General features: G+C 42.0%; 2 protein-coding genes across 2 annotated transcripts; one reads left to right on the forward strand and one right to left on the reverse strand.

Moving 5' to 3' along the window:
* Positions 1 to 8,881: 8,881 nt before the first annotated feature.
* Positions 8,882 to 28,825, forward strand: NAPG (NSF attachment protein gamma). The gene is made up of 12 exons (XM_060244020.1): positions 8,882 to 9,028; positions 10,391 to 10,458; positions 12,904 to 12,988; positions 14,146 to 14,163; positions 15,964 to 15,994; positions 17,005 to 17,114; positions 17,350 to 17,416; positions 18,820 to 18,890; positions 20,873 to 20,951; positions 21,984 to 22,063; positions 22,424 to 22,553; positions 26,623 to 28,825. The coding sequence occupies exons 1-12, from the start codon at positions 8,973 to 8,975 to the stop codon at positions 26,767 to 26,769; spliced, it is 942 nt and encodes a 313-aa protein (XP_060100003.1). The 5' UTR covers positions 8,882 to 8,972; the 3' UTR covers positions 26,770 to 28,825.
* Positions 28,826 to 49,628: 20,803 nt separating this feature from the next.
* PIEZO2 (piezo type mechanosensitive ion channel component 2) lies at positions 49,629 to 449,248 on the reverse strand. Its single transcript, XM_060244021.1, has 55 exons — positions 448,685 to 449,248; positions 364,793 to 364,888; positions 304,824 to 304,949; positions 258,411 to 258,453; positions 229,443 to 229,605; positions 207,384 to 207,585; positions 204,468 to 204,681; positions 190,689 to 190,857; positions 188,407 to 188,526; positions 186,431 to 186,469; positions 185,888 to 186,011; positions 185,234 to 185,358; positions 183,147 to 183,383; positions 180,076 to 180,199; positions 174,131 to 174,423; positions 170,188 to 170,336; positions 168,521 to 168,694; positions 162,229 to 162,270; positions 150,842 to 151,047; positions 149,781 to 149,941; positions 146,517 to 146,693; positions 145,015 to 145,140; positions 142,290 to 142,490; positions 139,275 to 139,479; positions 139,037 to 139,138; positions 137,116 to 137,281; positions 135,601 to 135,844; positions 133,942 to 134,038; positions 129,353 to 129,512; positions 127,758 to 127,847; positions 125,183 to 125,313; positions 123,972 to 124,043; positions 119,458 to 119,561; positions 116,639 to 116,737; positions 112,027 to 112,138; positions 111,817 to 111,879; positions 110,111 to 110,277; positions 109,461 to 109,618; positions 98,646 to 98,816; positions 97,241 to 97,633; positions 95,931 to 96,189; positions 92,429 to 92,611; positions 91,302 to 91,548; positions 85,463 to 85,595; positions 79,938 to 80,085; positions 79,613 to 79,827; positions 74,955 to 75,113; positions 74,201 to 74,348; positions 72,581 to 72,769; positions 72,352 to 72,441; positions 58,171 to 58,343; positions 56,424 to 56,543; positions 52,679 to 52,758; positions 51,416 to 51,620; positions 49,629 to 51,111 (listed from the first exon to the last, which is right to left on the reverse strand). Exons 1-55 carry the CDS (start codon positions 448,746 to 448,748, stop codon positions 50,859 to 50,861), a joined length of 8,511 nt encoding a protein of 2,836 aa, XP_060100004.1. The 5' UTR covers positions 448,749 to 449,248; the 3' UTR covers positions 49,629 to 50,858.
* Between the last annotated feature and the right edge of the window lie 127,468 nt (positions 449,249 to 576,716).

The raw sequence follows: 576,716 nt of genomic DNA on the forward strand, positions 1-576,716 counted from the left end.
GTTAGTGGGCATATATTAATCGTGTGAGTTCACTGACAGTCCAAGCCTCTGCACAATGTGTCACATGTGCAAAAAATAATCCAAGGTCAGGTCCCACTCAGCTCCCTGGAAGTCAGCCAGTGGGAGCAACACCTTTCTCCTCCCTAGTTGTGGATTTCACTGAGATGCCCAAAGCTGGACATTACCGTTACATGCTTGTATTGTTTGTACAATGACTGGATGGATTGAAGCTTACCCCCCACACACTGAGAAAGCCAATGAGGTCGTAAAAGCCTTATTAAAAGACATTATGCCTAAATTTGGTTATGCCTGTAATCATTATGCCTGTAATCATCGGGAACGATAATGGATCATCGTTTATAGAGAATACTGTACAGGGTGTATCTGCATTGCTTGGTATTACCTGTAAATTGCATGCAGCCTACCGCCCACAGAGTTCAGCAAAAGTTGAAAGGGCTAATAGAACTTTGAAGAATGCCTTGTCTAAACTCTGTCAGAAAACCTATTTGCCATGGACTACAACGTTGCCAATTGCATTGTTTCGGTTGCACTGTTTGCCACACGAACGACTTCATCTGTCGCCTTTCGAGATCGTTTATGGAAGACACCCCCCCCCCCCCGTAGACCAAGGAGTTCGAGGTGACCTTTCGCAGTTAGGGAGCCTTATAACTTTTGAGGAATTGCAAGCCTTGGGCAAAGCTGTAAAAGAGGTGAATAAGTATGTATTTGAAACTTTGCCATATCAAATTTATTCTCCTGTACATGCTTACCAGCTGGGGGTAGTGTGTGGGTAAAAAGCTGGAGGGCAAAGACCTTACACCCTAGGTGGAAGGGCCCATTCACTGTCCCTTTAAGTTCCCCTACAGCCGTCAAGGTACAAGGAGTAGCAGCGTGGATCCATTGGTCACATTTAAAGCGAGCTGCAGATTACTGGAAAGCACAGCCAGTTCCAGGGAAACCATTAACTTTGAAACTTTATAAAGACCCTACCCGGCCTTATGCCACTTAGTAAAGACTGTTAAAAGTCAACAGTTTGAAGCTGGCTGGTCTACGCATGGCCAAAGCTTTGAGGCAGCAGCCTTGCCCCAGCCACACCCGGAAGCTGGCTGGTCTACACATGGCCAAAGCTTCAGGAAGTCTTCTGGAGCCATACAGAGTTAGATATTCCTTTGTATTAGTTTGCTGAACTTCTTGAATGACTTATTTTGCTGTATTGAATATATTTTTACAAGAGTGCTATTTCGCTATAAGCATTTGCTGTAGGACTTAAAAATCATGCATGCTTCAGAAGCTCTTATTGCTATGCTTTCTTGCTATATTTTTGCCAGTGTGCCAATGTGCTGTACTCAAGCAGTGAGATGTACTAGATGCTGGGAAGGAAAGGATTCTAAACGTATGTTGTGTGTTCAATCTAGGGGAGTGCATGGAGTCTGCATAAAACCTAACACTCAGATAGTTTGTGTAGAATGTGGAGTGTCTTATAATCAAGCAAAAATAGAATATCCTGGATCAAGCAGGACAATAGCTTTTAGAGGAAGTTTCCGCTGCCCGACGTCACAGTGGGTATGCTGGCCGGTTGATTTAAAGTCTAACCAGGTGAAAAAGCAGAACCCTAAGCGTAAGCTATCTGCCCAGGGGTGGGGGGAGGTTCAGTATTTTGGAGCTATGCTGCTCAACTGGACCCTGCTTTTGGTACCAGAAGTGAAAAACCTCACTTCATACCAGTAATGTGTGCGGCTCCGTTATTTTCCTGCTACAGAAGATATATTTAAAACTTTCAATTGCTTTATGAAGGAAAATTATTTGCAACGGTTAAATTGTGTAGGAATATGAACAGATGGCACACTCTCAATTGTTAGTTTAACAAAAGGTTTTATAGCTTTAGCAAAGAATGACAATTAAAATATTATAATTACTCATTGTTTTTTTACATCACAAAGCACTAGTCGCACAAACCACTGGAAATTAATTTTTTAAAGTTTTGGACAAAGTGGTTCAGATGATCAATTACATTAAAAGTAGACCTCTTCAATCAAGATTATTTGCCCATATTTGTGAAGAAATGGGGGCAAAGTTTAAAAAGCTTCTACTACACAAAGAAGTTCGTTGCCTCTCAAGAGGTCGAGTGCTCTGTCAGGTATACGAATTGAGGGGAATTATGTTTACACTTTTTGTGGAAAATCAGCAACATGAATTCTGCAGTTTACTTCAAAACAAACTTTGCTGTGCAAAATTGGCATATCTTCCTGACATATTTGAACATTTGAATAAAATAAACACAAGTATGCAAGGAAAAGGGGAAAATATCTTATCAGCAGTAGATAAAATCTGTGCTATGAGAGACAAAATAGTATTTGGAAAAGGAAAGTGAAAGAAGGAAATTTTTAAATGTTTCCCAAAACTGCTGAATTCGAACTAAAATGTGATATCAGCTCACTAACTGTTGACCATTTAACATTGCTCAGAGAGAAAGTTTAGCATTACTTCCCAAATGTTGAAATCCAAGACTGATTGGATCAAAAATCCATTTCTTACAACTGCAATAAGGAACTTTTCACTTAATAACGAATTAGCTGACATAAAAATGATCAAAATCTGTTAAAGATGCATGAAGAGGAAGACTTAGACAACTTTTCTATTCACATTTTTAAAATGCATCCAAATATAGCTTTAAAAGCATTAAAATTCTTCTGCAGTTTTGTACTACATACATTTGTGAAGTTTTCTTTCCAACAATGGCAAAATTCGAGACACTGAAATATGGAAGCTTAAAAATGCTTGATGATGAAATACGAGTGTCCTGGTCTAATATTCCACCAAATATTCAGAAGCTGTGTTCATCCCATCAACCTCATACATCCCATTAAAATGAAAAGCAGTTATTCAACAATATATGTTATTACCTTAAAATCATAAATCTGTCAGGGAAGGGCAGGATATAAATATCATAAAATAAAAACAAAAATAAAAATAAATGAAAAAGTTCCATGAGTTACGTTGTTGTGTCCTCATATATTTTGTTGTTACAATGTGTGTCCGTATCTCTTATAACAAGTTAGTTTAAACTGAGTTTGTTAAGAAAAACTGAATTATCATGTCACCAAATGATGCATGTCTAAAAAGTGTGTCACCAACATGAAAAGTTTGGAAAGTTCTGCTCTATCTATAGTAATAATTCTCTTATTGCCATAGCCTAACCGAGGAAGGCCATTCGCTAATATTTTGAGAACAAACAATTGGTCCATCACATGTCAGTTAGTGTCTCTGACATCCCATTGGCTGACTTCTCTGCCCCACCTACTCAGGCCCAGGAATGTTGAACAAACTGCCAGAAGTAGTCTTACCTCAGAGACAGCCACATCTCTTAGCTCTTCTCTGTCAACCGACTTCAGAAAGGGCTGCAGAACTCCTTTGGCCTCACAAAAGGCCCTATCAACAGCCCACACAGACAGCCTCCCAGCACACACAGCTTCAGAAGGCCACTGCAATAGCCACGGAGCCTGGCTCTGCCTCAGAGGGCATGGCTGTCCCACCTTTACTGTCTTTCATTCCCTTTCTTCCTCCTCCCCTCAGCCTTGACCCAAGATGGTTGCCTGCGAAGGAGATAGGGAAGCCTCACAGGGTGGTTGTTCAGATCAAAGGGGAGAGAGAAATGAGGAGAATGATGTCAACTGCTTTGGTCCCCCCCCCCCCCCAACACACACTGTGAAGAAAGACTGTCCTTTTCCTTAGAGGCCACAGGGCTGGCAACTGCAGGTTAGGAACTTTCAGATGGCAGAGATCATCTCCCCTTGAGGTATGTGTGTGTGTGTGGGGGGAGAATTTATGCTTTCATTTGGGTGCGTGGGAAGACAGCAAGTCGGGGGGGGAGGCACTCGCCCAAAGGCCCATAGTAGTACCTTTAAAAGTTGGTGGGAAATTCCTAAAGGATCACTACAGACCTCTGAGAGAAATGCCTTTCCTCATGAGGGACCACTGTTGCCAATCTCCGGGTGAGCGATGTAAATAAAAAAACTGCTAAGAGACACCATAAATTTTAAACAAGACAGTGTAACGCAGAGGTTAGTGGTGTACTGACAAAATTTGCACATAGAACTTCAAATAGAAAGCATGTAGCAAAAAAACATAAACAGAAGACAGTTCAAAAGCAGTCTTTCCAATCACAAAGGAGTGACAATAGTCCAATATTTAGTTCATGGAACTAAAAGAAGCCCCTTCAAAGACATCTGTTCTAGATATCAAGACGTTTCATCCGTCTTTCAGTTTGGAGGCTTATTTATCACTGGAACTAGAAATATATACATACATGTCATATTAAATTGTTATACAATAGTAAAAAAATAGTCAAACAATTGTCAAAACATAAACAGAACACTCACCCCAATCTTTACAATACATTCACAGGAGACCAACAAGGTTCAGAACATGTCTATAAGATTTCCAGGTTCTCAAAATTTTAGAGCCATGTCACAGCATTTAAAAGACCAACAGGAGAGCTTAATTAAGCCAACAGAAGCATAGTTAAGGGGCCCCTAACTATACATGTTCAAGCTTTACATACAAAACACACCAAACAGAAAATTATAAGAATAGAGTGTAATCAATTACCCTGTTCAATCCCATAGGTTCAAATGTTTTTAAATCATAGATGAACCTTGATTCTCTCTGTAAAAGATATCTCTGTATATCCAGTCCCTGAAATGGTTTATTTCTTTGTGCAAAAATCGCACAAAATTTTAAATTCTCTATACTATTGCCTGTAGATCTGAAGTGTTCTCCCACAGGGACATTCTCAACCAGTCTAGAAAGTCTAAATTTATGCTCTAGCACCCGGGCCTTAATTGGTCTTGTAGTAGATCCCACATATTTTTTCTGGCAGACACAAATTGCTAAATAAATTACATTGGAAGTTTTACAACTTGCAAAAAAATTGGCCTGTAGTCCTACAGAGCTCATTAATTCAAAATATGCTCTACCCTCAATCATATGGTTGCATGCCAGGCATCTTTTACACTGATGGAACCCTATAGGCATATTATTAGTTTCTGGTACCTTAGCAAGTACATCTACTCTCACAATGTAATTTCTGATATTTTCCCCCCATCTCCAGCCAATATTTGGTGGGGTATTACATCCTGAAAGATGCTCTACCACGTGCCAATTTCTGTTAATACTTTGTTGTATTCCTTTTGACAAGGTAAGAGTTCTGGAACGCACAAGTGATCTTCCTCTGTTCTTTCCTATTTTTATATTCCAATAGTTTTCCTATTACACAAATCAGCTCTGTTTCTAGCCTTATTAACAACCTGTTCTGGATAACCACAATCCACGAATTGCCTACTCATTATATCTGCTTCTTTTTTGTAATCATAAATATTAGTAGAGTTCCGCTTCAACCTAAGGAATTGTCCAAAGGGAAGATTGTATCTGAGATAGTAGGGATGAAAGGAAGAAAAAGCCAAAAAAGAGTTTTTATCCGTAGGTTTATGATATGGTTTGACAGCTATAGAATGGTTAGAATCAACAAAAATCATAGTGTCTAAAACCAAATCTGTTTATTATCAAAATTGATTTCAAACTTAATTGTATCATGGAGATGGTTAATCCATGTAAAAAAAAATTATATTCTGTCCAAGTGAGGACTGGAGAGCTCTCAGAATTACAACTGCTCTCCAGATAGATGGCAGTGATCCGCTCCCCTTGAGTGGGGGGGAGTGAATGCCTTCACTTGGGTGGGTGGGAAGCCAGCAAGGCTGGGGTGGGGGCACTTGCCCAGAGGCCTTTAGTGGTACCTTTCCAAGTTAGTGGGAGATTCCTAAGGAATCACTACAGGCCTCTGAGGGAAAGGCCTTTCCTCATGGGGAACTACTGTTGCCAACCTCCAGGTGAGGGCTGGAGACGTCTCAGAATTACAACTGCTATCCAGATAGATGGCAGAGATCAGCTCCTCTTGAGGTGGTGGGGAATGAATGCCTTCACTTGGGTGGGTGGAAGACAACAAGGCTGGGGGGGGCACTCACGCAGAGGCCTTTAGTGGTACAATAACAGCGCGCCTCGCGGTCTCACTGGATCGCTTCTATATGCGGCTTATGGCTACCCCAGCCCCTCTTCCACCTCAGTTCTTCCTTTAAAATTTTATCTCATGGCTATGGAACTCAAGGGGTGGGTGTAATATGGATTTCTCAATACTAGTCTCTTCGGGGGTTTTGTTTTGCTTTCAGGTGGATATAAACTCAGTTTGTAGGGGACCACAGCAGCTTTGATAGCTTTCCCAATATACTGGCACCAGAGAACTTTAAAGTAAACCACATAAATTTATTAACGTACACACACCGTCTTCAACTGGGGAATGGGAAATATATACATGAGCTATATTGTATCTCAAACAGTTAACAGTTTCTTCGTAGTTCAGGCTTTATAATATCAAATTCACTTAGGTCTCTCAGGTTTCACAGATCAAACAGCTTTCACTCTCCAACACTATTCTGGGTTGGCCTCTTGGGTATAATGTGTCAAGTCCCTTAAGTCGACTGGTGTCTCTTCTCCCAGCCCTTCAGACTTCTAGACCCACATCTTTCCCTCAACCACCTCTTTAGCTCTTAAGAGAAGTGTCTCTGTGTCTGTGACCTCTCAGGTCTTTTACTGTGACTCTTCTCTAGTCACACACAGCCCCGTGGCTGTCTAAATAGAGTGAACAGTGAGCTTTGCTTCTCTCGAAGACTCTCCTCAGCTCCTGTCTCGGCTCCTTCTCAGACCAACTGCTCTCTTCAGCAGTCTCCCTCAGACTCTGTCCGACACTAACTGCCCTCAGCTGTTAGCTGTCAATCACTTCTGAGAGTTCCGAGCACTCTGGCCCCCACCCTCAGGTCATCTGACGCAGGCTCTATGAGTCCTTAGGTTTCTTGTTAACCCATTCATTACCATCACAGGTACCTTTCCAAGTTGGCAGGAAATTCCTGGAGATTCTTGTTGGAGTTTGAGGAGGACCTATGGGTTAGGGCTTCAGAGTTGGATCTGCCAGACCCAGGTTTTTGCTGTGAAAGCTGACTGGGTGATTTTGGGCCAGTCATAGACTTCCAGCCTAATCTGCCTTGCAGAGTTGTTATTCAGATCACATAGGGGGAGAGAATGATGCAAACTGCTTTGCATCCCCCGCTCCACTGTGAAGAAAGACTATCATTTTCCTATGTAGAAGCTGAAGGGTGGGGGAAGGCAATGGAAAGCTGAAGTCAGAGGGGCAGATGAAGGAAAGGAGATAGGGTTGCCAGCTCCAGATTAGGGGTGGGGCCTGAAGAGAAGGGACAGAACCTCAGACAGATACAATGCCATTTCCTTCTGGGGAGCCAGTGGAGATCACTCAGATTTACAACTGCTCTCTAAATGGCAGAGATTAGCTCCCCTTGAGATGGGGGAGGGGGGGGGGAGTTGAGTCAATACCTTCACTTAGGTGGGTGGGAAGACAGCAAGGGTGGCAAGCACTTGCCCAAAGCCTCCTTCTAGAGCCCGTTGTATGTTTATTCACAACAGGCCTAGAGGTATTATAACTCATTTAAGTCCCTCGTTTCCCCAAAATCTCCAGGTATTTCCCAACCAAAATATGGCAGCCCCAGAGAGGCAGAGTTGCAGCATAAGTTAGAGTTATTACAATTGATAGATAATGAGTGAGGCCACATGTTCCACACCTGGGGTTAAACAAGGTTAGAAACCAGATCCCACTCACCCACCTTTGGAAAATAAATAGCAAAGCCACCACTTCTGAATAGGGTTGCCAATCCCCAGGTGGGGGCAGGGGATCCCTCAGCTTGGGGCACTCCCCCCGCTTCAGGGTCATTAGAAAGCGGTTGGGGAGGGGAATGTCTGCTAGGCACTCCATTATTTCCTATGGAGACCATTTCCCATAGGGTTTAATGATGACTTGATCTGCGGTTATCTGGGGCTGGGGAGGCTGTTTTTTGAGGTAGAGGCACCAAATTTGCAGCATAGCATCCAGTGCCTCTCTTCAAAACACCCTCCAAGTTTCAAGAAGATTGGATCAGGGGGTCCAATTCTATGAGCCTCTAAAGAAGGTGCCCCATCCTTCATTATTTCCTATAGAGGGAAGGTGTGTTGTCTCTTTAAATGTGATGGCCAGAACTCCCATTGGAGTTGAATTATGCTTGTCACAACCTTGCTTTTAGCTCTACCCCCAAAGTCCCCAGATATTTTTTTTACATGGACTTGGCAACTCTTACTTCTGAACCCTAATGTGAATTTGGCGGTAAGAAGTACAGATTAGTATCAAAGTGTTGCCTCTGCTGCTACCAACTATAGTGAGTTTAAACTGGAATGTGATGTGGCATTTAGAGTCTACCCTCCCAAGCAGCTATTTTATTCTAGGGAATTGGTTTCTGTTGTCTAGAGATCAATTGTAATGTATTTATTTAAAATATTGATTAGCCACCTTTCTTTCATAGCTAGATTTAAGTCCAGTAGCACTTTAGAGATTAACAATGTTTTTTTTTGGGGGGGGGGGGCATAAGGTTTCTAAAGTCAAGAGAATTTTGCATCTCTAAATCTCCCTACCCCTCTCTCCAGTCCCCCCCAAAACCTTGTTGGTCTCTAAGGTGCTACTGGACTCCAATCTTGCTGTTTTACTGCAGACCAACACGGCTACCCTCTGAAACTTTCTTCCATATATGCACCTCAGTCCCATATTCTCGGGTTCTACCTGGAGGCTGGTACCCCAAGGAGTGTAATGCTACAAATGACTCGTGTCCCAACTCAATGAAATCACGAACTCCGCATGGAATTCTACAGCCAGTTTCCAAAATAGACTTCAAGGCTGCTTATTGTGGGCGAGTAACCACCTCTTCGCGCAGGCGCACTTTCAAGGGCTTCCCCACTCCGCCTTTTGCATACGTTTGGGCTCAGTGGTTTTCCTTACTCCGCTGACGCAGCAGCTGGTGAGGCTGCTGCGATCCCTGTCAGGCGACATGGCTGCTCAGAAAATCAACGAAGGCTTGGAGCACATCGCTAAAGCGGAGAAATAGTGAGCGGGCGTGAACGGGCAAGGTGGTCCGGGGCGCGGGGAGACTGGGAAGGGAAAGCAGCGGCTGCGGGGCAACGGACAATGACTTGTCATCCCTTCGGGGAGGGGCGCAGTTGCTCCAGCGAGGCCAGAGTACGTGGGAAGGGAGGGGGGGGCGCAGCCGGTATGACGACTGGCTCCTCAGCTTCAGGTGGAAGGCAGCTACCTATCGAGTCTCTGTCCTGTTCCTATGGGGTAAAACCTGGTGCCTTTCACGCAAGCCGCCGAGCCTCCAGTTCCAAGAACTACAGTTCCCAGAATTCCCCTTGTGCAGGAGGAAAGAGCACTGTTTGTGACTCTTGATCTGGAGGCACTGCACCCTTGAGGAGGGCAGCGGTCTAGCCTAGATTCGTTGATCCGCTTTTCTTCCCAGGATTTCAGTGATGTGTTATGTAGCGTTTATGTAGTGTTTCCTTATAACTACTCTTTAAGGTAGGCTAGTGTTGTTATCCCCACATTGCAGAGAGTAGCTTGAAGCTGGTGAAGGAGTGTCTTTGTCTAAGGCCACTCATTGAAGTAATGAAGATACGGTCTGAATTGGGGACCTTCCAATATCATCTATAACAACTCCTGCTGATTAGTCTTTCACCCCAAAAAACCTTGCAACCTGTAGCTTTCTCAATGCAAGAAGCTAGGAATTTTTTAATACAGTTAGTAGTTTTCATTTTGTTTCATGATGTGTGATAGTATATCTTCAGAGTACTGGCAGAAGTCTTTACTACTTTTTAAAATTGGGGATGTGGGATTGAAACTGGAAGTATGAACATATGAAGCTGCCTTATACTGAATCAGACCTTTGGTCCATCAGAGTCAGTATTGTCTTCTCAGACTGGCTCTCCAGGGTCACAAGCTGAGGTTTTTCATGCCTGTTTGCCTGGACCCTTTTTTGGAGATGCCAGGGATTGAACCTGGGACCTTCTGCTTCCCAAGCAGATGCTCTACCACTGAGCCACCATCTATCATCCCCTATGCTGCATTGCTTAGGCATTTGAAGAAAATAGTTTCCATTCGTATCACAGTATATGTTTATGGCAGGCAGTTACTTTTCTTTGTAGTAGACTGTCCAAAATGTAAATCCAGTAGCAATGCCCCCCTCGGTAGGTCATCAAATTAATTAGGGGTCAATTTGTAGAATTAACACAGGCTTTAAGAACAACAAAATAAAAAAAAAAGTCTAATGGCATCTTAAAGGCTAACAGGATGTCTTTCAGTGCGAGTTTTAAAAAGAGGAATCAAGTTTATGGAGATTGTCACATGAACTCCAACCAAGGTTGATGTCATAAACTTATTATTCTTAATCATTGGATTTATTTTGCATTTCAGCCTGAAAACTGGATTTTTAAAATGGAAACCAGATTTCGATAGTGCAGCTACTGAATATTCAAAGGCTGGTATGTATTGTAAAGAATATTTTTTGTACAGTTGAATGTATTGTGTTGCTTTCTTTGGGTAGTTTATTTCACGTATCTGCTGCCAGGGGCTAGCCGGGATAGGGTGATTCATCAAATGTAATAATAATAAAGCAGTTTGTGGCTAACAGACAGGTTTTGAGTTCTGCCATTATTTGCTTCAGACAGTTATTGTGCATAACATAACTGGGTGGGGATGGATGGAATATACCAAGCAGGCATTCAGGACATCTTGCAGTTACCAGAGTAAGTAATACAGTGGATACAGACAACTGAGTAGGGCATTGTTGTTCCATGGTCCAGTATAGGATGCTACCGTCACTGTATTTTAAACCTAGCCTAAATTAACAATTTCCATTGATTGTCCCTTCTTATTGCCAGCCCCACCCCCTGGTCATTATTCAGAGGCCCCCATCCCTCAGGAGCAGCATTCTTGGATATCAAGGGGCATAGCTGGACAGGAAAGTTCTGTTCAGCTGATGGAAAATTTAGTTGGCACCTAGCTCTATATCAACACAGTCTTGCTGAATGGGTTTATTATAAAAACTTTATCTACTACAAAAGGATCAACAATAAAACAGCTATAAATGCAGTAATTGTGCATCTTTTTTTTGGGGGGGGGGGTTGTCTGTGTGCTTGTGTGTACCTGGAAGTCATGACTGACTTCTGGCGACCCCTAGTGGAGCTGGGAGGCAAGGACATTCTGAGAGGTGGCCTGCCTGTGTCCTGGCCTTGGTATTCCTTGGAAGTCTCCCATCCAAATACTTGCCAGGGTTGGCCTTGCTTAGTTTCAAGATCAGGCTTGCCTGGGCTGTCCAGCTCAGGACATAACTATGCATCTTTGTAAGAATTCATTTCTTGTAGATTCAAATAAGGCATAATTTAACAGCAGTTATATTTGCTAAGCTGGATGTTACTTTGCAAAGACTTTAGAGAGAAAGGCAGATGAAATCAAATTGCATGGTAGTGGGAAGTCTTCCTTTATATCTAGTCTTCTTCTTCAGATTTATGGAGGGTTTTGATGGCACTTTAATTTGTTGTTTTGTTTTAGCAATTTGCATATTTTCTGCAGAAAATTTTCCAAGTCTTTTATGTTTCTGTATGAACATAAGAAAAGCTCTGTTGGATCAAAACAGTGTTCCATCTAGCTCAGCATCCTGTTTCACACCATGGTCAGTTGTCCTGGAGGGCCAACGATTAGGGCATAGAGGCTCAGACTTTCCTCTGGTGTTACCCTCTAGCATGGGTATTCAGAGATTTGCTGCCTCTGAATGTGAAGGTTCCTTTTAAGCACCATGGTTAATAGCCCTTGATGAACGTATCCTCCATAAATCTGTCTTCCATGAACATTTTCAAATGTGAGTGGTTGCTGGCAGTAAATTCCACAGTTTAACAACTTACTGAGTAAAGAAGGGTTTCCTTTTGTCTATTTTGAATTTATTGGCCATCAACTTAATTGGGTGCCACTGAGTTCCAGTATTATTGGACAGAGAAGTAAAGTTCTGTCTGTCCATTTCACCCTATGCATAGTTTTATAAATCTTTATCAATCTTTATAAATCTTAGTTGTCTTTTTTCTAGACAGAAAAATCCCAGTCTGTTCTGCCTTTCCTCATAAAGTGCTTTAACCCCTTAATCTAGTTGGTTGCCATTTGTTACGTTTCTTTCAGCTCTGCAATATATTATTTGAGATATGGTGAACACAGTGTTCTAGATGAGGCTATACCATAAATCTGGGGCATTATAATATTAGATGTTTTGTTTTCAGTTCCTTTCTTAATGATCTCCAGCACCGAGTTTGCTTGTTTCACTGCTTCTTCATACTGAGTGATCGTTTTCATTGAACTTTCCACTATAATCCCAAAATCCCCCTGAGTCTCTGGCAGCTCAAGTTATGTTACCATGATACATAAAGTGTTGAATTAATTTGAAGAAGAATATGATATTGGATTCATACCTGCCCTTTCACTAGGAGTCGCAGAATGGCTTACAATCTCCTTTCTCTTCCCCTCCCCATAACAGATACCCTGTGAGGTAGGTGGAGCTGAGTGAGATCTTTCAAGAACTGCTCTTGAGAGAACAGCTCTGAGAGAACTTGTGTCTGACTCAAGATCACACCAGCAGATGTATGTGGAGAAGTGAGGAATCAAACCTGGTTCTCCTTAATTAGAGTCAACGCTCCTAACAACTGTACCAAACTGGCTCTTTCTCTGCTGTGCAAGTCAAATCAAAGTCAAAGCTTTACACTTTTACAAATATTATTCCAATAAAATAATTTCCACATGAAGGTTTGAGTTTGTTTGATCATAACATTTTAAATGCACTTGATGTCTTTCCCTAATGAAATATTTCAATTCACGTGTTTTTTATTATTGTGCATTTGGAACACATGATGCAATACAAACGTTTCATTTTTGTTTCTTTGCAGCTGTTGCTTTTAAAAATGCCAAACAATTCGATCAGGCAAAAGAAGCGTATTTGAAAGAAGCTGTCTCCCATGAAAACAATAAAGCGTATCTTTTAATTTGTTGTTCCTACTTTCGAGGAACTGAAAAATTGATTAAAGTTGGGTTGATGCCATATTTTGGGGTATTCCAGAACCAGGAATGGTTTAAGTGATATTTTAACAGTTGAGTCCCACACACTGAAGAAAGGAGACTTGAGTCCCAAACATGGAGACTTGATCTGTGTGATCACTAAGTGTCAAATAATAATAATAAATTTTATTTATACTTTATTTATACCCCGCCCTCAAAGTCCTTGCTCCTTGTGGTCTTTGTACTTAGACTCTATTCCAGTTGCATATATGCATCCAGCCAACCTGTCTGTTGCTGAGGTCTGTAACGCCAGTTATCAACATATTAAAGATAACATTCAGTGAGGGCTTGTGCATGTCATCTTAATGGAGTCCAGATGTTTCAAGAGTTTCTGATTGTATTGCTCATACCTGTGTATGTTGGACCTGACCTGCATAAGATCTATTTTACCAGCCTTATCTCCAGAGCCAGTGTGTGTGATGAGCCCCAATTTTAGTCAAGCATATGTTCTGGGTGCCACAATCCAGAATGATCTTACACCACCACTGCATGTAGGCACTACTGAGTTGGGGACTTGCGTGTATTGCTCCTTAAGAAATTTGCATGCTGGCAAGGTTCATTTATATGCATGGGGTCGTAGATTTGAGTAACTGCTATTAATGTGGCACTTGATATAGGTTTCTCCCTGTCATTTTTGTGAAGCAGATTTGACATACAACCTCTCCCTGCGTCATAGCACATGGCCAGTGAGTGACTTGAAGCTCAGACTTGTGCTTGATCAGTGGAACTTTTGACTTTTTAAATAGCATCCATCTTTATAATCCGCTTGTCATGTTGCAGAAGGAGTCACTCGCAGAGATAGTCATGACATTTTTGGCATTGTGGATAGTGGAAAGGAGAAAATCACCAGTGAAGTGTATTTTAAACTTCTAGGAACACATTGAGCTCTGTATTTTTCTTCCCGTTAGCCTTTAAAAAACTGGCTACCCCTATGAAATGTGTAGCTTCACATATGAATGTCAACCTAAATTGCTGATCTTTTAATATGAACCCCCTTCACCGGCAATTAAAGCCTTCAAGTTGGACCTGTAACATTTAATTTGTATCCTTGACTTTGAATTATTTACATCCAGTCTCTTCCATGCTGCCAAGTAAGTATGAATTCTGCCATACTTTGCCAAGTTTTCCGGTACACGTGACATATACCTGATGTTGATATCAAGTGGAATAGTGAAATAGTCTGTCGCGTATACAGGGAACCAGTCAACTGACCTCATTTAAGCATATTCAAGCATTACAGGAAATTGGACTTGAAAATCAGTTATACATTGGTTTCAAATGAAGCTTGCAAATATTGCTATATTTCATAGTTTCCAGTAGTTCTAATAATGTGTTGTGTAAAATTGTTTTTTATATGGCATGTTTGTTTTCCTTATACATGTTGCTGAGGGAAGAGAAATTTGATAGGATATTTTCTTAGAGTCATAACATTTGGAGGCCTCTAAACAGCTTACCTGCTTTAAATGTGAAGAGACCTTGGTTCAAGTCTCTGCTCAGTCACAAAGCTGGTGGGATGCACTCGGGAAAGTTAATGGCTTGGATTTTTTATTAACAGAAATTTCTTCCACTTCATATTTTCTTTTGCAAATCTTCCTTAAGTTGTTCCTGAAGGACCCCATCTTCCAGGAACAGCTTTTACAGATATCAGCAATCTGCAGTGGGAGGTGGGAGGCAGGAAAGTATAATTCGATGGAAAATTCAGTTCACATCAAACCTATTGTATCTATACCAGTCACATGGGATTGTCAGATGGCAACTATCAGATATTAGCAGGGGAAAAAAGTTTGTCTGAACCTGAATAAGCGAAGAGTCTCCTACTTTTATTTTCAAGATGTTAGCTACATAAGAGTGGGAAGAAATTGTTCTTGAAAAATGCTTTAGTTGTGAGAATAATCACTTTTTAAAAGTCCATTATCTGTTTGCTATCGTCGTTTCTATTAGCTACCACTTTATAAAATTTTTCTGGTTAGGGAATTAGGTAGTGATGTCATGATACCACATAGTAGGGATGGGCATGAACTGGCTCACAAGCCAGAATCTGGGCTGAGCTTGGGCCAGTTCAGAGCCTGTAACCAATGTTTGGGGAAGACACCTTCCCTGAACATTTATGGGAGTTTTGTCTGGGTTGGCTGTTTGGGCCATTTAAACCTAATCGCTGAGCAGCACAGTTCTGCAGCTGTCTTGTTAGGTTTAAATGGTTGCAAGCCATTTCACCAGTCACACCTGCCCCACTGTTAGATTATTATTATTATTTTATTTATATTCCGCCCATTCCCTCATCGGGGGCTCAGAGCGGAGTACAGCAATAGATGGTTTCCAGTAGAGCGAGTCCACATGTCAACTGTTAGGTTTAAATGGCTGTGAACATGTCAGTTTCAGACCCTCCCCACTTTAAAGTGGGAGGAAGTGAAGCAGCTATTTAATCCTTCCTGGGCAATCCCCCCTTAGGGGAAACCAAAATCACCAGTTCAGTTCAGGGCCTTTTGGCTTGGTTCGGGGGCCACCCTGAACTGAATTTTTTAGATTCATGCCCATCCCTGCTGTATAGTCAATTGAATTTCTTTATAAGAAGACATCTATGTTTCCATTTAGGGCTGAACCAGTGCTTTTTGATGATGCTGAAAATATTTATGGGAAATTAGTGAATACGTCTTACTTGGATATACTTGTGAAAGAGAAATTGTGGAGCAGTAAGGAACTGGAAACAGAAGTGCTCAGAATTTATGAATCTGCTTGACTGCTGCATATTCTAACATGAAAAACCACCAAGATGCATTTATCTTGGCATAAATAAGACTTAGCTAGTCCTGTTGCTGATATTTAATTGTCCCCTTTTTTGTGTAGTTATGCTGCTTCAGCTTAAATTTAGGCCATTTTTTTTTTTCTTTCAGGGCTTACGAACAAGCTGGTATGATGTTAAAGGTATTGGCCAGTTCCATTCAAACTACCTATAAGAAGACATTTGGGTAAAACTAAATATGGGGTGTTTGTTCTGTATAATATTAATCTTGCATTTTAGAACTGACATGCCATAATTGGAGATTCATTTACCAGTAACTAACACAGAATTAGATGTGCTCAATCCTGTTGATTTTAGGTTTAAACACATTTTAATCTGTATTGAACGGTGGTTTTAGTATTTAAGAAGTCCATCACATTTAGGGTTATATATCTCTTTATTCTTTAGAGTTTGTTTTAATGATTTTTTTTTGCTATTTGATTACTGTACCACATTTCCTATGTACAATTAAATGTCTCCTTATCTGATCCCTGCATTAGTGAATCCATTTTCCTTCCAGCCATCTTAATACGTGGGCATAGTTTCTGTTGAGGCTGCTTGGGATTGCTGCCAGTTACTGCTTAAAAGCATAAAGTGCATGTGTATTATATATAATTCTGTCCTTACAGAATGACATAATTTGCACTAAAGGAATTCTTCCTTGTTTCTCCTTTCACCCTAGCCACAGATTGTTTCCTAACCCACTACACATAGATTGTTCTTTTTCAGTGTTACAGGACTAATTCACAAATGCATGTTCATCTTTTGAGAGATGTAACAACCGATGAAGACTTGCATGTGTGAATGAGTCATCAAAGAATAAAACTCCACAGATAGATGTTTTGCATTTTATCATGTGTTATATTTTTCAGTGGAGTTAGTTCACACATTCAGCTGTAAATACTGAGTGAATCCAAGTGGTTTGTGAAGTTGTCCAAATTCAGTTGTATTGTGTGCATGTAAACTATGTAGTTCAACGAAGTTTGCTACAGGAATTCTTTCATCCTTTTACAGAGTTGTGCCTTGGTTTTTGAGTACAGGAACTGGCAAAAGTTGAATTGAATATCGTGATAACATTGAGAGATACATAACCAAATAATTTTGTCTAATTTATTGCTGGTCCTGACATACTTGGACTTTCTTTTTCCTACAGGAAATGCAAAAACATTATGAAGCAGTAGAACTGATAGAGAAAGCAAGTATGATGTATCTGGAGAATGGGACACCTGACACAGCAGCTATAGCGCTAGATCGGGCTGGGAAGTAAGTATGCTGGGATTGAATGCTTTCAGAGGTTCCTAACTAGAAAAGAACCTTGATTCCTCTAGTTCAGGGGTGGCCAACGTTTTTTGTCTACAACTCCCATCTGATGCTGGGGCTGATGAGAGTTGTAGACAAAAAACATCTGGAGAGCTACCGTTGGCCACCCTGCTCTAGTTGATTTGTTTTGCTTTTTAAACTCTTATACGTTAAATATAAAGTTGAAATTTTATTTCAGGGTAATAGAAAATATAAATCCAAGCAAGGCAATTCAGCTGTATCAGCAGACGGCAGCAGTGTTTGAAGTAAGTCCTCTAAAACTATAATAAGTATTTCTCCTGAAAGCAAGCTTGAAACAAAAAGTGGAAAATATATTTAAAATATGAATAGCAGCAGTTGGGCCATGTAACGCAAGTGTGAGAGCTCCAAGATGGAGCCACATCTGGATATGTGTCTCTTAAAGACATTCCCACCCCTTTACATGGCTCCCCACCTTACATCATCATGACTTTATTTGCTTTGTATAGTGCCACAGAAGTGGACTGCAAAACCTAAACTTCAGCTGAAAAGGAAATTGGTGCCAGTGGGGCCACACTTCAGCAGTCATGAGTTTAAGAAGAACCCTGCTGGATCAGAAATCCTTTCCCATTCTGTGACCAACAAGTTGCAATGAAGGGTCAATAGGCATAAAGCCCAAGGCCCTTAGCCAATGTCTTCTATCTCCCGTTTTCAGAGGTTTCCTGCCTTTGAAGATAGAGTTTCATTTCACTCAGCCTGCCTGGTAGCTACTGATGGACCAATCATAACCAAAACTGCCCAAACACCTAGCTATTCTGATGGGATCTGAACCAGCTTTCAGACCCCATCAGCATAGCTAGGTTTTTTGTTTCAGTGTGCATTACATTGCGTTTATCAACATTGAACTTCACTTGCCACTTTGTCACCTACTTGCCCAATTTGTGAAGAGCTGCAGAAGGCTCTCTCCAGTCTTCCTTGGTTTTCATTATCCTGGATAATGTGGTATTATTTGTAAACCTGGCTACTACATTTCTAACCTTGTTTGAAATAATTTATGAACAAATAAGTCCCAGTACTTATCCTCATGGGAACCCACCGCTCACTTCCCTCCATTGTGAGAACTGTTTATTTAGTCCTACTCTTTTAGCCAACTCACTTAACAGACTCAGCATCACTGAACCAATTTTCAATCCATAATCAAACCTGTCCTCTTTTCCCATGACTACTAAGCTTACTTAGCGGTCTTTTGGAGTTTAAAGTGTATGGTGTTTACTGGAATGCTGTTATCCATGCTTGTTAACCTTCTCAAAGAATTCCAAATGTGGGCAAGGCATAATTTTGCTTTACAAAAGCCATGCTAATTTTCCCTCAGCAGGCTCCTGGTCAGGCTAATGATCTTGGACGAAACGTCATAATAAAGGCAGCTAAAATATGAGGTTCTCTTGGAGAAAATGTCATAAGGCATCTGAAACATGTATCTTAATTTGAGTTACAGAACAAAGTTAGAGTCCAATGGCACCTTTAAGACTAACAGTGTTTTATTCAGAATGTGAGCTTTCGTGTGCACAAAGTCCATTCTTTGTTTGTTTTAAAGGTGCCATTGGAGTCTAACTGTGTTCTGTTGCTTCAGACCAACATGCCTACCCACCTGGATTTAACTTGACTTATGTACATGTATTTTCTTCTCTAGAATGAAGAACGCCTACGACAGTCAGTTGAAATGTATGGAAAGGCTTCAAGACTTCTGGTTAGAGGTCGGAGGTGTGCATTTTAACTTTAAAAAAAAATCAAATCTTTTTGAGAGTATTACCATCTAAAGTGGCCTTTTGTGCAAGACAGGAACACCAGTCACTAAATTTTTGCCTGTTATTTGTTGACATTCTCACAATATTTATAACTCTGATTTTGCCTGTAAATGGCATCTTCTGTGGAGCATGCAGTTACTCTGATGTCATGGGGATCTATTGGCTAGTGACTGCAACATCACTAGTGGCAGGGAATGGCAGTCCCAGTCTTATCTGTTGGGAGGTGGCATTCTGAATGCACTTCCATTCCATCACCCAGAGAAGAGATGCAGAAGTTTCCCAGGTGGGTGGAAGTTCAAAACACTGCCTCCCAGCTGAGAGAGGTGGTATTCTGAATCCCCACCCACCTTAGCTGTGTCTCTTCTAAGATATCAGCACACTGCCTTTTACATCTGAGAGGTGGCATTGTGATCCCAGTTTGGGAGGAGAACCTCTGGCGATTGCAGCTGTGATGATAGGCACTGATTTCAAAAAGAAATCTATGCCTTTCTACAAAGTCAAACAGTTGCCACAGCAACCACAAAGTCCCAGTTTTTTTGTAGTGGGAGATCTTGGATGTCTTGCAGGAGGCAACATCCATGTTCCCCACTGCAACCAGGTGAAGCATTATGGTTGCTATGATCACAGCAGTCTGGTTTCATTGCAAAGTACCAGTTTCTCCTTTAAATTGGCATGGTGCCAAGACATTGTAGTTGTTATAGCATAGAATGTCTGTTGGGGGTAGTGAGAAGGGCAGATTATGGGTGCCAGGCACCCCATGGATGCCAGGTTCGTAGGCTTACTCCATTTGGACTGCATGTGACCCAAGAAGTGGAGGTTTCCCTGCCTGTTAAAATAAAACGAACAAACATAAAAAGAGCATGCTTGTCTCTCCATATGAAAAACTGTTTTGGATGCTGGAATTTGGGGACATTGCTGCTAGTACCAGATTGGTGTTAGTATGAAAGAGTGCATAGATGTTTAAATTCATCTGGAAGGGTTTCAGAGACATGGTTCAGAGCTTATGTGATTATGTTAAAAAGCAGTATCATTTATTAAACTAGCCTTACTCTTATATTAGTGCTCTCAGCTGTTGTTAGGGATGAGACAGTGAGCTCATGACCAGGGCCGGCTCACCAACTAGGTAAACTAGGCATTTGCCTAGGGCGCTGGCAGGGCAGGGGTACCAAATTGGCCCTCCACCATTCCCATGCCCTAAACAGATTCCTACTTTGCCTCTTCCTGTGTCTGCCCACCCCTTTCCCTCCTCGGTAGCTTCCTGCCCCAGCATCCTCTTCCTCCAACTGACCCTTTCCCAGCTCAGTAGCTTGCCCACCATCCTCTTCCTCTGCCTGCCCCTTCCCCCCTTCAGTAGATTGCCCGCCATCCTCTTCCTGCCTGCCCCTTCCCTCTCTCAGTAGATTTCCTGCCATCCTCTTCCTCCACCCACCCCTTCTCCTCTGTCGCTTGCCCGCCCCGCTTCCTCCCTGTTATTTGTCCGCCGTGGGAAGGAAAAGAAGAAGGAGGCAGTGGCAGCGGCTGCCCTTTCAGTGGCTCAATTGTCCTTCCTGCTGCTGCTGGCCTGCCCCCTCAACCCCGCACTGATAGCGTGCCAGAGGGCCGGCATAGGAACCATGAGCCTCCGGCACCATTTTACCTGCTGATCAGTTAATCGTGAGGGGGCCTTTAAAGAGCCCAGGAAGCGCAGCACTCCACTGCCCCTTCCCAGGCATTGAAATGGACCTGGTGGGGAAGGGAGGGAGGAGGAGGCTCAGCAGAGGGGGGCAGCGAGTCACGGCACTGCGGAGGGTGGCAGTGGGGCTCAAGTCTACCTGGTGTGCTATGTGCCAGTCGTGCTCATAACTTTTGCTTTGTTGAATGTCTGAAAGTTTCCTTCTGGATTTTTGTTGAAATACTATTTAAACTGTTGTGGCTTGCCAACTGTTGTCTTGTTTTCAGGTTGGATGAAGCCACGGCTTCTCTACAGAAGGAAAAAAGTATTTATAAAGATATTGAAAACTATCCAACATGTTACAAGGTATAATCCCTATTGGATGTGTTTTCTGATTCTGGGAGGGAAATCATAATGCTTCATTTGATTATTGAACTTCAAAATATTTTAAGTTGAAACATCTTCAGATTCCACACAAGCTGTTGGAAACTTTGTTTTATGTTCTTTTGTTCTGTTCTTTTAGAATTATGGATTTTTTTTTCATTTCATTGAAATAAAAGTGGTTTGAAGAGAATGAGCTTGTTTGCTGTAGTGGTTAAGTGTGTGGACTCTAATCTGGTAGAACCGGGTTTGATTCCTCATTCCTCCACATGCAGCTGCTGGAGTGATCTTGGATCAGCCACTGTTCTCACACAGCTGCTCTTGAGAGAGCAGCTCTGAGAACTCTCTCAGCCTCACCTACCTCACAGAATGTCTGTTGTGGGGAGAGGAAGGGAAGGAGATTGTGAGCCACGCAGACTCCCAGTGAAGGATGGGTTGTAAATCCAATCTCTTCTTTTCTTCTCTTATATAATGTCTAGATTCAGAGATGGTTTGCCATTGCCGGCCTCTGTGTCACACCCCTACTATTCCTTGTAGTTCACCCATCCAAATGCTAGCCTGGGCTGACCCTGCTTAGCTTCTGAGATGAGGCTATCCTGTAATGTGGATTTATGTAAAAGGCCTATATTTCTCTTCTGCTCTCCCAGAAAAGATGGGATAAGTCAGTTATTTCATAGTTTTAGAGCATTCTAAATATCTTAAAGCACTTCCTTATTTTTAGTGCATTAATAGTCGCATGTTTCCCAGTTTTACAGTACATGGCTCAGCTTAGCCCAATATTGTCAAATCTTGGAAGCTAAGTGGGGTTGGCCCTGGTTAGTACTTGGATGGGAGACTACCAGGGAATTTCAGGGTCACAATGCAGAGAGAGGCAATGGCAAACCACCTCTGAACATCTTTGGGCTAGAAAGTCTTACAGCACTTTGCATGTGCAAATCCCGCCCCCCCCCCAAAACACAGTGATAAAGAATTATATTGTTATTAGAGAGTGATAAAGCCATTTCTTTTATTTTTCAGAAAACTATTGCCCAAGTCTTGGTTCATCTTCACAGAAATGACTACGTTGCTGCAGAAAAATGTGTCAGAGAAAGCTATAGGTAAGACCTTTATTTTCCTTGTAGGTTTTTAATTTAACAACATAGTTATGTTACATGTGATCTCTTTTATGTAAGCACACTCTGTGTTTCTTTTGGTTTCAATGCAGTTTTACCTGCTGATCAGCTAATCGTGAAGTGTTCTGAAAAGTCACCATTTGGGGAAATATATGCTTTTTTCCTTCCATATGCATTCTCAGAATTAAGTCTGCAGCTCTCATTAAATGCTGGTTTAAGAATTAAGCTATATGATCACTGAGTCAGCTTTGATTCCTTTTTGTTTTGCTTATTTGTACCCTACTGGAAGTCTGGTTTCTTAAGTTTGAGGAAAGACTAAATGAATGAACTTTTCATTTTTTTCAGCATACCAGGCTTCAGGGAAAGTGAAGACTGTGCAGCCCTAGAGCAGTTACTAGAAGGGTATGATCAGCAAGACCAGGATCAAGTGTCTGATGTTTGCAATTCACCACTCTTTAAGTACATGGACAATGATGTAAGTTGGTGAAAGTCAGAGTCCTATTTGCCCCACTGTACCAGCACTGACCATACTAAGTGATCAAAATAAATTAAAATAGTTTATTAAGGACAGTTGTACAACCAAGTATATAAAGTAACATTGAGACCAATCAAGAACAGATGTAAAAACACATAGAAAGTGAGGTCGTCCGTTCTGGGTATGGTCACTTTAAGTCACAGCATTTCATTTTCTGTAATCCACACAAAATCTTATTCCCTCATATTTCTTAGGAACTAGAACAGCTGGAGCACTTTTAATTGTTTTTAGATGCTTTTATAGCACTATAACATTAGTCTGAATTTCTTGGGCTAGATCTGTTGCATGTCTTCCATCATATATATGAATGAAAAATGATACGTGGGTGATCTTCAGTAATTATACTATACTTGGCCAAAGAGGTTTTGCCAGGTTTGCTGGAAAATATGGATTTGAACTAGTTCAAAATGCCCCTAGCTGTCTCTCTTGGGCTGCAGAAATGTTAGAAATTTCATCCATTGTGTGATCACACATAAACCAATTCCCAGCCAACTGGCTATCTAGGTGAACCTTGATTTATGGCTTCAGTTGAATCCCACCAGTGCCACCATGTAAAGATGTTTCAGTCCAGAGGCCCCTTGGAATGGTAACCAAAACACTCCTACACTAGGCAATTATGAATAAAGATGCCACGCAGTGGTTCAGCTCAAGGTCCGCTCAAGGCCTCATTATCAATTACTGGTCTAAGTCTGAGTTAGAGTGAAGTTTTTAGAACTACAGAGAGGAAAGTCGGATCCTTGAGCATATCTGATCGTGACTTTTATACACTTTTTCATTTATAAGGAGTTCCTCTAATTTGGATATGTGACAGATTTTCCCTGCTTCTCCAATTATGCAATCATTTTCTTTGGCGGGGGAATTCACCATCACTGATAGTTCATTGTCATTCTTCTGTACAGGCACCCATGGGACCCATGGGACTGTGCATGCTGACAGAAGCCATTTTTCCAGCCAGTCACATGTTCTGGGGAAGTTTGTTCTTTCCCATCACTCTATGAAGACTGTTCTAGCTTCACTCCTGTACTTTGATCTCCTCTGTCTTTTCTCTCCAAATTTTAAGAATGTATCAGAAGTCTATCTTTAAATAATGTTTATCATGTGCCACCAAAATGACTTGCAATCTGTATGCCTTTTATGTTTGGGAGAAAGCCATAATATGGCAGCCTGTAAGATCTACCAATAATTCACATTCAGAGCTCAGTCAAACTACGTTTCATGCCTAAAAACCACCTTGTGAGAGAAAGCTTTATCAGGTTCCGTAGACCTGGCACCTCAATCATCTGCCCTGGTGGAACATTCTTCTGCTTCGACTTTGAATCCAAATGTGGATTGTTCTTTCTGTCTGGCTTTGGTGACCTCCATTCCATCAGTTCAGAGATTGGGCCCAATGTGCGGAAGGTTGATGCCCCCTGTGGCTGTTCCGGTGAGTGAAACATAAGGGTCACCATTTGATTTTGACAGATCCAACAACATACTCAGAACTAATGCACTCAGTTTCGAGGAAACTGATGTGATATTCTGTTCCAGGGCCATCTCTTGATGTGTCTCCCATACCACACGCACCTTCACCAGGGCTCCATTCTCCAGCTCCGTTTCTCTCTGAGGGCAAAGTAGGAGGAGTCGACTTACCTGTGAATTCACCTTCAGTTCCGGGGACTTCAGCACTGCCCCTTCCATGGCCGCAGGCTTATCCTCCTCTACTACCCCTTTTTCTACCTCTCTCCATTTCCTCAGGAGTAGAGGGATCAGTCTACCTCTCTCCATTTCCTCAGGAGTAGAGGGATCAGTCTCAATCTTGGCATGACTCAGGACCTTCCATGTCCAAACCTAAGGACAGGTCATGAGTGCTGTCTCGCTGGTTACCTCACACATGCAGTTTGGATCTACCTTTCAACCCTTCTCCGGATGACACCATTGGGAACCATGAACCTGTTTCACCAATGAAGATCTCTGGCTTTATTCAGACAAAATGGTCAGGATGGCCCAGTCATTGAATATTCAGTTCTCCTCCACTGACATGAAGCCATCTGAGGCTGTCTTTGCTCAGATACATCTGGGATTGCAGCTTTCCCATTATTAGAGGGTATCTTGGACATGGGAAAGTCTATTGGGGACAAACCTTCTTCCATCCCTGCTACATTCCATAGGATAGTGAATATGTGTAGAGTCCAGGAGGAAGGATGCCCATTCCTTTTCACTCATCCTGCCCCATCTTCTCTGATAGCTGAAGAAATACAGGCAACTGAGATACAGGAGAACTGAAATACAGGAGAACTGAGGGAAAGGGAAGCTCCTTCCCTGGAGCATGTGACTGTTTGGGTGGGAAAATGGCCTTTGTCACCTCCTTAGGGGAGGGGCTCCCCCTGTTCTGTTGCTAGGGCTAGAGAAGCTAAGGAATCTTCTCATCGGCTGGCCTGCACACACGTGTGCCTGCACAGAGACAACTCAATGAACAACAGTTACAGGTAAGAGCTGTTCTATTTTTTTCAAAGAAACTACCTTTCTTGTACTTTACTTTCAACAAAGGAACCTTATCAGTTGTCCATCCCATCTCTATCCCCACAAGGGAGCATATTCCAAGTTGTAGGCTCATATGAGTAACTTGTGACATTTTACCTTCATGTACATGCCTCCTCTGTCTTTTCATTCCACAGACTATGACAGTCCCATCTTTACTTTGCCTCCAGCTCCTGAGATCATATAGTTAGACCGCTTCCACTTAGAAATCTTCTTTTTGTCCACCATAGGGAGGCCTGTAGCAGGCCAAACTCTGGTTTCTTCAAAGTGATTTGTTTGAACGTATTTAGGGTTCATGGACCACCTTTTTAGATCACATTAACAGATGGCAGGCTCAGAGAACAGTCCCATTCAGATCTATTAAAGGGGGCTTACTTCTTAGCATTATTCTGTCAGTTTCTTTATATGACAGTGGGCAGAAGAAATTTTGTATTAATTAGTTGAAAGTGTTTATTGTAAATAAGATAAAAACAATTTCTAGAGTGGACTAGGTGGGATGGGTCTTAAGAGAGCTGGGAAGAAGCTCTTCCTGGCAGTAGGTGACTCCCTGTAGGTAGGGTTCTTTTCTGGCTCATCTCTTTCCTGTAAAAGGGCAGGTTGTCTTTCTTGTGCTTTGAGTGTCCTGAAACTTTCAAGCTTTACAATCTTTTCTCCCCTCCCTCACTTCACAGTCTTAGAGAGGGCTTGGGCCTGTGCCTACCGCTTGGTGTCAGTGTCATCTCCCTTGGTGTCATCTCCCTTGGAGTCAGTCTTTCCCCCCAAACTGAAGTTCTCCCACACCGGTCTCAGCTGAAGTGCAGAAGGAATGGAGACAGCTGCAGGGACTCTCCCCTTTGGCCAAGAGCTTCCTCACTTGCCCCAGCTTTTCTTGACGGACCATGGCTTTGGCTGCTGAGATGGGAGTGCTCTTTTCCCCTGCAAGAAGTTGACAAGTACTAGAGGCTTGTTGGGTGATTTGTGTTTGGGCTCAGTTTTTCTCCAAGATGGCAGCACAAGCAGTCATAATGTGAAATACGGTAATATTGGCTGTTGATAGAACAACCTGATATGAAATGAAGGGTTGCTGCTGAAAATGGCCTTTCCTTTATTGAGTTTGCTGCCTCAGGAACATCTCTTGAAGCACTTACATCATAGCTTCATCATGCTAAGCAGTGATGTTTGGATGGGAAATGTATAGCATTATGGCTTTAGGACACTGGGCAGTTCTGGTACCTGCAGGAAGGGGATGGGATTGTATTTTTTTTTTAAGATATGAGAGAGATTTCTAAATTGTGTACTATATTTCAGGAACTGGTATAGAGAAAATAGCTCCCTGTCCCATGGGGGCTCCATGGAATGCCAGTGAAATGAACACTAGTTATTACTCAAGGTGGTAGGGAGCCATTGACTCTCCTGCTGCTTTAATGGGAAAATGTGTATTTTGAATTTAGACTGAACTGATCAGGATGATATAAGATGCAAACTACTACTACTTTTTGTTTTGCTTTGCCAGTATGCCAAGCTTGGTCTTTCCCTGAGTGTCCCTGGAGGAGGCATAAAGAAGAAATCCCCAGTTGCTTCACAGGGCAACGCAGAAGGACCAGCAGTAACGTCTCATGAAAATGAGGAAGATGATGAATATGCAGGTGGACTTTGTTAACTCCAATTCTCTACTTTTTGCAAATATCAGACTTGCTATTTCTGACTGTTGAGCAATTTCAGAGGTACCTGAATTGTCATCACTTCATTACAATCATGAAAATGGAAGGATAATAATGACTTGGCAGTTTTGGAGGTACGTATTAAAAGCATGGCTATACCTACTACTTTGGAGCATTTGGTGTTACATTCTTAAATCAACTTTACAGTGCTACATCTACTTTAATGAAGAATTTGAGTACTGTAGCCTGCTGGAGAGAGAGAGAGAGCATTTATCTTCAGTAGTTCTCCAAAGTCTGTAGTTTCAGGGGCATTGTTTGATGTTCTTAGATCAAATCAAACAGCCCCGTAGTTTTGAAGTTTGAAGAACAGGAAGTTTTAATGCAGGAGTGTTATAATTTTTTAAAAAGTAATAATTATTTGGGATTATCTTTATCTTAAAAAATCTCTGACATGTATCATATCTCTGCTGTTCTTGTGAACTGTGTCTCTCTAAAAGATATAATATTGGGTGAAACATGTCTCTCTAAAAGATATAGGAGCTCTGTGGGCCAATTCCAAGAGAGCATCCTGTTTTTCAGGAGTTTGAATGTGGTAACTTTATTGTCAGTGTAACACCTGTGGATAAACTGTAGAAGATGCCTGCTGAGTATTTGGCTAGTAAAAACTTTTTAACTTTAAAATATTCTGCTGTTTGGCAAAATAGGCCTGTGCAACCTTAATTTAAAAATATTTACCAATTATTTATTCCATTGTTTGATGTACATCACAGGGGCAAGTCTAGTTATCCAATGATGCTGCTGTTTTGAGTTTCAGTGTTTGAATGAGTTCTTTGGCATGATTTCAGATGTGCAGGCTGTTGTACAGAGGAACCTCAGCAGGTTTTAAAGGCTTCTGCAAATTGTTCTTCATATTGTTCTGAATAACTCTGTAAACTACTAATTGTACAGAGATGAGCAATATGCCACAGCAAAGGATCTTGAAGTCTTTTCTCTAACATTCCAGTAGTAGTTTTTTGTGTAAAAATGAACTGACCTTACATCAGGAACACCAATTCCCTTTAAATGTTTAAATCACTATGGAGTAAGGTAGTACAAAGCATAGTAATTTTCCCAGTCTTGAATGGAGAAGGCAACTGCCTATTTATGTACTGTCTATGTGTGTGAAGTGTAAAGCAGAGCACACCTTAGTGGCTATGGATTGGGGCAATAAGGATCCTGAGATGGAGTCATGTATTCTTTTACGGGTAATAGAGGGAGCATAGTTTTTGTATAGCACAGACCTGCAATAGGTCACATTGAGTAAGAATAGTGATTAGGCATGTGCAATTTCTCTCTCTCGATGTTTTTTTGTTTGGGTCTATTGGATTAAAAAAAATTTCAGGATCCCCCCCCCCCCAAAAAAAAAAAAAAACCTGGATTCTGATACAAGTAAAGTACTTGGATCTGGGATTTTTTTAAATTAAAAGCCTTCCTTTTTCACGGTACATGGAAAATCCAGGGACATAAAGTAGAAGATGTGAGAAGAAAGTAATACCATAAGACTGGATAGCAGTGATACTGTTAGTACTGAAATTTGCCAAGGTTGATGTAGCTTGCAGTGGGTAATGTCTCCACATGACTTTTATTTTAGCTAACAAAATGTCATGGAAATGCTATTGCCATTATTAAAAAAAGAAGTGCTTAGTTTGTGTTATAAGCAATTTGCACACTACTTTTGCCTCCAATGGAAAATTCATTAACAAGGAACTTTTGGAGATTAATGCCAACCTTTCAAGAGCCAAAACAAGTACTGGTTTGCACGAAGATGCTAAAATGTAGTCCAATGTTATCACGTTAAACGACAATAAATGATCAAATATGACTTATTTGTACACTCATATGCTGTGTAAACTGTGTTTATGCAATGTGAAACCTGTGCTTTCATTGTAACTTTCCTTATCCAACCTGTGGGATGCAATAGAATATCAAACATGTTGTAATTGCTCTTCAGATGCCATCTCTAAGAAAAGGCATTGTATGTCACAGGTAAAAATAAAAACTAAAGTGGGTAACCTGCATATGCTTTATGATTATGATCAACTTCTTCACATAAATATGTTTATATATTACTGGTGAGCATGAACTGCTTTCAGTTGATAACCTGATGCATTAGAAGCCATTAGGAGGAACGTATATGATCCATTATACTGAGATAATGAGACCAGAAATCACTTGATAATTTGTAAACAACTTGTGTGAACTGAAGATTGATGCTATTTAAGTATTGACAGGTACTAAGAAAATCAGGAGTTCTTGAATGGTTTCTCTTTGAGTGATGTTGTAAACAGTAACAGAAGAGTTGACTCTCTGTAGTAGCGTTCACAAATGGACATCATAAGCTGTGAGTGATTCCAGATGCCTGGGAATCCTTGAGACAGGCAGGATGTGTTATCTCAGGGAAAGCTCATTAACCTCCAAGTAACCATGCATAAGTTCAGAGTTGGTAAGTGAACTCACTTAACTCTGGTTAACAATGAACAGTGATGGGTTTATATGTGCTTGACCTGATTTTCAGTGTTGACCTGTTAAATTATGTTTTGATGTTCTTACTGATTGAGTAGGCCTATGCTTCTGCTAAAAAAAATTAATCATTGCATTCAACAATAAGTACCTGGATTTGGTTTTGCAGCAGGGAGTCACTATGTTCACCACAAGATGGTGCTGCTGAATAGATGGAGTGTTACCACTAGTCTTCCTCAAGTTTTCAGTCAAGGCTGCCTTGAGATGTGAAGAGTCTCCATAAATTGTTTTTTTTTAGCGTGCAAAGTTGACTCAGTTTTTCATCTTCCGAGGATGGTAAAATGAGTACCCAGCTTGCTGGGGGTAAAGTGTAGATGACTGGGGAAGACAATGGCAAACCACCCCGTAAAATGTCTGCCAAGAAAATGTCATGATGCAACATCACCCCAGAGTTGAAAATGACTGCTGCTTGCACAGGGGACTACCTTTACCTTTTTAAAAAGCAGGCCTAAGTGCAGGATCTTACTATAGGAAGTCATCTAACTTTGTACCTATCTCTTGAGTGTAAGAAGTATCACTGTCTGACAAATGTTATGAGCATGGCAAATTTTTCCCCAGTGTTATCCTCTAAAACATTTGTTGCATTAAAAGTACTGTCTATTCCCAGAATATTTGCCTCATGCCCATTCTTCATTTGAGGTCTCTGTTACTTCTTTATGCTCAAGACTTTTTCACAAGGTTTTTTTTTAATTTACAAGCTCTTCAGGTAATTCAGTTTCCCCGTAAAAGCCTTTGCTTCTGTCATAATTTGTGCACCAGATTCTTCTCCTGGTTTACTTATTATTTTTCAAAGACAACAGGGAAAACATTAAGACTACAAAATTAGGAAAGGGGACAAGAAAAATAGAACATAAACTGGTTAAGATTAATAATATTTCTATAAAGGATGAGGAGGGTGTTGAACAATGCATTTTAACAGCAAAAAGTTCTATGAAATAATAGAAGCAAGAGGTTTCTCAGAGAAACTGTATAAGTGAGAGTCTACCAGCCTTCTAGAGGCATGAGGGAAAACTGAGTGAAGAAATCCCGAGAGTCTTCCTTTCTGTTTGCTGACTTGGGATGAGGTCTGCTAGCAAAGCTTTTTCCAAGAGAAAAGAAAGCTTTGGCTCCAACTGAGAAAGACTGCTTGCTTTAGTAGAGGAGGGTCATAGGATCCAATTCTTGGTTGCAGTGCAGTTGGCGCTCATGTGCACACAACCCTGTCTGCGGCCAGAGGTTTACTCGCCATCCTTCTGGGGAACTGGAAAAGAACAACCCAAAATAAAAGTGCTGAAAAAGGAGTGTCTGCCTAGCAATAAGGAGAGAAGGGATGGGGATTAGAAAGAACTAGTGGAAATAAATGAGCAGAGGAGTGCTGTGCACACATGCATTTCTAGACATATATTCAGAAACATTTCTCTTTGGTTACCTTGATGTTTGATAAGAACAAGGTAAAATTTCTGCTTCTGAAAGAGAGTGCCTTCTTTGGTTTCTCATTCTGTGATCCTAAAACATTGTGTCTGATGTTGTACACTGCAGGCTCTTCATGCTGAGTGAAAGTGATTGCTCTGTCACCCAAATGAATCCCTTTTTTTCAAAATGAAGTGCCTCAAGCCTTACATCAGAATGTTTCTGAGTTTAAATACTACAGAGCTACACAGCTTGCAGCCATGGGGCCTTTAATATTTTACTGACTCATGTCCAACTTTTCTCTCTGGCTCTGATGCTCTCAAAGTAATTGTGCTTCCAAATGGAACAATAATGAAGAAAGAATTATGGTGTCTTTCATGCTATGCAGGAGTTCACAAAGCACTTTATGAAGGATCATGAGAGAGTAGTTAACCTGTGCATGCCCTCTGCCTTTGAATTCCTCAGGACTGTGTGCAATGACATTTCACTTGAGCAGCATGTTTGAAGGCTTTGCTATTAGCAATGTGTAAGTGTTTGTCCAGTTCAAGTGTGCAAAAAATGACATCTTCTGCCAAATTTTAGTCAAGCATTACCCTGAAAAGTTGTGCTAATCACAGTTTTGTTACCAAGCTGGGCCGATACAGTGGAGGAGGAGAACTATTTGGCCTGGGTCTTGAGTTCAGAGGGGACCTCATACTTAAGATGTGTCCATTTTTTGGCATTTCATCTTTTGCAGTTTGCTTTCATGTACATGTTGCCTTATTTCATTTTCGAGTTGTCATTTTTATTATTGCTAGGGGCCTCAAAAACAGGAGTCATCCTCTCTGGTCCTTCAAGGGAACATGAAAAATAGAATCTTATTCTACTGATTCCTGAGAGGTTTGCATATAGAGAATGACCATGCATGGAGATCATCACACAATACTAAAAGGGAAAGCAACCTGCCCATATTGGAGCATCATTTTCTAACCAGTGGTATGTGTTTCCAGGGTTACCAAGCAGGGTCTGGCAACCAAAAGGAGACTGGATATGTGTTGGTGTGACATCTCTTCCTGGGAAACTTAAAAGTGATGTCACACACTTCTCTAGAAACTGTCAGACACTCTGGTAAAACCCTAGACCAGGTGTGTCAAACTCATTTGTTAGGAGGGCCAGATCTGACATAAATGGGACTTTGTGGGGCCGAGCCATGCATGTCCTAAATTGTAATGCGAGAGAGGAGGTGAACACTTTATAAAGGACACAGGTAAACACAAAGATATTATTTTTAACTTAATACACAAACATGCTTAAAACTCTTGCAACATTTCGTTTAAAATGGAAAGGTGGGGGGGCGGGGCGTCGCTTGAACATGGCAGACGCGTTTTAAGAAAGCTCCGACCTCTTTCCCTCTATACTATTGAAGAAGACACTATGGATAGATCCATTCGTCCCAAAAAATGGGGAGAAGTGCACGGAAGACCCCCAGATCAGCTAAGAAGGCAGCTAAATCGATAGAAAGTTTTTTTTCTCCTGCTTATAATAAAAAGTCCCCGGGCGATAAAGGCTCTCCACTGCATGACAAAATGGCGACCGTTACTAACTCTCCCCGCTCTGAGCCCAATATGGAGAATGACGAGGCCCCTATTACAAAAAAAAAGACTTAGCTGCTTTTAAAGATGAGCTTTGCATGTTCTTTACGAACTCGATGACCAACTTACTTCAACCAGTAAACGTTAAACGTGACTCCCTTGTTGCAGACCTGAAAGAAACCTCTAAGGTGGCTGAAAATGCCACCGAGATGTTATATGCTGTGCAAGATGAAATTAAGGCCCTACAAAGCTTTGAGACTAGGGCAACGGAGAAAATTATGGTGTTAGAAAATCGTTGGCAGCGAAATCTGAAAATAAGGGGGGTAGAGGAGGGTGTGGAAGACAATAAATCAATAACAAAGCTTATGATTGACTGGCTTGAGAAGATATGAAAATTGATGGTTTAACACTAAATACCATCAATAAAGCCTACAGAATAGGGTCAAAAGCTCTTATTGGAAAAAATAGAACCAGAGATATCCTCATACAATTTAATTCAACAGAGCTTAAAGATGCAGTTCTGCAGGAGGCGCAAAAAATGATTTTAAATTTAAAGGGGAAAAGGTGCTTATCCTCACAGATCTATTTCCAGAGACACTAAAAAAGCGTCATCTACTCAAGGTTGTATCATCAAAACTCTTTGAGAAGAAAATTAGATTTCGTTGGAGCCCAGTGTCAGATATTCTGGTCTTCAAAAATGGTGCGCTTTTCCAAGCTTTGGATGGAGTCACAGGCAAAGCGTGAAGAAGAAGAAGAAGAAGAAGAAGAAGAAGAAGAAGTGCTGCTATCTACCATGCAAGCGGAAAATTAGTCTAGATAAACTGCTTTTATACTTCTGTGCTATGCGTTGGTCTATAGGTTAAAACAGATTTATTATTCTGCTTTCATTTTGTTCTAGAGATGTGCTTTGAACAAAGCTTCGGGATGGAAAGGAACAGTTCTTTTTCGTCGTCATTGAGACTAATGGAGTATCTCTGCTGATGAGATTTCCCTAAGATATACGTTGAAACTCTTGCTTAAAAAGAGCCTAATAATGAAAAGCAAAACTTATACTTTAAGTCAACATAATGTAAATAGTTAAGAAAAAGTTTTTTAATTATATAACCGTGATCCATGTTCATCATATCGAAATGAATGCTATAATTTATTGCTTAATATGATTTATAAATTTGTACTTAAAGTATGTAGTTTAAGCACTACTCATTGATATAGTATTGTTTATAACTATTCACAGGAATTTAGAATAACAAATTAATTTTGTTCTGCTGTAGTTTATGAATTTTCATAATTGGTGATATAGTTTTAAGAGTAAGGTTAGTTAATATAAATAATTAATCTAGTATAGGGATTGGAACATAATTAATAATGGTTCTAAAATGTATTAATTGGTATTTTTCCTATAAAGCTAATAAGGTTAAGTCAACAATACCTACCTAAGAGAGGTTCTTAAATCTACATTCTCATAGAGCTAATTAGAAAGTGCAGTAATGGTGGCTAGTCAATTAGTTTTATACAGGTGGAGCGGGGGGGGGTTTAAAAAAGGGTGGGGGTTGGGAGAGAGAGAAGGAGGGGGGGAAGAAAGAAAAAATATTATTTAAATTAAAATTACTGCAAAGTAAGACTATTGCCTTTTAGGTAGTGTTCATGGATTGCATTTTGAGCCTGTTCTTAGTTCTTTTAAGGAGAATTGTGCTGATTTTTATATTTATCATTGAGATGTTGGATAAATATAGCTTAGGATAAAGATAGTGTAGTTTAGATGAAATTGAAACATATAACTTGACATATTTTAATTTTATATAAAGTATTTCACTGCATATTGATGTTAAAAGTAATTGTATATAAGATTATAGAGGGTTTATTTATGAGTGATTAATAGGTCCATTATTTTCCAAGTTAATGCATGTTATTTATAATAGCTAGATAAGTGTAAAAATGATAGATCTTCACTGATTATACTAATGCTAAAATTTTGTATATATATTCTTAAGGGCTCATCAAATGAAGGTTTCATCATTTGTAAGTACACATCTATATAAAACCTAAGTTCTAATATCTTTTGAGTAAAAGCTATAGTTTTGACAATCAAATTAATCTCCTTATAATGCTCCATATCCATTATAGGATTTATAAAATTATAAATATAAAAAAAAGAAAAGAAAAGAGAGATTGAAATTAAATAGAGTTTGAAGATAACCCAAGACTAAGAAAATAGTCTAAAATAACAGTCATTATATTTCTAAGAGCTATTCATAGTAAAATACTATTTAAGTTGGAGGGAGGAGTTGCTTATGTAACTAAGTTTAATATATTAAAACGGCCCTCATATTAATTCTTTTCAAAAGTAACAGATTGATAGTTATAGTTTCTTAATGAGAGTATTTTAATTAATCTCTCCTAAGCCTCTTATTCTATAGAGGCGTGGAACTGTGTCCCACTAGTTGAGGATTGTTAAATAGTTAGTTGTTTTCAGAGAAGTTTAGTTTGTTTGTTAAATTTTATTTGAAAGCTGTTCAGCTAAGTAGTACATAACTAGGGAGACATAACCATAGAGATAAAAATGTCTAAGCATATTAAAATAACCTCCTGGAATTGTAGAGGACTAGAAAATCCTATTAAGGTTAGAAGAATCTCAAATCACATGTATAAGAACAAAATAAATATTCTATGCTTGCAAGAAATCCATCTCAAAAAAAATATGATCCTCTTTTAAAAACAAAATGGTTCTCTCAGAGTTTTCAAGCCCCAGGCTCTTCTCAGGCGAGGGGTGTGACCATTCTGATATCAAAATGCACTCCTTTCCAATGTCAAAAAACATTAGTTGATCCACAAGGTAATTTCTGTTTATTCAAGGTGATCTTGAAGGTTACCCAATAACAATAGCGACATTATATGTCCCAAATAATAATCAGAGTTCATAGAAAATGTTTTTATAAAACTAAATGAATTTAAAGAAGGAGAAATTGTGTTAGGGTGAGACCTCAACTTGATAGCAGATCCTAATATGGATAAAACATACAAAAATAATATTTTAATAAAAAACAAAAACCACGTTTCAAAATTACAGTCTTTATTCTCAAAATTTGGCTTACATAATATAGCCAAGTTCATCACCTAATGCATAATCCAAATATTTTATCTCAAATCAACAGACCGTTAAATGCCTTTGAAGAGGCTCTGACAGACTCAGAACCTAAACTTAAGGGAAAAACAACAATCATCTACAAAGCACTTAATCAGTACAAATTAAACAAAGAAAATTCCCAACAGAAAGCCTGGAACAAAGATAGTGGCAAGCAAATAACAGAAAATTGGTCTAATAGTTGGTCGTCAAAACTATACCATACTCTTTTATTGAATTTAAGACTACAAAACTTTAAATTATTTTCAAGATGGTATTTGACACCATTACAACTATTTTATGCAAAGAGATCGATCAATGCAAACTGTTGGAGAGGTTGTGACAACATAGGCTCATTTATCCACTGCTGGTGGGATTGTCCTATAATTTTAAATGTTTGGAAACTAATTCTACCAACAATTGAGCAAATTATAAGTCATAAGATTCCGTTTTCTCCCGAATCGATTCTGTTAAACCTTTGGAAGAATGAAGTAGTGCCGAAACATAAAACAGAAATTACATCATTGCTTTTATTGGCTGCAAAAATTTTAATTGCCCAGCAGTGGAAATCAACTTCTATGCCATCCAAAAGGCAATGGTTTTTTAAAATTTGGGATATTATGACCATGGACAAGATTGCAAGCAATCTGCAACAATCAAATGCCAAAGAAGTTAGAAACAAAAATAATTTTGTAGAAAAATGGGTTTCTTTCTTTGAATTTATTCAGAATCACCAAAGTTCTTTATGTAAATTACCAGAGAAATATGTAAATTTTGTATATTATTAAGATTCTTCTCAATATGATGTAAACATGGCAGGATAGCAAAAGTTGTAGTTACTGTTTTGGTTTGATGTTTATATTGTTTGACATATATATTTAACAATAAAAATTGGTTTAAAACGCAAAAAAAAAAAAACCCAACGTAAAGGTAGGGGAATAGTGGGATTTTGCAATGCAATTTTAAAAATAAAACATCAAGGAAAAGCACAAGGATCACACAGCAGAAAACTAAAAAAAATAAATAAAATCTTCTCAGCCTGGGAAAACATGAAATGGCAAGGCATTGCAAGCTTCCTCCCCTCCCCTGTCTACTCAGATTAGCAATGGCTCTCCTGTGTAATATCGCCCTTTGGCTGTGGGTTCCTAAGTTAGAATACTCACTAGGCACTAGTTCTCACTCCATTTGAGAAGAGACAAAGCTGACTCAAAGCATCCACGCTTGATTTGCAATGACACAACTCCAAGAAGCTTCAGCTGGCTGTTGGAATACTAGGAAATTAAACATCTCAATTGAAACAAAGTTACAAGGAAAAATGTGGAGTGGATTTCCCATTCCAGTCTGCTTTGCCTATGGGCCTGACTGGGAAATCAATTCCACATTTTCGTTGCAGCTTCGCTTCTGCTTTAGCCTCTGCAAAGAGAAGGCAGAAGGAGCTGGGATCTTCAGAAGCCTCTGAGCCTCTGAGCTTTGCAGGGTGAGGACAGGAGAGGGGAGAAGAGAGCACCGCAATGTAACCAATCCTCCTGGAACTTACAGTAGGCCCTGTACTAAGAGCCCTGTAAGGTCCAGGAGTATTGGCTACATGGTGGTGGTGGGGGGCTAATATGCAAAGGAGTTCCTGTTACAAATAGACCTGTTTTCTCTGGATTAGGGCCAAAGTTCTTGATAATGTATAGATTTGGGGAAAAAAACAGCCTGTTAATGAAAATTAAATTGCAGCAAACAGAGGCCAGAATTATGGTTAAATTAAAATTACATGCTTTGGTAAAGTTGTGCAAAATAGTATGAAAATATTGTATGCAATTTTCTAGTGCCTCTGTGTTTGTATAAAAAAACAACACTGCAAAATAAATAGAAGTGAATCTGGTTTTGATTTTGGGGCATCCTTTATTTTTTTAAGCGGTACTTAATAGAGGTAAGCCTACCGTTTATATTTTTAAGACCCACGCACCTTGGCAGCCCTCAGTTCTTAGAGGCCTGCTTTACACGAGGAGAAGAAGACTGTTGAATGCTGGACGGAACAAAAACACTCAGAAGACATTCAGGTGAGTAGTGGTTGGGTAGTCATGTTGGTCTGAAGCAACAACAAAGTTTGAGTCCAGTGGCACCTTTAAGACCAACCATGTTTTATTCTGGATATAAGCTTTTGTGTGCTTGCATACGAAAGCATATACCCAGAATTTTGGTGGTCTTAAAGTTGCCACTGGACTCAAACTTAGAAGACATTTCCCTTATCATTTAGAAACACACACAAGCACAAATATCCGCTTCTAAGTTACGTTTTGTGGTTTGATGCAATACAAATATTTAGGCCTTTTCCCCAAACAAATCCAGGCATCTTTTATGTGAACCATCAACAGCACCATGATATCCAGCTATTCAATTGACTTCAACATCTCATGCAAAGAAAAGTTTACTACTTTGAGCCCAAAACTGGATTTATTGCTAGGCAATCCAGACAAATTTGCATCAACTTCCTTCCAGTTCCAGAAGTACTCTAATCTCTGTTCAGGTTCATATGAAATGTACAAAAGGTATGTGCGTGCATGAACACACACAAATACAAACTTGGAGACAGATGTGATCCAGAACAATCAGCTAACTCTCAAACTTGATTCTCAGGCTCATCAATTTGTACTGAGAAGTTTGTAAAAGCAGCCAACTCTTAGTAAGCTTTTGGCAGTATAGCAGAAGCAGATTGTTAGGTCTGCTGGAGCAGAGGTCGAAGAGTCAAAGCTCTTGAGTACAGCTTCTTGTTTCACAAAAAAATGTAACTGCTCTGAATCTCTATTCATCCCTTTTCCAAGAGTCACCACAGTGGGTGTCTTGCAATTTGCCAGTTGGAAGTAAAATATTTTGTTGCTATGCTGTATGCCTGAACTCAAGCTTCTGGCTGTTGATTCTGCATGTGTCTCCCAAATGATGGCTGCTCAGGGATCTTAGATTCTTTTTCAGTACATTCTCTTTCCCGGCAGGAGTAATGAAGGGTCTTTTTTTTATATACTGTTCAATATGGAAAGGAATGAGGTGGTTTCCAGATTCTTGGGTTTGAATTCTCACAAGGAAAACAAGAGAGCCTTCTATTTGTCAGTTCCTCCAAGAGGTCTTACACAAACCAAAAATCTAATTTATTTATTTATTTACATTTATATCCCCCCCATTCTGTGCAGACTCAAGGTGGCTAACAGCATAAAATAGACAGTAAACAAAAACAATATTAAAACAATAAAACAACCAGATAAATGACAATGGTGCTACTTCAGGCGGATCATGTAATATTTTCTTTCTCGTGCACAGATCCTAGGCAGTGTATAATTTCCACTTAGCAAGACTCCAAATGTCCATGAGTTCACAAAACAATATCTTGTGGGAAGTATCTAATTCTGTAAATAGGGTAAGGAAACAATACTTCCCTATTGCTTCAGGGAAGTATTTGATCAGTTTAACTGGAGGGTGGCAGAAGCCATATCTGCCATATCTTAGGACACAGGACTTTCAGCTTATGCTAGGCTGATTCTGTATGACACTCACTTTGTCCATGGTGGCGGGAGGCACCTGCCCCAGCCTTGGTCAATAATCTTCCCAATTTAGCTAGCTGCTGGTGCCAGGAAGCTAACATTTCAACCTCAAAAGACTGATTTTAAAAGAAGAAATGAAAGCAAGGGGTTTCCAACATAGTAACTGGGGGGGCATTCCCCCCAGTTTATGATGCTGTCAACCCATGTTGTAAACTCATGTGCCTATTGTAGCTGACAAAAGGAGCTTTGACTCTCAAAAGCTCATACCCGGGAGATCTTGTTGGTCTTTAAGGTGTTCCTGGACTTGAATCTTGCTCTTCTACTGCAGACCAGTGTGGCCACCCACAGAAACTATTGCAATTTAATGCGAGTGTTCTGTGAGGCCTCTGCAAGCTTTCTATTACTGCTGCTGAGTACTGACTTTATCTGCCTGAGTACAGTTGCCTTTTCTTTCCCTCTCCATTATTTTCTTCATGGTCTGATATTCAGTCTAGCAATTGTATCCTGGCTTGATGCTCAGTAACATCAGCATTCTTTTCAGTTCATTAGATCAACAAATGACTCCCCAGCTCTGTTTTTGAGCAGGTAGGTGTAACTTATTCTGCTGATATTCAGACTCCTTGATTTTCACTTTTTGAAATGTTTGCAAGGTGCATCGTGCTAAACCAGGCATCTGCAAAGCTCCACATTGAAGGAAAACAAGATCATTACCTGCACCAACAAATATAGATTTAGATTTCGTTTCTACATGTGGGCATGTTGTACCCTGTAAGCACAAGGAAACAAAACAAATATGAAAGGAAGAGCTGCATTTGTTGATTGGGCAGATAAGCAGAAAAGTTATAGAATGGATTTATAGGTGGTTGAAAACAGTGAGTGTTTCTGACAGACACTGTTCAGACTGTTTGCTGTTTGTTTGATGTGTTGTTCAGATGTAAGAGACCAACAATAAACAAACATTTTTAAACGATCTGGTGTAAAATGAGTTTTCCTTTCTATGTGATAGAGAGAGCTGTAATGTTCACACAGCACAAGACTGGATGGTTGCAAAGTAGCCAAATAAAGGAGAAAGCCTGCCCATCTCTTTTATGCCTCCTGTAACAAACCGACTCACCCAGTTGCAAAAAGACAAGATTAGCTGGGCCAGTTCAAGCAAAGGTGATGCTGAAGCTGGAAGTTCTTCAAGAAGATTAACAAGTATGTGGATACAGGGGACTCCAGTAGACAGTATACATCTGGACTTCCAAAATGTGTTTGACAAGATCTCTCATCAAAGATTGCTGTATAAATTTAGCATTCAGGGGACCAGAGGATGATTTAATACTATGGGTTTTAAATTGATTAAACAAGGAGGAGACAGTTCTCACAATGGAAGGAAGCGAATGGCTGGGCCTCACAAGAATTGGTATTGGAACCAGTGCTATTTAATTTGTTAACAAATAATCTGTAATTGGGGGTGAGCAGTGTAGTGGCCAGGTTTCCATATGATACCAAATTATTTAGGATAGCCTAAATCCCTTCTTATTGCATACTGGCCATACGGTAGCTCATGAAATAATGATCTGTTTCTAGGCTTGGGATGCTGTGGTTTGGATCCAGATAAGTTATTTGGTGAACAAATGCAAAGACTGTGTGTGGGGTCATTGGAAGGGAATTCCAAAGGCTAGGTGCCACAACTAGACAACACAGGAGAAGTCATTCCTCAAGCTCCACCCAGTGTTATTCTTGAAGGCCCCTCAACCATTGGGCTCACCTTTTGAGATGGCAGGTTCTGCAGAAAACGGAGACCTGGAAACAATCCATTCCAGAAGTGGAATTCCACATGTGGTTCTTTGAATCCAGGACAATTTTTACATTCATTGTATATTCCAGTAATATTGTAGTACCATTGATGAGCTGTGCGCGAACAAAGACCTAAGCGCAAGGAAAGCATCAGATATCTCGAGAAGCCTATTCCACAACCACTATAGTAGGATAAAGAACCTTGTATATTTATATAGGAACAGATTTTTTTTAAAAAAACACATTATTTTACATTGTATATTTCAATTTATACATTTGGCAAGCAGTCTACTTCATCTGAGATCTCTTGTATACTCCCCCCCCCCCAAAAAAAACCCCCCACATAATGGCAGAACAATAAACTGCATGATTTTATATTTGTGGTAGACATGCAACTCCAGGCTGCCATAACTGCTGCTCTAGCAGAACATAAACTCAGTGGCCCACTTTTAATTACTGCAACCCTTTAAAAAAGCAAGGCAAGGGAGAACAGAGCAACCACAAAGGTTTGCATTTGGCAGCCCAATAGCTCACTATTTCTATGTACAGCAAGTAGCCACAGGCAGGCACTGAAGACTGCTATATCTATATCAGACCACACTAGAGCTGATGCTATAGGGAAAAGGAAGGACGCCGTGCAGGCTTGCTAGTCTCCAGGTCCCAGAGGTTTTGCAGGCTCCTCGCTGCCAGCCAGACCTGCCCCAACAGCCTCAATGTGCCTTTCCACCTTTGAAGGCTTAGAAGAAGCTTGGAAACTCCTTGTGTTTTGGACTGTATGTGTACCTTTAAATCTCAACAAAAGGGAAGCTGAATGGGCAGCACCAGCAGGCAGAGCCACATGGGTCTTCCCAGTGTGTGTGTGTAAGAAAGGAAGAAAAGAGAACACATGTAGAAACTGTGTAGTGTACCTGATTCCCTCTCTCCAGTATATGCACTGAACAATTTATATGTGTGTTGAGTAAATCCACGTACAGCTGAATGTGTGATTCAAGCTCTACTTTTATACTGGTCCCTGGTCTAGGGTTGCCAAGTCCAATTCAAGAAATATCTGGGGACTTTGGGAGTGGAGCCAGGAGACATTGGGGGGTGGAGCCATAAGCAAAGTTGTGACAAGCACAGTTGAACTCCAAAGGAAGTTCTGGTCATCACATTTAAGGGGACCACATACCTTTTAAATGCCTTCCCTACATTAGAAATAATGGATAAGGGCACCTTCTTTTGGGGCTCATAGAATTGGACCCTCTGGTCCAATCTTTTTGAAACTTGGAAAGCATTTTGAGGAGACTCATCAGATGCTACGCTGAAAATTCAGTACCTCTACCTAAAAAAACCGCCTCTCCAGAGCCCCAGATACCCCGGGATTAATATCTATTATACCCTATGATCCAGCAGACATTTCCCTCCCCCCCCCCCCGTTTCTGATGACCCTGAAGCTCCAGAGAGGATCCCCTGCCCCCACCTGAGGTTTGGTACCTCTACTCACGAGTTGCTGAACTTTCAAGTTTTTCACAGTAACACAGGGCAACCAAAGGTTCAAGTTTACCTTCACACTATGCAAACGACCTCTGCAAGGATTGTGCAACAAACGGAGGGTCTGGGCTCCTTTCACAGTCATGTTGTTCTGCTTTCTCCCCCCCTCCCGCTTCCCTTCAGCCTTAAAGACACAGACACACTATCCAAAGAGGAAGGCTTTCTCAAGTTGAGACTGAAGCCTCCAGAAAGGGAAAGGCACATAATGGCTTTGGGGGTGGGGCTTCCCCCTGCTGACCAGCTGACTGGGGGTGGGAAGGAGCCTGGGAAAGCAGAAGAACCCCTGCTGGGGATTGGCAAGCCTACCCTGGTCTAATGTGTAAAGTGACCATGCATTGATTCTTATAAAGACATATGCACATATACACAGGATATATGTACATTCACTGTAATGTGTGAGCAGGGATATTATTTATGAGCATCATACTCTATTTTGGTGGGCCCTGGAAGTATCTAGTTTTCTTACTATATTTCTATTCCACCTTTCTTTTTCAAAAGAAAAAGCCAACAACATATTAAAGATGAATGCCATATTTTCTCACTTTGCCATGTTTCCTTGAGTCATAATTTTTAAAAGGCAACAATGAAAGCATAAAACATGTGCCCCTGCACAGAACAGCAATAGAGAGATATTAAAAGTAACTTTAATCAAGAAATAGTCCGTTTCATATAATAATTACATTATACAAAGTGTATCAGTCTCTTAACATATTTTGTCGACCACATTATCATTGCTTTTTCATGCTGCCACCTGGGACAACAAAACTGAACACTCTTCCAAGCTTGGCTTAGGTAGTACACCTATAGCTTTTGTATGTATTTACAATTTTATCTACACAGAAATAAACTGAAATGGCATATGGATGGGTCAGCAACAACCATTAAGTGAAACACCAATTTGTTCCCTCTTGCACAAAAAAGCCACCTCTTGCAACATTTTCTTTTGGTTGTATTAAATACTGGGTTCAATAGGAGGGAGGATGCCAGGCATAGAGATCAGCTCTGTTTATTTGCAATTTCAGCTAACATTCACTGACACACACAGGCCTCAGCCTGGTTATATACACTTAAACTCCTCCCCAAACCGTTGGAAGGTCAAACTGCCTTCCTGCTCTCTATTGGCTGCCAACAACTGCATGCCCAGTCAGCAGGCAGATTCCAGAATCCTGGTGGTCTATTGTTCAGGAACTCCAAGCTTCTCTAATACTGCTGGAGACTAAGTCCAGGCATGCCTATTTAGGAGCCTGTGACTGAACAACAACAACAAAAACAGCAAAGCATTAGGTAATAAGCCCTGACATAACAGATTGATTAGCCCCCCCAAAAACCCAACAAGTAAAGACTTGGGTCCACAGGAAGGTCAAGCTGACAGTGACACCTCCTGCTCAAGGGCAGCTGGCAGCCAGAGCAGGCTTCCTCCCAATGAACTATAGAGAATTAACATTCTTACTCTACACAAAATAATACTTTCCTCCTTGGGTTGAATGTTAAGTCAGTTGGGCTCAAGCTTGTCAAGATGCCATGCCGTCTGCTCTGGCAGTCATATTGCTTAATCCTAAATTTCAGGGGACAGATTGCAATGACTCAATTGTGACAGGAATTCTGTACATCCTCTGTGGTACTTTCTACATGGCCCAAGACTTGGCATAATACAAATCAAGGTTGAATTGCATCACAATGTTTTTTTTTTCAAAAAGATACATATATTACTGCAAAAATAATATATACGTGTAAAACAGAATAACGCCCCCCCACACATAATTTTAGTACAATAATTTAAATAAGAATTAATAAATTCAACCTGTTTTGGGGGATTGCGTAAAACTCAAGCAATGCTACCTGCAGCCTGTGTAAGTTTTAGCAGAAAAAGGCAGCACTAGATGGGCAGAATTAAGAGTTGCATTACTCACTGGGCCAAAAATCTGTCCTGTAGTACACAGCACACTGAAGGCATAGGAAGTGCACAAGAGGATGCTCACTAGCAGATGATGTTTCTGGGGAGTAAGATGCTCCTGTTTTGTTGCTATCACTTCATTTAAAAGTATTTCCTAGAAAGTGATGGATTACCCACCAAGGGTTGGATCTAATGCAATGTTTTCATGGGCACAAGGATTTCCACCCACAAAGTATAACTGTCTTGGCTTCCTCCTCCTTTGGAAGCCTGAAATTCTCCTTGAAATCCTGTTCCTGGAGGAGACTCCCAGGAACAAGATTAGAAACATCTCATCCTGCTGTAGGAGAATAGAACTGAGAAAGTCATGCTCTGTGGGCAGAAGTCAATGCACTCATGGAAACACTACACTGGATCTAACTCCAAAGCTGACATGTGCATTGTAACAATGGTGGAGTAATAACTGACAGTGGTCAAAGCCTTGCAGATTGCTAGCAAGCCCTCTGTAGCACAAATACAAACTCCCCATAGTGATCAAAAACTTGGAAGTTCCCTCTTTATGTGAAAAGACTCCAGTAACTGAGGCTTTTAGGAAACTTATACTATTATGCATGCTTTAATGAAAGTGAATGGGAATACTTTCTCCCATAACACAAAAATACAGGGCAATGCATTCTAGTAGATTTGGGAAAGACAAATAATGCATTGTATTGGGTCCTACACATCAAGCAGGCTACACCCTGGATCTTATCTTTGGAGCGGGGATACATGCTGATCCAATTGCTGATGATAGGGTGCCAGGGTCAGACAACTTTGCCCTGAAAACCTGGTTGTGTGTGCCACTCCCGCTTGGAGTGGAGCAGATTTATGCTTGCCTGCCAAGACTTATAGATCCAATTGGTTTCCAGGATGCTCTGCAGGATCCACTACCTCCCAGCAACTCATTGGGTGAGGTGGTAGAGGACTGGAACTCCCAACTCTCTGAAGCCATTGATGAGATTGCCCCCTGACTCCATCTTCGTTCTTGCCTTAGCCTGGCTCCATGGTATACAATGGAGCTCAGGGAAAATTAAATGAGAACTCAGCAGGCACCAGTCTCATGACAAAGCCACAAGACCATCTTATAGGTTGTTTGTAAAAACCTATGAGATGAAAGTGAAAGTTCTGAAGAATTTCTTTGCAGCTTCCATATAGCACCTGCTAGGTCTTGCTTGGCTCAATTATTCAGGGTGATCAGGTCTCTATCTTCCCTTTCAGGGAGAGAACAAAACACAAGCAATTTGGCCCTTAAATATGAGGCATTTGTGAGCTTCTTTGTAGACAAAGTCTTGTTGCTCCACTGCGACCTGCCCACCAGTGCTGTTACAGGTAAGGGAACTTGAGGCTCCTTGACTGTCTCTGGATTCAGTGCTCAACAACTTCAGCCTACTCTCTCATCCTGATGTTGACAGCATCCTTGCTGCTGTTAGGTTGACCACGTACCTCTTAGATCCATATCCTTTGTGGCTGGTGAAAGCCAGTCATGATGGAATATGTGGCCCCCTGATGAACAGCATCAATCTATCCCTTAGGAATTGTTGTAACACCGCTTTTGAAGAAGCCTTTCTTGAATCCATTGGATTTAACCTATTACTGCCCAGTTTTGAATCTTTAGTTTCTGGGCAAGGAGATTGAGAGAGCAGTGGCCAAGCAGCTCAAGGGTTTCTTGGAGGGCACATTGGTCTTAGAGCCTTTCCAGTACAGCTTCTGCCCCGGCCATGGGAAAGAGATAGTGCTGGTTGCCCTCATGGATGATCTCTGCAGGCAGCTGGATTAAGATGGGCTAGCAGTGCTGTTGCTGTTAGATCTGACAGCAGCGTTTTACAAGGTTGACTGTGATCTGTTGGTACACTGTGATCTGTTGGTACACTGCCACACTCTTTCCTAGAGCGTCACGACCTCGCAACAGTGATCCATGCAACGGTCACCTCAAGATTGGACTACTGTAATGCCCTCTACTTGGGGCTACCTATGTGCCGGACCCGGAGGTTGCAGCTGGTGCAGAACGCAGCAGCCAGGTTGTTGTTGGGGCTCCCGAGATGGGAGCACATACGGCCGGGGCTGCGTGAACTGCACTGGCTGCCAATTACCTACCGGATCCGGTACAAAGTGTTGGTTATTACCTTTAAAGCCCTATATGGCCAAGGACCGGCCTACCTGAGGGACCGTCTCTCCCTATATGAACCCCAGAGAGCACTGAGGTCAGTTGGTAAAAATAAAATGACTATCCCCGGGCCGAAAGAGATCAGGCTTCAGAGCACCTGAGTACGGGCCTTTTCAACAGCGGCCCCCGCCCTATGGAATCAGCTTCCTGAGGAGGTGTGGGCCCTGCGGAACCTTGATCAGTTCCGCAGGGCCTGCAAGACTGCCCTCTTTAAACAAGCATATATCGACTGCTGTTGTTAATTAAGGATCCGCCAACATGGTCCTGTCCAAGGACCTATGTTAACATTGAACTAATCACACTGGCAGAAATTAGCGTCAGAATGTCACCATTGCTGCCAGATCAAATTAAATTATGAATTTTAAAATGCATTAACGGGTTTTTATGATGTTAGTTTAAGTTTTATTGTTAAATTCAAAGTTTTTATATTTATTACTGTACATGTATAAGATGTTGTTAGCTGCCCTGAGCCCGCTTAGGTGGGGAGGGCGGGATACAAATAAAATTTTACCTTACCTTACCTACACCGATGCAGGAATCTGTGGAGTAGTTTTGAAGCAGCTTACTTCATTTCTCCAGTGTTGGAGACAGAATGGCAGCTGGAGATAGAGTGTCACCCTAACACCCTTTGGTGTGTCGGATCCCTCAAGGGGCCATCCTCTCCCCTATGTTGCTTAACATCTATATGCATCCTCTTACCCTACAGGTATATAGTTTTGGGCTGAGTTGTCATCAGTATACTGATGACACCCAGCTGTATCTGATGATTGGAAGTCGGCCACCTGCCACCTCACCTAATTTGGTTGCAGGATTGGAAGCTGGATGGTTGAGGCAGAGCTGGCTGAGACTGAGTCCATCAAAGATGGAGGTCCTGTGCCTGGGGGGAGGTGATCTGAAGTTGGGGTGCCAACTTCCCAGCTCTTGTTGGCATGCCACTAACACTGACATTGACTGTCAAGAGCCTTGGTATGCTCCTGGATTCCTCCTTATTTATGGAGGCCAAGATAGTGAGTGTTACAGGCTAGCATTCTTCCAACTACACCAGGTCAGCAACTAGCTCACTTCTTCTCTAGCCCTGACCTTGCCACAGTGATCCATGCAATGGTCACTTCAAGGTTGGACTAGTGTAATTTGCTCTATGTAGGACTGCCCTTGAAGGTGACCCATAAACTACAGCTTATCCAGAACACGGTGGCGAGGGTACTTACAGGTAGCCCAATGTCAACGCACATTCAACCTGTGCTTCACCATCTGCACTGGCTGCAAGTTGAGAATACCAGAACTGCTTCAAGGTTTTCGTTATGTAAGGGACTTAATAGCCTGGGAACAGCGTACCTCTGGGACTGCCTTCCCAGTATGTCCCCTGAAGAGCCTTGTGCTTGGAAGATAAAAACCTGCTGGTGGTTTCTGTCCCAAAAGATATTTGGCTGTCCCCAACTTCAGCCTGGTGGAATTCTCTTCCTGGTGACATCCATGTCCAGCAGGACCTTGTTCAGTTCTGCAGGTCGTGTAAAACAGAGATGTTCTGCCAGGCCTATGTCTGAGGACAGCAAAAACTCACACTTTAGCTCTCACTATGGCCTCCTTCATGACCGGTCCTTGATCTCCCTGAGTGAGGAAGCAAAGTGCAATTTTTTGCCATCATTAAGGCCTGTTGTTTTTATTATAAACTGAAACTATTCTGTGTATTTTAACCTGTTGTGCACCGCCCTGAACTCTTTGGGGAAGGTGGCCTATACATTTTTACAACAACAACAACAAAGAATCTGCCATTAAAAGATATGCCTGCCACTTGCTTTAAAATGAGGAATGGTTTACCAATAGTCACTTGCCACAAAAGCTAAACTGACCCTCCAATAGCTAGGGGCAAACGACAGTGAAATCTGTTACCTATTCGTTTTGCTGGTAGGCTTCCCAAAAGCTTGTAACTAACCACTGTTTTTCCCTTGTGACTTTTCATATACCAAAACAGCTGCTTTGGCACTTGAAAAGGTGTGAGGGGAACAAGAGCACCTGCCCACCCACCCCCATTCCATTTGTAGTATTTTAAAATGATCAAATTCTTCTGTAAAGTGGTGTCAGGGGCCATGAGTAAAACTCGTGATCACCATAATGTGTAGTTCGGCCCTAAGGGGGCTACTGGTGGCCAGGAGCAAGCATAGCCAAACCTCAGAAACTTTGTCCAAGCCTTAGGGGCCTCTTGGCTGAGACCCCTCACCAGCCATGGCTGTTTGTATCAACTCACTGTCTCCCCTTGTGCTGCTTCCAGTTGCGGGGGGGGGGGGGGGTTGATGCAGTGAGTGAACTAATATCCATTGCCATCCCTCCCCAAATTGAGTGGCTCTGCAATGCTAGCTTGTAGCACAGCAGGGACTGCTCAGCTTGACTTGCTCCAGGGCTGTTTTCACTTCCCAGTCCGCTCCTGGCCAGCCCTTCTACTTGTTCTGCCTTACAAGACTTCAAACTAATCTTCCATAGCAAAAACAATAATGCTCCATGTTCTAAACACACCTTGGGGGCTCTTAAATAAACTGAAATAAACATAAAGGCTAACAACTTTATTATCAACATAAGCCGTCATGGACTGGAGCCTACTTCATCACATCCACAAAGTGTTATGCTTAGCTGGCAGATGTACATGAGGAGTGAGAGAACAAAAAGTAAACAGTGGTGTCAAAGGGCCCTAAAATGCAAGTGATTGCGGTAGATCTATCATATTTCTACATACAGCCTAATGTACACAAGAAATTTCATCTTGAATACATTTAGGTCTACATAGTATTCAATCAGTGACTATTACAAAGATGTTAGATTTTTAATAATACATTTCCTTCTTGCAGCATAACACTATCCCACTTCAATTATAAATTGTTAGAACACTTGAGTATCATTAATGAACTCTGGTTGTAACACATTTTATTGTTACAATATGTTGAAGTGGTTTATCAGTGTGCTCCTCCTTAGGGCCAGTAAGTGCTAATTTTCACAGTATGGAAAGATATTAGCAACGTTTGCATGAAGCTTATCAACTGTGTGGGTATGTCACCATTTCATTCTATTGAGTTGTTCTGTTTTAACAAAATCCGGGATTGAACTCTGCCTGTAACTGCACTTTGTCTGATCGGTTGCCGTATGTCAGTAACATTCTGTTGACTTACTATATCATCCCATATAATAAATATCTAAGAAGACTTTTTCAGTGGTAACTGACAATCTCACAACGTAAATATATTTAATTTATACAAAAATTCAATTCAATGTAAACAACCATAGGGAAAAATACTTCTAAAATGACTTTACATCATGTGCTTTATTTGAAGTCATTATGGATTCAAAACTACACAGTATAACACCTTAGCATACCTTAGCCATTCAGTGATTTGGTATCCTTAAGAAACTGCATTTTCTAATTCATGGAATGAAAACTACATTGCAACAGTAAAATTTCATGCTACAGTGTCCTCTGCTGAGCAGCCTGTGTCACCAAGAGTAATAATTTAAGAAAAGGCAAATTTCCAAGCTCATTATATATACATTTTTCTCATGACTGGGAAGTTTAAAAACCCGTCTTGGATGTAAAAATGTGAATTCAAATATGTAAACATTTTTGTATACCTGAAACCCTGGAAAGAAATATTAGATACAAGCCAGATCATTGGATTAAAATGTCAAAATGGGGGAAAGCAGGCTGTGGAGACAAAGACCACCCTATTCAGTCTTCAAATCTTTCTAAGAAATCAGAAGGCTTCTCATGAAATTCAACTGCCTTTTTAAAAAAAATTCTGTCAATTTTGGAAAAGTGGTCCTGCAGAGTATCACATAATTAATTATCCATTAGTTGAATCTTGAGTTTTGTTCCTGAGTAAGGTCATTGATGTTTCAATGTCTCCTGTAATTGTTCAAATAAAATAAGGCCGTTAAAGACAGTCACTGATTTTTTTTCCTTATGGAGGTATCTCTGTACAGTCTTCAACACAAAAAACCTCTTTTTTTAAAAAAAAAAAAGAAAAGAAAAAAAGAAATGTGCATAATATAGATTCCTTCAGCACCTGCTTTGTCCCATGGTCTTGGATGCCCTAAAAGGGCAACTCCAACACCTGGTGTCCCTTGAACATCTTTGATGAAAAGTAGGATATTTCATGATCCAAGATGTATCACTCGAAAAAAAAAAGGAGGACCAGTTAATTCACATGTCATATCCATCCTTCTTGAGAGCACAAATTAAGTCCAAGGAGTTACTGTAGCCAGACTGGGATGTCAAACATTCTGTTTACTAAACTGAAAAGCAAACTGCTCTGATGTTAGAGGAGTTGCATTTGAAAACAAAGAATAGTTTTTAAAATTCTTCTTTGATTTGAAAGGCAGCATGGATTTTGAGGGAAACAACCACATAGGCTCCATGAACTAAAAATTCATTGCCACCCAATTATAAAAGGTTTAGCTCTTAAGAGAATGTTGTGCTTTTTAAAAAAAGAAAATCAGATGAAGTCATCTTGATTTGTTAGGAGAATCACAAAGAGATCAATTTGTTTTTTCTCGAGTCCATTTGATCATAGTCTCTGGTGAGCGGTACAGGAATATTAATTTTGCATATAGATCTTCCTCCAGCTCCAGTTCACCAGTCTCTCGAACCAAGAAGATATCTGTACACAACTTCAGGATACGATCCACATTGGGAAGCTCTTCAAACATTATGGAGTGGGAAATTCCACTAAAGAACTCACGCACAAATTTTCCTATCACCAGGACAACAGAGGCATATAATCCCATGATACTGCAAAATAAGAAAGGATTTTTTAAAAAACAAACAAAAACCAAGAGCCATTTCAAGTACAATAATGAAGTGATGAAATCTGGGAACTGCAAGGAAAGTAAGAATTTAAAATTCAAGAAAGGAATATTTTTCCTATACTCCAAAGATCAATAAAATTTAGGATAGTAGTACTATGAATGTCACAGAAAATGCAACAAAGTTTTATCATTTTATCAAATGATGTCCCAAAGAAGAATTAGTAGTACTGAAGTTCAGTTAAATGTTACAAATGATATTTTGATGTTAGTAAAAGGTTATGGCTTACCCATAGCCGGCCAAGAATCCAAGGCTAGGAGGGCTAACTTTGTCACTGAATACAATAAGTTCCAGGCTGTCTTGCTTATCCCCTCTCACAATCTTTTTGTCTGTCTGGTTGACAATCCACCACTCATGAAATTCATCACTATTATTATTGTTATTATCATCTTTATTCTTGACCAATGAAACGGTGATGTTTGTAAATTCACCACCTACCAAAATGAGAAATCATGTTGTCAGTAGCTCACAATATCATGCCTCATCCATTAAAATTTTATCCTTTAAAGCAGGGCCACAGTCAGGATTTTAAAAGTTGGAGGGCTTTTTAAAAAGTCAGGGGGCACCCTTTCCATCCACTGAGGGGCTTGCCACTTCTCAGAAGCTTTCTGCAGCTGAGGCAAAATCTGAAGGCTCTGAATGTGGCCAGTTGAGGCAGTCAGCCCTAAAACTTTGGAGTCAAGAAGGGACTGCACCTTGCATGCAAGCAGGGGGGTTTCCTTCTACCTCCTTTCCCCCCACCCCAGCACTTGGTAGCCAGCAGCTCTATCCATCCCCACTCCCCAGTCCATTCCATTCAGCTTCCTCCACCTCCCTACTCCCCGCTTGCTGCTTTTGCTGCTGTAGTGTACTGTGCCCCGCTCAGTTCTCCTGGCTCTGGCTGCCATCACTGATGCTTCACCAGCTCAGCCATGGCAAAAAGAAAAAGGGAGGGAAAGCAGGCTGTACCCTGAAGAGCCCCCTGGGAGTCAGGGGGCCGTGCCTGGAAGCCATAGGGCAATGCCCCCATGGCCCCACTGTGGCTACAGGCCTGCTTTAAAGTGTCTGACAATCCAATCCAATGCAAAGTTACTCTATTATTTTCAGTTGGCTTAGACTGTAGTAACTATATGCGCATAAAAGCTGTGTGAGTAACTCAGGCCATCTGGTCTATGCTCTTGCTCACCCCATGGCAGCAACTATACCTTAGGGTGTGAGTGACCAATAGTTGTATGAAGAGGAAAGGGGAGAGAATCTCATTCTGTAAGTGGCTCAGCCCAGGCTTTTGCTCTTCCACGATGCCAGTCTGAGTGCCAGTTTGTGGGGCACAGTGGGAAGGTGTCATTCTACCACTCCACATCAGCCTTCACTAAGATAGCTGGCAACAGTTGCAGAACAGGCGAAAAGCTCTTTATTGTTTGCAAGGACCACCAGCATACTAGATGATACCAATACAACATCAGAAAGTATTTGCCATTTTAAGAGCAAGCAGCTTACTACTGAGAATCCATACCTGTCATAAGTTGCTTCAAGGGTTTTGCAAGAGAATCACTAGGTGCCTTGATGTAATGGGGATATACGTTTCTTAGAGTCCTGAAAAAGCAAAATTAAGAGAGATGCTAATTTTAGTTGGTATACAGAGGAAATATATAATTAAAAAGACATGCTGCCATAACCTTAAATTCAGTCATAACTGGTAATGCAGGCCAGCCATTTAAATCATTAATATATTGTTATTTCATGATTTCTTTGGAGGGTTAAATTAAAACTAGTTATATTAGAAAAGCCATCTCATAGCAGTTTCTAGTGGTTTTAACTGGCATAACTTTCCCATCCTGTTGTCAGGGACTGCATCCCTCACCCAATGAATCCTACTTTTCAAATTCCAGGAAGAGAAAAAGTGTTCTGTAGGTGATTACAATTCTTACTTGCAGAGTGAACACAAGGATGTGAGAAATAGTTATTACAGTGATGTTTTTCCTTTTGTGTTTCTGCCATTTGTACACCACTGACAAAACTCAGCCACACTGTATTCAGGAAACCCACACACACCGACCGCTATCTAAATAAGAATTCCAATCATCATCCTCGCCAAAAACGTACAGTTGTAAAAACCCTCATCCACCGTGCATCACGCATCTGTGAACCAAGCCAACTCCAGCAGGAACTACACCACCTCAACCAGTCACTGCAGGCCAATGGATTCTCCCAACAAGAAATTAGAAGAGCCCTCCATCCCAGGAGACCATCCACACCAAATCCCGAGCAACACACAAATGTAGGTACAGCCTTCCTGCCCTACGTAAAATCTGTCACCGACCGCATTGGCAAAATTCTCAAACGCCACAATGTGGACACAGTCTTCAAGCCCACACAACAGATCCGCCACATGCTGCGCTCGGCCAAAGATATGAGAGATCCACTTTCAGCCCCTGGAGTCTACAAAATACCCTGCTCCTGTGGTGCAGTCTACATTGGCACTACCCAACGCAGTATCAACACCCGCCTTACCGAACACAAGAGACACTATCACTTGTTTCAGCCAGAAAAATCAGCTGTAGCTGAACATGCACTTCAAGAAGGAGACCACGTCATCCACTTTGAAAGAACTGAAGTCCTTTCTACGGTCTCACATTATCATACCCGCCTGAACAGAGAAGCTATTGAGATTTACAAACACAAGCACAATTTTAACAGAAAGGAAGAAGGCATTTTCATCCACCAATCTTGGTACCCAGCTCTGCAAAACACCCTACAGACTATAAATTGCAGAAAGTCACAGAACAACCAGTACATTCCACAGAACAATCAGCACAATCAACAACCATCTTCCTTATCTTCACACACCTTCCAACCCTCCCAGCAATTAACACAGAACAATGATCACATTCAACAGCCAGTTTCCTTATCACTACCCTTCCAGGAAGCCTCACCAAACAATGGGCACATCCACAAACCAATTGCCCTTTCACCACACCCCCTCCAGCCTAGAAATAGCAGCTCTCCAGCAGCCCTGGCCTCACTCAATGCACAGCAGCCAAGAAGGTCAGAGCACCTGCTCCAGCTGCAACGCCACTGAGGATGTTCTCCGCAGCTGAGAACAAAACGTCTGGAAGAAAAACTTTCTCCAGTGGAACACGGCACTTGAGCCCGAAAGATTCTACAAACCCTAATGATGTTACCAGCCGTGAAAACCTGAAATCTTTGATACTACACAATTGCTAACTATTGACGCTAAACCAGTGGAAAAGAGACTATCATGACTGTAGAAAGCATAATATGAAATTACTTCTGTGAATCTTTCCGATAGGTAAAACAAGTCCTCTCACTGTGCTGCCAGATATAGTCATTAACTATAGATTTTGTATTTAAATGTTTACTAAGCAATAAGCTTTTATTCAACAAAAGACAAAGAAAGTATGCAGCTTATTGCAAAAGGCTGAAACTTCAAATTAGCCTGATATATACTGAAATGTGAACCTTTCTTCATCTCACCGATAATAGCCCTCATGCTGCAATCTGCTAGCCAAAAACCAAGATCAGAAAAATGGTGGCAGGCTACATATTATCCTAGGAACCTCAAAAATTATTTCCAGTCATACATATGATTTGATGAATGACACAGCCTCATGAAAAAGAAGTTGTACAGAAAATTTTGAAGAAACTAACATGTAATACTGAATGAACTACAAAATTGACTTGGTTAGACAAGTCCATTATACAACATTAATTATGTTGCATTAGTTCTGCAACTACCATTTCTCAAGATAGCTAGCATGAGAATGTGGATATGTGGTACATCATGAACGATCACAAAATCACAAACAGGAATGCATATTCTGACTTTTGTTTTAAGATGCACTCTGATGCAGGTTTTTATACATACATAAAGTGCAGCAAGTCACTATAAACCTCTCTTGCGTTCACATATTTGTGTTTTATGTTTTTCATCCACATATGGTCATCCAGTAAATGGACACAGCACTTGGGTGGTAACCAAACACTGTCATTATCTTCCCAGTAATAGTCCAGAGGATTCAGCATATCATACTCATGGTCCAGGAGTGTGAATGATAGTAAGGAATATTCTGTGGGTGAGTTCTTTGATGGAAATGGCATCCAATCAACAAGAAGATCTCCAAATTATATGCTGCCTTGTAAATTTCATAGCTGCCTTCCGGGTTTCATTGCCTTGAGCTCAGGGGTGTCCGCAGATCGTCCTCCTGCGGCACCTTTGAATCAGGCGGCTGGAGGGGCACCACAGACGTGGCACCCCCATAGGAAGACCCTGGAGGGGTTTTTCTTCGGCATGGGACTTTTGCGGGAAGTTAGGGGCACAGCGACAGCTGCTCCTGTCCTTTTTACATGTCCCGAGGTTCTGTTGCCATGATATTTGACTGCAGCAGAAAAAGGTGATTGCCCGACTGCTTTCTTTTGCTCCTTTCAATAATTTTTGATGTATCTCTTCTCTACCCCAAGCATGACAAAAATGCTTTCAATACCACTGGTGAATGGGTCGTTTCACATAACAACAAGTACAACCACATGCATTGCCCTGCCCCAACAGCTAACTGAATTGTCAAACCTCACAATGTCAACAGCAGCAATAAGCATCCTATCAGATATTACAAACCTTTTCATTACTAGCATACAGGAACTCAATTCAGCAAGTTATTAAATTCAGGGATAAGTGTGAAATTCACTACTATTGATTTTGTATAATTTACTGCTCTTCCTTCCTCCCTGAAAACTAACCCCCCCCCCCGCCAAAGTCCAATCTATCGGAATTCTCTAGATCTTTCACAGACGTGTTGTGCCCTCCTTCCCAAGTGTAGACACCGAGGAGAAAGTAAGAAGGGGGAAGCCCATTGATATATACTGCCATATTGGAAGGAAAAGTGCACCTTAGTACTTCAAAAAGTCCTCCAGTGTCTGCCAAACATGAACACTGCTTGGACACTGCTCTCACACTGATAATGGAAACTGACTGAAACACAACCTCAGAAATAACAGAGAATAGAACAAAATGGAAAAGAATGGGGAAACTGAGATCTCCTTTGTTAAATACTGCAACCATAATGAATTATATTAATGGTGTTTTAAGAATGAGTATAAATAATAAATTCTTTTCCTAACCCAACTAAAATAGATAAAAATAAAATAGATAAAAAAGATATTGGTTTGTACAAGTAACGGCCAGGAATTTTTAGCTTTGGTAAAAATAAAAAATATGTAAGTCAATATGGAAATAAACTTACACTTTTTTCTCACTAGTTGTGCCTTCCATCATTGCAGCAAGGGTGGTTCTTGTTTCATTTGGAAGGAGAAATGATTCTTTAGATGATGCTATTTCTGATTTTGCTCCAAGGGAGAGGTTTCTTTAATAAAAAAGAATTGGCAGAATTCACAGTAGGTAATCACAAAAATTAGACAAAGCACAATTCTTTTGATTTTATTACATTCAGATTACTTTTCACACTGGATGGTGGATTTGGTATCATCATAAATAATTGAAATCCTCATTCTATACAACATCGTTAAGTATAAACCTCACTGAACCTTAGTTGCGTTTATTTATTTGTTTAGAAAATGTCTCCACCGCCTTTTCAGAGAACCCCACAATTTGTTGCTAAAAGCTTTACAGAAGCTAAGATGTCTGGATAAGTGGCTGTGGTTCTGCATGTTCATGCAGGAGCTCTTGCACAACTCAGCTGCACCACAGGGTGGTGGGATGTGTGTGTAGAAAAGATGGCAGAGCACCAATAGCTTGGCCTTAGCACCAGGGACTCTCAGACATAGCACCAGGGATTCTCAGAGAGATTCGCCACCATTTTGAAATTACTTCTATGAAGCCTTTTCTTAATAGGATCATGCAACCCAATGATGGTTGTCATATATCTGATCATAAGATGGCAAGCTCCTTGATTAAAGTCAATTGCCTAGACGACTCACCATGTGAGGCTGCTGAGTCTCATGATACCACCTGAAACTTATATGTCTGTTTCTACTGAGAAAATGTGAGATACAATTTAATATGCCTCTGCATTCATTCCTTGCCATATAGAGAAACTACTCCAGAAGTTTTAAAGTGTTCACAAGTCTGAGAGCCTTCCAGAATAAAATAAAGGTTGGCTTTCATGGGCAGGGATTAGGATACTATGACATTATTTAAATTCAAGATGGTATTTAAAGTGATAGTCTGGGAATAATATTATTGCCATACCTTATAGGATTGTGGTTGAAATATTGGAAAGTATGGCACTGTGATCAATTATTGTATTATATATGAAGCTATTGAATATGATTGTCCAGAATTCTGGGGTTGTATGTCATTAATATGCAGCTGACAACCAGTCTATATTTCATTATCCACATCTGTCTTGGTTCTGAACTGGTGAACCTTTTTCGCACACAGCTTACCTCGCAGTCACAATCCTGTTCCCTCCGCAGCGTCTGTCGGATTTCCCACCATCTGCGCCGGAGTTACAGGAAGTGTCGCGGCTTTTGCGTAGCAAACGTGAACTGGGTTTAGCAGTTTACGTTTGCTATGCAAAAGCTGCGGCACTTCCTGTAACTTCGGTGCAGATGGTGAGAAATCCGACCAGACGCTGCGGAGGGAACAGGATTGTGACTGCGAGGTGAGCTGTGTGCGAAAACGGTCGTGCTTTTGGGCTGTGGACAGATGAGTAAGGTAGAACAAGCTGAATCCAGAGAAGACAGAGGGAATGCTGGCTGGGAAGGCTGATATTCTAGAGGGAATGAATCTACCTGTTCACTTCTCAACTTGTTTAAGAGTACTCATGGGTGCTTTATTTCCACAGTCATTTAACTTTCCAGTTAAATAAATAATTTAAATTCTTAAGGGCATCTGCGCCTTGCCCTGTACGTAATAATAAGCAAGAAAAGTTTGACACTTTTAATGGAAAGAAAAGAGATGAACATTGCAGACTGCTGTCACTAGACCAACAAAGATAACCCATATATGCTGCTGCTCGGAAGCCATACCTTTGAACACTCCAAGAAACAACCAGAGTAAATGGAGAATCTGTTTTGTTGAGCTCATCTATCATTTTCCTTCTGCTGGGAGGGCTGATGGTCCACAAGGAATTTGAATTGCCTTCTAGTTGTGCAACTGTTATATCTTCAATACCATAATTTTCCAAAAATTGCAAAGCAGCCTAAAGAAGATAAACAAAAAAGGAAGATAAAGAATAACCTTTAAGTTATTATTGGTTGGAGGATACATTGCCAAAACTTTATTATTCTGCAGTGTCTTCAAAAGAATCACTGGAACATGCTTTGAAGAAATATTATATACACAACTAGGACAATAGGTGAAGCAGGAAGATCTGGCAGCAGCCCATCTCTTATAGAAAGCAAAGACTAGAACAAAATTCTTACTAGTGAAGCCAGTGGTTGCAGTCCATCAGTTTGACACTTTTAATGACAGATATTTAGGTATATATTAAGCTTGTTCCAGCTTCCTGGCTTGTTTCTGAACAAGTTACAACAGATTTTTTTTTAACTGAATATGACATTTTACATATGACCATGAAATGAGGCATTTCATCAGTTGGTTTCTCTTTGCCCTGCTTCCAAGCGAGAGGAAGCAAAATGGACTAGTGAAACAGCCACCATCATCATTATCACCACCACCATCATCATCATCTCCCACCTTTCCAATTGGGCTGAGGGCAGAACATCAGAGTATATAATGTTAAAAACTAGTCAGTATCAGTATTCCCTCTAAGCTGAGTTAGCATGAGCCAGCTCACAGATTTTTAACCTCCAGCTCACACATTTTTGTCTTAGCGTAGGAAGGATAACCCCAGAGAACAATAATTTATGCAGTAGCTCACAACTTTAATACCAGTAGCTCACAAAGTAGAATTTTTGCTCACAAGGCTCTGCAGCTTAGAGGGAACATTGGTCAGTATATAGTATATAATTAAAAAAAAGATAAAACAACAATAAAAAAGACAAAATACATATCACAATTTTGAATTCAGAATCCTGCCCTGGATAGGACAGATGATAATAGGAGTCACTCCAACTTCAATTACAGCAAGACTCCATATGGATAGATGATCCAGGCAGCTTCTATGTAAGGAGGCCAGATGATTGAATGTCTACTACTTCAGCAAAAAACCTGGCAAACAGTTCTGTTTTACAGGCCCTGTGGAATTGCAATAAGTTACACAAGGCCCTGATCTCAGGTGGGAGAGGTATTTCCCTCCCCAGAGCGCCCCGACCCATGCAAAGGACTTCTGTCTTCGCTGGATTCAACTTCAACCCACTCAGCCTTAGCCAAGTTGCCACGGCCTGCAATGCCAAGTCTAAATTCCCTGGGACGCAGCCAGGCCGGCCATCCATTAGCAGATAGAGCTGGGTGTCATCTGCATATTGGTGACACCCAAGCCCATACCTCTGGGCAATCTGGGCAAGGGGGCGCATATAGATATTAAATAGCATTTGTGAGAGAACTGCTCCCTGAGGCACCCCACAATCTAGTGTGCGCCTCTGGGACAGCTCACCCCCGATTGCCACCCTTTGTCCCCAATCCTCGAGGAAGGAGGAGAGCCATTGTAAAGCCAACCCCCTAACCCCTACATCGGTGAGGCGGCGGGTCAGTAGCCGATGGTCGACCATGTCGAACGCGGCCAACAGATCTAACAGCATCAGCACCGCCACACCACCTCAATCCAGATGCCGCTGGAGGTTATCCGCCAAGGCGACCAGCACTGTCTCCGTCCCGTGACCAGGACGAAAGCCAGACTGGCAAGGGTCTAGGACGAAAGCATCATCCAGAAAACCCTGTAACTGCAACGCCACTGCCCTCTCAATAATTTTACCTAAAAAAGGTAAGTTAGAAACCGGTCGGTAGTTTGCCAATTTGGCCGGATCTGCTGTACTTTTTTTCAGGAGGGGGCGGACCATAGCCTCTTTCAAGGGTGTTGGAAAACGCCCCTCCAGGAGGGATCTATAATACAATTTAAAAAATTGCTAACAATTAACAAATGACAGAACATTTTTATTCTTCTTTTAAAACTACACCAAAACTATTTTGATTGAAACTATACAGTGTTTTGATATTTGTAATTTAATCTAATTTAGATTATTGTGTTTTTATTCTGATGTAAACCATCCTGAGCCCTGCTGGTAAGGAAGGGCAGCCTAAAAGTCCAAATAATAAATAAATTAAATAATTTTCAATTAATGCGATTTTTAAAATGACTTAACTGAAGCCACTATATGGAACTTAGTTGTGAAATGGTAATTAAAAATAAAGTTAGAAATTAAAGTTCATATTATTTTTAAAAAGATTAAATAACAATATATAGCCATCACATCTATAGTTTTCTTTTTTTGTTTTGCAGCTGCCTTAGCTTTGGCCTCCCCCCCTTCCCTCCCCCCTTTTCTTTCCTACTCCAGATGTTTTATATTATTCCTCAATTTGAGTGCACCATTTCAAATTGTAGATTGTATATTAACTGTTTTATCCTCCTTGCAGGCTCCACATCAATGTAGAACGTTTTCTTTAGCTGCATGTAATGCTATGCTATCCTATATGGCAGATTCAACAAGATAGTCTATTCAGCCAGATTCTGTCCTAGCAGACAAAAATGTGTTGAGTCAATTATGCATGTCCTTCTGTATTGCAAACAATCTGTATATGGGTTTATGCCAGGTATATTTACGTCCTCTTTTTGCTAATATTGTAGCAGAAAAATAACGAGGTCCGCACAGAATTTCTGGTTTGAAGCGAGGTTTACTTCTGGTACCAAAAGTAGGACCCAGTTGGGCTTGGCTGCCTCAAAGACTGAGTTCAAATCATTCTGCATACAGACAGTTTTATTCACACAGAAGCAAGCAGGCAGGCACACAAGCTTATCTGATTTCAAAGGTCCCGCTTCCACTGAGTTCTTTCTAGTAAATTTCCATGACCTAGTCCCTTTACTTATCTATTACAGCAAGTCACCTCTAGGAGGCCGCTTTCTTATCTAATCATCCAGCTGGAGCTGACACCTGCTAGGCGGTGGTCAGTTTCCAACGGAGGAATTGCATCAGACACCCTATTTTGAAGGCAAAGCATGCTCTTTTTCAATTATTATGGGGATGTTAATTAATTATTCAGGAGCTCCCCTTCATTCCCCCCTTTCAGTCTTCTGAAAGCTTATTTAGTCTGAAGGAAACTGACCATCTTCAAACAAATTAATAAAGTACTGTTTCCTTTCCTCTGGAGGCATATACATGACGTTAACATTTTCCCCTAAGGGAGTGAGTGACTTCATGGCATTATTAACACTATACCTCATAATAGGAATTAAACATGGCAGTAGCATCAAACCTCCTAAAGAAATACCAATTAAGAATAGAATGTTTCCCGTCCCCCATAATTTGCCTAAACCATGATACATTCCATGTCTGCACTGGTACATGAGCAATTTTACGAATTTCAGATGCTATATTTTGTACAGCTTCTCCATTATCATCAATATTTAGACAACAATTTGAAAGATTAAACTTCCCACCGACTTCACCTTCTTCAGCTAATAGGTAGTCCAGAGCCAAGCGGTTCTGATATATGGCTGCACACAACTGGGTCTGCTGTCTAGCTAACAACTCTAGGGCCATGGCTGTTTGATTAGTTATAATTTCTACCACAGCTTGCAATCTAATAATATGGTTTAGCATGTACACAGGTGTACGGTAGCCCCAGGACCCATTCTGTGCCCATGTGGCTGGACCATAGTATTCAATGATCTGTTGTGGGGGCCATTAGTTTCTCCACTGAATCCCTCTGCTGTCCAAAGAATGCTTTGATCTAACAAACTCATTGAATACTGGAGTTCCCAAGGCAGAACCAACATTTAAAGGCAAAAGAAAGAAGCTGAGACGTATTGTTCCAATAATGCAAGTCCCATGCCATCCCCTGGGCAGGAGGGTATAAGCCATTTTACCACAGATCCAATATAACCCTTCAGGAGCCACCCATTGATCAGAGGAATCTGAAGCAACATTTGCATATTTATTTACGCTGCTAACATTTTCCCATGGCTGAAAATCCTCTATAACAGTGCCATCTGCCTCTACCCATTTCGGCTTCTCCTTAGTGGAGCTGACTAACAAAGTCCAGCGGCACAGAGTGCCCAACATGCTTTCCATTCACCCACAACACAGCTCAAGAAATACACAATTCTCCATTCACAACTGCCTGCAATTCCCAGATTTTCCTCTCTTCTGACTTTGACTCCAATCTAGGTTTATTCCATTGGACCAAGTCTGAAGGCAAAACCTCCATGCCAACCCAAGGCCACCTTTTACTCATCAGCGCACCTCCACACACCTAACAGTTTGAAATATTTAGGGAGGCGGCTATCTGTTTAGCCAGGACTATAAAAAGATTACTCCAGGTTCTGGAATAACAAATTTTTCATTCTGAGCATCATTAAATAGAGCCTTATACAAAATTTTCTTAGTCTCCTGGACAGGTGGCTTAAGCTTTGGCTTTTTCATCTTGTAAGTATTTAAATTAACTGGCCAGCATGCCCACTGTAAAGTCGGGCAGCGGAAACTCCCTATATAGGGTGTTATTCCTCCTGAACCGGGATACTCAATTTTTGCCTGATAATAAGACACTCCACGTTCTACACAAACTATTTTTGTATTAAGTTCTATACAAGCTCCATACACTACCCTAGATTGGACACACAGCATGCATTGTGAACATCCTCCTTCCCAATTTTTAGTACATCTTGCAACTTGAGAACAACACACACAAGCAAAAGCACAGCAGAAGCACCTGAAGTGTGCATGATTCCTTGGACTTTCATCATAACTTATAATGCAATAGCACCTTTTTCAATTACACTCAATACTAGAAATGATGAAGGAGGCTCCAAAAAAAGTCCAGAGTAACTAATACAAAGAAAAATCTAACTCTATGTGGCTCCAGAAGGCTTCCTCAAGCTTTGGCCATGAGTAGACCAGTCAGCCTTTGGGTGTGGCTGGAGCAGGGCTGCTGCTGAAGCTTGGGTGTGCTGGACTTGCTTTCAAGCAAGTCCCACCAGCTACAAGCTGCTGGCTTTTAACAGTCTTTACTGGATGGATTAAGGCTGTGTGGAGAAACGCCATCTTGGTTAATGTTGGTGCTTGGTTGGAGGGGAACATGAAACTACTAGGCAGGCTGTGTGGCCTAGCCTTCCCTTCACTCCCCCCCTTCCTTCCGGAGTTAAACCATCAACTCTAGGGGGGGAAAGCCTCCTAGAGGGGCAGGAAGTTCTTTAGCCTTCCCCTCATTCCCTCCTCCCTTCTGGAGATAAACCAGCAACTCTAGGGGGAAAGCCTCCTAGAGGGGCAGGAAGTTCTTTTGGTTTTTTTATTTGAATTAGGCGGGAAAAGGCCAGTTTGCAGCTGGTCCTTAAAGAGAGAGGTTGTGAGTCTGTGGGCTCCTGACTGTGGGAGAGGCCTACTCAAGAGGAGGAGGACCCCAGGCAGTCAGACCGAGTAAGTAATTCACAAGGTAGACCAAGTTTACACCAGGGACGAGAGGATGCGTTTAAATCCACCTTTTATTTGCCCTTCTTGTTGCTGATCAGATGCTGTGCTAAACTGTTACATGTAACTGTTTTTGTTTTTATTTTTCTTTCTCTTCTTATTAAACATTTTTTTACTGTTTTGAATGCTGGCAGTCAACTCTGTACCACATAGATCCCCAACCACGTCAGGCCACGCTACTTTATGAAGGGGGCCCCGGGAAAGGGGGAAGGCATGCAGTTGGATAAGGTGCCAATCCTCCAGGGGTTCCTCGAAGAAGTGCTGTGGTCTCTGTGATACCCATGTACAGGGTGGCAGAGGACCTTGAGGCCTGGCCTCAGAACTGGAGAGGGGGATTGGGAGTCCTGTTCCTCTCAATCTGAACCCCTAGACTGAGCAGGTGGTGGCAGCGAGCCCAAGTGGCCGGAGGAGAAATAGCTCCCTCCAGGAGTTGGCTACTCAATAGGGAGTTGACGGGACCGGGTCTGAAGGCAGAATCGGGCCGGTTCCGTCACAGGCTGGATAGAGTCTTTGGTAAATTTCAGAATCAATGGCTTTCCTGGAACTGGCTGTGCTTTCCAGTGATCTGCAGCTCTCTTTAAACGAGACCAATGAATCCACGCTGCCACTCCTTGGACCTTGACAGCTGTAGCAGAACTTAAAAGGACAGTAAAGGGGCTCTTCCACTTGAACTGTAAGGTCTTTGCCCTCCAGCTTTTAACCCACATACTGTATCCTGGCTGGTAAGCATGTACAGGAGAATAAATTTGATATGGCAGAGTCTCAAACACATACCTATTCACATCTTTTACAGTTTTGCCCAAGGCTTGCAATTCCTCATAAGTTATAAGGCTCTCTAACTGAGAGAGGTCGCCCCATACTCCCTGAACTATAGGGGGCGGTCTTCCATAAACAATCTTGAATGACAACAGCTTAAGACGTTTGTGGGGCAGGCAATGCAACCGGAAGAATGCAATTGGCAACATTGTAGTCCATGGCAAATGGGTTTCTTGACAGAGTTTAGACAGGGCATTCTTCAAAGACCTATTAGCTCTCTCGACTTTTGCTGAATTCTGTGGGCGGTAAGCAGCATGCAATTTCCAAGTAATGCCAAGCAACTTAGATACCCCTTGTACAGTTTTCTCAATTAATGCTGGTCCATTATCACTTTCTATAGTTACAGGTAAACCAAATTTTGGTACAATGTCTTTTAATAAAGCTTTTACAACTTCATTAGCTTTCTCAGTAAGGGTCGGTGTGACAGAACGGCCCTGGTTTGCCTACCAGACCCCGTTCCCCTTTTTGGAGGGAGCTATTTCTCTTCTGGCCACTTGGGCTCGCTGCCACCACCTGCTCAGTCTAGGGATTCGGATTGAGAGGAACAGGACTCCCAATCCCCCTCTCCAGCTCTGAGGCCAGGCCTCAAGGTCCTCTGCCACCTTGTACTTGGGTATCACAGAGACCACAGCACTTCTTCGGGGAACCCCTGGAGGATTGGCACCTTATTCAACTACATGCCTTCTTCCTTCCTCGGGGCCCCCTTCATAAAGCAGCGTGGTCTAAAGTGGTTGGGGATCTATGTGGTACAAAGTTTGACTGCCAGCATTCAAAACAGTAAAAATATTTAATTAGAAGAGAAAAAGAAAAGGAAAAACAAAACAAAAGCAGTTGCATGTAAAAGTTTAGCACAGCACCTGAACAGCAACCAGAAGGACAAATAAAAGGTGGATTTAAACGCATCCTCCCGTCCCTGGTCTAAACTTGCCCTGCCTTGTGGATGACTTCCTCGGTCTGACTGCCTGGAGTCCACTCCTCCTCTCCCTCTTGAGAAAGCCTCTCCCACAGTCAGGAGCCCACAGACTGACAACCTTTCTCTCCTTGAGGGCCAGCCGAGAACTGACTTTTCCCCACCTCACTCCTACGAAAAAAAAGAACTTCCTGCCCCTCTAGGAAGTTTTCCCCCTAGAGGTGATGGTTTAACTCCAGAAGGGAGGAAGGAATGAGGGGAAGGCTAGGCCACAAAACCTGCCTTAGCAGTTTCATGTTCCCTCCCAACCAAGCACCACCATTAACCAGACATCGTGCAAACGAATACAAGCATGTAATGGTAATGTCCAGCTTTGGGCATCTCAGTGAAATCTACAACTAAGGAGGAGAAAGGTGTTGCTCCCATTGGCTGACTTCCAGGGAGTTGAGTGGGGCCCAACCTTGTATTGTTCTTTGCGCATGTAACACACTGCGCAGAGGCTTGGGCTGTCAGTGAACTCACACAGTTGATGTATGCCCATTGACTCACAGGGTGTTTTCGCACTCACGTTTTACTGGCGCCACGACCCTCCTCACGCTGGCGAATCTGCAGTGATTTCGCACTAGAAGCGCCGGCACAGCCCATTGCGCCGGCTACTTCCGTCGCTAAGCCAGCGCAAACGTTTTCCTGCATCTTTGCGATTTCCGTTTGCGCTGGCTTAGCGACGGAAGTAGCCGGCGCTTCTGGGTGCGCCGGCGCTTCTGGGTGCGCCGGCGCTTCTGGTGCGAAATCCATGCAGATTCGCCGGCGTCAGGAGGGTCGTGGCGCCAGTAAAACGTGAGTGCGAAAACACCCACAGAGTATTCAAGAGCTGCCTTCCCATAGTATATTCCCTCATGCAGGTTCTGAATTAATGCCCATGCTACAGCTTCTGGAATATAAATTCTGCCATCAGGAAGAACATACCAGCCATCTCCTCATCTTGTTACTGCCCCTTGAGTTTGATCCTACTGTGTGTGCTATTCCTGTGTCCACTACCAGGTGCCAGCTGAAAGAATTCTTAGGAACAGCAGGGTTCTGCAGAATTTGTGTCCCCAATTTTGCTATAACAGCTAAACCCTTGTACAAGGCTACAAAAGGGGGAGAAAAAGCACCCTTTTAATGGACAGAGCAATGTCAGAATGCTTTTGAAACCTTTAAGTGCCAGTTTATGCAGGCTCCAGCCCTGGGATTACCAAATACCAAAAAGCTCTTTGCTCTGTATGTGCATGAGTGAGAAGGAATAGCTTCAGGAGTTTTAACTCAATTGTTGGGATCCTGGCCCCGAGCAGTGGCATATTTGTCTAAGCAGCAAGATACTGTGGCCAAAAGGTGGCCCCCCTGTATGCGTTCAATAGCCACCATAGCAGAACTTGTGAGGGAAACGGATAAGTTTACCTTCAGGAGTCAGCTTGAAGTAAAAGTACCCCACTACGTGCAGGCGCTTCTTGAGCACAAAGGGAACTATTGGTTCACTAATGCCCACGTGGTCAGATACCAAGCTTTTATGTCTGAAAATCCCCGTGTGAAAATAGTGACTGTGTCAACTCTGAACCCAGCCTCCCTGTTGCCAACTCTGGTGTAGAATTAGAACATGACTGCCTAGAAGTTATGGAAGAAGTTTATTCCAGCCAGCCCGATCTAAAAGATGCCCCATTTTCAGATCCAGATATTGAGTATTTTACTGATGGGCTTTGTCCAGGATGGGAAGCGGAGAGCAGGATATGTGTTCATTACTCTAGAAGCAGTAATCGAGGCTGACGCTCTACCAGCCTCCACTTCAGCCCAGAAAGCAGAGTTAATTGCCCTCATCAGAGCACTTCGGTTAGCAGAAGGTCTAAAAGCCAATATATACACTGATTCCAAATATGCTTTCATGACATTGCATGCCCATGGAGCCTTATATAAAGAAAGAGGCTTAATAACTGCCAAAGGAATTAAAAATGGGAAGGAAATTCTGGAATTGTTAGAAGCTGTTTGGGCCCCCCGGCACATAGCTGTTATCCATTGCCGCAGCCATCAAAAGCACCTAAGTCTGGTAGCAAGAGGAAATTGCAAGGCAGATTTGACAGCAAAGGAAGCAGCCCTTAAACCTTATCAGGAAAGCGCAGAAATTCTGCCTGTTTTTCAAGTTTCTTTAACCGAATGGAGCCCCTGGTATTCACTAGCCCTGGTATTCACTTCTGGTCTACATTCCAATTGGCATGAACTTTCTGGGCAATCTCTAGCAACTGAGATAAATTCATGCCAGCAAAGCCATCTTGCTTCTGGAGCTTTTTGCAGATGTCAGCATAAGCTTGAGTGACAAAAGCTGTATTCACCATGCACAAGTTTTCTGCAACCTCAGGATTGAATGGAGTATACATTCAAAACGCTTGCATCAAGCGCTCAGCAAAAGCTCCAGGGTTCTCATCTACTTTCTGGAGAACTTCACTGACTTTGGACATATTAATAGGCTTCTTGCCTGCCTCTTTCATCCCCTCTAAGATTGCCTGCCTGTATTCTGGTAGACACTCTTTGGACTCACGGCCATTGGGGTCCCAATTTGGGTCTGTTGCAGGAAAACGGGCCTTTATCCACTCTTCTCTATCTGCAGTTTCTGGGGGGACTTTTCCTTCAACATGCTTTCAGGCATGATGCAGGATGCGACTTCTCTCCTCTGTTGTAAAGAGGGCCAGTAAAAGTTGTTGACAGTCTGCATAGGTGGGCTGATGTGTAGCCATAATACTGGCTAGCAGATTTGTCATTGGGGTAGGATTGGCAGAAATTGCAACCGTATGGGTTTTCCAATTTATTAAATCACTTGAAGTGAAGGGCACATACATATATCGGGGTCTCAATACTGAGGCCAGGCTATTGAGGGATGTGAACTTCCCGAAGGGGAGCTCAGTGCTGGGAGAGAGTTCAGTGTTGGAGGATAGCTCCAGGGGTGAATTAAAACGTGCAGCTAACCTCAGGCTATTAGACACAGGCGTGGAGTAATGGGGGGCTGTTGAATGAAACGATTGTTCAGAAAATAACTGCTGGATTGGATTTAAAGTCCGCAGGGTTCTTGTTCGCCCCTTCACAGCCCTGGCTCCCTCATTTGCCTCTGCTTCCTGGTTCTTCTCATCAAAGGACTCTGGAGCGCCTTTATCTGGCTGTCCTTGGCTCTCGCCATCAGCTTTGCCTTCCGCTGCCCCAGCACCTCCTACAGCTGCCAGCATTGGGAGAGGTGGGTATGCTGGGACATATGGCGGGGGGACTGGCCAAGAGGTCTTCAGGTCTGGCATCTAAGACTGGGGGCTTTCCCTTCTTTGCAGGAGAAGTTGTTTTTGTTAACATATACAGGTGCAAAGCCGTAACTTGACTTGCACCTTTATCAGCGGCCCTCTGAGCCCACTTCTTTTTCATCTTCTGCAATTTCTCTGGCCACCAGTAAGAGTTCTGCACCGTTGTTGCCCAACTATCAATGTAAGGAAACTTGCATGACTTGGGGACTGTACTACACTCTTATAAACTCTGTAAACCAAGCCTTGGTCAAAGCTGCCCTCAGGTGGCCATTCTACATGTAAAGGTTAGACATAACGCTTCCTGACATAATGCTTTCAGAGTTTCAGGAGTCAGTTTGACTCCATAATCATCACAAAAATGTTCCTTAAAATTTTTACACATGTATTCTAGCAGGGTTTTTGACTGATTTCTACCCATGGCACCAGACGTTTAGACAAGACACTTCAAAGGAAAACAGAAAACAGCAGCCACCAGTAAGGGGTTTGGACAGCCAGAGAGCCCTGGGGATTTTCACTTCCTTTCTCTCGTGACCCAGTGAGTTCGCCCTACTGGGGAATGCACAAGAGAGTCCGCTTTCGCTTAGAGGTTGCGCCTCCTCTCATTCACACATACCCACCCACCACAGAAATCCTCCCAGATCCTGCTTCAGTGCCAGAGTGGAGCCTACTGGACAGTGATAAAGGGGTGATCAGACCCTTCTTCTCTCCTAAGGAGAGGTAATTCCAGATTCCCAGACAGTTCATACTCACAATCCTGAATATCTTCCGATTCCTTGCACATGTCGGTTCAACCAGGTGTGGGATCTTGGTTGGAGGACTGGGCACCTTCCCCCACCGGGGTGGAGAGAGCAGGACTCAATCGAAAATGTGACTGTGGTGCCTAGTCCGATCTTCCCACCGTGAGGGTGGAAGGCGGACGGTTATGCATCCATCCCAAGGGGAAGGAAATATCCTACCCTGTTATTTTCCCGGGCAATGCACCAGGTAAATGTAGCAGAAAATAACGAAGTCTGCACAGAATTTCTGATTTGAAGCGAGGTTTACTTCTGGAACCAAAAATAGGACCCAGTCGGGCTTGGCTGCCCCAAAGACTGAGTTCAAATCATTCTGCATACAGACAGTTTTATTCACACAGAAGCAAGCAGGCAGGCACACAAGCTTATCTGATTTCAAAGGTCCCGCCTCCACTGAGTTCTTTCTAGTAAATTTCCATGACCTAGTCCCTTTACTTATCTATTACAGCAAGTCGCCTCTAGGAGGCCGCTCTCTTATCCAATCATCCCGCTGGAGCTGACACCCACTAGGTGATGGTCAGTTTCCAATGGAGGAATTGCATCAGACACCCTAATTTGAAGGCAAAGCATGCTCTCTTTCAATGTAACAATTATTATGGGGATGTTAATTAATTATTCAGGGGCTCCCCTTCAATATGATGGATTGTTTTGATGCACTCAAGGTTTAAAAAGGTAAAGTTAGTCCCCTGTGCAAGCACCAGTCGTTTTCGACTCTGGGGTGATGATGCTTTCACAATGTTTTCATGGCAGACTTTTTTGCAGGGTGGTTTCCCATTGCCTTCCCCAGTCATCTACACTCAAGTTTTACAGGCTTTACAGGCTCCTGAATGACTTTTTTTCTGACGTTACTGAGAAGGTGGTCAAGTTCCTTTATTCTGCCCTAAAACTGTGGCAAAGAATCTAATAGAAATAATTTAAGATCATATATGTGTACCTACAATTTGTTCTTTATTTGCTTTTTTAACCATACTTTTAACATATAATCTGTAAATTGACTATTGCCAATAAAGGTTGATTTAACTTGACTTGATTTTATTGCTATTATTAATTAATGTTCTATATTGGAAGGTTTTATTCTATAATTATGTATTGTTGTCACCCACTCTGAGCCAGTTCTGGGAGACAGGGTTAAAAATCAAACAAATAGTTTTTGATCAATTGTTTCTTCTTCATTTTGGCTTCTTTTCTCAGTCTTTTTTGAAAAGCATTTTCAGGGTATCTAATTTCTCCCTTTAGTTTCTTGTTGCTTATGGTGTCTAACCTCTAAGTACTCTGTATCACGTACAAGCATGCCTGACCGACTGTAACATACTCCTATCAATAACAATAGATGACAGAGAGGATAAGCTCAAAGAGAGACCATCACTAAAAGCTAAGGTGCAACTGAAAACACCCAATTCAATGCTCTCCAGCACAGCAGGAGTAAGGTGAGATGTAACCTAACCACGAATTTCTGCTTCCTCCTTGATACTCTTGTGGAACTTGACTTCATTCTCTGCCAGAGAAGTAGACCAGTTGGCCACTTTAATAGACTCTCAGAGCACCTAATCATTATAGATGAAGTAACATAATAAACATTCCTTGATTCTTAGCTAGTTCTAAGATGTTATAAACCAGGGGTGGCCAAACTGCGACTCAGGAGCCACAAGTGGCTCTTGCATGCCTATTGTGTGGCATTTGTCTCTTGAAAACACTTCTTCAAGCCAAGCCAGCAGCTTGGAAAATGCATTTAAAGTTACTTTCTTTCCACCTCTCCCTCCATCCTCTCTCCCCATCCCTCCCTCCAACATCCGATGGTCATGGGTTGCGGCTCTTAAACATCTGACGTCTATTCTTGGTGGCCCTAACATTAAGCAAGTTTGGCCACCCCTGTTATATACTATTTAAGAAGATGATGATGATTATATTGGATTTATATCCCGCCCTATACTCTGAATCCCAGAGCAGTCACAATCTCCTTTACCTTTCTTCCCCTCGCAACAGACACCCAGTGAGGTAGGTGGGGCTGAGAGACAGCAGCTGCCCTTTCAAGGACAACTCCCGCAAGAGCTATGGCTGACCCAAGGCCATTCCAGCAGCTGCACATGGAGGAGTAGGGAATCAAACATGGTTCTCCCAGATAAGAGTCTGCGCACTTAACCACTACACCAAATTGGCCCTCATTTTATTAGCTTAATAAACTGATTCAATTTGTAAGCCTAACATTAGTGTGTATGGTTTGTCTCTGTTCTCAACTATGGTTTCCATTTTCCCACCCCCAGTGGGGGTTCCCCTGATTTCGGGGCGTATTCTCAATTGGAATCTAAAAGAAACCTATGAATGCTGCGGTATTACAGAGAAGAAGAAGAAGACGACTGCAGATTTATACTCTGCCCTTCTCTCTGTATCAGAGACTCAAAGTGGCTTACAATCTACTATATCTTCTCCCCCCCACAACAGATACCCTGTGAGGTGGGTGGGGATGAGAGGGCTCTCTCAGAAGCTGCCCTTTCAAGGACAACTCCTGCAATAGCTATGGCTAACCCAAGGCCATTCCAGCAGCTGCAAGTGGAGAAGTGGGGAATCAAACCCGGTTCTCTCAGATAGGAGTCTGCACACTTAAGCACTATACCAAACTGGCTCTCCTTTGATTCCATGAGCTGCACACAAGTAGACTGTGCCCATGGGAATCACTATTTTTCTGGTCAAACATATGGTTGAATTATTTAAAAAACATGACATATTGTAAAAATACCCCAAACTAACACGATATAATATCTAAAAGTGCAGCAAGTTCAGAAAAAAGATAATTACTTACAGTTTCTGAAAAACTTTTCATAAATCTGTTGTATTCTCCCCTATCCAGATCTTTGAGCTGACTCTGCTGAGCACTCATTGTGAATATAGGCTGAAAAATAAGAATATATAGCTGCTGGGTTTTTTTCATTACATTTTCATTTTAAAAGCAACTTTTTAAAAACCAAAAGCTCTACAAGAATTCTCTCTCTCTTGAAAATTCATAAATTTGAAGTTGGTTTTGTTTGTACCTGATAACCTCCTAAGGTTATTGTAATGGAAACATCAAGAGGTTTATTTGTGACACCTGCAACAGATTTGATTAGAGACATGAAGAGCAGTGGGAACCAGACAATACAAATCAGCAGGACGACAATCATGCCACCCATTCCATACTTCACAACCTTTTTTTTCTTCTGGCCCCTTGGCTGGGGATATCTCTGAAACAGGAAAAAGTAAAAAATTAAGAAGAATATCTCTCTTTGGGTTATTTATATCATGTTTATTTTACTTTTGTTCTACAAAACAGTGCTCAAGGTAGTTTATAATAAGCAAATACAAGTAAACATATTATATCATACAATAAAAGCACCACTGTCATGGCATGAATCAAGTGACAGTCCTCTCCACCAAAAAAAGAAAAGCTCCCTCGGGATTCCAGGCCCAAAGCAGGGCAAGGCAGAGGAGCCAGTTTCCCTCAGCCTGGGCTGAAGCTCTCCCTCCTTCCTCTGGAAACAACAGGCTCCTGGAGGCAGCTGTTCTTGTGCCTCAGACACAGCTCAGGGTGCAGCTCTCTCCCCATTCTGGCAGCCCCCTTGTTGTTTCTCTGTTTTGGGTTGTACGATTTGAATATTTATTTATTTAATTCAATTTGTATTCCGCCCTCCCCGCTGAGGCAGGCTCAGGGCGGCTCACATGGTCATGCATATGCATGAATATAAACATACAATAAAACAGTAAAAACAATTTAAAACATAGAAACTGACATTTCACTTCAGGTGCTATGATCTAAGTGTGTTGTCTTGCTATTCCACCTAGGTGTTCTCTGTAGCAGATATTAATGGTCCAGATGTTCTATATGGAGCAGATTGCAAGAGGTGCTTCAGATATTTTTCGGAGACTGTAGTGGCCAATGATCTAACCTGGTGGAAGAATGTCGTCTTACAGGCCCTGTGGAACTCTATGAGCTCTCACAGGGCCCTGACCTCCTCTGGGAGCTCATTCCACCAGTGTGGGGCTGCTACAGAAAAGGCCCTAGCTCTAGTTGCCATGAGCCTGGCCTCTTTAGGACCAGGGATTGATAGCAGGTTTTTTGACACAGACCAAAGTGCTCTCTGGGGAACATGTGGGGAAAGGCAGTCCCTAAGGTATGCAGGTCCGTGGCCATATAGGGCTTTGAAGGTATCAGTGAATATCAGTGAATTAACCATTCTGGGTTCTGGACTGAATATTTTAATTTTTACTAATAAGAACCATTGTATTGCATTTTTTCCAATACATGTTAGAGTTATTCTCATCAAACGTTGTGGGTAAAATTTCCTTATATGAGGAGCAAAGATTATTATCATTTTTGTGCTACGTTAAGATCTTTTTCTTTTACAAACTTATCAGAATAGATCAATTTGTGTGTTAGAGGACCGTCAGGGTATTCACCTTCAGCTGCACTACTGCTGTTCTGCTTGTTTTATTTTTGATTTGCTTTTATTTAATGCTACATTTGTTTTTGCCATTTCTGTACTTGTGTACAGTTATATTTTTGTACAAAGATACTTTCTCTCCTATATAATTCTTTAATACAAAGTATGATCTATCCTGATTCTAAAGGCTGCAAAGTGTGTGGGGGGGTGGTTCACCACAAACATTTTTCTTACTTTTTCAGACTCCCGCCAGCACTTCAAGATAAATATATGGGCATAAATATCTTCAACACAGATCCAGCTAGAAAGACTTAATGTAGTATCTGTCCAAACCCAGTCCATTACTGCTCTCAACTCAGTCAAAAACGGAACCAGACGGAATCTAAACACAGAGAAATCATTGCAGGTAATCAGCTTTACTTTAAAGCATGATATTGCATCTAATGCAGAATTTCAGATTATTTGTAGATTTTTCACCAGTTTAATACATAGAGCATATGCCATCGGCTCATGAAGAAATCACCATCGCCTTCAGGCAGAAACAACCCCCCCCCCCCAAATCTTTCTCAGAGTTACTTCAAGACTTGTGTCCTAAAGGGAAAGCAAGAGGAAAATTCATATCATCAGCTCCTGAGATGACCATCAATGGCTTGAGTTAATTTCTATGATTTATTGTTTTGCCTTTTCTAATTTCAAACTTGTAACTGCACTGGATGTATTGACATAATGCATTAACTAACAATAAATGTTGGCAGCTTTAAGGAATGCTACAAGATTAGTTATATTTTCCACCATTCATAAAAGCTATGTTTATTTTATGATTAACTAATTAAATAATAGTTCAGAGATGTTCATCAATTAACCACATTAAATAATCAGAACTCCCAATGAAAAGAAAATCTTAAAATGTGAAATGTAAAAAAAAGGTGGCTGAAATGTAATAGGAAATACTAACCAAAAAAGAAATACGTGGATAGACAGACCTTACCCTTGAAATAAGAAGAGGTTCACATAATTATAACTTTTTGTGAGGAAATTTCCAAGAACACGGGTTGGGTAGCCACAGCGTATCTGATATGCTGATAATCCAAAATAAACACATTTCACAAAATACCAGAGTTGTGCAACTATATTTTGGCTAAATTTCCTGCAATGAAATTTAAAGAGAAAGAAAATGAGTTTTATACACGCATACTCTGGAACAATCCTGTAATCCAAATAATACTTGTCAATTTCCCTCATTACTGCATTGGAGGATACTTTTGAAGCCTTCCCCCCCCCCCCCCCCAAGTTTAGGTAGTCTCTTTTTGGAGGGTTGCTTTTTAGTAAAAAGGGAAGACGGAAACTCAGAACTCATTGCACAGTTCAAATCACTGTGGAGGTAGACCCCACTGTTTAACATCAAATTTTTTGGAAAGACTAATTTATTTTGGCCATTAATGCCTAATGCTAGGAAATTAATTATTATTTATTTTTAATACTACTACTAATAATAAACTTTTATTTATATCCCGCCCTCCCTGCCAAGGCAGGCTCAGGGCGGCTCACAGGACATGGTGTATACCATGATTACAATAAAATACAATTAATACAATAAAATACAGTTAACACACAGTTAGATAAATAAATTAAAACCAATATAAATTGAAGGTGCTACAGTACAATACATGTATATCAAGATGGCTAGATGTCACTTTTAAAATATATATGACACCTTTCCAAAGAACTGCTCAAGGCAGTTTACAAAGTAAAAAAAAAATCACTAATATAAATTATATAATCATCAATGGACAAGTCAATTGAGCATTAAAAAGAATTTTCTGAATTTTCTAAATTTGTAAAAGTTGAATGAAAGATTCTATAGGGATAGATCTTGCCAGGTTTTCCACTATCAAAAAGAGGAAGAAAGGGGCCCTTTAAGCGACCAAAAAGGTTGTGCTGGGGGAGATGGAATTCACATGGACCAATGTTATGCAGGCTGGAGGTTGCAGTAAGGAGAGAAATCTAGGGACTAAGCAAAAAAACTGGCAGGACCCAACACTATATAATTTATATAAAATTGGAAATGTGTGCTTTATTTATTATTTAGGTTCCCATTTTGTGTGTCGAGACATTAGAACTTCAAATTTCTTTCTGAATGCTACAGAAGCGATATTGTTTGTTCTCTGCAATTCATCAAACTTAGTTGGAACAATTTCACAGGATTTCAAATTTCAAGCAAATACTTTCATCATAAACTATATTTCAAAGAACTACACTGTATACTGGAGAAGCACCAAGTATGTAAACATTAATCTGAGAACAGGCCCTGTACCTGTATAGATAGACCTTGACTCCAGAACTATTTCCCCTTCTTTAACACCTTCCCTCAGAGACAGTCCTCTGGATAATCTTATTGGGTGAAAGAGCTCCTACATGCTGCCAACTGCTGTCACTACTGATCCTTATCTTCTCTCCATCACCACTGCCAGCTACTTCTGCTGCTTCATAGCTTCTTTTGAAGTTTGAGTCTCACATCCAGTGTAAAAGTTGCTCAGGAGAGGGAAAGTGGGCAGTCACAATGGCCTGACCATATGCCGTACTTTCAGTGAAACTTGTTTATGGTCACCTTTCCATTACATTATGCTCTCAGATAGCAGAATTCTTGTTTCATATTTTTGCAAGTTTAGTTTTCTTTCTTTCAGCAACATAGTGTAATGGCTTCTTATTGTTTGTAAGCAATATTAACTAATGACAAAACTAGTTAATCTCTATTAGCCTGTGCTGTATATGCTTTTTTCCTTGTTTCATGAGCAAATTATTGTTAATGCAATAGGATAGCTGATAATACACAACCTAAACAGACTCCATATTGAACATATGAGGAAATGATCTTGAGATCTGCATGTAAAGTAAATGCTTTGCCATTAAGCCATAGTCTGTCACCATGGATATTTATTTGCTTAGGTTTTGCCACCATTATGTAACATTATTATCAGTTAGATATAACCTAGAACTACATTTCACAAGTGCTCTTGGTAATTGCTTTCTTAAATCATGTATTAGGGATAAAGGTAAGGTAGTCACCCTGCGCAAGCACCAGTCGTTTCCGAATCTGGGGTGACATTGCTTTCACAACGTTTTCACAGCAGACTTTTTACGGGGTGGTTTGCCATTGCCTTCCCCAGTCATCTACACTTTCCCCCCAGCAAGCTGGATACTCATTTTACTGACCTCGGAAAGATGGAAGGCTGAGTCATCCTGGAGCCGGCTACTTGAACCCAGCTTCCACTGGGATCAAACGCAGGTCGTTAGCAGAGCTTAGGACTGCAGTACTGCAGCTTTTCCACTCTGCGCCACGGGGCTCTTGTATTAGGGATACCATGGATCAATTTCCAGTGGATCTTTTAGCACCATTACAATTTGTGGAAAGGAAACTGAACCATGAGTTCAATCAGATCCAGAAAATAACTTCTTTATGTTCTTAAGTTCATGTTTACTTAACACACTGGGTTGGACCCAGGCTTTCATAAATGAAGGAAATTCATGGGAGCAGTCTAAGTGCTCATCAGGAGCTATTCTTGAGGAATGGAGACTGCAGAATAATATTCCAAATAGAATGGAGGGGGAATGCAGAAAGGAAGGGTAACACAGTTGCTTAAACTGCTTCACCTCACAACTGAATGAGAAACACAACCTTAGTAAACTGAGCAAAAGACCATGCAAAAGTGAAAGGAAGTGATTTCAGCTAGTTTGTTTTGCTGCATTGCTTTTCCCTCCCCCACCTGGCACTGTGCTGCATAGTATATTCTCCTGGAGGGTCCTTGAGCCAGCAGCAATTTTTCAGGGATACAGAGGGCTTCTGAGGGGAATGGGTGATGGAGAAAACTGCTTTTTCTAACTTGCTATTTGTGGAAACCTGCTGACAACCCACTGCATGCTTAAAATTGGGAAATACAATGATGGACACAAAAGGTTCTAAGAAAAAAAGCAACACTGAAGTCAGTCAACTAATGTAAAATATGGTAAAGCAAGTTCTCTTCCAAGCAAATGCTTTTATTATACATTCATAACCCACCTACCTGATGAATCATTGAAATCTATTCCTCATCCACCAGTACGTCTTTATTTATTTGATCCATAATTTTTGTGGATCAAAAGAAATATCAGCAATATATCTAATTCTGGCCTCAGCTGTGGATTCTTAAATGAACAGATTGGGGTCCTTAACAGAAACATTGATAGACAATATGTCTGTAAACCTGGAAAAGATCCCAGGTTTTATAAAATAAAATTTGAAATCTTTTTTAAAAAGAGGGGGGGGGGAGTTAACCCCCACCCAAAATTATAAAGGAAAGCCTTTTGGTTTAAGAAATGGATGTCCTCAGTGGCCTTGTTAGGTAAGCACAATAGTACTGCAAGACTTGGTTACTGTCAGAAAAAGGTAGGAGGAGCGGAACAGAGAGAAGACTCATTGACTCCAAGCCTGGCAGCCATTACTGAGTGACTTGCTACCATGTCACTTTTATGACTCACACAGGCCTAGTGGCTTGGTACTGTTCAACAGCAGCAACTTAATGAAAACTTGTATGGTATTGTTAGAGTTTCAGAATAGGATGTGGAAGATCCAGCTCCAAAACCTTATCTACTATGGAAGCTTGCTGTATGACTTTGGGACAGTTTCAATCTATCCACAGGGTTGTTGTGAAGATAAAATGTAGGAGAGGACAATGATGTAAGCTACTTTGGGTTCCTATTGTGGAGAAAGGCAGACTATAACTCAAGTAAAATAATAAAAAAATAGCTGAGATGGGAGGGAGGCAGAAAAAGGTGGACTGGTTGATGAGTGAGAAGGAAAAAGGAAGCAGGTAAAAGGGGAAGATGAGGAAATAGGGATTACCAGGAGGATGGAAAGAAGTTGTATGTGGGGAACAGAGTATAGACGAAAGTGAGGTGTTCCCAGAAGTCCACACAACTGAATCCAGCCCAGCAGCTGGTGTTGTGCAACTGGCACATAGTTTTTTCAAGCAGAGGATGCTAGAAGGAAGGGAAGAAGAGAAAGTTAAAGATGGAGGACAGATAATGCAGGTGCGTAGGAAGGAGAGAAGGAAGCAGAAATATAGAAAAGGCTATAGGAGCATTTATTTAATTTTCATTTGTAGAGTAGTAGTTTAAATGTTGTAGTTTTAAATATATTTAAATGTGGATTATAATGTAGAAGTTTTAAATATTGTAGTTTTAAATATATTTTAATGTGGATTATGTTGTAACCCCACCCTGAGCCCATTCCCTGGAAGGGTGGGCTAGAAATCAAATAAATATATAAATAAAATTTATACCCTGCCTTTTTCCCCAGTGGGGACCCAAAGTGGCTTTCATTGTTCTCCTCGTTCTATTTTATCCCTGTGAGACAGGTTAGGCTAAGAGTGTATGACTACCCCAAGGTCACAAGGCAAGCTTCCATGGCAGAGTTTCAACCTGAGTTCCTTCACAGGAGGAAAAGAGAAAACAGTGGGTGGGTTTGGGGAATGAGATGCCCCTGTGCAAATCCTTGCAGGTCTCCTTCTTATATCCTTCCTATTTACTTAGAGTCTGTATACTTCTTTAAGAAAGGGATGTAACACTGCTAAATTAAATCATTTAAATAATATTCTTAAAATTATTTACCTATCTGTCACTCCAGGCAATATAAAGAACATCCAAAAGTGTATACCAAAAACAAGGATGACCTGGAAGATGACTTTTCCCATGACGGTCTTCCTGAGATAAAGAGCCCTATCTACTACCATGGTTCCAAACTGAATTAGCACCATCACTAAGAAGGCTTCTGGCACTTGGTCCTCTGATAATGAAGACGTAATATCTGCTGCTGCAGAGTGTTTCTGGGGAAAAAAAGGGCACAGTAAGAAACAGAATAAATACTCTTATTTACCATAGTGAGTCATAATCTGAAGAAGACTCATTCAAACACATCAGCCCTCTTGTAACATACCCCAAAGGCCCAGAATCCAAACACAATGATGATGAAATCCACAGTGTCTGCAAGGAACATCAGGACATAAACATCTGTCACAGCGCTGTAATCTGGGTGAATGAGGTTGTAGAAAAACTGTCTGATTGGCACATAAACTTGGAGTGTCCTGAAATTATAGAAAAGACCATCTCACTTAAAACAAGCAGCTATGTAAACAACTGTGTTCTTTGACTGATTAGAGATAGGACTTTATTCATCAGTTTAATTATCAATAAATAGTGTTGCACTTTCCTATAACTGTACATTGAGTTGTTTCTGCGCAGGCAAAGATGGGACTGTGCATGTGTGCAGGCTAGCTGGTAGATGACTTCTAAGCTTTTCTTAGCCCTAGCAACAGAGAAGGGAAACTCCTCCCTTATGAAGCTTTTTTCTCCCTCTGAAGCTCAACAGAGGCTGTTTTCCTGCCAAACAGTCACATGCTCCAGGTGAGGTGCTTCTTAGTGGACCTCAGAGGAGGTCCTCACAGCACCCACCTCAGAAGACCTTGACTTTCTGTCAGCCAGATCCAAACTTGGAACTGAAGGAATGGATGCAAAGGATGATCTGTAGCCTGTTTTGATGTTGGAGGAGGAGCATATTCCACCAGAGCAGATGATTTCACTGCCGTGTGTTCAGAACCTGATAAAACTGTCCCATAAGGTGGCTTTTAGAAGTTACGTGCTATCTGCCTGGGCCTGGGGGGTGAATTGTTGACAGATCTGACAGGCCGTCCCCCAAACATAAGAAGCATACAGAGTGGTCATCAGTACACATCATTTTGGTGGCACAAGACGAACATTTTTTGAAGGACTTTTGGGACATTCTTCATATTTGTGAGAGACAAGACAAAGTTAAGTCGTGAACTTAAAATGTTCTTTACAGAGCAGTGGCAAAGAACAAAATGAGGGATAGGACGAGCACCTCTGCTGGAACGTGTAACTATCCGGGTGGAAAAACAGACTTGTTGAGCTCCTGAGGGGAATGGCTCCCCCTGCTCTGTTGCTAGGGCTAAGAAGATTAGAAATCTTCAGGTGGCTGGCCTGCATGCATGCACTGTTCCAAGTGGGACTGCACAGAGCAAACAACTAACATATGAATCCATATAGAACTTGTGATTATGTAATGAAATTGATGGGCAGTAGATTCGGGACAGATGAAAGTGGAAAGTCTGTTCATTTACTGGGAAGTTCCTTTCTCAGCAATCCTAGGATGGGGAAGTCACAACCAATAGGTAGAGGCTCCTCACCTGGAGGCAGGCAGTCCTGATTCAGGGGTCTTCCCAGCCCCCTTGGGGACTCCAGAACAAGAAAGATTTTTTTTTTAAAAAAATCAGAGGCCTATTTTTCTTCCTCAACCAGTTCTGTTAAGCTGACAGCCTGAAAGCTGAGCAACAGTAGTTTTAGTTAATAGGTTATTCTGTCCAAGGCACTGACTCCCTAGTAGCCACAAGACGGAGGTCTAATCACACTCAGGAAGTCTTCTACTCCTGGTGTTGGAAGAAGCCTTTTGATCTCCTGAAGGGGCAGGTTGGGAGATCCTTTGGTGTATTCTCCAATCTGGACCAGATGAGGGCCTAAATGCCAATACCTACAGTTGTAGGTGGTGGTGGCCATTTTCATAGTGGGACTAAGGAAGGGCAAGGTTTTTCTGTCTGTCCCCTTGTCAAGAGGTTCCCATGAGGGGCTTGTCTGTTTAACTCCTAGTAGCCCACAGGTTTCTAAGCAGTACCTGAGTAGGTTCTCAAGAAACTCTTCAGACCATCTTATGAATATTTAACTGTGTCAGTAAAATACCATGTCATGTAAAAACCCCATACAATCTGGGTTTTTTTCTTAATAAGAATTTTATTAGCCAATTGGATCTCTGAACCTCAAGCTCTTGCTGTGACTTAAGACCTTGTGTCTTCCAGTGACTAGGTGTTCTGAAAACTAATCAGGCCTTAACTCCCAAAAGTAATTCCTCTTATCCCAAACTGGAACAGAATGTTCTGCCCTTTTTTTGCTCTTCTTGCAACTATTTGCAGGAAAGGGAGTGACGTTGGTATGTCAGAGGGTCTTGAGTTGTAATATGGATTACAACTGCAATAGCCCACTCACTTGTTCACCTCCTTTGGAGATTCTCTTTGGTTCCACGGTTTGGATGTCCACTCTAGGATGGGTGATTAGGGGTACTATTACTCTGGCCTATAGGGCTAGTGGGCTGGATCCCCAGTGGGGCTTACGGTTCGTTCTCTTAGGGGAACAGTCATTTTAATTGCATAAAGTGTCCTCTTTATATCTGCTGTATGGGCAACTGCTTGGTGTTCTCTGCATTCTTTCTCACAACATCCTTGCTTTGATAAGGAAGAGAGTCCTTCAGGTTGCTTTGTGTTCATTTGGCCCACCCTAGGGTATACTGCTTTTGTATGTCCCATTGATTGGGACTGTCCCACTGGAGAATGAAAGTTTGTTCACTTACCATGAAATTCCTTTCTAGGATTATTATTTGGTAATACACAGCCTGCCTATCTTGCTGAGACTGTCCCAGGATCAGGCAGTCTGTCCTTCCCTGCTGTCAGAGTTCCAGGGGGATAATCGTGGGACACAGCTTCTAGTTTGTTTCTTCCTGCTCTCGTATATTAATGAATCTGAATCTGATTTTAACACCATCACTTCTTTTTGGGCCAGAAACCGTACTCTGTAAAATGTGCCCTTTCCACCAGTGATGCACTTTATTTAGTTTTATTGTTCTGCTGTTTGGCTTTATTTTATTGTTTTAAATCTGACTTGTTGGTTTTTATTGTCTAACCTATGTTGTGATCTGCCCTGAGCCCATTATGGGAAAGGGTGGAATATAAGTTCACTAAATAAATAATAAATTAATGATTAAATCACTGGCTGTTGGAGCTCTTTATGGGTGGCTGACTGGCTCAGGCTGAGCGGGCTGAAGTTGAATCCGGCGAAGACTGAGGTCCTTTGCGTGGGCCGCGGCGGACCGGGAGGGGAGACTACTTTACCGGCCTTTGACGGTGTGCCACTGGTACCGGTGCGCAAAGTCAAGAGCCTGGGGGTGCTACTGGAGTCCTCCCTATCAATGGAGGCCCAAGTAGCTGCCACTGCTAGATCCGCCTTCTTCTATCTCAAGAGGGCGAGGCAGTTGGCCCCCTTCCTGGAACGCACCGACCTGGCAACTGTGATCCACGCAACGGTCACTTCGAGGTTAGACTACTGCAATGCCCTCTACATGGGGCTGCCCTTGTACCGAACACGGAGACTCCAGGTAGTCCAGAACGCGGCGGCCAGGCTGCTGGAGGGACTACCACGGTGGGAGCCTGCACGGCCTGGGCTGCGCAATCTGCACTGGCTGCCGGTTGTCTACCGTGTTCGCTATAAGGTGCTGGTCATTACCTTTAAAGCCCTATATGGCCGAGGACCTGCCTACCTAAAGGACCGCCTCTCCCCATATGTACCCCGGAGAGCACTGAGGTCTGGTTCTCAGAACTTATTAACAATCCCTGGGCCAAGAGAAGTTAGGTTGAAGGCCACTAGGGAGCAGGCCTTCTCGGTGATAGCCCCTCGCTGGTGGAACGATCTCCCAGAGATGGTGCGAGCCCTGCGGGACCTGAACCAATTCCGCAGGGCTTGCAAAACATTTCTTTTTCAGTTAGCATTTGAGTCACCATGTGGCAACTAAGACGGAACCTGATTAATGAATGAATAGACACTCAGCCATCTTAAATACATCATTTTAGCACCTATTTTTATATCTTATATGTTTATATGTTTTTATGTATTTTAAATAATTTATTGTAATTAATGTTTAAGTTGTTATGTTTTATGAATCACGGGACTCCCATGTCTATTATTGTTTAATGTGAATCATGAGACTCCCGTGTCTGTTAGCCGCCCTGAGCCCGCCTAGCGGGGAGGGCGGGATATAAAAATAAAATATTATTATTATTATTATTATTATTATTTTAAAGTTATTGGGAGTTGCATGGCTACTGGCTGGTCTGGGAAACTGAAGGAGAAACCCCTCTCACTAGGAATCAGCAAAAGATTAATGACCCTGCCTGCTACCATGGGACGAGGCTTTATCTACTGGTTGTGAGTTGTGACTGCTCTACCCTGAGCTGCCAGACATTGCTTCTTCACACAACTGTGTTTCTTTACACACTGCCACAGGATACAGTAACAGCTGCTAGTGCAGTTAGCTTTAAAAGGGAATTAGACAAATGCCTGAAATACATCCCACTAAATGCCCTATGCAGTACAGCAACAAGAAATCACTTTTTATCTTGTTTATGTTTAAATAGTTACACTAGAGAAGACTTCTGCACTTGTAATACATTTGCACATTGAGGTAATGTTCATGCCTTTGATTGTGATCTATGGTTACAGGTAGAAATCAATGTCTGGTGCAGAGTCTTTGATGTTTGAATAGAACAGCCATCTTGTTCTCAAAGTTATAGAGGAAACATTCAAAGTGTGGAGAAATTTTTCCATGTGTATGTAAAGAAAGAAAAAATGCAGTGGGGTCAGATTTATGGAGCTGCTACAAAGCGTGTGTGCAGGAAAGTTTTTCTCCACTAAAGAGTTCTTTTAAAATATTCTTCACATTTCAATGCATCTTTCCTAATTTGAAAATATAATTAGAGTACACTTCAAACAAGTGTGCAATAATTATTCCAATTAAATATTTGTGCTGTTTGATAATGTTATCTCTAATTACACCGCTGACTAAGGGACTTTTAATGTGGAGATTAATTTGATTTCTTGCAAGAATCAGTGAAACAGTTTCATTTCAGAAAAGATCCACTGAACTCATAGCTCACTTCTGAAGTAGGCCTACAGTTCTCAGCCTTCAAGTGGGAGCAGGGGATCCTCCGATTCTGTGGGCTCCTACCCACACCCAGCCAGCTGGCTGGTGAGGGGAAGCCCTGCCTCAACAGTCACGATCTGGCGTGACATTCCCAATGTGATGATGTCATGTAGAAGTCATCATGCCAGGGATGCTCTGGTATTTGGGGCAAAACCCTATGGTAACCATTCCTTCCCACTTCCCAGCAAGAGACTAGGACTTGGCAACCCTAAATAGACCCGATTTTGGCCTTCATTCCATGGGGGTCAGTGGGATCATTCAGTTCAGTGGGATCCAGGGGCACTGAATGGTGTCATAAACAGAGGCCTGGACTGATAGTTTTAATTGAAAATGTTCTAAATTAATATGGTAAGCCCCCTTAAACCATGAGGAAAGGTAAAATATAAGTACTGTAATAATTTAAATAATAAATGACTTAAGTATGGGACAGTGGCATCACCTTGCCACATTAGTTCATGAGGCCCATGAATATGGAGAATGAAGCCTTGTATATGAAGCTATGGTCAGGTTCTGGGCCTCTGAGCAAGGTTCTTCCACAGATGGAATATACAGTTAATTCTAGGATATTTTACTGTAAAATGTCTTTATATTTCTGCATGCAAAACTATCTTTACTCAAGTCTGGTAAAATCTTTAACTGCTCACTTTTTAATTGTAAATGCCTTAGCTTTGATCAATTGTTCTCGCAGTTTTTCCACAAGAAGTTCTTTCCTTGATTTTTGCTTTATGCTCAACACACTGCTCCCTTTTTGACTGCTGTTCCGTGTGCTGGTACTACCTGAGAATGCCAGGGGAAGCAGGGGTGGGGGTGGGGGGAGAAGGAAAACATTACAGAATGGTACATTAATCTTAACACAATATGTACATTTAATTTTCAAACAAAGCAGTGCAACCTACAACTTAAAGTAGCGCACAGTTCTGACTAGGTCATCATCTAAGATACTCAATACTTAGAGGCAAACAATAAAAAGCCTTCCACATCATGCACCCAAGCTGTCAATTAAAATAATAAAAATAAACAAGTGCAGAACTTGAGAAGACTTGGGTGGGGTGTTATTTTCCCTCCATGTCCCCTCTCCTATACTATTTTCTCTTTCTTTCTTCATAGTAGCCATTATATTTTCCCTCTTTTCCTTGCTTCCTTCTTTTCCACTCACCAACCATTCTTTTATCTGTCTCCCTGTTTTCAGCTTTATTTTTTATTTAATTTCATTTATATGCTGCCTTTCTCTCCAATGGGGACGCAAAGCTTACATCATTCTCTTTGTGTCCATTTTATCCTCACAGTAATCCTGTGTGGTAAATTCCACTGAAAGAGATTGAATGACCCAAGGTTGTCCTGCAAGCTTCCATTTTAACCAATACACCACAATGGATCTTAGTTTTGTCTCCTTTCCTCTCCCTAGCAGCCTCTCCTTGGATATGCAAAAGTTGTATGGTGGCTGGTTGCTCAGGTGAGTGGTGTGGTGGTCACTATCAGGATAAGTTGAGATGTGTGAAGACTGTCTTTATGGGTTGCTTCGCATTACATTATCTGATAGCCAGTGCTGCAACTTATTTTGCAACCCAGATTGCATCTGTGAATACTCGCCCAGCCCAATTATTTAGTACAATTCAGACACTTACAAATTTGTCACAGAGCAAACTAAATGATAGGAAATTGGAAATTGGCTGTGAGGCTTTCGGAAATTTTTTCGCAGATAAAGTCCTGTCACTCCGCCATGACCTCCCCACCAGTTTTGATACAGTAAGTGAACTCAAGGCTTCCACTGTGTCTTCGGACTTGATCTTGGATCACTTCACTCCACTCGGCTTGGGGGAAGTTGACAAGGTCTTCTGCACTGTACGTCCCACTACCTGAAACTTGGACCTGTACCCGTCCTGGCTGATACATGCTTGCTGGACGGAACTGCGAGCCCCGTTGCAGGAGATTATCAACAGGTCCTTGAGTGAAGGAAGGACACTCCCCTTTCTCACACCCCTTAAGGAGGCAGTGAACATAAGAACATAAGAGAAGCCATGTTGGATCAGGCCAGTGGCCCATCTAGTCCAACACTCTGTGTCACACAGTGGCCAAAAATGTGTGTGTGTGTCTGTGTATATATATATACACACACACACACACTTATATATGTGTATATATATGTGTGTGTGTATACACACACACATATATATACACACTGTGGCTAATAGTCACTGATGGACCTCTGCTCCATATTTTTATCTAACCCCCTCTTGAAGCTGGCTATGCTTATAGCTGCTACCACCTCCGGTGGCAGTGAATTCTACATGTTAATCACCCTTTGAGTGAAGAAGTACCTCCTTTTATCCGTTCTAACCCGACTGCTCAGCAATTTCATCGAATGCCCACGAGTTCTTGTATTGTGAGAAAGGGAGAAAAGTACTTCTTTCTCTACCTTCTCCATCCCATGCATAATCTTGTAAACCTCTATCATGTCACCCCGAGCGTTTTAACCTTTCTTCATAGGGAAAGTGTTCCAAACCTTTAATCATTCTAGTTGCCCTTTTCTGCACTTTTTCCAATGCTATAATATCCTTTTTGAGGTGCGGTGACCAGAATTGTACACAGTATTCCAAATGAGACCGCCCCATCGATTTATACAGGGGCATTATGATACTGGCTGATTTATTTTCAATTCCCTTCCTAATAATTCCCAGCATGGCGTTGGCCTTTTTTATTGCAGTCACACACTGTCTTGACATTTTCAGTGAGTTATCTAGCACGACTCCAAGATCTCTCTCTTGGTCAGTCTCTGCCAGTTCACACCCCATCAACTTGTATTTGTAGTTGGGATTCTTGGCCCCAATGTGCATTACTTTGCACTTGGCCACACTGAACCTCATCTGCCACGCTGACGCCCACTCACCCAGCCTCAAGAGATCGCTTTGGAGTTCCTCACAGTGGTTCACGCTCTCCTTAAAAAACCATCTTTGGGCCTGGTCACATTGGCAAACTATTGGCCAGTGTCAAACTTGCCCTTTTTGGGTAAAATTATTGAGAGGGCAGCGGCAGTACAGTTGCAGGGTTTCTTGGATGATGCTTCCATACTGGACCCATTTCAGTCTGGCTTTCAGCAGGGTCATGGGACAGAGACAGTACTGGTCGCCCTCATGGATGATCCCTTGAGACATCTGGATCGGGGCAGCTCAGCAGTGCTGCTGTTACAAGACCTGTAAGCTGCATTTGATACAGTCAACCACCAGCTACTGTTTTGCTGCCTTGCCGACATGGGGATTCAGGGGTCTGCTCTTCAATGGCTTACCTCCTTTCTCCAAGGCCAGGGACAAAGGGTGGCTATAGGAGAGCAGCTGTCCCAGAAACACCCACTGGTATGCTGTGTGCCTCAAGGGGCGGTTCTCTCCTCAACGTTATTTAACATCTACATGTGCCCCCTTGCCCAGATAGTCTGGAGATATGGGTTGGGTTGCCACCAATATGCAGATGACACCCAGCTCTATCTATTGATGGGAGGCCAGTATAGCTGCGCCCTAGGAGATCTGGACCTAGCTTTACAAGCCGTAGTGAAATGGCTCAGGCAGAGTAGACTGAAGCTGAATCCAGTGAAGACAGAGGTCCTGTGTCCCTCTCCCGGCCTTTGATGGGACACCACTTGCGCCAGCCTCGAAGGTCAGGAGCTTAGGAGTGCTTCTGGAGCCATCACTGGTAATGGAGGCCCAGATAGCAGCCACTGCCAAATCCGCATTTTATCAGCTTAGACGGATAAGGCCCATACCTAGAGTGCAGCGACTTGGCAACTGTGATCCATGCAATGATCACCTCAAAAATTGACTACTGTAATGCACTCTACATAGGGCTGCTCTTGACTCAAATTTGGAGGCTGCAACTGGTGCAAAATGCAACAGCCAGGTTGTTAATGGAGCTACTTGTACTGGTGCACATCCAACCTGTGCTGGAATCTGGGCCTCCATTACCAGCGATGGCTCCAGAAGCACCCCTAAGCTCCTGACCTTCGAGGCTGGCACAAGTGGTGTCCCATCAAAGGCCGGGAGAGGGATACTGGCTGCCTGTGGCATTCTGGATTTGCTTCAAGGTGCTGGTGATAACCTTTAAAGCCCTACATGGCCTGGGACCTGCCTACCTTTGGGACCACCTCTCCCCATATGTGCCCCAGACAGCACTTTGTTCGGGATTCCAAAACCTCCTTAAGATCCCCGGACCGAAACAGGCTCAACTGTCCATCACCAGAGCCAGAGCGTTTTCAGTAATAGCCCCTGCTTTGTGGAATGCCTTAACTGAAAATATCAGGGCCCTGAGGGACCTGCTGCAGTTCCGCGGGGCCTGTAAAACCGAATTATCCAAACTCAACTTTTGAGGTTGAAGGGAGGTATTACTCCACGGCACTGATAATCCCACTGAATCATCATAACTGAAATAAGAACATTCAGAATAATAGAAATGCACACCTTGGTTTTAAAATGATTGCAAATTGTACTGGTTGATTTTATTGTGTAATCTGGTTTTAATGTTTTATGTGGTTTAATATGCTGTTGTTAGCTGCCCTGAGCCGCCAGGGGAGGGTGGGATATAAATTTGATAAAATAAAATAAACTTGTGCAGATTTCACGGTAACAAATTACTCAGTGATTGCTGTTGGGCTTGCCTCCAATGTTTCCTCCCTCCTGGATAGGAGGAAGGGGAGTGGGGGTGGAAACCAAAATAGCCCTGGACAGAAACCAAGATTGGAAGGCTGGCAATACTCATGTGGTTGCCTAACAAACCCCACAATGGGCACTGAAATCTCAGAGAACATTCCTTTCTTAAAGGTACAGGCATTTCTTCTATAACTGGTGTGTGTGTGTTAGCCCTCATTTTCTTTCTTTTTTACATTTCAGATTTTTCTGCAAACCCAGGGCTTTTCTCAGGTTTCTAGTAAGATCTGTTTTGTCTGTTCATGGCTCCAATCTCTGGATTTAAATATCCACAGATGCTGCCATGATGACAATTAGATATCTTGATGGATACTGCAGGTAAATTGTATGCATATCTTTCTGGTGTGGAAATGGAGAAAGGAACAAGATACATGGAATTATTAGTTAATGTTAAAATAGAGCAACTAAGGTGCAATTGCTGTGAAATGGTCTGTTGGTTTACTACTTTCTTCTTCTACTGTCAAGTAGTAGAATATTGTGCTGTACACTGCAAACAGATTATCACAAGTCTTTCTGCTTCCGCTCTCCTTGCAGCCCCGTTTTTGCTGCTTTCCCCAAGCTCTTCCCTGCCTCCCCCACTCTCCCCGCAGCCCCTTTTTTGCTGCCGCCGCTCTCCCTAGGCTCTTCCCTGCCTCCTTCGCTCTCCCCACAGCCCTGTTTTTGCCATTGCCACTCTCCCTGGGCTCTTTCCTGCCTCCACCGCTGTCCCTGCAGCCCTGTTTTTTCTGCCACCACTCTCCTCAGGCTCTTTCCTGCCTTCCCCGCTCTCCCCACAGCCCCATTTTTGCTGCTGCTGCTCTCCCCAAGCTCTTCCCTGCCGCCCCCGCTCTCCCCTCAACCCCGTTTTTGCTGCTGCTGCTCTCCCTGGGCTCTTCCCTGCCTTCCCCAGTCTCCCTGAAGCCTTGTTTTTGCCGCTGCTGCTCTCCCCGGGCTCTTCCCTGCCTCCTAAGCTCTCCCCACAGCCCCATTTTCGCTGCTGCCGCTCTCTCGGGGCTCTTCCCTGACTCTCCCACTCTTCCTGCACTGCCCGCAGCCCCGCTTTCACCGCCGTTGCTCTCCCCGGGCTCTTCTTCCCACCCCCAAGAGCGTGTGAGAAAGAGAGCTGGGGCCCAGAGGCTGGTTGCTGGAAGAAGCAGCCAAGACTCCACGCCCCCCCCTCAAATGTTTATGTCCTGGCCCCCCAACCCAAAAATTTCTGGCTACGGGGCTGTCACTGGATAATGTGAATTTGGGCAATATTTCAGAGGAGATGCACTGTATGGCAGGGCAGTGTTTAACTCTTGTTTGGGTCCCATTTGTAAGAAGGAGAAGTGTATGTGTAGGGAAAGTAGTGGGCAAGAGATAGTCCTCTTGTTTTGGCTGCTGTTTTCTTAAATATTCATGGTTCAGAAAATCTGAAGCCATGGTTGTTGAAGCAATTACCTCATTTGGGCTTAGTTCTGCTCTTTCATTTTCACACATTTACTTGTATCAAATTAAACAGTGACCAGTTTTGCACTAGACCTTTAACCCTGGTTTATCCCCGTCCCCAAGCTGACATTCTACGCTAAAATCATAGAATCATAGAGTCACAGAGTTGGTTTCTCTGATTCTAGTGTAGAATGTCAGTTTGGGGACAGAGTTAAACCAGGATTAAAGATCTAGTGCGAAATTGGTCATTTATTCTCTAAATAAATAAATAACATTGTACAATCTTTAGTGAAAGGTAATGAAGGTTGCACCTTACACTCTGAAGCAAATACAAATATTCCATTCAATTTTAGAGTCTAATTGTTGTTAACAATTTACATACTTCGTTTTGACCGGTGTGAGGAGAAGCTGGATCTGTGTGAGAGCTGTGATCCACTGCTTGAACTTTTCCTATGGATGGCCGTTTGCTGCTCTGGGAAATGGACATGTATAGACTCAACAGATGCTGCCAAGTTAACTGATGTCAGAGAGTCAGCAGAACCTCTCCTGTCTGATTCAGCCATCTCATCATCAGAATCATCTTTACTGATGAAGTCTCCTCCATCTTCTTCATCCCACAATCCATGACACTAATGGAAACAAATTATAAACTAAGATTTCATGCACCCACATTGGTTCACAGAAAAGATCCAAAAACAACAGCCGTGTAATCCATTTAAGTTCTGGAGACCTCAAAAGCTTTCTCACTGTTGTATGATATTTTGGTGGGTCCCAGTCAAAGAAAATAAATACACTTCTCTTCATGTAAAACATTGACCTATGGGTATACTTTCTGTATTCATCATCCAAATCCTAGGTATATATTAGCAATTAAAGAACATGTTACGTGAAAGTACTAAAAACATTAACATATTCGAAAGAAAATGATTGTTACAAGTACTACTCTTACAAATGCAATTTAAAGACACCAGTTATAGAAGTTAAAGATTGACTGTCATTTTAAGAAATATTATAATACAGGTACTTTCTTGTGTAATTTTTTTTTAATACAGAGCAGAAATGCCTAGAAATCAAAGCAAAACAGTTTAAATTTCAGTAGTAAATTGGGACGTTTGATGCTCCCATTGTCACACCTGCCTATTAAGCTGTTTTATTTTCAGTGTTGTAAAGCTGGAGTGCCGTATGGCTTCAAATTGGTAAATTAATCATGTACATAGATACATAAGAAAACATATAAACAAATATCTGACTCTCACTAAGGGCTTGAAGAACAATATACATACAATATCCATTAACTAATCATATTCAGGTCTGATTTTCCCTCATGTGTTTTGCAGTTTAATATGATCAACTCTCCTTGTATGTCTTATTATATAACTTGGAAATGATAATCCAAATATGACAGATGTCCAGTAATGCGGACAGTTATACACAAATAAACAAAAATGCCACTTTGTACAAAAAGCAAAGGTGATTTAAATGTTAACACATGTATACATTTCAAAATACCTTTAAAATGGATCGGTGGAAAAACAATGCAAGTAGTTGAACAAGATCATAGTGGACATAGCCCTCTTTCTTCTCAACGCCAATTATATTGGGAGGATGGTAAGGTTCATCTTTCGTGAGTTCAAGATTTGCATTCCAAGGGAAGAAGCCAAACTGGAAGAAATACTTTATAACTATTGTCACCTGCACAAAAAAAAAGTAGAAGTGAAAGGTAGCCTTATATCAACCTGAAGAAGAAGAAAAACGTCATGAAGCTGGAATGTGCTTTGGAAACCTCAGCGTCTCCTAATGAGAGAAATTGTAAAAGAGAAAGTGGTGTAAAAGATATTTTATTTTGAAGTACTATAACCATGAGCCCCTTTCTCCATCTTTAAATGGACTGTGTTCCCTGGACCCCCTTTTATTACCACATATGAACTGAGTTTACTCTGGCCTAATGTGAGAAACACAGGACTCTTATTGTTATAAACTTTCAGTATGAACTTATATTGTGTGAACATAGGCAAACTGCTTCTATGAGCACTCAGGGATAAGTAGAAAACATTGGGTATAAGAACTAACTCAATATGGACATTAATAACAAATACCCACTTGCCTACTGTCTATAGGCAGTGGATCCTGTTTGATCTTAAGCATTTGTGCCAGCTTCCATATGGACATTTTACTGTGTGTGGGGCCAAGCAGCAAGCACTCCAGCCTAGCTAAGGGGCCTCCCTGCTTGTTCCTTCTAGTGCTGTAACTGTGCATTCCCCCTGACCTCATTACCTGAGGGCACAAATCTGGTTATATCAAGGCCAGCACATGGCAAGTTCAGTGTGTCTTGTCTTACCCTAACACAGACTTGCACCCCCAAACTCTGTTTGGGCCACTCTCCATCTTCCTGCCTTCTGCTTCAAGGATCCATGGACCAGGCAGTATCACCCTCCTCTGCAATATTCCTAAATATCCCTATTTCTCATTACTATTCTTCCTAGTTCTTGTTTGTATGTGTTTGATCGTCTGTGTGATTGTATTTTTATATATTTTCTAAGTATACATTTTTATTTTAAAAACTATTTTACTGTTGGAGTCTCCTTTCTGAAAACTACACCTCTGTAAATTGGTAAAAGATCTCTCCTATGCTCTGTCAGGTTCTCCTCTGCTAATTCCCCCATCTAAGAGGAGATCCACACAGCAATTTTGCTAACAATACAGTTTGGCAAATGTGCTGAAGTGGCTTGAACAGAAATGGGGAAGGAGAGGGTGTCTGACAATGGAAGGAAGGAAGCTATATCTATTTTATTTCAGAAATTTGAAGTTCATGAATTCAGTGAAGCAGATTGCTTAAAAGAAAAGCAATGTTATACAAACCAAGTGAAGTTTGTACAAAAAAACTGGTTTAAACAAACCCGTTTGACACATACGAATTAAATACACAACGTATAGCAGCCAATTCAGTAAATTCATTATGTATTGCATGAGTAAATTCATTCCACTAGATTACACACACTTATATGAGAATGCAATCATTTGATTGCCCAGTTCCACAAGGGTGCCATATTAGTCTGCTGCTGACAAAATAACAAAAATATCTTATAGCACCTTAATGACTAATAAATTTATTATGTCATAAACTTTCACAAGCCAGAGTCCACTCAGATACAGGAAGTATTATATTTAGTTTGCAGACAGTTTCATCAGAAAAACTACAAATACAAAGGGCTGGAGTGGGTGTGGGGGAGAGAACTATCTCAAAATCGGGCCAGAAGTCCAAATTTGCAAGAGCAAAGGGTGTATACTGTATTGGTGAGCACAGAGGAAAACAAGATCCAATTAAAAGAACAAAAACTAGCCTCTGCAACAAACCCCAGTGACAAATCTGTTTTCCTGTCCCCTCAACTGACACTACTATAGGGTCTAACAATATTATCATAAAGGGTTCCTCCACAGTTTCACATCCTCTAATGAGATATGTGCCATCATGTATCAGCTATGTACTTTTCTGATTTACCATGGCTAAACTGGACAGTGTCAAAGCAAGAGAACAAATGCATACAGATTAGACATTAATATCCAGAAGCACTGGTCTCTCCCTGTGCAATCTCCCTGGACATTTGATAATAGATGTAAAGGTTGCAGTATTTCAAGAGAAATAATTCTACTTAGAAATCATATATAAATTTTATCAGGGCCTTTTTTGAGCAGGAATGCACAGGAACGCAGTTCTGGCTGGCTTGGCGTCAGAGGGTGTGGCCTAATATGCAAATAGGTTCCTACTGGGCTTTTTCTACAAAAAAGTCCTGTGTGAAACAATGGTGATATCAGGGGTGTGTAGCCTAAGATGCAAATGAGTTCCTGCTGGGCTTTTTCTGTAGAAATTCTGTAGAATTTTTTACTAATAGCATTAGACACAATATAGACTTGAAATGGTTTGTACATTACTAAAAATAATTTCTGCTGTTTACAAGCTTGTGCACCAGATTCATCTTACTTTTCTAAATTTTCAACAGTTCTGAGTAGGGATGTCATTGCATAACTGGGGCTGGAGGATCCTCCAGTTTTTCAGGCTCCTGCCTTCCATCATCCAGCTTGCCAGCAGGGGAAAATCCCACCCCCAAACATGATGTGCTGATATCACATGGTAGTGACATCATCACGTTGGCAATACTGTTTTTTACTCTATTGTTTGAGGGCAATTTTACCATAGAGTTTTGCCCAAAAAGCACTGTTGCTGCACATTTTGTTGTCACTTCCTTTTGATGTCAGCACATTGCAGTGCTCTGCCCCCACTCCCAGTAAGTCTCTCTCTACCTTCCCTGCTGATGTGATCATTAGATCTGGTGTGATCATTAGACCTGGCAATTCTAGTTGTGACTAGAGCCAGAGCATTTTCAGTATACTTTTTGTTTATACTTTTGATAGGACCACTTTTCCCTCTGTGCTCTGAGATACAATTTAATACACTTTTCCCTGGGAAACGGGGCCTTCTGGCCTTTCTTTATTACAGCTCTCCCCCCTAATTATAGCCTTTCTGCTGTTTGCAGCCGTGGAAACTAAGGATGTACATTCAGATACTTCCAGTCCAAATAATATTTTACTTCTTTTACTTTTACTTTATTCTTTTTACTGTTAATGGCAAAATACTCTCTGTTTACCTAAAGGGAAGACTAGGGCTTTTTCTCCCATTGTGCCATCAAGAAGAAGACAGAGCTGTCTAGAATTCATGTACAAGTTACAGTCAATAACTGTTTCTAAGGGGGTCATCTTACATTCAAGATTGTTTTCCTTTCAGGTAGACACATTACCATTAAAATTTAAAATAATTTAAAATAAAGCATTTTTGTGGAAATTGCGGGAAATGGGTTCCATATACCAAGTTCTGTTCTCAGTTACATGACTTTAAGCTCATTAATCATAATGTACATTGTTTCTGTGCATTTTGCAACCCAGATTTACTCTCACTGTCAAAAAGTCTTCCTGAGCAGCCGTATACAATATCAAAAGATACAGAAAGACAACATACCTCAGTGTAGACAATAGCAGTCATCCAAAAACGCTTGCTAGGTCTTGGGACAGACAGCATAGCCCAAAGGAAGATAAGGATAGGAAGCACAAGGGTAATCATGGAGGCAGAGATCATGTGATTAAGAATAATCACGAAGTAACACACCATTTCTGAACGGGCTACGAGTGTATTATAGAGAGCATAAATAAGCAGCAAAAATCGAGGCTGACCGGTATAGAATTTCTCTGACTCTTCCAGTTCTTCATCACGAAACATTCTATGGGGACAAAGTAAGGTAAAAGTGATTAGCTGGGAGAATATTTTAAAAGAGTATTTTAATACTGCAATATTATTTTAGAACAGAGGTTCCCAACCTTTAGAGCCTGTGGGCACATTTGGAATTCTGACATGGAATGGGGAGTGCAGCAACAAATGGCTGTCTCAGGAGATGGAACCAGCCACAAAATAAGTGGCACAGCTTAACTTCAGTAAAATAGTGTAGATCCTTGCACTATGGTGGCAACATTTTTAAAAATCTGCACAACCAAATTTCCAGTAGTCAATGACAAGCCTTCCTGGGCAAGAACTCTAGCTGGCCCTGCCCCCTTCCTAAAAACACTTGGCAGGCACCAGAAAAGGTGTTGGTGGGTAACCAGGCATTCATGAGCACCATGTTGGGGACCCCTGTTTTAGAGCATAGCACTTTTTTTATTCATATTTTTTTTCTGGAAAGCTAGAATTGCATGCAACTTCCCATTATATGCAATCTATGTAGTACATATAGGGAAAATCCCATGTGTGAAATCATGGAATGTACCTTCCATGTGAACATTACTAATGTGTGTACCCCTCAATGAATAATAAAAAATCCCTACAAGATTTTGGCTGAAACTACTAAAAATCCTACATTCCCTGAAGTAAACAGTCTCTCCATTTCATTGATAAAATGATACAAGATAAAAAATGTAATAAATATACTAACAAATAATACAGTTTCATGACGTGAAGGCACAAAATGCAGCTAGGTAACTGCAGCTAATCAGGTATTGGAATAGCTCATGGTTAGATAGGAGATTGCCCTGAGTGCCCTGTCATGCATGCCATTGGTAACAACTGAAAGAATGGACTGGGTATAAGCATCACAAATGGAATTTAACAAATGTATTTGAGAAGACAAACACACTATTGACCACTAAGTATCAGTGTGTAAAGAAATAGCAACGAAAAAGCTGCGTGTTCTTATATACCAGTCAAACTAAAACATTATTACAAGATATTGTTTGCAGACATTGATGTTTCTGTGAAAAAGGCTGTTGCATAGTTCTTACTTGTTTAGAAGCAGTTCACTTGCAGTCAGCTCATGGGTCAATGGGGGCAGTATATTATCCTCTGATTTGTCAGCTTCCAGTTCATCTGGACTCACCAACATATGGTTTTTGTCAGAAGAGTCATCTTGGGAACCATCTAAGGGGAAAAGTTCCAAGCTCACAGCTTTGCTATATGAGGGAGGGGGTTCAGCAATACCATCCAGAGCAGAATAGGATGGCACATCTGTGTCAGAGGTATATGCAGCTCCTTCAGAATCCAGACAATAATCTTCCATATCATGGTCTTGTCTTGGTGCACTTTCTGCCCCTTCTTCATGTTCCTCCCCTTCAACTTCTTCAATGGTTTCTGTTGTTCCCTGACGGGAATACAGCATGGTGATTTGGGTGGCCTCACTGTCAGGAACATGAGGAAGAATATCTTTGTCAACTTCTTATTTCATATATCCACCCTCCCCCCCCAAAATTCTGTTCTGTTACTGGATTTTAATATTGAGCCAGTGTTAGTACATAGCAACAGGGGGCAATGTATTGATAAACAGAATTGCATGTTCTCCTCCATTTCTAGTGGAACTTCCCCTCCTGTCTTAACCATAATAAAGCTTATTGTGTTGGATCCAAAGATGCCCTCACATTGGCATAAGTGTCATTCTGTTAGCACTGACTTAGAAAAACATAATCATATGCAATATAGTTCTATCATTAGCACAGAATGCACACTGCAGAGTCAACGGATTTGAGTGAGGCCGCAGTTCCCTCGACAAAACAAAAATAGTTGTACGAAAGTTGAGGTCTTCGTCCAGGATCCCATCCCCCCATGTGGTTGGGTAGCTTTGGTAAGCCTGAGGAGAACAGGTATGCAGTGGGGAAATGGCTGTAGCAATTGCAATAGGCTAAATGCCAGCAGGGATTTTAACTCCTTTTGCTGATGCTGTGCCTGTCAAGCTACCTTTTGACCTGCCACCACTTCACTCATTCTGGTTGCAGCAGCTGAACTTGGGAAACACAATTTCACTTTATAGGAAGTCCCACAACTCTGTCTCCATTGGTTTCCACTAATATTACTTTGGATATAACCCCTTCTCAGCCATGTTGCTAACTGCTAACCAAAATTCCATTTTAATTAGAATTTGAAGCCAGCATTCTAAGCTGTAATTCTTTTAAACAACAATCATCTAGTTTAAGAACCTTAGACTGAAAGTGGAAGGGGGAAAAAAGAACAATTAAAATTACATACTATTTCATACAAGTCTACAAGTATGAATTTAAATATGTGGCAGAGACGTCAACTGAGTATGTAAAAAATTCCACTTATACTGAAACATAAAGCACCAAACTTGTGAGCTTTTACAAAGTTAAAAAAATGGTCATGGCAAATGATTGAACAAAGCATACATAGGTTAAGCACCTTGACACGATGCTGCCACTGTCTGCAGATGAGGAGGACATATCCATGCTGTACATTTTACGAAGCCTAGGTCGTGCACGCTCACTTGTTTTAGGAATAAGGTCTGGTCCATCTATATCATCAAGGGTTGATTGCCTTGATAATAACAGTGTGGTTGCTTCAGTGCAGCAGCTAGCAGGGTAAACAGTTACAAAGTTAAATGCCATCAGAATGTTTACATGCAACAGCAGTGAACATTAGAGATGTGCCTTCAGCATAACTGAACAGAAAAATACTTAAGCTGAATACATCAGAGATCTGTACACAGCTACCAGTATAGCTGAACCTGAAAAACGCCTTTCGCCCTCCCCCGGCTTCTATTTGGATCTTTTCAGCTATACTGAGAGCCAGCCCCAGCTATTCTCTTTAAATGCCTTTTGCAAGCTGTACGAGTAAACTCAGCTTGAGACTCCATTTAAATGCCTTTTGTGAGCAGCATCACACAAATGAAGTCCCAAGCAGCAGTTCCAGGCAAATGGAATCCCGAACAGCGAGTTCTGGACAAATGGAGTCCCAAGCAGTGAGTCCTGGGTGATAAGTTCCTTTTGTAAGAGGTACCATACAAATGGAGTCCCAAGCCATGAGAAGGTGTTTAAAATCTTATTCTAGTAGTGATTTCCTGAAAAAAGTTGGGAACCATGTATATTTCCTGATATTTGGGAATATAGGGAAATACCAATATTTTTCAGGTTCAGTTGTTTTTCCCCCACACTGGTAGTGAACATGCTTGCTGACCATGCACAATACAAAGACAGAGACAAAACATTCTGGGAGGAGATAAACAGCTTTTTGGTACTAGAATATTTCAGAGTAAGGTTAAAAACTGATAAATCACCAGGCTGGATGGCATACATCCAAGAGTTCTGAAGGAACTCAAAGGTGAACTTGTGGATCTGCTAGCAAAAATATGTAATCCTTTATTAAAATCTGCCTCCATTCCTGAGGACTGAAGGTAACTAATGTTACCCCCATTTTTAAAAAGGGTTCTAGAGGAGATCTGGGAAATTACTGTCTGTCTGATACTGAGTAAGTTGGTGGAAACTGTTATTAAAAAGAGAATTAGTAAGCACATTGATAAACAAAAGCTACTGAGGAAGACTTAGCATGGGTTCTGTAAGGGAAGATCTTGTCTCACTAACTGGCTAGTGTTCTTTGAGGGGGTGAACAAACATGTGAACAAGGGGGACCCAATAGATGTTGTTTACCTTGATTTCCAGAAAACTTTTTGATAAAGTTGCTTAACAAAGGCTCCTAAGTGAGCTCAATAGTCATGAGGTAAAAGGAATTCGGCACCGCCCAGCCGGGCGGCCAATCGGCCGCCTTAGGATGGGTGCCGTCCTTTGCCTCCCCTGAAGGAGAGGGAGACTTGGTTTGCCCTGACTGCCCGGGGTGTGTGGCAGCCTTAAGTAGGCTGGCCCGTCTCCTCCATGTGCAGTCGTTTCAGGGCTTGTCGGGAAGGACTTCAGCATTGCCACGATTAGGCGTTGCCACGATTAGGCGTGGCTGTGCTGGGCCTGGTTTTCTCTCGTCGGGAGCTGTTTGTGTGCAGCTGACTGAAGGACAGGCCGTTGGTGTGCAGCGGACTGAAGTGTTCTGCTGGGCGTCCCAGGGAGCAGCGGATGGAACGGGCTCCTACAGGGAGTATTTGTTTTATTGGCCTTGCGGGGCCTATTTCTGGGCGGTGGGGGCTGTGTAAGGAGGGGGTGCGTCCTTAGCGACGGCCCGGGAGGGTCTGTTTGCACTGCCGCGTTTGCGGCGTCTTTCGGCTCACTCGCTCTCCCCCCCACCCTTTCTAAGTAATAAGGCAGTGACGGGGAGTGCTTTTGAGGGCGATCAGTGCCCGACCGTTCAGGGCCTGCTACGGAGCTGCCGCGGCGGTTCTCTCCTCGCCCAATCTTTTTCTCTCCTCAGCGCTTCAAGATAGGGGGCCCCTTTGGGAGATGTTACTAGGGCGTTGAATCCTGCCCTTCTCTCTTCTCGGCTGGTTCTGCTAAGTTGCGATAGGGGGCCCATCGAGTCCTGTTGCTAGGGCTCGGAATCCTGCCCTGCGTTTACCTCCCAAGCAAATTGGCTGGCTTCTCTCACCTGTTTTGCGTTTGAAGTTGGCTTCAAGGGTGGGGAGTTAGTTATTTCTCCCCTCCTTCCTGATTAGGTGGTGGTGTGTGCCCTGGTGTGAGGCGTTGCTGGCTTGGGGTTGGCTGAAGCCCAAGCACCAGGGCTTTTTTAGTGTGGGGTTTAGCTTTTATTCACCCCCCCTCCCTCTCCTCTACATTCCAGTATAGGCTGTGTGCCTTGTGCTTGTGTGGCTGGCCTGCAGAGTGGGGAAGAAACAGTTTGAGTGCATCTAGGCAGGTTTGGGATTAAGCCTTCCTCTCTTGTACTGTTAATCAGGAGGGCTTATTGTGCAGTAGGGCCTTAACCAAAGGTGCTTGTTCACAGCGGACCTCTGGTCTCAGTTGGGTCACTGATCGGATTTTACGCCATGGGTCCTAAAAAGGGCCAGGGCCCTTCAAAGGGCAAGCAGCCTGCCAAAAAGCCGACTAAGCGGCCCTGTCCAGGTGTACCCCCGGCCGAGGACTGGGATGATGGTGCCACTCGCCTTGCGATCCTTGATAGTTTGGCCCGGGGTAATTGCCAGGGCTCAACCCTGGAGGGCAGCCGCACTCTTTCAATACTGCGATATTATTTATCGCGCATATAGTGACTTTGTGGGCGGAGCGTGGCTTCAATATGATGAGGCGTTCCGCATGAGGGCGGCGGTTAATCCCGGTTTGCCTTGGGATCAAATCAGCCAACAGCTATGGTTACAGCTGATGGCTCCCGCGAAGCCTAATACTGGGGACAGATCGGACAGTGGTCACATTGTCCAGAGGACCAATCAGCCTGCCGTTCCCTGCGCCTCCGCGGGTCAGCCGGTTCAACCCCAGCTGCTTTGTTGGGAGTTCACCTCCCAGGGGGCTTGTGCCAGGAAGGACTGTCGTTACAGGCACGAATGTCCTGTGTGGGGGGGACCGCATGCCTTCACAGCATGTAGTCGGTCGAAGCCAAATAGGGGCTTCAGGAGGCCGGGAGGTCCCAATCCGCCACCTGGAAAAGGGCCCAAGCCCCATCAGAATAGCGGTCCTCAGTAGGTTGTTGTTAAGTTATCCTTGTTGGGATGATAGGCATTATCTGTTGCAAGGTTTTAGGTTTGGGTTCCGGATCCCTTATCAGGGTCCACGAGCCCCCTTTTTGTGTTCCAAGTCCGTGAGGGGGCTAGAGCACGTCGTGCGCGAGAAAATTAAGAAGGAGTGCGCGGAAGGCCGCGTTATGGGCCCCTTTGCGGAACCTCCTGTGCCTAATTTGAGAGTCTCCCCGCTGGGGGTGGTACCTAAAAAGGCCAGGGGGGAGTACCGCCTAATCCATCATTTGTCATACCCTAGGGGCCGGTCAGTTAATGATGCCATTCCTGACGAGTTGTGCTCGGTTAGGTATACCTCTTTTGACCGGGCGGTGCGCATAGTTCGCCATTGCGGGGTAGGGGCGGAGCTCGCTAAATGCGACATCAAGTCAGCCTTTAGGTTGCTGCCCGTGCACCCGGAGGACTTCGAGTTGTTGGGTTTTTGTTTTGAAGGCAGTTTTTATATGGACCGGGCCCTCCCTATGGGGTGCTCTGTGTCTTGTTCGGCCTTTGAGCGGTTTAGTTCGTTTTTGGAGTGGGCATTGCAGTACAGGACAGGTATCCGCGATACGGCGCATTACCTTGATGACTTCCTATTCGCTGGCCCCGTGGGTTCGGGTCAATGCGCTTATCTACTCAGGTCTTTTGAGAGTCTGGCTGCTGAGCTGGGTGTGCCGTTGGCAACGGAAAAGACTGAGGGCCCCTCGACCTTGTTGACTTTTTTAGGTATCGAGCTTGATACCTTACAGCAGTCTTCTAGGTTGCCGGAGGATAAGTTGTGTAGCCTGCGGGAAAAGGTGGCAGCAATGAAAGCAAGGAAGAAGGTTTCGCTTCTGGAGCTTCAGCAGCTAGTTGGCCACCTGAATTTTGCATGTAAGGTGGTGGCGCCCGGCAGGGCGTTTCTAAGGCAATTTTGTGACGGTATGATGGCGTTGCGTTTGCCTCATCACGTTACTCGGGTGACCAGGAGCATGCGGGATGACCTTGAAGTTTGGGAGAATTTCCTTCAGCACTTCAATGGGACTTCCTTTTGGAGGGAAGCAATGCTTTTGGAGGCCGAATTGCAGATTGTCTCTGATGCTGCGGGCACCACTGGCTTTGGTGTTTATTTTCGGGGGCACTGGTGCGCTGAGCCTTGGCCAGCCGAGTGGCGGAACTCTGATTTGATTCGCAACTTGGCATTTTTAGAGTTCTTCCCTATTGTGGTTGCAGTTTTTATTTGGGGGAGCTCTTTGGCCAACCATACAGTGCATTTCTGGTGCGACAACATGGCGGTGGTCCATGTTGTCAATAATCTCACTTCCAGGTCCCCTCCAGTTATGTGTTTGGTTAGGCGTTTTACATTACGTTGCCTGAAATTGAATGTTTTGTTTGCTGCCAGGCACGTACCGGGCTCTAGTAACGGGGTGGCGGACGCTCTGTCTCGCCAACAGATGGAGCGCTTTCGTCAGCTCGCCCCAGAGGCCGACAGCTGTCCAGTGCCCATGCCGGCAGAGCTGTGGCGAATTGGAAGGAGGAAGTGAGCCGGGCCATCCATCTTGCAATTGCACCCAGTACGAGGAGGTCGTATGATCGGGCGGCAAAGCAGTTTGCGTTGTTTAGAGTAGGTGCCGGCCTGGAGGAAACATGGCCGGTCCTGGTTGCGCATTTGCTGCAGTTCTGCGTCTGGCAGAAGGATCGCGGTCTCTCCGTGAGGTCCATTAGGGGCCAGCTCGCGGGGTTGGCTTTTATTAGCAAGTCCCGTGGGTGTACGGATGCCACCAAGGATTTCCGGATTAACAAAATGCTGGAAGGGTGGTCTCGGGAGGTAGGTCGGCAAGTTGATGGCAGGCTTCCAATTTCGCCATCCATTTTACGGGGACTTCACTCCACCTGGGTGTCGGTATGTGCATCCAGTTACGAGAGGTTATTATTTCATGCCGCGGCGTTGACGGCTTTTTTCGGGGCGTTGCGGGTGTCGGAGCTGGTGGCAGGTTCGCGGACTGACAGCTCTGATAGGGCCCTGAGGGTGGAGGATGTTACTCTGGAAAGGGGGCAGGAGCTCATTCGTGTCCGGCGGTCTAAGACCGATCAAGCACAAAAAGGTTGTGTGATTACGCTGGGCCCGTGTCCTGAGAAGGAGTTGTGCCCTGTCCTGGCTTTGGCACGTTATTTGGAAGTACGTGGGACGGATCAGGGCCTGTTATTTCACCATGAAGACTCCTCACCGCTTTCCAAGTTTCAGTTTTGGGCCATTACCTCTCGGGCAGTGGAAAAGTTAGGACTTGGCGGCTCGAGGTTTGGCACTCACTCCTTTCGCATAGGCGCAGCATCTACTGCTGCGGCTATGGGCTATGAAGGTGATGTCATACGTCGGGTGGGTCGGTGGAAGTCCCGGGCTTTCAAGTCCTATATCAGGCCTCTGCTTCCTTGAGATTGTTTAGTGATGTTTTTCCACATTTGGTTATGTTCACGGTGTTAACTGTTCTGAATTTCTTTCTTTCTTAGGTGCTGTGGCTGGCTCGCATAGAAGGAGGATCCTTATTTGCGGCCACAGTATCATCTTTTGGGCGGCGCATCAGGCACGTCGGATGCCGGGAGGATCTCAGTTGGGCCTGAGCGAGCAGGCCACAATTGAGTGGCAGGGACGGCGTGCATGAAGTGGGCGGGACTCCTCTCGCTTCTATTTAGAGAGAGGAGGGGCCCGCCACCGCACATCTTGGTGATTCACCTGGGGGAGAATGATTTGGGCCTAATGAAGGGTAGGGCCCTATCTATTCAGGCCCGGGATGACATCACTTTGATTAAACGGAGATGGCCGGGCGTCCTCATCCTGTGGTCGGCCATGTTGCCGCGCCGGGTGTGGCGGGCAGCCTGGGACCCGGAAGGCTTGGAGCGGGCCAGAAGGAAGGCCAATAGGGCCTTATGTTTATATATGGAGGCCGGGCTCGGAGTTTACGTGCCCCACCCAACCATCAAGGCCAAACGTAGTGATTGGTACAGGCCTGATGGCGTTCATTTATCGATAAAGGGCAATGAGGCCTTTTTGGCCGACTTGAGGCATGGGCTGGAACATGTTCTCTCTGGTGGGGGGTCAGGGGCCTAAGCAGAGGCTTGGCGCTGTCCTTGGCGGTTTTACCATTGGGAACATGTTCTTTTGGGGGCATTTGGTGAGCTCACATGGCAATGCACCTTTGGGGGTGCAAGGCGCCCCTGGGGGACCTAAGCTGCACGGCACAAGGTTGGCTCCAGGGAGCCTGGTGATCCAGTCTCTAGGGAGTGGTCCACAGCCCAGGCTGCACGGCACGGGGGAGGGTGGACCTCAGTGAGCTGGATCTAGTGCCTGGCCGGCCGGGTTTGAGCTGTTGGGTCGGCTCACTCCCGGGGCCTGTGGCTCGCCCAGTTTCAGGTTGGGAAGGTGGTCTGCGTTTAAGTGACCCCTGGCTCAACCTGGCCCCATGTTTATTCCCATTGCCGTTAATTTAAATAAAGTGGCTCTTTATCCCACATTGTTGTCAGTCTCTTTATTCCGAATGGGGGGGCAAAAGTCCTCGTGGATCAAAAACTGACTAATTAATAGGAAACAGAGAGTGAGTATAAATGGACAATTTTCACAGTGGCGGGAGGTAAGCAGTAGCATACTGCAGGACTCAGTACTGGGTCCAATGCTTTTTAACTTGTTCATTAATGATTTAGAGTTGGGAGTAAGCAGTGAAATGGCTGAGTTTGTGGATGACACTAAATTGTTCAGGGTGGTGAGAAGCAGGAAGGATTGTGAGGCACTCCAAAGGGATCTATCAAGACTGGACAAGTGGGCATCAACGTGGCAAATGAGGTTCAATGTGGCCAACTGCAAAGTAATTGTGGCCAAAAATCCTAACATTGATGGGGTCTAAACTGGCGAAGACTGACCAAGAGAGAAATCTTGGAGTCATAGTAGATAATGCACTGAAAATGTCGAGACAGTGTGTGACTGCAATAAAAAAGGCCAACACTATGCTGGGAATTATTAGGAAGGCAATTGAAAACAAATCAGCCAGTCTTGTAATGCTCCTGTATAAATTGATGGTGCGGCCTCATTTAGAATACTGTGTACAATTCTGGCCAGCCAGCACACCTCAAAAAAGATATTATAGCACTGGAAAAAATGCAGAAAAGGGCAACTAGAATGATTAAAAGATTGGGACACTTTCCCTATAAAGAAAGGTTAAAGCACCTGGGGCTCTTTAGTTTGGAGAAACGCCAACTGAGGGGTGATATGATAGAGGTTTACAAGATTATGCATGGGATAGAGAAAGAAGTACTTTTCTCCCTTTCTCAAAATACAGGAACTTGTGGACACTCAATTAAGTTGCTGAGCAGTCAGGTTAGAATGAATAAAATGAAGTACTTCTTCACCCAAAGAGTGATTAACACATGGAATTCCCAGTCACAAGAGATGGTGGCAGCTACAAGAATAGACGGCTTCAAGGGGGGATTGGACATAAACATATGGAGTAGAGGTCCATTAGTGGCTATAGCCACAAGGTGTAGATGAAACTGTCTGCCTGGGGCGAGTGATGCTCTGTATTCTTGGTGCTTGGGGGGGGGCAACAATGGGAGGACTTCTAGTGTCCTGACCCCAATGGTAGACTTTCTGATGGCACCTGGGTTTTGGCCACTGTATGAAAGAGTGTTGGATTGGATGGGCCATCGGCCTGATCCAACATGGCTTCTCTTATGTTCTTGTTATAACAACATAAGAAAACAGGTGGTATGTGGCAGATCAAGCTTTTATTGACTAGTTATCAAGGCTTTAGGAAATCTTTTAAATTCTGCCTGCCTTTTTTCTGAAATCCCACATTTCAAATTATCTACTTTTGTTGTTTGGTATAAGTGTGAAAGGCAGATCCTGTAACATCTGTTTTCAGTAGAACCAGATCAGAATATAATTATGAATAATATTAATGAAAATACAAGTAACATTTTATTTACTATGAACAAAACAAAATGATCTAGAAATACGTACCTTAAAATTTAATTTAATTTTTCCAAATGCATTATTACTTTATAGTATCTTACTACAATGACAGTAAAAGCCCATATCTTATTTCATTTTTCAATATGACAGGAAAAAGAAGGCACATGTCATGATTCTGATCAGCTATGGTTATGGAGGCAAGACTTGATGAAATGGAAACAGACAATACCAGGAATAAAGAAAGTAAGGGAGAATTAAAAGTCAGCTGTTTCACTACTGGAAGGAATGTTTCTGAATAGGTCTATAATGCACATTACAATAAACTCTGATAAGGAGAGAGGGTTGAAATGAAGGAAAGTAGTATCTTAAACCCTGTTTGTTCTGGGAGAAACTTTGAGCATTACCCACCAAAGACTCAAAAACGAGCCATTTAATATTGTTTGTTATGACCAATATAAATGACACTTAAAAAGGTGGAGCCTTTTGAACCCAAAACTCTTCACTGGGCCATATGTGAAAGAAACAAAATGGGGCGGGGGTAATAAAATCATTTTTTTTTTTTTGGAGATTTGAACTGAGCAAATCCTCCAAAGGAAAAAAAATGAATTTATTCACAGTGACTAAAGAATCTAAAAATGAAACCATATGAATTACAATGGAGATCCCAGGGGAAATGGTGGTTTTGGAAGAAATGGGAATCCTAGAATTGCACCATTAGGATTGTGAGGTCGGTGCTGGAAAATACCTGGAGACTTTGGGGGTGGATATGGGAGAGGGTGGAGTTTGGGGAGAGGAGGAGTCTCAGCATGGTACAATACCATAGAGTCCACCGTTCAAAGCAGCCATTTTCTCCAGGGGAGTTGGTCTCTACCAGCTGGAAAATCTCCAGGCACCACCTGGAGGCTGGCAACCTTGAGCTACCTACCATTCCCAAAGCCTATCCCCCCCCCCCCATTTCAAGGAATTTCCCAAGCTGGGCTGGCAACCCTAAAAAAAGATGTCTGGCTCAGTATTGAGACCCTTCAGTTCTCTACCTCAGCCTATGGCACGTACTCTGTAGTGCATCTTATTCTGAACTTCTTAGGATTCTGAATAACAGATTATGATGACATACTCTTCTTAATAAGACTGCCATAGCCATGATCCTAGAATTTTTTTTATTTTATTTTTGTTGTTTTCATTCTGAAATCTCCAGAGAAGCATGCTGCTTGGAGTGCCCTTAAGTTTCCTTAAGAGACAGTGGCAGCTGCAGTCCACGGAGGCCCCTGAAATTTTGTTCTTAGGAAGTTAGAGCCGTTTGGTATTTTAATGAATACAGGCTAATAACTCTGATACAAATGACAACATGAGAAACAGCATCTTAAAGTATACCAGTAATATTGTAGATGACTTGCTCTCAGGAGACTTTAACTTCAAGCTGCTTTTTCAAGAAAAATATAGCCTCTCTCTAAAGTGACACAAATATTTTACAGAAAGTTATTCTAGGGGCCAGGACACTCGTTTAAATCCTCACTTGGCCATAGAAGCTTGCTGGGTGACCTGGGGCTAGTCATTGTGGCCCTTTTCACACTTACCAGTGGAAACCGGAAGGGAGTCGGTATTGTGCCGCTTGCAGTAATCCGAGACAGGGACGGGAGTTTTCAGACACATGTTTTTTTTTTCCCGGTAGGGTTCCGTGATTGAAGTGAGCCATTTCACACTGTTCCGCTCTTATCTCGCTTCCACCAGCGCCAGCCGTTTTTGCCTGCCGGCTCGCGATCTCCAGCTTATTATTATTTTTTTTTGGAACGTCGGGCTAAGATCGCTATAGCGCTATAGCGACGTATCACAACAGCAACACCATAGAGATGGCTAGGCTCTATTATGATAAGTTACCAGGTATCAGCGGTGGCGATATCTGGCATCTTAATGGAGCCCAGGCATCCCTATGGTGATGCTGTTGTGATATGTCGCTATAGCGCTATAGCGATCTTAGCCCGATGTTCCAAAAAAAAAAAAAAAAAAAGCCGGAGATCGCGCGCGCCGGCAGGCGAAAAAGGGCACGAAAACTGCTCCCGGGTTAGATACTGGACATTTCACACAGCACCCCATAGCGATTTCAACCCGGAAGGAGGGGTTGAAAAGTGGAAGAAGCTGCTCTTTGTTTGTAATGACTCAGGCACGCCTCACTACCGGGACAGCTGCGGGAGTGTGTGAAAAGGTGAGAGTATTCCGGTAGCAGCCAGTTACTGAATCGGGTCTGTCTGAAATGCCAGCAGAAACCCGTTACTGTTCAGTAACTGACCAGCTTCCATATCGGAATACATAGACTGTGTGAAAAAGCCCATAGTATAACCCTAATCAACCTCACAGGGTGGCTGTAAGGATAAAATGGAGGAGGGGAGAGTCACTTTGGATCTCCATTGGAAAGAAAAGCATAAATTAAGTAAATAAATAAGCCAACTAATAAATAAAGCAGAGCAAAAATAATAATAAAAATGCAGAAAGGTTTTGCTGCTATCATGCTTCTTTAACATGAGGGAAATATGGATCTTATGCAGGTGCTGTTTATGTCCTAGTAACAGATCCCCAGAAGTTTTTAGTTCCATGGATTAAATCCATTATTCATTTAGCTAGTGCTTGCCATCATATTATCTTCTACATTACCTTAATGTGCATAAATATTAATGTGAAATACCTGGATTCACTATCACGTGAAGGGGCTGATTCTAGACTTGCTGTCCTCTCAGCTGCCAGTCCAGTTTCATCAGTTCTATCCAGTCCTGATTCTCTAGAAAGTTTCATCATTTGGTTCTGGTAATACATATGTATACTCTCTCGAGTTGGCACATTACCCTAAGAAAAAAGGGTAGAATGTGGAAGACAGAATAAAGCATTTTTATTCTATGAGGTATGGTAATTAGATGTATCTTTTTAGGTATCCTAAGAAGAACAAAATGGCTAAAGGGTAGCTGATCAGAGAGTCAGGACTATCATCTCTCATTGCTTTCATAAGCAGAGTTACTCTCATCTAGGTTTACTGAAGACAGTGAGCTTTAAAAGGATAGCTTAGGATACCACTATCAGCGTTATACCACCGAACAGGAGTGTTACTCTTCCCTCCATCAAGTCTCTCCCAAAGGATTTCTCCATGCTCAATTACAGATAAATTTTGGAAACTGTAATAATCATAGATTCAGCTTCTACAGTCATTTTAAAAGAAATGTAATGTGCTTGGCAAATCTATAAAAGCTTTCAAATTCAGCAACAGCAGAGTAGCTGAGGGCCTGAGATTACAAACCTGACATTTAATGTCATCATATACACAATATGAGCATTCTATGTTACCTTTTTGATTTCCCTAGTAAGCATGCATCTCTCAATTCTTAGCACAGTGGAAATATCAATGTGCTCTCTTGAAATTGAATTCAGCCAAGCTGTAAAACTATCTATTGTTGCCAGAAAAAGAACCCAGGTGAACTTCAAAATGTTATATATTCTTTTGATAATATTATCTGAGAAAAAGAGAAAAAATAATGGTTAGAAAATGCGCAATCATCACAGAAGCAAATAGTTGTGGATGATTTGATAATATCTATCTATTTATTTTAGTAGAATTTTAGCCCTTCATCCCCTGCACAGCAAGGTTTGGGGTGGGTAACAAGTTAAAAGCCACATCATACATATGACAGAGAGCTAGTTTAGTGTAGGGGTTAAGTGCATCAACACTTATCTGGGAGAACCAGGTTTGATTGCCCACTCCTCCACATACAGCTGTTGGAATGGCCTAGGGTCAGACATAGCTCTCGTAGGAGTTGTCCTTGAAAAGACAGCAGCTGTAAGACTCTCTCAGCTCCCCTACCTCAAGGGTGTCTTTGTGGAGGGGCGAAGGTAAAGGAGATTGTGACTGAGACTCTGAGATTCAGAGTATAGGGCGGGATATAGGGTAAATCCAATATCTTCTTTTTCTTCTTAATTATTAAAAACAAATCAACACAACATCAAATCAAAATTTAAAATCATATAGCAACTTAGGCACTAATAACAATATTATCCAAAGTGAGGTTGTGCCACATGTGTGTCAGTGGGGACTGGTACAGTGACAGAGTGGCTGACGGAGACGTGATTGGGGGAGGCCAGTTTAGATGGCAATTTTGCTGTCTCAGCTGTATGCCTGGTGAAACATTTCTTTTTACAGGCCCTGAGGAAATGAATCAGTTGAATCTAGCACACAGTAACCATTCTTACTATTTTTTTAATTGATGTTTTTAATTTGAGGGCCCAGATCACTGATCCAACATTTCAACTGCAGTAACTTCACTTGATTAAAAAAAACAAAAAAACACCACCACTCTGCACATTGTAACTTTTAGGAGACCTCTGAACTTTTCCCTTTTTTTGCAGAAATAGCTATGGTCAGTCAATACTAGGTGTTTCTGCATTATATTTTCATTACACCACTGGCCAGGGCTTTTTTTGAGCAGGAATGCACAGAAATGCAGTTCTGGCTGGCTTAGTGTCAGGGGGTGTGGCCTAACATTCAAATGAGCTCCTGCTTGGCCTTTTCTACAAAAAAGCCCTGTGTGAAACAATGGTGATGTCAGGGGGCGTGGCCTAAAATTCATATGAGTTCCTGCTGGGCTTTTTCTACAAAAAAAGCCCTGCCACTGGCAATTCAAAACCAGTGTGCTATGGCTAGGGCCCCCTCACCATCCTGTCAGCTACCTTCTGTTTTTGGTATGTCAAAACTGCTGATATAAGACAGATACATTTCCTTATTTTATTCTTTATTCTTTTCAAATGTAGCTGATATGCAACATATTTAAGGACTACAAAAAGGTAGCTGAGCTATTTTCTCTTGCTACACAATTTCACAGACAAACTGATGTATACTTTTTGTCTGGAACAATCCCATTTGCGCTGGTAGAGCTGAGCTTCTTAGTACATAATTGTCAGGACATTCTAGGGCAACTGTCTGGCTTGCCTTTAATAAATAGTCATGCTGTCTTTCATTTATGGATTTAATGGACTCCCTTTCTTGCGTTGCTGCTTACCAGGTCCATCGGATTTCTTTTTGACAGATTCCTCTTTTTCTTCACATTCCATATCTATAGCAACTGACAAATCAACATTAACACAATGAGGAAAAGCTTCTGGCAATTTATACTTATTAAAAATGCAAAGATACATGCTGTTTACTGTAGGCAATTTCACATTCTACATAGTTCATACATTTAAGACACATTATTATATTGCATACATACCATCCTCAGATCCTTTCTGCCTTCGTTTCCTAACTTTTTCAAATTTTTTCTTCTCTTTGCGCCTCTGTCTGAGGGCAGTTTTAGGATCAGTAATCCAGGCCTGATAAACAAACTAGAGGGGACAAATGAATTTATTTCAAGTTCATCAGAAAAGAAGCCAGTCAAAAACAGGAATACAGATTTTAAAGTATGCATCTATGAGATCAAGCAATCATTCCAAATTCTAATGCAAATACTGCAAAAAAACCCTTAACTTTTTTGCACTATTTTTGATTGCTTAACAAACCAAAAGATGAAAACCATTGTGGTTCCTTATAAGTCTCCCTATGAAAGTTATATTCTGAATTTTGGGGATTAATGCACTGTTTAAATATGGATGACGCTGAACTGATGATCCAAAGTTTAATTAGGAATTGCCACAAATTTTCAAATTAATTTTTTAAAAGACAGCAAGGAGATCCAGAGATCTTCCCTGTATGAACAGAAAGAGCAGCAGTGGGAGAGACAACCTGGGAAAAAACCTATTGCATAACAGAACTCTGTTCATATTTTCTGGATCCAGGACAGAAAACTTTGTATTTAAGTTCAGAATTGTTGGTGATTGTGAGTGTACTCATCAATTATTTGTTTTCCTCTATCAATCACCAAGAAATGTATTAATGGATCCTAAGACTCTTAGTACATAGTCTGGATTTATTAGCAGATCTAGGACTGTTCTGAGCATCTCCCAGATACCTGTACTTTTTCCTAACTGTGGAGGTTAGTACTCTTATTATGACACAGAAAAATAATTTCATGCATCCTAACATTTGATCCACTCAAATTGGTGGCCTGGGGTTCCCTTTGTTTCTCGGATATAATCAGATTGAATAAAAGGTGATATACAGGAATGCTTTCTACAAGAAAGGCACCTCTCCCCTTCCTCACATATGGAAAGCTTATTCATCTGGAGAAGGCTAAGGCAGAACCTTCTGGATGCAGGCAGTTTGATACACTGGAATTTTTAATAAAATGATACTACTTCTGAATTATAAAGTAGTGCTGTTCCAAAACTGTCCATATGCTTCAGCGCCTTCCTCTATACTATTGTAGAGCAGAAAATTCCACAGTTACTTTGTTGATAGAGATACCCAAATCCAAATCCAAATACCTTTACTGGTATAGAAATAAAAAGTACAGCATAGCAAATTTACATAGAGTTTTAGCTATAAAAACTAGTCAAACATCAAGAAGGGGAGCTAGTCTTTTGCTCCCTGATTGTTATAGCAGCCAAAAGGTACTTTGCAACCAAGCCTGTGATTTGGGAACATTGGTCAGATGGTAGAAATAAAAACTAACTTCGCTTCAGGTAATCCATAAAAATTAGGCAGAATAGGTTTGATTATGCAGTCCAGCACTTCCCCATAAAAATCACAATAAAGTAAGACATGGGCGACCGTTTCAAGGTGCCTTCCATTACATGGGCAGACTCTATCCTGATAAGGGATGTTGGCAAACCTCCCAGACAATACCGCTGAGGGAAGAACATTGAGTCTTGCTAACATAAAAGAGCAGCGTAACTGGGGTGAAGTAATCTGGGAAAGGTAGGCAGCAGGCAGCCCATGATCTGGGAAGATACCAAATGCTAAAGGGGAACAAGTTTTATTTCCAGAAGAACAAAGGGATTGTTTCTCAATATCTAAGATCCTCTGTTTCAGGATTCTGAATGCCTGCATTTCACTTAGCATACAGAGGTTGTCCAAGGGTACACCTATGGAGTGTATTTTCTTCTGGATCTGACTATAACAAGTGGAAACGAAGGAATCCGCTATCATCATATGGATATTGTAGAGCAGAAAATTCCACAGTTACTTTGTTGATAGAGATACCCAAATCCAAATCCAGATCCAAATTAGGGTCTGCCCTAAAGTGTAGGCATAGCCAAAACTTTATAGTTAGTAGCCATGCCCTGGTCTCAATCAAATGGGTTACAGTCTCTAGGCACACTGCAGCATAGCTGACACAGTTGGGAACTCATAAAATAGGGCATAAAAATGCTGCCTGAATTTGCTCAAGTTGGAAATTGAGGGCGCAAACCCAAATGGGGATCCCATATAACAACTGATACCCATATAACAGTTTGATACACTGGAATTTTTAATAAAATGATACTACTTTTGAATTATAAAGTAGTGCTGTTCCAAAAATGTCCATATGCTTCAGCTCCTTCCTCTATACTATTGTAGAGCGGAAAATTCCACAGTTACTTTGTAGATAGAGATACATTTAGAAGTGCTGCTGGGAAAAAAGGAGGATTCAAACTTTTAACTGAAAGAAATACTCCCTCTAAGCTGTGGAGTCTTGTGAGCAAAAATTCTATTTTGTGAACTACTGGCATTAAAGTTGTGAGCTACTGCATAAATTAGTTTGCTGTGCGGCCATTTTTCCTGAGCTAAAACAAAAATGTGTAAGCTGGAGGCTAAAAAAGGAGCTGAAGAGCACTATTTAACTCAGCTTAGAGGGAACACTGACTGAGAGTCCCCAATTATGTCACCCACATAAAGGCTTACATGTTATTTCTCTAATTTGGTTGTAACTATTCACACTGGCATATCTTACCTACTGGTAGTGGTGAAAAATGCCATCAATTCACAGATGACTAATGGTGACCCCATAGGGTTTTCAAGGCAAAAGACAGCAGAGGTGGTTTGCCATTGCTTTCCTCCATGTCACAACCCTGGTATTCCTTGGAGGTCTCCCATCTAAATACTAGCCAGGGCCAGTATTGCTTAGCTTCCAAAATCTATCCAGGTCAGGGGATCTTACCTACAAGGCCATATTAATTTGCTTCAGAAGTGACAAAAAGTCATGTTTCACAACACTGCATCAACAGTGCTCTCCAGCTCCTCATCTTAAATGCTCTGCATCTTAAGTTTTTATTTGCTGGCAATGGAAATTTGAGGACTGGACCTCAAATTAAGTTTTAGTTTTCATCTAACATTTGCAATCCGCTCTTCAGCTTCTAAAGATACTGGCTGATAACATTTTTAATATGGGAACTCAATGGAAGTTCATGACACAGTAATTACCACACGTTACACATTTATATTTCAATGCACAACAACATGACTAAAAAGAACAAGAGGTAAGCATTGTCTGATAGCAAAGCTTGAGACAAAAGATGTTGCACTTTTGCCTATATGATTTTCTTTCCAAAACGAAAATCATCCTCAGCTGGCATTGCCTAAGTACACATTTAATCAAAGATAGCTTCAGCCAAAGAACAAACAAACACATGCAAAAAGGAAGGATGATAGGAAGACAAAACCAAACTGAAGAATTACCACTCCCAACACAAGCATGCACAAACTGTCTCAGTGAAGCTGGAATACTGCCATTGCTGAAAATAACACTTTCAAATGCTGCTTTATTTGTAGATCCTGATCTACAAAAACTACTCTCGAGCACCATGAAAACAATGGGCTGGATCCAGTGAATCCCTTTTCCTAAACTGGAGCTACTGAAATCTTTCTGCTTAGTGAAAGGGAGTACTGGACCCAATTTAATGGATGGCAACTACTGGATCCATCCCATTTGCCTTTAAAAGCCTCTCAGGATTTTTAACCAAGTCCCAAAAGGCAACATAACAAAACAAAACAAAACAAACCATCTGCTTTAGATCTGAGAGGAGACTTAGAAATGCTATCTCCACCCTATCTTTCCTTGGGTCAGTAACTTATTTATTTATTTATTTAGACTACAGATATAATATTTCTATGCTGTCTGTTCAGTGTCTTGCACAATGAACATGCTTTATACAAACATTTTAATAACGAAAACTTCAGTTTTTTCAAATTCTAAAAAGCATTATCTAACAAAAACTGATATGGAGAAGATATAGGTTTGTGAAGGCAATAGCTACAAGTAAAGAAATGGTTGAAGCAATGCCATTAGTATGTCAATTCCTAAGTTTAAAGTAAACATTAACTTATTCCTGGTGTAATAACATGTTCTGCTCTGTTTCAGGAATGAAAGACAAACAAAACACTTGTTAAACAGAATCTAAAATGTTTTAGAGCTTCTTCCACATATGCATAATGTTGCAAACATCCTATGTGACGTGGCAAACATGACTAAAGGATGCCTCAAGAAGGTTGATGGATTATCAACATAAAAAGGTACAAAGTGCATAACAAAAAGAAATGTGGAGGCCAAGTGTGCCTTGTTACAGTTCTTTTGACATTTGACCAGCTTTCTGAGAAAGGTTACCATGCTGGGTGAAAAAAAAAACATATTGAACATTCAACAAGTTCAATAGAGTCCATATTTTATCCACAGTTAATAAAGGCATGCAAACCTGATTTCTTTTAAAATAGGTTAGGCAGAAACAATGGAATTATACCAAGATATAGCTCTGCATTTTCACTCTGGAATTTATGATCTCAACTGAAATGAAAGTGATTATTCATCCTACGATTCAATTTATTAAATGCTAAATGCACCAAACTCTTTCCTGCCATAAATTCTCACAAAGTTCACATAAGAGGGAAAATGCAGAAAGAGCATGGGATACCCTAAACCAGACTATTATGGGATGAAACCACATTTTACACAGTAGTGAAACATCAAATACCTTTGCAGCTCTGATAAAATATTGAAGAATAGTTTTGGGCAGTTTAATAACAGACTTTGGCAAGGCTAAAATGGCAGAAGCAAATTTCGCAATAGCTCTCTATAAAGAAGGACAAAGCAAGAAAAATTAGTAAAGACATGACTGCTATTGTTATAAGGAATCTACTCCACTATACTCAATTAGATAACATAGGATTTACATTACAAATAGGATCACAAATGGTAGGTATTCAGTTTAGCACATATATATGCAAATAGGTGACAGAATGTGTTATTTAATTATATACATAAAGATGTATATTAGTAATGCTTATTAAATGACAAGGTTTCAGATGAAAATTAGTCTTTAGTATATGACAGATAACAGTAGATACAGGTTGTTATCATACAACCACTGATCTTTTCCTTACATATATACAAAAGCAAGCATCTATGACAGGAAAAAAAATCACAATATCTTACACCTCCAAATGTATTTGCTTTAAACAACAATTAAAGGGAAAATAAAACCAAAATACAGACTCAGAAACAGACAACTACAGGATTCATCAGCCTAAGCTAATGAGAAATTTAACAGAAATTTTTAGACCTAATTATTTTAATATAAAATCTGCAAGACTAAAACACGACTAAAAGACTAAAATATTGTCTATGAAGTAAAGCAGATCTAAGTATGAGTATCTTATGAGGCTGATCATGTGTACTGGCTCAAATTGATGCAGAAAAAAATGACACATCTGCCCAGAGAAAGTGAAATAATCCTTTCTCTATTATGAAAGCACATGGTTTCATATAAATAGTGTTCTGCTCATTTATGCATTTGTCCTGTACAGAATAATGCTGCAAACTAGTACTACCATCCTACATACATCAGCAGACATTCTTTTGGTCAACTAGGGTCACCAACTCCAGTTTAGGAAATTTCTGAAAACTTGAGGGTGGTGACTGGGGAATGTGAGAAATGGAAGAGAAAGCTCAGCAGAGATGTTATATCACATCCTGTGATGTCACAGACAATGATGTCATGTCCAGGTCAAAGGCCAGCTCCTTCCAACAAAATTCAAATTTTAAATTTAAATTTCCAGTCTCATATCACTCCCCCTCACCTTTCCCCCACCTTGCATCATGTATTGGCATTGACATACATATGTTCTGTATGTCATGCTAACTCTTTTATCCACTCTGAAAACACATAGACTGGGAGACAACAGCTGTCCAATCCCTCTCTCAGTCCATCTGTCCCTCAGTGTATTCACAGGTGATAATTAGTTTCCCCTAGTTTCTTTAGTGTACTACAGATGAAGCCCTAGATGTACTTTCTGTAGACAGTCAAGAGTTCCTATTTCTTCTAGACTCAGTCTAAGATATACCATACAGTCCACCTGTTGAAGATGCCATTTCCTCCAGGGGAATTGATCCATGTAGTCTACTAATCAGTTGTAATTCCAGAAGAACTCCAGGACCCAGCCTGAAGTTGGTAACCTGACCATCAATATGGCAGAGGACTATACTTTACACATTTGTGGAGCTTTAGATACAGAAACTAGCAGCAGGAACCTATGAAAACACTTGAAACTAGATCAGTGTGACTGAGATCTTGATGCACTTGTTACTGTTTTGCTCTCAGTGGACAGCTTTTAGGTCCTATTGGATATATCCTATTCTATCTAAATATCATCTGCCATTGGAACCATGGGCAATTTTTCATTTACTGGTGGATGCTGAACCAGAAATAACTGTCTTGGTAGCAAAGTATTTGGCAATCATAATCTCAATGAAATGTTAATAATCATTTCTAACTAGTTACCAAGGATTGACCACGTTATCTGTAATTTAGAATCTATAAGACTTTTGATTCTCATTCTTTAGTTCTTAATGGTAAATTTTAACTAACAAGGTTTTACTATTTATCAGTTTTGCAAAGTGTTTTAAAAATCTTTTATCCACCTAGTTTTATAAATCTTCATGTATCATTATTGGTTGACTGTATACTTGTATTTCTCATTTTAACTGTACTTAAGATCTACGGTCATAAAGCTGAATAAATTGATGATGACGACCCTAACCTGTACTGTGATTAAACTACTTCATCACCACGAATCCTTCTAATAAAACCACTATATCATTACAAATGACATGGAGTAGATCTCACTTGAGGAACTGCACCTGGATCATCATATAGACATTATGTATTCCTATGTAAATGTTTATATGGTTATTGGACAAAGTTATCTATGAGATTCAAACGTCCTACTGCTCTAAATTCTCAGTCCTATTACTTTAAATTCTCAGAACTCTGTGCACTAACAGTATCTTGGATATACAACAAAGGTTTGCACATTGCCGTTATAGATGTATATTAATGGTTCACTTCATGTCCAGCCTATGATGTATTCTTGTTTTACATATAAGTTTTGAAACTAATTAGGATCACCTTTGGAAAAGGAAAATTTATAAATGCATATTTAAAACTTGGTCTTTATTGCAAGTAACTATTTTTTTAAACGTTCAGCAATTTTTCCTCCAAACACAAAAGCACCAAAGCAAAATCTCAAGCAATGCCAATGAAAAGATGTTTTATTCACTTGTCTCCAGTGCAACATCAGAAAAATAAAGTTTGGGGTATGAAACTTTATTTAAAAACAAAAACAAAACATGATGCAGGTGCAAGTGAATGAAAATTCATCTCCAATATTATTCTTGCATTGCAGAAATACGGCAATATCAGCAAGCAATAATAAACATTAAATTAGCACATTTTCATTAACACCTCAAGTCAAGCCTTCACAGCAGGATTAATGCATTAACTAAACACAATACCTGAAATGCTGATCTTCTTGGGGGTTCTTCATCTTCCTTTTTTTCCTCCTCTTCTTCTTCTTCACTGTCCGTCTCAAATAAATAATAATCTCCACTTCTGACCACTAAGCGAAATAAAATATTTTCTTATTTCTTGTGGAGAAACAAAGTGCCTTGTATCTCTATATCATGAGACAACACAAAACTATTATGTGAGAAACAGGCTCAGGACAGAAAATAAAAACAAGAAATTAATAGTGGCAGATCATCTGGCATAATATTTTGAAGCATAACAAAGAAAAAGTAAATTTGCATAAAAACATATGATGGGAAGAAAATAGTCTGATAACATGTAAAAAAGTTGGAAGCATACTATAAAAAGTGCTTGAATATGTTTTTTTTAAATGCCAGTTTTTCACAGGTAGAGATATTCCATCTTTGTAAGTAACTTGCTGACAAGTGAAATTAATTTTTTTTTTAGCACCAAATACATAAGCCAAGTTATATCACTGGAGGAAAAAAGGTAAAATGAGCAGCGAGGAGTGTGGAGACATCCTATGCCATTTTTCTGTTGTTTTACTATATTTTTCAAATGTAAAAATGAGATAATGTAAAACAATTTCATATTTAAACTAAAATCCCAGAATAGTATGTGAGATCACAATAAAAACCAATTTTTGCCCGTGGATTTTAAAACGTTCTGTTGCCTCCATATATTGAAGATGCAATGTAAATGAACTGGACCTTATATCCTTGAACAGAAGCACATCATTTTTAAACCTCGATATGAACTAATTTGACAAAACAAGGGGAACAAACAAGAAAAGTAAAGCAATAAGCAAGAGGTAAAATTAAAGTTGGAGCATTACATTTTCCAGTAAAGACTATAAATGTAATGTCTCCAAGTGAACAGAAATATTTTGTTATATGTAATAATTGATTTACCAAGCAATGTACAGAATGACATTGAATAGTACATTTGACCCTCATTATATACTACTTTTCTGAACAATCAGAATAACTTACCCTGTTCAATCATACCTCATTCTTCTTTCAGTCATATACTTAAGATGCTTTCACATGAGTATATCTATTTCTAAATGTGGCCAGATCTGTGGATACTTAAATCCAGAGACTGGAGCCCATGAACAGACAAGACAATTTTCTATAAACATTAAAAATGTCCCAGATTGGCAGAATAAATAAATAAATCTGAAATCTAAATGCAATTTTTAAAAAATCAACTGAGGTTTGAACCCTCTTAGAGTAACAAAAGCAGAGCCTGTTGCTTTAAGAAACAAATGCCAGCAGTGACTATTATTAGGCAAATACAACAATTCTGTTGGTCATCAAACCTTGGTTTCTGTCAGTAAAAGGCAGGTGGATGATGCAGGGCAATTTCCAGGGCTGTTTTAGACTTTGAAGGAGGACTGATCAAGGCCAGATCTGAAAGCAACCACCAGGTGAACTACTACCACATGATTTGCATGGCTAACCCAGGCTGGCTGGTTTCTACTATTCTACTATCCAACAGCACTTACTCTATGAACACCAATGTGATGTGGTGATTAGAATTTCAGACTAGGATCTGGGACACCCAGGTTCAAATCACCACTTTACCATGGGGTGACCTTGGTCTATTCAGAACCTCGCCAGTTTTGAGAGTGTGTATCTAGTGAGAGTCAAGACTGGGATTCAGTTGGTATACTGCCTGCCCTGCTGCCCAACTGTCTCCCTGCCCAATGTCTCCTAGGTTTGTTATTTTGGGAAACGTCAACAGTCGCAAGTAATAACAGTCTGCACAGGCTGCACTCTTGATTTGGTGTTTTACTTGGGGCAGGAACAGAAGATGATCTGAAGGTGAAGGACTGAAGATGGTTCTCTTGTCATGGACAGATTACTACTTGCTAGGGTTTAAATTTACAGGATAACAACACTCCCGAGGGGCGGGAAACTGATCCACTACAATAGCCTAATAAATCTATTAGGCACAGCCCTGTTAATTGTCCTAGACTTTTTGGTGGCTTTAACACCAAATATAGTTCAAATATAAATAAATAAATAACATCATCAATCGTGGTATCCTTCTGGACTGCCTTTTGGGCTTGGTCTGCGAGGCATTGTTCTGAGGTGGTTTCAGAGAGTGGTTATAGGGAACTGTTGTTTTGCCCCTTGACCTGTGACCCTTGGGGTTCCCAAAAGTTCCATCTTATCCCCCATGCTTTTCAACATTTATGTAAAGCCACTGGAGATGGAGATGCAGCTTGATTTCTCTCCAATATGTAGATGACACTCAGCTTTATCTTGAGCTTTCAGTAGCTCTTATGGAGACTGTGGAAACTGTGAACAGATCCCTGGAGACAGTTTTGGGATAAATGATAGCTAACAAACTGAAATTTAATTCCAATAAAACAGATGTGTTATTGGTGAGGGAAGGTTGACCTAGGAAATGGATTATCTCCTGTTTTGGATGGGATTGCACTCCCCCCTAAAGGACCAGGTTCATAGCTTGGGGGCACTCCTGAACCTGAGCCTCCTGTTCAATGACCTGGGGCAGCTGTGATCAGAGGTATTTATGGGGAGAAGGAAACATAATACTGATCAGAATTTTGCCCTGTATTATCACAGCATCAAGGAATGTCATTATATATAAAATAATGTTCAGTTATACCAGGCACTCAATTATTAGGAACATTGCAACATATTGTGTGCAAACATAGTTCATATACGTATAAGGAAGGTATGATTAAACAGCAATAATGCACTCTTGCAGGCATACATCAATGCAGCAGAGAATCCACCATAGAAATTGTAGCCAATTTCTCAACTGGATCATATGTCTTCTAGTACAGGCCATATTCCCCCCCAGCAGAAAAGAAAGATATTTAAATAATCTCTTTAAATCGTTCCATCAGTATGGGAAAAACACTATTATTTTTTCTTCCCCCACTGATCCTTACAGTGAGAGTTATACTTTGGAGGCTACTGGGAAGCAACAGATATGTGAAAGCTTGTTTCTCATGCCATGCCTTCTCCAGCAGAAGAAAAGCCCTGAGAACTGCCAGTGCAAAAATAGGTCACAGTGCACATAGCATGCATTTTTTGTTTAGCTGTCAGTGTGTATATGACCTAATACTGTTTTACAGTATTCAAGATCATAGCAACAGGTAACTGTATTTGAGTGATTCAAATAAGTAAATTACTGTCCTGAGTTTTGAGAAGATATTTGTTCAGGAGGTCATACTGGTTGCTGGTGAATAACTACTATTCTCAGGGCTTGGCCGTATGTTGTTTTCCACAAGAAATATGCATTATTGCAATAACATGTACTGTGAACTTGCTTCCTAAAATGTATAATGAGGGTGAAATGAATCAGAAATGCTGAAATGAATGAGAATGGGTTAACAGAAGTTCCATGGCTGCAGGCCTGTCTCATGTAGTGGCCTCCAACAGAGAACAGTGGAATTTTACCAGTGTTATTTCCACAAGCTTTCTGCCAAAGCAGAACTCTGCTGCAAAAGACAACCTAATAACCTCTGAGTCATTCTCATAATCTCAATTAGAACAATTATTATGTTTCCATAAAATGAATATGAAGATTACCAGATATCATATCCAAGTCCCTTCTGAATAGTAATCAACTAAATTAATTTGCAAGGTTTATCTGAAAATCAAAATGATTAGATTCATTTTCACAAGTGCTTTAAAAAAAAGACAAGTCTCTAATTTTTATCATGCCCTTTACAAATGTATACGCACACGCACACACACACGCACACACATATATATAGGCACAGTTTACTTGTGACTTGACAGATAACAGGCATTTAAAATATCCTCGGTTCTTTAAGTATATTTTTCCTGCACTTTGAATTTGCCAGTCAGAGTGGAGTTGCACTTTTAAAAAATAAAACTAGTAAGATCAACGGATTGCATCCTGGGGGGTTTTTTTGGCCAATGACCATTATGCAGCACCCTCCCCCCCCCAGCTCCTTCCTTGTGCAATACGGTCTCACATACCAAGCATTTTGTGTGCAGTGTGTGGGGGGGATGTGAGAAAGTCATGCTTCATGGCTGGAAATCCTACCACTGTAGTAACTTTCAGCACATCCAAGTTATAAAGTTATAATAATGATTTCTGAAGAACATCTCTACACCTAGATTGATACATTATTACTTTTTAATGTACACCCCAAATATATTTTTCGCACAGTAAATATTTGGTTTAACTTGGGAGAACCGAAAACTTCCATAAAGGTAGGAGTCAAGTAGCACCTTTAAGACCAACAAAGTTTTAATCAGAATGGAAGCTTTAGTATGCATGCATACTTCTTCAGACAAGGGCACACAGCTGATGAACAGCAAACATGAAAAAATAATTTCTTGCTTTTACTTGGGCTACTTTTCATCCATATAACTGTCAAGTCACAGCTATAAAACCATGCATAAAACAAACTGGTCTTGGGAATGCCTCCATTCTGGTCAAGGATATAAGGGTTAAATTCATGTATTTGAAAGACGATTGAAAAACCTACTGGAAGCATGATCAACCCAAGGTCGCCACCACTGCTTTTTTTTGCCCTTGGTTTTCTCTTTGTCTCCTTCGCCTAAAATAAAATATGTCCAAAAATTAATTTTACAAAGTGAGAAACATATTATTTATATTTTCTTTTTTCTCTTTCTAAAATGGCCAGACCGTGCATGAACATTAAATTCTAATATGAAAGAAAAATGCACTTATTTCTTGCTATTCGTTGATTAGCTCATGTCAGAAACATGGACAATTTTGTCTAGTAAATAAAATGATAATTATACTTTAAATCTGAAGATATTATGGAAATAATAAATTCTATATAAAGTTTATTCATGACAGTTCTTTTCTTAAGTTAAAAATAAATATTTTATGGGAATTCCAATACTGACATATTATTCTTATTCTCAGAGGGCAGAGCTGTTTGTCTGCAATAGAACAGTTAGATTCCAGTCTACGAGCACTTTAAAGAACAACAAAGAGCTTCAGGGTACAAGCTTTTGAGAGTCAAAGTTCCCTTTGTCAGATATGAGGAGGAATGGATATCTCTGAGTCTTTATATCCCACTCAGAAGGGGGAGAGGTGGGATGCTTGTAAAGGATGCAAAACGACAAGCATATTGTAATCGGATTGATTACAGCAGATGGGAAATGTTTGGGAGCTGAAAATTAGCATCTGTAGTGACATAAAAATCCTATGTCCCTGTTCAGCCCTGGGGGGTCCATTTGTTACTCAGCTTCATACTAACAAACGACTCAAGCTCAAGCATGAACTGTTTGCCTCAAAGTGAATGTTTTCAACATTTCTTGCAATACAAAAACATTTTGTTAGATTTCAAGATCTATAACTGGATCTTGTCACATGTGATTTCATACACTTTCAGATTTTACTTAACTATTTCAATCTAAAACCTTGTAAGGAGCTCTCTACTACCCACATCTTTTAAAAAGGAGACAGCAACCCTGTTGTGGGCAAAGAACTGACTCTCCTCTAAAGAGAAGGAGAAGGTAGAAGAGGAACACACTGAGGCCATTATTCTATGCACATTTACTAGGAAATAAATCTCTTGGAACAAACTGGGAATTATTTCTGAGTAAACTTGCAAAATATTAGGCTCTGTAGATGCTGAGGTAAGCAGCTGGATGAGGCATAACCCCTCTCCTTATTGAAATCCAACAACAAACACCAACTATACATGTACAGAAGGTGTACTACCATCATCGTCGTCGTCATCATCTTCAGGAGCCTTTTGGACTGCTTGCCCATCAGAAGATTCTTGGTTCATGCTCATCATCCTTTCTTTGCCCTTTTTATATTTTTGTTGCCTGGCTTTGATACGATCCATTCTGTTAAAGTAGATTTTATACTGTCATAAAGTGCATGTAATTCTTTTCACAAAGTGGATCACAAAGTTCATGTGATCTTTTTGAGGCAAAATAATTTAATAGCATTAACACATTATTCAATTATTCTTTCTTTTCGCCTTGCCCTCATCTTTTTTAACATTGTCATGAAAATAAACTACAAAGAGAAGCTATACATTCTGATTTTATACACCAGAATTATCCTCCAAACTTGTCTTTCCAGTTCATTGGGCTGATATAAAAATTAACATTTCTAGTCCTGATTAAAGTGCTTGGAGCCTTGGATAGAATTTTGCCAAGGCAAAGAAACAAAAGAAGGGGTCTAGGAAAGGTTTCCAGTTATGAGAGATGGGCTGTAGCATCCTGCATAGTTCACCATTCTTCATGGCTAGTATGTTCACTTGGATATTGTTAACCCAATAAAATGGCTAGTATAGGCTTGCCAGTCCCCAGCCCCCACCCCAACAGCTATCATGTGCCTTTAAACCTTGTCAGGCTTAGAAGACGTTTGCAACAGTTTGTGTTTTGGAACATGAGCCTTTAAAATCTCAGCAGCAGAAAAACAAGAGGCGGGGCAAGCGGGCAGAGCCACCAGTGTGTGAAGCTGTGAGAGAGGCAGAGAACAGAGTCTCTCTATTTTGCATTCACTTCAGAAGTCATTTCTATAGTAAAACTGATAGGAAAGAGTTAACTACAACGTAATAATGGGATGGAGGAAAACTCCACCCCCCAGGTTGCTCTTTCCTGTTCCTGTCTGAAGAAGCTGGTTGAAATACAGCAGATTTTTACATTCAGCAACTCCCATGAGTAAATTGCCCCAGTGAGATCACAAAAGTGTGGCCTTGCAAACTCTGTTTATTTTGGTTGCTTTCTGAGTGTGTGTGAATGTCCCTTAAAAAGAGCCACGCTTAGAAATGCTTCCAAATCCTGACAAGGGGACTTGCAGGGGCATGACAAATTTCACTTTTGTTTAGTAGAAGTGTAGCTGCCAGGGTAAGCAAAAAAAGAGGATGAAGAAATGAAAAGTGTATTCAGGGGAATTGCACTGCTGCGTTTTTATTTATTTATGAAGAAGAAGATATTGGATTTATATCCCACCCTATACTCTGAATCTCAGAGTCTTAGAGTGGTCACAATCTCCTTTGCATTCCCCTCCCACAACAGACACCCTGTGAGGTAGGTGGGGCTGAGAGAGCTCTTACAGCAGCTGCCCTTTCAAGGACAACTCCTACAAGAGCTATGGCTGACCCAAGGCCATTACAGCAGGTGCAAGTGGAAGAGTGGGGAATCAAACCCGGTTCTCCCAGATAAGAGTCTGCACACTTAACCACTACACCAAACTGGCTCTCTAGGGAAGGGAAAGTCTCCTGTATCCACTCCCAAAGTTTCCTGGCTCCACACCCAAAGTCCCCAGATATTTCCTGAGTTGGAACTCACAATCTTAAATATCTCTGAGACTTGATCAACAATATCTGATAGAATGAAAGACACTACTGATATAACTCAATTCTGATATTTCATTTCCAATAAATAATGGAAAAATCTAGAATCACATCAGGCAGCCTTTTTGTACTATAGCCTGTCTGCAGAGAAGAAGGCCCAGCCCATTTGAACTTTAAGGCCAGATCTATTGTCCATTCAGACAGTGCCACTTTAAAGGACATTTAAAGGGCTGTTGCACTGCGGCCCAAAAAGGGCATGCTTCCTCTCACTCCTGTTGCTTCTGGTTTTGGGGAAAAGTGTAGGCACTTCTTTAATATGTCTTGTTTTAATCTTATTTTGTAATTTAAGAATCATAGAGGAAACAGAATTTTTCTCAACACAACTTTCTGATAAAATAACAATACCTCTGATATTTAACAAAAATATACTCATGCCCTTCCTGGCATTCCAGTATGAAATTTAACAATTGTTTTTGAAGCCCACAGCCCTAATTTCTCTTGTTGTTCACACCACTTAACCACATTTTTCATACTGTTTCTCTCTTCTATTCCCTTTATTTACTGTTCTCTGCCAGAAGTTCCTGCTGAGTACAGCTTTGGTTGCTTTACTAGACTGTGCCCCACCAATCCATTCAGCAGAATTAGGAAACCTTCCTCCAGCCTAAGGAATCCTCCTCCATATTAAATTGCTTGTCCATTAGAGGAAGGGTTAGTTAAGCTCAGTCATGACTGTGGCCATCTTCTTCCACTTTCATATTCCTACATGTCCATAAGGTGAGGCTATGCCACTTTAGTTCTTCTGGCCCACTTCTTCCCTTCTCTCTCACATTTGTCATGGAAGTGAAGTTAGAGCAATCTTGGATATGACCCAATTCTCCTGTTATTATGTGTTAGGCAATACCCCAACATCATCATACATTTCAGACAACTAATCTCTAGAGAAGATGGCCAGCTGAAGGATGGAAGAAAGGAAAGCAGGCATACTGTCTTTTCAGTTGATCCATTGATTTCTTCTCTTCCTCAATTCTTGCTTTTACAGCCTTCACAATGGTGGCCTGGAAAAGTTCAGCACCTCTGGAAAAAAAAAAAACCACTCCATAAGCTCAAGTAAAAACAATGCAGCACAAACTCATCTATAGACATAAAACTGGTTTCATGAGTTGGCAAATCCCAGCTCCCTCATTGGTTGGGAGTGCACTTCATCAACCTCTGGCCTGTCAAACTATCAATCAAGAGTATTTGCGTGCCATTAGTTGAGTCCGCTTCTCTCTCACCTGAGTGGCTGTTGCAACCCAGCAGAGCTGGTTTTGTCAGTGAAAGGCAAACAACCTTAGTTCTGGTGGTTACTGGCTCTCCCTACTCTCCTCCTATTGGCTGAGCTGCCTGTCACACTGATTCACAGAGGAGAAAAAGAAAACCTTCCTTCTATTGGTGGAGGAAGAGGGAGACAGTCAGAGAAAGGCTTCCTTTTATTAGCTGAGGGCTCCTCCCTATTCTTCTCTGGAAAGGGGGAAAAATGGCATCCTGGGTCAACAGACCAGATACACAGAGAGAGATTGAAGTCCTGTGCATAAGGCCAACAACATTGGCCCCTATGAGTTCTGCCTCAGAGGCCTGTAATGATACCTTTCAGACCAACAGTCTCTCTCTGACAGTTCTGACTACCGCTGCCAGTTCCAGGTTCTATGGTGGGGTCTGAGGTGGACATAGGAGTCAGGGCTTCAAAGCAGGGTCTGCCAGACCCAGGTTCTTGCTGTGGGAGCTGGCTGGGAGATTTTGAACCAGTCATGGACTTTCAGCCTAACCTGCCTCATAGAGTTGTGAGAGCAGAAGGATGTAAGCTGCCTTGGTCCATCCCCCCCACTGCCTTGGTCCGTCCCCTTTGCCTATGTAGAGGCTGCAGGGAGGGGGGAGATGATGGAAAGCTGAAATCAGAGGGGCAGATAAAGGGAAGGAGATAGGGTTGCCAACTCCAGGTTAGGAAATTTCTGGATATTTAAGGCGTGGGGTTTGAGGAGGGGTGGGACCTCAGAGAAGTACAATGCCATGGACTCCAAACCAACAATTTCCTCCTGGGGAACCTTTGTTGGCAATCTCCAGGTGAGGGCTGGTGATCACTCAGAATTACAACTCCTCTCCAGATGGCAGAGATCACTTCCCCTGTACAAAATGGCTGCTTTGCAGGGTGGACAGATAAGCAGGGTAATTAAGACCAGCAATGTTATCAGAGGTATCACTAAAGGCCTCTGAAGCAGAATTCACTGGGGCCAGTCCTGACTATGGCTGCTAGTTCAAGGTTGGTGGGAAATTCCTGGAGATTCTGTGGTGCAGTTTGAGGATGGCAAAGGAGTTAGGGCTTAAGAGTGGGGGCTGCTGGACCCAGATCCTTGCTGTGGAAGCAGATTGGGTGATTTTGGACCAGTCATGGACTTCCAGCCTAATCCACCTCACAGGGTTGTGAGAGGAGAATGATGCAAGCTGCTTCTCACCCCCCCACTGTGGAGAAAAACAGTTATGTAGCAGCTGAAAGGAGGGGGAACTTGTCAGAACACAGTAGCAACTTAAATACTACAATTTACCTGGATGCCAGAATCTGTGAAGCTTTAATATCTGCAACTACATGAAGGAAGTAGTAACTCATGAAAACTCTTCTTTGAAGCATCAGGAAGGCAAAGCAAATACTGTCCCAGATAATTCCTGCTTCCCCACTAGGTAATTTACAGGTTTTTGTATTGGGAGCTGACAAGAGTAAAAAAAAATCCCCCCATCATATGAGTATCATATTGTAAAGCAAATAAAATTTAGATTAAAATGTTTAAGTTCAAATTCATCATGAGACTACATAAGAAACATCACTAGCAACATTTCATTTGAAAAACAACTACATACATTAGCTATATTTTGTAGATTTATTTGGATTGACAACCTTTTGATAGAAACACAGGACAGATCTTCAGAAAAAGCTAGACAGCAATGAGTTCTCACTGGGATTTGGGAAAAGAGCAGTTCAGAATGAGGGGCTGATGAAGCCCATCCTATAGGCTTTAAGCTGAAGCTCGTTCTGAGGTTTGTAACAGAATTCTGCTGCAGGACGTATGTCGGATTATTACAAAAGTCTGTTGGAGCAAGAATCTACATAAACCCAGTCTGACAGCCACAGTATGACAGCTGGTGATCTAGCTGCCAGGCTAGGTCACAGTGACCTGATCAGCAGACCGGCTTGAGCCGGCAGAAGCCAAGTGATGCAATCTGCTGAGTCAGCATGGCCAGGATTGGCTGCTTGGACTATATATGATCTGTGTGTGCATCACACAGGTCTCTCCCTGTGAGATGGTGGTTAGGCGAAGCACTTTGTCCGTGGAGGTGATATTGTATAGACTGCACAAGAGAGCACTTGTCGTGTATATACGTTAATACACCTTTTGGCACTAGTTGCACGCGTCTGCCTGATTTTCTTTCCTGAAGCCCTGTGTCGGGCAAGTCATCTCCCTCACTCTGCTACTCCCGCTCCGACAGGGTTATGGGCCCAGCACGCTTCCGCTGCGCGGAGGAGAGAGTTGAGAGTTGAGCTGACTGTGAGTTTGGAAAGAGCCGGAGGCGAGGAACGCCGGTGAAGGACACAGAAGCACCACCGTTCTCTGTTTGAGAGCCAGAGGGACGTCGGCAGCCAGCTGTGAGGAGGAGTCGGCACGATGGCTCAGCAACAGCTTGGAGTAGCCGTTGAGAAGCTCACCTCAGCCAACTACGCGGTGTGGAGCCTGAGAATGCAACACTACCTCAAGCGTGAAGGGCAATGGCTGTTCGTGAGTAACCCCCCTGCTGACTTATCTCCTGCCGAGACTGTGTTATCGGATAAGGCACTGGCCAACATAGTGCTATCTATAGGAGATGACCAGCTGGTTTATGTGCGAGGGAAGGACACTCCCAAGGCTGCCTGGGACGCGTTGAGTGCGGTGCATGTTAGCACCACTGCTGGTTCCCTCATGGCCTTGACAAGGAGGATGTTCCGCACCGTTATGCCGGCTGGAGGGTGTGTGAAAGATCACATCAAACGGCTAACGGACTGTTTCGTTGAGCTGGAGGCAAGAGGCAAGACTGTAGCTCCAGACGACAGAGTGTACATTTTGCTGTCGTCGTTGCCACCTGAGTACACTCCCCTGATAACTTCTCTGGAGACGGTGGACGTAGCGACCCTGACCATGGAATACGTCTGTGCCCACCTGCTTGACTTCCAAGAGAGAATTGCGGCCGTGAGCTGTCCGGGGGTGTCGGCCAGGCAGCGTGCTGTTATCGGTGTGTCCGGGAAGACAGCCAAGAATGAGCCAGCTTTTGCTGCTGGCAGGCGTCCGAAGGTGGAGGAAGTGGAGCCGACTGCGTTTGCAGTCCGTCGCTGCTATGGATGCGGGTCGTCGCAGCACCTGCTCCGAGCTTGCCCTGAGAGGGAGAAGAGGCGGGGGCGTGTGCGGCGAGAGCGGAGGACCGCCAGCCCGTGTGAGGAAGCTACCCGGCTGGTCACGTCTGCAGTAGAGAGCACAGGGTCTGCTTGGATTTTAGACTCCGGGGCAACGAGCCATCTCTGCTGCGAGAAGGAGTTGTTGAAAAACATTGACAGTCCTGAGCATAAGTATGTGAGATTGGCTGATGGGACCACTGCCAATTCTGTTTGCTCAGGCAATGTGGAATTTCCTGCACTGAAATGTATGTTGCAAAATGTGTTGTATGTACCCTCACTGCAGTCTAACCTGTTGAGTGTTAGCACACTGTTTGACCAGGGATACCAGGTGAGATTTGAGAAAACCTGCTGCAAAATCCTGGGAGGTGGGGGAAAGTTGCTTGTGACAGGAAAGAGGGAAGGTAAACTGTATGTGGTCCAGAGTGATTGTGCCCAGGTGGCTCAGGTGTCGAATGAGCCTGTGCACAATAATTGTATACATTTGCTCCATAGGAGACTTGGGCACTGCGGATTTAGGGCGTTAAAGAAAACCCTGGAGCTTGTGCCTAGTTTGAAAGTAAATCCTTGCAAATGTTACTTGGATTGCCAGGTCTGCAACAAGACCAAAAGCAAGGCGTGTGCTGTTGCTAAAGAAAGCTCAAGGGAAAGCACACGAGCCCTGGAACTAGTCCATTTAGACGTTATTGGCCCATTGCCAAAGAGTCTGTCGGGGAGGAGATACTGCTTGGTGGCCACCGACGACCACACGAGGTACGCGTGGGTTTTCACCATGGTGCATAAGTCTGAGGTGTATAAGACATTCACCAAGTGGGTCAAAGCAGTGGAGAGACAATTAGGGGTTAATCTCCTAGCTGTACAAACCGACAGAGGGGGGGAATTCTTATCTAACCAGATGAAACGTTGGCTGGAGAACAAGGGCATTGCCCACCGTCTGACGAACCCGGCAACGCCCCGAGAAAATGGGCATGGGGCTGTATTGCAGAATGTGATGTATTGCATGTTAGAGGATGCACAACTGCCAATGACCTATTGGGCAGAAACCATACATGCAGCTGTTTTTTTGCAAAATAGGGTTTGGTGTAATACTGTGAAAAATGTGCCTTACAGGTTACTGTTGAACAAGACCCCAGATTTGAGTTCTTTAAAAGTCTTTGGGTCACGGGCTCGGGTTGGCATCCACTCCACGAGTAGCGGGGAGGGGGATGTCCGGGCAGAGAGCCTAATTTTTCTGGGCTACAAGCCAAGGGCCAGGTGTTATCGTTTCTGCAATAGCAAAAGCAAGATAACACTTAGTAAGAGTGCCCAGTTCAATGAAGAAAGCAGCTGGCCAAGGTTGCACTCCTTGCAGAAACAATTTGTCCTGCTGCCAAGTAGCGATAACGATGTTGGAGCGCAGCCCAGAACTCCAGCCCAGGAGGTGGCACCCAGTGGGGCTGGAGAAGGTGAGCCGAATGCTGGCACAGAGCCTGACGAGCAGAGTCAGGAGGCAGAGCCTCAAATGCAGGAACTGGAGGTAAAGTGTGAGAGTCAGGAGGTTCAACACCCAATTACAGGGGCAGAGCAACCAGCCCAGGAGGTGGGAACAGAGCAACCCGAAGAAGACAAAGCTGGTCCAAGCACAGGGCCACGGGTGTCTGCCAGGTCCACCAAAGGCCAACGTCCCGCTAGGTACAAGTGTCCCTATGTCACTCTGACTGTCAATCCAGACCCATCCGGATTAGAGGAAATGTTAAAAGAAAAGGCTAAGAAATGGAAAGCCTGGGTGGCAGAGTGCGAGGCAAGGGAGAAGGAGGCTGAAGCCAAGCGTCTGAAAGAGCTGGCTGAACAGGAACACGATGATGTGTTTTACAATCATGATGAGTTCCTGAACGAATTCCGGAAAGGGTTCCGAGCTACGTAAATATGAACTGTAATGTTGCTGGTGGACATGTATGTAAACTGTGTAAAGTGTTTTGGTGCACTGGGTTTAAATAGATTAGGAGGTGTGTTGGAGCAAGAATCTACATAAACCCAGTCTGACAGCCACAGTATGACAGCTGGTGATCTAGCTGCCAGGCTAGGTCACAGTGACCTGATCAGCAGACCGGCTTGAGCCGGCAGAAGCCAAGTGATGCAATCTGCTGAGTCAGCATGGCCAGGATTGGCTGCTTGGACTATATATGATCTGTGTGTGCATCACACAGGTCTCTCCCTGTGAGATGGTGGTTAGGCGAAGCACTTTGTCCGTGGAGGTGATATTGTATAGACTGCACAAGAGAGCACTTGTCGTGTATATACGTTAATACACCTTTTGGCACTAGTTGCACGCGTCTGCCTGATTTTCTTTCCTGAAGCCCTGTGTCGGGCAAGTCATCTCCCTCACTCTGCTACTCCCGCTCCGACAAAGTCAAGCATGTGATGCACTATGACAGTGTTTTACCAACCTCCAGGGCACCATCCAATGATGAAGCAACACACAGAATCTCAAGAATGAGATGCAAACCACTTTGCATGTGTCCTATTGTTAAGGATTATAATCCATTTCTGAGTAAAAATAATACTTTTAAATGTCATAAATGTATCAAAGTGCAAGTTTTTGTTAACTAAGGTATATGTAATGCATTTTATGTTCTTAAAGTAGTATAATGTAGATGTCATAGATCCCTGGAGAGGTGGCATGCAAATTCCCAAAATAAATAGATACATGTAAGAATAAAGGAATTAAGTAATACTTACGAATATCATAACCTTTAACTGTACAAGACAGGCTAAATGCCTGGATTGCCCAACAACTGTTATTCATTAATGACCGAACATAACCACATGCTCCTATCTAGACAAAAAAATTGAAATAAATAGATTTAAAGACTCCACATACAGAAATATATTGAAATTAAATTGCATGATTATTAGCTTTAGTCCACTACTAGGTGCTATTGCTAAATGGTTTGTATACAACTAATTTATTCATTTATTTAATTTAGTACATTTTATCCCATCTTTCCTTTGAGATGCTCAAATGGTGTATGCAGTTCTTCCCTCCCCCATTTTATCTTCACAATAACACTGTAAAGTATGTTATCCAGCAGACTGTAGGATGCTCTCTGTGTTATGTTTTAATAGTTGTTGTGCAAGTTATTTTATTATTGAAGTATAGTAGTATGGTCTCCTATTAGGGAAACGATACTCCGTTGCTTGACAGACTAGACCCCTCTATGCTGAAAGAAAAAGCAAAGAAAGAAAGAGGGAGGAACAAAAATAGAGGAGAAATTAGACCATGGGCTATAAGAGGAACCAAAAAAAAATGGTGTTAAGGATTCTGCCTTGTATTGCATCTTTGCCTGTATTTTGCTACAAAACTCTGGGGAACAGATTTTTCCTATTCTCCTTTCCTGCTGCAGCCCCTTGCACTACCTAAGAAGACGTTCTTAAGTTTTAGAAACCCTTAAGAATGGTAGAGAACATGGCACAAAAGCAGCTTAAGATAAAAAGAGTTTGAAGGGAAAAATCCTCAGCTGACTACCAGCATTAGGAACATCATCTTAGGCCTTCTTACACCTCCACCCTGGTTTTCTCCGAGTTTGACTTGCATTGCAGAAAAATCCTGGACAAAATGGCATCCATATATACCAGGACAATCATGGAGCAAAACTGGTGTAAACTCAGTGTAATGTAGAAATTTTTAAAAAATTAGATAGAAACAGAGGTGAACTCGAGTGTAGTGTGGAAATAGGGGGAGGGGGTGAACCCAGAGGTGAACTGGAGTGTAGTATAGAATGTCAGTTCAGGGACAGGGTGGAACCAGGATTAAAGTCTAATGTAGAAATAACCATAGTCAGTAAAAGGCAACAAAAAGCTCTTAATGTCTAACTTTAAAGTGTGTTGAAGAAGTTAGTTATTTTAAAAGTTACAGATCTAATATATTTGACAGTTTTCCTCCAGATTCATTCATCCATCAAAAAGCTGTAACAGTTCTTCAGTTATCAGTTACACAAATTATCTGAACATGAGGGTTCTCTTTGATGCAGGGAGAATACTGGACATTTGTTATAATACCTATATATAAAATCACTGCATTATAACATGCATATTTTCATTATTTTAATAAAAGTTTATCCTATATAAATTTAGTTTAAAAACACTTATGTATAAAAGACCTTGAACATATGAAGCTGCCTTATACTGAATCAGGCCCTTGGTCTATCAAAGTCAGTATTGTCTTCTCAGACTGGCAGCGGCTCTCCAGGGTCTCAAGCTAAGGTTTTTCACACCTGTTTGGCTGGACCCTTTTTTGGAGATGCCAGGGATTGAACCTGGGACCTTCTGCTTCCCAAGCAGATGCTCTACCACTGAGCCACCGTCCCTCCCCAAATAAAAAAATCCCCATATACTTACAGACAATATATTTTTCATTGTAATCACAAACACATTGTATGCTATCAGCCAGTCCCAGTAACGAAGAATGCTTCTGATAGGCTTGAGTAACAGATCTCCCCCAAACAGCAGGAAATAGAAGCAAGCCACCAAATAGCCCATACAAAATATACTGATCCGAGTGGTTCCCGTTATAAATATGATGGTGAGGACAAACCAGAAGAGATAACTGAATGTTATCACTTTACACATATCTAGATAAGAACTGTTATAAAACAAAAAGGGGGGGGGGGGTATAAGATGCATTTTAATTCAGTTCATAGATGTTTTAATATAACAAGTGCTGTTGACAGCTATTTTAAAGCAATAGTTGGTATCTTTCACATTGATAGTAATTACACGCGTGGATGAAATCATCATATAATGTTGACAATGTACCATCTTTCCATAGGTGATTTGATTTCTCTTGCATAATTTATTATTATTATTATTGGCCGATCATGGCAAGACTGTATAGAATCTATCATTATAAGTAATGAATTGCTCACTGTTTCTAATTTGTAGTCAAACCGTAACAGAACATAATACAGTTTCTCCAGAGGCAGTCTAAGTTTTGAAACGTGATAGTTCACAGACATTATCACAGGATCATTTGTCCTGCAGACCTCTGCCAGTGGTTTCTTTCTCCCATGATTGTTTTGTATGCTATTTTTTAACTTGTTTATTTGTAAACTTCTAAGAATTAAAATGTAAAATATGTATTGAGGATAAATTAAACATTATAGAACAATCAGTATTTTTTTTAACCTATGCTAGGCCTGTCAGCTGGTTCCTTAATTGTCCGGGTTAGACCCTGCCACATTGATCCATGCAACAGGCACTCTAGACTGGACTACTGCAATTTGCTCTATGTAGGACTGCTCTTGAAAACACTTTGGAAACTGTAGGTGGTCTAGAATGTGGCTGGCAGACTGGAACACCATGGTCAGCTCACATTACTCCAATTCTGCATCAGCTGCACTGGGTACCAATTAGCAGCTGGATCCAATTCAATGTGTTGGTGTTGACTTTTAAAGCACTTAACAGTCTGCCTCTCCCATTACAACCACTCACTCTAGTCATTATCAAGGACCTCTTGAAGGTGCCTGGTGCCATGATGGCTTGGTTAGTTTTCACCAGGGAAGGGCCTTCTCAGTTGTGGCCTCTGTTCTATGGATTCTATTGGATGAAAACTTGTGCCCCGCTTGACTTGTTTAGTTTCCACAGGTAATGCAAAGCTGAATTGTTTAGGATGGCCTTTGGGGGATAATCACGTTTGGGATATTTTAATAGTGGTATGGTAGTAGTCATGCATTTTAATATTTTTAATGTAAATATTTTATTTGTTATTAGTTGTTTTTATCTTATTTGTTTTAATGTTGCTAATTGCCACAAGACCCTTTGGTGAGCAGCAATTTAAAAAACCAAATAAATAAGATGCTTAGATATATAATGCTTAGAAAGATGTGTAGCCTTTGCAAATATACAAGCCCTTACCGGCAATGGATAAAGTCAGGGACAGGATTGTGTTGGCTAAAAGATGCTGCCTCAAGGTTCATACAAATCTCCACATTGTCTCCAGCCATGATACGTACAGCAGCCTTGTTCTCGTCTTCAAATGTTTGCCTTTGTAAGGATGCACATAGCAGCAACATAAAATCATCTGGCAGCACAAAGGTGTTAGATAAAATGTCAGCCACTAACTTAGGTTAGCTGTATAAAACACTATGTTTAGCGGAGATAATCTGCACTACACATTTATTTTATTTTTTTTAAGGTACGATCCACTTTACTTCCCATATAGAACGGTACACACTAAGCCAAAAAATGAGTAATGTTAAAATCTTAAAGTTAATAGAACACCACCACATATATAGACATCCAGTGCTATCAGAAGTATTAAAAACCTATATGCAATAACTACTTCAAATGAATAGAAAATTAAAAGAAGAATATTTCACAGCTGCAACCCTGCAAGCAAAAGGGTTGTGCCGTAAGCACTATAGAATGTAAAATTTAAATTGCTGTGAGAGGTAGATATGGAAATCTCATGGGGGAAATTATTAAACCGAAAATCTGAAGGAACAACTTTCCCATATGTTAATAATGTTGAAGGAAGCCCTGCTTCAGGTAGTATCCATTAGGGTAATAACATTTTCTAATTATTGTAATTTTATCTTTTTGGAACACAATTTATTTATGACAGAAAAACAAATGAAGCAATGTCTCAAATTTGTCAACTTATTGAACATTTAATACAAGCAGGGACCTGCAAGGAGTTCCATTATGGAAGGGACAGAACACAGTGAAGGAAAATAAAATGCTACCTGTACAGGACCACATTCAACCTGTGCTGGAAACGCTACACTGGTTGCCTGTGGCATTCCGGATTTGCTTCAAGGTGCTGGTCATAACCTTTAAAGTTCTATATGGCCTGTGACCTGTCTACCTTTGGGATCGCCTCTCCCCATAAGTACCCCAGAAAGCACTGTGCTCAGGGTCCCAAAATCGTCTTAAGATCCCCGGACTGAAAGAAGTTTGATTGTCCACCACCAGAGCCAGAGCATTCTCGGTAATAGCCGCTGCTCTGTGGAATGCCTTCCCTGAAAACATCAGGGCCCTGCGGAACCTGCCACAGTTCCGCAGGGCCTATCAAACTGTTCAAACTTGTTTTTAACGGTTAAGGGGAGGTGGTTATTATTCCACAGCACTGACAATCTCACTGAACTAACATAACTGAAAACAGAACATCAGAATAACTAGAACATCAATGTGCATATTTGACTTTTAATTACTATAAAACGGAAATGATTTTATTGTATATTTTGTTTTTAATATTTTATGTTTTTATTTGTTGTTAGCCGCCCTGAGCCTATCAGGGGAGGGCGGAATATAAATGATTAAATAAATAAATAATGACCCTTCTTGGCCAACTACTACCACATGAGATTTCCCTCCATTGCACTGGAAATGATATGCTTACTCTTTCTCCCACAGAGAGTCAAAGGCAAAGATAATTCTCTTTCCTCTCTAAGATGTGATGGCAATCACTGTGAAGTGTTCAAGGGTTACAGTCAGCTGTGCATACTCAACCAGGCATCTCCTCCAAACACACAACGTGGAGTGAAACGCTTATAATGAGTTCATGCTCCTGGCTTTGGTTCATCAAAAAGAAGCAGCAGGCTGCACCCTAAGCAAAAACTAAGCCCTTGATAACTGGCTCAGAAGTAACAGTCAGCTGAGTACAACTTAAGACTTTTGAGGGAGTCCTAGCTCTTACGTGTGTTTCCTGCAGGCAAATGACTAAATTCTGGAATAGGATATTGTTTAAAAAAATACAATTTAGAACTATAATTTTAAAAATACACTACAAAGAATAAGGGTGTAAGCTGGCCTAGGTATTTACTGAAATACTTACAGGCAAGAAAGACTGGGTTTGGTTGTTGAATAAAATCTGGAAAGTATAACCACTTGATGATATTATTATTGAAGTTGGACTTATCATTCCTCCATGGATAATCTATGAAGGTACAAGAAAAAAATCAGTGTTTCATAACATTTATTTAATCATTCTTCTGCATATTTGCCAATTTCCTAGTGTTTAATAGAAAAGCAAAAGACAATCCCAATAAGTAGAAAACAAGCAGTACTCTTACCTTTACAAGAAGCAGGTGGAATGCCAATGCAAATGAAATACTGGAATGTAATAATGCATGCCAGAAAACAACAATATTTTGGCCAGATCTCTGCAATGGCTTTTCTTCTGCGTCGATATAACACAAGAATTAGTGAAAGGCCATGAATCATGGCATAAAAATCCATTCGTTGACCAATTGCATTTATTGATAAGAGGAAACAGGTCTGTGACAACAAGAAAAATGTATAGAAGTTATATCCATCTGGATGATTTCTATGTTCTGCAGCTTTCATTCTTGGAAAATCCAAGAATTTTCCATACTAACATGTAACAAACTGGAGGTATACATTTTGAAATTCCATTCCCATCCATGCAACTCTTACGTGCAAACATTCTCTAAATTCTCAGGGCCTTGAGGTGGTTAATTTCCAGTCTTCCCAACATGCAGCTGCTCTACTCGTTTTACCTCATTTGGAGCATTTTCAGTATTCATCAGGGCAGGACTTTTTTGTAGCAGGACCTCCTTTGCATATTAGGCCATACACCCTTGATGTAGCCAATCCTCCAAGAGTTTATAGGGCTCTTAGTACAGGGCCTACTGTAAGCTCAAGGAGGACTGGCTACATCAGGGGGTATGGCCTAATATGCAAAGGCGGTCCTGCTACAACAAAAGTCCTGCATCAGGTCATTGTCAAAGAATTTTTCAACACAATTTTGGTTAATTTACAAAAATGTTTTCCTCATGGCCAGGGAGTCCACCAAATAGGTAGAAATCTCTAACACCATGCCTGTGAGTGGTTCCATTGTGTGGCTTTCATCATCCACACAGGGGCCAGCCAGTTTACTATTAGACATTGTGCAAGTTCTCTAAGATTTCTCTCATCCAGAGTCATACTTCATTTACTCTTCTATAAATAATGCCTACTTTAGTATAAGAAAAAGTTTCTCCTTGCTTCTACAACTGGAAAAGGTCATAAGGTTGCTGTCAGAGGTCCAGAAACTATAGTCTAGGCATCTTTTGTTATGATAGTTTTGATCAATCCAATTGAAAACTCAGGAAACAAAGGGAATTACTACTAACCTGAGGCTCACATGGCAGTAATGTTCTTCATGCAAATGACAGTACAATTATTTGATGGATTATGAAATTTAACCTGTCATTAACTAGACAGCCAATATGGTGTAGTGGTTACAGTGTCAAACTAGGACCTGGACCCACCCAGCTCTTTTCCTTTCTGGCCACCCAAGAGGAGGGAAAGAGGGAACCTAGCCTTCAGCCTCTGAGTGTCCTGGGCAGCTACCTGCCTGCTGCTGAGGGGATGCGCTGCAGCAGCTGGGCGGCATTAAGTCTGACGGCAAGGTGCTGCTGCTGGGGGACATGAACATGGGCAAGACATTGCTGCTGTACTGCCACTGCTGGCCATGCTGAGTCACATGGGAGGCGCCCAATTTGGTGTTCCCGAGGGCCGGTGCACTCTCAGTTGTTGCCTAAGGTCACCTAGTGGATGTGCCGTCCCTGCTTCTTCTTCACTTTCAGCTTCCCCTTCAGATTCTGAGTGTACCAGCTGCTCTTAGAAGGAGGAGGGGCTGAGTACCAAGTTGATACTGGAGCAAACCCTCTGCTCTTGGAGGAAGAGTGCCTTGATTCCAGGTGGTCAGAAAGAGCAGGGTAGTCACTCAATTCTTGCAGAAAGGGTGAAGGAATATAATATGGATAATACTGCTATGGAAAGGGAGGTGCAGGAAATTGCCATAGAACTGATTGTGCTGGTTCTGAAGTTTGGGGTGTGTGTGGAGCCAACAGGGTTTCCTGGTTCCTCTACTTCATCTTCAGATACAGATTGAACCAGTGAAGTCAAATGCATAGAAGGGGTTGACAGTGGAGCCAGGTCCTCCTGATCACCTTCCTCCATTGGCAGAGCCATCAGAACCAGCAGGGTACATTTCTTTGGAACCATCTTTGGAAATGACTGATGTTTATCTTGGAGCTGTCTTTGCCTTTTTCGAAGGTGGTTCAGAAGTGTGATTACAACTGGTCTGATGACTGGGACTGACTTTGGTTCCACATGTGAAACCAAATGGGACTGAGGTGACTGACTGTGGGCCCGAGGGCTGATCAATTATTGCCAGAGATTTTGCTGGTAAAGCTTGGGAGCACTCCACCAGGACAGATGTGTTGCTTCCAGGTTTTCAGAGTAAGATAATGCTTTCTTCCATAGACTAGTTTTCAAATGTGCAGCATGGTTAGAGTGGGCCTTCAGAATAAACTGAAGGCAAAACTTATATGATGAGGGAGTGTTCATCAGACCTCATCAGTTTTGTGCTGAGTACATTTTAAAAAAAGTGTTTTCAGTGACATAATTTCAAGAAGGGCAGACAATGAAGCAAAAAACCTCACTGAGGAAACAAGGAAAGACGCGAAGAGAACTTGGAAGCTGAACCTCTTACCATGGCGCTTAACATTGAACTGGGAGAAAAGAAGAGTCTCTTTTTGAAGCAGATGACCGTCTGAGCAGGAAAATGGTTGGTAGCCTGTTCTGAAGGGTAGGGGGTATGTTAGAATATTTCTAATGACTAGAAAAATGCTGGAAAAGCCCTCCAGCAGCTTGCCTGAGTGAGCGCAGTCCCATTGTGGGACTGCACAGAAGATCAATGAACAATGTAAGCTGCTTTGGGAGAAAAGAAGGGATATAAATAAGTAAATAAAATAAATGGTGGCAGGGACAACTCTGCATGCCAGAACTACATTCCTGGATTTAATTCCTAGTCTTAAAGGAGCTTAAAGAGAATCAGTATCTTTCATAAACAAAATTAAAAAAAAATGAATACATTGAAAATTTGATTTAAAGTTCTAGGGGGAAAATCTAGAAGAAATTTTTAAAAAGAAAAACGAAATTAGCAGGGCAGAAATGATTGTGCTCCCCTGCTCCTTTGTGTACCACTGCTATTTGTAAGTAAAGAAATAGCTGTTCATAAATCCAAGATGCAGTCATTGCAAGAATTACTCCTTTAATCATGATGGCATTTAAGTTACCTCCAAACCAAACTTGTAGAAGAAGTAGTTTACGAAGTACTTGAGACAGTTAATTATTCCATCATCCAAATGTAATCTAGTTATATCATGAAAAATGGTTTTGGTTTCAGGTGCAGTGAGATTGTTTCGACATCTATAGTATTCTTGATGTCGGTAGACAGTAACCTCAAAGGCCAAAATTGCCAGCATCAGCAGATTATTCTGTAAGAGAAATTAAATCAAGTGAACTACAAAGAATTAATTAACTGTATCAAAGTCAATCATATTATAATTTACAATGTGCTGCTAAATATGCTAATCTACTGTACTGTATGATATAAATCAATTTACAACTCTCATGACACATTGCAAATTAAGCATAAGGAAATGGTCTTCAAACAAGGGTTAAACTCCATTTATTTGATATTTTCTCATTGTTGAACAAAAGTACTAGATTGACATTAAAATATTAAAGGGAAAGCTTGCATATTGCCTACTGTCTGCATTTAAAAGTACTGTCTCTTACAACTGGATTACCTTGCTCTGTTTGCATTATGCCAATAGAAATAAAGAAGCTTATCCTGAGGGCTGTTTCCAGTTCTGCTTCTGTTCAACAACAGTAATCATAATATCATATTATTTATAGTTTATGTATTTTTATTTAATGAAATCCCTTGCATTTTAAGTTTTAAAATGAATAATCTTTAACTGTGTTTGTCTGTGTCTTTTATAAAGTTTATATCTCCTCTATCAGGAATTACATTTTATGACACACACAGCCTGGTTGGACAAAGTCCCATTTTTGTAGATCTGGACCTCATAACAAATGAGTTCATCATCCCTGAAGTAGGCAGTCCATCAGGCATGTTGGTCCAAAACCATTTAGGACTCTAAAGGTCAGCACCAGCACCTTGAATTGTGACTGGAAACAAACTGGAAGACAGTGTAGATAGGGAAAGACTGGAATATGTTTCCTATGATCCACTCCAGTCAACATCTTGGCTGCAGCATCCTGAACCAACTGAAGTTTCTGAACATTTTTCAAGAGCAACCCAACATACAGTGCATTTCAGCAATATAATCTGCATGTAACCAGGACACAAACTACAGTGGCCAGATCTTTCCTGCCCAGGAAAGGTCACAGCTGCCTAACAAGGCAAGGCTGGTGAAACGCATTCCTGGCCACAATTGTCACCTGCTTATCCAGAAGCAGGCCTGGGTCCAAGAACACCCCCAGATTATGGACCTGTTCCTTCAAGAGGAGAGCAACCCCATGCAGAATGGGTGACACCTTAAATTTCAGGTCAGACCTCATAACAAATGAGTTCATCACCCCTGTAGCACTTGAGTCTTGTTGGGATTAAGATTCAGTTTATTAGTCCACATCATTCTAAAATGGCCTCCAGATACCAGTTCAAGGTTTCCAAAAAGTCCCTGGGATTTGCTGCAAGGCCAAGCTAGAGCTGTTTCATCCAAATACGGGTGACAGCCCAGAACTCTGGATGACCTCACCTACTGGCTTCATGTAGAAGTGAGAAAGCAGGGGAACCAATATGCAGACCAAACAACAGACCTCTGACCACCTGGAAAACTCCACTGGCCTAACCTGTGCAAACACACTGGTGGCAGAAAAGTGTCGCTCCTTTCTTGCCAACACTGCCATGGAGTACACTTTAAAACAGGAGTGTCAAACATCTGGCCCGGGGGCCGGATCAGGCCCCCAGCGGAGTCCTATCAGCCCCCCGGGCAACTGGCTGTCATCTGCTTCCTTTTCCCTCTCTCTTGCTTCCTTCTGTGTAACTAGTTTTCAAATGTGCAGCATGGTTAGAATGGGCCTTCAGAATAAACTGAAGGCAAAACTTACATGATGAGGGAGTGTTCATCAGACCTCATCAGTTTTGTGCTGAGTACATTTTTAACAGCCTGCTTTGCAATGTTTGCTCAATTGCACAGGAGCTACAGAGCAAAACCTCCATTTTCTCAATTGGCTGAGGCTCCTCCTCTTCCTGGTCCCCTGGGAAAGGCAGGAAAGAGGGAAGGAGAGCTTGCTTTGCCAGGCTATCACAATCGCACAGCAGAGCTACTGAGCCAAGCCTTTCTTCCTTCTACTGGCCGAGGCTCCTCCCCTTTCTGGTCCCCTGGGAAAGGCAGGAAAGAGCCGGAGCCTCCTTTGCCCAGTTTTCTGGATCACATGGGAGAAATACAAAAAAAGCACTTTTAAGACCAATGAGTGCTAATGTTTTAAGCATGTTTTAAGGGTTTGGGTTTTTTTAATCTTTAATTGTGTTTGTCTGTGTCCTTTATAAAGTTTCTATTTCTGCTATCTAATATTAAATAGGCACACATGTGACCCGGCCCAACAAGGTCTCATTTATGTCAGATCTGGCCCTCATAACAAATGAGTTTGACACCCCTGCTTTAAAAGGAGCTTTTGTCTCAGTCTTATCAACATTAGGCACATAGCCTTGAAACCACAAGTGTCCTGAATGAAACACCTGTGTTAGCAGGACAGAATCCTTTCAGACTACAGTGACACCAACCCACCTGCCAGACTTAAACCAAGGCATCACCAAGTATCCTGGGGGACACAGCTGGAAGAGGTTAACCCCTCCCTACATAATTTGTGCACATTATTGGCAGAATTAGATTAGCATATCAGCTAAAGAAGTCTTATTTACATGTCATCCAACTGTAAATACCTAGTTACAAACAATATGAGGAGAGAGCGGAAGAAAATAGTAATTACCCTCAAGTATACAAGCAGAGAATCAGGTGACTTTCTTAACCCAACCCATTCAGATGGATCAATCGGGCCTTTGTAGAGAGTGGAGTTATTCAGAATTTTTCTTTCGTCCTCAGTTCTGTTTTCAGGCTAAAATGTTAAAAATGATGAATATTAACTAGATCTCTCCAAGGAGAATGTTAATTTTGAACAGAAGCAGGTTTAGTTTAGCAGATCAACTGAACAACCTGCAAAGGCAATGATAATTAAGAATGGGCTTTGTATGTATTTTTCAGGCACTTGCTAGCTTTTCTTTATAAAAAGCTGAGCTTAAAGGTTCCAGCTAGCTATAGATAGCATAATATCATGATATAGCCAACATTGGTATTCTGCTTGTGGGGGTTGCGTATATAAGAATATCATTGTGGTTTTCTTTATACATAGAGCATTCAACCTGAAATAAATGATAGTGAAAAAATGAAACAATTTTAATTAAAATGAACATGTTTATAGAAAATAACTTTAAAAAAAGTTATTCCTTATTTTAATAAAAATAATTTCAGTCAATTTGATTCTAAAATCTCAACTGCCAGTTTTTGTCAATGACTTTACCTCAGTGATAAAACTGAAAATAGGTGACCCAATCTCTGTTTTTTGCCAGTATTCCCCTTTTCTTACTCAGTCCTCTTCCTTAAGAATAATGGCTGCCCCACTGCTGCTACTTCACATGGCATACCATATCATTAAGGTAAACCTTTCTTTCCAACTTCTTTTCCATCATATAACCACATGCCACCATTTGCCTCATACTTGAGGGCAAGGGAAAAAAAATACTTCCTTGACTAACACTGCCTCTTCAGCTATAGTCACAATTCATTTCTGTTTGTCCTTTTCAAACTAAGATCTGGTGTTTACTCCTGATGCCTTGAACTTATCCCTGTAATTTAGTTTCTGTTTTCTGCCCCTCCTCTGAACATGCTTCTTGTCTGTTCTTGCCCTCTTTGATCTCACTGATGCCCCTGAGATAACTGATCATCCTGTCCTTCTTTCCTGTCCAAATACCTCACATATCAGCATTCCTAGTTCTCTGCCCAGCAGATCACTTTTTCTATGTTGCCAGAAGGGAAATGCTTGTTCAGCCTCCCAGTTCTCCACAGGAACTCCTCTGGGTTCAGTTTTCTCATTCCAAATTATTTTCTCTCCATACAACAGATTCCTCAGCTTTCAGTACTATACATACACAGATAACATATAACATTGCTTCTGTGACAAAGAGTTCACTTTTCCTTCCATTTCCACGTTTATAAATGGCAGTCTGTAGTTTCTATTTGAATGTCTTATCAACTCCAAGTCTCGCTCATTTTTCCAGGCTCATGCTACTAAAAGTCCCTTATCCATTAGTATTTAACACTGCATATTATTCCCCAAACATATGGGGCTGGTCTTTTATCAGGATTCCTTAAAGCCTCCAGTTGTAAAATCACTTATTTAAAAAATTCATAATCCAGTTAATCATTATATCTTACCATTGTGCAGTTCGAAGAGTATTTATAAGGCTCAATAGTTTCCAGCTGGTACAACATTTTGCAGACAACAATCACACAGGTCCAAACAGTGCAGACACTGGATGCCAATGGACGGAACTGGGAATATGGCAAAGCAAAAGCCCAGGCAATCAAAAACACGTAGTTAAGTAGAGAAACCTATAAATGCAAAGCAATGAAAAATATAATTACCTGTAAACTTTTTGTGAACTTGTATTATGCTATCTCACAGTTAACCATTTCAATTATACTTAAAAGAAATGAAAGCATTGTGACCACACTCTAAGAATATCATGAAATAAGTTTAATACTTTTAAAAATGAATAGGTTCACAATAACAGATGTACATAGATTTAATAGTGCATAGCAGCTGAGAGGAAAATGAACAGCAAAATTAGTCCTTACAGCCATATCTCACACAAGATCCCCAACAGTGCCCAAAATTAATATTATAGTAATTACACAATGCATTTAAACTGCGTAGGATGACACTGCCATGGCTTGGATCCCATCTACATTTCTTCAGACACAAGGTTTTTTGTCAGTTTTCCCTCCTGATCCTTCCTCAAGGAACATTCTGAGGGGAGAGCATTTTTGACTGCTACAGGAAAGGGAAATCAGTGAAAATCACTCCCAGAGAGCTAGTTTGGTGTAGTGGTTAAGTGTGTGAACTCTTATCGGAGAGAACTGGGTTTGATTCCCCACTTGTACCTGCTGGAATGGCCTTGGGTCAGCCATAACTTTCGTAGGAGTTCTCCTTGAAAGGGCAGCTGCTGTAAGAGCTCTCTTTGGCCCACCCACCTCACAGGGTGTCTGTTGTGGAGGGAGGGGGAAGGTAAAGGTGATTGTGACTGCTCTAATACTCTGAGATTCAGAGTAGAGGGTGGATATAAATCCAATATCTTCTTCTTGCACATACAGAAATTCTAGGTAGGATCCAAGCCACTGTATTTTTAAAAAGTAGGTATACATGTAACTGGAGTGGGAAATCTGCTTTGGAATTAGAATCAGGAAATGTATTGACCATTTAACTATTTATAATATAATTGGAGCAGAGGGGAATCTCTCAAGAAGCAATAGTTTACTACAGCAGAAATACACAGGAGTGAAAAATAACAGGTTATTCTTTATGGAGCACAGCCAGTGTAACTTGTACAGAAGACAACCAATTTAATTCTGAATATATTGTTGGAGTAAAGAACCACTGACAGAGAGCTCAGGAGACAATGTTCTATTAGATTTTAATTTGTTATGATTCATACACCTTTGGCAAGCACTTAGTGTATGTAGAGAAAACCATTTTTTTTTTTTTTGCATTATTACATTACAGGGGGAGGGGACGTACAAGGATTCAAAAAGAATGGAAATCCTATTCTCCTGCTGGTCTCTGCTTCCCCTCCTGCACAGGCCTTGCTTCTCCAAAGGAATCCCCACAGTAATCACTTAGGAATAGGGCTCCTTTTCTAGCAGGAGCTCCTCTGCATATTAGGCCATGCCCCCCCTGATGTAGCCAATCCTCTAAGAGCTTAGGGGCTCTTAGTACAGGGCCTACTGTAAGCTCCAGGAGGATTGGCTATATCAGTGGGGCGTGGCCTAATTTGCAGAGGAGCTCCTGCTGGAAAAAGAGCCCTGCTTAGAAGATGGATCAGAGGTCTCTCAGTAGAAGATGGAACTAGCAAAAAGTCTCCAATCCTTTTCCCACTGAATCAGTCTCTACTTTCTCTTATGCTGGCTCTGCTTCTCCTCACTCATCTTTGCATCCCCAAGTTCAGCTCTGCTTTCCCTCCTGCTCTCTTTTTGGCTCCAGCTCTTCTTCTATTAAAATTCTATTTTTAAAAAAATTCCATGCATGCATGGAGTGCTGTTACCATTTTGGTACAATATTAAGTAATTTTTTTCTGCAAGAACTCTAAACTGTAGTTATAACTGGTTTCATTGTGCAGATTGTTTTTCCTGCAAGCAAGGAACCTGTGCCTATTAAGTATCAGGATACTATAATTATTATTATACCATCAATGCATATGACACTTTGCAGACTGACATAAGTTTTTTTAAATTTCTTCTATAAGATATTTACAATCCAAATATCAACAGTGGGAAAGATGACAAAGGAAGAGATGGGAAGTGGAGAAGCAAAGGCAACTGTGACCAAAAGGCTCATTTAGGCTTATTTTCAAGAAGGAATGAGAACTAAGGAGTTAAATCAAAGGCTTCATGAAAAATATATTTTTTCAGAAGGTTTTTAAAGGATCCTATGCGCATGAGGGGGATATAAAAGAAAAACAGATGGACTGTTCGAGGAAGCAAGAGTTTTGAGCACTGAAGTGGGTAGAGGTGAGGAAAAGATCAAAGGAAGCAATATAATGGGGATTTAAGAGAAGAGAGATAAGGTGACGTTTAAGAGGCTTTTTACAGTGAGTAATTTTTACAAGGCTGCACAAGGATAAGAGTGATAAAATATTTCAACAGTGACATAAGGTGAAAGTATGGTGGTATAACAAAAATAAGCAAGAGAAAAGAGGATTGTAAGTTTAAATCGAACATGATCAGAGCATAAAACAGAATTTTAGTCAAGAAGGAACAGGTAGATTTCTGCTATCATGCACTAAATCAATAAGATTACTTGGGTAGCCTCCTAGCAAACTGTATATTAAAAGTGCAAGATGTATATCTAACTATCTATCTATAGATATAGATAGATATTTAAAAAGGCTAGTTTGGGATATATATGGTGTTAGGATATGTCACAGCTGAAGCTAACTTTGCATTTTAATAAATGTGAAAACCTATATTTCAAATTCTGAAATGCAAAATTCATATTTTGAACTCCAAATGAATGGTCAGATTTTTGGCTATATGTACTCATTTTAGAGATAAATTTTGTACTTCATGCCAAAAAGTTATTCTGGAAACTCAAATGTTCCATTTTCAATTTCAAAATCCAAATTATTATTTTTTCCAAAGCATCCATGATTTAATTTTATATGTCAGCAATGACACCTTTCTTTTAAGGAATATAGGGAAACACTTCAAACTCAAACTTACCACAGAATTCCTTTTTTGTTGTTGTTGAGTCGCACAGTCGAGTTTGACTTTTTGCGACCCCATGGACAAAGTCACGCCAGGCCCTTCTTGAATTCCTTAGATGTATTAATTAAAGTGGGTTGATCACCTGGCCTAAGCTTTAGATATTTTACTCCAAATCAGGAATTAAGAAACAGTTTGGGATACCTGCTATTTACTTACCTCTTTTATTGTGACCCATATAATGTATGATGAAACAATTTTGATAATATGTAGCTCCAAAAGCCACCAGATGAAGACTTGCAGTTTATGAAAGTATTCCAGGAATTTCAAGAAAAGCACTGTAAGGCGATCAATCACCAAATGCCACTTGTTCTTTAAATCTGCAAAGACGAACCAACATAGATGGTGAAGCATTTCTGCAGTCTTTACAAACATGGCTATACTTATTGTCATGCAGAAAGAAGAAACCAACTGAAACTATTTATAAATCCCGTAAGTTTAATTTCTTCAGCTAAAATGTTTATTCCTAATTATAATACAGATTTCATAGCTGAACAGTGAACATAACAATTAGCTTCACCATATCATCCCACGAAATTTTAAAAATCATCAATATGAAACAGTTGTTACATTTTTTTGTTTATTAATTTGTTATTCTGCATTAATAACTAACAAAATGCCTACCATCATCATTACACAGTGTGATGATGGTTGAAGTGGGGCTTGTACCTCGTAAGAACTACTTGAAACACAGAACATAATTTGACACACTTGAGCTTTGGGGAGCACACTAGAATTCTCAGAGAAAGCAGCAAGGAGTGCTGCTGCAAGGGTGTGTTTGGCTTTCTAAACAGTTGGGGAAAGTTGCTGAGAGTCTGAGTTTGTGTGGTTTGTGTGGTTGCTGGGGGACTACTGTTTGTTCTGAGTGGGCTGCAGGTGATAACAGAGCAAAAGATAACTGAGACAGGAATGCCAGACCCTCCACTGAGTGCCCCCTGCTGCCATCTTTTCACCATGGATCAGCTGGCCAGAGGGGTGGAATTATATCCCCCCCCCCATGAGGAAGGAAGAGCTGACATAAGCAACATGCCTACGTGACTTTAATATGACCTGGAAGTGACATAGGCATTATGCATGTCAGCTAATTCTACCATAGGGATTTTGCCCAAAAAGTTTCCAGATGAAATTTGAAGGACTATGCAACCATTTATCCTACAGAAGAAGCCTTCAACCAACAATACACTAAACAATAACTAAATAAATAATTTTTCCACAGTTACCTGATATTTCTTCTGTCTCTGATTCATCATCGTCGTCATCATCTTCTTCTTCTGCTTTTTCACTCTTGCCTTCATCCTCTTCCTTCTCTCTCTCTTCTTCCATTCCTTTTTCTTCCTGCTCTGGCAACATTCTATCCTCTTCCTTTTCAATGCTGGCATCTAAATTCATCATTGTTAAATCAGGCAGGCTCTCTTGGTGCACCAGCCTATTGATAAGATAAAACAGATATGTCAATAAGCTGATCAATTACAAATCCATAAACAATTTTCTCATATCAAACAAACAAGGAGTACATGGATAAATGAATCTAATACTATTTATACAATGAAAACACTATACTGGATCACGCCATATTAGCAATTATTTTTCACTTGGATGCTAGTTATTTGATAGCAATAAGTGATATTGCCACCTAAACTTGACATTTCCCCCACAGAGGAAAAAATTGTCAGAGTTTAAGATGTAGAAGCATGAAATGACATGTTAGAACAGCAAGCATTTCATGACTTCACATGGGGACTTACTCATTTTGGCGGATTGGTAATTTTTTCTTGATGCTGCTCAAAGTAATTGAAACAGAAAGAAAAAGGGAAATGAAAACAGAGGAGTTATAAAAGAAGAACAGAGATAAGACATCATGCTATATAACTCACTAGCATACTCTTAATCCATCTGTGGAAGCCTTCTGATGCCAGGAGCATGCCATCCTAGCACTAAGAGAGTGCTTCTATTAAGATGGAAAGTATATACTATGGTTCCAGAAGAACTTTTAATCACTCTTGTATTATGCAGGTGAATTCTCTTAAACAGTTAACACAATTCATACTCTGAATATATTTTCATCTTTTATAAAGCCGAAGCCAGTGTGCTACATCCACAGGTGTTTATTGTTTAATTCCATATCCATAAGTAAACGCAAGAAACTGAATTCAGTACAAAACATTTAGTTCTCCTCAGTGCTATTGTTTGGTGCTTTGAGAATGAGTTTAGAAGAATCTTTGGGCTCACTTGTGTAAGCACAAATTATAGTTACTAGTTTGGTTGCAACAACACATTATGGCAGAGGTGTCAGACATGTGGCCCAGAAGCCTAATCAGGCCCCCAGAGGGCTCCTATCAGGCTGCTGAGCAACTAGCTGTCATCTGCTTCCTTCTCCCTCTCTCTTGCTTCCTTCTGCATCACAGCTTGCTTTGCTTTGCCAGGCTTGGTCAATTGTATAGGAGCTACAGAGCAAAAACTCTATTTTCTCCATTGCCTGAGACTTCTTCCTTGAGGAGGAAGGAGAGGAGGCAGAGCTTGCTTTGCCAGGCTCTCTCAATTGCACAGCAGAGCTACTGAGCCAAGCCTCTCCTTCTTCTATTGGCTGAGACTTCTCTCCCTCCTGGTCTCCTGAAGATGGAAGGAAAGAGCCAAAGCTTCCTTTGCCCAGTTCCCTGGATCCCATGGGAGAAATATATAGAAAGCACCTTTAAGACCAACAAGTGCTAATGTTTTAAGCTTTTATGTTTTTTTTAAATCTTTAATTGTGTTTGTCTGTGTCCTTTATAAAGTTTATATCTCTGCTACCTAATCTGAAATAGGTACACACATGGCCTGGCCCAACATGGCCCATCCCAACAAGGTCTCATTTATGTCAGATCTGGCTTTCATGAGTTTGACACCCCTGCTATGATTTACAACAAATCATGAAATAACTAATCAGCTTGCAGCATGTCAAGAGGGAAAAGTGTATGAAAGAGCCTGAAGCTTCTTCTAGATTCACTGTTCTAGCTCCAAGCCATGGTTCAGCATTATGTCTAAACAAAGCACCAGATAGGTTTTCAAAAATTCTATGATAAAGTTTATACTGATGACTTTAAAAAGGTGCAAGCTCTTTATTTTAATGGAGAAAATGTTGAACTCATATTAGCAAACTATCAAGTGTCCTGGAGATGCATTCCAAAAATACAATTTTACTACAATACCAGATTAACCTTCTTCCCTTAGGAAAACCTTATTGTCAGTTTTCAGTGTTACATGAAACTCAGCCAAACCTTTAACTGTTCAGCCAAAACTTTAAACTTTTAGTAATGAATACTGTTGCTGTACAGATGATAAGTAAGATCAGTAAGTAAGTAAGATCAGTAAGAATCTCTGATACACAACAATATGCAGGTATTCCAATCAAGATGATGTTATTCTTCTAAAAGAAAGTTTGGTCTAAAATATGAAGTTCTAGATAAGTGTCTTAAGATAGACTCGTTTGGCAAACATGTTTCTTCACATTTGTTTTGTTCAGTTCTGTATGGATGATGAAGTGCAAGGCTCGAGGCCACAATATTTTCTAGATCAAGGATTGCTTATGATAGTAAGTACAACATCAGAAGTAAGCATGTCCAGGAGCAGACAAACAAGTGGGTAATGCATGAAAACATATTCAGGGATTAATTATAATTAATGCTAACATTTGGCCAATACATCTCATTTATATTATGAAGCACTGGCACATAACTGAATTTTTATATTTGAGACAACTTTAACTACACCTTTTGCAGACTGAAAATTTCAAATAGCAAATTCAAATAGCTAAAATGTACTTTTACAAGGTAAATACCTGTGACAATGATTTTCAAGAGGAGAAAAAAATCTCTAACAATGTGATCAAGATTTCTGCTCTCAAACAGAAATGGACATGTTCCTTCCAGCTTGCTGCATACTTAGCTCAGTACAGTAGGGTTGCCAACCTCCAGGTGGTGGCTAGAGATCTCCTGCTATTACAACCTGGAGAAAATGGCCTCTTTGAAAGGTGGACTCCATGGCACTATACCTCATTGAAGTCCATCGCCACCCCAAACCCTGTCCCCCTCAGGCCCCACTCCACAAAACTCTAGGTATTTCCCAACCTGGAGCTGGCAGCCCCATTTCTTTGAGCTTCTTTTAGATCACTCGTTAATACTATTTCCCCACATCTCAAATGTTCATCATGCTAAAGCCCCAAGAAAAGTATTTTGTCCTCCCTTTTGGCCACCTGCATTACCTCTGTAGTGGGGCAATAATAAGAAGGGGTTTTGTGTCCTGTAAACTGGATGCTAATGATGTACATGCAATGCATCAAGGAAGATTTGAAAGTTGACTTCCCACTGCCTCCTAATTCAAACTACTGAGTAAAGTGACACTTTAGTTTTGATTTTTTAAATATTTATTATTTATACCTAAAGCTCTGAAGTGCTACAATGATACTATTTTAAAGATTATTTCAAAATTAGATCCATTTTTCTCTGTATAGTTTTCTTCTGTTATATCCTGACTAGTTACATGTTGTTAAGACTTTTCATGACCCCCTCCAACCAGCCCAGAGATTCAGACTAAGAGTTTTCAGGGGAAGAGCCTGAGGAACCAAAGCCACCAGCTGAAAAGGACCAGGAGGATCAATAAGGCCCTGACATGGCAGAGGCACCAGCAGATGATGTGTCAGAGGCCACCCTATCAGAACCTGTAAGTGAAACCTTGCTGCTGGTACCTGAAATAGCCACAAGGCCTCCACTGAGTGGGTCTGGAACCCTGAGCCCATAACGCCCCAGGATCCATCCTCTCTCTCACCCAGGAATAGTAGCAACAAAAGGTCCAGGTTGATGTGGTCCAAAGGAGGTGAACTGCCATACTGGCTGTGCACAACTCCATCCCAGAGCCATGCACTTCGCCGGATCCTGGCACCAACATAGCTTAGCTGCAAGAGCTCAATACCACTCAGTAGGGCACCTGAGCCTGTTTACTTCCCATCCTATTTAGGTTGAGGCTTGGGAAAACTACCTTGTTGATCAACTGATCCACTAGGTGCAAGCTTGTGTGCCAGCTCCTTTTGATGCACCCAAGCTTTTCTATCTAGACCTGAGGACACTGCTTGTTTGCAGAGTGTAGGACAAAACAGAAGTTGTTAACACAGACCAGGATCTAAGCAACCAATGATAGCAAGGTCCTAAACTATGTTAAGTTTAAGAGGTCCTGTATTATCCCCCAAATGGTAATTTTCAAGTAACTGAAGGGGGGTAATTATAAACCCCTCCTAATCTGAGGCCCTAAACTGTAGTTTTCTTAGTTTGAATGTAAATCCATCTTTGAATGAAAGAGTGGAAAGTGGAAGAGCTTGGGCAAAGGTCCTGCCCTTTTCTGTAAGCCACCAATGTCCTTTTTGCCTGTTTGGTGTATGAGCAAAGCAGTTAAATAGTCATTCATGCCCGGCTAAATGCTAGAAGAGCCAGAGGAGAATGGAGAAGAAAATCTTTAAACTGTTTTGAGTCAGATAGTGTTTGAATTTCCAGAACATGAGTCTGGAAGAGTCCTCTCCCAGGACACTGAACAGTTCTCAAAGCCCTGCTTTCAGGAAAACAGGCTAATACAGTAGATATTTTAGGAGTAGGGTGTCAGGTCCCCCTGGTCCCTGGAAGATGTTGGGGGGTAGGGCTGCCAGATTCAGGTTGGGAAACTCCAGGAGATTTGTGAATGGAGCCCGGAAAGGACAGGGACTTCACTAGGGTACAATGCCATTGAGTCGACCCTCCAAAGCACCCATTTTTTCCAAGGAAACTGATCTCTGTAGTTTGGAAATGAGCTGTAATTCCAGGATATCCTCAGGTCCCACCTGAAGGCTTGTATCGCTGTTTAGGAGTTTGTACCTCCAAGGAGTGAACTGGAGGGATTTCATTTGTATGGTCTTGCAAGTAACTCTGGTAATGCAGAGGAGGCAAGACAGAATGTGCTTGCAGAAACAACGTGAAGTCCAATGTGCTGTTTGTGCCAATCCTGGTGAATGGGGATAGTCTTTGAATCACTGTAACCAAAACATCAGAACTTTTATAATATTGAATGTATGACAAGCTATTGAGAAGTGCGTGCAAATACCAGCACATAATTTTTGGCACAGACAGTTAGGACTGCAATATGTGCTAACTTTTGAGATTGCAGAAATGAAATAGTTCAGGATCCACATCCTCTCTAGGATAAGGGGAAATGTGTAGCTGGGTTGGGATAAGCCTGTGGGAGGAGGAGAGGAGAGGAGGAGGAGGAGGAGATTGGATTTATACCACACCCTTCACTACCCAAAGAAAGAGTGCTTTACAATCTCAATTCCTTTCCCCTCCCCACAACAGATACCCAGAAAGACAAATCTGAGAGAACTTGTGGCTGACCCAAGGTCACATCAGCAGGTATAAGTGGAGGAGACAGGAATCAAACCCGGTTCCCCCAGGTAAGAGTTCACACACTTAAACACTACACCAAACAGGCTCTCAGCTATATGGGAGCAAAGAGATCCCAGAATATTGTTGAAATGTGCATAGCATTTACATTGCTGAAGCTAAGTAGGTATCAATGGGAGATATTTTGGGAATTCTGTACATGCTACTTCAAGTGCAATGATGGAAAAATTAGAGTTGCCAATACACAGTTGAGGTAAATAAGGAAATTTGTGGTGTGGAGTTTAGGCAAAGCAAGAAAAACACTGCACACCAAATGCTGCAATATAAGTGCAAAACACTCTTTTACTCAACCACTTTATCACTGTAATTCTTAAATGTCCTTCAAAGCAAGTAAACAGTCCTTAGTAGAAGACAGCAAATTTTCATACCTGGCAACATTTAAAGTCTGAGTTTCTAGTAAGGACTGCTTACTTGCTTTGAAGGACATTTAAGAATTACAATGATAAAGTGGTTGAGTAAAAGAGTGTTTTGCACTTATATTGCAACATTTGGTGGTGGTGTTTTTCTTGCTTTGCCTAATCCCCAGTTGGAAGCAGGGGATCCCCTGGTTTGGAGGCCCTTCCCCTGCTTCAGGGTCATCAGAAAGTGGGAGGGGGGGGGAGGGAAGTCTCTGCTGGGCATTCCATTATTCCCTATGGAGACCGATTCTCATAGGGCATAATGGAGAATTTATCCATGGGTATCTGGGGCTCTGGGGAGGCTGTTTTTTGAGGTAGAGGCACCAAATTTCCAGCATACCATCCAGAGAACCAGCATACCTCTCCTCAAAACACCCTCCAAGTTTCAAAATTGGACCAGGAGGTCCAGTTCTGTGAGCCACAAAAGAAGGTGCCCAATCCTTCATTATTTCCAGTAAAGGGAGGGCATTTAAAAGGTGTGCAGGCCCTTTAAATGCGATGGCCAGAACTCCCTTTGGAGTTTAATTATGCTTGTCACCCTCTTGCTCCTTGGTTCAACCCCAAAGTTCCCAGATAACTCTTGAATTGGACCTGGCAATCCTAGGAAAAACATAGGATATAAATGAAATTAATATTAATAAATAAAATGGGCTATTGTTACATAATTTGTTGCTAGAGCTAGGATATATTTCAGTTACAACTTTAACTTGTTCATTTTCAAAAGCAATCTTAGGATAGCTGCATTTTGGGACAGTATTAGAGGCCTTCTGATATACATGGGAAAGACTTACTTCTTTCGTACAGAATAGGGAAAATTTTAGGAATAGGGGGAAAGCATGATCTTAGAGCTTACATCCCAAATAAGAAATTGAAATTTCTCTAAACCAGGGGTGTCAAACATGCAGCCCAGGGGCTGAATCAGGCCCTCGGGGGGGCTCCTATCAGGCCCCCGAGCAACTGGCTGTCATCTGCTTCCTTCTCTCTCTCTCGCTTCCTTCTGCATCACAGCTTGCTTTGCAAGGCTTGCTCAATCACACAGGAGCTACAGAGCAATGCCCATATTTTCTCCATTGGCTGAGGCTCCTCCCATGGTGACGAAGGCGGGGAGGCAAAGCGTGCTTTACCAGGCTCTTTCAATTGCACTGCTGAGCTACGGAGCCAAGCTTGTCTTGTTTCTACCAGCTGAGGCTCCTTTCTCTGCCATCCCCTGGGGAAGGAAGGAAAGATCCATAGCTTCCTTTATCCAGTTCACTGGATCCCATTGAAGAAATACAAAGAAAGCACCTTTAAGACCAACGAGTGCTAACATTTTAAGCTAACATTTTAAGGAGGAGTGGAACTGTGAGTGGCGGGGAGCCGAGCGAGGAGGAGTGGAGTTGCGAGTGGCAGAGCCGACGGCATTAGCCACAACGGTGGAGTGCTCATGGTGGTTGGGAGGGGCTTTCAATCCCCCTTCAGCCGACGAGGAACCATCCTCGATCTTGCAGCCACCCCGGCTTGCTCCCCCAGCGTGACTGAGCCATGTCTGGCGTGTCTTGGACCCTTTCTGTCTCGGCAGCGATTTTTCTCCAGGTACACCTGATACATCTGAACCTGGCCGTTAGCCCCATGACGAATCCGCCGCAGCATTGGCTTATGTCAGCGTGGATTGGCGTCGCCTGGTGGCTGGTGGCTCCTGAGGCGTCGCCTGGAGGTAGCCGTGGCTCTTGCACGGGGATGGCTTGGATGGGGCTTGATTTGGAGCTGCGGTGTGTGCTCCTGCCAAGGGGACCTCAGCGCCTGGGGAGCACGGAGGGGATCTCTCTCCACTTCATACTCACTGGGGCTGCTGATTAGTAGAACGGACCCAGCCCAGCTCTGAAGAAGGGTTTATATATAGACTGCACACAAGCATATGCTGTAGCACTTCAGTTATAAGCACTATTCAACACTATTGCCTTATTGCTGATAACGAGCTATTTATTATCTATTTTTATGGTTTAGCTGCTAAATTTAACGGAACCTAATTTATTAGTGGCTGATTGATGTGGGATGAATAAAATTGGGGGATACATTTATCTGGGGGAATCAATTCTGGGTATAATTTATTAACACCGAATTAATTAGCTATTAGGAAATTGATTTATTGGCTGATTGAGTTAGGAGTACAAATTGGAAGTAAAGAGGTTTCAGAACTTAACTAGCTTAAGGGATAATTACTAGCTAATTGATTAATGAACTACATTAAGGGTTTTAGAATTAATCAGCCATTTAGGGGAGGTTAAATTGGCAGGGTTGATTAAGTGACTGCGGGAAGGGCTCTTAGTTAGCAAGGACAGTGGTGACAGAGACAGAACTAGAATAGGATTATTACAGGTCATCTGACATTGGTTGGAGGTGATTGTGGAGACCAGTGGGGGATGACCGGCCTGGGGATTCCAGTACTCCTGGGGAGGGGAAGATATGAGGGTGGTGATGATGCATCCCCATGAAAAGATGGCACCGTGGTATAACGCGGATTTGCGATCGATGAAACGGAGGCTCAGACGACTAGAGAGGCAATGGCGACGGACTCATGACAAAGCAACCAGAGCATCTTATAGAGAGTATATGAGATCCTATGAGATGGCAGTCAAGGCCACAAAGAAAGTTAACTTTGCGGCCAAGATTGCATCCGCAAATTCATGCCCGGCACAATTATTTAGTATTATTCGGACTCTTACAACTCTGCCACAAGGCAGACCAAACTACAAGGAATTGGAAATAGGCTGTGAGGCTTTTGCAATATTTTTCATGGATAAAGTCTCGTTGCTCCGCTGCGACCTCCCTGCCAGAATTGAAATAGTAAGTGAACTCACGGCTCCATGCCTGTTTTCGGGATCGGCTTTAGACAGCTTTACAACACCCAGCTTGGAGGAAGTTGACAGAATCCTCGCAACTGTACGCCCAACAACATGTGATGTGGACCCTTGCCCATCCTGGCTGATTAAAGCTTGCCGGATGGAGCGTCAATATTCTGTACGGGATATCGTAAATAGGTCCCTCTTGGATGGACTTTTCCCAACACCTCTTAAAGAGGCGATAGTCCATCCCCTCTTGAAAAAACCAACATTAGACCCGGCCGAATTGGCACACTATTGGCCAGTCTCAAATTTACCCTTTTTGGGTAAAATTATTGAGAGGGCAGTAGCGCTACAGTTGCAGAGCTTTCTGGAGGATGTTTCCATCCTAGACCCGCACCAGTCTGGCTTTCGCCTGGGCCATGGGACGGAGACGGTTCTGGTCGCCTTAGTAGATGATCTCCAGTGACAACTGGATCGAGGCGGGTCAGCAGTACTGTTGCTGTTGGACCTATTGGCGGCGTTCGACATGGTCGACCATCAGTTGCTGGTTCACCCCCTTGCCGATGTGGGGATTCAGGGGTTGGCTTTACAATGGCTTTCCTCCTTTATCTGTGATCGGGGACAAAGGGTGGCAATCGGGGGACGATCGTCCCAGAGGCATCCGCTTAATTGTGGGGTGCCTCAGGGACGGTGCTTTCCCCAATGCTGTTTAATATCTATATGTGCCCCCTTGCCCAGATTGTCAGGAGATTTGGGCTGGGTTGCCATCAGTACACAGATGACACCCAGCTTTATCTGCTGATGGATGGCCGGCCTGCCTCTGTCCCAGAAAAATTGGCCCTGGAGTTACAAGCTGTGGCAGAGTGGCTCAGGCTAAGTCGTCTGAAGCTGAATCCATTGAAGACAGAAGTCCTCTGTCTGAGTCACGGTGGCCTGGGAAGGGAAATCCCTCTACCAGCCTTTGATGGGGCACCACTGATATCGGCGCCTAAAGTCAAGAGCTTGGGGATGCTACTGGGGCCCACATTGGCTATGGAGGCCCAGGTAGCAGCCACTGCGAGATCCGCCTTTTTCCATCTTAGGCGGGCACAACAGTTGGCACCCTTCCTAGAGCGCAGCGACTTAGCAACAGTGATTCATGCAACGGTCACCTCGAGACTAGACTACTGTAATGCCCTCTACATGGGGCTGCCCATGTCTCGAATCCGGAAGCTGCAGCTGGTGCAGAATGATGCATCCAGGCTGCTACTGGGTCTCTCTATTTGGGATCATGTACAGCTGGGGCTGCAGAGACTGCATTGGCTGCCAATAGTGTTCTGGATTCGCTACAAGGTGCTGGTTATTACGTTTAAAGCCCTATATGGCCAAGGACCTGTCTACCTTAGGGACCGTCTCTCCCCATATATTCCCCAGAGGGTACTTAGATCTGGATCACAAAACCTATTAAAAATCCCCGGGCCAAGTGAGGTGAGATTGAAGGCTTCCAGAGAACGAGCCTTCTCTATTGTGGCCCCCCACTGGTGGAACCAACTCCCAGATGATGTTAGAGCCTTGCGGGATCTTGCCCAATTCCGCAAGGCCTGCAAAACAACATTTCAAATGGCCTTCAACAAAAGTACATAGTTGCTCAACATCATGGTATGGAACTTAGCACCAAAACTGCTGTTTTAAAATTGTATTAATAATTTTAAATTGCACATTGTTTAATTTTATTTGATATTGTTGTAGTTATTTTTACTGCTTTATGGTTTTATTGTTTTATTGTTGACATTTAATGTTGTTTGCCACCCTGAGCCTGCTTTGGCGGGGAGGGCGGGATATAAATATGAAAAATAAATAAATACATACATGTTTTAAGTTTTGTTTTTTTTAAATCTTTAATTGTGTTTGTCTGTGTCCTTTATAAAGTTTATATCTCTGCTACCTAATCTTAAATAGGTACACATATGGCCTGGTTCAACATGGCTTGGCCCTACCTGACATGGCCCACCCCAACAAGGTTTCATTTATGTCAGATCTCGCCCGCATAACAAATGTGTTCGGCACCCCTGCTCTAAACAGTGCTCCAGTTCTTAGCCTTAATAGGACTGGAGAGGTGTCAGATATATAAGGAATATATAAAGATACATGCCATTTCATTAAGAGCTTCAGAAATCTATTCTAACATGTGGAGGAAGTACAGAACATTGTACAAATCAGCTAAGTATTAAAGAAAAACTTCTCAGATCCATTGTGGGAGATTTCCTTCTAATCAGAAAAACAATGTATATCCTCTCAAATAATGCTTCAATTATTAATCCTCATACAGTTGGGATAATCATTTGTTGTAATGAGAAATAAATAAGATCTTGGCTTTTCAAGAGGCCCATTAAACCTTGCACATTCTATGAGAACTCTGCATAAGTGATTTGATAGAGGGCATGATGAGAAATTTGAAAATAAGTAGAATGTATGGTTTCTTTCTCAGAACACAGCACAAAATAAATTGTCAACATTTTCAAGGTACCTCTAGCCACAAGGCATACTTAGAATTTTGCCTATTCAAATTATGCCAATTGACGGAGGTAAACAAGTGCATGTGTATGAACAAGTTACATTTAATATGTAGGATTCATAATATGTAGTTTCCTCAGTTAACTGGATTTTCTATGTCCAGCCAAACACAAGAAGTGGCTTGGCATTTAATGAATTGTATGTAACTTCAAATGAACTGGTTAACTTTGTAGCTTTTCAGAGGAGTACCTCTCAAACTTCAAATAATGTTGTATTAACTAATAAATACTTTTTGTACATTTGAAGGATATACATAGTTGGATAACATTGTCTTCTCAGTGCTTAGAATGGTATTTTTATTTTACAGTGAAAATGAATCATGCAAATAAAAAGTATATTTTTGTAAAAAAAAAAGTAAAGGAAACATTAAAATACCCACCTATTTATTATTAGATAAACACGACCATTGACTTTGGCGTGGCTTTGATGAGAGAGATGAAAGCACAAGAATACATGTGATGGCAGCATGAAAATTGGTTAGAGAAAGAGAAAGAGGTAAGAGTAGAATGTTAATCAGGAATGAATAGATAAAGGTATCTTACCACAAAAGGCACATATTTTCACATCAGATTGAAACAGTAAGATTAGTAAAATATTACAAATCATGCAGTTAAAAGAACTTGGAAGCATATAGGTATACTTCTTCACATATATCATTCATGTGTGAAATTTACTAGCAAAGGAAATAGTGCTTGAGAGTCTCTACCATATATGGTTTTTACAAAGGGTTACAAAGATTCATCTAAAGTAGGTCCATCAATAATTATGTTCCCCAGAGAGTGCTTAGATCTGATTCTCAAAACCTGCTAGTAATCCCCGGGCCAAAGGAGGCCTATCTGAAGTCAACCAGGGATACGGCCTTTTCAATTTCAGCCCCCTGCTGGTGGAACCAACTACCGGAAGAGGTGAGGGCCTTGTAGAATCTTGGGCAGTTCCACAAGGCCTGTAAGACAGTCCTCTTCCGGTTGGCATATAACTGACTGGTACCTAAAAACTGCGAAGGAAGAGTAGAATAGCACCACACTGTTAGATCGTTTTTGTTTTATTGTTTTAACTGTTGTAAATTATTCAATGTATTTAATATTTATTAACCTTATTGTTTGAATTTTATGTTGTAAGCTGCCCTGAGCCCGCCTCGGTGGGGAGGGCGGGATATAAATTGAATTAATAAATAAAATAAAATAAATTCTCTATAACAGCTGAATGCTGAAGGATAATACACCACAATGGCAGTTGCTGGGGGAGGAGTAGCAGAGAGACATGTTGGCCTCTGTACCCCTGTCATGGCTCTTCTAGAGCTCCTATGAGAAATAGAATGGTGATTGTAGTGCTAATGGTGGTCAGGTAACCGTAGTCTGACTTTGAGTATAGGAGAAGTCAAGTTGCACCTTTAAGACCAACAAAGTTTTATTCAGAACGTAAGCTTTCGTATGCAGGCATACTTCTTCAGACGAGGAGATAAGGTATATAGGTAGGGGTCCCAATCCTCCCGCCCTAGCGGGGGACCCCAGGTTTTCCAGCCTCTTCCCCCGCTCCCCAAAGAAACGGAAGCGGGGGAAGAAACGGCGCGAAGGAGCGTGGCGAGCCGCCCCTTCTCCGCTTCACCATGGCTGCTCCTCCGAGATGGGCTCAGGCTGGGCCCATCTCGGAGGAGCAGCTGGGATGGGGCGGGGAGGGGGCGGCGGCGGTGCAGCAGCATCGCCCGCTCCGCCTCTGAAGTGGAATGGGGGGCGCGGGGGGGGGCGCATGCGCAGTGGCTCCATTCGAGAGCGCGTGCCGTGCAGTTGAGGAGCAGGCTGAGGGAAGGCGGGCCAGCCGGCTCGCGGCTGTCTGGCCTCGGTCTGTGGCGGCGGCGGCACCCGCAGGATGTTCCGAAGCCCCCGGGGCTATGACCTGCCTCCCTGGCTTCCTCAGTGGCGGCTCTCCCTGCGCCGCCCTCCGCTCCCTGTTCAAATCCTCGGGGCGGCGCCAGCAGCAGCATCACCATCAACTGCGCTTCACCGCCCGGCGGAGGCGAGGAGAGTAAGCTTGGACATTAAGGTGAAGCGCCGTTGATGGTGATGATGCTGCTGGCACTGCCCCGAGGATTTGAACAGGGAGTGGAGGGTGGCGCAGGGAGAGCTGCTGCTGAGGAAGCCACGGCACCTCAGCGCGGATGCTTCCTCCGAGCTCCCCTCGAAAGCCGCCGGCGGGGGGTTCCGCCCCTCTCGGGTGGTGGTGGCGGCCAAGACCACCCGCTATGAGTTCGAGCAGCAGCCGGCTGGCCCGCCTTCAGGAGGACCTTAAGCAGCTGGTGAGTGGCCTTCCTTGGGTTGACCCAGTGCAGGGGTGGCCAAACTGTGTCACATATTGTGTGATTCTCGAAGCCCCCACAGCCTCATTAAAACTAAAGTTACTTTCTTTCCACCTCCCTCCCCCTCCATCTATTTGTATCCCTTCCTTGTCTTGCAGCTCTCAGACATCTGCCGTTCATGGCTTGCAGCTCCCAAACATCTGATGTTTATTATATGTGGCTCTTGCATTAAACAAGTTTGGCCACCCCTGACCCAGTGTGTGGGGTGGTGGTAGAGTCCTCAGGTGCTTTGTGGGGAGGGCTGTACCACCTCAGAGAACAAGTGCATGATAGCAGTTGGGGGATGATAGCCTAGACAAAAAGTGGAGGGGGTTCTTTACACAAAAAAAAATCTGGACTGGAGGGTTTCAGTCTCTTCTCCCTGGGCTGCTGGTATTGTGTTTGCAGAAAGTCCCTTTTTCTGTGCAAGGAGGAGCATTCAGAAACAATACCATATCATTGGACTACTGTGTGGTCCCTTTAATTGTGATGGACAGAACTCCCTTTGGAGTTCAATTGTGCTTGTCACACCCTTGCTCCTAGCTCCACCCCAATGTCTCCTGGCTCCACCCCCAAAGTCTCCTGGCTCCACCCCCAAAGTCCCCAGATATTTCTGGAATTGGACTTGGCAACCCTATATATAGGCAGCTGGTTCCATACCTATAAGCAGCTGCAGGATTATTTCCTCCAAGTCATTCAGTTTCCTAATAAAAGGAGTTCCAGCTGAACGCCTTAACCCCAAGGTAGTATGATGAAGCATGACTACCAGGTGCTGTGGAATTGCATGCAGAGGAGTAACGACTGTTGTCGGAAGCCTCCAACAATTAAGAGGGCTGGAAGGGACAGCTATCTTTGTGCATAATGTGGACAGTTTCATTTCTGTAAATAAAATATATTTGTTCTGCCAAGATAACCTTGCTCTTGTGAGCTTCTTTGAGCACCCAAAATTTATTTAAAACCCCTTGCCTCTGGCAAAACAGTGATAAATTGTTCTGCTCCAACAGGGTGCTTCTTCTGTTTGTGTAAACAGTGATATGGTATGATAGCAATCACCATAAGTAAAAACAAAATAAGTGCAAGAACAAGATTTATGTTTTAATTAAAATTAATGGCACTTGTTAGTTAAACTAGTAAAATATGTATAGGATTGGGTACTAGTCCAAACTCTTTCATAGAATCATAGAATTGGAAGGGGCCTCTAGGGTCATCTAGTCCAACTCCCTGCACAATGCAGGAAACTCACAAACACCTCCCCCCTAAATTCACAGAATCTTCATCTTATACTGAAAAGCTCCTCTTAGGATAGCAATGGAACATAGAATTTAAAACTACTATGTTTGATGACCAGATTGGAGGAGGCACAAAAAAAGGACATGGTGTCTTTTATCTGCCAATCTGAAAAGACTTAACATTCCACACTGCCCCAATGTGAGAAGATTTGTGTAAGAATTTCTTACCTTTAACTTCAACTATTCAGTGGTTCTGAAAAATCCTGAATATTTTCAGGAGCTTTCAGGCTTGGCCATTTCAGATAGCTGAAATTCAGCCCTAATCTATATCTGCTTGAAAGAATAGCTGGAAAGATATTTTTGGGATATTTTTTCAACTCAGATGTAGCCGGATGTAGCCGAATGCACACCCCTAATAATGTTTGTGACAGATAGGGAACTTACCCTACAACTGTATCATTGCTTAAAGATACACGATTTTACCTTAAGTGGATAACCAAAGCAAAATAAACAAAATTTAAAGGCTAAAGGTAAGGAGATAAGAAAAACTGTGCAAGGTCACTTCCTCAACAGAGATCTGGAATGAAATGCTAATAGTATGACAGTTGGAAGAGAACAAAACAGGAAGAAATTCATCTCTCCCTTTGTGGCAAGTATAATGAGGCAAAAAGGAGGACATCTGAATGCCAGTTTCTAATCTAAAGCTCTGCAGTTCTCAAATGTACAGACCCCAAATATGTGACTACACAGAGACTATGAAGAACAGAATTAAATTTGAAAAATAAGGGATATGGAGATACAAAATGTAGTTAAAAATCCTTTGATGAAAAAGTAAGCAAGGATTATTGGTTACATTTTGTATGCCTATACAATATGGTAAACTCCAATCATTATGAAATGTCTAATAGCAGGCTTTACAAACACAACATGGCAAACATCATGAATATCATACTTTAAGAATATCATTAAGAATATCATACTTGGACTCCTAAATTGACAGTCACAATATTTTATAAGTTTTAATATCGGGCTAGATCCAAATAGGGGGATGGTAAGCCAGTGGGACTACCTCCCTGGGAGCCTTCTTTATTGGGGTCTTGAGGGTAGAGCTCCCTCATAGGGAATCCACATTACACCAGCCTTGGGACTGGCACCCAGCTCCAACCCTCAGGTGGCAAGGGAACCACATTGGTGGACCCCTGGACTTCCCATCCTCTGGTGTTTCCTCAGCAGTGGCTGCAGTGAAGGCCTATGTTACTGGCCAGCAAATGTTTTGCCCAATGATGGTTCCTGCCCTATGCTGCAACTGTACTTAATAAAGGCTGTGGCCATTTTTCAACAGGATAATGTGGTCTTATGTTATTCTTCCCGTTAGCCTTGCTCCCTTCCTTGTCTGCAAACTTCATTTAAGAATACCATCCCTGAACTCCTAAATGAACTGTCACAATATTTGATAGATATTAAAAATTCAGGCAAGTTCCCTACCTTCAAATGCCCTGGTTATGTCAAACTGTTATCTGCAAGCTTCCACACCATTACTTGTAAGTCTTAATAAGTCTCAAATTATGTTAAATCAATTTAATTCTCTTATGGCAGCCCAAGGAAACCTAAGGCATTGCCATATCACTTTATTGAAAAGACAAAGAAGTTCAGAGCACACATGAAAACAAGTTTAATGGTAGGTATACAGGACATTCTGATTACAGAAGAATTCTTCAGATATACCATTGAAGTTTGGTTTTTGTGGCTATTCATATGTTGTTCTTGATTTAAACATCCACAAAATAACCATAAACTAAGCAAAAGTTCTGCTCAAATGTATTTAAAATACTGCCAGTTTTGCAAGACAAAGTACACAGAGAAAGTTGGAAAATCTTAGATTTGCTGCATAGGAAAGTATACACTGTGAATTTAACACAAACATACTTATAAGGCTACTGCATGCAGACACTACACATCTTTCTATGTTGGGACACATATACATGCATTTATTTTTGCTATACTGCAAAAGAGTTTTAAAAATCAAATAAAATGCATGACTATTAGTTTGGAGAAGGAGTTTGAGACAAACTTTATCAAAATATGTATTATACGAATGAATACATATGTTATAATAAAGAACCATTGTGTGTGTAAAAACCCCCCAACTCTGACCATTGAATAACAGTTACATGGTTTATGTCACAGTCCTATACAGTTTAACGCTGAAACTATCATATTGTACTGGAAAATATTATCATATTACATACTAAAGCATTCTTCTGATCCATAAACCAGTTAAATGTAAGACTTGTAATTAAAGCTGTGGAACCAAATCACAATCAAACCAACTCCCTTTCCTTAGCTGAACTAAAAACTGACTTACTCATATACCAGTGGTGAAAAAGCTACGACAGCCAAAGTACGACATGCAATCTGCACCTCATTTCCTTTGAGCTGCCCACATTTTAGTTAATTGCTTGGAAGAAGATATGAATTCACTTACAGTATGCATCTGTCATGTTGAGACTCCACTTGCCTCCTTACCCCAAAGCAAGCAGCCAAACTCTACATATTAAAAAATGTCTGCAAACTGAAAAACCATACATCTCATAGACTATGCAACTACATCCATTGGTGCTTTATCTCAGGCCAGGAGATTTTGCAACTGTACTGAGCAGTTGCAAAACCTCATGGCTGGGAATGAAACACTGTTAAGATGAATTACAGAGTATATGGTAATGTGCAATTTTCTTTGTACTAAAAGATCTCGAACTAACAAACGTTGAGCCTACATGTTATAATTTCTCAAACTTGCACTTTCCTTTTTAAAAAAGCTTTTTTGTTAACATACAGGACATGCACGGTATGGGAAATTATTTTCTTCAACTCTTAGAATAAGTCTTATGGTATATGAATTACCTACGCAAAATAGACAAAAATCTGGGAGAAAAAAATATTTCATCAATGGAACACAAGATTCCTTTTACCCAATTATGATGTGAAGACAGACCCACGTTAGTTTTGAACAGCAGCAGTAAATTTAGAATTCCAGGGTGGTAGGAGAAGTGAAAAACTCACAGAACTCAGGGCCAAGAACTTGAGACCCTGAAAGTAAAAACAAATTTTACCTGTAGATGGTGCTGTCCTGTTTGCTGGTTACAGCTTTTAAGTCTGTAAGCTGGAGGAAACGATCATGGAAGTAATGCAGGTGTAATATACACACCAACAAAAAGGAGGTTGGAATAAAGATGCGGGTGAAAAGCTCTGTGACAGAAAACTTTCTCAACCCAAGATCCTTTAGTCTGAAATACAAAGCAGAGTAAGAGATAACTACATTACCCAAGCAAAATGTACCTGGCAATAGATCCAAATAGGCAGTTGTGTTGGTCTGAAGTAGTAAAACAAAATAGGAGTCAATTGCACCTTTAAGATAAACTTAGTTTTATACACAACGTAAGCTTTCATGTGCATGCACACTTCTTCAGACGAGGAATGAGGTACAGTAAGCAGAGCCACATATAGCTGGTGAGGTTTGGAATTCCAAGTGATACAAAGTTAAAAACCAATAGCAGAATAATAAAATTAACAAATTCCGAAAACCTTTGATCTGGGTTGAATTTGCGTGGGAAACCATAAAACAGTAACATGTCAGAATGTGAGAATGCCTGTTAATTATTCTATTGCTAATAAACCTGGATCAAAAAGAAGAGATTTCTTTCCCAAGTTTATCTTTGACCCAGGTTTATTAGCAATAGAATAATAAACAGGCATTCTCACATTCTGACATGTTACTGTTTCATGGTTTCCCACGCTAATTCAACCCAGATCAAAGGTTTTCTGAATTTGTTAATTTTACTATTCTGCTGTTGGATTTTAACTTTGTACTACTTGGCATTCCAAACTCCACCAGCTATATGTGGCTCTGCTTACTGTACCTCATTCCTCATCTGAAGAAATGTGCATGCACACGGAAGCTTACGTTCTGAATAAAATTAAGTTGGTCTTAAAGGTGCAATTAACTCCTATTTTGTACCCGGCAATGTTTCTTGTTCCTTAGAAAGCATACTCTTTACTTGTATTAAACAGCTTTTCTTTTGAAGAATATTAAAATGCAGTTTTGAGAACCCCACTGATAAATATATGCAGAACTGAAAATGAGTAATGAACCTCAATTATAGTTACAAGGAGCTCAAATAAGAGTTTCTGGAATGGGCCTTGATCAGTTTTGTTTCTGTTCCTTATAATGCAGATCATAGTTGCATTTTCAGGATTAATTTTCTGTACTGAATTAATCCTGGAATTCAAGAAGTTCCAACATTCACCTAATTTGTCCAGATGCATATCATAGTGTAACTTGGCAAGGAAGAACCCAGGAACTACTGCCATTGAGCAACCTCCATTCACTTAATTGAGCTGTGGAGAACCAGCATAAATTCCTAGTAGGGCTATAGTAAAATAGAATGGTTCGGGAAGGGACTCTGATAAAGGGAACAGGATTGTAGTCTATGCTGCTATTTAGGGTATTATCTATTTATTGTATGTATTATTCTGCTCTTAATGCATTGTTTGACATATATCTTATTTTTGCCACCGTTTCTAGTTTTTGTAATCCTTGTCTTCATGCATTATTAATTAGATTACTCATGGTATTTGACATTGATTTACAACTGATAATCTACCTTGAGCTTCAGTGAAAGACAAGTTATAAAGTAAATCCATAACAAACCCAAACTGTACCCAAATCCATCATCTTTGCTCAAGCAAAAGTAAGTCTAAACTAATGGAAAATACTAACTGTGCATCATTCATCCCTGTCATGTTTCTCCACAATCCAGGAAATGACTCAAACTGAAATGTGTAGATGAGGACAAGCACTAGCATTGTGTAAACCACCACCGATATCCAAAAATATTTCAGAATTCGCCGCCACCATTCATAGTGCACCTGAAAATTAGAAATTTAAAATGATTACAATTTAGCAAATATCCTGCAGAGTATCAGCTGAATTGGTAAATATTGTGCTAAATGAAAGCACCATGCACAGTCTTTAACTGAACATTAAAAATATGAGTAATTTTAGGTCCATGAATTATTTGCCTTTTGTGGCCACAGAGTTCAAAGTAGGCTGTAGTCACGCAGCTATATAAATTCTTAGATGATGCTAATTTTCTGAGTCTATCGCTATTTAGTTTTCCCAACTTAGTATTCAGAACTGAAAAAAAAGCAGTAGTTAGTTATTTGTGGATGGAAATCAACAGTTACTTCTTGGGTCCCTTTAATATTTTTGGACAAAACAGACCATAAAATCTGTCTAAACTATCCAGAAAGCCTGTGAGGTGTGGACACCACCTCCTTGGTGGAGTTTGTTCCATTTGCTTAGAGGACTGGGGTAAGTGAATACTGGTCTCTATTTTTGCAGAGTTAACTATGAACACTGTCTCATCCCCTACAGTGCTTAACGTCTCTATATAATTATACAAAGAGATAGCTAACTGTTTTAGTATATGATGCCATCAGCAAGCAAAGGTGTGCATTTGGCATAAACCAAGCTGAAAAAATACCCCCCAAATATTGGTATTTTTGGGTATTATTTAAGTCAAATGCAAATATTTTTGGCTACTGGTATAGCTGATTCTGAATAACAGATGAATTTTTCGGCTTTTATTCAGGTATATTCAGCTACACTGAATGGGCAGTGGGAGCTGAGAGTTCTATGCTGCCTTTACTGGGGCTAGCTCCCCTTGCAGCTTGGTTTAAAGAAGAGCCTTTTGAGTGTTCTGATAACTTCCCAATTGAATTACTGCAAACTGAGCTGCAAGAGGAGTCAGCCCCAGCCAAGGTGGCATGGAGCTCTCAGTTTCTGCTGCCCTGGCTGATCCTCTCTTGCAACTTGGTTTAAACTGAGCAGCAAAAAAACCCAGCCCAGGACAGGGCCGGATCTAAGGGGGCAAAGGGGGGTGCTTGCCTCAGGTGCCGATGGAGGGGGGTGCCAAATTGGGTATAGAGTCCATTATATTCTATGGGACCATAAGATATTTTTTTAATTTTGCCCCCCCCCCCAAAAAAAAACCCATGTAGATCCAATCCTGGCCCAGGATCAGCTTGGGCAGTGGGAGTGGGAGTTCCCTGCTGCATGCAGATCCTGGGGCCAGCTTCTCCTGCTGCACAGTTTAAACTGCATCACAGAGAAGCCAAGCCAGTCCCAGGGTCAGGCTGTCTCTTAAAAAAACCCAAAACCAATATTTTTCTCCTCAGGGCTATTGGACACAAAACAATTTGGGCGTTCAAAAAAAAAATACCATACCAATACTAGGATCTGGGATTTTTCAGAAATACTGATTTTTTTCTGAGTCCAATAGACCAAAACTGGAAAATACTGATTTTTTTTTCATACCTCTGCTCACAAACTATCCCACATCAGATTCAGGAGCAATAATGAATAGACTCGAACAATGTGTTTAAGAGCTGGATGACAGTGTTCATGATCTCAGTATGCTGCTTTGAGAGCTCTGATAACTTCCCAGTTTAATTACTGCAACAGATCTGATGTAAGGCTGCCCACAAATATTTGTTCGGGAGCTTCAGTTGTATGAAAAATCCATTGATTGATGAAGAACTGTCATAGAGACTACAGCACACCAATTTTGGCATATCCACATTGTTTTGACAGTTAGCTTCTGTGATGAACAAATAACTTTTATAAGAGACTTAACTATTAATCAAGAAATCTCAACTCAAATTTGTTAATTCCATGAGCTTACTATGTATACTTGGGAAAGTTTCAGTCCCAACTCCAGCAATCTAAAACGCTTTAAAACAATATGGTGCTAATATCAGAATATCTTTTCAGTTCAGTTGGATGATGGATGTTCTTCCTGCTACTGTATCAGCATGTTAGGATCAATTAAAGGTGAGCCAGAAAAGTATAGTCTTGCAGGCCTTGTGGATCTGCGCAAGGTCCCAAAAGGTTCTGGCCTCCTCCAGCAGTTGATTCCTCCAATGGGGGGTGGATTCCACCAACAGGGGACAATATTATTGTCAGAGGCTGGATTCTGGGATCATATTATCCATGCTGAAAGATCTGCAATGGCTGCCTGTTTGTTTCCAAACACAAATCAAAATGCAGGTACTTTTCTTTAATATTCTAAACAGCTTGGGGCAATGATACCAGGACTGCCTCCTCCTGCCAGCTAAGATCTTCTTCTCAATTCCCACTGTCTGTGCCCCTGTCTGCAGAGGTGAAGTGTGTGGCAATCCAAACCAGGGCTTTCTTCATTATCCAGTGGAAGTATTTAAAATGGGAAATGAGAACACTGATTTGAATTGAGAGTCTAAAATCTCTAAGGTCTCAAGGCCATATCGTTGGAGGAATTGTAAAACTAAAGGCTCCCCATATCGTATGTGGTGAGAATGTCCAACAGTGTCAAATTTTTGGAATAAAGTGGTAGAGCAAATAAGACTATTATATTTGATCTAACCATTCCCGTAGATTTTAAACTTCTTATATTTGATATCTGGCCTGATAAGCTGGCGAGTAAAGATCAGAAATCTTTAATCTCTACAATGTTAGTGATAGCTTGCATGACGATTGCTAAAAATTGAAACCCCCACGATTGAAATGTGGTATGATAAGTTATGGGACCAGTATGTAATGGGAAGACAATGGATAACCCTTTCTTCAATAATGATATTGATTTGACTATAACTTATGATTTGCTTTGGGCCCTGGTTTTAGAATTCTTTGGGAAAAAATTTTTTTTGCTTAATAGAATGAATTATAGGCTATTTCTTATTCTATTCCTAATACCTAGCATATTATGTACTTTTTTATAAATTGTTTGTTATATGCATCCAATGGTCTAAATTGGATTCTTGTATGTTACATTTACATTTTTATTATTTATTTCCCTATGCTCCCTTTGTATTTGATTAGATTCAATAAAATAATTTTAAAAACTAAGTTATGGGACCAGTATGTAATAGGAAAGACAATGGATAACCCTTTCTTCGATAATACTGATTTGGCTATATATTATAATTTGCTTTGGGCCCCAGTTTTGGAATTCTTTGGGCAAATTCCTCTTTTGCCTAACAGAATGAATTATAGACTATTTCTCAATTCTTAATACCTAGCGTATTATGTACTGTTTTTGTAAACTGTTTGTTATATACATCCAATGGTCTAAATTGGATTCTCATATGTTAGATTTATATTTTTATCATTTATTTTCCCTATGCTCCCTTTGTATTGGATTAGCTTTAATAAAATAAAATGCATTTTAAATAATGATTATTGAGAGTCAAACATCAGAGCTTTGCACTATCTGAAGTTAATGAACCATCATCAAAGGCAGCTCCATGTAGAAAGCATTGCAGTAGTTCAGTCTCCTTATACTGCATTCACATGATTTTTATGTTACATTAGCAAGTCACTGTGAGGACTTCATTCAGGGGACAGCAACTAATAAGCTTATTACATATGATGAAGCAAAAAAGAGGCAAAAAGAGAAGCATCTGCACAACATATACTAACTGCACAACATATACTATCTTAACAATCTACTGAAAAACAGCAACTTTTAAAAAAATATCTAACAGTCTAATTTTTGTTTGTTATTTTAACATAACCTTATTTCTCTGTTTCAGAACTATACTAAACCACCTTAACATAATTAAATTTACACTTACCCTGTTATGCCACTTAGATGTAAATGAAAATCAGGTTTTGTATTACTTACCTGATACAGGGCTACACAGAACAAGAAGAGCACCATGTAGATGATTTTGTACATGACAATTGTTCCTTCAAAGCTGACAAAGAAGAACATTCCTCCAAGGACGTAAATCCAGTACTTAACAAACATAGCCATCACCATATTTCCCAAGACTTTCATTACATCTTCCTCATCTTCCTCACATTCCTCATCTTCTTCCTTTTTACATTCTTCATCTTTCTGTGATTCCTCTTCACTTTTTTGGGAGTCCTCTTTGCTTTCTTGGGATTCCTCTCCGCTTTCTTGGGATTCCTCTTCTGTAAGTAATTACATTTTCTTTACTGAACTGTCAACTGACCTCTTCAATAATACAATATAGTGATTAAAAACTCAAACATGTTTAATTAACATTGCAGAGCGATCTATCTTCGTCAATCTTTCCTTAGAAAAGCAATTCCTACTGATGGGGTAAAAAGAGGATAGCCATTCAGCCATATATTATATGCTATCTTCTAAGACTACCACAGAACAAAATGGATTCAGTTGAAACAGATCACTCTGAGACAATATTCCCTCTAAGCTGTGGAGTCTTGTGAGCAGAAATTCTACTTTGTGAGCTACAGGCATTAAAGTTGTGAGCTGCCGCATAAATTAGTAGCCATTTTTCTTGAGCTAAGCCAAAAATGCGTGAGTGGAGGCTAAATGAGCCTGTATGGGAAAGGGCGGAATATAAATCAACCAAATAAATAAAAATAAAATTAAAAAGTGAGCTAACTCACACTAACTCAGCTTACAGTGAACACTGCTCTGAGACATATTTAAACATTCAAAATTCAAGGATACAATACATGGATAGAATTCATGGATTTTTTTTAATGGTCAAGTGAAACCTCCATATTCAGAGACCATGAACCTTAGTCACTTGGACACAACAGAATGGGAAGATTGGAGTTTACATTCCCAGCCTGGGGCTTATCAGAGGCATAACTAATCACTGAAGATAATAGGATGCTGGATTAAAAAGATTGGGTTTCATCCAGTAGGAATCTTATTATGTTCTTGCATTCCTACTGTATTGAAGAATGAAGGCAGTTTCTACAAAGTCATAGTAATAGGGTGGATACACATTTCAATTATTTTACAGATGTCATGTTTATTATGCCTGACCTGGATAGCCCAAGCTAGCTCAATCCCATCAGATATTGGAAGTTAAACAGGGACAGCCCTGGTCAGTATTTAGAAGGGAGACCACCAAGGAATACCAGAGTTATGACATAGATGCAGGTAATAGTAAACCACCTCTGAATGTCTCTTGCCTTATGGGGTCGCCATAAGTCAACTGGCTTGACAGCACTTTCCAACACCACCATATTTATTATATGTAAAATGTAGTTTAAAAAATTGGTTTAAATCACCCCAAATTCCAAGGAAGGAAGGAAAGGAGGGAGGGAGAATCCAAAACCAGATAAGCCAGGCATGTTTTATAGCAACTTGCTGGTGCATATGTTGATGCAGGCTAGGCTATTCATGGATAAGCAGTCTACCACCAACTCATGCAGCTTGTAGTCCCCCCTTTATATCCTGCCATCAGCAGGGCTGCCAATATGGAGGGACAAAATTGGGGGAGGGACAACTGCAGAGGCAAAGGGGGATGGGGTGACAATTCCCTCAGTCGCCTGCCTCATTGCCAGACCCCTGAGCCTGGATGGAGGCCAAGCAGGTGCACAGCAGGGACTGGGAAGGAAGTTGTGCCATGCTCTGGCTGAGGGTCCTCCTACTCCCAGGGAAGCATGCAGAGGAGTTTGGAGAGACTTGTGTGTAGGGGGGACATGGCGAGTTTGCAGTCAGTGGGAGCAGCAAGTCCTTTCTGAGGATCCCAGCAAGCCTCTGGTTGCTGGTAGGGTAAATCCTCTGGCAACATTGCAAAATTCCTGCTATGGCAAGCGGGCGGGAGGGGGGGGCTGCCTGTCACATTCCCTGCAGGGTCCTGTTTGATGGGTGGGGATCGGCACCAAGTTTGCATGCAAAGGGTCAGTCAGGATCAGATGTTCTCCTTCACTCCCCCCCCCCACACACTTCTCTTAACTAGTTGGCTTTTTCCTTTTCCCAAGATCCCTCCCCCCCCCCAAAAAAACCATCTTCTGGTGGAGAAAAGGCAAGTATATGCCCCACAAAAATGTGCCCCACTAAATGAAAATCCTGGCTCTGGACCCCACCAAATGAAAAATCGTGGCTAGGAGCCTGGGGACAAGTTAACTGGAGGGCATAATGTAGTCCCCAGCAGAACGTCTCTCAATTTTTTGTAATATGCAGTTCTGGGTGCAGCCACTAGGGGCACAGGGAACCTGAGCACAGCAAAAGGCACTCTACTATCTACTATTGGCTAAATTTGCATTTCTCTAAGACTGAAGCAAATGTACCTAACAGATCATCAACCAAGCCAATACAAGACAGCATGCTGGTGCTTCCTACAGTAATTGTCATCCTGTCATTGGCTAACAGCCTAGCCTTTCTCTCTTTCTTTCCCTGCACATTGCACAGCCAGATCTTGCAAAGGCGTTAGGGTGCTGCAGCAATATAAAACAACTTTTTCCTTAATTTCTCTCCCTCTTCTCCACACTTTTCTTATTCAATTTCGCTATCCTGACAGCTAATTTTTTTCTATGTCCCCCACCTCTTTATTTTCAATTCTTGGTCTCAAGTCCTTCTCATCACCATCCTGCTTGCAGTAGTACAGTAGCAAACCTTTATTAATATTATGAACAGAAGGGGGGGGGGAGTTAGTATTTTTCCATGATCTAACCCTTTACATGCATGGTAATGGCATATTAATCTGTTTTAGTGGAACACAAGTTAGAGCTCCCAGTTCAGGCACTGGGTCATTATCAATATTATTGTGTTGGTGGAATATCTAATAGCTCTTTGTAAAGGCTACTTGGCTATGTAACAAATGATATAATCTTTTTAATGTAATTAAAGTTAGATTTATAACAAATACCATACCCAGTCTTTCTCCTCAGTGGAGACCCCAGAGCTGCATTGTTCTCCTGTCCTCCATTTTATTCTCACAACAACCCTGTGAGGTAGGTCTGGCAGAGTGGGTCACCCAGCAACCTTCCATGGTGGTTTGGGGATCTGAGTATTAGAAACACATGACAGGTTGCTTAAAAGATCTCATTACATGTTGCTTGTAGTGAAGATAATCTGATCCAAGATGTTCCAAATTGCTTCATTTTTGGTACTGCAACTTTCATCATCATTCTGGGTTTGGTGGCCAGTTTTCAAACATGTAGCACTAATTTTCTAGTTATGCCTGCCACAAAAAGAGACCTTTAGCTTCCTGTACAGAACTGAGGGGTTGTCTCACCTGAGCCAGGATTTTCCCATGTCTTTCCATTTTGGCCCTGGAATTCCCACAATCATTCTGAAGCTGTTGACCAATTTTGAGTTTCCTAGCTTTATACTCTGATGAGTCGTCCCTGACAGTGTGGTATAGTGGTTAAAATGTATAACTAGGATTTGAGAAACCTGGGTTCAAATCCCCACTCTGCAATGGAAGTTTGCTGGGTGATCTTGGGCCAGTCACACAGTCTCAGCCTAACCTACCTCACAGTGTGGTTGTGAGGATACAATGGAGGAGAGGATAATGACCTAAGCCACTCTGGGGAGAAAGGCAGTATATAAGTAAAATAAATAAATAAATAAATACATGGATAGACAGGCTGATTATTATTTTTTTACTATAAATCCATGTTAACAGCAAGCCAAGTGATTTATTTTCATGTTATTTTGTTTGAAAAGGGGCCATGGGGAGGCCCATGGAGAATCTTTGATTGAGGGCCCATGGTGGCACTTGGCAGCCCTAGACATCAGAGTAAATATGCAATTTGTACTGAATACTAAGACCTTACTGTAGTTCTCATTTGTTAAAATAGGTACTCTGAAACTTTATAATTTTAAGAACACACACAGGAACAACCCCGCCCCCGAACTTTTCCTGAAGTACATTTTTATTAACCGAATGTAGATAAATACCTGTTCTACTTTTTAACCAAGGTAAAGATCTAATTTTGTGTAGTGATCTGTGAGGTCATCATATAATGTCTAGGTGACATTGCTTGGTAAAAGAGAATGCTGCTAAATGAAAATAGGGGTGCTCAAGCACCCATCAGTTTGTCATAAGACACAAGCAGGGAACAGATTTTCTCTTGGGCTGTTTAGCTGTTCATGAGTAGCTCAAGCATGTTTGGTGGGTTACTTTACATGTATTGGGACAATACAATAAAATGCAATTGGCAGCAGGGCTTTTTTTTGTAGAAAAAGGCCAGGAGGAACTCATTTGCATATTAGGCTACACCCCAATGCCAAGCCAGCCCAAACTGCGTTCCTATGTGTTCCTGCTCAAAAAAAGCACCCTGACTTTCATGCTCACACATTCTCATACCACCTAGTGGGAACCGTTGCTTTCCCCAACCATTACTGCCCAGTAGCCAATTGTTTAACTACAGAATAAACTACTGGTCAATAGAAAATTACAAGCTAACTACATTTCTGCTAATGAATTTGTTCCCACAGTTATTTTTTCTGATTATCAAACCCTATTTTCCTTGTCTTAAAGGATTTTTTTTTGCTACACAGCTTATGTCCTGTCAGAGAGAATCAAGATTTGTTTAACACTCAGCTGATTGCTTGGAGTGCTACAAACCTATAAATAAGGATGCATATAGGCCAATGGAACTTGTCTTGCTCCCAGTCAGTGGCAGTATGGAAAATGAAAAATATATCCCCCCCCCCCCCCGCAATTAGGGTCTACTAGAACAAAAAAAAAAATCAGTATTCTTGAATATTTCTGAATATCAGCTATAGGTATTGTACTGCGATTTGGGTATATATTTGGGAAATGCAAATTTATTTGGCTCTATTATATCCTATAGATATAGGATCACCATAGTGTATAATGGAGGATCACCATATACACCATAGTGATATAGGATCACCATATACACCATAGTGTATAATTATATCACCATAGTGTATAATGGAGAGTCCCACTTGCTGAGTTGTGCTGTGATGGCAGCGCAACTTGGCTACTTCAAACTTTAAATGCCTTCAGTTCACTAGCTAAGTTGCGCCACTCTGGTGGCATGACTCAGTGAGTTAACTCAGAAGGTATTTAAAGAGACTGTGGTCTTTTAAAATGCCTTCTTGTCATGCTCAAATAAAAGCGAAATAATATCTGCTTTTATTTAGTCATGGCTATTTCAGTAGCAACATCAGATTGTCTAATCTGTATTCAGCTGAATAAGTACCCCAAAACACCACTAGGGTATATACCAAGCACACTCTCCTAAGGTATAGCCTACATTTGTCATTGCTTCTTGGAACTTGGCTGCTGCCACTTAGCCCCAAAGCCAAGATCCAGAGGCGCTAGCAGGCCACTGAGGTTCATCTATCTGGTGATGGGGTGGGATATTGGAAGTAACAATTAGTGTAGCTTGCACCAGTCATCCCCTTCCAGCCCCACAACATTTTATTTATTTTTAATATCACTTTTCCTAGAAAGCTCAAAGCAGTTCACAGATAAAATCAAATGACAATATCCATGAATACTTTACAATCAGAAGAACCATGACACGCTTTACAGAGCACCACAATAAACCATAATATCAATGGAAGGTTCTCCTAAGCAGCTATACACATTTTCCTGAAAAACGTGAGCACTAAAAATGATAATATCTCTTTTATGCTATTGTGTAGTATTCCACAATTATGGTGCTGTCACACACATACACACACAGAAACAAACATGTTCAAGCAGAGACAGTCTGAATTCCAGTGAAGGAATGAAGAGACAGCAAACCCTGCTTGAAAGAACCTAAATTACACATGGCTTTAGTTTGGGCAGTGAAATGGTGAGAAAACACATATGTACTTTATTCAAGCATCTTCTTACTGAAATATGACTTTACCTTTCTCTTCGCTCTCTTCATCTTCTACTTTGATCTCAGATAAAACAGCTTCCTTTAACTGCAAAGCTTTTCGCTCAGTGAGGTGTTGTCTAAGCAATAGCCAGAAAGTAATCTCAAAAAGAACCTGAAAGCAGAAATGCAAACAAAAACAGAAGACACATTGTTTGTTCAATGTAACAGAAGCAATCTGACAAACAAAGAAGCATAACAAACAAACAAAGAATTGTTTTGACAAACCTAGCTTTGATATCATATTATGGAATGAGCAGCCCCTTCCCCTTACCTGCACTGAAAAGAATACTGGGGAACTGAATCCTGTGGTCAATTCCAGACATTTAGCAAAACAAACAAAGAATCAAACAAATAATGTGTGGATTAGGTTTCCTGGAGGAGCATCCCCTTGGATCCTCTCTTTTTAAGGTAGATATAGTGTTAAGAAGGAGATTTGTAGGTAACCGCAAGGACAGGCCAAGTATTAGGGCCCAGACACTGTCATGAACATGTTCAGTAGCATCCAGATCAAGAAATACAGAAAACAGTTCCCTGTGCTCCTGACAGTATGTAAGGCCTCATGGAAGTCCTACCATCACACTCACCCATAACCGCATCCTGGGAAAGATAATGGAGCGCCTTTGAAATGGAACCTTTTGAAGTGCTTTGAAATGTAACTGCTCATGCTTGATCCTCAGCAGAGCCAAGGAGCGAATCCATGAAGCCTGGTGTTTGAAACCCCACATTTGGGAGGTTTAATTAATGCTAATTATATTTGCCAAAATATATTCTGCAAGATCAGCTACAGAGGCGAGTGCCCTATATTAAGTGTGACTTCTAGAGCTCTCAGAAAATCCTGTAAACATGTGTGGATTATGGATACAGACTCAGAAAAATTTTTTGTAAACATTTATTCATAAATATATAGATGTTTTGAATCTGAACAGAATAATTTTTCTTCACCTGACGGTAGGGGTAGAGAGTGCACAGCTAACATATGCCTGGCAGGATGCAGCGTAGTTAGCCTATCTTTTTCCCTGTTCTATACTCTGCAGTCAGATATCTTTAAGTGGTACCAGACACTTGGTCTGGAAGCTGGCCAGGCCGGGGATGGGAATGGCAACACAACGCTTCTGCCTGGTGGACCAATTATTGATTTGGCAAGGCTGTCTCCTAAAAGCTCAGCTGAAGTTGGCTGCAAGGTAAGTGAGTTCAGCTGCACTAGTGGCAGGTGCTGGAGTTCCGCTATGTTGTGCACTGGCAAGGATCCTGCAAGGAAGTACTGTCCTCAGTACCTTGCTCTAGATCAACTGGGAAGGGTGTACACAGGCCTGGTGCTTGGCCTCCTTGGAGACTGAATTGGATTCTGTGAGCTGGTCAGAGGGGGTCATGATGATACTACCAAACAGAATTATCTGGAATGTTATCGTTGTACACAATGGGTTTTATCCAGACAAAATTTTTCCTTAGTGGAATAGAACTGTCTTCCTCCAAAACTCAGAACTGGTAAGAGTGGCAAATATATAGCTGCCTTTCCAGCCAGGGAATTATTCTAGCATGCAGGCCTTATTCCTGATCAGTAACAAAAGTTGGAATTGTGTCAGTTGAATCCAAAATTCTTTCTCCCAACAAAGATAGGCTGACCCCTTCTCCTCTCTGTAGAAAACAGCTGGGTAGAGGAAGAATTGGACCCAGACAACCTACTCTTTGGCATGCTATGCGTGAGCACACATTCCTGCCCTTCCCTTCACAGCTCCAGTGGCCAATGGGGCTGTGCCACCTTTCCCTCCACAATCACTAATGGAGGGAGAAATTCCCTCCTGTAAATCTTGCAGGATGGGCACACAGTCTGTATAGTAATACCATTATTTTAGTATAATCTCTTTTCATCAAAATGCAGGATCATGTAGTTTTAGGAAACAGGCAATGACAGGAATGTCAATAAAAAATACAACAATGCTTCATCAGCAGATACACATCTTGTGCCTTCAAGAATAGGGAATTATGTAAAAGAATACCTCATTCTCTGTTCACAAAGTCAAAAAAGCACTATATCTGACTGAATTCAGTTTCTTATTTTCATTCCATTTTATGGATCTAACACCCATACATGGTATCAAGTCAACCATGGTACTATTTTCCCTGGAGAGCAATCTTTTCTACAAAACAATTCATTTTCTATTGAAGTCATAACATATTTTGCAAAATAGAGAAAATTATGATGTTACTAGTGCTTCTGCATTGAAGTCAAAATTAATGTTTGTTTAAATCCAAAGAGCCCTTCATTCAATGTAATAAAGCTAGAAGACACTCCTCCATTATTACAATGTGTACACACATCATTTTAGTTTGTCTTAATATTTAATTTTGTACTGTAATATAATTTTCCTGATAGCTGTTAGTTTTAGATAAGGCATTTTCAAAGCAGCTAATCAAAGTTATAGCAAACTTGCTGGCAATATATTAAAGCAGTTAAATCTCTTGTGAGAAATTTATAGCATCAAGGAGAGACAGCGAAGAACATATCTAACAGAAACTCTGAACCATTTAATCTTTTTTAAGAGCACTAATGCTACCTTTGAGAGAAGATAATTCAGCGTTTGCTAGTTTTTACATTCATTATAAATTAAGGAGCGGCCAGCAGGGAATAAGAAATACAGAATTCACTGAGAGAATCTCCTGCACCATAATGATGATAGTTTGGCTAGTAAAATATAGTAAGTATTCTATCATACACATTTCTTTTGTGGTACCCATAACACAGCTTCAGTTATTGTGTATCCACTCTCACTTCAGGGGGGGAAATCTACAAAATGTAGTTAATAGGATAAAGTAGAAAACTCCTTTTGACCCTTCCAAAGCTATGCCTAAGACTCAAAGAAACATCTGGAAAGACAACAAATACCTTTAGAACTTCAGTCTATAGTAAAAATTATGAAAGGGCCAGTACACATGCAGAAATGCTCCATAGCCTAAACACTGTACTTTTAAAAATACATCCTGTAATTAACTGTTCTCTTTACAATCGTATTAAAAATGCTGCATGAGTACGTATACACATCTCTTTAAACACTATTTACCTTTGATGCTAATTCACCAGGATCTTTCCGTTCAAAAAATCCTGAAACTTCAGGGAGTTCATTATTATTCATTTCAATGCTCCATATATATTGGAATGTTAATAACAAATTTCCATAAGCCACCATAAAAGGAGAACTGATCATAGCATATTTCCTTCGGTCACGCAACATCCAAAGTATGCAGGACCATATCAACAATATAAATGTTAACCAGCTATGGTAAGTAATACTCCAGGCCTTAGGAAAAAGAAAAACAAGCAATTGTGTTATGTTGCAATAGCAATATTAAAACATATTGCTGCCTGACTTCTTGTATTTCTAGGCCACAGGTGTATTTTCAGTAAAACAACAATATCTTTTAGTAGGGTTGCCAACTTTGGGTTAGGAAATTCCTAGAGATTTGGGAACAGCCCAGGGAATAGTGTGGGCGTGGGGAGGGAAGAGAGCTCAGAGAGGTATAATGCTATAGAGTAAACCATTCAATACATTTTCTTCAGGGGAACTGCACTCTGTAGTCTGGAGATCATTTGCAATTCTAGAAGATCTTCAGCCTCCACTTGGAGGCTGGAAACCCTATCTTTTAACCATGCTGTGTCTATTTAATCTAATGAGAATAGAGCAGTTCCCAGCTATGACAGTCCTACCACTATCTGAGCTGAAAAATGAATTCTGTTACATTTAAGCCTGGGCCTTCTTTTACCACTTGTTTTATACTTCTTGAGTCCAAGGAGGTAAGGTGGAATATAAATAAATAGATAGATACTGGAAAACCAAAAATGTTATTTCGGGCATTTCAAAATTCACAGATGATAGCCAAATCCATTGATAAAGTTAATATGTATAAGAAGAGAAAACATAGGTCATGGCTGACAAAATGTATCATGGCAACTATAACATAGAAAAAAAATTGGTTTGTTTTTTTAAAAAATGTCTGCTTCAGTTTTGAGATTTCATGATTCAGTTCGGTCCAAATCTTCACATTTTTGACCAAAGTCACATTTAATGAGGCAGTGGAATCATGTTCGTTTCTCACACATTTTCTCATTAGATATAACATTTTCTCATTAGATATAACATACGTCTTTATAGCAAGGAGGACAATGGACAGGTACGAGACCCCTTTCAGTGCCTGACTCTGGCTTTTCCTCCCACCTATTACTTCAGCATTGGGTGGGTAGCCCAGCCAAACCTGCCACCCTAGCCTGCCCCACTATCTGCATTGTTGCTGACAGGGTTGAGGTGGATGATGTTGCCTTCCACCCTTTTCCCTTTGGAGCCCTCCACCTTGCCTTCCCTTTTCATCTGTGAGAGTCTTTGATGCTCCTCTGAGATAGGATAATGGGATAGATTCATCCATAGATGCTCATTCGATGTTCTTCCAAGATAGGATAATGGATTAGATAGACCTCTCACCTGTGTCGGTATAATTGGAGCCTCTCTTGGGGGCCATGGCCGCATGTGGACAGGGCAAGAACAGAAGCAGGTGGACAGGGGCTTGCACTAGACAAGTCCCTAATAAACCTTCTAAGTAAATTGGTGAATCATTTAGCATAGTGCAAGTCCATTGCCTGTGTTATCCTCTTGAATAATTTAGTGTTGCATAGTTATGCCTTCCTGACCTCCTCAGGCAGGTTGTTCCACAAAGTGTGGGACAGAATGGAGAAGACAGTTGGTGATTGTACCTATTTGCAGGTTTCCACTTGCAGAAGACTCTACTCTGATGAGCAAAAGTTGTGACTGAGCATAGGGGACAGGCAATCTCACATATATGAAGGTCCAAGGTAGGGTTGAATACTAGTGCCGGGATGCAGCTGCAGAGGAGGACCTTGGCAGCTGGTTTGCCACAAAATGCTGGACAAGATGACACATTGGTCTGATCAAGCAGGTTCTTCTTTTGATCTTCCTTCAAAGGCAACCCATTTATATGTAACAATGTTACAGTTGTCTGGCCTTATAGCTCCCATGGCATGGTGAGGTCATCCAAGACCAGCAAAGATGACAATCTCTGTACCAGATACAAGGAAAAGAAATGCCTCAAAGTGCCCAGTTTCCAGGAGGAACATTAGCAAAGGGTGTTTTTTACTTACCATCATAGCAATTAAAGCACAGACATAACTTTGTTTCATAATAAAATGGAAAACTGTGACCATAGCATGAACTTTAGCATTTTTTTCTTCAATATTTTCTTCTTCATCCTCCTCATCTTTCTTTTCTAAGAAAATAAAAAGGATTCTGCAATTCACGTAATAAATGACTTTCATAAACTACGGTATATATTATTTCATTTTCAGAAATTAATTATCTTTAAAAACAACTGTGTAAATATTATTTTTGAATATCTATGTTTTTATTATTTTAATTGTCTGATCATATACAGTGCTCTACATTTTTGGATAGAAAGATTAACAGTTTGGTGTAGTGCTAAAGTGTGCAAACTCCTATCTGGGAGAACCAGGTTTGATTCCTCACTCCTCCACTTACAGCTGCTAGAATGGCCTTAGGTTAGCCATAACTATTGCAAGAGTTGTCCTTGAAAGGGCAGCTGCTGCGAGAGCCTTCTCATCCCCACCCACCTCACAGGGTGTCTGTTGTAGGGGGAGAAGATATAGGAGATTGTAAACTGCTGAGTCGCTGATTCAGAGAGAAGGGTGGGGTATAAATCTGCAGTCTTCTTCTTCTATAGATGTATAAAGAGTAACAAAACAAATGCAGATTAATTCCCAAGCAATTCTCACTATTACCTGAGCCATCATCTGATGGTTCCCACTTGTACTGTGGTGTTGAGTACATATCTCCTTTGGCAGGCCCATTTTCTATGGGCATGAGATAATTAACAGGTGTACCATTCACTGTCACCATCAGCACCTGTTGAACAAGGATAAGAGAAAGGGGATTGTTTTAATACAGCAACTACTTCTACTATTGTTGTAAAAATATTAATAATAACTGATACTATTCATTCAAACTTATGTCCATGGTCACTACATCTTAAATATTATATTTGGTGTATTATCAACAATCATCCAGATGCACATGAAATTCTCACACGTGCAGCATGATAAAACATATCATCTTGTCTGGCCCTAAGTCTGAAAGTCAATTAAATTCCACAATAACAGTAAAAAACAGACATGTTTCTGTTGTGGGATTTTAGAGCTCGGGACTATTTGAGGCTCTTCATCTGACCCAAACATGTCTACCTCTACATAAATAAGTTGGAACAGTGAGCATCTGAACAATATTTACAATGCAAAGAAACTGTAAGAACTAGACAATATACTAACATCAGCTGGCTTGTGTTCAACTTCAGTCATTGATAGAGGCTGTAAGAGCAAGATAAAAATAGCTTATTAGTTGAGAAGCATAGCTGAAGCATAATGTATTCTTAAAAGATTCCGAAATCTCAAAGCAAGTAGCTGCTTTTTATATTATTACAATTATTCTGGAAGAATATATAGAATATAATGATGCAGTACAGTACACTTCTAAATGACAACCAAATCTGAACTATGTAAATTAGGATGTAACTAGTAAAGACAAATCTAGATGTTATCTCCTCAACTATTGGTCTGAGCAGCAACAGTTACTTGTGGTTTTCTATAATTTAGGCAATAAGTCCAGGGCTTTCTTTGTGTGTGAAACAGAAAATCCATCCTGAAATGTTTCTTGTATAAGTACGTGGCCCTCTGTTGTGCATAAATGTGTACAGCCGTCACTCCCCCCCCCCCCCATAAGCTTCCTCATATCCTACTTAAGAATAATTTAAAAACACTCCAGGTCATTAAAAACAAAAGTCAAGTGGGATGTTCTATCTTACAATTCCCATGGTGTTTTTTTGAAAGGGGAGGGGGAGTTGATTTGGGAGCTTAAAAGCATCTCAACTCTCTCTTTAAAGATTTTTAACCCTAGGAGTACTGCAGTTTTTAAACAGGAAATTAATTAAAGTTCCTGAGTTCTCACACAAAACAAATCAAGAGAACCCATGGGACAGATCTCAGAACAGATGCAGAGGAGATTAATCAACGATGGGTGCAATTCTGATTGGGTCTACTCAGAAGAAAATCTAATTTTATTCAATTGAACTTACTCCCAGTAAAATGTTCTCAGAAATAGAGCCTAAACCAAACCACACACTATAACTGACATTATAAGGTGACAAGCAGGAGACCCACAGGGATCTCATTTCCCCCTTCGGCACTATTTCCTCTTTCCCTTCTGTGAAAATCCCTTTAGCCTCTCTCCTTTTCTGGCCTTCTTCTTGAAGCTGAAGGCTTGAAGTTGGCAATACTATTCTGGTTGCCTTGCTACCCCCACAATGGCCACTATAAAGGGATTTGTTTCATAAAAGTACAGGCACTGCTTCCATTATTTTTGGAGGATTTTAAAACTGCAATCTTTTGTTATTTTTAGATTTCACATTTTTCTGCAAAGCTAGGGCATATTTCAGGTTTGCAGAAAGATTTGTCTTGTCTGTTCATGGCTTCAGCCTCTAGAGTTAACTATCCACAGCTTTTGCCACGCTGAGAATTAGATAGTGATTGATAATGATTTACATCACCTTGATGATGTGAATTCTCTCTTACAGACAATGCACATTAGTTGCAAACTTTTATCACACAGAAACACATGCAGAAGCATCATCCCCCCCCCCCCCGCCCTAAAAACACACAGAGACAAAAACCTCTTCTAGAAATCTGTTCCATCTACTAAGTAATTTTACTTTGGGATAAGATTTCAGCCTGTAAGAATAAAACAGACGTGCTGCATTTGCAAGGACTTCCCTCTTTCCTTTCTGTCCACAGACTTCTTGAAACATGCTGCAAGTGAAAGATTACTTTTCACTTAAAACAAAAAGATTTTGAAATTCTATAAAATTAGGAATACATGACTGAATTTTACCAAAAACAAAGTGAGATTGGGTGGGGGGGGAGGCTCCCTAGAATATTTGGGTTTTAAAATACAATATAAATGGGCAAAAGGAGAAACAGAAACTATGTTCAATTACAAAGTGGAGAAACAAGAAGATGCTTTTGAGCTTCAGTAAAAATATTCACAGCCTTATAACACTTGACATATTTTTCTTAACCATAACCTTTATTGGATAGTTGAATACTGTATTGGATAGTTTCTCCATGCCAAACATTGCATCTAGTTGCTTTTATGACTAGAACACTGATATATAAACATACTTTAATAGCTGTTGCCATTATATATTACTTTATTTCTAACATAATGAAAGGGGTTTCTCTCTAAATCTTACTTCTTCATCAGTTGGGTAGCGACTTTTGTGCCACAAGATGCGTCTTGTATCTGCAGTCATTGTAAGTCTGCAATCTGTTTCTTCATCTCTGTTATCAGATTTGTCATCATCAGGTACATGCTAAACAAAGAACAAATGCCAGATTATAACTTTTGAATACTTCTGAACACAAGTGATATAATTGCTAGGGGTTTTTTTGCTAAAAACTGGAAAGAATCTTTAAAATGGGGAAAACTGGACTTTACTCATTAGGTTCTTATGTTGTGTTCAGTTTACATGTAATACAACCATTCCATTTCTCTCTAATTCAAACCACTTAACAGGTTTCAGATCAGGAGGGTCAGCTAATCAAGGAGTAAAGCAATATGGCATATATTAATAGCCAAAGTAACCTCATTTTGCAACACGGTATTCATGAAAGCCATGTGCATTTCTGTATGCACAAAAGAGAGAACAGAAGAATGCACAATCAGGCTGCATAGCAGCACCCCACCATTTCTTTCAAAGCAGTTGTATGAATTGCTATTCTCATATTACATTTCTTTAGAAATGGACAGCAGAAAGTCTGTATGTGGTTTTAAATTGTAGCTTTAAAAAACACATTTTTAATATCTGTGCAATACCACTCATGTCAACAAAAGAAGATACCACACAGGCCAAGACCAGTGAAATATCTCTCATTGTTTTGTTTTCTCTTATGCATAAATATATATATTTTTTACAATGTATTATTTCCTCTTAAAAAGAAAAGACTGAAATTCATTTTAAATTTGAACCATTTCATGTAGAGCCAAGAAAAGTGTTAGCTCATTCAGATTACAGATTAAAATTATGCACACAAACAGGTATTGCTGATATATTTTATGATGTCAGAACTTGGAAGTGTTAGAAATCTGCTATGTCAGAACATATTCTTCAAAATCTGGTGGAAAAAAACTCACATTTTATAATTCATGTTTTCATGACAAACTATTTTTCAGAACTATATCAGCATACAAAGAAACCACTTTGGTGACCTATTTGTATGGAGAAAATTACTACAAAATATATTTCTTCAGGCAGATCACATTGAATCAGTTTAGCTACCTTGTGTAGACATAAATATCAAGTTCTGTTAATTGCATGACAGAGCTTATAAAGGCTACAACTTAAAATGTTAGATTAGAATATAAATGTTAGATGGTACCAATAAAGACTGACAAATATTAGTATAAGGTACCCAGATTTAGTACTGAACTTGCTTATCGCTATGTGTTGGAAATAACTAGTCTACAAGTACACACAAACTGCCTCTTATCTCTTCTCCCTCCCTTTTTGAATTTATAATTTTATTAATTTTAACAATTTAAATACAATACAGTACCACTGATATTTGATGAACATTCATCATCAAAATAACTGACCATAACCAAAATATACCTGAGCATACAAGCAAACAATCAAGTTTTATGTTAGGAGAAGTTGAATGAAACTTACTATTCTACATATATCCAACAGGTAAAAAAATAAGTGAGCATTAAAACCTTGTATAGGGTACCACACATAAGGTAAGGGTTGTAAGGCAGAAGACCCGTTTATGCCATATATTCTAAGAATGGAGCACACTGTTTCACAACTGTGGAACAGTAATTATCAAGTTCCGATTGCAACAATTTGTCAGATAAGCAATAACAAAGCAACCCCAAATTCTATCAAGCTATAGGGTTTTTTCCCCCATGGGGATCATGCCTTCTTTCCATTTTGAAGCTATTGTTAGTTTTGTCACTGTGAGTAAGATGATTATTTCTGTTCCTTTCACATTTTTGTAGGATTGGGATACAGAATATAAATAATAGGGAAACTGAACATACATTTCCAGGTCTTATGTTAGGCATGTACTGAAGCACATTGCAGTGCCTCATAAACTCCCTTGGCCAAGGTCATACTAACAAATGGGAAATTTGTAACAGAATTAGTAGGATGGAGCTATCCTTAGCTTTTATACGTGCTGATTCTCTTCTGCAAATATCATGGGGAAAGCATTTGCAAATGCAAATGATTTCCCCATGGTATTTGCAGAGGACAATTGATGGCAAAAAAGGACTGACCAATAATTCTAGACAACAAATTTACCCAGCAAATTCTCCTTTCCTCACATTAACCTTTCAAGAAAAGCACTGTTCTGAGAATCCTACAATTTTACCTAATATGCAATTACACTTTGAATTAAATATACCAGCAATAGGACTCCCTTTGGTCTGTCATGATGCATATTTACTCTTTTATGTGTAAAATTATTCTACCTGTTCAATGGGTTCATGTAGCCAAAGTCGAATGAGAGTTGCTAGGGTGTAGTACAATATTAGCAGCAAGATGGGGTTGACATGGTGATACCAGACCAACTTTTGGTTGGTGATAATTTTCCAAGTGCTTGAGCAGTTGGTCTGAATAATTGAACTCACACCAAATAACCTGTTGAAATAAAAAGAGCATTCCAGAAAGAAACACAGTAGAATGTCATTATCCATGGTTATCCAGATCTCTTGATTATATAGCCCTTCCCCACAGTTCAAAGTCACTGTAAAATTGATAAGTGATACTGCCTTTCATCAGGTTTCTTATGCAAAGACTTGGTGTACTTCTGTATAAAACTTCTGAAAATACATTTCAGCACAAAGATACATTTTCCCTTGTTTATTTGGGAAACATTTTCCTATAGTGTCCTTTCATTTGAACTTTAACTGCTATTCGAAAAAAACATGAATATACTTAATAGACTTTCAGCAGGTTTATGCACATGAATGATCCAATGTGTATGTGGTACCACTATATACCTATTGACTTCTGTGCTTACTTCAGCATCAATGAATGCATTTTGTTGTGTTCAATACTTTATGGATGCCTGTGGGTCTCTGCATAAGATTCAGATTGTGAAACATGAGGTCATAAAAATGACAAGAGGTAGCATACTGTAAATCTTGACCAATGTGGTCTCCACCCCAATTCTCTACAACTCTGTACCTGACAGACCTAACCCAAATGGCTTCTGAATAAATAAGTTAAGCACCTGTGAGAGAAACAGGAAAGGAAGAATAACGTTATATTGTCATATAGTGGAATAAAGTGGTTCAGAAAAGATGACAGAAACTGTTTACACAGTCTTACTGTGTCCATTCATTTATAAGGTTACAGTTCACAGTTTAAAAGTGTAGAGAACACTTAGCAGCCAAGTTTTTATTCTTAAAGTGAACACTGGTCTTCTCACAATCTTAGAATTCTCTCTTGGTTATGAGTTTTAACAATATGTGTAATAGTAGGAGTCAGGAATTTTGTGTAAGAGGTGATGGGTTTGTTTTTATGATTTTGTTTTTATTTGTATTAAGCTGGTCGGATGACCGTGAATAAAGAACTACTACTGAATAAAGAACTACTACTACTCTCAGTGTGATTGTGAGCTTGTCGCAGAAACCACAAATAATTTACTAGTTTCCTTCAGAAATTGAGGCTTCAAGATAGATTTAGCCTGCTTACATACAAGACCAAATTTGAGACATGATTCCTCTCGTCTCTCTTTCTTTGAAGGTTCAGATCCTGTCTACCTGAGCTGACAGTGTAAGAGCTGCTCTTTTGCTCTCCTCTGACTCCTCCAGTCCTTCCAGGGATCCTGATTGGCTGCTAGCTGCTGTTCTCTCTCACCAAATAAGATTAAAAGGTTAGGTGTATTTCAGAAAAGGGCAGGATTTTTGCTTATCCATCACAGAAACATATTTGGAAAAGCTGAGCATTTACAGCATTTGCTCAATATCAGTTATGTAGCACCACCATATAGTTTTTAGCTTTTTAACATTAATTTATATTTGTATCTGTATCTGTATTTATATTTGTATTTATACTGTGTATTGATTTTACCTGTATTGTCATATCATGATACTATATCATGATAGATTGTAAGCCGCCCTGAGCCTGCCTCGGCGGGGAGGGCGGGGTATAAATAAAAATTATTATTATTATTATTATTATATTTTACCTTTACCCCCAATGGAGATTCAAAGAAGCTTACATGTTCTCCTCTTTTCCATTTTATCCCCAGTACAACCCTGTGAGACAGGTTAGGCTGAGATGTAAGCATGAGCCCCCTCCTCCAGCTTTAAATGGACTGTGTTCACTCTGGCCCTGGTTCCAGACTTCCTGGACCCCCTTTTTGTCATCATTTATGGACTGAGTTAACTCTGGTCTTGTGTCAGAGATACAGGACTCTTATTGTTATGAACTCTCAGTATGGACTTATATTGTGTGAACACAGGAAAACTGCTTCTATGAACAGTGATAAGCAGAACACATTGGGTACAAGAACTAACCCAATATGGACATTAATAACAAATACCCACTTGCCTATTGTCTATAAGCAATGGATCCTGTTTGATCTTAAGCATTCGGCATTTGTGTCAGCTTCCATATGGACATTTTACTCTCTGTGGGGCCAAACAGAAAGCATCTCAGCTCAGCTAAGAGGCCTCCCTGCCTGTTCCTGCCATTGCTGTAACTGTGCATTCCTCCTGCATAGAAGGATTCCACATCAGACTTCCCCAAGAAGCTGCCAAGCCATGCAGAACACAACTGCACTTCTGTCCAAGATAGACAGCCTATAAGAACAGTTTTCAGCAGAGGCCATGATGAAGGGGACCCTGGATCCATCTTGTTCAGCCATGAAGGTAAAGCAGGAGAGTCATATTCCCCAGGTGTGTCAATGCAGATGCAGATCAAGTAGCCAGCAGTTGGACAAAAGAGCTTGCTATGACGCCCACACATAACAAAGGTTTGTTCCTGTCAGCTGTTGAGAAGATCACTGGACACCAAGAAAAAGCCCAAGGAAGCAACTGTTGCTAAAGTCTTAATCCCATTATGAAGACCATCCCCATTGTGTTGGCTCTGGTGTTACAATGAGATAGCAATTTGGCTCTAAATTGACCTACTTCTTTTTTTGTTTAAGGTAGTTTTTCAATAGGCAACCCCATCAAGTCCCACTAATCCTATCAAGCTTCTGGGAGCCTCCCCATGCTCCTTTTGGTGACATAAGGAGTCACATGTACTGGTGTCATGCAGTGTCACAGGTCACCTCACCTACTGGTCACACACCACATGACATCACCTTAGGGCACAAATGTGGTATTATAAGGCAAGCACATGGCCAGTTCAGTGTGTCTCACCTTACCCTACCACAGACTTGTACCCCCAAACTCTGTTTGGGCCACTCTCCACCTTCATGCCTTCTGCTTCAAGGATCCCCTTCTGCAATATTCCCAAATATCCCAATTCTCATTACTGTTTTCCTAATTCTTGTTTGTATGTGTTTGATTGTTTATGTGTGATTGTATTTTTATATATTTTCTAAGTAAATATTTTATTTTAAAACTATTTTACTATTGGAGTGTTATTCTGAAAACTACACCTCCATAAATTGGTAAAAGATCTCTCCTATGCTCTGCCAGGGTCTCCTCTGCTAATTCCCCCACCTAAGAGGAGATCCACAGCAGTTTCCCTAACACAGAGAAAAAGAGACTGGCCCAAAGTCCCGCCCCCCCCCCCGCAAACTTCCAAGGCAAAGTGGGGCTCCTTATTGATGGGTAGGACACGTATATTTTTATTTTGGTAGAAAAGTGCAAGTATATATTTTCCCAGTGCAAATTAATATTCAGGAAGCACATTTCATGAATGCCATCAACCTACAGAGACTGAAACAATGTGAGTGCTTATGTATGTGCACATATGGACACACGTACAAGCCAAGAAGAATTTTATTACTATTCTGAGAAACACTATACAAACACTATGCTGAAAACTTAAAACTAGCAGGTGGTTGTGACATTGTTGTCTGCATATTCATTTTCCCAGCAAAAGTTTAGTGAATTAATAAGATCATGTCTCTGGTGTATATGTACTATCATCCTCTCTTCCTGGCACAGTCACAACCTCTGACCTTGATAAATGCTAGATATTGATGTACTATTAAAGCACATGATGTAAGTGTGGAAATACTGCTGTTATTTGAAAAACAGGAAAACAATTTTCCTTCTGTTTCCACTCAAGCAGTGTGGTCAGTTGCAGAGATAACCAAACCATTACAAAGATATTTACTACATTTAGCTTCTCCATTGGTTTCTATTCAGAGCATATTTTCTGATTTGGGATGGCACAAAATACACAAAAATTGCTTTTGAGAATTGCAGGAATAAAAAAGTCTCAGGAAGGATGCAATTTTTGCTGTTTCTGGGAAAGCCTATAGTGTAATATGATGTTGTATAGAGTAACATAATTCTTGGAAGTATAATAGATAGATAATAGTAACAAAAATATAGAAGCCCTGGTTAGTCAGTCAGCTTTGATGACACTATGAAATAATACATTCCTGTTTTGCAGTTATTTGTGCCTGGAGGAGGTCCAGCCTGTAGGGGAAGGAGAAGGACAACACAAAGACACCGTGCTGGAAAGAATCAGGCCGCAACTTTTCTAATAGTAGAATAAGGCCACATATTCTGTTCTTGAAAGGTACACAGTTAAGGGGGGGGGGGGATTATATATATATTTTTTTCTTTGAGTCATCCTACTTAGATGCCTCTGTGTGTCCTTGGTGTGTCCCATGAACCTAGAAAATACTGTGATCATTTCAAGGTACATGTCACTGACTTTGCAGGTGCAAAAAGCAGATAATGTATCTTCTGCATTAGGGATATTTAACCAACTGGTTTGTCTCCATTCCACTTAGTGTATCTTTTTATTTTTAATGGTAATTTAATATATCATTGAAGATGATACCAATATGGTCCATTAGAATCCCTGAATTCCCAGCTTCATTTGAAAAAAGTAATTCTCTAGCACTTTTCATTGTGTACGCCTTTTCCCTTGTATCGCTGTAATGAAAGAGTATAGCAGCCTTTTTAAAAATGAAAGCTGGGAATTCAGAGAACATTATACACAAATTTTTATAATGTTGTTCAGTTGCAAATTTTTAAAAGAAAAGCTGAACCACTCCAGTGGTGGTGGTAGGGGGTGACTGCTGCTCCCATTACTACTGCACTATATCTGCAATCACAGCAATAATAAGGACATCACACATGGCTCTCTGCATATAAAAAGCAATGCATAAAACCAATAGTAAGCATGTTTGTCCTGTAAAAATGAAAACAGTGGAAATTTGTCACTTAGAAGAAGCTGGACAGGGATGTGGCTCAGTGGTAGGGCATGTGCTGTGCATGCAGAAGGTTCCAGGTATAATCCCCTGTCTCTCCAGCTAAAAGGATCAGATAGTACAAAATTACCTCTGTATCTCTGTCTGAAAAGATGCTGCCAGTCTGAGTAGACAATATTTACTTTGACGGACCAATGGTCTGATTCAGTATAAGGAAGAAGAGCGACCAAGTAAGCAAACTTGAAAAGACTGGAGAAATTTAAAAAAAAAAATCACATGAGCTGAAACCTACATGAACTGGAATCACCACAACTGCTCTTCCAGATGGAGAGACTATACCCTCACAATGAAAGTCCAATTACCAGACAATTCAACTGTTCTCCCCTCCAATGAGGTTTCAATTGGAATTCGGTTTTATCCTGTGGAAAGGTCTTGGTAAGGGCAAGAGCAGATTTCACTGAGCAACTAAGACACGATGGGAAGGTAGTCCAGAAGGATAGCATCAGCATCTAATGACAGCTTGGAGATTAGCGATCAGGTACAGCCAGTAGAAACAGACAATATCACCAAGAAGATGCACCAGAAATCAATACACAGATGATCCAGCAGGAAGGACTAATAACAACCAATAAATATTTTCTTCTGGGTTACAACAAAGCAAACAGTGAACTTTGGTTAGAGCTTCTATTGATTTTTCCATCTTGCTTTGGAGCAATGATACAAAGAAGAAAGGACTAGTGTCTACTGTGATTAGAGTGCCAATAAACCACCTCATAGTTGTAATATGCACAATTTTTAGGTGCATTAGCCCTCCCATTAACTACCATTCTTTTTCTTTACAGGAATCCTAGTATCTTCCTAATTTACCTCACAAACTGTCATGTGTCTATAATGTTAGGTAATGATTATTAAGAAAACAAATGTGTCAAAAAGATAAAACTTGAGAAGCTATTAAAACTGTCATTTTAGTTCAACTGTCACAATAGCAGTATGATAACCATCTACCATTTCGTATTTCTACTTCATAATGAAATCTATTCACTGTCCCAGCCAAGAACTGTTGCTTCTTGTACAAGACATCACAGTTTACTAATAATTAAAAGCACATTGTTTTATTCTCTTTTCATTATAGCTTGACAACCTGAAGAGGATTGCTGTCCATCACATAGAGTGTAAACCTTTCAGCATCAGTTCCAAATATCCAGCAACCTTTTCTCTTTCATATTTTCCGCTTGCTTAATTGTATTGGCAATACTACTTCTGTTCCATCAACAGTCAAAACATATTCCACAACACAGAAAGCCAAATTCAGCAAATTCATCAAAAGAAGAATAAATCATGCATTATTTAATCTAATAATTTAAGCAATTTGGATTGAAAACTCTGTTATTTAAAACAGAAAAGAGAACTGTAAGAAATTGAGAGGATGTAGATGATGCCACAGTAGAAACTACATTCTGCAAGACATGTAGTAAACAATTGTTGCTCTCAGTAGCATACCATCTACTTGTTGGCTTTAATGGCCATAAATAGCATATCTACCTTTATTTTTCTTCTATTATTTTTGAAATTATGTGTAAGAATACAAGAACTTCACAAATCTGACCAACTTGCAATATTTCCAAGAAACTACACATCAGAACAGTAGCAAAGTAAATAATTAGTGCAGTAAGTCCATAGAGGGTCCAATTCTATGAGCCCAAAAAGAAGGTGCCCCTATCCTTCATTATTTCCAAATGAAGGGAAGCCTTTTAAAGGATAGTCCCTTTATATGTGATGGCCAGAACTCCCTTTGGAGTTCAATCATGCTTGTCACAACATTGTTCCTGGCTCCACCCGCAAAGTCCCCAGATATTTCTTGAATCAGACCTTGCAGCTCTAATATTTATCAAAATACTTACACATTTTCTCTGTGAGGAAAATTATATTCTATTTGGAGCACAACCGCCTCTTGGATTCATAACATGCTTTTCTCTAGACAACTTCAATAGAGCATAGCATTCTTAGTTCATGCGAAATTAACTCAAATAAGTTCTGTGCTAAATTGCATAGAGTATCACACCTTGACTTTACATGTATTTGTTGTATCTGGTGTTTGCAATTAGTACTTCATTTTTGTAATAATATATTTCATGAAATAATAAAACATAGACAATATTGTTTCCACAGTGATTTTTTATTGTTTAGTTACTCTTTGAAACACTGTGGCCAGTAGTTGTTGTTGGCTAAATGAGATCACAGCAGATTCCTTACTCCATGGGCCTCTATTCATAAAATACATTTTGAACAGTGAAGAAAGAACTTCAAACTGTTGAGATTTTTTTTTCATATAACAAATGATGAAAATGAAAGTATCCATCTCTATTAAATTACTTTAACTATGGTGTTAAAAAATGAAGCCTGAATGACAACGTGCAATATTAAACACTCTTTGTGTGTCATGCTTCAGACTAATCTTGGTGTATTGTGCTGTCATATTTAATTTACATTTTCCTGCTAAATAATTTCTATCACTTATCACAGATGAATTAGATACAAGAAGAATTAGTAGCGTTACCTTTGATTCAACTGACTGATTTATTCAAAATATAGCAAATATGATTTCAAATGCTTCATTATTTATTTTGAAGGGCAACTTTTTTTTAACAAACATGGTTGGGAATAAAAGGAAATTAAGGAAATTCCATTGCTTGCCCCCAGCAAGCAATGGAAATTTTGCACCCACAACTGTTTCTGTCCTTCAAAACACGTGAAATGAAAAGTAATAACAGAACCAGGTCGCTGCCATCAAAATGATTTTTTACTCTGGCCTGTAGATGGCAGCAGAGAACCTGTTTAGAACTCTTCAAATTCACAGAGGAATAATACCACCAGTACACACAGCAGTATTTAGAATACAATTAGGGATCTCTCCAATGTTTTTCAATGTTTTCCCCAAGTGTAAACATAAAAAAGAAAAAAATATGAACATTGCTTTTTCTCTCTCTAAAAAGTATAACATTACTTCCCATATGTTCTTACTTTTCCCCATGTTAGGGATTTTTGTGTGGTCACATACTCATTCATACTAATGGGATTTTTTTTCTTGCACAGAGTTTCTATTCGGAAATTTCTAGAGCTAGCATGTAGGCATGAATCCTGTCCCCCTCAGAGATGCAGTTCGAACTCTATATGCCCAAGTGGAACCTGTACTTTCCAAAAACATAACAGTATTCCACAGAAGTTAAAACGACCTGTTGCAGAGAAGGTGGTGGGTCACAAGAAGAACAGTTACAGGTTCTCCACTTCTCATGAGACTTAAGACATGTTGGATCTGCTGTGCCAGCTGCAATGGAGTTCTAACACAAAATACTGTGAGTTCATGCCCTAGTCCTGGATTGCAGAGAGTGTGTGGGTCATATTGCAATGGCATCTGGCACAGCCTTAATCCTACAATAAGCTGAATGCTTCAATGTCACCAGTCGCTGCCATGAAAGCCTTTGCTTTACCTCCTTGGGAAGGTGGTTAAACCCTGGTGAGGTCTCCTACAGAAAGTACTGATATTTCATCATGCAGGCCACGTGCAGTTTGACACTTCGAAGGGCAGAGTAGTCAAGGTGCATGTTCTTATCCCATTCCATCCAGCTTTCCTCCTTCTAACTGTTGAAGCTGAATGAGAAATTTTCTGATCTTTCCTAATAAAGCCACAATTGTAGTTGAGTCCAGTGATGGATGGATGAAGAAGAATCTAGTACCTCTATACAGGTCCTCAGATAGTGGGGCAGAGACTGGTTTCAACCAGGTGTCCTTGGTAATCTTCAGTAGAGCTGGGATCATTAGGAGAGAAACCAACATATGTGAATCTGAGTACATGATCCCAAAGACAACATCTGGTGTATGATTTGCTGCCCAAGGATAGTGGACATCCCGATGATTTGTTCAGAATAGAGTAGAATGTCTTCCATAGGACAAAAAGTTTGGAAATACAAGATAACATTTGGGGGTTATAGATCTGAAGCCTTGCTGGAATCCTCAGGATCCAAAAGTAAAGATCATTCTGTTTTGAGGTAGTCAAAGCTGGATCCCTAACATGGGGAAATGTGTCACGCAGCCACCTATACTGGTGACAAGTTGAGAGCCAGCTGCGTAGCCAATAAATGAAGGGGTAGCATCAGAAATAAATCAAAAGCAGTGGAGACTGGGCCAGACCCAGGGCTCTTAATTTCATAGCTGGAGGCTGGGCCATTGGAACTTCAGGTTTCTATGCAAGAAAAGCCTGGCAGAACATAATTGTGCTAGGGTGCAAGGAACCCCACCCCAAGGGAGCAGCACAGCGGTTCAGATAATGTGGAAGTTTCCAGTCTCATGACTGACAGTACAACTAGTTAGTCTCCCAATAACTGTTTGGTACTCCAGGGAAGATTAACCAGAAACCAGAGTAATCCCTGTAGAAGTCTCTATCTACAGCTAAAGACTGATGATCTTAATTGAAATTCCTGCCCTGAGAGAGAGACTAATAAGATTGTGACCAAGGATAAGGGAATAAATCTTTGGAGGATCTTTGATGTCAGGATAAGGATGATGATTGATTCCAAAGAAAGTGAAGCATGAGTGCCAACATCGAGAAGGTCAAATATGGAGAATCATGCATCTGCCCTCCCAACACCAGAACAATAACTGGTGATGAGGACAGTAGAATTCTCATAGACATTGAAGCTTTTCACAGTTACCATTCTAAACAGGAAGTGAATCGTTATTGTTTCATCAAGCAGTAATCTGGTACAGGGATGCAAGTTTCACACAGCACTTTCCCTTCCAGTAGGGATCCGTCCCTGAAGCATTGTACCATTTCTTACAGTTCTGCTTTCTCTTTCGCACCCATTTTCACTGGGCAGCACATAATCTCTCTCTCTCTCTCTCTCTCTCTCTCTCATGTCTGTTTAAGAGCGATATGATGCTATATCACAATGGGGGCCATGAATCCCAGTGCTGTTGCACTGGTTTGTTTCAGTGTCATAGCATCATAGCGCTCTTAAAAAAAGAAAAGGAGGAGGAGGGATCATGCACTGGCCAGCTGGCACTCCCAAAAGCCCTCCCAGGCATTTCTCTTAGCCTGACATAGCGATTTCGATTCAGGCATTTCTCTTAGCCTGACATAGCGATTTCGATTCAAGAGGAGGCATTGAAAACTGCATGGAAACTGTCTTCAATAATGATGCCTCAGGCACCCCCCACTATTGGGACAGCTCCGGGACCATCAGAAAAGGTAAAAGTATTCCAGTAGCAGTCAATTACTATAACGAGTCTGTCTGAAATCACAGAAAAAACCTGTTACTGGCCAGTAACTGGCCTGCTGCCATACCGGAATACTTAGACTGTGTGAAAAAGTTCATTTTCTTTAAGGCTCATCTAATATTGGTAGAGCAGTGGAATGACTTGAAGCAGCCACCTCTGAGTTTGGTATTGAAAAGGATGGTTGGGCTTTGGACTGATGGTACTTGGTTTTCTAAATCTTTACTGGAGATTGAGACTGATCCTTCTTATTGGATGCCTTATAAAGCACATGTGAAGGAGAGTCCTTGCAAGGAGGTTTTGAAGCCAAGTCTCCATTAAGACGACGCAGAGGTAGGAGCAGCCTGCTGTGTGGCAGCAAGGGCTGCCAGTTTGTTAGATGTTATTATGGCTTTCTCCCAAAGGACAGCTTCCAAGCTCAGGGACCAATTTTTGGCTTGACTATTTAAATTTCTAGTTACAGATGCAGCTATTAACTTTGTGTTCCCCTCAGCAGAGGAGACAACAATTACGTCCATGTGAATAAAGGTTTTTTTCCTGTTATGTCAGCAACACTGAGAGATGGTCTTGTGTGCCACAGACACCTAAGCACTCCAGCATACTGTGGAGAAGGCTATATATACTACAACCAAGGCCTTTTTTGAGCAGGAACAAACAGGAATGCAGTTCCAGCTGGCTTGGAATCAGGGGCTGTGGTCTAATATGCAAATAAGTTCCTGCTGTAGAAAAAGCCCTGTGTGAATCAATGGTGATGTCAGGGGGTGTGGCCTGACTATAACTATTTACAACTACTGAACAAAACAATGAAGGAACTAGCTCCAAAAAAAGAATCTAATGTAGAAGAGTCCAAATTGATGCTGTTGCTATGGCAGATGGAAGAAAACTGTGTTAGATGGCATGATTTTTTCTGTAGGATACACTTAGTATAGTTGCAGCTGTGAAGGGAAGAAGAAGCAGAAGAAGAAGAAATTGGATTTATATCCCACCCCATACTCTGAATCTCAGAGTCTCAGAGCAGTCACAACCTCTCCCCCCCCACAAAAAAAAAAACCAGACACCCAGTGAGGTGGGTGGAGCTGAGAGAGCTCTTGCAGCAGCTGCCCTTTCAAGAACAACTCCTATGAGAGCTAGGGCTGACCCAAGGCCATTCCAGCCACTGCAAGTGGAGGAGTGGGGAATCAAACCCAGTTCTCCCAGGTAAGAGTCCACGCACTTAACCACTACATCAAACTAGCTCTCTAGAGTTATGGCCCTAAGCACTAGCTCTAGTTTCCAAATGAGGCTTTCCACCGGCACAAACAGAATCAGTGTGATGCTCGGTAGGGGTGTGGGAAAAACCAGGTATTTTTCAGGTCCAAGCAGTAACAGTAAGCAAAATTGGCATTTCCTGGTATTTCTGAATCCCAATACCAGTACAGTATTTAGATTCTGGAAATATTTGTGAAACCCAAATTTTGTTGGCTCCATTATTATTACTTTATTATTTATTACTTTAAATTTCTATCCAGCCCTCTCCGCAAGCGGACTCAGAGCAGCTGACAACATTCACAAGTTGAAACCAATAAAACATAATTACAATTTAAGATTTTAAAACCATTTTGTGGTGCTGTATCACTACAATATAAGCAAGTTCTTCTTTTCTGACGGTGATCACCTAGTACTCTATATGATGTCGGGTGGCAGTTCTTTCCTGGTTAGATATCAAAGGCCTATCGGAACAGTTCGGTCTTATAGGTCCTGTGAAAAGTGGAATGATCCCGCAGGGCCCTTATGGCCTCCGAGAGAGCATTCCATAATTCTGGTGCTGCCACCGAAAAGGTCCTAGCTTGCGTCGAACGCAACCTAGCCTCCTTTGGTCCAGGGATGGACAATAGATTTTTTGTCCCTGAATGCAGTGCTCTCTGGGGAACATGTGGAGAAAGGCAGTCCCACAGATAGACAGGCCACTGATCATAAAGGGCTTTAAAGGGCAATACCAACACCTTAAAACGGACTCGGAACACAATAGGTAGCCCATGCAGCTCTTTCAGCACTGGCCGAATGTGCTCCCATCAGGGGAGCCCCATCAACAGCTGTGCCGCAGCGTTCTTCACTAGCTGTAGTTTCCGAGTCAGTGTCAAGGGTAGCCCCATGTAGAGAGCATTATAGTGATCTATTCTTGAGATGACCGTAGCATGGATCACCATTGCTAAGTCGTCATGCTCCAAGAAAGGGGCCAACTGCCGCACCTGCCGAAGATGAAAAAAGGTGGATCTAGTAGTGGCTGCTATCTAGGCCTCCATTGGACTCAAGGAGCATATCCAAGCTCTTGACCTTAGGGGCTGGTATTAGTGACACCCCGTCAAGAGCCGGCAGAAGGATCTCCCCCCCGGACCACCCCGGCTCAGGTAGAGAACCTCCATCTTTGTTGGATTCAGCTTCAGTCAACTCAGCCTGAGCCAAGATGCTATGGCTTGAAAAGCCAGGTCTAGATTTTCTGGGGTTGACCATCAGTAGCTGATGGTCAACCATATCAAATGCGGCTGACAAATCTAATAATAGCAGCACTGCTGAGGCGCCCTGATCCAGATGTCGCATGAGGTCATCTATGAGGGGTGGGGGGATCTCCCCAAGAGGGGGTGGAGAGGAAAAGGTGCCAGGATGGCAACCGTCACTGTCCTCATGCAAAGGCTTGGCAGAACATCTCTGCCTTACAGGCCCTGCAAAACTGTAAAAGATCCCACAGGGCCCTGATGTCTTCTGGCAGAGCATTCCACCAAGTTGGGGCCAGGACTGAGAAAGCCCTGGCCCTTGTTAAGGACAGCTGGACCTCTTTTGGGCCAGGGATCACCAGCAGATTTCGACTACTGGAGAGCAATGCCCTTCCAGGGACATAGTGGAGGAAGCGGTCCCGTAGATACATCGTTTCCACACGGCTCAAGGCCTTAAAGGTCATAACCAAAACCTTGAATCTGACCCAGTACTCAACTGGCAATCAGTGTAGCTGGTGCAGCACAGGTAGAATATGTGTCATCCGTGGCGTTCTTGTCAGGACTCGCGCTGCCGCAGTCTGAACCCGTTGGAGCTTCTGGATCAGACTCAAGGGTAGGTCAACATAGAGCGAGTTACAGTAGTCTAGTCTGGAAGTGACTGTTGCATGGATTACTGTGGCTAGGTCCGAGTGAGATAGGAGGGGAGCCAGCTGCCGGGTTTGACGGAAATGAAAAAATGCCACCTTGGCAATATGTGTGACCTGGGTCTCCATTGAAAGCGAGGTATCCAGTGTCACTCCTAAACTCTTGATGGTAGGCGCTGGTGTTAGTAGCGCTCCTGGAAAGTCTGCCACTATTGAATAGCTTCATATAATCTGACACCATAGTACAACCCTGTGTCCAGTAATACCTATTACAGCTTCATTACCTCCTTCTGTGATGCTGGCTTAAGATATAACATTTATCTTACAGTCTGTTCATATTTAGACATATTCATTAGAAATAATTTATTTTGTCTAGAATCAATATTAACCATATGGTTACTGCCGCTTATTCTGTAAAATTTTGTAAAATCATTCTGTTAATGGAAGGGCAAGCACAGGCCAACTAGAGAGTGCTGGAATTTCTTAAAAGATGCACAGAAAACCTCTTACCTGGCATAGAAGTCATCGGGGGGAATAATTTCCTGGAAAAATTGTAACTGATACAGGTAAAGTCCAATTAAGTGGCCTGCACTAAATATAGCCATTAGTACACAGAGACAGCTGAATATCAGCGGATCAAATCCTCGGCAACAGGACCACCACGTACACAACCCCAAGAATACAAAGAAATATACAGCTGAGGTCAGTGATGGCAACATCATTCCTACAAAAAAAAAAAATGAAGTGCAGTTAGTGTTTTTTGTAAGTACTCAAGAGATCTGTACTTTATGAAAACAGAATAAGATGCTTTTTAAAATTCAGGCAAAATCAGTTATGTAAAATAATTCATATTTAGTAACAGAAACCCATTTTTCTGTTTTACTGCAGTATGTGAAAGACATGTAGCATAAAAGTAATATAAAAATACATTCTGTTCACAATTTTAAAAGTTTCTGTCATCATAACTGCAATGTCGTAAGGGATTTCCATCAAAAATTTAAGCTTTCAATCATCCCAGCCCCCATCTACTGTATTATGAAATTCAGGGGTGCATTTCACTCACAGGTTTCTACTTAACTGATGAATTTAACTGAAAATACTGAGGTACTTCAGTGCTGACAATACAGAAACTAATCTGAAAGTATTAACAATCCAGCTACCTACTGAAGAAGTGAGCAGTGACTCACAAAAACTCATACCCCGCCATGAATGTTGTTAGTGTTTAAGGTGCTACTGGATTCTTGCTCTTTTCTACAGCTACGACAAACTAACATGCCTACTCATCTTGAGCTGCTACCTACTGTTCATAAAGAGGATGGGAATAGGCATCAAATTGTACAACAGGTTTCACTCCAATAAAATACGACCCAGATTAATCTGTATTATTTATTTTAAGAACAAAATATACACTATCTTCTATATATAATAAGTTATAATACACGACTACATGTTTGTATGAAAAAGTTGAAGGCTCATGCCTCTTCAACATCCCAGCTCACTACCTAATAAAACAAAGCACTTAGGTGAGTGGTGTATACAGTCCACTGTTATTTTCTGATATCTATCCCTGGAAATTACACCCACTGTTTGAATTGGGGGGGATACACTTTTAAGATTTTTCTTAGAAAAGATTAGTGTGCCCACATCTTTTGATGTCTCAACCAAACCCACTGTGAGATCAGCATCCTATTAAACATTTTGGAAGCTACTGAAGCAATTCTGCACAAGTTTTAATAGTGGAGTATATATTTAAAATTAAAATAAACAAATAAAACTTACGCAAGAATCAAAGAACACTCAAAGACTAACAAAGTTTATTTCAGCACAAGCTTTCATGAATCACAGCACACTTTTCCTAGTCCATGATGTGCACAACTGTTGGACCTGATTTTATATAAAGTGGAAGGCAGAGGGGATGTCACTAAAAGTGGCCGGGGCACTGTATCAAAATTCCAAATATGACCATAGGCTCAAAAAAGTTTAGGGACCCCTAAAAAAGTTTAGGGACCCCTGCTATAGCTTGTTAGTACTAATTATATTAAAATATTCAAATATATTAAATTCAAATATATTAAAATAAAAATTCCAAGTTTAGACTACTTTTGCTTTCTCAATCTGCAGACAACATATCAAGAGCCTGCCTTGACAATGAAGGTCCAGATAACAGTCACTGCTAAATCCGGATTTTTCCATTTTAGGCAGGTGAGGCAGCTGGTCCCCTTCCTTGAACGTGGCGACCTGGCAACAGTGATCCATGCAACGGTCACTTCGAGACTGGGCTACTGTAATGCCCTCTACTTGGGGCTTCCCCTGTCTCGAATCCGGAAACTACAGGTAGTGCAGAACGCAGCAGCCAGGCTGCTATTGGGGCTTCCCAGGTGGGAGCACATACAGCCGGGACTGCAGGAACTGCACTGGCTGCCGATAGTATACTGGATTTGCTACAAGGTGCTGGTTATCACCTTTAAAGCCCTGTATGGCCTAGAACCTGCCTACCTTAGGGACCGTCTCTCCTCACAAGTTCTCCAGAGGGTACTTAGATCTGGATTACAAAATCTATTAGATATCCCTGGGCTGAAGAAGGCCAAATTAAAGACCACGAGAGAGAGGCCTTCTCGATTGTAGCTCCCTACTGGTGGAATCAACTACCAGAGGAAGTGAGAGCCTTGTGGGACCTTGCCCAGTTCCATAAGGCCTGTAAGACCACTCTCTTCCGGTTGGCTTTCAACTGACTCTGAGCCTTGTATTTCATAGGGAAATTGAAGAAATACTGTCGCCATTGAAATTAAATAACATCAAAGAGACTAGCACCAAATTATTCTGACTGTTCTAATTATTGAATGTGTAATTTTATAATATATATGGATTTTAATTGTTTGTTGTAGTTTTATACTGTGAGCCGTCCTGAGCCTGCTTCAGCATGGGATATAAATCAAATCAAATAAATAAACAAACAGTACTTTGAATATTATTAATGTGCTTGAATGTTGCCAATTGGCCCTAAATGATCAGCAAACTGTGCATGCCTTAATTCTCAATTTCACACACAAAAAAGTAAAGAAATATTATCCTGTAGCACAAAATCAGCCCTTATGGTGACCTATCCTGATCTAACAAGTACTACCAGATGGTTACTGAAAAAGCACATTCCACTTCCAAACATCACACTAATTAGTATTTCTAATTGGGCAGCAACTGCTGAGGGTAATCTCTAAAAATACTAAGGATAATGGCTACGCAACTATACCCAATATAAAAAACAAAGCATCTAAAAATACATCAAAATGTACATTTAAAGCAACTAAGTAATATATACAGCCCTTTCCCATTAAAAGGGCTATTTCCCAGGGATCTCAATGACTAAAAGCTCATTTCTATCTTTAATTTAAACTAATGGTTCTTGAGCAACAATCTAAAAGAACCTACCTGTTGAACCAAGTAAAATTGTAACAACAACTTTTCCAGCTGTGGTTATAACATTCCCAATAATTTCCTTGATTTTGGAAGCTATTGAGGCAATTCGTCGTAACAATTTTAATTTTGTTGTTTCTTCTTCTTCCCCACATTCTGCATCATCAAAATCTTCATATATTAATGCATCTTCTGCCTCTATTCCCTCTCCTTCATTCTGAAAATAAGAGAAAAGTATAGTGATATACTGAATTCACTACAACAGCATACCTTACTTTTAAAATACTCATATTAATTGCACATCCTGTCATGTATCCCAGTGTTAATTCATAAGTATTCTTTTCTCTCCTAAGTATACACCATAACCTCCATTTTGCTTCCTTTTCCTGTTCCCATAACGGCAATGTTTCTTTGAACTACCCTATATTGCCAAATTGTTACCCCTCTTATAACTATAGCACAAACATGTCCCCAGAGTATATTATCATCATCATCATCATCATCATCATCATCATCATCATCATCATCATCAATTTATTTTTATATCCCGCCCTCCCCCGCCAAAGGCAGGCTCAGGGCGGCTAACAAGACATGGTATGCACCATGATTACGGTAAAATACAATCATTACTATAAAACAATTAAAATAGTTAAATTACATTCATAAATTAAGTTAAAATTAGATAGACAGTTAAACCATTAGAAATTAGAAATTTCGGTGCTACAGTTCAGACTATGTATAGGATGGCTAGATGTCATTTCCCGGGTTTCATCTTAAAGCGAGCTGAAAGAGGGCAGTTTTGCAAGCCCTGGTCTAGTTTGGTCATTAAAACTATACCCAACAAGATGCTTATACCAAATTCCTTCACTTTACAATGCTGTGAGGTCCAATCTTATTCAGGAATATGATATTGGGGTGGGGGAGCAGAGGTGTCTGTCTTCTCCTGTACCACTTTCAAGTGTCCAAATATCCTTGCAAGGGTTTGGACTAGGGTGAATAGGAGACCCTCCCCACAACACAGACCCAAGAGGTATCAGATTTCCATAACATTGTAAAGTTAGGGAATTCCCAAGGTAAAATGCCAGTGGCATCCATGGGATACCATATTGTCTAGTTTGGCTCTGAGGAAGACAAATGGGCAGTAGCCTGATCAAGACACTGAATGCTCACTGAATCCTGGAAGGGGAGATTTTGGAGTGGGATCCAGTCGGATTTCAAAGTCCCCCCTCCTATGATCCCCTGCAGGCTCCTGCAGTAACTAAATATTAAGATGACTTTACTGAAAATGTGTCAGCAAAAGAGGCTGTTAGAGGATGACAGTTTTCAGCAAAGTGTTGTGTAATGATGAACATACAAAATTAATCACAAGTTACACATACAGCTCTATGTTGCATGGGCTTCTCAGACCAGTAGTTCCCTGTACTTAATGTTCTCCAAGGCAAAAGAACTATCTACTGTTGCAGAGCAGACACCTATGAAGTAATAACTTTGATAGCATGTAATGCATAAGAAAAACCTGTAACTTTATTAGAGTAGAAGCCTGCTAGCCCGTGTAAACATTTTCAACTTGGGACTATAATTTCAATTTTTCAGCTCTCAATGACAATGTTATTGAAGAAATCTCCATTCTTCATTCAGCTCTCAATGACAATGTTATTGAAGAAATCCCCCATTCTACTTGCAGGATCCTTGCCTGAAATCTACTTGTGTTTCTTTGGCTATACTCAAATATCACATCACAATGATATTAAACCTACATATATATGGTCTTGGCTAGTCGCCATGCTTATGCTATTATCCTCCCCTCACACTTCTCACACAGAGCATCATGATGGATCACGGTTTAAAACTAGCTGTAATTTTCTCATGACATACAGATAAAGGAATGTGGCTTAACTGTAGTTAGTACTCTCACCATTACAAGCCAAAATACTTTAGCTGGTATAGAATCCTTTGCAGGGAGGGGGAGGCAAAGGTAACCAATATCAGTTTTCAACCAGAGTGGGAAAGAGGGAAAAGGCAAAAATGAGGCAGACAAGTAAAAAGCTGATTTTGTGCACATTCAAGCTAAATTTTTATGTGACGTCTGAATCCAATATTAGTCTCTCTAGTCATGATTCATTCTAGAAAATAATTACAAAGCACAACTAATGGGTATCACCTATAATATAGCAACAACTACATTATTCGATGATACAACTGCCAGTTTTGGTTGCATTAAAAATGGGTGTGGGTGGAGACTTAGAGGAACAAATTATTTTAATAGCAAATCAATGCAAAAAAAAAAAAAGACCAGTAAATATAATTTATAATTTGAAGTTCAATCCCAGCAGAAGCTGCTTCAGGTAGCCGGTTCAGGTTGACTCAGCCTTCCATCCTTCTGAGGTTGGTAAAATGAGTACCCAGCTTGCTGGGGGTAAAGTGTAAATGACTGGGGAAGGCAATGCCAAACCACCCCGTAAAAAAAGTCTGCCGTGAAATCGTAGTGAAAGCAATGTCACCCCAGAGTTAAAAACGACTGGTGTTTGCATAGGGGACTACCTTTACCTTTCTAATATTTTATTATTTGTTCCTGTGGAGTGAAAACTATTAATCTATCCAAGAAAAAGGGAGCAATTTAATAACTTATCCTTCTGTTGGTGCTGAGAAAGTGATTCCACAAGGAAAACAGATTTGTTTCCCCTTTCAATTAGTCCTCTGTGTGCCAATTAACTCTTTCTCCTTCAGAGGACCACAGAATGGCCATATCACCAGTACTAACTTCTATTTTGTCATAAGTACAATTCATTTTCATGAATTTCAATAAATAACAGTGATACCTTTCAGAATACAGTCAACAGGTTATATTCAATAGGCACATCCTGAAGAGATAAACTCTATTCAGAAGAATTCTGCTATATATTATGGACTGTTGAATATCATTGCTAGGGAGTCCTGAATGATGGTACTTTGCTTAAATATTTAACTATAAAATATCTTTACTCTTATTGCAGTTAGGACTATATCAGTGGAAAAGTCAGGGAGAAAACGAGCTAATACAATTTAGCAGTATACCACAATTACTGGAATATTTTGGATTCTAATAGTCTGACCCTCTGACTCCTCCCTTCTTCCAGAAGTATAATTAGTTGTAGTAGGCATTCTGCAGAAGGCTTCAGTATACTTTTAAGCTTTAAAAAGCAGATCATACTAAACCAGTGTTTTCCCAATAACTGCAATATGCTCTCATGGTTCAGATAGTCCTCATTGTGGCCTGGAAATGAGCCATCAATTTACTTGTTCGCTCAATACACGGCTTTCAATTTACCTTTTGTCACTAACTTTGCTGCAATGTGAAAATTAACAAATTAATTTGCATTTTCCCTGTCCCCTAAAACTACAGGAAATAATTGTTTGCTAGCCTAGACATAGATTTTCCTATCCCTTCCCTAGGATTATATGACCTACATTGCAGTTCCCTATGTCTAGTATATCAGTCCTCTTAAATTGGTCAAGGCATTCCGTTTACCCACATGTGAAATAGGAAAGGAAGGTCCCCTGTGTAAGCACCAGTCATTTCCAACTCTGGGGTGACGTCGCATCACGATGTTTTCATGGCAGACTTTTTATGGGGTGGTTTGCCATTGCTTTCCCCAGTCATCTACACTTTCCCCCAGCAAGCTGTGAAATAAGTAGCTGCTAAAACAAAGCCTCTAAGAGCCACCAGACTCACATGACTATGTTCAGCTTGAAGCTATTGAATTGCACTGTTCCTGTACTTGATAGTTGGAATCCCCACCAAAAATCCCATTAGAGCTCTGTGGAGTAAAGAAGATTGCCTTCAAAATATCTCTCATTTACTTAGAGACCTCTTCTCTCATTCATTATTTAGAAACATTTCCAGAATCTCCTTGTCATATTCAGACAAGCAAGGAGAAGCATGTCTGTTTCACCATCAAAACTTCCTTACACTCCTAAGGTCAATGCAGCTGAAAGTGTAGGCAGACACCATCTCATATTACACCAGAGAATCATGATGGGAAAAGTACAACAAAATGGCATTTCTCAATTCTATAAAGGGGTAAAAAATGAATGCTGGAAGAGTTGTGGACAAGTAGGTGATTATATACACTGTTCTGGAGTGCCTGGTAGTTGCTTCAGATGGCCAGTTTGGAGCAGCTTGCAGCCACCCCAAAGAGAAGCAGTTGGAAATGGAGCGCCCCAGAGCTTCTGGACGGCGCTTGGGGAAAGGGGCAGGCTGTGGGCACCCGGGGAGCTTCTGGAAAGCTCACGCATCCCGGCCGCAGCTCCCTGGGTGCTTTCCAGGCACTTCCTGACCTTTCAGACAGCTGGGAGGCACCTCAGAGGTGCTGTAGCAAAAAGGCACCACTTTTGAAGTGATGTCTTTTTGAGCCTGGTGGATCAGCCCAGAGGACGGGATAAGTACGGGACAGGGGCGGGTGGCAGATGTTGCTGTCTGGAGGGGTTTTTGGGATCAACTTCAGAGTTGACTCTGAGTCGACCCAAAGTGCTGGTCTGTACTCAGCCCACGTGTCTATCTCTCCCTAATACCACCTGAAGTATGCACCACTGTATATACAGATTGAATGTCAGACAAGGGTTAGGAGAGTGCATGTGAATAGGTTATGCCTATGTATTCTCCCCTGACATCCTGAGTAACACCTCTTTGCTCATCTGGATTCTCTTCCTCTTTCTCCAAGTTCAGGGAATGAGTTCAAATGCCAAGTCCTATAAATGATGACAGAATCTGTCCCCAAATTTCCCTCATATTTGTACTCTGCTTTTAATGTATACCCACAACCTTGCTTGTCTTAGCCCTTCCTTGGAAGTCCCTGTATCCTTCAGCTGGTTTTATTTTCCAATGTAGCCATAGAGGTTTTTGTTGTTGGGGGTTTTTTCATGCTTGACAGATGTTGCATGCCCTACTTCTTCACTTTCATTTCCCTTGAATTTGCTTTCTGGATTCTTGGCTGCCCAAATGCTGGGAACTCCTGACTGAAAATCTGTGCAGATAGGTAGTTATAAACCCAACTTCTTCCTAACCCTAATGCTTTGGGTACTTGTCTTCCCATTCCTAAATGATGCATGTTTCACAGTGTGGGGGAACATTTGTAATAGTTTATTTTAACATGCACATTCCAGAGTTGACTGTTTGAGTGTGCTACTTACTCTCATCAATAAAACACTCTGAGTTCTATTGACAGTCTCAGTACTTCATCAAAATTCACCCTAGGAACCTTGTCACTTTGCCAGAGATCTTTATAGTCATTTGTGTATGTCATCACTGAGACTGGGCACAGAAGCAAACAAGAGGAGCTGGTCTGACATAGAGGACAGAGAAGGAAAAGCCTTTCTAGGAATCCAGAATATTTCACTTTAATCCATTGCTTTATCAGACAGCAAGAGAGAAAACAAAACAAGTTGACTTCCTGGCTTCCTTAGTTCTCAGAACAATTCACTCTGTGGAAATGTTGCACCTCTAATCTCACTTTTTTGGTTGCCCTGTATTAACAAATGGGAATATGCCTGTTATTATTCCAAACCAGGGTAAAGCTCAGATTTACTTTGAGGTGCTTCCATAAATCTGACAGCTGATAATGCTAAGTGATTTTTTTAAAGGCTGTGATTTATACATGAAACTCCCAGCATATCATGTTCACTAATCACAGATCACAATCAGATTTCAAGTTCAGGTTCCATTGCTCTATATGTGTAAATCACAGATCAAGTTTTTAACAGTATCAATATTACTGATCCAGTGATTTCTTCTGTTTCTTAAAGAGCAGCAGCAGCATCTCTGCCCCCATGCCATGCAGCAAACTGGTTTTGAAATCCACCAGAGTTCCAGAAATGTGTGGCATGCCACAGGAGATTGGACAAATAGATGATAGATAAATAGATGATTGATAGATGACAGACAGATAGAAAGATGATAGATGGATAGAAAGATGACAGATAGGGGAAGGGGGGGGGAGATAGAGATAAATGATTTCACAAAAGAAGTGTGCAGGCTCTTTGACATGAACATTTTTCTTTAGCTCCCAGCCACTGAACATAATTAAAAGAGGGTGGAAAGAAATTTTCAGCCATAGCAGGATTGTGTACTTTGTAATCGCAAAACTCTAGATATGCTGATTAAACTCAAACAATCTCCATCTGAATGCTTGTGGCATTTGTCAAGTTTCTATGTAATGGGTCTCCATGACAACTTTCAGACAAACTAGAATGTACTATAAGGTTCTTCAGACATTTTGGGTTAAGTTCTAAAACTCACCACTAAATATAATTTTTAAAAACTGCCAAATACAGATAAAACACAGGCAGGAAGCATCAATGCTTCAGTGGCAGCTGTGACTGCTACTACTGTGTTCAGGGCCAGAAAATCCATTAGTTATATTTGAGGCTGCTTTATTAACATCCAGCTTTTAAATGTTTCCTCTGATACAGTATAAACATTGATGTACTGAGATAGCCTCTCAGATCTCACTGACACACAAACAAACAAGCCGCCATGGTCAGAATTAAATTCCGTTCTTGCAAGAGACTAATAAATTCATAAACATGCCATATGTTAGAAATTAAGTAACATTTGGATTTGGGGGAAGCATGTTAGAGAAAATGTGATAAACTGGAAGGGATGTCAGAGAAGGACTGGAAAGGCCAGGATTCAAATCCCTATTCAGCTTAAAACTCACTGAGTGAACTTGGACCAGTCTCTCTCTCACACACACACACATACACATATTCTCACTCTAACGCCTCACAAGGTGGTTATAAGAATAAAATGGAAGAGAGAACCCTTCTTTGAACAAAGGATAAAACAATGCAATAAACCGATATGTAGAAAAATATATATTACTATTATGATTTCATATTTTAATTACTGTTTGAATCAGATGACTTGTGACAGTTTATTTATTTTAGTATAATTTTTATCCCACTCTTCCTATAGAGAGCTCAGACTGTCATACCTTGTTCTTTTCTCCTTCATTGTTTTATCCTCACATACACAACCCTGTGAGGTGAATTAGGCTGAGATGAAATGATTGGTTCAAAATCACCCACAGCTCTTCATGACAGACTGGGGATCTGAACCTCGCCTCCCAGATTCTAGTCCAACACTAACTGTTATATCATAGTGGAGTCCATATAAGAATTATACTAACGGTCTTAACATATAGTGCTTTCACAGTTGATTTGATAAGCTTACAACAGAGAGCCAGTTTGGTGTAGTGGTTAAGTGTGCAGACTCTTATCTGGGAGAACCAGGTTTGATTCCCCACTCCTCCACTTGCAGCTGCTTGAATGGCCTTGGGTCAGCCAGAGCTCTCGCAGGAGTTGTTCTTGAAAGGGCAGCTTGTGTGAGAGCCCTCAGCCCCACCCACCTCACAGGGTATCTGTTGTGGGGGGAGAAGATATAGGAGATTGTAAGCCGCTCTGAGTCTCTGATTCAGAGAGAAGGGCGGGGTATAAATCTGCAGTCTTCTTTTTCTTCTTTTTTTATAGGATTACATATACTTGACCATCCAGGTACTCTTAACTGCCTACAACAAAGCCTGTGTGAAGCTCTATGAGGTTTTTTTTTCCAGTCAGAAATTAGGGAATTGAATTTTAAAAGAAACAGCTCTGATGCATGATAATGCACCTAGGTTATCTAAATTTATTCATAAAAGATTAGTCATCAGTTCTAAGAACAGTTTTGTATCTGCTGCCCACTTAGAAACCATTCATAAAATATTATTAGAAATAGAATTTATACAAATACTTCAGAATTCCATGTGAAACGCTCTGAATTTGAAATGAAATAGAACTCTGAATTACCAAATTGTTTTAATAAAATACTCATAAATTAGGATATACTATTTTTACACCTGTAGAATTCAATAGAGAATTGTATCCCTGATGCAGAACTTTGCAGTTCAATGAGCACTGACATTCAAATATATCAACAGATAGCAAACAATTTTCAATTGTTTCATATCAAGTTTAGGGGCATGTATCAAGTTTAGGGGTATTCAGATTCAGGGGTTTTGGGGAGTCTCAAAATTTTCAACTCCATTATTGTGGCACTGCAAGTTTAAAAGGACTGATCTCAAAACACACAGTCACAACAAATCCAAAAGGGGGAGATTTTGCAAACTTTGTGCAGGAAAATGGGAAGGGAACACAAAGGGACACCAGCAAAGGGGGGGGGGGGCTTTTGAAACTGACAAGACTAATTTGAAACTTACAACAGCAGCAAGGAAGCCGACAAAAAAACCCTTCAAACACAGAAACAAAAAAAAAGAAAAGAAAACATAACCCCTGGGAGCCTGCAATGCTGGCTCCAAATCTTCCCAGAAAACCCTGACTATATCCTGAAATTTCTTTTTTTGTGGGGGTTCCCCCCCTGTTTTTTTTTTTTAAACCCTGGCTATCTTTGGGATGCCAAAATATACCTGAAAAATACCACTTCAGTTCAGGTGTATCTGAATGCACATCCCTAATCAAGATGAATGACTCATATTTCAACTGTAGATAACTGGTGACTAAACACACTTTGAACAGCAGTATGTTATTAATTGACACTAGTTAATCATTAATGGTTTTGCATGGAAAATAAGATCATTGTATCCTTTCCCCAACATTGCTTTAAAACTATACATGGGATGTTTTGTTCAGTTGCACAGTCGAGTCCAATTCTTTGTGACCCCATGGACAAAGTCATGTTAGGCCCTCCTGTCTTCCACCATCCTCCGAAGTCTGCTTAAATTCGTGTTTGTTACATCAGTAACACTGTCCAGCCATTTCATCTTTTGCCGTCTCCTTCTTTTGCCTTCTGTCTTTCCCAGCATTAGGATCTTCTCCAGTGAGTGCTCCCTTCTCATTTGGTGGCCAAAGTATTTGAGCTTCAGCTTCAGCATCTGACCTTCCAGGGAACAGTCTGGGTTGATTTTCCTTAGGACTGACTGATTGGATCTTCTTGCAGTCCAAGGGACTCTCAAGATTCTTCTCCAGCACCACAGCATCTATTCTTCTGCGCTCGGCCTTCCTTATGGTCCAGCTCTCACAGCCATATATTACTACTGGAAATTCAACTGCTTTGACTATACGGACTTTTGTTGGCAGGATGATGTCTCTACTTTTTATTATACTGCCCAGGTTTGCCATAGCTGTACATAGGATGTACAAGAGCATAAAGAGGCAAATCATTCTTTGGCTCTTTCCAAATAACTCCCAATGGAATTTGGTATAGTAAAGCTGGCTAGGAACTTGACACAGGCAATGCAGTGTTTCCCCTACATCAATTTTGTACAGAAATAATAAGGAATGAAAATGATTAAGTGAATGTGATATTTCTGAAACAGCATAAAGGGCCTTTTATACTAGCACCATGTGCAGCTTTGTTTGCCGATTCCTGACTCTCCTCCCAAATTTAGCTGCAATGCTGTAAATCAAAACTGGAGGAACAGTCTCCTAAACAGCACGTTGCATTAGCAGCCTCTAATGCATGTTCGTTTCAGAACTCAAATCAATTAAGGCCAACCATAGGATGCTGGGCATACATTAATGCCAAGCCTAAATACAATATTTATCAGTTCTACATCCTTGCTCAGTGGAACAGCTGCTGAAGGGCAAACTTTTAAAAAATACTCTTTTATTTCATTAATATACTTCAGTTATTTTTAAACAGAATTTCAATATAGAAACATTTCAGTGTTTTTACTTGTTTTCTTTGATTATCGTAAAGCTAGCTAGGACTTTATCTACAATTTTAGATACATGTGTTTCTCTGCTTAGGAAAAAGCCATGCATAGGTTTTGTATGCACCAGAAGATATGCACTATCACCTCTGTAGAACAGAATACCAATATTTCTTGAGTAATGAATCTAACTTTAAATTGCATTTCAACTATAATTCATCACAATTATAGTAAATTTTAGAATTTTATTTGAGACTGAAATGATAGCTATTTTACTGCAAGTGCACCAGTGCGGCATAGAGTATTGGACTAAGGTCTGGGATACTCATGTCTAAATACTCATTTTGCCATGGAAGCTTGCTGGGTGGCATTAGGTACCAGAAAGGGTAACTTTTCATATAGATATATATCTATGGGGCCAGGAATGTTGGTTAGAAATGGGTAAGGCTTTTAAAACTGGGTTTAAGAAATAATCCCGAAGGATTATTTTATGTGAATAACAATACTTCTGTGACTTACTACTTTGCAACTTTTGATCCTGGTAGTAGTTTTCTGTGCATACAGACCTCCATCATCTTGGACAGACTATTTTAAAAGAAGCACCAGGAGGAAGGGAAGGGCAGTTAGCTGGCATGGCTGCTCCCTTAGCGGTACACAGGGAGTAAATTGTCCCCATGGTAACCAGGTGCTAGAAAGCAGAAGACACAGAAACAAGGCCTCAGAAAGGAAGCTTGAAGTGCTGACCCTTCCAGTGGAGAATTCCTACAAAGGTCATGTGGTAGCAGTGGTTGAACAGAGAAATGAAAAGGTCCTCCCTAGTTTTGGGAAAATCCAGAAAGGCAGGATGGAACAGGGCTTGCAGGCCAGAGCAGGACCATTCTGCCACAATCCTAAAATACACGGGAGGGTGAATTTGAATAACAGAATAAGAAGCACAAAGAAGTGGGCAGCAGGAGGTACCGAGCTCATTCCCCACCTGTGCTTTCTCCATTAAACCACTTGTGCCTGGACTGGGGACCAGCTCTGGGGGTGGGAAAGGGTAGAGAGATGGCACAGATACACATGTTGGGGAGAATTAGCCACAGCTTTATTAATTACAGGTTCCCTCAGGCCTTGACACACAGCATAGGCTGGGGACAGTGGGTGGAAATAACAACCCATCTATTATCACCACCTTCCAGAACTTGCCTGTTGGAGTAACCAAGGACAGAGCGCTGGTGTTAGGGCTGGAAGCATCAGAAACTATCCCCTAACCATCACCATCTTCATGGGAGTGTGGCCAGTGCACCAGTCCTGAGGTTGGCTGTCCTAAGCCCTCACCCCAAGAGCCCTTTAAGATTACTCCCCTTTTGGTCATGCAGGGATCCCAAACTGCCCAAAGTCATCCTTGCCCCCACTCCTGGACACAAATGATGCCCCAGCTCCAGATTGGAGATATACTTCTCTTAGCTTCTTTTTCTCTGTCAAGCCTAGCACATGATTAATTTTCATCTACCAAGAGGAAAAACGGCTGCAAGAGGGGTGGGGTTAGAGGGAGGAGACAAGAAAGCATAGGCATGTTGGGAAAATGTGGCACTCCTATTCATCTACCTCTATAGATTTTAAATTGCCCCTCTACACAACTTGTTTATAGGAAAGCTGGCACACAAGTAATGCAGCTTTAATGGATGGGTTTGCCCTTATAAAGCATCTGCAAGATACTGGCTTGACAAGGTTTACTAAGGGGGAGTAAACATGAACTGGAAAACAAAAACAGATATTAACATTAAATTCTGCAGGTCTTAGAAGTTAAAGCTATCAGACAACTATCAGACAAATTTTCCTATTTCTTAATTATCAGGGTTTTACAAAAGAAAACCAGGCTATTTTCCCATACTTCCTCAAGAAAGTTACCTTCATTCCAAGGCCTGCTCAACAGCTAATACTACATCTGCATTCTGTCACATAAAAATGGCCATCTGTACCACATCAATACCTTAATTCTTGCTTGCAGCTGTGAAGTTAACTGTTCTCTCTTGCTTTTTTCACCTTTTACACCTTTGAATCTCATTGTACTTCTCAGAGCCTGAAGTCTGGGCATTTCTCCAGATGAATTCACCTGCTTTAAATTGTCTAAGCCTTAATAAAAAGGGTCTGCAGACATGCTTGCTCCAAATGTGTAACCATTTAGGGGTGGTAATGAATTGGACAGGAGCCTAGGATCATGCAGACCTTTCTTTATAATTCGGGACTAATTAAAAACACACTCTGCTCATTCCTGGACTACGTTACTTCTATCCCCTGATTTCTCCAGCTCCAACCAGTTATCTCATGAAATATTTTCTTTTGTTCTGGATGTAGATGTATTTTATTTGTAGTTATATGAAACATTATAAATGAAAATGTTTGTATTCCCACTGAAAGCCCATCAGAGAGGGTTTGGGCTTCATATATATGAACTGCAGTTCTTCTCACATCCTGGCACAATCCACATTATGCTCCTGATCAGAGAGAACAGCAAATGAAAGGAATGGGGAGCTCTGGATAACCATCGCTGCTGGCCTCTTTCCCCCTCTTGGCCTCTTTTTCTCTTGACAAAACTTGAATATCTTGAGGCACTACAAGAGCTGTTCTACAAATCACACAGTTCCTACCCAAAACTGTTCTCCGCATAGGAAATTACAAAAAATGAAAGGCACCACAAGCACAAAGAAATATCTCACTCAGCATATAAATCAGAAAACCTCGACCTGTTGCAGGCTTTCACCTATGGGATGAAAAACATGTGTGTGATCATCAATCATCACTTAAAAGTTTCATATATTTCATACAAATTAGAACATGTACAAAATGTTTAAATGTCCTTAGTGTGGTAATCATTTAAAAGAAAATGTTTAAATTGGCTTTGAGTAAACAGAATATTTTAGTTGTGGGGGAAATAGCAGTGCAGAGATAGTAATGCTGTTACAAAAAAGAGTGAGGACCTGACAAATTACGCATTTGTGCAGTCAGAGGGGAACATCCCTTTAGTTTGATGAAGTATTAGGAGTCAAGGATCATAAACGTTTCCTCCCATTCTAATAATACTAGAACTAGGGGTTGCCTAAGAAAATTGATTGGTAGTAGGTTTAGGACAGTCAAAAAAAATATTTCTTCACACAGTGTCAATTATTATAAGGACTTTGCTGCCATAAAATGTGGCAACAGTTGCTTGATTAAATGTCTTTGAAAGGGAATAAAATAAATAAACAGGCACTAGACCTGACAAGAGCAATTGGTCATGATAAGTAAATAGAAGTTGCACATCACTGCAGGCAGCAACAGATGCAATGTCCAGCTTGTGAGTTTCATTTGAGGCATCTTGTTGGCTGCTATGGTAAATAGGATGCAGGTAGGTGGTCAGTTGGTCTCATCCAGAAGGGCTTTTATTATATTACAGACCCTCTATTTATATTTTAATAGACTATGTCAATGAGCTGTTGCAATAAAACCACAGATTATAACAGCAGCATGCTTAATCCATTACCTCACACCAACGGCAGCATAATTGTCTCAAGTGTAATAGAGCTATTCTGCCTCCCTTGTACAGTTCAGCTTTGAGACAAAACACAGAAGCCAGCGACTTCCCTTTAGTTTTATGGGCTGTTTATCAAATTAGAAGTCAAGAATATACTGCTATAACATCTATACTAACAAACACTCTTAATGAGAAGTTTTGTTAATAACCTAGAGAACACTTTGAATACAAATTGTTTTCCTCCATTAATTGAAATGTCTCCATAGAGAAAATTATCCATACTATACCAAGACCAAGGGAGGGAAAGTAGCATGGTATAGCCTGATCCTGTCACAGTAAATTGTAAGACTGTACAAATTACTTACAAAAAACTGAACTAACCACCAGTCTTTAAATAAGAAGCTATATTGTTAAGTATGTTAGGATCAATGCTTCTCTTGAACAGTGTCCTGACATTTCTTAATTTGCACATTGCCTGAGTTATTCCATGTATGAAATATTTCAGTCCACATATATCTTGTCAGTGCTAACTGCATTGCCTGAGGAACTTCAGGAATAAAAAGGTGAAACAGTCCAAATGACTTATTTAAAATTAAACCTTAAGGGTGGGTTGAACTTTTAGCTTAATTTTTCAGTATAATTAACTCCCATATTCTTTGAAGAATACTGTTATAGTTTCTATGTTTAAAAAAGAGAATCATTCTGATCTGGAATGTTATCACCCATTTAATCTGCTTTCTTGTTTAGGGAAATTATAGTCTTCTGATTTGTCACATCTTTTGTTGGACTCTATGGAGTCTAGCAATGTTTTAGGGTGGGAACCTATCAGTTTTAGAAGATGGTGTAAACCTTGGACCACTGTTTGATTCTTTCCCATCTAGTTGAAAAATATATTTCATTCCTCCCCCACCCCCCAAGTGTCTTGTATGCTGGATTTATGGATCTCAGAGAAGAATATGACAGTATTGCCACAAGCAGACTCTGGAATAAATTAATCTGCTATGCATAGGATATTATTGTGGTTGACTGAGGTGTCCATGCCAGCCAGAGGACAAAGGCTCCACTGTAAAATCGAGAGCAACTTGTCTAAAATCTTCCCAACTGACAAGAACGTTTGGCAAGGATGTTTATTAGAGCACTTTTTGATCAATTTATATTTAAATTATTTGTCCAATTTTCTTGGTAAAAACTGTCACTCTTCCTCATTAAGCAAGGAGATTTTACTCCTGTTTTATGCAGATGACACAGTTTTGTTGTCTTGCTTCTGTGTTGGGCTCCAGAGGTTATTAAACAAATTTGCCATTTACTGTTTGCCATCTGAAGGTTTAGAAATCTGAAGGTTTAGAAATTAACTACAGTAAATGCAAGGTGTTACTATTTTACAAAAAACTGAACCCTCCTGTACACCAGTGGTCTACAGATGGTATTCAAATTCAACAAGTGAAAGAGCTTGGGATTTTTTTGGTCTCACTATCTGAATTAGTTATTTCATCAAAAGGCTATTCTGAAGGCTAGACCTTGTATTGATTGTATATTAATATTTTTCAGGCATTGTAGGGGGTATTATATTCTTGGGGTGACCCAAGTTTTTAATATGAAAATCATTTTGTTTTTTGGGGTTGCCATTTGGATTCAACTGGTAAATGAATCTTTCAACATTCCTTTAATTTGCTTTGTTCGTAAATTGACTAACATTCCTAAATGTGTAGGTGGAGTTTCATTATGTGCCAAATTGGGTCAATTATTCTTGGAAGCTAGAGCTTGGCAGTTGATTTTCCATTTCTATTTTAAAGTGTTTTTTAGTTATTCTGGATATTTTAGCTCTGATAAAAGCAGATTCTTTCATCTCCTCCTGGTTTAAGATTTTTGACTCAAATTTGATTTAAGTCTTGACATGATTCAGGAACTTGATCCTACAGCTGTAAAATTCTTTATTAGGAAACATATCCAGGATATGGATTATTTGGATATATGGTTTTGTACCTGCAGGGTTTGTTCTTCCAAATTATATTAGAGCTTTTTTACTCAGTTAAGTACACAACCCGCCGCTTAATGAATGGTAGATTAATTAGGACCCCTTTTTCTGAGTATTTGTGTGACTGTTCATTACAGAAGACTGGTACATTGGTGCATATTTTATTGGAATGCCCCTTGCATGCAACTCCTAAGAATCTATTTTAATGTATTAGTGGGATAATATTTACTTTTTACATCACTAAAAGATAATCTTATTCCTTTTATCTGAAAGATCTCCTAATATTACCGTGGTTGTTGCTAATTTTTCACTGTTTGGGCATAATATCTCAAAGATGATATTTATCAGAGAAGGATACCTGACTGTTCAAGATATTTGACTGAAAAAGCTTTAGTCAGATTGAAGGGAATGGAAGGGAAGGAAAGGAAAGGAGGCTCTCCCACTTAAACCACCATTTTCTATTTAATTCTACTTTGAATACTAGGCAAATTTCAATTTTATGTAATATTTGATGTGTCACTGTTAGTATTTTCAAGCTTTAGGTTCTTTCATACTTTAGGTTTAGGTAGTTCTCTTTCTTTACCTTTCAGAAGCCACAAAGATAAATTTTGTACTCTCATCCACCATTGTGCCTACTCTCTCTACTGTAAGGCATAATGTCTTGTGGGTATTGTAATATTTTATGCAATTCATAGGACTCCTGGAGTTTGACGATTAGGATTACATTGATTTAATGCATTTTATTTCATATGACTATACAGGTTTTTAGTGTACACTTACTATGCTATTTCTATAACTATTTTAATTGATAGATCCAAGTAGTCACTCATGTTGGTCTGAAGTAGTAGAACAAAATAGGAGTCAATTTGCACCTTTAAGACCAACTTAGTTTTATTCAGAATGTAAGCTTTCGTGAACTCTCTAAGCACACTTCATCAGATGAGGAATCCGGTACAGTAAGCAAAGCCACACATAGCTGGTAGTCAGTGGCTCAGAATGCAAACTGGTAATAATGATAATAATAATATTTATTTATATTCCGCCCTCCCCGCCGCAGCAGGCTCAGGGTGGCTCACAAAATATGGCATAAATACAAGGTTACAATAATATAACATATCATACAATATACAATTCACAATATTTGCTATTACATTAAAAACATTATAATTAAAACCATCAATTAATTAAATTCTAACATTTTCAGATGCTATATTCTAGATGTTCTCCTCTTGTTATTTAAGATGACCATATATAATAGGCTAGAATCCACATTAAGAGAAGGCCAGCTGAAAGAGTAGTCTTGCAGGCGCTACGGAATTGAACAAGACTCCACAGGGCCCGCACCTCATCTGGTAGTTGGTTCCACCAGTGTGGAGCTGCAAGTGAAAAGGCCCTTTCTCTCATAGTCTCTCGTAGCCGCCCTGAGCCTGCTTCGGTGGGATAGGGCGGGATATAAATCGAATTAAATAAATAAATAAATAAATAAATAAATTTGGCCTCCTTCGGTCCAAGGATTGTCAAAAGATTTTGTGCACCTGATCTCAGTACTCTCTGGGGCACATATAGGAAGAGACGGTCCCTAAGGTAGGCAGGTCCTCAGCCATATAGGGCTTTAAAGGTAATAACCAGCACTTTGTAACAAATCCAGTATACAATTGGCAGCCAGTGCAGTTGCGCAGCCTCAGCTGTATGTGCTCCCACTTCGGAAGCCCCAGTAACAGCCTGGCCGCTGCATTCTGCACTAGCTGCAGTTTCCAGGTTCAGCACAACGGCAGCCCCATGTAGAAGGCATTACAGTAATCCAACCTTGAGGTGACAGTTGCATGGATCACTGTTGCCAAGTCGTCACGCTCTAGGAAGGGAGCCAGCTGCCTCGCCTGCCTAAGGTGAAAAAAGTGGATTTAGCAGTGGCTGCTATCTGGGCCTCCATTAACAAGGAAGGCTCCAGTAGCACTTTCAATGGTGCACTGTCAAAAACTGGAAGGGGGATTTCCCTTCCCAGACTGCCACGACTCAGGAAAAGGACCCGTCTTCGCTGGATTCAACTTCAACCTACTCAGCCTGAGCCAACCTGCCATGGCTTGCAATGCCAGGTCCAGATTTTTTGAGGCGCAGTCAGGCCGGCCATCCATTAGTAAATAGAGCTGGGTGTCATCAGCATATTGATGACACCCAAGTCTGTACCTCCGGGCAATCTGGGCAAGGGTGCACATGTAGATGTTAAACAACATTGGAGAGAGCACTGCCACAATCTAGCGAGTGCCTCTGGGACAGTTCTCCCCCGATCACCACCCTTTGTCCCCGACCATCAAGGAAAGAGGAAAGCCATTGCAAGCCCAAATTCTCTATGGTATCCCTATATGGATCTCAGCATTTACCAGGAAAGTGGAGGGCATTCAAGCCTCATTCTTTAGACAAATTCTTAGTATCCTACTTTTAAATCTGACCATGTATGAATGCATCTGTAAGCTTGATTTCATTTTGATTTTATCTCCAATGTTTAAATTTTTATATTCTGTGTATTTTTATTTGCAACTGTTATGCCTTTAAAGGTTTGGTATGGATACATTCCATTGCAAGGCCAACCCCAGAATCCCTGTGTCAGCGAGGTGGCAGATCAGCAACCGATGGTCGACCGTATCAAACACAGCTGATAAATCCAACAACATCAGTACTGCCATGCTGCCTCAATCCAGATGCCTCTGGAGGTCATCCACCATGGAGACCAGCACTGTCTCTGTCCCATGACCCGGGTGAAAGCCAGACTGGTGAGGTTCTAAGACTGAAGCATCATCCAGAAAACTCTGCAACTGTAGCACTACTGCCCTCTCAATAATTTTACCCAAAAATGGTAAATTTGAGACCGGCCGATAATGTGCCAATTCGGCCGGATCTGATGTTGCCTTTTTCAAGAGAGGGTGGACCACAGCCTCTTTAAGAGGTGTTGGAAAACGCCCCTCTGAGAGGGATCTGTTTACAATGTCCCATATAGGACATCTAAGTTCCCTCCGGCAAGATTTAATTAGCCAGGAGGGACATGGGTCCAAATCGCAAGTTGTTGGGCGTACAGTAGAGAGGATTCCATCAACTTCCTCCAAGCTAAGTGTGTCGAAGTGATCCAGAACTGAACCGGAAGACAGGCACGGAGCCTCGAGTTCTTGTACTGTATCCAATGTGACGGGAAGGTCGTGGCGAAGTGATGTGATTTTATCTGCAAAAAATTTCATAAAAACCTCACAGCCAATCTCTAAATACCTAGCATTTGGCCTGCCTTGAGGCAGTGTTGTAAGATTCCGAATTATCCTAAACAATTGTGCCGGGCGTGAATTTGCAGACGCAATCTTGGCTGCAAAGTAGTTCTTCTTTGTGGCTTTGACAGTCATCTCATAGGATCTCATAAACTCTCTATAAGATGTTCTAGTCGCTTTGTCTTGAGTACGCTGCCATTGCCTCTCTAACCGTCTGAGCCCTTGTTTCTGCTGTCACAGCTCTGGGGTTTACCACAGAGCCAGCTTAACATGAGGGCACAGAGGGCATCGAGGTGTGATCTCATTGATGTCCCTGGATAGTCAGCCATGTCAAGACTCAACCAGATCATCAAGGGAATCGCCAGGGATCCTGCAGAGCCATTTGGAACCGCTCAGGGTCCATCAGACTCTGCAGGCAAGCCAAAATAGGCTCTCTGCCCAAACAGACTTGGGGTGGAGCATCTACATGAGCCTTGAGGGCAAAGTGGTCCAACCATGGCACCGCCTCTGCAGTAATACCGTCCACCAAAACGCCGGCTGCAAAGACCAAATCTAACATATGCCCCACCTGGTGAGTGGGTGTTGTAACAAACTGGGAGAGCCCCAGTGTCCCCATGGATGACACTAGGTCTATCGCCTGACTGGAGGTCGCGTCATCGGCATGGACATTGAAATCACCCAGGATCAAAAGCCTTGGGTACTCCAATGCCCAGTCTGTTACAGCCTCCATCAGGGATAGTAAGGCATTGGCCGCTGTGTTAGTTGGACGGTACACCAGCCAGATCACCAACTGCTCTCTCACATTCCATGCCAGACCAGCACATTCTATACCATTGATCGTTGGGGCTGGGAGAGCCCGGAAGGAGAAATCTTCTCGTACAAATAGCATCACTCCTCCCCCCCACCCGCTAGTCCGTGATTTGTGAAAGACCGAGTTTCCTGGGGGAGCCATCTGGGAGAGAGCTACAGTCTCCCCATTTCTCACCCAGGTCTCGGTCATGCAAGCCAGGTCCACATCCTGCTTAAGCAGGAACTCCCTAAGGATTGAGGTCTTATTATTTATGGACCTGGCATTACATAACACCAATGACAGAGGTGAGCAATTCCGCTTGACCCTTCTACCTGTCACTGTTGGGATGGGACACAGACTGGAAGGGGGCCGAGCACTATTTTGTCTCGGCCTCCTTCCTTTATAATTCTGTCTGCTCCCATCGTCATATCTTCCCCTCCCCAGGAGCACTGGAATCCCCAAGTCAGGCATCCTCACTGGTCTCCGCTATAGCCTCAACCAACGTGGATATGTCCTCACTCACCACCTTATTCCAGATATTAAACTTCCAACCTCTCCCCTCCCTCACCAATCTGATTTGGCTAGTTTACTAATAATTTAATCTAATAGTTAAATTAATTTAAAATCCCAACCCTGCAATTTCCGCTCTAATTGATTAGCTAAAAATTTCTTGATTTTTTCGATAGCTCCTTAATAGGTAAAACCCTCCCAATCAATACCCTCCTTCAATTAATTTGCCAAAAAATATAAAGTTCATCAGAAGCCAAACAATTAACTAATAATCCAATTAATTAACTAATAACAATTTCATCACAATCAATTTAGTAGCTAGCAATACATTCCACTTTCATATTGGCGAGTGGGAAAAGGTTAAAATGTCATTAGATAAGAGCGCTGTGGTGCTTAAAGTGCAAAATGTTTTCCTTCTATTAAAGCGCAGAACGTTCTTAAAGTGCGGTTGTTCGTAAAATGTTCTTAAAGTGCGGTAGTGCTGTCCAAAACCCATATGGACCTCCGCACAGCTCAGGCGACCCGGGGGGGTGAAAGCCTCCCCCGTGTCCTCCCCAGCTGCATGGTTGAGCCCTTCCGGTTCCCAGCTGAAAATAGACACCTCCCAACTGCTTACAGATTCTGCCACCATCCCGGGGTCACAGCCCAGCTGCCCCACGATTCAACATACCAGGCCTCCACATGTCACTTGGACCCCCAACAGGGCCTTGCAATCGTGGGGCTCCCAGCCATCGACTCGACAGGCAGTCTGCACCCCAACGAACGCCAGCGACACACAGGGAAGGTATCCACAAGGATGGAACACTCCGGGAGAGAGGGAAAACCCATCACTCCACCAGAAGGTAGCCAGAAAAAAGGAGAAACTCCACCAAACAGCAACCATTCACCACACCGTATTCTGTCTCCGCCACCCAGCAGCTCATCCCTCCAAATTCTCCTGGCAGTGGAGTTGTGGTAATTTTGCCCCCTTTCTCTTCCTCAGTACAGTTCCCATGTATGCCCACAGGTCCTACAACCCAGGCAATCAACTTTCCCAGGGTCAGAAAGGACTGCTTGGAACAAGAGAAAGATATGCAGTTCTTACATCCAGGGATGTCTGGATCCAATGTATCGACTGCACTAATATATTGAGTCTAGAACTGAGTTTACTGAAGATCTCAATGTTTATTTGGAAAAATGTCAAGATATTATTAGCTATAATCATCAAGGGAAAAACAACAGCAATTAACCATCTTCATGCCTGCACTATGTGTTTGAATGTTTTTTATTTTTACTTTAACATTAATTTTTGCCTACTCACTTAGGGGCTCAGTATTTGCCTGCTATGGTATTCAAGGGAGGATGCAGTTCTTCCCAAAAACAACAACCACCCTCAGAAAAGAGAAAGCATGGCAAAATTGTCCATCTATTGGTGGGCCTTATTTCCCTTAGTTGATACTTTAGAAATATTTTGACATCTACCAAAATACAAAAAAGGCCAGGAAGCCACAGCAAGACTCACGCCAAATAGAAATGGGAATGGGAAATTGCACAAACGGCGCTGTTCATTTTCATCTGAGACCTTTTTCAGTGGCAGTCCCTGCCATGTGGAATGCCCTCCCTGAAAGCATCAGGGCCCTGCAGGACTTGCAACAATTCCGCAGGGCCTGTAAGACAGAATTATTTAAACTAGTGTTTAATAAATAACGAGGGGGCGACCACCATCTCACCACCCTAGAGTACTGTCACTGAAACCACCCCAGTACAAATTTAGAGTGCCAAAGAATTATCTTATAACATTGTCAGATGCAATGCTCAACAAGGACTAAAACCCGCCATTTGGATCCTAGTGACTGCATTGGAAATTATACTATATTTTTAAATTGTTTTGAACTGCCAAATTGTTTTAATGATTTTATTGGATCTTGTTTTTAATATGTTTTGTCAATTGTTGTTAGCCACCCTGAGCCCGCTAGAGGAGGGCGGGATATAAATGCAATAAATAAAAAGAATTAAAAAGAAGATATTGGATTTATATTCCGCCCTCCACTCCGAAGAGTCTCAGAGCGGCTCACAATCACCTTTACCTTCCTCCCCCACAACAGACACCCTGTGAGGTGGGTTGGGCTGGAGAGGCCTCTCACAGCAGTTGCCCTTTCAAGGACAACTTCTGCCAGAGCTATGGCTGACCCAAGGCCATTCCAGCAGGTGCAAGTGGAGGAGTGGGGAATCAAACCCGGTTCTCCCAGATAAGAGTCTGCACACTTAACCACTACACCAAACTGGCTAAGATAATTGTTAAAATAGATTAATATTATTTGAACTTTATTATAATGGATTCCCAATGGGAAAAAAAAAGAAAAGTTGTGAAGTGAGTAAACATGCACACATACCATTTCTTCTCCATCAAACTGCTCATTGTACAATCCAGAATCCTCTTGTGCTGCCTTCTGAATGATATTTCTGCAGACTAGCCATATAGTCAGACTGGCAATGAACATACCGATATCAGGAACAAAAATTCTAATGGCATTGCCAGCATCTGCCCCTTTAACACTGAAGGAAATTAAAAAAGAGAAAATCAATGTAATTTTTCATTCCAGTATTTAAGTCTAGTGTGACAGTACTTTTTAGTAGAAGGAATAACCGAAAGAATAAGTATTTGTGCTTGTTTTCTACCAGTATATTGTAAATGAATTATACTTGGGCTGTGCTGCTTCTGTTGGAATATGAGTTGGAGAAGAGAAAAACTAGTGCTATAGTATAACAGGCAAACACATTAATATTCTTATGCAAACAAGTAATCCTGTTTTCAAGTGCATACTCACGTGAGTAAAATAAGTATGAACTACAAAATATTCATCTGCAGCAAAGTCTGTAGCTGATATCAAGAAACCACCTGATTCTACATATTGGCACAACTCAGAAGGCATATGTAACTCTCAGCCTTACCACTCAATGCAATCTCTCTCAAACTTAAAGGTGCAGGTAGGTTACACAGTCATTGGTTCATCTCCCATCTTATCCCTGTTCCTTTTTTTCAAGAGTACTTCTGACCTTTTTACACACCAGGACCCCACTTTCTTTCCCAGAGACACTGCCTGACAAGGCAACAATCTTCCATTTCATCTGCCCCTCATCCAGATATTTCCCTGAGCTATTTGGTTATGGAACGAAGTACTGATTCCCTTTCATACTCCTACTATGTATATATGTATCCAGGCTGAAGGCTAACTGGTTTATGTGCATAGTTTCTTCCTCTGAGAGAATTCACTCTCAGTCAGAAATGAGTTAACATTTATTCAAAACTTCAAACAATACTGGAGTAATATAGGCACATAGATAGATTTCTCAGCACCTGGAACTTCAAATCCCTGTCTTCATTCTTACAGTCTTTTCAGCTACAAACTACCTTTCCAACAGCCAGCTTCTGACATGCTCTTTCACTCACAAGTACGGATGGGCATGAACCAAATTATGAACCAGGTTTTGTTCTGTCCATGAACTGCTATGGTTTTTCCAGCGGTTTGTTCAGTTCATGGTCCCCCTTCTTTCTTTAGAGTTAAGCTGTCTCAGCGGCACACCTCCACAAATGAAGGGAAGGCAAATTGCCCTCCCCATCACCATCTTCAGGATGAGAGCATGCGTAGACTGTGGACCTGTAGTATGCATGATCTGTAGCTGTCCATCTTAATGCCAACATGCTATGAGTTGTATCATGAGAGCTGTTTGCATGTAGACATTGTTCCAGCGACAGCAGTTGAACCCTTCATCTGAGTTGCCTCTGGTTTCTCCACACAGGATTATGCTAAGCACATCCTAACATCTTGGACAACAGAATAGGCCATGGGTCTGCCCTGCAATCTGACTGTGCATAGTATATGGATAGTGTGTGTGCACTAGATTGGAAGCCTGACTAAATGCAGAGGCAATGGAGTGCAACATTATGATTGGTATCTCTGTTGGTGTTGCTATGCTGGCTTTTGTTTTTGCCAGTTGTTGATAGTGCTGTTTCAGTGAGTATATAGGAATGAAATATTGCACTAGCATTAGCTGAACAAAGTTCGTCCAGTGGCACCTTTAAGATGAACAAAGCTGTGAGTATAGCAGGCAAGCTGGCACAGATGGTAAACAAACTTGCTTTGGGCACAAATCAAAAGAGATGTGTATGGACAGAATTCCTGCCATGTTCTTATTGAAACCCTTTTAGGTTAAAAAGTGCAGGAATCAGAGGGGTTTTTCCCCTTTCAAATGTATCAAATTTACTGGCAGAAGTACTGAATTACATTTACAAAAGGATTCAAGGTGTCATTTTCAAAGTGGAAGCCTAAAATGTTAAAATGCAAAGCAACACAGCGGTTCTCACTTTTCAAAATAATGATTAAACAGAAAACTGCCAGCTAGTTGAACAGTGTCTAAAACATCAATCCAATCTGTTGATTTTTCATATTACTTGCACAATCCCAATTATGAATTCATCTCAACAATGTATTTTGTATTTGAGAGTTCAAAAATAAGTATACATAAAATACTCAACCTGAAGAGCTTTAAAACTTCACTCTGGCTGTATTCCAACATCATGGCAAACTCTATTTAAACAGAGATTTGTGGGCATCAGGAATGATCATTTGCTATGACATCCAAATGCAGGCACCTCACTAAAGTGGAATGGTTTTCTCCTCACGGCCTTGTATCCTATTAAGCCTTATGCCTGCTGAGGGTAAACCAATTTGTTGAGGCACCTGAATTGAGACATCTTGGCAAACTGGTGCTGATTTTTTTTAAAGGAAATGTTCAATCATGCTCCCTAACAGGAAGGAGGAGAAGGAATGTGGGAAGAGTGAGGGAAGCATGTTGGCATACCAAACAGACTGTGACTGTGCCTGGTACTGACAACCTTCTGTTTAATTGAGTGTTTGTTGTGACATCTGAATGCAGGCACTGTTTAACAAACAGGAAGTGTGACTGGAAGAAACACTCTTCCTCTGGTAAGTGAATTAATTGCAAAACATGATGGACTTCCCAACAGAATGAATCACAAACCCAAATGAGACCTCAGATGCTTTGTTTCAAAATATATATATCTGAAAAGGGTTTTCAGTAAGCCTATTTTTCCTGGTGCTCCATTACTCGCTCATTTGATGGTGCTGGATGGCAAGCCATTCCCAGTACAGAATGCAAGTAAGGAAAAAAAAATGCCCCCAGTAAGGTGGTCGCTAAGGTGTTGTAGCAACAGAAATTCCATCTTTGCCAAGGATCTATTAACCAGACCCATAATATTAATTCCCAACGATTAGTTTGGTGAGCAACATGTATCTCCAGCAATAAAGCTGTCAGCTTGAAAAAATTGTGGATATAATTTGGTTGTAAAAGAATTATGCTTTTTTGATCACAAACTAAATCATATTGGAAAACCACTAACAAATGTGCTTACACATGAAAGCTTATACTGTAAATAAACCTTTGTTGGTCTTAAAGGTGCCACTGGACTCAAACTTTTTTCTGCTGCTTCAGACCAACATGGGAACCCCCCTTAAAACTATTGTCCTAAAGTGTGCTTTTCTAAAGACTTCCTGAATTGCAGAAAATACAAGCCAAGGGGATCTTCCAAAAGATTTTGACCCCTATGTTGGGTAGGTAGTACAGGCAATCTTACCAAAGCCTGTGCATGATTTAACAGCAATCCCTCAAATCACATATTCATAGCACTTTTAAAGCCCCCTCCCCAGTGACATCATGGATAAAGGAGGAAATTGTTGAAGGGAGGGGATTCTCAGCCTCTCTCCGTTCCTGGAGTTCTGCTGTTCAACGTTCACAGATTTCACTGGAAAATTGTTAGAGTGAATACCTAGGAGCATAGAGGAAGTGAAGCCCAAACCAAATAATTTGAACACTTGTAAATATGTGTCTCTAAACATGTGCCATTGATTTCAAGCGACAGATTGTAGTTAAATTTGCAGTTAATTTTTATACTTCCAGCAGATGTTCAGTTTCAATCTGACTACGATAAAGTTCTCTTAACTGTTATCCAAAATTATCTTAATCTAAACTTAGCCTTACTGTTCAAAACTCTCTCAGATGATTTTATTGTGAACAGGATTGATTTAGATGAGAGAGTCATAATCCTTGTGACAGATTTAGCTTCGTTGCTGATGAGATGTGCTAAAGGAGATTATGTAATTAACTCACATGAAAACATATTACATTCTGCTGAAATCTATTATATCAGTTTAAAGAAAACTGAAGTCAAAGTAGCCAAGAGTTTAGAAGTCTCTTCTACTTGTCAACTGGGAGCATTCTGGAAGCACCCATGACTCTTGTGGTGCCATTAAAGGTGGTGAATGAATACAAAACTCAATTCATCCAATCCTGCCTTTATACCAGGAGGTGAGCAAGGCCTATACCCCTCTCCTGAGCCATTTTCTCTCCTCTTTCAGCAGCTATTAATCACATTTAGAAAAGAGTTCATCAACTTTCTACCTTTTGGTTACAGGCTTGCAAATGGAAAGTTTCTGACAAAACCGCCACCAGCTTGGCCTGTTTTATTGCCTGCCACAATCGTTGCCCAGTTTCTTTCCAGAATTTCTCTCCTAAGATTAGGAACAGCAAGTATAGGGAAAGAAGAAACAGGTTGCTTGAACGTGTACCTTCCCCCAGGAAACATATTGGTAGACAAAAGCAGATAACAGAAATATGCCACCAAGATAGTGAATGGAGCAGTTACATGAACCTAGCAGAAAGAAGAAACACTTTGGTGGCATAACTGCCCTTGGGCTAGGGAATAAGGAAAGGGACAAAGGGTATTATTCCTGCTTTAAATAAGGCTAGACAAAGTCTGGGAAGAAAAGACCATAGAGAAGAAGAGTACGAAGTCAAGTGTAGCAAGTCCCCCTGTGCTAATAAGCCCTCTAGTATAATTAACCTCTCTGACTAGCTTTGCCTATATTTACCTACATGAATAAGGCTTGCTAACTTGCCTGTCAGAATGGTAATTTGTGCTCAAGAGTGAAAAGATAAATGGGGGAAAGTAGGCTTTTTCTACTAGGGATTGTGATAAGAGACAGTTTAGGAATCCTATGTAAATTGCCTTAACTTCCTCAATGGAAGAAAGATGTGTTATGAAATAGAATCATAGAGTTTGAAGGGGTCTAGTTCAGCCTCTTGCTCAATGCAGGATCAGCCTACAGCATCCCTGACCAGTGTTCGTCCAGCCACTGCATAGAATCATAGGGTTGGAAAGGGCCATACAGTCCATCTAATCCAACCCCCTGCAATTAAGGTACAATACAATTAGGGTAGCCAATCCTCAGTTGGAGGCAGGGGATCCCTTGGTTTGGAGGCCCTCCTCCCACTTCAGGGTTTTCAGAAAGCATGGGGAGTTGAATGTCTGCTGGGCATGCCATTAAACCTCATGGAGACTGGTGCTGATAGGGGATAACAGAGAATTGATCCATTGGTACCTGGGGTGGTGGGAGACTGGTTTTTGAGGTAGAGGCACCAAAGTTTCAGCAAAGAATCTGGTTCCTCAATTCAACCACCCTCAAGTTTCACAAAGATTGGACTAGGTGATCCAATTCTGTGAGCCCCGAAAAAGGTGCCACCATCCTCCATTATTTCCAAGGAAGGGAAAGCATTTAAAAAGGAGTGCAGTCCCTTTAAATGTGATGGCCAGAACTACCTTGGGAGTTCAATCATGCTCGTCACAACCTTGCTTCTAACCCCCAAAGTCCCCAGGTATTTCTTGAGTTGAACCTAGCAACCCTAAATACAACAAATAAAGTTTGATAGGACTGGGCAGGGATTCCAAGATAGTCTTGGTAAGACCACAAAAAAAAAGCAAATGCAAGAAAAATAAAATGATATAGCAGCAACATGATACACAGCATTAAGGTTTTTGCTTGAACCCTGGATTTAATGAACACATTCTATCAAGCAGTCATTTCTACATTAACACATTGGAGAGGGATGGTGGCTCAGTGGTAGAGCATCTGCTTAGTAAGCAGAAGGTCTCAGGTTCAATCCCTGGCATCTCCAACTAAAAAGGGTCCAGGCAAGTAGGCATGAAAAACCTCAGCTTGAGACCTTGGAGAGCTGCTGCCAGTCTGAGTAGACAATACTGACTTTGATGGATCGAAGGTCTGATTCATTATAAGGCAGCTTCATATGTTCATATGTTTCAGTTTCAGTTAATTTCAATTTATATCCCACCCTTCCCGCCGAAGCGGCTCAAGGCGGCTCACAACATATAAAATCTAACATAAAATTTGGCTTTAAAATACATCAATTTACAACAATGGCTTTAAAAATACATCAATTTAGACAATTTAAAACAGTAGAATAATAAAACATATAGAACAAGTGATCTGCCAAAATGATACACTACATTACTACACATACACTACACTACACTACATGTTCAACACGGAACATATTTTATCAGCAGAAAAAAAACATCATGGAATTATAAATGTAACACTTATTTAAAATCTAGTATACACCTCAGCAGGCATAAAAATTCTAAGTCTCCTGAAGAAATTGTAAATCAATAGCTAGGCACCTACTTTGAAACTAAATGCACATCCAGTTCTCTGGACAGCTACATTGTGAACTTAAAAAAAATATGTTTGGCAAAAGTGCTCACCCACATATCAACCAAACATGTGCCAAATGTTTGCTTTCCAAACATCATTATGTGGAATACTACTATTTAACAACTTGAATGCACGTGCCAAGGTTGGCAGCCTCGTTACTGACATAAAGCATGCAACATTTATAGGACTGTGCTGCACACAAAAACCAGACCTGAGCCAAATTTAAATACGGTCACTCCCCTCTATACTTTTTCTCATGCCTCATTTGTTTTCCTATTCTGGACAAGCCAGGTGTTAATTGCAATAGCTAGGAGTAAAAATCCATCTACAACATGCTGAATAATGAGTGCCCTGGCACTACGATTCTGGAAGACAGGGGTACTTCCTGTTGAAAATGGTATGTTCAACGAGCTCAACATTAGCAGAGGGACAACTTTTGTATCTGTGCATTTCTCATGAGCCATCAATGTGCCTAATGCTCTAAAAATGAAGAATTGAAAACAAGGCAAGAGAGAGGACAGGAGAAGGCAAGGGGGAAACTAGGATAGTTTGATGTCATGACTGCAAAAATTATAACTTGCAGTAAAGCAAAAAACCCCAAGGGACTGGATAATCTTGAGAGAAAAGGAAAAAAAGAAAAAGAGGGTACACATTTTAAGAGATCTGAATGAAATTGTGATGAAGCACTCCTGATGTAATCTGGAAAGGAATTCCAAGAACAGAAATGGGGACAAAAATGATAAAAAGAGATACAGTTGAAATAAGTGGCCAACTTCAACCTTATAGACAACCAGAATGAAGCTGGACCTCTGAAGGAAAAGAGCAGAAGGCCATCAGCACAGTACAGAAGATATCCAAATCCAAAAAGCCACAGACAAAAGGAATGAAAATGTGCATTCCTACTGAGATTTACAATCTAGAAAGTGCCAGCTTTTTCAAAGTTATGGAAAAAGCTAGGCATTCTGAGCAGCACTTTATATCAGAAGCAGTTAGTGGCTTGGACTAGGTTGAAAAGGAGATGCTTGTTCAGGGTCTCCTGATGTGGAATCTTATCTTCACTCTTTCATCACCTAAGAAGATATTTGTTCTTGGTGTATTGAAAGCATTCTTTTAATTCAGAGAGAGAGCTGGATGACAGCACAGGGTGGATTCTCGTGTTTTCTACAAGCACAGAGGCAAGCCCCAGGCCAAAAAATCTTAATTTACTTAAAGTATTCTTTACAAGATCCTTACTGCAAACAGTAGCATCAATTCTGTGCTTTGAATTCAATACAGTGCAGACAGTGGGTACAAATGATATGATGTTCTATCTGCAACTACCTGAACAGTGGCAGACATGCCTGATTGCATGCTGAATGCACCCATTTGGGCAAGGAGCCCTGGTGCCAGCTGCACCAACACAGAAGCAGTGCTTTATGTTCTGCATCAGGATAATGCAAGGAAGGTCCAACAGAATGAACAGGTAGGTGGATGGGCAGTCAGGCTGGCTCCACAGGCTTTGATCTCTTCTTGTGTACACAAACTGCTCTGCAAAGGCTAGACAGACTGCTATCTCAGGCTCTGAACCATGCAAAATTTACAGAGGAGCTGCCCTGACTCACTGAGCCTGAACACCAACATGAAGCCTTGAGGAAGCAGTGGTTTTTGACAGCACATTCTTGCAGCCAGTAGCCAGCACACACATCCTGCTATAATAACTTAGGATCCATGTGTGCACAAAAAAGCTGTGGTGAAACCAAAAATAGTTTTAAAATATTTTACAAAAGAAAAAAACCCTCTCTTTTGCTTTTCTGGAAACAAGCTAGAAAGTATGTGTATGTGTGTGTGTGTGGGGGGGGGGACCTATGCATTTAATTTTCACAAGAACTGGCATTCTCCCAGAATTATAATGAATCTCCAGACTTTTCAAGGGCAGCCCCGTGTAGAAAACCTTGGAGAAATTGGCAGGGTGGACATTATAGCACCACATCCCTTGCTTAGCTCCCCTGCATCTTCAAACTCTGTTAGCCCCTGGCTCAACCCCCAAACCTCCAGGGATTTCCCCTCCTGGAGTTGGCAGCCATGCTTAGCAATCCTAACCCATATTTGGGGCTGGAACTAGTTCTGGCCAGAGGCTGGAACAAGCTGAGCTCCAACAAAGTCAAAACTACTTTTAAAATTCCTATTAGTGAAACACCTGATAATCTATGAATGCAACCTCACAATCACTACAGAAATTAACAGAGACATAATTTTCTCTAGGAACGAATATATACGGGTCTTCCAGAGAGCTGTTAAAATAAGGAGAGGAATATTCTGCATTAGATTAGTGCTAAATGAGGTGATCTAGAGGAATAATGAAATATAAATTATTCTACAATACATATACATTTAATGCAACACTGCAATGTTCTCTTCAGAAGCCTTGCTTCTGTGTCCATTGTATTATACATTCACTGAACTTTTAAAAAAGAAACAATAATCATATTTTTGTATGCCGGTTGTTCTTTCAAAACCTTTCATGAATAAATCATTAAGAACAACAAAAATAAAAAAAGACCGAATAACTACAAGAGGGCTTCCAAATTCAATAAATGATCAGTTCATATTCTCCTGTGGTAACTGTACCCCGGATGTTCCCAGGCTACTGGTGACCACAGATGGAGCATGTACCAAGAAAAACATTGGCAACAGTGAAACAATTCACTGCTCAAACAACACCAGCAATAAAACAGCACGTATCAGATGCTTGTTTCCTCTTGTCCAAGCCTAGATGGCACGCAGAAAAGTTTTAATTAATTTAGTCAAAAAGAAACAAGTTCATGGAATAGCAGGACAAATGTTCCATAGAAATGCTATGTAAATATTTTGTCAAATGTACCACTAGTACATGGACGGTAGTGGTAAAATGTCTATTTATTACACAAGCCTACGAGAACTGCTGCGCTGGAAGCGACTAATTATTCATCTAGTCCAGTGTGGATATATGGCATAAGTACTCATCTAATTCTTTCAAGTTATTTAAACTCATAGCCAAGTCACAAAATTATTCATGGAAAAATATGCATTATTTGCCAGTTATATAAATATTAACAAAACAGTGATAACAAGCTAACACTGATAACAGCCGCCCTGAGCCTGCTTCGGCGGGTGAGGGTGGGATACAAATAAAATTTTACTTTACTTACTTACTCTTGATGTATCATTCTCTTGGTACCATTTTTTGCAGGGTCTGAAGCTTAATCCTGACAAGATGGAAATGCTACTGGTGGGCAAGGGGTCTGGCACAAGATTTAATGGGTCATCCATGCTGTATGGCATTACACTGGGGGTGCTCTTGGTCCCAGGCCTACTGCTGAATAAGCATGTGGCACATGGCAGCTACAGCCAGGAGTGACTTTTTCCAGCTTCAACTGCTTACATCTAGATTAGATTACTGCAATATGTTCTACATGGGACTGCCTTGAAAAGTATTCAGGAAATGCTGGTCATTAGGATCATATTACTCCAGTCTTTGCATATCTATTCTGACTCCCAATTTGGTTATGGGCCCAAATCAACATGTCTTGACCTTCAAAGTGTCATATGGGGTGAGACCAGCATACCTGAAAAACTACCTGCACCCTTATGAACCCACCCAACCATTACAGTCATCTTCAGAGGTCCTGCTTCATATGACTCCACCTTCTGAGATCAGGCACATGACAACCTGGGAGAAGGCCTTCTCAGTTATGGCAAGATTTTGGAATTCTCTCTCCAGGGAGAGTCATCTCCTTCTGATGCCATCTACTGCCTGTGTGTGAATACCTCTTTGATTCAGTTTGGTGTGTGGGCCAGTTTGGTGTAGTGGTTAAGTGTGCGGACTCTTATCTGGGAGAACCGGGTTTGATTCCCCACTCCTCCACTTGCACCTGCTAGCATGGCCTTGGGTCAGCCATAGCTCTGGCAGAGGTTGTCCTTGAAAGGGCAGCTGCTGTGAGAGCCTTCTCCAGCCCCACCCACCTCACAGAGTGTTTGTTGTGGGGGGGAAAGGTGAAGGATATTGTGAGCCGCTCTGAGACTCTTCGGAGTGGAGGGCAGGATATAAATCCAATATCTTCTTCTTCTTCATTTGGAATTCCCTCAGTGTGGTGTAGTGGTTAAGAGCAGCAGACTCTAATCTGGAGAATGGGGGTTGATTCCCCACTCCTCCACATGAAGCCAACTGGGTGACCTTGGGCCAGTCACAGTTCTCTCAAAATTAATTCAGCCTCACCTACCTCACAGGGGTCTGTTGCAGGGAGAGGAAGCGAAGGAGATTGTAAGCCACTTTGAGAATCCTTTGGGTAACTAAGGGCAGGGTATAAAACCAATTTTTCCTCCTCCTCTCCTTTCCTCCTGACCAATGTTTTGTTATTTTTATGTCTTTGTATGTATTTTAGCTCTGGTTTTTATTGTTTTAATGATGCATGGTTTTTGTGGGGGGCTTGGGTTTAAATGGTTTTTAAATGTGATTTTTATTATTGTTTTACCTTATAAGCTGCCTTGGTGGTCTTTGTGAGGGCAGAAAGGTGGGATATATAGTTTTTGTAATATAAATAAATATATCTGCAGCATGCAGAAATGCTTGCAAGTGACATGCAGCCTACTAGGCCCTTAGGGTTGCCAAGTCCAAAACTGGGGACTTTGGGGATGGAGCCAGGAGACTTTGGGGGTGGAGTCAGGAGAAAGATTGTGACAAGTATAATTGAACTCCAAAGGGAGTTCTGGCCATTGCATTTAAGGGATCGTGCACCTTTCAAATGCCTTTCCTCCACTGGAAATAATGAAGGGTAGGAGCACCTTCTTTTGGGGCTCATAGAATTGGACCCCTCAGTCCAATCTTTTTGAAACTTTGAGGGTCTTTGAGGAGAGGTGTTGGATGCTATGCTCCATATTTGGTGCCTCTACCTCAAAAAGCAGCCCCTCCCCCAGAGCCCCAGATACCCGTAGATCAATTCTCCATTATTCCCTATGGGAATTGTTCTCCATACGGAATAATGAGTGCCCAGCAGACATTTCCCCCCCTTGCTTTCTGATGACAATGAAGCAAGGGGAGGGTCTCCAAATTGGGGGATCCCCTGCCGCAACCTGGGGATTGTGCAACCCACACAGAGAATCATGGCAAATTTCCTGCTACAAGCCCCCCCCCCCCCCGAGTATACCAACTCCAGGTTGGAAAATTCCTGGAGATTTGTAAGTTCTTGGAGAATTGGCTACATCAGGGGTGTGTGGCCTAATATGTAAAGGAGTTCCTGCTACAAAAAAAGCCCTGTATGGAACACTCACTGTGTTACATTTCTTCCACTCCTTTACCATCAAAAGGCACCAGTTACAAGCCATATGATGTCTAACATAAGTAGACACAGCACTACTGGAAGAGATGCAATGCTTACACAAATGAAGAGTTTGTTTTACCCAGAGGGTTAAAAAAGTGTCTTCAAAGGCCTGCTCCTACAAGTAGGGTATTGTAATGAAAGACAGGCTGGCAAAGAAACAAAGTTGTGGGCTATTTTGCAACATCCACAAGCATGGTGACATGCGAAGCTTAAGTGACACACATTGTATGCTAAGATTTTAGTCCTTAGACATGCTTGTACCATTTTTGTAAGAACTCTTCTTTATGAGTTCTCCCCTAGGTGAGGAGGGCGGGGTATAAATAAATAAAGTTTATTATTATGTCATCTAAAATGATGCATTGTAAATCTGGACTATTAAACTACAATTTCTCAAGAGTGAACATTTTGATGTCACTTGGAATTGATCTACTATGCTTGAACTACTAATGACAAAAATATTAACTAGCTTAAGCAGAGGACAAAAAAATGTCTTGACTGATGTACATATTATACAAATATCAATTTCTGTGTATTTTTTAAAATTCCTATGTTAAAAACTATATTCCAAAAGCAAATAAGAACATAAGAACATAAGAAAAGCCATGTTAGATCAGGCCAATGGCCCATCCAGTCCAACATTCTGTGTCACACAGCGGCCAAATATATATATATATATATATACACACACACATACACACTGTGGCTAATAGCCACTGATGGACCTCTGCTCCATATTTTTATCTAACCCCCTCTTGAAGGTGGCCATGCTTGTGGCCGCCACCACCTCCTGTGGCAGTGAATTCCACATGTTAATCACCCTTTGGGTGAAGAAGTACTTCCTTTTATCCGTTTTAACCTGTCTGCTCAGCAATTTCATCGAATGCCCACGAGTTCTCGTATTGTGAGAAAGGGAGAAAAGTACTTCTTTCTCTACTTTCTCCATCCCATGCATTATCTTGTAAATCTCTATCATGTCACCCCTCAGTCGACGTTTCTCCAAGCTAAAGAGCCCTAAGCGTTTCAACCTTTCTTCATAGGGAAGGTGTTCCAGCCCTTTAATCATTCTAGTTGCCCTTTTCTGAACTTTCTCCAATGCTATAATATCCTTTTTGAGGTGCGGCGACCAGAACTCCAAATGAGACCGCACCATCGATTTATACTGGGGCATTATGATACTGGCTGATTTGTTTTCAATTCCCTTCCTAATAATTCCCAGCATAGCATTGGCCTTTTTTATTGCAAACGCACACTGTCTTGACATTTTCAGTGAATTATCTACCACGACCCCAAGATCTCTCTCTTGGTCAGTCTCTGCCAGTTCACACCCCATCAACTTGTATTTGTAGCTGGGATTCTTGGCCCCAATGTGCATTACTTTGCACTTGGCCACATTGAACCGCATCTGCCACGTTGACGCCCACTCACCCAGCCTCAACAGATCCCTTTGGAGTTCCTCACAATCCTCTCTGGTTCTCACCACCCTGAACAATTTAGTGTCATCCGCAAATTTGGCCACTTCACTGCTCACTCCCAACTCTAAATCATTTATGAACAAGTTAAAGAGCATGGGACCCAGTACCGAGCCCTGCGGCACCCCACTGCTTACCGTCCTCCACTGCGAAGACTGCCCATTTATACTCACTCTCTGCTTCCTATTACTCAGCCAGTTTTTGATCCACAAGAGGACCTGTCCTTTTACTCCATGACTCTCAAGCTTTCTAAGGAGTCTTTGATGAGGAACTTTATCAAAAGCTTTCTGGAAGTTGAAATCTTGAAAGTTCAGCTATTCCCTTCCTAGCCTGAAGAAATCAACTTGTAAGACCACAAGGTTTCCTTTTGTACCAGCAGAGACCTGTTTTAAGATGGTATGACATACTATGTTGCCTTCTCTTGCTGCCAAACACTTGACTGTCAGAGTGGGTGTGGGCACTCTATCTATCTTGGCAATCAGGTAGTAGTGGTACTTATCATATGCTTCCTTTCGGTGACTGGAGAAAAATAAAAGCAAGCCAAAACACTTCCAAGGCCCAGCAGTTATTTTGGCACTTGAAAAGGTGTGGGAGGTATAAGAATACCTTGCCCCATGACACTGCAGTCCCAACCATTGCAGCATTTTGAATTGCCCATTTTAGACTTTAAAATGGTGGCAGTCCTGTGGCAGACATGAAGATGTGATCATGTCTAGTTTGGTACTGGTACTGAAGGCGATAGATATTAATCATGATTAGTAGCCACTGATATCCCATCGTCCATGAATTTGTTTACTCCCCTTTTAAAGTCTTCCTAGTTGGCAGTCACAGCCATATCCTGTGGCAGTGAGTTCTACAGATTAACGATCATCTTCACTTACCTCTCCTTCATTCTAACAATCATGCATAAACCAACAAATAGTACTTTCCATTGACCAGTCCCAGTAAAAGCGAGTCCGGTGTCTTTCCCTGATCAAGACGCTTTGTTCAAGTGGGAATGTGACAAAGAAACAGTGATCAAACATATAATGATGGCATGGACAGCTAATTCACACCAGACTGTTTCCATGCTAGGACAAGGTGCATGAGAGCAGATATTGGGGTACGTGAATCCATGTGATATACTTTCTGTTACTACCAGCAATGTAAACTGGCCCACAAGATCGTGATGGTGCAACATCTCCCTATGCATCCTTCCATTCTTACACAGAAAAAGATGAGCAGGAGTTTGCACAAAGTATGTAGAAGTATGGTCCAAAATAATAGGTTGTAGGTAGGAAACCACATCCTGTGTCATTAAAACTGGAGAAAGAGCAAAAGATTTTATAGGGATTCTGTTGACCTTCCTGTTTATATTTATGTAATCCACTTGACATAAATATTATGTCCCATCCTTCCTCTAAATATGGCCATCTTCTGTATACCCACTTCACATGCAGTTATCTCAGGATGGTGCAGCATATGCAACAGTGAATAATCTCATGACTCATCCATATACAAATTTGCCAGTGTAGCACTAAATCAGTAGAACATCTTGATCAAAACAAGCAGAAATCAAAGTGTGCGGCATATGCAATGATCCTATTTAACCTAAACTGTGAAATTCTACATATTGTATAGCTGTTAGGAAGAAGACTTCATACCAGTTATGTGCTCAGACCATATAGTGCATTATGCGACTGGTGGCATACACCTGATGTGCAAAAACTGCCTCACCCAATTTTTTACTTCATTAGCATTCATAGGTATTTTTGGGCAGTTCATTTATGGTTGATACCAATGGGCATATGGGAAGCTTAATGAGTTAGCAAGCCATAGTTAAATAGTAAACAAACATAATGGTAGATGCCAAAAACCTGCTATAATGAGATAATGACTTTCTTCTATTATAACGCCATTTCTGTAGCTACTGTTCTTAGTAAGTTTTGTCAGTAAAATTAGAAAACTATTAGTAGATTCTTTGCATTGTCACAGAATGCATTTAAGGGCCAGAGAAGTGTTTGCTTCATGTTCAACTTCATTCTGCAGGCAACAAATCAGTCCTAACAACAGCTCCTTGCCTGATCTCTGCAGAGGAGTGTGGGAAATGGAGAAGAATTTGCATGCTGCTGCCAAACTTTATGTTGTCCTGTCAGGAATATGCTTATTTATGATAAATACAGACACACAGTTAAACATTAATATTATTGCTAATTTCCCCTTAGCATTTGCCTCAGAATTGTAGAGCTTCCTGGTACCTGAAATTCAGCAAACACTTTTTCTATGTAAGATGTTATATGTTTTAAAAATCTTACATATTTCAAAATATACTTTATATAAGATTTTAGTAAAAGGTGGTTTTTGGAAGACTGACAAGGTTTTTAGCATTTAGTAGTATACAATTGCTTTTCATACGGTGCATTTTCTCCAAATGTACAGAGGTTATACTGAAGCAAGCCCATTGCTATGGTGAGGCTCCTTGGGGCCCATCAGACAATTTACTGCTAAGACTACCTGACTTCCCATTGGGGAAGGAACAAGAGAGTTCAAGGGGTAGCTGAAGTAGTACAAGACTGTTCTTTTAAATGATGCCACATCAAATTATATACTATTGTTCAGCAAAAATAGGCATTATTTGGGCAACTCATAATGCCATCAGTACCACCAGCAAAGGTATTAAAATCTTTTGGCTTAATTATGACAGGAAGGCATTAAACAGGCACTTCTCATTGAATACATATTCATAGAGAATTTTAACTGTAAGCTATTCAGTTCTGTCCAGTCCCTACCCTCACTGAATCCCTTTTCTTACCTTCCTGACTCTAAGTCCCAACCCATGTGCTGATCTTGCACACCACTCCTCATGATACTCCTAATTCCTGGCTCAGACTCATCCATTCCACCGTTCCTCTTCCATCATAAAATAACTAGGGATATATTATAAGGATGTGAACCACATCCCTTTATTTCTGCAATCTCAGTGTGTGTGTAACCTACACTTTGGTAAACCAAGGAGCCTTAACTGTTTACTTAGTTCTATGTTAAAATGTGAACTAGAGGCCTGGGGCTGGTGGTCATTTTCTTTGCCCCTTCACAACATCTGGCAGATGTCAAAAACTCACCTCTACTACTGTATATTATGCAGTACTTCTATGAATATCAATAAATATTCTGACAACTTCTTGGTTTTGTCTGAACTATGGATTAAAAACATAAGAACATAAGAGAAACCATGTTGGATCAGGCCAATGGCCCATCCAGTCCAACACTCTGTGTCACACAATGGCCACACACACAAAAAAAAAACCCATCAGGAGTTCTAGAAGTGGGGCTAGAAGCCCTTCCACTGTGCCCCCCCCCCACAAGCACCAAGAATATAGAGCATCACTTGACCCAGACAGAGAGTTCCAACAATACGCTGTGGCTAATAGCCACTGATGGACCTCTGCTCCATATGCTTATCCATCGCCGTCTTGAAGCTGTCTATGCTTATAGCCACCACCACCTCCTGTGGCAGTGAATTCCACATGTTAATCACTCTTTGGTTGAAGAAGTACTTCCTTTTATCAGTTCTAACCTGACTGCTCAGCAATTTCATGGAATGTCCACGAGTTCTTGTATTGTGAGAAAGGGAGAAAAGTACTTCTTTCTCTCTACCTTTTCTATTCCATGCATAATCTTGTAAACCTCTATCATGTCACCCCACAGTCGATGTTTCTCCAAGCTAAAGAGCCCCAAGCATTTTAACCTTTCTTCATAGGGAAAGTATTCCAAACCTTTAATCATTCTAGTTGCCCTTTTCTGCACTTTTTCCAATGCTATATCTTTTTTGAGGTGCGGTGACCAGAATTGTACACAGCACTCCAAATGAGGCCGCACCATTGATTTATACAGGGGCATTATGATACCTGCTGATTTGTTTTCAGTTCCCTTCCTAATAATTGCCAGCATGGCATTGACCCTTTTTATTGCAATCACACACTGTCTTGACATTTTCAGTAAGTTATCTACCATGACCCCATGACCCCTTCCTAATAATTGCCAGCATGGCATTGACCCTTTTTATTGCAATCACACACTGTCTTGACATTTTCAGTAAGTTATCTACCATGACCCCAAGATCTCTCTCTTGGCCAGTCTCTGCCAGTTCACACCCCATCAACTTGTATTTATAGCTAGGATTTTTGGCCCCAATGTGAATTACTTTATACTTAGCCACACTGAACCTCATCTGCCATGTTGATGCCCACTCACCCAGCCTCAACAGATGCCTTTGGAGTGCCTCACAATCCTCTCTGGTTCTCACCATCCTGAACAATTTAGTGTCATCTGCAACCTTAGCCACTTCACTGCTTACTCCCAACTCCAAATCATTAATGAACAAGACTATTATTATTAATGCTGTATTAATTACAGCATTATTATTAATGCTGTAGTTCTGTGGCTCTGATTTCCTGCTGTCTCTACTCTTGCTGTTGGATGGTTTGCCTTGCCTATTTGTCAACTCCTGTCCAACTCCAGCTCTTTCAACTTGTCAATAGCCACCTGTTCTTCAACAGGATGGAACCAGATTCTGCTTTCTACTGTGTTTCCCCAAATTACAACGAGATCACATACACATGCTTTCTACTACTGAGAATGTTTTAGGATACTAAAGTAACTGGAAAATTAAAAGACAAAAGCAACATGCAACAGACCAAAACCATAAAAATAAAATATTTTGTTAATTTTTACACCTATAGCCTGACTTTTATTTCACTAGGAATTCTCAAGACAGGTCATCATGCTATGAAACACAATAATCTTTAAGTTTAACCACTGGACATTCACAGGCTGACATGCTAAAGGTATCAAGAGAATAGTCTGGCAGGATTTCTTAGGGAGGGAATTCTACAAAGAAGGCTCCACTATAGAAGATACCCTTGATGCTTTCCTTTTTGTATAAGTAGATATTTAAATCAGTATTTAAGTATAAATGGATATTTCACTCAGCAATTTAATGGGAAGCAGGAAGCTACGTGGCATATTCTTATAGCCTATACAGCAGGGATGTCAAACATAAGGCCCGTGGGATTGAACTGGCCTATCCAAGGCTCTTACCCATCCCACAAGTATCTTGTGTGAAGGAGGGAAGGCACGAGGCTGCTTGAGGCAGGCTGAGCAAGTGCACATGGTGAGGTGTGTGTGTGTGGTCAAAGCTGTAAAGCAGAAAGGAAATGGCTAGGGGGTGGGGCTAAGAGGCTAAATTAAAATAGTGGGGGGGGGGGAAATGGCAGTGAAGGAAGAGAAATAGGAGATGTGGTTCCCTCCCCTACCTCCTCTGACTGCTGCTCAGAGAGGATGGAGATGCCACTTCATGGAAGTGTGGAGCCAAGCAGCCAGCACTACCATCACTGTACCAACTGACTTCACTTTTTTTTTTAATGGTGACTGTGTGAGGGAGTGGTGAGAGGTGGCAAGGGCAGATGCACAGAGTGGCACTTAGCTGACAAAGGACCAGGGCCAGCAGGGAAGAGAGGAGGGGAAGGGACAGCTCTTGGATTGGGAGGCAACCGGGCTGTTGTGCGCATGCTGCTCTGAGCAGAGAAGACCTCCTGGCCTCAGTAATTAGTGGAGGAGTGAAGGGGGAAAAGGAAGCAATGCTATGGTTGCCATATGTACTGTGATTAATACTGAGGCATTAACATTGTCACATTGGTGATTTAATAGTCTGTACCAGAAAAATATAAAATATATAAAACAGACATTTTGAGATTAGCATATCCTACATTCACATGGGGAGTTCATTGTTTATACTTGTGAATTGTCTGAACAGTTACAGAGCCAGGAGGCAGAGTGAGTGTTGGGGCAGATGGGGAATGGTGACTTCCCTCCTCCCCCCTGTTCTCAACCAGTAAGGGAAAAAGGGTCAGGGGAGGTAAAAAAATGCCCCTGAAGATTTCAGAAGCAGCCTCTCCATCAAACCTTCCCTCAACACCGCTGCTTCTGAATCCATGTTCTTGCGGTAGTATCAATAATCCTCCAAGCCAAACACAAGCAGAGATTCATGGCATAAATGCAAGTCACAATGAGATAATTCCAAATTATGATACCACAACAAAGTCTCCCATCACAATTTTCTAAACTCCATGAAATTGCACATGTAAGAGATTTTTAAAAGAATGATGACTACTCCATTGCATTACAATTATCTTACTTGTACTGTCTCAAAAAACAATCAATAAATGTAAGAGCTTCATCTAAATCTCTCAAACCCAGATACATTCTATTTAATTGAAAGGCTCTTAATGCTATTTCCTGGATATGGAGTTGCTTTGCTCAAGCTCCAACATTTTTAAAATGAACCTCATGTAGAGAAGCACGCTAGACCCACTTACATAAGGGTTCAGACAACTTCACTGTCAGTCTTACTGATTTCCAAAGGTGGAAATTAAAAAAACAACAAGAAGAATTACAGAATAAATTAACAACAACATTATGCTGACAAGCCTAGTTGTGGCTGACAAGCTGGTCCCATGAGGACTGCGTGGCAGTGGGACATTTCCCACAGCCCAGGTGTGTGGGGGGGGGGGTAGGAGTGGGAGGATTATCAGAATGGAAGTGATGCACTGTTACTGCTGGGAGAATGGTCTCAGCCACCCAACCACGGGATTCAAAGTCTGGCAGCTGAAAGATAATGGGGGCGGGGGAGGAGCAACAGGCTGAGGTCAACAGTTGCATTGGAGATGGTAAGGCTCCAGAAGCTGAGAAAGATGCTGAGACAAGGGAGGGTCACAGAAGCCAGCCAAGTGTGGGAGGCAGGAGGCTGGAAGAGTCCTGAGACCTGCCAGCATAGCCAATTGCAGACTGGTAAGAAAACATGAGAGGAGAAGAGACTGAGCCAGAGGAGATGCAGCTGGGCAGCAACCAAACTCCATTCATGAAGAACCCAGGGAAATAACCTGCAAGGGAGGGGGGTGGAATAAGGAAAGGAAACTCTCACTTTGGAAGGCTCAGAGGAGCAGAAGTAGGTACAGGGCTAAGCACTGAATGAACTGTTCAGGTGCACAGGTGTAATGTAGGTGGCCACGGAAGATCCTGGAAGAGCAGCCCTTATACACAACTATAAAGGGTCCTTGGTCTGAAGCCACAGCAAGGAGTAACACTAATATATTAATAAAGCTATATTTCCTGAACATTGTAATCTCTTGGATTTACATTTCTTTCTCTTATTGAGTCACTTTAAACTGACCTTGTGAGGTACAAGTGTCTTCTCCCTTACACACTGTTTCTTAAGCTTCAATTATTATCTGAGTCCATTAAAAAGAGCAATGGTTCTACCTACAAATATTTAGGAACAACTGTAAAATCCCACCACAGTGGACTTTGTCATTGAATTAGGGTCCTCATTGCACTGCTCATCAGATTAAATCCAGCTCTTTTGACCTGCAATGAATATTGAGTAGTTTTAGGCAGGTTTGCAAGTTTTTTTTTTTTAAACATTTTTATTCAAGTGCTACTAGCATGCTTTTGCAATACCATGATTTACAATTCATGGGCAGCACTCCCTCTAAACTGATTTAGTGTGAACTAGCTCAGTTTTTTAGCATCTGACTCACACATTTTTGTTTTAGCTCAAGAAATATGGCCCCAGAGCAAACTAATTTATCCAGTAACTCACAACATTAATGACAGTAGCTCACCAAACAGAATTTTTGCTCACAAGACTCCACAGCTTAGAGGGAGCATTGATCATGGGGAATGTACATTCAGGACATTCTTCTAATATTGTCTATTGTTCTACTACATCTCTAGTGATATGATCTTAATATCAAATTAGAAAGTCACTGAATTCATAGTAGCAAATTCTGTGTTTCAAAACAATGTTTCAAGAGGTCCGCTAAGTGTGAAAACATGTACCTGAGATCATTTGTGGTAGATGCTGAAGGAACTTCAGAAAAATATAGTGCTGCTTGTACAACAATCCCTAAATCAAAGGTTCACAACAGTACACATTCAATGCATTTTAAAGAAATCCAGGGGAGGGGAGAGAATGGCTTGAAAAAGTTTGTCAACATAAGTAGAAGGTGGCTGGAAAGAATCCTCGGTCTCTAATTTGGACAGGGCTTTTCTATCTGTCTGTTTATCTAATCTATTCATCCATCCGTCCACCCATCCATCCATCTTAAATAATTTTACCTCATGGTGACGCGCTTTAAAAATCATAGCCAGTATTCCCAAATCAGTTAACAGCTTAGTTTGGAATCAACAGGCTGTAGTTTCTGTTACTAAAACTATTTGATCCCGCTACTTTATTCTGACCTAAGAGTGGCAGCTCCAAAACAAAGACATTTCAAGGGTAAATTACAACATGAGATTAGGGAATTTGAATTCATTTACAAATCCAGAACAATGGGCTGAATAGGAATACAGGATTTTTATCTCACTACTTATGTTAATTTTCTGCCTCCAGGAATTTCCTCTCCGCTTGGTATGGTATGGTTGATGTTGAGTGTTCAATGATGGTGTTGCTAGGATCTACATAAGAGCAAAGTTGGCAGGCCTACAACCCATGCTGGATAGTGACACTTCCCTCACACAGGCATGGGCAGGGCTGACCTTTTCTTGCTTACCCGCTAACCTAAAACAACTGCTCATCCACAATGATAAACTACTTAACAGTAACAGGGACTCTGGTACCAATGCCTGCAACAAACCAAGATGCCAACTTTGCTCAAACAGGGTACTCATTTCAACAAAAAAATCAATGGACATAAGTATGGCATCCGAAACTACAACATTCAAAAACCACCGAGAGGGGGGGCATTTTAAGCTTCCAGGACATTCAGTTGCTCACCTAAAAGTAGCAGTTATCTTACAAAGGGAGATTAGAGAGACTGCTGAATTACAACTGAAAATGAAGCTCAAGACAATGCATCCACCTGAACCTAGGTTTCCTGTCTAATTTCCAATGCCGATTTCTCCATGCCTACTACCTCCCAGCACATCAGCCTAATCCAAGCATATTATCTGTTGTCATTTGTCTACTAATGTCATTTGACATCTGAAATCACTCCATTTTCCAATATATAGGACAGATGGACTCACATTCTAGCTGTATCTGAAGAAGTCAGCAGTGACTCACAAAAGCTCATGCCTAACAATGAGAGCTTTGACACTCAAAAGCTTATACCCTGACATTCTTCTTGGTCTCTTAAAGTGCTCCTGGACTCAAATCTAACTGCTAGTTTTAAGTTATTCTGCAAAATAGATGCTTCTGTAAGTACTACATTAATCACAAGGCATGTAAACATATATAGGAAGGAAAGACTATATTTTTATAGGAAACCTGACATTTCCTTCAAAGCATGTGCTTAGAACAAAGGGTATACAAAGTATAGTCCTTAATGAGAATAATTTCCAATGAGAAAGCATGGCCTTTTGCTGATTCCATTAAAAGTCTGTGTCTTAACCAAGATCCCCACTTTCAGTCTAAGACCATGAGACAGTGTGCCCCGTTCTTGAAGGAAACAGCCAACAATGCAAACCCTTCCCTCTCCACAAGCTACTATTTTACTTAGAGACTGACCAACTGGTATATTTTCTCTACCTTCAAAATATTTCCTTTCAGGTGACACATTCATGCCTCAATGACTATAGGTTCTTTATTTAGCAATATACTGGAAATATTTGTGTGTGGAGGATTTTGTTTCATTACAAAGGATTGGCCGCAACAATTAATCTAAATCAATAAATTATACATGCAAAGATCTAGTGCATGGTAGTAACATGCACTAGAAAACTGAAAACTGCAATGGTGACATTCTAAATTAAACCTTATTAACAGGTTTATTCTTTTTATTTATTTTTAACAATATCTGATAACAATATAAGAAGATGATGATGATGATGATATTGGATTTATATCCTGCCCTATACTCTGAATCTCAGAGTCTCAGAGCTGTCACAAGCTCCTTTACCTCCCCCCCACCCCACAACAGACACCCTGTGAGGTGGGTGGGGCTGAGAGAGTTCTTGCAGCAGCTGCCCTTTCAAGGACAACTCCTACAAGAGCTATGGCTGACCCAAGGCCATTCCAGCAACTGCAAGTGGAGGCGCGGGAAATCAAACCCGGTTCTTCCAGATAAGAGTCCACACACTTAATCACTACACCAAACTGGCTCTTTGAAGAAGAAACTATGTAAACTTAAAAAAAAATTAAGAAATGAAACATTATTTCTTTGTGGTAAAATATACCACATGTGCAAAAATGGGGGGGTGGGGGAGGAGGTTGAGCTGCCAAGAAGTTAAAAGTCAACAAAAACAGTACACTTGGTAGTATTAAGTAGAAGTGAGCCAAAATTGTTTTTGGAAACTTTTTGTGTTCTTTAAAATATACCACTTCTCCAACAATGGGCTTTTCCATACAAGGTTTCTCCCTTCTATCCTGGCCCCATGCTGCTTTGCTTCTTCTCAATTTCCACACACTTTTTTGTGCCTTTAGAGGTTCCCCTCCCCCCCCCGACTGAAATGCCCTTTTCTTTATATCTCCACAAGGGAATGTGCTACAAACTTACTTTTAAAAAAAATGAAAGCTGGAAATTCAGAGAATCTATTAAACTTACTGTTACAATACTCCAGCAATGTATCCATATTTTAGTGGGGTTTTTTAAAAGAAAGGTGTTGTAATGACACCAATGACATAACTAATGACAATAGCGCCCTCTCTTGAAAATCATCATTACTGAAGGCACTTAGAAGGTTGCTAAAACAGTTTAATTTCTACTGTAGGACTAATTTACTAAACATAAACTACATTGTTTTCAGTAGAAAGATCCAGTGGAAGAATAATGGATTGGAATCTACTAGATCAGGTGACTACTTTCAAGTTTCTAGGGTTAGCTTCCTGTTCACCTATGTAGAGACATCTGTCTATATATATAAACTGGTTACTTCCATTTCAATGCATCTGAAATACAAAGCTTGTACCTTGAATAAAACTTTGTTGGTCTTAAAGGTGATACTGGACTCTAACTTTGTTCTACTGTTTCAGACCAACATGGCTGCCCAGGTGGATCTGCACTCTGTATAGACCATGTATATAGTTTACTTGCAATTCTAAGACCTTCTTCCATGGGTGCTTTGCCTGGTGGCAGGAAAATTACATGTATCCACATGGAATGTGTAAGTTTTCCCCTGAAGGACAAAAGCAGATCCAATAGGATGTGCATGATTTAATTTAAGAGAGCAGCACAATAGTCCCAATTCTCCCCCACCACCACCATGCACTGATTTTACATTTTAAAAAACCTGATAATGATGGTGATGATCTTCCCCTAACTAGCAAATGTATTCTACTTATAGAATCATAGAGTTGGAAGGAACCTCCAGGGTGATCTAGTCCAACCCCCTGCACAATGCAGGAAACCCACAAATAGCCACCCCAAATTCACAGGATCTTCATCGCTGTCAGATGGCCATCTAGCCTCTGTTCTCAGACAACTATTATTTTAAACTATGAAAAGTTTTAAAGATGTTTTTAGAGTATGGGAGCTACAGGTAAATGTTTCTAACTTTTAGAACAGTATGCTTTTCAAAGATCACAGATTCTTGAAACACTTTCTGTGTAGATAATAGTCCAATTCTGATTAATAACAATTACAATAGTACAAAGACTTGTTCATTTCTGGATTGAAGCAGTTATACCGAAAACTGAAGACTAAATGAGGAAGCTAGAGAAAATTCTTTACCGTGCCATTTTGTAATTGGTTCCAGAGGATTGAACCTAAACCATTTTGAACTTTATTCTGCCTGAACAAAATAAATATTCTCTTCTGAAGAGTTCACACACAGAAAGCAGATGTAGAATGCCACCATTAATCTTTCTGAAAATTATGTTTTATTTGCATTAATCCAATTAATCCAAATCCCTCTAAATGTTGGAAGCAGGGAGGAATGGTGGGTGTCTAAAAACTTGCAAAGAAAGGTTAGCAGTCAAAAAGGCAGGCCATTTCATATAATAGATGAAAATCACATCCACTCAATAGGATTGTTGTTCTGAAGATAAAAATGAAGGACAGAGAAAACCATGTTGGTTGTCCCAAGCTCCCTGGAGGAAGAGAGAGATAAAAGTACACTAAAATAAACATAAACTTCCCCTATCACTGTGTACTAGGGATGGGCACAAACTCATAAACGAACCCCAATTTGTTTATGGTTTAGAGGCTCTCTCCTCACTTAAGAAGAAGAAGATATTGGATTTATATCCCGCCCTCCACTCAGAGTGGCTCACAATCTCCTTTATCTTCTCCCACAACAGACACCCTGTGAGGTAGGTGGGGCTGAGAGGACTCTCACAGCAGCTGCCCTTTTAAGGACAATCTCTGCCAGAGCTATGGCTGATCCAAGGCCATTCCAGCAGCTGCAAGTGGAGGAATGGAGAATCAAACCCGGTTCTCCCAGATAAGAATATGTGCACTTAACCACTACACCAAACTGGCTCTAACAGTTATTAGAGTTATTAGAAAGTAGGGGGGGGGGGGGAGTTTGAATGTCCGCTGGGCATACTGGTCCCCCCATAGAGTATAACAGAAAATTGATCAGGATACCTGGGGCTCTGGGGAAACTGTTTTCTGAAGTATAGGCACCAAATTTTCAGCACCTGGATACTCAGGACTTGGATACTCAGGAAATTATAAGCAGTTTTTTTAAGGTTCTAAGAAAAGGATTTTTTTACCTTTCTTCTGAGCATTCTCCACTATTTCTTGGTACCTCTCCTCATTCTCCCCCCCCTCCTCCAAGTTTCAAAACTACCAGACTAGGAAGTCCAATTCTATGAGTCCCAAAAGAAGGTGCCCCATCCTCCATTATTTTCAATGGAGGGAAGGCATTAAAAAGGAGTGTGGTCCCATTAAATCTGATGGCCTTGTCACAACCTTGCTTCTGGCTCCACTCCCACAGACCACAGATATTTCCTGAATCAGACCTGGCAACCCTATTTCATCCTCATTTAATAGCTCCAGTAGGCCACAGAAATGGCATAACCCCCAATTAGACTCAGAGATTAATTTAATTGATGAGGTAGGTGGGGCTGAGAGGGCTCTTACAGCAGCTGCCCTTTCAAGGACAACTCCTATGAGAGCTATGGCTGTCCCAAGGCCATTCCAGCAGTTGAAAGTGGAGGATTGAGGAATCAAACCTGGTTCTCCCAGATAAAAATCCGTGCACCTAACCACTATACCAAACTGCCTTGTTGTAAGCAGCTCAGGGCTCTTCAGCAGATTATTCAGCAGGATACTGTCACCCCTCAAATCTGGAACGTTTTCCTGATCTTCTCTGTTTAAGACATGGCTATTGCCTGAAACCTCAAAGCTAGCTCTTCCTTCCCATAGCTCATGTAGCATTTAGTTACCTCATGTCAAACCTATCCTATCCTCTATTTGATTTTACAGTGCCATGTTGCATTTTTTAATCTGCATTTAAACCTTGGAGATCAGCCAAGGCACAGATCCTGGCAATCCTCTCCAGAACATGATGATCCTCACAATATACTAGTGCTCCACTACAGCCTTCCAAGAACTTCTGGGTAATAATATTTTAAACTTAAACAAAAGTGCCAAACAATTTGGGCCCAAAATACCTTATGGACTACTAAATTAATAATTCCTTGGTATGGAACATGAACCTCAATGGCTCTTAGTACGTTGCTTTAATACAAAGTAAAGCTTTGCAAACTCTGAATTCTCAAACTCAGATTTTAATTCATGCTTAAGAAGAACATCCTACCATTCACTTGCCTACTGCTGCACTAATGGCAGAGAGAGGGAGGGAGGGCGAGAGAGAGAGAGAGAGATCAGTCTTCTTCTCCCACATTGCAACTTCTGGCCAAAGTGGTGATTTCAACAGGATTGCCCTTGGCAGAAGGAGAGGGAAGAAAATATTTTTCTTTACATGCCTACCTGAATACTGTTACAATTGTGTTAAGGAAAAAGAGAGTCCAGGAAATGTAGCCCCCGCCATGCCTAATCATCCATAGCAGCATTCAAGGTACCAGAGGAAAGGCAAGGACAAGAGAGAAAAAGATAAAAACTTTCTTCCCTCCCTCCACCAAGGCCATCTCTGGAGCCTCCGGAAAGGGGATGGGAGAGATTTTCTTCATTATCTTCATTAGTGAAACAGCAGCCATCAGTGGTAAGAGGCTTTGAGACAGAGTTGCCAAGTCCTACATTTGACTTGATGGGGAATTTCTGTCATGTGTGCAAAGTGCATGCAATGTAATGACGTTACCCAGAAGTGATGTCGTCACACTGGGGGGACGTTTTAGGATTTGGGTAAAAACTCTATAGTACCATAGAGCTTTTACCCAAATGATAGCATGTCTCCGGTGCAATGACATCATTTCCAGGTGATGTCATTGGGTTGGGCATGTTGCATGCTGATAGAGCTCTTTGGGGATGGGGATCCCCCTGCTGACCAGCTCCATGGTTGGGGGCACCCAAACTGAGGGAACCCTTGTCCCCAGTGGGAGCTTGGCAGCCCTACTTTGACAGCTTATGGGAGGAGACCTGTATACTCAGGAAATCATAAGCAGCTTTAAGGTTCTAAAAAAGGATTTTTCCCCTTTCTCCACTGTTTCTTGTAATTGCCAATTTGAGTCCAGGAAAGTTTGCCCTTCAGTGGGTAATACAACCCATTCTAATGCCCCATTAGAGTTTCTGGATGACAGAAAAAGCAGTTTTGATCTCTCTGTGGCAAATTAAAGCAGGAAGAGAATTTGAAATAAGTTCCATGATTCCATGTATATTAGTCACACAGTGACTCTGAAACAGCCTCCACAGATTAAACATCACCAAACACTCCTGTCACCTTCAACACAATAAGTTTCAATAATTTCACAGTCAGTTGTGAGTTATCAGGTGTTGACTGATCAAGTAAGTTAAATACATATGTAAGATCAGCCTTGCCATTTTCCAGCTTTGCAACACACTTTTATCAGAGGAGTTTATGAAAGGCTTCTGGAAACAATATAGGTTCTTCAGGGTTTTTTTTTTAAATAATAGCTTGGAAATGAAAGAATATGCCTCATTTTTCTTTTAATACATTTTAAAGTATTTTTTCCTCCTAAAGCTTCATGTATCTGCCCTCACAGAAGTCTGAATTCATTGAACATATTTATCTACTTGGGGCTGCCCTTTCGATTGACCAAGAAACTTCAGCTAGTCCATAATAGAGTAACATATGCTCTTACTGGGATGCCTTTAAGAGCTCATACATGATTCAACTAGTGTCCCAATAGCTTCTGTGGCATCCAGTTGAATACTGGATCAAGTTCAAGATTATTGTATTAATCTTTAAAGTCCTGTGAGGTCTGGGACCAACATATCTGTAGGATGACCTCTCTCATTATGTCCCAGCCAAAGCCTTTTTGGCTCTGGGTCCAGCCTGGTGGAACACTCTCCCTAGTGGTCCTGTGGGACTCGTTGTAATTTTGCAGGGCTTGCAAAACAGAGATGTTTCACCAGGCCTATGATTGAGGCAGTGAAGTCTAATTAGACTGACCTCCCCTACCCTGCTTTGCACCATTCTTTTTTGTGCTACTGTTTGTGGCTTTTTGCCCACTTGCCCAGTATCTGGTAGTTTCATCTTTGGTGGTTTCATGGGAGCACTTGGTAACTTGTGTGATTGCTATTTTGTGAGTTCTATCATATGATGTTCTAATAGTTTTAAATTTGTTGTATATATTTATTGTTGTAGCCTACCTGAGCCCTGCTGCACAGGGGAGGGCGAGAATAAAATATTTATAACCCACTACTCCATGTAAATATTTGCAAGGATCCTTATATGTGAATACTGTTTAAATACCCAATTAATATATTACTAAATGTCCAAAGCCAAAGAGTTCAAATTAAACATGAGCTGTGTACTTGCTAATTTTTAATGTTTATTCTCACTCTCAGTCCATGCATAGGAGTGGATCCACGCACAAGGGGTCAATATTTTACACTTACCTTTCAAAACCAATCTGCCGTAGTGTTTTTTCCCATGTCAAACCTACAAAAAACAAAGACACTAATTAAAACTTGTTTCTTCTATTAACCTATCAATCTTTTAATGAGAGGCTATTTAGACTCAGTAAACATAAAAGTCCAGTGATATGAAAATTAAAGCACTGAAACGTCTCCTGTAGTTTAGTGATACAACTTCCCCCCATCATGTGTGACAAGGAGCTCCCATTGTGTTAATCTAGTTGTCAAATGCTTAATCTAAGAGCCACAGCAATAGCTCCTGCTTGCTGATACTGGGTATTTCATATTACCAGGCAGCATAAGAAAGAACACAACAGTAATTCTCACAGTGCTGCGGCAAGAGGAGCAGTGGATTTGCTTGGAGGAGGCTGAAGCCTTATCAATTACCCCAGCGAGGGATTGTTTCAAAAACTCACTTAGTTGTCAAATAATTCCCATTGGTTTTCTGTGTTTCTTCTTCGTAGCTTTAAGCACAGGGTACCGATGCACAGAGTCACTAGCTCAGTTTAGTAGAAATAATTGCACTATAACCCTTCTAACTCATCCCCAAATGATGTATCACTTTGCTATTATGGCTGCATTTGGTCATCACAGTATACATCTATTTGTTTAAACTACAGTTTGTTGTATACAGGTTAATCTGCTAAACATACATAAATTTACAATAGCTCTGTAATATCAAGCACCTTAATCCCCCCCTCATGGGATAACAAGAATATAGAAGACCTAGTCCAGTTTACAGGTGTTCATGATTTCCCTGCAACTACCACCCTTATCTCTTTCAAATCTGGAGTCAAGAATGTGGTAATTGGTTAATCATGGGAACATGTGCTCAGTTGTTTAACTAGGTGGGAGGGGAGAATTAGGAACAGCCATCATCTTTTGGAAAGTTCCAACAAAGAAAAGCCTTAATTGGACCTGAGAGACCACCTGATGCCAGAGGGCAAGAAGCTATAAGGGTATAGGTCAAACTAGTGTGCTTAGATATGTTATGCTTCATCATCACGGACTGCAATGTATGGTTAACTTTTACCAGGGATGGACAAACTTGATTAATATAAGAGCCACACAGAATAGACATCAGATGTTTGAGAGCCACAAGACATGAACATCAGATGTCTGAGAGCAGGCAGGCAAGCAGGCAGGAAGGAATAGATGGAGGGAGAGCTAGAAAAAGCAACTTTAACTTTAAATGCATTCTCCAAGCTGCCAGCTGGCTTAGAGAAGTGATTTAAAGAGACAAATGCCTTCTCCATTTGATGGGGGGGGGGGCTTTGAGAGCCACACAATATGTGTAAGAGCCACATGTGGCTCCTGAGTCAGTTTGGCCACCTCTGACTTTTACACTACTGTGAATTTTATGCTGCAAGAGACTGGCTGTCTAATACTAAAGTAATCATTAGATAGAAAAGTCTGCTTCTTTGTTTTCTTGTTGCTAAGCCATAAAGACTGTACTGCATAGTCAATTCTTTTATTGATTTAATAAACTTTTATATATTTTTACAAGGTCAGGTTTTCTTATGTTTATGCAACCTTGAGGACCCACAAGTCTGGGAAGTTGTACAGGACTTCTACACAGGTGACTAAAAGTAATAACTCAGGGGGGTCCCGGTTCAAAAATACCAGTTAGTTTACTGTTGGTCACTTACACAGACAGAATACTGAGCCATGATAACTGTTGGTGTATAGATGCAGGTGAGTAGCCATGTGGGTCTGAAGCAACAGAACAAAGTTTTATTCTGGGTATAAGTTTTCATGTACACAAACACTTATTCAGATCAGAAGTGTGCATACACACAAAAGCAGAAGTTTGAGTACAGTAGCACCTTTAAGACCAACAAAGTTTCATTCTGGGTATAAACTTTTGTGTGTATGCATGCATCTTCAGATCAGAATAGGGTTGCCAGGTCCGACCCAGGAAATATCCCAGGACTTTGAGGGTGGAGTCAAGAGTAAGGTTGTAACAAGCATGACTGAACTCCAAAGGGAGTTTTGGCTATTGAATTTAAAGGGATCACAGTCCTTTTAAATGTCTTCCCTCCAATGGATATAATGAAGGATTAGGGAACCTTCTTTTGAGGCTCATAGAATTGGAACCCTGGTCCAATCTTATTGAAACTGGGGGGAGGGGGTTTGAGGAGAGGCACTATATGCTATGCTGAAAATCTGCTGCCTCAACCTCAAAAAATAACACATACACCCTGAGCCCCGGATTCCCACAGATCAATTCTCCATTAAACCCCTCTGGGAACCAGTCTCTATAAGGTATAATGGAATTCCCAGTGGACATCCCCCCCACTTTTTGATAACTCTGAAGTGGGGAGAAGGTCTCCAGACCAGGGGATCCCCTGCCCACAACTGGGGATTGGCAATCCTAGAAGTGTGCATGAACAAAAGCCACTTCCATTCATGCCAGGGCACTGCTGGTTATCTGTATTTCTAAAACATATGAACATGAACATATGAAGCTGCCTTATACTGAATCAGACCCTCGGTCCATCAAAGTCAGTATTGTCTACTCAGACTGGCAGTGGCTCTTCAGGGTCTCAAGCTGAGGTTTTTCACGCCTACTTGCCTGGACCCTTTTTAGTTGGAGATGCTGGGGATTGAACCTGGGACCTTCTGCTTACCAAGCAGATGCTCTACCACTGAGCCACCGTCCTTTCCCGGTGGCTACTATGGTCAAGAGTAGAAAGTAAGATTCTGGCAGACAAAAGATGAAGTGGAAGTGAAATTTTTAGGACTGAGTAGTGAGAACAAGACAATATTCCATTTATTTATTAAAACATACTTTATTAATACACTAGGGAACCTCCGCTTTCAAGGCTAGAGTGCATCTGGCAGGTTTATTTCTTTACACAAAAATGGATTTTGCATCAGGAGTTAGAAATTACAAGAGCCCCAGTTCCCTTTCCATAATTCAAACTTTGCAGCTCATAAACCACTGGTAAATTTATAATGGAGGAGTTCACTTTGGAATCCTTATACTTCTGGGATGACTTCAGAACTATTTTAATAGAAAGGAAAAGGTCTTTGAACCTACAGAAGCCAGATTCGCTGAGCAGAGAGGCTATGCATTTGAAACCCAGATAAAGAAACTCTGACTCAAGGAGTCACAATTATCACAAGGGTGGCCCACTGTTTTATAAAGAAAAGTTTACCAGATGTGCAAAAAGCATATTTTATGGAGCACAGATCAGAAAATGAGACACGTTTTGCTATAGGCCTTTTGGCATCTTCTTGTAGTACAACAATAAGAGAGAATCTTCACCATGGCTGCTGATTTCCAGATCACAGAAGCATATCGAGTAATTGGACAAATAAAAGGCAGTGATGAATACAATCACTTCAGCATAAGCTGCCTCTATAAATAAACAGCATGCCAAAGAGATGAGGATACATGCAGAACAAAAAGGACAATCTTATTCCAGTTTCTACTGCTTTGTGCCATAATTGAAACATGCCATCCCTAAATTTTGGAAAATCTACAAACAGCACTACAGAAGCTTCATATCCTCCTTTGGCAGTGGTCCAAAGGAGGGACCATTTGGAAGTAATATCCACTGAAATCATTAAGATTTACTTCCAAATGAATGCATTTGTTGAGGTGTCTGTTCTAGTCTTTAAACAGCCTACAAACAATCCAACAGAGGTTATTCAGACTTTGTGGCTTGTATTTCCATCCATATTACGCTTCATTCTATTTACACTTCAGTTTAACTGTTCAATACAATTCAAAAGACCTGAACAAATTTAAGAATGCTTAAAGCCATTGTTTCAAGGAACTTAAGTATGCTAGACTCAATATTGGATTTTGGCCATGAACAACAGAGGTCAACAATATTTTATTCAGAATCTGGAAAGAAAAAGTCCCCTGTGCAAGCACCAGTCGTTTCCGTTTCTGGGGTGACGTTGCTTTCACGTTTTCTTGGCAGACTTTTTACGGGGTGGTTTGCCACTGCCTTCCCCAGTCTTTACATTCCCCCCCCCCCCCAGCAAGGTGGGTACTCATTTTACCGACCTCGGAAGTATGAAAGGCGGAGTCAACCTTGGACCGGCTACCTGAATCCAGCTTCTGCCACAATCGAACTCAGGTCGTGAGCAGAGAGTTCAGACCACAGTACTGCAGTACTGCTGCTTTACTAGTCTGCGCCATGGGGCCGCTTCAGAATCTGGAAGGCGTATGCTATTTTAGATTTGTATTCCCTCTCCCAAATTGTTGAACAAATCCAGGGCTTTTCTTGTAGAAAAAGTCTAGCAGGAACTCATTTGTATATCAGGCCACACCCCCTGATATCATGCCAGCTGGAACTGTGTTCCTGTTCAAAAAACACCATGAACAAATCTAATGTTCTGTTTTAGTCTCATCCTTCCTCAGTTCCACAATTTAGATAGCAGCAATCCAACAATGTAAAATGTCAGAACAAATAGGAAATACTTCTCATCACAGGCGCAGTATTCAATGCTTCCAGTATATTGTTGGCGTTTAGTGTGTGGTCTCTTGAGACTCGAAGGAATAAAGTCTGCACACAGCTGCTGTTAGGCAAACTATATACACTATTTATTTACAGATATTTACACAGACTAACAAAGTGCTCTGCATATACAACCACCATCCATCCACCACATGTAGCAATGGGCTACATTACATTTATACAGTGCAGCACAGTTCATTATCCAATCAGCTTAGTGCTGAGTCATTATACTCTTCCCCCTTACATCATTCTAGTTCAGGGGTCCTCAAACTACGGCCCGCGGGCCAGATGCGGCCCGCTGAGGATGTTTATGCGGCCCGCCAGGTTATGGCAAAATCAGACCAGAAGTGACGTTCGACCTAAACTCGCGTTAGCAACGCACACGTCCGGCACTGGGCTGAGGCAGCAGAGACAGAGTGTGAGGCGATACCGAGGTGAGGTGAGTTCCCAGGCCGGGGTGTGTGGTGTTGGGAAGGGAGAGAGATGCAGAAGACAGAGAACTGACGGCCCACATCCTTGTACAGTAATGGCAGCCACCACAACAGACAGTTTTTGTTTTTACTATAGTCCGGCCCTCCAACAGTCTGAGGGACAGTGAACTGGCCCCCTATTTAAAAAGTTTGAGGACCCCTGTTCTAGTTGATGCAATCTGGAGTCAGTTAGATCATCTACTGTCCTGTAGATCATTGCAGCTCTAGCTGTGGTCTGATGACTGTATACTCTGACATATATATGTGATAAATTTTATCGAGCTAGCTAGAGCAAAAAAAAAATGCTGTTTTAAGACTTGATACTATTATTAGAAAAATCACATTAAAAAGAGATTCGATTCAGTTTATTAACTTTAAACCTTTTTAATTACATCAAAGGATACACACAGGGTACAGTTGCAATCCTATGTATGTGAATGAAGGAAGTGAACATAATTTAATCTAAAGACTTAATTTTAATTAGAAATAGCAGAAATAATCAGTAGCCAACAATTACTCTCAAATATCTTTACAAAAAAAATATCATTTACTACTGTGGAGAAACACCATTTTAGGCAGTGGTTATCTGGGAGTTGGTAGGAAGAGGTCATCAAACTGGAGTCAGGCTTCAGCCTAGTCTCTTCCTCCTCCCCCCTCCCTTCTGGTCTGGAAGCAGCAATTCTGAGGAAACCTCATAGAGAGGCAGGAAGTCTTTTAGGCTGGTCTCCCAGAAGGCTGCAGGAGGGAAAACCAGTTTTTGGAGGGAAACAGGCAGTTAAAAGTTGTCAGGGGAAGTTAACAGTCAGTTTGAGTTTGATTTCAGTCTTGGAGACTGGTGAGTCAGTTCTGGAGACAGTTGTATAACAGGGAAAGAAGGAGTGTTTTCCCCTAGTTTGATTTTGTTCTTCTGTTCACAATTTTACAATGCCTGTATATAGTTATAAATTTTAAATAAATATTTTGTCTGTTTAAGAAGGTAGTCCCACTGTACCACATAGGTTCCCCATCCACCTTAGACCACGTTACTGAAAGAGAGAAGTCCAGGGAAGGGGGAAGGCATACAGTTGGTAGTGCCAATCCTCCAGGGGTCTCCCAAAGAAGGACTTTGGTCTCTGTCATAACCAGGTGCTGGGTTGGCAGAGGACCTTGAGGCCAGGCCTCAGAACTGGCAAGGGGGATTGGGAGTCCTGTTCCTCTCGGTCAGGAACCCCTAAATTGAACAGGTGATGGCAGTGTGCCCTAGCGGTGGGAAGACAAACTCCCTTCAGGAGTTAGCAACTCAAAAGGGAGTTGACGGGACCAGGTCTGAAGGCAGAATCGGGCTGGTTTTGTCACAACTACCTTCATTATATGTGCAAAATATTACTTTTTTAAAAAAACTTCAAGAAATAAAGCAAACTTGGATTTGATTTCTTCGCATATCACATTTATCAGAACCAGTAACATTTCATTCATTTGCTTATACATAATACAGTGGCATGATCCTGCCGAAGATATGTACATTGAAATTTCATTGATTTAAATGACAGTGTTATGCATGTGATCATATTTGCAAACAAGACCAGTAGAATTTAAACAGTGCTTAACTGTAGCTGCATCACATCCAGTATTGCTTTATAAATGCACACCGGTGTATCTTTTGTAGCTGATGGTGAATTATGTCCATATAACTATAGATATTTAGTTAACTGCAAAGGTAAATCAAGTCACCAGGGAATGAAGATAGTTTTCTATCAGCTTCACATGATTCTGTTCCAGGACATATACTGTACACTTATGAAATTGGCTACAGTTGATTTTAACCTGATTTTAACCTATTTTTGCCCAGATAGACAGTCCCCATCCATAGCAAAGCAGGACACAGTTGTAGGCTTGTCTACCTTAGTCTTGCTCTTTAACACAAACAACACAATAAAAGTATTAATATTTGAAGAAACTATCATAAATTTCACCAAGTAGGAGACTGTAACTGGAATAATGAAACACAGGGTGACGAAGTCCATAGAGAGACCATTGTGCATGTATAATTCTATATACAAACTTTATTTGGACCAAGGGGGAAATTATTCATTTACAGAGCTTGTGAACTGTTCCTTTACAGAGCTTGTGAAGGTACCAAATAAGATGACATTCAAAGGAATTCAGAGTTGACATTTAAAGAAATATTAAGGTTTCAACTCTACTAAATGTAAAACATTTTTTTACAGAATGGATGTTAAATACATGAAACAGTTTTTTGAAAGAAAAGGGAACAAAATACATTGCATTTTGAAGCCGGTGACCAGTGGCTGAACTTATTTTCCAGTTGCCAGAAATTTCTGAAAAACTGCTACCAACAATATATTTTTTCAAAGTGAAAGCAATGAATAATGGTCAGCAGCTGTTTCATACTCATAGCCAAAAACAATGAATAACCAAGATTTTGATTTAGCTGTTCAGTTTTAAGAATGTATATACATATCAGTTCATTGGCTGAATCCCATTCAGATTCCTCAAAAATGAATTTGAGGAACCAAGTCAGACAAAATGTAATAAAAAATATCACATTGGCAATTCACAAGTATACCAACTGAGAAATGGTAAATTTAAGATATGATTTCAGCTGACATGACAGAGACCAAAAATGGGAAACTAAGAGAAGAAAATAATATTAATGACTGACGACACATTCAGAGGTCATAAGTGACCGCACCAAAAGCATAAAAGCATAATGCTTTGTTTTCAGACTTGTGGTACTTAGTGCTTCATGTATTTTTACAACATCCAAGAGCTAGATTGCCACATTTCAATTCCAAGTGTGTGCCTGCACATGCTTATGTATTTTAATTTTAGTATTTCACAAAAAGGTCATGTCAGTTACACACAAATTGAATGGAATGCAAATAAATAATTTTGCATCCAAGGTACTGAGTGTCTAGATGAAAATTCTGTAAGTATTTATGTTGATGCAATGGTTAACTTGAGATGATTTTTAACAATTCTGTATCGCTAATCTATCTTTCTAGGACATTTTGAGTTGAGGGAAAGTAATGTGTCAGAGGTCTGTGAGTCTCTAGGAATTAACTTTGATGGTTATTAAGAGTTCAAGAGGCCATCTCTGTACTATAATAATTAATACAATTTAATATTTTAAATATAAAATTAGGGTCACTACTGCCAGAATAGTTTATGCTAAATATTGGGAAAGTGATAAAACCTCCACTAGGGATGAATTTATTAATAAGTTGCTGGGCGCTGCAGAATCTGATCTAATGTCCGCAAGATTAAGAAATGGTAATGTACAAAAATGTCAAGAGGTTTGGGATCCTGTTTATAAATGGGTTAAAAGTAGTGGCTTTACATTGGAGTAATCATGTTTTAGCTTTTCCTTTGATACTTAACCTCTCCACCTCCCAGTGGTATGGCTGGGCTTAGTTGTAAATGTTAATTGTTTGTATGTAGATGTTCTGATGGGATTTGTTAGGAATGTATGATTTTTCCTTTTTTGTTTTGTATGTCATGTCTTTTATTCTTTTTTCTTTGTATGTCTATTTTCTTAATAAAAATTCTTCTCTCAAAAAAAAAGAAAAAAAGAAACATGCCTACCCAAGTGGCCAGCATCATATGCAGTTGTTGTATCACCACATTTTACTTCATACTTAATATGCACACAATATAGTTCATATTTGGGTTTGTTGGTCAAAGCTAATGTTACAAGCAAAAGACATGGAGGTAGCAGTACCTCCTGATTAATGTTCTTGCTTTTCAAGACCCCGCTTGTTGGCACTGGTGTAGGACCAATGATCCTTGCCCAAGTGAGGGGTCCTGAAATTCACAAAGAACAGGGTCAGTCAAAGAGTGAAGTGATTCACCGTTATTCTTTTAAAAAATACAAACTCAGTTAAGGAGTCAATTTTAATGGTCCCTCAAATTTTTATTCCCACCTGTAAGGTGTAGTGGTGGTCTAGTGTTTAACTACATACAGCTGTGACAAAAAACCTGTGTTTTTACAAGACCTACTATTATACATTTTATGTCCTTGTCCTGGCGTCTTTGCCCCGTTGTTTATATTAAAGTTTTTTTAAAAAAAATGCATGTCAAAGATTTTTATACAATTAGCTATTTAAAAAGTACTCAACAATACTGCAACAATACCCTCATGGATGTAAAAGCAAATATACAGGAGCAACTATTTTACTGGGAGGTACCTTCATGGTTCTTTCACTGCATACTATATTAATCTCAGGAAGAATCACTCTGAAGAGCTGTTGTAGATTTTAATTCTTTTCTGTTATTACACAGGTCTTACATGGTTATCAGAGCATTTTGGGCTTAAATACACAAAATAATTTTAGGATCTTAATAACTGAGTCAATGATGCATATTAAGAATATCTTCTAGAATGCCATGAAAGTATATGCTTATATTCTCCTTTCCAGCATTTGCTGAATGACCTCATTCAGTATAGAATGAGTTTTTGACATCATTGCACTCCTGCTTTGAACACCAGCCTGACCTATTACAGGTTTGAAGCAGATCAGATTACCTAATTAGTACTAGTAACTAAGCAAATGAGGGACTTTCACTGGTAAGTAGCCAGCTAAGAAAAATTACCTTTAACTACAACTTTAAGTCCATTTAACTGCAAGAATGTATTTTATTTACAGAAAATGTATTTAGAATGAAGTGCTGGTTTTAAAAATGCTAACAAGAAGCAATGTTTGCAGAAGGAAACAGCTTGTGGTTCAAAAACACAGTGCATGCACTTTAAAGACAAACGCAATCTGTTGTCCAACAATGATATTTAATCAGATTATGTTGGGCATACAATGTTTTTCTTCTGCCAGATTTACTTTTTCAGTTAAGTACCATCTTGAGACCTGTATTATTTTCTGTTCCTCAAGAGTAGCTTCTCTAAACACTCCAGCTTTCCCTAGCAGCCTTTTCTGCTTCCCTTTCCTCCTGATATCTCCTGAGAGAGGACAACACCACTACAAAAAGCACTCTACTTAGCCTTTGCTTTATGGTATCTGGCAGATAAAAATAGCTGTTCTTTTAGACTTAAATGATATTTGATACTAACTAAAAAGCTTTGGCCAGAAAAGTTCTGTCTTATCATATGCATATTTACTAGGAAGAAAACCCTACTGGGTTTAAGGAGGCTTAGCTCTATACAACTTTGTTGAGCTGACTGCAGTCTCATGTACATATGAAGCTGAGTTAGATTGCTGCGGAATCTAGTCTAGTAGTAAATTGTTCAAATTTATAGTTTAAATTGTTCTTTGAAAAGGAAATTTAAATGTAATTTTTTAATCATAAATCTTTATGATTTGGGGTCTGCTTTGATCTTGTACTTTCAAAATTGTGTACAGTCTTTGCATTTCCCCCCTTTAGATTTCTCTTAATTTTTATATTAAGATCACAACAGCCTTTGACTATCAGCAATAAATAAAATTGTTTAAGTTTGCTATGACAGTACCCTGGGGGCTTGGTGTGGCTTGCAGCAGCTCAGCATAGACCTAGGAAGCTCAAAGATTAATCTGCCCAAGTAGGACAACAATATAAAATTAGAACTACAACTTTTTTCTTGGAATGAATGAAAGTCGCAGCCAGGACTCACCCCAACACTGCCTTTGTGAGCTTTGGAGATTAGGGAATGCTGAGAAAGACCATGGAGTCTGCTGCTGACTGCATGCTCAGGCAAGGGGCAGGGTTCCACAGCAGCTGAAGGGTGGCCCCAGTGTGTAAGACCAGTGTCATGCAGGGAAGGGTTGTGGGTGGTCCAGGGGCTTTGCCAGCCCACCCCCATTTCTATTTAAGACCCCGCCTCTGGGACTTCTCAATTTTTTGTTTGTGGCTCGGATCAGAGCACCAACACACACACTCTTTGGCAGACATGCTCATTACATGGTTGGTTGACTGGGGCATTCAGGACTTGCTGACTTTCTGGGCAGTTATCAGCTGGGGCTCTGGAAGCCAAGGTTTTATCCCCTTGCTACAGTAAGCCATAGTTTTTTGTCTGAGCTGGGTAATGATTTTTAAAAACCTTGGGACAGTTGTGAAGTGACAATTGGAAGTGATGCCCAGACCAGCAAGCTTGGGCTGGCTAGAGATTCAGCCTTGCTCACCTGAGGCTCTCCTTGGCTGCCCCCCCCCCCAGTCAAAAGGCCAGCAAGCCACTCGCCACCCAAAATAACATAAGAAGTGGAGAAAAGGTGGCATGGGTTTCTCCAGGGGTTAATGAGGGCTGCTGGGGTGTGGCAAAGCCAAAGGGTTAATGAGGGCTACTGGTAGCTGGCTGCCTGCCTGCTTTCCTAATCCAGGGATAGTTATGCAGCTGCACCTACTATTCCATGGACAAGGTAGGTGGGGAGGAGGGGGAGCCCTCAGAAAGGTTCAGGAGCTGTGCTCCTTTGAGCTCCTGCATATACAACTTTATTAGTAACTGATTGGCTTCAGCACTGAGACACAAATAAACAGATGCATATGGTCCCGTGGGGCTTTTGGAGGCTGCCAGTAAATCTTACTGTATGCAGAAAAAAGCAAGTGAATGTTCAAGTAGTCATGCATCCCAAAAAGGCGGCAGCAAAGAGCAAATAGGCCTCCAAGCCCAGGTCTTAGCCCTTAACGTCGTTCAACCCCCAACAGGGACACCCAGGCCAACTGCCCTGCTTCTGGTAGTGTGCCACAGGGGCATTTGGTTCAAGGGGCCACTCCTGCTGGATAAGGCTTTAGGGAATGTGCCATCTGGCAGTACCCAGCAGCACCTCTCTTGGGCATTTACTCTACCTATAGTGCCATCTGCCTCTCAGACCACTTATCAAACAGCTGTTTTTCAGGGGACTGCTCAGGCCATAGCATAGCTATCTGGCCAAGTAGGGTAGCTGTGCCACAACAACAGAGGCACCCATCTCCTTGAGGCACGAGATGACAGCACTTGCCAGCTGATAGCAACAAGTCCAGTACTTCAAGGGAATTCTTCAGAAGCCTTCTCCCACCAGGAAGAGTCACTCTAAACATCCTACGTTTTAGAGGACCACGAGAGTGTGTAACACATTGAACAGTGATGGCTCATTGTGTGAGTGTTCCTCTGAAAAGGAGTCCACCCACACATTGGGTAACTACTTGTCAGTTGGGAATACATCCCAGGCTTACCAACATGGGCTCTTAGACAATCGGGGGGGGGGGGGGGGAGGGTGTTGAACAGTCAGGACCAAGTGATGTTTGGGGAACAGATAAGCCCTGAAGGCCGCAAGTAATGCCCAGGTATGGGAACAGTGAGTATCCACTGGGCATACATCTTGCCTGTAAGGTCCAGGAGCAGATCTTAAATGGATACTATGTTGATATTTTCATTCCTTAGTCTGGTGGGTAAAGTTGTTAAGGTTGGCCCCCATCCTGACAAAAAAGGTATTAACAAATCTTTATGACAAAACGTGACATTCAATTAGCATTTTGCCTGCTGCCAGTCCATCCAGAGCATTTCAGCTTGCTTGGATTTAAATTCCAAGGGTATTAGTATGTAGACAAAGCAATGCCAGTAGGGTGTTGCCTTCAATACTTTCAGCATTTTCATGGAGTGGGTGGTCAAAGATTGCACAGGATTGCACAGATTGCACAGGATGCTCGTGTGTCATTCACTGTCTTGATGACTACCTCATTATGGGCACAGCTGATACCTTGATTTGTACATCTCACGTAGCCACTTTTCAAGCCATGGCAGCAGAACTAGTTATTCCACTGGCACAAGACAAAACAGAGGGCCCCACCACCCATACCTGGGTATTCAACTTGATTTGGTTCTGTGCACTTTTTGCCTCCCTGAGAACAAATTCTCATCCCTAAAATTCCCTGCTCAGGAAGCTACTGACAGTCAAAAATTTACTCTGAAATAAATACAGGCCCTCTTAGGCCAACTTAAATTTGCCTGCAGGGAGGATCCCCCGGGCACGCTTTCTGTGCATGAGTTGCCCGCATATCACCATATCAGGAACTCATGTGACATTAAAGAGGATTTGCATATGCTGAGGGGTTTTAACGGGGTCTTCTTTTGGCAATCACCTTTAGACCCAGGCAGCTATCTAAAGATGCACATGAACACTTAAGGCAGCCTGGGTTTTATTGCCTGGGCAATGGTGTTCCATGCATTGGCCTCTGCACTGGGTTGGTACTGATAACAAACCTCATCTTTCTAGAATCCCCCCCCCCCCCATTTTTGAGGCCATCATCATTTGGAGATATTTCCAGTCCTATTTGTGTACGGCTTCTGAGTTTTCATCTTCTGTAGATTCTATTGGCTATGAGGGGTCTTGGCCAACACAGAGGCCCTGGTTTTACACTATCTGGCACACTAGAAGGAAAAGTGGCTTTCCACTAGGACTATGGGGATTTGGTTGACAGCCATATCCTTTTATAACAAGGCCTTTGGCTATCATGATCCTTGCAACTCCTTCCTGGCTCATCTAGCCATATAAGAGTGCAGGAGGGCTTTATCTCCCCTCCTCTCCTAATTCTCACAGGCCTATTACAATTCATATATTATTCAGTATGATCCAGCAGCTTCCACAGTCTGCTTTCAAGGCCAACCTTTTTCATTCAGCTTTTATATCAGCCTTTTTCAGGGTTTTTTGCAGCAGCCAAGACCATTCCAGGAGAGCGCCATTTAGGGTGGCCAGACCGTCCCGGTCTCCCGGGACATTCCCGGATCTGGCCACCCAATCCCGGATCCCGGGCTGCCTATACCGGGACCATTAAAGGTCCCGGTTTAGGCAGCCCAGGAGCCGGTGGGCCGCGGGCGCGGGCGGGGAAGGCGGGGAGTGAGGGAGGGAGCGTCCCTGCGCCTGCGCAGGGCCCCTGCGCACGCGCAGGGATGCTCCCACCCTCACTCCCCGCCTTCCCCGCCCGTGCGCGGGGCCCGGCGGCAGTGGTGGAGGCCTCTCCGTGGCCTCCGCTGGTCGCTGGAAGCCCTCCAGAGACTCTGGAGGGCCTCCAGCGACCAGCGGAGGCCGCGGAGAGGCCGCGGGGCACCCGGCGCTGGTCCCGGAAGGCCTTCCAGAGCCTCTGGAAGGCCTTCGGGGACCAGCGCCGGCCAGCGAAGGCTTCCCCGCGGCCTCCGCTGGTCCCTGGAGGCCCTCCAGAGTCTCTGGAGGGCCTCCAGGGACCAGCGGAGGCCGCGGGGAAGCCGCGGGGCACCCGGCGCTGGTCCCGGAAGGCCTTCCAGAGGCTCTGGAAGGCCTTCCGGGACCAGCGCCGGCCCGCGAAGGCTTCCCCGCGGCCTCCGCTGGTCCCTGGAGGCCCTCCAGAGTCTCTGGAGGGCCTCCAGGGACCAGCGGAGGCCGCGGGGAAGCCGCGGGGCACCCGGCGCTGGTCCCGGAAGGCCTTCCAGAGCCTCTGGAAGGCCTTCCGGGACCAGCGCCGGCCAGCGAAGGCTTCCCCGCGGCCTCCGCTGGTCCCTGGAGGCCCTCCAGAGTCTCTGGAGGGCCTCCAGGGACCAGCGGAGGCCGCGGGGAAGCCGCGGGGCACCCGGCGCTGGTCCCGGAAGGCCTTCCAGAGCCTCTGGAAGGCCTTCGGGGACCAGCGCCGGCCAGCGAAGGCTTCCCCGCGGCCTCCGCTGGTCCCTGGAGGCCCTCCAGAGTCTCTGGAGGGCCTCCAGGGACCAGCGGAGGCCGCGGGGAAGCCGCGGGGCACCCGGCGCTGGTCCCGGAAGGCCTTCCAGAGGCTCTGGAAGGCCTTCCGGGACCAGCGCCGGCCAGCGAAGGCTTCCCCGCGGCCTCCGCTGGTCCCTGGAGGCCCTCCAGAGTTTCTGGAGGGCCTCCAGGGACCAGCGGAGGCCGCGGGGAAGCCGCGGGGCAACCGGCGCTGGTCCCGGAAGGCCTTCCAGAGGCTCTGGAAGGCCTTCCGGGACCAGCGCCGGCCAGCGAAGGCTTCCCCGCGGCCTCCGCTGGTCCCTGGAGGCCCTCCAGAGTCTCTGGAGGGCCTCCAGGGACCAGCGGAGGCCGCGGGGAAGCCGCGGGGCACCCGGCGCTGGTCCCGGAAGGCCTTCCAGAGCCTCTGGAAGGCCTTCCGGGACCAGCGCCGGCCAGCGAAGGCTTCCCCGCGGCCTCCGCTGGTCCCTGGAGGCCCTCCAGAGTCTCTGGAGGGCCTCCAGGGACCAGCGGAGGCCGCGGGGAAGCCGCGGGGCACCCGGCGCTGGTCCCGGAAGGCCTTCCAGAGCCTCTGGAAGGCCTTCGGGGACCAGCGCCGGCCAGCGAAGGCTTCCCCGCGGCCTCCGCTGGTCCCTGGAGGCCCTCCAGAGTCTCTGGAGGGCCTCCAGGGACCAGCGGAGGCCGCGGGGAAGCCGCGGAGCAGCCGGCGCTGGTCCCTGGAGGCCTCCAGAGGCCAGCGCCGGTATCGGAGAGGCCCGGCGCTGGTCCCTGGAGGCCTCCAGAGGCCAGCCCCGGCAGCTCCCTCCCTCCCTCGCCGCGAGGCCGCCGCCGGAGGACTCCCCGCCGCCGCCGCCGCTGGATCCGCCGCCCTGGATTAAGGTAAGGGGGCCGAAAGCGGGGGGGGCGGGGGGCGGCCTTCCTTTCTTCCCTCCCTCCTCCCTTCCTTCCTTCCTTCCCTCACTCCCTTCCCTTCCTTCCTTCCTTCCCTCCCTCCCTCCTCCCTTTCTTCCTTTCTTCCTTCCTTCCCTCACTCCCTTCCCTTCCTTCCTTCCCTCCCTCCTCCCTCCCTTCCTTTCTTCCTTCCTTCCCTCCCTCCCTTGCCTTCCTTCCTTCCCTCCCTCCTCCCTTCCTTTCTTCCTTCCTTCCCTCCCTCCCCCCTTCCTTCCTTCCTTCCCTCCCTCCCCCTTCCTTCCTTCCCTCCCTCCCTCCCCCTTCCTTCCTTCCCTCCTTCCTTCCTTCCTTCCTTCCTTCCTTCCTTCCTTCCTTCCTTCCTTCCTTCCTTCCTTCCTTCCTTCCCTCCCTTCCCTCCCTTCCTTCCTTCCTTCCCTCCCTCCCTTCTTCCTTTCTTCCCTTCTTCCCTTCCTCCCTCCCTTCCTTCCTTCCCTCCCTCCCTCCTTATGTTGTTATGTGATGCAGAGTGTTGGACTGGATGGGCCACTGGCCTGATCCAACAGGGCTTCTCTTATGTTGTTATGTGATGCAGAGTGTTGGACTGGATGGGCCACTGGCCTGATCCAACAGGGCTTCTCTTATGTTGTTATGTGACGCAGAGTGTTGGACTGGATGGGCCACTGGCCTGATCCAACAGGGCTTCTCTTATGTTCTTATGTGACGCAGAGTGTTGGACTGGAGGGGCCACTGGCCTGATCCAACAGGGCTTCTCTTATGTTCTTATGTGACGCAGAGTGTTGGACTGGATGGGCCACTGGCCTGATCCAACAGGGCTTCTCTTATGTTGTTATGTGATGCAGAGTGTTGGACTGGATGGGCCACTGGCCTGATCCAACAGGGCTTCTCTTATGTTGTTATGTGACGCAGAGTGTTGGACTGGATGGGCCACTGGCCTGATCCAACAGGGCTTCTCTTATGTTGTTATGTGATGCAGAGTGTTGGACTGGATGGGCCACTGGCCTGATCCAACAGGGCTTCTCTTATGTTGTTATGTGATGCAGAGTGTTGGACTGGATGGGCCACTGGCCTGATCCAACAGGGCTTCTCTTATGTTATTATGTGACGCAGAGTGTTGGACTGGAGGGGCCACTGGCCTGATCCAACAGGGCTTCTCTTATGTGACAATACTGACTTTGGTGGACCCAAGCACTGATTCAGTGTAAGGGAGCTTTGTGTTTGTGTCTTCTAGTGCAATTTTGTTCTCAGATCCTGTATTTACTTCATCAGTATATGGGATATGGCACTTTCTCAACTGTGCTGCATAATGCAGCCTATTTATTTTGTCCTGTTGGCTCTGTTGGCTCTATCTGCGCCACCTTCATCACTTTCGGGGTGTGGATCCCCCAGTGGAGTGGTCTCCCGACTCCCTCCGCCGGCTGTTTCTGATAGCCCTGCGCCCCCTCTTTCATTTGATATGTGTCCCGTGCGGGTGCCACCCTCCCGCCGGGAGATGCCGCAAAATGAGCCCCCTTGAGGCTTATGGCGGCAGGGCTCGGGGGAAGCGAGCTAGACTGCTGTTCTTTTGAGGGGTTATAGAGTGTTTCGAGCCCGTCCCTGTGGCATCGGTCCCATCATTGTGGGGCCCAGGGGGCCGGTGCAGCGGCACGCTGAAGCAGCCTGTCGGTCACTTCCAGGTTCCTGTCCTGCATCTTGACCGGTGTTATTAGTGACAGGCTGCTTCGGCGTGCCGCTGCGCCGGCCCCCTTGGTCCCACAACGATGGGACCGATGCCACAGGGACGGGCTCGAAACACTCTATAACCCCTCAAAAGAACAGCAGTCTAGCTCGCTTCCCCCGAGCCCTGCCGCCATAAGCCTCAAGGGGGCTCATTTTGCGGCATCTCCCGGCGGGAGGGTGGCACCCGCACGGGACACATATCAAATGAAAGAGGGGGCGCAGGGCTATCAGAAACAGTCAGCGGAGGGAGTCGGGAGACCACCCCACTGGGGGATCCACACCCCGAAAGTGATGAAGGTGGCGCAGATAGAGCCAACAGAGCCAACAGGACAAAATAAATAGGCTGCATTATGCAGCACAGTTGAGAAAGTGCCTTATCCCATATACTGATGAAGTATATACAGGATTTGAGAACAAAATTGTTTCCGGCGGTGATATTTGGGGGATTTTTGGGGACGTCACAGGAAGTGCTGTGAAGTCACTTCCTGTTTCCGGCAGGTGACGCGGGGGAAATGATGTCACAGGAAGTGATGCCACTTCCTGTTTCCGGTGGTGGCATGACATCACCGGAAGTGACGTCACCGGAAGTGACGTCACTTCCTGTTTCCGGTGGCGCGCGCGCGCACCCCCCCCCCCCCCCAGTGTCCCTGGCTGGCCTTCAGACATTATGGTCACCCTAGCGCCATTACACCGCAATGTCTCTGTCTGGTGTGACAAGCTGCACATACACCTGCAGTGGTCAAAGACTAAGTAGTTAGAGTGAGGCACATAGATCCTCCTTCATTGTCTCCAGGTTTGCCTTGCCCTGCCCAGTCCATGTCATGTCATGATCAGGCCCTCCTTTTAAAACACTCTTTCTGTGCACTCTGACAGTGCTCCTGTGATTTTCTCAGTAAAGCTGAGTGGCCTCTTTGTTTCTCCCAAAATCTGTTGGCATTGTGTGACATTTCTCATCAGTGTTCCCCCTCAGTCCCCTGGGCCTGCAAAAACAAAAAATGCATGCACTTCTGTCCATTCTCCCATTCAAAGATAGAAATGTTTCTAGTTTGATCTCCTCCCTTCTTAAGTAGAATAAACATGCTATTTTGTGTAATCAGGGCACTCAGTTTATTAACATCAACAAAGAACCAGCCTTCAAGACCAAATGCTTTTTGACCTAACCTGAACAGTCATGGGAAGCCCAATCGCATAAGATCTCAGAAACTAAGCAGAGCTGACCCTGACAAGTACGTGGACAGGAGACCTCCTTGGAATACTAGGTCCGGGAGGCAGAGGCCACTTCTCTGAATGTCCTCCATGTTCCAGTAGGGGTAGCCAAAAGTCGTCATAACTTCCAGGCATGCATGCATGCACACACACGAACGTACACACATAAGAACATAAGATAAGCCATGTTGGATCAGGCCAATGCCCATCCAGTCCAACACTCTGTGTCACACAGTGGCCAATACGTGTGTGTGTGTGTGTGTATATATATATATATATATATATATATATATATATATATATATATATATATATATATATATATATATATATATTGTGGCTAATAGCCACTGACGGACCTCTGCTTCATATTTTTATCCAATCCCCTCTTAAAGCTGGCTATGCTTGTAGCCGGCACCATATCCTGTGGCAGTGAATTCCACATGTTAATCACTCTTTGGGTGAAGAAGTACTTCCTTTTATCCGTTTTAACCTGTCTGCTCAGCAATTTCATTGAATGCCCACGAGTTCTTGTATTGTGAGAAAGGGAGAAAACTACTTTTCTCTACTTTCTCCATCCCATGCATCATCTTGTAAACCTCTATCATGTCACCCCACAGTCAACGTTTCTCCAAGCTAAAGAGCCCCAAGCGTTTTAACCTTTCCTCATAGGGAAAGTGTTCCAAACCTTTAATCATTCTAGTTGCTCTTTTCTGCACTTTTTCCAATGCTATAATATTCTTTTTGAGGTGCAGTGACCAGAATTGTACACAGCACTCCAAATAAGACCGCACCATCGATTTATACAGGGGCATTATGATACTGGCGGATTTGTTTTCAATTCCCTTCCTAATAATTTCCAGCATGGCGTTGGCCTTTTTTATTGCTATCGCACACTGTCTTGACATTTTCAGTGAGTTATCTACCGCGACCCCAAGATCTCTCTTTTGGTCAGTCTCTGCCAGTTCACAACCCATCAACTTGTATTTGTAGCTGGGATTCTTGGCCCCAATGTGCATTATTTTGCATTTGGCCACACTGAACCTCATCTGCCACGTTGACGCCCACTCACCCAGCTTCAACAGATACCTTTGGAGTGACTCACAATCCTCTCTGGTTCTCACCACCCTGAACAATTTAGTGTCATCTGCAAACTTGGGCACTTCACTGCTTACTCCCAACTCCAGATCATTAATGAACAAGTTAAACAGCATGGGAACCAGTACTGAGCCCTGCGGCACCCCACTGCTTAGCATCCTCCACTGCGAAGACTGCCCATTTATATTCACTCTCTGCTTCCTATTAATTAGCCAGTTTTTGATCCACAAGAGGACCTGTCCTTTTACTCCATGACTCTCGAGCTTACTAAGGAGCCTTTGATGAGGAACTTTATCAAAAGCTTTCTGGAAGTCCAGGTAAACAACATCTATTGGGTCCCCTTTGTCCATATATTTGTTCACCCCCTCAAAGAACTGTAACAGGTTAGTGAAGCAAGATCTTCCCTTACAGAACCCATGCTGAGTATTCCTCAATAACTTGTGTTCATCAATGTGCCTACTCATTCTGTCCTTGATAATGCTTTCTACCAACTTTCCTGGTATTGAAGTCAGACTGACTGGCCTGTAATTTCCCAGATCTCCTCTGGAACCCTTTTTAAAGATGGGGGTGACATTTGCTACCTTCCAGTCCTCAGGAATGGAGGCAGATTTCAATGAAAGATTACATATTTTTGTCAGGAGATCCACAAGTTCAACTTTAAGTTCTTTCAGAACTCTTGTGACTTATTAGTTTTTAATTTGACTTATTAGTTTTTAATTTGTCAATCAGTTTAGGAACTCCTCTCTTGTCACCTCAATTTGACTCAGGTCTTGCAACACCCTTTCCAAAATAAGTGGTTCTGGAGCAGGCAAACACTTCCCATCTTCCACAGTGAAGACTGAGGCAAAAAATGCATTCAGCTTCTCAGCCATTTCCCTATCCTCCTTCAGTAATCCTTTTATCCCTTGGTCATCCAAGGGCCCCACTACCTCCCTGGCTGGTTTCTTGCTTCTAATATATTTGAAGACATTTTTATTGTTGGTCTTTATGTTTTTTGCAATATGCTCCTCATACTCCCTTTTTGCCTGCCTAATCACAGTCTTGCATTTGATTTGCCACAGCCTGTGTTCCCTTTTATTAATCTCACTTGGACTAGCTTTCCACCGCTTAAAGGAGTCCTTCTTACCTTTTATAGCTTCCATTACTTTGTTTGTTAACCATGCAGGCCTTTTCTTATACCTGTTTGTGCCTTTCCTAACTTGTGGTATATATTTTATCTGAGCTTCTAGGATTATAGTTTTAAATAGCCTCCAAGCTTCCCCAAGGGTTTTGACTGTATTTACCTTTCCTTTCAGTTTCCTCTTCACATGCCTCCTCATCTCAGATAATTTACTCCTTTTAAAGTTAAACATGGTTGTGCTGGTCTTTTGGGGTAACTCTCTATTTATACAAATGGTGAAATCAATAACATTATGGTCACTGCTCCCAAGCGGTGCGATCACTTTTACATCTCTCACCATGTCTTGGGCATTACTTAGGACCAAATCCAGGATCGCCCCGCCCCTTGTAGGTTCTGTGACCATCTGCTCCATAGCACAATAATTGAGAGCGTCTAGAAACTCTATCTTTTTTTCTTGACCTGAACACATATTGACCAAATCAATCTACGGGTAGTTAAAATCACCTATTATGACACAGTTTTTACATTTAGCCGCTATCTTTAATCCTTCCATCATATTATAATCGTCCTCTATCTTTTGATTTGATGGGCGATAACAAACTCCCATAGTTAAATTTCCTTTTAGGCCCTCTATTTCGACCCAAAGCATTTCTAGAAGGGAATCTAATTCTTTGACAGTCTTACTGGACTGTATACCCTTTCTGACATACAAAGCCACCCCATCTCCAACACCTCCCTCCCTATCCTTCCAATATAACTTATATCCAGGAATCACCGTGTCCCACTGATTCTCCTCATTCCACTAAGTTTCTGAAATTCCCACAATGTCTATATTTTCCCCCAACACAAAACATTGCAACTCACCAATTTTCTTCAAACACTACTAGCATTTGTATACAAACATCTATAATTTCCCAGGCAAGTTAGGCCCGCAACCTTCTTCCTGCTGCCTCGAAACTTTAGCAGACACGCCATACTGTTTGTCAACATCTCAGTGGACAACTCTGACCCATTACCCGGTAGAAAAATAACAGCTAACCCTTCAGCTTTTTGAGATGAGTCCTCCCGAACCAGAGACATTTCATCATCTGTCAGCTTTCCTGTAAGATTTAGTTTAAAAACTGCTCTGCCACCTTTTTGATTTTAAGCGCCAGCAGCTTGGTTCCATCTGGGGACACGTGGAGACCATCTTTTTTGTACAGCTCCCGCTTGTGTCAGAAAGCATCCCAGTGCCTAATAAACTTAAACCCTTCCTCCCTACACCATCGTCTCATCCATACATTGAGACTTCTAATTTGTGCCTGTCTCTCCAGCCCTGCACGTGGAACAGGTAGCACTTCTGAGAAGGCTACCTTGGAGGTCCTGGCCTTAAGTATTCTGCCTAGCAACCTAAATTTTTCCTCCAGGACCTCACGACTGCATTTCCCGACATCGTTGGTGCCAACATGCACCACGACCACTGGCTCCTCCCCAGCACTGTCTATCAGCCTATCTACAACACGCGTGATGTCCGCTACCTTCGCACCAGGCAGGCAAGTCACCATACGGTCAGTACGCGGTTTTGCCACCCAGCTGTCTATTTGTCTAAGGATCGAAACACCAACTGCCAAGACCCTCCCTCTCTCCCTGCCCAGGGATGGTTCCTTGGTGCAAAAGGATACCCGCTCACCAACTGAAGAAGAGGTCCCTTCTGAGGGCACATTCCCCTTATCCTCAGCACAGTGCCCTGTTCCCTCTCGACCCTCATGCTCCCTAGCAGCAACGGGGCTGCCACGTTCAGGGTGAGGCTCATCTAATTCGTCCCTGAGAGTCGTCTCTGAGTGCCTAACTGACTTTCTCTGCTTCTCCAGGTCAGGCACTTAGGCCTCAAGGGTACGAACTTGTTCCCTGAGTACCAGGAGCTCCTTGCATCGAGCACGCATCCAAGACTTCAGTCCTGTGGGCAGATAGTCATACATGTGACACTCAGTGCAAAACACTGGAAAGCCCCCACCCCCCTGCTGGCATTCTACCTTCATGATAGCTTTTTAAAAATATACAGTCCCCTTTTAAATCATGTTTGTTTGTGTGGCTCTCCTTCTGGAGGGTCTACTTACCTTATTGGGAATACAAGGAAAATAGGGATCTGGGTTCCTGGTCCTTACACAGCCCCCAGGCCAAGAGCCCTTTAGCTCTCGCCCTTCGGCTTGTGCCTCTGGCAAGGCACAGCTTAATAATGCAAAGAGGGTGGGGCCTCAGTCTGCCCCAGGAACACAGCCACTCCTAATCAATCAGCAACAATCACCTTCAGCCCACTCAAACCAAATAAACAGCAGTTCCCTAGCAACCACAAACTCAGAATTTTCAGCAATCACACAGTCACACAAACTCAGAAATTCTCAGCAACTCCCCCAGCTGTTTAGAAAGCCAAACCTCACCCTTATAGCACTTCTTATCTGCTCTCTCTCAAGCTCTCTGAAATATCTCTTCTTATCTGCTCTCTCTCAGAGATTTCTCTCAGAGCTCTCTGACACACACACACAATTTTTTTTAAAAGACCAAACCCTTTTTGTAACACCTTTTACTAATATCAGCAAAGGGCCTTAAAAATCATGTCAAAAAAATGTCAGCCCACTGAATACTACATAGAGCAAGTTGCTCCAGCAGAGATTTTCACAGTCATATCGGTACAAGCTAGTCAATATTGTATTTCATTAACCTTTATAATGTTCAACAAAAAAATGGTAAAATAAATTGTGTGGTGTGCATGTAGGTCAGATATTCTTCCTGTAGAAGTAAGCATATCTATCTGGTAGGGTTGAGGATGAAATAAATCTGTTTTTGCTACTATATTTTCTATTCTCAAACCCTCTCTTCCTTCCCTGGTGTCTTCCTTCCAACAGGTCATCTTCCTGAAAGGCATTCTGATGAGGGCTTTCATATATGTTTTCATTAAATATGCTGCTTGAAATGTGGGCTGAAATCTGTAAAAGATACCTAAAGCAAGGAAGTTAATCAGATGCACATCTGTTTTAAACAAAGGCAGAATGCCAAATTAGTTCGTCTGCCATCTGGCAAATGTCAAAGATGTGTTCACACATGGATTTTATGTTGCTCTAGATAACAATAAATGTGACATCATACATCCTTTTCATAACTTCCTTTTATTCTCAACATACTGATATTTGTACCATCTTCTTAAAGGCAAATAATATAAAAGCTTCTAGTAGGTAACATGCTAAAAATTAAACCAATGTATCTTTGCTGTACAAAACTTTGAAGTGTTAACTAAAGAAAGCTAGATATCATAATTTCTGTGCATTGCATTGCTTTTATGTTGTAAGCAGTTTAATGTATGGCTGAGAAATATTTTCTTGAGAAATATTAAGGTATGGATAGCAAAGTAGTTTGTTCAAAAGGAAATATGGCCTCTACTTTCCATCTTAGGCCAGTTACATATATACAATTCTGCCCACATACTTCCTATGATTCTGGACACATTTACAAACCACACAATATACAGATGTCCCAATGGGTTAGGAACCACTTGCATGGTTGGCAAACATTCCAAGAACCTAAAGCACATGAGCAGAAACCTTTATACAAACCTAACCTGGTGTGGCAGCCACCACAAAGAAATTGGCAACTGCTTTACAAAAATACCCAAATGTAAACAAGGGGAGAGGGTCTTCTGCAGTGATCCAAGGAAACTGTTTGTGAACAAAGTTAAAATCTGCATGTTTTATTTGAAATTTTCAACCACAGCAGATCAATTGCATTGTCTTTGGAGGAACCAAACCATTATTGAATTTAAAAAACAAACTAGAAACCAAATTGCCTCCATGTCTGTCTTAGCCTCTATGAATTTCAAGAAAGCTTTAGATTGTACTTTTTTTTTTCTAAGAAAGCACTGGTTGCATGTGTGATTTTTCTATTAAGATTGTATTATGGACATTAAGAAAATTGACATACAGTTAATTAAAATTTATAATTAATTTATTACAGACTGGATGATTGAGCCATTAGGATACAAAAAAAGAGATATGAATACAGTTATTTTTCATATGTAGCAAGGTAAAACTTTGTATTCAAACTTATATTTGTTGTAGAGAAAATTGGAAGTCTTTTTCTAAAAAAGAAAATTTACAGTTTCAATTAACATACAGATGGTATTTTTAAACAATGCATGCTTTATTTATCAGCTTTAAACAAACACTTTTCAGTAAATAATATAATCATGCAATGAGAAAAATATTTATTTTTTCTCATTGTATAATTATATTATTTACTGAAAACAGTAAATAATATAATCTGTAAGGAAATCTGACATGGAAAAGTAATCGATATGATAGTTATTAAAAATGAATACCTAAAATACCACTGAGTTTCCGCATCATAATTAGTGGGTCATGGAAATAGTCCACAATTATTTCAAGAGTAGAAATGCAAAGAATACTAGTATTCAGGACTATTATAGAATAACAGTCAGCAGGAAATTAAACAGAACCCATGATACATGCTTAAAATGCAGTTTTAGAACCTTCAGTTTTAGAACCCTATATTTACTGGATGTGTACAAAGATATTACATTGAGCAATATAAAGCTCTAAATGCACCTTTAATTTGAAGCATAACTTATTTCTAATTAAAAATAAATGGAGATTTACATGTAAAATAATCTTCATTTCAACATTGTCATAAGTAAAAATTTAAACACTAGGATGAGTATAGCATAAAGTATTATAAGTTCTTATTAAGATACAACTCCTTTAGCATTTACCCAATAAATTGCTCTGCCAGCAAATAAGTAGACAGATTTAACTGTTAGCCTTGCTGTGTATTATGCCAGATTGCACTGGCACATGTACATCATATCACAGTAAGCAGCATGGTTCTTGTATAGGGTTGCCAAGTCCAATTCAAGAAATATCTGGGTACTTTGGGAGTAGAGCCAGGAAACTTTGGGGGCGGAGCCAGGAGCATGGGTGTGACAAACATAATTGAACTTCAAGGGAGTTCTGGCCATCACATTTAAAGGGACCACACGTCTTTTAAATCCATTCCTTTCTTAGGAAATAATGAAGGATGGGGCACCTTCTTTTGGGGCTCATAGAATTGGACCCCCTGGTCCAATCTTTTTGAAACTTGGGGGGTATTTTGGGGAGAGGTACTGGATGCTATGCTGCAAATCTGGTGCCTCAACTTCAAAAAACAGCCTCCCCAGAGCCCCAGATACCCGCGGATCAATTCTCCATTATTTCCTATGAGAATAAGTCTCCATAGGGAATAATAGAGTTCCCTCCCCGCCCCCTGTTTTCTCTCTCTCACTCCCAAACACGCTTAACTGTCTCTGGTGCAAGTGGGCAGCCGTGTTGGCCTGAAGCAGTAGAACAAAGCAGGAGTCTCAGGTGCCTCCACAATGAGGTCTGGAAAGTACAGGGGCTAGGCTGCTCTTTTACACACACATTCACTTGTCTGAAAGGAAAGCAAAACAAACAGAGGGGCTACACTCATGAGGTCTGCTGTTGCTAACCCTTTCCCCTGAAGTACTTCCTGCTCCAATTTAAAGGCACACACACATTTTAAAACTGGACCTGTTTGCAGGTCCTGCCCAAGATCTAGAGGTACAGGGTGGCTGTGGGGGAGGGGCTTCCCCCACTGGCCAGCTGGCTAGGGGCGGGGGGAAACCTGTAAAACTGGGGAATCCCCGCTGGGACCTGGGGATTGGGAAACCTATTCTTGTATTTTGTACTCAACCGCTTCCAGTTTTGCATGCCACATGTAATTATTGCAGAAGGATATTATGTAGTTGAGAACAGTGACTCACAGCTATTCTAAAGACTGTAAATTGGCATAGCTTATTTCTAATTTCTGATTCTGGAAACGAGAATTGTACGTCCTTTTATGACTGAATTTGGACATTGGAGTTGGAGGCTTTCAATAGAAGCCATATGGACATTGCACCATATCTGCAGCATACATGTCCAATGTTCCCTCTAAACTGAGTTCGTGTGAGCTAGTTCATGATTTTTTAACCCCTGGGTCAGACATTTTTGTCTTTCCTCAGGAAAAATGGCCCCAGAGCAAGCTAATTCATGCAGTAGCTCACAACTTTAATGCCAGTAGCTCACAAAGTGGAATGTGTACTCACAAGACTCCACAGTTTAGAGGGAGTATACTCACCTAATGAGATTGGAAGGCTCGGCCCTTCCCAGCCAAGCCGGCAACGCCGGCGTTAGGCTGGGGGCCGCATTTGCCCGCCCGGAAGAATGAGGGCAGGCGATGACAGCGACAGCCCATCCGGGGCTTGAGTGGGGCGAGGCGCCAGGGCTATATAAGCCCTGGCCCCGCCCCACTCAGTGCGGCTGTCTTCTTGGCTCTCTGTTTGGAGAGCCTCGTGTGCAGCGTCCTCCAGGCCGGGCGATCGTCGGTAGAAGCGGCGGAGGGCCGGATCGGCAGCGCGAGCTTGGTGGCAGCGCGAGCGGCCGGTGGCGGTCTGGAGCGCGAGCGGCGGTGGCGGCCGGGAGCGCGAGCGGCCGGTGGCAGTTTGGAGCGCGGTTTGTGGTTGGAGTTGGGGGCTGGAAGGGCGAGCTACAGGCTGGGCTGAATTCCTAAGGCCTGTGGGAGGGCTGTTTGTGTTGGGCTGTCCCGGGAGATCGGCGAACCTTGCAGTGGTCAACGCTAGTCGGCCCCTCCTGATCGGGCCCTAAATACACCGTGCATAGCACGAGGTGAATGCGGCGGCCATTTTGAGGCAACGGTCGTCCCGCTCTGCTGTTAAGCGCGTGCGGCGGCCATCTTTTGAACTATTGGGTGATATATATATATTTAAAAAAAAAAGAAAAGAAAAAAGAAAAAAAAAGGAGGCGCGTGCGTTGGCAGAGTACAGGCGCGTGCGGGGCACACCACCCCCCTCACCCCTCCCCCCCCCCTTCTTTGTACATCGAGTGGAGGGATTCCAGGCTGCTTGGACGGGGCTGCTGGTAGCAGCGGCAGCCATTTTCTAGGCCTGTCACAGCGGCCATTTTAAGAGCCATTGGCATTAGCAACAGGCCCTGGAATAAGCCCTTGCCCAGTGAGCCATCCGCCCCCCTGAGGTTCCAGGGGTTTTTCTGGGTCTGTATATCTAAGTGGGGGAAGTCCGGGAAAGCAGTCTTTTAACTGACGTCCTCATTAAAGGTTTGAATTGTCACTATGGCTCCTAAGAAGGGTCAGGACAAAGGCAAGGGAAAACAGCCTGCAAGGCCACCTCGTGTGCGGCCAGGTGGCGAGAACGGTCAGGGGGAGCAGGTCCGTTTGGCCCTGCTTCGACAGGTTGAGGCTTTAGAACAGCAGAGGATGGCTGTTGGGGCTCCTATTTGGCAGGGGCGTCACCGTGCTTCGGGGCGGTCGACGCGCCTTACATTTGAGGCGGAGATGCTGGCACGACTGTCTGCATTACAGGGCGGAGTGTCAGCGCCTGCACCACAGCTGGAGCCGGAGGACGAGGAGGACCCTGGCGAGGGACCATCTGGCGGACAGCCAAGTGGAGGCGGAATTGGAGGCGGTCCTCTGCTGACTCCCGATGCAGGTGGAGCTTCTGGTGATGCTGGGGGTAAGTCCTTGGGTCAGCTAATGCCTGGGTGGCCTTGGGGACCCATCCGGAACCCAGTTCACCCCCCAAGTTTAGGGAGCGGAAATTGGGGCACAGGGCTTCCTGCGGTACCCGCTATTCAATGGGGGACGGGGCTACCCTGGCCTTGGGCTACACAGAGCCCTGTCGCATCTGGAGCAGGTGAAGGTAGTGCCGGGGTGCAGGCTGCTGTTTTACCGGCTGTGGCACCTACTCCTGTAGTGACAACTCCAGCAGTTCCTGCTACAACTCCCCCCCAAGGTGTGCTGCCCTGGGGGGGACAGCAAGCTGCCCAGATGTTTGGAATGGGTCCCAGCGGCCTGGCAGGGGGGTGGTTTTATCCACCTAACCCTTATACTAATATCCCAATCCACGCGTTTCCATATGGCGACACCTCGTTGCCATTGGGGGACCACTTGACAGCAGCTACCCGGGAAAAGATTTTACGCGGGGAGTATGTGGATGTTTTCAGCCTTCTCTATAGAGAGCTCGAGAAGAAAAACAAAGACGAGCTTGATGAGAAGGACAAGGAGAAGCTGAAGCGCCGGAAGGTCGATAGGACCTGGGCGAATTGGCTGCCAGGCTTTTTGATATACGCTGGGGTTATTTCCAGGGCACAGCCTGCCCGGGCGGCTGCCCTCTTTCAATACATCGATATTATTTATCGAGCATATTCGGACTTCGTCGGTGCAGCATGGCTGCAATACGACGAAGCTTTCCGAATGAGGGCAGCTGTTCACCCGGGGTTGCCGTGGGACCAGGTCAGCCAGCAGCTTTGGCTGCAGCTGATGTCCCCAGCAAAGCCCAATCCTGGGGATAGGTCCGACAGCGGGCATCTGGTTCAAAAACATCAGCAGCAGCTCACGACAGGTGCCCGCCAGTTGGCGGGCCAGCCGGTTCAATCCCGGCTGCTATGTTGGGAGTTTGCTTCCAAGGGGGTGTGCCCCAGGAAGCAATGTAAGTTCAAGCACGAGTGCCCGCTGTGCAGCGGGCCTCATGCCCAATCCGCATGCAGCAGATCTAAGCCCAAGCCATGGGGAAAACGCCCCGGGGGCGGGGGCAGCGGTCAGCAGCCTCCTGGAAAAGGGGCCCAGCCCCATTCGACTGAGGGTCCTCAATAAATTATTGAGGAATTACCCGCGTAAGGCCGACGGGCAGTATCTGTGGGAAGGGTTTTCTGTTGGGTTTAGGATTCCGTACCAGGGGCCTAGGGCCCCTTGTTTGTCTCCTAACCTTAAATCAGTGGTGGGTCTCGAACACATCGTTCGAGCCAAGATTGCCAAGGAGTGCCAGGAGGGCAGGGTCCTCGGCCCCTTTGAGGCGCCTCCGGTTCCTACGTTGAGGGTATCCCCATTGGGTGTTGTGCCTAAGAAGGCTCCAGGGGAGTTTCGTCTCATTCATCACCTGTCTTATCCTAAGGGTGCATCGGTTAATGACGCCATCCCTGATGAACTTTGTTCGGTGCGCTACACTTCATTTGACCAGGCGGTCAAGGTAGTGCGGGGTTGCGGCATTGGGGCAGAGATGGCGAAATGTGACATCAAGTCAGCATTTCGCCTCTTGCCGGTGCACCCACAGGATTTCGAGCTCCTGGGGTTTTGCTTTGAGGGCAAATTCTACATGGACCGTGCCCTTCCCATGGGTTGCTCGGTATCCTGTGCAGCATTTGAGCGTTTTAGCTCCTTTATGGAGTGGGTGCTGCGGGATAGGACGGGGTGCAATGACACGGCACATTACCTGGATGACTACCTTCTGGTTGGTCCTTCAGGCACTGGCCAATGCGCTAAGTTGTTGAGGGCCTTCCAAGACTTGGCCGCGGAAATCGGGGTCCCGTTGGCGCAGGAGAAGACTGAGGGACCCAGTTCAGTACTCACTTTTTTGGGTATTGAGCTGGACACCCACGAACAGTCGTCTCGGCTGCCAGAAGCTAAGGTACGGGATCTCAGAGCCCGGCTGTCTACATTGAAAGGCCGGCGCAAGGTTACGTTGCTGGAGTTGCAACAGTTGGTGGGTCACCTTAACTTTGCGTGCAAAGTGGTGGCACCAGGTAGGGCTTTCTTGCGGCGTCTCTGTGACGCTATGCGCCAGTTGCGTTCCCCACATCATCGTGCCCGCATCACTGCTGGAATGCGGGCGGACCTAGAAGTATGGGAGTTGTTTTTGGAGGCTTTCAATGGGGTCTCTTTTTGGAGGGAGGAGTTGAAGATCGAAGCCGAACTTCAGATCTCCTCCGATGCCTCCGGATCTACCGGGTTTGGTGTGTACTTCAGGAGGCATTGGTGTGCAGAGCAATGGCCTACAGAGTGGTTGGATAGTGGGCTCAATAGGGATTTGACATTTCTGGAATTTTTCCCTATCCTAGTGGCGGTTTGGCTCTGGGGGGAGCAGCTTGCCAACCATTCTGTAATTTTTTGGTGCGATAACATGGCAGTAGTACATGTTATCAACTCCTTAACTTCAAAGTCTCTGCTGGTAATGAACCTGGTTAGATGTTTTACGCTGCGTTGCCTACGGTTGAACATTTTGTTCACGGCTAGGCATGTACCTGGGGTCTGCAACGAGGTGGCGGACGCTCTATCTCGCCAACAGATGGAGCGTTTTCGGCAGCTCGCCCCAGAAGCGGACTTGCGGCCGGAGCTGATGCCCTTGGACCTATGGCGGCTTGGGAAGATGAAGCCGGTAGGGCCATTCAGTTGGCTTTAGCGCCCAGCACGAGAAGGGCTTATGATAGGGCGGCCTCTCAGTTTCGGGAATTCAGGAGGGCTGCCGCGCTGAAGGATTGCTGGCCGCTTCCCACGGCCCATATTATGCAATTCAGCGTGTATCAGAAGCAGAGGGGTCTGGGGTTAAAGACTATTAGAGGCCAACTGGCGGCGTTGGCCTTTATTAGCAGAGCCCAGGGGTTTGTGGACAGCACTGCTGATTTTAGGATCAGGAAGATGCTGGAGGGTTGGGCCAGGGAGCGCGGCCCGCGCGTTGATGACCGGCAGCCCATTTCCCCATCTGTTTTGAAGGGGTTGTTTGGCAGCTGGCCGGCCATTTGTTCTTCCCCCTTCGAGGCCGCTTTGTTTCACGCGGCTTCGTTGGTGGCCTTTTTCGGTGCTCTAAGGATTAGTGAACTGGTGATGCAGTCCAAGACGGACGTGTCAATGCGGGCTCTCCAGTTGGGAGACGTGAAACTTGGTCAGGGACAGGTAGTTCTGATGATAAGGAGGTCCAAGACCGATCAAGGGAGTAAAGGGTCCGTCATCACTCTTGGACAGTGTGCGGTTCATGAGTGGTGCCCGGTTTTGGCCGTTAGACAGTATGCTCAGCTTAGGGGCTCTGGGGAGGGACCCTTCTTTAGGCATGAGGACGCCTCACCCCTCACCAAGTACCAGTTCTGGGCGGTGACGAGTCGGGCTCTGGCTGCCATCGGCTTGAAAGGAGTCAAATTCGGTACCCATTCGTTCCGCATTGGAGCTGCCTCCACTGCGGCCGCAATGGGTTACACACCAGCCTCTATACAGCGCATTGGGCGCTGGCGGTCGGCGGCTTTTAAGGCGTACGTCCGCCCATTGGGGCCTTAGGGGGCTGGGGGTCAAGCGCGGTTGTTGTTGTTTTGTTAAGTTCACCGGCCTGACTCTTTTTTGTCTTACAGGTGCTGTGGCTCGTGGTGAGAGGCGGCGTATTCTCATCTGCGGCCACAGCATGGTGTTCTGGGCCGCCCATCAGGCTCGGCGGTCGTCAGTTGGCACCCAGTTGGGCCTCAGTGCATGGGCGGTCGTGGAATGGCTTGGTAGGCGGGGCCTTCGGTGGCCCGGTATTATGCCCTTATTGTTCAGGGAAAGGGCTGGTCCGCCTCCACACATACTGGTTGTTCACTTAGGTGGGAACGACCTGGGGTTGCTGCGAGGGAAGGCGCTCTCGCAGCAGGCGTTGGCAGATCTCCGTGAAATTAAACGGAGATGGCCTGGGGTGACCTTGGTGTGGTCAGCAATGCTGCCACGCAGGGTGTGGAGGTATGCCCTTTCTCCTGGTGGGATTGAGCGCGCTAGGCGCAAGGCGAATAGGGCCATACAAAAAGCCATGGATGGGGGATTGGGAATTTTCCTTCCTCATCCGGCCATACGGGTCGATGATGCTGACCTGTATCGGTCGGATGGGGTCCATCTGTCAGAGTTGGGTAACCGGGCCTTTTTGGACGAGATTCGGCAGGGTGTGCGGTCGGCTCTGGGCCGCCCGTTGGGGCGCTAATGCCTAAGCAGAGGCTTGGCATTGGCGGTGGCCGGGGATGGGTTGGCCACAGTGTTTCAGGGGAGCACCTATGGCCTAGCACCCTTGGTGCGTGTGGTCTGTATGAACCGCAGATGGGCTAAACGGCTCAGTGCGGGGAATGCAGATCACGGGGAGCCTCACCTGGGGCGGATCTTTCCATGTGGGATCGATGCTAGCCCAGGTGGAGAAAGGCTGGAGGCCTGGCCGCTCAGTTACAACCCGAATACGGCGGGTTTGTGCTGGGGGCAGGGTTGCTCGCCCTTTGGACAAGGCGGGGTCCGTGGGTGACCCCAGGGGCTTGTCTGGTTAGGCTTTATCCCTGCCGAGTTCATAAGTTAATTGATTTCAATAAAAGCGGCCCGGTTTAAACCCAATACTTTGTGTCTGTGTCTTATTTCGACTGGGTGGGCAAGGCTCGGCCCTTCCCAGCCAAGCCGGCAACGCCGGCGTTAGGCTGGGGGCCGCATTTGCCCACCCGGAAGAATGAGGGCAGGCGATGACAGCGACAGCCCATCCGGGGCTTGAGTGGGGCGAGGCGCCAGGGCTATATAAGCCCTGGCCCCACCCCACTCAGTGCGGCTGTCTTCTTGGCTCTCTGCCCACCCACCCTCCCTTGACAGTACAGGTTTCAACCGGTCGCCTTGTTGGGGGCCAGGTAGGAATTTTTTCAGCTCCGCGTAATTGGCTCATGTGGAGTTGTTTTTCGCCTACCTTGTACTGCCTTATAGTGTTAGGTTGTTGGGTGGATTGTAGTTGGTCGCTGGCCGGGGATGGGTTGGCCACAGTGTTTCAGGGGAGCACCTATGGCCTAGCACCTTTGGTGCGTGTGGTCTGTATGAACCGCAGATGGGCTAAACGGCTCAGTGCGGGGAATGCAGATCACGGGGAGCCTCACCTGGGGCGGATCTTTCCATGGGGGATCGATGCTAGCCCAGGTGGAGAAAGGCTGGAGGCCTGGCCGCTCAGTTACAACCCGAATACGGCGGGTTTGTGCTGGGGGCAGGGTTGCTCGCCCTTTGGACAAGGCGGGGTCCGTGGGTGACCCCAGGGGCTTGTCTGGTTAGGCTTTATCCCTGCCGAGTTCATAAGTTAATTGATTTCAATAAAAGCGGCCCGGTTTAAACCCAATACTTTGTGTCTGTGTCTTATTTCGACTGGGTGGGCAAATGCCACATGAAAAGGGGTATCTGTTTATGAACAAGACGATCTTCTCAATTTTTCACCCTTCCCACTGTAGCCATTCTCTGTTCTATATCCCATAAGACTCCCTGACCTCAAGAACATTTTTCAGTAAGAAGAGGGGAACTGTAGCAGGAAGAGTGAGAAAGTTAAATTTGTGGTAGTTAGAAGCCAAACCATAGATTAAAATCTCTTCATGATTTTGACTTACACATATGAAAAACAGGCCACACTTCTAAAAAAGATGGAAATGCATTTTTTCCACATAGGTTTTTCCCCATCAGTTCAGGCCCCATACCACTTTGGTCTGTCTCCTGATTTCTGCATGCATTTTTGTGCCCTTTAGTTTTCATTCCAGTTTTTTTTTTTGTTGTTGCCCACCTCTTTCTTGCCCAGCTCTTTTGAGAATACTTTTATCCCAATGTTTTTCTAGAAGCCGATTTTGAGTCAGCTTTTTTCTAGTGTGTAATGTTCCTGTTGATTTTCTTTGTCCCACCTACCTCCAGTCCACTTTTCAATGACTGGACTCTCATTATTATTAAACCACTCCCTCTCCCCCAAGGTAGTGATTTCAACTTTTTTAAAAATAAAAGTTCTAAAATAATGCTATAGTAATGTAGTAATGATAGTTTAAGCAGGTTCTCTGAATTCACAGCTTTCAAAAAGTCAGTTTTTTTCTCTTACAAAGATATGCTTGTTTCCTTAAATCTCTGCAAGGAAAGGAGATAGAGATTTTTTTTTTTTCTAAATGAAAGCTGGGAATTCAGAGAACCTGCTTAAACTATCTTGCTATTTTAATGCCTTTTAAAAAAATATAAGGGGTGTGTGTGCTGTGACACCACCAATAATGACATAACAACAACATCCTCCCTTGAAAATCTTTAACTGAACTGTTTTAATGTATTTTAGTATTGTTTTTATTCTACTATAATATGTATTTGTTTTGTACACTCTGCGCCCTGCTTGCCACTCTGAGCCCTGCTTGCAGGGAAGGGTGGCACAGTAAATCGAATGAAATAATAATAATTTAAACTATCTGCAGAAGAAAATACACTGACTCTGCAACTGTAAAAAGACACAGGGTACAGACATGTGAAAGAATCCTGCTAAAACCAATTCTGTGGATCAACTCCCAAGAAGATCAAGAGTAACTTGAGCATGCAAAAAAGGTCCATATCACTGACGGGGCACAGACATAGTTACATCATTCTGGCTAGCTTATTAAATACTACTCAAGTTTCTCTCCAGAGATCATTTCATAGTTTAAGGCCACTAAAAGAATCTATGTGATGCAAAAACATTTAATTATTGTTTAGCTGAGGAAACACTAGCCTTTTGTTTTGAAGGGGTAACATGCCATCCGAAGCATATCATAAAACTGCAAGTACAGTATCTATCAAAGCCAACAGAGTCTAGTTCAGAATTGCAGTAGTACAAAATCTAAGAGACCAGAGATCAAATAGGGGCTCATTTCTGTCTAAGTCCAAAAATGAGCTTGTATTTGAATATGCAGCAACTTGTGACATTGAGTTGACTTTTCATAAATTCTGTTTATTGATATTTAACAGAATCCAAGGTACATTTTGGCAAGATCACCAGCAAAAGGAGATTTTTCTAAAAACAAACAAAAAACCTCTCTAGCAATTCTATATAGATCTGGATGACAAAAAGACAAACAAGTAATATTGAGTAACAACGAGCAGTTATTGCTGATGAATAGGCTTGCCAATCCCCAGGTCCCAGCAGGGGTTCTTCCGCTTTCCCAGTCTCCTTCCCACCCCCAGTCAGCTGGCCGGTGTGGGGAAGCCCCGCCCGCAAAGCCACCATGTGATTTTTTTTCCCCTCCGGAGGCTCCAGTCTTCGATTGAAAAGGCTTCCTCTTGGGATGGGGTGTCTGTGTTACTTGGAAGAAGTTGGCTACAACTCGTGAGTAGAGAGGCCAAGCCCTCACTTCAGTCACCAGAAAACGGGGGGGAAGGGGAGGAACGTCTGCTGAGCACTTCATTATTCCCTATGTGAAGATCGATTCTCATAGGGTATAATGGGGAATTAATCTGGAGATTTTGGGGGCTCTGAGGGAGCTGTTTTTTGAGGCACCAAATTTTCAGTATAGTATCTAGTGCCTCTCCCCAAAGTACCCCCCAAGTTTCAAAAAGATTGGACCAGGGGGTCCAATTCTATGAGCCCCAAAAGAAGGTGCCCCTATCCTTCGTTATTTCCTATGGAAGGAAGACATTTTAAAAGGTGTGCTGTCCCTTTAAAAGTGATGGCCAGAACTCCTTTGGAGTTCAATTATGCTCGTCACACCCTTGTTCCTGGCTCCACCTCCAATATCTCTGGGCTCCACCCCCAAAGTCCCCAGATATTTCTTGAATTGGACTTGGCAACCCTACTGATGAATAAAAATATTCTCAAACATTTGTGGGTGACAGTTTACATTTTCCAGGACAAGCAAGGATTATTTAGGTAGATTTGAGTCCAGCAGCACCTAGGGACTAGCAACATTTTCAGGGTCTGAGAGGAAAAGTTCTCTTTCATCAGATTAGTTAAGTTGCCATACTTAGGCTGACATTTGGGGGCTTGCCTGCTCTAAACTCCACTTTCCAGCCACGAAAGATTCAAGCAGTGGAGTGGATGGGTGAATGGCAGTGACAGTCTGGCATTTGCCTCCATGTCTATATAAGGTCGCCATAGAAAGACTGATGGCCAAGCTAGAGGGCCGTCCTATGTTTTAGATGCTCTCAGCTATAGTACAAGTAGAAACAAGAAGACAGATTCAGGCTTCACCTTTCCAAGCTCACCACACCAGACCCTGCATATATTTCTTTTTTTTTTTTTAATTTTCTTTTTACTTTTTGGCTGTCTGCCTGGTTAGCATGGCAGGCCAGTTGCCATGCTAAAGTAGTGGTACCTGTCATTGCCAATGTGGTTGCCATTGGAGCCACACCTACACCCCTCCTGCACTTGTTGTTCAAGCTTACTGGTGACTGTTGGGCCCACACTAGTCCTGCTACATGACTGCCTCTACCTTGTGTTGGAGATTAGTATCTGGCTGAGAAGCAGTGATGCCAGTTCTGCAATCACATACAGGGCAGAAACCTCTGGGCACCTACACTACTGGCCCTCCTGGGCACCTACACTCCAAGACTCCTGGGCGCAGTGGTACTGTACCACTGGCACATTAGCTGTCCAGGAGGCTCTTCAGTCCAGTGTGAGCAGCCTGCTACTGCTCCAGCCACTTGCCCTCAGTGTTTTAGGCTGAGTGGGCAGACCACTTTCCCATGCCTCCTGGATGCAGGGCACCTCTTGGGTTTGAGCTGAGCTCTCTGTGCTGCCCAAATACAGTGCAGTGCCACAATGCCCATCTCCCCTCCTGGGAGCACCTCTTCATGAGGCAGGCTGGCTAAAATAATGGTGGGGCCACAAAGAGCAGTGCAGCCTTTGCTGCCATTCTGAGCCTCCTAGAAGCTTTAACTGCACTGCCCAAAGTGGCAGTTCCTGCTCTCCCACCCTCCCAGCCTTCCTCAGAATGACCTGCTGAGAGTTGCAAAGAACAACAGATTACAGTACATAAAGTGAGCAATGTTCCCTCTAAGCTGCAGAGTCTTGTGAGCAAAAATTCTGCTTTGTGAGCTACTGGTGTTAAAGTTGTGAACTATTGGCATTAAAGTTGTGTGCTCTGGGGTCATCCTTCCTGAGCTAAGACAAAAATGTGTGAACTGGAGACTAAAAATATGTGAGCTAGCTCACACTAACTCAGCTTAGAGGGAACACTGAAGGTGAACAGGAAGGGGGAGGGTGATCATGGTAATGAAAACTGTCCTGCCTAGGCCGCCTTGATGAGCTCTATGGCAGCCACAAAAATTTTAGAGGAAGTGGACGCTGTGGTGGGGACAGCCAGCATGAAGCCCTTATTCCTTACTGTTGGACCCCTCTCCATATTAGTGCCACCTGAACCTGCTTTGCAAATTGTAGGCTTCAAAAGCTACCTTAGTGACTCCCAATGCCTCCTTTTTTGCGGTCAGGAGAGTGTGCTCCCAATCTCTGGAGGAAGAGAGGGATAAAATGGCAGCTACTGAATGTAAACTCTATGTCATTATACCTCACTGAGGTCTCTCCCCTGCCCAAACCCCAGGATCCTCCCCCAAATCTCCACAGATTTTCCAATTCAGGGTGGGGGTAGTTTTTTGGTTGGGATGATTTTCACCAGGACCGCTCCTACAGCAATCTAACCTCAATTGCCTCAGAATCAGTTTTTTAAAAACAGAATTCTGGGACCATGTACAGATATACAGAATTTTTCTGTAAAACCCAGAGAATTCCTAGACTTGTAGAAAAATAGAAAACTTTTTTTTTAATGTGGGTTTTTTAACCATCTCCACTCTCAAACTGAAAAAGTGAGGTCTGCCCTCTGCAGACCTTGCAATTCTAATGAAGAAATGCTAAACAAAGATCTATTGTCTGATGAAGTATACATGCATATGAAAGCTTACATTCTGAATAAAACTTTGTTGGTCTAGAAGGTGATACTTGACTTCTACTTTGTTCTACTGCTTCAGACCAACACGGCTGCCCACCTGGAAAGATCTAGTAAGATCACAGTCTTTATTAGAAAAGAAATTTTATTGTCTAAAAATGTTGCGGGAGAAAAGTAGCAGGAGGATGAGGACAGGGCAATGCACAGAGGATTGGAGAAGAATAAGGAGGCAGGAGCATCAGAGGGGGTGAGGAACAAGATGGTAGCAATGGCAACACTTGGAACCATCAACCACTAATCAGCTGGGCATCAGAGGAGGGGAGGAAAGGAAAGGGAAGCCTATCCCAACCCCACATTAGCAGGTAGACAGCAGCAGTCGTGGCAAGAGATGTAAAGCAGAAGAGTACATTTTCTGCTTTAAGTCTTCTTTTCCTCCTCTCAGACATCTAGCTGGTTGTGGGTCTGTCTAGCAGGGAGGTTGAGGAAGAAGGAGCCAATTGAGGAGTGGGGTAGGTAGTAGGAAGAGAAATGGGGAGAAGAAAGAAGATGGGATTTCCTTATTTATTTTATTTTGTGGATTTATAGTGCTCCCTTTCCCATTATCTTTCAAAATTTTCACATCTCCCTCCCCCACTTGCTTATTTGTATACTAAGACAGTTTCGTGACAGGTTTAAACAAAATTACAAGAAATTGTCAAGGGTTTAGGATTGGGTTTTGTGGTAAAAATAATTAGAAAAATGTTCTTTAAAATATAGAACCCTGAAGGATTGTGGGGGAAGAGACTCTCATAAATTTCTGGGTAGGCTCCTAGAGCCAAAGAAAAATGGTTAAGTCTTGCTAAAAAGCCAGAAAGTAAATTGAGGATTCATAAGAAAATGAGCATTTCAGATATTTTAATTTCTGACCCTTAAGTATCCATTGCCTCCCCTCCACCTGACTCTTTTTCCAAAATTTTAAAATTTCCAGGAAAATCACAGCTGTTACTGGAATGTAGGGGAAGGGGGATTAAGGCATGTAATCTGAAATAGTAGTTACAAAACTGGTACACTTGGATACTGTATTCTCATTAAGTAGTAATTTGTGCTTTGCATAATGTAAATTAGGGGAGAGATGGTGGCTCAGTGGTAGAGCATCTGCTTGGGAAGCAGAAGGTCCCAGGTTCAATCCCCGGCATCTCCAAAAAAAGGGTCCAGGCAAATAGGTGTGAAAAACCTCAGCTTGAGACCCTGGAGAGCCACTGCCAGTCTGAGAAGACAATACTGACTTTGATGGACAGAGGGTCTGATTCAGTATAAGGCAGCTTCATATGTTCATATATGTTCATAATTTGCAAGATGAGATCGTTACAATAAATCAGTTGTAATGTAGACAAATGAAAATTATGGCACCTGGAGAGACAATGTAATTTGATAAGTACCTGTACTTACAAAAAGCAGAGTGGTATCTCGAATGCTACACCAGGCGTGCATTCATAAGAGATTTCTTTACAGTTACAAAGGTCCATTGCAAATTGTTTCTCTTTGGGAGTCACGCCATAATTTAATTGGGCTTGTTCCACACTAGCCATTTAGTCTGAAATCTTCATTCAGTCAGGGTTGTTTGTTTGTTTTTTTTAAGAGAGAATCCCTACAATAACAACTAGTCTTTAACTTAAAACAAAATTGTACTGGCAAGCTACCTTGCACAACCAAAATTGCTTTCCCAAGGCCACTATCTCTATAAACTTTCACTGCTTCCTTCTTTTTTCCAGTTACTTCCTGTTTTGTCTCACAGATGAGTTCTCTTGGGGCATTCAAAAATCAAAAGTATGTTATAAGCTCTTGTTTCCTTAAGGAGGGACCTTTTTTAGTTAGCGACGCACAAATAATACTTTTAAAACTGTGAGCAGTAATTTTGATTTGCTATAAAGTAAAATGGAGTACTTAAATCTCCCTCCCCATAAAGGAAAATGTGTAAATAGTTAGCCATTTATTCATACATTAAAAGAGAAAACCAGTCGGCCAGGAGAGAACAAAAGTTATTAAATAGATTGAAAACAAAGAACAAAAGAAAAAAAATCCAGGGAGAATGGAGTATTTGCAAAATGGGAGTATTTCCAAGTACACATATTTATTACTTGCTGTATGGAACCCCCATTCCAGTTATGCATGCATCTGAATGAGGAAATGAATGTGACTTTATTTCCCCACATCTTTCTAACCCTTATTAAAAATAAATTAATTTTTATTTATTTATTTATTAAAAATAAATGTATTAAATAAAAATGGCATCAGTTGGGGGAACGAAATCAGTCATAATAGAAAAAATGAAAATAGAAAAGCTAACATAGTACCCAATTCAAATAATTTCACATTAGACAGGAATTTTGTGGGATCAAAATACTTTTATCACATAAATGTGTACGGACACAAGGGAATCAGCCATCAAGAAGCCCTCCATTGCTACAGTTTCTCTAACTGCTATTGCTAATACTTCCCCCATGACCCAAAAGCATACACAGAGAGAGTGTCAAAATTGCCAATGAGGAATTCTTTATTAATTTGCAGTTTATTGCACTATCAAACTGGATGCTTAACAAGTTAAAGTTAAAACAAAATTGCATTGAAGCTTTACTTACTATGAAAGCTTAAGGAAATTCTGACAAATCCTTTACTTTGTATTCAAGCATACAACTTATTTCAATGTGGAAGTAACATCTTAATTTGTAATTTGCAATTAGCACTGAAAATGTTGAAGATAGTTCATATTATTTTCAAATTAGCCAGAATATACGACACCAAATTCCGACACATACTGCAAGCTAAGAAGGTAAATAACTGAAAATGCATCAAAGTGTTCTGATGTTATGTAATGAACACATTATTGCTTTTACAGACATTAATGGATTGAACAAATTCTCTGTTAATGGAAATGCCTTCCTATTATCCATCATTATAGTAAGACTAATATTTAATTGACCAGCTATTTTTACAACATACAAACTAAAGGGTTTCACAAGATACATTTACTCACTATAATTGAACAGATGTTGATACAAAAGCTATGTTTTATAATTGCAATTAATTGATATGTTAAAATGGCAGTTTTGGTAATACTAATTTTGAACAGCCTTTTCCTAGGAGAATGAACAGACCAATCCAAATGTATTGAAATCTCTCATTTATCTCTCATTTATCTATCAACATCTTATTTCATTTTGTGCAAGTATTTCAAATACAAACAATGCATTCTTTAACAAACCAGAAATCTGGTGTAAAAGTAAAGCATTTAAAGACACATTTTACTGGTGTCAGGTAATATTTATCAGGCTCTGAGAAAACAGGACCCCCTTCTAAGGAATCTGTAGTTTTAAATGCTACAGTTGTTCTAACAACAAGTCTTTTTAAAAGGTCTAAAGTGTTTTAAACATAAAGTTACTTTTTCTCCTTTAACTAAGATGCCTGTGTTTTAAAAAGAGAGGGGTCATGGATAGGAGAGAAGGTTATAAAAGTAAAATGAATGTATTTTATATATACTACATTCAACGTTTCTGTAATTAAATGGTGAGTGCTGCCAAAATGTAACAGAGTGTGCTGAATTATGATTTGTTTGTATAATTATATTTCTCAAAATCACTTGTTTGTCTAGATTGTTTTAGCCCTTGTAAATTCCTTCTGTGGAATTTCCCATTTATTCATTCAAATAGAATCAAAGAGTTGGAAGGGGGCATACAGATCACCTAGTCCAACCTCCTGCTCAATGCAGGATCAGCCTAGAGCATACCTGACAAATGGTTGTCCAGCCTCTGCTTAAAGACTGCCAGTGAGGGGGAGTTCACTATCTCCCTAGGTAGCTGATTCCATTTCTGAACACCTCTTACTATAATTTTTTCCCTAATATCCAGCCAGTACCTACCCGCCCTTATTGTGAGTCCTATCCTCAGCTGCCAACAGGAATAGCTCCCTGCCCTCCTTTAAGTGGCATCCCTTCAAAAACTTAGAGTGCAATCAGGTCCCCCCTCAACTTCCTGTTCTCCAGACTAAACATTGCCAAGTCCCTCAGCCTTTTCTCATAGGACTTGGTCTTCATCCTCTCTAACGGATGAAAAGAACTTCCATGTATAAATTTGTATAGAATTTCCAAGAAAAACAGTATCAGTCTGAATACAATACTTTAGTGGTTTGCCTCGATCAGATGCATTCACCTAGTCACAATTTATACCAGGCAATAACCACAAAAAATGGAAGAAGTAGCAGCAACAGCAGTTAAGTACAACATGCTGGTTAAAAAAAAGCCAGTGAAGCAATGAAAAAAAGATAAACTATTCTAATAATCATAAAAGAGAAATCTATATACTATTAGCCACATGTGGCTCCAATCTGTGGATAGCTAAATCCACAGACCAGAGCCACAAGGAGGCTAAACAGATTCTTCAGCAAATTTGGGCACTCCCTAGGGTTGCAGAAAACTCTGAAAAATGTTTTAAAAATACTTTTTTTTGGGGGGGGGGGTAAATCTGTCCAAAAGAAAGGTAGCTTTCTCTGCTCAAGCACAGAGAATGCACTTAGCACACATTGTTGGCAGCAAGACAGGGGAGCCGCAGCACAGGTTCAGCAGCATAAGCAACCAGGAAAGCTTTGCTGAGTCCACTGGCTTTGGTCACACTGCCCAGGAGCTCACATGGTGTTGCTCCAGTATGGCCTGGTGGTGGAGGGTGGCAGCCATGACAAAGGTGGCCAGTAGCTGCACTGAGCCTGGCTGCAATGGCATTGGAAGAGGCTGGCAGTCACGCCAAGTCCAACCACAGCAGTGGTCGGCAGCCACACCACACCAAAGTCAGTTGCAGCAGTGGCTATGGCTGGAAGCCACACTGGGCCCAGCCATAACTGTCAGGCTCTGTTCATTTACAATATTAATGAAAGCTGTCACTAACCATATTCAGTAATGCATAGAAATACCTGCTAACATAGAAGCCGGGGTAGCAAGGAAGGAGGGGGGGAAAGTAGAGAGCAAGTTCCCAGGAATATCAAAGGTTGCCAAGGTCTCTTTGAAGTAGACAGTATGTGCCAGATTCTCACCTCCTCTCCAGAGACACCAAGGACATTGCCTCCGGGAAATGTAACCACCAACTGACGAGATAAGGGGGAGGAGCGTTGGGAAAAGTCTCACATGCAAAAGCGACCTTTTGTTTTGGGAATTAAGGGCTAGAGATAATTGCTTTGATGTAGAAAGTTAAATGCCAATGATTCGAGCTGATCTCCATCAGTTCCAATGCCTGCCATGCTGGAGTAACTCTGAAGTATCCAATAAATGCAACTTTGTTTCAAAATACCAAGTCTGCTTACTTGTGAGCTTCAATGAACCCACGCCTGACAATAACAGAGAGAGACACAGAGCTCAATAGTTGGTGGGAGAGGACTTGGAGCCTGGCCAAGCTTGGAAATGGGGTGGATTTGGATTATCTGCATGAGTCTTCTCCCAACTTCCCTTCCACTGTGAGAGGACAGCGGGGAATAAGCAGCAATGGGTAAAGGGATTCAAACCCCCATGAGTATTGTGGGTCCCCGCTTATATAAATATAAAACTGATGTCAGTTCGCCTCTTGAATTTAATCTGGGAGTTAAACAAGTCTGATTGCCTGGAGGTCTACAGGAATTACAAGTGATCTCCAATCAGTTCCTCTGGAGAAAATGACACTTTCAGATGGAAGACTCTATAGCATGCCATAAATTCTAGATGATGTGCTTACTTCAGTAGTGTGTATACTAAAATTGGAATGATTCTAGATGAAATTCCTGCCTGAATTCTCTCATACACAGACAATCTCAAAGAAATTTCTCAGGCCAGCGTTTGGTTGATGCCAGCTTCTTAGGCTTGACTTGACGTGTAAATGGTGATTGCATCACCAGTAATATATTCCCTTCAATATGCATGTGCCTGACGAAGCCCTTAGGGAAATGGCTTACTTACTGGTGTGTCGGTGTTCTATCTTCTTTTCCACAATTTCTGGGACTTTTGGACTCTTGAGACTTTGCATGGAGCCAACAGAATTAAGCTTCTTTCAAATTCACATGAGTAACAGAAGACAGAGCGGCCGCTCCTTACAGAGTATATAAGTGCTCTCATCGATCATTAATTTGCTTTATAGTTTTTTGGTTTTTTGAGTCAGCAAAGTATTGAGTGTTTTGATAGATATACCACAAGTATTGCACTGTTTTTCTAGAAAATTTTTACTTGTCAGGAATAATCATAACGTAAAGACAACCAAGTGCTTTCATTGCCTTAGAAAAAACGGAAAGGAGTCTTGTAGAACCTTAAAGACTAATGCATACAGAAGCATAGGTTTTCATTGGCTGGAGCCAAATTATGCTTATTTCAGATGCCTAAAGGGGGACCCAGAAACACAGGAAGGAGAGAGAGGGAAAATGTGAACATACCCAGCTCCTTCAGCCTCTCCTCATAGGACTTGTCTCCAGATCCCTCACCATCTTTGTTGCCCTCTTTCTTTCTCCTCTATATCACCAACTTTGACATAAGCTCTTTGCTTGAGTGAGGTTTCAAAATTAGAAACCATCTGTAATTACATTTATTTCCTTGTATTTTGTCTTTTAAGTTTTACCTGCCCATATTTAAAATTATACATAGGGAAAGTCTTGGTATGCAAATGATCAAAACACAAAATGAAATTTTCAAACTAAATGTTTCAGCATGCATTTAAAAATACAAACATGTGGATTAAAGGAGAAATCTCCAAAGATTTTTGTTGATACAGGATGAGCAGCCATTCAGATATGACTCCATGACCACAACTGAAGCCTAAACCATGACTCTAATCTTAGGCTTAAGATGTGACTATTTCAAATGGTATCATCTACCTTCACTTTTCATAGCTTCTGCCAAGGAAAGCTATGTGTGTTTTTTATATATATTCAGTCTATGGGGATTTGAATCTGAGAAGACTGGAAAATCTAGATTTCTTTTTTAAATTACGCTAACAGTAAGCCCAAGGAAAGCACTTCTCCAGCAACACAATTATAACACAAACCTTAGAAACAACAACCAAAGCAATGATGGTTTTTGCATATTCATTTAAAGAGCTATGCCAGTTGTTCAAAACATCTTTATGCGCCCCCTTGCCCAGATTGTACGGAGGTATGGGCTGGGTTGCCATCAGTATGCAGATGACACCCAGCTCTATCTATTGATGGACGGCCGGGCTGGCAATGTCCCAATAAACCTGGACCGGGCGCTGCAAGCCGTGGCTGACTGGCTCAGGCTGAGCGGGCTGAAGTTGAATCCAGCGAAGACTGAGGTCCTTTGCATGGGCCGCGGCGGACTGGGAGGGGAGATTACGCTGCCAGCTTTTGACGGTGCGCCACTGATACCAGTGCGCAAAGTCAAGAGCCTGGGAGTGCTACTGGAATCCTCCTTGTCAATGGAGGCCCAGATAGCTGCCACTGCTAGATCCGCCTTCTTTCACCTCAAGAGGGCGAGGCAGTTGGCTCCCTTCTTGGAGCGCAGCGACCTAGCAATTGTGATCCACGCAACGGTCACCTCGAGACTAGACTACTGCAATGCCCTCTACATGGGGCTGCCCTTATACCGAACACGGAAACTTCAGGTAGTCCAGAACGCGGCGGCCAGGCTGCTATTGGGACTACCACGGTGGGAACATGTGCGGCCTGGGCTGCGGGATCTGCATTGGCTGCCGGTTGTGTACCGTGTTCGCTATAAAGTGCTGGTCATTACCTTTAAAGCCCTATATGGCCGAGGACCTGCCTACCTAAGGGACCGCCTCTCCCCATATGTTCCCCAGAGAGCACTGAGATCTAGCTCGCAAAATCTCCTAATAATCCCTGGGCCAAGAGAGGCTCGATTGAAGGCAACCAGGGAGCAAGCCTTCTCCGCAATGGCCCCTCGATGGTGGAATCATCTACCAGAGATGGTACGAGCCCTGCGGGACTTGAATCAATTCCGCAGGGCTTGTAAAACATTTCTTTTCCAGCTGGCTTTCGAAACAGAACCTGGCTAAACTGATGAGATTGATGTGTAGCCATCCAGCCATCTTGTGGATATTACGACCCATAGTAATGTAGCACCTTTTATCTATTTTAACTAACTTATTTATTATGTTATTGATTATTTAAAATTGCTGTTGTATTGTATTGTTTTATTGAACCATGGAATTCCATGCTTGTGAGCCGCCCTGAGCCCGCCTTTGGCGGGGGAGGGCGGGATATAAGAATAAATTTATTATTATTATTATTATATTATTAAAAAATGATACTCACAATGATAGCCAGGTTCAATGGTTCTCTGGGCTTCAAGGCTGTTTATTGTGATTTGAAAGATAATGTGCAGAAGCAGAAACGTTAGACTCATGAAACACAGGGATTTTAGTAATCGTCCTGTATGACCTGGGGAAAAAAAGAGAATGCAATTAATTTAATGTGACAAAACTGGCCTACATAAAAAAGATGCAAATAAATCATAAAACTATTCCTTTGTATAGTAAAATGTTTCTAATAATAGATACTTCATAACTTAATTATGTAACATACTAGACATTATACCAACGAAAGGCACAAAAAATCCTCCCCCTCCATATAAGCTAGGAATAAAAGGAAAGAAGCACAATCACAGGTTGCAATTGTGAACTTCCAATATATTTTGTACAAAGGCTATGCATGTGGAGTAAAACAAAGCAAAAAAACCCCAAGCAGGTAAAATAAATTGATATGATCTGCATAGTCTTCTGAACTGTAGCATTACATTCCATTATAGTATTTTGCTCTTCTCTGTATATTGTGTCAATTTGAGTATTATATCTGACTGGCAACCAGCATTTGCACTTCATTGTGATTGTGGATAAAACAGAGAGGCAAAACAACATATCCAGATTTTATGGTAATTGGGGAATTTTTTTGTTTAAACATATTATAAGTAAAAGTTTGCTTTCTGTGTGGGATTACACAAATTTTATTTCCCCCTATAAACAACATTACTAGCATTACTTCTATATGAAATACAGTTTTTTCAGTTTACATCATTCCTTTAATTATGACACTGTAATGATTCAATAAATTAGAATGCAAACAGAGATACTGTTATTGACAAGAATGCAGGGGAAGCTGGGATAAAATTTATAGTAAAACCTGGATTTAGAAATACAAACAGAAAAGGAATTAAACAGAAGGGGGAAAGTCCTACTCTAAACATTTTGCAGGCTTCCTGTTTTTTCTAGAGGTTTTTGTGCCCAGAATAGTATTAGAACTGAGCTGCATCCCTTCCATCAATAGACAATACCACTCTTCAAGCCAGTAATACTTTTTACCTGGCAAGTTCACATAAGCAAGGTACCCATTTTGCTAACAAAATATTTTGTCAAACTGAACTTATTATTATTGTCAAAGGAATATTTCCAAATCGCAAAATATAAAAAGGTACTTGTCATTCATCTGTTGGTGCTAAGCCTTTTCTGACTTACAACTGCACATATTAGGAGCCTGTGCTACCCACAACCCTCCTGATATATGTTGTTGCTCTGTTCTCTGAAATAGGCAATGTGCAAATTTTGCACATATGTACAGACACCATTTGCACTACACGAAGCTCTGATTTGTTCTGATTCACAAGTACCAAAGCTGAAATTTCCCACATTGACCCCATATGGCAACCATGTACATTGGGAGGATTCATGCACAATTGCCAACCTCCTGGTATGCATGATCCTAACTAGGGATGGACACAGACTTGACCATGGACCTAATTTTTCCACAGACTGGGACCCTGTTCATGGTCTGTGAGCTCAGTCCATGCCATCCTGCCAACACGGACCTCCCACGACCCTCTTAGGGTGTTTGTAAGGTCCGTGTTTGTAGGGCTTTCAAAAACCATTTGGCTTTTGCAAAGCTGCACAACATGTAAGTGAAGGCTGAGTGGCGACTTCACCCACCTGGAAGTGGGTGAAGTTGCCATTCACCTTCACTCATACACCATGCAGCTTTGCACAATGGCCATTTAAATTTTAAATGGATTTTGCATGGACCAAATGGACCATGATCTGGTCCACTAAATGCAGAGGTTCATGGTCTGGGGGTCCGTAAACTCCACGGACCTCCACAGTTCATTTTTTTTTCCTGGACCATGCCCATCCCTAATCCTAACATTTGACCAAGCAAATGCATGGAGCCAATATAAAGCATGATGAACATGGGGTTATATGTAATAGAAGTATATAACCAATGAAACAACACATCGAAATTGGTTATAAATGTTGTAAAGGACAAAGAGCGGTGTAATAGTAATTCCAGCCCTTTGAAGATTCCTCTCCTCTGAATTGCAGACCTCAACTTTCCTCTTAACAAGGGTTTAGGTTCCCAATAAAAATCAGCTAGACAGTCTGGCTTGCCACAAACATCCAGAGTCTCCAAGGACATATCTTCCAAAAATTGTAAGTCTTGATTCTGGCATTCAGCCATACTAAAAAAAAATTTCAATAGCTTCTTGCATCCTCAGCTTTTGGTCCAAACTCCCACCTTTTGTGCAGAATTATGCCACCACTGTACCACCATGTAAAGGAAATTGCCTCTCCCAGATAGGGTTCTCTCACCCAGTTATGGGCCTAATTACTGATAGGTTTTTTTTACCCTGCACTGCTTAGCTGACATCTCCAATTCTGGCATTTCATTACAAGATCTAGTTCTAGGTCAGGGGGAAAAAATGGTAGCATAATGGGGATTGGGACAGCTTGAAATATTTTTCATTACTCATAAGTTGTTCTTATTAAAAGAAAAGATTGGTGACCCCTGAGGTATACAATTCTAAAAGTACAACCAGAGCATGTAGAACATCTTATTCAGGTAAAACAAATTCTAGGCATTCCTTCACCAAATGTGTAGCCTTCTACAAATCAAATAAATTAGAAAGCACTGGGTATCATCCATTGACTGGCCATGCTACTCCACAGATCACCTACAAATGCCCCATAGTTTTATTTAGATTCTGTATCGCATGTGAGGCAAGACGAAATCTCACAGGCTAAAAGTCACATGGTAAATGGCAGTCTTGTGGCACTTCCTTCTGGGCTCTCTTTCTCTCTCTCCCTACCTTCTTCCCTCCAAGAACTATCAGAACCACTGCAACACAGTACCATCCACTTCTTTCCCACACAGGCAGTTCAGAAGGATATCATGGTCAACAATATCAAAAGCTGCTAAGAGATCCAAGAGAAAAACAGATTAGCTATAAACAATATTCCATAAATTGTCATTCCATAAGTTGAAACCATGCCGTTGGTTTCTAACCTTGTGCAGAACACACCTCCAGAAAGTCCCAGAATTCTAGATTTAGAATTAGCAGTCATGTCTGAACCCCAAGGAAGATAATATCCGTTGATTGAGTGGAAAGTTAGCTCCTTCATATCGTACAAGCTAACAAAAGTGGGAAATGAAGGCAAGATGTGCGACTGTATAGATTTCCCCTTCAAAACCATCAGCTGCAGAAAGCAGGGCTTCTTTGTCAGTATGTGCCAGTACAGTGTACCCCCACCTCTTTCAACCAATAGGGCATGGTCTGGGTCCAGGCTGGGCCAATTCAAAAGATGCTGCTTGACCTATCCTGCCACTGAAGTCATGCCACTGGTGATGTCAGTGGGTGCAAAGGTATGCATCAGCTACACTGCCACTTTTTTTCCAAGCCCCCTCACCTTCACTGGAAGTTCGCAAACAAGTAAATTTAGTATGTTAAACTAATGGTTGGTTAAATTAAGAGATGGAGGTACCAGTTTGATTGCAGCCAAAAATTAAAAGGATTTATAGTTTATTTGTCCCACTGAATTGTGCTGAAATACATTATTTCTTGTTGTTCATTTCACTGAAAATAGCGTATGAACCATTTACTTTCTAACCTTTTCCGTGGACTTCTAGAAATGTAAATAAGTGTATTTATTTGAGAGCATTTACAATATAATAATAACAATGTTTTAATGTCTTCATTCCTAATATTTTATCTATTTATGCAAAACATTTCTATGCTACATTTCCATCCAGTTGGGGTCCCCCAAAGAGGCAAATACTATGAGTACTACCACAAGGGGGTTGTGTTTTGGGGGGAACAAAAATGTACTGCACTTAAGTAACCTGTTTTACTCCTTTGTCTCTATGCAGCACCATACATGAGTGATAAGCCAACACAGAAATCCAAAAGGTTTCTCTAGTAATTTTCATAAAGCCAAGGAGATACTCAGTGCCAGGACAAGAGGTTGTACTTGGAGATAACCACAGAAGCTCCTTTAAGAACCATGTCTCCACAACGTTGAAAAAACAAGTTCAGCTGTCAATTTAAATGTGGAGGGTGCAGTTTGCAGTCAAGTGGATTATTCTGGAAAATTAAGTCCTGACCATCAGATAGCAAATATAGACTAAAAATTGTGATATAGAAGTAGTAGTTGTCATGTGAAATAGATCTCTGGACAGTATAACTATGGAAGTTTTACTGGTTTTGCTGTATAGGACTTTCTAGTATATGATCTGTGGTAACTGAGCACGATGGTGGAAACGTAGGGATTGATTCTCCATGCTATTAACTTCAGCCCTATGGGAGTCTGATCTACAATGTCCCCACTGCTCTGGGTGAGAAGACTGTGGTGGAATGGATAGTGGTTAGAGTTGCCAGGTCCCTGAGATTCAGCAGTGAGGGTAGGAGGGAGCATACTGAAAGTGGGGCAAGGCTCTGCCTCCAAACAGCATCATCCTCACATGACATTCCTGACACTCTGGTTTGAGAGCAGAACTCTATCATAAAATTACCTTCAAACCATAGAATTTTGCCCCCAAACCAGAACATCACTATCCCACGCCCCCACTGTGATGATGTCACTTCTGCATGACATCATTACATTGGGGACATTGCTGTTTCGGGATGGGGCAGAAGCCCCATAAACTGGGGGATCCTTCACTGCCACATGGGGAATGGAAACTTTAATAGTGGCTATGAAGAAATGCATTTTGTCCCGGGTGGTATGAAATGAGCAAAACTTCCACTTTGCATTTTTTAAGTTTTTTCCCCTCTGGACAGAGCACAGGCAGGAGGAGGAGAAAGTCAGGGCACCTGCTTTACAAACATACCTCAACCCATCTTCATACAAATGATAACAGCAGGAGAGATAATGGGTGGGTCAAAATCTCCCCCTTTCCCCAGGCAGAGAACAGAGGTTTGTAGAAATATAATACCAGAGAGTTTTCAGGAAAGAGATTCCTGGAGAATTCCAGGAAAAGTCTCTTTGAACCTGGCATGACCTAATCAGTGTGTGGAGAAACAAATATGACAAAAACTTCTTGCCACAAGGAAGAGGTTTCTTTCCTTAGATGCTGAGTCCATGAGAACACACAGATCTCTCCCACTGGGGAGGCAGCCATTGACCTTGTGCTCCCCTAAAGAACTGGAGCAACCCTGAAGGTAATGGTAACTCTGTACAGAACTAGAACACCTAAGCTAAAAGAGCCTGTCCAGTATTTAACATATAATAGGGTATGTATAAAGGGGACGGAGGATTTGCATTTTACCCATTTCTTTTGGATCCCTTGCTCAATCTGGTGCTGTGTTTGAAGTACACTTGTGAACATTTCTTTTTAATAAATATTTTATAACTTTTGATGCTGGCAGTGGTTTTCTGTATCACATAGATCTCCATCATCTCAGATATGCTGTTTTAAAAGGAGCACTGGGGGAAGGCAAGCAGTTGGCAAGTGGCTATTCTTCCAAAGGTGCACAAGGCAGTGCCATGTCAGCCCTGAACCATGAAGAGACTTCACAGGCTGCTTCACCTCCATCTTCCACAAGTTTGCAGAAAAACCTGTTTGGCGTAAGTCTGCCCCCTACATGCAGATTTAGATATCCACAGGTAGGGGGCACACTTGGAGAATTAGATATATAGATTCTGCATTCTCTTTTGTATCAGCAAATGTGGAGAACATAGTATTGAACTTGTGTCTGCCCACATGATGCCTACCATGACCATCAACATTGACACTACAAAACTGGTTGAGCAAATGGTATCTTCCTAATACTCCTCTGCTTTATTTCTTCTCCCCTATTTTGTTTATAAACGTCCTTCTCTGAGGCCCATGCCACTAACTGTTCCAATCTAAGCTGCTGAATTTTCAAAAGACTGAGTAGATGTGCATCTTCTTTTATTTTAATTAAGGCAATTTGCACTTGTTTAATCTGAGACATATCTATGTCTCCAAAGTGTTCACATTCAATGTTATGATATATGTTATATGTAACCAACAATATTAACAATGTTATGAGTTAATTAAATTAACCAACAGCTTGCTGATCTTCCTTTTGTTGCTGCCCCAGCACTGAAGGTCCGGAGAGCACCAGAAGGCCAGCATAGGAGTGCCAGCCTCCCGGCCGCTTTTCCCACCAATCAGCTGATTGGCAGGGCAGGGAGGGGCATCTTGAAAGTGCACCAGTTCCCTGGGCATTAAAGATTGAGAGGGGGGAGGCACCATGGAGAGGGGCAAGGCTCGGCACGGGGCAGGGCAGCAGTGGGCATCAAGGCTGCCTGGGGCACCATGCGCCCACGGGCTGGGCCTGAAGGCCAACAAAGGTTTTATTCAAGTTGTGAGCTTTTATGTGCAAGCACACTTCATCAGACATTGGATGCATTCACACACTAAATAACACATTTTGCAACTGGATTTTTACCATGTAAGAATAGAAAAATCCACTTGTAAACAGTCGCCATGTGAAAGCACCCACTGTATGCTTGCACACGAAAGCTCAACAACTAGAATAAAACTTTGTTGGGCTTAAAGGTGCCACCGGATTATAACTTTGCTTTACTAAATTTAAAAGCTATCAATGATGTGCATTTCAGCTGGTTTAAAAACAGTTGGTTTAAAAAGATGTTTCAAAGGAAAAAGCAGAAGAATACAAAATAGTACAGAGCACTATTAAACATCCTTGCTGGTTGCCTCCACAGACACAAATGAATTGGCAAGAAACTTTCACTGCTAATAAAAAGTATCCCTTGGGCTCTTTGGGAAATTCTGCCACTGCCAAAACCCTTTCTACTCTTATGAGTTGCTTCAACAAGGCTGTACTAAAATTATTAAAGAATCAATGCCTTGTAAACAGCTTGGTTTCCAGCAGGCAAATAACTGGGTGTTGCACATCCTGTCTCCAGAGGACTTTCAGAGTCTATGGGATTAAAGAGATAGTTGTATGGTTGTCTATTAAACAAAATCACAGGAAATATTTAATCTGAGAAAATTGGTTTTGTGTTATTTATACTACCAAAAAAAGAGGAAGAACAAAAGATATAATAATAGCAGCAAGTACAGGAAAATATGGTCTAAAACAGTAGTGCTGATCAAGAGATTAGACCATGAGATGGATTTTCAGAACATTTAGTATCTTGTAGCGTGCTTGTTTTAGGATGCAGGGGGCCTGCAAGCTATTAAATGAGGTCGCTTTCTAATACACACTAGCCTTCTTTGAACTAATCATCAGAAACAGGGTTCCCATGAAAGCAGGAAGCACCATCTCTTGAAAGAAAAGCCCTGTCAGACAAGGAGATGCAGAACACGCACACACATTTCCCCAACAGTAAATAATTGTAAATATACAGGTTCTACATATTCCAAGAACAGTATGTGGGTTTTCAGAGACAATAAATCAAGTTCCCTGGACTTACTAATAACAAGTAAAACTTAGATAATAGATAACTTGAATGGAATAATAGCTTCAAAGCAACAAAAGACTTGATACCTACACATCAACAGATGTCCACTAAACAGCCTCTTGAGTAATGCCCAGAAGCTCACACAAGAAAAGCTCAGTGCTTCCAGTCACAAATATAATGTGCAACACATCATACTGAAAGCTTGTTCAGGCTGTGAAGAGCTACCTAGACCGAAGAACCACTAAAACACAAGCTCATTAAATCTAACTACAGAGAATGGAAAGTCTGCTCTCTTACTATTAAGTTCCTTTCTCAGTGGGCAGCCATAACCAATGAGAAGAAGGTCCTCCCTGGAGGCAGTCAGGGTCATTATTTCTTTGCCAGCTTCTACTGGAAGGAGTTTCTCCCTCATTCTCCCATACCAGTCCAGTAGCCAAGCCACATTACTCCCACAACTATTGAAATATGCTGTCTTCCACAGTCAATGATTAAAATGCAACAGGGAGAGAACAGAAGAAATAATAAACCATGTCCTGAACCCTGACCATAAGAAGGAACTGACTGCCCTACCCTAGGACAACTTAGAAAGAAACTTTCTTAGAAAGAAACTTTCCACTCTCTGGTGGTCCAGAGCAAGGCATTCATAACCAATAGGATGTAAAAAAGCAATATACTGCAAGTTGACATCTAAACTGTCAGAGCTTATTAGAGAACTCTTGTGCCAAAAGAGGTTTTCTTATTGATATGGCAATGGCAGATGAAAGTACACACTGGCTTCCATGTAGCTGTCCAGCAGACCACCTCTAAGGAAGGAAATGCTTCAGCACATGTAGTTATTGTCCTGTTTTTCAACTGACAGGCAACGGTCTTTTTGAGGCCAGTGGGCAGACAGGAGTCATAGCAGGGAGGCTGCAGAAGTCAAGATGAGTAGGCAGGAGAGAAGGAGATCATTTGAGAAGGCAGGCACAGGACAGGATATGAAGGTATGCAGGTGTCAGGCAGACAGCGGTCGAAGCAACTACAGCAAGCCTTAAGAGAGCTGTTAAAGCAGCAAAGTTTCTAAGTTTCTCCATGTTTACATAAGAAGCTGGGATCTACATCCTTTCTAATGACCTAGTTAAAGTTCTGGCAAGAGCTACTATACCTCATCTTCTTCCTGGGACAAACTGAAAAGAGGAAGACCTCAGACTGCTCATAAGTTGTTCCTTTTCTGAGTCCCCTACCTCTGAGCTGGTCCTCCATTTCTGATTCTAAGATACTGGGGGAAACACTTGTGGGCACTGAACTTTGGCCAGGCTCCTGCAGTTGCTGCAGGTCACTGGAAGGTGCCAACAGGGCTTTTCAGGAGGTTCCTTGTCTATTGGCCCACTGGGGGCAGGTCCACAACTGATTGTTGTGGCCAGATTGCCTGCAGAGTGCTCAAAGGTGGCCACACCTCAAAGATCTCAAGGCCTCAAAGGGACTCCTAGTCATCTGAAGAGTCCACCCCAGTACTACTAGAGCAAACCACAACAGTTACCTTATTCTTACTTTTACAAAAGGATTCAGAAATATAATTCAGTACTTCCACTGCTTCCTCTGCATCTTTAAGTATGCTACTGAATTATTAAAATGTGTGGAAGAAAGAAGACTGCAGTTTTCCAGTGCTGAGAAGAAGGCTTAAGTGCATAAGAGAAGCCACGTTGGATCAGACCATTGGCTCATCCAGTGCAACACTCAGTCATACAGTGGTATTGCCAATCCCCAGGTGGGGGCAGGGGATCCGATTTGGAGGCCCTCCCCCCACTTCAGGGACATCAGAAAGTGGGGGGGGGAGGGAAATGTCTGCTGGGCACTCCATTATTCCCTATGGAGACCAATTCACATAGGGTATAATGGAGAATTGATCCACAGGTATCTTGGGTTCAGGGCTGTCTTTTGAGGTAGTGGCACCAAATTTGCAGCATAGCATCCAGTGACTTTCCTAAAAAATATCCCAAGTTTCAAAAGGATTGGAACAGGGCGTCATATTCTATGAGCCCCAAAAGAAGGTGCCCCTATTCTTCATTATTTCCAATGGAGGGAAGGCATTTTAAAGGTGTGTGGTTCCTTTAAATGTGATGGCCAGAACTCCCTTTTGCTCTTGGCTCCACCCCCAAAGTCTCCTGGCTCTACCCCCAAAGTCCCCAGATATTTCTTAATTGGACCTGACAACCCTACACAGTGGCTAAAAAAACAGGTGCCATCAGGAGGTCCACCAGCGGGTCCCGGACACCAGAAGCCCTTCCACTGTTGCCCCCCACAAGCACCAAGAATATAGAGCATCTATGCACTCTGTGCTTCTGTGCACTCCTAGGAGAGTTTTTCTTCAAGAACTCAGCCTGTGTGGAAAACAAGCTCTTGGCCAATTCTCTAGTGAAATCCTGGCACAAAGTACAGTAGTAGAGATAGATTTTAGAGAGGTAGTCATGGGGGAAACAAAAAAGGAATATTGTGTCACCATAAAAAATAACATCACTATCTCAGGACTTAGCTAAGTGCCTCCTCTCCATGACAAATGCAACAGACTTTTCATATCTCCCCAATATTCCTTCCTATCCTGCACTCTGCACTCAGGGCCAATCAGGTTTTCTCAAAGTGGTACCAGACCCTTTACCCTGAAGTACAAGGCTTCTTCTGCCTAGTGGACCACCTGATTCAGCATAACTGAGCTCAGCTATGCTGTCCGAAAATGCTGGAGCTCCCGAAGTTGCACTGTGGTCTGGACAGTATCCTGCAAGGAAATTTTACTCTTAGGGCACTGTTCTAGATCCATATTGGGGTTTCACACAGCCAATCTGTCACTTTGAGTCCTTTGCACTACCTCAGCCCTAGCTGTCTGCCCCTGTCATCCTTGCAAAGTGGTAGTGGATACTGGGGTATTATGGGTCTAGATTTGAGTCCTAAAATGAATACCCAGCTTGCTGGGGGGTAAGTGTAGATGACTGGGGAAGGCAATGGCAACCCACCCTGTAAAAAGTCAGCCATGAAAACGTTGTGAAAGCAACGTTATCCCAGAGTCAGAAATGACTGGTGCTTGCACAGGGGACCTTTTCTTTCCTTTTCCTTTCCATCTGAGGCCCAGTGGCTATCTCAAGGGGCAATGGCAAACTCTTTCTTGCAGGCTCTAGCAAGATGGCACCTGGTGCTGCTGAAACATTGTCAGCAGGTGTCTTTACAGTGTCAGGTCTACCTTAGTCCCTCTGGGTCTTTGGAACTGGTTCTTCAAGCTCTTTACCTAAAACATCCAAGTCACTCATAAGAATCATTACATTGTTGTGAGCTTCTATTTCTTTTCTTTTGGTTTTAGATATGGGTGAGTAGAGATATTTTAAAATATTTTTTCCAGTTCAGTACTTTGAAAGAGACTGATCTCGCACTTCATTCAATGGTAATTTGTGTCTCATGTACATTTAATTTATAGTGCACTTCAGTATTCTGGCTAGAGCCCTTGGCTGGGAAGTCTCTTTTTTTTTGCACTGGAGAGAGCCTATTATAATCTGCACAATGTGAGTAATTAGCTAAGTAAAATGTATTCTTTAATAATTCTGCCCCTTTTCTTTACTGTTTCTTAACTAATTAATAGTTATTATTCTATTCGTGTTTTCAGGATGCCAACTAATTTTTTAATTATACTTCATTTGAAGCAGAATAGATGTAATCTTTGTCCAGGCACCTATGGTGGTACTTGGCTGCCCTGAAAATTTCTCCTTTTCAGTGGCCTCCATATGTAACTACCTAACAAAATAAGCTCTTAGCCAGAACATTGACTAAAAATAAACTGCCTAAAGGTTTTTACCCAAAAGATGGTCTCAGAAGGCTTTACTATTGCTTCACCTTGTTTTTATTGCCAAAAGCAAACAGAAATTTTACAACGGAGTTATACCCATTTCCACTAGGCTCCAGTTAGGGTTGCCAGACTCCAGGTGGAGTCCGGAGATCTCCCGCTTTTACAACTAATCTGTGAGGGAAAAGCCCCCTTTTTGAACATCGTAGTTACCACCTTGGTTGCCAGAGCACCTGCAGAAGTAACTCACACACATCTGGCCAGAGAGTGTGGGTCAACCTACCCAGGGGCACAAGGGACCTATGCTGTACAAGCAACCATAATCTACATAGGCTCTCTAGACCGGTACAAGAGTGCCTACCAGCAGCACGAACGTCTTCCCGTCATTTCGTGTACCATCCATGGAGCGGAAAAGACTGCGCTGCCAGGAGCTATCCAGGCGAATGGTTATGAAGCGCTGACCATGGAATCCACCGTGGAGGGCTAACACCTCATGTAGCCATCTTCCCACCAGGCTTGACTCCAGTTCATCCCAGCAGAAGGCTCATGTGCACACCAGATGTCACCTTTGGCCTACAAACAACCTACCCACCCCAGAGTGGTTAATAGTCCAACTGCCACTTTCTTTGTTTAATGGAACTCTAGACAAAGACTGGTGCCCAGAAGAAGAGGAAGACCATCTTCAGCCAGAGCCAAGTTCCTTTGTACATGCTGGGTGTTACCTAGGCCACAATTAGACTCTATTGTCACCCTTTCAGATAAGTTCCCTAATCTTGAGTGTTCCCCACCCAGTAGTCACTTCTATTCTTCTTTCCAACTGTCACTTTGGAGCCGCCCCCTGGTCCGTTTCAACCTGAAAGTTCTCTCAGGTATCCAGGATCCAGGCAAGTCCATTGGTCAAGAACAGACACCCAATTAGGTACCACCAATGAATTTTCTATTGGCTACTGCTGTAGTCCAGCCCTTATGGTCACTGCAGAGCCTCCCCTTTCTCCTCCCTCATACCTCCCATCCCCCGAGGGCTCAAGAGAGTCCTTATAATCTGTGGACTAGCTACCCACAGGTGTGGTTCTATCAGTATCCCAACTTCCACTGCATAGATCCATCCCCGATTCCTGATCAGTTTCAGGTCCCTTCTCCCACTTCTTGCTTGTCGCCATTGGAGCCTTCCTTGAAGACTACGATAGATAAATATCACCGTTTGTCTATCCATGTGTTCCTCTGTCTGTCTGTCTGTCTATCTATCTATCTTTCTTTCTTTTCTAGGACTGAATGTGTGTTTTGATGAGTATTTTATCTTGTATGGAAGTCTATATTTTTCCCAATACATTTTAATTGATTTTACTAAATTAGAGTCCCTATCTTCTTAAACATTACCCTTCTGAACGGTTAATCTTGTATACATAGGTAAAAGATCCCTAGTGAGCCAGGTGCCCACCTGACTATTCCCCAACCTCATTTTGAGGGCATTTTGACTTACAAATCTCCAGCTGGCAGAGATCAGCTTTCCTGGACAAAATGGCTGCTGTGATGGGTGGACCCTATAGCACTATAACCATGCTGAGACCACGTGTGTGCCTGGAAGTATTTGCTGCAGAGACTTTTTCTGAGAGTGTATTTGGAATTTATTGCTTGAGGCAGTTGATAAAGCTTTAGGCTGTCATATAGGGTCTCAAAACATGGAAGAAATTAGCTGGCAAACATGTTGAGAACATGGATTTATGAATATATGAATATATGGACCTTATTACACAGATTTGTGGATCAAATTCCAGTACTACAGACCTTCGAGTGACACACTGAATGGTGACAGTGCATAATAATTTTTTCTTCAAAACAGTCTTTGGTCCTTCAAAGGATCTATGAAGTTTTGGATGAACTTTAAAAGATTGATGCAGCTTTTGTACTATGTTTGTAAATTACTGCCCTATTTGGATATTTATGTTGTTTGAATATTATAGATTTATATAAACTTTCCAAACTATAATTTGGACATCGTTGTTGGATTTTGGCTTTCCACTGTGCATCTGCTGTTGTGTTTTGTCTCTCAATTACACAGCATAGCTACTGAGCCAACCCTTTCTGCCCTCCATTGGCTGAGGCTCCTCCCCTGCCTTGCCTCTTGGGAAGGGAGGGAAAGAGTGAGCTTTGCCGAGTTCCCACAATAGCACAGGAGAGGTACAAGGAAAACAGCTTTAATACCAAGTTTTATTCAAGGTATGAGCTTTTTTGCCTTGCTACAGAAAGAGAATGTGTTTTGTTGGGCTGTTATACCAGGGTGCAGCTAGGTTCCCCTCCTCTTTTTTCACTGTATTCATGCCCTCATGATCCGGTTTTTCTCAGAAGGAAAGCAATGTGAACTATTTAGATGAGGAATAACAAACCAGTGAGGTAGATTAGGCTGAAAGTGTGTGTCCAGATCAAGTTCACCCAACACATTACCTTTGCAAACTGGGAATTTTCATCACACATTACAAAACTTTTATTGGCATAACAAGACACACCATATGGATAACAATAGAGTTCATGGTCAAAAAGAACACATCCTCCTAGAAGCATGGTAAAAGACCTGAGGATTTTGAACTTAGATTTTCCAGATTGTAGGCTGATACTGATCACTGTACATTGCTGTGTCTCTATTCTTGCACTGCCACAGAGGAACTGTAGTTATTTCCAGGGCTTTTTTTTTTTTTTGTAACAGGAACTCCTGTGCATATTAGGCTACATCCCAGTGAGCCCTGTAAGCTCTTGGAAGATTGGCTACATTGGGGTGGGGGGGTGTAGCCTAGTATGCAAAGGAGTTCCTGCTACAAAAAAAGCCCTGGTTATTTTCTGAGACAGCCTACAGCTTTGTAGACAAACACATAGCCCCATATATTGCTGAGTCTGTGTCATGGTGACTTTATATGTTCTTGACCAGCGCAAGAAGCAACTTATGTACATAAGCTTGCAATGCCCAGCCATTTCATGTTTTAGGCTCAAAGACTGACCATGAGATTTCTGTAATGAATGTCAATAAATCCAAAGTAAGTTTGCAACCTGCACACATGAACAGCATACTCAAGATTGCTACAGCACATTGTCTCCAGTTTTTGATGCAATATTTCAGAGCAAGAGGTGTCAGTTAACAGAGACAGTTAAAGAAACAAATATTGAAAGAGTGTATTGTATTTGTCTGTGTCCTTTATAAAGTTTATATCTCTGCTACCTTGCATTACATTTTATGACATCCCTGCTGTCAGTAGCTACAACTAAGAATCTTCAAGAAAAGACACAGGTATTATAAGAAGCAATCTTCTAAGTGAAGTATTGAAGTAATATCTTTTATAAATTAGTGATATATAGTTCATCTACAAAATTCTTATTTAGATAAATTATTATAAAACTAACTTGTGATGCCAGATTTTCTCCCTTTCTTTCTAACTCACACACACAGGTCCACACATTGTATACCCATTCATATAATGCATAACATTATACCATTCACTCCCATTATTGCTGAATCCGTGTGTGTGTGTGTGTGTGTGTGTGTGTGTCTACACATATACATAGATATACACTAAATTATACATAAAGTGAAATAGCGTGTGTGGCTGACTGTTTATGAGAGACAGTGCAAACAGAATTCAATCCTTACAACAGCCAAATAAATTAGAATATTTTTAAAAAAAATCTTCTAAGGAGATTAATGTTCTTTCCACCCATCACTACCTCCAGATACATCCAAATACAAAGAAGACAGTGAAAGCCCAGAGGAAATCTGTATTAGTAAAATAAGGGTTTTAAATTGATTTGTCTACTATAAACAGGATGCTCTGCTGTTTGGGGTCATGCAATAGCATCACCATTTAGCTTGGAGTGCCTGCCAGACAATTCATTTTTCATACTGATAGTTCAAGAGCCAAGAGCATTTGTATGTGTGATGGGAAAGAGAGAGGGAAATGTTATCCCAGCATGAAAATTTTAAAAGGTGGGTGGATAACATTACAAAGTACTAAACGAATCCTGGACTTTCCTTCACATCAACATGAAGGACCTGGGATACTAAACTATGAACAAAGCACCTTCAAGACACAGTTAGACCACCAAAGAGGCTTGCAAGAGCATCATGTATTCTTTAAAAAAATGAATGTCCATAGGAACTGCTGGTATTCCGCCAAAGAAAAAGCCCATGGAAAACATAGTGTGGAAGTATAAACCTTTCAACACAGTCTGAATATTAACTAATTTTTTTTATGAAAAACAGGACTCTGGAAGCAAATCTTTAAGAAATCTTAAAACTGATTTGTAAGAACTGTTTATTATTACTTTTTAAAATTTTTCAGACCCCTCCAAAATGGCCTTCAGACTAAAATCAATTGAAGATAAACACAATCATAAAGTAACAAATACTAAACAATCTGAAAACACTTTAGAATAAGTCTAAACAAAAAAAAAAAGCCAAATACCTCACACTAATAAATTTAAAGCCTCAAATTCAGATTTAGCTAAATCAGATTAAATCAGCTTTCCTAGACAAATCAGTTTTTAACCTCTATTTGGAAAATACCAAAAATAGCTTAAAATAAGTCTTATTTTGATACATAATGTTTTTGGTAACAGTACTTCATCCCATGAAGCCAGCTACCCTAGTTCAGCATCATTTAAAATCAACAATAAGACTATTTATTTATTTAAAATCCTTTTAAGCCTTCTCTTCAGAGCCCTCCTTAAATAAGCAGCATGAAAACTATCCACAAAGCAGAGCAGGCCATTAAAATGCTGATAAGATAAACCCTAAATTAAAAGCATGGGTCAAAAGATAAGTTTTAACCTGGTGCCTAAACCTGGATGCCAGACAAGCCTCGAGAGAGGGCATTCCCACCACAGAAAATGTCACCTGCCCAGTTGCCACATGCTTTACCTCTGATAGGAAAGGAAAAGGAAAGGTCCTATGCAAGCACCAGTCGTTTCCGATTCTGGGGTGACGTTGCTTTCACGTTTTCACAGCAGACTTTTTATGGGGTGGTTTGCCATTGCCTTCCTCAGTCTTTTACACTTTTCCCCCAGCAAGCTGGGTACTCATTTTACCAACCTCGGAAGAATGGAAGGCTGAGTCAACCTTGGGCCAGCTACCTGAATCCAGCTTCCGCCGGAATCGAACTCAGGTCGTGAGCAGAGAGTTCAGACCACAGTACTGCCGTACTGCTGCTTTACCACTCTGCGCCACGGAGCCACTTGATAACTCTGATAATTTGATAACTAACACATTAAATGGAATCCTCTTTGGAATATCAGAACTGCTGACAAGTAAAGTAATTGTTAATCACAGATTTAGTAATAACAAAAGGATGCAATAATTACCCAATAGATATTCCTCCATATTTGGCCATTTATTACTCTATTATATATGAAAATACAAAGAATTCTGTAGCCAATGCAGAAGTCAGAAATGTGTATGTAGTGAGATGGATTCCTTGTACATCATCTCAAAATTCTCGGAGCAGCTGACAGAAAGGTACCAAGTAGAAGATTGCAAAGAGAATCTTCAGGTATCTTCCTTCCTCTCTTCCAAGAATTTGACAGTATACCTATTCACGGTACACATTCTACACCTTGAAAAGACCCCCTGTTCCAAAAACCTAAAGCTTGAGAAATATCAGAAGTTAGCAATGACAAAGGAATTAACCAATAAAAAGGAGTCTCTCAGAATATGAAGCTAGAATAGACTAACTAGAATTATCAGAACAGTCTTAGTAAAGGAAATCTATGGATACAAAATCGATGGTCACATTTCACAGACATACATACAGTGGAAACAAAGCTATCATAAGATCTAGTAGCTTCTGAATGTGAATGGCCATCTGAAATCAACACTGAGAGAATCTCGCCATACACTTTTACATCATGCTCTTCACACAGGGAGGAATGCTCTATGTGAGACAGAATCCAACATCATTCCTAAGAATTCAATATCCTGGGTGGGGGCCAGGTTGAACTTAGGATAGCTGATGATGAACCCCAACCACTCCAGGAGTGCTGCTGCTGCTGCTGCTACTACTACTACTACTACTACTAGAAGTAGTAGTGAGTTTGTATTCTGCCTCCTTAATGAATAACTAGTCATCCAAAAGGGATAGATGGAAGAGACCAGGGGTTAAATGTATGGCCCTTAGCTGTTTCTGGCCGCCACAGGTTCCTATGGCCCGTGAACAACTCACTGTCATCAGCTTTCTTCTCTCTCTCACTTTCTTTTAAGTCGTAACTTGTTTTGCCAGGCTCTCTCAATTGCACAGGAGCTATGGAGACCCAGTGAATACTATGGAATGTACTTCTAAGTAAATTTGAACAGGAGTGTGCTACTGAACAACTATTTGGTAGAGCAAGGGTGAGGGCTAGATCTGACACAAATGTGAGGAAAAGCTCCCTTTCTGAACATCATAGTCACCAGTATGGTTGCCAGGGCACCTGGAGAAGAGAACTCGCAAACGTCTGGCCAGAGAGTGTGGGCAAACATATCCAGGGACATAAAGGACTTATGTGTACAAGCAGCCACAAGTTATATAGGCACTCTAAACCGGTACAGAGTGCCTACTAGCACAACGGATGTCTTCCCGCCGTCATGTGCGCCACCAAGGAGCTATCCAGGCAAATGGTTATGAAGCGCTGACCATGGAATCCACCGTGGAAGGCTAACACCACACGTAGCCATCTTCTCGCCAGGCTTGACTCCATTTCATCGTAACAGAAGGCTCATGTATACACCAGATGTCACCTTTGGCCTGCAAGCAACCCATCTGCCCAAAGAATGGACCATCAACCCAACTGTCGCTTCCTTTGTCCAACGGAACCCTGGACAAAGACTCATACCCAGAAGAAGATAGAAGAAGAGGAAGACCATCTCCTGCCAGAGCCAAGTCTTTTGTCTAAACCCGGGTGTTACCTAGGCCAACATTTGATTCTCTATCGTCACCTTTTTAGATAAGCCCATCTGATCCTAAGTGTCCCCCACCCAGTAGTCACCTCTATTCTTCTTCCCAACTGTCACTTCGGAGCCACCCCAGGGCCTGTTTCAACCTGAAAGTTCTCTCAGGTACACAGGATCCAGGCAAGTTCATTGGTCAAGAGCAGGTACCCAATTAGGTGCCACTAAGGAACTTGCTATTGGCTACTGCAGTAGTCCAGCTCTTATGGTGACTGCAAAGCCTCCCCTTTCTCCTCCCTCATACCTCCCATCCCCTGAGGGCTCAAGAGAGTCCTTATAACCTGTAGACTAGCTACCCACAGGTGTGCATCTAGCAGTACCCCAGTTCCGCTGTCTAGATCCATCCCCAATTCTGGCCACAGTTTTGGGTCCATTTCCCCCGTCCTCTTACGTCGCCATTGGAGCCTTCCTGAAGACTACGATAGGTAAATATCACCCTGTTTGTCTACCCATGTGTTCCTCTATATCTCTCTCTATATTTCCTAGGACTGTATGTATGATTGTATGAGTATTCTATCTTGTATGTATGCCTATATTTTCTAGAATAAATTGTAATTGTTTTACTTAATTAGAGTCCCTATTATTTTAAGCATTACTCTCTGGACGTGTATCTTGTATACATTGGGAAAAGATACCTAGTGAGCCAGGTGCCCACCTGACTAATTCCCCAACCTCATTTTGAGGGTATTTCGGCTTACACAAATGAGACCTTGTTGGGCCAGGCCACATGTGTCATAAAATGTAATGCCAGGTAGCAGAGATATAAACTTTATAAAGAACAAAGACAAGCACAATTAAAGATTGTTTTTTTAAAAAACGTAAAATAAAACATGCTTAAAATATTAGCACTCGTTGGTCTTAAAGGTGCTTTCTTTGTATCTCTTCAAAGGGAGAAGTCTCAGCCAATGGAGAAAATAGAGGTTTTGCACGGTAACTCTTGTGTGATTGAGCAAGCCTGGCAAAGCAAGCTGTGATGGAGAAGGAAGCAAACGAGAGGAAGAAGAAAGCAGACAGCAGCCAGTTGCTCGGAGGCCTGATAGGAGCCCTCTGGGAGCCTGATTCGGCCCCTGGGCCACATGTTTGACACTCCTTGTGGTAGAGTCAGGGCAAATGCTACCAACTCTTGTATCTTACTAAAGGTAGACTCCCTATTTGACAGCTATCTAGAATGATTTCTGATGAAAAGTGAAAAAAAGAAGAGAAAAGGTCGAAACCTACTGAGCTTGTAAGACTACGTGGAAAAATCTCTTTAGTAGTACATAGATTTTATTATTCCTCAAGAAAGAAAGAGATTCTGCACCTGTCAGCCAAGGAGCACTTCAATGGCAAAGCAATATATTTGCGCTTTAAACACTGTGTTTTAGCTGCCTGTCACTACAGAAAAAACAAATTTGATCTCCCATATGTTTACTGCAAGATCATCAGGGTTCATGTATACATTAGTGCTAAGTAGTGATACAGATGTATTCCCTCCCCCACTCCAAGACTTGTCTCAGCTGTTGAAAAAGGACTTTGCATGCAGGTGGGATTTAGATAATTTTTTAAAGAAAATTGTTTGGACAGGACACTGGAGTCAACATCTTCTATAAAAGCCTACCTCCTTAATGGGATGTGACATCACCAGCAAAGTGGGAGCCAACCATTGAAAGCAGGGGCTCAAGTTAAATAATGTGCCTGGCCCAAAACTTTTAGCTACTCTACTCTGCCCAAATAAAAGAGGTGGCCAAAACAATCCAAGCAATTCAAACAAGCAGCCCACTAGCTCTCTCCTTGTGAGCACAGAACTGATTCTATATTTGCACAGGCTGCTTTCACTAAATAGGATATAATTATATCAGGAAAAAAAACACAGCTTATAGTATATTTAAAACACCTCACTACAAAGAAAATATAATACAAATGTATTTTCTGATAAATCTCCAGGCTCTGCATGTGAATTCCCCTCAGCTACAGTAAAGGACTAAAAATAATCCATAGTGCATTTCCCCCCCAATTCTTGTGGAAATCTGATATTTGCAATGAAGTACCACAAACAGAAACATACTTCTATCACTTCCAGTCTATATGAACACTGGTTTGATTCAGCAAGCACATGGAATCAATTTAGTAGGACACAATTAATTAAGACTCCTAATTAAAATGTATTCAATATCTTCCCAAGACCTAATTAAACTATAGTATTCCATCACTTTCTTTCAGACAACATGTTCTAGTCTGAATGCTAAGAGCTGTAGGATCTCTTAAGCAAGTAAGTATATAATCAACCTTGGTCAGTACACATACTTGACAACATTATTATGGCTGACAGGGCAGAATCTTACTTCTTGCCTTCTCCTCCTTGCAAGAACAGGAACTCATCTTTGCTAGCCTTGAAGCACCTGCATTAGCTATCTAGCAAGGAAAAACAAGTTGCTTTTTCATGAGGGTGTATAGTACTGGTGGCTCTTTTCTTCCTGATAGAGGATGACAAAAACTGAGGGCATTACATACACAGTAGGATTGCCCGGTCTATGTTAGAAAATACCTTTAGACTTCGGGGATGAATCCAGGAGACGGCAGGGTTTGGGGAGGGGAGGGGCTTCAGCATGGTATAATACCACTGAGTCCATCCTTCAAAGCAGCCATTTTCTCCAGGGGAACTGATCTCTGCCAGATGGAGATCAGCTGTAAAAGCAAAAGATCTTCAGGCCCCACCTGGAGGCTGGCTACTCTATAACACAGTGGGCTACGGTTTATGTAGTAACATCTAATTAAAGCACTTTTTGGCAAATCAGTTATCATCCAAATCAAATTATGCTTTGTTGTGTCCATTCCAAACTAGGAATCTTTAATCCAGAGAAGATGGAGAAAACCATAGCTGGAAGTTTGGATGTAACAAACCACAGAATAGAGGACCTTGTTTTATTTATTTACTCATGTGGTTCGTGAATAAAGATAAAATACAGGATAGCGTATGAGCTACAATATCCCCTGGGTTCATTCAGCTACCGGTTCTCGTTATGACATTGTGCCTTCACATGAACAGGATCTATATCATTAAAATGACTTTATAATTTAAAATAATATAAGGCTTGTACCAGAAACAGTGGGTCATTCCTCAAACACTGTCATTCATGTTACAGAGTGGTTTTGTTGTTTTTTAAGTGATGATGTAACACTTTTCACAAAATGTCCAGAATGAACTTATACTTATGTTAACCTGAGCTGACACTGACATGATTATTCTATCATGAACAAAGTAACTTCTCAGTCTCAAAATTAACATATCTGAAGATTCTGACAACATATTAGGTTCCTTTGAAGATTTTTAAAGAGAAAACTAAATTTCAAAACTATATGTAGAGAAAAAACAGATAAAGGAGCATTTACATGTTAATTGATTAATATGAATTCACATTATTAATATCAGTTTGTTAAACAAGCAAACTATATAGCCTTAATTTTTTTAGAAATCTTTCACCTGGCAATGACAAAGCATTCTTCTCAGGATTTTAATATATTTAGAGGTTTCACTTGAATATTGTTGTGATGGACACTGGACAGCAGGCTTATGTGGACTCAGAGGCAGTGCATATGAGTGCCAGCCAACAGAACTACAGATGAGTGACAGGTAATAGAACTCACTCTGACTGGGGAACTTCTGCTAATTGTCAAGAGGAGGCAGTTAGGTAGCTGATGAAAGCAGTTAGAATTGGAGCTTGGGAGCTGAGTGGACTTAAGTGACTCTGAGGGAAAAGGGTCTGTTGAGCTCTGTCTGTAGTAGAGAAGAGTGTTGTGACTTCTGCCAATGTCAGACTTGGGGTGGTGACAGTGATTCTGGCAAAGCAATGTCAGAACCTCACCTATTCAATAAGTGGAAAGAAATCTCCTTGTGTGAAACACAAAAACACTACCTGAGTGGAGAATTAGTCATTTTCAGCGTGGAAACTTTATTAACCTGTTTATAGAGACTGTCCTTTTGGAAGATAGGGATTTGACAAGAGGTTTGAGGCAGCACAGAGGTCACACAAGCAAGTCAAAGGGGTTACTGCTGTTAAGGAGAAGAGAATAATAATATGGCCAGAGGAAGCAGGGGCTTCGCTCTCAAGCCCGTCCATTCTGCATGTTGTTACATTGTTATGTTCATATTTGTTGCTTCGTTGTCACAACTCAGTTGGCAGTGTCAGCATGGAGGAAGACTCAGGGGAAATTTAGCCTCCATAGTGGTTTTCCTCACCACTGGGAATTTTCTTTAGGGGTGAGAGATTACAAGGGAGACACCCAGCTCAGGGTGGTCAAGGTGCCCTCACTTCAAGTGCCAGAGGAGACCACGCAGTCACTCCTGCCTAGGTGGAAATCCACATACTGCCATCCTACAGTATCCCCAACAGGTGGGCTGGGAATGGTTGCATATTGGGTTAGGCTAGGGTTGCCAGACTCCCAGTTTTGCCAGGGGATCTCCCGGTCTTCAGGGGTCCAATCCACTACCGGGCACCTGGTCAGCAAGGGCAACCCCACCCCCAAACAGGGACAGAATTGCACAACACCCCTGACGCAATGACAGTGCTCAGAAGTGACATCGTTACGCCAGGGACCTCATGTGACAACACTCTGGTTTGGGGGCAAACTCTATGGCTTTGTAGCATAAAAACAGGGTTTGTGTCACGTATTAGAGTGTCACGTGAAGTTAGCAATGTGATAATGTCACTTCCAAGTGATGTCATTGCACCATACACACTTTGCATGTGCAGCAAAAGACTCCAGGATCAGTTGCAGGATTCTCTTGCTGGCAGTGAGGTAGGACGTGGCAACCCTACAGCAGGCAGATCAGCTGACACCATGGATATATCTGTCACATGCTGTGCAGGGCTCAATACATTGCCTGGTTGTTCTATTTTCATGCTTGGGTAATCAGCCTTGCCATCCCCTGCCTCTCCTCACAGAGCTAGGCCTGCAATAGGGTTACTAACTTCCAGGTGAGGCCTGGCTTTCAGCCGGAATTACAATGATCCCCAAACTACTGTGATTGGTTGCCCTGGAGGAAACAGCAGCTTTGGAGAGTGGACTTTATGCCAGCTAAGGAGCCCCGTGGCGCACAGTGGTAAAGCTGCAGTACTGCAGTCAGAGCCCTCTGCTCATGACCTGAGTTCGATCCCAGCAAAAGCTGGTTCAGGTAGCCGGCTCCAGGTTGACTAAGCCTTCCATCCTTCCGAGGTCAGTAAAATGAGTACCCAGCTTGCTGGGAAAGCGTAGATGACTGCGGAAGGCAATGGCAAACCACCCTGTAAAAATTCTGCCATGAAAACGTTGTGAAAGCAACATCACCCCAGAGTCGAAAATGACTGGTGCTTTCACAGGGGACTACCTTTACCTTTTTATGCCAGTTAAGCTCTCTCCCCTTCCAACCACCACCTTCCCTGCCATCATCTCCAAAACTCAGCTAATTTTCCTTGCCAGTATAGTTGCCCATTCTGTGGAGATTTGGAGTGGGCCCCAGTATGGGTGAGGTATAATGCCATACAGTCCAACCTCCAAAGAAGTCATTTTCTCCAGAGGAACTGATTTCTGTAGTCTGAAATCAGTTGTAATTCTGGGAGATCGCAACCTATATTAGCTACAGTTGGCAGCCCTACTTGGGATAGGCTAAAGCTCAGACAGATCACATATATTGCATGTTACAAGTTTTTGTTTTCAAATTCTAGCATCTCAAATTAAAAGGATTTCTGGTTGTAGAGTTGAGGAAAACATATGACCAAAGCCATGAAGAAAAGCTACCAGTCAGAACAGAAATTATTGGGTTTACATAAACATCTGCCCAATCTCATGATCCCTGGATGTCTCTCATTCTCCACATCCCATACTGTTCTTGATCACCTCTTTAAAACAAAAAAGCCAGCAGAGAAGCCCTTAAATGCATCTTTGCAGTGGGAGCGCATTGAAGGTTTGTTCTGCTTACCACAAATTCCTGTAACAGATGCCAAACATACACAGAGTTGCTATTTGTGGGCAAGTTGGTTTAAAACAGTCAGAAAAGTGCAATGGTGGTTGTTCCTAATACAGACTTGTGCCTGAAGTTTTTTATTTGACTGAGTCAATCCTCAAAGATTTCAGGTTTTCACGGCTGGTAACATCATTAGGGTTTGTAGAATCTTTCGGGATCAAGTGCCGTGTTCTACTGGAGAAAGTTTTCCTTCCAGACGTTTCGTTCTCAGCTGCGGAGAACATCCTCAGTGGCGTTGCAGCCGGAGCAGGCGCTCAGACCTTCTTGGCTGCTGTGCATTGAGTGGGGCCTGATGACATCACTGCCCTATTCCACCACGTGCTCACCACTGCCTACTTCCAATGGAACAATAACTTTTATGAACAGATCGATGGAGTTGCCATGGGAAGCCCCCTTAGCTCTGTCATCGCTAACTTTTACATGGAAACCTTCGAAGATACAGCACTAAGATCTGCCCTCCTAAAACCACGTTGCTGGCTCCGATATGTGGATGATGTTTTTGCCATCTGGAGTCATGGAGAGGTTGCTTTGAATAACTTTCTCCTTCATCTGAATTCAGTCCATCCTCGTATCCAGTTCACCGTGGAGAAAGAAAACAATGGTCAACTTGCCTTTCTTGACGTTCTCATTACCAGGAAAGACGATGGAAAACTCGGCCACACTGTATTCAGGAAACCCACACACACCGATCGCTATCTGAATAAGAATTCCAATCATCATCCCCGCCAAAAACGTACAGTTGTAAAAACCCTCATTCACCGTGCATCACGCATCTGTGAACCAAGCCAACTCCAACAGGAACTACACCACCTCAAACAGTCACTGCAGGCCAATGGATTCTCCCAACAAGAAATTAGAAGAGCCTTCCATCCCAGGAGATCATCCACACCAAATCCCGAGCCACACACAAATGTGGGTACAGCCTTCCTACCCTACATAAGATCTGTCACCGACCGCATTGGCAAAATTCTCAAACGCCATAATGTTGACACAGTCTTCAAGCCCACACAACAGATCCGCCACATGCTGCGCTCGGCCAAAGATATGAGAGATCCACTTTCAACCCCTGGAGTCTACAAAATACCCTGCTCCTGTGGTGCAGTCTACATTGGCACTACCCAACGCAGTATCAACACCCATCTCACCGAACACAAGAGACACTGTCGCTTGTTTCAGTCAGATAAATCAGCTGTAGCTGAACATGCACTTCAAGAAGGAGACCACGTCATCCACTTTGAAAGAACTGAAGTCCTTTCTACGGTCTCACATTATCATACCCGCCTGAACAGAGAAGCTATTGAGATTTACAAACACCAGCACAATTTTAACAGAAAGGAAGAAGGCATTTTCATCCACCAATCTTGGTACCCAGCTCTGCAAAACACCCTACAGACTATAAATTGCAGAAAGTCTCAGAACAACCAGCAAATTCCACAGAACAATCAGCACAGTCAACAACCATCTTATCTTCAAACCCCTTCCAACCTTCCCAGCAATTAACACAGAACAATGGTCACATTCAACAGCCAGTTTCCTTATCACTACCCTTCCAGGAAGCCCCACCAAACAATGGGCACATCCACAAACCAATTGCCCTTTCATCACACCCCCTCCAGCCTACAAATAGCAGCTCTCCAGCAGCCCTGGCCCCACTCAATGCACAGCAGCCAAGAAGGTCTGAGCGCCTGCTCCGGCTGCAACGCCACTGAGGATGTTCTCTGCAGCTGAGAATGAAACGTCTGGAAGGAAAACTTTCTCCAGTAGAACATGGCACATGATCCCGAAAGATTCCACAAACCCTAATCCTCAAAGAGTTGAAATGCTCTCAGTAGGGAATACCTCCTTTAATCCTGTCTCCCAACACATTTTGTGTTTTGTCATTTATAAGAGCTAAAAAACTGGAATCAAACTTTTCAAAGCCAACTAAAATCTCAACTATGCAGCCTGTAAACTGATTCCTAGGCATCTTGCATTCCTGCGTACTGTGAAATAAAGCTGTCTTGCAAGCCTTGTGGAACTGAACAAGGTCCCACAAGGCTCTTGCTTCTTCCGGCAGTTGGTTCCATCAATAGGGGGCCACTATAGAGAAGGCTGTCTCCCGAGTGATCTTCAATCTTGCCTCCCTCGGCCCAGGGATCGATAACAGGTTCCATGTCCCTGATCTGAGTACCCTCTGGGGAACATATGGGAAGAGATGGTCCCTAAGGTAGACAGGTCCTCGGCCATGTAGGGCTTTAAAGGTAATAACCAGCACCTTGTAGCAAATCCAGTACACTAGTGTTTCCCAATTGCAGAATCGTGACCTGGTACCGGGCCACAGAAGCCTCAATACCAGGCCAAAAGAATAGTCAAAGCTAGCCCCGCCTCCAGCATAGCTAGCTCCGCCCCATCTCTGTGCTGTGCAGAGAGGAGCTGAGCTGCCTCTCCTTCCTTCTCGCCCACTCCCAGTGTTTGTGAGAAAAGCTGGCATCCACTGGCACTTTAGACCCATGAAGTGTTCTTCAAGGTATGAGCTTTCATGTGCCTTGCAGTATGTTCTTTTGGGGAGATTTCCTCAGGAGGCCTGGGTGGCAAAGAAGGGTGTGTGTGGGTTTTTTCAACCGGGAGGGGTGAGGAGTGAGCATTCTATTAGCTATTTTTTTTTTACCAAACGACCTCTGGGCAGAATTGTTGCTGGCTGGGGTCATCTGATGATGAGGAAGGCTTTTTTTTTCTTTGCCCCTCCCTTCTTTTTTTCTTTCCCTGCAAGTGATGCTCTGTCTGTATTCTTGGTGATGGGAGGGAGGGAAACAACACTGGGAGGGCTTCAAGTGCCCTGGCCCCACTGGAGGACATTCTGATGCTTTTGGGGCATTGAATGAGGGAATTTTGGACTGGATAAAGGCGGATTTGGCAGTGGCTGCTATCTGGGCCTCTATTGTCAATGAAGGTTCCAGTAGCACCCCCAAGCTTCTGATCTTGGGCGCCATTGCAAGTGGCACACTATCAAAAGCTGGTAGGGGGATTCCCCTTTTCGGGCTACTGTGGCTCAGGCAAAGGATCTCTGTCTTTGTCAGATTCAGATTCAGTCAACTCAGCTTAAGCCACCCTGCCATGGCCTTCTGTGCCAGATCCAGATTTTCTGGGGTACAGGCAACCCAACTCATACCTTCTGGCAATCTGGGCAAGGGGGCACATATAGATGTTAAACAGCATCGGGGAGAGCACCGCCCCCTGAGGCACACCACAATTAAGTGAGTGTCTCTGGGATGACTGTCCCCCAATCGCCACCCTTTGTCCCCACCATGGAGAAAAGAGGAGAGCATTGTAAGGCCAACCCATGAATCCCTGCATTGGCAAGGTGGTAAATCAGCAACTGATGGTTGACTGTGTAAAACACAGCTGACAGGTCCAACAACATCAGTATCACTGAACCCCCTCAGTCCAGATGCCACTGGAGATCACCCACCAGGGCAACCAGTACTGTCTCCACTCCATGACCTGGGCGGAAGCTGGACTGGTGGGAATCTAGAATGGAAGAGTCCTCCAGAAAACTCTGTAACTGTAGTGCTACTGCCCTCTCAATAATTTTGCCCAAAAAGGGCAAATTCAAGACCGGCTGACAGTGTGCCAATTCAGCCTGATCTAGTGATTTTTTTTTTCAGGAGAGGGCAGACCACTGCCTCTTTGAGGGGCCCTGGAAAGAGTCCCTCAGAGAGGGATCTATTTACGATATCCCGTATAGGATATCGTAGCTCCAACTGGCAAGCTTTAATCAGCCACGATGGGCAAGGTCACATGTAGTTGGGCGCACAGTAGAGAGAATTCTGTCAACTTCCTCCTGGTTGAGTGTTGTAAAACGATCCAAAACTCATCCGGAAAAGAGGTACAGAGCCTCGAGTTCCCTTACTGTTTCAACAGTGGCAGGGAGGTCATTGTGGAGCGATGTGCTGCACACAACTCCAAAACAATAATATTCACTATGGTTGCCAGTCCCCAGATCAGGCAGGGGATTTTGCATTTTTGTAGGTTTCTACCTGCTGCCAGTCAGTTGGCTGGTAAGGGAACCCCTGCCCCCCAACAATGAACAGTGGCAGCCACCACTCTCCTTCAACTCCAGCAAGATTTAAAGGGTCCTCCAGATGATCAGCAGGATCGCATGGGCTGCTAGTTAGCTGAAGCGCCCTTTGAATCTTGCAGGAGAGGAAGGGGCACACTGGCCACAAGCAGTCCCTACTGGCAAAATACAACTTAAAAGGAAGGTTCCCTTCAAATGGTTTTTGCAAGTGGGCACCATGCACAGCATGCCTGAACTCCAAGAGGCAAATTTGCTGCTTGCAAAACTTAATTAAAGGGAAGGTTCCCTTCAAATGTTTTCTTTCCCCCCAAGTGTGGCTGGGCCTCACACACGCCTGACTTTCAAGTGGCAAATTTACCACTTGGAGTTCAGGTACACCCTGCATGGCACTTGCAAAAACAATTTGAAGGGAAACTTCCCTTTACAAAAATTCTATTATTAACAAAAAGCCAATGACGCTGAGAAATGGTAGAGGTGCAGTGATAGTAAAGGAAAAAATGTTCCTTTGCCCTTATCCATATCACAGCATGGATTTGATAATAAACTCTAAAGTCATGACTGACTGGTTTTCTGCCATCGGTGCTCTAGCAATCTCCCTCTAAAGTCATGACTGACTGGTTTTCTATCATCGGTGCTCTAGCGATTTCCCTTGCAAGTACAAATTCTGAAACTTTGCAGACACCTGGGTCTGTTGTTTACTAAGGCAACATTTAGTACGATTGTGTAAAAAGCCTAAACCAGAAGATCAGTCCATTGCTCTATCATATTAGTGTCAGCATGGTATCAATATAAAAATCTGTTAAAACTGTCTGAAGACCAATAATCCAGTAGTCTCCCAGAGGAGAACATTCTAAATTATTTCCCATCACTTGTGGATACCTGAAGACCCCAAGATCTAAACCCTATCCAGGTGACAATCTCCAAAAAGCTTCCCACACAGAAAACACATCACTAACACTCTGAACTACAGAGAAGATTACGTTCAGAATATTATGGTAACTCTCAAAGAATGAGTAGTACCCATTATGGAAGACTGCAGTTCCCCAAGTGCCAATTTCCAAGGGTCCACAACATCAGTCTCCAGATCACACAGACTAACTCAGTCAAGCAGTTTGTTGAGCAGCATCCTGGCAGTACACCAACAAATTCCCATGGTTATGACCTTTAAAGATCTTCACAGCATGGGGCACATATACCTGAGTTTCCTCCCACACTTCTGTGCCCTAACTACAGTCTTCAGACTGTCACCCACTGGCTGTTCACCCACTTAAGTGGCTTGTCTGGCATCAACTGGTGCTCCCTGAGAAGAGCCCCCTTATTGGAGGAGGAGGTACTGCAAGACTTGTTTGTTTGCCAGTCCTTTTGATGGAGTATGAACAGCTGGCAACTTTTAAGGAGAGAGGGAGGTATTTGGGATTTATTATTCAATTTTAATTTGTAACCTTTTAATTATTACTTATAAGCCGCCTTAAACAAAGAGGAAAGGTGGGCTTTAAATATTTTAATCAAGCAAGCACAGCATGGGAAGACTTGACTTTACTGCTCTATAAAGCAAGACTAGATGTAATGGATTTAAAAGTTTTGGGAGAGTTCTTTTTGGTTGATCATGAAAAAAAATGTCCCAAGGGCAAATAAGAGAAGTTTGACAATGGAATCAATTACTTGAGCAAGAAGCTTGCCCCTGCTATGGGTCTTCAAGCCGAGTTTGGATAATCCCATTAATTCATTTGCAGAGCAGGTGTTTAGACTAGAGCTCTATAAGGCCCCTTTCCACTCTAGAATTATATGATTCTATGACCTTGTAGCTTACTAAGAAGAAGAAGAAGAAGATATTGGATTTATATCCCGCCCTCCACTCCGAAGAGTCTCAGAGCAGCTCACAATCTCCTTTACCTTCCTCCCACACAACAAACACCCTGTGAGGTGGGTGGGGCTGGAGAGGGCTCTCACAGCAGCTGTCCTTTCAAGGACAACCTCTGCCAGAGCTATGGCTGACCCAAGGCCATGCCAGCAGGTGCAAGTGGAGGAGTGGGGAATCAAACCCGGTTCTCCCACATAAGAGTCCGCACACTTAACCACTACACCAAACTGGCTCTCCTAACTGATATCCTAAATCATACTGCATGATAGACCATGCGGTATATGCACATATTCACCTCAATGACAAACAATAGTGATAACCTTACCCAATAACATCCCACAAAACCAAATAAATGAGAATGTCAAGACACACACAAGAGGGGAACCCACAGCTGTTGTTATTAAATGCCCAGCTGCTGATTTATAATAATAAACTTAATAAAATATTACGTAGGGTTTTTTTGGTCAGGGTGTTACCAGGTCCCAAGTCTACCAAGTAGAAAAATATATTAACTTTATTTACAAGATAAAAGGGAAAGAGAAACACAAATGGGATGATAAAAACTAAATAAAACAAACATATTGTGCACAAAGGAACACTTAAACAAAGCCTTCAGGCAATTTGCCTATCTCCCTACACTGGACTGTGTAGTAGTTGGCTAATTCCCTAGACTAATACTCACTGACGCTTTTCTGCTGTCAGGTCCAACACCAGAGAGACGCCTTCCAAAGTTCCATCCTCATTCACCTGGTTGTGTCGTTAGCTTCTTCTAGATCTCATGAAGAAGACTCCTGGCTTCTGGCTTTTGTGGGCACCTAGCCTGATTTTATCCAGGCTGGCTGATTTAATCCAGGCCAATTGCTGACAAGATCTAATTTACAAGTTGTCATCTAGCCTTGACACTAGATGATAACCTGTCAAGGCTAGATCTAAACAATTTATGTGTCTTGTGGGCTGACTTCACAGGTGTATCTAGTTAGTCTCCACCTGTAACTACTTAAGTGCCTATTAACTTTGACATATTGCTGGTGCAAACTCTGAAAGACTTAGAACACACATAGACACAAACACTTAGGTGTCTCTCAGTTTCTTGACAGAGAAAGCACTGTAGAATCACTAATATATATGTCCAGACTCTTCTTCTTTCATCTCTCTTTTGCCTCCAGCGGCATCTGGATCAAGGTGGCTCAGTGTTGTTAGATCTATCGGCTGCATTCGACACAGTCAACCATCAGCTACTGACCTGCCGTCTCGCCGACGTGGGGATCCAGGGGTTGGCCTTGCAATGCCTTTCCTCTTTCCTTGATGGTCGCGGACAAAGGGTGATGATTGGGGGTGAACTGTCCCGGAAGCACCCACTTAACTGGGGGATGCCACAGGGGGCGGTGCTCTCCCCAATGTTATTTAACATCTATATGTGCCCCCTTGCCCAGATTGCCCGGAGGTGTGGGTTGGGTTGTCACCAATATCCTGATGACACCCAACTCTATCTACTGATGGACGGCCGGCCAGTCTGTGTCCCAGAAAATCTGGACCTGGCATTGCAAGCTGTGGCAGGATGGCTGAGGCTGAGTAGGCTGAAGTTAAATCCAGTGAAGACAGAGGTCCTTTGCCTGAGTCGGGACAGTCTGGGAGGGGAAATTCCCCTATTTCCCGGGGCTGCAGGAACTGCACTGGCTGCCAATAGCGTACGGGATTCGTTACAAGGTGCTGGTTATTACCTTTATAGCCCTATATGGCCGAGGACCTGCCTACCTTAGGGACCGTCTCTCCTCATATATCCCCCAGAGGGTACTACGATCTGGTTCTCAAAACCTATTGGTAACCCCTGGGCCAAAGGAGGCCAAACTGAAAGTCACCAGAGAAAGGACCTTCTTGATTACAGCTCCTCACTGGTTGAACCAATTACCAGAAGAGGTGCGGGCCTTGCGGAACCTTGCCCAGTTTCACAGGGCCTGCAAGACTACCCTATTCCAGCTGGCTTTTACTTAATGTGGAATCTACTGTAGACGGAATACTGTCGCCATGAAAAAAACTGAAAGATGCGTAACATCAAGATTTTAGCACCAAAATGAACTTAGATGGTTTAAATGTATATGGTTTTAAATTTATGATTTATAATATGTATGCATGATTTATGATGTTTGTTTTAACTGCTGAAGTGTCATATATTATGTTATGCTATGTGAGCCACCTTGAGCCTGCTTCGGCGGGGAGGGTGGGATACAGATTAAATATTATTATTATCATTATTATTATTATTATTGCCTCATGATTATGAGTTTTGCGCAATTAAGCAGATACTGTTCTATTTTGTTCTACCTGTAATATTTCATTCCTACCACCAAGAACAGATTAGTTGTCTTTTCCTGTCAGATACGAGACAAAGCCCAGCTCACTCTCATCACCAGGACAGACACTAGAACTTAAGCGCAAGCATCTATGTGCAAGACAGCAGAGTAAGCATAACATAATGCTCTTTTATCGATTTATCTACCAATAACAGTGTGTCAGGGTTAGCAACCTTTTAAACAGACAACTGGAAATTCTCTTAAATGAGATAAAATTCCCACGATTGGCAAGTTGCTTGCCTCAGCCCTTGCCTAACACAAGCAGCCTTTGAAAGAGCATCCATTTCCTATTTAACAGGATGTCAGGAACAGGTCATAAAATATGCAAAAGTCCCACAGCTCTGAAGAAAAGGTCACCTTTTGATGCAGCAATTTCATTATAGTGGTCCCAAAGCAAAGTGCCAGACATTTGCTTTGACAATAATGTCAATTATTGTGATTAATAATGTTTTTCACTGCTATCAAAATAAAAATATTCAATAGAAGAAAATGTTTTAATGAAAGAGTTATGATTACTAAGCACATCAAACAGAGCTGGATTAACAATTAGTCCAAGTAGGCACTGGCCTATGGGCCCCCAAGCCTTTAGGGGCCCCGGGCTGGCTCCCCTCCCCCCCACCAGTTTCCTCCCTGCTTGCAGCCCTCCCAGCCTGCATGAGCAGCCAACAACTGAGCTGCTGTTTGCCCAACATGCCTGGTGTGGTGGCTGCTGGCGTTGTCACCAAGTTTGCCTCTCTCTGCCTCTCCCCTGTAGTTTAGTAAAAGGGGCTTTTAAGAAGGTGCCTGCAAGCTGCAGCAGGGGCCATGAGCAGCAGGGCAGGCACTCTAACTCTGAGATAATTTGTGAGGGGGCCTCCAAGATTATGACTTCCTAGGGGCCTCCACAGGGTTTAATCCAGCACTGATCAGACTAGATATGACTATGCTAAATAACTGATGAAATATTTTGGGATTTCAGCATTCTGGTAGTAAAATTCATACCTTGCCCATAGGCCTAGTTCTGCACTTCATCTACAGTGAAAAATAGCAGAATTATCTTCTAAGGCTTTATGTGGGAATTTCATATCCATTTGTGTCATGTGAATATGTCTACTGACTGTTAAAAAATTCCAGTATTAATACATGAATATATTTTAAAGCCATATTCTTCCACAAGTCTATTAATGCAAGCTTTGTGGTGATATCACAAGAGGGGAAATGTCACTGCTTTCCAGTTATTGCTGTTCCATTATTCTGAGCAAGCGTTTATATACCTGTTCTGTGAACAAGACACTTTAAGAGACTGTGAAGGACAAGAACAAAAGGATAAAATTAATGCATTTCAAGGCACCCCTAACTACAATGTCTTGTTCCGTAGGACTGGTTCACACAAATTAATGGCCCAGCATGCTTTGGAGAACAATGATATTATAATAAAGCAAATATTAGTTTGCAACATACCCTGTACAGCTTGGATGTCACAGACAAAGCTTTAAACAACATTTTAATCAGTAAAGCTGCACTTTTGCTAACAGAAATCTACAATGAGGAACTAAGGCATAACTACTTATGCTGTTTAAATTGCTTTCGTTGTATCAATCCATATGTAGTTTACCGGAATGAACTTTCATTTTGTACCTTGAAAGCTGCAGAAATAAACACATCTACATGGTATTTTAACAAAATTACTGTTACATATATCTGATAATGAATTTTCTTTCCGAATCTGTGGAAATTATTCATATGTATTTACACTAGAAAGTGATCTTTGAGTGGAACTATTACAAGTTTCAGCTTCTGCTTGAGATGGTTGTCTGTGTCAACAGCATGTAAAAAATTGTGCTTTGTTGTCTTAACTGGGTGTGACATTAGTTGGACACAAACAAAACAGTCACAATAGTGCCAACTCTCTGGCTTGGTTCTCTACATAGATGGGATGAAGTACCAGAAAAAAATATCCAATCCATTAAGAAGAATGGCAAGATACGATGCATTCCACACTAAAGATTATTGCAAATTGTGGTATTAATCACAAGCACAGGCTCCTAACAGTACTCCATCAAGATAAGATTCTCCACCATTGCCCAATACGGAGGGTCCTGATCTGAGAAACTCATGTTATGTAAGTGTAGAGGGTTACCATCCTCTTTATTACTTCAGTGACTTCAGAGCCCAGTCAGCCCGCAAAAAGGAACATATGCCACCATAGCTAGGATCACATGAAATTTCTCCCCACTTTTACTTATTATGTAGTTTATGAGACCAATTCAGTTCCAACCCGTAGCTGCAATACATGAATGTCAGATGTTTGAGAGCCACAATACAGAGGGAGGGAGCAAGGAAGGAAGGAAGATGGGGGAAAGAGAAAATGCAAAACAGAATATGAATAATCCTACATAATTCAATAACAATTTGAATAAAATTTCTTTTGACTCCATTTAAAAGTATATATGTATATATACTCAAGCTTGTGCACTTCTGTGGGTATCTTTATGCTTGGTGATTTTATCTTCATGTTCAAAGGAGACCAATGATATGCTACCTGAAATATTTATTAAAAAACAAACATTGACAGGTTTGGCACAGAGACAAAAATACTGAGATGAGACCTCTCTGATTTATTAATTTATTTATTGGTCTTTGCTCACATTTGGAATTATCTGTTGCTTTCTCCTAAATAAACTGAATTAGTACTTAAATTCACACTTCATAGAAAAGATAATAAAGCCAGAAGTGAAAATAACAGAAGGCTCCATAGGATGTTTTTGGAGGAGAGATATTTCTGAAGAAGGACCCTCTGAACCCCTGAGAAAATAAGCCTTTTCGTGACAATGTCTAGATGGTCAGTCACCAAAGAGGTAGAGGCCCACACCACATAAGTCACATCAGATTGTGTCACCCAGGCATAAAGGTCCTCTTTAATAGCCATTGTTTATGGGATTCAGTTATGCTATTACAAACAAAGCAGAGATGATGGTCAAGCTCCTGTCTTTCCAGCTAAGGCACCTGCATCTCAGCTTAAAGTCACAGAAGATGCTGTAAAACCAGCTGCAGATAGACTGAGGGAGCTGAGCTGGGAAAGAAATTAAGTAATGATGACATGAGAAGTAAAGGGCCAAACTGCAGCGTACAAGAAGAAAGAGGAAAAAGCTGCTTCCTGCCTACTTCACCTACCCATGACAACCTGTCCAGAGGTGGATTTTCATATTCTTGCTCTAAGTAGTATTATTTCTGAAAATACAACTTAATAATATAACTTCTGTATAATATTTTTATATTCCTTTATCGATATAATTTCAGAGGGCAGCCATGTTGGTCCACAGTAGAACAGCAAATATGAGTCCAGTGGCACCTTAGAGACCAACAAAGAGTTTCAGGGTATATATAAACTTTCAAGTCAAAGGTCCCTTTGTGGGACACAGTAGAGTGAAACCTTATATCCTGAAACTTGTGTTGGTCTCTAAGGTGCCACTGGACTCAAATCTAACTATTCCTTCAACAGAATATTCAGAAACAGCAAAATATAAACTCATTGTAACTCTGGGCATAAAATCATTAAATAAGGCATAGGCTTGGAACCTGCGAAAAAAAACTGCTGAGAAACATTTTTTAAAAAATTGTTTTTCCTACTACTACTACAGACCTTCAAATTCTCAAGGAGTGGCATTTTAGGAATCATGTTGGGAGAGAAGAAGTCCTGTTCCACTGATGGAAATGCCTTCCATAAGTGGAGATTTACCACAGGATCCAAGGTATCATCTCTTTGTGACTGATGGCAAAACTAGAGCCAAATTAAGGTGACTTGAAAAAAAACAAGGTCAATATGGGTAGCTGTGTTAGTTTGTCTGTAGCAGTAGAAAAAAGTAAGAGTCCAGTAGAACCTTAAAGACAAACAAAATTTGTGGTAGGGTATGAGCTTTCGTGAATCACTGCTCCAGGGCTGTAGCCAGGATTCCAAGTTTGGTATGAGCACATAACAGGATTTTTTTGTTTGGAGGGCCAGATGGCCCCAGTCAGGCTCTCGGCAGTGCAGGCAGGAGTTCCCTTCCCCATGCCCTCTTTTTATTCATCCAACAAAACTGGTGCCCTCACAGCGTTGCCAGCCTCTAGGTTCAGCCTGAAGGCCCCCCCCCAACTCCAATTTCCAGCAATTTGTCAAGAGTTGGAAAGCCTATGGCAACCCTGGCTGGGAATGATCCCAGCCTTCCTTCATTCCAAGATCTCAGATCTGATCCCTTGACACCTTACTGTTGTGGGCTACCAGGATAAGCCTATAACACTTACTTCTAAGGAAACCTTCCTGGTATCCAACTGCACAGCTTTTGCCTGCTGCTGCTTCTTCCCAATCCACCTTCACCATGCAAGCAAGCCCCTCCCCCTCCCCAGGAAAAGTGCATCTCCTCTTCTCCCCTCACCTTCTTGCTTAGCCTCTCTAACAAGCAGCTCAGTGATTTTAACTCTTTCAGAGCATGGAATCCAGGAAAGGAGGATCAATTTGAAAATACCCCCCCCCCAGTTCAAGTGCTTACTCTGTCCCCAGCAATAGACTCTCCACAGCTGGCCAGTGATGTGGCAAGCAAGAGGCAGGGGCGGGGGAAATAAAATGCCTTTGGACCTGCAAAGAAGCTTCAAAGAGTACCTGACAGCAATGAGAGCTTGCAAGAGAGGGCTGGCACCAGTGCTGGTGACAAGGAAAATGAGAAGTTGTGAATGTGTAATTCAGGGTAGTGGTATAAGTGGTGGGGGCAAGTCCTTGTGCTCATGTTCGAATGGAGGGGCTGGGACCTTGGGACCAACATAATAGCTATAGGCCCACACTGCTCGCTGTTTCAGATATCTGTGCCTTTTGACTGGCAGTTCTTTGTGAGCAAGGATGCTGTTGGGTGGGAAAGAAACATATGAATGACCATACTTGCAATATATTCCCATACACACACACCCCTTGGCTCTGGTCATAACAAAGAACACTACTGACTGTATGTGTGTAAGTAGGCCACAGAATAGTGTCTTTTCAATAATAATAAATTCCAAAATTTGAGCCAAAATTCACATTTGCACAACACATTGGCTTAGATCCTAAGCAGCACAAGAAGAACCCAGAGGAAGGAATTCCTACAACCCAGAGGAAGGAATTCCTATAACCCAGAGGAAGGAATTCCTACAAGCAGGTAGCTCAGGAGCAGAACTATGTATTCTTCTTACCCCTTGTTCACTGTATATGTATGTTACAGTAAGCAACAGACAAGTAAAGGTGCAAACAACCACCTCTATGTTTTTCACTATGCATATTCCCCCAACCTCATGCATGAGTTCTTGTTTGCCACAAACAGTTAAGTCAAAATACAGAATATGATTCAAATACATGTCGAGCCCCCATGTGGAGCAACTTCCCCTAAACCAGGATGGATAGCATGCAAAATCTTAATTTTGATGAAGCACAAGAACTTGCAGAAGATCTCCAGTTCTCACCAAAAACAAAACAGAAGTACCTGAAACACCGGAAATTGATCTTGAAGTACTTGCTTGAATGAACATGGCTCAAGATGCCTTTATGTAGAGTTGCCAGCTCAAGGTGGGAAATACTTAGAGATTCTGTGGGTGGAGTCTGAGAAAGGCAGTGTTTGGAAAGGGGAAGCACATCAATAGGGGTATAATGCCATAGAGTCCACTTTCCAAAGTGGCCATTTTCTCCTCTATTGCCCAGAGATCACTTGTAATACCAGGAGAGCTCCAGCCACTAAACTGGAGGCAGGCCTGAGAGGGGGGTGGTCCAGTCCCTCCAATCAAACCTCCGTGTAACCTTTCTGGTCCCACCAATCAGTCCCCCGCCACTTGCCGCTGCTCTGTTCAAGAAGTGCCTGCTGTCACCATCGTTGCTCCTTTCTCTCTCCTCTCTCCATTACCATCCAGCCTGATAAAAAGTGCAGAAGATGAAAGCTCTTGCATAATTTTGTGACGATTAAAGGGATAATGTGGCATTTTTAAGGGGATTCCACAAGATATTTTGAGAATTGGCACTGAGAGCCTTGCCCCCCCCCCTTTAAACAAAAAATCCTGCTTGTAGACCCACCAAATTTGAAATCATGGCTACGGCCCTGACTGCAGGTTGGCAATCCTCCTTCACCAAGTTCTAAAAGGAAAAAGGAAGTAAATGTTGTTCAAATATTCTATATAACCACAGCTACAAAACATGTCAAGACACAACAGTGCCCCTGGCAGATACAGTCCTTTTAGGTTGGGTAATAATAACTGTCTCTGACAGTAACTTGCTGAAGTAAACAGCCATTTTAAGCAGCTCTAATAGCAAAAAGAAATAATAATTTCAAAACAGTTTATTTTAAGACTTTAAAAAAAAATCTTCTCACCCCAATACTTAAATATGCATTGAAGCTTATAAAATGAAGCCAAAAGTGACAAAACGAAAGCATGCTTTGCTAAGACAAAAAAGCCTTAGTTTCAGTAGTATCCAAAATAAACTTTTGACTCGGCGCAACATTCTTCTACAAAATAAACTCAAGTCTTTTGCCAGCAATAACCTATATACTGATGTGGTATTAAAAGAAACTTGGACGCTTGAGCTGGGAGACAAACTGTCAACCAACCACTAATTGGATTTTATGATGTGACTCACAGTTTAGCAATTTCCCAGAATTTAATCACAGTGCACCCAAAAAGATCAATTAAAGAACAGTCTCAGAATTTGTTAGAGCCTTGTGTGGAATGGGGCAAAATGATGATCTCAGAAAGTTCACCACAAAATTTTATGAATGAACAAAGAAAGGATTTCTAAAAAGGAAAGATTCATCTTGGTCACCTTTTTTGGTTTTTTGAACAGCAAAAATGTTTTTAAATTGCACTTATGCATTCAAAGAGGAATACATTGGTTGCTCCTGTTTTAAAACACTTTTCTACACACCAGGATTAACATGAAAATTTCCAAAGCTTTCATTCATCCAGTGAGAACTGAGGCATATGAAACAAGTTCCTTTACATTCAAGGATGCACTGTAAGCATTCAAGACTTCACTAGATAACCCCAAATGGATTTTCTCACCCAAATTACTTACCCACTACTGGGGCATCCAACAGCATCAGCTAACAGGTAGAGCTAGGAAAAGTTTTGGTGAGTTTATTTATTATCATTTCAGCACACCAAGAATGCAAAGTGGGTAACACATCCAAGAAGCTGCTTAGCTTCAGAAGTATATAATTTTCAAAGCCATGCTCTTATAATAATTTAGTTAAAATATTAATACTTCTGTCTTTTCCCTGACCAATTCAGGACCCAATTATGACTAATTAGTCTCACAATTCTTGACACTTTATAAAAATATAAAAAAAACGGAGATGCCAAATTGTACATGAAAATACAAGCTGCATTAGCCCATAATGCTTACCTTCAAATGTTAAGGTGAGCATTACAATCCTGAATTCTTCTCTTGTTCAGCTAGCCAGTCAACTATGCATATGGAGTCTCTTTACCTGGTCTTTTCGGGTACTGAAGTGCACACTGGGACATGTAGCCCACATGGCATATGAATGGACTACATTTTCCAGGGCGCACTATGCGATAACAAACAGCATTTGAAGATTTGGGGAAGGAGAGAGAAGTATTTGGTCCATCTGGCTAAACAGCCCATCAGTTGGCTAGACAGCCTGCAAACAACACTTAGTGTGGCTTGGCTGTCTGGAAACTAACAGGGAAGACACACCTAAATAGATTAGAGAACTAAATAGATTAGAAAACTAAAAGAGATGGGGAAAATATTTCAGTTTTTCATTGTTGCCTGTGAATAGATGGATCCTTTCTTATTTTAGTCTAAGGGGGCTGTTAATTTCTGTATCAAATTATCTCAACCTATGGAAATAGAGCCATTTAAATAGAACCTACCTTTACCTTATTAGTTTTTTTTTCGTTAGTCACACTAACAGTGCAATTCTAAACAAACTCAATATCCTTTAACACTCTTGAAGTCCATGGGCCTGGAAGGGTATAACTGAACTTAGGGGTACACTACTGTTACAATGATGCACCCTTGTTACAATGATTCTTGAATTATTTGTAACATCTGTCAAGCATGCATATTTCTAAGCACAATGGTGGGTTCTTAAACAGAAAGGAGACTGTTAGTATCCCTCTCCTCCCTCACTTTCTTTCGAAAGGTTGGGCAAACAGTAATTCCATCTAGCCCAAGGATGTTCTCGCTGCAGCCGGGCTGTGAGGTGCCTCTCCCCCACATTCACACAGACAGCTCTTATCAAGTCTGGAAGAAGTGTGAGAAATGGAGATGTTTTTAATAATCTATATTCCTTAGTAGTAAACTAGATACTATGTACCAACCTTTGAACCCGTGACTCAAAAAGCATCAAAAAAGTATGTTATCCTTTGAACTAATCCTATATAGTAACAGTATAATCATGTATATGTCATTACTTCCAAGGATTCTGTCCTTGGTAAAGCTTCAGTGTCAGAACTTGTAATTGGCGAACCTTATGATGGTTGTGCCTGCTTAGCCTAACTGAATCCATATTGTAACTGTTGAGAAATAGCCAGCTTTGTATCTAGCGTAGTGCCCAAATGCTTTGCATTCCAATCGAACTGTGACCACTGGAGGGTGACAGGGAGTCCTTGGGAAACATCTGCCAGTACCCTTTGAAGCTCTGCCTCCCCCTCGCCGCTCCCGACGATAAGGAGCCTTGAAAACAGAACAGGGCCTCCTGAAGGGTGGGAACCAGTTTGTTATTGTAACTAGCCTAGCTTAAAGAATCTAACCGCTGCTGAACTTGTTATTAGAATCAACTCGTCTTCTACCTGAACACAGTTCTCAATAAACGCTTAGACTTTAACCAGAGTTATGAGCCTCGTTTGACGTTCTTCAAGTTCTGACATTTTGATTCTAATCCTTTGGAGCTTATCCGAGCTGGGAACTTTGGCTAGATGGCTGAAAGGGCGCCAGATAACGGAGAGCCCACCAACGAAACGATGTAAGAAGGAGGACGGCCCCGACCGAGCGACGGGACGAGACCGTGGCCGGATGAGGCGGACCTCTGGGCCTTGATGGAGGAGATCCAGGCCAGCCATGTCCAGATCACCCGGGAAATCCGGGAACAGCTGGACGCGATCCGGAGGCAGACCGGAGCCCGGCAGGGAGACCTCCGAGGGGGACCGCGGGGCGCGCCGGTCCCGCTACCCCCGCCGGTGCCGCCACCACCGCCCGGTCCACCACCAGCGCCGGCCGCCCCGGTGAGAGCGGATGGGGGGGGACCCGAGAATTGAAAATCACGTTCGATGGAGATGGAGACGAAGTGGAATACTTCACCATCCAGTGCAACAATTTCTTCACGCACTGGGGAACAAGCTACCCCACGGAGGCGAGTCGGGTGGACCACATCGCTTCCAGGTTGAAGGGGGCCGCGCGGAAATGGTACGTGGGGTTGTACGCCGGGCGCAAACCCGAGTTAGCCACGGTGGCCGACTTCCTCCAAGCCATGTTGCGCCAGTACGGGGACCCCCTACGAGAGGAGAAAGCCATCGTGGCCCTGCAGAGAATCGAGCAAGGGAACCGCACAACCCGCGAATACGCCACCGAGTTTATGGGGCACTGCACGGCAGCGAGAGGATGGAACGAGGTGATGAAGTACACGGCGTTCAAAAACGGGCTGAACGCGAACATCCTCGACCGGTGCTACAGCCAAGGGCGACCCGACACCTTGGTGGGATGGATCCAGCTGGCGGGAGAAGTGGAGACCAACTTGCAGCATGTCAAGATGCGCCACCAGCAACAACTGGCCAAGAAAGGGGGAAAGTCGGGCCTCGCCGCCGGCAAGACCGAAGGAAAGCGGTCCCCCATGACCTCCACCCCCGCTGCAGCCAGCAGGAAGTGCATCAGGTGCGGCGACCCCGGGCACCTGGCCGCCAACCACCCCGTGAAGCAGACACCGACTTCACTACTCTCCCAACCGTTAACCAGACAGAAATTTCCAAATCTATCAATTCTCTCCTATCCCACTCGGGGGAAAAAATTTTCACCCTTTTGGAGCGCATGTATCTAATTAAATAATTAATTCTACCTAAGATTGTGTTCTATTTACAGGCGGTCCCTCTGTGTGTTCCAGCCTCTCTGCTGCATAAATGGCAATCCCAAATAAATGAATTTGTGTGGCAGCATCGGAAGCCAAGGCTCAATTTTGCCTCAAGTAGACGGCCTATTTCGCTGGGTGGATTAGCTTTCCCAGATATTTCAAACTACCATGATGCTATTATCCTCACTAATTTGGTGAAATATTATAGGTCCTCCTACGTGGCGGACTGGAAGTCGATTGAGGATTTTTATCTCAGGGCCCCCTCTTTCCAGGAGGAACTCTGTGTGTGTCTAAGCGCGTCAAAACTTCTTCTTCTCCGAACCCTTTTTTGGCCTCCATGCTGCAGGTTTGGTGTAAACACTGTAATAAGTTAGCTCCCCCGACCTCCTCCTTAACCACTTTTGTTAGACAGCCCTGGTTCGCTCCGGCGCTGAGTAAAGACTCGTTTATGCAATGGAAACGTCTAGGACTGACCCGATTTGCTGATGTTCTTCTTAAGGGGGTACTGAAAGATAAAGTGACTCTGGAGGCTGACTCTGACCTCCGACTACCCTGGTTTGAATACCTTCAACTTAAACATTTATTAGATACACATTCCTTCAGTCCCCCTCTGCGCGTCCACCTTGCTGGCTTTGAAAAGATCCTATTCGGTGATTCAATCCCGATCAAAGGACTGATCTCAAAAATATATCAATTGCTACTCAGCCCCCTTAATGCAAAGCCGCACTCCTATCAAGGTGCCTGGGCTCGAGATTTGCAGATAGAACTAACTGAGGAGCAATGGCGAGCCATCTGGGGTTCTTCCATATATAAAACGAAAGCAATGAATGTCCAACTTCAAGCTCTTAAAGTCCTCACACGATGGTACCGGACCCCAGTGCAGCTAGCGCACTCGTCTTCCATCTCACCCCTCTGTTTCAAGAACTGTGGACAGAGGGGTACTTTTCTCCACTCCTGGTGGCATTGCCCAATCATAAATAGCTTTTGGAGACAAATCTATCAAGAAGTACAAGAACTCACATCATACTCTCTCCTCCATTTACGCCCAAATTTGCCCTTTTAAATCTTCTAGATAACTCAAATATCCCCGAATTTGCAGAGGAATTGATCTCGCTCATGTTTGTGGCTGCTAAATTTGCAATAGCTCTAGTTTGGAAACAACACTCTCCCCCCTCACGACAAACTTGGTGGTTAAAATTGTGGGATTATTTTGCACTGGATAAGCTCACTTATGACTTAGGCCCTCATCGTTCCCAACAAACTGCTTCCTCGAATTTTATAGAAAAATGGCGAACCTTCATTGATAAAGATTATGATGATAATAGAATCCCCAATGCCTCATACCACGCTATATTGATGTCCTGTCAATTACTTTCGTAACTGCACTCTGTAATGTTTCATGGTGTCATGTTTTGATATTTGATGCATACTCATGGTTTTCGTTTGTTATATCTGTATCGCACTTCTTAACTCAATAAAGCATTCCAAATGGTAAAAAAAAAAAAAGCAGACACCGACCCCCACCCAGGCCAAGCCGTCCACGGGCACCCCGGAGAAAGGGGGGGCCGCGCCAAGGAGCCCAGTCGGGGCACCGTCGCCACTTCCATGGCGATTGACGAGGATGTTACCACCATTGAGGAGTCGGGCGAGGGGTCCCGGGACCCAGAGCCGGCGGGAAACGACAACGACCTGCTTTAACCGGTGCCGCAAAGCAGGTCCGGGAGACGCCGGCACCAGTAACGGTAGAAACACTTTCCCCCTAGTTGCGATGAATGGGTCAAAGCCAGTGATGTGTCTGCCCCACAACTGCTTAAAAAATTCCACCTACTGTATCCACACAAGCCCCGGGCGAGGGCCTAGGGGGGGCAGTATGTCAGAACTTGTAATTGGCGAACCTTATGATGGTTGTGCCTGCTTAGCCTAACTGAATCCATATTGTAACTGTTGAGAAATAGCCAGCTTTGTATCTAGCGTAGTGCCCAAATGCTTTGCATTCCAATCGAACTGTGACCACTGGAGGGTGACAGGGAGTCCTTGGGAAACATCTGCCAGTACCCTTTGAAGCTCTGCCTCCCCCTCGCCGCTCCCGACGATAAGGAGCCTTGAAAACAGAACAGGGCCTCCTGAAGGGTGGGAACCAGTTTGTTATTGTAACTAGCCTAGCTTAAAGAATCTAACCACTGCTGAACTTGTTATTAGAATCAACTCGTCTTCTACCTGAACACAGTTCTCAATAAACGCTTAGACTTTAACCAGAGTTATGAGCCTCGTTTGACGTTCTTCAAGTTCTGACATTCAGAGTTTCTACAATAAAGCAACTTTTGATTTCACAACAAAAGACTGATTATTGAGAAATATCGATGCTTGACAACATCTACCAACTTCAGGGATGTCACTAGAAAAGAAAACCATTGCATTGATTCAGGAAAAATCAAGGTCAAATAAAATACTTTATACCTACTCAAAACACTTGTGAATATAGCCCAGGATTGCTACTCTACCTAGAAATCACTGGTGTGTAGAAGTCTTTCCCATCCTTCTTGTTCCTCTGAAAAACATGAGAATATACATGGGTAGCGCAAGGCCACTGAAGATTTCTATGTTTACAATAGCTCCGCACAGCCAATTCTTCTATGCTAATGCATATTATATATATAAAGCTGTATGGAGACAGGAGAGGTGTGTACAGGCTTTCCATAACCTGAATGGCCAGTTATGCTGCTTACAGGCACATCTGTGAGCAGAGAAAAGCAAACGTAGTGTTCTTGGAAGCACTATTATTGAACCACGGCATGGCAGTACTGTATATGAAATGAGACCAAGTTGAGTAAATTAGGTGCCCAGTTTAGAATATAAGCATATAATAAACTGTTGTTGTCTTGTACTGCCATCAATGAACCTAGAAAACAGCGCTTTTTAACAAAAGAAAGCAGAGGCAGGAACAAAAGAAAAAATGGGAAAGATATGCTAGAATGGTTGCAGATTACAGTTTGTTAATGTTCTCCACTCAACCTTTTAATTCATTTGCATTGCTCTTTATGTATGCTATGATGGTTCATCTGTCAACTGGCACAGTGCCAAAGATCAAAGAACCAATTTGTTAAATAAACACCTTATTGATGGATTAATGCAGTCTTGCAAACAGTGACTCACACATGTAATAGTATTAAGACTGGCTTGTTTACACATTTTGTCTGAGAAGCATTATAACGGGATCATTGGGAACAGGCTTAATTTTTTTTTATTTTAATCCACAAAGAATAATTTCCACATATATTATGATGGAAATACTTTGTAAATGAAACAACTGAGTCTATTAGGGTCTCATACTGAAAAAAATACTTCTCAAACTCATCCTCTTGCTTAATTATCAGAGTCTGCATGGCCTTTAAAAGCTCTCTGGATGGACTACATACTAAATATTTTATAGACAACATCTGGTTTGATGACAGCCCATTTACCAGTGTTCAAATGAAAAGACATAAATCAGCACTTCACAGCTAACTCCCGGGCTCTCACATGCACACAGGCAAACAAAATAAGGCAGCTTGCTGAACTCTTGACATTTCACAAGCAGCAAGTGAAGAGAGACAAGGCAGGAGAAAGAGCTGGCAGCAGTATTGAGGAGGAGGAAATAAAGGAGAAGCTCCTGTCAACTGGAAGCAATTTCAGAAGATTCTTGAGGCAGGGGTATCTGCTGCTAGGTCACTAGTCTAACTAGCCAACCCACTATGCTTATATAAATCTACATATACTGATTCAGGTATCAGCCAAAGGAGTGACAGCTGTCTTTTTAGCACACATTTGACCAGACACTTATACTGCAATAATCCTGCTCAAATGTATGGCAGTTGTGTGGGTGCTACTAAACTAAACCCACTAAACTAAAAGGGATCCATCTGAGAAACGTTCTGACTTAATTGTGTCTTCAATTACCTTTAATTGTCTTTCCCATTAATATTCATAATGATTTTAAACAAGATCTAAAAGAAATCTTAACATTCTAAATATATAATGCAGAGACTGATGTATGCCACTCTGAGCTTTTGGGAGAAAAAGCAGAAAACAAATGGATCACAGAGTTTTGGCCAAAAAGCAGAGCGTTGCCCCCAATGTCTGACAATGTCACTTCTGGGTGACATCAGCACATTGCAGGGCTACAACTCCCCCAAAATCCCCACATCAGCACAACGAAAGGACCTGGCAATCTTAGCTTTGTCCAATGCATGCTAGACGTTTGTGCAGTGAAACAAATGTTGACAAGCTATGATACTATGATGAGCTATGATGGCGTAGTCCTAAGGCTTGCCTTTTAGCCTACATTCCTGATTTGTAGAATAACTGTGACCAACCTCACAGGATGATGGGGGGGAGGTAAACAAGGAAATTTAAAAACGCTTCAGCCCATTTAAACTTTCTGTCCTGGAAGAATTTCAAATCAGGCAGCTTTCTCCTCAAAGGAAGGAAAACACTGCAGATTAACCAGATTGTGCAAAATTTATTCAAATAACATATCTACACCGGACCCACTCCTAGAAAGAAAAGGGCTTAATATAAGATACCCAGGGAAATGCTATCTTTAGATAAATACAATAAAAGTCAGCTCACATGCCAAAGCAAGTTGACAATTATCACAATAGCATGAAGCCTGAACAGGCATGGTAGGGGGAGAGGAGAAGACATTGACTAGTCTAAAGAACATAAATGGAGGGCTCATCAGCTCTTTCATCTATTGGCCACTTAACATGCAGAACAAGGTCAATATTGTTTATGACAAAGTACAGAAGAGGTGAGCCCTTCAAGCAAGAAGTAAGCTATGAATAAATATAATCTATTTATTTACTTAAGGAAAGGAAGTTTACCACAGCAGACAAATTCCAACTAGTACCAGGCAGACAGTCTTCCAATAGAAAAGAGATTTATGGTGTTGCAAGCAGTGCAATAACAAATGGTGGCATTGTCAACCATCAGCCTGCTTACTGGGAGAGTACTGAGCCCTTTTTAAAGAGCTCTTCAGGTATACCCTGGCTAGCTGCATTAATGTCTGCATGGCAAACCCAGACTCCACAACATGTTTTTCAGCAGGGCCATATCAACAGCCAAGTAATGGGAAACAGCTGCTATTCTTTTTTCCCGGGGGGGGGGGGGGTGAGAGGAACCTGGCACAATTACAGCTACAGGAATGTATCTTGCCTTTATGTTGAGCATAATAATAAAAACATACCTAACAATAATGCAGCAGATCCCCCTCCCTATTTTTATGATGAAATAATAAAACATGATTGTTTGAAATGCAATGGTATTTTAAAAGGGGAGGCCCAGCAAAGCATTTTAACAGAAAGCAGATGTATATAGTTCTGTACATGCTACCATTTAATTTTTCCCCAATATCTAAAAGTGTCAAAGAGCACCAATTTGTAGTTCCTTTTTGGATTCACATGCCCCAAGCATACTCTATTACCAAGTTTTCTCACTGCATGCAATTTACAAATCCTCCCAAAAACCCCAGTTAGTTGAAAGCAGAGTAATAATCTTGCATTCTAACTCATTGGTTAAGAAAAAGGTAGACTTTCCTATAGTGGCAAATACCACCTGAGCCACAACACAGCTGCTGACATTCTCACAGAAGGGGACCATAGCCCATCTTTCCTTTAAAGAACCACAATCCTAGCAAACCCTTACCCACCATACCACCAAAAAGACTGCCTCACTGATATCTCCACATATATGTGTATCTCAAGAGAAAAAATGCACATTGTACACTACTGCATTAGCAGCACAACCCTGGGAGAACCGGGGCTGATTCCTCACTCCTCCACTTGCACCTGCTGAAATGGCCTTGGGTTAACCATAGCTATCGCAGGAGTTGTCATTGAAAGGGCAGCTGCTGTGAGAGCCCTCTCAGCCCCACCTACCTCACAGGATGTCTGTTGTGGGGGAAGAAGATATAGGAGATTGTAAACCACTCTGAGTCTCTGATTCAGAGAGAAGGACGGGGTATAAATCTGCAGTCTTCTTCTTCTTTACTGAGAAAGGCTGAACTGTCCAAACTGCCCCTAGAGGCCCACATCACGCCTTCAGAAAAACTGCCATAGGACATAAAGTCACTTAAATATTCTGACATATATTTTTGAAAAATTTGTCAAACATTATTTGTCAAAATTCTTCAACTTGAAAGGAAGGACAATATATTCATAGCTAGGGGAAAATGGCAAACAGAGGCAAGTGTTGGGCCATGTTAAAAATAATTCTTCACTGTTTCTTTTCACCAAGTAAACATCAGATAACTATTAGCTTACTGATGTTGCTGAATTTAAATTTCCTGTGTAACAAGCACACAGCTCAACATAACTATCACACACACCACAGTATTGCAAACAAAAAAATGCAGCTGAAATACAGATGCTTGAGTTGAAAGACTGGAACAACAAACAGCCCCTCAGCCAAATACATGTTATTTTAAATTGTTCAGGTTTACAATTCAGAGAACAAGCAAACTTTGAATTTTGGGCAATGAATCTTAAGAAAGCTTCATGAGCATTAAGACACTTTCACAGAACAACAATTCTGTTCCCACCACAATGATTACTTAATTGTATTGATTTAGAGATCTGGGCCACTTCGTAGACTAACATCATTGCTCTGGTAGGCATTATTATTCCAGGGCACTACTGTAAATTGTGCTCATCTAATCACCTTTATTTTTATTTAATCATCTCTATTTTTCTATCATCTAATCATTTGCATATCCTGCTCAAAAAAAGCCCTGACAATAACATTAAATGTTTAGCAGTTCAGCAAAGTATTTTGGATTATAAAGAATCTGGGTATGTTAGTTGAAATAAATCATAAGAAATTACAGCCTGAATTTTGTATGGTTTTAACATTTTGAAAGTCTTCCACCATCATAGTTAGGAAGAATTGCTTCAATCAAGATGGCTAGCCATTCCAAGAAATGTTCCATTGACTGTAAATAATGAAATTTGGGAATACTAGTAAAAACTACATTAACATTTATATGGCAGCATAAACTTCCATTCATTGCTGCAAAACAAAAGTTACAGGAAAAAACCTGATGGATTTCTAAAATATCATGTGTACTGCACAGGGGGGGGGGGTTAAATTCCTTGAAAGAATGAATGTTTAATGGAAGGATACAATTGTTATAAAATTTTAAATCGTGAGATTGAGATCTGATGTGATGTCAGAGAAACTGACAATGCGATGTTCGGAAAAGTGAGATTATTTTAGATCTAAAAATTTGGTATGGTCTAAGATCCAAGTTTGGTCCCAGACTCTCAGACACAAGGAGGAGAAAAAAACTTAACCCAATAAAAATGAAGCAAGAACTGAAAAGTTAAGACAGAAACCTAGTAGAGGGTCAACAGTTAAAATCTCACATATACTCATTATAAAGAAAAATACATGTATTTATTTTGAGAAAGTTAAAAACATACAAGGGCTCAATGACAGCCGCGTTACAAAGTACACATAACATATACACAAGGACCAATTATTGTGACCTAACATGTTTCAGCCTGATAAGGCCTTCTTCAGAGGTAAAGCAATATGAGGTACAAATTGGCACATTACAAAGAAATGGCAAACAATATGTCAATACTGGACCAAAAAAGGAATGTTCCAAAGCAAAATTAATAAATACAAGACATGGATGTTCATGAGGCCTCTTAGGAATAAGTCATGTGTCAGTGCAGTCATGTGTCCACAGATAAAAGATATTGCTATTGTGTATCTTCCAATTCTGGTCCAGAAAGTAACAATGGATTCAATTAATCAGAGCCAAAACGCCCTGAATAGAAATCCTTCCAGTTTGCTGGTTTGAAAACTGTGATTCAAGCAATTGGGTTGTTCACAAATCATCCATGAACTACCTTTTTGTTTTTGGGCGGTAGTTCAGTTCGTAGGTGCAGTAGAATGCCTCAGCAAGAAAAAGGAAGGCATTCAATTGAGGACATTTTGGCTCCAATTAATTGAATACATTGTTATTTTCTGAAAATCTACTAAGTTTCTTCCTTACCTTTTCAGTTCTTGATTTAGTCCCAGACCCTTTAACATCAGTATTTTATAACAAACTAAAACTTGTTATACATAGTGGACATTCAGCTGTAGCTCTCTTCTTGTCACTACAGGATCCATGGCCTGTTTAAACAAGGCTTGCGATTCTATCAAGACTCAGTATAATTAATGAAGAGCTACAGATCTTTTCTGTTGTTGTTATGAATTCAGAAGTTTTGATTAAGGATGGACATGAACTGACATATGAATCAAAGTTTATGAAATGTTGGGCCAGTTTGTTGATTTGTGAACCACGATTCGGGCAATTGTGTTGTTCATAAACCACTCACAAAATGCCATTCCATTCCAGCGAAGCGGACGGCTCACGTACACACCATATGTCACCTATACCTGCAAGCAACCTACCCACCCCAGGAGTGGTTAATCGTCCAACCGCCACTTTCTTTGTTTGACGGAACTCTAGACAAAGACTGGTGCCCAGAAGAAGACAGAAGAAGAGGAAGACCATCTTCAGCCAGAGCCAAGTTCCTTTGTACAAACTGGGTGTTACCTAGGCCATGATATGACTCTCTATTGTCACCCTTTTAGATAAATCTAATAGTCCTAAGCATCTCCCCACCCAAGTAATCTCTCTATTCTTCGTCCCAACTGTCATTTTGGAGCCTCCCCTTGGTCCATTTCAACCTGAAAGCTCACTCAGATATCCAGGATCCAGGCAAGTCCATTGGTCAAGAGCAAGCACCCAATTAGGTGCCACCAATGAACTTTCTATTGGTTGTCGCAGTAGTCCAGCCCTTATGGTCACTGCGAAACCTCCCCTTTTTGTGAGGTCATGCCCCAGCTGACCACCTTCCTCCTCCCTCATACCTCCCATCCCCTAAGGGCTCAAGAGAGTCCTTATAATCTGTGGACTAGCTACCCACAGGTGTGCTTCTATCAGTATCCCAACTTCTGCTGCATAGATCCATCCCGGATTCCTGATCAGTTTCGGGTCCCTTCTCCCACTTCCTCGCTTGTCGCCATTGGAGCCTTCCTTGAAGACTATGATAGGTAAATATCGCCCTGTTTGTCTACCCATGTGTTCCCCTATCTATCTATGTTTCCTAGGACTGAATGTATGTTTTGATGAGTATTGTATCTTGTATGGAAGCCTATTTTTTTTTCTTAATAAATTATAATTGTTTTACTTAATTAGAGTCCCTAATATTTTAAGCATTACTTTTCTGGGCGTGGAATCCTATATACACAGGTAAAAAGATCCTGAGTGAGCCAGGTGCCCACCTGACAATTCCCCAACCTCGTTTTGAGGGCATTTTGGCTTACAGTATGAGAAAATGAGCAACGTTTAACAGTGGATTTAAAGTGAAGCATCCCTTCACAAACCCTTCGACCAATTACCTCTCAACTGAATGTAACCACAAAAATGAATAAACAAGACAAAATATGGATAATCTACTGAATTTCTCTAAATTACCTCACCACTGATTCTGTATAAATCTATAAATTCTTTGGGTCACTGTTCTGTTACAGGTGTAGACTTCTGTTGAAGCTATTTACAATACAATTACCATTCCAAGAATATCGGCTTTTGGAAATGCCTAAATCACTAGCATGTAACCCAAATTAAAGATGGCTGAATGAAAATGCTAGTATCACAACAAGCCTGAATTAATTCTGTCAATTAAAGCTTTCCAAGAATACTCAATGAAAAATGCATTTCAAGAACATACAAACCAGAATAGCCAATGAGCCACACTACATCCAGCACTTAAAATTCCCAAATCAATGGACTTGGAACAGACAATGGTGGGAGAGAAAGGAATATAACCAACAGCTTTGGAAATTCTGAACTGTAGATTAAGCGATTTAAGAGCAAATTTTCACTGCAGTTGTGTACTTTTGTTCTGAACTTTGAACCTCTGCCAGGTCAGAGACCATATATATATTTAGCTAACAGCTTGAATTGTGAGACAAGGCAGCATATGATCAAGCATTTTGGAGCTTCCAATGCACCTTTGCATTACGGCCAAACTTCTAAGACAAGCATTATTGTAACTTATTATTTTGACATTTAGCTGTTTTTGACAATGCACATAATTTGCAAATCTACAGAGGAATACAATTTATCATAAAGAGATTGTGACAAGGTCCACATTCACCCCATTTTCCCCATAAGATTGCTTGTAGTTAATGCAAAAGTTGGATCCCCCCAATATATATATATATGAAAAACCATCAAAATTAAGATGGTTGGAGGCTTCCATATTATCAGACTACATATATTTGAAAGTTCAAAGTAACATTAACTTAAAAGTTCTGAAAAGTGAGACTACCTGCCAATTCCAAATTTATATAGGAGAATGAGAAAAGAAAATTAGACAAAGCAAATAACACTCAGTTTTTTAAAAGAAAGAGTTTGTGTGATTTACATAGGTAAGATCAGCTTCATTTTCTCCTTACCACTGCAATTTTGCCAAGTAATGGTAATCATTATTCTGATAATATACAACTCTTTACAGTCGAATCTATGCAGGGCTACTGAACTCATTGAAATCAATGTGTCTGGTCTAGACTGACTACATAAATTTAGTCAAAGTTCCTTTTAATCTCCAGTATTGTGAGCAAAAATTCTACCTCATGATCAAAAAAGGCTAGTAGCATTAAAGTTGTGAGCAATTATACATTTGACTGTTGCATAAATTAGTTTTAGAAGATTATTTCTATAACCATAATTCTTTTAAACTATATTTTAAGAATAATTTAAACATTATAAGAGAAAATAGAATCAAGTCAAATTTCACTGCAGAAAATGTTGTCCTCTACGTGGGTGCACCAGGCCTCCATAGAATAAATTTACCTGCCCCATTGGTAGACCTGGCCTTTGGAAAATAGGCCTACCCATCCCTTTCACTGGGTCTCCAGAGAACAGGTCTACCCATCATTTCCCACCATATTGATATACTTGGCCTCTAGAGAAGAGGTCTACTCACCCCTTTCCACTATTATACTGTTAGACCTGGCCGCCAGAGAATAGGTCTACCCACTCAGTTCACGATATTTCCACAGGAGAACAGGTCTACCCTCCCCTTTCCACTATATTGGTAGATCTGGCATCAGACCATTGCCTTAGAAAACATACCAGCATTTGGGGGTGGGGGGACTCTTGTAGTCAACTTTGTTTTTTATTTAGTGAAATATGACCACCAGCATTACAGGTCAAGTATAACTGTCAGAACCCTGACTAACCTAACAAACAGAAAGTTGCTTAGTTATCAACTAGCCCAGACTATTATTTATTAAAATATTTATATTCCACTTTTCCCTGTGACTCAAACTAGCTTACAAATCAAACTGAGAAGCATAATAGGGGTGCAAAAAAAAATCTCCCCCCCAGCTCCATTGTAGCCTATGGAGATTATTAGTGTCAATGGACTCCATAGGTTATAATGTAAAATTGATGTGGGGTTCTCCGGGGCTTTGGGAGGGGCTGTTTTTTGAGACAGACACACCAAATCTACAGCATAGCTGCTGGTGCCTCTCCTCAACCTACCCCAAGTTTAAAAAAGATTGGACCACGGGGTTCAATTCTATGGGCCTTGGAAGGATGTGCTCCATTCTCCATTGTTTACATTGGAGGTAGAAAATTCTCTCTCAGTTGTGGGCTGTAACAATTTACTCTGTGCTGCTGGCTGAAATGTTGTGTGCCAGCACCCTCTAGTGCAGCTTAAAGGGGACTTTGCTCTTAGTATATATATTTAGCATGCTCATTAGCAGTAAGACAAGAAATCAGAAGAGAATCACCATACCATTTAATTCCTTGTAGTCAGGGGGAAAAAGCTTTTAAACAGTAACTCATTTAGGAATCCAGACAGTAAAGAGGAACACCCTTTCATCACTGCTTCATTAATTTATTATTTATTATTTCAGTTCTGTGATCCACTTAAACTGTGAACTTGGATATCTGTTTTGATTTGTTATAGAGCCAATCGTCTTTTCAATAACCAAAGAGAAATCACAAGGCTAGACAGAACATTTGCCTTAAAGCAGCAACAAGGAGTGTGCACAAAAGAATTATGGTGGGGGTTTTTTAATTCACGTCTATTGGACCCCAAAAATATTGGTATTTCCTGATATTCCTGGGTAAATATCCAGGAAACCTGAATTTATTTGGCTCCATTATACCCTATGGGAACCATTCCACTGCTCTGGAACCTCTCCTGACCCCCCCCCCAAGTTTTAAAAAGATTGAACTAGGGGCTCCAATTCTATAGGCCCCAAAGAAGGTGCCCCGATTCTCCATTGCTTTCAATGGAGGGGGGAAACATTTAAAGAGATCGTGGTCTCTTTAAATGCCTTCTCTAAACTGTGCTGCTGTATGACTGAGTGAGTGAACTCAGAAGGTATTTAAAGAAACCACAGCCTCTTTAAATGCCTTGCCTTCTCCAAGCCATACTGCTGCCACCGCTGTGATAGTGCAGCACAGTGAGTGAACTCAGAAGGCATTAAAAGAGACCACAGTCTTTTTTAAATGCCTTCTCCAAGCTGCACCTGAATAAAAGCTGAATATCATAATCTTTTATTCAGGCTCAGCTATATCGGTAGTCAAAACAGATCCTCTAATCTGTATTAGGCTTTAAAATACCTGAAAAATACCAGTAAGGTATTTTTTTTGGCTTGGATAAACCGAATGCATACCCCTAGCAGCAACCACTAAAAATATGAGCTTACTGAAACATACTAATGAAAAGTTCACCTCAGCATGTCAAATGTAATATTGTATCCTATGAAAGGATGCATTCCCTTAATAATCTTGGGAAGAATAACAGTGCTTTCACTGCTTATTCTCTTTGAAATAATAGTAAAAAAACAGACTTGGCAATTTCAAATACAAACTCAGAACAGACTTTTAATCTGTTAGGTCTGGAGTCTTTGTATGGAGAAAGTGTTGCAAGAAATTACTAGTATACAGATGAGAAATCCAGGTGGAATGGAAAATAAGAAAGGAGAAACAGCTGTTTGTAGAAGAACAAAATGGGACAGGAAGAAACAGGAAAAAAAGAAAGAACAGTTTAGTATTAACAAGAGGGGGAAAGCATCACCTTCCAACATCTGTATTATACTATGGGAAAAAGAGTTTTAAGAAAAATTAAGTGAAATATATGGAAGCTAGTCACCCTACAGCAAGACAGTGAATTATGTGAATAAAAATAGCACAAGTACTAAACAGTAGCCTGTCAAATAAGACAAGGTAGGCAGAAAAGTGGCAGCAAAGAAGCTGTTTAGTTTTCTGTTTTATAGGAAACTTACTCTATTAATAGTTGACTGACATTGACCAGTAGTTTTACAACTTCAAATTAGAATAAATACTTCAACTTCCCGTTCCCTTTAGAGACAGAGTCATATATGTAAAGAAAGGAAAAGTTTCACCAAATCACTTCCAACCCAAATCAATTTGATGTTGCTTGTAGCATAAAACCAATGCACATTAGACACCGTAGAGAGGCAAGAAAGAAGTGTGGGCGAAACTAGGGTGTTGTATTTGGACACAGGAAACTCAGATAGAAGACACTACTCAACTGTGAAGCTCTTAGGTAAATGTGGTCTTAAGTAAATGTGCTTCTCAACATAGCTAATTCTCATAGGGTTGTTTCAGGGTTAAGAACACAGTCCTGGGGTGCTGGGAGGAAGTTGTGAAAGTTCTATGGCAATTTCAGTGTATCTGTCAATACACTAGGCATACTTTTACGCACGGAAGCACTCTGGATAAAGTGACACTCATAGCATACACCATCCCTCCCTCCCTCCCTTCCTTTGTAGCATTGCTCTACACAGACTACACAGACCACAGAAAAGGCTCAGATACTACTGACCAAACAGCAGCCCAAATTAGATCAGACTAGCAATAGCCAACATACAATCATAGAACTGGAAGGGACCTCCAGGGACATCTAGACCAAACCCCTGCACAATGAAGGAAACTCACAAATACCTCCCCCTAAATTCACAGGATCTTCATTGCTGTCAGATGGCCATCTAGCCTCTGTTTAAAAACCTCCAAAGAAGGAGAGCCCCCCCTCCCCAAGGGAGTCTGTTTCACTGAGGAACCACTCTGTCAGGAAGTTCTTCCTAATGTTGAGCCAGAAACTCTTTTGATTTAATTTCAACCCATTAGTTCTAGTCCTACCTTCTGGGACCACAGAAAACAATTCCACACATTCCTCTATGATAGCCCTTCAAGTACTTGAATATGGTGATCATATTCATCGCCCTCCTCTGGACCCGTTCCAGCTTGTCTATATCCTTCCTAAAATGTGGTGCCCAAAATTTAACACAATACTCCAGGGTGAGGTCTTACCAGAACAGAGTAAAGCGATACCATCACTTCATGTGATCTGGACACTATACTTCTGTTGATACAGCCCAAAATTGCATTTGCCTTTTTAACCACCACATCACACTGTTGACTCATGTTCAGCATATGATCCACTAAGACCCCTAGATCCTTTTCGCACATACTACTGCTAAGGGGGGTTACAAAGAGGACACACTTGTGTTTTCTGGGTGAGGGGGAGTTGCTTTGTTACTATTAATATAGTATTAATTCTTATTTTAATAAGGGGGAGGGGTTTTGGGGGAGAGGATAGCATTTATTTAAAAAAAGCTGCTCTATAAATAATTTTTTCTATATGAGAGAAAGATAGCTGAGGGCACCTTCTTTAGGGGGCCATAAAGCTGGACTCCTTTGACCAATTCCCTTGGAACTTGAGGGGGGTGGTCTTTATCAGAGAACTTGATTAGCTGTGATTTTGGTGTCATTTTTTGAAAAAAACAGTTGCTCCAGAAAATCGTCCATCCTCTTCATATGAAACAATGAGCAGACATCTTATCTGACGTTATAAAAACAGAAATTTTCCCCGACATAATTTTTCTGATATAATAAACACTCCATCCCTGACATTTAATAAAAAAATAATAATGCTACCTTTTCAGAAATTACAATACAGAATTAAAACAATTTTTCAAATGTGTACCCTTAGTAGGCAGCACCCTGATGCTCAGATTGTTGGGACTAATTAGCATGAGCAAATGTGGTACTGCATAAATAATTTCACCTACAGTCTTGCATTGCCTGAATCACCTATTGGGGAAGTAAAAGTGAACAATATCCCAAACAAAGACTCATCAACTTAGAGCAGTTTTAGAACCTTGGTCTTTGAACCCTCAGATTTACAACTGGTCCAGATTCATATCTCCTGCTTTTAAGATGGTCAAACAAACCAAAAGAAAGCCTCACAAGTCCTCCTTTTAATATAGTCATTCCTAGGACTGTAAGTCCAAACCAGGCAGTGTCTATTACTAGTTGTTTTATGTATTGTTCAACATAAATTATATGAAAAAAATAAGAAGCAGACAGTATTTTATGTTCCTTGATGCTGAAAAAGTGTTTAACAGAATATTACAGAAATTCATGAATTACTGTAATTTAGGAGGAAGGTTTAGTGAATGAATATATATGATGTATAAGAACGCCAGAGCCAGAGAAAGTGAAAACAGGGTTTTGACGGAAGAACTGGAATCCACCAAGGCACAAGGCAAATATGCCCCTTATTGCTTGTAATGATGATAGAGGCACTTTCTATTATAATTAGAACTGGAATCGAAGTTTGCGGAGTCCAGATAGGGCAAGATAATTTCAAACTTCTCACTATGCATGGATGATCTAGCTCTGTCTATCACAAAGCCTTTTGAGTCAGTGCCAGTTGAGTTTTTTTCATTGGGGGGAGGGGTGATCTCAGGATATAAATTTAAAGAAATCAAGTTGGGTGGGTGTTAGCATGGATATATCTCAGAAGAACAAACTTGCTCATTTAATAGGCATCCCAAAGCACTGTCGTTCTATTAGATATTTGGGGATCTGGGTTCAGGAAGATATTATTAAGTTGTGGACATTAATAATAGGAAACATCTCTTGGAATCAGAAATGAGTCAAACAAACAATATCTTGGTTGGGGAGGACTGCCACTATCAAAATGTATGTGTTACCAAGACTATTGTTTTTATTCATGAATAGTCCCATAACAATCAATCCAGGAATATTAAAAAGTTGACAAAAGTGGGTTCCCTTCTGTTTATCTGGCAAAACAAACCTTCTAGAGTTTCTGCTAGAATTTTGTATCAGAAACCTTCATCTGGTAAAATGAGTGTGCCTAATATATACGTTTATTAACAAGCTGTTAGATTAAGCTCACTATTAAGATGGTTTAGGCCAGATAAGAATTTGAGTACTGTTGAAAAAGTAATCAACCGGAACTAGTCAACTATTGTTTGGTTTGTTGACAAGAAAAAGAAATATGAGTTTGTGAGTATTAATGCTGACTTAAATGTTTGGAGGAAATTGAGACTACTATCGAGTCCAGGTCTATCACCATTAACATCTGCTATTTATGATGAAGAGGTGTGAGATGTGAGCTCTTTAGGAGATATTCAGCTATGGAAGAAAACTGTCTGAAGCTGAAAGTTTTTTATACAATGAGGGTATTCTCTCTTATGATCAAATTGTAGCTAAAATGAAGGAAGAAAGACTGCAATTATTCTAATTCTTTCCAGATTAGGCATATCATTTCAACATTGATTCAAAAGCATGGGAAGTGCTGGCAGAAAATATTTTTTTGAAAATTGACTAATAGCTTGGTAGCTGGGAAAGTGCATGATTTCTATATATTAATTTTGAATTGAGGGACAGCATTTGATAAACACCCAAGGAAATGGGAACGATTGTTGGGAGAAGGAATAACAATTAGAACTAGAATACAGAGGATTTGGTTCTCAGTATTGGAAATAACTCATGAGTAGGGATCGGCACGAATCGATGGAAGAACTGCGATTTGTGCTTAAAATGGCTGGTTCATGGTTCGTTATGAATCAGTTCAGCAAATGGTGCTGCACACACAATAAAAATGAAACAGCTTGCTATTGGGGCGATTCGACTATATTGTTATTGGTTCATTATCATAGAGCTTTCCCAAAGTGACATACTTTGTAAGTTAAGAAAAAGGATTGTTTGGTTATCTGAATATAGTCACTCTGTACCAGGCAGTTCAAAAGGCTATAGCAATTTTGTTAATCTAAAATAAACTGAAGATGAAAGCCACAGTTAACCAGAACTGTATTATTCAATATATATATATATATATACATATATATATATACATATATATATATATATATATATATATATATATATATATATATATATATATATATATATATATATATATATATATATATATATATATATATATATATATATTTCTCTCCCTATATTCTGTTCCCTTATCAGATTCACACACCACTTCCAAAACAATTTTCTGAGTAAATTTACACCATTCACATAGTCATTGACATACCTTCAAGAAAACAAACCAAAATATCTGCAAGAAACATTCTTACCTTGCATTGTTGTTTTTGTAGGTTCAGAGAAGAGAGGAATGAGCAGGAGGTAGATGAGGTAGACAAATGAAAGCCCATTGTAGCGGAATGCACATGCTGCACAGATAAAGAGAAAAAAGACAGCTAAGTGGGGTTATACAATGAATGCATCCATCAACTAATGTAAATTAACTGTACAGAGATCTGAAAACAGTGTTGTGTACATAGGGATACACAAATTCTTCACATATAAACATTTGCACCATTTTATAAATATATGTGAATGAGACAGAAGACAACATATATTTCTACTCCACCATTCCTCCAAGGAACTCATGGTGATATGCTTTCTGACTCTATTGTCAACTATACTACATGCTCGCACACAAACAGGGCTTTTCTGCATGCTTGACTTATTCCTGAATTTTTTTTTTTTTGCAACTGATCCACAAGCACTGGAATCAGTTTGGGCATGATTTTTCCACATGTCTGCCTGCCTTCTACATTTTTACAGTTGTGGAGTCAGTCCACACATGTCTGCAGTAATGACGATTTTCAGGAGAGCTGTCACCATCAGTTGTGTCACTGGTGGCATTACAATATCGATATATTGCTAGAGAATTAACAATAGAATTAGCAGGAACTCTGAATCCCCAGCTTTTATTTTGAAAAGTGTAAGTCTTTAACCTCTCTCTCGTTGAGATATTTCTTATACTTCTGTGAAGGAAGGAGCAAAGAAGAGTTAGTTTTATACCCTACTCTTCGCTATCCAAAGGAGTATTGCAGAGATTTACAATCACTTTCCCTTCCTCTCTTACAATCTCACTTATAATCATTTTCCCTTCCTCTTATGCGGAGGAGTGAGGAATCAAACCAGATTCTCCAGATTAGAGTCCTACCACTTTTAACCACTATACCACACTGGCTTAACCACTACACCACTGGTGAAGGACTTGCTTTTTTTTTTTTTTAATGAAATTTAGAAATTCAGAGAACTTACTAAGCCCATTGTTACAACACTCTAGCAATATGTCAATACTTTACTGCCATTTTTAAAAAGAAAATGAAACTACTCATCTTCTTGGTGAGGGGGAGGAATGGTTTGACCATGAAAACCCAATCATTAAAAAGCAGGCTGGAGGTGTAAGTGGGAGTGAACAGGACTAAGAAAACCAACAAAAGCATTATGCACAAGGAAAAGGTGACTCAAAACTGGTTTGCACAAAAAAGGATCTGGGTAAAAGTGGTCTCACCCTCACCTGGAAAACCCAGGCTAGCTCAATCTTTTCAATTTTGAAGCTAAACAGGGCCAGTCCTGGCTGGTATTGAGATGGCAGACCACCAAAGAATACCAGGGATGTGACAGCAAAGGGAGGCAATGAGCAAACCTCTGTATGTTCTTGCCTTGAAAACTCTATGAGGTCACTAGCTATGACTTGATGGAGATTTTGTGTGTATATGTATATAGATAGATATAGCGGTCTCAAAAGAAATGGGGGAGGGGAGGACTGGAAGGAAAACAAAAAAAAATCTCCAAAGGACAACACCCCCTCCCAAGTGGAAACTAAAAGCACAAAAATGTCTGCAAAGATCAGAGGATAAACCAAAGTGGTATGGGGCCAGAACTGACAACAAAAAAAGAAAAAGGAAAAGCTCACAGAGACCGGCTGTATCTTATCTAGGCATGTGAAGGAGAGCCACTGAATAATTAATTAATACCCCCAATAATAATATTTGTCATATTGAGTAAAAATATGCTTTGTCTTCAAACAAAGGGGTCTGTTGTAAAACTACCGTTAGAAACTGACTTTACTGCCCAGTGGGTATGAGCTCCAGCTGTAAGATTAGATAAGGGAACAGCCTCCTACAGGCGACTTGCTTTATATAAATAAGTAAGGAAACTTCGTCATGGAAATTTACTAGGAGGAGTTCTGTGAAGGCAGGACCTTTGAAATCAGATAAGCCTGTGTGCCTGCCTGCTTGTTTTCTGTGTGAATAAAACTGTCTGTATATAGAATGATTGTAACTCAGTCATTTTGGGGGCCCATGCCCGACTGGGTCCTGCTTATGGTATCATAAAGTAAACCTCGCTTCAAACCAGTAAGTCTGTGCAGACGGACCTCATTATTTCTCTGCTTCATTTTGGTGCACTGACTGCCTGGAAATGAACAGGGTTAGCATATTTCCTTCCCCTTGGCTGGTTGTATAGCCTTCCACCTTCCACCCTCATGGCGGGAAGACTGGACTAGGCGCCACGGTCACATTTTTCATTGAGTCCTGCTCTCTCCGCCCCGGTGGGAGAAGGTGTCCAGTTTGCCAACCAAGACCCTGCACCTGGTTGAACCGACGTGTCCAGGGAATTGGAAGATCTTCAGGATTGTGAGTATGAACTGTCTGGGAATTCTAACTACCTCAAGAAGCAGGGTCTGATCACCCCTTAAGCTCTGTCTATTAGGCTCCACTTTGGAGCTGAAACACAGAAATTAGGATCTGGAAGGATTTCTGTGGTGTGTGTGAAGGAGAGGAGACGAAGCCTCTAAGCGAGAGGGATTTTCTCTTGTGCAGTTCCCGGTAGGGCGACCTCACTGGATCACGAGAGGGAGGAATTTAAAAACCCCAGGGCTCCCTGGCTGCCAGACCCCCTGCTGGCAGCTCCTGTTTTCTGTTTTCCCTAGAAAAATGAGTAGTTCTAAAAGACCACTCCCGGCCAGGAAGATGCCTGGAGGGAAGATGTGCATATGTTGAAAGAAGCAAGTCAGTTTGAAAGCTCCTTGGCTTGCTCAAAACACTACTTTGTTTTGCAAGGGTGCCAGTCTCCAGGTGTAACCTGGAAATCACTCCCAAAAATATAATGTAATGCCCGGAACATTAAGGCCAGTGCCTCTGGGAGAGAAAATGTTCACGAAAATGCACGCCTTGTAATCGTCAAATTTAATCCAAATATTCAGAAATCTCCAGCCTGGAGCTGGCATCCCAAAGTTCCACTTACAGCTAATCCTTCACTGCTAGAGAAAAGGCCCTGCCTGTAAACTGCCCTGAGGCTAAGAGTTCTCCTAGATTAGAAGCTTTTCCTCTGATAATTTTTTTTTTTGCTTTACCTTTTGAGTCTGAAAATATTTTTCTAGTGGCTGTTATCAGTTTCCCCTGTACTTAGATTTTGTAGCTTTAATTTTAAGGGGAACACTTTTAAGATATTCAACTTGTGATCTCCTTTGTTTTAAAGAAATGGTGCACCTAATAGAAGATCTTTTGTTAATTTTTTTTAATCTGAGACAATGGGTTAAAAGTTTATATTTGCAATTTTGGGTTTACGTGGAACATCTTTTTCTGCTAAAGCAATACAGTATCAAACCTTTTGGAAATTTTATTTCTCTTGTGATATTTGTTAAGTACATCTCATACCAGGAGCATGTGGTCTTCAAGTGTTCCATCTAACACAGTTTTGTATCTTACCTTGAACTGCTTCCCAATTTTTCATTCATTTAAATCTGAAAATTCCTTTTGTTGTTGGTACTGAATTTTTATTTTCTGAAAAGAGCAGTGTTTTAAAATTCTACCTCATAAATTTTGGTTCCTACATGACCTCTTTTCATTTGAAGTGGTAACATGTGTTATATGTGTTATCTGTACCCTTCCTTGGGTAAAGCTACCCTCTCACTATGCATCTTCTCTCTTAAGACTTGAGAAACTAATACTTTGTTTTACCAGTGACCCAGTTATTCTCAGTGTTGTGTTTCCCATAGAAATACCTTTTCTAGATTTGCTGGTAATTCACTAGGCAGAATTCCTGAAAATTCTTGGTCTTCATTAGAAATCTGGAGTTTAATAATGTTCTGCATTCCTCAAATGTATATCTTCATCTGCTCTCTTAATGTCATTTATAGTTATGTTCCATCTATGAACTGTGCATATCAATCTTCCTATTTAGCTATTTGGTGAACCTCTTACCTGTGGAAAGAGGCATCTACATGCTTATCTATCTTATTTTATGCCTCCATCTATAGTATTTTGTTAGAGCTTGACCTTTTCTGAGTGTTTTGTTTAGAAAATCCTTTCCTTGTTTCATGTTCTTACCATGGTAGGACTCCAATTCTACTTGATTTTGTGTTTCAATCCAGTCTCCAGTCCTGGCCAGGCTTGCTACTGGATAACACATTTCCATTTGCTTGTTTTAAGTTTCTGCCTCTCTATTATTTCAACCTTATTCATCAAGGTGCATTATTTGGCACCCTGCTTTATGCATCAGTTTTGAATTATATCTTTACACTGCCCCACACAGTTTTGAATTATATCTTTGCGCTGACCCATACATCTCCTTGGCTGTGCAAGCTCCTTAGTAGGTTTTCTCCTAAATTCATATATATATAGTGCATGCTTATTATAAGTAGATTTAAGAATTGCTTTGTGTGTTTGTCAAGCTGTATTAACCAGAATTTGCTTTCCAGGATTGTTTTGTTATATATGAAGGAAACTCAGACTGCAATTCAAGTTTAGTGCATGCTCATCATTATATAGTAGTTTTAAGAATTGCTGGTATGTCTGCTAAGAATTGTTTGTTTAAGGATTAACTATTATTTGCTTTAAGAATTTTGTTGTTAAAGTTTGTTGACACCCACTCTCACACCTATGTGAGACCCACAGAACAAATTTTGGATGAGCTGGCACAGAGAAAAATGGGGTTCAGTGGGACTTGATCACCCTACTGATTTCCAATGGTTTAAATTCTCTAATGCAGTTCTCTAATCATTTTGGGTCTGATCCCTCGCATACGTGTATGTTAAAACTGGTATTGTTCTATTGAGGCCTCAGTTTTGTTTTGTTTGTTTTTGACGTTTTTCTTATTTTTGACAATTTCATATATTCCAAAACTATAGCAAAAGTTTTTCTTCCCTTTTTGTGACCATTTTCATAATCCAGGGGTAATCCCAACTCTGGTAATCTCTTCTTGGAGCTCCAATCGTGTGCACAGTTTCATGTTTTCTTTTTTAAAAAATTCATATCCGTTGCAACAAAGTAAAAAGCCTCTCATGAACCTCTAGGTGCATGCTTTCTATATGGATGTGCACTAGCCTAAATCATGAGAAGTGATGCATAGGTTTATATTGTGGATTTGTGTTCTGCATAATGTATGGTGTATGAAATCTGCCCTTTAACATTGGAAGGGTAAGAGACCTTGTCAAACTGAAACTCCATGTGAGGAGGAGGAAGTCTCCAGTCCAAAGCAAGTGTGGTAATTTAATGTTTGCAACCCTATCTTAACAGGGTTGGACTCAAGTTATGGCAATCTGTGGACAGCCAAGGAAAGCTTTAAAGGGGGAAAGTACCTACTATGGTTGTTTTGTTTGTTTCTCCAAGTATGCTTTCCAGGCTCTTCCATATCTACCCAGAGGTCCTGAAATTTGCCTGGCCATGCCTCATTGATGTTGGAAGGACCCCAGAATGCCATCCAAACTGAGTTGTGGAGAAAACTCATTTCAGGGAAATTCCTCTGCCTAGCAAAAGGCTAGTTGCCCCAGCTTGCCACTTCCAAGTTGTGTTTCCAGAAAAAAAATTCCTTTTGGCTGCAATAAAAAACAGATTTCCCTGTGAATAGACTGTCATGCATAAAGCATGCAAACCCTCCATGAACTCAAGGAAGAAGACCTTTTGTTAGACTAAGGGGGGAGGGATACAAGGAATTAGTCAGGAAATTGTTTTTCTATTGTAAATAATGTGGCCAAATGTAGACTGCCCGCAACTGGCAATGTTTCCAAGTATGTCTGAATGTGTGTATCTTAATCACCCAGGCTACAACAAGGTGTTTGCCATAAAGGCACATGAGTTGATCCAGTTTATAGCATGTCACTTGCATATGTCCCTTATTATTGCTTATGCGTTTTAGAAATTGAGATGAGTTCTTGTATTCTTGCATCATAGCTAGTAATGTTTTATTGATAAAGAAATGTTCCCTAGGATCCTTTCAAGTTTTATGTTCACAAATTTAGCCTGGACATATGTAATTATTCAATGCATATATCATGAATAGATTTCCCTGTTCAAGTGATTGGTTATCTCAAAAATGAAATGTATCTCTAGCCTCCTCTTTCCTCTACCTCCTCCTCAAGATCCTCCCAAATTTCAGTGATAGTTAGTTTTCAGTACCAAGACACATAGTCCCCTTTTTCCTGATTGGATTTTTTTTAATTTTAACGCATGTATAGCCTATTTTTTGGTAGTTGACATTCCTAAGCCATTCCCCTTTGTCAAAACTGTGTCTCAACCCTGGTTGTTTGAAGTCTGATCGGCGCATCATGAAATGTGGCACACACACTCTAAGGATTGGGCAGTGACAAAGGGGGGGGGGGAATTGATATCAGAGTGCTGCCGAATAAAGAGGGTAGCCTTAAAAGACATGAGGGGCCCCTCTCAAGCTAGCCTGTGTGCCCAGAAAGGCCCCATGATGGAGACCAGGAAAACTCCATATTGGAAGGCTGGGCTGCATGGCCAAGGTATGCCTCTGAGTGACCTTCCCCCACACACACATCTTCTCTAGATGGAAAAATACAGGGATGTGCCAGTGTGAATGGATAATCCCATCACTGTCTCTCCTCCTCCCATGACCCATCTTTACCCCATCTCTGTCAATATACTATTTCATTACCCCATTGTAGTATCATTTCAGTCTTTCCTGGGAATGTCGAAACCAAATTGTCACCTAGCTGCCCTTCCTGAGTGGTCATACAGAAATTTGTTTAATGATGATGATGGTCAGTTTCCTTCAAACTAAATAAGTTTTCAGAAGACTGAAAAAGGGAATGAAGGAGAGCCCATGAATAATTAATAATACCCGCAATAATAATATTTGTCATATTGAATAAAAATATGCTTTGTCTTCAAACAAAGGTGTCTGTTGTAAAACTGCCGTTAGAAACTGACTTTACCGCCCAGTGGGTGTGAGCTCCAGCTGAGATTAGATAAGGAACAGCCTCCTACAGGCGACTTGCTGTATATAGATAAGTAAGGAAACTTCGTAATGGAAATTTACTAGAAGGAGTTCTGTGAAAGCAGGACCTTTGAAATCAGACCTGTGTGCCTGCCTGCTTGTTTTCTGTGTGAATAAAACTGTCTGCATGTAGAATGACTGTAACTCAGTCATTTTGGGGGCCCATGCCCGACTGGGTCCTGCTTATGGTACCATAAAGTAAACCTCGCTTCAAACCAGTAAGTCTGTGTGGACCTCGTTATTTCTCTGCTTCACATGGTCTAGGGAAAAAACAGACCGAGGAGGTTCAATGTCTGGGGATTATGGACCCCCAGACTACAAACCAGGTTGTGGCCCATTTGGTCCATATAAAAAGCCATTTAAAATTTAAATGGCTTTTGTGCAAAGCTGCACAGTGAACTCGCCACTCAGCCCTCACTTATACACCTGCACAGCGTTGCAAAAGCCATTTAAAGGGAACATATAGTCCTTGGAAAATTTAGGTTTATGGCCCAGTCTGTGCCCACCCCTAGTCCTAGTCCACTAAGCAAAGTCTGAAACCTGTTTCCAACTCTGAAGATGAAGGCAGGCTCCTTAAACTGGAAAAACTTTCTGAACACTATAGAACAGGGGTGTCAAATATCCGTCTTGTGGGCCAGAATCAGCCCGCCCAGGGCTTTAATCAGGGTCCTGTCCTCACCCTTTGAAGCTCGGAAGCTGCTGAAATTTCCAGTTCCTTCTTCCTTGTCTTTCCAGGCTGAACCAGGAAGCAATTCTGGGCTTGCAAAGCTGCAAAGAAAATGCAGAATGGACTTTTTTAATGGAAAATCAATTCCACATTTTCCTTGCAACTTTGTCTGTGCTGCAGCATTCCTATGGCCAGCTGAAGCTGTTGCTTCGTGGAATTGTGTCCTTCAAATAAATGGTTGATGCTTTGAGCCAGCTTGTCTCTGGTTAGTGGACCTGAGAATTGGTACCTAGTGAGTACTTTAACCTGGAAACAGTCAAAGGGAGCTCTTATCCTGGAGAGCCATCACCTATTTATGTAGACCTGGAAGGCAGGGGGAGAAGCTTGCAATGCAATCTCATTGTTTTCCCAGGCTCAGAGCATTTTATATTTTCTGTTTCTGCTGTGATCTTTGTGCTTTTTCTTGAAGTTTTATTTATTTATTCCCTCACCTTTCCATTTTAAACAAAATACTGCAAGAGTTTTAAGAATATTTGTATTTTAAGTTAAAACATATCTTTAATTGTGTTTGTCTGTGTCCTTTATAAAGTTTATATCTCCAGTACCTCATTTTAAATGTTATGGCCTGGCCCAACAAAATCCCATTTGTGTCAGATCCACCCCTCCTAATGAATGAGTTTGACACCCCTATAGATAGAATATCAACCACTATTATCCTTGAATTTTTTTAAAAGTCTGGTTTTTTACAAACAATAATAATAATGAATTGTAAAAAGGCACAAATATGAGATGTCAACAAAAATGCATACAATCCAAAGCAATAAACATGACTGTGACCTTCTTATGTAGAACAAAGTGCTCCAGACTATTGCATTCCTGTTTTTATCTTTGTGCTTCATCATGAACTTTCCCTATCATTCAGTGATTCATTGGACCAAGCATCAGCTTTACTGTATAATATATTTGTATCTTCGAGGTAGGCCATAAATGCACACTGTATTGCATGGCAAACACTGTATATGAAAAAATAATAAAAGCAGGGGGGGGGGGGGGGACGAGGAACCAGCTGTAATCCAACCACACAGCAGATGTTGAAATGTTATGAGACCCACCACATTGAATGTTTTTTCATGAGATAAGCCAAATGCAGAGGTGTCAGTACAGGAATAGACTGTTTACACAAAGATGTAAGTACCTTCTGTGAAATCTAAAATACTTTTCATACTGGAGACCAGGCACAGGCTCTCAGATCTGAAATATTTACTTACACTTATTAGAGTCAGTAATCCTAAAGCTTGATATTGCTGTTAATCTTGAGAACCATATTATAATTTATTTCCTCATAAAAAAATCTCATTTTGGACATCATCAGAACTAATCCAAATAAATTATAATCAAAATCCAAATCAGCTACTTTTTAATGAATGGTCTGGTCATATTTCAGTGCTAACCCAGCAACCTGCTCTGGTTGTGTATGTGTGCAGATTTCATGTAATCTGCATTCTGAATTATGTCCAAATTATTTTGAGTGTATTAGCAGCCAGACCCTTCCTTAAACTCAGAGAAGTCTGGTGCAAGCACTACCAGGGCCTGGGCAGGCCAGGACATCAAACATTGATACCAGTCAAATAGCTTCATGGGAAAGTGAGAGAAATATACTTTGATTAAATTAGGAGGTGGTCAGAACAGGTGTCTTTTCCCCACCCTAAAGGCTTAATTTAAGCAAACAGATTACTTATGTGAAACATCTCAGGAAGACTGTTAGCGACTCAAGCAAGCACTTTGTTCTGCTTTGTTCAACTGCTTCAGACCAATAAGGCTGCCCACTTTGATCAAGCAAGCAATTACTCTCAAACCCTCTTTTGCATACTCAAGACCACTGGTTCCTCTTCATTATCACCTAAGTACAACTTAATCCCATTATCTCAGTGTCACCTGTCCAGTCAAATCTTCCTGGGTCATCATTAGCAGCCATCAAGCCATGGCCCAAACCTTCGTTTCACTTTGGTATTGCAATCATCATGATTGTTCTCCAAATGTTTCCCACCAAAAAAGACACACACTTTCCCACAGCCTCAGGGCACAATTTTCCAATAAGAATTGGCCTTGATTCTGAAACCCCGCTTAGAGAGTGTTGTGTGTTCCTGGTACACCAATTACATACACCCCCAATTCATGGGCTTCCTTTTCTCTCCTCCACAGAATGAAATGCAGGCCATTTCTCTCTAGATCTTCTGCTTCTACAGACCTCTCTACAATTGGTAAATATCACTTGATTCCTAAAATGCTGTTTCCTCACTCCTCTCTGATTTGCTAGTTATCTCTTGAATGTTGTATGTTTTGCTGAACAAAACACTGGAACCTACCTGAAGGTTTCTTCTCTTCAATGGGGCAAAATCATTCAAATCAGTCACGCCTCCTCTTAATCCAGGCAGGACTATGCAAATTTGTGTAGATTGTAGAAGTTCAGAGCTAAACTGACTTTCCAGTCTTAGTATAGCCCACTTCCATAACAGTTGGGGGGGGGAGGGCGCTGTCTGACTAGGTTGTTGGTTTTTCGTTTTTTGCGGTGGAGATTAGATTGAATCACCTCACTAACGAGAAGACACTTTCAGGTAGGTTCCAATGTTTCATTCTCCTTTAGTGAGGGAAGTAATCCAAACCAGTTATATGCCCAAACTACAACCTGGGTGGGATCCTAATTTTATTTTTATTCTGTTCCACCACCATGTTCCACACTTTTTACCAGATGAAGCTTCCACAGACTTTAACTGGTCCTATTTATAATGTCTCACACAGGTAAAAAAAAATGAACCAGGTTGCAGCTTTACAGATTTCTTCCCTGAAAACGCAAATGGAATGTTGCTGCAGATGTGGTGGAGTGGGCCATATCGTCATTTGGCGGCCCCAAGACCTTGAACTTCATATGCCTTTCAGAGTTGACTTAGGATTGTTTTCCAGTCCCTGGATCTTTTGGGGACTACATATAAATCCCATGGAAATGCTTTTCTAAGGGCACCAGTTCCTCTACTAAATGTTGAATAGGACACAACAGGTGTTTCTGTTCTGTCTTCGGAAGTGGGGAAGCATAGAAATGATGTGGGTGGGAAATAAATTCTATCCTATATCCATTCCGGATGATGGAGAGTGCCCACTGGTCAGTCATCAACTCTGTCCAGATGTGGAGAAACTGCTGGAGTCAACCCACAGTTGGGTGGGTCTTTGTTTTGTTGGTTCCTGTCTTGTTTGTTAGGACGGATCTGTCTCTGTTGAAATCGAGACCCATAGCCAAAGATGCAGGAGCTCCTAAAATCCTTCTGCTCCTGTTTTTGTTTATTTTTTTGTTTTGTTTTTAATGTAGATAAATCTGAAATAGACAGAGGATCCACCTTCCATAGAAAGCCATAGATTCCTTCTAATAACCATTATAATGGTTATTAGAAGATTCCTTCTAATAACCATTATAATTCTGTGCTCTGGCACAGAATGGCATGGCCTCTTGGGATGCATCTGCTGCAAATTTTGCAGCCTTTATAATATTTAGGATGAATCTCCTGAGGGAGATTATCAGCCCAAACCATGATGGTCATGTCCATGGTGAAATTTGAGGGTATGGCAGAAACTCATTATCAGAGAGGCTGTTGTCATGCGATTCCCTACGGCCATCTCATTCTCATCCTCTTCATCATTATTATCCACTGAACTCTTAAACATATTGTTCACATCCTTAGGCAACACTGCTCCAGAATGTAGGACTAGTACCAGAGTGTCTATCAGAGGTCTTCCATGTTGCTTGCTGGAAAGGTGAAGACTTTTCTCCCTATACCTGCAAGAAAGTACTATTGCCTGAACAGCCCATTCTGCCTTTCCATATAATCAAAGAATTCAGGGAATGGACAAACTCAGGACCCTTTGCATGGTCTCTTAAAACCTTTAGTATCTAAATTGGTTGAAGCAAATGATCTAGGTTTTTATGTTGTATCTAATTTGCAGTTAAGAGACGGGAAAGACACCATTTTTAATCTGCAGAAATGTTCCATATGGAAAGGCCTAGAAGAATTTCCCCAGGAAAGGTTTAGAGAAAGGTCTAGACCATTCACCCTCCTCTTTATCAGAGCTGGTTGCCATAGATCCTTTGGTTGAAAGGAACTTCTCCACCCCCAAACCCAAGCCTGACATGGGTGGTGAGGGATAATGGAAACATCTCTTTTGACTAGTTCTCAAAAGCTCCTGATTTCATCAGTCTAGCATCCTTATGGACGAGATCAGCCACCACTTGGCCAGCTACTCCCAGACACAGAAAGGCTAACATGATTCCTAGTTGCATATGCATGGGATTGGGAGGCCCAGTCCAGACTAAAGGCCTACATCTTCCAATCTGCAGAGAGAAAGCAGGAAAATGCACGGAAAATCTGAGAGAGAAAGCAGGAAAATGCAGGAAAAATCTGAGCAGCCACTCTGTTGGAATTTACCTGAATCCACAGGAGAAAGCCTCACAGAAACTTGAGCAAGGAGAAACTGCTCTGCTGTGCTGCCATCCCTGCTTGGATCAGCACATTGTTTACTTTGGAAGTCCTTATCCCCAAGCTTCAATGTATCTCAGGGGCAGGTCTCACCTTCAGCTCCAATCCTCTTGCTCCCTGTAGGCCTGGAAGCCTCCTAATCTGTATGGGGAGAGTCACCCACTGTGATCTCCTCATGGTTGCCTGGTCCAAACAGAGCTCTGGTGGGCTTTCCAGCGCAGTTGAGGGCCAGCTGAAGAGTGACCTAAAGCCCCGGGTCTGCCAGCACTGCCAATGTCCCATGTCACTGGCAGATGCATCCACCACTGACCAATCCAAGTCAGTTTGGTATAGTGGTTAGGTGCGTGGACTCTCATCTGGGAGAACTGAGTTTGATTCCACACACCTCCACATGTGCTGCTGATGTGACTTTGGATCAGCCACAAGTTCTCTCAAAGCTGTTCTGTCAAGAGTGGTTATGGGAAAGCTCTCTCAGCCACACCTACCTCACAGGGTGTCCCTTGTGGGGAGGGGAAGGGAGATAATAAGCTGCTCTGAGAATCATTTGGGTAGCAAAGGTGGGGTATAAATCTAATCTCTTCTTCTTCTTTTCCCCCAATGCCTAAAGCCTCAGGTGAGAAGCCTGTCTCAGTTGTCTCCCCATTCTTTCTATGAGGGTCCTTCCTCAAGGCATTTCTGTCTTCCATACAAACAAGGTAAGAGACTCCAAGAGAGCGGGTCTAGGCTCAGACTCAGCAGATCTCTCCTGGGCTTTATCTATGCAGTCAGGGGCCAGCTGTGCAACAACCTGAAACTTCAGGTTTGCCAGCACTGACAATGCCTTGTGCCACTATAGATGTATCTACAATTGGCCAATCTCTGATGCCTGGAACCTCAGGTGGGAGAGACTTGTCTTAATGGTCTCTTTTTTCTCTTTTTTAAGAAACTGGTGATGGGGCCTTTCTTCAAGGTTTTCTGTCTTCCATACCAATGAGCAAACATATCGATAAGGTAAGAGGCTCCAAGAAAGCAGAATCTCCAAGAAAGCAGAGCTGGGGCCTGCTGCAGTCGGAGGGCTATAAAATACCGGAGGGTCAGTCTACACATATTTGCATAGCCCTGCCTGGAGCAAGAGGAGGCATGACCTAACCAGTTTGGATTACTTCCCTCACTGAAGGAGAATGAACCTTTCTCTCTTTTCTCATTTTCCTTGTTAATAAAAAGACTCTTTAGTTCAAACAAATCACTCGTTTATTTCGAGAGTTCTCACAGGCAATCTCCATAAATGTTGGTGTTTTGATTCCAGTTGCCCCCACTTGCACAGTCTCCTATGATAATTCCCATCCACTCAACTAACTGAAGACTTATGATGGAAGGCTTAAAGATAGCGGCTAAACGTAAAAACTGTGTCGTAGTAGGTGATTTTAACTACCCGCAGATTGATTGGGTCAATATGTGTTCTGGTCGAGAGAAAGAGATTGAGTTTCTTGATGCTCTCAATGACTGTGCTATGGAGCAGATGGTCTCAGAACCTACTAGGGGTGGGGCGATCCTGGATTTGGTCCTAAGTAATGCCCAAGACTTGGTGAGAGATGTAAAAGTGATCGCGCCGCTTGGGAGCAGTGACCATAATGTTATTGATTTCACCATTTGTATAAATAGGGAGTTGCCCAAAAAGACCGCCACAACCACGTTTAACTTTAAAAGGGGTAAATTCTCTGAGATGAGGAGGCATGTGAGGAGGAAACTGAAAGGAAAGGTAAATACGGTCAAAACCCTTGGGGAAGCTTGGACACTATTTAAAACTATAATCCAAGAAGCTCAGATAAAATACATACCACAAGTTAGGAAAGGCACAAACAGGTATAAGAAAAGGCCTGCATGGTTATCAAACAAAGTAATGGAAGCTGTAAAAGGTAAGAAAGACTCCTTTAAACGGTGGAAAACCAGTCCAAGTGAGATTAATGAAAGGGAACACAGGCTGTGGCAAATCAAATGCAAGACTGTGATCAGGCAGGCAAAAAGGGACTATGAGGAGCATATTGCAAAAAACATAAAGACCAACAATAAAAATTTCTTCAAATATATTAGAAGTAGGAAACCAGCCAGGGAGGCAGTGGGGCCCTTGGATGACCATGGGGTAAAAGGATTACTGAAGGAGGATAGGGAAATGGCTGAGAAGCTGCATGCATTTTTTGCCTCCGTCTTCACTGTGGAAGATGAGAACTTTTTGCCCACCCCTGAACCACTAATGTTGGAAGGGGTGTTGAAAGACCTGAGTCAGATTGAGGTGACAAAAGAGGAGGTCCTACAACTGATAGACAAATTAAAAACTAATAAGTCACCGGGTCCGGATGGCATACATCCGAGAGTTCTGAAAGAACTCAAAGTTGAACTTGTGGATCTTCTAACAAAAATCTGTAATCTTTCATTGAAATCTGCCTCCGTTCCTGAGGACTGGAAGGTAGCAAATGTCACCCCCATCTTTAAAAAGGGTTCCAGAGGAGATCCAGGAAATTACAGGCCAGTCAATCTGACTTCAATACCGGGAAAGTTGGTAGAAACCATTATCAAGGACAGAATGAGTAGGCACATTGATGAACACGAGTTATTGAGGAAGACTCAGCATGGGTTCTGTAGGGGAAGATCATGCCTCACTAACCTGCTACATTTCTTTGAGGGGGTGAACAAACATGTGGACAAAGGAGACCCGATAAATGTTGTTTACCTTGACTTCCAGAAAGCTTTTGATAAAGTTCCTCATCAAAGGCTCCTTAGAAAGCTTGAGAGTCATGGAGTAAAAGGACAGGTCCTCTTGTGGATCAAAAACTGGCTGAGTAATAGGAAGCAGAGAGTGAGTATAAATGGGCAGTCTTCGCAGTGGAGGACGGTAAGCAGTGGGGTGCCGCAGGACTCGGTACTGGGTCCCATGCTCTTTAACTTGTTCATAAATGATTTAGAGTTGAGAGTGAGCAGTGAAGTGGCCAAGTTTGCGGATGACACAAAATTGTTCAGGGTGGTGAGAACCAGAGAGGATTGTGAGGAGCTCCAAAGGGATCTGTTGAGGCTGGGTGAATGGGCGTCAACATGGCAGATGCGGTTCAATGTGGCCAAGTGCAAAGTAATGCACATTGGGGCCAAGAATCCCAGCTACAAATACAAGTTGATGGGGTGTGAACTGGCAGAGACTGACCATGAGAAAGTTCTTGGGGTCGTGGTAGATAATTCACTGAAAATGTCAAGACTGTGCGTTTGCAATAAAAAAGGCCAACGCCATGCTGGGAATTATTAGGAAGGGAATTGAAAACAAATCAGCCAGTATCATAATGCCCCTGTATAAATCGATGGTGCGGTCTCATTTGGAGTACTGTGTGCAGTTCTGGTCGCCGCACCTCAAAAAGGATATTATAGCATTGGAGAAAGTCCAGAAAAGGGCAACTAGAATGATTAAAGGGCTGGAACACTTTCCCTATGAAGAAAGGTTGAAACGCTTAGGGCTCTTTAGCTTGGAGAAACGTCGACTGCGGGGTGACATGATAGAGGTTTACAAGATAATGCATGGGATGGAGAAAGTAGAGAAAGAAGTACTTTTCTCCCTTTCTCACAATACAAGAACTCGTGGGCATTCGATGAAATTGCTGAGCAGAAAGGTTAAAACGGATAAAAGGAAGTACTTCTTCACCCAAAGGGTGATTAACATGTGGAATTCACTGCCACAGGAGGTGGTGGCGGCCACAAGCATAGCCACCTTCAAGAGGAGGTTAGATAAAAATATGGAGCAGAGGTCCATCAGTGGCTATTAGCCACAGTGTGTGTGTGTGTGTGTGTTTGTGTATATATATATATATATATATATATATATATATATATATATATATATATATATATATATATATATATATATATATATATATATATATATATTTGGCCGCTGTGTGACACAGAATGTTGGACTGGATGGGCCATTGGCCTGATCTAACATGGCTTCTCTTATGTTCTTATGTTCTTAAGACTGTCTCTTCAGGTAATGTATATAGAATATTTTTTGTCAGAGGCAGGTTCTTATTTTCAAACACCCACCAGTCAACCCTCATTCCCTGAATCAGAAGTCTCTTTCATTTTGTAGGACCCTCCTTTTCTTTCTCACTTAAATGTTTTCCAACCCATGTTGGACTGCTCATGAAAAACTTTTCCCCATAGAGGAGGAATACATTTGAAGGCCCCCTTCTTATTAAAGAAGCACAGACGGTTAAGCAAGCCTCCAGAAAAAGGGAATAGCCTGTTTTGTCCAACAGCTACTGCAAGCAGCTGCTTCTGGAGAGATTTTTTTCTGTCTCTCTCTGCTCAATTTTTTTAAAAAAACTTTTCTAAGCATGTGGCTTGAAGGACACTGCTGTTTCTCATTAGACTTCAAGTCTTATTCTCCCCAGAGCATGCCACATAGAGATGGATTCTATACAAACAGCATGCTCGCCATTTGGTTGTTTGCCTAGGAGCCGCTGATCCTTACCCAAGATGAGCAGCAAATTACAAATCTGGTGAGTGTTATCAATCAGTATTATTATGTTTAAGCAAACAAGTTATAGGAAGGAAGCACCATACATCAGCTTCTTACATAATTTAATGGCAACCTGCCACATATACAAATGCATACTATAAATACAAACACTGAAGAGATAATAAAAAATCTGAAAGCATAATTCTGTCACAAAGCAGCGTTTTTTCCCCTTTGAATCCAGCAGTTATTAACTGAATGATGTGATGTGCTTTATTTTCACCACTGATTTAAAGTTTTCGTTTGTACTAACAAGCTTCACAAACCTCTATATTCCCTGTAAGCCTTAAATTATAGTTACGGGGAAATACAGCTGCATAAAATTTTCACAGCATACTGCTAATGTGCAAATTACAAAACTGACAGATGTAGAGTATTTCAGCTTTGTGGCATGACATCATTTTTCAAAGAGCTGGAAATTAAGTTTGCAACTAACCAATGCTTATACCTATGCTTCTATTAATGCTAATCAAATTACTCAGAACTAATTGAGCCCTGCTGTTCAAGATTTAGTGAATAAAGATATTTATTCTGCCATGATATACAAAACAGTTTTGGCTAACAAGCCCAACAGCTTCAGCAAACAAATGCATATAGTGGATCTGAGAGTGATCAAGGAAGAATCTTGCAACATGCTGAGTTTATGAAGATGATGAGACATCCAGCTAAAACATACCATGCAGAAATCTGGAACTGCTGGATGATGAAAGGTCATAACACAATGGAGAATTATAAGCTGAGACGAGAATCTTGCTTATCACAGAATCAAGGTGCAATGTTAACTTATTATGTTATACCTATATGACTACAAATAGTATCCTTAGTTATACTTTTAAAAAATGGAGGAAATCCTTAGGTTCCAACACTGATTCAAGAGTCTGGTTCCATTTATTTACCTGAGGTAGTTCCTTCTCAATTTCTACTTTATTTCAAGAAAATGTTCGTAAGACATTACATTACTGGCACCTTTTACCTGTGAGGGTTGCTAGAATTTATAGAAATAGTAATAATTGCTGTTAGTTTTGTGAACAGATGAATGCTAACTTTTTTGCATATGTGGTGGCACTGTGAGAGAGCAAACTTGTTCTGGGATATGGTGGCGAACTGTCATTGGTCTTTAACATAAATGATAAAAACTGTAGAACTTGTTCTGCTTAATTATACAGTATATATTCCAAAATAATATCAAACCATTGGTTTATATTTACTGACTGCTGTGAGGTGGTCTTTGCAAAAGTTCAGAAATTAAGGCCGCATTAGATTGGTTAAATCTCTCTCGGCTTGACTTCGCGAACGAAGATTTAAGAAAGGTGCAGTAGTCCACGTCTGTTGCAGGCTCGCTGGTGGCTGACAAGACCAATGCGGGACAGGCAGGTCCGGCCACAGTGGCTGCAGGGAAAAGTCTGATTTGGGGTTGGTGCTGTAGCAGTACGATTCTTCCTCAATCTCCTTTTGTCCTCAAGACCAGCTATGCGTGCATTCTCAAAGGAAGAGACAGCCTGGTGGATGGTGTGCCTCCATGCTTTGCGATCTGAGGCTAGGTCAGACCACTGGTGATGGTTAATGCAACAGGTACCAAGGGATTTCTTCAAGGAGTCCTTGTACCTCTTCTTTGGTGCCCCTCTATTTCGATGGCCGTTGGAAAGTTCGCCATACAGGGCAATCTTGGGAAGGCGGTGGTTTTCCATCCTGGAGATATGCCCTGCCCAGCGCAGCTGCGTCTTCAACAGCAATGCCTCGATGCTTGTAACCTCCGCCCGCTTGAGGACTTCAGTGTTGGTCACAAAGTCACTCCAGTGGATGTTGAGGATGGTGCGAAGGCAGCGCTGATGAAAGCGCTCAAGGAGTCGCAGGTGATGACGGTATAAAACCCACGATTCGGAGCCGTAGATGAGGGTTGTCATCACAACCGCTTTGTAAACATTGATCTTTGTGCCTTTTTTCAGATGCTTGTTGCTCCACACTCTTTTGTGCAGTCGGCCAAATGCATGGTTTGCCTTTGCCAGCCTATTGTCAATCTCCTTGTCGATCTTGGTGTCTGAGGAGATGATGCACCCCAGGTAGCTGAACTGCTGGACTGTCTTCAAAACTGATTCACCCACAGTAATACAAGGAGGGTGATAATCTTCCTGGGGTGCAGGCTGGTGGAGAACTTCTGTCTTCTTCAGACTAACTTCTAGGCCGAATAGCTTGGCAGCCTCTGCAAAGCAGGACGTCATATGCTGCAGAGCTGATACCAAGTGGGAGACAAGTGCAGCATCATCAGCAAACAGTAGCTCTCGGATAAGTTTTTCCATTGTCTTGGAGTGGGCCTTTAGTTGCCACAGGTTGAACAGGCTGCCATCGGTGCGATAGCGGATGTAGACACCATTGTCATCATCTAAATCTACTGTGGCTCTTTGAAGCATCATGCTAAAGAAGATCGTAAAGAGAGTTGGCACGAGAACACAGCCTTGCTTTACACCTGTGCCTATTGGGAAGGGCTCCGAGAGATCGTTGCAGTGTCTGACTTGGCCTCGCTGGTATTCATGTAGCTGGATGACCATACTGAGGAACCTTGGGGGACATCCTAAACGTTCCAAGATTTGCCACAGGCCGTTCCTGTTAACGGTATCAAAAGCTTTAGTAAGGTCGACAAAAGTCACATATAGACCCTTGTTCTGTTCCCTGCATTTCTCTTGGAGCTGCCTGAGAACAAATACCATGTCGGTGGTGCTCCTGTTAACTCTGAAGCCACACTGGCTCTCTGGGAGGAGTTCTTCTGCAATGGTGGGCACCAGTCTGTTCAGGAGTATTCTAGCAAGGATTTTGCCTGCGATGGAGAGCAGGGTTATCCCCCAGTAGCTGGAGCAGTCTGACTTTTCCCCTTTGTTCTTATGTAGAGTAATGATGATTGCACCGCGAAAGTCCCGTGGTAGTTTGCCTTGTTCCCAGCAGGTGACAAGTACTTTGTGAAGTGTACTATGTAGTACTATGCCCCCATGCTTCCAGATCTCTGGTGGAATTCTATCAACTCCCGCTGCCTTGCCACTTTTCAGTTGCTTGATGGCTTTAACAGTCTCTTCTAGGGTGGGGATCACATCCAACTCTGTTTTCACTGGTTGAAGTGGGGTGAGGTGGATTGCTGAATCTTGAACTATGCGATTGGCACTGAAGAGATCCTGAGAATACTCCGACCACCGGTTCAGTATGGATGCCTTGTCTGTGAGGAGCACTTGGCCATCTGCAGTACGCAAGGGACTCTGAGCCTGATATGATGGATCATATACTGCCTTCAGGGCTTCGTAGAACCCTCTTAAATCACCAGTGTCTGCACACAGCTGGGTTCTCTCTGCAAGCTTGGTCCACCACTCGTTCTGAATGTCTCGAAGCTTGCGCTGGAGGTTGCTACATACAGCGCGAAAGGTTGCTTTTTTCCCGGGACAGGAGGGCTGAGCAAGATGTGCTTGGTAGGCAGATCTCTTTTTCGCCAGTAAATACAGCAAAATAAATGAACTAGTAAAATTGATTTAAATGCAAAAATCCCAAGATATAAAAGCATTGAAATAATTTGGAGCTTTGTCATATTGAGGATTAAAACAATTTCTTAAAATTTTTTACCATACTTAACTGTATAAGCAATCATATATAAAATATTTGTAATATTTAATGTAGGTATGGTTGAACTGGAGAAAGAATTAATTTTACCTACTTTATGCAACCTATAAATTAGTAATAAAAATCAACTAAAATACAACTGTAAAAGAAATAAACTAGTATTAAGTCTGGTTAAAATTGATATATTTCTATGTACATTGTATTTACAACTATGAATCCATAATTAATTCCTCCAGACAGGTTCTACTACAAACTCAATAAAGTCATTGGAACAATACTATAGCTACCTCTTAGTAATCCTGCTTCTAAACCTTATATATCTAATGTTCAATAATATTTAAATGCTTGGTTGAACTAAAGTTACAAGGTTGAAGGTGAAAATGAATAGTCCCGGGGTGTCAAACATGCAGCCCGGGGGACAAATCAGGCCCCCGTAGGGCTCACATCAGGTCCCCGAACAACTGGCTCTTGTCTGCTTCCTTCTGCATCTCAACTTGCTTTGCAAGGCTTGCTTAATCACACTGGAGCTACAGAGCAAAACCTCAATTTTCTCCATTACCTGAGGCTCCTCCCCCTCCTGGTCCCCTGGGGATAGAAGGAAAGAGCCAGAGTTTTCTTTGCCCAGTTCCCTTGATCCCATGGGAGAAATACAAAGAAAGCACCTTTAAGACCAACAAGTGCTAATGTTTAAGCATGTTTTATTTTAAGGTGTTTAAAAAAAAAAAAATTTAGTCGTGTTTGTGTCCTTTAAAAAGTTTATATCTCTGCTACCTAATCTTAAATAGGTATACACATGGCCCGGCCCGATATGGCCCAGGCTGGCCCAACAAGTTCTCATTTAGGTCAGATCTGGTCCTCATGTCAAATGAGGTTGACACCCTTGCTCTAGTCTCTTGTTTTTATGGGAAACATTCAAAAAACTTTTTTAAAAAAAATGAAAGAAAGAAACACAACCAATGCATCCTAGAAAGGTAAGCTCATTACTCTGGATGTCTCTCCAATGAGTACAGCACAGGGACAGAATTTCTTAATATTTCAAAAAAAATATACAATACACTATAATAAAGAACCCATGACCATGCAGCAGTACATATGCCACAAATCTGGATTTGGTACCATGCCATGACTTCTACTTTTTCATTACATTTTGCCATGTGATGGTTATATATAGGATGCCAACTGAATTCTTTTACAGTTTCACAGAGACTATGACAGCAGGTAAATATTACCATCTTCACAATCTCAAGTACAAACAGGCATGTGAAGCTTTGGAAGTGCCAAGCATACACTTAAACAATTCTGACAGATGCTAGTCCAACCATAATGCTGATCCTCATAGAACAGTGCCACTAGGTAAACACAGCTAGAGCAACCTTTTGCTAATCAAGGGGGAAGGGGGAATTGTAAGAAAATAAGTTTTTATGGTATGTGAAATGCATAGCCACCGGGTTTGCCCACCCTAAAAATGATATTTTTCCTCCCATTGTGTGATCACAGTCATATGTACTGATTTTAGGAATGTATATCCCACCTGTTATGGATAGCAACAATATAAAAATCAGATAAAAGCAAAGAAATCAGATTGATAAAACAATAACCATAGCATATAGCACATTTAAAAGGAAAGGCAGTATGAAACAGGCTATACAGAGTAAATTAATTAATTACTCATCTGGAAGATCATAAAACATCAAAGGCAGATTCATAAAACAGCAGCAATATGGACTTAAAATAAGACCATTAGGAGCAGTGTTCCCTCTAAACTGAGTTAATGTGAGTTGGTTCACAGATTTTTTAGCCTCCAGCTCACAGATTTTTGTCTTAGCTCAGGAAGGATGGCCCCAGAGCACAATAATTTTTGCAGTAGCTCATAATTTTAATGCTCACAAAGTAGACTTTTTGCTCACAAGATTTTGCAGCTTAGAGGGAACATTGACTAGGAGTAAAATGGTTAATAACATAAAAATTGCATATTATCCATAATAAAGCCAGCACAGCATAAATCAGGGAATTAAACTATGAATGGATTGATCCACTTCTGAAAGTTAAATGTCACTATGTTAAATGTAACTAGTTAAATGCAAACTATGTGGAGTTGGGAATTCCACTATGAGGCAACCAAACAGAAGACACCTTGTTCTGGGTGCTAGCTTTGATTCTCTCATTGAAGGCATACAGATGACAACCTCATGGGTAGGATCGCATAAGCAGAGATAGTCCAAATACCCTGCACTCAAGTTAGTTAGGGCTTTAGCAGTAAGCATCACCATGGCAGGTTCAAATTGGATTTTTTTTGCACAATTCAAATCAATGGAAGCTTTCACACCATACTCAAAGGCTAAGTAGAGCTCACTACTGTAATATAATATGGAGGTTACAAAGGCATGTGTGAGTGATGCCAGATTGGCTTGTTATAGAAATAGTCGCAATGCCTTGCTAAAACCTGGAAACTCAATAGTCTACTTCTCAAGAAACAGGGCTGGGTCCAGGAACTCAGAGAGAATACAGCCTCCTCCTTCCCACAGAGTCTGCACACAGCACTGGGTTAGCCTTACTTTCAAACCACAGTACTTCCACTTTGTCTAGATTAAGTTTCAGCTTGTTTTCCCACATCTAGCCCTTCACCAACAGTGATTAAAGGTTTCTGTGGCTTCCTTTGAGTTTGATGGAAAGTAGATAGATTATGGGCCACCTGTGTACTCATTGCACCAGACTTCAGATGACCTCTGCCCATGATTTCACGTAGATGTTAAATACCATGGCATATGAAATGGAACTCTGTACAACCCCAGATGTAGAGCAATAACAAAGTACTATGGGAGGACAACATTTGTCTCCCAGTACCACTTTCTGTGACATGTCTACTAAGTCAGACCAGAGACAATGTAAAATAGTAACACATACACCACAACAAGCTGAAACAGAAGGATGATTGAATATATCAAAAGACACTAAAGAAGTCCAAGAAAAACAAGCAATAGCATTGCAAGCTGGCACTAAGTAGCCACAATGGTAGTTGGAAAATTAAGCTTTCCTTGCCATCACCACTACAGAGTATGTTCTAATGTGATCTCTAGCCAAGAGGGGTCAAACATGCAGCCCGGGGGCCAGATCAGGCCCCCAGAGAGCTCTTATCAGGCCACGAGCAACTCACTGTCATCTGCTTCCTTCTCTCTCTTGCTTCCTTCTGTATCACAACTTGCTTTGTCAGGCTTGCTCAATCACACAGGAGCTACAGAGTAATACAGGAGCTATTTTCCCCATTGGCTGACCAGCATATGAAGCAGCTTATGTACAAAAGCTCGCAATGCCCAGCCATTGCATATTTTCCCCTGCATCTTAGGCTCAAAGCACTGACCATAAGATTTCTGTAATGATGTCAACTTACAGACACATCTCTGAACAACACCTGAATAACATACTCAAGATTGCTACAGCACAGTCATTGTCTCCAGATTTTGATGCAATAATTCAGAGTAAAAGGTGCCAGTTATCAGACTGTTAAATGAACAAAATATTGTAACAGTGCTAATCTTTTAAACATATTTCAAGGTTTTTTTTAAAAAAAACTTTAATTTGTGTTTGTCTGTGTCCTTTATAAAGTTTATATCTCTGCTACCTGGCATTACATTTTATGACACACATGGCCTGGCTCCACAAGGTCACATTTAAGTCAGATCCAGCCCTCATAATAAATGAGTTCAACACCCCTGCTCTAACCCATCTTCTAGTTCTTTCAGAACAAAGCCTTAAAAATTTAAAAAAGAGCAAAGCTTTATCTGCTTTCTCTATAGTCACTGCTCCTGTTTTCTTTTGAACCATGAGCTAAATGAATTTGTCACTGCATTTTAGGTTTCCAAAGTCTCTGAGAGGCATTAACATTGTTATCCTTACAAAAGCCCTGTAAAGTAGGCCAGCACTATTATTTGCACTAGAGTGGCTTCTCTAAATCTGAGGTGAGATTTCAAATGAGAATTTTCTGGCTTACTCTGAGGTACACCAACGGAAATTTTTCTTCATAAATATTTTGTTTTGCAACTTGATTTCTGTCTCTCACAAATTATAACCTATGGCGATAGCAGAGTACTAATGCATGTGGTCAACACTTCTTTTCAATGTTTTAAGATGTACTTTTGTTTTCTAATTTTAGGATTCTGTCTCATTCTATCTTTCTTTTGTGTACCACATTTAACAAGTCAGGAATAAATCACAGCAATAAGCAAATTATTTTTAAATTTAACTTGCATTCCTCTTGGAAATACATTTATTCAATTTCTATGCATTTTCCTTTCAAATGTATTGCCTATGCAGCGTTAGATCTAGAACAATGTAAGATTCTGAGGACAGGTTTCTAACTATCCAACATTTAATTTCATTATACAGTACATTTCAAAAATGGATAGAAATCCTTTCTGCTTCCAAAAGCTTCATAATCCATGTAGAATGTATTTTCTTATCAGCATTAGTAACTGACTGGTTAACAGACTGCATCGCCATAATGAAACTACTATACCAGCATCCTCTTTTCTGAAAGATTAACTGTTGAAAGTAGTGATGTCCTTTGACAAACTATCAGCCGGATCTCAACCCAGGACAGGATATCCAAAATGATTTATCACTTCCTAGTGTGTTTAGAATAGCTATTGCATTCTATTCACAGAACATTTGCATGTGCAGCTTTGAGAAGCAATAAAATGGAGCAATCTTCCCACCAAATTAATTACTCTAATATGTTTATCTTTAAAAGTAGGGGGGGAAGCACAATTACGTAATACTCTTGATCCAAGCCACTGTAATCAAACCAATGTCTCTAATAAGAAGGGTCCAAGTTGATTCCCAAAAGTAGTGGAATGTCATAGGAAACCAAAATTTAAATATGAATTGTGACAAATTAAAGCAGGGGAAAAAATGAAAATTCATTCTTGCTATTTTCAAAAATTTAATCTCTAAGAAATTACTAAGGAAAGGGATGATTACAAGATATCACTGCATATTAAACTCTTTCTCCTTAGGATAGTGTACCTTTAAAATTAAAACAAGATTTTGCAGGCAGTTTGGTGTAGTGGTTAAAAGCATGGATTCTAATCTGGGAGAATCAGGTTTGATTCGTAGTCCTCCACGTGCACCTGCTGAATAACCTTGGGTCAGTCACAGTTCCTGAAAGAACTGCTCTCTCTCTAGAACAGTTCTTGAAAAGAGTTCTCTCAGCCCCACCTACCTCACAGGGTGTCTGTTGTGGGGAAAGTGGGGGAAAAGAGATTGTAAACCACTTTGAGACTGTGTGTGAAGGGTGGGGTATAAATCCAATCTCTTCTTCTCTTCTTGACTTCTATGTGGCAACATAAATTCTTCTGCAAGGTTAAGTTTAGTGAAAACAAGTCCTATATAACAATCCCATTGCGGGCAAATATACCTTTCATGGATTTCATCCACGTATAAATCTCAGTCATGTTACCGAAAAACCTATTACGCAATTTGAATTCAAAGTACTGAATACCAGCTGCTTTAAATGAAAGTAACCTCAATGGTGTTGGCAGCAACTTTAACTCAGGCTCTAGAGATGCCAAGAGAAATATGCTAATGTATAGCAGCTGACGATGTAGCCTTTTGATTCTCTATAGTATCTAAAACTACTTACCCTGCTTGACCACAAAGAAAGGTTTTAGTGACTTGCTGTAGATATTCAGGCAAGTCTATGTTCAATACTGTCTTCTGAGAATAGGGTTGCCAATCCCCAGGTGGGGGCAGGGGATACCCCGGTTTGGAGGCCCTCCCCCCCGCTTCAGGGTCATCAGAAAGCGGGGGGAGGGGAAGGAAATATCTGCTGGGAACCCTGTTATTCCCTATAGAGATTTATTCCTATAGAAAATCATGGAGAATTGATCCGCGGGTATCTGGGGCTCTGGGGGGGGCTGTTTTTTGAGGTAGAGGCACCGAATTTTCAGTACAGCATCTAGTGCCTCTCCCCCAAATATCCCCCAAGTTTCAAAACGATTGGACCAGGGGGTCCAATTCTATGAGCCCCAAAAGCAGGTGTCCCTATCCTTCATTATTTCCTATGGAAGGAAGGCATTGAAAAGGTGTGCCGTCCCTTTAAATGTGATGGCCAGAACTCCCTTTTGAGTTCAATTATGCTTGTCACAGCCTTGATCTTGGCTCCACCCCATTGTCTCCTGGCCCCACCCCCAAAGTCCCCAGATATTTCTTAAACTGGACTTGGCAACCCTATCTGAGAAAGTTTTGAGAGAATGCTTTCTTTAGGAAATTACACTTTAACAACAACTCTGTTCACTGGGAAAAGCCTTTTAAGTAAAGCTTCAAGGTTTGATCCACCCCAACCTTTGGGTGACCAAGGGATTCAACAATAACTTGTTTCTTCTTTTTAAAAAAACTGTCAATAAAATATTGAATATAAAATAAAATATTGAATAAAATATAAAATAAAATATTGAATATAACCTCATGGATATCCGGATTATGTGAGAATTTTTGTTTGAATAGTTACTATATAGTGCAACACATTTACATTTCACTGATGTCAGCTCATTAACAATTAAAATCAGTGCAACAGAACATGCAATAGAAAAAAAATCCTTTTATTTATTTGTTTGTTTCAATTTATATTCCGCTCTCCCTGCAAGCAGACTCAGGGCAGATTACAGAGCAAAATCTAAAACATAATGTATCAATTACAGAACAGTTAAAACACTTCAAAATAACATAACTAAAAAAACAAGTCACACTATTTGTCCATGTGCTGGCACACAATGCACCTGTATATTGAGCAGGAGGCACTTTAGCGCATTCACACGGTTGTTGCATGCCACCCCCTTAGCACAGTTTGGGTTTCTTTTTTTCTTTACATTTTTAGTGGTCATACACTCAGTTCTCATGTGCAATGGGCAGTTGTTGTTTTTTTTTAAAAAAAAACAAAACAGAATACCAGTGAGTGCCTAGAGTGGATTGGTGGGTTCACACCACCAATCCACCTTGCTTGTATACTCCCACTGTCCGACGCCCAGAAAGATGAATGGAATGCGGCAGAAGACTTTGCTACCACTTCACAAGTGGTAGCTATTTGATCTGTCTCACGGATACCAGAGAACAGAGTGAGTGCGGGAATGGGACAGGCAGCAGCTGTGCCTGTCTGACCTTGCTTTTTTAATCCACCTGGTGGCCGTCCCTATCTCGGCTCAAATTTGCTGTCTGAATTCAGCCATTCAGTTCAATACTGAAATTTCTGGTTGATACCATGGTTATAGACTACTGCTGTACATCAGAAAATACACAACGGTTTCAAGAGAATTATTATTCCCCACTGTCATTCTAGTATTAGCATGTAAGGATGATTGGCCAATTCACTGTATGAGACTGGATTTGGGACCATTACTTGCCACACAACAGAGGAATCTCACCATCGAACAAGTTGCTGAAGCAAAATATAGCAGTTCTAAGGGCATGGGAGGGAGCAAAATTGAAGGGGAACAACACCAAAGTCCTGATAGGAACAAAAATAGGCAGCAGCTTTTATTGAATACAACTGCAAGAACATTGATGCAGCACAGGGATGTCCAGATTCAGTTCTCAGGATATGTTTCATTTGCTGAGACCTAAGGCTGTAGACAGGGTATTTCGATATGTTTTTCTACAACATACCCTTTCAATCCCTGACCAACATAGCTCATATTTCCAGTCTGAATTATGTTGATGGTCTGGACCCACATGACAGTAAATATGTCCATGAAACTCAATTTTATTCCAGTATGTTTAAAGTTGGTTGTAGGCTACTTTTGAAAGAAGAGGGGTAAGGGAAAACACAATCTTCGTTAGTTAGGAAACTAGAGACATGGTCTTTCTTGTTCTCCCCCCTTCAGTTTCTATTTCACTGTCCCCTATAATTGTGGGGCTCAGAGCAAATTGCAAATAGGTAAGCCAAAATATTTGAATGGGCTGAGGCCAAGAAGCCCCAAATACTTCTGGATACTACATTTTAATCCAGCTTCAGGATCACATGTATTGCTATCAGTTAACAGATAACAGCCAGTTCTATTACTTTTATAAATATGAGCAAGGTGAGCTGTCTTATCATTGAAAGCCTTTATGAAGACTTTATTCAGCTGACCCAGGCCTAGGGTTGCCAGCTCTGGGTTGGGAAATACCTGGAGATTTGAGAGGTGAAGCCTGAGAAGGGCCAGGTTTGGTGAGGGAAGGGACTTCAGAAGAATATAATTCCAGAGTCCACCAAAGCAGCCATTTTCTCTAGGGAAACTGACACCAAGGCTTTGAAGGCTAGCAATAATATTGTAGCTGCCTAGCAATCCCTACAATGGCCACTGAGAAGGTGTTTGTTTCTTAAAAGTTGTTCCTATCATTTTGGGGTGGTTTAACCCCCTAATTTTTTAAGTTTGATTAGATTTATTTGTTTTCAGGCTTTTCTGCAAACCTGGACCTTTTCTTAGGTTTGTCAAAGGTCTGTCATCTGTTCATGGCTGCAGTATCTGGATTTAAGCATCCACAGATCTGGCCAAGTTTAGAATTAGATATATTGATACATGGGCTAGAATGACCATGACACAACACCTATTTCAGAAGACAAAAAAAAAAGATTTAGCTTTTACAACTGAAAATATATTTAGTTAGGAAAGAAAAACAGTACTATCAAGTACTGAGCAAAAGATAAAGGGGAAAGGAGTTATAAAGCAATCCTGTTTCTTAGATTTAAAACCTCTCTTAATGTTGTTATGTTAACCGACGAATAAAATAAGCTTAATGTCACCAAATTTCAGTTTCCAGCTTTTCCAACTATGACTCAGTCTAGAGAGATGAGTTACCTTCTGAAGTTCTGTTTTCTTCAGCCAGGTTACATGGCCTCCTTTTCCCTAAGGAAGTTGTTTCTTCCCCACCACCACAAAAATCTTTTAGCACTATCCAACTCATTGCAAAAGAATTCTTCTCTGTTACATTCTTATCAGGCACCCACCTATTTAACCTGGTAGAAAATTCCAGTCTTCTGAGTCCAGAAGATACCAAGATGGGCACAAGTTCCTGTTCACCACTCTTATTAACATAACTTTTGCAGTTCTTCTAGCCAGGCAGATACCCAGCTAAAGGCTAAATTGGGGGAATTTGTCTTTAGAGGCCAAATCCAAATAGGTAAGCATTTGAACATTGCACAGTCAAATAAAATATTTATTTTCCCAATCTATAAATTTGTACAAGTTTCCTGTGAAGAGAGATATCATTTCACCACATATAGACTATTAGCATAAATCATAGGCTTCGGTAGATGGTTGATCAGAAAAAAAATAACACATCAAGGGGTAGCAGATCATCTTCTGGCTCAGTTCACATTACACTACTGGGTAGTGATCACAGAGCCCAACACTCAACACTGTTTGGTTGATCGTGTGTGTGTAGATAATAACACTAGAGTTACTGCATACTGCTTTGCTGCAGCTTCTTCTCATACGGTGTCTACCACCTTCAACTTAGACAGCACATTGCTAAATTGTGAGGGGGGGATAACAGTTGATGCTTTGAGACTTACCATGTCGGTACCTCTATGTGCTTTATGGCAAACTAACTCAGTGTCCACCAATAGCTTCCAAGATTTTCAGATTAATTCACACATTTGTATTTGACAAATCCATGGAAACTGCAGTCCACTCCTGCCTGCAGCATCCACAAACAATCTTATTTCTAAAAATGTTACTAAGACAGATGCTTTTTCTAAGGAATATCTTGTATTCCAGGGTCACAGTACCCACATTGATAGCTAAAATGAAAGGTAAAATAATTCTGCAAATAATTATTCTTGCAAATAATTATTCTGCAAATAATTATTCTTGCAAATAATTCTGGTAGTTATGATAAATGCTGCCAACTAGACAGGTGGAATAATCATGGAATGTACACATGATAATGTATAGGATGAATTCCACTGTGCAGACACAAAGATGGGGCCCGTGACAAGTGATTCTGTGAAAAAGCAGGTAGTTATAATGACCTGATCAGTGGGAAATACATTTTTTCTGATATTGCAAAATTTAGTTTGTGCACAGTTCAAGAGTAAAGGTGTCCACAATGCAAATGTTACTTTTTAAACAAGACATGACCCTGGTCCAGAATTGCCAGGTCCAGCTCAGGAACTACCTGGGGACTCTGGGGTAGAGCCTGGAGACTTTGAGAGTGGAGCCTAGAGACTTTCCTATTCCCTAAAAAAAAAAAAAAGCAGTGCAGTTCTCCTGCATACAGTCTTCATTTCCTAATCCTCTTTTTCACCTCCAAAGCTTCTCTAGCAGCTGCATTTCCACTAAATGAAAGTGAAATTTGTCATACCCCCACAAGCAATACTCTTTCTAAGCTGTGAAGTCTTGTGAACAAAAATTCTACTTTGAGAGCTACTAGCATTAAAGTTGTGAGCTAATGCATAAATTAGTTTACTCTAGGGCCATTTTTCTTGAGCTAAGACAAAAATGTATGAGCCAGAGACTAAAAAACTGTGAGCTATCTCACACTGCCCACACGTCCCTTGCCATGGCTTTATTAAGGAAGAGGAAGAGGGAGGCCAAAATAAACAGTTTACAAGCCCACACTTTTGTGATCTCACTGGGGCTATTTACTCACAGGAATTGTTGAATGTAAAATCTGCTGTATTTCAACCAGCTTCTTCGGATTAACACAGGAAAACAAAAGTAATGAACAAAGCAGGTGGAGTTTTCCTTCACGCCATAATCAGGTTCTAGTTTACTCTTTACTATCTATATTACTATGCAAACATCTTCTGACATGAATGCAGAACAAATGGAGGGACTGTGCTCTCTTACTTTCTCACAGCTTCACATACTCATCAGGAAGAGCCATATGGCTCTGCTTGCTCACCCACCCCACCCAGCTTCCATCCTATTGAGATTTAAAAGGCATACACACATTCTAAAACACAAGCAGTTCCCAGCTTCTTCTAAGCCTGCCAAGATTTAAAGGCAAATGGTGGCTATTGGGCAGGGCTTCCCCTGCTGGCTGGGGCAGCTGGCTGGGGCAGGGAGGAGCCTGCAAAATCAGGGGATCCACCACCCAGACCTCGGGAATGGCAAGCTTATCCTGGTCCACAAGGAGCTACTGTGTGGTCAAAAAGGTGCTTGATATGATATTTGAGTAGAACATCAAACAACAACATTGTGTCGACAGGACATGTGTAAAAGAGAAGTACTAGAAGATGCCTTTTAGGGTTCCCTGTTTGTGCTGCTACAGCAGGTATATAGTAATCAGTCTGTGTTAAAATACTGTTCTTTAAGATTAAGATTTATGGGCCATGTAGTGTAAGTACTTTTTAAGTCACACAGGCCCTTGTATAGTTAGATCTATTGGTTACAGCAGCTTTATTTCCTTTGGTAAGATGCCTGGGAAACAGGATTTAAAGCCTCTCCCCCCACTTTTTTTTTAAACTGTAATCTCTATCAACTAAGAGATACATGAGAACAAATCCTCTCCATTGCAAGTCTGAGGAATGGACTCTTATCTTCTTACAAGATAAATTGTATTTTTCAACAGCTGAAGGAATGTGAGATTTTACCTCTGAATTTTGTGCACTGGAAAAGTAGTTTTATATGAGTTCCCTTCTTGGACTAGTGTGTTGATCACTTACTGCCAATATAGATCTATCTATTCTGGTTGTGAGCCAGAATACTGTTTTTAACCTGCAATTCAGTGCTGCTATGTTTACTGCTATGTTTACTGATTGACTTACAGTATCTTATTAGCTTTGTTTTTATATGAGTTCCCTTCTTGGACTAGTGTGTTGGCAACTTACTGCCAATATAGAGTTATCTGCTCTATTCTTGAGTTAGAATACTGTTTTTAACCTGCAATTCAGTGCTGCTGCAAGTTATGTTTATTGACTGACATAGTATCTTATCAGCTTGGGGGGTAGTTCATGATGCAGTTTACACATTCATATGTTGCCTTTTGTTTTGTTTTTGTTAGTGCCTTTTGAAATTTATAACAAAAGTGCAGGATAAAATATTTTCAATAATAAAGTGAACTGTCTGGGTATCTCTTATCTAAATTCTGCAACCTTTTAAATGTTTTTGCTTCTTTTTAATGTTTATAGTCTCAGTACAGTTAGGTGCCTCACCAGATTGCTGGGTAGATGACTGGGGAAGGCAAAGACAAACCACCCCATAAAAAGTCTGCTGTGAAAACGTTGTGAAAGCAACGTCATCCCAGAGTCGAAAATGACTGGTGCTTGCACAGGGGACTATTTTTACCTTTACTAATAAATGTTTGGGTTAGGGTTAGATGAAGGGGGAATGAAAATTGGTGGAGAGACCAATAACAAATTGAGATATGCAGATTATATCACATTATTGGCAGAAAACAGTGAAGACTTGAAACAACTATTAATGAAGATTAAAGCAGAAAGTGCCGAAGGCAGGATTACAGATGAACATCAAAAAGACAAAAGTCACGACTACTGGGGAATTACACAATTTAACAATGAAAGGATCCTTAGGTCCATCATCAACCAACAGGGAAACCGCACCCAAGAAGTCGGAAGGAGATTGAAACTCAGGAGTACAGCCATGATGGAGCTAGAAAAGATCCTTAAGTGTAAAGATGTGTCACTGGTGACCAAGATCAAGTTAATTCATGCCATAGTATTCCCCATTACTATGTATGGGTGTGAAAGTTAGACAATGTAGAAAGCTGATAGGAAGAAAGGTGAACAACTACTATCCTTTTCCTTCATTTAATAAAAACTGAACCAATGGAAATGGGCAGCTTATTCCTTTTAGCCACAGTCCATTTGTTCTAGCTGTGTGACAGAGGATATTGGGATTAACAGAAATAAAATAGCTCTGACTCAATTCACTGGTAATGGGAAAGTCAGTTAGGTACAAGAAAATCTACTCTGAGCTAGCAGTGCAAAGCTAGATTTAAACTGTACTTGTGGTCATTTAGAGGTTTGAAAGATGTACATAATATTGTGCCAATAGCATTTACCCACTAAGTAGCAGTGGCACTGAGTTTACTCTCTGATCATGATTCCACTAACCAAAACCTCACTACTATGTATATGCTTTAAAAAAAACCACAGTATTTCAATTAACAACCTTAACTTAAAGTCTAAGGCATTTACTTTTCTTTAAAAAAAACATTAAAAGTTGTTTTAATTACATTTGCAGCACATTTATGTCCAAACTCTGACTTTACCTATATTAGAGGGAACTTTTCCTTCTGCATCTTTCCCTAAATTCTGTTGGGAAGGGGAAGGAAGGTTAATTCCACAATTTTTGTTTTCTAGCAAAACAAATAGGAGTCCAGTGAAGACTGGGGGAGGGACGGTAGCTCAGTGGTAGAGCATCTGCTTGGGAAGCAGAAGGTCCCAGGTTCAATCCCTGGCATCTCCAAAAAAGGGTCCAGGCAAATAGGTGTGAAAAACCTTAGCTTGAGACCCTGGAGGGCCGCTGCCAGTCTGAGAAGACAATACTGACTTTGATGGACCAAGGGTCTGAATCAGTATAAGGCAGCTTCATATGTTCATATGTTCATATGTTCAGAGGTATCAAGCTAGATGGTAGGAGAGGTAGGACTGGGGCCTGAAGAAGAAAGATTATGCTGGTTTTGAGGAAGGAGATTATCCTCTTGGTGATGGCAGTTAACAGGATAATTAAGTATGTGATAAAGTTTTTTTTCTTCAGATTTCTTAATAAGGCAACCTCAAATGGGACTCTAAAAGCACTTTGAGCTGGTAGGGGTGCCGCCTCCAGGTGGGACCTGGGGATTCCCCCAGGATTACAGCTCATCTCCAAACTACAGAGATCATTTGCCCATGAGAAAATGGCTTTGGAGGATGAACTCTATAGCATTGCACCCAATGAGGTCCCTGTTCTCCTCAGGCTCCATTCCCAAATTTCTGCAAGTTTGTCAACCTGGATATGGGAACTCTACTCCCTGCCATTCCTAGGGTTGCCAGGTCCCCTTACCATGATAGCAGGATTTGGGGGCATCCCAGGGGTGCGTGGGACATTACATGTCCCCAGTGTGATTACGTCACCCAAAAGTGACATCATTATGCATGACACTCTCTTACTGGAGCAAAAACTCTATGGTTTTTTGGCTTCCAAACCACAGAGCTCACCCAAAAACCAGAGCATTACCGTATGACATCCCCAGCATGATGACATCACCCAGAAGCAATATCATCACGTCAGAAACATCACATGATGGTGTCACTGTTTGGGGGTGGGGCTTCTCTCACCAGCCAGTGGTGAACCCCAAATTGGAGGAAAGCCCCTAAAACTGGAAGAAACCTCACTGGGAAGTGGAGGCTGGAAACCCTAGGCATCTCCCCCAGTGGCCAGAGGGAACCTGGCAACCCTAGGGCCAGGCATGAATCAACTTAATGCAGAATTTAAAAAAAAAAAAAAACTTTTAAAATTGGATGTTCACCACCACAATATTACAAATAAATGACAGACACGGAGACCTTAGGTACCAATTTTTAAGGTTTTTTTACAAGAGCCTTATATAGACAAAGTAAAACTGCAGTAAAATTTGAGTCCATGGTCATCAAGTGACATGCTAGCTTTCCTAAGAAACACTTGATGATGTCAGTTGCAAAGACCTGCTACCAAGGGTACTATTTCAATGGAACCAGTGCACTTGGCTTCAGAATGGCCAAAAGGTAATCAGAACAGTAAATAATTCTCTTCTTTCTCTAATACTTTCTGAGTTAAAGAAGGTGTTTTAATACAGCGTCATTTGGATTGCCAGTATTCCCAAACAGCAGCACTTGAACAATACTCCTGGGACACTCAAAATAACTAGCATAGGATCACAAGTTAGGAAACTTTCACCAGTCCTTTAGTCCCTTCTATAGACTTATTTGTCAACAGTAACAGTTCATGATCCAACCTATAACATAACTGAGAAAAATTTCCTTTCTCCATTTATTACATTTTGCATTTCTAATGTAAAAAAACTCTAAGCAAATCAGAAGAATCATGTGCCTGCAGCCTGCTGCGCAGCGGCAGGGCTGCAGAGGCACGACTTTCCCTCCCCGGACGGGGAGAGACAGAGGGTGCCCGTTTAGGTGCGCAGGCTGGAGGGTGAGGTCTGGCTGATTGACAGCCAGACCTGTGCTCCTCTCAGTCTGCGTCGGGCGCGTCTTCGGCCCCTCCCACCCGCCCTGTATGTTATGTAAGCATTTGCTGGTTGCTTCTTTGAGGAGCCGGGTAGGAATTTTTTTGCACCCTGGTGGACTGGCACTGCCCAGGTTGTGTTTTTTGCTTACCCTACATAGCATTGCAGTGGATTGTGGATTTGGCTATTAGGAGTGCTGTTAAATAGGTGTTCACTTTAGTGGCAGGTTTTTGGGGTTTAGGGCACTATGCGGCCAGGGGAGAACTGTGAAGCATCCCCCTTTTGGGGAATTTGGGGTATGGCATGATCAACCCTGGGGTTTGAAGACCCGGGTGGAGATTACAGACTGCTGGGAGACTGGGCTAGAAGGTGCTTTCTGGAGAGACGTGCGTCTGGGTTTGGGCCCTCTGGTGCGGGCATCCCTGCTGGGCCTGCCCGGAGGGAGCTGAGGCTCTCAGCTCTGGCCGGGGGGCTGGGTCTCTCGCCTGTTATGGCAGGGGAGCAGTCGCGGTGACCCCTAGCCCTGGCCAGGCCGCTGGTGGGGTACCCTTGCTGCTTATGAGGTTAATTAATAAAGTGGCCCAATTTTATTCCAACACTTGGTGTCTGTCTCGTTATTTCATCCTTGGGGGGCAAAGCTATTTAAATGATGCTAAGGTTCCAGGATTTAAAAATTCTGTTTTTAACATTTCTAAGAATATTAACAGAAGGAACAAAGAAAACAGCAGCTTCTAAATCCTGGTTTTCATTCTCTTGAATGTAGATTTCAAAATGATGCTAAGCTTTCAGGATTTAAAAATTCTGTTTTTAACATTTCTAAGAATATTAACAGAAGGATCAAAGAAAATAGCAGCTTCTAAATCCTGGTTTTCATTCTCTTGAATGTAGATTTCAAATATCTACTACCTATCTAAATAAACTTCATATGTGCAAGGATGCACAAATTTTGAAGTCTGTCTAAAATATAGATGCACAAAACACATATCTACTATTTTGCCAACTGAGCTGCTACAACAACAGCTACATTTGTTGAAATGGAAATTCTTAGACAGTGAGCACAGCAGAGCCTTTTCTACTTCCTGAACCATCAGATAAGCACACTTTTTTATGCTGAAGAATGAAAACAAAACCATGTGCTTTCTTTTTTTAAGTGGTGGGGTTTTTAATGTGAACAAGGCTCATCATCAAGATTATAAATAGACAAAAATCAATTTAGCACTTAAATTATTCCTGGAATGTGCTGGAACAACTATCCTTGTTTCTAAAGTCAAGGAAAGTTATGTATCAGTATTTTTAAAACATTAATAATGACACTGAGACTGCAATCTCATGTATACTTTGTGGGGGGGAGTAAGATCCATTGGGGAAGAGCAGAGGACAAGTACGAACAGCGCTGTTCTTAATGATGCAACTGGGCTAAAGTCAAAAGGACATTCACTGCCTTATGTGAATGGATGCAAAAGGAAACTCCAAGGCTGTTCGACACATATAATCGGAATAAAAAATGTCCAAGGCCAATTATGCAAAATAAAGTGTGTGTGTGTATATATTAATTACTTGGTTAAACTCTTTCAAATTTCCTACACATTTCATCAACAGGCTTTGTCAGAGGAATCTGTTATTCTTGCAGTGATTCTTCCAAAAGAGTACAGGATCAGTAATGATCCCTTTGTGATTGGTGCAGTCCTTTTATTTTCTCTTGTACATGTAAGAGGAACACAGAATGTGATATGAGAAATCGAACATTTAAACACTGCAATCCCAGGAGTGAGTAAACTAAATCAAATTAGATTAGGACATTTTCAGTCAGCAAATTATGAAGTGTTTTACTCAGGAAATGACGAACAGAAGAAATGGAATTGTTCTAATAGTGAGGCACAGTGTGGCACAACCAGTCAGAGGCTACAATACAAAATCTAGCTGAATAATATCAGTAGGACTTCATAGAAAGCCTATCACCATAACCATCATTCGAGTTTATATCCCAACTACAGATGCTGCAGTAGAAAGCTTTTATGCATGGGGAAGGACCATGGCTCAGTGGTAGAGCATCTGCTCTGTATGCAATAGGTCCCAGATTCAATCCCTGGCATCTCCAGTTAAAGGATTTGACAGCAGGTGATGTGAAAGACCTCTACCAGTCTAAGTAAACAGTACTGACGTTGATGGACCCAGTATAAGGCAGCTTCATGTGTTCATGTGCCCAGGAAGAAATTGATCATATGCCTAAACAAGATCTGCTGCTAATCATAGGTGACTGGAACATAGAAGTGAGAAACTAAGTAGAATCAAATATTGTCAGAAAATTTGGGCTAGGAGCACAAAATGAAGCACCAGAGTGATTCATAGTATTCTGTGAAGAAAACGATTTGCTCATTGCAAACACATTTCAGGCAACCAAACCGTCAACTGTATACATGGATATCACTGCATGACCAATACAAAAATCAAATAGTTAATACAATTGGAAGCAGAAGACAGAACAGAACTTCTTCATTTTCTGCTTCCAACTGTGGTACAGACCATGAATTACTAATGAAAAGATGGTTATGATGCAGACCATGAATCATTAATATCAACAATGAGAATAAAGCTGAAAAATAAAAATACTGAATATTCATCATGCCAAAATACAAACTAAACGACATTCCAGAAGAATTTAAAGGCCATGAAAAGAACAGATTAGCATTACTAAATTAAAGTGAACAGGAACTGGAAGAACTATGGGTTGAAACCAGAGATATTATCAAGGATAATGTGCAAAGACTATTCCTGTAGCCAGAAGAAATGAAAACCCTCAACGGGTGACTGATGAAACTCTTGACATTGCTAAACATAGATGAGAAGCCAAAGTAAAAAGTGACAGAAATAGAATCACATAGAAATAAAAATTTGGTGCCTCTACCTCAAAGAAACAGCTCCCCCAGAGCCCCTGAAACCTCCAGATCAATTCCCCATTGTACCCTATGAGAATCGATCTCCACATAGGGAATAATGAAGTGCTCAGCAGACATTCCTCCCCTCCCTCCCCCCCCCATTTTCTGGCAACTCTGAAGTGAGGGCTTGGCCTCTCTACTCACGAGTTGCAGCGAACTTCTTCCAAGTAACACAGACACCCCATCCCAAGAGGAACCCTTTCCAATCAGAGACTGGAGCCTCCAGAGGGGAAAAAAATCACATGGTGGCTTTGGGGGCAGGGCTTCCCCCCGGCCGGCCAGCTGACTGAGGGCAAAAAGGAGACTGGGAAAGCGGAAGAACCCCCGCTGGGACCTGGGGATTGGCAAGCCTAACTTCACATGATCTGGACACTATACTTCTGTTTACAGCCCAAAATTGCATTTGCCCTTTTAGCCACCACATCACACTGTTGACTCATGTTCAGTGTATGGTCCACTAAGACCCCTAAATTCTTTTTACACATAGTACTGCCAAGACAAGTCTGCCCCATCCTATAACTAAAGATGCAAAAAACAAAACCTATTGTGTCAAGAACCAATTGACAACTTCCAAAAATTAATACATTGTATTATAGAAAATATCCAGACCGAATACATCTTTTTTACTTGAATTGGTAGATCTTATAATAGAAAAAAACTATTTTTGTTTCGGTGAAGAATTTTTTCTGCAACGCAAGGGGGTAGTGATGGGTAGCTCTCTGGCGCCATCTATTACTTGTTTATTTATGGCCACGTTAGAGTTGGAATATTATTGTAACATGGTTAGGAACTCTTTTTCTGAGAATATAATATTCTATGTTAGGTTTGTGGACGACATTTTTTTTATTTTGAAACATGGGGTAAGAGTAGAAGCATTAGTGGAATGGATGAATGCATGCCATTCTAGCATTAAGTTTTCTTTCAAAGAGGATCGAGACATGATTGTATTTTTAGATACAGTTGTGTTTCGTACCACCCACAACACGTTGGCAATTAAGAACCATAAGAAACCGGTTGCCAAGAATGGTTATCTTCACTATACGTCCCTTCACCCCCCATATTTATGTAATAATGTGCCTTATGGCCAATTCTTGCATATGAAACGAAATAGCACATTGAGATCTGATTATGTGCAAGCAAGTAACCAATTAGTGGCTCAATTTGTAGAACAGGGATATCCGGAAGCAATTATTAATAAAGCAAGAATGAGGACAATGGGACAAAACCGGGCTCAGATGGTACAAGGTTGGAAAGGGCGGGAGGAGAGAGGAAGATTTAAAGAAACAAAAAATATTTTTTGGTCTTTACAGTATACCCCTAAGGCATTAGCTATAAAAGTATTATTTATCGCCATTGGGGTATTGTTTCTAGTATTACGGGATGTAGGTCCCCACCTACAGTGGGCTTTTGGTGCTCACGGAATCTACATGATTTTTTGGTCCATACTGACTTGCAGAAACTGCCAAGACTATCCCACCTTCCTATTGGGCATTATCATTGCAAGGGCTGCAAAGCTTGTAAATATTCTTTGCACCTGAAAGAATATGTGGATGTAAGGACTGGAATTACTATTAAGCTAACTGGTTTTACAAACTGTGACTCTAAGGGAGTCATTTATGCCTTAATTTGTGGGGTTTGTTCAAAAATTTACATAGGATGCTCTCGGAGAGCTGTTAAGACTCGCGTCTTGGAGCACATTTCTAGGGTTCGTCACCAAATTCCTGGCGTTCCTCTTTCCCAATACTATAAGGAAACAGACCATGATTTAGAATTGTTGAGATTTTTTGTGATACAGAAGGTTGAACTTTGTAAGGGTACAGGCGGTGATATACAAAAAAATTTGTTACAGAAAGAGGCTAGGTGGATACATCGCCTAAATACAATAGAACCCTTTGGCCTTAATTTATATAATGATCTCTCGTGTTTTGTGTAATTCTGGGGTAGGTGCTTTCAGAATATATTGAGATCCCCTTGAGTTTCTTATTGTTACCAGCTGTGACTTGTCTTTTTAGGACGGAGAGTCCTCTCATTAATGTGATTATCCTGTATGCGCTGGGAGAGATATTGGTCTGAGGACCTTTTCAGGTTGTATGTTGGAGTAGTTTCTATGTCTATTTATGTATTTAATTATTGTATATTAGGTATTTTGTTATATGTATTGTCACATTTGGTTTTAGAGTTGGCTTATGAAGAAGCTGTAAAGGCAGCGGAACGCAATTCAAACCAGTGGTTGCGTGAAGGAAAGAATTTCTCCTTTGAAGCCGGCGCCATGGAAGGACTCCATTTGAACTTTACACTTGAGTCTTAGTACTCCTTATAGACTGTATGAAGATTGTTTCGGAGTCATCCTTTGATAATGTTTATATGGGATTGTTCTTTGTTCTTTAATGTCTGTATAATGATATTTGGTCTGGATATTTTCTACAATACAATGTATTAATTTTTGGAAGTTGTCAATTGGTTCTTGACACAATAGGTTTTGTTTTTTGCATCTTTGCTTATATTGTGTTGCCATTGTTTAATTGCCATCCTATAACTATGCATTAGATTTTTCCTACCTAAATGCAGAACTTTACATTTATCCCTGTTGAAATTCATTTTATTGGTTTCAGCCCAGTTTTCCAGCCTGTCAAGATCATCCTGTATCCTGTTTCTGTCCACTGCTCTTAACCACTGCACCAAACTGGCTCTATCTTCACAGCACTGTCTTCACAGGTTTAGGTTACGGTTTCCCATAGTCATTCCCCCCCCCCCCCCGAAAAAAAACTTCTTCCAATTTTGTTTTGAGATATTCTGCAGTGCCATATAGTTTTGGCTTTGTTTAAATAAAAATATTAAATGTCACAACTATATCTCTACACAAAATACACTGAGATGCTCTGAGTATTTAATTCAGATGTTCTTTGAGTAAAGCCTGACTAATAATTGCTGGAAAAGACCAAGTGACAGGAAGCTTTTAAAAAGTGAAGAGAAAACATTGATAATGAATTACTACTCTGTCATCACCTTGTAATTTGGGCCTCACAACAAAGCTCTCCGCAACAAAAATGACCTAGTCTGGAACATGTGATTCACAATATATGTAATACTCCAGCTTTGTAAAATAACATGTAACAAGTGAATGTTTGTCTGATAACCTTATAACAGCCTTATGAAATAGCAAATAAATACCATATGTACGTCACAGTCATTAGTAAAGAGCAGACATTTTTTCATAGGAAAAAGTCCAGCAGGAACTCATTTACATATCAGGCCACTGGACTTTTCATAGAAAAAGCCCAGCAGGAACTCATTTGCATATTAGGCCTCACCCCCTGATGCCAAACCAGCCTGTGCATTCCTGACCAAAAAAGGCCCTGATAAAGATCCAAGAACATCCTTATTACTTATTTACCTTTCTTACTTAATTAACTTTGGCTTCTACAAAACCAATAGTGGTTGGTTTTGCTTCACACTTCGTTTTGTTGTCTGACACTAGTGCAAAAGGCCAACAAATGAAAAATGGATAGTTAACTCCCAGTGGTTCTACATCCAAAATACCCAAATACAGCCAAATATTCTTTTATTACAGCTAAATAGAAACATGCAAAGAAAATTAAGTAGTCCACACATTTTTAAGCACTGTTCCTCTAAAAGCTATTTCCTCAGATAGAGTGCTGACCTGGAAGTGGAAGTTCAAAATACCTGAACAGTCTTAAAGCTCACCTGGTGATCTTGGACTAGTCTCTTTCTAGTCTACTTCACAAAGTCACACTGGCAATTTCAGAAAGCAATTAGCTGTAAGCCACATTGAGCATTGAATACACACAGAATCTTTCCAGATTTGAAACAGATGTCCTACACATAGCTCAGTCTCTCAGAAAAATGTGATCTATGCGTAGCTTAAACATTTGTGTATTGTTGCTCAACAGGTGCTTGTTAACATCTATTTAATTTGTGAGGGCAAACTCCTACACAAATACTTATGAAGTGCACACCAGTACAAGGATGCCATGCCACACACAAACTGAGAGAGGGAGTACCAGTTGTTCAAGCCTGCCCTTGCCTCTAATTCCAGTAATAATAACCACAAGCCTAGAAAGTAAGTAAAAGCAGACTCCCAAATGTCATGCCTCCCGGCCTCAATACATATCTGAACTTCTCAATTCTTTTGTTAGCTCATTTGACCAAAGGTCTTAAGCCAAAATTACAGCAATTAGCATAAACATTTTATTTATTTATTTATTTATTTTGGTTAATTTATATTCCGCCCTTTCCCAGGCAGGCTCAGGGCAGATTACATTCAAATAAAACCAAGCAAGTACAATATAATAAAACCGATAAAATTGATAAAATACATTTAAAACAGCAATACAACACACAGTACAGTATACAAAGGAAGGCGGGCTCATAGTGCAGGTGGGAGTATAATCAGTGGCCCAGATACAATCGTTCAATAACAGATCACTGTGGGGGAGGATAGCCGATGGTATAGCCAATAAAGTAAAGGGCATCCGCCCGCCTCAACCAAACGCCGGGCGGAACATCTCTGTCTTACAGGCCCTAAAGGTAACAAATCTGGTAGGGCCCATATCTCCACTAGGAGCTGATTCTACCAGGATGGGGCCAGGGTCAAAAAGGCCCTGGCCCTGATCAGGGCAAGATGGACTTCCTTTGGACCAGGGATAACCAGAAGATGTTGGTTGGCAGATCGCAGCTGCCTTCGGGGCTCGTATGGGAAGGTATGTTGGTCCCAGGCCACGTAAGGCTTTAAAGCAGATCTGGTACTCAACTGGTAACCAATGCAATGTGCACAGCATCGGTCGACTGCTTGCTGCCACATTTTGCACCCATTGGAGTTTCCAGATCAGTCTCACGGGCAAGTCTGCGTAGAGCAAGTTAAAAGTAGTCCAACCTGGAAGTGACTGTTGCATGGATCACTGTTGCTACGTCGTGGGGCATCAGACATGGCACCAGCTGTTTGGCCTGCATATATACAACACTAGTTGTCACAGGATTGTAAATCACTGAAATCAGAAACATTCCAAAATAAAATATTCAAAATCTAAAACAGTATAAACGATGGTAAAAAGCTAGAATATCTCCAGTAAAATAATATATATATATATATAAAATCCTTTTATAGTTATAGTTAGAATAGTCCACTTCTTTGACGTTTTACAGAAAGCATTGTCGTCAGGAATTTTATAACAGAGTAGGTGGTTTCTGGATTAGTATCTGCCAATAGTAGAGGTTGCTGTCATTTAAAGAAAACTGAGATTATCCATAGAGACCTGGGAACCACGCAAGTTTGGCAAAATAATAGAAGATGGCCAAGTGTCTCTACTGCACAGGATGCACAGTCAAAAAGGCAGTCTGAATATGCTACTTTAAGAAAGCATCCTGTTAATTCAGCGGTTGAAAAGGTATTCAGTCTAGCAAGTGTGAAAATGTGTCTATGACTGGGTGTTATAAGAGATCTCATGTATGAAGGAAGAGTCACAGGAGGAGGAATTCCTAAAGCGAGTCTAACTTAAAGAAGCCAAGTCAGAAAGTTTACTTTGGCCTTGGACTGACAGAAACCAGATCAGGGAGAAGGAGTAGCAAACAGACAAAAGATTTGCATAAAGAGTCTTCCCAAAAAGCTTGCCAAAACCAAAACATTTTTAAAAGATGTCTCATAATAAGAGGATGTCTCTTTTGATACAACATATCTTAAACTACAAGTAAGGATAGCCTCTGGTTATGCACTGTCAAGAAAAGAAGAATGAGATGATGTCTTTTGGCATTCTGCTTCCAAGCCCACTCCAAGTGTACAATTTGGAGATAGAATGCTCCAAATAAGAGTTCATTCCTCCCCTCTACACTTTAGGGAGACCTGACATTTTGAGAACTCTTCAACTAGCAGAGATCCAGATTTATTTATTTTTTAATTTTAAAAAAGCATTAAAGTGCAGGAGAGGAAATTCACCTACCTAGCACATGGTTTGTTCATATTTTGAAAAACAAAATTTTGTTTGAATATATACTTAAGAGAAAATATGGGTTTTGGAGATATTTCTTATATGTATAATCTAATTTTTCATTTTTGCTCTGATATTTCATTCTAAACATGTAAACATTTAAATTATATTACATATATTTCAAAGTTTTATTATTGATTTATTGCAATATAACTATGCTAAATATATTAATACCACCTAACATTCTCTTTTTTGGAAACCCCCCCTCCCCCGGTATTCTATCAGGCCAGGCCAGCTTGGATCTCTCAGATCCTAATCCAACACTCAGACCATTATACCAGCACTGACTTTCAATGTATACTTAACAAATATTTAACAGATATAATGGGCTCAGTTAATAGTTATATAAGTTTTTGTTTTTATTTTGGTGCCAAGTCACAACCAATATACAGAACCCCCGCGGGATTTTCAAAGCCAGAGACCTTCAGGGGTGGGTCGCCATTGCCTGCCTCTGTGTAGCAATCCTGGTAATCTTTGGTGGTCTCTCATCCAAATACTAGCCAGGGACAACCCTGCTTAGCTTCTGAGATCTGACATGATCAGGCTAGCCTGGGCTATTCCAGGCCAGGGCAATAAGGCAATATTAGCAATTTAATATAAGTTTTGCATTTTTTTTCTTTGCAACTCAAACTCCATGAATATTTTTATTTTCCTCATTTGAAATTACCACAGTAAATATCAAAGAAAAGAGGGAACACTGGAGAACTTGCTGCAGTACTCCCCATATTACAATATAGGCTAGGGTTGCCAAGTCCAATTAAAGAAATATCTGGGAACTTTGGGGGTGGAGCCAGGAGACTTTGGGAGTGGAGCCAGGAGACATTAGGGGTGGAGCCAAGATCAAGGCTGTGTCAAGCATAATTGAACTCCAAAGGGACTTCGGGCCATCGCATTTAAAGGGACGGCACACCTTTTCAATTCCTTCCTTCCATAGGAAATAATGAAGGATGGGGTACCTTCTTTTGGGGCTCATAGAATTGGACCCCCTGGTCCAATCTTTTTGAAACTTGGGGGGTATTTTGGGGAGAGGCACTAGATGCTATACTAAAAATTTGGTGCATCTACCCCAAAAGACAGCCCCCCCCAGAGCCCCAGATACCCGCAGATGGTTTTCTATGGGAATAAATCTCCATAGGGAATAATAGAGTTTCCAGCAGACATTTCTGACGACCCTGAAGCGGGGGGAAGGCCTCCAAACCGGGGGATCCCCTGCCCCCACCTAGGGATTGGCAACCCTAATATAGGCAAATAAGCTAAGGGATGCTATCATACTGTACCTTTATTATTTTTCAGTATACTGAATACTATAGCTTAAGTAGGTGCAAGTGCGTTCCTTTTTGTTTTTCACTGACAAGATGTCAGTCAGTCAAGGCCAACAATTAGCAATGACAGTAAATTGAATAATACAGAATCCACACCCCTGACAGCTCTACTGATGACTGTCATTGTTACTCAGCACATATGCAACAATATATTTTTCCTTTACTTCCAGCATGACAGTTTAAGCATAGGAGAAAATATTCTCCAGCAAAAAAGACCAAGGGGATAAGACTGAATTAGCCATGGCTTAGCAAATGAATATAGGATAAAATCACTTGGATGCACTTTAAAGCACTCATTCCTTTACTCTATCAATAGAGTAATCACTCAGCTTTCAAAGCAATAGCAAAACAAAACCAAAAGGCAATACTTAGCCAGATATGAAATCATAGCCGTTGCTGAGTTTCCTATTTTGTCCTTGTCCTTAAAACAAAGTGCATCACACAGGCAGGTACAGTAAGGAGATTCTGCCTCCTAAAGAAGGCTTGATCTATTCATTTTCCATATCCAGGCTCAATCACTGGTAGGGTTGCCAGTTCCCAGTTGGGGGTAGGCGATCCCCCAGTTTAGAGCCCCCCCCCCCCCCGCAGTTCAGGGCTATCAAGAACCAGGGGAAAGTACCCCTCCCAAAAAAGACAAGAAACCAAAAATAAACATGACATGCCTACATCAACCAGAAGCAACAATGGGGGGTGGAACTCTGCTTTTGGGCAACATTCTATGGTAAACTAATTCTACCATAGAGTTTTGCCCACAAACCAGAGCATCACCTCCAATGTTCCCGATGTGTACATCACTTCCAGGTAACAAAGGGATGCATTTATTTCCAGTTTAGCCCCCATCACCCACCCACTCATTGAAGGGACCTGGCAACCCCAATCATGGGGCATATTAAAAACAGATAAAAGGCCCTCTGAGCAGCTTCAACGTGTATTTCCCTCACTCTTGAGTAACTACAGAGCTCCAAACACACAGTAGAGAGAAAAGCTTCCAGAACATAAGGCACTTTTTCAAGGCATATTTTTTCTAGGATCAATAGCTTCATACTTTCAACCAGATAAGAAAACATTCCTGTACAAAATATGCATCTTGACATTCCTGTATCAAAATATGAATCTCTTTGATATTACTCCATTTTACAATGCTATGTTCAGCTTGGAATTTTTCAATAAACTTATCTTATTTTGAAAATCTATATATATGAATTTCCCTGAAGGTCCCACACTTAGTCTCTTTCTATTCTCCTCTCAAGCTTAACCTACAATTGATCAGTGTATCATTGACAGAAGCCATCTGTGACTGCATAATATAACTCGGTCATGGAACCCTAGCCACCAACAGCAGATAGATGTCAACTGGGGCGGGGGGGGCGGGATGAGGTGGTGTTTATAATTGCAAACAAGTGTACACACTAATGCAGTGGTGGCTAAACTGTGGCTTCTGAGCCACAAGTGGCTCTTTCACACATACTGTGTGGCTCTTGAAGCCCCAACCACCCCATTGGCAGGCTTCGAGAAGGCATTTATCTCTAAATCAGTTCTCCAAGCCCAGCCAGTCAATGCATTTAAAGTTAAAATTGCTTTCTTTCTACCTCTCCCTCCCCTCATTTATTTTCCTTCTTTCCTTTCTCAAACATCTGACATTCATGTCTCATGGCTCTCAAACACCTGATGTTTATTTTATGTGGCTCTTACGTTAAGAAAGTTTATCCACCCATGCTCTAATGTATCCATATGAGCCTGACTATTTATTTATTTATTATATTTATATCCCACCCTCCCCTGACAGGCTCAGGGCGACCAACAACAGTTAAAACAACATGGAATTAAATTGTTACAATAAAATCATTAAAACATATATAGTTCTAATCCCTAGATGGCATTATTATTAGTTCCTAATTAGCACTATTTACCATGATGCTATTGGATGTTGTTTAGCGCATTACATTTCTGTTTGGGTTGGGCTAGGATATCAATGCTCTGGGGTGGTGAAGTACTGGTTGCCTCCATTAGATGTTAAAAGCCTATTTAAACAGTTCCATCTTACAGGCCCTGCGGAATTGTGGCAAGTCCCACAGGGCCCTGATGTTTTCAGGAAGAGCATTCCACAGGGCAGGGGCTGCCACCGAAAAGGCTCTCGCATCCTTTGGGCTGGGGATCATTAGGAGATTTTGTGAGCTTGATCGTAATGCTCTCTGAGGCTCATATGGAGAAAGGCAGTCCCGAAGGTAGACAGGTCCCAGGCCAGTGTGCTGCAGTGGATATGGTGTCAGACCAGGATTGAGAGACCCAGGTCTGAATCTCCGATCTGCCAAGGAAACTTTCTTTGTGACGTTAGGCCAGTCACACACTTCAGCCTAAACTACTTCACAGGATGTTGTAAGGATAAAATAGAGAAGAGAAAAATTATGTAAGCTGCTGTGACGGTAAGGTATGGGTTAAACAGAAAACTGAAGATGCACAGAGCCTGCATCAGGTGACCTGAGGGTGGGGGCCAGATAGTGCTCAGAACTCTCAGTGTGAGATTGACAGCTAACGGCTGAGGGAGTCAGTTAGAGCCTGACAGAGCCGGAGAGGGTTGGTGCCTGTCAGAGTCTGAGAGAGTTGGTCTTTGAGAGAGCTGGGGCAGTAGCTGCGGAGAGTCTTCATGAGAAGCAAAGCTGACTGCTAGCTCTATAAAAACAGCAAGGGGCTGTGTGTGACTAAAAGGAAGAGTCACCGTGAAGACCTGAACGGTCACAGACACATACATATCTCTTAAGAGCTAGAGAGGTGGTTGAGGGAATATATGTGGGTCTAAGAGTCTGAAGGGCTGGGAGTAGAGGCTCCAGTCGACTTGGAAGACTTGGCACAGTGTACCCAAGAGGCCAGCCTTTGCTAGTGTTGGAGAGTGTATTATATGTGAACTGAAAACCTGAGAAACCTAAGAGAAAGAAAAAGTTATATTAGAAAGCCTGAAACAACTGAGCAACTTGTTAACTGAGTGAGATACTTTATAGCCCGTGTATATATCATCCATATCCCAGTTTAAGTCTTTGTGTTATAATAAATATCTGTGGTTTATTCTAAAGTCCTCTGCTGCCTATAATTTGGGAAAACTGTCCAATCTGCTGTGGTCCCCTACGAAGTGGTCCCCTACGAAGTGAATATATATATATATATATATATATATATATATATATATATATATATATATATATATATATATATATATATATCCATCTGAAAGCAAAAACCCCGAAGAGACTAAGACAGAGAAATCCATATCATACCCACCCCTTGAGGTTTATATTCCTGAGGGAAAAGTTTTACAAGGAAGAACTGAGGAGAAAGAGGGGCTGGGGTAGCCATAAAGAGCACATAGAAGTGATCCAGTAAGACCGTGAGGCGGGTGCTGTTATAGCTGCTTTGGGACCTTACTGCAGAGAAAGGCAGGGTATAAGTAAATAAATGCATTTGCCAATTACATTTTTGGTGCATGTGAAAGAAGCTTTATATGTTCATCTAAAAAGAAGAGCCTTATCTCAAGCTGCCTATGATATGGATCCATGGCACATTTGATTGTTTTTGAAAGCATTTACACACCTGGATTTCCCAGTTTAGGAACTCCACGATCTTCAGCCTCAAAAACTGTAGTTTCTCAAAGCAACAGCAGTTTCTGTTGCCTCAGCTCCTCGACAGTAATCCACATAGCTATTTTTGAGGTGCAAGAAAACACCAATGACAATATAAGTGACCTTGTATAAATATATCCACCTGAAGTTATGCAAACACATCAGAGCAGCTTTCAGGACATGCAACTTTATCATATGGGGTGCTTTTACAAGACTATTTTACCACACAAATATGGAGAAGTCAGTTTGTGGTCAGCTTCTCAAAAATCAACATATCCATTGACTTAGTGTCACATCTGGGACAGTAAGAAGTAACTTCCTTTCTTTAGAACTCCAGACTATCAAATATCACCTCAAGCAGCTGTCAAGTAGCCCAAAAAATCTTTTACTGCACTCTCCATCAACTTGTTTGAACATTTTTCGAAATAAGGAACCAATACTCTTGGTTAGATAAAAAGGTATTCTGCCAAGGCCTGGTACCACATAACTCAACACCAGCCTCTTCCAATTTTATTCAGATTGTGGTCCTAAGGATGGGTAGCAGGCACAAGGAGACACAGAAGCATCCTGAGATCTAGGGAGAATGAAACAGGCCACAGCTTTTATTGATTATAGTTGATGGAGCATTGGTGCTGTATGGAGCATGGATTTAGGCATCAGGTGAATCACCTGTCAGTCGATGGAACCCTTCCCCAACTCGTGTGCCAGGGGCAAGCCTGCAATGGCAAGATAGTGGATCTACATGGCCATAAGCCTCTGTGTGGTTCCCTTGCCACCTGGGAGTGGAGCCAGGTGACAGCCCTGAAGTTGGGCATGCTGCTGCAGAGCTCAACCCCCAAGAATCCTTCGGGGGGGGGGGGGCAAACAGGGAAGCAGGCATGCAGGTGCAGCCTCTCCCCCAACTGGATCCAGCTCAATTCCTAGAATGTCCCAAAAGCTGTGACAAAAAAATAAAGCAACAAACCACACCAACAGGATATAGTCGCAAAACAACCCTCGGTAAGTCCATAACTGATTTTTAGCAATGCAGGTTTCAAGGGCTGCAGAATTTGTAAAGAAACGTGCATTGTGGAGGTTTTTAGTAAGTATGAAGAAATTGGGGATCTCTAAACAGACATAGTAGGAAACAAGCATTAGTATGTGAGAATACTTTGGAGGGCAAGTACTAGCACATGAGATTACATGATTATGTCCTGGCAGATGGGAGCTGCAGAAGGTACTCGGCAGACAACTAAGACTAATTCCACATTAAGCACTTGCCTTCCTTCTGTGCAGGGCTCCTCATGGTGCTCTTTTTCCCAGATTCTGCACTGGCATCTCTGGAGTGGGGCTGAGTGTTCCCTGCTTGCTCCCTGCCCCATGCAAACTTGAGAACCAAGAATGAGACCGGGACAAAGGCTAATGTGGAATCAGTCTAAGGCTCAGAATGTGCTGGTAGAAGGGTGTTTGGTAATCAAGATGTAAGAAAGTAGCGCATTGGGATTGGATTATGAGAGATTTTTTAAAAAATTTATCACAAATTCTCCCACTAACCATCACCACTACCCATACAAAACTAGTGAGAGTTTTCAGTGAACAATTGTTTGTGGGGTTGCTGTGGATCTGATGCATGAGGAGTTTAGCTCTCCAATCCATTCCAAGTACAGGCCTTGCTTTAACCATCATGTCTCTTCAAATAACAGATAAAGAAAGTGATGATCATGCAGCACTGCCAGGATGAGAAGCAAACGAAAGAAAATGCACTGGTCAGCATGTTATGTATTGTAGAGACATGCTATTATAACTTATACATAAGTATTCTAAATGTATTCTGCCATTTCTTTTTTTTAACCTGGTTCATCATGACACTTGAAGCTGAAGTATTAAAGAAAAAGACACTGTGTTTTCATTTGTCCAAGAGCCTAATGTTTTAAAATTCTAGAAGACAGCATAAATCCTTGATCTTATTGTAGAAGGTTATTACATACTCTATTTGCAGTGATTACTGGCACTTCATTCATTTTTAATAGCTGCTTGTTAATACACACTCTGCTCCTTGAAGAGCCTGCAGAAAGTGATGCACTTAGTTGTAAACAGCATTTTTACAATTTAATGTTAAATAAAGCAAAAACAATATCATGCTGCACCATCAGCAGCAGGACATTTTACTAAGTTCCTGATGTAAGTATCATGTCAGTTATAGCAGCTTTTCATGAAAGACAGACTTTTCTCTCATATGTTATCACTGGCTGACTTCATGTTCATGACTTCATGTTCATGTTTTCTCCACAAATGGAAGTCCTCAAGAGATGTTATTATTGTAACAAAGGCAGTTAAATGTTAAAAGCAAAGAAAATATTACACAAATCTCAGCAGTTAAACACTAGGGATGTATGAAAGGAAGAAAGATTAAATTTTCATAGGTGTCCAGCATCACCAATAGAGGCAATCAACAGCCAATTTAAAACTGTAAAAGTGAATGTTGTAAACAAATAGGTGCCATTCAGGTACAAATTATCACAAGGAGGATGAAGAAACTAATGCCAAATATAGTGCAATTATCAGTCTCAAACACCCTAAAGACACTGTCAATTCAGTGTGACTCCAGCCCTAAGTCCAATGAACTTGGACAGAAATAAATGTACAGGACACAAGATATACAAATGCACCATGCATTTTTTCTGTTGTTTCCATTCCTGAAATTCAGAGAATGCAAAATGCCTACTGCAAACCATTCGGAAAGTGACATTTATCAATACACACAGCTATGTAAGACTCATTTTGCAAAACTGGATTTTACAACATACATAGCTAGTATTATTTTTTCAAAACACTTTATATATATGCTTTCTTTCTGAGCCTGCTTTGGTGGGGAGGGCGGGATATAAATGGGATTTAAATAAACAAATAAAATCCTATTTTTTTCTACTTGAAAATGCTCTAGACTTGATTAAAGAATCAAAATATTAATGTGTCTTCAAATGCACACTGCAAATATTCTAAAAACTACAGAAATAGCAAATGTGAATGCTACATCATTTTCCCACTTTACACACACTTTGATACAACCTGAACCATACTTTGGTCAGAGCAGGGATTAATAATGTTAGCTGATAGGAATAGGGCAATTACTTTTGAAGTTGCTAAATATGGCTGGCTGGCCATTAAGATGAGGAAAATGTGGCTAACTAGGGATAAAATTAGGCAATGTTTGGATATATAAATTTAATGAAAATTATACTGAAATCTGAGTTTTTATAAAAGTATGGAGATATTTAATTTAGGATTTTGATATCAGCATCTGAGTATATATTGGAACCAGTTTTCTATTACAGTGTGTAAGCTAAAAATGGTCCTAGATTTGCCATAGTTCTTGCCTGGTTGGTTGAATTTTTACAAGTCTAGCCAGATACATTTTATTAAATTTTAACAGATGGTAATTGCCTTTTAAAAACTAATAGAACGTATTTGATACAATGCTATCTTTTATCTTTTTGATGTCAAGTTTTTGTATCACCTCTTTTAGTATTGGAAGGCCGAGCACAGAAGAATAGATGCTTTTGAGCTGTGGTGCTAGAGAAGAATCTTGAGAGTCCCTTGGACCGCAAGAAGATCAAATCAATCAGTCCTAGGAGAAATCAACCCAGACTGTTCCCTGGAAGATCAGATACTGAAGCTGAAGCTCAAATACTTTGGCCACCAAATGAGAAGGGAGCACTCACTGGAGAAGACCCTGATGCAGGGAAAGACAGAAGGCAAAAGAAGAAGAGGATGGCAAAAGATGAGATGGCTGGACAGTGTTACTGATGTAACAAACATGAATTTGAGCAGGCTTCAGAGGATGGTGGAAGACAGGAGGGCCTGGTGTGACTTTGTCCATGGAGTCGCAAAGAGTCGGACTTGACTGTGCGACTGAACAACAACAAAAAAGACTACTTGACTTGACTTGGTCAGAGCAGTGATATCCTGTGTCTCAGAGGCCCCATGTGGCTCTTTGACATGCAACTTGTGGCTGTTCTGAAGACCATTCTCGAATGTGGCACCTGCTCCATGTTTCAAAAAAGTGAGCAAGGCTCTTGCCCAGCCAGACTTATCAGTGGCCGGTAGTCTCCACATTCAAACAGCTACTGTCAGATGAATGGATAAGTTGTGAGCCTCCTTGAGCTGCTAGCCCAGGGGTGGCCAAACTTGCTTGACAAAAGAGCCACATAGAATAAATATCAGATGTTTGAAAGCCACAAGACATGAACATCAGATGTTTGAGAGTCGTAGGACATGAACATCAGATGTTTGAGAGAAGGAAGGAAGGAATGGAGGGAGGGAGAGGAACGAAAGCAACTTTAACTTTAAAAACATTCTCCAAGCCGCCAGCTGGCTTGGCTTAAAGAAGTGATTTAAAGAGAGAAATGCCCTCACCAAGTTGGCCAATGAGGTCGTGGAGCCTTTGAGAGACACATGATATGTGTGGAAACAGCCACATGTGGCTCCCGAGCCACAGTTTGGTTACCCCAATGCTAGCTCCATGCCAGGATGGAGGTAAATGTGGCTTTATGGTTAATGGTAATTCTGAATGGGCTCTCCATGAGCTACTGAGTACCACTGACTTGAAGGAACTTGAATGTAAACAGAGGTAATTATCTACTCCTAAATAAGAGTGAGAGTCCCTTGGACTGCAAGATCAAATCAGTCAAGAAGATCAAATCAGTCAGTCACTGGAGAAGATCCTGATGCTGGGAAAGACAGAAGGCAAAAGAAGGGGACGGCAAAAGAGGAGATGGCTGGACAGCGTTACTGATATAACTAACACAAATCTGACCAGACTTCGGAGGATGGTGGAAGACAGGAGGGGCAGGCATGACTTTGTCCATGGGGTCACAAAGAGTCAGACTCGGCTGTGCAACTAAACAAGAAATAAGATTCAGGATGAAAAATGAAAAAAGGCAAAACAGGTGGTTAAGAGGTTATAAATACAAACAAGGTTCCTGGAAAAATACAAAAGTGTTAGATAAGCATGTTTCTGTTTATCTCACAGCATGAACAACTGTTATAGTATAGAAGAAACAAAAATAAAAATTGCAATCATCTCACAATTATAGGCCCAAGGGGCTATGTGAGGAACCTCCAAAGTAATCTGAGGCTTGTGTCCACATAGCCACATGGAAAACTTTTAGGCATTCTGGGGCCATCGTCCTCCTATCAGACTCCCATGCTTCCTGAGGAAATGCTTCTGAAATTTGGGGCAACTCTGGAACAGGTCCCAATGGAACACAAGGAACTGCAATTGAAAGATCTCAGGGAAAGTGCTTGGGTACACTCAGAATCCCACAGTATATTTGGTGCTTATGAGGGGTTGAGAAACAATTCAATACTCAGTCTACTGAACTATTAGGACACTGCTCAGAAAGAGTACTTATTCCAAGTTCATAACAAGCTCATTGGTCAACAGCCTCTTGAACCTGCCAGAGGACAGTAAATGGATAAACCTACCTCCTGAATCTGAATATCAGAACAATTTTTGTAAAGGCAATTATTGTGGACTTCTGTCTGAGCAACACATTAACTCTTCTTCATATTAAATTTTAATCAGGAAAATTTATTTACTTATAGTCTGCCTTTTTCAGTGACACTCAACATGGAATACAGAGCAAGACAATGCAATAAAAATAGCATCAGACATATGATATTATATACATATTAAAGGAAATGCAAAGAAAAAAACACTAGGTTACAAAATTAAAAGACAATGCAATATGAACACTGCAATACATGAAAAGATCAGCACAAGGATAAAAGAAAACTGCCTAAATTTTTCAGTTTAATGTTAGAATCCTATCCATTTTCTTAAAATGCCTCACTGAACAATCTTAGCACTTTTTGGAAAGTGTTCATAAAGTAGACCTTATTCCTGTATGCTCATATGAAACAAAGTGAGGGAAGCATTGAAAAGAAAAAGAAAAAAAAGATCTATCTATCTGAAAGAAAACAATTAACAGGTGTTCACTGCTTTTTGAATTTTATTGATTCCATCAAGGGCTTAGAAAAGGAAATCCTATTTTTCTTGAACACACCAAAGAACATTTTACAGACTGACATCACCATCATTTTACAGACTGACATTAACATCACTATTCTTATGCCACAGACTGCTGCCTTTGTTTACTATTTCTCATTACTGAAGACTCTGCTTATTTACTGCATATTGTGTTTGTTTACTCTACAAAATCTGGTCTTACAGTAGCTTAAAAACCAGATACAGCCTCAAGTACGTGAAATGGGAATCCATGCAGCAAATATTACCTAATGTTCATGCATGTGTGCATTCATAAGCATGTGTGCTGCAGACAAGATATGAATACTTCCCACTGAGTGATTAAACTTATGGGCATTGTGGAAAACAAGCATAACCCTGAAGAATGACAACTGTAACAGCACATAACATTTTAAAAATGCATCTTCAAAAGGCAAAAACAGGGGTTGTGATTTGCCTGGTACCAGAAAACAGAGACTTTCCCAAAGTAGGATCAATCATATACAGACAGACAAAACATACACAAACATAGAGAGCCATCTCTAAAAAGATGGTTTTATTCCAGTTTCTTCAGAGCATTCAATTTTGACTATAATGAGTCTTCAAGAAATACATAATTATAAAATGACCAACAATGTCTTGGAAATGCCTGCTGATGGCAATAATCAAGGCTTAACTTGATCCCTGACAAAAAACAAAAAAACAAAAACAAGGCTTCAGTCATACACATGTTCTTAGGAGTGAGCCTCCCTGAACTTAGTGGAATTTATTTGTGGATAAACTTGCACGGGATCTGCTTTTTCTCTAGAAGTGCAACTTGACAAACTAAACATTTTTTTTAATTTCATAACAAAGAAAGCTATGTATTTTCACTGTAAGGAGTCCACTGATACAGTCTCCTGATATTCAAAACCTATAAACAAACATATGGAACTTGGCCAACACAATCACAGCTAATTGTAGATTCCATTAACATTATCTTGACTTAATTGGAAACTGCTCTTATCATGATACCTATGTCACAGATATTCTCTTTCAGTCTTGTCTTAAAATCGATATTTCAAAAGAAACCCAATAACATTATATCACTAAGGAAACGAATCAGAAGCTTTCTTGGAAGTACCATTGATATGTAACTCAGACACACTTACTGTCCCCTCAGCATCCTGTTATGCAAGTTAATCCAAGTTTTTCCGAATATTACAGTATAGGGGAAGGGATTTTGCCCTGCACACTAGAAATAAAGGCAAATCTGCCAATGATGTGAAATGTTCCTTTCACATACTGGCCACAAGGCTAGGAGTTCTCTGGCTTCTCCGGAGTTTATTTAAGTAGTCACTGAACACCCAAGCACTAAACACTGAAGCTGCTTTTCAAATGTCCCTGAAAAAAAAATATCTAAAGCAGAGGTCTCCAACTTTTGTGTGCCTGTCGGCACATCTGGAATTCTGAGACAGGATGGTAAGTGTAATCACAAAATGGGCACCACAGGAAGCAGAGCCCTCCCCCCCCCAACACAGGAAGTCCAAAGGCAGGGTATAAGGGGAGTAATTTTAAAAAATATACTGAGAAAGAGTGAGAGAGAATAAAGCCAATACTGTAATGGCAACTGCCACCAAAGCAACGTTATCTTAATCTGCACAGCCAAATCAGATCTCCAATGGCCAATCAGAAGCCCTCCTGGGCAAGACCCCCTTTTGGCACCATCCACTTTCTTAAACCACTAGGGGACCTTCAAGAAAGGACTTGAGGTAGATGCAATGGTGCCCATGGACACCATGTTGGGGAACCCTGATCTAAAGTCTCAACAGCACATTTCAGTTGCACTACTGTGTGGGTTTCAATCAGTGTAATATGTATCCTATTTTATTACATTTTTAGCCCATTGTTTCTTAAAATAACTCAGAGAGGCCAACATTTACCTTTTTTACTAATGTATTCCCAACCGCAATCCTGTGAGGTAGCGTGGGCTGAGAAAAGAAAGCTCATACAGCGAAGAACAACAAGGCTAGGAAGAGAATGGAATCCAGACATCCCAATCTCCCTCTGGCACTATCAGCACTATGGCTATTTTGCTTGTTTTATACTCATATACAATGACAAACATGAGCCTGGATTTTTAATATCTTTTATTTTCTTGACCAAATAAATTATAATCTTCCAAATTAGTTTTATCAACTGTTTTAAAAATGCTCCACATTCAAAGTAACATGAATATTTGACAGGAAGCTTGTATGCTAATTTAGAGCCAGAAACCTTGGGATATTTTAATAGATGTTCAGTACAATCAGACAAAACATCTTCCAAGACAACCACTGTAATTTTTTCACAGGGACGCAACTCAAGGTCACTCCAAATATCACTTCTTGTGCTCTGGAAAATGCTCCCAAGCACTAAATATACATACAACACTGTATACATGTGCATGCACAAACTGTGTTTTCCTTGGAAATGCATGTATGGAGAGGGACACACAATCTGTCTCCAAAATATTCATATATTTTGCTAGCAAAACCCTCAATTAATACATGCCCAGAAATGAGCATTTTTCACGTGTATTTTCACAATAGATTCTACAAATAAAGAACACAATTGTTAGGAAGGTTGTTGGCCTGCATTCAGTGATGAATCATAAATGGCTGAGCTGATCCAGAAAGTGCCAATAAGTGAATTCTTTTATAGAATCAGGTAGAGATGTTCTGGTTTATTGCCAGGGTTATAAAAATGCAGGGTGAAAACTTCGAACATTCAACTTTCCCCCCACAGTATCACTATACACTGTGTTACAATGATAAACAGGGAAGGATTACAGTACATCACTGTCATGGAGTTCCAAACTTCCAGCTGGTAGCCGGAGATCTCCCAGAATTACTGATCTCCAGAGCTACAGACATCAGTTCCCTTGGATAAAACGGTTGCTTTGGGATGTGAACTTTGTGGCATTAAACCCTTATAAGGACTATCCTCTCCCCAACCAAGCCCTCTTCAAGCTCCACTCCTCCCTAGAAAAAAAATCTCCACGAATTTCCCAGCCCACAGCTGACAACCCTATTTACAACACTGTCTGGAGTACAAGATAAAAACATAACAATATCAATATAACCAATTATCCTTAAATTTGTTCAGAGGCTTCATATTTCATGACCTGCCTAGTTTACTCTTTTAAAGCCTTGCAGTCTGATGGCCTAGCTGAGGCCTCATGCCCATCTGGGAGTTCTCCTGAATGCTGCCTGTGTTGAACTGAACCTCCCAGATGCCTATATATGTATTCTTCAAAGGCTGGTTCTTCAGCATAGGTGGATAAAATGGATGCTAGAATATTGGAACAAAGTCCCAAGAATACTGAAAACCGTTGTATGACAAAATAGAGACGTGTTCTGTTTGGCAGCTACTGCATAAGAAGACGAGTTGAAGGAAAGACAAGGACACTACACAAAGAGCTGAACAGAAAAGGAGTTACTGTCCTGTGATTAGCCAGGCTGCCTACAGTCAAAGCAAACTCTGCAGATCAGGACTAAATTCTGCTAAAGAGCTGAGCAAGAAAGTTACTTCAAGGGTTGAAAAAACCACTAACTGCCTCCTCACTTTCACAAGTCATCTGACCAGGAAAAGGTGAAACAATTAAATTGCACCTCTCACAGACTTTCCATTCCATTCCTGCTCTGACGAGTTCACCCACAAATGGGGTGGGATAGGGACAAATATCTGGTGCTCCCCCACCAATGTCTTTCTCTTCCAATCATGTTCTGCAAGGTGTCACACTAGAAAAGGCAGAGGAGATTGGCCCACAATGCTGTCAGGGTTCATGGAGTGTATAGCAATATGGAATAAAAACTGGTAGTGTTGTAGATAGATCCAGGTGGGCAGCCGTGCTGGTCCAAAGCAGGGATGGCCAAATGTGCTTAATGTAAGAGCCACATAGAATAAACCTCAGATGTTTGAGAGCTGAAAGACATAAAGATCAGATGTTTGAGAGCTGCAAGGAAGGAAGGAAGGAAAATAAATCAGATGGGGAGGGAGAAGGAAGAGAGAGGCGGAAAGAAAGCAATGGGTGCGTTCAGATGTACCATTACTGGCGACATAGCTCCGTCTCGCTGACAGATTAAATATGATTGTCCAGACATCCACATCTGGCAATCGAGTGTCATCCAGGGTCATCCTGGCTTGCTACGGATCATTGCCGCATTAATTTGATAGCGCAGAAAGTCCCGCCCTTTTTCAAAGAAGCGGCACAAGATCGTTTTTTTCCCTGTTTGGACAGCTCATGCGCAACAGTGCCCCTTGGAATGTTTACCGCCCCTCCCACCTTTTTTTTTTTAAAGCCCCAGCAGACATGCGCATTGCCAGATCATCTGGGAATCTGAGGTGATGCTTCTGCTTCTCCGATCAACACAGGATCGGAGGGGGGGGGGGACATTATACCACTATTCAGAACAGGGAGAAAAAAAATTCAATGTGGAGGATTTCCAGATATCATTGTCACTGCCAATTTCTAGGAAAGTAATTCCTGGCAGTCCCCTGGTTTGAATCGGCAACGTTAATTCTGGAAACTTTCCCCTCTTCCCACCCCCCGCCTCTGAAGCAACATTTGATTTCCCATCTCCAAACAGTTGGGCGCATGTTCAATGGAACACACACCCCCCCAGAAATCACCATCTGATCACACATACACCAAGAAAAGAGCGTGATAGTATCGCTCAACAACAGAATGAGTCGCATTCTTGGATGCTCGTCTGATCGGCCCTGCATCGAATCAATATTCAGCGGTTCAAATTTGAGCGCTACATACCCGCTTTTAATCTGACGTGTGACCGCACCCAATGTTAACTTAAATGCATTCTCCAAGCTGCCAGCTGCTTTGGCTTGAAGAAGTGATTTAAAGAAAGAAATGCCTTCTCCAAGCTGGCTGACGGGGGCTTCAAAAGCCGCACAATATTTATCAAAGAGCCACATGTGGCTCATTAGCCACAGTATGGTACCCCTGGTCAATAGAACAAAGCTGGAGTACATAAAACTTTGTTGGTCTTAAAAGTGCTGTAGTTATTGGGAGAAGCCAATTATTATGCAAGTGTAACATTCACTTTGTGTTTCTCCTCAGATGGAACCTAAGCAGAATGACAGAAGGCCAAGATTGAGAGAGCGCTGTAAATTAGTTATTACTATGAAGTTTAAAAGTTCAAAGATTGACCGTGTTTTAATATAAAGATAGAAATAACAGTCTAGGGTTGCCAATTCCCAGGTGGGGGCAGGGGATCCCCCAGTTTGGAGACCCTCCCCCCACTTCAGGGTCATCAGAAAGCAGGGTGGGGAATGTCTGCTGGGCAATCCATTATACTCTATGGAGACAGATTCCCATAGGGTATAATGGAGAATTGATCTTCTGGATGAAGACAAAACAGCTTGTCCATCAAACCCCATTCTTGAGCTTGCTGGCACTGAGCTGCTGGAAACTTGGCGACATAGGAGGATAAATGGGTCAAATTGTGCATCTGCTCTCACTTGATGTGTAGCCAGCCATATACATATATTAGGACCACTGGAGAGACTAGGATTTTTAACTCACAACCTGTGGTTGGTATCAGTGTGCATATACTGTAACTCCATTTTTTCCAACTTTCCTTTAACTGATGCTGTAATGATGACCTTAAGTGTCTATGTGTCTGCATTTTGGAAGGATGGCCAATAAATTTACTTATCTTCCATGAGCAATCTCATGCATATAGTAAATCTGTTGTTGGGGTTTATTATACGGCTACAGGCATCCTGTTCTGAAAATCAATTAGAGATTTATTTGGATGACAATGCTGCAACAGTATATTACATTTTTATTTTTAAATCAGAAAACATAATATATAAGGTCGTTGAAATGATTATAAAATAAACCACTTCTGACAGATAAAATCATGCCTTTCAGCAATTGTTTTAGCTCTCTGCTTCAGTGGGAAAGCATGTACAATGCAGAGGTTGTGGCTTAAGTTTAGGCAAGTTTGTAAGGTAGCACAACATGCAGAGGTTGTGGCTTAAGTTTAGGCAAGTTTGTAAGGTAGCACAATGTACAATTATCAATTTGGAAATTGTTAAGGGGAATTCATCAATCTACTGATCATTGTGAATTTTTCCTAGGATGGATAAGGATAAATATTATAGCATTTGGGGGGGAAAGGCATATTCAACTCTTACTCTCTCTCTCTCTCAACCCCCCCAAAAAATCCAAACTCACTTTGATGCAAACAGACATACAACATCCTACAAGTGTCTTTTAACCTTAATCATGACTTTCTAGAACACACTGCATATGCTTTTTTTCACACACAAAAATTGTTTAGGTCATGCATTATTTTGTTGTGCTTACTATTGGATCTAGAAAATGCCATCCTCTATTGCATTGGTATTATCTACTGAACTCACATGTGGGGTCTTATAGGGAAGCCCACAGGAGTAGAGATCTGATGGGGATGTTCACTCCAATGAAAATATTGCGGTGTAGCTACCCAAAAGTGTGCTTGGACATGCACTCACTTTAGGCCTCCAGTTTATTAGCTAGCAAGTGATTAACCAACAGAAGGCTACTTATCCTAGACTGAGTATGAAGGGACAGAGAAATAAATGAGCAAATGAGAGAGGGAAACTCATGTTTGCCCTTCTCTTCAATGTAAAGAATATCAACTGTAGAAATGCTTTGTACTGCTGTGAGAATAATATATACCTACAGACGCTCACAATTGACAAAAAAAGGGAAGAAAAAGTTTCAGTTTCAGTTAAGCAGAAACCTTACATATAGCCAGGGCTTTTTTTGTAGCAGGAACTTTGCATTTTAGGCCACACACCCCTGATGTAGCCAATCCTAATGGGGCTTACAGTAGGTCCTGTACAAAGAGCCCTGTAAGCTCTTGGAGGATTGGCTACATTGGGTGTAAAATGCAATGAAGTTCCTGCTACAAAAAAAGCCCTGGATGTAGCCATGAAATTCATTGAGCAGGATCTCAGAGGCAACCCATATATTTTGGGTTTTATGTATTCTATTTTATGTATTTTACCTATATTGCAAGTCTCCTTGAAAGACAGCTAATGTTTTGAATAAATAAAATATACATTTTTTTGAAACAAGCAAATGAACATGTTGTGAGAGAAAAGACCATGGAAAAACTTGCCTTATTCAAATATCAGTTGGCAATAAACCCACCCTACACTTGGCCCAAGGCCTACTTTGTTTTTATAGTGGAGACCTCAAACTATATAGCAGTCTGCGTATGTTCTGTTCCATAAATGGACATACCAGATAGCAGCCAATGCAAAACTAACTAAAACCGGTTTTCTATCCAAAGGCAAATTCAAAACTTTTACATAGTGTTGCCAATCTCAAGGTGGAAGCTAGAGTTCTCCTAAAATTACAGCTGATCAGAAAACGGTAGTTTCAGAGGGTAGACTCCGTGGAATATCATAACTGCTGAGTCCTCTCCTACCATGAAACTTCACCCTCCCCAGGCTCCACCCCAAATCTCATAGTTGGCACCATACTTTTAAATAAAGATTTATAAACTGGATACGATATGCCTAACTGGAGGTGCGTGCAGTATATGTGCTATACAAGCATTTTACAAACAATACTAAAGTTTCCTGCTATGGTTAAAAGTATATTGCTCTCTAGAGATGGATTGCTTATGCACTTTAATCCATAGACTTCAGTCTGCATCTCACATGTGGTCTCCGAGAAAGCAGGCAGGATGGGTTTAAATCATGAATTATTCACATACCATCATCAAGACAAAAGGTACATTGAACTACATATCAGCGTGGGAAATGTACGAAACTGAGTTGTAAATGTCGATGAGAAGGAAATGCAAGGCATAAAAGGGGATGTCAAAACTGCGCATGTCAGCAGATGCTCTTACATGCATATATAAAATTGATCTGCAACACTGCACAAAGCAGAAGGCTAACGGAAGATAAGGGAAAACAATATAAGCTCACAATCCCTCATAATTGGTTTCTGTATCTCATCAATACATCATGAATCTAAAAACCACATACTAGTGACTAAAAGCCATGAGAGAAGTAGTCCCTGCCAATGTTGCTTCTTCTTTGATCTCACCTCTCTTTAAAACACACTTTTAATCCAAAGCTCTGCCTTTATTTGCAGCAGTCACACACCCTGTGCCATACCTACATTTAACTCTCCTTCCCATAGTTCTTTCTCTTTAATGGCCACTCTAAGCTATTATTATTACTTACCTCCCCCCCCAAAAAAAATGCTGCTCTCCCATCTCACCTTCCAGTCTTTTGAAACCATTATTGCCATGTTCTATGGATCACCTCTTCCGCTGATTTTATTTCCTTGACCTGTCGTACTATGGCAATAATACCTCCTTTTCAAATATTCTCCATGATTAGCCTGTTGAATTAGAGATAGTTCATCTTGTACTAACTTGAAAAGTATCTGATTCCTTTCCTTTTATCCAATAAAATTTCTGTGATACATTGATCTTGAACACTGAATAGTTGTTCTTAATCACTTATTATCCAATAGACGAAAGGAGTACAAAAAAACTGCAACTGATAAGAGTTCTTTTTGGATCCCTGTCAGGAAGCAGAAAGGTAACTACATCATAAGAATATATGTCAGAATGACCTTGCAAACATGGTGAAATTTAACACCTGAGATTAGCATACAAAGGACACTCCAGAAGGATACGTACTATCATGTTAACTTACCTAAAGGATAGGGGTAGATTCATTCTATATGAACCTACCCCTCATAACTGCTGAGAAGTGAGCATTTAGTCTGGCCAGAATAAACTCCCTTAACAGGCTTTGACATGTCAACAGATGGATATAGGAGGAAAGAGGGGAATACCAAAAACCTGAGATGAATAGTTGAGGCACGCTCTAAAGGCAGAGCTTTGGTGGCTGATTAATTTTACATGATTTCCCACCAAAGTGAATGCTGCATGTAAGCCCAGGGGTTGGACAGTGTCCAGGTTAACACAAAGAACCAAAAGTTTATCAAAAACAGTCTTAAACCATATTGGAGTTATAAGAGTTGACTTTTCTTAAAGATTGGAGCTATTATTGTGTGCCACCAAAATTTTGGGATGATCCCATTCAAGTTTATTTGCAAAAACAATGGAGCAAAGATCTCTCGGCCCACCAAGATGGATTTAATTTGAAAAAAATTGTTTGGGATAAGGTCTGTTCCGGGGGCCTTCCCTAAGCGGAAGCAATGGATCAAGCCTTCAACTTGAGAAGGAGTCATTCTCAGGCCAGTCTGGAAGAGAGATCTGCTTTAAAGAGATTGGATAACAAAAGTAATATAATCATAATGCAATTATCTGGTGGTGTTGCTGCAAAATTCATCTTTAAAAACTGCAAAAAAAAACAGTACTTTAAAAAAAACCCTTATACACAAGATGACTAGCGCAATCCTATCTAAATGTTTCCTTCAAGAGGGGACAATGCCTCTTTAATCAAGGCATGACCAGAATCAATGGGAAGACATTATACAAGTGTACAGGCAGAGTAGGTTTTGTTTTAGTTTCTACAAGTCTGGGGGGGGGGGGGGTTGGGGGGGGTTGTACCTTGAGTATAGACAAGTAATCTCATAACTGCCTGTTGCCAATACTACTGTGGTAGACAAATGAAGCTCTTCAATCCTAGCCAGTAATATAGCTAAGAAAAGGTAATTCTAATTGCAAATCCTGAACCCATATCAGCTGTCAAGTTTGTGGAAACCTTTTTACGAACCTAACAGTAGCTCTGCATAAGCCTCTTTCACTTTAAATCCATTCTTAATCCATTAAATCCATTCTTAATGCATGATCATGCATAACCCAAATCAACTGCATGTAGGGCTGCCAGACCCTACAGTGGAGTTGGGGGTCCCCCATTCCCAGACCCCACCTCCCTGCTGCTAATAAACTGGCCAGTGGGAAGGGGAATTATCCTGAAAAAGAGAGTGATCCATCTGATGTGTGGCAATGTGTCCATGTCACTGTCCATGTGACATTCTGACAAGTTGGTAAAATGTGGTTTGGATCCTATTACTGTTAGACAGATCACACCCAAGAGTGCTTGTTAATAGTTCCTCATCCTCTTGGAGAGGAGTGACAAGTGGTGTGCCTGAAAGATCTGTCTGGGGACCTGTTCTGTTCAACATCCTTATAAATGATTTGGATGAAGGGATAGAGGGAATGGTTATTACATTTGAAGATAATATGGGGTAGGAAATTCAGGGAAATGGTTTATATTAAAACAGGAGAGCTGGATACATTTAACATGAGAAATATCAACTAGCCTCCTTCTCTGTCATAAGTGAAAATATATAAAAATATTTAGCATATGTTACCTGTAGGTTATACAAAAGTGTCTACAACAGTGAATGGGCTTTTAAAAAAAAATCTCTATGACTATCTACTCCTGTTTCATAAGCAACTGACTATTCCAATCACTAACATATACTGAAGGTAAGAAAAGCAGAGGAAAAAGTCCAAACAAAATTAAGACCCAATCATACTGCTGTATCTGCTCATTCAGTTTTAACCAAAGCATAAGGAGAGATTGTGTTCACTTAAAATGATAGCCTTTCTGGCACTAAGCCAGAAGACAAACACAATGGGTTTTTCACTTCCCAAGTTGCTTGTCCTTGTTAGGTAATTGCATGACATGCAGTTACCTAACAGAATAGGTTGAATTCAACCAGGTTTTTTTACAGGCAAAAAAGAGGGGTTTCCTTTAACCAGCAAAATAGGCTGTACCAAGGATCATGGGACTGAATATATAAAAGACATGTGACACAGGAGTTATGTATGGAGAAGAAGTTGATGAGATTTATTAGGGTTGCCAGTTTCCAGGTGGGGCCTAAGATCCCCTGCTTTTACAACTAATCTCCAGCTGGCAGAGATCAGCTCCCCTGGAGAAAATGGCTGCTTTGGAAGGTGGACTCTATGGCATTGTGCCATGTTGAAGTTCCACCACCCCTCCTCAAATCCCACCCTCTCCCAACTCCACCCCCAATGTCTCCAGGTAATTTCCAACACAGACCTGGCAACCCTAGATTAAGTTTAAAAAACTGGATGGCTCTCACCCAGTTTTGGATATGTTGTGTAATTTCACACACTCATGCTATATTGAACATCACAAAATCCAAACTTAGGATATGATCTACTCTACAAAAAAAAATCAATACAAATCCAACTGCTGTTTCAGCGGAATGAAGATTACGTTCTATTTCACAGTCCAACAGAGTATATGAAATGAGGTATTTCTCCCACTTCCTGGCCACTTCTCACCCTATTTAAGAGGGGGTTGTACCTTGAGTATAGACAAGTAATCTCATAACTGCCTGTTGCCAATACTACTGTGGTAGACAAATGAAGCTCTTCAGTCCCACTTTCTGGCCACTTCATACGGCCATAAAAGATCTGCCATATGAGAAACAAGGCTTCAGTAGGAGTTGCAGGACCAAATGTGAAGATTGCCACAGTTCTCCCAAGAGGAAGCCTCCGTGCAGGAAACCTTAACCACAGCTCCCATTGATCCTCAGCTATGCAGATCTTTAGAGACTTCTAATAGGGGTGAGAGGTGGCCAGAAAGCAGTACAGCCCTGCTGCAGGTGAAGTTGATCCCCATCAACCCACATCAGGGGTCTCAAAGAGCAATACAGCTGACCACCAGAAGCAGTAAGGCAACAGAGAAAGTCACGAGAGATCTCCCAGAAGGCAACACAGAGGGCAACCCAAAAACACTTCCCAGGTCCCTCCAACACAGGAGCCTCACAGAGGAAGTCAGCTAAAGTTTGCTGCTTCCTCTGGTCAGAATTCACACATCTATTTTACTGTTGTGGCTGTATTATATTTAAATGTGTGACTTGCCATTAGAGGTTCATTTCTTGTGCCATTGACTGAATACATTGTCACATTTTTGCCCATTCATAGTATTGTGTTCTTATCCTCTTTTATATTCTGAGAGTTGTTTACATTCTTGAGTCATTGTATTCTATACTAAAGCCTTTTTACTCTTATCTCTTTGGTGTTTTGTTTTTGTACCTCTGAGGGTTTATTTAATGGCTTTTGTTTTATACCGGGGGTTTTAATTGCAAGCCACCTCAAGCAGGACTCTGCAGATATGGCATAACAATATTCTAAATAAATAAATAGCATATCTTTACTTCTCTTTTTGCTCTCGGAATAGACTAATACATTCTTATGGCTGTCAAGGTAAGACCTCTAATACATATAATGTTTTGGTGACAGACATTAAAATTCCAGAATTACATGAGCAGAACAATGTAAGGAACAGTATTCTTTTGAAATACAGAATATAATCACCTTCCAACACGCCATAATGCCAGAATAGCAGCTGTGACAGTAGAGGAAGGAGAAGGGGAAGGGACACTCAGTCACACCAGGCCACTCAAACACTCCTCAATGCTCAGATCTGCACAGCTGTGGAATAAGTGTGGATTCACCCATGATCACATCAATACCAGCACCAAATACCAAAGGAGTAAAGATACAAGGCAATCGATGGAAAAGAATCTGATACCACTTAGACTGGTCAGCTAATTTAGAGGGATCAGCTGGTCAGCTAATTTTGAGTGGAGAAGGCATACTTTTCATTTCTGGGGTATCTCTCTTCGTCTCTTCTAATTTGCAAGCACCTTAAGTTACAGCTGCCAATTCCAATCCTACCATGTGGGCTGTTCTATTAAGCAGGTACAACTGGATTGTTGCAGAATGGCATTCAGTAGATTTTCCAGGGGTGCGTTCAGATGTCCCATTAGTGGCGACATCTTGCTGATGGATTAAATATGTTCGTCCAGACATCCACATCTGGCAATCGAGCATCATCTGGGGTAATCAATGCCGCATTAATCTGATAGCGCGGAAAGTCCGGCTCTTTTTCACAGAAGCAGCACTTGAAAGTTTTTTTCCTGTTTGGACAGCTCATGTGTGATACTGCCCCTTGGAATATTTACCGCCCCTCCCATCTTTGTTTTCGTTGTTGTTGTTTTTTTAAAGCCCCAGCAGACATGCGCATTGCCAGATCATCTGGGAATCTGAGGTGACGCTTCTGCTTCTCCGATCAAAACACAATCGGGGGGGGGGGGGGGAATGTTACCCCACCATTCAGAAAAGGAAAAAAAAATTTTTTTTTTCAATGTGGAGGATTTCCAGATATCATTGTCACTGCCAATATCCAGGAAAGTAGTTCCTGGCAGTCCCCTGGTTTGAATCAGCAACGTTAATTCTGGAAACTTCCCCCCTTCCCTCCCCCTCCTCTGAAGCAGCATTTGATTTCCCACCTCCAAACAGTTGGGCGCATGTTCAATGGAACTCCCCCCTTCCCCCCCAGGAATCACCATCTGATCACGCATGCTCCAAGAAAAGAGCATGATAGTATTGGATGTCTGATCGCTCAACAACAGGATGAGTCGCATTCTTGGATGCTTGTCTGACTGGCCCTGCATCGAATCAATATTCAGCGGTTCAAATTTGAGTGCTACACGCCCGCTTTTAATGTGACGTGTGACTGCACCCCAGGACATACACTTTAACTGAGCCAGAAGTCAAAAGGCACCAAAAATATGTTTATCATTTTTATTTCAATTCACACACAAGGTTTCTTGCTTAACCAGCTGGTTCTCTCATTAGCCATTCCCAAAGCACCTAGTGCACTACAGTTTCAGATGCAGCACTAAGAAAGCAAGAGGTTCTAAAAAAGTTTAATTTCCCATTCTCCCATCCATCCAGATAATTTAATGAATTGTGTGTAAAGTAACAGAGCAGAACAACAAATATGAGTTACTGTGGTTTACATCAATTTATCATGTGTTAACATCCCAGGCAAAGTCATCAGTAAGAATGAGCTTCTCAGGAATTGAACCATTATAAACAGGCTTACATGATGTTATTTAAAACCAATCAATTTGTGCCCAAACTCCAGGTCAGTGTAATTTTTGCACCAGAATTACACTTTGCGGGCAGAACAAAGCTTATTTGACATCCTAAGTCTCTGAAGCCTGCATTCTTTCCCCAAGTCCCACAGAATACAGAGGTAGAAATAAATAAATGACCATTTTCCATTCTCAACTTCTCAGTTGTCCCCAAGCCACAATGAAGCTAATCACAGCTCTTAAAAAATGCTATATAACTCAAGCCAATACAATGACAACAATGTCACCAGGGCAAAAGGCATGGGGCTATATGTCTCTATATGGTGCACAATTCCAGTATACCCAGGGGGACTTCAATGTCCCTTTCCTCAAAAAACGACACTCTGCAAAAATAGGCAAGGGATAGAACACCACTATAGCATATGATGGTCAGTCAGTCTATTTAAACAGTGCCACTGCTGGCTGTGCAGGGTGAGAGATATTTAGCAGACTGCAAATACAGTTCCAGTGCAACTCAAGGGATAGTTTAGATTCAGCTTGATGGCAACAGGATGTCCCAACAATGTACGTCCCACCATGTGGGAACATCACAGGTGGAAGAGACAGAAGGAACTGGCAGCAGCACTAGGTTTGGAATGCACTTGCCATTTCCAGTTGCAATGGTGGAATGGTCATTCCTTTCCATGTGTTTCCTTTGGCTCTTTTCAGGCAGCCCTCCAGGATGGATTCCATTCCCAGTACAGTGCCAACCATCTGCTAAGCCTACACTCAACCTAAAGTTGCAGTAATCTGTGTTTAGCACATGCTATGCTATTAGGTTACAAACTCTCTTGTAGCCAAGTTTCTGCATCACTGCAAGCTGCTTTACAGACAGCTATTTGCCAAGCAATTTTCTCTCTCATGGGCACGCAGTGAGTAGGACAGAGTGATCCTATAGTATAGTATGTCAGTGCAGCTTGCAAAGACACTGATATCGGAATAAGAGAGATGGCAACCCAATTATTCTGCCTGTCTGCTGATCCTGTTCAACTGAAGAGGGACCCCTGAATAATTAATGAATACCTCAATAATAATAATAATGGAAAATATGGTTGTGCCTTCAAAAGAGAATGTCTGATGTAACATTTAGAGTTACTGTTAAGAGGCCCCTCAGAGGAGCTTCTGCTTAAAACCAGACAGGCTAAGGGTGTGAATCCAAGACAACAGGGGCCCCGCAGAGAAGGAGTTTCTTGCTGATAACACAGAGGGACAGAGCAGGGGAAAACTACAAGAATTACTGGAAGGAAAGCAGGAGGTGGAGCATTTGAATTAGATAAGAGGGGGCTTGTCTGCTTGTTTGGGGGATGAATAAAAATGGTCAGAAGGCTGATGATTTTAACTTAGTCATTTTGCGCTTATGCTGACAAGTTCTACTTTGATGTCAAAGTAAAATACCTCACTTCAAACCAAGCAATGTGTGGGGCTTCGTTATTTACCTGCTACACAACACTGTTTGGATTGTGTGTCACATCTTTGGGGTTTGACAGGTAGCGATTGGTCCAGACACCACTGCCTGTTATCAGATTCAGCTGTCCTTGCCAAGGAATCACATAACAGGAGGGACTAGGAAGGTTGTCTGTTTGCACAAGTAAAGGTAATAGGTAAAGGTAGTCCCCTGTGCAAGCACCAGTCATTTCCAACTCTAGGATGATGTCGCATCACGATGTTTTCACAGCAGACTTTTTTATGGAGTGGTTTGCCTTCCCCAGTCATCTATACTTTACCTCCACCAAGCTGAATACTCATTTTACCAACCTCGGAAGGATGGAAGGTTGAGTCAACCTTCAGTGGCTACCTTAAACCAGCTTCTGCCAGGATCTAACTCAGGTCATGAACAGAGCTTGGACTGCAATACTGCAGCTTATCACTCTGCACCATGGGGCTACTATTTGCACAAGTATGCCCTAGCAAATGTCACAGCTCTTATATGGTTGGGGGGATTACTAGGATGAATAGGAGTAGGTGGCAGCAGTGAACCCCCTTGTCCACAACAAGGGGGATGGTGCATGGGGCTTTGCTACCCTGGCATGTGGGGAAGCCAGCTAACATGAGTACCCCATTCTAGCTGACTATGCATGGAGCAAAGCCTCAGGTGAACCTGAAACTCCTTCTAGCCCTATCCAGTAATTCTCTTCATAAGGGGCTTGAACCAGGAACCCTGGATGTGCTATCCCTGTGTATTTAGTCTTTCTCTGCAGTTCTCCTTGCCCCGCTATACACGGCTGTCACTGTTGCCAGTGTTGAATGCCCTATGCTTTGTCTTGTTCCTAAATGCCTCGTTCAATATGTGGTTAGAGGTATTCTCACAAGGTATTGAGGTCAAATCCATCCTCTTCTTTTGTTCAACAACTGATGAGGGTGTTGCTTCCAAAATGCTGCTGCCAGTTTATTGTCTTATATAATCAACAGGTATTCCTCTGAATTTACTTATTCTTCCAGGCAATTTGACAAATCCTTCTTACTGGTATCTGCTTCCCTATTGTGTTGTGATAACAGCAACAATTATACTCCTTTAAATCTTTACATTGAAAGATAAAACAAGCATGTAGCTGTACCATATGAATGCAGAACACATTAAACAGTTGTGAATATTCTGGAATGTTTGAATGATGTCAAAAACAACAACAATCCTTTTAGTATTGCTAGTTGTTCTATTTTCCCAAAGTTTCAATAGTACAGCATTGTTTTATTACAGACAGCATTACCAGAGACAAGATAATAATCAAGTTCCATATACTACTGGAAAAGATAGTAAACAAAATATATTAAATTATCACAGAAATGTGAAATATGGATTAGTTTTCCAGAAGAAAAAAAACCTATTTCTGTCATTGCACAATCAGGACAGGTAAAAAATGATTTTAAAAAATTGTTTCAGATTTGTCTTATTTAAGTTTCTTTCAACTGAATTATTAAAAATCAATTTATATAAAATGTCCTAGGGGTGGGAACAATGTTTTAAATTAAATAGCATTTAGCTTGAACTGATTAAAGCCTACACTTTAACCTTCAAAAAACAGAATCCATGACCCTTAACAAAACTACTAAAGTAAGCCTGCTTTTCAGGGTTACAGAGTGAATCTCAAAAAGAAATATCTGGATTTTAAAGTTAAAAATTATAAACAAGACACAATAAATTACTGTTGTGGAAAATTATGTACACTGATGATTATAAACCAAACAACTTAAATAATCAGGGCCCGATTAAATAAAATTAAGCCATTTTGAGTTCCATTTTAGTCAAGGGAGACAGTTAGCCTGCTGACTTTTCTTGCACATTAACTAAAAATGGAACTCAAACATACTTCATTTTAGAAGGATAGCACACATTCACTTTCCTTCTCATGCAGAAACAGTCTTCTGCCCATTAATTATTAGCTCTAGGTATGTTTACATGTATATTAAGAATGTAGCACCATTAATTTATATTGTAATTTAAATGTTAATCTAATCGCTGGTTTAAGAAATGTATTTTAATGGTTATGTTGTATTTATTGTTACATCAAGGTGTGACCCACCATGTCCCGTAAGCCGCCCTGAGGCCCAGATTGCTCGAAGGTACGGGCTGGGTTGTCACCAGTATGCTGATGACACCTAGCTCTATCTACTTATGGACGGCCGACCAGCCTCCGCCCCAGAAAATCTAGACCGGGCATTACAGGAAGTGGCTGGGTGGCTCAGACTGAGCGGGCTGAGGCTAAATCCAGCGAAGACAGAGGTCCTTTGCTTGGGTCGTCGGGGCCCAGGGAGGGAAATCCCCCTACCAGCTTTTGAGGGTGCGCCGCTGATAGCGGCGGACAAGGTCAAAAGCCTGGGGGTACTATTGGAGCCCTCCTTAACGATGGAGGCTCAGATAGCAGCCACTGCCAAGTCCGCATTTTTTCACCTTAGGCGGGCAAGGCAGTTGGCTCCCTTCCTGGAACGTGACGATCTAGCAACAGTGATCCATGCCACGGTCACCTCGAGGTTGGACTACTGCAATGCTCTCTACATGGGGCTGCCTTTGTGCCGAACCCGAAAGCTGCAGCTAGTGCAGAATGCCGTGGCCCGGCTGTTGTTAGGGCTCCCAAGAAGGGAGCACATCCGGCCGGGGCTCCGGGACCTGCACTGGCTGCCGATAGCTTACCGAGTCCGGTACAAGGTGCTGGTTATTACCTTTAAAGCCCTATATGGCCTAGGACCTGCCTACCTGAAGGACCGTCTCTCCCCACATGTTCCCCAGAGAGTACTGAGATCGGGAACTCAAAATCTCTTAGATATCCCCGGGCCAAAGGAAGCCCGCTTAAAATCGACAAGGGACCAGGCCTTTTCTATTATGGCCCCCTCCTGGTGGAACCAGCTGCCGGAAGAGGTGAGGGCCCTGCGGGACCTCGCCCAGTTCCACAGGGCCTGTAAGACAACCCTCTTCCGGCTGGCCTATGACTAGCTGGTACAAGAAACTGAGCGTAGTTATACTGGATGTCTGCTGCCCCCAAAGTTTTAAATGTTTTAAATGGTTCAATGTTTTAAATGATTTAATGTTTAAATTTAATGCTCTATGTTTAACGCCTATTTATGTTAGATTCCTGTGCTGTAAGCCGCCCTGAGCCACTTGTTGGGAAGGGCGGGATAGAAGTCATAAAATAAATAAATAAATAAATAAATAAAATAAAAAGTTGTTGTTATTTATTATTATTATTATTATTATTATTATTATTATTATTATTATTATTATTATTATTATTATTATTATTATTGGCACAGGCCTGGAAAGCCCAGTTTGGTTTGGGGCTCACAAACCAGGCAGTCTGAACCGAACCCCCAAGCCAAAAACCCTGCCCAAACTGAACTGGTTTGGGTTCCCTGACAACATGCTCATATCACTTCTGTGTGCTGCCCACATCATCTGGACATGCTGCAAGTGCATTGCCCCCTAGAGCACTCATGTCATTTCTGGATGATGTGGGAGCACAGGGGGCAGCATCCGATGCCACTGGGAAGTGGTGCGGGCACATTAAAGGGCCAAACACTCAAACTGAGCAGAAGCTCAGTGAGTTGTTTGGGGGAAGGCAATTTTTCAAACCATGGTTTGGGGTTTGTGAACTGGGCAAAGTTTGGCCTGGACTTTGGTCCAAGTTCAGATCTGTGCCCATCCCTAATTAGCTCCTTAGATCCAGTAAAGTCAATTGGCTTAAGAAGGGTGTGATTCTGCTTAGGATGGCACTCTCATTCATCAGTTTAGTCTCTTTGCATATATTGAGTTATCTCAAAGGAACAGGGTTACCAATCTGCAGGTGGAAGCAGAGGATCCCCCGGTTTGGATGCCCTCCCCCCTGCTTCAGGGTCATCAGAAAGATGGGGGGGAGAATGTCTGCTGGGTACTCCGGGGGGGGGCTGTTTTTTGAGTTAGAGGCACCAAATTTTCAGCATAGCTTCAGTGCCTCTCCCCAAAGTACCGTTCAAGTTTCAAAAGGTTTGGACCAGAGGGTCCAATTCCATGAGCACCAAAAGAAGGTGCCCCAATCCTTCATTATTTCCAATGGAGGGAAGGCATTTAAAAGGTGTGCAGTCCCTTTAAATGTGATGGCCAGAACTTCCTTTGGAGTTCAATTATACTTGTCATAACCTTGCTCCTGGCTTCACCCCCAAAGTCCCCAGATATTTCTTGAATTGGACTTGGCAACCCTTCAAAGGGAAAACTATACATTTCAAAATTATATATTTTGTTTCTAAGCAGAAAATGCTGTAGTGAAAAAGCATGCTGACTGTATGCTAAACAGTTTTAGGTTATGTCCCAGGTTCTATAAGGGCTCTATTTAGTTGCAAACCATTATATTTCAATTAGCATGCCTCCTTATTTAGAAAATACAGAAACTTGATTTAAGCAGTCTGTTTCCGCTTTAGTGATTTTAAATTGAGTTGATTTATCTCACTCTAACCTGTAAAAGAATAGCCATGGCAACCTTTCCAGACCACAAGCTTTTTAAAATTTTGCATATAATGGTTTAAATTCTGCATTGCTTGAACTGATTAGCATTAATTTCTAAACACCATTTGTTCTTACTTCCAATAAACAGCCTAAGAGAATCATTAGCCATTCAGAGAAGCCTTTGTGGGGCTGCACCCCTTTGAATCAAGGTACAGAGAACAACATGTTTGAATGTGCCACCATAAAAAAAAAGACAAGCATGTCAGCAAGTAGGATAGACTCGGCCCCAACCTAAAGAGAAGGCTAAAAAGCTATTACACAGGGATATGATGGTCTACACTCCTACCTCAAAATTTAGCTTTCCTCAAATTTCTTGGATGTTTCTCTCAAGTTCAAAACATGCAACACAAACACACCTCACAATATCACTTTTTACAAATTCTAATTCCATTTATCTGATGAAGTGGGCATGCATATGAAAGCTTATATCCAGAATTAAACTTTGTTGGTCTTAAAGGTGCCATGACTAAAATTAAAATATGTATATATGTTTAATTCCAATTCAAATGTGTATATATTTATTCAGCTATTTCTCAAATTATCATGTCTGAAAATGATTACAAAAAACGAGTGCAATGTAATAAAACAGCAAATAAAATGCAAGCAGCATAAGATAGGAGCCAACACAAAACATAACTAAAATCATATGAAACATTAATACTAAGGTTGCTAAGTCCAAGTTGGGAAATTCCTGGAGACTTAGCAGTGGAGCCTGGGGAGAGGGTTCAGCAAAAATGGGATGCCACTGAGTCCAGTCTCCAAGGATGCCATTTTTTCCAGGGGAATTGATTCCTGTACTCTAGAGTGGGAATTCCAGGGGAACTTCAGGCCTCACCAGGAGGCTAGCAAAGTTAACAAAAAGCATCATAGCACATTTAAAAAAATTCCAATGAAAGCAAATTACAAAATAATTTGTAATACTAATCAAAAGAACATGCAACACACACACAAAAAAAAAATGGTTTTAACTAGGGTTGCCCGGTCAACTTACCTAACCAGCCAGGGTCTCCCAATGTCCTTCCAGAAGACTAGAAATGATGTTGGCCATGTTGGGACATATTTGCGGTTGGGGTTGACACTCTGGTTTTTGGGCAAACCCTATGGTAAATTTAGCCTCAAACCACAGAGTTTGCCCAAAATCCAGAGCATCACCCCCAACTGGAAGCACGCCTGAAACTAGAAGTGCGCCCAAAACCAAAAGTAGGCCCAAAAATGTCAGTTTGAGTGGGATTTTCCCCTGCTGGCCAGCTGGCCGACAGCATGCAAGACCCTGCAAAAGCAGGGGCTCCCTGGCTCCCTCTAAGGGCTTACAACCCTAATTTTAACCTAAAAAATAAACTAAGAGGTGAATTAATCTCATGGGGGACAGGGACATTCCACAACCAAGGCACCACCGCCGAATATAACCTGTCTCTGGTTTCTACCTAGCTTTTTTCCAAAGATGGACACACAGAGAGCAATTTTAATTGGCAAGCAGATTGAGGTGAGAAACAGTCCCAAGCATGGTACTCTAGTGTCAGGCCAGGTAGGGCTTTAAAGGTAAGAAGCAGCACTTTTGGATTTCAGCCACAAACAAACTGGCAGCCAATGATGAAGTTCCTTTAGCAGTGGCAAATCTATCACTCACTTCAGCTTATCATCTTTGCCTACTGCATAGGGATCTGGTCAACCCCAGACTCCCAGCAAGACATCCAATATTAATGAGAGACACAGAATGTATGGCTGGAATTCACTGCTTGAATATTGCTGAGGGTTCCACAAAGAAAGACTGATTTCAATCAAAGCAGATTAAGTCATTATTTAAATCACACAAGGAGAAATTCAAACCAATGACTTAAATTAATTTTTTCCATTATTATTTAGATACTTCCTAAATAACGTGTTGCAATTGTCAGTATAACCAGAAAACCATATTCAATTAAAGCTAAATCTAAAGGTGCTTTCTTTGTATTTCTCCCATGGGATTCAGGGAATGGGGGGAAGGAAGCTGTGGCTCTTTCCTTCCTTCTCCAGGAGACTGGGGGAGGGAGCCTCAGCCAACAGAAGGAAGAGAGGCTTACTCAGTAGCTCTGTTGTACAATTGAGAGAGCCTGGAGAGCTCTACTTTTTCCCCTTCCTCCCAAAGGAAGGAGCATCAGCCAATTGAGAAAACAGATGTTTTGCACTGTAGCTCCTGTGTGATTGAGGAAGCCTTGCAAAGCAAGCTGTTATGCAGAAGGAAGCAACAGACAGGCAGAAGGAAGCAGATGACAGCCAGTTGCTCAGGGGCCTGATAGGAGCCCTCCAGGAGCCTGATTCAGCCCCCAGGCCGCATGTTTGATACTCCTGCCCTAGAGTGTACTCAGTTTCAAGGGGTTTAGATTGGAGTAACTCTGTATAGGGCTGCTGCTAAATGTTTAGCAATGCCACTCTTTTAGACAACTATATGCATTGTTTCTTTTAAAATTAACTTAATACTCATGATCCCAAAGACAAACTCTCTTACATCCTCTTACAGTTGGGAACAGTGATCATAACGCTATTAGTTTAGCATTTATGTAAATAGGGAGTTGCCCTAAAAGATTAACACAACCACATTCCACTTTAGAAGGGATAGTTTCTCCCAAATGAGGGGGTTTGTGAAGAAGAAATTGAAAAGAAAGGCAAGGAAGCTCAAATCCCTTCAGGAAACTTATATAAACACTACTTATATAAACACTACAGCACTGGAAGCTCAGATAAAATGTATACTACAGGTTAGGAAAGGTACAAAAAAAAAAAGCCTGCATGGTTAACAAACAAAGTAATGGAAGCAGTAAAAGGTAAGGATTCCTTTAATCAGTGGAAGGCTAGTCCATGTGAGGTAAAGCTGGTAATCAGACAGGCAAAAAGGGACTATGAAGAACATATTGCAAAAAACAAATACCAATAATACATTAGAAGCAGAAAACCAATCAGGGAGGCAGTGGGGCCTTGGATGACCAAGGAGTAAAAGGATTACTAAAGGATGATAGAAAAATGGCAGAGAAGCTGAATGTGGGGTTTGGGGGTTTTTGCCTGTCTTCACTGTCAAAGATGGGAGGTGCTTGCCCGCTCCAGAACTACTGATTTTGGGAGGGGTTTTAAAAGGCCTGAGTTGGATTGAGGTGGCAAGAGGGGAGGTCCTACAACTGATGGACAAATTAAAAACTGACAAATCACCAGGTCCAGTAGGCATACATCAAGAGTTCTTAGAGAACTCAAAGGTGAACTGGATCTCCTGATAAAAGTATGCCATCTATCACTAAAATCTTCCTTCATTCCCAAGGACTGGGAGGTAGCTAATGTAACCCCCATCTATAAAAAAGGGTTACAGAGGAGATCCAGAAAATTACAGACTGGTCAGACTAATGCTGATAGCATATAAATTGATGCAATCTGCTATTAAAGATAAAATCAGCAGGCAGATTGATAAACAAAAGCTACTGAGGAAGAATTAACATGGATTCTGTAAAGAAAGATCTTCTCTCATTAAGAGTTCTTTGAAGGGGTGAACAAACATGTGGACCAGGATGTTGTTTATTTCAATTTCCAGAAAGCTTTCAATAAAATTCCTTATCAAAGACTCTTAAGTAAATTCAGCTGTCAAAAAGACAAACCCTCTTGTGGATTAAAACCTGGTTAATTAATAGGAAACAGGAAGTGACTATAAATGGGCAGTTTTCACAGTGGAATGTGGTAAGCAGTGGGTACCGCAGGGCTTGGTACTGGGTCTGGTGCTTTTTAACTTGTTCATTAATGATTTGGAGTTGGTAGTAAGCAGTCAAGTGGCTAAGTTTGTGGATGACGCCAAATTGTTCAGGGAGGCGAGAACCAAGAGGGACTGTAGGTTCATCCAAAGGGATCTGTCATGCCTGGGCAAGTGGGCATCACTGTGCCAAATTAGAATCAATGTGGGCAAGTGCAAAGTAATGCACATTGGAGCAAAAACAAAAAACAAAAACCCTAACCATAAATATATGCTGATGAGGTCCAAACTGGCAGTAACTGATCAGAAGAGAGATCCTGAAGTCATGGTAAATAACTCACTGAAGATGTCAACTCATTGTGTGACAGCAATAAAAAGGCATATACTATGATGGGAATTATTAGGAAGGAGATTAGAAACAAATCAGCCAGTATCTTAATGCCTCTGTATAAATCTATGCTGTGGTCTCATTTGGAATACTGTGCACAGTTCTGGCTGCCGTTCCTGAAAAAAGATATTATAGCATTGGAAAAGGTACAGAAAAAGGCAATTAAAATGATTAAGGAAATGCAACATCTTCCCTGTGAAAAAGGTTAAAGATGTTAAGGCTTTTTAGCTTGGAGAAACAATGACTGAGGGGTGACAGCATTAGCACTTTTATTAATTTAATTTAATTTTAAAACTTAAGCAGATTTTTAATTAAATGTTCATGTTGTTTAACTGTAATTTTATCTATCTGTATAGCTAAACTTGAATTGTGTTGTTAGCCGCCCTGAGCCTGCCCCGGCGGGGAGGGCGGGATATAAATAAAATTTTGTTGTTGTTGTTGTTGACATAATAGAAGTTTACAACATTATACATGGGATAGAGAAGGCAGAGATATAAGTACTTTTCTTCCTCTCTCCCAATACAAGAACTCGTGGGCACTGTATGAAATTAATGAGCAGTAGGTTTAGAATAGAAATGGAGTACATCTTCACCCAAAAAGTAATTAATATGTGGATTTCACTGCTGCAGAAATTGATGGCAGCTACAGGCATAGGCAACTTCAGGAGAGGACTGGATAAACATATGGAGCAGAAGTCCATTAGTAGTTTTTAGCCACATGGAGCAGTGATGCTTTGTATGCTTGGTTTGGGGGCACAACAGTGAGAGGGCTTCAAGTTCTGACTCTGAATTTGGGCCACTGTGTGACACAGAGTGTTGGACTGGATGGGTCACTGCCTAATCCAATATGCCTTCTTATATTCCTGCAGTAAGGAAAGCTACATTTTAAACACACAGCACCTTCCCATTCCAGAGTACACAGGCAGCCTGCACATCTTAGAAGTCCATTCTTAGCATCACGTGTAGCATCATAGGTTGTTGTTCTCACAGCACATCTACAGTTCTTTTTGCTATTACTGCTGGGACTAAATCGGTGTGTATCAAAATACACTAGGTTTAACTGGATTGTAGATCAGAGTATCTTGAACTTGGGGCTTGCTACCAGAAATTACAAATCACTGACAGGATTCTCACATAAACAAAATGTGCAGTTGGAGTCAATGGGACGCATACGCTGTTCCACGGAGCAACCAAGCTGCCTCTCATTACCAACCACAATGCAGGAATTAGGCATATCCTTGTCTCATTAAGGGAAGTGCCAAAAATGCAACATCAAGTCACTGTACACATTAACAAAGTGTAAATACAGTCAATGTAGATCTTGATAACTTGACTCATAGAGTAGGAGCTGGATTATGTAGAACAGCTAGTTTTGCCACTTTATGAGTAGTGCATCTATTTAACCTTGTTTTGAATTTGCATCATTCCAACGATACAAAAGTATTTCCATGCTTCTATGCAACACTATTTCCAAGCTTATCTCTCCAGGAGAGTGCTTACAGTAAAAGCTGCTGCAACCAGACAATCATAACTCAAGAATTTACTAGCCTGTTCTGGAGATATATATCAGAGTGTGGATCTCTTCAAATTACTAATTTGTCAGGGTTTGTTTGTGGCAAGATTGAAAGATGCTAGACCACAAATGTTTATGTTAGAACAAAAAATGTAAGTCTTTAAAGTGCCACAAGACTCCTGTTCAGTTTGTGCAGCACAGTTTTCGCACCAGACTAGCATGGCTTTCCCTTCCACCCCTGGAACTGAAACCCTGAACTAACAGCTAGGAGATCACAAAAAATGATGTGAAGGGCTTATACGTGACTATGGACTTCAGGGAAGATGGCCTACCACACTAATGGGGTTCACAGATGATCACTTGTGTTTGTAAGTAAAATTCTCATTTGTCAGCATTTCACCAGAGACAATTTACCACAAACTAGGCATTCTGTCTTTTGGATGTTACAAAAATGAAATCAAAGAACTTCACTAAAATCATTGGGAAAGGCATAAATGAACAGATATCGCCCAGTCAGAAATTAATCGGGGGGAGGGAAATCAAATGGAGGATTGTGTCCATGTGGATATTACAAATACTTTAAGGCCTCTAAGGCAGAGTGTCTCCATCAGAACATTTCTCATGCAACAGATAAATAAAACAACAATTACAATTAGGCTTAATAGCGGGCAGTTTTGGGAAGACTCCAATGCTTATATATGAGATATGAGTAAACCTGGAAGTACTTGGGGATAATAAGCACACTGCGAAATGTGCAATAGTTTTGACAGTCTCATCTGTCTGCTTCAGCTGTAGAAAGCCCTTAATATTTGGATGGGCAAATGAACACAATGATTAGGAAGTCGAGTTACACCCTTCTAAGCCTTTTGACCCTGACAGATTTAGAAGGGTGTAACTCTGTTTAGGATAGCACTGTTAATGAGATCCGGATTATCAGGATTTGCAAACACTTGATCTGAGCACAGTGAGGTTGTGTTTCCTGATCCAGCACAGTGGGAAGGAACTTCTCCTCAGGGGTTCATTTAACCAAGCCAGTGTTGAGTACACTGTGGATCATAAAGTATTTGCCCCATGCATAATTATTTATCAAAAAACACAGCTTGCTTCCTTTATGCTAAAATGGCTTGTCACAGAGGATTAATTTTATTATACTTGACCATCAGGCAAAAACTGTGCTTCATTTAAAATACAGGTTGGAGACTACAAATCTGGCATTCAGCATATCAGATGCATTTATGCAAGAAACATAATAACAAGAGGATGTGCAGGTTCTTTCTCTCCTGTCTGCAGATGATGCTTTACAAAGGAAACAGAATTGTGGAGTAGACAGAAGACACTAAGGTGAAAAAAAAGAGTATCAAGCAAACAACAGTTCAGCACCTGAGCAAAAGCTTCCACCCACCAAGTCCTGTGCTATTGAAAGACCTGCCAGGAGTTCAAACGTTGAAGAGTTTTCGCGGGGGGGGGGGGGGGGGAGTTGACAAAGTTCTCTAGACACACTTTGAGCGGTAAATGACTGTAACTACCTTGTGCCCATAGGCAGTTTACTTTCAAGTCTGTGATTACATGAATTCACAAGAAAATGCTGGGGCGCCTGGCAGATACAATGTGACCTTCTCAAAAAAAATTATTTATTTCTATTTTTCATACACCAGTTATCTATATCAGTCAGTGAAACAGAATTTTATATTGTGAAGTTTGGTCTCAACTTCCTGTTTGCCTATTCAAAGTGAATTACAAAGGCGAGAAGAGACATTTGGGTCAGGGACGGAGGAGGAAGAAGAGGGTCTCTCTCTCTCTCTCCCAGATGAAATTAAATCCCTTAATTTAGATAAGATGTTTTTTAAAAAGTTGCAAGAAATTATGTCGATTTCTCAACCAACAAGGAATTCCACACCGCCTCCTCATTATGTGGGATACGTAACCAGACAGTCACACTTCAAATATCTAAACAGGATTTATAATTACAGAGATCTAGATTCATGGAATGTAATCACACAACCTTTAAGTCACAGGCAAATCTACAAATGGCTTTACTCATACTAATAATTATAAAAGAATAAAGTAACTGACTGCAGCTTCATCTGTAATAAATATCTGCAGCTGAATATGCAATAATACAGTAGAATATTTCAGTACAGGAATGTGCCCCATTCTTAATGCTTTTTCTGCATCATATCAAGACTCTGATAAACCGGGTGTTATAAAGTTGAGTCTGAATCTGTTGACAGAATAAACACTTCTAGACAGCTGTACACCGAGTCTCCAACAGATGTTTTTATTCATCACCCTCATAATCTATCTTTTCAGTTTTGCAATATCAAAAGACAAAACCTTTTAATTCTTTCAATTTCTAATAAGGCAAACACAGACTAATAATAACTGCCAACAATTAGAGTCTAAAAAGAGCTACACTTCAATGATACAAGCAATTTGCAAGAACATTGCCTGTGCCTGCAATGCAACCATCTTACACTTTTTTTAACTCTTAAAAGCACAAATATTCGTTTGTGTAAAGTCATTTTCCCTCACATTCAGTGTTAACAAAGTATTAATTTAACATATATTCTATTGGAATCACTGGGTTATGCTTCCTTGACAGTGTATTCAGGGTTCCCCCTCCCCCAAGTTGCTTTAGTAAGTGTTTGCACAGGTGTTGTTTAAAACCCTGAGAGTATTCAGCTCATCACCTCAATTTTATAAATACTGAATCTTTTGCTAAACTAATGCACTGCCAACTTTTTAATCAACTGAATGAGTTTTGGAAATGTATTGCTTTATCTTTAATTCAAAGTAAATTGGCCCTAATGTTCAGTCAGGTGAGTGAAGTTTGAAGGGAATATGAAGTAAATGCAACACACAAGAGAGGCTATTCCTACATAAATGTGTACATAACACATCTGGGAAAAGTAACGTAAAAGTTGAATGAATAGCTGGAGGACAAAAGGTGCCTTCAGGGCGGCTTTTTAACCACTTAGACCACCTACAAACAGAATGTGGGTCTTAAATTAGCTGTCGTCGTGCGCTCTTCTCCCTCCCCCACGCCCCAGCCCTTCCTTTACCACCAAGGCAAACTTCACATACCAGTGACTAGACAGATGGGAAGTAGTAGTCTGAAGATCAATCCACACACCACTTCTGTTGCCATCGCTAGAAGATCGGAGCAAGCTTAGTCGCGAGGGGAACAAAGGAAAGCAGCGCTGCTGCTGCTGCTGCTACAGCAGGCACCAAGTCATCACTTTTAGGTCCACCCTGGTCGAGGGCTGGGGCAAGAGAGCATTTTCTCTACGCCGATCGCTTGTCAGAAGCCCCTCGACATCCCCGGAGCAGCCGGTCCCATAAAATCCGAGGCAAAGTGAAGCTCCGCGGCGGTTTCAGCTCAAGACGCTCCGTCGCCGCTGGAGATGTTTGAGGCTGTTTGTTGGAGCCCCTCTTTGCCCTGGCATGGAAACGCTGCCTCGGCAGCCTTCAAGTCCTCACCCGGAGCTGCCTAGCCCGCGCTTGCTCTGTAACCTAAGAGTTGACGAGCGAGATTCCCAGACATTACAACAGCCGCCACTCCGGCCCCAAGCAACGTGGTCCAAGGCAAGCCACCGGGCCAAGCGATGCCCGGCACTTACACGAGACGCATGGCCAGAGCATCCGAAGCGCCTGGCCACCACGAGTCAGAGGAGCGCCTCGCTCGTCGTTCTCTCCCTACTGCCGGCCACGAAGCTCCCAGCCAGCCGCAGCTCCCACTTTTGCCTACATTTCTGCACTTCAATGAAACTTTGCGTGGCCCCGCCTCGGCTGGGCGGTCCAGACGGACGGCTGGAACTCCTTTGCGCCAATCGCCAGCCGCGCGAAAGAAAGTCTGGGACTGGCAGGCGAGGCGACACGCCTCCTTGGCAGGCTTCTCGGTCTTCCCGGGGAGTGCGAGGAGGCTCGAGGCAGCTCGCGCCAGGAAGCTCCGAGGAGATGTGCTGATGGCCCTCGCCGTAGACCAGGTGCCGCCGCCCGCGTGCCCGGTGAGCTTCCTCCCTAAGCTCCAAGGGAATCCATTCCCACTTTCCCCACACCACCTCAATCATCTGAGGAGGGCAGAACAGGTAGGTTTAAGTAGGTTAGACGGCCAAAAATGTGAGCCGCCCCCCCCCCCAAAAAATTGGAGGGGACACCAGATGGGACAAAGAGACAAAATGTAGGGTTTTTATATCTGGTCTTGTCCTACCTGCCAATTTTAGCCTAATGTGTTTATATTCAGGGGTGCTGTATGCGCTGTATTGCAGTCTAGCTGCCTAAGGCTGCCTATCACTTCCTCTTCTCTGTCTTGGCCTTTCCATCATGGTCAACTTTACTTGTTTACTTTTTTCCCCTTTTGCTTAAAATGTAACCTTAAGAGTTGTGGTAAATGAATTCCCTACTTATGCTAAAATGTAGTGAGTCAGTACTGCTTAATTTGCAATGCTATCCTAAACAGTTACAACTTTTTAAGTCCATTTACTTCAGCAGATTTAGGTGTGACTTTCTTTAGGCTTGTGCTGCAAAAGTGTTTATGAGCAGGGCTTGGTTTGAGCAGGAACTCACAAGAACTCAGTTCCAGCTGGCTTGGTGTCAGGGGGTGCAGCCTAATATGCAGATAAGTTCCTGCTGGGCTTTTTCTACAAAAAAGTCCTGTGCAAAACAATGGTAATATCAGGGGGTTTGGCTTAATATGCTAATAAGTAACTGCTGAACTTTTTCTAAAAAAAAAGCCTTGCTTGTGACCATGTTATATGGCAGCCACTTATTAGTATGATCAATTTAAAAATAATAGGGGGCTTTATCCAAGAATATTCAGGCCTGTAGCCATTTCCCAGCACCCCAGGCCTCTCTACCTCTCCCCAAAAGTGTATCTCTTGCCTACTCCAATTAAGTCCAGCTGGCTTTCCCCTCCTGTGCCCTATGTCTCATGTGTTTTAAGAACTTGACCTGACCTGGGTAGCCCAGGCAGATCTCAGAAGCTAAGCAGGGTCAACTGTGGTTAGTACTTGGATGGGGAGACTTCCTTGCAATATCCAGTTGAAAGGGAGGGGCAGGCTCTATTCAGCCACCTCTCTGAATATCCTCCAGGCCCCCAGTAGGGGTAAGTCACCAGAGGTCAACGTGACTTGAGTGCAGACGCACACAGGGACACATAAAAAATAGTTGTAAACCTGCTGCACAGAGGAGGGTGGGCTAGAAATTGAACTAAATAAATAAGCAGTAGAACTTTTAGAAGCAATAATCCAAACTTTAAAAAAATAGGGATCAGGAATATACAGAAAACTTTATGGCAAGAAGAAATAAAATAAATCTCTTGGCTGTATGGGAATATATCTGTATGTCCACTTTCTGGATGGAGATACAATGGAATATTGTCATCTCTTTTCCAGCCCCTCAGATAAGCAGAGGAATAAACTGAATGGTCAAATGGCTTGAGAGGACAAACATGCATTGTTTCGTTTCCCCCAAAGCCCTTTGTCATGCAGAGTTCCCATATAAATTTCTTGTTAATGATAAATAATCAGCAATCTGAATGTGCCAGAATCCTGTCAGTTCTTAGCATTCACCCAGAAGTCCAAAGATTACAATTTTTTAATATAGTTTCAGAGTAGAAAGCTATATATGACTATACAGAATGCAGCGGCTCAGGTTCTTACAAAGACACTGATAACTTCACATGTACAACCTGTACTTTGCCAGCTACACTGACTCCAAGATGAGTACCAGGTCAGATTCAAGGTTTTGGTCTTGACAGCCAGGGGACCACTTCTCCTGTTATGTCCTCCAGAGAGCACTACTTTGAGGAGACCAACACCTGCTGGAAGTCCTGGCCTAAAGAGCATCCAGCTGTCCTCAACCAGAGCCAGGCCCTTCTCCCTAGCTGACTTGGTAGAAATATACTGGGGCCTGTGGGACTTGTTACAATTTCTCAGGGCCTGCAAGTCAGAGATATTCCTCCAAGTATATGGTTTGGGACAGCAACAGTTTTTAATGGTCTTAACAACTATCCAGCTTACTATTTTTCACCCCCTTTCCCTCCATGCTAATGTAAATTGCAGGTTCAGAAATTTGTATTATGGCACCATGTCGATATTAAGTTTTATGGATCAAGAATTTAGACTGATAAATGTATTTTATACGAATTTGTTGTGCACTGCCCTGAGCCGGCTCATAGGGAGGGCAGTACAGAAGCTTAATGAAATAAATATTGCCTATATGCCATTATATAGGTATTCATTACACAGTCATTTTATTTATTTTAAAAATGTATACCTCATCTTTCTTCCTTCATCAGGGCCACCAAGGTGGCTTATGTTAAAAATATAAAAAAATATGTTTTAAAAACTATTAAAACCAGACTTCACCTGAAAACATATAAAAGCAATTAAAACATAAGGTAGAAAGGAGGGATCACTGAGAGAATGCCAGATGAAACCAAAAAGTCTTCACCTGCTGTCAGAAAACAGTAACAGAAGGGAACAGCTAAGTGTCCCTGGGGTGAGACTTATAGAGTTTTGGTGCCACAACCAAGGAGGCCCTCTTCCAAGTGGCTACCTGCCTAACATCTGAAGGCGGAAGCTCCCAAAGCAGGGGCTTAAAAATATAATACAAAAGTATAATCTATTAGGCAGAACAAGGATTGTCAGTATTTCTTTGCTCAAAGACAAAAGCCAACCTTCTTTTTTCGGTATGAAAAATAACAAGGTATTGTTTTGATCAGAGGTCTCAAACAAACTCATTTGTTATGAGGGCTGGATCTGACATAAATGTCACTTTGTCAGGCCATGCCCACACGTTTTATAAAATGTAACACAAGGTATGAGAGAGATAAACTTTATAAAGGTGATCAGATGCTGAATGGCAATAACAGGTGAGTGACAATAGCAGGCTTGCTTGGATTAGGTGTGACATGTAGAAAGTAAGTAGGCATTGGGATAATAGCAATGGTAATGAGACAGGAAACTTAAGTCCCAGTCTGGTCCAGGAGGATGCTAAAATAAATGGGCATGTCTGACATTAGCGACCACAACATTCAAAAACCATTGGGGGCACATTTAATCTTCCAGGTTATTCAGTTGCTGACCTAAGACTAGCCGTTCTCTTACAAAGGGATTTCAAAGGGAAATTAGAAAGAGAGACTGATGAATTGCAACTAATAATGGATCTCAGTGCATTTTCCAGAACTGAACTGAGACCTAGTTTTCCTTTTTTTTTTTTTGAGTTTTTAACTTTTTATTACATTTAACAACAACAATAACAATATATATATATACACACAAAACATAAACTTAGGGATGTAGACAGCGGGATGCATTATATACTTATATCATTAGAATACAAATCCTTTGTTCTAACCTAAACCAAATCATACATACTACAGTTAACCCCTTTTTACACTATATTCTTATTATCTTTCCCCCATAACCATTCATACAATAAGTTCCATTTGCCTTCTGTTTGTCTATTTGTTAATTTCTTCTCTTAATATCTCCATCAGAGTATCTACCTCAGCTCAGTCTAGAACCAACCAAAAATACTTTCTTTCTTCTACACTGTGATCCAAAAGAACATTTGGCATTTCAAGTCATCTTACTTTATTTATAAATTACACAGTATCAATTTAATTCCCTGCAACAACAACAAAAAACCCCCAGCAAGTTTGGAATACACTTTAATACAATAAGTTCCGTTTTCCTTCTATCTAATTGTTAATTTCTTCTCTTAGTATCTCCATCAGAGTATCTACCTCAGCTAAGTCTAGAACTAACGAAAAAGAAAACTTTCTTTCTTCTACACTGTGGTCCAAAAAAGAAGAAAAAATAAAACATTGGCATTTCAAATCATCTTACTTTGTTTGTGAATTGCATGGTATCAATTTGTTTCCTTGCAACAAAGCAACCAGCAATTTCGGAATACACTTTCTTCAGTTTTATTGGTGTAATATGCCAACGATATAACTTTAATGATTTGTCTCTCATCGTCTGGCAGACCAATTCCTTCATTTTCCTCCTAATACACCTTATATAAACCTCTCTCAGCAGGCGGTGTTCCTTGAAAAAAATAAGGCAAGCTCTATAGCCATTTTCTATATCTTTCTCCAATTCCTTTTTCTTCATACCAAGAACTGGTGTCAAGATCTCTACTATCACCTCCTTTATATGGTCATACGTATCCTCTGGAATATTCTGCAATCCTGAAATATGCTCTACCTGCACCGTTTCTATTCTCACTAATCTGTCCCCTTCGTTTTTTTGAACTTTTTCAATCTCCTCAGACTTTTCATTCACTACTTCCAACTTTCCTTCCACATATTTTGCAGATTGTGTCAAGCCATGAATCTCTTCCTTTACTTCCGTCAATTGCTTTTGCAGGCCATCTAATTTCTTATTTACTCCATCTAATTGTTCTGTCAGATTTGCCTGCACCTGAGTCAATGCATTCATAAAATACAATTGCATAAAATTCTGCACTTCCTCTATAACTTCCTGTGAGGACATTATCTCCATCAGTTTTAAAGTTGTCAATAGTGGGACTAACCTATCTATTTTGTCTTACTTGTATGTCATACTCATTTTTCTATTATCCAAGGTCTTACTGACACCCCAATTCCAATTCATATACTACTACTTCGCCTTACTTCACTCAAAATTCATACATCACCTTCCTTTAACACTCTCACATACCAGTTGGTTTTTATATCCTTAAATTACTATTCTTTACCACCAAACACCCTTCACCTGAACATTCACATTAACTCATTACATATAGAAAATCATACAGAAAATCAGCAGTAATCAAATTAACAATAGTTAATTATTCAATCCATTAATTATTTGTTAACTGTCTCTTTTGAATCCTTAATGTTTCCCAACTGCTTATCCTTCTGTCTTCCTCTTCTTCTTCTCCTTTTTCTTCCTCTTCCTCTTCTTAATCTCAATCTCTGCTCCTCTCTTCTGCTACCAGTTCAAAAAGCCAGTTCAGTAAATCCATTCCTGTTCTTCCACATCTCTGCCAACGGAATTCCAGCCTCTCCACCTCACCTCCGCCCTTGCGTTCCTGGAAACTCTATACTAACATCAAAAGTCTCCCATCTTCAGATTCAACTCATTTCAAAGGTCCAGTGACTTTATTTCCACCCTGTACATTATAACCACTGTTGAGCCTTTATTTAGCTCCCTGTCTCTTTAAGAAAATCGCCATGCACAAGCATATGGGAAAAGGGAGAGGAAAAGAGGTTCGTGAAGGCTCCCTTTAAATCGTCAGAAATCTCCTGCTTCTTTCCTCTTTTCCCCCCTTCTTCACCTCCTCTGTCTCAGTGCTCTTCACAAACTTTTACAATCATAGCCAGTCTACGACTCCCAACCTCTGCAGTTGCTGCCAAGGTAGTCCTCCACCACTCCTCCGCTTTCTCAGGTCTCTTTCCCCCCAGCTTCGGATTCCACTCGAAAGTAGGGGCAAAACAACGCACTTAGTAAGTTCTTTCCTTCGTTTATATCTCCAGTTTAGGGTCAGATATACTTCCCCCCCCCCTTCTTCACCATTTATTCTGTCCTCCAAATGCCGCTTCGCCTACTCCCCTTCTCCGGTGGTCACAGCTAATTCGCCATTAAGGCGTCTGGTCTATCCGGGCTTGAAGTAATATGATGAACGGGCTCTATGCTCAGAAAAACCGGCACAGAGCACCCAGCACTCCTCCGCACGAGTGCCCCTCCAACAGAGGCACCACCGAGTTCTTACCAACTGAAAAACCCCCCAAAAAAGACCAGCACAGACGCTGCAGAGCCGGAGCTCCTACAAACACGTCTGTTAGCACCGTGCCGTTACCGGAAACTCCCTAGACCTAGTTTTCCTGTCTCATTACCAATGTCTGCCATTGTCATTTGGCATCTGCAATCACTCCAGTCTCCAAGATATAAGAACAAATAAACTCACTGAATCTGAAGAAGTGAGCGGTGACTCATGAAAGCTCGTGCCCTGCCACAAATTTTGTTTGGTGCTACTGGACTCTTGCTGGTGCCCACTAAAAAGATTGCAAGCTGTACTGTTGGGTTTCTTTTTCTTTTTTTTTCTTCATCTGTTTAAATTGGAGAGAAAGAGTTCTCTCCAAGTGGAATAATGTGTTGATTTAAAACCAGGCAAAATCCTCTCAAGTGTTAGTGATGATAATGAAACAGTTAAAAAAGCAAAGGGGGAGTGAAGAAAGGCAGCCAGTGAGGTGGGAAGGGAGAAAGGGAGACATGTTGAACTGAAAAATATGGAACCATAAATGTATTTTTAATACTAAGCCATTTATTTCCAATCATATAATGGAATCCAGTCCAAGTGTTCTAATTCCTAATCAATGTCTTCTTCTTTTTTTTGCATTCTTTTTAAACAATATACAACTTGTGCAGTCAAATATTCACAAAATACTTAACCCTTTAAATCCCCCCTTTCCCAAGACAAAAACCTATAATAACACATCTATACCATTATCCTAGGATCAGATTCAGACAGATGAAGTTCAAGACAATATGATCAAAATAAAAAGCTGCATAATAAACTCTCTACACAGAGAATACACACAAGGTTCAAAAGAGCTCAGTTTATAAAATGCATGGAATGCACAGGATGAATTAACATTCCAGAAAAGGAAGGGGAAAGGGAAAAAACAAACGCACACCGTATACACAATAAAGCCAAAATACAATAGTAAAGGAGTATCTCTGCATTTAGAAAAATATCAAATTATAATAAAAAAATTTTTTTGGCAAAATGTTAAGATCAGAGAGGTATGTAACAATAGGAAACCATAGCTTCACAAAGGCTTTCTGGGATTTGGGTGTGCGTGCTGGAGAACTGTAAGAGGATATTTTTCCAAGTACAAAATAGTCCCAGAGCCGGATTCTCCAATCATTGACTGAAAATAAAATGTCTGATAGGCATAGAGAAATCTACTTTTTAAAAAAACCTGGTCCTTGTCAGAAAAATTCTCCCTCCCTGCCTCTGAAGCAGGTAAAAGCAACTGATGGAGATGTGTGTATTTGAGAGAGAGGGAGACAGTTCAAATCTTAAAGAAAACAGCAGAGCACAGCAGTCTCAATGTAAATTGTGTTTGTCAGAAGAATTCATCCGCCCTCCCACCTAAGATTTATATCTGAAATAAAACTTGGTTGGTCTTACAGGCACACCAGACTTAGATTTTGTTCTTTCTCACTTTTTCCCTCCCTTCCTCCTCAGTCAATGGAGGGAAGAAAAAGGGAGCTGGGCAAAAGTGAGCTGTAATGCTATGGTAGCAGCTGCCCTGAAGACGGATGCAGGAAAGTGTCAGTTCACAGGCCAGATCCGGCCCAAGAGCTGCATGTTTGACATCCCTGGTTTTGACTAATCAATTAAGGATAAAACCTAGTCATTGCCATCTTTCTCTAACCCTCAATTAATGAGAAAGCGGGGGGAGACCATACAAGTATGGAGGAGGAAAGGAAGGAGTGATGACAGATGTTAAGACCAACCTTACAAAGAAATGGTGACCCATTAAATAAGATGGTTACTGGGCTTTTAAAATTTTCTATCCAAATACTCTCCAATATCCTTTCTTGCACACAAGGAGTATCTGCAAAAAAATCCTACATGACATTACTACTACCTGTAAATAAACATGATGTTAGTGTGTATCTACATAGTTTAACCCAGTTGCCTGGAGAGAATTAGTGCCAGTCTATGAAGTGGTCAAACCAACAGGCAAGTAGCATGCAAACACTGGTAGTGTGTGTGGAGTATGGTGCTTGAATCATCCTTTAATCTATGTTTAAGCAATGTTTTGTACAGGTCCCTCTTTGTTCATTACTTATTACATGATTAAATAAATGTATCTCCAAAACACAGATTACATATGGATTTATTATCTTTTCACCTTCAATAATTCCCAAAATGGCAAGTAATACATAATAAATAGTGATACTATCTGATTCTGAAGGCTCCTGAGCAAAACCTGGAGCAGTGGCACCTCAAGGGTATTCTTCTGCTTGGGTAGGACCTTCAGGAGAGCCTCAGTAAGGAGAAAAATGGGGAGGAGGGGTTCACATTTACCCAGCTTCTTCTCCTCTACCACTGCCAGATCTTCCCACATGGACCTAAGAATGGCCTTTTCTCATCGTCTCCATCCCTCCCCAAGGCCATCCTTTGAAAGCCTCCCCAGAAGAGGGATGTTTCTCAGGCTCATTCACTAAGGACTAAGCCTGACCGGCAAGGCACTTTCCTACCCCAGCTCTCTCTCCCAGTGACTTTCAAAGGCCAGAGTTTCAAGCCCAGCCTGGAAAGAGGAAGGCTCACCCTTCTTTTCCCCCTTCCCCCTGGACATCACTAGCAGAGAACCCTGGGGACTCCCAGCCACCTCATTAGCCATCATGCCATGTGCTGCCATGCTCCTCCCTCTGCAGGGCCCTGCCACTTGCCCCTTATCTTCTGCTGCTGGTGTTGATCAGTTCTGAGAGACCTGGGGAAAGCTTCTCTTGCTGTAGTGAATAAGGGAGGATGGGGACACCTCCAGACAGACACAAAGGTAGCAGAATCACACCCACACACAAGTATTATCTTCTGTAACCCATACCTTCAGGCTATTTAAATGTCCATGGGGCCCACAGTTTAATTTATTTTTGTACTAATGCAGATGAAGCATATTTTGCTCTTTAGTGGTCCATTTTGAAAGTCTCCTTTCAAAAGATCCAGGCCCAGATATAAAATCAGAACAATTAACAGCCCATGTTTATGTACAAGTACGTTTCATTGTACTTCGTGCGGCTTGCCCACATAAATGGGGACAGAATAACAGTGGTTTTTTGGCCCACCTTTCATATCTGAATAGTAAGTGACATGAAGAGAGACTGCCTATTCTTAAAAAAAACTATGATGTTAATTAACTGTATATTATTTAAACCTAGTCAAATATTGTCACATATTTCATGAAGCCAACGGTTTCACTGGATATGTGACAGCTCACCTTTTAATTTCATGCTGCTAATTTGTAAGCAGCTACTGTCTTTTAAAACAGATTTTTATTTGCTGTTACTTTATTTTATTTCTGTTTTCATTTCATTTTAATGTTGTAATTGCAGGCAGTGTTCTAGGATGATAGCCAACAAGAACTGTTCAATGAATAACACGTTTATATAAATTTTGCCTAGCATTGGTGAAAGTTGTAATTCAACGTTTTTTAAAAATAATTGTTTCATTGTAAGTTAACTAATGTGTTGTAATTAATGCTAGTATTACACTTGTTGATGATTAAAAAATCTGTTGGACTAATAAGTTTGAAGCTTAAAAATACCTTACAGTTATTCAACATTATTTGACCATTCAGCAGTCCATGGTTTGTTCCAACAAGACCCCCTGGCAGAACATAGCTTTTACAGCAGCACTTTCACTCCTGACTGTAACCCACTGAATCCCTGAAATTTTGTTCCTAGGAGTCAGTAGAGCCTCAAGAACAGCACAGAGAGCAAAGTGTGGATCCAAAGTAAGAGGAGGCAATTGAAAGAAATCATTTTCCCTCCCCCCTTCTGATAACCAAAGTGTCATTCTGTAATGGGAAACCAGCAGTAGGATACAAGGCCTTTTTCCCCTTAGCTCGTTAAATGTCCACCCCTATGCATTTCTGTCTCTGAACTCTTTTACTTATTGTCCAGCTCTCAAGGTTCCAGTCTCAACACCGAACTGGGCCACCCCATCCCCCTCCGCCGAGATGGGGGATGTGGGGGCGCACCTAGATGAGGACTCACCCGGCTCCACTTCCAGCAGGAACAGGCGGGGCTAGTCCCATGCAATTCCACAGAGGCATCAGGGGAGAGGGAGGGAGAGGAATGCCTGCATGCGCCCACCCAGGACGCAGCCATGTCAAATAATAGCTTGATGGGGGCTGCGGATGGGGGTGGGGTGGGGGGAGGATGTCTCTTTAAAGCCAGACAAACAGGTACGCTGGGGAGGAAGAGCTCAGGGCTGCAGGGGCGAAAGCTTCCTACTGCAAGAGAGAGAGAATTGTAGCGAGAGCAAGGGACAAGAAGGGGGGTCTGGGTGATGTTAGCCCTCCCCCTGGTCCCAGTCTGAGGCGTACCCTGGCTGGTAAAAAGGCGTCCTGGTGCCTGAGCCCTGCCGCACCCCTCAACTAGAAGAGCCTGACACTTATGCAGCAAGGACACTGAATGTAAGCATAAATTGGTCCATTAATGCCTGAATAAGAGACCACCTGGAAACGCTGGGGATATTATTTATTTATTTGCAAAATGTATTCTCCACCTTTCTGCTTCATCAGCACTGCCAAAGCAGCTAACAGATTAAAAACATGCAGAATAAAATCACATGTTAAAAACCACTGAAACAAAAAATAATTAAACAATAAGATCCAAAGCTAAAATACACATCCAAAAATATAAAAACAAAACATGAGACAGTAAGGAGGGATCACTGAGAAAACATGAAATAAAACAAACAAACAAAAAAGCCTTTGCGTGTTGGTGGAGTCTCCCTAGGGAGAAAATTCCAGCGTTTTAGTGCCATGACAGAGAAAGTTCTCTCCTGGGTTGCCACCCGCCTAATCATAAGGCAGAAGCACCCAAAGTAGGGCCTCAGAAGATAACCATCTTGATTGGGTAGGTTCATAAGGGATTAGGGATCCTGAACTTTCCAGAGAAAAGGTATAATAATGAATTAGCTAATTTGGCTTGGACTGGCTCTGTGGATCATGTAAAAATATTCTAACTTTGTATTGATTTATAAAGAATTATAGTGTTCTGTAAATATTTGTATGTATGTGTGTGTATCAATATATGTAACTCTCAACACGACACAATCTGTGGATTCTTAAATCTGAAGTTTGAGGCCATGTAAAGACAAGACAGATCTTTCTACAAACCTGAGAAAAGCCCTGCATTTGCAGAAAAATCTGAGATCTTTTTTGCTGGAAAAAACCCCCCAAAATAATATGAGAACCTTAATTTAAGAAACACGGGTTCAAATCTCTATTCTGCCATGGAAGCTCACTAAGTGACCTCAAAACATCTGTGTACTGTCAGTCTAATCTAACTCACAGGAATGTTGTGCAGATAAACTGGTGGAGATGAGAATTATGCAAGCTGCCTTATATCCCCATTATGGAGAAGGTGGAGTATAAATGAAGGGGGGGGGGAATAAATATAGTTGAAGATGGTGGGGGGAAATAACAGAATGGTTGATTGATGGATGAGAAGAAGAGAAAGAAGTAGGGAAAGGTGAGAATATGCCAGGAGAAGGAAAAGAGAAAATAGAATGGGCCAGGAAATATGCAGGAAAATAAGATGCCATCTGCAAGTGCATGCAGGTTTGCCACCACACAACTGGACCCAGCCTGGCAACCTGCACCACACAAATGGACCATAGTTTTCCCAGGTAAATGCTACCTGGAGGAGGGAAGGAAGAAAAGCTAAAGATGGTGGCAAATAAAAGTCTTTTTATATCAAAAGTAGAAAGAATTTACAGAGAAGAGCCTGGCCAAAACTGTCAGACCTAGTATAACTTGGTGAACTATTCTTTGCAGCTAGACAGAATTTGGCAGCCATGTACTCTCATAAAATTGGTGTTCACTATAGATGTTTTAATTACCAAAAATAGGATGAAAGAATAGAATTTATGATGTTAAGAAATGGAAATAAACCAGGTTAGGAAATAACATTCTGAATAAACTCCCCTGGTTTCTCTATTTTTGTGAATATGAGTACGTTGGTATATTATAGATACTTAGCACCAAAAATATATATATACTTGACACCATGGCTGAGCTTAATATGTGAGACAAAATACTTGAACGTGTATAGAATGCTTTTTCTTCCTAGTTAACTCATTTGCTTCAGGATTAGAAAGCAGAGCAGAGCTACCAGTTCAGTGCATAGGCTAGGCTGAGTGCTACCATGAAAGATGGATTCACATATGGGAGGTAAATACGCTATATACTAGCCTTGAGCAAGTTAATTGCTCAGATTTTCATTGAGAAAATAGGCATATCAGTAGCCTGTCATAGAATTGAATGGGAGAAAACCACAATAAAGATAAGTTTACTTTGAAATGTTTAAGAGTGTTAGATAAATTTTTATTGGTAGAGAGTCAAAGTATGTTAGCTTGAGCCCCGCTATTTCTCATTTTGTAAAGTAATTACTTACAATGCAAATGTGTGCTTTGCAATAGTGGGATTTATGATAAAATCTTCTACAGAGGCCCTTCAAAGGAAGAGAGACCAAGTACCGGTACTTGGGCTGGGGCAACCTAGACTATAGAATCAGCAGTAGAAAAAAGAAAAATTCCAGTAGCACCTTAAAGACTAACAAATTTGTGGTTGGGTATGAGCTTTAATGAGTCACAGCTCACCACTTCATTTCACTTCATTCACAAAGCAATACTTCTACTGCTACAGACAGACTAACACTGCTACCCATTTTGATCTATCTGGAATTAGCAGTTTGTCTGGTGCTGCTGAAGCTTCAAGAGATTCCATTAGACAAAATAAAGCTAACATTTTGAGTAGCATTTAATACTGTTCTTTTGAATGATAACATTAAAAGAAAAACAGACACCCTATCAGATGAAAAATATTCTCCCAGAGATATAAAGGCACTAGCCACATCACACAGTTAAAGCTTACTGGGTATGAATATGCTATACAAGTCAGACCAAGTTTTTGTAAGAAGTATTTTACAGCTTATAAATCTGTGGAATACTAATTATCAGGTTGGATGTTTCAAAAACAAAAATGAGACATGGGGATTAAGGATGGGTATGAACTGGGGGAAAGGGTGGTTCATTTGAACAAATCAAACCACCATTTTCCTGAACAATTTTGGTCCGTGCTTCCTCAGTTCATTATGGCTGAAGGAGGAAAGGGGAGACATTTAAATGCCACCTCCTCCAGCAGGCTTGCAGAAGCTGCATTGCTGGGGGAGGGACGCATTTAAATGCCACCCCTTCCCTTCTCCAGCCCACAAGCTCTCCATTGTATCGTATGGGCTCATAGGATACAATGGTAAGATCTCATCCTGATCTTTCTTCCCTTCCCCCAGACAACCAGCTATGGCAGGCTGGCTGGGGAAGCAAAGAAAGACTGGAGAGACCTCTCCCCATGGGCTCAGCTGGGCTGCCCAGTTTCTATCCATGAGCCTTCTGAGCCTCCCATGGGAAGGTTAGGGACAGTTTGTGGGAGGCATGGTTGCAAACCATTGGTTCATGAGCCACGAACCAGCCTGAATCCAGCATGAATTGCACTTCACAGTTCAGTTCATACCCATGCCTCATGGAGATTCTTCATGCTACAAACCAGCCTGATTCTAGCATGAATTGCACTTCACAGTTTTGTTCATACCCATGCCTAGTAGAGATTCTTCATGCCATGATCTTAAGACTTCTGTATATATTTATTTATTTGTTTATTTTATGATTTATATCCCGCCCTTCCCAACAAGTGGTTCAGGGCGGCTCACAACATAAGAATTTGATATAAATAGAATTTAAGCAGAAAAACAGTTAAAATAATTAATACATTTAAAATTTTAAGACATTTAAACCATTTAAAACATTAGGGACAGCAGACATCTAGTGTAACTACACTCAGTTTCTTGTACCAGCTAGTCATAGGCCAGCCGGAAGAGGGTTGTCTTACAGGCCCTGCGGAACTGGGCGAGGTCCCGCAGGGCCCTCACCTCTTCCGGCAGCTGGTTCCACCAGGAGGGGGCCGTAACAGAAAAGGCCCGGTCCCTTGTAGATTTTAAGCGGGCTTCTTTTGGCCCGGGGATGAAAAAAATGCGGACTTGGTAGTGGCTGCTATCTGAGCCTCCATCGTTAAGGAGGACTCCAATAGTACCCCCAGGCTTTTGCCCTTGTCCGCCGCTATCAGCGGCGCACCCTCAAAAACTGGTAGGGGGATTTCCCTCCCCGGACCCCGACGACCCAAGCAAAGGACCTCTGTCTTCGCCAGATTTAGCTTCAGCCTGCTCAGTCTGAGCCACCCAGCCACTTCCTGTAATGCCCAGTCTAGATTTTCTGGGGTGGAGACCGGTCGGCTGTCCATAAGTAGATAGAGCTGGGTGTCATCAGCATATTGGTGACAACCCCGCCCATACCTTCGGGCAATCTGGGCAAGGGGACGCATATAGATGTTAAATAACATCGGGGAGAGAACCGCCCCCTGAGGCACTCCGCAATCAAGCGTGCGCCTTCAGGATAGCTCACCCCCAATCGCGACCCTTTGTCCCCGATCTTCAAGGAAAGAGGAAAGCCACTGTAAAGCCAACCCCTGACTCCCCGCGTCTGCGAGGCGGCAGGTCACTAACCGATGGTCGACCGTGTCGAACACAGCCGACAGGTCCAACAACATCAGCACCGCCGAGCCGCCCCGATCCAGATGCCGTTGAAGGTCATCCACCATGGCGACCAACACCGTCTCCGTCCCATGACCCGGGCGAAAGCCGGACTGGACTATATCCTGGCTAGAATGCTCTGCTGCAGGAGTTGGGGTTGTTGGGGGGTTTTTTTTGAGCCTTTGGGCACTTTTGGAATTCTGATCCTGTGAATTTAAGGGGAGGCATTTGTGAGTTTCCTGTATTGTACAGAGGGTTGGACTAGATGACCCTGGAGGTCCCTTCCAGTTCTATGATATGAAGTAGTAGGTACAGCCACAAAATGACTGTCACAGGAAGTGGAGCCAACTGCAAAGTGTCAGGAAATGGGGTTATGCATAATTCTGATAGTAAAATGTACAAGCTCAGTTTGACAGGATGCCTTTTAAAGTGAACATATTTTTAAAAATATTTCTTGCTTACATTCAGTCACGCAGTAGAGTTCCTTGTGCCATTGGGATAATTGTTGCCAAAGTAATGTTTTTAAAAACCTGCAAAGTCAGTCAGAAATCCTGATGGGGGAAAGCCCCATCTGGCCTGACCCATTTTCTAAAAACACTTGGGAGGTGCCAGGAAAAGTGTTGCATGGGTGCCACATTGGGGACCTCTCCTCTACTGAGTCCAAATGGTGCAAGATATGGACCTTCTCAGGTTGTACCCTTGGCCTTCTGCCAAGAAGGTGCAAACAATGGACATAAATACCAGTACTGAACATGATGGAGTGTATGTAACACTACATTGTGCTATTTTTGCTGGTTGTAATAAAAGCTGTTACACAACTTTTGGTTTTGAATTCTGCTTTGGACCAATATGGCTAACTGTGTCTTTTGCTTACAATTTTAAGTGCCCTTGAAATAGGAAGCCTGGTGTGTGTGTGTGTGTGTTTTAAATAATAAGGATAAACTGAGAAAGCCTGTTGGTTTGAAGCTCTCTTGAAAGCTAGATATAAAAACAATTATCCACTTCTACGATTGCATACACGCTATGTTAATCTCTATGTTAATCTCAGAATTAGTTGTGAGAGATTACGGATGTATATTAAAATATTTATTTATTATTACTTTAGTCTTCTAACCTGCCCTCTCTGCAAGCAGACTCAGGGTGGCTGACAGTCAATTCAAAAACATCTACAATTGCAATTTAAAATGATAAAATAACAATTAAAATACATTTTAAGGGGCTGTCCAGATCAGATATGCATCCGATTGTGTGTCCCTTTCAAAGCAGAACAGTGCACTCACTTGGATATACACTTGAATGCATAGCCAGTTTACACTGGATTTATGCCCTGCTGCATGTAGTAAGAGTCATGTATAAGACTGTTCCTGTAGTCTTTGCTAGTTTAATACAAAATAAAATACACTTTTTTTAGTCCACACCCATTGCAGTTGCATTTTTTGTTTTGTTTTTAAATTCCTGCATGAAATCAATACTTTTGTAAATAAAAGGTTTGTCACATACTTGTTCATTCCTTGTCAAAGAAATAAAGAATCATGTTATCTGAGCCCTCTTGGTAAACAATTTCTAGAAGTCAAGGTCAATGAATACTTATCCATCCCCCCTTTCAGAACTGTCTAGGAAAACCCCCATAATAATTATGGGTAGAAGTTTCACCTCCCAAATGTTCCTATATTTAAAGAACATTGCATTCAGAAATGAGTTTAGATTGATGTTTTCTGTACCAGATGATGATGAAAAAGGATTGCATGTTTCCATAAAATGGTCAAACACCTTTCAAACAACATTTATGTATGCTTTCCAACACAACACAAAGGAATTAGTTATTGATACTTCCTGTCAGTGTATATCTTCTTAGGAACATTCTGCTTTGAGGAATGAAATTAGTCTTTCCAGAGGTCAGTAACTAACTGCATATATCTTCAGATTTAAATCCCTGTTCAGCTAAGTTCAAACAGTGTCGTGTTGAACAAATTATAATCACACTTATGTGGCCTATTTACTTCACTAACGTTCCACTTTTCTTGCACAGATCAGTTTTGCAGAGTTGTTGTGAAGTAAAAATGACCCCACCACCACCTTTGTAGAAAGTAGCTCACAAATACAGCAAATTAATACATGTGATTTTTTTTCAAGGAATGAATAGTACGAATATAGTGCTTATTCACTCCTATGTTTGTAAGAGTTATTTTGGATCTGACCAGTGATCCATCTAGTCCAGCAACCTGTTTCATTCAGTGGCTCTGGAGGGCCAACAAACAGTGCATGGAGGCCATTGTCTCCCCCTGATTTTGCCTTCTAACATTGGTATTCATATTTAGAAATCCCTTTTAGTCATCATGACTAGTAGCCCTTAATGGACCTCCATGAATCTCTCCAATTTCCTTTTAAAGCCATTTGTGCTTGTGTCCATCACTCCATCCACTGACAATGACTGCCACAATTTAATTACTGTGTCATACTTATTGAATTAAAAAGTATTTCCTTTCATCTGTCCTGAATCTATTACACATCAGCTTCATGTAATGGTAAAATTGTTTACACCTTTAGGAAATACTCTGCTTTATGATATATAAAGGCTAGACAGACAGAACTCAATAGCCACAGGTATCAATATAAAGTAAGATTCTGCTTTCCCAGGATGCAAGAGGCATCCACAGGACAATGAGAAGAGAGCTGTTCAAGAAGAGAGCCTGCGGGCCCCATTGCTGAATGTCCAGATTCACACTGTTATCTAAGGGTGCTCTATCTACCAATTTTCCACAGCACTTCTCCAGATCCAGTCCAGGCTGGATGCAGAAGAAGAAGAGAAGATTGGATTTATGACTTGCCTTTCACTACCCGAAGGAGTCTCAGAGCAGCTTACAGTCTCCTTTCCCTTTTCCTCCCCACAACTTTTGAAGTAGTAAGAGCTGAGAGAGTTCTGACACTTAACCACCACACCAAACTGGGATCTGTAAGCCCATTAGGTAGATAAACATTGAGTTTTCCCGTCCAGGATGATACACTCTAAATTCTATTAGTTCAAAAGAGGGATGACTCCACAGTATTGTGGCTGATTTGCTGATATTGTGTTTTTTTCAGATACACTCAGTCATAATGAACATGTTATAGAATAGCAATGGTCATATAGAGAGCTACGTACATTCACATATTCATACCTCTCCCTACTGGGAAGAATGGAGGCACACTCCTCCTGAGAATTCTGCTGTGGAAGATTTTTTTTGGGGGGGGGGGGTGTTTCTATGAAAAATAGAAGACTCTTGTAAAATTCACTTAGCACTATAGGGTCAGATTTAAAGAATGGTAATTTAAGTACCCCACTTTACATCCCAGTGGGAACTTAATCAGCTTATTTCACCATTCTGTCCTGTTTATCCTCATAACAAAAGCCCTGTGAGGTAGGTGAAACAGAAAAAGTGACTGGCCTGAAGTCACCCAGGGCATTTCCGTGGCAGAATGGAGATTCAAACTTGGACCTCCCAAATCCCAATCTAACCACTACACCAGACTGGCTCCCCTCATCGAATGGATCTTCCTCCCCTACTTCAGCCCTCTGCAGTCTTCCAAAAGCCACTGCTAAGAACTGGGGAACCATTTCCAGCAGGATAATTGAATCCAACTCTTAAGATTGTCATTCTAGCAACATATTGGCTATAGCAAAGTCATCAACTGGTATTTTGTAAAATGCTTAGCATTTTGATTTGGAAGCTTGGTTTCTGTTAGCATAGATAAAGAAGGAAATTATCAAACCTCTTCCTTAATGGTTTAGAAGCAGTTCCATTATGTAAGGTTACTGAAGCAGCAAAAGCTCAACCCAGTTTCCACTGAAATCAATATCAAAAACTGCTATGACTGAGATTTCAGAGGTTTTGAACATCTGAAACTTCCATTAACTACTCTAGTAGCTGCTTGTACTAAGCACTTTTGAAAGTCAGGTCACGTATTCTTTCAGAGCTGCAAGACGAGACCCAACAATGCAAACTATGGAGGATTTTAATTACTTGAAGACTGGAAAAAATAAAACATTAATGAACAAAAAATGGTTGGCATATCTGACTACTATATACATGTTTGGCAGCATTGGATAGAAGATGCCACATTTTAAATTTGCTTTTGTGTTAGTTTATGTCTCCAGTATTCAAGGCCTCTTTTATTAATCAAATGCTGGGTTTTTAAAATGTTTTTCTAGCTATCTTTCTAGTGTGTAAGAAATCATGAAATTTCTGGTTTCATTTCCATATATACTGTCGATTAAGACCATACATGGGTTCTGTTATGCTTACAGCAGCTACATATCCAATTGACTGTTTGTATAGATACTAGAGGGCTAACACATTACAGCTAGTTACAGGTGAGTGTAAATGCTTCAAATGTGACAATATATACATACATATACACTCTTAAATACATTGAGCCCTTGCTTATAATATAAAAAGTAGGGAAAAAATTGAAACGTTGGTGATGAATCAGACAGAACACATACACCTAGAGCAAGTGGATGTTGCTGCAGTGCCATCTTTTGGCCAAATCACCTCTTTTTTTAATGAAGGTAACAGTCCAGCAGAAGAATCATCTCTTTTTTTTAATGAAGGTAACCGTCCAGCAGAAGAATTCAATAACCATATCTAAAATGTTTACAAGTAACAAAGCACCTGTAGGAGGTTGATTTGGGTTGGCTGTAATAACATGCTTCCTTATCACTACTTCAACAAGCACACTTTCCTTCCTGATTTATTTCCAAGAATTTGTTATTGACAGTGACATATTTCAAACTTGAAGAGAGCCATGAGTAAAATCTATAAACCAACAGGAAGAAATAGAAGCCAAAAATGACAATCCAAAGTGAAGTGGGAAACTAGTATCAGCTAAAATATGTTCTTAAAAAGTAGTCTGCAACCAAATCCGTAAAGTTGTTGTTCTTTTTTTTTTTTGGGGGGGGGGGGGCTATTAACCTAACTTCAATAAAGAAAAGATGGATGAAAAAGTCACAGAGGTGATAGCTACTAGAAAATACCATATTAGTATATATTTTGTGACAGACTTAATTTTTCCCAAACCCTTATCCCATCACTTTTCCCCCAGGAATGTTTGTTCACAATATGTTCCAGTTCTTTGGCTGGGGAAGAAGCAGCGAGAAGGGAATTGCCGTGGAAATACAGAGGGTGAGAGAAAACCCTAGAACCACTCACATATTTGCCCTCTGCTTCTTCATTTCAAACCATACTTTTCCTGCAGTGCTTTGTTGGCCTTTCACAGAGAACCTAAAGTACCTATTCCTCTTTCTATGCTGAGTAGCTTAAAAATAGTCATATATGTTCTATGCTAATTACTTAAACGCACAGTTAATTTAACTCAATATTTTTCTACCTTTCCTTTCTATGCCAGGCTGTGAGACCTTCTCAATACTTACAATAAATACCTCTAATAAGAAAGCTAAACAAGGTGGATTGGAAAGCAAAGATGAATTATGTGATATTCTTGTATGCCTTAACAGTGCCAGTTTGATAAACTAGAAATCACTTAAGTGGGGCTTTCACTTGGATTCTATCATGTTTCTAAATACAATATTCATTTTTTGGCTAACTTCTGCCATACCCACACTTTTTGGCACATGTTAATCGTAGCTGTTGGAACTAGGACTGGCGGGTGCCTAATGAAATTGGCCATGTATCAATTTCAAAATATGCACAAAGAAAAAGAACATATGAAAGAGTAATGTTTTTACATAGTTAATACTTGGGGGATACACTACTGTACAATACTTGGGGGATACACATTTTTAATCTGTTTTTTTCCAAAACAAAAGGCTCAAGAGACTTGTAATAATACTTACAAACAATGGCGTATATCTTACTCCAATAATTTTTTCAGCCTGCAGAGCCTTCCATCAAATTAAGTGGCTCTGCCCCTAGAGGAAAAGATCTTTATGTTGAAGGGCAGCTTCAAGTTTTGCTCAGTGGACTGCTAGGATACATGCCGTCAGTAAAAGTACTAGTAAAAGTAACAAAAGCCAGGAAAATAAAGGGACTATTAAGAATAAAGCTACCTTCAGAAGCTCTCAAAAACAATTTAAGTTAACAGATGTTTCCTGACATAACATAAATGTGGGGCCACCACTGTGAAAGCCAATTCAAACAAGAATACAACTTCATGAAAGATAGTGTTGGAAAGATTTCCTGAGCAGTGCTTCTTTGCACAGATACTTATGCCTTTTAAAAAATTAGGAGTTGAGAAAACTGGTATGGCATTATTTGCTGTACTACACAAGTTGACACCAGGTCAATGAGATTCCATGTCTTTTATAAAAAGCAACTGAAGGGGTCTCCAAATTGGATTGAGGCTGCAGTGCTATAGAGATGGCTTTAAACCTTTTCCACATGTGATTTTCCTGGTCTAAATTTCAAACTGAAGTTCCTATTTCTCCTAGGAAAGACATACTAGTGGCAGACCTTGCCGTCAGGCACAGATGGGATAAAGGAAAACTGAGGATAATTTAGAAGGCTCCATCACTTTTCCACACACATACACAAAAATTCTGTTTCTGCTCAGCAGCCTAAGCAACACAGATCACCTCTCAGAAATTGATCAAATTAGTAAAAATTTTGCTGCCAAGCAGAAGTACAATGTTGGCATACTAGAAGATAGTGCTGTTTATGACGTTACCTACATATGTATTGACAGTGATAGTTGTACAGTTGATCATCTTTCAGGTAATTTAGTATAAACTGCTGGAGTCTTCTGAAGACATTCAGAGTCATTCTGAGTCATTCATAGAATGTTGCAGTGAAATGTTTTCTGATCTATAGGATATATATGTTTATATGGGCATTTTATGATCTTATATATAGTTCTCCTGAATTTTTCTTTCCACTGATGTCAGCTTCTTTCTGAAATGCATTTGATGGTCAGCTGTAGATTGAAGGAGGTTTTGTTGATGTACTATATTTCATATGTAATTAATGGCATTCCTACTGGATTTATTAAACTTGTATCTTTTGCTGGTTTATTATTTGTTCAACTCAACCTTGTTTGTTATTACGTGACCTGTTTAGGTGGACTGAATTTTCCTTCCTCCTCCTTTTCCTTGCTTGTTAGTACATTAGATGACTGTCCATAACCAAGCAATATATTCAATATACACTGTCGACTGAACAATGCTTATGCCTCCAATTTCACTATATATGTTAATCTCTAGTTATTGTCTGGTTCTCGCATAACAGGAAAGAACTCATAAAAGGGTAGGTCATCTACATAACTCTGGCGAATGTCGGCACTCAACATACGAACATTTGAAGCTGCCTTATACTGAATCATACCCTCGGTTCATCAAAGTCAGTATTGTCTACTCAGACTGGCAGTGGCTCACCAGGGTCTCAAGCTGAGATTTTTCACACCTACTTGCCTGGACCCATTTTAGTTGGAGATGCCAGGGATTGAACCTGGGACCTTCTGCTTACCAAGCAGATGCTCTACCATTCCCCTCCTCACATACCACTGAGCCACCATTCCGTCCTTCCTCCTTATACACAGTTTTTCAACTGTTGGCTCCTTTTGCATTTTTGCCTATTCTAGTTCCTTAGATTAAAAAAAGCAGCACACCTCTAACTAGGAGAAATCTGTCCTTTTAAGCATTTCAGATTTTATGAACTTTATTGGTCTGTAGATTTTGAGTCAAACTTCCCTACTGAAAACAGAACTGCTACGGTTTCATTAAGAACATGGAGAAGTGCCAACTGTAGACTTGATATGCTGTTTCTTACATTATAAGCTAAAGGAAAATCATTAGAAAAACCTTACATTCTACCCATCAGTTAATTACATTTTCCATTTTCAATTAGCCTTTCAAAGCCAATACAAGTTGAAGAATACTACATAAATCACATTCAGGAAAAAAAGAAATGGGTTGGATGGACTAGATGTTACAGGCTGGAAGCAACACTGCTAATTATAAAACAACAATCAGTCATGTAAATATCTGGTGATGAATTAGAAGTGTAACAAGAAGAACAAGTAATTGAGCTGAATTGCCTAACCTTAATTCATTCCACATTTCACAATTCTGTAGATTACAACCTAAAATTATAAAACACCACATTTCATATTAAAGACTGTTTACACAGCCTGCTATTCTTCATTCTGGTTTCGTTGCTTACAGTACACTTGCCTTTGGTTATCTATGTATATCCTGCTCTTGCGTCTAATAAAACCTTTTGTTTTATTCATAATGCCCATCCACCTGCTTCAGAGAAACACCATGATCCCAAAGACAGGCAGACGGGATAGGCTCGTTTTTCATTGCTGCATCATTGTTCTTTATCTTCTGGAAGAGAGGTGCAATTGCATGTTCTTCCACCCTAAAGGGTTATGACAGTCACGGTGATGGCATGTTTTATGCAATTAAATAAGTAATGAGAAACACAACCCCATAAAGCAGATCTAGAAACAGGCTGACCTGGGATACAGGGAAAATAAAAGATGAGGTCAGAACAGTCACTACAGAGTAACTAAATAATCATAACACTCATCTTTGAGGTTAATGTAGGATTTGTGTCCCACTTTATTATTCTGCTTAGGGAAATCTGTTTCTCTTTGAAGTTTCTATAAATCCCAGATGTTGTCGAAGTTGATAGAGCACATCAGCCAAGCATTAAATCAACATTTAGTTGTTAGTGTTGTTCTAATTGTACAGATATACACTTCTCTAAAAGCTTTCTGATAGCAGAAACAGGACTAGTATGTGATGGAATTGAGATGGCTTCACAGTAATGATAATACAATATGTCAAAATAATGACTTTTAATTGATGTTAGAACGCTGACCTGTCGGCAGCGTTCGACACGGTCGACCATCGGTTGCTGACTTGCCGTCTTGCCGACGTGGGGATTCAGGGGTTGGCTTTACAATGGCTTACCTCTTTCTTTAAAGGTCGGGGACAAAGAGTGGCGATTGGGGGTGAATTGTCCCAGAGATACCCGCTGGATTGCGGGGTCCCTCAGGGAGCAGTTCTATCCCCGATGTTGTTTAACATCTATATGCGCCCTCTTACCCAGATTGCCCGGAGATATGGGCTGGGCTGCCACCAGTACGCTGATGACACCCAGCTCTATCTACTTATGGACGGCCGGCCTGCCTGTGTCCCAGAAAACCTGGACCTGGCATTGCAGGCCGTGTCTAGATGGCTCAGGCTGAGCGGGCTGAAGCTAAATCCGACGAAGACAGAGGTCCTTTGCCTGGGTCGCCGTGGTCCAGGGAGGGAGATTCCCTTACCGGCCCTCGACGGTGTGCCTCTGTCAGCGGCGCACAGGGTTAGGAGCCTGGGGGTGCTACTGGAGCCTACCCTAACTATGGAGGCCCAGATAGCAGCCACTGCCAAGTCCGCATTTTTTCATCTTAGGCGGGCAAGGCAGTTGGCCCCTTTCCTGGAGGGCGACGACCTGGCAACAGTGATCCATGCAATGGTCACCTCGAGGCTGGATTACTGCAATGCCCTCTACATGGGGCTGCCCTTGTGCCGAACCCGGAAGTTGCAGCTAGTGCAGAATGCCTCTGCCCGGCTGTTGTTAGGGCTCCCTAGACGGGAGCACATCCAGCCGGGGCTTCAGGGACTGCACTGGCTGCCGATAACATACCGAGTTCGGTACAAGGTGCTGGTTATGACCTTTAAAGCCCTTTATGGTCTGGGACCTGCCTACCTTAGGGACCGTCTCTCCCCACATGTCCCCCAGAGAGTGCTGAGGTCGGGGTCTCAGAACCTCCTTACAATCCCTGGGCCAAAGGAGGCCCGTCTGAAAGCGACCAGGGACAGGGCCTTCTCGATTGCAGCTCCCTGTTGGTGGAATCAGCTCCCGGAGGAGGTGAGGGCCCTGCGGAACCTTGAACAGTTCCGCAGGGCCTGTAAAACAACCCTCTTCCGGTTGGCATATAATTAACTGTGAGCAGAATGCCTGAATATTAAATCTTAAACATCAGATTACTGAATATTGGAAATTTGAAGGACTGATTTAAGGAATAGTAGCATAGTGTATATCGATGTGAGTTTTATGTATTTTTAGGTTTTTATGTATTTTATTGTATAATTTTAATCGTATTTAAATCGACCTCTGTTAGCTTTTATTGTTGTAAGCTGCCCTGAGCCCACCTCGGTGGGGTAGGGCGGGATATAAATCAAATAAAGTAAAGTAAATAAGTAAGAATGTTTGGAGACCTAAATTGGGACTGTAGCTTGCCAGTGTTGACAGTCCAGGGACAGGTAACGAACATAGTAATGTTAATGAAAGTAAATCACATCTCAGGCCAGTCACACTCTCATACTATACTCATTTAAGTGGCAGTCTTCAATTTATTTACTCAGAACTAGAAGAAAAGCAGGTTTTATACAGTACTCTTCTCTACCTCTAGGTGTCTCAAAATGGTTTACAATCACATTCTTTTTCTCTCCCCATAACAGTCACCTTGTAGGGCTGCCAGCTCTGGGTTGGGAAATGCCTGGAGCTTTTGGAGGCGGAGCCTGAGAAGGGCAGGGTTTGGGGAGGGGAGAGCAGAGGAGGGACCTCAACAGGGTATAATGCCATAGAGTCCACCTTTCAAAGCAGCCATTTTCTCCAGGTAAACTGATTTTTGTACTAATAGCAGGAGATCTTCAGCTACCACCTGGAGGTTGGCAACACTAGTTACCTTGTGAGGTAAGTGGGACTGAGAGTTCTGAGAGAACTGTGACTGGCCCAAGATTCACCAGTCTTAACCACTATGCCACATTGAGTCACTCAAAGCTTTGAAATAAGGGAGTTTAAAATGGCAGCCTAGAGGGGCCTTGCATGACTCCATCCAGTTCTCTAACGGAGGACAGCAGAAGTATTTGAGCACCGACTTTTGAGAAAAGTACGCTCTCATTTTGGGTGGTATGCAATTCAACTAACAATGGGCACAACAAGAATCACGCAACAGGACAGGCCTGGGGGGTGGGAAACATGTTTTATTTTTTTCTCCTTTTTTTTAGAAATAACGATGTTAGATCCTCTTGGGGCTGAATTTCTCTCCATTTAAAGTTTTTTCCATGTTTAACAGAATGAATTTTAACAGAATTCAAAACTGTATTTTAAGTCTTATGCTAATTTGCCTTTTTATTATTTTGTAATTTCAACAGGAACACTGGAAGGGCTTAGTGCCAGAATGAGTGATTTCCATAACTAAACTAAAACTTTGCCATATAAATCCATACCATACCAAACCTTTAATGGCATAACAGTTGCAAATAAAAATACACAGAATATAAAAATTTAAACATTGGAGATAAAATCAAAATGAAACCGAGCTTACAGATGCATTCATACATGGTCAGATTTAAATTTAAGAATGTCAGCCAAAAATTTTGCCACAGCCTCGCTAACCTCCCCCTCAGTATCATTCAATAAATAATAACAGGGTGGAAGAATAGACAAATCTGGAGATAAAGAAAGCTTACAAAATAAATCTTTATGGAGATTATGATAAAAGGAACAATCAAGAATATATGCTAATTGAGTTGGGAATATTCGCTCCACAGGAACAGAGCCTGTCGCCTAAAGGGACTCGATGATATCTCCCTTGTAAAACTTTGGAGGGAAATGCATTTAGTCTAGCCAACATAAATGCCCTGCGGTGACTTGGAATGGTTAAGTCTGATAGATAATGGGGCATTTTGCCATAGAAAGCATAAAGACCTAAGGAAGCTGGGGAGCAAATATAAGGGTCTGTTGGCTGTAGTTTCGTTTCCTCCAACTCCCACAGTCTCAATTTAATACATCTGAAGATATATGACTCATCAGAAGTAAAAAAATCATCAGCCTCTATCCCCAACTGGTTAAGTTTGGACATAAGCACTGCTGTCCAGGATGAAATATATGGGTCTCTTTTCATACAATCAAGAAGGCTGTTAGGATCTGTTCTAAAGTGAATTTTGAGCCAGAATTTAAACACTGCAATCCAGGCTTTTGTCTCCACCAAAGACTGACCCACTTCAGAGCAGAGAGCAAAGTAGGACACACATTTTGGCATTCCAAGAATTTGTCTAAAGAATGAGGCTTGAATGCCCTCCACTTTTCTGGTAAGTGCTGAGATCCCTATAGGGATACCATAGAGAATTTGGGCTAGCGTTTTGGTTTTGAACACCTTAATTGCTGCTGGAACTAATTAATTGCCCCTTGCAAAGAAAAACTGTTTAATTTGAGCAGCCAAACATTTAGCCAAGTTGACGGTGTTGTTACGATGTGAAACCCAGCTTAATTTGTGATTAAAAGTGATCCCCAAGTATTTAAAAAATTTTGTTTGCTCAGTTGTTGAGTTGCCAATAAACCATCTCTGTGGATGCCAGCAATTTGAAAAGACAACTACTTTAGATTTGGCATAATTGATAGAGAGTGAATTACAATTACAGTAGTCATAGAAGGCATTCAAATACCTTTGCAGGCCCACACTTGTGCAAGAGAGGATGGTAGTATCATCAGCATAAAGTAATAAGGGGACCGCTTGGCCTGCTAGTTTAGGCGGATGACCAATAATAGGGTTCAAAAATTGTGCCAGGTCAGTTAAAAATAAATTTAAAAGATGTGGGGCCAGCACGCCTAGGCAACATCATAGATCCTGAACAGATTGGCTTCTCCAAAGGTAAGTCTGCTGTGGACCATTGCTACACTCTGGCCTTCCTTGCTGAAAAATATATGCATATACCATATAAATCAATTTACACTAAAAGGAGCAAATCCATTAACTGTTTTGCTGATAGTTTTTACTAGTAATATTATCAACAAAAGCAGCTTCAACAGGATTTCAACAATATTCTAACTATTCATAATTCAAATAATATCCCTATGAAGTATCATATTCTAAAATAGCACTGAGCCCACAATGAAAATATGAGATCTTTTTACTCTTGCAATTCATTTTAAATGAGATTATTGGCTTGGCAGTAGTTAATCATATGATAGCATAGTTCTAATGTGAAAAACCAAGTTATTCCAAAACATTTCTAATGCTATTGCCATGAACACCAAATACAAATGTAGTTCATAACAAAGTGAGTTACTGAGAACAAAGCCATAATGCCAGCCTCCCTGCTAAGACCTTGGAGATTCTAGTGCATTCTAATGGCCTATCAGCCATAAAAGGATAAGACTTTCTCATCAAGAAAATAAGAATATACAAATAGAACATACAATTTAATTTATCCATCTTTCTTTGGACTTTCAACCAAAAGCAAACAGGTGGAATGTACCTCCCCCAAAACAGGAATTGGAAATAATAGTTTTATTATCAAAGTGACAAAACAGACAACATGACACACACCTTGTCCTAACCAAAAAAAAAAGGCTAAGTAATGTTAAGCAATAAGAATTTACAAACTACTGATCACATGTTCAAAACCCGGGTCAGTGCTGTGGATCTGGAAAGACCTTAAAGAAATTGCTTTTAACAAGCTACTTTTACTTTTAACAAGCTAAGTTTATATCATCACTATTTGTTTGGATTTAATTCCAAGGGGGGAAGAAAAGTAAATAAATATGTCAAAATTGGAGGTAGATGTGAAAATGTATCCTTCTTAATTGTGGAGTGCTAGGAGTAATTAACTGAGACCCTGTTGTTACACCCCATCCATCTCCTCTCAAACATGGAAGTAACTAACAGCATCCCTCTCTTTGAGTTGGGGTGATTTGTAGTGCACTGTTATGTCTCCTCTGTCACCAGACGAGAGAAATGCATTCCAATATACCACTGTAAATGACATCACATTCTATTATTAATTACATTACATTATAGTCACTATTCTAATCTGCTATTCCAAATAAGAAATACACTAAAATAAAGAGGATGTATAGGCCGTTTTGGTGAGAATACCGATGTAAAGTCTGAATGAGTTTAGCATATGTAGTCAGATAAGAAACCAATATCCCTGTTAAGTCCTATGCTGTAGGAGAACACTTCAGCTTCCCAGGATATTCAATGGATGACCTCAAAGTAGCTATTTTATTGCAAAGGAACTTCAGGAACAGGCTGGAAAGGGAAGTTGCTAAATTACAAGTTATTAACATACCCAGAACAACCCCCCAGGACTTAACAGGAATACTGGTTTCTAATCTCACTGCATATGGTAAAAGCATTCGTATCGCACTATGTATGGCAAACAAATTTATTTGCTTCACTTTTCCCCTGGAATTAAATAAGAACAAATGGTGACTTGGTTTGTTATTCCTATTTGCATCTGTTAAAACATCTTCATTATATGAGGAGTGTGCCTGCACACAAAAGCTCATACCTTGAATAAAAATATCGTTAGTCTTAAGGGTGCCACTGGATTCAAACTTTTTTTCTAACTGCTTCAGACCAACATGGTTGCCCTCCTGGATCTATCATCCTGAAAGAGTCTGAATGAATATTTGTTTCTAATCTAATAAAGTATGCTGTTTCTTGACCTGGAGCCTTGGAGGAAATGAGAAGCTCATCCAAGTGTGCATCAGCAATTTCATACAGCCAGGGCTGGTGCGGGGAAGTTGGCAAGGTCAGCGGCCATCTGGGGCACCACCTTGCCAGGGGGGGCAGTGGGGGGAGGCACCCTGTCCCCGCTCCTGGTGAAGGAAGGAAGAAAGACATGGCTGCCCACAGCCCAGCCCTCACTCCCACTGTGGAATCCCATCCAAAGTGCCCACCAAGCTCGGCAAGTGCTGGGGAGGGGACGTGTTGAGTACCCAGCATAATGACATCACCTCTGGGTGACGTCATCATGCACCCCATGTGCGCAATTGCAGGTTAGGATGGGCACGCATTGGGGTTCTGCCTCAGGTGGCAGAAACCCACATGCTGGGCCTGCATATAGCAAAAGAAGAGACAGGAATCTGAACTCATGTCCTACTAGCTCAGGTCCACTCCCTTTAGTTCCAATGACTGAACACTGTTCCAAACCCTCTTTGGTCTGTTTAGTTCCTATGGATCTGACTATCAATCCCTCAATCTCAGCCTCCCCTGCTTACAGAAATAACCTGACTAATTTACCGCAGGAGGCACTATGGACTGTTCTAGAATTGCTCTCTTTGCTGCCATTTTGTCTTGATCATTTTGATTGTTTAAACTTGGTTTTTATTATATGCCATTGCTATTTTATTTATATTCTATTTGCTGTGAGCTGCCCTGAGCCCATTTTTGGGATAGGACAGGATATAAGTAGTAGTAGCAGTAATAGCAGCCACTTCAGTCACTTCAGAGATGGAATCTGGATGCCTGTGTTCACCCTCTCCAGCACCATCGACTAAGACGCAGTCACATTCAGAACCTCTGGCAAAAAAGCATTAAAAAATCAAAACATAAGGATAAGATCAACTCTGCACCCAAGTTGGGACATGTCACATCTTCTGAGGACCTAGAAACTGATCAGGATGTCATCCTAGCTCCTCTGAGCCCTCTTCCATCACACCTAGCCTCCTATGCCAGTTCCCTTTCAGGGGATGACCAGTGTATCATCCTTTTTTGATGATGACCAATATATCATCCATGTGGGACAACTGGTTCCTTTAGAATTGAAATCTCCCTTATCTTGGGAACCTGCCCCCTCCCTCGACATTCTTACTACGTCACCATCCTATTTAAACAGATGGACTGAACATCATCCTCAAATTTTAGAGGGGCATGACCCAAATGCAAGGGGATATATGGATGCCCACTCCACACTGGTTCTGTTCTGCTCTCCATATCACGGGCCTAAAGAAGAGGTCTCCATGGATCTTGTTATAGTTCTGAAAGTACTTCAGGTATGTGACCTGATGATACTGTGGGTAACTCGACCCCAATATCTCCTAGTTGTAAATGTTCCCAGTTTTACAGATAGGTTGAACTTGCCACATTGGTGCCAAATTAGGTTGTATAGTTGGGTTTTGTCTAGTTCAGGAAGGTTATAAGTAAGAGTTGCTGTCCCAACTCCCTTGCCACCTGGTTTCAACACCAGTGGATATCCCCTACCCAGAACTCATAATCCAGTTGGGGGAACTGCTGTGAAAGGGTGGAGTGGAACTGGTTCCAGGTGGGCTTCACTTCCAGGGTTTCCAGTCACTATCTTTTCTAGTAGATAGAAAGGGTGGTGGGCATGGATCTCAGAAAATTAAGTAAGTTTTTAAGAATTTCAAAGTTTAAAATGGTCTCATTTTCTTCTGTGATCGAATTCCTTGCCCTGGTTGTGTGGTTCACTGTCCTTGATTTAAAGGATGCCTGTTTTCCTATTTTAATTTACCAGTCCCATAGGCGGTATCTACGGTTTAAACAGGGCTCTGGGGTGTTCCAGTACACATCTCTCCCATTAGTTTTGCTACCACACTGAGAATCTTCACCAAGTGTAGCTGTAGTGGTGCACACTGCACACCTGCACACTGAGGGTTGCTCTATCTTTACATACCTAGACAAATGTATTATTGTGTCCTCCAGTCATGACCTTCTGAATAACCACCACATCTTTTCCACCTGCAGCAGGTTAGGCCTAATAACTGAGAAACATTTCACCTTGACCCCTCTCAGCAAGCACAATTCATTGGTGCCTCCCTTGATGCTACTAAAGGTGAACTTTTTTTGCCTGCAGCTAAAAGCATTAAGACAGTGGTGTTAATCTGTATGAAAAAAATAGTGTCAGCCAGTGAAGGCAATTCAACAGGTGTTGGGGCTTATGGTTTCAACTACTGCAGTGATCCGTTAGCAAGACTGCATACACAAAGCTTGCAAATCTGATTCATTAAGAAGCATGACCCCAACAAACATTCTCCCAAGACACTGTTTTTCAATACCTAGTCTACTGGTTAGAACTCTGCTGTGGAGGCTAGATGGCACTAACTTGTTCTCAGGGATCCAATGAGGCTTCTGGGTTCCCCAGGTCACCCAGACCACTGATGCTTCACTGTCATGTTGGAGTGTCCAATGAGAAGGGGGGGGGGTTGTTGCAGAGTCAGAAGTCTTTAATGCAAATAACTTCCCATATTAATGTCCTGGAACTTTGTGTGATAATGCAGGCCTTTGGGGGGGTTTTAGCAGGAATGCACATGAGCGCAGTTCCCTTATGCTGATAAAGGATGATGATGATGAACACAGTTCCATCTGGCCTGGCATTGGGGTGTGTGACCTAATATGCAAATGAGTTCCTGCCATGTGAAACAATGGTGACATCAGGGTACGACCTAATGTGGAAATGAATTCCTGCTGGACTTTTTCTACAAAAAAAAAGCCCTGGTGGTAAGATTTGCCTTTATCTCTTTTTCTGATATTCTCAGGGGCAAGAGGGTGCTGATCAAAACAGACAATACCATGACAGTATTATTTCAACATAGAAGGAGTAACAGATTCCCAGAGGCTTTGCTTAGAGGCAATAGCAGCTTGGGAGGTAGTAATGAGAACTGAAGCCCTTCTCAGGGCTATCCATATAGCAGGGACTTATGGAAGCAGACAAACTGAGCAGCGTCTATCAGACAAACTATGAATGGTCTACCTAGCACAAGTACATCAGAGCAATTTTCGACATATGGAGGTATCCTCAGGAAAGCACCAGACTTCTGCTCCCTAGCAGGCAGCAACCTGGATTCCCTAGGAGATGCGTTTCAGATCCCTTAGTCAGGCACATTCTTTTATGCATTTCCTCTTTTCCCCTTCTAAGCAAGGTTATCAGGAAGGCAGTGGCAAAACAGATGTATTTATCCTAGTAGCTCTCTCCTGGCCCTACCAGATCTAGTTCTCAGAGCTGTTCTATTTAGTGGGTGAGGTCAGAAAGATCATCCACAGTTGGAAAAGCAACTACCCCTGGAAATTGTCCTACCCCTATTTTTTCTCACTTCAAACTTTGAGGCAGAAAAGGCCTTACATACCCTTGACGTTAGGAGGGCCCTCCTGTATTATATAACAAGGACCAAACAATTTTGTAATAGCAAAGCACTATATACTTGTTATATGGGCCCTAAGAAGTGCAAAGCTGCCTCAGCTCAGCGCATATCCAGATGCGTAGTTGCTGCCATCCACTCCTGGTACATGGCGTCTGGAGAACCATGTCAGCTAGATGTGAAGGTGCAGTCCACATGAACACAGAGGTCATCTGCTGCATTTCATCAGCAAGTTCCCTGATGGACATCTGCAAAGCGACAACCTCTGTGGTCAACAGAGGGCACATTTGGGAAGCACTATGCTTTAGACAAGGAAAGAAGCAGATGTAAGAAAGGCTATTCTGCAGGCTCTGTTCCAGTGAGAGAGAGACTCACCCCATCTCCTCTGGTAAGCCAGTCACCAGTAGTCCTAACGTGGGGCTACACAAAAAGATGGAATATGAAAACAGAGTTGTACTTACCTGTAATTGTTGTTTATCTGTGCAGGCACACATTCCCTCCCTCCTGCCCCACCGTGAGCTTTCACAGGACCTATTTGGCTATGGAAAGGGGCTCACAGCAGCTTAGCAAGAACTGAGGGAAGGGGCACCTGCTGATGGAACACGTGATGTGTTGGGCAGGAATCTGTGTATGCATGAGCTCAAAGGGATGGGGTGCCTGCACAGTCCTGATGTGTGTCTGCCAGAACACATCACTGAATAAGAGTTACAGTCTGTTAACTTCCACCATTTCATCAAGTTTTTGCTCTAAATTGGTACACTTTAAAAAACAGACATGTACCTTAGCATTCATATTATGTTTGCATATTTCTGTAGACAGTGAAAGTGTATCTATTTTTACTGCATTATCTGCAAACTAGCCTAGAGTGCTAGTGTCCATGTACAGACAAAGGGCCAAACTAAATATTATGGCATCTATGGGTCAGACCTGTGGACACTGACTCTATTTTAGAGAAGAAATCAGCCATTTAAAAATGCAAGGGAAACACAGTGGGACCAAGGCAATCTTGTTCCCCACTGGACCTTATTATGTGCCAGAACAGTTGTGGGAGGGGTGAAGGCTCAGCACTTGAAAAGACATGTTGTTGGTCTTGCCACACCACAGGTCTGATCAGGAATAGGCCTGCACAGCATTTTTAAATCTTCAAGTGCTTCTCTAAAATGGCCATTGGTGTCCATAGGCCAGACCTATAGCCACCATAACATCAAGGCTGGCCCAAAGAGAATTGACTTTAGTTTAAATGATAGTATGCATTTGGCAGTTCAATTTTTAAGGAAGTTTTTTAGTCTATATATGTCATCAAACAATTATTTTCTGTAATTCACATCTGTACAATCTAATCAACTGTTCCCGTCTCAAAGCAGCAGAACTAAGATGTATTCTTTAGAGGTTTGGAACATTTCTTAGAATCCCATGTAAGAGAAGAATAATTCAGCCTTGACTCTAGTGGTCATTCTGAGATAGAGAACATTTTTCCCCCTTAAAATATTGAAAACAATTCTCTAAAGACCTCCTGTCTGCTTTTAGTTTTTTGGCACTTTTACACAGCAGTTAATCAAAACAACTCTTCTTTGTTCAAATAATTTCTGAAACAAAGTTTTTCTCTGTGTCTTGAAGGGTACAGGATAGCATTCTACAAGTGTACCAGAGACCAACACTTGGAAAACAGCCCAAGCTTTTTAGCAGAAAAGATAGAAATGCCTAATAAAACAATACATGGCTTCCAATACCTAGTGGCTTCGTACGGCGTGTCATCAGGCATTCATGTCAATGACATCAAAAGGTCATTAAGGACACTAAATAAAGCTAGGAATAATTCAGAATGCCTGTGCTATCATCAAAAAGTGTTTCCAATGGTAGAGCCCACCATGAGTTTGCTTTAGTCATCAGACATTGCAGGATGCGATTGGCTAAAGTTGGGCCTTTTCATATGCCCAGTGTGAAGACAGGGGCATAAAGCCCTAGCTACAGCCGTGAAAAGGGGTAGCAAATGGGAAGACAGGGCTGAAGCCAGCTTATTTTAGAGGGAGGCCTCAAAACATGTTGTTGACAGTATCACAGGAGGCCTGTAGTGAATCCAGATAACAGTAGTTAGGCAAGCCAAGACGCTAAGGCCAAAATATTCAAGCCCATAGGTGAACAGGTTCAGAATTAATTAATTAATATCAACAAACTGCCCTTTAGGAAACCCATACTCAAACCATTTTTCACTCAGAAGAGTGAGTCTCTTTTTCAGAGCAGTTAGTAGAGGTAGCAGCTGCTGGAAAGTATTTTAAACACATTTCTTCTTTATTTGTTTTTCTGGTGAGAATAACTTCCTTCACATGATACCAGCTCTGTTTTCATCCTTTGATGGTGTCTCCTTCTAAACAAGTAAGTCACATCTTATTAGCTTCCCCACTAATTTCTAACAAACCAGTGACAGGTGCAGAGTCTGCTTATTTAGAGGAAATGTCTTCCACCACAGTAAGGGAACACAGGTAATAGCAAGCAGGCTGACCAAAGTCATAGCAATTAATACAGATAAAAGAGTGTTGTCTTTACTCATTGAGAGCCTAAGTATATCAGTTAGCCCCATGTGAATAAATCTGTAATTCAAAAGAAACACAGAATAATTCTTCTTTACACTAGCATTAGTGATAATGCCTGTTGTGAGAAGAAACACAATGGGTGATAGAAATTTGTTGTGGGTAAGTATCATAGCCTTGAGGGGGCCTGGGGAGGAGAAGAAAAGAGACGGATGCAAGGTATGTCAAGAAGGCAACTGTAACCATCAACCTACCTTTATCTGCCCCTCTGACTTCAGCTTTCCATCTCCTTGCCCCCTCCCTGCAGCCTCCACCTAGGAAAGGACAGTCTTTTCTCCACAGTGAGGACCAAAGCAGTTTACATAATTTTCCTCACCCCCTTTTGATCTGCATAATAACCCTTTGAGGTAAATTAGGCTGAAAGTATGTGTGTGGTCCAAAATCACACAGTCAGTTTCCACAGTAGGAATCTGGGTCTGACTCTCATGTCACACTGGCTGTCATGGGGGGCTGCTTCTGAACAGGAGCAAGCAGTCAGGCCTAGTTAAGTTACATCAGTCAGATGGCATGATGTCACTTAGAGGGTGCTGCCAGGCCTAGGATAGGAAACCTCCAGGTGGAGTCTTAAGATCTCCTAGTATCACAACTGAACTCCAGATAACAGATGACATGCCTTGCATCTCCTCATCCTGGAGAAAAGAACTGTGGAGGGTGGATCCCCACCTGGGGCCTCTCCCCTTTCCAAAGTGTGGCTTCCATAGACTTCACCACAAAATCTCCAGGAATTTTCCAACTCGGAACTGGCAATCATATTCAGGAGTGGCCCCAATGAGTTCTCCCTTAAAGGCTAAAACAGACCTTGAAAGGGCCTCCTTGCCCTGCCTTTTACTGACAGAACCGAGTTGATTGGCTAGCAACAGGTATTGAGGGGAAAGTGAAGGCAGCTTCCCCAGTAGCCCAATCTTAAACACAGGACACCATAATCTCTCTTTTTCTCTGTCTCTCTCTGTCACTCTCTCTCTGTATTCTAAAAAAATTGTTGTTCTGCTAGCAAGGGATGTCATTTTTTGGTCTATGTCTCTCTGGCTGTTTGGTTCACCAGAGGAGGACCCTCCACTAATTGAGGGAAGGCTTTCTGTTGAAGTTTCCCTCCTCCCTCCATCAGTCAATCTAGGGAAGGTTTTCTTTCCTCTGTGAAGCAGTGCCTTAATCCTTAGCCAATGAAATGCAACTGACCTTGAGTGGCAGTTGATGGGCCAATTATTGCTGCACCTCCCTTAGCCAATGGGAGACCTGCATTTGGCCACACCACAGCACTTTTATTATAGAGAAGATACCACTTACAAATACTTAAGATCCATTTTGCAGTTGTATTCTCTCTATAATGTAAAAATCTCTGTCCCAGTAAAACTTGGAAGTCAGTGAAAATCCTTGCTTGCTTTGACACACTATCTTTCCACGTGCAGAGCTGTTTTTTTTAATGAACTGTTTTGACTTACAAATATTTAAGATCCATTTTGATTTTTTTCATACAAGACAGCACTCAAACTTTTGATTTTCCCCAAAGCTGACAGTGGCCATTGGCTCTTACTGATTGATGCAAGATGAAACAATATATAAAAGATGTCCAAACCTGTATAGCTGCAGGGTTTGATCACACTCAATCTAAACTAACTAGTTCCTGAAATAAAAGGGTTAAACAGAAGGCTCAGTGTCATGTTCCCTTACCTGTTTAAGCCATGAACAAAAGTTCAATACATTATTTTTTCATCTGACTTCAGTCTCCTTGTTCATTAAACATCTCATATACTGGAAGATCAACCCTGACACCAAAATATAAGAAACAGAAAAGCTGCCACAGAAAATGTCCTGTATCTGTGGATTTGGAGGCACTTATGTAAGATTTAATACTTGTCCCAAAACTGGGAGGGGGGGGTGCAAAGACATGTTCTAACTGAAGAACTGTTAAATGTTCAGAAACAAAGTATGCAGAATGATTAATAGTGATGACAACTTCTTGTGAATGTGTGGCTTCAGGTTGAATAATGCCACCATTTTGCAGAACTCCTTTTAAGAAATACAAAAGCAGCTTTACAGCAGACTGCAATATTCCCTCTTCCGTCTTTCACAGACACATTCTTTGTTCATTCAGTCTGAGTTATTATCATTTTACATTCCTTTTCTCCTCCTGTGGGCATTCTTTAACAAAAGTCAAGGTCCATAAAAGGTTTTAATTACATAGTCTCACATTAATTTCTCCCTAATGACCACATCTTTTAAAAAGGGGTTGATGACTTCTGTTACCACTTCTAATTTTGTATCCCAAAGCATTTGTGACAATCACATCCCTACTAATCTGGGTCAACAAATACATGCTTTATTGTGAACTTGTTTCCTTCATCTAAACTAGATCATTCCTGTATTTAAAGTAGTAGTTTATTTGTTTAACTTAAAGTACCCACATAATACCACATTTCAATAGAAATATTTTCTAAGTGGTTCACAGAATGCTAATACCAGAAAAACTACACATTCAAAACATCTTGCAAATTTACAAACTGTAGTCCCTCCTGGCGACCGGCAGAGGATGGTGGGGTGGGGGTATAGTTGCCAGATCCAGGTTGGGAAACTCCTGGAGATTTGGGAATGGAGCCTGAGAAGGACAAGGACCTCAGTGGGGTACAATGCTACAGAGTCCACCCTCTAAAGTATCCATTTTTTTCTTTGTAGTCAGGAAATGGGCTGTAATTCTGGGAGATCCCCAGTTTCCACCAGGAGGCTGGCATACCTAAGGACAAAGGCAGGAATTTATCCTGATACAAAAAAGTGGAAAGGATAAAATCATCATAGTAGATCAGATCTAGCAGCATTTGAAGAGATCTTCATGATATGGACTCAATACAGTTGTTTTTGTGTGTTGTTTTTTTTTAAAAAAAATCTAAGTACAGACTGAAATATTACAATACTTATAACTTTTCTTCCTGTTAAGCTTAAAAAAACACTAATGAACATTCCTATACAGCTATTTGAAACTAGTCATTCATGCCCTGAGGCACTCCAAATATAGGGCAGTAAGTTCCCCAACATAAATATCTATAGTATATGCTGCTAGACATCTATACAATTAGTATAAATCAAACAGGTCTAGAGGATAAACAGTTCTTTTCCTCTTGGTCTTATTAATGTGACTACATAGCTGCATTTATGCATAGCATGTCATAAAATCACAAGTGAAACAACCTTCCCTCTCCACACACATCCAGCTCTGTAACTAAGATTCTGAGTAGGGTTGATCTCAAAAATACTTGAATGGACTACAGTTCTTAGATACAATGATATTGTTTCCAGTATTGCATAGTACTCACAGAGTGCTTAGATAAAATCCTACCCAGGCCAGCCCTCGCTACCCACAGAGAAGTCAGACTAAGGTACACATAAGAAACTCTAAAACACACATGAAATTAAAGTTCAGGTGGGTAGGCAAGTTAGGCTGTAAACAAAACTCAAGTCCAGTAGCACCTTAAAGACCACCAAAAATTTCCAGGATATAAGCATTTGTGAATACAAACTCACTGTATCAGATACCTGACAAAGTGTTTTTGACTGTCAAAGCTTAAACCCTGGGAAATGTTTTTTGTCTTTAACATGCTAATAGACTATGGAATTAAAAATTACTTGGGCAATTTCACCACCATTCAGTTTTCTGTGGAACCTGGCTCTTCTGCTTGCATCGGAGGAAATTGCTACAGTTAGTGGGACAAATCCTTTGGATTCAACAGTTAGCATGTAACCCAAATAAAGAAAAGATGGTCCCGATATTATCGTGACAAAGGAAAATGGTCCCCAAGCAATCACAATAAATAATTATGGATTTGTCAAATGTATGATTTATTCATAAAATTACTGACCTGCTTAATTTGTTGTGCAATTCTTTATTTTTTTGTATTATTTTAGTCACTTGTTACCATCGCTATGTGAGCCATAATTTTATAGATTTGATTTTTGTAGAGACATTATGCTTTTGGCCAAATCCACAAGTATATTCTTTGCCTTTTGTTTTTCAGATTGAAGTCTGGTTCTAATACAATGAGACCATGATAAATCATGTGGGGAGAACTGCAATTCCTGGAGAATCTTAAGAACATTATGTTTTAAGGAAGTGCATTATCTCCAGTTGAAAATTATCAAAAAGCCACCACTGTCTCAAATAGAAAAAAGCAAATCTTGGATCTGACAAAAAAAGTCTGCAGTGAAAACGTTGTGAAAGCAACATCACCCCAGAGTCAGAAACGACCAGTGCTTGCACAGGGGACCTTTCCTTTTCCTTTGTTTCCTGGATGATGTCTTTTCTTACAGACTTGGAATTAGAATCCCAAATTTCTACAGCATATGTACTTGATCACAAAGTATACTTTAAAACTTCACTCTTCTTTTCTTCCCTTTCACTCTCCTATCCATTAATTCATTTAGATTTGTAATACTGGTGTGTATCCCTCCAAAAGATGCCAGCCCCAGGTGGGATCCTGGGGATCTCCTGGAACCCATTTCCAGACTACAGAGATCAGTTCCTCTGGAGGAAATGGATGCTTTGTAGGATGGACTCTATGGCATTGTAGCAGATTGAAGTCCCTGTCCTCCCCAAGCTCCATCCCCAAATCTTCAGGAGTCTCACATCCTGGATCTGTCAACCCTATCCCTAATCCCCTGCCAGAGGCCAGGGTTGACCTGGCAACCCTAATCCAGCCAGCTTTTCTTCCACTGATGCAAAGGAGAGGAAGGGTCTCCTTTGACCTTCCAAAAGGGTTAATTTTAGGATGATGACCTGGAGAAAAGCTATCAGAGATGTGCTGCAGTAAGGAGAGGAGTTGGGTGAAATTGAGTGGGAGAGCTGGCTGGATCCACCCCACTATAACTCCTTCACTATAACTAATTTGCATATGGCAATTCTGTATCCATTATCTGGCCTCCAAGTGCTGCAAATTAGGAAAAAAGAGTCCAGTGACCTAAATGTGGTTTTCTAATTGTAATAACTGAAAGAGGAAATGCTCATATAGTGTGAGTATTAACAGCCTGTAAAATATGCATTCTGTTGTCTTTCCCACCGCTTTCATCCTCTCCTCTTGCTTCTTCTTGCAAAACACAACACAGAAAAAACCCTATTGTTACAAATGTTCTGATCATGCCCTTCCCCCCATCCTTTCTGAAGCACTCTCCCACCCACACAAAATAAAAGCCAGCTGTTTTCATGGTAGCTAGTTCTCTTCACAGGCTACTGTGGCACGTACACCAGAGATTTGCAAAGGGATGGAGGATAATTCAGGGCAGAAGCAATCTTCAGCCAGAGGCCACATAGTCTGTTAATAATATTGATAATAAAGTATTTATATAGCACCCATCTTTCTAACATCTGTACACCAGACATCTGTACCAGTTGTACAATGAAATATAGTCCATAATCATTGTTAATCATAATAATTGTAGGTGCTGCCAGACTTATTACCAGACCCTCCACTTCCACTGTGGGGAATGCAACTTCCTGCATTCCCCCCCCCCCCAACAGAGAACCCAGTGGCCTCCCAGGCACCAACACAGGGTCCTTACCTAGCGCCACAACTCCAGGCACAAGCAGAAGAACCAGCTGGGGCTTAGTACTGTAAAAGCCCAGAAAGGGCAGCAGCAGCCTCCACAGCCAGGGCTGGAGACACCTCCATCTGCAAGCTAGGGCAGGGCAGGGTGGGGCCAGAGAGGCCTGCCCAAGGGCAAGTAAGTCCAACAGCAGCCCAGGTCCAGAGGCATGGGCTTGGGAGGGCCAGGGGAAAGCAGGGGTTTGATGGCTGGCAGTGAAATTCCTAGTAGGGCAGGAGGGACGACAGCTCAGGGAGAGGAGCCATCCGGCAGCCTAGAAGGAGGGACAAGGGATGGTCCTTTGGGGAGAGGCCAAATACACCCAGGGAAGGGGTGGGGCTATTTGGACCTTTAAAAGCAGGTTCCTGGGAAAGGCCAAGGAAGAGAAGAAGGTGCAGCTCTGGTAGGGTTGCCAAGTCCAATTCAAGAAATACCAGGGGACTTTGGGGGTGGAGCCAGGAGCAAGGGTGTGACAAGTATAATTGAACTCCAAAGGGAGTTCTGGCAATCACATTTTAAGGTACCGCACCCCTTTTAAATGCCTTCCCTCCATTGGAAATAATGAAGGATAGGAGCATCTTTTGGGGGGGCTCAGAATTGGACCCCCTGGTCTAATCTTTTTATTATTAGTAATAGTAGTTTATTAATATTCCACCCATTACCCCATTTGGAGGCTCAGAGTGGAATATATTTTTTGAAATTTTGAAACTTGGAAGGTATTTTGAGGAGAGGCACCAGATGCTATGCTGCAAATTTGGTGTCTCTACCTCAAAAAACAGTCACCCCAGAGCCCCAGATACCTGCTGATTCTCCATTATGCCCTATGGGACTCAGTCTCCATAGGGAATAATAGAATGCCCAACGAACATTTCCCTCCCTCCCCCCCCCCCGCTTTCTGATGACCCTGAAGTGGGGGGGAGGGCCTTCAAATCGGGGGATCCCCTGCCCCCGACTGGTGATTGGCAACCCTAAGCTCTGGTGTGGCAAGAGCTGTGGTCCTGGGGAAAGAATACAGTGGTGCAACTCCTTCACTTCCCCATTCTGAGGCTTGGGAAGTCCTATAGAAAACACCCAGCAAGACTGTTGATGGTGAGACACAATGCCGGAGATGAAGAAGCGTCACAATAATGAATGAAACATCACAACAGATTGGGGGAGGGGAAGGACACAGTTGTCCATTTGAAATTTGATGTCAGCAAAAATTACATATTTTCATTTGTACACAATCCCTATTCATTCTGTGGCGAGAAGTTAAATACCATTACTTTCTATACAGGCCAGACTTCTGGTTGGTTAAATGAAGTCTGTGTGTTTGTGATATATAGAATCATATTACACACACTCATTCAGGAAGGAAGATGGGAATATATGACAAATTTTGCACAAGCCTAAAGACAATGCCAACATCAGGGCCAAATCCATGTTAGAGGATTTAGTTTAATATCACCAAATTAAGATTTTAAATTATTATACAAGTAAGGATGTATTCTAGTGAAATACAGATTCTAGTATGGTGTCTTCGTTAGTCTGTTCTAAGGAAAGGAAAAGAAGATTAAAGAATAATCTTTAATGTGCCAGAAGTCTTTTGTTTCTAATGTAATATTAAGTCAAATTTAAATATTTATAATGTAGAATGTTACTGAAACAATCTAAAAGTTTACACAAAAATTTTAACATATTTGGATCGCATGCTTTCAGCTCAGAGCTTCTTTACAAGAAGTTCTCTCAAATGTGGAAAAGTGCTTGTAATTACTTCCCCTTTTCACAGACTTCAGTGTCTTTGCTGATTGACCATGACTGGATTAGCTTTGTACTAGCAGTTCCAATGCCAGAAGGAAAAATTGCTAAACTTAATGAGCTGTGCGTCTCTCTCCTCTTTTCTAAAAGTGTCAATTTAAAAAGCTGTTTTCCAAGAAATATCATATAGAATAAGTCACTGATTCAGGCATAAGGTATTCAGATCTGTATGAAAGTGGAAATGAAGTAAATGAAGCAAATCTAATGCTCTCCAGTATTGCACATAGTCTGTCAGAAACTGGAACCAGGTTTGTCTTAACTACTATGCTGAAATGATAAGGTTTCTTAACAGGCCAATGTGTTGTTAAATACTTTTGGTCTCCTCTACGCTGTGGTTCTATTTAGACACATTGCAAAACTACAGTTAGTTTGTGAAATCAGGATTCATCTTGTTCGTGATCACTTATTCCTGATTTGCCTCAACAAATGCTGTTTTATTGCCTTTTTGTAGCCAGAGATGGCAGTGTTGGAGAACAAGACAGGGTAAAGCCAGAGCATCTGCATTGATACATAATATGAAATAAGCTAGTATGTTATGTAATAAATGAAGTTCAAACCATGGCTTTAAATCATAGTTTGATGGATCCTATAGTTAGTGGAGTAGCCTGTATTAAGATTATCACATTAACCATAATTAAACCATGGTTTTGCATACCATATGAAGTGAGCCTTGTTGTTTATGAACAACATAATTCTGTGGGTTGGGGTTATCCTGGTGGCCTATAAAGCAGGATAAAGTCAAATGATTCATTTTTCATATGATGCTGTTTCCAGATTTTTTTGGGGGGTGGGGTAGGTTCCCACAGAAAATCTTGGTTTGGAACCTATTGGTGGCTCTTGATAGTTCTGTACACGTGAAAAGAACAAGAAGTCCTTTTAACCTTTTAATAATTTAATGATAGTAGGAATCAAACTATTCTATAAATAGGTACATGGAAGGAAGCAGGGACATCTACAAAGTACTGGAAGCTAAATCAGCAGTGATTCAGTTGTAGAAGGAGTTGGGAGATGCAGTCTTTCAAGTAAAGTTAGTTTGTTCTCCATTTCAGTGTCTGCTTAACAAAGCATGCAACAGAAAGTATGTGGTTTGAGAAACTAACTAAAAAAAAAAAATCTAACCAAGCAATATAAAACATTATCTACAGCCACTAGGAAAGGTGCTAAGTGAACAACGTGGTACAGAGAAACAAGATCATTTTGGTTGCTCTTTTTTGTACCTTTTCCAGTGCTATGACATATGGTGACCAGAACTGTAGACAGTATTCCAAATGAGGCCACACCTTAGATTTATACAGGGGCATTATGATACTGACTGATTTGTTTTCCGTTCCCTTCCTAATAATCTCCAGCAGAGCCTTTTAAAATTGTAGTTGCACACGAATTCAACGCTTTCAATGAGTTATCTACCATGGCTCCATGATCTCTCTCCTGGTCAGTTATTCCCAGTGTGGACCCCATTGATATGTATTTATAGCTGGGATTTTTGGCACCAATGTGCATTACTTTGCACTTGCCCACGCTGAACTTCATATGCCACATTGATTCCCAGTAACCCAGCCTCAACAGATTCCTCTGGAGCGCCTCACAGCCCTCTCTGGTTTTCAACACCCTGAATAACTTAGTGTCGTCTGCCACTTCACAGCTTACTCTCAAAATCATTAATGAACAAGTTTAAAACCACCAGACTTTGTACCAAGCCCTGTGGTACTCCACTGCTTACCACCTTCCACTGTCGAAACAGTCCATTTATACGAACTCTGTTTCTTGTTATTTAGGCAGGTTTTAATCCACAAGAGGACTTGTCTTCTTATCTCATGGCTGCTGAGTTTAGTTAGGAGCCTTGGATGAGGAATTTCATCAAAAGCTTTTTGTAAATTTTGGTAAACAACCTCTGTTGAGTCACCCTTATCCACAAGCTTGTTCACCCCCTCAAAGGATTCTAAATGGTTAGTGAGAAAAGATCTTCATTTACAGAATTCATGCTGATTCTTCCTCAGAGATTTTTGTTCATCAATGTGCCTACCGATTCTATCTTTAATAATGGATTCTGACAACTTACCTGATATCGATGTTAGATTAAGTCCGCTTGCGGAAAGGGTGAGATAATTGAAATAAATAAATAAATAAAAACTGACCAGTCTGTAATTTCCTGGATCTTCTCTGGAACCTTTTTAAAAGATGGGGTTACATTAGCTACCTCCCAATCCTTGGGAACAGAGGCAGATTTTAGTGATTGCATATTTTTGTCAGGAGAGTAAGTTCTTTCAGAACACTTGGATGTATACCACCTGGGCCTGGTGATTTGTCAGTTTTTAAATTATCCATCAGTAAACGGACCTCCTATTGTGCCACCTCAATCCAACTCAGGTCTTTTACTAAAAAGGTAAAGGTAGTCCCCTGTGCAAGCACCAGTCATTTTCAACTCTGGGGTGACATTGCTTTCACAACGTTTTCACGGCAGACTTTTTATGGGGTGGTTTGCTATTGCCTTCCCCAGTCATCTACACTCCCCCCCGCAGCTGGGTACTCATTTTACCGACCTCAGAAGGATGGAAGGCTGAGTCTACCTTGAGCCGGCTACCTGAACCAGCTTCTGCTGGGATTGAACTCAGGTCAGGAGTGCAGGAGTGCAGCTTTACCACTCTGCACCACGGGGCTCTTCCTACTTGCCTGCTTATTCCAGACACTTCATCACTAGAGGAACGCCTGCTCATAAAGCCTAAGTAACTAGCTTGGGCCAAAAACTCCACACACATCCACTGGTGCCAGCTACATTGATTGGGACTGGGAACTAACCAAGAAAGGAGGGCGAGTGATTGTGCCTCTGGTTGATTAACAATAGGTATTGCTGAAAGGGAGGTGCTCAGACCTCTTCTCTTTCTCAGGATGTCTTTTATTTCAAATGCTAATTTAATTTTAAATGTTAATTTAGCCCCCCTTGGCTTGGGTTATAGGGGATTCTAGCTGAATAGCCTCAGCAGTTACAGAGGTATGTAACTGCTTCTTTCTTAAAAGAATGTGACACTTAATTTAAGATTTCAGATTTAGTTTAGGACCCCTTGTTTTGTTTTTAATTACTAACTGTATTTAAACCCTAGCTGCAGTTTGTTTTGTTATTTGGTCTTCTTTAATCTACTTAAGGTTTATCCTTATCTGTGAAATCACTATCCCTAGTCTCTTTTATTAGTACTTTATAGGTGTAGAAAAGATCCAAAAGTGATATTAGAGTGCCCTCAGTTTTAATCCTTTTGTTTGACCCTCTGTTCAACCCTTTCAGTGCTGCAGTAAAACTAGCAAAGAACCTCTGAGCCTGCTTAGAACTAAAATTAGCTACACCTGAGTAGTCTGAGCAGCTACAACCAAACTAAAATTAGAACTAGATCATAAAATTAAAACAGAACAAAAATTAGCTACACCTGAGTGGTTTGATCAGCTACAACACTGAGAAGTTACACAATGTTGGTATCTAAAGTTATTTTTTAACTGTTTTCCTTCCTTACTATTGGAATAGAACTAAATTAAGGGAATGGAACACTTCCCCTATGAAGAAAGGTTAAAGTGTTATCCAAATTAACTGAGGGAAAATAAAATGAGAGGGGGTAATTGGGATTCTCCACATATGTGTTCCAGGATCTTTCCCTTAGAGAAATCTCAAAAGGAACGAGTCAGATGTTAAGCTGGAAGAGGTTTTATCGAAATAGGAATAAAAGAGCAAAACAAACGTATACACACAAACACATGAAAAACACATAAGAAAGCAAAGAAGAAATCAGGACAGAGATGGGAGAAAGCTATTTTTGGAGGCAATGGTTACCAATCTAGAAGAATGAGGTCCATGGAGGCAGCGATAAAATGGCCAGCATTTTACAGAGAAAAGGAGAGGACCCACACACAATTAAATTGTGGGCAGTCAATGAATTTGGTGAACAGTAGGTTTAGAACAGATATAAGGAAGTACTTCTTCATCCAAAGAGCACTTAACACATGGAATTCACTGCTGCGGGAAGTGGTGGCAGCTAGAAGCACAGACAGTTTCAGTGGCTACTAGCCACAAATTATAGATGGAACACTATGTCTGGGACAGTGATGGTCTGTATTCTTGGTGCTTGGAGGACAGAGGGAGGGCTTCTGGAGTTCTGGCCCCACTGGTGGACCTCTGGATGACACCTGAGTTTTAGCTACTGTGTGATGCAGACCTTTGGACTGGATGGACCATTGGTCTGATCCAGTTTGGCTTCTCTTATTTTTTTTTTAAGATTGAATTGTGCTGTACTGCAGACTTGGCAGATAGCAAAATTTATTTATTTCAAAGATTAATAAACCTGCCTCCCCCACAGAAAACACGGACCTAATGCAAGTCATTAAACATCAAGAAAAACAGAACAGCTGGTACCATGCTATCCACCATAACCATTTGGCACAGCTATGGAGATCCCTCTTTTCTTTTTTCAACAGCAGAAAAACCAGTTAGATCCAATCCTTCATCTGGGAGGCTATTTCATATTTTCAGGCAGTGAATGAAAATGCTTGCAAGCGGGCAGCAGCTGATCACATCTTATTAGGGAAAAAAACACTGTCACGTGCATTCAGACTGGGAATATGTAGGTCCCAAGTCATGAAATATTAGAGAAATAATAAAACCTTTGGCTTTGAGGTTGGGAAGTTTCTTAGAGCCGCCCCCAAGCCTGTAAAGCAACCCTGGCTTAATTCAAATTTTATGCTTTATATATTCACCCTTTGGAGATGTTGCTCAGCTTTCTCAGAAATATACTTTGTGTCCAGAACTTAGTCTAAAAATAGATTTAATGTACGATCTGTACACTATGAGTCAGTTTAGAACTCTTGGGGAAAATGAGATTCTTCTCCAAGCATTCTCCTTTAACACTTATAATTGAGAGGTTATCTGAGTTGAGAGGCAGGAGATTCATTCATGTGTTGCAACACATTTAAAGAGGTGTTGACTCAGGTTGTGTTTCAGTAGATATTAACCCATGAATCAGAATTTATTTATTTTTTATTTATTTTTGCTGATTTCTAGTCCACCCTTCCCCAGGTCAGGCTCAGGGTGGATTACAACATAATAACAGTTAAAATCACATCATAAGACAATTAAATTTAAACAGTTAAAATCATTAAAATGAAATAAAATAAGGCAGCATCAGTGTACAGATATGTACATCCTTAACAGATTGAAACACAGCATGCGGTCAGGCCAATTAGCTGGTGTGAGGACTGTCTCAGCCAAAAGGCAGCTAAAGGGTGCTACTTATTAAAAGCATCTGTGTTGATGGCCTGCAACATGAAAGAACTGATAACTATTCCTGTAGCTGTTAGTACCACTGGATTAAATTCTATATTATGGAAGATACTGCCAAAGCACTAATGGAGGGGTGGACACTTTTTGTCCAAAGAACCTGACCATGAATATGTTAGTGTGATTGCTAACCCAAAAAAGGGTTAAATACCAGGGTTAGACCAGGCCTGGTGCTAGGGGGTCTGGCGCTCCTAGGCCAAGGCCCTTTCCGCTGCCCCCCCAGTCTGTTGTACGTGCGGCCCGATGATGTCACCAGAAGTGATGTCATCAGGCTGTGCGCACAGCCCTCCCCTGCTTCAAAGGGGGCCAGCTGGCTCCCTTTGAAGCATGGGTGGGCCAGCTCGCGGCTTGTGGGAAGCGTCATCAGGCGTGGGGTGGTAGCAGCGGGCGAGGGGAGGTGGCAGCAAGTGCGTAGGGGCAGACAGGGTGAGAGGAGGCGAGCAGCTGCGAGTGCAGAGAGGTGGGCAGGGGCAAGGGGAGCGGCAGCAAGTGTGGAGAGGCAGGTGAGGGGAGGCAGATGGCAGCAGGTATGGGGAGTCAGCAGCAAGTGCAGAGAGGCGGGTGGGGCAAGGAGAGCGGGAGGCAGCCGGCGCGAGGAAGCAGCGGCAAGCACAGAGAGGTGGGTGGGGAGGTGGCAGGTGCAGGGAGAGGGGGCGCATCATGGCGCCCCTAGGCCAAGTGATGCCTGAGGCGACCGCATACTTGGCCTACTCCCATGCGCCGGCCCTGAGTTAGACCCATTGGGAGCAAACAACCAGCACTGCTAATACTTTAGAAGTTTACTTCAGACTTGGCTGACAGCTGCATGGGTCCACAGACAATCACCAGCATCCAATACTGGCCAAAAGTAACTTCACTGTGTCACTGGTTATACTCTAGCATTGGTTAAACACGTCGCCAGTGAAGTCATTACATTACTGACAAAAGCCCCCCGGTGGTGAGTCTCTTAGCAATTGCCAGCCTCATGTTGGGAATTTTAACTTAAATATCAAGAAGCAGTATGTGTTTAAAAAATCTATCATATAGAGAGAGTAATGTTTTAATGAAAAAGGAGAAATATAGCGATAGTAGAAGACAAAAGGGTGTTAACAGATGGGCATTTAGGGGTAGATTGGAGGTGACCCAAATCAGGCCAGCTAAAAAACAGCCAGCCTGAAATCTCCATTCGTTCCCCCATGAGGCGGTCCCATCCCGTCTGCAAGGCAGTTTAGCACAATCACATTGGGGGGAGGGGTGGCGCCTCAGAGGCCAGACTGCTCTTTTTCTCCCCCTGAGTCAAGCACTCATGTGCTCTAGTTAGTTTTTACAAAGAAAAGAAAACAACCGGAAATGGCTTAGGGCAGCTTGGCGGTTTCACACTCAGGGCCAGCACATGGGAGTCGGAGGGGTAGGCAGCAGCCTGGGGTGCTACTCTGTCCTGGGACTCCACCAGGTGCCCCCTTACCCATGCAGAGCACTCCTCTGATCCTGCCTTGAAGGCAGGATCAGAGAAGTGCTGCACAGTGCACTAAGCTTTTCGAAAGCTTCTAAAGGCGCCACTCAGCCACTTTCAACCTGAAAGCAGCCAGGCACCACTAAAACAATGCACTCTTTGGAGGCTTCCCTGGAAACCTCTGAAAAGCTTAGTGTAGGGGGAAAGCAGTGGTGTGGCAGCACTCTTGTGCACATCCATTGCTCTCTTGACCCCTGCTGCCCTGTATGATGATGTCACTTCTGGTGATGTCATCGTGCTACGTGCACGCTTATTGCACACGAACAATGAGCTCCATAAAAGGAGCTTGAAGGGGGCGCGGCGCAGGGGTCTGCCTTGAGCAGCAGAACCCCTAGCGTCGGCCCTGTTCACACCACCAAGCTGTCTCGCTTGTGCACTTTCCCATCCAGACACCGAAGAGGCAACTGGGCATGCGGCTCAAAAATTTGCTACCACTTTGACAGTGGTAGCTTTTTGAGCCACTCTGTGGCTGCTGGAGGACAGGGTGAGTACGGGCAGAAGATGTTTGCATTTGCAAGGATTTTTTTGGATCAGTTTCTGAGGCATCTCTGAGTCGCCCCTAACTGCCCGTCTGTTCCATGGGAACAAAGAACACCCAAACCAGTCTAGTTTAAAGAAAGTGCTTTTCTACACTTCCTTTAAACTAGCCTGATTTAAATAGACTGCAGAAGAAAAAGGAAAAGGCAGTTTCCCTGCCTCTTAGCTATTTCCCTAATCTTTTCTGCAGCAAAAAGTAAGAAAGGCACTTTAATGTTAGTAGTGGATAGAGATTAACAGTCCTGGGCAGAGATAGGAGAAACCATATTGTTGATACATAAATTAAACAATAAAGGGCCAGCACACACCCCTGACACACTTCTGCTTTAGGAAAATTAAGCTGGAAAGTTGTCCCTCTAACCCATAGTGGATTTGTGCAGTGGGATTAGAATACAGATTCTCAATCCAAGCTAACAGTCTCTTGTCAATTGACGTTTTAGCTCAGGGGTGGCCAACAGTAGCTCTCCAGATTTTTTTTTTTGCCTACAACTCCCATAAGCCCCAGCCAGCATGGCCAATGGCTGGGGCTGATGGGAGTTGTAGACAAAAAACCACTGGCCACCTCTGTTTTAGTTTGTGCCACAATCCAGCATGGGATATGGTATCAAAAGCCGCATTCAAATCCATGAAGGCTGCAGCAAGGATCCCATGACTCTTGGTTGCATATAATGTCAGCATTGTATGCGGCGATGCTTGGCATGGCCCAAGTCTTTTCTGGCCTAACTAAACACAAGTTCTGTGTATTAATACATTTAGACAGCAATTCCAAACAACTCTACTCAGAATCCTGTTAACAGCTATTCAGTGGGGCTTCTTAGTGAGTTTTTAGGATTATGCTGTTATGTAGCTAAACAGGTTCTATAAATACATGGATTTTTAGTCCCCCCACTGTAACTCTCTGAGATAAATTGCAGTACGAGCTGAATATTAGGACATGTATTGAATTGTATTGTTCCCAATTACAGCCCAAAATCCAGGGTTGTTATGTCTATAGGCATTAGTACTCAATTTGAGATTTATCTTGATTGCAGGCAAGGCTTTTTTTGTAGAAAAAGGCTAGCAGGAACTCATTTGCATATTAGGCCACACTCCCTGATATCACCATTGTTCCACACAAGGCCCAACAGGAATTAATTTGCATATTAGGCCCCACACCCTGATGGCGGAACTGTGTTCCTGTATGTTCCTGCTCAAAAAAAGCCCTAATTTGTAGGGTTGCTAGCCTTTAAACCAATCTGTCTAGTTGTCCCTTTAATACCAGTTTGATCTGTGAGCAATTATGAAATGATGTTATTTAATTCAATGTCATGAAAATCTTCAGCTGCACATTCCTTGTGTTAAACTCTGTTAATTCAACAGGACATTCCTGTCCACTTGGCAACTTTATCTGATTGCTGTTCATGGATCATATTCAGAACTTTTTTTGAGCAGGAATGCAGTTCCAGCTGGCTTGGTGTCAGGGGGTGTGGCCTAATATGCAAACAATTTCCTGCTGGGCTTTTTCTACAAAAAAAGCCCTGTGTGAAACAATGGTGATGTCAGGGGTATGGCCTAATATGCAAATGAGTTCCTGCTGGTTTTTTTTCTACAAAAAAAGGCCTACTTATGTTACTATAGATTTATGTTCATGAGAGTTTACAATTACAAACCCATCACTGTGCCACATTGGTTGATGACTGGCAGCAGAATATGACTGTGAGATGGCTTTATTCAAATCTACTGCATCTGAAGCAATCTATAATATGGAAATTCTAACAGTGATATTTGCTATGTGCTACATGTCCTATTATCTATATGTCAATCAGCAACTGATGTTGCAGTTCCCAACTGATGATATGAATGTGTGAATCAGTTCAAAGATCTGAACTGACAAAATGTTACTCACAAAACGTGCACATTTGTATTTTAGACGTATGCATTATTATATGGCAACAGCTTAAAATGTAGATGTTATTTCAGGTTGCCGATTTGTTTTTCTGTAACAATAAACATACCAAATAATTTAAACTAGTGTGTTTCTTGAACACTGCAGTTCAACGCAGCTCCTTTTAAATTCAAAACATCACAAATGCTTAGAGCAAGGTAAAAAGCCTGCTTCTCAGCTGTCAAATATACTGGTTTGCAAAGCAATTACTTTTTTAAATACTATGTGCACATTAATTGCCTGGAAAATTCACAGAGCACTACTATAGAAAAGTTTTGTTTTTATACAAACAAGGTTGTTTTCTGCTTTTAAGGTTCGGCCCCTCCCAGCCAAGCCGCTTGCCGGCGTTCAAGTTGGGGGCCGCCTTTGCCTCCTCGGAAGGAGGGAGGAGCTGAATCACCCGATATACGGGTGTTTGGCTCGGGCGGGAGTCGGGGCTATATAAGCCCCGGCTCCCCGCCCCTTTGCACGCAGTCTCTTTTGGCTCTCTGTGTGAGAGCCACGTGCTGGTCGCAGCGTGGTCGAGGCCTTCGACGGAGGACCGGCGCGACGGAGACTGCTGCTTCGGGGACGCTCGGCTGGGACGCGTGCAGCGGCTGGCGGTGCTTGCGAGGCTGAGTCGTTTGCTTTGTTGATTTGCGCTGGCTTGGGTGGTAATCGGCCGGGAGGGACGAGAGCGCGAAGCTAGCGCGGCGGCCCTTGGCCTTCTCTAGCCCCTTGGTTGCTTAGGGGCCGGATTGGGGGGGTAGTTTCTGGAGGTAGCGTGCGGCAGTCATTCCTGTTAGGGGCAGTTCGCAAGCGGCTGGCCAGTGAATGGTGTTCCTTGCCTTGGAGTAGGCATTGTTGGTGCGGCCCGTAGTGGCTTTTGACGCCTTGGAGCTAGCTGCTCCCCCCCCCACCTACACATTGGTGAGGGTTTTATTGCAGGCCCGCAGGGAACAGACATCTGCCTACCACTCCCACCTCCCCCCCCTCTTTTGGCTGGACTGCCTGAGACCTGTTCTTGGGTGCATAGGGCTGGTTTTTCCAGTCTTTCCCCCCTCCCCTTTTCTCTTTGGTGGGTGCTGAGAGCCAGTGGTCCATTGGGCGGCTGCTTGGTGGCGAGACTGTGCCTCTGGCCTTTTGGGTAGTGTGCCTTGGGGACGCCCTCTGCCTGCAATTTTCTTAATACTCCACCTGTTAGTGGGCAGTGGTAGCTTTGGGTGCAGACACTGTTATTTTGTGGCTTGTGCTTATAGAAACACTCAGTATGGCGGCCAAAAAGCGGCAGGGCGAGTCTAAGGGCAAGCAGCCCGCCCCCCCCGTGGTCGGGGCCAGCAAGGTACCCCGGTTGAGGAGCCTGGGCAAGGTGAGCGAGTGAGGCTTGCCATTATGAGTCAGCTGGATGCCTTGGAACAGGATAGAGTCGCCAGGGGCGCTCCCATTTGGGAAGGGCGTCGCCGTGCCTCTGGCCGGTCAGCGCGGCTGACTTTTGAGGCAGAAGTGCTCGTACGTCTATCTGCATTGCAGGGTGGGCCATCTGAGCCTGAAGCACCGCTGGAACCGGACCAGGAGGAGGATCCAGAGGAGGGCCCATCGGGCGCGGCAGTGGGCGGCGGCACATCTGGTAGCGGTGTTCAGCAGATTCCTGGAGGTGCGGGCGCTTTCCCGAGTGACGGTGGTAAGCCCCCTTTTCCGCCAGTTCAAGGGTGGCCATGGGGTCCAATTCAAATTCCTCCCCCCCCCCGCCAGCGGTGGGTGGGGTGGCATGGGGTGCAGGGCAGCTGGGAGTTGTGGAGCAGTCGGCCCCCGTTCAGCCTTGGGCGTGGGGCTTTCATGCAACACCCCCTTTGCCCAGTTCGGTATTTTCCCCACTTGGTCAACAGGCGAGCGCTCTGGCTTCGCCTAACGCTTCTGCCTCCATGGCCTCCCCCGGCGTTTTGCCGTGGGGCGGCCAACAGTTTGCTCAACTTCAGGGGGCATGGCCGTTGGCCCAGGGTAGTGGGTGGTTTTACCCCCCGAACCCTAATGCCAGCATTCCCTTCCACGTTCTCCCTTTCGGCGATACCTCCTTGCCTTTGGGGGATCATTTGACTGCCGCTACACGGGAGAAAATTCTCCGCGGGGAGTACGTGGACGTGTTTAGTCTCCTTTTCAGAGAGCTCGAAAAAAAAAAGTAAGGACGAGCTCGATGACAAGGAGAAGGAGAAATTAAAGCGCAGGAAGGTCGATAGGCCCTGGGCGAATTGGTTGCCGGGATTCCTGATCTATGCTGGGGTCATTGCGAGAGCATAGCCGGCTAGGGCGGCCGCCCTTTTCCAGTATATAGACATTGTCTATCGGGCATATACGGACTTTGTTGGTGCAGCATGGCTGCAGTACGACGAGGCCTTCCGTATGCGGGCCGCCGTCAACCCTGGAATGCCCTGGGACCAAATAAACCAGCAGCTGTGGCTGCAGTTGATGTCCCCAGCAAGACCGAATGCTGGGGACCGGTCCGACAGTGGCCACTTGGTCCAGAGGTTGCAGCAACAACAGTCGTCAACAGGGGCCCGCGTTTCCGCGGGCCAGCCGGTTCAAACCCGGCTGCTTTGTTGGGAGTTCGCCTCTAAAGGTGTGTGCCCCCGGAAGCCCTGTAAATTCCGGTATGAATGCCCAATCTGTAGTGGTGCCCACGCACTTTCTGCCTGCAGCAGAACAAAGCCCAGAGCGGGAGGTAAGCGCTCCGGTGGCAGCGGTGGTGGGCAGCAGCCCCCTGGTAAAGGGGCCCAGTCCCATCCGCCTGACGGCTCTCAATAGGTTGCTGAGCGAGTACCCTTGTAAGTCGGACGCCCGGTACTTACATGACGGGTTTACTTTGGGTTTTCGAATTCCGTACAAGGGGCCTAGGGCCCCCTTTTTAGCTTCTAATTTACGTTCAGTCGTCGGACTCGAACATGTTGTCCGGGCTAAAATAGCAAAGGAATGTCAGGAAGGGAGGGTCCTTGGACCTTTTGATTTACCGCCGGTTCCTACGCTAAGGGAGTCCCCTTTGGGGGTTGTACCTAAAAAGTCGGCGGGGGAATATCGGATCATTCACCACCTGTCGTACCCTAAGGGAGCGTCGGTGAACGACGCCATCCCCGAGGAGTTATGCTCTGTGCGCTATACTTCCTTTGACCAAGCGGTCAAAGTAGTACGGGGTTGCGGGGTGGGTGCCGAGATGGCTAAATGCGACATCAAGTCGGCATTTCGCCTACTGCCGGTCCACCCCGGGGATTTTGAGTTGTTGGGATTTTCCTTTGAAGGGAAATACTATATGGATCGGGCGTTGCCGATGGGCTGCTCGATATCCTGTGCTGCGTTTGAGCGCTTCAGTTCCTTTTTGGAATGGGCGCTCAGGAACAGGACTGGGATTAGCGATAATGCGCATTATCTGGACGACTACTTTTTGTTGGTCCAGCGGGGTCAGAGCAATGCGCTAGGTTGTTGACCTCCTTTCGGAAGTTAGCTCTCGCACTCGGGGTGCCGTTGGCGCACGAAAAAACGGAGGGACCCAGCACGGTTCTCACCTTTTTGGGTATCGAGCTGGACACTCTGCAGCAGACCTCACGTTTGCCGGAGAGTAAGGTCACTGACCTTAAGGTCCGTTTAGCTACCCTGAGGAGACAGCGTAGGGTTTCGCTGCTGGAATTGCAGCAGGTGGTGGGCCACCTTAACTTTGCTTGCAAAGTGGTGGCCCCTGGTATGGCATTTGTGAGGCGTCTGTGTGACGCCATGTGTCGGTTGCGTCTCCCCCACCACCGGGTCCGCGTTACCGCAGGAATGCGCGCAGACTTGGAGGTTTGGGAAGAGTTTTTGGACTTTTTCAATGGTGTTTCCTTTTGGAGGGAGGACCTGAAGATTGAAGCAGAGCTTCAGATCTCTTCAGATGCCTCCGGTGCCAGTGGATTCGGTGTATATTTTAGGGGACATTGGTGCGCTGAGCAATGGCCAGCAGAATGGTTGGACAGCAGGCTCTGTAGAAACCTGACATTTTTGGAATTTTTCCCCATTTTAGTGGCCGTTTGGCTTTGGGGGGAGCAGCTTGCCAATCATTCTGTCCTTTTTTGGTGTGATAACATGGCGGTAGTACATGTTATCAACTCTCTGACTTCTAAGTCAGTGCTAGTTATGAATTTGGTTAGGTCCTTTACCCTGCGTTGCCTTCGCTTGAATATTTTATTCCTGGCAAGGCACGTACCGGGTGTATGCAATGGGGTGGCGGATGCTCTGTCTCGCCAACAGATGGAGCGTTTTCGGCAACTGGCCCCAGAAGCAGATCCTTGGCCGGCGAAAATTCCCGTGGACCTATGGCGTCTTGGGAAAAGGAAGCCGGTAGGGCCATTCAGCTGGCGCTAGCTCCTAGTACCAGGAGGGCATATGACAGAGCTGTCTCCCAATTTAGGGACTTTAGGAAGGCTGTTGCACTGCCGGATTGTTGGCCGATCCCAGTGGCGCACATCATGCAGTTTAGTGTCTCCCAGAAGGAGTGAGGTTTGGGGCTGAAGTCCATCAGGGGCCAGCTAGCAGCATTGGCTTTTGCTAGCAAAGCTCGTGGTTTCCCCGAATACACGGGGGATTTTAGGGTTCGGAAGATGCTGGAAGGCTGGGCCCGAGAGCGGGTCCAGCGAGTTGATGATAGACAGCCCATATCCCCGTCTGTCCTGAAGGGGTTGTTTGGAGGTTGGCCCACTGTTTGTTCTTCTCCTTTCAAGGCAGCGTTGTTTCACGCTGCCTCGCTTTTGGCCTTTTTTGGGGCTTTGTGGGTAAGCGAGCTGGTTGTACAGTCCAAGACTGATACTTCTGGGAAGGCGCTCCAGTCCGGGGACATTAAAATTACGCAGAGTCAGCTTGTTCTGACTATTAGGTGGTCCAAGACTGATCAGCGGCAGTGGGGAACTGTCATCACAATTGGCATGTGCTCTTTGCAAGAATTATGTCCGGTTAGGGCCGTTCGCCGCTATGCTCAGCTCCGAGGAGAAGCTGGGGGTCCTTTTCTTCGACATGATGACGGCTCTCCTCTCACCAAGTATCAGTTCTGGTCTGTAACAAGCAGGGCCCTAGCTAGGCTGGGTCTGAAGGGCGTCAAATTTGGGACGCACTCTTTCCGGATCGGGGCTGCCTCCACAGCTGCTTTAATGGGTTACATGCCCTCCGCCATTCGGCATATTGGCCGATGGCGATCGGCAGCCTATAAATCGTATGTGTGCCCACTGTTCACCTAAGGGCAGGTGGGGGCTTTGTTGTCTTGCTATGTTGTTATTGTTTGCTGACAGTTGTTTGTTTTTCCAGGTGCTGTGGCTTGTGGTGAGAGACATCGGGTTCTCATCTGCGGGCACAGCATGGTTTTCTGGGCTGCCCATTTCGCCAAGAGGTCTCCAGTGGGCACCCAGCTTGGCCTCAGTGCGTGGGCTACTGTGGAATGGCTGGGTCGTCGGGGGCTGCGCTGGCCCGGGATCATGCCCCTTTTGTTCAGGGAGCGGAAGGCATCACCTCCACACATTCTTGTCGTTCATTTGGGAGGGAACGACTTAGGGCTGCTGCGTGGGAAAGCTCTCTCATAGCAGGCGTTGGCAGACCTCCGCGAAATTCGGCGGAGGTGGCCTGGGGTTATTCTTGTCTGGTCGGCAATCTTGCCGCATAGGGTGTGGAGGCATGCCATTTCGCCGGGCGGGGTGGAGCGCGCTAGGCGCAAAGCCAATAGGGCCATTCAGAAGGCTATGGAAGGGGGATTGGGTATCTTTCTCCCGCATCCGGCCATACAGGTTGAGCAAGCCGACCTGTATCGACCGGATGGTGTCCACCTTTCGGAGTTGGGCAACCGGGCCTTTTTAGACGAGATACGGCAGGGTTTGCAGTTGGCTCTGGGCCACCTGGTGGGGCGCTAATGCCTAAGCAGAGGCTTTGCATTGGCAGTGGCTGGAGGAGGTTTGGCCACAGGTTTTCAGGGGAGCACCTATGGCCTAGTACCGTTGGTGCGGTGGTCTGTATGAACCGTAGATGGGCTACACGGCTCAGTGCGGGGAATGCAGATTACAGGGAGCCTCACCTGGGGCGGATCTTTCCATGGGGATTGATGCTGCCCAGGTGGTGTATGGCTGGAGGCCTGGTCGCTCAGCTACAACCCGAATACGGCGGGCTTGTGCTGGGGGCAGGGTGGCTCGCCCTTTGGACAAGGCGGGGTCCGGGGTTGACCCCAGGGCTTGTCTGGTTTAGGTTTTCACACCCCTGCCAGTTCTCAGTAATAAAGTTTAATAAAGCGGCCCGGTTTAAAACCCAACACTTGTGTCTGCTTCTTCATTCCGACTGGGGGGGCAAAGTTCGGCCCCTCCCAGCCAAGCCGCTTGCCGGCATTCGAGCTGGGGGCCACCTTTGCCTCCTCGGAAGGAGGGAGGAGCTGAATCACCCGATATACGGGTATTTGGCTCGGGCGGGAGTCGGGGCTATATATGCCCCGGCTCCCTGCCCCTTTGCATGCAGTCTCTTTTGGCTCTCTGCCCGCCCACCCTCCCTCTGGCAGTACAGGCATCTGCTGGTCGTCTTATTAGGGGCCAGGTAGGAATTTTTTCACTTCCACATAATTGGCCCATGTGGGGGTGTTTTTCGCCTACCTTGTACTGCCTAGTAGTGTTAGGTTTGTTATTTGTATTTGTTATGGTCGCAGGCTGGAGGAGGTTTGGCCACAGGTTTTCAGGGGAGCACCTATGGCCTAGCACCGTTGGTGCGGTGGTCTGTATGAACCGTTGATGGGCTACACGGCTCAGTGCGGGGAATTCAGATCACAGGGAGCCTCACCTGGGGTGGATCTTTCCATGGGGATTGATGCTGCCCAGGTGGTGTATGGCTGGAGGCCTGGCCGCTCAGCTACAACCCGAATACGGCGGGCTTGTGCTGGGGGCAGGGTGGCTCGCCCTTTGGACAAGGCGGGGTCCGGGGTTGACCTCAGGGCTTGTCTGGTTTAGGTTTTCACACCCCTGCCAGTTCTCAGTAATAAAGTTTAATAAAGTGACCCGGTTTAAAACCCAACACTTGTGTCTGCTTCTTCATTCCGACTGGGGGGGCAATCACATCTTTTAATCACATCTTGCAAAAGAAACAGATTCACAGAAGAGCACCATACTGGACAAACAAAAAAAAATGTTTAATGCAAAGGGAAACAAAATGTATTTTAGGAGTAAGAAGAAAATGTGTGGGGATATTGTAATAAATGTCATATAGAACTCAATTTGCTTTTTAGTAGATGTTAAAAAGATTCCAGACTCAAATTCTGAATATAATTGGCATTTGCACAATATTTAAGTGTTACTATTATTTACTACACTTGTCTTGTAAGCTCATTATAATTAGAAAGACATATAAAGCTATACCTGAAGAGTAAGATTTCAAGTCCTCCACCACCACACAGAGCAACAAGGATCACACACCCACAATCTTTTTAAAAATTGTATTCAATTTGCAAAAAAAGTGTATTAATAATTAAACACATTTTATTCATGGAGTTTCACATGTCATATTTTTACAAGCATTGCTCCTGAAAGATTATTAATAATATAGAAGCCAAGGCATACTTGCTGTTTATTTGTATTGCTGTGGCAGATAACAAGAAATCAAGGCAAAGGGGAGGAATAACCAACAAGCACCAAACAGTACAGTTCACAGTAAAATGTCCTGAGCCCTAAAGTTTCTTGAAGATGGAGATTTTTAAGCCAGAGATATGTACGGATTCAAAGGGATGTTCCTGCTCAGAAAAGCCCTGATTATATGCTATATATTTTATATTTTTAGCTTTTATATATCTTGTGTTAATGTTAATTGATGTTGCTAGGATTATATATCTTTTTGGAATAGATTTTTTGTTTTTTTGTTTTTTTGGTTTATTGTCACATAGCAAGAACTCCACAGTTCACAGTGAAATGTCCTGAGCACTAAAGTTTCTTGAAGATGGAGATTTTAAACCAGAGATATGTACGGATTCAAAGGGATGTTCCTGCTCAGAAAAGCCCCGATTATATGCTATATATTTTATATTTTTAGTTTTTATATATTTTGTGTATTTATTAATGTTAATTGATGATGCTAGGATTATATATCTTCTTGGAATAGATTTTTTTTTGTTTATTGTCACATAGCAAGAACTCCACAGTGAAATGTCCTGAGCCCTAAAATTTCTTGAAGATGGAGAATTTAAGCTAGAGATATGTACAGATTCAAAGGGATGTTCATGGTGATGATATGGAGACAAATTACATGGTGGGGGCTATAATGCTTGAAGCACATTCTATGGCACTTATGTGCTTAATGTTTCTGTCACGAAGAGTTTACTCAGTATGAATGAAGTAAAACATGCACATAACCATTTGCAAAATTAGAGTTTAAGAAAAAAATAGCTGAGAACTTAAGTAATATAGTGATGAATGCTCTAGCAGAAAGTATATCAACATATACGAAAATAGAAATAGGTCCATTACTTTCTATATAATTGTGACTAGGGATGAGTCATCAAAGTTGTGCCACAGTGATTTTCAAATAAAAGTGTCAAAGCCTGCTTCCAGAACAAGAGACTGAGAACATAGCAATGATTATCCTGGTCTTTTTATGCCAAGTCTCACTCAGCTTGGACATCACACCTGAAGGAAACAAGGCTAGATGTAATGTTTTTGAGCAGGGATAGAGTACTTTTTCCTCAGTTCCAAATAACTACACATAAAGATTCAGCTGCCCTGAACCAAAAAGGGAAGATGAGTAGGTTTGCCAAGTTCAAAAAATATCTGGAGACTTTGGAGGTGGAGCCAGGAGCAAGGTTGTGACAAACATAATTGAACTCCAAAAGGTGTTCTGGCCATTACATTTAAAGGGACTGTACACCTTTTAAATGCCTTTCCTTCATTGGAAATAATGAAGGATAGGGGCACCTTTTTTGGGGCTCATGGAATTGGACTCCCTGGTCCAATCTTTTTGAAATTTGGAGGGTATTTTGAGGAGAGACACTGGATGATATGCTGAAAATTTGGTGCCTCTATCTAAAAAAACAGCCCCCCTCCAGAGCCCCAGATACCCATGGATCAATTCTCCATTATGCCCTATAGGAATCAGTCTACATAAGGAATAATGGAGTGCCCAGCAGACATTCCCAGCCCCCATTTTCTGATGACCCTGAAGTGGGGGGAGGGCCTCCAAACCAGGGGATTCCCTGACTTCCGGGGGAGGAAAATGCCGAGCTGAGCTGCTTCGAGAGCAGGCTGGAACTTCTGTTCGGGGTAGTGGAAGGCAAATTTATACCTACTGCCTACTTTTCTCAGTTAGAGATTACTCCAAGATATGCACAGAAAACTTTGAGGAGATTTACCTTGGCTAAAAGGGATTCCCGGGTGGGGGGGCTCCTTTGAGGCTTTGAGGGGTCTCCGGGAAGAGTTGCATTTTCATCATCTGCAGAAGTTCTCAGAGTCATTTATTTGACATAAGCTCGACAGAATCCTAACCTTCTTGGACATTACTAAACATCTAAAGCTACACAAGACCGGTGTGGATCTGGATAACTGGCAGAAAAGGTACAGATGACTATGTTTCATTCCGGGACTATTTACAGTTAAAGAGGCTAAACTCAGAAGGTGGGAATTGGAAATCTAGAAAGCTTGGAAGAAGAAGGGAGGAAGAGGTGAAATTTGGACTTTGTAAATTTAAAGGACAGTGCTAAAAAGTGGGAAGGAATTTATTGTTTGGTCTACTTGCGTTTTTGAAAAAAGAGCACCATCATCACAGAGCTGCAGCGTATACAATCAACACAGGAAGTACGTCAAGTATCATGAGATCTCTCTACCAGTGAAAACGAGATTTGGTGGCAAGTAAAGCAGGAAGCATCAGATGAAAAGCCTACTCTAGGATTATAATACCATAGAGAAACATCGGCGGCCATTGCAAGGAGGTTAAAATTAAAATAATATTTTTAAAGTGTTCGGGACATTAAAAATTGTTGGAAATAATTGAGGTGATGATAAGAAGATAAATACTATTGGACGTATTGTTTACAATGGACTTTAGAAACCTTTAAAAGAAAAAGGGAAAAAGTTTTTAAAGAGAAGCAAAAAGTCACGACCACCATTTTGAAGGATTTAAAAACTTTAAAAATTAATATCTCTGTCTGGGAAGCTCTGAGGACGGCGAAATTAGGCTTGTTGTAAAGAGCAAGCTCTAATCTTTTGAACTTGATAGTCAAATTTGAAATTGGTGAGATCAAAATTTTCGGTGTTTTTAAATGTCAGAACTCAAGCAAACCCGTGCAAGGGCTACTTCATTGGAGAAAATGCAGGACCAACTAGAGGCAATGGAGGCCAGAATGATGAGAGGCATGAAAGAGATAATAACTGCATCTAAAAAAGAAATTATAGAAGAGATTAAAAAAGATATTGAACATCTCAGAAATGAGACCGAAGAAACATCTAAGCAAGTGCAGGAGGTAGAAGAGAGAATGAAAGTAGATGATTCCACCTTGTTGAAAATACAAGAAAAAGTGGCAAGCCATGACTGTAAATTGATGGAGACTCAGATACATCTGAGGGGAGTACCTGAGAAGGAAGATGGTGATTTGAAAGAATATATAATAAAAATAATTGCAATTTTTGGAGGAAGATCCTGAAGAGACTAAGAATATGTATGATGATATGTACAGAGTGAACTCACTTTATGCCAAGAAAAATAACTTACCAAGAGATGTTGTTATAAAATATATGACAAAAGAAATGGTGGGAAAGAGCATGAACAAAAACTTTGAAAAGACATTGATAGTGGGAGGCAGCAGAGTAAGAATTATGAAGGAGTTGCCAAGGCAAGTGATAAATGATAGAAGAACATATAAAAAACTGACAGAAAATTTACGGGAAAATGAAATGAGGTATAGATGGATAATACCAGAAGGTTTGAGTTTTGAACTTCAGGGGAAAAGAACCACAATTACAAATGCACAGGAACTGCGTACATTTTATGAAGAACATAAAGAATTTGCACCATGATGAATTACAAATTATTGTCTTGGAATGTAAATGGACTAAATTCACCACAAAAAGGGCAACGTTTCATTGGATTAAAAACCAAAATTGCAATATAGTTTGTTTACAAGAAGTGCATATTAAACAAAAGGATTACAAATGTTTATGGAATAAACAATTGGGATTAGAATTTTATTCATTGGCTGAACAGAAGAAAAGGGGAGTGATTTTTTATATTAAACAAGAATTGGAGCCGAAATTAGTTTAAAGATAAAGATGGAAGATTTGTAGCAGTAGAAATATTAAATGCAAAAAAACCCCGTTATTGGGACTGTATGCACCAAATGGTGCAAAGGATGCTTTTAAAAAAAGATATTACACAACAATTTGATGAACTGACTTATGACCAAGTTTTGATAATGGGGGACTTTAATGGAACAATTAAGAATACACTGGATAAGTCGGGGGGGGGGTAAATAACAATAAAGAAGGAAAATTGCCAAAGGGTGCAGCCAGACGTACCATTAGTGGCGACACAGCTCCGTCTCGCTGACGGATTAAATGTGTTCATTCAGACATCCACATCTGGCAATCGAGCGTCATCCAGGGTCATTCCGACTTGCTGCAGATCAGAGCGTGATAGTTTTGGATGTGTGATTGCTCAACAACAGAATGAGTTGCATTCTTGGATGCTCGTCTGAACAGCCCTGCATAGAATCAATATTCAGCCGTTCAAATTTGAGTGCTACCCACCCGCTTTTAATGTGAGGTGTGGCCACACCCAAAGTCTTTTTTTGAATTGGTTAAACAAGAAAATTTGGAGGGTACATGGAGGAAATTTAACCCTGAAGTGTGGGACTATACCTTTTTTCAGCAAGACATAAAACTTTTTCCAGAATTGACATGTTGTGGGGTACTAAAGACTTAGTCCTTATAACAAAGAAAATAGAGATTTTACCTAAAATTGGGGCTGATCATAACCCAATAATATGGATTACAAAATTGTCTAAGAAGATGAGAAGATGGAGATTGAATGAAGATTTACTACAGAATAAAGAAATAGTGACATATCTAGAAAATGAAACTAAAGCTTTCTTCCAAATAAACGACAAAGAGGATATAAAATTTCAGATGGTCTGGGATGTTTATAAAGCAGTAATGAGAGGAATATTGATTACATTGAATAACAAAGATAAGAGGGCAAAAGAAAAACAGATGTTGGACATTCAAAATGAAATAAAGAAAAAAGAAGGGGAGTTGAAAAAAAGGCCAGGGAAAAAGAAAATTATAAGGGAAATTGCAATACTACAAACGCAAATGAGACATTTGTTAAATAAAGAATTGGAATGGAATCTGAAAAGATTGCAGCAGAAATCTTTTGAGGGTGCAAATAAACCTGGAAAAATATTTGGCTTGGCAACTGAAGAAAAAGAGATAAAATAAAATTATTAATAAAATTGTGATAGATGGAAGAGAGGTGGTTAGCCAAGAGGGAATAAAAAGAGATTTTTAAAAATATTATGCCAAGTTGTTTAAAGGTGTTAAAATAAATAAAGAAAAGATGGATGAGTATTTCAAAAGATTAAAATAGAACCCTTAACAGAAAATATGTGAAAAGTTTTGAATGATCCAATTGAAAAAAATAGAAATTGAAGCAGCAATTAATGCAATGAAAAATGGAAAGGCAACTGGGCCAGATGGATATACAGCTGAATACTTTAAAACCTTTAAAGAGGAGTTAATACCGAAATTGCAGAAGTTGATGAACATGATAAGAATAAAAGGAAAAATACCAAACACATGGAAGGAACCTGTTATTTCGTTGATTCCAAAGGAAGATAGAGATCAAAGATTTCAGGTTTTCACGGCTGGTAACATCATTAGGGTTTGTAGAATCTTTCGGGATCAAGTGCCGTGTTCTACTGGAGGCTACTCCAGTAGAACACGGCACTTGATCCCGAAATATTCTACAAACCCTAATGAAGATAGAGATGTCACGAATGTAAAAAATTACAGGCCAATTTCGTTATTAAATAATGACTATAAAATATATACAAGAATCTTGGCAGAACGGCTTAAACGACATTTGATAAATTTTATAAAGGAAGATCAAGCAGGGTTTCTTCCCAAAAGGCAAATAAGAGACAATATTAGAACTGTTGTAAATATTGTAGAATATTATGAAAGACATCCAGAAAAGGAAGTAGCATTATTCTTTGCAGATGCAGAGAAAGCATTTGGCAATTTAAACTGGGACTTAATGTTTGCAGTAATGGAAAAAATGGAGTTGGGAGAAAGCTTTATAAGAATGATAAAAGCAATATATACTGAACAATGTGCAAGGCTATGCATAAACGCAGATCTTACGGAGGATATGATAATTAGCAAAGGGACAAGACAAGGTTGTCCGCTTTCCCCATTGTTGTTTGTAATGTCTCTTGAAATATTATTGATGCAGATTCAAGACGATAAAGAAATAGAAGGATAAAAATAAAAGGATTTATTTACAAATACAGAGCATTTGCAGATGATATAATGTTTATAAATGAAAATCCCATACAAGTTACACCTTTGTTGTTTGCTAAAATACAAGAATATGGGGAGTTAGCGGGACTTTGTATTAACAAAGAAAAATCAAAATTTTTATGTAAAAATATGCAAACAAATAAGCAACAGACCTTGCAGAGACTGATGGGTTGTGAAGTTACCTCCAAGGTAAAATATTTGAGTGTGGAGATAACAATGAAGAATATTGATTTGTTCAAAAATAACTATGAGAAGTTATGGCGTAAAATAGATGAAAATATGTCAAAATGGAATAAACTTAATTTGTCATTGCTGGGTAGAAAAGCTGCAATTAAAATGAATATTCTACCAAGAATAATGTATTTGTTTCAAACTATTCCTATTGTGAAAGACAGTAAACAATTTGATAAATGGCGAAGAAAAATTTCAGAATTTGTAAGGGCTGGGAAGAAACCAAGGATCAAAATGAAAATTTTGACAGATGCAAAAGAGAGAGTTGGATTTCAATTACCAAATTTAAAATTATATCAAGAAGCAGTTTGTTTAGTGTGGATAAAGGAATGGATAATGCTGTTAAATAAAAAACTCTTAGTGTTGGAATGTCACGGAAATAAATTTGGCTGGCATGCGTATTTGTATTATGGAAAAAAGATGGACGTTTTTTTCTCCCACCATTATATAAGAAATAATTTGTTAAATACATGGATGAAATATAAGAAATATGGGGATGAGAGAAGACCACTATGGATAGTGCCAGCTGAAGTAATAAAAACAACGGCTGAGATAGGCGAAGAAAAGTGGTTTTCATATAATCAATTATTAAAAATACAAAGTGGCAAAATAGAATTGAAAACTGCTGAAGAGTTTCAAATGTAACAAATAAAGAGTCTGGTAGATAATGATATCAAAACTGAAGGAATAAGAAAAGAACAAACAGAATTGGAAAAAGTTCTGTTTGAAGACAATGAAAACTTAATTTCAAAAATATATAAATTACTTTTAAAATGGTCTACAGAGGATGAAGTAGTGAAATCTCAAATGATTAAATGGGCAATTAATGTAAATAAAGAAATACAGATGGAAACTTGGGAATATTTGTGGAAGAATTCTATGAAGCTTTCGACGTGTCATAGTATTAAAGAGAACTGTTTTAAAATGATGTATAGATAGTATATGACTCCTAAAAAATTGGCAAAGGTGAATAACAAGATGCCAGATAGATGTTGGAAGTGTAAAAAGCATGAAGGTTCTTTCTACCATATGTGGTGGACTTGTGAAAGAGCAAAAAAGTATTGGCAGATGATACAACAAGAAATTTCTATGATCTTGGGATATGAATTTAAGAAAGTTGCAGAGACTTTTCTGTTGGGATTACAAATGGAAAAATTTCCAAAAGAAAATAGAACTATAATTTGGTATTTGCTTTCAGCTGCTAGGACATTATATGCACAGTTGTGGAAGGAAGAAAAAATACCAGAAAAATGGGACTGGATTGTAAAAGTTATGATGTGGAGTGAAATGGACAAATTAACAAGAATTCTAAGAGATTATGATTTAGAAGTTTTTAAGAAGGAGTGGAAAAAGTTCAGAAGATATGTAGAAAAAGAGTGGAAAGTAAAAGGACATTGGACAATTTTTGATAATTATTAAGTCTTAGAAAAAAGGAGAATATTAATTTTTGTTTTTATTAGTTAAGGGTACCTTTAAATATTAAGATTTTAAGTATATAACACCAGCGGGGGTCAAGTATATAACACCAGCGGGGGTGGGGTGGGTAGAAAGTAATATATGGGATAGATAAAAGAATGATGCAAGAAATATAACTTGTTACCATATGTTACTGAATAAAATTGTTTGAACATAAAAAAAACAAACCAGGGGATGCTCTGTCCTCACCTGGGGATTGTGCAACCAATAAAGAGCAACACGGATAATGGAGCAGGGAAAAGGGTTACAGAAACCTCTGCGAAAACCAGCCTCCAAAGGTATACAAACGATAATTTACTGCAAATAGTACTCAAGGTATATCTTTAATCCTAAACAGTAGATAACTACAATCAAGGTACATAAAGAATACCCCAACCCTCACCCAAAGTTACTGAAAAACAAATCAGTGTCCAAAATTTCTGAACAGATGGGTGCAGGTAGCAATTCCAATGGTGAAGTTTTCCACAGAGACCAATGCTCCAAACGATTTCTTCTGTACAGCAAGGCACAAAGATTAATATGCAACACGGTCGTACCTTATCCCACATTTCACATTTGCTTCTATGAGCTTCCAAAAAGTTTTATACAATTCAAATGCTGATGCTTGTAATGGTCCATACTGAATGGAAGCAATTACAAGCATCAGCATTTGAATTGTATAAAATGTTTTGGAAGCTAGTAAAAGCAAATGTGAAACATGGAATAAAGTATGATTGCTTCATGTATCACTCTTTATGCTTTGGTGTACAGAAGAAATTGTTTGGAGCACTGGTCTCTGTGGAAAACTTCACCATTGGAATTGCTACCTGCACCCATCTGTTAAGAAATATTGGACATTGATTTGTTTTTCAGTGACTTTGGGTGAGGGTTGGGGCGTTCCTTATGTACCTTGATTGCAGTTATCTACTGTTTAGGATTATAGATATACCTTGAGTACTATTTGCAGTAAATTATCATTTGTACACCTTTGGAGGCTGGTTTTCACGGATGTTTCTGTAACCTTTTTCCCTGGGGATTGGCAACCCTAAAGATGAGGTATTAATATTTTAACAAAATAAAGGAGTAAAATTAGAGGGAAAGGTTCCCATATCAGAGAACAAGTTTGCCAAATTAAGCACTACACTGAGCTTCCTGAAACTCATTCTAAAAGGAACTTGGGGTCCCTTTAGAAAACTGCTTCTCTAACACTTAACAATTTACAGTCTAAATGTGGAAAAGGCCAAAAGACTATATAGTCTAATTATCCACTCGGCAACCTCCTTGTTCAAGCTACACAATACTGATGATTAAATTCTGGAAATGGAGAGCAACTGCATTCTACATTGAAAGAATGACTCTGTTTTTAAGGATATATTTTACTAGTTAATAGCTTTTAATAAATTTACCTTTATATACATACTTGTGAATTTGTTATATTAATTACACAAGACTATGAGTTAGACTTTGGAAGGCTTTTGTTTTCCTTATAGAAGTGGAGCATCCCTTGTACATTCATCATCCAATGTTGAGAAACTGGGTCATCATTTAAAAAACCTTATTAGAAAGGAAAAGGTGGCCACAAAATGCAAACCTAGTTTTATGTTCACATTGTGGTTGTAAAGGTCACAAGAATACTCAGTGTGGATTGAGAATCACAGAAAGTCAATACATAAAATATATATTGTCTTTATTCCTTAAAGATATTTTCTTCTAGCTTGCCAGTTGTTGTTTTTTTTAAAAAAAATACTAGGACTGTACAAAGTCAGCAAACAGATATTTTAGATTGCTGTGAAAATCTAATAGCTCTATTATCTGAGGACTATTTTGTTTACTTGGCAGAAATTAAGTGGAGATTTTAAAAAACTTAACAGCCACTTTGCTACTTCTTTACAGTACTAATGCACAACACAACTATGCCACAGTAAATCCATTAAAATGTTCATAGTTCTTGGATGCCAAAGAACAGCTATTAACAAGCACAATATGCAATATTGATACTGCTTTATAGATAATTTCAGTCTAGATATAGGAACTAGAAAGTGAAAGGGCACTATTAAAAGTCTTCCATCTATGCAAAAAAGCAGAAATCAAGCACTGGCTGTTGACACAGCCATTTTGAGATTTAAAAACTTACCCTTTCATGTTTGATCTGGCCTTACACTTTTTATCCATTCATTTTTAGTGAATACGTTGGACGATAATTAATAATACAGCAATGCAATTGAGTAATATAACTATATTAATAACCATTTGTCAGTCTCCTGCCATGTTACTTCACTCCTGGGTCCCACCTTGATAAACTCCTTAAGGGGGTTCTATGTAGTTCCCCTATCTTGATTAACCCTTTATCACCTCCTAGGGTTGCTTGCATTGTTTCCCAATCTTTTCCCACTTTCACATTCTCACTGAGAAAATACTTGCTCTCCTGTTGATGCTGTGGATGAGACGGTTTTACACTGGCTCCCTGCTTCACAATATCTCTGTCCTGGCTTAGGGCACCTTTGTAATATTATCTGTGAAGCAGCTGGCCCCACCCCCCAAGTGTTCGCTATATACTATACTATATACTAGGGGTGTCAAACATGCGGCCCTGGAGTCAAATCTGGCCCCCAGAGGGCTCCTCTCAGGCCCCAATCAACTGGTTGTCATCTTCCTTCCTTCCTTCCTTCCTTCCTTCCTTCCTTCCTTCCTTCCTTCCTTCCTTCCTTCCTTCCTTCCTTCCTTCCTTCCTTCCTTCCTTCCTTCTCTTGCTTCCTTCTTCATAACAGCTTGCTTTGTCAGGCTCTCTTAATTGCACAGCAGGGCTACTGTGCCAACTCTCTCTTCCTTCTATTGCCTGAGGCTCCTCCCTCTCCTGGTTCCCTAGGGAAGAAAGGAAAGATCCAGAGCTTCCTTTGCCCAGTTCCCTGGATCCCATGGGAGAAATACAAGAAAGCACCTTTACGACTGAGTGCTAATATTTTAAGGATGTTTAAGGGTTTTTTAAAAAAATCTTTGTGGTTGTCTGTGTCCTTTATAAAGTTTATATCTCTGCTACCTAATCATAAATAGGTACACACATGGCCTGGTCCAATCCAACATGGCTCGGCCCAACAAGGTCTCATTTATTTCAGATTCAGCCCTCATAACAAATGAGTTTGACATCCTTGCTATATAATTTTGTGATATACTCCCATTAAGAATGATTGGGTTAGCAGAGTGCTCAAGGCACATAATGCAGCAGAACCTATCTGGTTTGTGTGTCGACAAGAAACAAAGTTACAGGCAGAGCCTATCTTTGCAAAACCTAATGTGAGTTCTTTATTGCAAGGAACTCCATTCAAGACAGGATAGAGTCAGGATTCTTATCTGGTCTAACAGCTAGGATGGATAGCAACGGAGGAAGCATGTCCTGTCCTCATGGTGCAAAGATGGAGAAAGTAGCACAGTATGGAGAGAAGGTGTCAGGCCAGAAGGACAGAAGATTCCCTAAGAGTAGCAATCTACACATCAAAAGGATAGCATGAGAACAGTAGAAGGGAAGGATGATCAGGGTCCTGGCCTTCCTCTCTCTCTCTAGTTCCTCTCTGAAGTCTGAGGCTAAGAGAAAAGTCCTTCAGTTCCAACAACTAGGCTTACAAAGGACAGCTTCATCAGGACAGCAACGGGATAACTTTTGTTAAAAACATTATTATTTGGTTAAGGTAGGTTAGCAAATAATCATAGATTTCTGACATCCATACCCAGTACTTCAGCCACACAGTGTGGTTAGGAATCTTCATATTTCACAGTTCATGCTGCAAAACTGTTGTACTGACTTTAATAATTGGTTGAATAATCTATGCCAATATCTTTCTTTGTGCCACCAGAAGACAATCTGTCATCTTTAGCCATCCCGACTTTAGGAAGTGTGGCCTCATTCTCTCTTCTTTAGACTCAACAGTGGCATATATTAAAATGGATTCAGGCATTGTCCAAAGCAGTGATTTGCATTTGTTTATACAAATAATAGGCTATTTTTAGGTTAGGATTGGAGTGGGCAGCAGTGTTAAGAACATAAGAGAAGCCATGTTGGATGAAGTCAGTGGTCCATCCAGTCCAACACTCTACGTTAAACATTGGCCAAAATCCAGGTGCCATCAGGAGGTACACCAGTGGGGCCAGGACACTAGAAGCCCTCCCATTGTTGCCACCCAAGCACTAAGAATGCAGAGCATCACTGACCCAGACATAGTGTTCCATCTCTACCTTGTGGCTAATAACCACTGATGGACCTCTGCTCCATATGTTACCCAAACCCCTCTTGAAGCTGTCTATGCTTGTAGCCACCACCACTTCCTGCAGCAGTGAATTCTACGTGTTAATGACTCTTTGGGTCGATTGGTTATTTATTTATTTAGTAATTCACATTTCTATCCTGCCCTTCCCAATTGGGCTCAGGGCAGGTCACATCAAGAATAAAACAATTACATTAATTCCAAGTACTTCTTTTTATCTGTTCCAAGTCTACTGCTCATTGATTTCATGGAGTGTTGACTTGCCATGCACAATAATGAAATGTGAAAGTTGTTCATTTATTGCCTCGCCAACCATTAAAAAATTAATGAGAAGAGCAGAATTCCAATATCTATTACAAATAAATGTAGTGTTTTTATAATAACAGTTCACCATTGTGTCAAACAGTACATGCCTTATATTCCTTGTTGTAGCACGACTTTGATTCCGGTATTTGCTAACAGCAAACATATTTCGCATTTATGTCACATATCTTACTAACTGGTATCAATGATACTGGTGGTGCAACAACACAAGTAGTATCAGAACCCATCTAATACTCCAGGGTTGGCCATCGGTAGCTCTCCAGATGTTTTTTGTCTACAACTCCCATCAGCCCCAGCCATTGGCCATGCTGGCTGGGGCTGATGGGAGTTTTAGGCAAAAAACATCTGGAGAGCTACTGTTGGCCATCCCTGCAATACTCTGCCCATGCACTAACCCACAGAACAGGTCTTTAATATGATAATTCAGTCACTGGGGTATATTTTGGAAATAAAGACCTCAAACATACTTATTAGAGAGTAAGTCCCATTGAGCTAAGTACGACACATATCTGAGTAAATGTTATTAGGATTTCACTGTAACAACTACTCTTGTATTTCTTTAATATTTGGTATAGTGTACCAAATATTAAAGAAATTGTTGAAGTGAAAATGAATTCCTCAAAATCATGCATTAATAATACCCTGGATTTTGCCATTTGGTGATCATTACTAAGGTGAAGGAATGAGTATCAATGGAAATGCTTCCTTGAGAGATGAAATCAGTATCTTTCATACCAACTGCCAGAAAAAAGAAATAAAAAACATATTTACATATTATTCATTTCAAAGATCTGAGGCTCAAACCAACCTGATCTACATTTTTAGAATAAACAAACAGCTCTGAAATGGGTTATAGAGATGTTGCCAATATTCTTGAGCTACCTGATAATTTCCTTTAGATGGCAGATTTTGAAACAAACCACTAGGCCAAAACAAACAACAGTGTTGTAATTATGTATTTTGTTGCCATTGTAAGGCTACTAGTGTGAAAAAATGGATTGGGCAAGCATCTTCTACTTTTTTAGAATACATAGTTTACTTGATCCAACCACCTCAGTATGGTAGAACATATTAAGAGGATTTGTTGCTGAGTTTTGTTTCTAATTTGTGGTTGAATTTAGTATAAGAAATACAGAGGGTCAATGTCAGGTCTAGCCATTTTGGAAACAGAATGTATCTATTAAACCTTATCTCTGATCTTTTGTGCCTGTGCACATTACTGTCCCCTCCAGATGTTTTCCTAACTAAAAACAGCATTTTTCTGCCAAACCCTTTTCCTCTGTGGTGTGGTAAAATGTCCCAAAGAACACTTGCCATATGGTTTCATGGTTTGTTTACTATCTTCCAGATTATTTTTCTTATGCACTACTCATTTGAATTGCCTAGTTCATAATATCACAAGTTCACAAAGTGCCTACTGTGCCACAACAGAGAAGTTCCCATTCAAGCACTCTTCTTGGTTTTATTAGGCCTCACACAGAGGAATTCCCTTCTATCTAGGATTATATTGTCATAAGATTGCCAGGTCCCTTCTGGCAACTGGCAAGGAATGGAGGGTGACCTACTGGAAGCAGGAGATAGGTCCATCCAACTATAGTGATGTGTCTATTTCATTGGCATGTGACTGAGAAATGACACTACAACTTCCGGGACACCATGGGGACACTCCGGCATTTGGGCAAAAATTCTGTGGTAAATTTAGCTTCTACCATAGAGTTTTTGCCCAAATATCAGAGCAGGGAAAGTCTGGTCTTTAGGGGTGCCAGTATTTGCATTTCCAGCAGTCTGAATTCCCCTCTTGTGAAGTCAAGCCATTTGAGAAGTCTGAACCTTCTCTTTTATTTCTGCCTTCTTCCATTTTTCTTTTTGATCAGGCAATGATATGTGCATAAGTGCGTAATCACCCCTGGCATTAGTCACCATGGCCAAGTAGTCATCTGGATCGGGAGTCACCAGGGGAATTGGTGTTTCTGCATCAGAGTTGCTGTTGGAGAGTATCACATGATTGATACAAGGGCAGATGTACTGAAGTCAACAGGGCTACTCCCATGTAAGCCTGCACCCCCCCCCCCATGTATTCCAATGAAGACAGGCAAAGGCAAGGATGCTGAGAGGGGCCAGAGTACATTATTCGGACCATGCAATCTTAGTGTTCATTATGGCATTTTAAGCCAATCCATACTGATTTGATTGTATGTTGTGCTCACTATTGATGAGGTTCAGTAATCTTCCCAAGTCACATTTAGAATATCATCAGATGGTCCTAGAGCCAAATGGTTCAGTTCTCATCAGTTATACATTCTATCAGAAATCAATAGTTACCTTTCACTGTCATTTCTGGGGTCCAAAAATGTACCAGTTAAATGAAAAACATTTCATAATTACAAATGTCATGTTAAATCCTCCCTTAAACAGCACACCTTAAAGAAGGACCTTTATTCTCTACCTGACATTATTAGATATTCATTTGCTGGTCTGCTAGACGAGCTGTGAGCTGAAGCCAAATGAAATACTATACAGCAGCCAACAAAAACGTTACAACAGCCAAGCATTTCAAACATATCCTGGCATTTTTAAAAATACTGACTTATATTGGGCTGTGAGAAAGGCATTACATATATGTGAAAAGACCTGAACATTTTTGAAGCCATCTAAAAAGGCAGATCACAATCCAGTTCCCAGTACATACGATGATGAGAGCAGCAAAGGATTAGGAGCCAAATGTAATGTTTTCCTCCATGTTACCCCTGTGATAGGCAGTGCTGCTAAGCCTCAGTATTCTGTCACAGCCAAGTAATTGCCCTCAGGCAGAGATCTTTCTATACCTCACATAAGAGGATATTCAACAACCTATTCTTTCTCTCTCTCTCTCTCTCTCTCTCTCTCACACACACACACACACACACACACAAACACACACACACATATATACACAGCCTGTGCAAGACTTTTTGCATCAAAGGCAAGAGCAGAGATGTGTATGGTAATTTTCCTTGTGTATGGTCTCAGGTTATTTCAGTTAGGCATATGCTTTTACTAAAATGTAGCCCAGCCTTAGGTGTGATTTTGCTGACTTTGCATTAAATATCACTGATTACAGTTATCAGTAAAGGTCAATACAATGACCTTGAATTACTGAAAGGAATAATACAGGATATAGCTCAAGCAATTTTAGTAAAACACATTGATGGGTTATCATTTTTCCTTCTGAAAAAAACCTTGTTTCTTAATATAACATTTTAGTGAGCTTTGAGAAAACAAAAAGAAACAGCTTGAAATAATAATTATTTTCTGGTTGAAATCATATTGATTATATATAGGCACCTCTCTCCGAAGCTCTTTTATGTTCTTTCTCTTTCCATGTGTGTGTGTATATAAACAGGCTGTGGTCAGATTGGTTGGCATGGTTTGGGTATGCCCCAAATTATTCCATTTCATTTGTTGCAGAGATTTTCTATCAGACTCCCACCCTGATCTAGCGGCACTGTGCACTTTTTCTGTGGTTGACCGTTTACCTTAGTGCTGCACATCAACCATGGAGCATGCAGTATGATCTTTTTTAAAAAAGAAAGAAAGAAAGAAACAACAGTATTGACTTTTGAGCACATTTCCTGGGTTTGCATGTATGTTCATGCACCCAAGTGCATATGCTCTACCATTTTCCTTTTTAAAAAACTGGAACAAAAGGTTCACACTTCCAAACCACTTTGAGTGCACACCAGGAGAATTCAGACACTCAGGATGAATGCACAAGGATTTGTTAGCACTGGAATTCAACTACTGCCTATTTAATCCATCTCCAACTTGTCTTATGAAGGGGTGAGTGTGACTGGGGAATGGCTACCAGATGTGGCTGTGTGACTTAGCCCATTTAATGTTAGAAAAAAGCAATTAAATTGAGCCAAAATGCCCATCTGATTGCAGCCACAGAGACACTCAAATGTATGTGTATATATGGGTATATATGTTTTCAATTCAAGGGTAATATTTTGCATTCCAGGCATGTCAAGGAGGAGTTATGTCCTTGTCATTTAAAATGTTTCTTAGTAGTTCAACTTAAAAGGTCCTTGTTTTTCTCGCTTTACAAAAAGAGGCAAACCTCTTCCAAGATTTGCCATTTCACACACACTCATGTAGATTGCAATTTTTTAAAGTGGTTTGGCTGTGATGACCTGTGAGACTTGGCCTTTCCTCTAGAACTTATAAGCATCCTAGTCTAACATCACTGTGAGGCACTGGGTTTTAAATCAAGTTAATTCCATTACAGTCAATGGAACAGACCCAAATACTTGGGTAAAACTAAGCAGTTTAGAATCAAATTGTTCATGATGTGTGCATGTCAGCATTAATAGTTCCAGCTCTTTTTCAGGCACCAAGTATGTTTTTTTAAAAATGATGATATACTAAACATTAAGATTTTGCCAAAACTGCTTGTAATTAACTCACAGCAACCCACTATTTTATCAGACAAGTATCTACTTTGCATATCTAACGAAGTGAAAGAAATTGGAGCTATCTCATATTGCTCCCATCTGTACAAGGAGGTGAAGTCTTAACAAAAACCACAGTTCTGGATCACACATACCAACAAGGATCCATTAGTGGCAACAGCAGGAGAAGCAGGATCAGATGGACAGAAAAATTCAGAAAGGTCCACGGGTGATACTTCAACATACATTCAATTTAAATTGGAAACGTGTATTTGAAGAACATTTTTGTATACCAGGGGTGGCCAACGGTAGCTCTCCAGATTTTTTTGCCTACAATTCCCATCAGCCCCAGCCATTAGCCATGCTGGCTGGGGCTGATGGGAGTTGTAGGCAAAAAACATCTGGAGAGCTACCGTTGGCCACCCCTGTTGTATACAAATGATCATTTCTATAGAAATGGCAACTCCAGGCTATTAAGTTTGACATGTGTATCTTCTTCATAAGCCTATTCAAATATTTATAACTGTAGTAATTCAGTGGGTACAATCCATAAGGGATCTAAAATCACTTGGGGATTTGACAAGGGATCCTAAGCATACAAGAAATCACACTGCTATCCTGCCCATCCCATACATCCTATATTTCGGGCAAAGTGGGAGGTTTAGATGGGTAGGGGATATGAGGTAGATGCTTATAAGTATTGTGCTTTACCATTTAGCAAAGTAAGGGCATGCAATATCACCTCTTTGGTTCCTGAACTTCCTAGTGGCTACACTGAGATCAATTTCTCATTAGGAGTTTCCCTCCCCCAGCACTTCTGTCTGATTTCGCACAAGCTGCTGCAGGGCTGTGACCTGCCCTGCCTCTTTCCTGCAGCAAGCAGAAATTGGTTTTCAGAGGATCTTGCTTGCTGCTGGAAAGAGGTAGGCCAAGTTGCAGCCCTGTGGCAGCTTGTGCAAAACCAGATAGAAGTGCCGGGGGTGGGGGGAAGGGCTCCGAGACCGGAACAAGCCTAGTGAGAAATTGGTCTGAGGCAGTAATATTGGGCTAAGTTGCAATCAGAGGCTACATCAGGTGTTAAGTGGTGTCAGAACTGCTTAGTCTTCCCAGACTTCTGCAAGTATGTGAGAGCTTTTATCTGAGAGCTTTTAACCTGATGCAGACTCAAAGCCAACAAACTAATCCATAGAGCTAAAATGAGGGCAGAGTAGGTAGTAATAACTCTGCTCTTAATGGAAACATATTTTCTCCCCAAGCAGCAGTCAGATGGTCCTTTCCTTTCTTCTAGCAGGCAGCTTTCATTTACGTTCCACGAGGCTGGAGGGGAGATGTAGAGCAGATGGTCACAACTTCCCTTACTAGAAACACAGACTCTCCCCTAGGAAGTCTTTCACCTTCCATAACTGCAATCGACGTTCCCTCACACACATGGAGCTGTCTCTCCACATCTCAGTCTTAATTTACAGTATTTCCTGCTTTCAAATAAATCTTTTTGTGTGTGTGTGTGTGTGTGTGTATAAACACTGCCACATGAATGCCTTGAGGCTCTTCAGTTAGCTCACAGAATCTAGTGTAGCAGATTATTTTGAGGTTATACTGAGCAACTCAGACATAGTACCCTGCTGATACACACAATTTATTTATATAAAAATGTCTCTTATTCTTTTAGCAAAGAAATGGTAGTTGGTTTGTGGTGAGATTTTGTATTATGAAGACTTCATTATATTTACAAAATATGCCACAGAACATTACAGTAAATGAAATATCATGAATAATTAAAACACAGCTGTCACTTATCTGTCTAACAGAAGTGCACTTTCTACTGTGTAATGTTTTTGCCATATTTTTCATATTTTCAGCATTTCATAGACAATTACTCTCACCGTTATTACTCACTAGAGAAGATTTCTTGTGTGTTTTGCTAATGGAATAATATATATCTTAAGAATGTCTGTTTTGAGTATACATTTTCAGCCATAATCGAGCAAATTCTTTGGTTCCTGGGAGGAACAAATCTTAAATGGAAATCCCAAAGTAATAATTTGCACTCACTAGAGCAGGTCTGTACAAGTTGTGGTTCATCAAGCTGAAACCAGCCCGCCAGTCCAAGCATTGTAAATGCCAGGTGCAGTCCCTGGAAGCAGCAAAAGAAGGAAGTTTATTGAGGCACTACTGGGCCACTTTACATGGCTAATGAACTGCATTCAATCTGAAAAACTGCAAGCGATGCAAGCCTGAACTTCAGGAAATAATTCTCATTTTCAAGCATTCATCTGTTAGAGAGGTAGAAGAAGGCTTGACTAAAGGGTGGTGACCAATTACACATACTGATTATAGGAGTTGAGTTGCACCTTTAAGACCAACTTAGTTTTATTCAGAACGTAAGCTTTCATGTGCTCTCTAAGCACACTTCATCAGACGAGGAATCCAGTATTGGATTTCTCGTCTGATGAAGTGTGCTTAGAGAGCACACGAAAGCTTACGTTCTGAATAAAACTAAGTTAGTCTTAAAGGTTTAAAGGTTCAACTTGACTCCTATTTTGTTCTACTATTTCAGACCAACATGGCTGACTACTTGGATCTACATACTGATTATATTATCTCATTAAAAGTGTTGTATGTAATCCAACTCAAAGTCCACAGGACCTGGGCCAAGTGGCATTGGGGTTAGACTTCTAGACAACTCACCCTATATACTTATAACTAGAACAGGTCAAGAGAAACAGCCATAGCAAAGACTTTAGAGCGACAAGATTTAGTGCAGTTTTTGATTATATTATCTCATTAAAAGTGTTGTATGTAATCCAACTCAAGGTCCACAGGACCTGGGCCAAGTGGCATTGGGGTTAGACTTCTAGACAACTCACCCTATATACTTATAACTAGAACAGGTCAAGAGAAACAGCCATAGCAAAGACTTTAGAGGGACAAGATTTAGTGCAGTTTTTGATTATATTATCTCATTAAAAGTGTTGTATGTAATCCAGCTCAAAGTCCACAGGACCTGGGCTAAGTGGCAGCATGGTTAGACTAGAAGTCTAACCAACCTCACCCTATATACTTATAATTGGAACAGGTCAAGAGAAACAGCCATAGCAAAGACTTTAGAGGGACAAGATTTGGTGCAGTTTTTGCAACCTTCCTTTCAGGAATGGGTGGGGCCGCTTAAGAGCTCCAAGGCACGTCACAAATACTTTACAATCTTAATGATTGCCAGAAAAGTATTGAACAACTGGTCATCAACCAAGGTCACAGAAAGTCATATTTATTTTGCCAAAAGTAAAATAAACATGGGATCAAAAAGTTTCTGTTTTCCTGATGTATAATCAGCACATGGATGTAAAAATATAAACCACAGAGGAGATATGAGCATTTATTACCTACTGAAGCCAGTCAACTGAGCCAGCCTAGCATAACATTGCCATGAGGGACAAGGGTCAAAACTGGATATGATGGGCTGCAAACTTCAAAGCACCTTGACAACTTCATCTGGCCACACCAACTGAAAGTCATCCACAATACTAGAACTAGACTATGCTCTGATAATATCCTGATATTGAACCAATCCAGCTGTGGTATCTATCATGACAAAGGCATGCAATTTTATCTGCAAAATACATTGCAAACAAATCACAGTGGACTTGTATGTTTTCCAGGTCAGCTTCCTCCGGGGCCTGACATAAAAACTTCACAACACAAAAAAGCTCAGCTGAATGGCATTGTGCAGATGCAATGGTAGCAGAAAAGCAAGCTTGCTTTGCCACTATCACTGCCAGAGGATAGGCATGATAATGTGCTCTCATCTGTGTTCACATTTGCTTTAAGTACTAGGTTTCCAGTGCCTATGAATTCCATAGCACTCTGAATGGTATAATAAAGGTTGTTTTTCCCCACAACAGAGCTAGAATGGCTACAATAAATTTATGACATGATTCCAAGAGGTGGAATAGCACATGAGGTAAAAGATGTTCTCATTTAGAAGCACCACAGATACATAATGGCAGGACCAAAGGAATTTGAAGATATTGGCCAGCTATCATGGTAGCTGTCATGGTCTGGAAACAATTAACTGTAAAAGCTAATTTAAAACCTAAAAAAATAATGCAACTGGGACAACCAATAAATTTAGAATGAAATGCAATTTGCCCATTTATTAGGGTATCTTGATGAAATATGCAATCTTGGCTTTTGATACCAGCCCGAAAAAAATCTGCTAGAATGGAACATAAACCTATGAACACTTGATCCAGAGACTGGAGACACAGACAGACAAGACAGATCTTTCTATGGACCTGAAAGAAATACCTAAATCTGAAATCTACCATCTCTTCCTACAAATAACAAAAGCAGTGTTTGTAGCTTGAAGAAATGAATCCCCTTAGTGTCCATTGCTAGGCAACTACGACAGTATTGCTGGCTTTCAAGCCTTAGTTTCTGTCCACAGAAGTCTGGGGGAGGGGGCAGGACCATTTCCAGGACTATTTGGTTTTTGAGGGAGGCCACCAAGTAATCAGCTACCAGGCAACTAGTTTGTGAGAAAAAGACCCCTAATTTCAGAACATTGTAGTCACCCGTTTGGTTGCCAGGGTGCCTGGAGACTCAACACACATATCTGCCAGGAAAATGTGGGTTTTGTCTACCAGACTGTAAGGCACTTATGAGTACTAATAGCCACAATGTTGCAGCAGCACTCCGTATCTCTGGAAGAGTGCTAACCAGGAGAACAGATGGGTTTCCAGTCGCTCCGTGCGATCACCATCTCAGCCATTGCAGCAGAAGAAGTTGCGCCACCAGGAACTGTCCAGGCAGACTCCTTTCCAGCCTTGACCATAGAATCTATATTGGTAGGCTAACATCACCAGCAACTAACTTCCTGCAGTGCCAGACTCCATTACAGCGAAGCGGGAGGCTCACATACTCAACAGATGTCACCTATGCATAAGGCAATCAAGCTTATCTTAGGCGTGGATCCTGTCAGATTGCCTAAAGCCTTTGTCCAACGGAACCCAAGACAAAGGATGGTGCCAGTAGAGGAATGAAGAAGAGGAAGAACATCTTCACTCAGAGCCAAGTTTCTTTGTATAGATCGGGTGTTACCTTAGGTAGCAATCTGGCCATCTATTGTCACCTTTTAGATAAGTTTTGATAGCCTTTTAATCACTTCCAACCCAATAATTTCACCCATTCTTTCCCTTAATGGTCATCCTGGAGCCTCCTCCTTTTGGCCCATTGTTACCTGGGAGTTCAATCAGGTAACCAGGGCCAGGTCTGCTCATTGGCCAGCTATGGGCATCCAATCATGTGCCCCCAATAAACTGGCTATTGGCTACCGCATAAGTCCAGCCCTTATGGTCATTGCAGAGCCTCCCCTTTTTCTGAGGTCATGTACCAGCTGACCACCTGTCATCTGCCCCTGTACCTCCCATCCCCTAGGGGCTCGAGGCAGTCTTTATAACCTATGACCCAGCTCCCCACAGGTGTGCATCTAGCAGTACCCCATTCCTGCTGTTTAGATACATCCCCAATTCTTGGCCAGTTGAGGGTTCCCTTCCCCATTGTCCTCGTTTGTCACCATTGGAGCCTTCCTTGAAGACTACGATCGGTAATTATCACCCTGTTTGTCCATCCTGATGTTACCTATATGCATTTATCTCTACTTGTATAAGGTCTGTATGTCTGTATTATCTTGTATGTGTCTGTATTATTTTGTATGTGTGTGTTCTATATTTTTCTGTAATAAAATCATAATTGTTTTACTTAATTAGTGTCCTTGGTAAATTTAGCAATAATTTTTGGAAGTGGAATCCTGTATACATAGATTCTAGATCCTTTTTAAGCCAAAGGTGCCCATCTGTCAATTCCCCAACGTCTTTTGAGGGCATTTTGGCTTACAGATATTGGTGGAGAAAGCTTGGGCAGAATCCTAGCTGTCTGAATATATGTGAGTCCACACGCGTGTCTTCAGACAACCACAAGTGGGAGTACACCATCCAGAAATCTTGCTAGCTAGGCTGTTGTGTGAATGTATGAGTGATTGTGACTTGTGTGGATGGCTCTAGATTGCATTTCTATATTGTGGGGTTGGGCTGCTCCCGCTCTATCATTCAGCGCTGATTCTCTAGCCACACCCAGAGGGCCAGATACCGCCTGTACAGGGGCTGAGCCTGACTGGAACGCAAGGGGAGAATCACGTGAAGTCCGGCCACTTCCCAAGGCCTCCTGAACATGTCTATCTGGGGAGGGAAAGTGAAGATAGGTCAGGATTGTTTAAGAATGAATAGAGACCCCTCCCCCTTCTCTTTTTACTTTGAGCACCGTATTCCTTATACACATTCACATGCACGTGTACACTACACATGCATCCACACACTGTTAGGCAAGAAAAGGTCCTAGGGCTAGGCGAGTTTAATGGATCAGCTTCTACTAGGCACCTACTGAGAAAAGTCCCAGGGCTGGGCGAGTTTAACAGATCAGCTTCTTCTGGGCATCAACTTCTAAAAGTCCCGGGGTCTGCTCTGCTACTGCAAGTGACCTTAGTGTAGGGCATTGTTTCCCAAAAGTCCTGGGGTCCACTCTGCTACCGCAAGCGACCTTAGTGTAGGGCATTGTTTCCCAAGAAACCAACCCACGTGTTTACCATGGCATTCTTTGTGAAAGAAGAAAAGGAACTTTTAAAGCTAGAAAAATGGGTTGTGAAGAAGGGAAGTAACCCATGGTTAAAGGGATCTTTTACAAGTCCTGATCCCTACCAACTCTTCCAAGATACGTTCCAAAACCATTGCACAAAGGCAAAGCTTAGCCCCAACAAGCGAGACCTTTTTGTATCTTGGGGATTGTTCACAGCCTTAAAGGATAGCTCCACTGTTATTAAACAACTGCAAGAGCAGCTGGAGCAGAAAGAACAAGAGGCAGAACAGATGTGTAAAAGTCATGAAGCTGAGAAACAGAACATGTGTAAAACATGTGAGATGGAAGTGGCCCAAGCCCAGAATAAGATCCCAAACCTGGAAAGGGCCCATGACAATTACAACCAAGAAATTATGCAAGAAAATAATAGCTTGGAGATAGAGAATCAGGACTTAAAAGAAGAGGTGACCCAGCTTAAATTGGACAAGCGCATCAAACCTGGAAAGGGCCCATGACAATTACAACCAAGAAATTATGCAAGAAAATAATAGCTTGGAGATAGAGAATCAGGACTTAAAAGAAGAGGTGACCCAGCTTAAATTGGACAAGCGCATCTTAACCACTGCTCAACAAGACACGTTGCTGGCATTAAAACGGGCACAGCAACAAGTAGCTAAATTTGAGCACAAATTCGAAGACAGCCAAGCACAAGAGAGCAAGCTACAGCATGCTGCTGAGTATTTGGCAGAAAAGAATAAAAAGGCACGTGACACAGTTAGTCACAAGGCATGTAAAAAGGAGATAGATTAACTCAAAAAGAAATTAGAGGTGAAGGGAGCTCTGATCTCGGCAATTTCGCCCTCTGCACTTTATGATTTCTCATCTGATGAAGAATCTGGGGAGGACGAGGAGGTTGAGTTTCACAGCATAGAACAGGCAGCCCCAGTCCGTCCAGTGGTTACTTGGAAAACTACCACTAGGAAGGAGGACGGATCTGAGTCTGTAAAAGTGGTGAGGGAAACTAGAGCCTGGCGATTGGAAGATATCAAAATGGCACACCAGTTTCTAGGACCATATACCCGAGACACATCAATCATGTGGATGGCTCGGTCTTGGAAGCAATATCCGGGCATTTCAATTAATGAATTGAATCAGATCCTGAAAGTAGCTGCAACAGGTCAGGAATTGACTGCCATAGAACAAACCATAGATTGCAGGGACGCTAACATCCTCTCGACCCTTGAATGGATGGCTGAAATAATATCTGCCACGTGGGATGGAGATACTATAAATACCTCCACCATCATACTGTACAGAGCCTTGACAAGGATCCAGTTGACTAGCTAACAAAGTTCCTAGCAGCGGCAGCATATTTAATATTCCCTACAGAAAATGCAGACCCTGACTACCATAACAAGGGATTTGTCAGTGATGTCATTATGGGTCTTAACATGCTTACGCAGCAGCAACTAGGTCTAGGAAACGTTAGAGACCCTGAGTGGAACAACCTGGAGGCTAACATAATACATGTTAGCAAATTCATAAACAAATTGAAGAGGTACAGTAAAACTGGGAAGAAAGAAAAAGGAAAGGAGGCCGTCCACACTGTGACGTATGCCAACAATGGACCTCATTCCCAGTACCAAAAGAGGCAAGCCAACACTCAAAACTCCTTGCCCAACACTGGAGAGGCTCCACCACATAAGAGCGGGAAGGGGTGGGCCAATCAAAACAAGGAGGGAAGTCAGGGAAATGCAAGCAGCTTGCTAACGTTCAGTGCAATAATCCCTTCATGAACAATAGCAGTGCACCCCAAGGCGTAGAAATACCAAACCAGGGGACCCCAAAAACCCTCCAGGAAGGAAGCAATCAACCTGGACCATAGCAAAGTCTGTACCCAGACTTAAGAGCAGTCTGTCAGCAAAACCAGGCTGAAAGGGATAAAAGAAGGGAGGTCTGGAGATTCTTGGTTAATGCGGGAGAAAATATGGAGCCATATGACAAGGCAGCCACTTCAGTATTGCTTTGGCGACAAGCACAGATACTAAATTAAAGAGGAAGCCCGGTACCATCAACACCTCCTCTCCCTCTGTCTCCAGCCCCTCATAATCCCATGGCTGTTGTGCAAACACAGAACTGCCTGCACAACCCCTTTTCCCAAAACCTGGATTTGTGCTAGGGATGCCCGGAGCCCACTGATCTCCCCAATGGAATCATAGCTAAATTAGAGCCTGATGCGTGGGGGAGACGAATGATAAAGGCAGACATTGGGGCCCCAGGGAATATTAAACCTGACACTCTGCTAGTGGATACTGGAGCCTCCATCAATGTGCTCCATCCTAGACTGGTATCACAAGGGACTCAAACTGAAAAGACTATGGAATTGTCAGGATATGCAGGTGGTAGTCACGCCTCACCTATCTGGAAAAACATCCCAGTAGCCATAGGCAAGCTTCAAGCTGTCATGAAATCCTGTAGCAATCAGGGCAAAGATGATGGCATGATAGGACCCCTTTTCTAAAAAGGAATAAGCTAACCACTGATCTGGCCAACTGTCTCCTATGGCAGATCCCAGGACGGCCAGAATTCATTAATGCTATCCACCAGTACTCAGCTCTAAAAGCACCTTTCCCACTAGCACCCCTCACTAGTGATGAATGGGTCCAAAGGTTTCCCGGGGTATGGATCATGGACGAAGTCGAGTGTGGGACCGTAAAGAAAGCTTGTGTCTTAATAGAAGGCAAGGATCCCCCTCCGCAATGCCAGTACAAATACCCAGCCAAAGCAGAGGCAGGCATAGGGAAAAGCATTGAAGGACTTTTAAAATGGGATGTCATTCTCTCGATGCAATCCATCTGCAATGCCCCCTTGTGGCCAGTTTTGAAAGCAGACGGGGTTACATGGAGAATGACAGTAGATTTCAGGGGTTTAAATGCCGTCACTCCTCTAGTTGCTCCCATGGTTGCCAAATACAATGAAATCGTGGCCGCCATCGCTGCAGGGTCTAAGTTCTACAGCATTTTGGACCTGGCCAATGCGTTTTATTCTATCCACTTACATGTGTCTTGCTGGTACAAATTCACGTTCACTTTTTGCGGCCAGCAGTCCGTCTGCAAGTGGACACCCCAGGGCTTCCACTCAAGTCCCAGAATTTGCCATGCATATGTGGTGCAGATGTGGGACCACTTGCAACCTGATTCAAAGGACCACGTGTTAAGTTACATAAACGACGCCCTTATACACGCAGAAACAGAACAAAAGGTCCGTGAAGTCACAGAGGAAGTGCTCAGTATCATTCAGGAAACTGGGTTCAAGGCAAGCTGTAAAAAAGCTCAATTAGTGCAAACTGAGGTGAAATACCTAGGAATAACTCTAGGGGCAGAAGGAAGAACACCAGATTCCCAAAGAGTAGAAGTAATTTCCAAGCTCCCCGCTCCCAAAGACACTCATTCACTGAGAGCCCTACTGGGAACTTTCAATTTTTCCAGAGATTTCATTGAACTATTTCAGAGAAAGCACACCCTCTTTATGAGTTATTGAAAAAGGATGTGGCTTGGCACTGGGGGCCCAAGCAGCAGAACGCTTTTGTAGAGCTTAAGTTGAGCCTGGCAAAAGCTCCTGCTCTTGCGCACCCAGATGTGACACAGCCCTTCTACATTCAATTGGCTATCTCCGAACACAGCTTGGGCCCCACCCTGATCCAGCAGCAGAAAGGAACTCAATGAGTCATGGTTTATGCTTCACAGAACCTTTCTGCTATAGAAGAAAAGTTTTCCCCGTGTGAGAAAGTCTGTCTGGCGCTCGTTTGGAGCCTTACTCATTGGGAATTCATCATAGGGGAAGCCAGAGTAGTAGTGCAGACCACACATTCTCCTCTTAAGTACATCTTGTCAGGGAAAGTAAAAGATGGGCAGGTTTCCAACCAACGTATTGCCCAGTGGACACTAGCATTGACTAACAGAGGAGTAGACTTTCAGAAGGAACAAAAAGAGCCTCCCTCCCCATATGGTCTCATAGTAACTGGGGAAGAGCACAAGTGCCTGTTGCCCATTGTGCAACATGCACCCTGGCCAGTAACGGGAGGAATGTCCTTAACAGAAGCCAAACAAAAGGGATTTGTGTGTTGGTTCTGCGATGGGTCTTCCTTCCACGTTGATGGCTCTGCTCGAACTGGCTATGGAGCCATCAGGGTACAGGACTCCTCTGTCCTTAAAGGGACAGTCTGCCCTCATTCCAGTCAACCCGCAGAAGTGGAAGCTGTGCTAGCTATCCTCAATTTTCAGCATCTAGATGTTCCACTGGCGATCTTTACTGACTCTCACTGGGCAGTGAAAGCAGTAACAGTTTGGCTTCCCATCTGGAAACAGCAAGAGTAGAAAAACAGTGAGGGGAAACCAGCAGCACACATTCAGAAATAGATCCAGGTAGCGGACAAGGTGGAAGCTAGGATGAGCCCTACTCATGTTACGCATGTAAAGGGACATCAGAGGAATAACACTGAAGTTAGCATCTGGAACAATCGGGTAGATGCTATCGCTAAGGAAGCCGCCTTTGCAGATACAAACCCTTTCCGCTCTCCTCCGGTTTTTCCTCTGCACCCAGTCACAACCAGAATGCAGAGCAAAAAGTGGGAGATCCTAATGGACCTGGCAGAGCTCCAGAAAGATGACCCTGAAGTAATCCAGCTAGCCCAAGCCCAGAAGGACAGCACAGACAGATATAGGATAGAGCAGCGTGACGGGATTTACTAGGCAGTTGATAACAAAGGAGAACAACATTTGATTGTGCTGATTCAAGACAGGGGTGACTTAATCAAGTTTGTACACGAGCAAGGGCACAGAGGGAAGGATCTAACTCTGGAATGGGTGCGAGAAACAGGGTGGTGGCCAGGCATGCGCTAAGAGGTTGCACAATGGGTAAATAATTGTCTAGTGTGCACCATGGTAAATGCTGATTCCACTGGCCCCAAAGCTCCCATTCAACACCAGAGGATAGAAGGGCCCTGGGCATGTATACAAATTGATTTTATTGGCCCCCTCCCTCGTACTGCTAGAGGAAACAGGTACTGCCTCACTGTGATTGACCTGTTCAGTAAATGGATAGAAGCATTCCCATGCAAATACAATACAGCAGCTACCACGGCTAAGATTCTGTTCAATCACTTATGGACTCGTTGGGGGACCCCCCGAGTCATGGACTCCGATCTAGGCTCACATTTCATTGGGGAAGTGACCAAGGAACTCTGTAAAGCCCTTGGAGTAGAGCAGCAATTTCATATTGCTGGGCACCCACAAGCATCTGGTGCCATTGAACGGACTAATAGGACCATCAAGGAAGCTCTATGCAAAGTAGTTAAATCCTCAGGCAGGGATTGGGATGACAAGCTCCCAATCATCCTCATGGCTATCAGGGGAACTACTGCTGTGCACGGCCACACACTGCACATGGTCATGACAGGAAGGAAAATGGTGTTGCCAGAAGCATTCTGGCTCAAAACACAACTTCCATCTGATCTGGTGCCAGTGGTAGTGAACGATGCATGGGTGCAATCCTTAATTGCTGAAATCCACAACATCCATATGGAAGTAGCAAAACAGCTAGGAAAGGCACAGCTCCACATGAACCAGAAGTTGGGCTGGGTTAAAAATCCTTGCTTATGGGACACCGGGCAACTGGTACTGTACAGGAAATTCTTACAAGACGAGCATTCCTTGGAGGCTAAGTGGCAAGGTTCAGTCCCAATCACACAAAGAATTAGCCCCCCTGTATACCAAGTGGCAATTACCAGGAAGAACGGAGAAACCTGGCACAAATATTTCCATTGCTCCCAGCTAAAAGAATGGAAAGGGAAAGTGCCCAACGATAACAGCCCAGCTTCAGCAGCCAGAAACCATGCAACCTCCTGAGAGGGTAGAAATCCAACAAATCTTAGTCATGCTTTGCCCAGATTTAGTGGATTTCTCAATAGGAGACACATTCATGACCTTTGATGCAAGCTGAAGAATTTAGTGATAAGAGATTTCTGATATATATGGATATGTACACAGAAATCTATGGGGGGTGTGATAGAGACAAACAGAAAAACATGAGAACTTACACTCAATTTTTTTTTTATTTTTACCCATCTCTGTCTTCTTTCTCCCTCTACTATCTCTAGACTATAATGACCAAATGGTGGTCAACAGCGTAGTTTTTGTCATTTTATCCCCAGGTGCACACTATGGGGAGTTATATCAAAAAAGAGATCGAGAAGGGAAAGGTGAGATTGGTATGGTGGTCATTGTGTGTTATGTTTTTGGTCACAGGTCCACAAAGTTGTTTAACAAACAAAACGGTGGTCCCCTTCTCTCGTTGGAGATGTAAAAATGGTCTGAACCATCAAGAACTCATGTTGTGTAAAGTTGTTAAGTCCAATTACAATGAAAATGATATTTTGCTTCCCACAAGTAGTCATGATTTCCGTAGTTGTGATAAAGAATGAATTAGACCACCAGATCTTGTTTTACTGTGTGTAGGAACAAGAGCAGATGTGCAGGAATTGTATTGTTTTTCTCATGCTGATACAGGAAGACCTTTGGTGCCATTAGATTGCACGTACGTCCCAAAAGGCCCACACAAATTGCCACTAAAAGATCTAAAGGTAACCCCGAGCGCCACTCCAGCCTCTGACAACTTTCTAGAGGACATGGGACCATACTGCGATGTAGCTATTGTGTCAACCGCAGTATGGAAAGCAGGGGATCCCTTTAAACTGATAGTCACAATTGGCTCCAGAGAGTCCCAAAAGGTAGCCCTTTCCATAAGCTCACCTAAAGGAAGGGCATACCAATATAATGTGACCATGTGGAAAGATCAGACTGGGGTAATTACCAAGAATGAACTCAAGGGAGAAGGGCCCTCCAGATTGGTTTTTGATGCTAAACCATCTATGCAATGGGAAACGTTTGGCTGCCATGAAATTTACAAAATTAAGAACCTTCGGCACAGAACTCCTTTTTGAGGAAGGAGAATATACATTGACAGTAGGAACCTCCAGTCTCACGCAGCTACAATTTAACCCATTGATAGCCAACAGTGAGACTCTCCTAGAAACCAGCTCCCATGTAATTGGCTCATACGTTGTGAAAAGGGACATAAGGAAACAGGTCTTAATTCAACCCCAAATGCTGTTAAAGGAAATCTGTGTCAGCCTTACTGGGCTGAACACTATGGAATGGCTACCTCAATGCGCTCCATACTTGGAATCCAGAAACAAAGGCTGGAAGGCATGGCTCCAGCTGTGGGCAGGAAAAACCCATCACAGATCTAAACGGTCTGTAGGAGACTGGCTTGTGCCAGTCACTGGGGGAATGGCTGTGCTAGATTCCATGAATATTGAAATTCTGGCTAATAAATTTGCTGATGCCACCTCATACATGTCTCAGTTGGGCAAACCCATTAATGATTCGTTTCACACGATATCTGAAGTCCAGCATTCCATTAGTTCAATTTTGGTTGATTGGGAAAGGCAAATTGAAAGAGATTTTGCTCTCTTATTAAAAGGAACTCAATCCCTTCAAGGTAATATGTCTTTGGCACTAGCGTGTACCCAAGCCCAGTCTATGAATTTGGCCATGGCTATGGGTATGATCAGGCAAGCCACCAAAGGACATATCCCTTTAGAGATTAAGCAGCTGATAAGACCCAAAATTACAGACCTTGAATTGGAACTGGAACCATGGTGGATGCTGGTAAACACTTCTTTCCTAGTAGGGACTCAGGAATTAAGACTTCTCCCAATGCCTCATGTAAAAAGGTTTTTCTATGTACATCCCATTATTCCATTAGGACTGCAAATAGGACCAAATGAGGTTCTATATTCTCTAGACTCAGATAAATGGGCTAGATCTACTGGAAGGGGATGGGAAGCAGTGAGCATGCATGCATGTGTGTGTGCACAAGGATAATTTGGGTTTCATTTGTGAAGAGCAAACCTTAAAGGCACACCACCCCTGCTTGACTCCCCTAAGAGACTCCCCACAAGAATGCCACTACACCCTGAGGCATGAGAACACTTCCACATTTGTTTACTTAGGAAAGGGGTGTGCGTGTGTGAGGACTTTTTGTGATTATGTAATCATTAATACCTTCCAAATTCAGCCTATGCTGCCAGGAGTAATTAGATGCTTTTGCAATCTGTCCTCTATTCTGGGATGCGACCTCCAATTCACAGTCCCCATCTGGACTAGAGAAGAGATCATAATAGCCTTGACCTTGTATTCTCTCCCCAGAATTTTTCTCTCTTTTTTTTGTATTTTTGTCTTGTTTCACTTGACCTGGGTCTTAAACAAAAGACCTTGGGATTAAGGGTTTTTTTTTTTTAATATATGCCTATTCTTTCTTTTACCATATAGAGGGCTTAAAAGCCCTAGATCTGTGTGGGGATTTGAACCAAAGAGCGTTGAAGGCTGGGATTTGCCAAACTCCGAATGCTCTTAGAAATCAAGTAGCCAACGCATAACAAGCTGTTGGACTCGTGGTTTTCCCCAGCGCTCTATGAGCCTTAAGTACCAACTGGACTTGGAAACAGGGGGAAGTTACCCAACGGCGCCCAAGGTTGACACCTGAACAGAACCTGTCCTGACCCACAGAGCCATCTGGAAATGCAACCCTTGATCGCATCAGAGCGAAAGGGAACAAGATAGGCGTGTAGCCGAACCAGGGAGCGGAGATCGACAACTTTTTCACGACAGCCTTTTCCCGCCAACTAACCTCTTGGTTATAGCTAGGTCAGCACAACCACTGCTTCCTCACAAATTTAGTCCTTTATTCCTTTTCCAACTACTTAAGATCCTCTTCCTTGGCCTCTGCACTCTAATCACGGTTGTTTTGGCTAATGGTTATCCTAATCATTACTCCCAGATTACCTCAGGCTTGGGACATTTGCATTGTCACACTCTGCACATGCTACAACCCAGCACCCGGATGCAAAGGAAGATGGGAAATAGAGTTCTTTCCCCAGTTTGTAGTTATTCGGCCCCTTCCCGGCCGAGCAGTCCATCGACTGCTGAGGCCGGGGGCCGCCCATTGCCTCCCCGCGCGGTGGAGAGGCAGTGAGATCTTCCTGAGGGAGGGGGCTGGGGCAGCCTTAAAAGGCTGCCTCCGCCCCTGAGTACGCAGTGGAAATTCGCTCTCAGACGGCGCAGTCACCTACCGGCTGACTGTAGGCCGTTTGGAGCGAGGCGTCTTCGGCGTGCGTCACGCGCCTTGAAAGAGTTTCCCGGGGAAACAGCTGATCGGCGGTGTGACGCAGCGGCTCCCGGCGGTCGGCATCTCTGCTGGGTGATCGGAGGAGTGGGCGTCTTCGGAGGAGCGGTTTGACGGCCCCCCCCCTTTTGTTTTACCTGGTGCTCAGGCCACTTCCCTGCTTCCCGCGCCTGTTTAGGCGCGGTCGGACCGTGGAGGCTGGTTGCGGGCGCGCGTCGCCTTAAACGGCTGGGGGTGGCTCTTTCAGCTGTCGGGGCCGCGGTAGGCCTCGTGTAGGCCGGTGGGCTATTCTTGGTGCGGCGCGGTAGCGTCTTTGGCGCCCACCCCCCCCCCCTCTCTCTGGCCTGACTCTCAGACAACGACACAGCTCGCGCTAGCGCCGTGGAGGCTGTGTTGGCCTAAGGTTGCTGTTGCTAACGCCCCCCCCCCCTGTTTTCCTTGTTGCCAGGCCTTTGCAGGCCATACAGAGTGGGTTAGGGAGCGCAGTGAGTAGCTGGTGCGCGGGCATCTGTGGGTACTGTTTCACCCCCCCCCCCTCTTTCTAGGGGTAGTTGGCTTGCCCCTCCTCTTCCAAAAAAAAAAAATGGGTCCTAAGAAGGGGCAGGGCAACAGGAAAGGGAAGCAGCCTGCTAAAAAGCCAGCTAAGAGGCCGCTCCCAGAAGCGCCCCCGCAGGACGAGGGGGACGAGGCGCAGACAAGGCAGGCCATTATGGCTCAACTTACGGCATTGGAGGAGGCCCGGGGTCTGGCTGGCCCTTCCCGGAGGACCACCGGTTTGTTGGGATCCGGTAGAGCGGCCACCATTTCCTTTCAGAAGGAGGTGCTGGCTCGGCTTTCTGTGTTGCAGGAAGCTGGAGGAAGCAGTGGTGAGTCGAAGGAGGGTGCGCCTCGGGAAGAGCAGCAGAGCGAGGAGCCAGATGCTGTGGTGGTTGTGCCTCCTTTGAGTGAAGGTAAGTCTCCCGTGCCCCAGCAGGGATTGGCCTGGCCTTGGGGCCCATGGGGGCCCAACGTAGCTTCAACTTCCAAGCCGGCGGGCGTACCCCAGGTTTCAGGTGCCAATTATGCGACAGTGCCACATTTTGGGCAGCAGGTCGCTCCCACTCTTATGTCGCAGGCTGGTACTTCCTCGGCAGGGCCGGCCTCTCAGAGTCCTTGTTTTCCTTGGGGGCTAGCGCCTGGAAATGATGGCTATGGGGGCGGTCTTGGAACCGGTAGTCAGGGCCCTGCATTAAGTGTGTTGCCATGGGGATGGCAGCAGGTCCCGGCGGTGTCTTCACCGTTGTCCGGGCATCATGGTGCTATCTGGGGGTTCCCATCTCACCCGCCTGTTTCATACGGTTCTTTGGATTTTCATGCTTTGCCCTTTGGGGATCCTGCCATGCCTCTGGGCGACCATTTAACTGCGGCGACCAGGGAAAAAATCCTTAAAGGTGAATACGTGGATGTATTCAGCTTGTTGTATAGGGAATTGGAGAAGAAATCAAAAGACGAGCTTGACGAGAAAGACAAGGAGAAGCTCAAGCGTCGTAAGGTAGATAGAACGTGGGCAAATTGGCTGCCCGGGTTTCTTATTTATGCGGGCGTTATTGCCAGGGCCCAACCGTGGAGAGCAGCGCCACTTTTTCAGTACTGCGATATAATATATCGGGCGTACAATGATTTTGCTGGCGGGGCTTGGCTTCAGTATGATGAGCAGTTCCGCATGCGCGCGGCGGTTAACCCTTTCCTTCAGTGGAATCAGATTAACCAGCAGCTTTGGCTGCAGCTCATGGCACCCGCGAAACCGAATGTTGGGGAGCGATCTGACAGTGGTCATTTGGTGCAAAAGTCAGCAGTAACGACCTTTCCTGGGGCCCGCGCAGCCGCGGGGCAGTCGGTTCAGCCACGGCTGCTTTGCTGGGAGTTTACCTCCCAAGGTTCCTGCTCCAGGAAGGCCTGCAAATATCGACATGAGTGCCCGATTTGTGCGGGCCCCCACGCCTTCTCGGCCTGCACCCGATCTAAACAGAGATGGCCCAATAAGCGGACCGGTGGCGGAACCGGGCAACACCCTCCAAAAGGGCCCCAGTCCCATTCGTCTGAGGGCTCTTAGGCGGTGGCTGGAATTTTATCCCCATAGGGATGACGCTCGTTACCTGGCGGAAGGGTTTTCAGTTGGCTTTCGAATTCCATACGAGGGCCCTCGTATTTCTTTTTTCGCTTCCAATTTGCGTTCAGTCAAGGGGTTGGAAAGTGTTGTTAGGAAAAAGATTGGTAAAGAGTGTGCTGAGGGCCGTGTATTAGGTCCGTTCGAGTCTCCTCCCCTGCCGAACTTGCGGGTGTCCCCCTTGGGAGTGGTACCTAAGAAAGCAGCTGGTGAATACCGGTTGATTCACCATCTTTCTTACCCTAGGGGTCGATCTGTGAATGATGCTATCCCACCTGAGCTGTGTTCGGTAAAATATACTTCTTTTGACCGAGCGGTTCAGATAGTTCGGCGGTGCGGGCTGGGTGCTGAGTTGGCAAAGTGCGATATAAAATCGGCCTTTCGCCTCCTCCCAGTGCACCCGAGGGATTTTGAATTACTAGGTTTTGCGTTTGATGGATGTTATTATGTGGACAGGGCTCTTCCTATGGGGTGCTCAATTTCTTGTTCTGCGTTTGAACGTTTTAGTTCCTTTTTGGAGTGGGCCTTACGGTTTAAGACGGGAATTCGGGACACTGTTCATTATTTGGACGATTTTCTCTTTGTGGGCCCCGCGGATTCAGGGCAGTGCCTGTTTTTGTTAACGGCTTTTGAGGACTTGGCTACGGAATTGGGGGTTCCGTTGGCTCCTGAAAAAACCGAGGGTCCTACCACGGTGTTGACTTTTCTGGGCATTGAGCTTGATACGGTACGCCAGTTTTCCAGGCTACCTGAGGACAAGCGAGTGAGCCTTTTGACACGGATCCGAGCGGTTTTGGTTAAGCGCAAGGTCACCTTGTTGGAGCTACAGCAGCTCGTAGGCCACTTGAATTTTGCCTGTAAAGTGGTGGCCCCGGGCAGGGCCTTTTTACGGCAATTTTGTGAGGGCATGGTTAACCTTCGCTTGCCGCACCACTTTGCCCGTGTCACTAGGAATATGCGGGAAGACCTTCAGGTTTGGGTAACATTTTTACAGGATTTCAACGGCATTTCCTTTTGGCGGAGGGATATGCAGCTGGAAGCCGAGTTGCAGATAGTTTCTGATGCTGCCGGTTCTATTGGTTTCGGGGTATATTTTAGGGGGCACTGGTGTGCCGAGCAATGGCCGCAGGATTGGTTGGGCACGGAGTTGTGTCGGAACTTAACGTTCTTGGAGTTTTTCCCGATTGTCGTTGCTGTATTTCTTTGGGGCGAAGCTCTGGCCAATTGCTCGGTGCATTTCTGGTGTGACAACCTCGCTGTCGTTCATGTTGTCAATAGGTTGACCTCTAAGTCCCCAGCTGTTATGCGGCTAGTTAGGGTTTTCACCTTACGTTGTTTGAAATTAAATATTTTGTTTCTAGCTAAGCACGTTCCTGGCATTTGTAACGGGGTGGCGGACGCTCTGTCTCGCCAACAGATGGACCGTTTCCGTCAGTTAGCCCCGGAGGCCGACCTGTTGCCCCAGCGCATCCCGGCGGAGTTATGGCTGATTGGAGGAAGGAAGTGAGCCGGGCGATTCATATGGCCATAGCGCCCAGCACGAAGAGGTCATATGACCGGGCGGCCAGCCAGTTTGGGTCATTCAGGAAAGGGGCCGGTTTACCGGATGCGTGGCCCGTTCCGGTCGAGCAGTTGTTGCAATTCTGCGTGCACCAAAAGCAGCGGGGTTTGTCGGTTAGGTCTATAAAAGGCCAGATGGCTGCCCTGGCTTTCATGAGTAAGGCCGGGGGGTATTGCGATGCCACTAAGGATTTTCGCATCCAAAAAATGTTTGAGGGTTGGTCTCGGGAAGTGGGGCCTCGGGTTGACGGGAGGCAGCCTATTTCGCCTTTGATCTTGCGGGGGCTTCGCGCTTCTTGGGCCCGGGTTTGTGGGTCAGCGTATGAGGAGGCCCTTTTCCATAGCGCCTCATTGACGGCCTTTTTTGGAGCCTTTAGGGTATCCGAGCTAGTTACACTTTCCCGTAGTGATGTTTCCGCTAGGGCCCTGCAGTTTAGGGATGTCACTTTGTTCAGTGACCGGGTGGAGTTTAAGGTCCGCCGTTCAAAAACGGATCAGAGGCAGCATGGCTGTACTGTCAGGATTGGAACCTGCGCTGAAAGTGAGTTATGTCCAGTTACAGCGCTTAAACATTACATGGAATGGCGGGGCGTATCTGATGGGCCGCTCTTTCGCCATGCGGACGAGGCCCCCTTGACAAAGTACCAATTTTGGGCTGTCACCAGCCGTGCCTTGCAGTTGCTGGGCCTCGGTGATCAAAAATTTGGTACCCACTCCTTCAGGATCGGCGCTGCTTCTACAGCCGCGGCGCTTGGATATGGGAGTGAAGATATTCGCCGAGTCGGTCGGTGGAAGTCAGGGGCTTATCGTACTTATATAAGACCTCTCAGGTCATAAGGCCGGCGTTTGCTACTCCTTAGTTTAGTAACTGTGATGTGTCAAGTGTTAATTCTCGTTCAATTCTAATAGTTTTTTCTTCCAGGGGCTGTGGCTGGCGATTCAAGGAGGAGGATCCTGATTTGTGGCCACAGCATTGTCTTTTGGGCGGCTCACCAGGCCCGTCGGACTCCGATTGGTTCACAACTGGGCCTGAGCGACAGAGCGGTGATCACTTGGCAAGGCCGCCGTGGACTGAGGTGGCCTGGGCTCCTGCCTCTGTTGTTCAGGGAGCTAGTCGGCCCTCCTCCGCAGATTCTTGTTATTCATCTTGGAGAGAACGACTTGGGTTTGGTCAAGGGCAAGGCCCTTTCGATTCAGGCCCAGTCGGACCTAGCTTTGATTAAAAAGCGTTGGCCAGAGGTCCTTATTTTGTGGTCGGCCATGTTGCCGCGCCGTGTTTGGCGGTCAGCATGGGACCCTGAGGGTTTGGAGCGGGCCAGAATAAAGGCCAACCGGGCCTTGCGTAAGGCCCTGTTTGGGGGGCTGGGAGATTATGTGCCCCATCCTTTGATTCTTTCGAGTGTGCCCGAACTGTACCGGGATGACGGGGTACACCTGTCGGAAAAGGGCAATCAGTTGTTTCTGACTGACTTGCGGCAAGGGCTGGTTCGAGTTTTGTAGTTGGGGTACAGCGGCCTAAGCTGAGGCTTGGCTCTGTCCTTGGCAGTTTGTGGTTGGCATTATGTTTTGGGGATTGGTGAGCTCCCGTAGCATCGCGCCATTTGGCGCATGACTCTCCTGGGGAACCGCAAGCTGTACGGCCCAAGGTTGGCTCCAGGGAGTCCGAGGATCCCGGCAAATGCTGAGTGTCTGCATCCCAGGCTGCTGTCTGTGGGGATGGCGGAGCTCAGGTGAGCGGTGATCAAGTTGCCGGGCCGGCCGGGTCTGAGCCGTTTTGGTTGGCTCACACCCGGGGCTTTGGGGGCTCGCCCAGTTTCGGGTCAAGGAGGTGGTCGCGGTTGACCCCTGGCTTGACCTGTCCCCATGTTTGCCCTTGCCGTTAAGTTAATAAAGTGGCCCTTTAACCCAACCTTGTGTCTGCCTCGTTATTCCGCCTGGGGGGGCAATTCGGCCCCTTCCCGGCCGAGCAGTCCATCGACTGCTGAGGCCGGGGGCCGCCCATTGCCTCCCCGCGCGGTGGAGAGGCAGTGAGATCTTCCTGAGGGAGGGGGCTGGGGCAGCCTTAAAAGGCTGCCTCCGCCCCTGAGTACGCAGTGGAAATTCGCTCTCAGCCCGCCCGCCCGCCCTTCAAGCAGTACAGGCACAGGCTGGTCGCCTGTTTACGGGGCCGGGTAGGAATTTTTCGCCCTCGAATGATTGGCCTGGTTCGGGGGTGTTTTTGCCTACCCTGTACTGCTGATGTTGGTGTTGGCATTTGGAACGGCGGTGCTGTTTATGTAGATTGGTCACTGGCAGTTTGTGGTTGGCATTATGTTTTGGGGATTGGTGAGCTCTCGTAGCATCGCGCCATTTGGCGCATGACTCTCCTGGGGAACCGCAAGCTGTACGGCCCAAGGTTGGCTCCAGGGAGTCCGAGGATCCCGGCAAATGCTGAGTGTCTGCATCCCAGGCTGCTGTCTGTGGGGATGGCGGAGCTCAGGTGAGCGGTGATCAAGTTGCCGGGCCGGCCGGGTCTGAGCCGTTTTGGTTGGCTCACACCCGGGGCTTTGGGGGCTCGCCCAGTTTCGGGTCAAGGAGGTGGTCGCGGTTGACCCCTGGCTTGACCTGTCCCCATGTTTGCCCTTGCCGTTAAGTTAATAAAGTGGCCCTTTAACCCAACCTTGTGTCTGCCTCGTTATTCCGCCTGGGGGGGCAATGTGTTTTGAGTCTGCCTTTTTACCAGAGAAGGTAGGGCCGTACCAATGGCCCTGAGGATTAGAATAGGACATGCACTGATGCTTGTCCCCCAAAGCACAGTGGCTCCTGCTAAAAATTTCCCCCTTCCAGGGTCTCGGGGTGTCAGAACAGATCCTTTTCAGAAGCCAACTTGTGAGAGTATCTGGAGTTTGGATCAGACACGTGAGTCCCTGGAGGGAGAAGAATAGTTAGGTCCATCTCAGCCGATCCGAGCCACGTGATGGGAAGTGTTTGTCAATTACAGTGCCTGAGCATTACTGTGTGTTTTCCCAATCCACCATCAAAATATTATTGTAAATTGTGTTTTACAAATATCAATATGTCATGTATTTCTGGTGAGGCTAAAATACACACAAAGACATGGAAGGTCTGTTTTAATGGAAAGGGTAATTTACATAATCCCTCCTATTCAAACCCTTGCTTACATTCCCTCCTCCATCCCTTGTATGCTGCCTCAGCTGCCAGCATGGGCAGCACTTGGTAAAATATGTGACGTGTCCAGTTGACAGTTGCCATCTCCCAGGTGGGAGATGTCACTAAAATGGTATTTCTAACTAGACATGGATATGTATATGTATTTTCAAGTCTATTCTTTACAAGGGAAGGTGGGCCAGCCCTGAGAGGGCCAGCTTTGAGGTAGTCTATCAGCCGAACCAGAGAGTCTGAACCTGTATCAGGACCCTGAGGGAGCCCAGCACAAGACCATCAATGGCAGAAACGAGGGGCAGGCCCCTGCACTCGCCAATGGGTTCGGAGAAGATAGCCTCCGCATGGGTATTCCTTCCAACATGCCAGCAGGCCATCCAGCCTGATCCATTGTTAGGTCTGGATGTCCAAATGTACCCAGGGGTACATGACAAGCACCCAAACGCAGTGGTTCAACTGGGTGCAAATGCTCATTAAAACTGGGGCATCAATTTTTATGGTTATGTTTTTAAAATTTGTTGATAAATATGTTGTACCATCATGCATTACAAGTAATCGGGTCCATCTGCATAAGTTCTGAATAGGACCAACCAAACCCAAGGAATATTTGGACATGTATAATGGATTGTATAGCACAAGACTGTGATGGCCCCTCCCCCTTCAAGTAAGCAAAAGGCTCATTGAGGGACAGACTCAGAGTGAGTGACAGGCTATGCTGATTGTACACAAACCTGGATTGTTCTATTTTTAACGTTGTATAGGGGGAGTCCTCCAGCCAGGGAGGGACTCCAAGCAGGCCCTAAAAAGGGGCCAGGCTAACACTGGCCCCCTCAGAGCCACAAAGTCTCTAGATTAAAAAGAGGAGAAGGCACACTAGGCTGGCTTCTCCAAACCCATTGCAAGGGGAGGAGCACTATGCAGATGCAGACTCCCTGGTTTGGAGTGTCAGTCCGGTAGCCATTTTCTCCCAGGAAATTTCCAATAATTTCTGGAAGTGGAATCCTGTATACATAGATTCTAGATCCTTTTTAAGCCAAAGGTGCCCACCTGTTAATTCCCCAACCTCTTTTGAGAGCATTTTGGCTTACAAATTACTACACAACTTACATGACTCTCCCAGGACTGGTCATTTGCTACTTTTCAACAGCAGCCACCCCACAAAATCAAGGGTAGTGTGGTGGTTAGTATTGCAGATTTTAATCTAGGAGGTCCACACTCACATCTCCACTCTGCTATGGAGTCCTTGCAGATCCCCTACGTATGGCCCCTATAATTTTATATACCTGGCACACTAGTAAAATGATGGTTTTGAGCATTTGCTAGATTCCTTTGCATGACTAGCATTTGTCTTAAAGAACTTTCCTGTAGAACTTTTTTTAAAAGTGGTAGAGGTTTCAGAGCTTTGTTTAACAGTTATGTTTTCTCTGTTAAAATCTTGGGAATTTGACTGTTGAGTTCTTCGGAACAGATCCTTTGTTCACAGAACAACAAGGATTTTCAGGGATTCTTGGTTGAGACTGTTGCAGCTGAACAGATTTAAGACCAATATACACATATTTCAGACTGAACAGTTAAGGTCTGTTTTCTTGTAATATTGAAGAAGGAGCTTTATCAGAATTGTAAATGTTTTCATATGCACACACACACTTTCTTCCTTCCTTCTTCACTGTGAAGCCAGTTAGTGTTTTAAATGAAACACAACATGTAGCTTTCAGAATTCAGCCAACACAGCAGATCCAGCTGTTACTGCACATTGCCATTCTGTGATTTTCAGAAAAACCCTTATGCCAGGTTTTCCATTTAGTGATCACAAACAAGACCAAAAGAATGGAATTTATCTTTTTGTCTGTATGTGGCGTAAAAAAAAGGTAGTCCCCTGTGCAAGCACCAGTCGTTTTCGACTCTGGGGTGACGTTGCTTTCACAACGTTTACACGGCAGACTTTTTACAGGGTGGTTTGCCTTTGCCTTCAGTGCCTAAATTCTAAGCTTATTTTTCATATGAGAAAATGTGTTGTCTAATTTTGTTTGCATATGAGGGAATATATGCTTTAGTTTGATTGCATTGGCAATGAAATAAAATAAGTTATTACTAGGGGTGCGCATGCAAAAAAAATCTGGGATTTTTCGAATATGGATATATTGGACCCCCAAAAATTCAGAATTCCTATAAAAAACAACAACCAAAAACCTACCCTGATTTCCAAATCAATATGGTATTTGGATTCAGGTTTGTTTGTTTTTTAAAATGTGATTTCCCCACCCCATTTCCATTATACTCTAGGATACTATTAAAGTCAATGGGGAATCTATCTGGAGGTATCCAGGTGTTTCCAATGGTGGGGAACAAACAGCAAAAAAGAAAGAAAGAAAAGGGTGATGTCGAACAAGAGAGTTTCTGTAGTATAAACTGAAGGGGGGGATTTTCCCAAGCCCAGCGGAAGCACTGCATATACTGAGTGCCCTGCAGAACTAGTGCCACTATGGAAATGCCAGTTCAACAGATCCAAGCCAGAGGAGGGAGGGCGGTGCAAGCACAACACCGACAGTGCATGTACAGTGTGCCCAGCAGAACCAGTGCATGTACAGAGTGCCCAAAGATGGTGCTCACATCCTCCATTGTTTTCAAAGAAAGCATTTAAGGGAAAGCCCTGGGTTTTGCTGTGTACTAGTACATTGTAGTGGTACTGCTCAACATTCTGTACATGCACTGTCTGTTCATGTTCAAATGCCAGGGGCCAGAAACTTGGCAAAACAGAGGGAATTATAATAAACCAACTGCTTCTAAAACCACGCTTCATGACAATATTGGCTTACAAACTCATATGAAACAACTTCCATTACCAGATCTTGGATGCCTTCTGAACAAGATGCTTGGAAAAACATGTGAACCTTCTGGCCATAGGTGACAAAAATGAATGGAGAATGACAGAGGCATCAGATAAAAAGTGTATATATATATATATATATATATATATATATATATATATATATATATTGCTTGAGCATGTAAGTAAAGCCTTGGTAGTGAAATGAAAAGATCTTATTGCAAAGAATATAGGCAATGAGAAGACACATACCAGGACAAATTATTCTCAGTGAGAATATGAACTTCATTACTACTAGGCTGGAGGGTGAAATAGCAAGAGTAGGACTTCAGTGATAATGAGATTGCAAAAGCAAGAACTTCCATGTGCTGTCAGAACAGACAACTTGGAACACTTGTGTGCATAGCTAAGAAAAGCAAACAAGCAGTCCTGTCAAGAGTTTAGTCATATGTTACCCTTTAAGGAGAAATTTTGCTGAAACCCTACAATGCTTTAGGACATACAGTACACCTATCAAGCACACAATCTATCAATAAGGACTCAAGACTTGTAATATATCTTAAGGATAGATTGCCTGCAGCAGAGGAAAAAAAGCATGTGTGAGATGGCTGGAGTGCTTTCCCCTCTTTTTCACAGCACTGTCAAACATGTCAGCATGAGATAAACTGGGTTTTTTGTATCAAATTAAATTTTTGTATCTAAAATTAAATGAGAAAATTTCAAGAAGAGATGGTCCCCAGTACATAGCATGTCTGAAAAGAGGTTTTAATTGTCTTCAATTGTATCTCTATTTTCATTAGGATTAAAAATATTATGGAAAGATGGGTATTTTCTTTGTTTTCTGCATGCTGTATTAAATGACAGTTTGATGGCTTTGCTCCCTTGAAAGGAGCACAGAGGAGCTATGGCAGCATTGTGCCATTGTGCAATAATCTTGTTGAGAGTGCTTTCCTGAGCTGGGATAACGGGCAGTTAAAACACAAACAACCCAGCTATCTGCTTTATTCCACCTGCAAAATGCAGACTGGAATGCTTAACTGAAGCATAGGTTTTGAGCAGGTCAATTGAAGTTATTCTATCATTTATTTTGATGTACTCAGAATTTAGACTCCAGGATACTTTGAATGCTAATGCTTCTAATCTAAATTTACTCCTGTTATCAAAAATCTTCCCTACTGTTATTCTTTGTGGTGCTCGTTTTATGTAGTTCAGATCATTTAAACATTTTTGTTGTCTTTACAGGATGGATTATAAATTTTGAAAGAGAAATATGTGGTGCAGATGAAAAAACACTGGCAGTGCAGTCGGACTGTGAAGTATCCAAACATTTATAGCGAGAAAAACATCAGTGCCAGGGAAGATTAAGGGAATGAACTCTCCAACTTTGGAAGCAGTTTAAGGTATCGTTTGCAGACTTTGTAGCAAGACAGATCTTTTTTGACTGGCAATACAACCCTATGCAGAATACAGCTGTATGTATTTTACACCCAGTTCTTTTGATGGGTAAGATGTTTCAGAATTCAGATTTACCACATCATTTTAAGATTGCTGGGCCTTCTGCTGTGGCATGAGGCATTCTTCTAGCACACCTTGTTGTTTAAAGCAGCTGCAGGAGAAAAAAAAGAAAAATCCACCAGTGTTGTGTGCAGCATGGCCTCCTTATTTGTTATCTGCATGCTGTATAAAATGACAGTTTGATGGCTTTATTCCCTTGAAAGGGGCACAGAGGAGCTATGGCAACACTGACAGCATGTAGCTCGAGGAATCACTGGAAAGTTTATGGTTTTATAATGGAGTTTCTGCTGATTCCTAAAGTGGCATGACTTCTGAGAGAAACCAGTGATGCCATGTTGCAAATGCTTCTGCATGCCCCATGGTGCTACCTGCCTAGGCTCCCACCAGTTTGCCAGGCATAACTTGGCAATGTTATCTCATCTGATGTTTCTGAGAAGTAGGCCCCAAAACCACTAAGCTTCAAACCTGATTTTGCTAATGCTGAGTATTTAGAAAGAATAAGAATTCAATGGTTATATAGAAAGAGTAAGAACTCAGTGGTTGGATAGCTGAATGCAATTACCTAAAACAAATGTATGAATTTTATAAATTATGGTGATACAAGCTGGGGACCTGCAGGGGCTTGAAGGGGGCATCTTATTTAACCTCCTCCCACTATTTTCTCTTTCCCTTCTTTTGCAGCTCTCACAACTTTCCCCCTTTCCCTGCATCCTTTTCTCCTTCCCACCCATCAGCCAACATCTGCCCCTTCGTTATCTGCCCCTGTTTTCAGCTTTCCCTCATTTTCTGGGGGAAGTCTGGCTGAGTTGTGCAGTGTTGGTCAATGGGCCAGGCCTAGTTGCATGATGGAGAACCCCCAAGGACTTGTGAGGTGTGGTGCACCTTAGTTGATTGACCATGTGATAACTGACAGTTTGAAGTCCATAATTCTTTTTATTTCTAGCACAGATCGTAAGTTTTCTCCATTCCCTTGTTGACATAATAGATAGTACTATTTTCTGCTATAAGCACCTGGAACAAGGTTTTAGTAATGTGGGGAAATGAAACTGCTCTTCTTGGGGAAAGGGTACTTGTTATCTGGGAGAAGCATATATCTTGCAATCATTGGAGCTTTGCTTTAAATAAATTATCTCTGCCTCTCATCCAAAAGTGAATACTCCCACTGATTTCAAACAGCTGTTAGGCAGAATACCATACAAAGAATGCATTTCTGAATCCTATACCAAATGCTTTCCAGAGTCTCTCACAATATTCTGCGGAATGTAAGCACCACTAACTCTGGAGCTTAACCTAAACTGATTGTTAAACTAAAAGCCTGTAAGAGAATTTAATCAAGGCGTATATAATGTATGCCATGTGGCACTGATATCGCCAAAGGGTACCAATTTTGTGAATCAGAGATGGGATTTAAAAAAAACAAAAACCAACCCAATCTGATTTCAGGATGACTCATATCCATGTGACAATCAGAGGTTTTGTAATGAAATCTGAATGTTGTCTTTAATAGCCATTATTTAATATCTTTAATGGCATCATCTTTAATAGACATTTTAATCTTAATAGCCATTATTTTAAGTTTGGTCAACTTGTTTCAAAACATCATTTTACTGCTAGGGTCCAAAAGACTTTTTTCTTTATCTGAAATCACCAGTACACAAATGTTCACTTTTCTACATCTGCCCCACTCCATGGTAACTTGGAATTCCTTTGATTTTTCCAGTTAGTGACTCATTGTATGTGTCATGTTAGAAGAAACCTCACTTTCTTGCCTAGGTGAGGTTTCCATCTTTCACAGATGACATTCCCTGTAACTAGCTGTTTATCATTGGCCATCTTAACTCATTTTCCCATTGGCCAAAAAAGGCATAGTTACTAGCTTTTGAAAATACGGATTCCTGATCCTCCTGAAACACACAAATTTAGCTGCCTGATTAGTTAGAAAAAGCTAGAAATTAAAAAGAACTAGGAGCCAGTTGCTAGAAATTATGCTCAAGAAAACTATTTCTAAGCAAGCTTTCAGGCATCTCACGCAGTGCAGAAATATATTCTTTATATATGTTATCTTTTTCTGCCATTCTCATTCTATTTTATTTTACTTCTATAATAAACATTTTAAAAATATATATAAATCTATTCCTTCACCCTCTGCCTAACTATACCAGATTTATCAATTTGTTTTAATATTGGGATTTTTTAAATCCTTTTTTGGAATTGTTGACCAGAGGTCTTTGGTGCCTTCAGTAACCAAAGAAGTTTTTAGCTGTCCTCATACTCCTATTTAATTACTGAGGTGGTGTTTGCAAATGTTTTTCAAGACTGGCTGGATACAGAAGAGAATGTCCTCCTGGGAGCATAAGAATTCGTTGCTTTGAACATCAGCACTCTGCATGGTCACGTGGTCTCCATCACAAGTATGCTTGCATATAGTAACTTATACTGTGATGAAACTGATTAAAGGAAATAGGAGGTACTAGGATGTTTTACAGTAGGTTCAAGTAGGCCTTCTAATAGGTTTACCAGTCTTCAGGTGAGGCCTGGAGATCTGCTGTTACAACTGATTTCCAGCTGGCAGAGATCAGCTCACCTGGAGAAAATGGCTGCTTTGAAGGGTGGACTCTGGTATTATTTAGTTTATTTTTATTTTATTTATATCCTGCCCTCCCCATAATGGGCTCAAGGTGGCTAACAACCAATAAAACAACAAAATATAAAACATTAAAACAATAATATTCAATAAAATAAAAAAATTACAAAAACTTGATGGTGCTCATAATGCTGGTGAAACTGATTGTACCATGCTAAGGCCCCTCCCCACCCCAAACCCTGCCCTCTTGTGGATTCACATCCAAAGTCTCCAGGTATTTTCCAACACAGACCTAGTAATTCTACTTTCTAAGCAGAGTTTCTCCTTGTAGTAGGCTTAGAAGGGCAAGGGTATAACTCTGCACTGTAAGAATAGTAGCCAAGGGAGAATCTTGAGATCCCAATTTTTTTGATTTGTAATTTTTTTATACTCAGGGCTTTTTTTGTAAAAAAAGCCCAGCAGGAACTCATTTGCATATTAGGCCATACCCTGATGTCACCACAGTTTCACACAGGACTTTTTTTGTAGCCCAGGAGGAATTCTTCAAAATTACCAATTCTTTCCTCTAAAATAAAAGCTGAGGTTCACTTTGTCCCATATTTTGCAACAATACCAGATTGCAACTCACAAGGCACACAGAATGATTGTTCACAGGCTTTTTGCTACAGAGCCTGATCATTAGCTGTGCTATGTTGTTTTGGTTTATATACAGCAGAGAACTTTAGGAGGGCCTAAAGCTATTTATCCAAAGGGCCAGTTTAGCTAACTAACATATACACTCTGGAGAAAACTGTAACAGAATCTACAGTTAATGAGTTAAAGTACTGCAGAGCTCAATATTCCTTCTCAACAGAAATAAGAATAAGTGATCGTTTTACGTCTGCTGTATGGAATAGAATGATCATTTAAATTAGTCAGTATAAATAGACTCAGCTGTATTCTCGTGTACATTTCAACAGCATTAGCCTACAAAGGACCCTCTCTATGGTGATGAAAAGTTAGCAGAAACTGGGGACAAGATGCAATAAAAATTAAAACCATTTGCTTTTTAAAAGACTTTACACACTTAATAAAAGATTAATAAAACCTTCAATGTTCTATCACCTCAGATTCAGTTGCCACTGAATTCCTTACTGTTTTGATGCTGACTTGAACATAAGAACATAAGAGAAACCACGTTGGATCAGGTGAATAGCCCATCCAGTCCAACACTGTGTCACACAGTTGCCAATATATGTGTGTATGTATTTTCTCCATTAGCTGAGGCTCCTCCCTTGGGGAAGAAAGGGGAAAGGCAGAGCTTGTTTTTCCAGGCTCTCTCAATCGCACAGCAGAGCTACTGAGCCATGCCTCTCCCTACTATTGGCTGAGGCTCCTCCCCCTCCACACATATACTGTGGCTAATAGCCACTGATGGACCTCTGCTCCATATTTTTATCCAATCCCCTCTTAAAGCTGGCTATGCTTGTAGCCGCCGCCACATCCTGTGGCAGTGAATTCCACATGTTCATCACCCTTTGGGTGAAGAAGTACTTCCTTTTATCCGTTTTATTGCAGTCGCACACTGTCTTGACATTTTCAGTGAATTATCTACCACGGCCCCAAGATCTCTCTCTTGGTCAGTCTCTGCCAGTTCACAACCCATCAGCTTGTATTTGTAGCTGGGATTCTTGGCCCCAATGTGCATTACTTTGCACTTGGCCAGACTGAACCTCATCTGCCACGCTGACGCCCACTCACCCAGCTTCAACAGATCCCTTTGGAGTGACTCATAATCCTCTCTGGTTCTCATCACCCTGAACAATTTAGTGTCATCTGCAAACTTGGCCACTTCACTGCTTACTCCCAACTCCAGATCATTAATGAACAAGTTAAAGAGCATGGGACCCAGTACTGAGCCCTGCGACACCCCACTGCTTACCGTCCTCCACTGTGAAGACTGCCCATTTATACTCACTCTCTGCTTCCTATTAATTAGCCAGTTTTTGATCCACAAGAGGATCAGTCCTTTTACTCCATAACTCTCATGCTTACTAAGGAGCCTTTGATGAGGAACTTTATCAAAAGCTTTCTGGAAGTCAAGGTAAACAACATTTATTGGGTCCCCTTTGTCTACATGTTTGTTCACCCCCTCAAAGAACTGTAACAGGTTAGTGAGGCAAGATCTTCCCTTACAGAATCCATGCTGAGTCTTCCTCAATAACTTGTGTCATCAACGTGTCTACTCATTCTGTCCATGATAATGGTGACTTGAAAACATACAAGAGATAATGGGTGTGCAAATATTCAGCAGGCATCACCAAGCCAGGAAGCCTACAAATAAAAACTCAAAAGGATCAAAGCAAGTTTGTCTAATCGTAAAATAGTTGATGTTTTTTTTTTCAAAAAAAGTGCAGTTATTATAAGGCTGAGGTTGTGTTCTGCACAATAAAACTAGGTGAAGCTCATAAAAACAGATTGTGAATAAAATTGTTATCTATCTGATTTGACAGAGAGCACTTGGAAACCAATGGTGCTCTAAGTCTCATTACTACTGAACCACCGTGTCAACTGAAAAAAGTCTTAGTCATTAGCTTAATACAGTCCCTAATAAAGCAACTAGCGCTACTGTTTTATAGTCTACTGTGAGATAATTAACTTCAGCTCAGCTCACATTCTCTCCAGCCAAATTAACTGAGATGAAGATTTACATATGCTTAATAATCTCTGCAAAGAGAAATTGTCACTATACATGGTGCCTATACTATGAACAGAACCTATATTAAACTCATATGAAACTTAGTGTTACAGAAAGTATTGATGTCCATTGCATGAATGGTTTTAAAAGGGGACTGGACAAATTCACTGAATACATGTCAATTAATGGCTACCAGCCATAGAGCCTAGAAGGGAACCTCCACATTCAAGAGCAGAAAACCTCTGAATACCAGTGGCAGGACTTGGCTTCTATGCTGTATTTTTTTTGTAGAAAAAAAGCAGGGGTGTCAAACATGCGGTCCAGGGGCTGAATCAGGCCCCTGGAGGACTCCTATCAGGCCCACAAGCAACTGGCTGTCATCAGCTTCCTTCTCCCTTGCTCTTATCTCTCTGCTACCTGACATTACATTTTATGACACACATGGCTGCCCCAATAAGGTCTCATTTATGTCAGAGCCAGCCCTCATAACAAATGAGTTCGACATCCCTGTGTCTATCTAGATCCCACAAATTTCACAGCAAACCTATTCAACACATATGATCAGACTGTGAGCCAATCAAGGTTATATTTACCTTACACTGAATAAATTGAATAATGCTAAACAGCTTTGCAGCTGCTCTGTTGGTCAGAAGCCAACTTTTGGCTTATAAGAAGAATAGCTGGAAGTTCGGTTCTGATCTTCAAGCACTTTCCTGAGTCTTGAGCCTTGCTGTCTTGGGACATAACAAAGTTTCAGGGGAGAATCAGTAGCTGATTCCCAGCAGATGAACATATGAAGCTGCCTTATACTGAATCAGACACTTGGTCCATCAAAGTCAGTATTGTCTTCTCAGACTGGCAGCGGCTCTCCAGGGTCTCAAGCTGAGGTTTTTCACACCTATTTGCCTGGACCCTTTTTTGGAGATGCCAGGGATTGAACCTGGGACCTTCTGCTTCCCAAGCAGATGCTCTACCACTGAGCCACCGTCCCTCCAGATGGGAGATCAGCTGGAGTTGGCTTCTGATGGAATGGAATGGAAGCAGACAAAAATGATCAGAATTTCATCTGCCTGCTTGCAAAGAAGGTGATAAGATGTCATGTTCCCTTCCAAACTGGGAGGTGGGACAGAAGCCAATAAGCTTGACATCTCCTCATATTTACTGGAGACATCAGAAGCTGATTGCTAATATTCTCCCAACCCCAAGCTGAGTGGAGAACAGAAGCAAACAGCTTCTATTCTCCCTCCCCTCAGTTCTGCTTCCCCCCCCCCCCCAGTTTTCTCCCTGAGTATCTGCATGTGAGAAGTTTTCTGTTTCTGCCAGGCTGCATGAACGAATGAACAGCCTTGGCTCTTTGATTGCTGCTCAAGCTGAATCAAACAGGGGGTGTTTGAGTACCCCCAATATTTGCAGCCCCAACAAAATGAAAACACAGCACAGTTCTTGAGCTAAAAGGCTACCATATGGATTATCTAAGGGCTCAAGACATTCACTTCTATGCTCACAGTTCAGAGCTGCAACATGGGAAGAAGAAGATAATGATGATATTGCATTTATATACTGTCCTTCACTCTAAATCTCAGAGCATCTTACAATCTCCTTTTACCTTCCTCCCCCAAAACAGAACACCCTGTGAGGTAGGTGGGGCTGAGAGAGCTCTCACAGAACCTGCCCTTTCAAGGACAGCTCCACGAGAGCTATGACTGACCCAAGGCCATTCCAGCAGTGATGCATATAAGCATAAGCTACTCACAAGTGGTGAGGATGCTTTTCATTCTCATGAGTGCTTTTACTGGTCCATTCTAAGAGGCAGGAAGCAGATAGGTAGGCAAAACTGCCTGGGCATCACTCCATCCTCTTCTGTGAGCAAAAGTCTTAAGGTATGCAAGGGGCATGTGCTGCTGCTTGCTGCCAGCTGAAGCCAGTGGAAGTTAGGTGGGCTTCTGCTGAGGCTGTGTTCTTGGTTATCTACAAGCCTGCTTGGAAAACTCTTTCAGATGTTATCTAGCAATACAGCTGAAGGGTTTTTACTTGGATTAAATAAATTAACCAGGTAATGTTAACTGCAAATCAAGGTTTGCTTCCTAAAAAAAACAGATCAAAATTAAACAATTTCCTCATAGCTATACTTCTAGTTTGCCTTCAGCTGAATCTATGAGTGTGGTCAAACAGTCAGGTTGCCACAGCAGTATCTCAGCTTTAAATAAGCTGTGTGAGTTAGCATCGGTTTATTTTGATCAGACCGCGCCCCCTAAGCTGGCATCATAGAGGTGTGGGCCCATGGCTGGTTGTCCACATCACTATAGTGCTGCAATCACAGCCCCGCAGCTGGGTTGGGTAGGTTTTTCTCCCAAATTCTCACTATGCATGCAAAGAAGCAGACAACACACGCACTCCTGCCCAGTTCTATGGGAATGCTGAACACACCTTGGAGTGTGTGTGTGTGTGGGGGGGGAGAATGCACAGGAAACGGAGTGGAATGATCACACCAGTCATGTGTTTCTATGATGCACCAGGGCAATCAGATGGCCAGGAACCCAGCATGGAAATGCTTTGTGTGGGAGGGGGTTTTTTAGCACAAGGTAAGGGCAAATGGGGCACAGGAGCCATATGTGTATGTGTGATCGTGCCCATTTAATCCAGAGGTGAGGGGTGGCTATGTCAGGCCAAAATGCTTGTGTGATTGCACCCTATTACAGCTTTCCCTCTTAACTACTAGAACTGTGGCCATTAACGCTTAGTTGAAATCAATAGCACATTGGATTTAAAAATTGAATTTTAATACATATGGTGTTTCATTTCAGAGTTACTCCAGTTTAAATCTATTGATATCATGCACACATGCATGTGAAATCCACACTTTGCCCAATTCATGCTGAGTGTATAAGGTGCATAGTAGGAACTGCACGCTCTTAAACATATGATTCATAGTGTACATAACATTTGAAGAGTGTTGTTGTTCATGCCATCAAACCCTGTAAATACTTTACTTGCACAGTACATTTAGAAAACAAGAAAAAATGCTCAAGCAGTAACTAGTTGTCTTCAGGATTATATTAGGCTCTCTTCGTATTATATTAGTAAGAATAATGTATCACTTACAGACCTCATGGAACTAGCTGTACTACTAAACAAATCTGAAATAGAAACAAATAGTATGCAAATGATATGAAATGTTTGGAATTTATCAGCTACAAAGCAAATGTAATGAAAAATTAACTGCTGTTAGAAAGCAAAGAATAAATATCGTCTTAGATGATTCCACAGAGAAGACAACTGCAGAGGAACTTGTTATTTAGATATTGTTGTTTAGAACTTGTTAAGATATCTAAAGGAGTACTAAAGATGAATCAGGGTACACAAATTATCTATTGAGCAAACCAGGGAATGTCCATCCATTCATGCTGTATATGTGGAAATGATTCCCACTCCCCTATTGAGTGTAGGTTCAAAGATATATACTGCAGGAAGTGCAATAAAAAGGGCCATAATTAGAGAGTATGTGGCATGATGAAGAATGAAATAAAGTTTACATTATGGCATAAAATAAAAAATGCTAAAATCCATGCAATGGCTAGGGATACAAGTAGTAACTCAGGACTACGACATGTATGGTAAGGAATCCTCAAGGGCTTGTGCGGGGATTAGGGATGCCAACCTCCCAGTCCAAGCAGGGGTTTCCCCGGTTTGGAAGTTTTCTTCCCGCCCCAAGCCACTATAAATTTGGACCGGGTGCTGCAAGCCATGGCAGGTTGGATTAAGCTGAGTGGGTTGAAGCTAAACCCAGTGAAGACAGAGGTCCTTTGCATAGGTCGCAGCGGGCTGGGAGGGGAGATCTCCCTACCAGCCTTTGACGGTGCATCACTGATACCAGTGCGCAGGGTCAAGAGCTTGGGAGTGCTACTGGAGCCTTCCTTGACAATGGAGGCACAGATAGCAGCCACTGCTAAATCTACCTTCTTCCATCTTAGAAGGGCGAGGCAGTTGGCCCCCTTCCTGGAACGTCGCTGTAGTGTCTTGTGCTTAAACAAAGCAACACGCGGCCCCGCAGTAAAGGGCGACCAGGGGAAGTCCCTTGGTCACCCAGCGCAGCGCGGGAAAGACTCTGCCTATCAAGATCAGCGGCGGGGACTTTGACTGGCCAGGATTGGGCTGGCCAGCTGGGGGGCTGTTCCGGGAAAAATGTATATAAAGCGGGTTCCGGCCCCGTCTCAGTTCCGTAATGTACCATCTAATAAAGCATGTTTCCTTCGACACATCTCGTCTCTGAGTACATTACAGTCGCGACCTGGCAACAGTGATCCATGCAAAGGTCACCTCGAGACTAGACTACTTTAATGCCCTCTACATGGGGCTGCCCCTGTGCCGAACTTGGAAATTGCAGCTAGTGCAGAATGCGGCAGCCAGGCTGTTAGTGGGACTACCTCGGTGGGAACACGTGCAGCCTGGGCTGAGGGAGCTGCACTGGCTTCCAACTGTGTTCCGAAATCGCTACAAGGTGCTGGTTATCACCTTTAAAGCCGTATATGGCCAAGGACCTGCCTACCTTAGGGACCGCCTCTCCCCATATGTTCCCCAGAGAGTGCTGAGATCTAACTTCCAAAATCTCCTAAAAATACCTGGACCAAGGGAGGCCAAACTGAAAGCAACGAGGGAGCAGGCCTTCTCAATAATGGCTCCCCACTGCTGGAATCAGCTACCGGAGGAAGTGCGAGCCCTGCGGGACTTTAACCAGTTCTGCAGGGCTTGCAAAACTGTCCTCTTTCAACAAGCCTATAAGGTGGAACCCTGAAAGTGACATCGGGCCATCTGAATATACCGTATTTTTCGGACCATTAGACGCATCTAGTTTTTAGAGGAGGAAAATAGGAAAAAAATTTTTGAAGCTGTGCACCCAGATCTGGGCACCTTCCCCCTCTCAATCCTGCCTCCGATCCCAGCCCTTACTAGAAGCAGCAGCTGAAGCCTGGCAGACAGGCACAGAGGAAGCCCCCCCCTCCGCAAAGGCAGCGCTTCGCCAAGTGCTGCCTTTGCGGAGGGGGGGGGGCTTCCTCTTTGCCTGGCTTCAGCTTCTGCTGATAGCAAGGGCTGGGATCCGAGGCTTGGCTGCCTCCGAACACAGCCCTTGCTATCAGCAGAAGCTGAAGCCACGCAGACAGGGACAGAGAAAGCCCCCCCCCCTCCACAAACCCAGCGCTTTGCCAAGCGCTGCGTTTGTGGAGGGGGGGATTCCTCTCTGCCTGGCTTCAGCTTGTGCTGATAGCACAAGCTGAAGCCATGCAGACAGGGAAAGAGGAATCCCCCCCCCTCCGCAAAGGCAGCGCTTGGCGAAGTGCTGCCTTTGCGGAGGGGGGGGTGTTCCTCTCTGCCTGGCTTCAGCTTGTGCTGATAGCACAAGCTGAAGCCACGCAGACAGGAAAAGAGGAATCCCTCCCCCCCCTTTGCAAAGGCAGCGCTTGGCGAAGCGCTGCCTTTGTGGAGGGGGGGGTCCTCTCTGCCTGGCTTCAGCTGAAGCCACGCAGACAGGGAAAGAGGAATCCCCCCCCTCCGCAAACCGAGTGCTTGGCGATGGGGGCGGAGGGAGCGATCTCGCTGCTTGTCTCCCAGCCAGGCACGCAAGCGCGGGGCAAGCACGCCTGGCTGGAAGACAAGCGGCGAGATCACTCCCTGCAAAGTGCTGGGTTGGCGATTGGGGCAGAGGGAGCGATCTCACCGCTTGTCTTCCAGCCAGGCGTGCTTGCCCCGCGCTTGCGTGCCTGGCTGGGAGACAAGCAGTGAGATCGCTCCCTCCACCCCCATCGCCAACCCAGCACTTTGCAGGGAGCGATCTCGCCGCTTCTCTCCCAGCCAGGCGTGCTTGCCCCGCGCTTGCGTGCCTGGCTGGGAGACAAGCGGCGAGATCGCTCCCTCTGCCCCCATCGCCAACCCAGCACTTTGCAGGGAGCGATCTTGCCGCTTGTCTCCCAGCCAGGCACGCAAGCGCGGGGCAAGCACGCCTGGCTGGGAGACAAGCAGCGAGATCGCTCCCTGCAAAGTGCTGGGTTGGCGATGGGGGCGGAGGGAGCGATCTCGCCGCTTGTCTCCCGAGGGCTGCAGGCCCCTCCCCTCTCATCTTTTAGTATTCGTACCATAAGACGCACGCACTTTCCCCCCCACTTTTTGGGGGGGGAGAAGTGCGTCTTATGGTCCGAAAAATAGGGTATATATTACTGTAATGTAGCACCTTTAATTATTGTGGTTTTTAAATATTTATGTAACTGTCTTTTAACTGTATTGATGAATTGTAGTTTATTATATGAATTGTATTACTATAACCATGGTATGCATGTCTTGTGAGCCACCCTGAGCCTGCCTCGGCGGGGAGGGCGGGATATAAATAAAAGCTTATTATTATTATTATTAAATTGTTATATTTAACTATTTAAGTTCCAGTTATTTTAGCCTCTCCCTTCCCTAAGTCTTGCCATCCTCAGACTCCACCACAAAATCTCCGGAAATTCTCAATTTGGAGTTGGCAAGCCTAGCCAGCTGACCCTGATAAATTCTTCCTCAAAGAACAATAGGCCTGAAAAGGGCCCTGCCTTTTGCCTCACATAAAACTATCTTGGAATACTGTGGTTGCCTGGCAGTAGCCACTGAAGGAATCTGTTGCTTAAAGCTACAGGTGCTCCTTTTATCATTAAACCACCCAATGTATTTTTATTTCACATTTTTCTGCAAAAAAAAAAGGGGCCCATTGCCTTCCTGGGCCTTTTTAAAAAGATCTGTCTTTCCCACTCACAGCTCCAGTTATCAGATTTGAGTATCCGTAAATAGCCGACTTCACTATTAAAATATAAGATACCATTTTCCCTTTGCAAATATGAACAACTTGATTCTATTTCCAGGCTGGCTCCTCCAAACTGCATTATCCATGCCCCAATCCACTAGTTGGCATTACAGTAATATAGTGAAAATATCCATAGTGCCTTGTGCTGGCAGTGGTTTTCCTAGGCAGAGACTGCAGAGTGGGGTGGACAACTAAAAACAGAGGGGCAGATAAAGGTAGGTTAGCTTTTAGGAGGGAAGTAGATAGGGTCGCCCACTCCACAGGACATTCCTAGAGAGTTGGGAGGCATAGACTCTACCCTCCAAAGCAGCAATCTCCTCCAGGGGAACTAGCATTACCAACTTCCAGCTGAACATTACCTGGTATTACAACTGATCTCCAGATGACAGATCTGTTCTCCTGGAGAAAATGGCTGCTTTGGAAGATGGAATCTGGTATTTTATTTACCCTGCTGAGGTCACTTACCTCTCCAGACCTCACCCTTCCAAGGCTCCACCCCCACATCTTCAGGAATTTCCCAACTTGGAGCTAGCAGCCCTAAAGAGAACTGATCTCTGCACTCGGGATATCTTTTGTGATTCCTGGAGAGCTACTACCATCACTGCTACTGAGGGGGGCGGGATGTCAGAAGGCAGGAGGCCAGGAGAGTGATGAGGACCAGAAAGAAAGTTATGGAGCAGTAGGCAGAAAGAGAAGGTGACAGTCATGGAGGAGAGAGAAAGTAAGAAAAAGGGTGGCAAAGAGTGTGAGAGAATTAGCAGGACAGGGGAGGAAGCAAAGATGGGTGAAGGGAAATGGGATAGCTGCTCCTGCAAATTTCTTGTGGGTCCCCACTTGTATGAAGTACACATTATTTCAGCTTAATGCTATGGATGTTTTAGAATCTAAACTTGAGACACACAGATCTGTAGTCAGTTTATATTAAACTGCAGGGAATATACAAACAGAAAAATACTGCAAAGTCTGAAGAGAAGGTAATGGGAAGTTTCAGTTACCTAGAGGAACCTAATGTCATAATAGAAAGAGGAAATAAAGTTGCTTGTGTTTTTACCTAGGCAATATGATTGCTTTTTGATTTGATAAGAGAACCACCAACAAAAATAAAAGGCATCATAGATGTTATAATAGATGTTGAGAAGAGAATCAATCAGCGAAAGTGTATATGGAACCAATATGAGATCAAATTAAAGAACATAATTGTATCAAATAATTAGAAGTCAACAATACAATTAAGGGCTTTTAAAAAAGAAACATCTGAGCATCTAAACATTGATAAAGAAAAAAAAATTGAGCATACACACATTAGGCGGACAAGAGTCTGAAGAAACAGGAAGTTAGTACTGTTGTTATTAGACAAAATTTGGCATTTCCACTCAGGGTTGTTTTGGGTTTTTTTGCTAATGCTTTGGCTAGTGTTCTGGTTGATCTATGCCACATATTCATCATCAGTTATATAAATAAAAGCCCAACCGTTATGTCAATTCTTAGGATTTTCATTCGTTAGATGTGGCTTGCACAGGATTGGCTCACACTATCTCTGCTGTGCCATTGGCTGATTCTGCTCTCCCCCATCCACCACCAGCCCCATCAGGCAAGAACCACAGCAGAGCGCCACTGACCTTCAAGGGGGACAGTTCTCTGCTGACAGGGAGCTTACTGAGCAGTACTGCTTCTCCTCAGGGCCTGTTGTAGGACGTCCAGGACGGTCGGTTTGAGAGCGGGCAAGGAGGTGTGAAGGTGTTAAACAGGGGAAATATTTGTAGTGCCTGACCCCCCCCAAACCCCCCTCCCCCAGCTATGGGCCTGTGTTCATGAGAAAACAGTAGGGTTCCTTCTCTTCAACTGAGGCAAAAGGAATGTTCATTCACAGCAGGGAGGGGCCCTTTCCACCTGCCAATACTCTTCACTCTTTCTATTCCAATTAGGCTACAGTGGGCTCATATGACAGAATGGACTCTGAGGGAGGGGCCTTTCCTCCTGGAGAACCACTGTTGCCAATCTCCAGGTGAGGGCTGTAGAAGCTGACTGGGTGATTTCAAACCAGCCTAAATTGGCTCACAGGGTTGTTGTTGTTCAGATCAAAGGGAATAGGAGAGGAGAATTATTTATTTATTTATTTAATTCCATTTTTATCCTGCCCAGGGCGGCTTACATAGACATGCATGTGCATGAGTAAACTATGGCATGGAGCCACTACAGAGAAAGCTCTGGCTCTAGTTGTCATGAGCCTGGCCTCCTTAGGGCTGGGGATTGTAAATAGATTTTGTTATCCAGACCGAAGTGCTCTCCGGGGAACATATGGGGAAAGGCGGTCCCTAAGGTATGCAAGCCCCTGTTTTAATTATTGTATATTTATTTTATTATTGAATGTGTAATTTTAATACTCATTAATTTAATTGTTTGTGGGATTTTATGTTGTGAGCCGCCCTGAGCCTGCTTCGGCAGGGAGGCAGGATATAAATCAAAATAAATAAATAGATAAATGTTTAAAAGGTAAAGGTAGATGACTGGGGAAGGCAATGGCAAACCACCCCATAAAAAGTCATCACCCCAGAGTCAGAAATGACTGGTGCTTGCACAGGGGACTACCTTTACCTTTTTTAATCCCCTGTGCAAGCACCAGTCATTTCCGACTCTGGGGTGACATTGCTTTCACAACATCTTCATGGCAGACTTTTTTACGGGGTAGTTTGCCATTGCCTTCACCAGTCATTTACACTTTGCCCCTAGCAAGCTGGGTACTCATTTTACTGACGTTGGAATGTTCAACAAACTGCCAAAAGCAGTCTTACTTCAGAGACCGCCAAATCTTCTCTATCAACTGGCCTCAGAAAGGGTTGCAGAACTACTATGGCCTCATAAAAGGCCCTGTCATCAGTCCACACAGACAGCCTTCTGGCACAAGCAGCCTCCCAAGGCCAGTAAGGGAGTCTAGTGCCACCTCAGAGGGCATGGCTGTCCCACCTTTACTGTGTTTCCTGCCTCCTTCCTATCATTTCCTCTCTCTCTCCCCTCCTCAGTCTCACCCCAAGATGGTTGCCTGAGAAGGACATAGAGAAGCCTCACAGGGTTGTTGTTCAGATCAAAGGAGGGAGAGAAATGAGGAGAATGATGTAGGGTTGCCAGCTTCTAGGTGGGGCCTGGAGATCTCCTGCTTTTACAACTGATCTCCAATTGGCAGAGATCAGCTCCCCTGATCTCCAGCTGGTAGATCAGAAAATGACTGCTTTGAAAGGTGGGCTCTGTGGCTTTGTACCATGCTGAGGCCACTCCCCTCCCCAAACCCTACCTTTCCCCTCTCCACCCCCAAGTGTCCAGATATTTCCCAACACATACCTGGTAACCCAATTTAAGCTGCTTTGGTCCCCCCCCCCCACTGTGAAGACAGATTGTCATTTTCCTATGTAGAGGCTGAAGGGTTTCCAACTCCTGGTTAGGAAATTCCTGCAGATTTAAGGAGTGGGGCCTGGAAAGGGTGGGATTTGAGGAGGGGTGGAACCTCAGAAAGATATAATGCCATTTCCTCCTGGGGAGCCACTGTTGTCAATCTTCAGGTGAGGGCTGGAGATCACTCAGAACTACAACAGCTCTCCAGATTGCAATCAGCTCCCGTTAAGGTGGGAGGGGAGTAAATGCCTTCACTTGGGTGGGTTGGAAGACAGCAAGGGTGGGGGAGCACTCACCCAGAGGCCTTTAGCAGTACCTTTCCAGGTTCGTGGGAAATTTCTTGAGATTCTATGATATAGTCTAGGAGGGCATATGAGTTATGGCTTCAGAGTGAGGTCTGCCAGACAGCCCAAGAAGAGACTAATGCAATGGACTCTGTAGTGCTCTTACTTGGGTGAAGTTGCAAAAATCTAAATCTTTTCCTTGTTGGAGAATTATGAACAACTTGTGAGACACAAATGTAATTAGCTCCCTTAAGCCATTATCTTAGCATGAGAGAGAAAGAGAGAGAGATTGTGCAAAAATGCATGAATGTATAGTAAAATCAGATCCTTTTAACTTAATATAAAGATTATAATCAGTACAATTAGGTCACATAACATTTAGTTAAGCACTCAAGATAACAAAATGGTAATAAGAGGTACCAGATTTCAATTCTGAAATAAAGCAAAGGTTAAGCGTATGCAAGAGGTAAATACATGCTAAACAGAATGATAATGTTTAGAATAAAAAAGTAAACAGAAAAGAACAGCTGTGTAATACCATGTGTGTTGAAAGTCAGGGGATGAGAATATTAGTAACCACAGAAAAATTCTATTTATGTTTTATAGAATAAACTAGTGATTATATAGAGACCCACTATATAAATCAATCCAAGAGGAAGCGGATGGCATTTTTACACAAAAAGGAAATAAAATAAAATGTTGGCTAGCTAAATATTTGTGGGTTAAGGACGGGCAATAAAACTCAAATTTCTTAACATTAATAAGAATCAATTTCTATCTAGGTTCTTATACATGGCTAATTTCATCATGAAAGGTTTGTTGAGATACTTGAATTTGGGTTTTAGATTTTTAAAAATGTCTTAACACTGCATGCTCAGTTTATCATTATTCCTTCACAACATCATGTTTGGCAATAACCACCCCAGCCATTTTGAACAAGTTTTTGCAGCAGACTGCAAGTCATGAATCTCATGCTATTTGGTGCTTTTCTTGGAATCACACTCCTGGAATTAAGTACATAAATATCCTTTTCAAAGTATTGCTGTCTGGTCTGTGCTTGCAACCCTGACTTGCCTGTATTTTTTTGCTGCCAGTCTTACCTAAATGGCTTTACCTGCAATTGTGCAAAAAGCCATTTGTGCTATAGAGTCTAATGTTGTATCTCAGCTATCCAGTGTAGAGAAGAAAAGTTCTAATCTTCCTCATTTAGTTTACAAACTAACTCTTACTAGCCTGTAAACAATAGAAGTCAGCATAGGGGTCCATCACTGACTCTACACTGTTATATGATAAACTCCCCATCATAGCTCAGTTTAAGTTCATAGTGATCACTTACATTAATTGTTTGCCATGGCTTCAGTACTATCTAGAATCAAGTTTTCCCTCCTCACAGCACTATAGTACTTATGCACACCTCTTGAATTTTCTCTGTCTGTTCTAAACCTGTTTTACAGTTAGTGTTCCAAGCTCCAGGTTGTAGCTGGAGACCTCCCACTAGTGCAAATGATTTCCAGGTGACAGACATCAGTTCAGCCTGGAGAAAACTTTGGAAAGTGGACTCCCATTGAAGACCCTCCCCTCCCCAAACCTCACCATCCTCAGGCTCCACCCCGAAATACGTTTGCCAGGAGGTCTGGTTCAGGAAATATCTGGGGGGTTGGGGGTGGAGCCAGAAGACTTTAGGGGTAGAGCTAGGAGCAAGGTTATGACAAGCACAATTGAACTCTGAAGGGAGTTCTGGCCATCACATTTAAAGGGGCCATGCTCCTTTTAAATGGAGGTGGGGCACCTTCTTTTTGGGGTCATAACACTGGACCCCCCCCAGTCCAATCTTTTTGAAACTTGAAGGGTTTTTAGGAGAGACACCAGATGTTATGCTGAAAATTTTGTGCCTCCATCTCAAAAAACAACTCCCCCCAGTGCCAAAGATAAACAAAGATTGATTCTCCATTATACCCTATGAGGACCAATCTCCATAACGGAGTGCCCAGCTGACATTCAACACTTGTGCATACAGAACTTTTCTTCTTTGAACAGAAATTATAATATAACCCCAGTTCAGAACATGGAGAAGCCATCCATGAAATGGTCAGTTCCAGCTAGCCACCCCGTTGTCGGATTTTGGGGTACAGCTTTCATTTCCATCAGCCATTGGAAAAAAGGGGCTTGTCTCCTGCATTAAGATTGCAAATTGTGGCTGTGGAATATAGAGACTTTTGAACCGTTCATCAATTGGTCCCCACTTTCAGCAGGACTTTGTGGAATCAAATAATTGTATTTCATTGAGCTAGGATGATGTTTATCACATGCCTGTTTGTAAAATAATATAAATTTTGTATGGAATTGAAAGCACTTATATAAATACTTTATTTTGATTTGCATATTAGGCCACACACCCCTAATGTAGCCAATCCTCCTGGCTCTTAGTGCAGGGCCTACTATAAGCTCTTGGAGGATTGGCTAAATCAGGGGTGTGTGACCTAATATGTAAATAAGTTCCTGCTACAAAAAAAGTCCTTGAGGCTAGATACTATAACACACGCTACATGGGGTTGCCCCTGAAATTAATCTGGAAACTGTAACTGATGCAAAATGTGTCCACCCTGGGGTTACCAGCTCCCCACAAGCTGTCATAGTTTCAAAATCTGGTTAAAGATGCCTACCTTCCTGAAGGACCACCTGCCCCTACATGCTATCTACTTCCTGAAATTATCTTAATTTATTTTTTAAAAGTAGAATTTATACCCACTTTGTTGGGAAGATTTTGGAATTCTTTATAGGCCCCCTCTGAGTAACTGTGAAATCTGCTCCAGAAGGAATTTTGAAATGAATATCACAAAGTGTTAGATTTATTCTCTGCCTAGATGTAATATCTTTGCAAACAATTAAATATAAAGGGGGAAATGATTTACTATTCCTGTGGTTACTCTTGCATTGTTTGAGTATGAAACACAACAGCAATGACAAATTTGATCATTTCCTGTGTTGAAATGCTAGTCAATAGCCTTTAATGTTGTGGATCTTTCCACAGTCTATGCATGCTGTCTGAACTATGCCTTTTTCTACAGAATGTCTTTAAAATGTGTGGATTGCTTTTTTCTGTGTTTCCTTTTGTGGTGCTTTTCTATACTGATCCCACCTTCCCCAGTTTCGAAATGGCTGCTTCAGTGGGTTTAGTGTCTGAGGCAGAGAGTCTTTCTGTTCCAGGGATCACACACTCTTTTAGTTCTGTTCACACACTCTTTTAGTTCTGTCTTACTCATGGTTCCCATTAAGATTTTATGAGCATGTCCAGACAACCACATCTGTCCCTTGAACACAACTTGCCCTGGTTTGATGGCATTATTTGACCCTGCAGAAATCCATCCCTTTCCCCCAGAAGCGGCACACATTTAGGTTATTCCTGTTTGGACAGCTCATGTGCGATACCACCCCTTGGGATGTTTGGCACCTGCCATCTGCCTCTCCCACCTTTTTTTTTTTTTAAAGCCCCAGCAGACATGCGCATGACCAGATCATTGTTGAATCTGAGGTGAGGTTTCTGCTTCTCTGATCAACACAGGATCTGTGGGAGAACAGGAAAAAAAAAATCTTTTTTCAATGTGGAGGATTTCCAGATATCATTGTCATTGCCCAGTTCCAGGAAAGTAGTTCCTGGCAGTCCCCTAGTTTGAATTGGCAATGTTAATTCCCAGAACTCCCCCCCCCCTCCACCTCTGAAGCAACATTTGATTTTCCACCTCCCAATGGTTGGGCGCATGTTCAATGAAAACCCCATGCCAGGAATTACTATCTGATTGCTCAGCAACTGAATGAAGCGAGATGACTTTGGATCTGCTTAGGCTTCCCAACCCCCCCCCCGCCCTGCCGGGGGACCCCTGAATTAGCAGCCTCATCCCCCGCTCTCCAAAAATGTGGTAGCGGGGGAGTGGGGGTGGGGAAATGGCTCGGTGTCTCTTTCCCTGCCTGCCTTCCTCCCTTGCAGGCTTAGGCTTCTCCCTTCCCCCGGGTCACAAAGACCCGCCCACCGTCGGCCTGCTATTCGCTCCAGTCCGGCATCTTTTCGTGAGGTGCATGCTGGGACTCATAGTCCTTGCATCCTCTCTGGCTGCCACAGGTGTTTCCTTGGGGAGTCTGGCCGGCGGAGGGGGGGTGCTCCGCCCCCAGAGGACCATGTGCGTTTCTACCTCCGGAGGCTTCAGTCGCTGATTGAAAGGCTTCCTCTTGGGATGGGGTGTCTGTGTTACTTTGAAGAAGTTGGCAGCAACTCGTGAGTAGAGAGGCCAGTCCCCCTTCAGTGTTGCCAGAAATGGGGGGGGGGAGTCTGCTGAGTACTTCATTATTCTCTATGTGGAGATCGATTCTCATAGGGTATAATGGGGAATTGATCTGGAGGTTTCTGGGGCTCTGGGGGCACTGTTTTTTGAGGTAGAGGCACCAAATTTTCAGTATAGTATCTAGTGACTCTCCTCAAAGTATCCCCCAAGTTTCAAAACGATTGGACCATGGGGTCCAATTCTATGAGCCCCAAAAGAAGGTGCCCCTATCCATTATTTCCTATGGAAGGAAGACATTTAAAAAGGTGTGCGGTCCCTTTAAATGTGATGTCCAGAACTCCCTTGGAGTTCAATTATGCTTGTCACAGCCTTGTTCCTGGCTCCACCCCCAAAGTCTCCTGGCTCCACCTCCAAAGTCCCCAAATATTTCTTGAATTGGACTTGGCAACCCTAGATCTGCTTGATCAGTTGTGTGCATGCTACAAGAAAAGAGTGTGATAGCATTCAAAGTCTGATTGTTCAACAACAGGATGAGATCAAGACAAGTCTCATTCTTGGATGCTCGTCTGATCAGCCCAGCATTGAATCAATATTCAGCGGTTCAAATTTGAGCACTGCATGCCCGCTTTTAATGTGACGTGTGACTGCACTCTAGGTTAATCTAATGTTGCTTCTGCTCCCCAATCTGAATTTCTGTCAATTCTGGTTGTGAAGGATTAAATCTGTTTTCAGGTGTATTTTCATAGATACACTAGAATGCTAAGCTCCAGTATTTCGCTAATCTGTTCCCCTTTTCTCTCATCACATATTGATCAGACCATGTATACAGGCTTCTAACAAATGGTTTAACTATTTATCCAGGCTTCTGATAAAATAAGGCCTTCTTGTAAAGCACATTCTTTTTTGTAACTAATTGGAATTTTGTAACTAATTTTGTAACTAATTGGCTAGCTTTAGAGTCAGGTATGGTTCTCTGCAGCAAAGGTGCAGGAAATTCTGCCATTTCAAGGAAGGTCATCAAATTCTTTGTTATTTCAGAGAGGAATAGAAACCCCCAAGTTAGCCTTTAATGCTACCTAGGGTTGCCAGCTCTGGATTGGGAGATTCCTAGTGATTTGAGGGTGGACCTTGGGGAGGGCAAGATTTGGGAAGGACAGGACCTCAACAGAAGTGTGATGCCCTCGAAAGCAGCCATTTTCTTCAGAGGAGCTGATCTCTGTAGGTCAGTTGTAATTCCAGGAGATTTTAAGGCCCCACCTGAAGGCTGGTAACCCTAGAGGCTAAAACTTGGAATATTTTCCTCATACACTGGCGATCTGTGAATTTTCAAATTATGATTGCAAGGAGAGCTGATAGTTTTTAACAAAAAAAAATGACCAGGAAAAAATAAGTTGATTTTGAGTAGCTGGGTAGGAATGAAAATAAGAACTTAGGCAGCAAATTACAATGGCCTAGGACCCCTCAAGGTTTTTTTTTTTAAGGGATCCTCCAGAAAGACCTATGAGTTCACAAATCCTGAAAGCTTGCATTGTCCCATTATACTATGATTCACAATCTTAATAAAAAGTCAATAACTAGCTTTTAGCACTATCAATATGTTTATGTTTTCAAAAGATATCTTTTCAAGGGAAAGGATCAATAAACTGTCCTTTTGCTTTAAAATGAGTTCAGATTTCTGCCAGTTCTAAGACCCTACATTTACAGGAAAACTATAGACTTGAATTCTAAAGTTTGGCTCAGCTCAATGAGTATCTCTGGCCACAGAATGATAAATATTTCCTTTGAGTTCTAGATCTGGATCAGAAGATATTTTATTTTGTAAAGGGTAAATTTAAATGCATAGTAGTATAAGAAAAAAAAAGAATTTGGGTTTGTCACTCAAGTTGCCTAATAGTGATGTCCTTAAACCAAATATATAACTACACAACTTCCTCCTCCAATCTTCTTTATACACCCCTACATCTAAAAGGTGAACATAGATCTAAAAATGTACACTCCATTAGATGTAGGTCTTGGAACTTTCTTCAAGGAATGTATTAGATCTACAATATCTTATCAAATAGTGAAAGATGTTTTAAGGCAGTAGAAACAAATGATACGTGCATTTTCCAAGAAAAATAGCTGCTAGATTAAAACATTTTTATTCACTCAGACATTTAGCAATTAATTCCATATTCAGCTAGTGTTTTCTGAGTGAGCTGATGGCTGTTGTTGGTTGTTCTGTTCTGATTTTGAGGGGGCCGTTTATTGCCATTGATTCCAAATGGAGTGACATTGTAAGAAATGAGAAAGAAGCAGTTTCCCCACAACTTTGTTAAGAACTGGATGGGTCCTGTACTGAGGTCCTATGCAGGGCTTTTTTTGTAGCAGGAACTCCTTTGCACATTATGCCACACCTCCCTGATGCAGCCAATCCTCCTGGAGCTTACAGTAGGCCCTGCACTAAGAGCCCAGTAAGCTCTTGTTGGTGTGCGGCGTTCCTGCTACAAAAAAAGCCTTGGTCCTATGGATCCCTGCATTTACTAGGTTCCAGGAAACAACCTAAGAGCAAGGGAAGCCCAACTGACACAGTGGCTGCCACACTGGGTGGGTCCTGTCCTCAGACACGGAGCAGCCAGACAAAGCCAACCAATCCAACTAAGCTGACAGTTACATCACTTATCCATTCCTATAGTAGTTTCAGAGATAGCAAAACAAGGCTAACTCAGGAAATATCTGGGGACTTTGTGGTGGAGCCAGGAGCCTTTCCCATTCCAAATAAATAAATAAAATACAGCAGTGCAATTCCCCTTAATACAGTCTTTATTTCTGCCTCCTCTTTTTTGCCTTTTTTGCTCCCCAGCATCTGCTAAATGAAAGTGAACACACACACACACAGAGCAGCCAATATAAACAGTTGTGTGCCCACACTTTTGTGATCTCCTTGGGGAAATGGTGTAGGTACCTTTGCTCATCAGAGTTGCTGAATGTAACAATCTGCTGTTGTATTTAAACCAACTTAAAGAGAGGGGGGTCTAGGTGGTGGGGTTTTGCTCTATTCCATAATCAGGTTCTAGCTAACTTTTTGCTATTTGTTTACTATCTCTTTACTATCACAAACAGCTTCTGCAAGGAACGCAAAAGGTACAGAGGAACTAGGTTCTCTCACTTCTCACACACACATGGCTCTGTCTCTTTGCCCCCCCTGCAGTTTCAATCTCACAATCTGTAGTGTATTGTGCTTAAGTAAAGCACCACGCAGCCATGCAGCAGAGACGACCAGGGGAAATCCCCTGGTCACTCGGCGCAGTGCGCGAAAGGACGCCACCAATCAAGATCTGTGGCGGGAAGTTTGACTGGCCAGGATTGGACTGGGCCAGCTGGGGGGCCGTTCCAGGTAGAGTGTATATAAAGCGGGTCCCGGCCCGCGTTGCCCCATTCTGTGATGTACCATCCAATAAAGCATGTTGCCTTCAGCACGTCTCGTCTCTGAGTACATTACACTGGCGATGAGGATGGGATCTAGCTAGGAAGGCTTTTCCAAGTGGAAAGCAGCTGACCTGGCTGGAGATGAGGAAGGTGCAGGACCGCAAGAAACTGAGATGCCCGCCGCCGCAATGGCGAACTCGAGCGTAACGATGGGCCATCTTGCTGAATTCAACCCCGACCATCCAGAGAGGTGGGAGACCTACACCGAACGGGTCGAATGCTACCTGCGGGCCAACATGATCACGGACAACAACCGAATGAGGGACGTCCTGTTGAGTGTCTGCGGAGATGCAACCTTCGAGATCGCACGAGGTCTCTCTGCCCCAGCGAAGCTCACCGAGAGGACATACGGGGAGGTCGTCAGACTCCTCACAGGGCATTTCTCGCCCCAACCGTCCATAGTCGCCTGCAGATTCCTCTTCCACAAGAGGGATCAGAAGCCCGGGGAAACGGCTTCAGTCTACCTGGCCACTCTCCACCAGATCGCAGGGAACTGCAGTTTCGACAAGCAGGAGGAGGACCTGAGGGACCGATTCGTCTGGGGCCTCCGAGATGAAAGGCTGCAGCAGAAGCTCTTCGCCAAGGAAGAGCTCACCCTCCAACAGGCCTTCAACGAGGCGACGGCCTTCGAGAGGGCCACCAAAGCATACAGCTACCCATGTGGAGAGGCCGTCCACCATGAAGAGATGGCGCCTGGCGGCCAGGAGAACGAAAAGGCTTTCCAGCTTCGGTGGCCACAAGGAACGGACCTAAGGCCCCCCATGAGACAACGAGTGACAGAAAGACCCACAACAATCAAGTGCGCCAGTTGCGGCGACCCCCACGAGAGGCGCGACTGCCCATACCGTAACATGGACTGCAGAAGTTGTGGAAAGAT

Source organism: Heteronotia binoei, chromosome 7, assembly GCF_032191835.1.
Source record: "Heteronotia binoei isolate CCM8104 ecotype False Entrance Well chromosome 7, APGP_CSIRO_Hbin_v1, whole genome shotgun sequence".
Classification (NCBI taxonomy): Eukaryota; Metazoa; Chordata; class Lepidosauria; order Squamata; family Gekkonidae; genus Heteronotia; species Heteronotia binoei.

What these genes read in the sequence shown, in the direction of transcription:
- PIEZO2 (XM_060244021.1), bottom strand. Translation starts at nt 448,748, where the DNA reads ATGGCAACAGAAGTGGTGTGTGGATTGATCTTCAGACTACTACTTCCC. An exon ending in AGTTTGATGGAGAAGAAATG is followed by an intron (nt 207,586 to 229,442) that starts GTATGTGTGCAT and finishes TCTTATTTTCAG; the next exon opens with AATGAAGGAGAGGGAATAGA. An exon ending in TCACAGATTCTGGCATCCAG is followed by an intron (nt 127,848 to 129,352) that starts GTAAATTGTAGT and finishes TTTTTTTTCCAG; the next exon opens with AGGTGCTGAACTTTTCCAGG.
- NAPG (XM_060244020.1), top strand. Translation starts at nt 8,973, where the DNA reads ATGGCTGCTCAGAAAATCAACGAAGGCTTGGAGCACATCGCTAAAGCG. An exon ending in AGACGGCAGCAGTGTTTGAA is followed by an intron (nt 17,417 to 18,819) that starts GTAAGTCCTCTA and finishes TTTCTTCTCTAG; the next exon opens with AATGAAGAACGCCTACGACA. An exon ending in CTTCTGGTTAGAGGTCGGAG is followed by an intron (nt 18,891 to 20,872) that starts GTGTGCATTTTA and finishes TCTTGTTTTCAG; the next exon opens with GTTGGATGAAGCCACGGCTT.